At 42.5% G+C, this 431,014-nt stretch overlaps 5 protein-coding genes, 6 non-coding genes and 1 pseudogene across 14 annotated transcripts; 9 read left to right on the forward strand and 3 right to left on the reverse strand.

Annotated features, from left to right (window-relative positions):
* Window positions 1–59,546: 59,546 nt before the first annotated feature.
* On the forward strand, window positions 59,547–64,160 carry FZD7 (frizzled class receptor 7). The gene has a single exon (XM_053597957.1). It carries the CDS (start codon window positions 60,372–60,374, stop codon window positions 62,094–62,096), a length of 1,725 nt encoding a protein of 574 aa, XP_053453932.1. The 5' UTR covers window positions 59,547–60,371; the 3' UTR covers window positions 62,097–64,160.
* Window positions 64,161–96,043: 31,883 nt separating this feature from the next.
* Window positions 96,044–224,906, forward strand: KIAA2012 (KIAA2012 ortholog). Of its 2 annotated transcripts, none has more exons than XM_053597487.1 (24): window positions 96,044–96,127; window positions 97,421–97,693; window positions 117,489–117,648; window positions 119,693–119,848; window positions 124,451–124,581; window positions 129,820–130,003; window positions 130,641–130,783; window positions 133,097–133,268; window positions 136,226–136,378; window positions 139,764–139,943; window positions 143,290–143,400; window positions 150,113–150,164; window positions 156,129–156,136; window positions 163,739–163,815; window positions 178,803–178,940; window positions 188,359–188,431; window positions 211,777–211,867; window positions 213,862–214,027; window positions 215,365–215,479; window positions 216,697–217,022; window positions 219,059–219,258; window positions 219,896–220,068; window positions 221,712–221,931; window positions 224,474–224,906. In XM_053597487.1, exons 1-24 carry the CDS (start codon window positions 96,044–96,046, stop codon window positions 224,610–224,612), a joined length of 3,525 nt encoding a protein of 1,174 aa, XP_053453462.1. In that variant the 3' UTR covers window positions 224,613–224,906. The 2 variants fall into 2 exon arrangements, with proteins under 2 accessions (XP_053453462.1, XP_053453463.1); XM_053597488.1 differs by having other exon boundaries at window positions 143,293–143,400.
* A 13,298-nt stretch (window positions 224,907–238,204) lies between these two features.
* Window positions 238,205–290,491, reverse strand: SUMO1 (small ubiquitin like modifier 1). Of its 2 annotated transcripts, XM_053596565.1 has the most exons (6): window positions 290,173–290,491; window positions 264,366–264,440; window positions 255,532–255,609; window positions 244,912–244,983; window positions 242,819–242,875; window positions 238,205–239,358 (listed from the first exon to the last, which is right to left on the reverse strand). In XM_053596565.1, the coding sequence occupies exons 1-5, from the start codon at window positions 290,182–290,184 to the stop codon at window positions 242,864–242,866; spliced, it is 249 nt and encodes an 82-aa protein (XP_053452540.1). In that variant the 5' UTR covers window positions 290,185–290,491; the 3' UTR covers window positions 238,205–239,358; window positions 242,819–242,863. The 2 variants fall into 2 exon arrangements, with proteins under 2 accessions (XP_053452540.1, XP_053452539.1); XM_053596564.1 differs by lacking the exon at window positions 242,819–242,875 and having other exon boundaries at window positions 290,173–290,470.
* Window positions 288,160–288,749, forward strand: LOC128589830 (high mobility group protein B3-like; annotated as a pseudogene).
* An 8,794-nt stretch (window positions 290,492–299,285) lies between the features above and the next one.
* NOP58 (NOP58 ribonucleoprotein) lies at window positions 299,286–346,806 on the forward strand. Of its 2 annotated transcripts, none has more exons than XM_053596562.1 (15): window positions 299,286–299,549; window positions 308,006–308,082; window positions 312,197–312,249; window positions 318,764–318,885; window positions 324,668–324,804; window positions 327,226–327,290; window positions 329,566–329,700; window positions 331,137–331,282; window positions 332,494–332,620; window positions 335,128–335,291; window positions 337,984–338,118; window positions 338,779–338,840; window positions 342,177–342,310; window positions 345,348–345,478; window positions 346,519–346,806. In XM_053596562.1, the coding sequence occupies exons 1-15, from the start codon at window positions 299,505–299,507 to the stop codon at window positions 346,567–346,569; spliced, it is 1,584 nt and encodes a 527-aa protein (XP_053452537.1). In that variant the 5' UTR covers window positions 299,286–299,504; the 3' UTR covers window positions 346,570–346,806. The 2 variants fall into 2 exon arrangements, with proteins under 2 accessions (XP_053452537.1, XP_053452538.1); XM_053596563.1 differs by lacking the exon at window positions 299,286–299,549 and adding an exon at window positions 312,468–312,585 and having other exon boundaries at window positions 308,000–308,082.
* LOC128591077 (small nucleolar RNA SNORD70) lies at window positions 311,701–311,789 on the forward strand. The gene has a single exon (XR_008381511.1). It is a non-coding gene; the product is annotated as a small nucleolar RNA SNORD70 (small nucleolar RNA).
* LOC128591076 (small nucleolar RNA SNORD70) lies at window positions 312,360–312,448 on the forward strand. Its single transcript, XR_008381510.1, has one exon. It is a non-coding gene; the product is annotated as a small nucleolar RNA SNORD70 (small nucleolar RNA).
* LOC128590937 (U6 spliceosomal RNA) lies at window positions 327,414–327,520 on the reverse strand. The gene has a single exon (XR_008381397.1). It is a non-coding gene; the product is annotated as a U6 spliceosomal RNA (small nuclear RNA).
* LOC128591091 (small nucleolar RNA SNORD11B) lies at window positions 331,339–331,420 on the forward strand. The gene has a single exon (XR_008381520.1). It is a non-coding gene; the product is annotated as a small nucleolar RNA SNORD11B (small nucleolar RNA).
* LOC128591090 (small nucleolar RNA SNORD11) lies at window positions 333,054–333,137 on the forward strand. The gene has a single exon (XR_008381519.1). It is a non-coding gene; the product is annotated as a small nucleolar RNA SNORD11 (small nucleolar RNA).
* On the forward strand, window positions 343,223–343,329 carry LOC128591004 (U6 spliceosomal RNA). The gene has a single exon (XR_008381457.1). It is a non-coding gene; the product is annotated as a U6 spliceosomal RNA (small nuclear RNA).
* A 75,457-nt stretch (window positions 346,807–422,263) lies between the features above and the next one.
* LOC128590587 (60S ribosomal protein L37a-like) lies at window positions 422,264–422,574 on the reverse strand. The gene has a single exon (XM_053597931.1). It carries the CDS (start codon window positions 422,540–422,542, stop codon window positions 422,264–422,266), a length of 279 nt encoding a protein of 92 aa, XP_053453906.1. The 5' UTR covers window positions 422,543–422,574.
* Window positions 422,575–431,014: the final 8,440 nt, after the last annotated feature.

The raw sequence follows: 431,014 nt of genomic DNA on the forward strand, positions 1-431,014 counted from the left end.
GAACTCAAGCAATCCACCTGCCTCCGCCTCCCAGAGTGCTAGGTTACAAGCCTGAGCCACGGCACCCGGCCTATAGTCCCAGTACTATAGGGGAGGTAGAGGCAAGAGAATCATTTGAGCCTAAGTGTTTGAGATTGCTGTGAGCTATGACTGCCATAGCACTCTACCAAGGGTGAAAAAGTAAGACTATCTCAAAAAAAAAAAAGTCCCCAGGGCCACTCGATTTCATACACAATTTGATTTCTTCCCATGGTATTATCTTGTTCCATATCCTTTTGGGTTTTTTGGTTTGGTTTTATTTATTTATTATTTTTTATTTTTTTAGAGACAGAGTCTCACTTTGTCTGTCGCCCTTGGTAGAGTGCTGTGGTGTCACAGCTCATAGCAACCTCCAGCTCTTGGACTTAGGTGATTCTCTTGCCTCAGCCTCCCGAGTAGCTGGGACGACAGGCACCCGCCACAACCACCTGGCTATTTTTTTGTTGCAGTTTGGCCAGGGCTGGGTTCAAACCCGCCACCTTCAGTATATGGGGCCGGTGCCCTACTCACTGAGTCACAGGCACCTCCCCCATACCCTCTTGATTGACTGTTTCTTGTAAAGGGCAAAAGTGAGAGAATAGTTAGGGAAATTTGAATGAAAATTAGAAAACAACCTTCTTTTACAGATTTGGAAATGAGACCCAAAGTATTTAAATCATATTATTTAGTTTATCTAATGAGGAGGTCTCTGTCACTGGAGACAGAAACTTGGGTTAGAGTGCTAGTTTTGCCTCTCCAATACCCCTGTGACCTTGGTAAAGTTTCTTATAAGCCTCAGTTTTCTCATCTGTAAAAGGGGACCCTAAGTCCCATCTCTTAGAACTGATGTAAGGATGACTCAGGAAACCTAACAAGTTGTACAGATACGGTGTGTTACAATGCACCACACCACACCTCTCTGCATTTTCCTTTCTCTGTCGAAAAGATGATAGAAGCAACAGTGAATATTGGTAATGTTGTGCTAGCTTTACAAACATTGGGTTCTCTTTTAATTAAGACCCTATCTTTCCCTTTTCCTGAGGATGGAAGAGAAGTTTTTCTTAAACAGACTCCAGACCTACATATGTCACCACTGTCGGTGAAGGACAAAACCCAAAAGGAGAAGGGGGGGGATAAGGCTTTTGTTTTTGCAGCTAAACAGCCCCAAAATGCAGCTAGCAAAGTTCCATAAAGGTTTAGCTTTCACCATCACACAGTGGAAACAAAGGTGACCCCTCCCCTGGCTGTGCCCTTTGACCCCACTGCCAGGAAGACTCCTGCTCTCTCAGCTTCAGAGCTGGCTGCAGGGTCCTCCTGGGGGCTGTTTGCCTTTGGGGGCTGGGGAGGTAGTGCTGGAGTACCAGCCCCTGTTTCCAACTGGCAGGGGGAGCCTACTGGTTAATATTCATGAGCAATGTTTCGTGTTGCTGCACTTTTCTCATGCAAGGTAGTTTTCCAGGGAGGAATATATTATAGAAGTCACCCTCCTGCCACCACCTTTGGAAATACAGGGCCCAAGCCTCAGATTGTAAATATTTAACAGGGTGAGCTTCTTTTCCTTCTGTCTTCCCCTTACTGTCTCTTACCCTCACCCTGTATACATTAAACTCATTCTTCCCATTTAACAAGGGCCACTGTGTTTCTTCCCAGCTCTCTCGGGTTGTATCTGCGAGTCTGTGTCCATAGATTCACAGAAAAGGTCCATAAATCCCTTTAGCTACTACAACACAATTGATGGTGATTCTTTGCTGTTAAAGTTGCCACTGGCCAAAGCCCCAGAGCTGGGAAATGCATTCTCCCCATTCCTTCAGATCCAGACCTCTGCAGCCAGAGGAAGCTCCAGCCCCAGTCCCTAGCCCCTGGGATGAACTCAAGAACAAACAGAAAAGAGTTAGAATACTGAGGTGATTTCCATTCATTTGGGGAAGTGAGGGGTATTCCTTCTTTCCCACAGTCAGCCCCCACATAGCTGGAATAGTCTACCAGCAGGAATATTCCAATTGGCAGCTGGAAACAGCAGGGGTACTGGGAAGTGGAAGCCTGTCTTTGCCTCAAGTTTTATCTCATCCAGTAAAAGGGTTGAAAGATTTGCTTTCTCTACAGCATGAGAAAATGGGGTGGGCAAAAGGCAATAGTGATAGTTGAGGCACTTTGTGCATGAGCTACATAGCTTCTAGCTCCCAAAGTCTTCATGCAATTGCAGTCAACACGATGGTGACAATAAAACAGCGATAATGCAGCTTCCGAAATGGAGACGAGCTGTACTGAACTCTTCCCATAAGCAGAGGGCCCCGTGATGAGCCTTTGAATTGTCTCATCTAACTCTACATTAGCCTTGTGGACTAGGTCCTTTTCTTATCCTCCTTCATAGAGGTAAGGAAATAGGCCCAGCAAGGTTGACTGACAAGCTCAAGCCACACAACAAGGCAGTGGGGGAGCCTGGCTGTCTTGCACCTATTTTTATACTGAAATAGGTGAGCTATTTCAGATCTCTTTCAGCTTCCTCATCTGCAAGAAGGCAGGGGGATGCACAGGATGCAAGGCTCCTTCAGGCCTGAGAATACTAGACCACCGTTCCCGACGATTTTACCTGAGAGTATAATGACAGAGGTCAAGGTTCCAGTGGAGAGATCCTTCACCAGTGTCTGTGGGGTGGATGAATTGATGGCAGGGTCCGTCCAGTGCACGCACACTCCCCGGAGGGCCCTCACTGGCTGCTATTTCCAGGGCCAACATTTCCTGTGGGTCACAGCACGGCCAGTGGGGTCCATGTCCAGTAGTAGGAAAGTGCCTTAGGGGAGAGGCCACAGGCCACAGAACTGGCCAGATGGATGCAGCTTTTCCCAAACAGATGAAATAATCTCCCTGGCACCCAACTTCCCTGGCTGTGTGAGCAAACTAAGATGGAAAGTCACCCTCCAGCCTGCTGACAGACAGCACCGTGGCAGCCAGCCAGCCCGGTGCCCACATCCCTCAGACAACGCATTCTCCTCACATCTTCTGTAAAGCGCTGCCCGGTCCTCTCACAGGGCCCCACAGCAAGGGAACGGGGGTGGGAGCAGATTGAGGCAGGCTTGCTCTGAGCCCAGCCTCTCCAAAAGGCAGTGGGAAAGGCTTGCCTCTGTGGGAGTTGCTGGGGACACTCCAAAACCGGAATGGCTTCAGAGCCTTCAGAAAGATTTCCTGTCTCACCTTCACCCCCACTGCCTGCTCTTCCAGAATATGAGATGCACATATTCCAGAAAGCTCATGCTGACATGTGAGATCATGGTCTGAATTATCATAAGCATACAGGGGAGAGTCAGATTGAGGGGAGAGGAAGGCAGACTGACTCTCTTGGCACGATCTTCGGTCAGTTTCCCCCAGGGTGCAAATGAGGCCCAATCGGATCTGTGACCAGCTTGACTATGGGACTAGTGTGGAGACTTCACACTTAACCAGGTAAAACATGACCCATGGTCACGCAGATCTAAATTTTTATACTGTAAAAAACTTTTCTTTTTATCTACTCTTTACTGATGCTGATCTCAGGACCTGTGAATGCCTAGGCTGAGTCCCTGAGATTCAGAATAGCAGAAGCTTTAGCTACCATTTTGCCTGGACTGATCTAACTTAGAGAAATTGTTTGTCTGTTTTTTGTTTTTTTTTTTCAACTTCCACAGAACAACCTGTTCCCCACCCAAGCTGGTAAACAAACTATGTGTGAGAGATCCAGATCCCCGTGAGCCCCCTCATCCCCCAGTTATAATGTGCCTGGGAAATGCTGAATCCCCACTGACAACTCGAGTCACCGGTTAGTCAGCCACAGCAGTCAGGGCTTTATCTCTGAATTCCTTCCTTGAATGTTGGGGAAGTGAGGGGTATTCCTTCTTTCCCACAGTCAGCCCCCACATAGCTGGAATAATGTAGAATCTTCTCTCTGAAGACAAGGGAAAAACAGAGGCCCTAGAATGCTTTTTCAGGTTCTTCTCATGTATATCTTCTTCTTTTTTTTTTTTTTTTGTATTTCTAGCTATTTTTATTATTTTATTTTACACTTCCATGAACTGTGCCTTTTTTTTTTTTTTTTTTTTTTTATTGTTGGGGATTCATTGAGGGTACAATAAGCCAGTTACACTGATTGCAATTGTTAGGTAAAGTCCCTCTTGCAATCATGTCTTGTCCCCATAAAGTGTGACACACACCAAGGCCCCACCCCCCTCCCTCCATCCCTCTTTCTGCTCCCCCCCCATAACCTTAATTGTCATTAATTGTCCTCATATCAAGATTGAGTACATAGGATTCATGCTTCTCCATTCTTGTGATGCTTTACTAAGAATAATGTCTTCCACGTCCATCCAGGTTAATACGAAGGATGTAAAGTCTCCATTTTTTTTAATAGCTGAATAGTATTCCATGGTATACATATACCACAGCTTGTTAATCCATTCCTGGGTTGGTGGGCATTTAGGCTGTTTCCACATTTTGGCGACTGTAAATTGAGCTGCAATAAACAGTCTAGTACAAGTGTCCTTATGATAAAAGGATTTCTTTCCTTCTGGGTAGATGCCCAGTAATGGGATTGCAGGATCAAATGGGAGGTCTAGGTTGAGTGCTTTGAGGTTTCTCCATACTTCCTTCCAGAAAGGTTGTACTAGTTTGCAGTCCCACCAGCAGTGTAAAAGTGTTCCCTTCTCTCCACATCCACGCCAGCATCTGCAGTTTTGAGATTTTGTGATGTGGGCCGTTCTCACTGGGGTTAGATGATATCTCAGGGTTGTTTTGATTTGCATTTCTCTAATATATAGAGATGATGAACATTTTTTCATGTGTTTGTTAGCCATTCGTCTGTCATCTTTAGAGAAAGTTCTATTCATGTCTCTTGCCCATTGATATAAGGGATTGTTGGCTTTTTTCATGTGGATTAATTTGAGTTCTCTATAGATCCTGGTTATCAAGCTTTTGTCTGATTGAAAATATGCAAATATCCTTTCCCATTGTGTAGGTTGTCTCTTTGCTTTGGTTATTGTCTCCTTAGCTGTACAGAAGCTTTTCAGTTTAATGAAGTCCCATTTGTTTATTTTTGTTGTTGTTGCAATTGCCATGGCAGTCCTCTTCATGAAGTCTTCCCCCAGGCCAATATCTTCCAGTGTTTTTCCTATGCTTTCTTTGAGGATTTTTATTGTTTCATGCCTTAAGTTTAAGTCCTTTATCCATCTTGAATCAATGTTTGTGAGTGGGGAAAGGTGTGGGTCCAGTTTCAGTCTTTTACATGTAGACATCCAGTTCTCCCAACACCATTTATTGAATAGGGAGTCTTTCCCCCAAGGTAAGTTCTTGTTTGGTTTATCAAAGATTAGGTGGTTGTAAGATGTTAGTTTCATTTCTTGGTGTTCAATTCGATTCCAAGTGTCTATGTCTCTGTTTTTGTGCCAGTACCATGCTGTCTTGAGCACTATGGCTTTGTAGTACAGACTAAAATCTGGTATGCTGATGCCCCCAGCTTTATTTTTGTTACTAAGAACTGCCTTAGCTATACGGGGTTTTTTCCGGTTCCATACAAAACGCAGAATCATTTTTTCCAAATCTTGAAAGTACAATGTAGGTACTTTGATAGGAATGGCATTGAATAGGTAGATAGCTTTGGGAAGTATAGACATTTTAACAATGTTGATTCTTCCCATCCATGAGCATGGTATGTTCTTCCATTTGTTAATATCCTCTGCTATTTCCTTTCTGAGGATTTCATAGTTTTCTTTATAGAGGTCCTTCACCTCCTTCGTTAGGTATATTCCTAGGTATTTCATTTTCTTTGAAACTATGGTGAAGGGAGTTGTGTCCTTAATTAGCTTCTCATCTTGACTGTTATTGGTGTATACAAAGGCTACTGACTTGTGGACATTGATTTTATATCCTGAAACATTACTGTATTTTTTGATGACTTCTAGGAGTCTTGTGGTTGAGTCTTTGGGGTTCTCTAAGTATAAGATCATGTCATCAGCAAAGAGGGAGAGTTTGACCTCCTCTGCTCCCATTTGGATTCCCTTTATTTCCTTGTCTTGCCTAATTGTATTGGCTAGAACTTCCAGCACTATGTTGAATAGTAAAGGTGACAGAGGACAACCTTGTCTGGTTCCAGTTCTAAGAGGAAAAGCTTTCAGTTTTACTCCATTCAGTAAAATATTGGCTGTGGGTTTGTCATAGATAGCTTCAATCAGTTTTAGAAATGTGCCACCTATGCCTATACTCTTCAGTGTTCTAATTAGAAAAGGATGCTGGATTTTATCAAATGCTTTTTCTGCATCTATTGAGAGGATCATATGATCTTTATTTTTGCCTCTGTTAATATGGTGGATAACGTTTATGGACTTGCGTATGTTAAACCAGCCTTGCATCCCTGGGATGAAGCCTACTTGATCATGATGAATGACTTTTTTGATGATAAGCTGTAATCTATTGGCTAGGATTTTGTTGAGAATTTTTCCATCTATATTCATGAGTGAGATTGGTCTGAAATTCTCCTTTTTGTTTGGGTCTTTTCCTGGTTTTGGTATCAGGGTGATGTTTGCTTCATAGAATGTGTTGGGGAAGATTCCTTCTTCCTCAGTTTTTTGGAATAATTTCTGCAGTACAGGAATAAGCTCTTCCTTGAAGGTTTGATAGAATTCTGGAGTGAAGCCATCTGGACCAGGGCATTTTTTAGTTGGAAGCTTTTTTATTGTTTCTTTGATCTCAGTGCTTGAAATTGGTCTGTTCAGGAGGTCTATTTCATCCTGGCTAAGTCCAGGGAGAGGGTGTGATTCCAAATATTGATCCATTTCCTTCACATTGTCAAATTTCTGGGCATAGAGTTTCTGGTAGTATTCAGAGATGATCTCTTGTATCTCTGTGGGATCAGTTGTTATTTCCCCTTTATCGTTTCTGATTGAGGTTATTAGAGATTTTACTTTTCTATTTCTAGTTAGTCTGGCCAATGGTTTATCTATTTTATTTATTTTTTCAAAAAACCAACTCCTTGTTTCATTAATTTTCTGAATGATTCTTTTGTTTTCAATTTCATTGATCTCTGATTTGATTTTGGATATTTCTTTTCTTCTACTGAGTTTAGGCTTAGATTGTTCTTCTTTTTCCAATTCCATAAGATCTCTTGTGAGATTGTTGATGTGCTCTCTTTCTGTTTTTCGAATGTAGGCATCTAAAGCGATGAATTTTCCTCTCAAAACTGCTTTTGCTGTATCCCACAGGTTTTGGTAGCTTGTGTCTTCATTGTTGTTATGCTCAAGGAAGTTAATGATTTCCTGTTTTATTTCTTCCTTCACCCATCTGTTATTCAACAGAAGATTGTTTAATTTCCATGCCTTTGGGTGGGCTTGAGCATTTTTGTTAGAGTTGAGTTCCACCTTTAGTGCCTTATGGTCTGAGAAGATACAAGGTAAAATTTCAATTCTTTTGATTCTGTTGATATTTGTTTTGTGTCCCAGGATATGATCAATTTTGGAGAATGTTCCATGGGGTGATGAGAAGAATGTATATTCTTTATCTTTGGGGTGGAGTGTTCTATATGCGTCTATCAAGCATAGTTGTTCTAGGGTCTCATTTAAATCTCTTACATCTTTGTTTAATTTCTGTTTAGAGGATCTGTCCAGCTCTGTAAGAGGTGTGTTAAAGTCCCCTGTTATGATGGTATTATCAGATATCATATTGCTCAGACTGAGTAAGGTCTGCTTCAAGAATCTGGGAGCATTTAAATTGGGTGCATAAATATTTAGAATGGAAATGTCTTCTTGTTGTAGTTTTCCCTTGACCAATATAAAGTGACCATCTTTGTCTTTTTTGACTTTAGTTGCTTTAAATCCACATGTATCTGAAAATAAGATTGCAACTCCTCTTTTCTTCTGAATTCCATTTGCCTGAAAATTTGTCTTCCAACCCTTGACTTGGAGCTTTAATTTGTCTTTTGAAGCCAGGTGTGTTTCTTGCAGACAGCAAATGGATGGCTTGTGTTTTTTAATCCAGTCAGCGAATCTATGTCTCTTCAGTGGGGAATTCAAGCCATTAACATTTATTGAGATAATTGATAAATGTGGTAGTATTCTATTCGTCTTATTTGGTGAGAGTCCATTGCTTGGTTTTATCTTTTGCATCAGTGTGGAGGTTAGGTTCTGTCCTTTGATTTCTGAGTTCTTACTTTGCTGCTGATCCATTGTGGTGGTCAGTGTGCAGAACAGGTTGAAGTATTTCCTGTAGAGCTGGTCTTGTTGTGGCGAATTTCCTCAATGTTTGTATATCCGTAAATGATTTGATTTCTCCATCAATTTTGAAGCTTAGCTTAGCAGGGTACAGAATTCTGGGCTGAAAATTGTTCTGTTTAAGTAGATTAAAGGTAGATGACCATTGTCTTCTTGCTTGGAAAGTTTCATTAGAGAAGTCTGCGGTCACTCTGATGGATTTGCCCCTGCAGGTCAACTGGCGCTTACTCCTGGCAGCTTGCAGAATTGTTTCTTTTGTCTTGACTTTGGACAGGTTCATCACAATGTGTCTTGGAGAAGCTCGGTTAGAGTTGAGGCGACCCGGGGTCTGATATCCCTCTGAAAGCAGTGTGTCAGATTCTTTGGTGATGTTTGGGAAATTTTCTTTTATAATATTCTCTAGTATGGCTTCCATTCCTCTGGGGCATTCTTCTTCCCCTTCTGGAATTCCTATAACTCATATGTTGGAATGCTTCATAAAGTCCCATAATTCTGACAGTGAACGTTCTGCTTTCTCTCTCTTCTTTTCTGCCTCTTTTACTGTCTGAGTTATCTCAAGAACTTTGTCTTCTACCTCTGAAATTCTTTCTTCTGCATGGTCTAACCTGTTGCTGATACTTTCTTTTTTTTTTTTTTTTTTTTTTTTTTTTTTTAATTTGGCCGGGGCTGGGTTTGAACCCGCCACCTCCGGCATATGGGACCGGCGCCCTACCCGCTGAGCCACAGGCGCCGCCCTGATACTTTCCATTGTATCTTTAAGTTCCCTAATTGACTGTTTCAGTTCCTTCAGGTCTGCTATATCCTTTTTATATTCTTCATATCGTTCATCTCTTATTTGATTCTGTTTTTGGATTTCCTTTTGGTTATTTTCCACTTTATTAGCAATTTCCTTCATTGTTTCCATCATTTCTTTCATTGTTTTCAACATGTGTATTCTAAATTCCCTTTCTGTCATTCCTAACATTTCTATACTGGTGGAATCATCTGCAGTAGCTACCTCATGGTCCCTTGGTGGGGTTGTTCTAGACTGGTTCTTCATGTTGCCTGGAGTTTTCTGCTGATTCTTCCTTATGAGTGATTTCTTTTATCTGTTTCCTTGCCCTAATTTTCCTTTCACTTCCTCTTGCTCTTTAAGTTCTTGTGCCTGTGGACTAAGGGTTACAGGACCAGAAGGGTGAGAAGGTTGAAGAGCAAAAAAAGGGGATGAAAGAAAGGAGGACCGAGTGATAAGAAAGATAGAGAAAGGAGAGGGGGTGGGTATAAGGAATATTGACAAAAAGAAGAGAGGCACAGAAAGAGGGAGACAGGGCAATATAGGTGTACAGTAGGGTACTTTGACACAACCTTAAAAAACCCCACCTTCTGGGGGTGCCCAGTTGCGTGGTTCCCTTGAGGTCAGCAGCTCTTTGCTAACCTGATCAGACACAGTACCCCACCTCCACCAAGCAGAGAGGAAAGACAAAAATGCTATAAATCAAACCAAAAGAAGCAAACAGAAAACTTTACGGGGATAAAATTGGGTGAAAAACCAAATTATATCGGTAGAAACACTAGCAAAAATGAAGTTGAAGTTATTAAAAAAGGCAGCGGTGGGAAATTATAATTAAACTAGGAAAATTGAGAAAGAAAAAGGGATCTGTGTGGAAAAGATTGAAATTAAAAAAACAAAAGAACATCAGCAACGTCAAAATAAACAAACAAAAAAAACAACCAAACAAAAAAAAAAAAAAGAAAAAAATACACAACCAAAAACAAAGCAGTTTGTATATGTTATTGAATATTGTCTGGGCAACACGTGGGCTTCTGGGGTATGAGATGTTAGTCACAGTTCTGATACAACTGGAGGCTGCTGATTTCTCAAACCCCAGCATGTAGACACCCTAAATCTCTCTTCAGCCTACTTACAAGGCACTTTGAACTTGTAAACTTGCTGAGCAGAAGCTTTCCCAGCTTTCTCGCTGGAATCGCTGCTGAAGTGGCTATCCACTTACCCAGTGTGCCAAAACCGGTCTCACTCTGCCCCTGAGGGTTAGGGCTGCAAGGAGGCTCAAACCCCACCCTTAGGCTACTTGGTTGCTGGGTTACCAGCTCCCACCCGTTTCTAGCTCTGCGACCCTGAGGGCGGAGCTTGCCGGGGCAGATCACTGACAATGGATCCGTGTGACCCACCGCCAAACACTATTAGCTCCGTCTGGCTCAGCGGCTCAGACTGGGGCCCTAGACAACGGCCAAAGTTCTCCGCACTCCCGTTCAGGCCTTCCCCAAGGCAGTTCAACTCAGTGCCAAGTCCAAGGACATCAAAACAGTTCACAGGTAAGGCCTTTCTGGTTTGCAGTCTCGCTGCTACTGAACTTACAGTTGTGGGCGGGTTTAGACGGATTGAACACACGCGACCACTTGCCGGTTTTCCACTGTTTTAGTCCTCCTTTTGGGGTCCAGAAGTCTCTCGCTGACTCCCTGTATCTTCATAGGAGTGATGATAGGCAGTTTCCACCAGCCAGAGATGCCTGGAGTCCTATCTCCCCAGACTCACGGTGCCCAGATGCAAGGAAGCTGTTACTCGGCTGCCATCTTGCTCCGCCTCCTGTATATCTTCTTTTTATTTATTTATTTATTTATTCTTGAGACAGAGTCTCACTTTGTCACCCTAGGTAGAATGTGTGGTGTCACAGCTCACAGCAACCTCAAACCTCTTGGGCTCAAGTGATTCTCCTGCCTCAGCCTCCCAAGTAGCTGGGACTACAGGCGCCCTCCACAACGCCCAACTATTTTTAGAGATGGGATCTCGCTTTTGCTCAGGCTGGTCTTAAAACTGTGAGCTCAGGCAATCCACCCACCTCGGCCTCCTAGAGTGCTAGGATTACAGGCGTGAGCCACTGTGCCCAGCCCCATTCCTATCTTCTTGCTTCAAAGCAACCACTATTTCCTGTATTACCCAATGGCAGGGAAAGTCTATTACCAAGTGGAAGCTAAGCATTTGAAAGCACTGTTCATCAGAGAAAGCTTCTCTGTGGACATGAGGCCAGCTGCAGTCTGAGTGGTGGGGTTGACATGTGTGACCTCAAGTGAGTCATGTGACCCATCTCTGCTTCATCTTTCTCCACCTGTGAAAAGGGAGATGTGGCCCCTTAGCTCTTCAGGACAATAAAGAAGCACATGAAATACTAGGGCACACATTTCAGGCAATAAAAATAAAACCCTATTTAAGGGGCTCAGGGACAATTTAAAGCTGTTTTCGTCTGATAAGTGAGGAAAAGAAAATTATGGTTTGTGTCCACTAAGCTTTATATGGATTTGGCAAAAGTAAGTCAGGTGATTTTCCTTTACCAGGCGTTGCCTCTGAGGTCTAAACTGTGCCGCCGTGAGGCCACCATCCCCCACCCCATTTCCATGCAATCACACTTTCCCTCACTATTGACTGTGTGGTCTTCTGACATAGCATCAGGCTTGAGTGGTTTTCCAGACCAGTGATGGTTCTGTGCAAAGCCATTCATCTCTTCTTAAGTGGTCTCTGAGGAGGCCACATTCACATTTGACCAGGGGAGCCTGGCTGGGGTGAAAGCCACAGATCTGGGGTTGTGGCAAAAACAAAGCTAACAGGCTCACATGGGGCAGGAACCTGTGACCTCAGGCACAGCTGGGCTATAATCATCTGGGCTGAGCCGCTTTTACCCAGGATTAAGACTAACAAGTCCCAAGACATACTTAACCACCACTTAGGCTATTAGAGAATGCCACGTGCCCACCCAGACCTGGGACTACGGCTCTTTAAAATGTTTTTGTTTCTATTTTGTGTTGTTTGCACATGTTAGTGTTTCTCTGTATAAATGACAATTCCTTCTTTCACAATCTAAACTTTTTCTACTATACTGCTGCAGTGTTCCATGAGGGTACCCACGAATAGCCACTGTACTCCAGCCTGGGCAACATGCCGGGGCTCCACTTCTAAAAGAAAGAATTCTGTTACTGATTGGCATATTGTCTATGCTACCTTGAAACAAGTCAGCCTAAAAATATGTAACTTACCTAGAGAATTATACTGTTAAACTTAAAAGACAACAGTGAAAAATATTAATGGAAATAGAAGGGCAAAGATTGTATGATTTTTCTAATAATAAAAATAGGGCAAAATACTACTTTAAAAAAAAGTTTTAAAAGTCTAAATACATGACAGGGAAAATCCATAAAGTTTCAGAATCTAGACAAAACAAGCAAAAACAAAACAAACAAAAACCTTCACAACTTGATTACTGATGTCACCATGAATTAGCCACTGCCGTCTCCACCCACAGTGTAATGACGGACAAATTACATGCCTGAGGTCATACTCCAGGCTGAGGTGTAGGCTGTCTTTTTCTCTTTTTCTGAAATTAGGCACTACTGAGGCAATCTGGATCTAAATATTTTTGTAAGGACAAAAATAATTTATGGGGAGCACAAATACTTTATTTGTTGGTTTTAATACAACATGTTTCATCTTGCACCTTGCACTAAGTATGCCTGGATCAGAGCATTAGGGATTATAAGGATCAGATTTTTCCCTGCCTATAATCATAGAATGACACATGTATGAGAATATTGAAGTTATCTTGTCCAGATTTAAGATACTTAACTGCCACCATGTCAGACCAGAAGGCAGCTGGAACCTTGGGCTAGTGCATACTGGTATAATATCAGCCCCAATCTTATCCAGCTCCTTCATTGCCCAGATGAGGAGCTTGGAACCCAGAGAGATACAATGACTGGACCATGATCACATGACTCGCAAATGGATGAATTTGTCCAAAACCTGGTCCAGTGCTTTTCTCCACTACAATATTCTATCCTTTATCAAATGTTAAACATTGAATATTAAATTTAAATATCAAATAATGAATTACTATGATTTCAAAATAGCCTTGGCTAATGTACTGGAAATTCCAGGTATAGGGCTGACTTCAGGACCAGTTTCTCTCTTCCCATCTCTAGTGTTAGCTTCTGTGGGATTGTCTTCCTAATCAGTTAAGTATTGTCCTCATGGTGACAAAATGGCTGCTAAATCTCTAGACTTAACAGCCCTTCAACTTAAGTCCAGCAAAAGTCTTATTGCATCTCACTAGGTCTGCCTGGGTCAAAATACCCATTTTCCACCAACCACTGTGGCCTGGGGAATGGATGATCTGACTGGGTGAGGATTAGGTCCTATTCTCTTTCCCTCCCACCTCCAAACCTGCACTGAAAGCAAAGGAAGGGTTGTTTCTCCACAAACGGCTGTGTACTATAACCTGGGTGAATAGATGAATGGCTAGTTAAGAATTAAAGCAATAAATTTGTTATAAGTTATAGTTATGAATGATGTAGTATATGGGAGGATGAATCCCTGAGAAAACTTCTAGGACACTGCTTAAGGACAGAATGTGGCAGGTGACAGGAAAAAAGCAGGAGGACCCTATTAAAGACTATTCCTCTGTAACGTGTGCTTGTGGTATTTCTAAACCCTCAATCCAATGGAAAAACTGGCTGCATTGTATTACAAACCAAGAATACATGAGTTACACACACACACACAAAGGAGAAAGAACAATCAGGTTGGAGATTGGGGTGTGGATAAGACTTATGGAGTTCCTGGGTTTTAAATTAAATTCTTTAAAAAAGAGGTAGCAGATGAATAGAGCGGTGCCACAGTCTGAATGTTTGTGTCCCCCACTCTGTATGCTGAAATCTGTACCCCTGGTATTAGGAGGTGAGGCCTGCAGGAGGTGATTAGGTCAGCTCTACCCTCACAAATGGGATTAATACCCTTATATAAAAGGCCCAAGAGAGACCCCTCCACCATGTAAGGACACAGCAAGAAGGTGCTGTCCATGAGGTAGAAAGCAAGCCCTCACTGCACCCTGGAGCTACCTTAATATTGGAGTTCTCGGTCTCCAGAACTGTGAGAAATAAACTTCTGTTGTTTATAAGCTCCCCAGTTTATCTTGAGCAAACCAAAACAAGAAGAGAAGTATTTCAAGTAGGCGTGAAAACCTGATGCTGGCAACAGTTGTGTGTGAGAGACTGAAAGCCTTGGCTCACCCACTCCTTCCTTCCTTCCTTCTTTCTCTTAGTTGATGAATATTGATTGAACTGGGTGCCACACAAAGTCCTACAGCCATAACTGTGGATGAGATACAGCCCCTCCTTCAGAGAGCTTGAGGCTAGCAACTTGAGGCACAGGAAGAGCACCTAACTGAGAGCTGGGGAGCAACAGTGGATGAGATGGAGAGGAGCTGTCTTATCTAGGGAAAGAGGCGGTGAAGGGGTCTGGCTGAGGGAAGGCTATGTGCAAAGACTCAGGTGGGATGGAAGAGCAGGTCAAGTTGGTTGAAGGCCTTAAAGTCACCTGGGAGAGCTTAGATTTGATGAGACAGATCATAGGAAACCTCTTCAGGCCCCCTGCAGGGTCACACTTCAGGACAATGGTGGATAAGAGATAAACTCTTACACCAGGGAAGGGTAGGATAGTCCTTAGGATACTATCTTGCCAACTAAGAGGTGGGAATTCTGACCTCATCCTATGACGTCTAAATGGAATGACTGAATCTTGAGGTAGAAAAACAGACAGCCCAGCCATGCACACAAGAAGTGCCAGCAGTCTTAAGGGAGTAGAGGGGGTGATGTGAGAGTGAAAGCCCAGGTGAGCTGGGAAAGGACAGGGCCATGGCAAGGAGTGACAGAATGTTACCTCAGCAAGACAGGCGATGACAGAAGCCAGAATGCTCTGACAAAAAACTCAGGAAGCTGGGTAATGTCAAGTGTTGGCAGGGGTGTGGGTGTACAGAACCCTTGTTGATGCCAATATGGGCTGTTGCAGGAATTCTGAGGAGCAATCTGGCACATCTGGTAAAATTACATATAGGTAGAATTTATGACATGGCAACTTCCATCAGGTATAAATCCCAGCTACATTTTCTAACCTACAATAATGCTGATTGCATGGAAAATTAGAAAGAATCTGAGCTTCCATCCCTGGGTGAGTAAGTGTGGTAAACACACATCATGGAATGTGAGACAATAGTTAGAAGCCACAAACTAAATGTACTTATAGCAGTTTGGATAAATCTTTAAAACTTGGTGCTAAAGCAAAAAAGACAAAAAGCGAAAGATAAAAATGAGATATGCAGTAATACCATTTGTGCAAATTAAAAATTCAGGCATAGAAAATTTAACATTGCAGCTTGCTCAAACCTCCCCTTTCCCACCCAGCACTCCTGATGCCATTTTCTGGATTATTTTTCCCATAGCACTTAACAGCTTCTAACATACTGATAATTTTTTAAAAAATTTTATGCTCGTAGATTATTGTGTTTCATACCATTAGAATACACACTCCAAGCCAGGCACAGTGGCTAACACCTGTAATCCTAGCACTCTGGGGAGCTGAGACAGGATGCTCCCTGGAGCTCGGGTGTTTAAGACCAGCCTGAGCAAAAGCAAGACCCCATCTCTACAAAAAATAGAAAACGAGGGTGGCACCTGTGGCTCAACAGAGTAGGGCACCAGCCCCGTATGCCAGAGGTGGTGAGTTCCAACCACGGGAAAAAAAAAAGTAGAAAAACTAGCTGGGCATTGTGTCAAGCACCTAGAGTCCCAGCTACTCACGAGGCTGAGGCAGGAGGATCATGAGTTTGAGGTTGCTGTGAGTGAGGCTGACACCATGGCACTCTAGCCTGCGTGACAGAGTAAGACTCGGTCTTTAAAAAAAGAAAGCCAGGTGTGGTAGCTCATCCCTGCCTATAATCCTAGCACTTGGGAAGGCTGAGGCAGGTGGATCCCTTGAACTCTGAAGGTCAAAATCGGGCTGAGCAAAAGTGAGACCCCGATCTCTAAAACATAGAAAAAAGTTATTTGAACATTGTGGCAGAGCCTGTAGTCCCAGCTAATCAGGAGGCTGAGGCAGAAGGATACCTTGAACCCAGGACTTTGAAGTTGCTGTGAGCTAGGCTGATGCTACAACACTCTAGCCTGGGCAACAGAGTCAGACTCTGTCTTTAAAAAAAGAGAGAAAGAGAATACACGCTCCAGGGATCCAGAGATTTGGTTCACTAATATATCCCCAAATGCCTAGCACACAGTAGGTACTCAACAAATAACTTGTTGGCCAAATCAATGACCAAGACAACAATATCATTAGGCAAGAACATATACAAGCCCAAAGATCTACTTTATTTTGTTTTTAGCAAGAAAAAGAAAGCTTATTAAGTATACACAACTTTAAGGGGTACCATTGCTTCTTAGAAATCTAAAATATTGGGGTTCAAGGCAACTTTCTGTCTCGTAAAATTCTGGGGTCTTCAGGAATCTGCCTGGATCCTCAGTTTCAGAGTTCTTGGTCCAAAAATGACCAGACATCCCAAAATAAGGCAAGCATGAAACAAAGTTTATTGAGGAAGGGTGGTACCTGTGGCTCAGGGAGTAGGGCAGTGGCCAAAACTGCAACAACAACAAAAAATAAATAATAAAATAAACTTTATTGAGGAAGAGAAAAATAGATTTACAGAGTAAGATCAAGGTAAAGGAGCAAGACACAGTTCCCCATAGATGGTGGCCCCCATTGTCACAGAAAAGGCACAGAGACGGAAAGATCCACTTTAAGGACCTGAGAAACAGTTGTCTATGGAGTAAGAAGAAAAGAAAGTAGGCATGGGGAAGAAGAAAATGAAGAAGTAAATCCTAAGAAACGAAACTAAGGGGGATTGGAGAGGAAAGTTAGAATGGAAAGAAGAGACGAAGTTATGCAGGGAAGGGAGCAGGTGGGCCACCCCTACAAGCTCGGTGGACAGTGTGTTGGGGGAGCCTGGGAGGCCATGCTGTGTAGGGGACCTCAGCAAGGTGTTCAGCATACTGGTGGCGTCTTAGTCCCATTACCTGAGCTTGCAATCAGCTGCACCTGACTTTTTCAAGTCTTGAAAATGTAAGCCAAGTGATGCTATCAGTCCCTGTCCTCCTGGGAGACGAGAAGTCTGAAGGACTCCCGGTGGGTGGCTCTCACCAAACTCATTGTAGCAAAGGTGTGAACTGGAGGAATCTGCCTACTATTCAGGCCCCATATAAGTTTAGCCAATATTTGGATTTGGAATTCCCAACCATTTCCCCTGCATTAGTGGGTTTAAAATAAAACAAAGACTGTACTATGGCCAGAAGATAACTTATAAGTCATCAGTTTTCCCACAGGAGCATAAGAAATACCCCAGGAGCCTCGGAAACCATGAATTCTCAAGCCTGATCCCCATGGAGATTTGAGATTCAACTCCCCCGGTAAATGTAGCTCAACCTGGACCAGACACACACACACACACACCCGGTAAATGTAGCTCAACCTGGACCAGACACACACACACACACACACTGATATCAGTGTGTTCCTAATAGTCAACCTTCTCTATCCAGGCCAACCTTCTCTATCCAGGGAGACAGGAAATCCCTGCTGCCTCCCTCCCCCATCAGGAGGGTTGGAGGGGGCTTCTGGCAGCCTCGCAGTGGGAACTCTAGGTGCAGGTGGGCAGATAATGGGCCAACACGCCTACCTCAAGCCCAGCTCCAGGATCTGCATTCCAGGCCCACCCACCTGGGCCCTGGGTCACCAGGAGACCTCACTGCGAACACACAGGCTCTAACCTGCCCTGAGCCCAGATCTGGCTGCATTTCCCAAGCTGCTCTTTCCGGCTGCTCCGAACAAAGACCATTGTTCTCCCAGGAATGTACTGCCAGGAGACGTCTGTCCATCCTTTCTCTCTTATTCTCCCCATCTTTCCCATCTCTGCTCTCCCCTTTAATTCCTGGGAGGGAAGGTATTCTAAATATGACTGCTCTTGGCCATTTTTTCCTCTTCAACTTGAAAGTCACACGCTCCTGTCTGTGGCTATTTGTGAAGGAATCCCTCCTCCCCAGCGGACACCCTCAAGCAGTTGGCAGCACATTTTTCCACAGTGGAGGCTGAGGTGCAGGTAGAGAAGGGACTTAAAAAAAAAAAATACACATTTGGAGTTGCCGACCTTCCTGTGGGAATCGTCCTATTGTTTAAAGGATGAGTTGTGTCTGTCCCTGCCCCCACCTGATGAAGCAGTAAATTGTAACAAGAGAATCTGGCTGAACAAGTTTCCGATTCAAACGTTATCTTGTGGACAAAGAACTCTTTGAATATGGTTTCTGTGTTTGGCTTCTTGTGATGAAGTGGAAAGTTATGTTTTCACTGTTGCTGGAATTCTCTCCCTTCAGTGTCCAACAAGGGCCATTCACAGAGAAGGCAGCATTGGGTCCAACCAGACAGGGGGAAGCCACGTGCCCAGGCCATTTCCTGCTACTTAACACATGAGTATCTAATATTTCTCTCTAGGAAGCTGCAACAGATAAGGCAGTTGGTCTATCCCCTGGGTCATCAATAAGCAGGCGGCTCCTTTCTAGAAGAGGCTATAATCCAAACATGCTTGGGGTGGATGATTGATAGAAAGCTACCATTTTAAAAGGATTCCAAATCTAAACAGAATGTGTCTGGTTACTGACAAAATTAAATTACCCTCTGCTGGAGGAACTTCCCCTTCTAATGAAAACAAAGTTATAGTTACAGATAAAATAGAAACTTGGGCATAAATTTGCAGAGGCTTCTAAGAGCAAGTGTGATTGTTAAATATATGAGCTCAATTTTATTACATGTTTGTCCCACTTCATATAGTGAGAAAGTACCAAAAAATATTGGGAGGGCGGTTAGTATTTGAAGGGTCAAAAGTCCGATAGATTCTAGTCAAAAGCACCCAGGGCCCAGGTTTTATTTAACTCTATTTTCTGGGCTTTTCTGAAAAATACCTCTTTTTCTCCCTAGAAACATGATAACCAGGCTGCCCAGGAGAGAAGGAAAAGGTAAAAACTTCTCCCAGGCTGTGATAGCCTCTCTTTCTCTGGGAAAGATTTCATTCACTACCCTGCCTCTTTGGACATGTCTCACCAAACATTCTCCTTACCTTTCCTTGCTTACAGAAAGGAGGCCGAGGCGGTGAAACAGGAAGTAGCCTGTAAGGATTTCAGTTTTCACATCAGCCAACAAGAGAGTCGTTCCAGTTAATTGTTTCATTTGTTGCACAGATCTCTGTGGTGTTTCTGCCTCAAGCTGGCACGATTCTAGGCTCTGAGAGGAATCTCGGTGCCTGTGAGCAAACTAATGTCTGTGCAGCACATTCTCATTCACATGTTTGCACCCGCAATAACTGAGACAGATGCCGGTCAAGAAGGAAAATGGCCTCTGGATTTAAAATGCTCAGAGACTGGCGGAGGAGGTCGGATTGCAGAGAAGAAACCTCCAGAGAATGGGAGAAGACGCCCTTGCCTAATCCAGGGCTAATCCCTGAGAGATATATCAGTAGCGCTAAGAAGAGAGATCAGTAAAACCTGGACCTCCAGGTGCTCCCAACCAGAAAGTCTAGAATTTCCAATTCCGTGGGCTTGGTTTGTTAAGTGTTCAGTTGGAATGATCTTTTCCTCTGAGACCCAAACCTCAATAATAAGGCCCCTCTCTTTCCTTTGAAGCCAGTTTCAAAATCTCTTCCCAGACAGAGAAACTTTATCTCTCACATCCTCTGCACTTCTCATAGTTACATCCCTGGACGTAGGGCTGGTGAGTCCAGCTGGACCCTGCCGAAGCCTTGTTCTGAGAGATATGTCATCAACATGGGTTTATGTCTAGGGAAAATTTGCTTTTATTCTGCTTTTGATGAACACGCTAAGACATTACAATAGGGAATATGCCCCGCCGGCCCCCCTTTCATGGGCCCCACCAGGCTGGGTGGATTCTTAAGACAGCAGCTGACTGAACATGAACATGTGCGTTCCCAGTGCTTGGCAGGGCTGCACCGTTGTGAGGCGATGGCTCTTCCATCATGCTGTCATGCTGCAGGAAACGCCCCAAGCAGCCCACCACAGTACTGCTGGTAACAGAGAGCTGACCCCAGCGGGGAAAGGCCCCAGCCAACCCCTCCTGTCCTTCACAGGCTTGCTATCATGTCTGCGGTAGGTGGTGGGCTCCATGCAGCCGTGAGACCACTGGCCCATCACTGAGCTTGATCACACTCTCAATCCCTACGCTGAGCAGTCTTGAGAGGATGTCAGTGTTCCCTGAGTCACCATCCTTACCATTCACCATTACCACTCTTACCACAGCCACCATCCCTTGTCATGCTCCAAGACCCCTCCTAGGCCCCTTTCAACCAGTTTGCTGTTCCTTACACCGCTCCTATGCAGAGATTGTGCCACCTTGACTGTTGATAAGGCAGTGGTTTTAAAATTCAATTCAATTCAGAACAAATTTAATAAGCATCTATTGCCTTCATTGATTTCCCATTGATTGATTGCCTAACACTGGAAATACCACAATGAATTAGCTGGCCTTCAACACGTAGTGAAGGAGTGTCCAAGAGAGTGCTTGCCATTTATTCTCCAATCTTCCTGTAAAATTCCCAGATGCCCTCTTCCCACTTACTTGGCATTCTCAAGAAATAGTCCTTGCCAGGCGCAGTAGCTCATGCCTTTAATTCTAGCACTCTGGGGGGCCGAAGTGGGTGGATTGCTGGAGCTCAGGAGTTTGAGATTAGCCTGAGCAAGAGTGAGATATGATAGCATACCTACTAAAAATAGAAAGAACCTGGGCAGCGCCTGTGGCTCAGTGAGTAGCACACCGGCCCCAGGTACCGAGGGTGGTGGGTTCGAACCCAGCCCTGGCCAAACTGCAACAAAAAATATCTGGGCATTGTGGTGGGCACCAGTAGTCCCAGCTTCCTGGGAGGCTAAGGCAAGAGAATCGCCTAAGCCCAAGAGCTGGAGGTTGCCATGAGCTGTGATGCCAAGGCACTCTACCGAGGGCAACAGAGTGAGACTCTGTCTCTGAAAAAAAAAAAAAAGGAAAGAAAGAACCAGCTGGGCATCATAGCAGGTGCCTACAGTCCCAGCTACTCAGGAGGCTCAGGCAGGACGATCTCTTGAGTCTAGGAGTGTGAGATTGTTGTGAGCTGGGATGCCATGTCACCCAACCTCAAGGCAACTGAATGAGACTCTGACTTGGCTCCAAAAAAAGAGAAGAAAAGAAAAAAGAAATAGCCTTAACAGTTGGCTAGAGTATCAGAAAAGAAGAATAACAGAAGAGTGGGTAAAGTCAGACATCTGTCCAAATCGTAACTCTCCTCCGTCCTATCACGAAACATTAAGCTACTTAATCTCTCTGAGCTCAGTTTCCTCATTTGTAAAGTGACAAATTAAATCCTTCATTGGAGGAGTACTATGAAGATGAACAAATGACATGGGCAAATTGCCAGTTTGGGTCCCCGACCCATAGTAGTAGACACTTAAATGGTAGCTGCTATTGTTGTGGTGTTTATATATTATTACTACTTTTGCTATGACTGTCATTAACGTTTTTGTCTTTTGTGATGTACTTTTAGTGACAAGTAATGTGGAGATAACTTTAGGGGACATCCCTCCTAGGAAGTACCAATTTGAATTTTTCATTGGTGATGGCCTTTTTTCAGTGACAAAAGCAAAGGTTCTATCTTTCTGGAATAAAACAATAATGGAGTTTGTCTTTTTTTTTTTTTTTTTTTTTTTACTTACATGTGATCCTCAATTGATTCTTCTACCCCTTGAGATCAATCTTCTTTGAAAAAAAATTCAGGTGTTCTCTGCCAAATCTGTCAAGAAGCTCAAATGAAAGATGCTGAGCGTGAGTCCTACTCTGACTACCAGAGAGAAGAAAGCACCAACAGGCACTTCTTTTTCCTTCTTTTTTCTTTTAAATAGTTGGCAGTTCACAATTAAAAAAAAAAAAAAATCTAAAAATGTCTTACAAGGCCAGGCACAGTGGCTCATGCCTGCAATCCTAGCACTCTGAGAGGCCGAGACCTGTAGCTTGCTTGAACTGACGAATTCAAGACCAGTCTGAGCAAGAGTGAGATCCTGTCTCTACTAAAAAAATGAAAAACTGAGGCAAGAGGATCCCTTGAACCCAAGAGTTTGAGGTTATTGTGAGCTGTGACATCATGGCACTCTACCAAGGTCGACAAAGTAAGACTCTGTCTCAAAAAAAACGTCTTATATGTGTACAAGTATTTTTTTTCTTTTTTCTTTTCTGTTTCTAGCTTGAGGAAGCTAGAAAATTACAAGGGATAATTACAACTTGAGATCTCTTTTCTTCATCACCTTAGACAAGCAGGAAAAAAACAATGTTCTAAATCCACCCAGAAATCAGCCCATTCAGACAAAATCAATTGTTTATAGCTGGGCAAAGATATAGAAAAACTTATATGGCAGTTTGCAATTTATTGTATAGAAAGAATTTTAATTTTTAAAGACAACCTGTAGTTCTGGATTATACGGCCTGGAAAGGTAAATTAGACAGAGACCTTCTACACATAAAAAATATTTCCTTGGGGGGCGCCTGTGGCTCAGTCGGTAAGGCGCTGCCCCCATATACCGAGGGTGGCGGGTTCAAACCCAGCCCCGGCCAAACTGCAACCAAAAAATAGCCGGGCGTTGTGGCGGGCGCCTGTAGTCCCAGCTACTCGGGAGGCTGAGGCAAGAGAATCGCTTAAGCCCAGGAGTTGGAGGTTGCTGTGAGCTGTGTGAGGCCACGGCACTCTACCGAAGGCCATAAAGTGAGACTCTGTCTCTACAAAAAAATATATATATATATTTCCTTTACAATAACCACACAGTGCTTTTCATAACATCCATTTTCAGATTTTGGTATCCAGCCCAATTCACAATTTGAGTACAGTTTTCTTTTTTTTTTGGTTTTTGGCCAGGGCTGGGTTTGAACCCACCACCTCCAGCATATGGGACCGGCGCCCTACTCCTTGAGCCACAGGCGCTGCCCGAGTACAATTTTCTTATTTTTATTGCCATTGGCTTGAGTACATCTATTTCTCACTGTTTAAATTAGAGGGAAAGATTTCATCTAGGATTATTTATTTTTACTCTCTAATTTTAATTAATGTGCATCTGGAGAATGTATCTTTTGTATGATTCTGTTTCCAAAAGCCTAAGGAAAACAGAAAACAAGATGCTATTGGTTAAGATTCTTTAAAAGGTTATTCAGAGGGGGGTCTCTACTGAACATTTTTTTTATAAGTAATATTTCAAGTCTTTGATCTCGACATCCCTGAAATATTACTCTGTAATTACATCATAACTATGAAATGACTTTTGTTGGCTAGTGATATGACTTTTTTTAATGTTTCTACTAAATACACAAATACTACAGTGAAAGGATGTCAGAGTATTCCAAATGATTAGTGGTGCTATTAAAATTACCAGTATTGCTATAGATTACACCTTTAAGAAATTTGGAATATTTATGACTGGGCCTTAATCTAAGGAGACTGACTGTTTTTGCATTTATTTACTTACTTACTTATTTATTCCTTCCTTCCTTCATTCATTATTTTTGAGACACAGCCCTAGGTAGAGTGCCATGGTATCATCATAGTTCAAGCAACCTCAAACTCTTGGGTCTAAGAGATCCTCTTGCCTCAGCCTACCAAATAGCTGGGACTACAAACACCTGCCAGGACACATGGTGCTGGCTCACACCTGTAAGCTTAGCACTCTGGGAAGCTAAGGCAGGTGGATTCCTTTAGCTCAGGAGTTCAAGACCAGTCTGAGCAAGAGTGAGACCCCATCTCTAAATGCCGCCAGGCGTTGTGGGTGGCGCTGGTAGTCCCAGCTACTTGGGAGACTGAGCCAAGAGGATGTCTTGAACCCAAGAGTTTGAGGTTGCTGTGAGCTATGACATCACAGGACTCTACCCTGGGGCAACAGAGTGAAACTCTGTCTCAAAAAAAAGGAAAATTCCTGACCTCTTAGTGGACATTCCGGCGATAAGAGATCAAGATTATATATACAAGGCCGGGTGTGGTGGCTCACACCTGTAATCCTCCTAGCACTTTGGGAGGCCAAGGCAAGTGGACTGCCTGAGCTCCGAAGAGACTAGCCTGAGCTAGAGTGAAACCATTTCTAAAAAAAAAAAAAGCCGGCAGTAGTCCCAGCTACTTGGGAGGCTGAGGCAAGAGGATTGCTTGAGCCCAAGAGTTTGAGGTTGCCGTGAGCTATGACACAACAGCACTCTATTGAGGGGGACAAAGTGATACCCTGTCTCTAAAAAATATAAACAATAAAAATAGATAAAAAAAGATTATAGACAAGTATGCATATACATTCTCACACATAGTTCAAGAATGAGCCACATTTTCACAGAGTGGGCCAATCTCGACATGTCCTTTTCTAGCCTAATAGTTTAAGGCATCTTTACTTGTTAGCATGTCAAACTATATGAATTTAAAAGATGAAATAAGACAGAGAATTGTTTTTAGATTTCTATTTTTGAATTAATTATTGATACAGTTGGAGAACTTATTGTTTTTGTTGATAGTGGTGGTGGTAGTTTTTAGAACAAGCTAGTGATTTTTTTTTTTTTGCAGTTTTTGGACAGGGCTGGGTTTGAACCCACCACCTCCAGCATATGGGGCCAGCGCCCTACTCCGTTGAGCCACAGGCACTGCCCAGAACAAGCTAATGATTTAAAAACAGAAGTGTAAATATAGAGAATTTATTTGCTGCTCCCTGGGATGTATTAGCTAGTGGAAGGCTTTGATCCATAACATGTATATGTAGAGTATAATCATGAGCCATAACATCAAAACTCAGCTGATACATACATGCTGGATTCAGTGAATTGCCTCCCTGGCCCCAAATAGTCTTAGTTGCATCAAATCTGAAATGCATAATGCCAAGTATTTTTCCTTTAGTTGTTTTTACAAATATATTTTCTTTTCTTTTCTTTTCTTTTTTTCTTTTGAGACAGAGTCTCACTATGTCACCCTTGGCAGAGTGCTGTGGCATCACAGCTCACAGCAACCTCAAACTCTCGGGCTTAAGTGATTCCTTTGCCTCGGCCTCCCAAATAGCTAGAACTACAGGCATCTGCCACAATGCCTGGCTATTTTTGTTATTGTTGTTATAGTTGTCATTATTGTTTTAGCTGGTCAGGGCCGGGTTTGAACTCACCAGCCTCAGTGTATGTGACTGGCCCCCTAACCACTGAGCTATGGGCGCCAAGCCTACAAAGATATTTTCAAGAAAACCTAATCTACCTATTAAGATGTTACCTTGGCTCAGCTAGCTCTATCCAAAAAAAATCTTTTTACTGTCTCTTTCAAGGTTTCACAACTTTGCAAACAGGTAGTCCATCAAACAGCTTCTCACCCCCTTCCCCACCCTCAACTCATGTTTAATTCCAGCTCAGAATGAATGTCATTTAAGCAGCCAAACTCCCCAAGAGGTTGGAAAACATACTACCCCATAATCTGGAAGAGAGAACCATGAAGTAAGCCTTAAACTTTCTCACAACTCAACTTAATCCTTCTCTTTCTCCTCACAGGATCAAATGGAAATCGCAAAGGTTAGATGTGATACCTCATTCAAGCTGACATTTTCAGTTCAAGAGAAATAAGGGTGACAAGATAGGAATGTGACTTTTAGGCAGAGGGCCCTTCTCCCCAAGAACAACATTGCCAGGGATTGCATCAACAAATATTAGTAGCTTTAATTTAGAACTAGAAAGAATAGCCAAAGAAGCAAAGAGCACTCTCATTAAAGCTGATTTACTGGAGAGGCTCAAAATTCTCCTTTCCTCTTTGGTATCACCCAAGTTATTCATGCCAATTTGTTAAGCTACACATCATTATTTTAATTGTCTGCAGTCCTTGGGTGAGTTTTAATAATCTCACTGGCCTGGCTACAAGCAGGGCCCTACTATAGGAAAGCCTTTTCACAGGGATATTTGGTGGCCACCAACTCAAATGGAACCAAAGGAACTAAAAGAACATAGTTATTTATAAGCTCTGGAACAAAGTTCAGGTCTCCCCCCACCTTCTCTCATAACATATTAGCTGATTGCCCTTTGATATAACAAAGATAAATTAGAATCAGGCTCTGGCAAAAGTTTTTATTTAATTAACAAAACACTACACATAGAATAGCCCCATTTTGCCCTGGTTTCCAAAGCTCTCTATCAGTAGGTTCATTCCTGCTGAAGATTTTCCCTTTTCTCCAACCTGCCCCACAACCTTCCTAGAAAAAGATGCTCCCATCGCACAGAATGTTAATTATCAAACGAAGGGATTGTCAGTGGGTTCAGCTTCAGAGAAAGTGCTGGAATCAGCTGCACATCATGTCTTTTCTGTTGCTATTCATTTCTCCATATATACTCCTTCATACTCTCTAGGCAATCCATGGGACCGCACTTCAACCCCCTCCAAAATGCTCAGATGGAGAGTTAATGATCCTGGGATCTGCTCTGGGTGTGTCCTGCCTGAACTTCTTCTCTGTATCCAAGGCCACTTGATAGAATGGAAATCTGAAATATTCTTGGGATGCTCCTGGTATTTGAATCACTTTCTAAATGAGTTTGACATTTAAAAAGCTTGGAAACTTTTTTTAAGAAGAGGGAAAAGTGACAGAAAAGATGTGAACTGTCAGTCCAGTGAGATGGGTTACACATGTAACCCTAGCACTATGGGAAGCAAAGGTGGGTGGGTTGCTTAAGCTTAGGAGCTTGAGACCAGCCTGAACAAGAGCAAGATCCCCATCTCTACTAAAATTAGCAAGGTTAGTGCTCCAGTGGCACAATTGGTTAGCACATGGTACTAACAGAGTAAAATTAGCCGGGCTCTCAAAAAAAATTAAAAAATAGGCTCCCGCCCGGACCTCCATAAAAGCTGCACCACCCAGACCTTCATAAGAACTGTGCCACGACCACAATCGGCGCCCACCTGGACCTTGGTAAGAGCTGTGCCATGACACCCAACCTGCGACCCGTGCCCGCAGGGCTTCTGCACGCCATGACCAGGAACTGGGGGAGCCGCACAACCCCACGTCCTCCCTCCTGTACCCTCCCTACCTCCACACCGGCTGCTCCTCCGGCCAGGGACTCTGGTAGCCGTGTGCCAGAGCCCTCCCTGCCTCTGCACAGAGCCCTTCTCCTGGCCAGAGACTGCTGGAGCCTTGAGCTCTCTGTGCCAAAGTCACTGGGTGCCAGGCACTCCCAGAACCATGTGCACCACCCCCTGCCCTGTTGTTGGATCCTGGTGTGTCACACTCCGGAGCTGCTTCCAGAACCAGAACTCCCTAGCTGGGGCAGCCCCAGAGGAACTACACAGGGTCACTCCCTACAAAGATCCAGCAGCAATAGAGTGATCCTGCTGGGGTCTAATCTTGGAGAGACACCTCTCCAACTCTAAGGATGGCCAGAGGCAATGGTGAAAAACAATCATGAGGCAAAATCAACAGAAAAACTCTGGCAATATGAATAATCAGAGTAGATCAACTCCCCCAAGGATCAATGGGGCAGACACAGCACAAGACCCACGCACAAACAAATAGCTGAGATGTCAGAAATCGAATTCAGAATCTGGATAGCAAATAAGGTCCCATGCACAAACAAATAGCTGAGATGTCAGAAATTGAATTCAGAATCTGGATAGCCAATAAGATCGAATTAGAATTCCAAGCAGTAACCCAAAAGATGTCTCAAGAATTCAACAAATTCAAAGACCAAATGACCAAAGATTTTGAAACATTGAGACAAGAAGTTGCAGCCCTCAAAGATCTGAAAAAAACAGTAGAATCCCACAGTAACAGAATGGAGCAAGCAGAAGAAAGGATTTCCGACATTGAAGACAAAGCTTTTGAACCCTCCCAAACTCTCAAAGAGGAAGAGAAATGGAGGGCAAAAACAGATCACTCTCTCAGAGAGCTCTAAGATAATTTGAAGAAAACCAATATTCGTCTTAGGGATCCCCGAAAGCGATGAAGTAGCTTCACAAAGCACAGAGTCTCTTCTCCATGAGATTATGAAGGAGAACTTTCCAGACATGCTAAGAGATTCTGAAATTCAGATAGCAGACAGTTTCAGAACTCCAGCACAACATAACCCAAATAAGACATCCCCCAGACACATCATAATCAATTTCACTAAAGTTAATATGAAGGAGAAAATTCTGAAAGCAGCCAGATGAAAGAAAACCATCACCTACAAGGGGAAGAATATTAGAATAACTGCAGATGTCTCTGCTGAAATCTTTCAAGCTAGAAGAGGACGGTCATCGACTTTTAATCTCCTAAAGCAAAATAAATTTCAACCCAGGATCCTGTACCCAGCTAAACTGAGTTTCATTTATGATGGAGAAATTAAATACTTTAACGACATTCACATGTTGAAGAAATTTGCCATAACTAAACCAGCTCTCTAGGATATTCTCAGACCTATCCTTCATAAAGACCAGTGTAACCCTCCACCACAAAAGTAAAACCACCCAGAAAATTTTGATCAAATTCCAACTTCCACAGTTGCAAAAGGATCAAAAATGTCCACCGGACTCTCAAAAGGCTTATCAATATTCTCAATTAATGTGAATGGTTTCAATTGTCCTCTAACGAGGCACAGGTTGGCTCACTGGATACAAAAACTCAAGCCAGATATCTGCTGCATACAAGAATTACATCTTACATTAAAAGACAAATAAAGACTCAAGGTGAAGGGATGGTCATCTATATTCCAGGCAAATGGAAAGCAGAAAAAAGCAGGCATTGCAATCCTATTCACAGATGCAATAGGCTTTAAACCAATAGAAATAAGGAAGGATAAGGACTGACACTTCATATTTGTTAAAGGTAATACTCAATATGATGAGATTTCAATTATTAATATTTATACACCCAACCAGAATGCACCTCAATTTATAAGGGAAACTCTCACAGGCATGAGCAACTTGATTTCCTCCAGTTCCATAATAGTTGGAGATTTTAACACTCCTTTAGCAGTGCTGGATAGATCCTCCAAAAAGAAGCTAAGCAAAGAAATTTTAGATTTAAACTTACCCATTCAACATCTGGCCTTAACAGACATCTACAGAACATTTCATCTCAATAAAACTGAATACACATTCTTCTCATCAGCCCACAGAACATACTCCAAAATCGACCACATCCTAGGCCACAAATCTAACCTCAGCAAATTAAAAAAAAAAAGAAATTATTCCTTGCATCTTCTCAGACCATCATGGAATAAAAGTTGAACTCAATAACAACAGGAATCTGCATACTCATACAAAAACACGGAAGCTAAACAACCTTATGCTGAAGGATAGATGGGTTATAGACAAGATTAAGAAGGAAATCACCAAATTTTTGGAACAAAACAGCAATGAAGACACGAATTATCAGAACCTCTGGGATACTGCAAAGGCTGTCGTAAGAGGGAAATTTATAGCACTGCAAGTTTTCCTCAAGAAAACGCAGAGAGGAAGTTAATAACTCAATGGGACATCTCAAGCAACTGGAGAAGGAAGAACATTCCAACCCCAAACCCAGCAGAAGAAAAGAAATAACAAAAATTAGAGCAGAATTAAATGAAATTGAAAACAAAAGAATTAAAACAGATCAATAAATCCAAAAGTTGGTCTTTTGAAAAGGTCAATAAAATAGATAAACCTTTGGCCAACCTAACCAGGAAAAAAAGAGTAAAATCCCTAATTTCATCAATCAGAAATGGTAACAATGAAATAACAACAGACCCCTCAGAAATTCAAAAAATCCTTATCGAATACTACAAGAAACTCTACTCTCACAAATATGAAAATCTGAAAGAAATCAACCAATACCTGGAAGTACGCCACCTACCAAGACTTAGCCAGAACGAAGTGGAAATGTTGAACAGGCCTATATCAAGTTCTGAAATAGCACCAACTATCCAAAATCTTCCTAAAAAGAAAAGCCCAGGACCAGATGGCTTTACGTCAGAATTCTACCAAACCTTTAAAGAACTAGTACCTATATTACCAAACCTCTTCCAAAATATAGAAAAAGAAGGAATATTACCCAACACATTCTACAAAGCAAACATCACCTTGATCCCTAAACCAGGGAAAGACCCAACAAGAAAACAAAATTATAGACCAATATCACTAATGAATATTGATGCTAAAATACTCAATAAGATCCTAACAAACAGAATCCAACAACACATCAAAAAAATTATACACCATGACCACGTAGGATTTATCCCGGAGTCTCAAGGCTGGTTCAAAATACATAAATCTATAAATGTAATTCAGCACATAAACAAACTAAAAAAATAAAGACCATATGATTATCTCAATTGATGCAGAAAAAGTTTTGATAATATCCAGCATCCCTTCATGATCAGAACACTTAAGAAAATTGGTATAGAAGGGACATTTCTTAAACTAATAGAGGCTATCTACAGCAAACCCACAGCCAATATCGTGCTGAATGGAGTTAAATTGAAATCATTTCCACTTAGATCAGGAACCGGGCAAGGTTGCCCATTGTCTCCACTGATCTTTAATATTGTAATGGAAGTTTTAACCATCACAATTAGGGAAGAAAAGGCTATCAAGGGTATCCATATAGGGTCAGAGAGATCAAACTTTCACTCTTCACAGATGATATGATCGTATATCTGGAAAACACTAGGGATTCTACTACAAAACTTTTAGAAGTGACCAAGGAATACAGCAATGTCTCAGGTTACAAAGTCAACACCCATAAATCTGTACCCTTTATATATACCAACAATAACCAAGCCGAACAAACAGTCAAGGACTCTATTCCTTTCACAGTAGTGCCAAAGAAGATGAAATATTTGGGAGTATACCTAACAAAGGACGTGAAAGATCTCTACAGAGAGAATTATGAAACTTTAAGAAAAGAAATAGCTGAAGATGTTAACAGATGGAAAAACATACCATGCTCATGGCTGGGAAGAATCAACATTGTTAAATTGTCTATACTACCCAAAGCAATATATAATTTTAATGCAATTCCTATTAAAGCTCCATTGTCATATTTTAAAGATCTTGAAAAAATAATACTTTTTTTATATGGAATCAGAAAAAAACCTCGAATAGCCAAAACATTACTCAGCAATAAAAACAAAGCAGGAGGAATCACGCTACCAGACCTGAGACTGCACTGTAAATTGATAGTGATCAAAACAGCATGGTACTGGGCGGCGCCTGTGGCTCAAGGAGTAGGGCGCCGGTCCCATATGCCGGAGGTGGTGTGTTCAAACCCAGCCCCAGCCAAAAAAAAAACAAAAAAAAAACAGCATGGTACTGTCACAAAAGCAGAGAAGTAGATGTCTGGAACAGAAGAGAGAACCAAGAGATGAATCCAGCTATTTACCATTATTTGATCTTTCACAAGCCAATGAAAAACATTCAGTGGGGAGGCGGCGCCTGTGGCTCAGTGAGTAGGGCTCCGGCCCCATATGCCGAGGCTGGCGGGTTCAAACCCAGCCCCGGCCAAACTGAAACAAAAAAAATAGCCGGGCGTTGTGGTGGGCACCTGTAGTCCCAGCTACTCGGGAGGCTGAGGCAAGAGAATCGCTAAAGCCCAGTAGTTGGAGGTTGCTGTGAGCTGTGTGACGCCACGGCACTCTACCCGAGGGCCATAAAGTGAGTCTCTGTCTCTACAAAAATAAAATAAAATAAAATAAAACATTCAGTGGGGAAAAAGATTCCCTATTTAACAAATGGTGCTGGGTGAACTGGCTGGCTATCTGTAAAAGACTGAAACTGGACCCACACCTTTCACCATTAACTAAGATAGACTCCCACTGGATAAAAGATTTAAACTTAAGACATGAAACTATAAAAATACTTGATGAAAGTGCAGGGAAAATTCTTGAAGGAATCGCCTGGGTGAATATTTTATGAGGAGGACTCCCTAGGCAATTGAAGCAGTACCAAAAATACATTACTGGGACCTGATCAAACTAAAAAGCTTCTGCACAGCCAAGAACATACTGAGTAAAGCAAGCAGACAGCCCTCAGAATGGGAGAAAATATTTGCAGGTTATACCTCCTATAAAGGTTTAATAACCAGAATCCACAGAGAACTCAAACGGATTAGCAAGAAAAGAACAAGTCATCCCATCTCAGGGTGGGCAAGGGACTTAAAGAGAAACTTCTCTAAAGAAGACAGACGCACAATCTACAAACACATGAAAAAAAGCTCATCATCCTTAATCATCAGAGAAATGCAGATCAAAACTACTTTGAGATATCACCTAACCCCAGTAAGAGTAGCCCACATAACAAAATCCCAAAACCAGAGATGTCGCATGGATGGATGTGGAGGAAAGGGCACACTTCTACACTGCTGGTGGGAATGCCCACTAATACGTTCCTTCTGGAATGTTTGGAGAATACTTAGAGATCTAAAAATAGACCTGCCATTCGATCCTATAATTCCTTTACTAGGTTTATACCCAGAAGACCAAAAATCACAATATAACAAAAACATCTGTACCAGAATGTTTATTGAAGCCCAATTCACAATTGCTAAGTCATGGAAGAAGCCCAAGTGCCCATCAACCCACAAATGGACTAGCAAATTGTGGTACATGTATACCATGGAATATTATGCAGCCTTAAAGAGAGATGGAGACTTTACCTCTTTCATGCTTACATGGATGGAGCTGGAACATATTCTTCTTAGCAAAGTATCTCAGGACTGGAAGAAAAAGTATCCAATGTACTCAGCCCTACTATGAAGCTTATTTATAACTTTCACATGAAGGCTATAACCCAACTATAACACAAGACTATGGGGAAAGGGCCAAGGGAGGGGAAGGGATGGGGGAGGTTATGGTGGAGGGAGGGTAATGGGTGGGGCCACACCTACAGTGCATCTTGAATGAGTACAGGCAAAACTTACTAAATGCAGAATACAAATGTCTACATATAATAACTAAGAAAATGCCATCAAGGCTACGTTGAACAGTTTGATGAGAATATTTCAGATTGTATATGAAACCAGCACATTGTACCCCTTGATTGCACTAATGTACACAGCTATGATTTAACAATTAAAAGCAAAAAAAGAGAGAGAGAGAACAGGGAGGAGAATAAGAGAAAAGGAGAAAGGGCTGGGCCCAGTGCCTCCTGCTTTAATGCTGGCACTTTGGGCGGCCAAAGTGAGCAAGGAATAAAGACTAGCTTGAGCCAGGAATTTAAGACTAGCCAGGGCAACAGAGTGAGACTCTGTCTCAAAAAGAGAAGGGTTAAAAGATTTGGGTGTGGGGTGGGTAATATATTGTTTTTTCTATCAATAAATGTCTAAATATATCACCATTTCAATATGCAAAATTTAGAATGCACAGAAAATCACAAAGAAGAAAATACCTATAATTATATCACCTAGAACATCGGTTCTCAACCTGTGGGTTGCCACCAGAGGAACTGTATTAAAGGGCCATGGCATTAAGAAGGTTGAGAACCACTCTCCTAGAGATAACCTATGTTTCTATTTTAGTATAATATATTTTACTTTTTTTTTTTTTTTTTTGCAGTTTTTGGCCGGACCTGGGTTTGAGCCTGCCACCACTGGCGTTTGGGGCCAGCGCCCTATTCCTTTGAGCCACAGGCACCACCCTATTTTACTTTTTTTCTATGTATATATAGTCTATATTTCATTAATTCTAGGATGCATTTTTTACTTCTAAACGTTTCTGAAATTTGGGTCTATCTTAAATTGACAGTGTCATAATTTAGCAGTGTTCTTTCATTTAGTGGTATGTAATCTTTGTAATCTTACGTTAGATGACTATATATGCAATGAAATTATGTATGGATAAAATTATATATGTATACATATGTAATTATATGTATATTACAAAAGTAGGGTCATATTGAAAAAAATAAAAACAATCAAATAAAATAAAATAAGCGAGGTGCTGTGGCAGGCACCTATAGTCCCAGCGACTTGGGAAGCTGAGGCAACAGGATTGCTTGAGCCCAGGAGTTTGAGGTTGCTCTGATCCCATAGCACTCTACCCAGGGCAGTACAATAAGACTCTGTCTCCAAAAAAGAAGAAGCAGAAGAGGGAGGAGGAGAAAGAGGAGGAGAGGGGAACTATCAAAAAAGTAGATGATACGGCAATATCTCAGAGAAGACCCACAGTAAGATGAAGGACGACCTTCCTGGAGGGTGAGCATGATGCGTGCTGCACTCGAATGGCCCCAGTAAGGGCCTTGGTAATAGCTAATATTGCTGCCACCCTTCTGTCTAGACATTTCTTATAAAACCTTCAACATTGCCCTAAATCTGTGTAAATTCTCCATGTCTGCAGCTACACAGAGAAAAATGAGGTCCAGCTAAAATAAGAGATGGGCTTTCTGGAGAATTTCTTGGATTAAAAGGGAAGGATAGCTAAGGGGCAGCCCACCAGAAAGGTCATCTAAGTAGATGGCAAGATCATTACTGCTCACTGTAGTTTCCAGGGAACCTGACATGCAAGAAAGCCCAAGCTGGGCCTCTTAATAAATAGCTCAAATTCACTGTCACACAGTGGCTGGGGAATCACCATGACATGGCAAAAGATGTGGGGTGAGGGAAAGGGGGGAAAGTGAAATAACCATAGTTATGTAGACATGATAAGAAGAAAGTTAAGGACTCTGGAATAAATGTAAAGGGCTGGTTCATGTTGAGACACGGAAAAAAAAAAAAGAAAAAGAAAAAGAAATCTTTGGGTTTTTTGTCGTTTAGACAGAGTCTCACTTTTTGTCCATGGTAGAGGGCTGTAGCAACATAGCTCACAGCCACCTCTAACTCTTGGGCTCGAGCAATTCTCTTGCCTCACACTCCCAAACAGCTGAAACTACAGATGACCGCCACAAAGCCCAGCTATTTTTTAGAGACGAGGTCTTGTTCTGGCTCAAGCTGGTCTGCAACCTGTGAGCTCAGACAATCCGCCTCGACCTCCCAGAGTGCTGTGATTACAGGCATGAGCCACTGTGCCTGGCCCAAGAAAAATACAAGTCTTACAAATCAACACCATAATCTTGCTCTAGAAATGAAAAAGTGATGATGAACTAGCCCAAAATAATCTCCAGGCTCGACGCCTGTGGCTCAAGCAGCTAAGGCACCAGCCACATATACCTGAGCTAATGGGTTCGAATCCAGCCTGGGCCCACCAAACAATAATGATGGCTACAAGGAAGGCTATGTTAACCAGTGTGATGAAAATGTGTCAAACGGTCTATAAAACCAGTGTATGGTGCCTCATGATCGCATTAATGTACACGGCTATGATTTAACAATAAAAAAAAAAAAAGAAAATCACAAGGAAGAGAAAATATATTTAATAAATAAATAAAATTGTTCCTAGTGTCTGCTGTTGTTTCAAAAAATAGTAATAATGATGGCTGCAACAAAAAATAGCCAGGCATTGTGGCGGGCACCTGTAGTCCCAGCTACTTGGGAGGCAGAGGCAGGAGAATCGCTTGAGCCCAGGAGTTGGAGGTTGCTGTGAGCTGTGATGCCACAGCACTCTACCCAGGGCGACAGCTTGAGGCTCTGTCTCAAAAAATTAAAAATTAAAAAAATAATCTCCAAAAGAGCCAATGTTTTTGGAGATGTGACAATCTAGAAAATCTTTGATTTCTCAACATTCTCCCCTCTGCTCCTTACAGTGCAGAGTGATGGTGATTTACTAAGCCACAGTGAACTGAGGTTAATTTAATTTTGAAGATTTCTCCCATCCAAGTACTAACCAGGCCCGACCCTGCTTAGCTTCCGAGATCAGATTGGGTGCATTCAGGGTGGTACAGCCATAGACTATTTTGAAGATTTCTCAACATGCCTTCAGATAATTGGAGACACTCTAGGTTCTTGTGAAACTGAAGCTGGAAGTCCCTACTGTCCCACAAATCTAGGCCTAGTGGAATAAACTGATTGCCTCAGATGAAGAACAAAAGGTAATACTTTTCAGGTAAAGGTAAATAATAAGAAAAAGAAGAAGTCATCTTGTTTATTAATTTATTTATTTATTATTTTTTGTTTTATTTTTTGAGACAGAATCTCACTATTCACCCTAGGTAGAGTGTCATGGCATCACAGCTCACAGCAACCTCAAACTCTTGGGCTTAAGCGATTCTCTTGCCTCTGCCTCCCAAGTAGCTGAGACCACAGGCACCAGCTACAACGCCTGGCTATTTGTTGTTGTTGTAGTTGTCATTGTTGTTTAGCAGGCCTGGGACAGGTTCAAACCCGCCATCCCCTGTGTATGTGGCCAGCACCCTAACCACTGAGCAACAGGCACAGAGCCAGAAGCCATTTTATTCAACAAATTAATTCAGGGCCTCTGAGATCCACCCTTCCAGCACTCACTGTGGGGCTAATCCTGCCTACCTTGGCAGAGCAGCTGTGGAGTCAGAGACAGCTGGGGAAGGGCCTGGGTACCAGCCTTCAAAGATAAGACGAGTGAGGTGGTGAGTTTTCCTAAACAAAGAGGGCACACGTGCACACGTACTTGATTGAAAACAAATTTCTGTAAGCATTTCCTTCTGAGCAAATTTCAAGGCACCGGTTAATTTTTTCTCATAGAAAAGAAGAGAGATGAAAGGAGATGATTACACTCACTAGCTTGCTTTGTGAGGTCATAAGTTTTCCTTATTTGCCAGCAGTAATAACGTACACATTGAGACAGATGAGTTATCTAAGATGAACACTACAGAGTTTATGGCTCGATCTCCTACTAGAAAACGTCTCTGAAATTCTTCTGCTCTGAAATAAGTCCTTCCTGTGTCCCCAGACCAGGCTGTGCTGACAGCAGCTGGGGATGTTTTCAATACTTTTCAGCTCAAGTCTTCATCTAATACAGAGATAGGCTCGGCTTCATCGATGCAAACTGGAACGCAGGCTCCTTACTGAGAATCTGTCTTCTGTGTGTCCAGTGCCATGCAAGGCCCCGGGCAAAACACAGGGGAACAGGTCTCAGTCCTTGCCCTTGAGAAGTTTACAGTTTAATGGGGCAGCCAGGCACCAAGGTTCCTCACATGGCAGCTGCTCCTGAACGGGGGCCATGGTTGCTAAGCAGCTGTTTCAGAACAGTTATTCAATTCAGGAAGTCAAGTCCTGCTTTTAGCTCTGCCCCTTGACATGTGATATAAGTCACTTGTCTCAGGATCCTCTGCCTACAGTGTAACACATCTATAATTAGACAGTTACTTACCATCTTTCCTATAAAGCAAGCTGTAATTGCATATTCCCAGTTGTATTTTAATGATTTGAATTAAAAGGGAATACAATCCTGTTCCAAACACCTGTTCCCACCAGTCTTACAGGTCATTGTTGCATTTCTTTGGTGTCCTCCAAAATGCTGGTCATAAATTCAGTAGGTATTTGCTGAGAGGATGAGCAAAGAACTCAAGAATTGGCGTTGGCTCCTCATGCTACAATGTCTAGCACTTAAAATATTATGCCCTTCATTGTCATGGACGTCTGTCATTTTTGCCTGCCTAGCATCCATTGCCCTTTTTACTAGTGGTACCATCTCTTTTGGCTTTGGGGAGCTATGGTTCCCCGTTGAGTACAATCATGGTGCTTCTTTACACAAATCTAAGCTAAGCTAGAAACATAATGTTGGAATTTAAAAAAAAATTTTTTTTTGAGTCAGAGTCTTACTCAGTCACCCTGGGTTGAGTGCCATGGTGTAGTAGCTCATAGCAACCTCAGTCTCTTGTGCTTAGGTGATCCTCTCACCTCAGCTTCCCCAGTAGCTGGGATTAAAGGCACCCATCACAATACCAGCCTAGTTTTTCTATTTTTAGTGGAGACAGTCTTGCTCCTGTTTAGGCTGGTCTCAAACTCATGAGCTCAAGTGATCCACCCACCTCAGCCTCCCAGAGTGCTAGGATTACAGGTGTGAGCCACTGCACCCAACCTGGAATTTCAATCTTACATTTTCTTGAGAATGATCAGAGGTCAACTGAGACTGCAGTATCCTGAAGAGATTGTCCATTGGTTCCTGTTGCCTGAACCCCAGGATTTACTCTGGCTCCTCTTTAAGCCTATATTTTCTATTTTCCTTTTATTTCTGTGACCTGTCTGCATATCTTTACAATAAATGTCTTTTCACTTAAATTTAAACTACAGTTGGCTTCTGTTGCTTACAAATGATGTATTCTAACTATTCCACCCACCCACAGTGAAAGTCTTGGTTATTCAAATGGGAAACCCAAATAGAAATTTTAGAGCTAAAAGAAGTCTACAAAATCTGGACAATCTGGCCAGGCTTGGTGGCTCACGCTGTAATCCTACAACTCTGGGAGGCTGAGACAGGTGGATTGCCTGAGTTAACAGGTTTGAGACCAGCCTGAGCCAGAGCAAGACCTCGTCTCTAAAAATAGCCAGGTGTTGTGGTGGGCACCTGTAGTCTCAGCTACTTGGGAGGCAGTGGCAAACGAATCACTTCAGCCCAATAGTTTGAGGTTGCTGTGAGCTATGACGCCACAGCACTCTACTAAGGGCAACAAAGTAAAACTCTTGTCTCAAAAAAAAAAAAAAATCTGGACAATCTGATCCAGAGAAGTGAAATGATTTAATCAAAATCCTAACCTTAGTTGGTAAAAGTCAAGCCTAGAACCCAGGAAACCTGGCTCCCCCGTCTAGGAGTCCTTTCACTGTTTCACTCTATTTCCTATCGCCGGTGGCTGCTTTCTTAGTCCTACAGTAGAGCTGAGTAGTAGTCACAGAGGACCTATATAGTCCACCAAGCCTAAAATATTTACTTCCTGGCTCTTTCCAGAAAAAGTTTGCCAATATCTGCCATATATTATGTACAATATAAATGAACGAGTGTGACTGTGTTCCAACAGTCACTATAATTTTAATTTCATATAATTTTCAAGTTTCTCAAAATATTCATATTATTTTTCTTCCAAACTTTTAAAAATGTAAAACTCATTTTTAATTCATGAACTCTACAGCAACAGGTGGCAAGCTGGATTGGATCCACAGGCTATGGTCCACCCACCCCTAGTTTAAGCCAGTTTGATTTAGGGTTTCTGCCACTTGCAATGAAATATGACCTAACAACCTAACCAATACAATAAAGTCATCCATGTATTTATCGCTTATTTACTATGTGTGAAACATATTAGATACATACAATGAGGGATAAGATAGAATCCCATCTTCCCCCAAGGACCTCACAATCCAGTTAGGGATTCAAGGACTCCCAGAATAATAGTCAGCATTTATTAAACATGTAATACAACACACTGCTTTGTCCTTTAGATGAATTATCTCATTGAATTTTCACTAACAATGTCAGAGGCTTACTCCTGTGTTATAGATGAGGAAAGTGAGGCTCAGAGAGGTCAAGTACCCGGCCCAAGGTCACACAGCTAACAAGCAGTAGAAGGAAGAGTTGAACCCAGATTGTGTGACTCTGAAGCCTGAGGACCCAAACACTGTGCTGAGTGAACCCTCCACAGTGTCAAGCTCTCCACACTGTGACTATCACTGTCCAGCACCTGCCCTTTCCCCCCAGCCCTCTACAAACCAGCTGGCTCACTGCAGAAATGCTGCTCATCCCTCTATCCCAGGTCTGTGAACATCCCAACCATCATCTCTCCGTAACTACCCCTTCTCAACCCGCACAGCACCTGATGTCTGGATTGCTCATTTTGAGCACATGGAGGGTTTTGATTATTATTTCACTTTTGTGTGTGTTTGCTCTCTCTCCCCAAGCTATACTGTGGTCAGAGGTAGGAGCATCCCTCTGCCTCTTTGCTAAGCCTCAGAGACAAAGACATAATAAGCTCAAAGCAGAAAAAAATTGGAAAAGAATGAGAGACAAAAGGAGAGATCAGGCAGCTAAACAAACAATTAAGAACCAAGACAACATCACCCTCTATACATGAGAAAAAAGTAAAGGCACGAGAAACACCAGCCCAATACAAAAAATCAAACCAATACAACTGGGAAATAAATGAGGAAATATAGGTTAAAACAGAGGTAAAAGGAAATGATTAAAGCAACTATAAAGAAATAGAAATAGAGGATAAACTGGCATCCATACCTGAAAGAAGCCTCCTCTGTACCCCCAAAAATAGAACAGAAAAAAATTTGAGGATATAATACAGAAACACTTCTCCAAATTCAAAGAACATTTGAATCTGCAGATTAAAAGGGCCCACTCTATGCCAGAAAACATCTGGTACTTAAAAAAAAAAAAGTCCTACTCTACACTAGGAAAATTTGATATAGAACCATCAACAAGTGCTCTTGTTGGGCAGCACCTGTGGCTCAAAGGAGTAGGGTGCTGGCCCCATATACCGGAGGTGGTGGGTTCAAACCCAGCCAAAAAAAAAATAATAATAACCCTTGTTATTGAAGAAAGGATGCTGCAGAAGAAAACCTAGGGCCTAGCAAGGAGAAAACTATAAGCCTGGCCTCATTCTTCTAAATAACAACATTTAATGACAGAACATAATGAAAGAATCCCTACAAGGTTGGGATTGACCTTGGGTTGACCCAAGAACATCACAACCAGTAAGCAGGTATTCACATACAGAGGGGTAACAGTCAGACATTCTCAAATACGAAAGAATTTGGGGAACACAACACCAGTAAGTCCTTCTTTAGAGGCAAAACTGGACCAACAAAACTACTTAACAATAAAGTCCTGCCAGGAGGGCGGCGCCTGTGGCTCAGTCAGTAGGGCGCCGGCCCCATATGCCGAGGGTGGCGGGTTCAAACCCAGCCCCGGCCAAACTGCAAACAAAAAAATAGCCGGATGTTGTGGCGGGCGCCTGTAGTCCCAGCTACTTGGGAGGCTGAGGCAAGAGAATCACTTAAGCCCAGGAGTTGGAGGTTGCTGTGAGCTGTGTGAGGCCATGGCACTCTACCGAGGGCCATAAAGTGAGACTCTGTCTCTACAAAAAAAAAAAAAAGTCCTGCCAGGCAAGAAATTGACCAAATTAGAGAATTAGTAATGTGAAAGTCTTGATAAAAGGACTAGCAATAAACATTGAATCCAATTAAATGTAGAATAAGGACTAAACCTCTGGAGAAATAAATGGATGCAAATCAGGATGTAGATGCTATCAAACCAAACAAATTAAAAATTATAAAAGCTTCAAAACCAGGGGAGGGGAAGAAGCATGAGAGTGCTAAATCATCTTATCGCTTAGCAGAAAGTCAATCAAAACCACCCACCCAACCTTTCAATTAATTTTCATCGTCTATTATTTTATCCTAATCTTGGAATGGTCTTTTAGGAACTAACATATCTTGTCATTCAGGAACTAATATTTGAAGTTTGTTAATTTCATCTGAGTTCCTTTCTTCTGTTAAATTCAGGTAAAACTAAACATACTGCTTATAATTATTTTTTAAAGCAAGCATAGTATGATCATGTTGCTATAAAACTATCTATCATCTCCCTCATTATTTTTGGATGGCAATAGTAACCGTAAAATAGCTAATTCTTATCATGGGTTCATTATATGTCAAGCGTTACCTTAAGTACTTTACATGTACCTACAAATTTAATCCTCTAAAATTCCTGAGAAGAAAATACTATCATCATCCCCATTTTACAGGTAAGGAAACAGAGGAGAGAAGATGCCTCCTGCAGTTATACTGACAGTATAGGAGAGCTAAGAGTCAAACCAAGAGCTTTTGGCTCTGAGCTTTTGTTCTCAGCCATCATCCTACATTGCTTCACCACAAGAGAGTAGGTAAGTCATTTGCTGCTTTCCTCCTATTTGAATAGCTCCCGAATAGTCTCATTTTTTTTTAAGCCATTACCAAAAATAAAAGAGCCTCTATCTGGAAAACAAGATGAACACTCCAGGTATTACCAAGGTCAACAGTAAAACCTAAACCACCTGCCCTCTTGACTAATCTGGCAGATTCTTTGGTAGTGGTGTGGGATGTGGGGAGGGGAGTTAAGGGGAATTAACTCCTTAACAGCTAGGGTGGGCTTTGGAACAATGGGTGGTCTGAAACCTCAGTGATGGTCATTGCAAAGAAGTGAACTGCAAAGAGGAGATTCAAAACAGCATAAACCTGTGTTTTATTGGCTCTGGACAGATTAGCTGGAGGAAATAAGGATCCTTAAAGGATCACCTCTGTGAGAAAAGAAAATGTGCAATAAAATAAGAGGTGGAAAAAGTCCCAGGTGCACACAGTCATATCCAGGTTACTGTATCTCTTAGCAATTTGCTGGGCTGACACAGCTTCCTTTTCAATGACATAACTTAACCAGCATGATCCATCCTGCCGTCCAAAGGCTCCATAATAAGGGTGGTAATGGGGGCATATCCCAGGACGGTGGAGGAACAGCTGTGTGTGTCATCTGGGAATGGCACCCACCTATAAATCCCACCTCTTTGACAACGATTCTAAAGTCCCCCTGTCACTGTCACTCACCCACAAAATTAATGACTAAAGGGGAGCAGGAGAGGAAATGCCTAGCCCCCGAAATAGAGAGAGAAAGGCTGAGAGAGGACAGAGCAAGTTAATAAATAAAACAAGAGCCTGAAGGGAAGAGCTGCTTTGTCAGAATATAAATATTTCCCTTCCCCTTTTATCTTTAATGTAGTGTGAGAAGCTTATTAAAGGGAAATGCATCTCTGTCCCTGGAGCCCTCGCACAAGCCTTGCGGGGAGCTGCCTGCAGAACGGGGTCGCCTGGCCCCACGCTTCTAAATTCTTCCCTGCTGAAAGTGAGCACAACATGCAGAGCAACGAAGAAGGGCTAGGGGAGGAAGGGAGGCCATCGTGGCCATTAGGATCTTATCTTGATGGGCCCAGCGTCATGTTATGTTAATCACTGGGAGATGCTGAGAGACTGTGGATGGAGAATGCCAGTCTGCTCAAAGGCTTGGCCAGGGAAGGGAAGCTGACATTGCTAGACTTGCCCACTGCTCTACCAGAGAGAACAATATCCAGATTTAAACAAAGGAGAATTTGTCTGTTGGAGGTGGGGGTGGGGTCCTGTGGCTATGCCTCCCAGGAGCCCTCCATCTCCAAGAAGGCAGCTAGGAGGGGCAGTCCCAGCGTCCAGCAGACAGAACCCTATCCTAGCAGCACAGATGTCTGTCTCCACCTCTCCTTCCTAAAAGCCCTTAACAGAGGACGGGACATTGACAGCCTGCACCCCAAGGCAGGCCAGCAGAGCCTGGCACACAGTATACGGCTAGTAAGTCCGAATGGCACAACACAGGAACCGTGCTGGGTGTGCTTACCCCTGCATCCTGTGGGTCCAAGTACAGGGCCTGGCACACACAGTTTTTGATGGATGAATGAACTTGCATTTGGACACAGGGAGGTTTCTCTTTTCTATTTTTGCTGCCTCTCCAAAAGATCTTCCATTCTGTCAGAATTGGAGTTCTTTGCAGCTGTCACATCATTGCTGACCTTTTGAAGATATAAGGCCACGTGGTTACCCAGAGATATGCTATCCATCCATCGGGTGCCAGTTTAGCAAAGATCTCAAAGGTAGGGTAGGGGCTGGGCAGGGGGACAGCTAAAAAGTACTGCCAAAAGTTGCTTCTCCTTCATTTCTCTTGACAGCTCTCCCCAGGGAGCTGGCTCTGGCGGCTTTATTATTCTACCCATGCAACAGACCCATGCGTTTCTATTTCTACGGCATAGTCAGTGGAGAGAACAGAAATTTTTTAAAACTGCATTTCTAACTTTCTTTCTTTCATGCTCAGACCGGGGTATTAATTTATCTTCTTGCACTGCCACTTCAAACCCATTAAGCACCACACAATCATTCCTCCTGAAAAACTTACTTTGTATCCCCACTCAGCCCCCTCCACCCATCCTACCCATTTTTATGTCTTTGGGGTCTCATCCTCATTACTTTTATGCGCATGATTCCCTTTCCCACTGAACCCCAGGAGGTCAGGGAATAAAGACTCAGTTACAAATCAGAGGGCTCAAATCTTAGCTATTCCTCTGCACTCACCACTTTCAGAACCAATTACATCTTATGGCAACATCCACGTTACATGGATAGGTGTAATTCAGGGATGGTGAGCCATTCTCAGCTGGTTCCTTGGGAATTCCCTGCCCACCCATTCTAAACATTACCTGGAATCTCCTGGCAATGCCTGATTTAACATTCTGCCTCCTGCCCAGGCCCCATCCAACCTCCCCTGAGCCTCAGCCACTGTAGGGCTCTGGAACCTTGACAGAACTTATTTCTAGTGTTCCCGTAAGAAGTGTGGAGGAGGAGGCTTGGGGGCAGGGTGGCACACATATATCTGAGAAGAGGTTGTATGGGAGAGGAATTAAATTTGTACTGTGAAGATCAATGGAAGCCTTAGGGAGGCAGATTTCAGTTCAATATAATGAAGGACTTCCTAACAATTAACATGTCCAAAAACTGAAATAGGAATGTTTAAAGGGAGCCCTCTCCCTCTCTGGAGTTTAGCAGAGCTAAGATCTGTCCAACCACAACTGCTTGTTGGCCAAGGGTGCACACACCTGACACCTGTTCATGTGATCAAATGATGTCACGAGTTCTGGAACCAAATCCTGCCCCTAACAGTTAATAGTTCTATGATCTTGGGCAAGTTATTTAGCCTCTCTAAGTCTTCATTTCCAGAACTAAAATATTTCAATAAAAACACATTAGACCTTCCGGGGGAACTGTGTGGGTTTTACGTTTATCAAAAGAATCTGTAATTTTTAAACAGTAAGACACTGTTTGTTCAAAGTTTTTGGGTGCTCAAAGCACTTACTGGTTTATAGTAGTCATAAAAGAGAAGCCACTATTTTTCACTTCCTACAAAATAAAACAGCATTTTTGTAATTAATGGTATGTTTTTATTTGTTTTAAAGACAGTAAGACAGACTTTAATCAAGGGGGGGCATGGTGATAGGTGCAGAAACCAGTGCAACAGGGTCTTGTAGAAAGGGGAGAGATCGGACTCAACTCTGTAATTAATAGCTATTTTACCTACATACATAAACACCAACATCAATGTTTAAGCTTTCAGAAATTGTAATGAGGCTGAGAAGCGGAGGAAGGTGGATTGCTTGACGATTAAGACCAGCCTGAGCAAAAATCGAGACCCCATTGCTACTAAAACAAAAAAGAAAGAAAGAAAAAGAAAAAAGTAGAAAAATTGAGGGAAGAGGATCGCTTGAGCCTGACAATTTGAGGTTGCTGTGAGCTATGACACCACAGCACTCAACCCAGGGAGACAGCTTGAGACTCTGTCTCCAAAAAGAAAAGAAAGAAAAGAAATTATAATGAGGATGATGGCCTTAAGCCAACAACGTTAACTGCACAAGGTAAAGAAAAGTAAAAAACAACAATTTACTTAACAAATATTTTAAAGCACCAACCCAGTACAAAGTCTCCTGGGAAATACAAATATGGTTTAGCTGCAAATGCTGCCTGCCAGGGGCTTGCCATGTAGCAAATAACTGCTTCTGACCCTTCCACTTGCAAAAATGGGCTGCGTTCCGCAGGTTCTCTAAATCTAAAATGATCTCTAAGGCATTTTGAATTGGCTTGCATCCCAAATGAAATGGCCCAGACAATAATATAAAGCAAAGTTGAACATAGTGAAAAATTTATTATTGGGACTTGACATTTTCCCTGTTTTCCATCAGAAAACATTTAGAAGAAGTTCAGCTTCTTTGAAGATTGTGATCATGTTGATAAACTCTATGCATATATTGCCTAGGAATGAAAAATAACATTTTTCCCTTTATTTATACCTAGCACAGTTTGGGGTTCTGAAAGACCTATGCCTAAAAAGGACATGGGTGGAAAAAAAACATGGGATGCCCAAAATATTTTTTCTATGGAGTATAAGCATCTAGATTTGGAAAAGAAAGCTTTCTCTTCAATAGCTTTCTCTTGTGGTCTGCAACAACTTACAAATGTCCATCTCTTCAGTTCATTGGAAATATTCAGATGGAAACATGACTTTCTTCTGGCCCAGCCATTCCTACAGTATTTTCACTCTCAGCTGAGCATGGAGGATACTGGCAGCCTTCTGAGAAACCAAAAACTTTAGCTCCTATCTGCTTAGACCAAATTGCCTCTTTAAACCACTCCTTATTGAGCATTTACAGCATCCCAGGTACTAGTTCATTGTATTATCTCACTTGATCTTCACAATCCTATGAGGCAGATGCGATTAAGATCACCATTTTACAGATGAGGAAGCTGAGGCCTAGAGAAATTGTTTGTCCAACGCCACATAACTATCTACTCAAAACCTGGGCTCTTAACCATGACTCACAAACTACATCTCTAAAGAAAGCGGAGTGCCCACTATACCAAAATTTAATGCTTTCAAAAAAGTTAATGGAAAAATTATTCTATCACTCCTAGCAGAAAAATGTGAAATGGTTTCTAAAGGGGACATCCTATGTACCTTAGAGTGATCCCGCATCCCACCAACATCTTGGTCTTATGTCATTCCCTTGGACAGCTGGCTACAGAAGAGGTAGATAGAAACACATCCTCACTGAGGCTTCCCCAGAGAGCACAAGCTCATCCTCTCCATTAGTCCTCTGAGATCTTTCTCCAGGCCCAACATAATTGGGTGTTTAGGTGGCTCATACCCTCAGGGGCAGGGTAAATTTCTTTCCTTCTCCTCTTTCCCTCCCACAAGTTTTTTTTCTTCAAAGAAAGAAGTAGGTTCCTAATCCTGGTCTTTTACTTACTTGGACACCTGTATACCTTTGTTTCCCCACCTGTAAAATGGGTTCTATAAATAGCAGCTACCTCAAAGGGGCATTGTGAGGATGAAGATTCAATGACTACAGATCAATGATGTAGCACAGTGCGGGATCATGGTAAGCACTCAATGAATGTTAGCGGTTAATAAGAAGGGTAACGACAGGACTAATATCAGACACAGGAATCAATCGGATGGGCTCACTTTCAACTGTCCAGCTGGAATTAAAGCAGGACAAGACCAATATGGTCCTCAGAAGTAGGGCTTTAAAATAATGGGTAATCTCTTGGAGCTGTGAACTAGCTTTATAAATTTAAAGCTAGGGGAAGAGGAGGAGTAAAGTTTCACAGGTAAACCAAAGCCCCATTTGCCAGAGTGAGAAGTCTGTCACTTCTTTTGTTTATTTCTTCTCTAAATGTTTCCTCTCCCTCCTGCCTCCTGGGCTGTTTCAGAACTCCTCTGTTTTGGTAGCAGCTCTTCACAAGTCTGCTGGAGACCACAGAAATAGGCCAGCCACTCTCTCCCCAGCTCAAACAGCCAACAGGGACAGCCAAGTCCCTCCCCTGCCTCTGGGGTCAGGCTGGACCCCAACGGGGTTTCAACCATCCCTTTCCAGTCCCTGACAAGGCCCAGCTGTCAGGGGTTGGCTCAGGCTATGGACAGCAAGCAAAGCAGCCTCCTCACAGCTTTCCGTGGGGCCCAGGGGCAAGAGCCACCCTGAAAGCCCCCTGGGCTCAGTGGTTAGGGCGCCAGCCATATACCCAGCCAGCTAAACAACAATGACAACTGCAACAACAACAACAAAATAGCTGGACGTTGTGGCAGGCACCTATAGTTCCAGCTACTTGGGAGACTAAGGTAAGAGAAACACTTAAGCCCAAGAGTTAGAAGTTGCTGTGAGCTGTGACATTACAGCACTCTGCCGAGGGCGACAAAGTGAAAGTCTGTCTCAAAAAAAAAAAAGCCCCCATGCTAGGGCTGGTCACTCAGATCTTTCACTCTGAAGCTGGCACAAGTCATTTCCAGTTTGAGGTGGGCAGGAAGCAGAGAGAATAAAGTTGGACACAGAGTATTTTGCTCAAGTTCTTGCATAAAACACAAGCCCAGGCACCCAAACATGTGATTCTAGCTCCAGTTCTTTCTATGAGCCCTTGGACAATTCACTCCATCTTGGGCTTCAGTTTTCTCACCTGTAAAATAAAGAGAAGGAATTACTGGACTCGAAGGTCACTTCTGAAAAATAAATTCCCAACCCATTCTCCAACTCAGCCCCTCTTTTTAAAATCACAAGATAGGCTGGCTCCGAGCTCAGTGCCAAACTCCCATTATGATTTTGAGATAAACATAAAGTCATCACCCACAAAAAAGATTCATTTATTAATTAAAACTAAAGATCAGTGATGGCAAGAACACATTTTCTCAGTGTTTCACAGTCTAGTACAGTGTTAGATACATGGTAGGCCCGGAATAAATTATTTTTTATGAACAAAGGTCATGTGGTTTTATGACACCCTTTCAACTTTGAGCTGTACCTTATTTATTCATTCAGTCATTTATGGAGGGCCCATTCTGCGCCTGGTCCTGCACCCTACTGCAGTGGGACAGCTTAGGATTTAAATAAACTTCTGGGACTACTTATAAACAAAATCACTGGTGACTAAGGCGGGCGGGGGGGAGGAATTAAAAGCAAGGAGAGATTCCTTACCACACTAATGAGAGCGTTAGTTAAAAAATAAAGGGCTTCTCTGTTGCCATCCCAGAGCCTTCTAATAGCCAGCATTCCAATAAAAGTTGCTTTAGCCAGCTTCACACTTCCAAAGCCAAAATTAACATCATACAACAGAAGGTCCCAAATACATTCAGAAGGTATGACCTGAGCCAGGGAGAGTCTCAGATTTCCTCATGAAAAGGCAATCTCAAAGCCCTCTTCAGTCTCAAACCAGACCTCACTACCCTCTCTTAGACACGTCTTCATGAAACCTTCCTTCACCCCTGCCAGGTTACTCAGGCCCAGCCTCTCCTCAGCTCCTCCCTCAGGTAAAGCTATTCTGAAATTAAATCACAAAGAGGGGCAGCCAGTCTGCAATGATCTGTGTTTATTTAGTAAATGGGTTGATTGCCCTCATTTGTGGAGATTAAGGGTTAATTTCCCAATGCAAAGAGAACCGATATCTCCAAGGGCTGCCCCAGATAATTAAGAGGAAAAAACAAAATTCAAATGCCTCCCACCACCACCCCACCCTTTCCCGTCCGCTGAGGCTTCTCAGTGGCCTCTCCTGCCAGGTAGCCACAGGCCCATGATTCACTAAGGTTCTAAGGAAGGATTTGGTAAACAAAGGTTTAGGAATTCTTTAAGCCCCTTTAAACTGACATCTGGCAAATCCCAATTTCTCTCCCCCTTCCTCTTCTGGTTTTGAAAAGCAAATGTTTTGAGGTTTGTGTTCTCTCCCATTCAAATCAAGTGTAGTCAAACCACTTTGTCTACACCTTAATTGAAGAGCTTTGCTCTAGAGTTTAAAGTACTATTTATAATAATAGGGAGGAGGCAGGGAAAGGGAGAGGGTAAAGGGGGCTAAGTGGAAATGTGAAAGGCAAAAAAGCGATAGGCAAGTGGCCTTAAGGGCACAGAGTATTGGGTCTTCTCAGCCCACATGGGCAGGCGCGGAGCTCCACTGCTGAGCCCCCACTTTGCACTGGAAGCTGCCATCAGAGAGTGGGAGGAGAGAGAGCTTATTCCACATCACGCACAAGAAAGTGCCCACTTGGAAAGTCCTAGCTTTGGGCCAAGAACCCCAGAGAGAGTCATAGGCTATCAGAGCTGGGCCAGATCACAAAACCCACTTTCTTACAATTTACAGAAGAAAAAGCCTCAAGAGGTGAACTGACCTGCCAAAGGCCCAGGGCCTGTTGGCTGGACCAAGATCCCAGGAATTCTCATTTCCCTGGCTATCAGTGAAGTCTTTCCTCTGTTCCTTTGGAGAGAGAAATGCACTACAGCCATCTGAAAACAAACTTTCATGCATTTGAGAAAACAGTTAAATGACTTCATGTATTTTTTTCCAAGAGAAGCCACCAAACACTTTCACCTTGTCATCTCGTCAGCTATTTTTGATTCTGGCTGCACATCAGACTCACTGGGGAACTTTCGAACAGATTCTCTAGGGCTAGGACCCAGGAAGCAGGCTTTTTAAAATTAAATCTGTCTACAACCACCTCCTTTCTCCCCTTTAAGAATCATCTTTTAAATTCATTTGAGTTACTCTTTATGCTGGTTCCTTCATGCTACTTAATTTAGTTAATGCATCCCAAGTTTATGTTCAATTTTAAAAAAAAACAGCATTGCCTTCTTAACACACAATTAGCTTATGGTCGGTCATGATTCCCAGATCGTTCATTCCTAGCTAGCCCTTCACCGTCCGTATCTCTGCAATTTGTAGGTCTTTATTTTCACTGAATTTCATCTGAGTGACGAATTGCACAATTTGTACAACAAATCAAATGTCTACCTTGTGAAAGGCAAAGGAGAAAAATAAGACATAGTTCCCACTCTCAAGGACCTTTCAGATAAACAGATGGGGGAAGAAAGCCCCAAAATAACTAAAATACAAGAGAGAATACAGTAATACCAAAAGAGCTGTCAAAAAAAGATGGCAAAGAAGCTGACATTGGATGAATGCCTACCATGTGCCAGGCATATTGTGATAAAATAGGATTAAGCTTGGCTGTGAGGCATAGGAAAACCTAAAGTAATGTTGGCTAAAACAAGACAGAAGTTTATTTGAGAAATTCAAAGGGTGTCCATGCATCCTAGTGACAGGGAACTAGGCCCCTTCCGTCTTTTGCTCCTTTCCTAAGGGCACCTCATAGTCCACTATAGGCCCTGGACTTCCAAGCTGTAGGGAGGTGGGAAGGGGAGTATATGTCTACTCTCTTTAAGTTGCACACAACACTACTGTCCACATCCCATGGCCAGAAATCAGTAGATGCCAGAGGGAGGCTAGAAAATAGGATCTTTTTTTTTTTAGACAGAGTCTAATTGTCAGGAAAATAGGATCTTTTTCCAGTTGGTCATATATCCAGTTAATGTCTGGTGGTGCTATTACTATGAAGAAGAACCCGACAGGTATTGAGAGAGAACTAGCAGCCTCCTCACCAGGCTCAAGACAGTATGCTTTAGTACACTTCTGTCTCATAACAACTCAGGAGAAAGAAAGAGGCCTCCTGGGCAATCACAGTCCACTCAATGTCAACTGCAGTCCTAGGAATTATATTCTCAAATTCTTTTTCTTTCTGAGATAGAGTCTCATTTTGTCCCCCTGGATGGAGTGCCGAGATGTCACAACTTACAACAACCTCAAACTCGAGCTTAAGTGATTTTCTTGCCTCAGCCTCCCAGGTAGCTGGGACTGCAGGCCATGGCACCCAGCTATTTTTAGAGGGTCTTGCTCTTGCTCAGGCTGGTCTCTAACTCCTGAGCTCAAGTGATCCACCCACCTCAGCCTCCCAGAGGGCTAGGATTACAGGTGTGAGCCACCACACCCGGCCCCTGGCCCCTGGCCCCTATATTCTTGAATTCTTTATTCAAGCTATTGAGTGAGATGAGGGTGGTTGCAAGACTGAGCCTTGTTAATCAGCCCTGAATGGATGCCTCCCCTAGGCTGGTGCTGATCTGCCATCAGCCTTTTGTAGTTCTGGGGCTATTCCCCAGGAAATGGTCAGAAGAGACTTGTGTTTTTATCCTTTTCCCGACCCCAGCATTGTGATTAGTAAGGTTCTCTCTAGTAATAGCCAAGCAGTCAGGTGGCTTCATTAATGGGGACTAGAAGAATTCCAAGGAGAAAGAAGAGAGCCAGGCAACAGGGCTTGGTACCTGTTCTTTTTGTCTTCTTCTGAAACAGGTATTCCTCCCTCCTTCCCTCCGTCCCTCTGTCCCTCCCTCCCTTCCTTTTCTGCTCTGAGAGCCCTTTGCTCTCTTGTCTCTCCTTACACTACTGTTGCCCCACCTAGTTGCTCCCTCTACTCACTTTACCACTGCACAGCTCTGCTTCCTGGTTTCTGCTGGTTCCTTTCCCACTGAGTATTTCTCACCTTTGGCCAGTCTATTTTACACTCACTCCTCCAAGTGAAAGGATCTGATTAGGTAGCCACTCTGTATCCAACAGGCGCACAGCTGTTGGACAGAGGTTTCATTCCAGACAACTTCGTGGCTAGGTCACATCATCTATTCCAGACTTAGTCATCTGAGGTCAGAGTTCATGTGGTACAAGCTATAAGAACGGCAGTGTCAGTCTGAGGAAATGCTATGAAGTGAAGTGTGGGAGTAGCAGCTGTTACACTTCAGAATAGCCACTGTGACCTTGTTGAGACTCATAAATAAGGTTCTAGATCCAACATCATACTTTGCAACCAGATATTTATCCAACCACCTCTCTCTCTCTCTCTCTCTCTCTCTCACACACACACACACACACACACATACATCTCACACATGCTCTCTTATGGTTCTCGTTATTTCCATTCCATCTTTCAGGTCAAAAGCTAATCAACTAGAGGGAGGATTTTATGTAAGAATAAAGGCACCCTATAAGACATCAGTGACACAACCCACTGCTTTGGAATACAAGTCTAGGTCAGCAGTTCCCAAACCTGACTAATTCAAAAGAATCACCCAGTGAGTATTTAAAAATTAAATCCCAAATCCAGCGCTGGAGATTCTGACTCAGCATGTCTGAGGTGGGGCTCAGGCTTCTGAAAATTGCTCCTCAGGTAATTCTGTTGACCAGCTAGGTCTGGGCTCTATTACTATAGCTCCCATCTTTAATCTTCTAGAAGGTTCCCCAGAAGCTTTCATCACTAGTGTGAGTCTGGTTCTGGCAGCTTCTCCTTCCAGCTCTCTCTGGCTGTCATAGACCACGAAGATTCTCTTATGAAGAGGGCCTGATATACCAAGTTTTTCATGCACTTTAGTGGGCAGGTGTAGACCCCCCCCACATCCCCCAATCTACATGCCCACTAGTGCAGTTTCAGCAATGGGAATTAAATTGGTCCTTGGGAAATTAGAGAAAATTAACAGAAACTTCCAAGTTGGTTTGAAATTTGTATAGGTATAATGCTTAGGGGCTGTCACTAATCTGGGCTTGATATCCAAAGTGTAGAAATTCTGGGGCTTCTTTAAATTTCAGAATGGTAGTCTGGGTGTGGTGGCTCATGCTTATAATCCTAGGAATCTGGGAGCCTGAGGCAGGTGGATTGCTTGAGTTCACGAGTCCAAGACCAGCTTGAGCAAAAGCGAGACCTCGTCTCTACTAAAAACTAGAAAAGCTGAGGCAAGAGGATCACTTGTTTCAAGTTGGAGGTTGCTGTGAGCTATGATGTCACGGCATGCTACCCAAGGTGATGGCTTGAGACTCTGTCTCAAAAAAAAAAATAATTTTTTTTTGTTTAGAGTGGCTTTTGATCAGACATATAAAAGGACAGAAATTAGTGATGCTTCTCATAAAGACATGAAGTAGCAGTGCAGTGTGAAGTGAAAAAATGTTATATAGATCTAAGTTTTAGTCCAGGCTGGCTACTATAAACAGGAACTTACACCTTGAATTTCACAGGACTGTTATAAAATTAGAGATACTATACCTAAAGCATTTCATACTTTACAAGTGCTGGTCATTATGTTTAAAATATAACTATTTTTAATGCTTAAAATACAAACTCAATACTATGCTAGAGCCAGCTTTTAAGGCCTATGAAGCTGATTATGTGTGTCTTTCCCAAATTCCAAGTTCAGTGACATCATGTTGGCTTGAAATCAGCCGTGGTAGCAGTATTTACACCATGGAAATTGGCAAATGTACAGATCCAGATGGGGCTTTTCTTTTTTCCTGGAGAGTTAATTGTTAAACATTTACCAGCATTCGACCATAAAAAGTTGCATACAACCTCAGCAAAGAGCCAGTCACAAAATATGCAGTCATGATTTTATCTCTGTGATTTGCATCCATATAGCCAAACCAAGATCCTGCCTTGATAATTTTTTGGCCTGTGGATCACAAAACATTTTGTAAATATTACCTAATTAATTCTCATAACATACTATGGGAGCTGAGGAGGTTAAATGTTTTGCCTGACGCAGGACGGAAAATCAATAGTGAAAAGCAAAACTAAAACAGTCCGTACCAAAGACCTCTGCAACTTCACATCAGTGCTATACAGACCAGCACTGAAGGCATGTGGCAGCAATTACCCATGCTTTTACCCCATACCACAGACAGCCAAAGTCTTTTTCTATAGACCATGTTCCAGGGTGGCACCTGTGGCTCAATGGAGTAGGGCACCAGCCCCATATGCCGGAGGTGGTGGGTTCAAACCCAGCCCTGGCTAAAAACTGCAAAAAAAAAAAAAAAAAAATATATATATATATATATAGAGAGAGAGAGAGAGAGAGAGAGGGAGAGAGAGAGAGACTATGGTCCAAATGCTCTTTCCTTCGAGTAAAGACTCCCCAGAATGGCCTACCCTCTGCATTTGGAGGTTTTTCCCAAAATTGATGATGGTCTTCTATTAATTAGCCTCCTTCACATTCTCTCCCTCAAGTCCAATGACATGTGTTTGAAAAAACAGTTGGCCAGAGTTAGGGTTCTATTCAGACCCAAACAGATGCAAGTAGCGTCATAACCAATCAACACTATATTTTTATCTGTGACTCTTTCTCTGGACTCCCCAAGGATAGAGACTCAAGAGTTGTTTCTCTCCGTGACCTCATCTTCATAACACCCTGGGGATGAACAAATGAATAACCCTTGTACTAAGCAGCTTCTAAAATGGCTCCCAATGATCTCCTTCCACTGGCGATCACATGAGGTGTAATCCCTGCTACCCCTTGAGTGTAGGTAGATCTAGGGACTTGCTTTTAATGAATAGTATATGGCAAAAGTGAGAAGATGTCACTTCCAAGGTTAGGTAACAGAAAGACTGTGACTTCCATCTTGATTGCCATCATTTACACACACTCTCTTTTCCATTCTCTCTTTCTAATCCCCTGCTCTGAGGTAAGCAAGGTACAATATTATGAGTGGCATTATGAAAAGCCACATGGCAAGGAACTGATGTGTCTGGCCAACAGCTAGTGAGAACCTGAGGCCTCCCAACAGCCATGTGAGTTTGGAAGTGGGTCCTCCAATTGAGCCTTGAGACAATTGTTGCCCAGACCAACACCCTGATTGTGGTCTTGTGAGAGACTCCAAGCCAAAAGGCCCACCTAAGTGCACCCCAATATCTGACATACAAAAACTGGGAGGTACTAAATGTTTGTTGTTTTGGGGTAATTTTTTTACACAATATATAACTAATAGGCTTGGAGTCTGTAGCTCAGCGGCTAGGGTACCAGCCACATACACTGGAGCTGGCGGGTTCAAACCCAGCCCAGGCCTGCCAAACAACAATGACAACTACAGCCAAAAAATAGGCATTGTGGTGGGTGCCTGTAGTCCCAGCTACTTGGGAGGCTGAAGCCAGAGAATCGCTTAAGGCCAAGAGTTTGAGGTTGCTGTGAGCTGTGATGCCACAGCACTCTACCAGGGCAACATAGTGGGACTCTATCTCAAAAAAAAAAAAAAAGTATATATATATAACTCTCAAACAACCAGGAAAATGATGATCGAACAGACTCAGTAACTGAATTTACCATATATGTCATCTCTACAGGATGGGGCCTACACACATGGTCCTCCCTCTCTTCAGTTTAGTCATCTCTAATGTTCATAACATTTGAAAGTGTTTTAGGAATAAAAATGTTGCCTGGCATGGTGGCGCACACCTGTAATCCTAGCACTGGGAGGCTGAGGTGGGTGAATTGCTTGAGCTCAGGAGTTCAATACCAGCCTGAGCAAGAACGAGACTCCATCTCTACTAAAAATAAAAAATTAGCTGGACAGATGTTGTGGCACATGCCTATAGTCCTATCTACTTGAGAGGATGAGGCAAGAGAATCACTTCAGCCCCAGAGTTTGAGGTTGCTGTGAGCTAGGATGCTATGACACTCTACCCAGGGTGACAGAGTGAGAGACTCTGTCTCAAAATAAATAAATAAATAAAAGAACAAACACAAGTCAATGGCAACCTGGCAAATGGAAATTCCAAGTCCTCCATATTATAATATCAAAATTCCCCAGTGAAAGAGAAGCCAGAAAAGGAAGCATGTGCTAAAAGATGCCCTTTCTGGTCTTACATGAGTAATTCTTGCAGCTGGAATTTCATTACAACCACAGGATTGAGGCACCACGAAGGTGGCCATTTTTAAATTTAGCCTTACATCAGAATGCAATTCAACTAGATAAACCTGGGAGTTGGCCAAAATAAGTACCATTTGAAAAACTGGAGCCAATGAATAGCATCACTTTTCTGTGGGACCATATGACTAGATGTGAAGAAATAAAGGCCTTTGTTATTTTAAAGGGCAGGGACAATTGGAAGTTTTGCTGCAGACAGTTACAAAATTTTCCACCCTTGGCTCTCCAAAGAAGATACAAGTTAGTGTCTTTGGGAGTTGGGTGTGGAAGGTGTTGCTTGGAAAAGAAAATTAAATTGATCCTGGACAGAATGTAAACCAATGTTATTAAATTTGTCATAGAGCCTAAAACAGACTATTTGGCCCCTTACATTGTGAACTTACTTTTTCTGATCTACTTCCTTTTATTACTTAGTGCCTTAAAATCACAGCTTTCTGTATCAGGCAAGGCATGGAAAGCTACAGCACCCTCTCACAAACAGCAAATTCTTATTTGGGGGGATAATTTTGGATTGAAGTTTTCTTTTCTTTCTTTTTTTTTTTATTTTCTTTAAAAACAAATAATCTCTTTTAAAAACTGCCTTTACTTCTCTGCTTTTTGCACATGTCCACCTGAGACAGAGCAAGAGGACTCACATCTGTGACACTCTCCATCTGAGACGGGTTTTCTGCCTCATGCATGGATTGTTTCAAAAATATTTCATTCATCCCTTGTACTTTTTTAAAGGGCTTTCTTTTTTCTTTTTTTTTATTTTTTATTTTTTACTTATTTATTTTTTTTTTTTTGTAGAGACAGAGTCTCACTTTATGGCCCTCGGTAGAGTGCCATGGCATCACACAGCTCACAGCAACCTCCAACTCCTGGGCCCAAGCGATTCTCCGCCTCAAGGGCTTTCTTTTTTCTTTCTAAATTATTCTTCCTGTTGCTTAACATCAGAGCTGTCTGGGGCATATTAGAAGTAGAAGCTCATCGACTAAACTGGTTTTAGTTGCACTTGAGACTGTATTTTATCCTGTCAGTTTTCATTTTATTTGATGACAGTGCTTGGTATTTCTCCTTCAATAAGCAGAGATGACTTAGATCAGTGGCCTGATGAATAAGCATGAAAATGATTTAGAAAAAAAGGATATCCTGAAGCTCTTGGAGAGAAAAAAAGGACTCTAACTCCCCATCGCACACACTTTAAATGACAAAGCAAAGCAACAGTATTGTCTTTAAACAACATCTTTCAATGGAAGATCACCTCTCCCTCTTATTAGGTAATAGGAATAATAATTTAAAAAGAAAAGGGGGAGGAGCCCTTTTAAAAATACAAGAAAGGAACGAAACATTTTTATTTTATTTTATTTTATTTTATTTTTTTGAGACAAGAGTCTCACTTTGTCACCCTTAGTAGAGTGTCACAGCATCATAGCTCACAGCAACCTCAAACTCTTGGGCTCAAGTGATCCTCTTGCCTCAGCCTCCCAAGTAGCTGGGACTACAGGCGGCAGCCACGACGCCCGGCTAGTTTTAGAGATGGGGTCTCACTCTGGCTCAGGCTGATCTCGAATCTGTGAGCACAGGCAATTCACCCACTTCGGCCTCCCACGTGCTGGGATTAGAGGGGTGCGCCACCACGACCGGCCCAATGAAACATTTTTAAAACAAGTATTATTAATCCTTTATGTTACCTTCAAGTAGATACCACAAAAGGAAAAAAAAAAAAAAGTGGTCCAGGTGTGGGAGGAAACCAATGTTTAGGAGGAAAAAGGTGACTCCAGTTGAGGGCGGGAAGAAGGACGTGAGCACTCTAACACCCTTCCTTGGGGCGAAGAATTCTGCCCTTTAGACCCATTAACAAACGAGGCAGACGACAAAGAACTGTGAAGTGGAAGGAAAGATTCGGCAAACTCCAGAGATAGAATTTAAATTAAAAAAAAAAAGAGAGAGAAAGTCAGTCTCCCCTGTAAGGGAACCACCAATTAATTATCTTCGATTTCAGAATCAGTTTTTTTCTTGCAAGAGAAGAAATGTACCCGAGGCAACAGAGGCAGCAACTTCTGCCAACCTTCGACCTGATCAGAAATCCCTCAGAGCTCCAGCACCCCGAACTGGCAGAGAGTTCAACCAGGAATAACGTTTTTTAAGGATAGGACTGAGGGGTAGGGGTGTGTGTGTGTGAAAGAGAGAGAGAGAGAGAGAGAGAGAGAGATTTGATTTTTCATTTCTTTTCAACATGTCACTTTCCTGCATGGGAATTCTTGACATTTCTAGCACCCTAGAGAGAGGGGGAGAGGCCCCCTGTTAACTTCCGACCTCGCGGGTTGTAATCAGAGAGCGCTCGCGAGCGCCCAGAGCCTGGGGCAGCATAAAGATTTGACCAAGAACAAAAGAACGCTCGCCTATGAGAATACGCTACCCAAGAACGAGGGTAACTCCTATTTGTGTTTTGAAAACTCTTTCATTAGCAAATGCTTTGGTTTCTAATATGCATTTAAACTTTTCTAGGCAGAGTCTAAATGAAAGCTCAAATAAATGATTGCTTCTGCAGCGAAGATGGGATCCCAAAAGGCCACACTCCGCAGAAGTCAGGAAAGCAGGGAAACCAAAGACCCACCATAAATCACACAGACTGTTTGTGGGCACTCGGTCTCAGGTTACTCTTACAACCATTGCCCGCAACGCTGTCTTAGTTTCCCTTAAGACCTCACTAAAGCCACCCCAGTTTCCCAGACTCGGCCGTGCGCGGGTGGCGCGGCCCGGGCAGGCCCCCAGTGCGCCCGCTCCCGGCCCGCTCCTCCGAGGGGTCTGCACTTCCTCCCGCCTTAAGTGGGCCCCTCCGAGGCCGCCTATGCTCCTTTTACAACTGGGGGGAGGGGGAGGGGACTGTGGCCTCACGTGGTCTGTTTGCGTCTGGAGAGAGAAAAGCGATCCTCAAGGCGCACCCCTTTCTGCCTCGTACCGAACCCCACATTTAGGATCCGGCAAACCCGGCATTTTCAGCCCAGGCAGTGTTAACGTGACTCCGGGGTCACGTCTCTGTCAGCTGAGGCGCTGCGCTATTCTCAGCTTCTCCCCGCAAAAGCCTTCGGCAAATGCGTCCTTCTGCTCAGGAATGTGTGTTTTAGTGTACCCGGAAGAGGAACAAATCTTTCAAGAAAATTCCCTTTCTGGAGCGTTTTCTCTCTGAACATACCCAGGATAAAAGTTTTTCCTAACTTTTCCCTCCCAGTCCCCTGCCCCTCCCCTCAGGAATCCGCCCAGAGCGCAGCAGACACCGCCTCTCGCGTTCCCTAGCCCGCCCCTTCCGACTTCCACCCAATACGGAGGCGACTACAGAAAAAACAAAGGCCGCTATTGGGCCGCCGGGGGGCTTGGGGGCCCGCCTCTGGAGTGGTTAGTGAATGGGGGAGGGGAGGGGGCGGGTCGGCCCGGAACCCTGGAGCCCGACGCTTCTTCTGGCCACCAGCGCAACTCCGAGGCGTTAGTCTGCTCTCCCTCCCGGCGGGCGGCGACGGCGGGCTCAGGAACTCGCGGGCCAGGGCTGCGTGGGGCTGGAGAGGCCGGGTCCAGGCCGCGGGCACAGGGGCCTCGGACGCAGTGTAACTGGATTTCCAAAAACTCGCCGAGCTCTTGGCTCCAGGGCGCGGATCAGACTCAGAGCGAGAGCCAGCCGTTCGGCTGAAACTTGGGGCCAAGCTTTTGGGGCTGAAGAAGGAGCGGGGTGTGGAGGAGGAGGCAGCGAGCGGAGCCTCGAGGCGAGGAGGCGGAGCAGCACCGCCGAGGCGGCGACCCGGGAGAGCAGGCAGCGGCGCCGGGCTTTCTCCTGGCGGGGACTGGACTTGGTGTGGGGGTCGTGCAAATTACTGCGCGTCGGGGGTCGAGAGAATTGGGCAAACTTTGAAGGGTAATCGGAGACGCTTGTTGCTCCTTGTTACATAGAAAGCCGCACCGTTACGTCTCCGCGCGGAGGGCAAAGCGGCCTCCCTCGACGCCCCCGGCCCAGGCCGACAAGTTTGGGCCCGGAGCGGCAGCCGGAGTTCTGGGCGGAGGCGGCGGCGGCGGCGGCGCCCCGGCGGCTGGCGGTCTCGCACCCTGTGGCGCAAGCACCCCAGCGGCAGCACCCTCTGCTCCACGCCGCCCACGGCCGGGCCCCGGCGCCAGGAGGACTCTCATGCGCCGGGCGCGGCGGCGCCTCTCCGTATCCAGCCCTCTTCCAACCTCCTTGTCGCACTCCTCGGACTGAGAGCGCCGCTGCATACGCGGCCGGCGATGCAGAGCCCAAGCGCGGCCGCACTGCGCTCGCCCCTGGGCCTGTGCGCCCAGGTGCTGGCGCTGATGGGCGCGCTGTCCGCGGGCGCTGGGGCGCAGCCATACCACGGCGAGAAGGGCATCTCGGTGCCGGACCACGGCTTCTGCCAGCCCATCTCCATCCCGTTGTGCACAGACATTGCTTACAACCAAACCATCCTGCCCAACCTTCTGGGCCATACGAACCAAGAGGACGCGGGCCTCGAGGTCCACCAGTTCTATCCGCTGGTGAAGGTGCAATGTTCTCCTGAGCTGCGCTTCTTCCTGTGCTCCATGTACGCGCCTGTGTGCACCGTGCTGGATCAAGCCATCCCGCCGTGCCGGTCTCTGTGCGAGCGCGCCCGCCAGGGCTGTGAAGCGCTCATGAACAAGTTCGGCTTCCAGTGGCCCGAGCGGCTGCGCTGCGAGAACTTCCCGGTGCACGGCGCCGGCGAGATCTGCGTGGGCCAGAACACGTCCGACGGCTCTGGGGGCCCAGGCAGCGGCCCCACCGCCTACCCTACCGCGTCCTACTTACCAGACCTGCCCTTCACCGCGCTGCCCCCGGGGGCCGCAGATGGTAGGAGCCGCTCCGCCTTCCCTTTCTCATGCCCCCGCCAGCTCAAGGTGCCCCCGTACCTGGGCTACCGTTTCCTGGGTGAGCGCGACTGCGGCGCCCCGTGCGAACCAGGCCGTGCCAATGGTCTCATGTACTTCAAGGAGGAGGAGAGGCGCTTCGCCCGCCTCTGGGTGGGCGTGTGGTCTGTGCTGTGCTGCGCCTCGACGCTCTTTACCGTGCTCACCTACCTGGTGGACATGCGGCGCTTCAGCTACCCGGAGCGGCCCATCATCTTCCTGTCGGGCTGCTACTTCATGGTGGCCGTGGCGCACGTGGCTGGCTTCCTGCTGGAGGACCGCGCCGTGTGCGTGGAGCGCTTCTCGGACGATGGCTACCGCACGGTGGCGCAGGGCACCAAGAAGGAGGGCTGCACCATCCTCTTCATGGTGCTCTACTTCTTCGGCATGGCCAGCTCCATCTGGTGGGTCATTCTGTCGCTCACTTGGTTCCTGGCGGCCGGCATGAAGTGGGGCCATGAGGCCATCGAGGCCAACTCGCAGTACTTCCACCTGGCCGCGTGGGCCGTGCCTGCTGTCAAGACCATCACTATCCTGGCCATGGGCCAGGTGGATGGGGACCTGCTCAGCGGGGTGTGCTACGTGGGCCTGTCGAGTGTGGACGCGCTGCGAGGCTTCGTGCTGGCGCCCCTGTTCGTCTACCTCTTCATCGGCACGTCTTTCCTGCTGGCCGGCTTCGTGTCGCTCTTCCGCATCCGCACCATCATGAAGCACGACGGCACCAAGACCGAGAAGCTGGAGAAGCTGATGGTGCGCATCGGCGTCTTCAGCGTGCTCTACACGGTGCCCGCCACCATCGTGCTGGCCTGCTACTTCTACGAGCAGGCCTTCCGCGAGCACTGGGAGCGCACCTGGCTCCTGCAGACGTGCAAGAGCTACGCGGTGCCCTGCCCGCCCGGCCACTTCCCGCCCATGAGCCCCGACTTCACCGTCTTCATGATCAAGTACCTGATGACCATGATTGTCGGCATCACCACCGGCTTCTGGATCTGGTCGGGTAAGACCCTGCAGTCGTGGCGCCGCTTCTACCACAGACTCAGCCACAGCAGCAAGGGAGAGACAGCGGTATGAGCCCCAGCCCCTCTCCCACCCTTCCTAATCCTACCTACCCCCTTGTAGGGGGAGAGGCTCAGTAGGAAAAGAACTGCCGGTGGAGGCTTGTTTCTGTAACCTTCTCCCCCTCCGCCGAGAAGTGACCTGGAAGTGCGAAGTTATTTGCCGATTTGGGGAGAGGGATGATTTGGAAGGGTGTCCTGGGTGAAAAGGCGTTTGGATGAAAAGACTTCTGGCAAAGACTTGCAGGATGATGATGATAATAATAACAACAACAACGATGTTAATTGTGAAAGGTACAGGCTGGCTTGGGCCTATGGAGAAGACCTAGCCAACAGAGACGGCTCTGGGGCTGAACTGGGGCTACAGAGGATGCCCCTGCAGGAAGGCAAGGGGCCTGTCCTCACTCCTGTGAGGCCCCAGGAAAGGTACAGCTCTGTCTGCGACTGCCTCTTTGTTGGGAAGAGGGAGGACCTCCTGCGGTGTCCTTGTCAAGAGGTGGTCAAACCATAATCCCTTTTCACTGGGGGCAAACTGGAGCCCAGATGGGTTAATTTCCAGGGTCAGACATTACAGTCTCTCCTCCCTCGCCCCCTCCCGCCTGTTTTTCTTCCCGTATTCCTTTCAAGTCTTATAAAATAAGCATTTGGAAGTCTTGAGAGGCCTGCCTTGCTAGAATCCTAATGAGAGAATACAAAAAAAAAAAAAAAATGACCATAACATTTCAAGAGAGGCAAAAGGTAAGAGTAGCAGGTATTTCTGCTACTTTTTCATTTTCTAGGGAAGGCAGGAGTCAGAAAGAAGGGTGTTTTATTTGGTTTAATACTCCCAAAAGAAGTGATGACTTGTTGCTTTTCAAAACAGGAATCCTTGTCTTTGTTATAAGAGACAAAGAGGAAACAAAAGTGTCTCTCTGTGGAAAGGCATAACTGTGAAGACAGCAACTTTAATAGGCAAAGCTTTGCAAACCTGAAGTTTCCCTTTGGTTGTTAATTTGGTTGCGATAAACATTCCTTTTTAAGGAAAAGTGAAGGGCAGTATGCTTCTATACCCAGTTCATTCAGAGGTTCTGACTTGGCTAAAGGAAATGCTAGGGGTTTGTTGTTTGTTTTAAATAAATTTAATTCAGAATACATGATTCGACAGGCTCTGTTATAATGTTCAGGGGACGCTCCCTTATTTTTTCTTGCTGTAAGCCTGTATTGAGGTTTCTTTTCTATTTTTTTCCCTCCAATTTGGATCCTTCAAGATAAAAAGCATAATGCCCTCAGTCTCATAACAAAGGAAAGTTGTTGTTGTTGTTGTTTTTTAAATAGAATTGTTTTGTCCTGTTTTCTTGGTTCCATAAATCAGTTAATAAAACATCATCTGTATGCTGACCCTACCTGTGTGGGAGGGTGGGGAGGTGATCTGCAGATATGATAGTGAATGAAAAGGAAAGTTTCAAATCATGGGCCCCATTTTTAAAGAAAGTCATTAAATGAAGGTAAACTTCAAAGTGATTCTAGAGTTCTTTGAAATATGCTGGAAGACTTAAATTTATTAATCTTAAATCATATACTTTTTTTCTGTAATGGAACTCTGATTCTTTTGCATAATGGTGTCAAGTTGAGCAGAGAATCATGGGAGCTAACCTTTGACACTACCCTCCAATCTTGCAACACTATCCTGTTCTCAGAACAGTTTTTAAATGCCAATCATAGAGGGTGCTGTAAAGTGAACAAGCTACTTTATATATGTATGTTCAGTTGAGTGGAACTGTTTTTTTACATTAAAGCTAAAATCGATCTTGTGTTTCTTAAACCTTCAAAACTGTCTCATCTGTCAGATTTTTAAAACTCCCACTACACAGGTTTTGGCATCTTTTTGTGTTGTATCTCTTAAGTGCATGTGAAATTTGTAAAATAGACACAAGTGCAGTATGTATATTTTGTAAATCTCCCATTTTTGTAAGAAAATATATATTGTATTTATACATTTTTACTTTGGATTTTTGTTTCATTTTGCCTTTAAAGGTCTACTATGAAGCCCCACTTTATCACATGTACAGATCACAAATAAATTTTTTTTTTAAAACACAAAGTGAATTTTTATTTAGTTTACTATCCCTGTAATACTAACCCAAAGAACAGATTAAAGAAAAGACAATATGGAAAGTATGGAAAGACACCAATGAGTATGCCCCTATTAGGGGAAAAAGGTATATATTATTAAGGTCTTTTCCCCCCTGATTTTTAAAATACAGTTTAATGCCTTCAGTGTCCTTTAATTTTTTTTCTGTCGTTGCTGCTTCCTGCCTTTCTCCATACCAACCCCATCACACACACACACTCCTTTTCACAGCCTGCTTTGAATGCCCTACTGAAGGTACAGAATAAGCATCTCTAAAAGAGATGTACTGTCTGATCCATATTTTTGCTGTCCTTAGGAGATGAAGTCCATATTTGAAAGAGGACTAAAATGTATTTTTGGTGTTTTCTGCTTTTCTGGTGATGTTTCCCTTGGGAAGAATTCAGTGATTTTTTTTTTTTTAAGTGATTGGTGTTTTGGTATACTAATGCAATTTATCCAAACTGATGATCTTCAAATGCTTTGGGTTCAAATGGTAGGTAGGGAAAGTAAGACTTTTTTGTAAGCTTTGCTTGTGGAGCCTTGTTAGCCAAAGACTTCACTTTACCTTCTAGGTAAGCTGCACCAAAGGTCAAGCAGCTCCCCAAATGGCAATGACTCAGCAGCTCCAGCAGGAATAGACTCCACGCCTGACCCTGGGATGGCCTCTGAAGCCACTGAAGCTATTCTTTCCTTTGGTAGAAGAGGCTAACTTTGGAATCAGATTAGACAGGATAGCCTTTGCTATCCAGAAACTTTGATATTAAAACAGTTCCTTAGGGAGATGGTAAAGGCATTTTAATACTTCCAATCCCAGTCCTTACTAGATTTTTTTCCCCACCCACCTCTCTTCTTTATTTCAGGTACCTATTTCCTGGCTTTTTATAATACAGTGGCATCATTCTCTGGCAGCCCTGGGGACCCAGCAGCAGACTGGGTGCTGCTGTTTCTCTTGCCCTGCTTCTGTTCAAAGTTTCTGTAGTTCTGAAGTACAACAGAAACGGTTCTGTTTTAGTTTTAATTAACAGGCTCACACACATGGCTGGTGTGTTTTACAAATGCATGGAGTGAAAACCAGTGACAGACAGGTCTCACCAGGAGGAGGAAGCCACGTGTGTACAGTCTGCAAAGCAGCTTCCCTTTAAGATCCTCCTGGGTTTTGAACATCACAATGGGTGTGAGGTCATTAACCTGTGAAGATTTTGGCATGGAGGAAAGAAAAAAAAAATAGCAACTTCAAGTCTCTGAAGGTTTATCCAGTTTTTGGTCATAAAATGACACCTTTTAGGTTAAAGCATGCCTCTCTTAATACCATACGAATACTGCCTGTTAAGAATGTTTGCTTTTAGAGTAGGCGGAAAGCTCCCAACGGGGTTTTTTCCCTTCAAATGAACTGCTGAAGGCACTTAGACCCTTGTACGAGGGCTCTGTCACTGCTTCTATGAATGCGTCCCTTTCCTCTCATCAGCACTGCCTGGTCTTTCAGAGCTCTCCAGGATTGAAGAGTGTCGGTCTTTAGTGAGGGAACAAAGATCGCATATGAATAAATTGCTACCTGCTTTTTTGTAAGCAAAGATAAAAGTGTTGGGCTTAATTCCTTGCACAGGGTGCTGCATTCTTACACAGTAGATTCTTACCTAGGAACTTTAGAAGCTCTGGGATTTTTCTTAAGGAGGCATATCATCTTAGCAGAAAATATGTGAGGGAGAGTGTTTGTGAAAGGGCATGTGTAGAGTTTAAGAAAAACATTGGCAGGAGTTTGGTGTTAATCCCCAGATAAGGAGCAGAAACACTTGTGAAAATTTTATGCAGTTTATGAAACAAAACTGGTCTACACAACAACCCCAGGCAACACCTAATCTTTTTAAGTAGGTATGTGAGAAATCCTGGCAAGAAAAAAATAAATGTCCTGTTGACAACATCTTAGCATTAAAGAAAAAAATGGAATTTTTTAAACATGCTTGAAATAAAATAGTGATATTAGAAATTCTCTGGGTAGAATTATGGGAGTAAAACAGCTGTAGGTTTGAGCCCTATAATTACATGGGAAAATCTCTTCTAACTCTTCCATCTTTAATTTCACTGAAAAGGCAGGTGGCTATTTATAGATGGTATATTTTTATATGTGCATATGTGAATGGTGAATAACAGTCTACAGGGCTCCAGGAAATCCTAGAAGGGACCGAAAACACTTCAATGTGGACTTAAATAAGCAGTTCATAGATCTGTTCTATTTTTCCCTTATTTACCCATCAGTGGCATTAAACCGGTTTCATGAAACTTGGCTTTTCAGCTATTCTCAATTTATGAGATTCTCTTACATCTGAAACTGTATTCCTAACATTTCATACAAAAGTGAACTAAGTTATAAGGGTATCATTAAAATGCTGACTCTTTAGTAAACACACATTGTGCCTCTCATTCTCTCTGGTTGTTTTTGTTTGTTTGTTTGCTTTTGTTTTTAAAGAAAAGGTACAGTCACTTGGAATTTTCTCAGTACCACAGTGGCAGAAAATGGGAAGTTTGACCAAGACATTAGTAGTTTGTAAGTAATCCAGTTCAACAAATACTAGCCCAGTAGCCACCACGCAGAACGTGCTGTGAAAGGAATTGGAGACACCAGATAAAAATAAGGCAGCATGGGCAGCACCTGTGGCTCAAAGGAGTAGAGTCCCATATGCCGGAGGTGGTGGGTTCAAACCCAGCCCCGGCCAAAAACTGCAAAAAAAAAAAAAAAAGAAAGAAAGGTAAGGCAGCATTGGCTCAGCACCTGTAGCACAGTGGTTACAGTGCCAGCCACATGCACCAAGGGTGGCGGGTTCAAACCCGGCCTGGGCCATCTAAACAACGACAACTGCAACAAAAAAATAACCAGGTGTTGTAGCGGGTGCCTGTAGTCCCAGCTACTTGGGAGGTGGAGGCAAAAGGATCGCTTAAGCCTAGGAATTTGAGGTTGCTGTGAGCTGTGATGCTATGGCACTCTACTGAAGGTGACATAATGAGACTGTCTCAAAAAAAAAAACAAGCAAGGCAGCATACACCTGAAGTGACTCTCTCTTACTTTATTAAGGTGAGAGAGATATCCCCCCAAAGAAGAATATACAAAAACAAAACCTGACAAATGTCAGTATAGAAACACAAATGCTATTTGAAATAATATTTTCGGACATTTGGTGGAATTTTTTTTTTTTTTGAAGATAGGGTCTCACTCTGTTGCCTGGGGTGGAGTGCAGTGGTGTCGTCATAGCTTGTTGCAACCCCAAACTCCTGGGCTCAAGTGATCCTCTTGCCCCAACCTCCTAAGTAGCTGGGATTACGCTACTAATTTACACCACGCCTAGCTAATTTTTCTATTTTTGCAGAGACGGATTCTCATTCTCAGTCAGGCTGGTCTGCCTTGGCCTCCCAAAGTGCTAGGATTATAGGCATGAGCCATCACACCCGACCATACAGAGCTAGCTGAAATCCCTAGCTGGTTAGTTTTTTCTCCTACAGGCCTGAGTGTCCTACTCTCCAGCCAGCCTAGCTAGGGTGTGCTTAAGGAAAACAAACTTGAATTTGGCTTTTGCAAGCCCAATTCAAAAAGTAAAACTATTACCATGTTACTATGTCCTGAAGCCCAGATCCGAGTTTTGAGACTGTCCAGTCTCTGGAACTGGCTACTCTGCCATTCCTCATCTCTTTCCATTGTCAGTAGCATTCTTCCATCTGACAGTTCATGTTCCTCAGAACCAATGCGTTTTATTGCATGGCATCTTCTTGGTTCCTCTCAAGGACCATGTCCATCCATATCACAGTCAGGTTTGGCCAGTCTCATTATCTCAGAAATTCTGTTGCTGGGTAGTTCAGTGCCGAATCTACATTTTAAATGGTTGACATAATGGTAGGACAGAGGCTTTGGGTTCTGATCAGTTATACCCTGGCAAAATCCTAAATGCTTCCTATGCCCCTAAAGCCTCTTTCAAAAGACTTCAAGCTAATAGAATAAAATGGAAACTACTGTGAGCAGTTCCAGTGTGCTTTTGCTGAGAGTTTACTTCGTAATAACATATTAGGGAGCTAAACTCCACCTGTAGGTAGCTTCCTTTAAACCTTCCCACTTGCAAAGCTCTTTATGCTGCTTGGCCCTGGCATCAGATTCAGCTTAGTGTGCAAGAAGTAGTCTCTGAGAGATGGGCATATCAGGAGCAAGAAAGAGCATTCAGGAGGAGGGAGGAAAGGAAGGGGAGTAAGGAGATACGGTTTCATGTAGCCCACGCATAAAGACAAGCTTCTTTATTGATCTAGTCTAATACCACTTGCTCTTAGAAAATTTGATCCCCAAACTTCAGGTTGGCACTGCAGATTCTAGAGGACAATTTAAGCAAAGGGAAGAGTATGTTGGGGAGAGTATGTAGGACAGGGAACAGGAAATATAGTACTAACAATAAAAGCATGTGCACTATAACCTAGCAACAATTATATTTTTTAGTTTTCAAAGGAAAACAAATGGTATACAGCATTTACTTCCAGTTTCTGGGTCTGGAGTCCCTGGAAGGAGAGATGGGTGGCAGCTGGTCGTAGCAGATTTTTGTAGCAGATGTAGAGAACACATCCTTGAACTAAAATCCTGAATTATCTTCAGTTCCAACAGATGGTTTCTTGAGGACCCACGATGTACCAGGTGCTGTGCTAGCCCTGCGTTTAGCACAGCGGCTGCTAGAACTTGCTATTCTGAATGTCAGCCAGAACTCCAACCTGCAAACAGCACACCCTCCTTACCTCACTTATTTTCTGCACCAGCTGCTGGAGGGGGGAGTGGGGAGCAGACGGAAAACACTGTGATTTGTGTTTACACCAAGGTCCTAAAGTACCAACAAATGGGAATCGTTATTTTGGTGACATTCAGAAGATGGAGAAACCAGGGCCCTGAAGCTCAAAGGAGCTTGTTCAGTGTCACAAGTAATCACAGGCCAAGCCACAGTGAAGGATCCACCCAAGCCTCCCAACAACTCTGAATCTGGTCATCCCTTCCCCACAGTGTAGGATCTGAAGGTGTGGCATGGTCAGAAATAGAGGAATCTGAGAGGGGCAGGGAAGTGAAAGGCAGACTAGGGAACAGACACGTCCCGAAGGGCAGTGAAGACTGGCTCTTCATACCTTATTGATATTAATGCTAATGTATTGAGCACTGACTACATGCTAAGCCCTGGGTACAGTATGATATGGTGGTCAAGACAATCTGCACAAAGCCCCAACCACAGTACTTGGCATCCAGTAAGCATTCAATAAACTGCAACATTATTATGCATACGTAATTACCTCATTTATTCTTCACAACAACCCTAGGAGGTAAGTATAATTTTCCCCCCTTTGACATGTGAGGAAATGCTCTAAGAGGTGAGCTGGGGAGCAAGAGAATTGACTCTCATCTGTGCCCCTAATCACCATGCCACAAATATTTGTGGAGGGCTTAATATCTTCCATTCTCTATTATTCTTTCTAATTTAATCCAGAGGCATTCAAAAGGGTGGGGGAATAACTTACATGAGGACAGAATGGAATTGAGGAGGGGACTTTCAGTGTTAGTCCCCAGGAAGTATGTATTCTTTTTCTTGCCTACTGAGAAACAGAAGGCAAAGTGTTACTAAATGCTGTTTAAATTCTGAAGGGCTGGATGCCACACTGTCTGTCCCTACAGGGGCGTCTACATTGGGGTCCTAGGGCCAGGTAGCAAGAATGAGCCTGGGGAAGTACTTCCCAGATCCCACCTCCAGCCCCTTGGGGGCTGGCATAAGAGTCCCTAGGAGGCCCTCCAACTTGCTATGGGCTCCTTGCCTGCCCATTCTAGAGGAGGGTGGGCTCCAAGGGGGTCAGGGGGGCTAGTAGGAAAGGTCACACTCCTTGCTGACCAGGCTAAGTCAGTGACTGGGAGCATGACAAACCCTAGCACCATAGAAACCCCCTTCCTGAAGACCCGTGGGGAATCACAAAAATATTCACATTATAATATCATAAATCAATATTGCCATAATGAAATAATAAAACTGATAGCTATCATTTAATGCCTGCTTACTATGAACTAGTTCTGTGTTAAGTACTTATAGTAACTTATTTAATCCATATAACATTATGAGATAGAAATTATTATTCTCATTTTGCAGGCTCTCAATCTGAACTTCTGCAATAATACTGCAAGTTAGAGTGGGGACAGAAGCTCAAGAGAGACCTGTGCGAGTATCCTACCCTAAATACCTTTGTATTACCCCTACTTACAGAAAGGGCAGTTGAGGCATAGAGAATTTAACTGGGCCCTAAGGAGGTATCATGAGAGATATTTTGGGTCTGCTTCTCACGGAAGTGGTGCTCTTCAACAAGCCAAAGCTCTTCGCTTTGGGGGAAAGAGTGAAAACAATTGCTGAGAATGTAATTAGAATTCTCTGTCCTTCTACCCTGGCCCCAGGAAGTGTAAATTCTGAAGGTAACACCCTTTTTATTGTTGTTATCCCTAAAAAAAAAAAAGAAATAATTTTATAAGTTTCAACAATAACAAATCTGCAGAGAAAGAAGTGGGTCATTTCCTTTCTTCAGGTGCTGAAAGTCAGGGTAAAAAAACATCACTTTGGACCCCAAGGCCATGGCGCCTCCCTTTCAGCATTTATGCCTCTTCAGGCTTCCAACATTTGACCAATAACTGGGTTTTCAAAAGATGGAAATTTCCAGTTATAAGAGACTTCAAGGCAGAAATTGGTCTTAGCATTCTGGGAGGCCGAGGTGGGCGGATTGCCTGAGTTCATGGGTTTGAGACCAGCCTGAGCCAGAGTGAGACCTCATCTCTAAAAATAGCCGGGTATTGTTGTGGGCTCCTATAGTCCCAGCTACTTGGGAGGCTGAGGCAAGAGGATTGCTTAAGTCCAAGAGTTTGAGGTTGCTAGGAGCTATGATGCCGTGGTACTCTACCAAGGGCAACAAAGTGAGACTTTTTCTCAAAAAAAAAAAAAAAAAAAAGAGGCAGAAATTGTTAAATAAGAAACCTAAAGTCTTTGCTCAGTCCAAAACTGTCTGCGGATCTGCTAATTAAAGCCTAAGTTAGTTAGATATCTGAGGGGAGCTAGAGTCTATTTTTTAGTTAATCCAGGGCCTAGGTGAGCTTTAGATTGCTTAGAAATTCCACATTCTCACAGAAAATTAAGTCATACATAAAAAAGATGAAAGGATGATTGGTGGTGATAGTGGTAGTAATGGGTGTGTGTGTGTGCAGACTATTCTAAACAAAAGGCATCTTGTGGGAGGTATAGTTCAAGCTGAACTTTGCAGACTTAGGAGGGAAAATCTAAATGTCAAGGTAAGAGCTTTGTTATTTCATCCATGATTAAAAGACTGTCTCTCATGACTAACTTTGAAATGCTGCATTTCTCACTGCTACCTTCTGGGTCTCATTCCAGGATGGCTGACATGGATGTCAAATGGATATCATTTGCTACCCATACACAAAGACACATGCCAATCTGAAATGAGCCTTTATAATTTTTAGCAGAAAGAATCCATTCTTAGGATGATTTGTTGACATTTTCGTCACTATTGGCACTTACCATTTCCAAGGAGTTAAATTAGTAAATAGCACATTTTCCTTAGGAAAAAGTCAATGCCATACTAATTTGCCACCAGTACTCCCGGCTTCCAGCATAGCATGCATTTGCTGGTCCTTCTTGCACATTCTTCAAAAGCCAAATGGCTTGATAAAGTCAGAAAGGCCCCAGAAAATGAGAACAAATGTTTTGAACCAAGCCATCTTTTCTAGCACAAAGAAGTTTCATCTTACAGTCAGCACAAGTGGCTAACAAAAAAAGGAGGCTAAAAATTAAACTTTTTGAGTCCTCCATTCAGGGTCCACTTAGGGGAACTCCCTAAAACCTGGATTTGTATTTCACTTAAGGTGGGAATCTCATTTCACTAAGAGTTAAGTAAAACAGCAAGGAAATTCAGTTAGTTCATCTCTGATGAAGGCGACATACGATTCCTCCATTCACCACGTGGTTTTGGTCTACAAGTTGTACAGAATGTTTGCTTCAGCTAACTAAGTCTCCTTTCAGGGCAAACTACCACCGCTACATATTTACAACTGTCCTGGGCTTGTCTCTCAGGATTACTGAAATCTGAGAAGTTGAAGTGTCTAATGAAAAAAATCTAAATGTCATCTTTGCTGTCCAGTGAGAAGGCTACCTAAATTGCCTTTTATTATTTTTAAATTATAAAATCACAATTTCTGCTAGTCAGAAGATCAGGTTTAGAGAACTCTGCGTATAAATAGAAATACTCAGCAGGTTCTACCCCCAAGACAGTTGCTGCATGGATAAGAGTAAACATTATTGTGTCTCTTAATCCTGGCTGTTTGATTTTTGCAATGAAAGACTTTAACCCAGGTACATAGCCTTTTGTGTAGGATTAGCCTATAATAAAATTTAGGATGGAGCTAGCCTCATTGTCCTTAAGGACACTTCTTTTAACCTAGAGATCTTTCTTACCTGTCACTCTCAACTATGAACACAAGAAGAAAATGAACACAAAGATGGAATGTGTTTAAAAAGAGGAGAGAGAGGTCAAAGGGAAAGCCAAGAAGCAGAGAGCAAGATAGCAGAGAAAACTCTGCACACAGCCCTGTTCTTGCGCCACTGACACCTTTACTTAATCAATCTTTTGACAACTATTGATTGACTTCCATTATTACTCTCATTCTCTGTACCCCCGAGTTATACTAAGCAGTAACATTCATTGAGGGTTTTGACGTACCAGGCACAGATTCAGGGTGCTAAGCACTCTACACATCTTATCTCATGGGATTCTCTCAATAGCTCTCTGAGATAGACACTATTATCCCCATTTTAAAGATAGGGAAAGCTGAGAGACACCAAGAGGTTAAGTAATTTGCCAAGGCCCCTTGATTCCTGTCTCCTATTGTATCTCTCTTCTTGCATTTTTTTCTCAACCCTGACTGCTGAGTTGTTGGTATCCATAGAATCAAACCTGTCTCTTTGAAATATCACTAAAACTGTGATTAGCTTTTCTTGTGAGTCAAACACATTTATTCCAAGTCATGTGTTACTTGTTAGCAGGGAATTAGACCATGCTTTTCCATGATCTATGTTTAATGACCTTCTCCCATGTGACAAGTGTCACAGGAGGATCATGGCCACCAATGAGGCTGCCAGACTGGTGGAGCTAAAGCAGGTTTGGATTTAGCTCATCTTCTTGGTAGGAGAGCTGATCAGAGCACCCCAGGGCAAAGTGACTTTGGGTCAGTGAGCCCAGGTGACGCGCTGCCTGGGCTCCTCAAGAGTTCTCCTATGTTCCAGCTTCAAACTCCCCCTGAAGATGAGGGATTTGGGAGATAATGACAGAATTCTGATGGAGTTTGAGAGTTGCTTGGAAAAGATGTCTTAATGACTCTCTCCAAGCATGAAAAAGGTCATCACTATTATTCCAGTTTGGGAAAATACCTTCAGCTCAGTTGTTGAGTTCATGGTGCCAAGATGATGAAGGACCCAAGAATGTCTCACAGCTAAGTTAGGCCCCTTCACCCCAGAGTCTGAGATGTCCCCTTTCCCTCCCAAGGGAAAGGAAAAGTCTAAAAGCCTCCCCATCAGCACTGAGGGAAGTGTAAGGTGAGCCCGCCTGTCTCTAGCAGAGAGCCAGTTATTGTAGTTCCCTCTACAGGACTTGCCTCAGGGGAGAGAGGGCAGATCACAAGGAAAAAGACATCTGTGCTACTCCTAATGTTGCCAGGAACTGTCTTGCTCTACAGCTGTCCTCTGAAGCCCTGGAGGTTCTTGGTGTTTACAGGAGCCTCTGCCTGAACAAGGTGAATGTGTGGAGACCCAACAGTTGGTGCTATACATCTTACTCTGCTGGAACTGCGATTTATCCTTCACTCTGTCCTCTCCCTCGACCCCTGCAATCAGCCAGCCTACGTGGATTCCAGCTCCTCACCATGACAACCACATCTTGCTTCAGTCATTTTAATGATCCACTAACTGGCCTCCCTGCCTCCATTTTTTTTTGAGACAGAGTCTCACTATGTTGCCCTCGGTAGAGTGCCCTGGTGTTACAGCTCACAGTAACCTCCAACTCCCGGGCTCAAGTGATTCTCTTGCCTCAGCCTCCCAAGTAACAGGCACCCACCACAAAGCCCAGCTATTTTTTGCTGCAATTGTCCTTGTTGTCTAGCAGGCCCAGGCTGGGTTAGAACCCGCCAGTCTCAGCGTATGTAGCTGCTGTTGTCACCACTGTGCTATGGGCACCGAGCCAACGTCCATGGTTTTAAGCCACCCAATTTGCAGTCATTTGCAGCAGCCCTGAGAGGGTAATATATTCAGTGAATATTTGTGGAGTAAATAAATAAGAGAATGTATGGATCACCTGTGGGAAATCATTTGGAGCCAAATAAAGTATTAGCACTCTTAGAAATATGATTTATAGGGCGGCGCCTATGGCTCAGTGAGTAGGGCGCCGGCCCCATATGCCGAGGGTGGCGGGTTCAAACCCAGCCCCAGCCAAACTGCAACAAAAAAATAGCCGGGTGTTGTGGCGGGCGCCTGTAGTCCCAGCTACTCGGGAGGCTGAGGCAGGAGAATCGCCTAAGCCCAGGAGTTGGAGGTTGCTGTGAGCTGTGTGAGGCCACGGCACTCTACCCAGGGCCATAAAGTGAGACTCTGTCTCTACAAAAAAAAAAAAAAAAAAAAAGAAATATGATTTATAGGCTACCATCCAAAATCCGTTTCTCCTTCCCTGTGACTCCATAACTAGATTAGAGCTGAACAAAGAATTGGAACTCTAAATGGAAACAGTGAGTTTGCCATAGGCTGCCTACGATACCTTACCAGAGTGGAAGAGAACAAAACAAAGACCCAGAGATTCTCTTCAAGCCATCACAGATCCTTTAGAAAATCAGATGGAAGCTGTGGGCTCAGTCCCCAGAAAAATCCAAGAACTGTCACACTCACACAGATTGTAGATGATTTCCTCCTACCCACACCCACTCCTGCGAAACCCATGAACCAAGATTAAAAACTCCTCAATTAAGTAGAATATTAAAGGTTTTTCATCTTATCTTTGGACACACTGAAAACAATGAAAGGCAACCATGCCATTTCTCCTTTGTAAATGAGGCCATGTCACATCACAAGGCCAGCATATTGGACGGGGCTTCAGTGACTTTCCTGAGGGGCAGTAGACTATAGGAAAGCAAGCTGGCCCAGAAATGCAGAGACTTGAACTCCTAACCATTTGCTATTTAATTTTTTTGTTCACTCTCTCTTCTACTCACTCTCAGCCCCAGTAAAATGTGGATGCTTTGAGGGTCAAAGGACAGGTTAATGAGATAATGCTGGTAAAGCACTTTGCCCTCAGGAAAGCATCCCTATGTAAACACGAGATATTATTAGACATTATCAAACTTCAGCTGGGCTGGCAGGGATGCAGCCACAGTGGTGAGTCCTTTTCTTTATCTACTGTTTGGCCAAATTGGGTTCTTTCTCTAAAGCAGAGAATGTAGGCAGCCTCCTGCTGGCTAGTGTTGGGGACTCTGATAAGTGAACCCTATCACCTCCCTTTGAGCAGTGCAAACAAATCATCTAACTATATTTGATGAAAGGCCCTGTCCTTTGCTAACAGTGAGCACCAAATCTCTTTGTACGTACATATTGAACCAGTAATCTTCAGGGAATTCTTCCCTTACCTTGTGTGTTAACTTCAATGCAAATTATTCAAATATAACAACAGGAAAATAAATCTTATTTCATGTTTGGTGGTTGTGATCTTTTATTCCTCTTAGGAATGAGTACACAGGAATTCGAATTCCCCTTTATTTCTGCTGCTTTTGGCCAATGTGAAAAAAGGAAAAAAATATGTTACCACTGGTTCTAGGGACATTGGTTTCAGAACTTATTAAAAGTGACAAAAAAAGGAGAATAATTTCTGGGCTCAGTGGTCAAGGCACCAGCCACATACACTGGGGCTGGCAGGTTCAAACTCAGCCCGGGTCTGCTAAACAATGACAACTACAACAACAACAACAACAAAAAAATAGCCAGGTGTTGTGGTAGGCGCCTGTAGTCCCAGCTACTTGGGAGGCTGAAGCAAGAGAATTGGTTAAGCCCAAGAGTTTGAGGTTGCTGTGAGCTGTGATGCTATGGCACTCTACTAAGGGCGACATAGTGAGACTCTGTCTCAAAAAAAGAGAGAGTAATTTCTATAATTAGTAAATTGCATTTAAACTCAAATGCTTCATACTAATATTTTCTATCCCTGAACACAAGAGAGGCCAAAGAACAAAGAGGCAATTGGCTCAAGTTCTATGGGGAATTTGTTTCTTAAAAAGCAAGGAAATAAAAAAAAAAAATCTCAAGGCAGCTTCTTTCATCATCAGAATTGACAATACAGTAAGGTGAAAGAAACACAAAATAACTACAATAATTCTCATCACCATGAATATGACATTGAATTTTAACTCAGACCCTTAAGGAATCCCTCTACAAGGGAAAAAAAGTTTACCCACAATTACCCATTCTTCACGCACACAGAAGGTACCCGACATATGACATTAGCCAGTGCTCTGCATCTGGTCAAACTATTTTCGCCAAATATCACCAGTCATACTTTCCAGCCAGAAGAATGACCTTTCAAAAAGATTTTTGAACGTTAACCATGTACAGTATGAGACTCTTCTCTCCTTCCGCCCTTCCTTCTGCCCCCCTTCCAGAAGCATAAATCCATGTGCCACTTATTATATACCAGGCACTGTGCTAAGTGAGGGTGAGTAACATACATTATATCACTGTTAAGATCAGCATCTAAACTATTGGGTGGCAGATCTTGATATCTGTGGATGGGCAGAGATGCACTCTGGGCAGAGGAAATTGCCTTTCTTGTAGGTGGGGAGAGGGATGCTCAGGAGGAGGCCCGTTGGTAAGAATGGCTGTACTTGGAAGGTCCTATTTCAGACAGGTTTGACTGGTGTAGCTATGATCTACTGCTAATATTCTTACCATTTTACTTCCTCTACTTAATGGCTACTCAGAACCACCTTAAATGACCCCAGCTCTGACCTACGATATGTGATCTATGTATTTGTACCATAGATACATGTATTTATAAAGCAGGCTTGATTATGAAGGTGTGGTGTTTCCCTAGATATTTTCCAAATACTACATTCTAGGAACATTCATACCTCATCAAAAAGGAGTAGGATGAATGAAAGAGAACCCAGTAGGTTTTAGAAAAGATATACATTGAAGTTATTTAAGTACATATTTAGCATTTACTAAAAATAGCTCTGATCACAAGAGAAAATTAATTAAAGTAGACGAAAAGCTTCTAATCAGATTCATGCAATCTGGTGGCGTAATTAGACCTGCTTTTAGGCCATCCTAACAAGTTTATTTGAAAAGGAAAAGAGATCATCGTTTATTGGAATGGCAATAATTTGGGTTTCTTTAATTGACTCCTGGTGTGAATATGTTGATGCCTGCTGTTCTTTAAGAGGCAGCGTGGAAAGTTTCCAGGAAAAATTCACATTCCAGGGGCAGCTTTGGAATCTACTTTCCACTGCAACCCAATTCAGCTGGCCACTGAGGCTTGAGTTTGTACCAACAGAACACCAGCTTTCACAGGCAGCCTCACCAGGCAGTAGTCACCATGGCTGTGCCGAGGGCTGGACGAGGAGCACGCCAGTGAGATGACCCAGCAAGATAATGGAGGGCACTTCTGAAATCCTACTTTCCTCATACTCAAAGCGTTAAGGGCACCAAAGACTGGGAGCACAAAAGCCAACGACAATGATGATTTAGAAACTAATATTAAGTCAACCTGAATGGAGCTGAAATGAAAGAGGGGGATTAGACATTTCCCTTCCCAGTGTTCCCCATTCCCAGAAGCAGTGCTGCTGGCTGCCTGCTAAAAATGAGTGCATTCCATAGGAAGTTAATAAGGTGCAAAATAAAAATAATCCATAAGCCACTTGAAAGCAGAGGCATGTTTTGAAGTTCCTGACTGTTCTAAGCGCTAGTAAGTTGACATTTTCCTCCAAGGGAGTTTTAGGTGAGAAGGAAGGTAGAGAGAGACTGTGGGGAAAAGTGAAAATTTAGAAGCCTGGTTTGTTTCTGAAGTCCTAATAAAGGAGATCTTAAAGATCTCTCTCTCTCTCTCTCTCTCTCTCTCTCTCTCTATATATATATATATATAAACAAAATATAAATATAGTTATAACAGCTACCATTTGTTTGGCACATCCGTGGCACATATTACCTCAGTTAATCCTTGCAACAACCTTGCAAGGTTAATGGTATTATTCCAATTTTAAAAATATGAAAAAATAGGTTCAAAGAGGTTAAATAACCACTCCAGGATTATACGACAAAGTTAGCCAGTATTTGAGCTTAAACCTCCAGAATCCACAGTCTGTCCACCACCATCCCTGAGTACTCCCCAAAGCTCTCATGGGTTGGCCAAGCCAGATGGGGACAGCAGTGGTAGCCAATTGTCCTGCACAAGAGGTCATATGATATATTGCTCTCTAAATCATTCTCTATTTCCTATAGCTCCCTCTCTGGAAGGGAATGTGCATTTATACCACAGTTTCTTCTTTTTTCCTGTTTTGCTTTTACCTTTCCAGAAAATGGAGAGCCATTGGCCAGAGTGGAAAAGAAAGCGACCCTCATGTTTCAATCTGCAATTCACTTAAGATAAGGGACAGGCTGGACTAGGCTGAGCCCAGACGAGTGAAGAGTTTCTTCTCTCCTCTCCTCTTGTTCTCTTAGATCCTTCCAAACTCCCAGAAAACACATCCTGAGTGGGTATACCAGAGGGTGACACTTCCATCAGGAGAAGCTGTAGTACTCCTGATAGGCAGAACCACCTTTCTAAAGCACAAAGCCAACAACTCATCCTGCTGCTTCCGAACCTTCCGTGGCTTCCCAACATGAGCCCCTCATTCACAAGGCTGCACGTGATCTAGCCACTACCTGCCCTCTCCCACCTCTTTCACCCCTCCCCCTTCTCACCCCACTTCCCTTTGCCAAATATCCTTACCTCATGGCCTCAGTCTGAGAATGCTGTCCCCACCCTCCTTTCTATGGGTCTCAGCTGACATGTTTCCTTCTCAGAGGGGATTTCACCAGTTCCACTGTCTAATTAGGTACCTCCCAGCTCCAACATTCTCCAAGTCCTCTATTCAATTCCTTTTTGAAACTGACTATAACGTGTAACTATACCTTGTTTTCTGTTTCTTTATTTGTCTGTCATCCCATCAGGGCTCCTAGCCAAAGTCTGGCACACACTGGATGTTAAGAAAAAAAATTGTTAAGTGAATGAATGCACTAGCTCCAAAAATCATTTTATTTTTCTTGACAGAATGACAACCCCAATTAATTGTACCAGTGTATTCTTCCAAGAAGAAATAGAAGATACCACTTCCAACAGAAAGAAAAAAAATCATGATTGGTGCAAGAAAGAAGTACTTAGTCATAGAAATATCCTTGTTTGTGACCACACATTATCATGTAGCATTTTAATTATCCAGTTATATGTCTGCTACTCCAGTGGACGCTGAGCTCACTGAGAGCTGAGAGTGGGTTTTGTTCGTATTTTATGTTTAAATCATAACACAGTGCCTGACACATACCAGTTGTTCAATAGTTTGTTGGGGAAGAAATAAGGGAGAGAGAAAGGAGAAAGGAAGGATGGGAAAATGGAAGAAAAGAAGGACAGAAGGAAGAACTTAGTTTCAAGGGAGAAGGTAGTATAAGCAAACGGCCAGCAGATTCTTTGTGGACTGATGATGTATTGAATCACAGGATTTCTGAGTCGGTAGTGACCTTCACTTATCTAATTCCCCAATTGAAGAGTTGAAGAAATTTCAGTGAAGAAGAATGAAGTGCCATGCAGCTAGTTAAAGACATAACCAAGTCAAGACCCAGATCTCCTGACTCTAAGTTTATGCTGTGCAGAGTCCTACTGGTCAGGAATATACCTGATGGTATAGCCCAGCATATCTGATGGTGGGAGAGGGTTTCTAGTAACTTGGGGGTTCAGGCCCTAATGGAGCCCTTGCTGAAGCTCTGAAAACCCGCCTGAATCAAATCCAAGAGCTATGCCCCCCAATGTGAATTCACCCCCATCCTGTCTCTTCCTTACTCTCTCTGCAGAAGAATAAGGTCTGGGTGCTTGTATGTGGCTAAGCAGTGGTGACACTACACACATACTCTGTGTAGTGTAAATATGATGTGATCTTCTCACCAGCTCCCCTTCCTGCCTGCTCCAGACAGCACACGCACAGACCCATCGTGGTGTCTTCCTCCTGGTGCCTTCCTCAGCCTCAGTTGACTAATAATGTAAGGGTAGGTGGCTGACCCAAGCTGGACTAAGTGGAGCTTTTTCCTGAGAATTAGAATTGGAACTGAAAAGAAGTTATTCTCTCATGATGTCCACAGGCCGCTAAATGTAGCATCCAGGTGCCATTAGTGGCCGTGTGGCGGTGCCCCAGATACGAGAAGCAACAACGCCACACTAGTGCCACTTGGGTCCCGACTTCTGCTTTTCCCAAGATGCAGCTCAATATTGTCATCATCAGAATAAACTCTTTTGCTTAATCTAGTTTTCATTGAGCTCCTGTCATTTTTAACCAAAATAATCCCATTTTGAAGAAAAAAATCTTTGAAAAATAATTAGAATAATAAGAAAAAAATGAGGATTTTTCTAATTATCCTCTGGACCTGCTTACTTTTCTCCATGGGACTTTCCCATGTGCACTGCTTACTGCCTAAAATGCCTCCTATTCTGTAGTGTATCAAATATAGCCAATTTGTAAAAAATAATGATTATTGAGAAAGAGGTAGGAAAGAATAAAGCGAAGGAAATTGTAGATTTGGAATGCACTGGGGACACCTACCTGGCATCTCCACAAGGATTGTGTGTCTGGCCAGGACCTCCAAGAAGCAGATGCCAAGACAGGATTAGATGTACAAGGGATTTATTTGGGAAAACACCTGTTAGGGAAAATGGGAAGGGAGCCAGGAGAACCGTCAGACTGGGCATAAGTCTGGCTTGTGTGAAGGCGAGGGGGAAGGAAGGAAGGTTGATGGAAGGGTCTTAGACTGCTGTGCAGTTCTACAAAGTTCCATGAAGATAATGAGAGTCCTTGAACCAAAATCACCCTCAGAGGAGTCACATCTGCAGAGTTTCCAAAACCAAGCCGGCTTAGTGTAGCATCTCTGCCATAGTCAGAGGTGAGCTGCCTGCAGGTGGCTTAGCCTCAGTGCAGATGTGGTGATGAATTCAGAGCCCAGCAACTGGGGCCCTCAGTCAATCATGCCCCTTAAAGTTGGGCATCTGAGAGGTGCTTTTTCAGGGCCACCACATCTGCCTCTCGTCTTACATGGCCCTATTCATTACCTGTTTCTTCAACACCCACTTGAAAGCCAGCAAGCAGTTCCCCTGCCCTGATTTATACCAAGCTGAAATATCTTCTCTGAAGAAGGCTCTAGGAAGAGCAATTTTTACATCCCTATCTTATACAACTTAACACGTTCTATCTTGCATTCCTTTCTAGTTTGTGTTGTGTGTAAGTCAGAGGCAGCACACCCATGTACAATGAAACTCTTTAAAGCCACTCTTTTTTGTTTGTTTTTTTTTTGGGGGGGTGGCTTGGGACAGAGTCTCACTATGTCACACCCAGTAGAGTGCTGTAGTGTCACAGCTCACAGCAACCCCAAACTCTCAGGCTTAAGCAATTCTCTCACCTCAGCCTCCCAAGTAGCTGGGACTGCAGGCGCCCACCACAACACCCGGCTATTTTTTTGCTGCAGTTGTCATCGTTGTTTATCTGGCCAGGGCCGGGTTCGAACCCACCAGCCTTGGTGTATGTGGCCGTAACCACTGTGCTGCAGGCACCGGGCGTAAGGGGACTGAGGTAGGAGCACTTACCTCATTGGCTTACTCTGGGCACTGAAATTTTTACCTGAATACTCAGGGTTTGGCTCATTTAGATATCTGCTTTATTTCCTTCATCCTCAGAATCTTGTATTTGTTCACATTTTTTACATTTCTAAAATTGAATGTGGCTTATAATTTATGTCAAAAGAGATTTGCCACCTGCTGGCAGAAGAGTAAGTTGAGAAAGCGTTGTTCTTGTCTGACCATGGGAGAACTTAGCGAGGCATATTTACAATAAGTGAAGCAAACATTTATTGCTGAAGGCATGACTACACTTTCAAGTCTTCCAGCAAAACAGCAGCCAAGCACTTCCGAGGACACAGGAAGAGGATGGGCATGGTAATCATATACAATAAAAAGTGACAGATAATATCCCAGGAGAAATAGCAGAAGTTTCAAAGTTAAGGAGTTTGGTATGATCAAGTCATTCATTACAAAGTCACCCTCGGGTGCCAAATATCTTTTAGGAGCTTCTGAGTGACTTTCAAAGAAGCTGTTTGCCTTCTAGAAAGGAATAATCTAATCAAGGGAAGAACAAAACTAAGAGTTAACCAAACAGGAAATACAAATGAAACCCTGGTATTCCACAATGGCTAAAAATTAGACTGCTTGGCCTACATTAGCTAAGGAGGTCAGATCTCTAGTCCAGGGGATGAAAAACAGAGAACCCCCATCACGGATGCCGTACACAACGCCAACAGCCACAAAGATTCAGAAGAATCCAAAGACTAAATCTGAAAGAGATTTATTCTCAAACACTGAATGAAGTGCTGAAAAAGAATATATGAATAAGTGTTATTTTTAGTGTTCATATTTATTATAGTGTTTTTCTGAGAAAATCTATTAATAAATTAGTAGTATACTTAAAATATATGTCATCTTGGAATTGATGAACTAGGATTAATGTAATAAATGGAATAGTTCTTTAATTTTTGACTCTAGATTAAGGCCAAAAAGAATTCTAAGAATGATTAAATCCTCATCCTGTAATGAGAATTCTATACAGCTTACAACATCAAGTTGGCATAGCCTAGCATAAAGACCACAGCTCACTGTCCCTCCCTTACTATGGAAAACTTCACTATAATCATCCATGGAACTCTTTTTTACGAGGCCAAGACTCTAGAATTATTCCCAATCAAGTGTTCTAGACAGCCACTACCAACAAATTGGATTTGGGACACAATATAATAGGAACCCTATTGCTGTCCCCTATGTTATATTCTTGTACAGAATTTAACTCCCAAGAATATTCGAGGGGTTATAATACCAGTCTCCTCCCCACTCCAAAGAATTGGTAAAAACTCATAGCAGTGTGGCCCAAACAGTTTGGGGATCAACTTGGAATTTTCTTGCAGGTTCTAGGATTTTAAGACCCAGCGTCCCAAAGTGCTTTGGCCTATCCCACCTTGTTTCCAAACATAGAAACTTCTGTCTTTGTTTACATATTGACTCTCTTTACAGCATTAAGTATCACTCATCTTTCAATTGACGTATTCAAGAGATTTTCTTCCTTAAAAAATATACCCTAAAAATGTTCGCTGTCTGTTTTACTAACTAATGAAAATGACCGTGTGATATAAAGTTTAGCGCTCTAAGGGTCCTCTGCCTTTATGGTCTTTGTTTTGTGTCATCCTTTGTAGGAAAGAATAAGAATAATCTCCTTAGAGTCCAAGCTGAAAATAAGTCCCCCATTCATAGTGCCTTGAAACTTCCTATGTCACACTATTATACTTCCCCCAGGAAAAAACAGCTTGGCATATTAACTATTTAATTATGTCAAACCCAGTATCATGTAAGTTCAATATAGCATGTCTTATTTCCCTTGCTAGCCTGTGAACTTCAGGAGGCCAGGGATTATGCTATTTATCTATTTATCTCTCTTAGACTATTTAATCTCTCACCAAAACATTTATATAGAAGGTGTTTGATACTTTTTTTTTAGAGACAGAGTTTCACTTTGTCGCCCTCGGTAGAGTGCTACGGCATCACAGCTCACAGCAATCTCCAGCACTTGGGCTTAGGCGATTCTCTTGCCTCAGCCTACTGAGTAGTTGGGACTACGGGCACCCGCCACAATGCCCAGCTATGTTGTTGTTGCAGTTTGACCAGGGCCAGTTTCTAACCCACTACCCTCGGTATATGAGGCCAGTGCCCTACTCACTGAGCCACAGACACTGTCCCCACTTTTTTCTTTTTATTTTTTGCAGTTTTTGGCCAGGGCTGGATTTGAACCTGCCACCTCTGGCATATGGGGCCAGTGCCCTACTCCTTTGAGCCACAGGCTCCACCCACTTTTTTCTTTTTTAATGAAAAATCTATTAGACCTATCTGGGAGAAGAGACTATTTCTACTGCAGTGGACTACACCTCCATTCCAACCTACATAACTCTTGCATCTAAGAAAGAAGTAAAGGAAATTTGTTTCTGTAAATACTATCTCCTTCTCATCTCCGTCCCCAAGAATCCATAATATCTGAGGAATTGCTCAGCCTTCCATGTGCAGTATCTGTGGTTCTAAAGGCTGGCTGAGCACTACTATCACCTGGGGAGTTTCTAAAAGTTATCAGTGCCAGGACCCTATTCCAGAACAATTTTTTCAGAATCTATGAAGGTAGAGCCCAGATCCTTCATTTCTCCTAGTCCTCAAAACATCCCTAAATAAAAGGTGCTATTATCCCCATTTTCCAGATGAGGAAACTGAGAGATTAAGAACTTGCCCATTACACATCTAATAAGGAACAGACTAGCCTGGTTCCCAAATAGTTCTCGAACACATGTTGTTTGGTTAGGTGCCCTCCCTTACATATTCTTTTTCTTTTTTTTAAATCATAGCTGTGTACAATAATGCAATCATGAGGTAGCTCCCTTACATATTTTAACAACATATGATGTAGCACCCCCAGGAGCCCTTACCCTGCTAAGCTGCAGACAAGCAAGTGGATCAGACACAGGGAGCCATTCATCCACACCCAGGAGGAAAGGACCTTTGCTCACTTCCACCCCTCACTTTGCACTCCCAAACAAACCCTGTCTCTTTGAATTGTCAACTCTCTCGTTCCAGCTCACCATTATGAGTAAGATGACTGTTTTCTCTTGAGGAACCAGAAGGTTAGAGCGGCACAAATGGCCAGGTCAAAAGCCAACGTTGTTCATAAAGATCACCATGGATTTGGAACACTTTTATTTCCTGAATATGCTATGTGCTTGGATTTCAGTGAGTGTAAGTTCGTGAGATAAAATTTGGTTTTAAAAGAAGACAAAATGAATTAAATGGATCGACACAAGTGAACCAGAAGCGAGAACAGCTTGCCTCTTCCTCAATTCTTCTTTGTGGCTTTTCATTTTATTTATTCCCTATACAAAACAAGAATATTCAAAGCTATGCTCAGTAAGATTGAAGAATTCACATGTTTATTAGTTAGAGAATTTAGTCAACTTTTCTTCTTTTTCCAAATGCTGCACGAAGAGCTACTTTTGACTGTTTTTTACTTAGCAAATCAGGCGCTGCAGAGGCTTCTTGGGGAAGGGTAAAACAGCTGCCAGACTCTGCAGGTTCGAACGGAGGCAGACTTCTTTCCCCAGCCTGTTGCTGGCTGGGGACAAGCCTTCCACAATATGGATTTCCCTCAGCTCAGCAACGCCCCTTGTCAGGGCACAGAGCCTGAAGTTATATCACAGATCAGACCAGTAAACAGCTAGTCATGAATCACAGAGGCTCGTGGATTTCTGCCGAACAAAGAACTCCAGCTCTGTGAAAATTTCTGGCCCAGGCTTTCTCTCTAACCCAATGGAAAAGCAGGTAAGTGCCAACGTGGTGCCATAGAAAACAAGGTTCACCACGGGACAGGTGTACTTAACCTGGTCATCGCTTTCTCTTCTCACATCCACAAATGCCGTTTTTCATACCAGCTGCATCCTAAACACCGAGTTAAGAAGAGATTCTTAGTGGTGGTGGGCGTCTCAGTAGGAGCTTTCTTAAGAAGAAAAGGCTTTGATTGAACCAATGAAAGCTGTTGCCAGGGAACCAGATGCCATGAACAGGCCACTCCAGCAGCCTAAGAATACAAGCCAGGAGTGCTGGACTGAGCATTAAGTGTACTTGGCAGCTGAGTCCTTCAAGGCCTGTTAACCCTTTGTGCACCTAGCCATGTCTAGACAGTGAGGGAAGAGAAGGATTATCTTAAAATCTGAAAAGCCAAGCCACCCTGCTGTCAGGAGCCCCCACTGGAGCGTGCCATTTCACAGATGTTGTCCTTGCCCAACTGACAACTCCCAGGGACACCAGCTTTAGATTGGGTTGGTGTCAGAGGTAGGCATGAGAGAGGGCTGCCCAGGGGCCTGAGGCTCTGCAGAAAGTGCTGTTCATGTCCGGCCCGACTTGGTCCAGCACTAGTGATTCCTCTCAACTTGCTGCTCAGTCGTTGTTGTTTGGGACAGGTTCTTGCTCTGTCACTTGAGCTTCAGTGCAATAAGGTCATCACAGCTCACAGCAACCTCAAACTCCTCGGCTCAAGCAATCCTCCTGCCTTCGCCTCCCGAGTAGCTGGGACTACAGACATGCTCCATCGTGCCTGGCTAATTATTTTTTTATTTTTTGTAGAGACAGGTCTTGCTCCAGCTGGTCTCAAACTTCTGGTCTCAAGCAATCCTCCTATCTCAGTCTCCCAAGGCGCTTGTATTAGAGGCTGCGCCTACAGTTGAGTTTTACCTGGTCTCTTAGCCTCTGGAGAAGGGATGCCACTGGCCCAGGTGGGCCTGCTCTGTGAGATAAGGATGAAATGCTGCCTCACTTCCCCACATGGATGCTTACAGAGCCTCCTGGGGCCCCCCCAGAGACTGGCATCCTGTGCCTCATTTGCAGATTGTTGCCTGGAGAAGCGTGGGCACAGGCTGGCTCTTGGGGAAAACAAGGGAGCAGGCAAAGCAGCTACGGATGGGCCTCCCCACCGACCTCCCAGGGTTCCTCCATCTTGCCCCACTTTTTCTCCCTTTTCCATTGGTCCCCAATCTAAGCATCCACTCTGAGTTTCATTCCTGCACAGCTTCATTAATTCAATCTCTGCCAAGGTGCACACATCATAAGTCATTTTTCAGGAAGGCCTAAATGCTTTCCTGAAGGACTATAAAGGCTGAATAATGCAGGAAGGTTACCTGTGAACTAGGGGCTCCTTGGTTCACAAGGCGAACCCTAGCAATGCATGGGCCTTAAAGGGAAGGTTCTCCAAGCACCCAGGCTCCCTGACACCTCCTCTTTTTCTTCAAGCTGTCACTTCCACCTCCCTGGATGCCTCCTCCAGGGGCCAACAGTGGGAATATCAGTTTGAACATCAAAATCTCACTGATGAGGCTGGGCGATGAGGCTCAAGCCTGTAATCTGGTACTCTGGGAGGCTGAGGCAGGTGGATCTCTTGAGCTTCAGCTCAGGAATTCAAGACCAGCCTCAGCAAGAGTCAGACCCTATCTCTACTAAAAATAGAAAAACTAGCTGGGTGTAGTATCAGGTGCCTATAGTCCCAGCTACTCAGGAGGCTGAGGCAAGAGAATCTCTTGAGCCCAAAAGTTTGAGGTTGCTGTGAGCTATGATGCCACAGCACTCTACGCAGGGTGACAAAGTGAGACTCTGTCTTAAAAAAAAAAAGAAAAAGAAAAAATCTCACTAATGTAGGCAAATAGTGGGAAGAGAATTTGTGTGTACATTGGGTTATGCAATTGGTATATTCCTAAAATGATATATTTTGTACATCAACTTAATATTTTTCTAAAATGATTAGCAGTTTACAACTCTTATTCTGTGATAGAAATAGAAAAATTATTCTTGTTGTAGAGTTTGAACAATGAGCTAGAAGCCAGGTAGCAGAGAAGTATCTGTGAGCAGTCTAGTGGTTTACTGTCTCCATGTGTTAGATGCTGTAGTGTGAGGAAATGACTTTCAAACCATCAGTTTGTGCAGCAAAACCTCATGACTATGTGCTAATAGTGGAGAAACAAAACAACTACTGTATTTTCTGTACATATGAGATAGAATTATTTGTTAAATATATTTGCTATTTATTGAGCATGTACTAGGGGCCTGGCACCACATTCGGTGCCTTATATAAATCATTTCTTTTATTAATTAAATAAAAGTCATTGTAACAATTTAATGAAAATCAGAAGAATTTACCCACAACTAAACCAAAGACATGGATAAAAAATATTTTATCTTTTTTTTTTTAGAGACAGAGTCTCACTTTATCACCCTCAGTAGAGTGCTATGGTTTTCACAGCTCACAGCAACCTCCAACTCCTGGGCTTAGGCGATTCTCTTACCTCAGCCTCCCAAGTAGCTGGGACTACAGATACCTGCCAGAACACCCAGCTATTTTTTTGTTGCAGTTTGGCTGGGGCCAGGTTCAAACCTGCCATCCTCAGTATATGAGGCCGGCGCCGTACCCACTGAGCCACAGGCACCACCCAAACATTTTATCTTCTTATGCTAAACATTCAACGATATCAAATTATTGGAATCCATGTAGTCTCAGTGAATGGCGTCAGCTCTGGGATGCTCCCCTTAGAATGAAAATCATCTCTACTTTTGCCAACTTCAATAGGTTAATTCCTATGAAGGTTAGTTTTGCCCCAAGTGATTGAATTGCTAGCCCAAGGATAAGTGATTTTCCCTGTGTTACCAAAGAACCAAGAATGTATGGTTTTTATTTCTTCTACAAACTCACTATCTCCCCACCATAAATTTAAAAGCTTGCAATTACCATGAGTGCTCCTATTAATAAAATGATGCCCTGAGCAAAGGCATAACTAAATATTTCAGACTCCCAAAGCAAACCCTTCAGAACGATAAAATAAATAAATCTCTAGTCCTTTCCCTCTGAACTGAAGGGCCATGTGGCCATAATTTATACCTAAGGAGAGAAAGGAAGCAGGGATTCCATGCTGACACGTTCTTCTTTACAATGATTCTACACTAATCTTTATTGCCTTTTCTTCTTTCAAACCTGCCTGGACCACATGAGAATTAACCCTAGTCTCTGAACAAGCCAAGTAATTTCTTTTTAGCAAGGCTGTTCTTCTTTTAACAAGTTTAGAACATTCTGTCTTCTACACTGATTCTGCTAGTGCCCTTTCAGCCATTATATCCTCTACCTTGAGTTGGTCAGCTCTTTAACCTGTGGGCCTAAGCTTTGTACTATGACAAACTACTAACTACTAAAAACAGGTGTGTGTTTTGAGACACAGTCTCACTCTGTTGCCTGGGCTAGAGTGAGTCGTGTTATCAGCTCACAGTAACCTCAAACTCCTGGGCTCAAGTGATCCTCCTGCCTCAGCCTCCCATGTAGCTAGGACTAAGGGCACATACCACCATGCCTGGCTAATTTAAAAAAATGTTAGGTAAAGCCAAGCATGGTGGCTCATGCCTGTAATCCCAGCACTCTGGGAGGCCGAGGTGGGTGGCACACTTGAGCTCACTAGTTTGAGACCAGCCTGAGCAAGAGAGAAACTCTGCCTCTAAACAACTAGCTGGGCATTGTGGTGGGCGCCTATAGTCCCAGCTACTCAGGAGGTTGAGGAAAGAGGATGGCTTAAACCCAAGAGTTTGAGGTTGCTATGAGCTATGATGCCAAGGCACTCTACTAAGGGCAACAAAGTGAGACTTTGTCTCAAAAATAAATAAATAGGGTGGCACCCATAGCTCAGTGGGTAGGACGCCAGCCACATACACCTAGGCTGGCGGGTTTGAGCCTGGCTTGGACCTGCTAAACAACGATGACAACTGCAACAACAACAAAAAAATAGGCAGGCATTGTGGTGGGATCCTGTAGGCCCAGCTACTTGGGAGGCTGAGGCAAGAGAATAGCTTAAGCACAAGAGTTTGAGGTTGCTGTGAGCTATGACACCACAGCACTCTACCCAGGGCAACATAGTGAGACCCTGTCTTAAATAAATAAATAAATAAATAAAATATTATGGAGAAACAAGTTCTTGGTATATTGCCCGGGCTAGTCCCAACCTCCTGGGCCTCAAGTAATCCTCAGCTTCCCAAAGTGCTAGCATTACAGGCGTGAGCCACCATGCCTAGCTCAAAACAAGTTTTGACCTAATTTTCTTCTTTCATATGTCTTTATACTGGCTCAAAGATAATTACACATCTTTTTGGACATGTTGAAAAGCAAATACCAAATATTCATTCAGCTGCTACAACATACAAGGGTTGCTATGGAAAGTACTAAGGATTGTAAATTGCAATCCCTATCTTCCAAAGCCTTACAGTCGAGTTGAGGGCATAAAACACAAGCAAATGGAAAGAGCCATACTAATGCAGAGCAGTGCTGCCTGTCATATTTTTTAAAGTCTTTGTTTTGACTTTTTCATGCACCTTGTTTTTGATGCTTGTGGCAGATGACTGTGGATGGCTCTATTGGCCTTTATTCCACCTTCCCTCCAGTGCAAAGAGCTTAAAAAGCTGAGAATGTTATTTCCTAGACTGCATTGCAACTAGATTTGCAAGATAAGGTAATGAGAAGCAAGGCCAGAGAGAGCTGGGTGTTTGGAGGCAGTCCAGCGTCCAGTTGCCAGCTTCGTGGCTGAAGAGGATGCTGTGGTGGCCACAGTCACAGTCACTTCCTGACAGCTAGAGGTGAGCCACGATGGAGCTTCTTATGGATAGTTCCCACTACCCTGTTACAGAAGTGACATGGAGTTAATTCCCCCAAAAGCTGGAATTAGGATCTAATTTGGATGAGATCCCATTTCACTTCTGGTTTGCTTCATGGCTCTGTGGAATAGATCTCATCTCTCAGTGCGCTGATCTTTCCTGTTTGGCTAACAAGGGCAACACTCATGACCTATCTTGTATGCTACCCCTGAAAATGAATAAAATTACTAGAAAATATTACTATACATCTTTTCAAAGGGGAATGATTCTGACACTATCATAGGCCTTCTCCAAAGCAACATTCATTTATCCTGAGCACTTTGAGCACAGGATGAATTCCTGAACACATTAGGAACATGGCCATTTTATAGCATCTGTTTTCTTTGTTTTGGTGGTTTCTATTTATTTACAGAGTGCCCTGTCTATTCACGATGCTTTACAAACCATAAAAACCACGTCTCCACCCTATAGAATTTACAGTGCAATTCAAACAGACACGCTGCATGGCCTGACAGGTCAGGAGCGCCAGGAGATGGTGTTGGTGTTGTATATCATGGGTGTGGACGGGTTCTTCTTGAGTTATAAATGCTTTCCAGTTACAAAGGCCTTTCATCTAGGATCCCCAAGCACTTCTGAGTGGCAGTAACCTCGATTATTTTCTAAATGCACTTTCTGTAAACCATGGTGGAGACTCAGTAAATGCTTTTAAATGTCTATTAGTTGATTGGGGACCTGTTCATTGTCCACATTAAACAGCATTGATGTAAGCATGATGGCTTAGGAGAGGTCCACTCTGGGCTGTGGTGTGTCTGCTTACAGATTATAACCCCAGAGGGGCCTGGTGGCCTTGCCACAGCTGTGGAAGAACCAAATAAACACCTGGGTATCATCCTAGGTGAGATGCTCATTCAACCTAGGCTCAGAAAGAGCACTTCTTGGGGCCCCAATTCACTACTTATGGATGAGTGAACATTTCAAAGTCAGGTGCCTTTAGGGATAGACTTTACACTGGAGAAGCTTGGAGTAATCCCTTGGCTAACAATAGTGGTTCTCATTTGCTTCCCAAGGGCCCTGTCAAGCTCCTTTTATGCTACTTCACTCTCTTGGGCAACGGAATTTTTAAAATGGTAAGATTGGGCAGCGCCTGTAGCTCAATGGATAGGGCGCCAGACACATACACTGAGATCGACGGGTTTGAACCCCGCCCCGGCCAGCTAAAACCAATAATGATTAATAATAATGGAATTTCTTATGGATAATTCCCACTACCCTGTTACAGAAGTGGCATGGAGTTATTCCTCCAAAAGCTGTAATTAGGATCAAATTTGGATGAAATCCCATTGCAACAAAAAAATAGCCAGGTTGTGGTGGGTGCCTGTGGTCCCAGCTACTTGGGGAGCTGAGGCAAGAGAATCACTTAAGCCCAACAGTTTGAGGTTGCTATAAGCTGGGACACGACAGCACTCTACTTAGGGTGACATAGTGACTCTGTCTCAAAAAACAATAAAATAAAATAAAATGGTAAGATTTATGTTTCATCACAGCTGGTATGGAGTTTTGCTTTGTATGTCTTACTCAAAGACCATTTCTCAAGTGATTATTCCTGACTTATTTGACAAGATCATTCAAATCCAAAGGAAGACTGGCCTGGAGTGTAAGTCCTGAAAGTTCACCCAAAGTCTTATGAGAAACCCTCCTTCTAGCCATCTTTTCTTTTTTTTTTTTTTTTAATTTGGCTGGGGCTGGGTTTGAACCCACCACCTCCGGCATATGGGACCGGCGCCCTACCCGCTGAGCCACAGGCGCCGCCCTAGCCATCTTTTCTACACTTCTCAAGTTATCTGTCTAAAAACCCAGGTAGAATCACATCTCCATCCTGCTTTATTATTATTATTTTTTTTGAGACAAGGTCTCACTTTGTTACCCTCGGTAGAGTGTCATGGAATCACAGTTCACAGCAACCTCAAACTCTTGGGCTCAAGCAATCCTTTTGCCTCAGCCTCTTAGGTAGCTGGGACTACAGGTGCCTGCCACAATGCCCTATTTTTAGAGACAGGGTCTTGCTCTTGCTCAGGCTGGCCTCGAACTCCTGAGCTCAGGCAATCCCCTCGCCTTGGTCTCCCAGAATGTCCATCCTGCTTTAAAAACCTTCCTGAAGAATTAAAATCCAAATGCCTGGGAAGTGTGGATATGGCCTGTCTTTTTTGTCCCTGTCCACGTGACCTGCAGCTTTGGCCACACCAGAGAAATTGACTCTTCCTAAGAGACCTCAAACTTTCCTGTCCTTGCCTCCTGCCGTCCTCTTTCATCTTCCCTCCTCACCTTCTATTCACATCTTCCCAGCAAACTCCTGCTGTTTAAAGTCTACCTCGAAGGTCCTTCATCTTCATAGGTCTTCATAGCCCACCACTGTCACGCCCCGCCTCTGTCACGCACACCCTTCCAGGGGTCCTCAAACTTTTTAAACAGGGGGTCAGTTCACTGTTCCTCAGACCATTGGAGGGCCAGACTATAGTTTAAAAAAAAAACTATGAACAAATTCCTATAAACAAACAAAACAGAAGTAAAAAATCAAAACGGGAACAAATACAATCACACCGCCTCATGCAGCCCACAGGCTGTAGTTTGAGGACCCCTGTTAGGTCATTGCCTTATCTCTACCTCCATTAACACAACTGCCACCTGGTCAGCTACTGGGACCCAATCCTTGAGCCCCAGGGTTGGGTCTCAGCAAGTGTTGTTGGAGCATCTTTTGTGTACTTTGAAGGGCTGGCCAGGGAACAACTGTAGCCTGAGATTCTTGTAAAGTATTTGGAGCCCTGCTTCCTCACCTGCTGGGTGGGGGTCACTCCACAATAACGCTGACCAATCCACATTCAGGTTATAAAGTGCTAACTTCACTTTCAGGGGGCTTTTGCTACACATTTGGAAAAAACTTTTTTAAATTGTGGTAAAATATACATAGCATACATTTACCCTTTTAACCATTTTTAAGTTTATTGTTCCCTGGCATTAAGTGCATTCACATTATTCTGAATCCGTGTCCAGAGCTTTTCATCCTCCCAGACTGACACGCTGTACCCATTAAACACTGACTTTCCATTTCTCTCCATCACCCTTCTGTTTTCTGCCTCTGTGAATTTGACTACCCTGGGTACCTCATGTAGAATTGTACAATATTTGTGCTTTTATGATTGGCTTATTTCACTCGGTGTAATGTCTTCAAGGTTCATCCATGTTGCAGCGTGTGCTCAAATTTTCTTCCTTTTTAAGGCTAAATAATACTGCATTGTATGACACATTTTGTCTACCCATTCATCTGCTAATGGACCGTTGGGTGGCTTCCACATTCTTGTTCTTGGGAATAGTGCTGCTCTGATCATGAGTATACAAGTATCTCTTTGAGACGCTGCTTTCACTTCTTTTGGGTATGTAGCCAGATGTGGGATTACTACATCATATAGTAAGTCTGTTTAACTATTTTAGAAATTGCCATACCATTTTCTACAGGGGCTACCCCATTTTACCTTCCCACCAACAGTGTACAAGGGTTCCAATTCTTCCATATCCTCACCAAAACTTGTTATTTTCTGTTTGTTTAAATAGCCACCTCTTGTGTACAAAGTGGTATCTTATTGCGGTTTTGACTAAATTCAGTTTTGAGTCTCTGCATTCACTGCCTTGAGTCTCCATGACAAATTTTGGCAAGCGTGAAAGTTCCCCAGCTTGCCTCGGGGGAAAGGCGGTAGAGAGCTCTCATAAAGCTAAGCAGGCCTGAAGCCTGCTGTAATTCTTCACATCGGCCAGCAGGGGACACTCCCACAAGCCTGCCAGGGTAGTTTGCGGACAAATGACAGGGCAGCTTACTTTTCCAGGCCAAGGCAGGGCCTCGCAGCACCAGCAAAGAGACCCTTTTGTTCCCCTGAGGCTCTTCCATCTTGTTTTGCGCTCCTCACAGCTTTACCATTAAAGAGAACCAAGCATCCCAGACGATAACCTCAAAGGGGGTGCTACTAGCATTCCTGTGGGACAATTCCTCCTTATGTAGGAGAATCTGTTTCACAGCTGAAGTTAACATCTGAGGCCTCTGCTTGCTAAATGCCAGCACTGGCCCCAATCATTGTGACAGTCAAAATGCCCCTCACCCACATTTCCAAAGTAGCCCCCCTGGGAACGGGAGGGCCCAAGTTTGTTTGTTTGTTTCTTTCTTTCTCTCTTTCTCTCTCTCTCTCTTTTTCTCTCTCTCTCTCTCTCTCTATTTCTTTCCTTCCTTCCTTGTTCCTTTGGTTTTTTTTTTTAAGACAAACATGAAATAAAGTTTATTGAGGAAGAGAAAGATAGGATTACAGAATAAGAGCAAGATAAAGGTTTACAAAACAAGATACTTTTGCCACAGACAGTGAATGAGCCTCCACTGGCGTGATAAAAAGGCAAAGGCTGAGTTGCCCAGTTTCAAACTAGGCATGTGAGGGAAAGTGGAGACTCCCAGCATCTCCCACTCACTCATGCAAAGCATCAGCTACCCCAATGAGGGCCTCACGCCCAGTCGTGGGGATGCTGGGGCTGAGCCAACGAGGTGGCTTGCAGTGACTTTAGACCAATCTTGGAATCTGTTAATGGTTAGTTGACAGTGACAGGCTCACATATCAGGAGAAAGGAAGAGATGCTTTCTAAAAACACCCCAACACGGCCCCCACCTCACACAAGCAGGACTTGCAACCCGAGCCCAGTCCCCGTAATGTCCATTGTCACCCCCACCCCCACCCCGTGAATGGGTCCTCCGCCATCTCTGCCTTGGCTGAGTTGGTTTAAGGGATTTCCTTTCCTTGTGCTGCCATAGCAACCAGGAAACAACCTCGGCTCACAATGAGAAGGATGGTGCTGTGGCCCAGATCTGTAGATGCACACAGCTGGTAACAGAGCAACCAGGCCCAGGGACAACAAGAGCTCAGGTGAAGCGGGGAGAGAGAGATTGCCCAGAGAGGAGGCAGTCCAGGGCTTGGGGAGCCTGGGTATGCGGTTTATTTTTCTTCTCCACAAAGGCACACACTGTCTAAACTGTGTGGCTGGTTGTTATTAAGAAGCTGCTGTAAGAAGGAAAAATGTATTTAATAAAAGGCCCAGTGTTTGTGGTCTCCTTGGGTTTGCTGCTGAGCTTTGGAAATCCCAAGGTGTGACCAGTTTTCAGCCTTCAAAACCAAGATGAACTGCCCTTGAGAAGGGGTGGTCTGAGGGGAAACATGTTCACACTCTCTCTCCTGAGCCGGGGACACGGGAAGTTGGTCCAGAACAAACAGAAATTAGAAGTCTATTTTGAACCAGAGGTGAGTCTTACAGCTGAAGAAAGGCACAATTGGGGGGTGGGAGAGGAATGCTCTATATTACTGTTTGGGAGTGAACCGTGCGTGTCTTGGTTTGTGTCGTTAGTGAGGTTGGGAGGGTCACTGGTGGATCTATCCTCCTCCTTCATGAAACGCAAGACAATAATGTGGTTTTCTTGACACACCAAAATGGTTGTCAGGATCCTCTTCCTTTCTTTTGCACACTGACTTACAGCCATCTTTGCTTGAGATCCACGGAGATTCCAGATTGTCTGGAATTCAGATGGTTTGGTTCAAGACCAGAATGTCCACCTAGGTTCTAGGCAAGCTAATGGTTGTTTGGTTTTTAGAAGTTGTGCTCTGTGGTTGAAACACTGTGTGTTCGTGCCATTTCAATGGCTTCCTTGAACTTTCTGGAATTCAACCCCCAGGACTCATATTTAATGTAGACCAAAAAAAGTCTCATTTTAGAAGATTTTTAAAGAGGTGGCAAAATTCCCTTGTTGTACTGGAATTTTATTTCATTGAATCCTGCCAGGAATAAGAAATATACCAGGGGCACTTTGCAATTTTGGGGGTCATACAGAGATTTCCATTGTCATGGTAGCTTGTAATGATATTTGAACTTTTCTGTGTTAAAAGGCATATAAAGTTTCAAAGGACCTCTATGACCAATGGCATTTACTTACTTACAAGATATATAACTACTTTATAGGCTCCTAAATAGCCAAATTAGGTAATGTTACATAGCATCTGGAATGTATAGAATTCTCCCTGCGTACAGCTGATGTGGTGGTGGGTTGAAATGGTTTTCTCCTATTTGCACTGCCAGCTATCCAGATCCAATTTCAAAGTTATCTGCCGCTCTTAATAATTATGACTACTTACGTGCATACCAGGAAACTTTAATTGGCCTGTAACCTACACTCTACCTGAGTTAAGTCTCCAGGCATGAATGGCTATCCTGAAAGTTGTATCAGGTAAAATAGAACCATGCCCTGGTTCTACTAACTGGGAGACAACAAGAGAAAAACAGTTGCTAAGAAGAGCAACTGTTATGTGACACCACACAAACGATTCAGAGAAAATCAGTAATAAAAAAAAAAAAGTCAAGGGCGGCGCCTGTGGCTCAAGGAGTAGGGCGCCGGTCCCATATGCCAGAGGTGGCAGGTTCAAACCTAGCCCCGGCCAAAAAAAAAAAAAAGGAAAAAAAAGTCAAGCACCTTGCCAGAGAAGTATTTGCAATAGAAAAGTCTTCCACAGTAGCTCCATCAAGGCAGCTTCTCTTTATTGCAGGATTACTTGAACTGGAAGTCTCCAGAAGATTATGTACTGGTCAGAAAACTTCAGGGTGGGGACAATGCCAACGACCACTCCTGTGGCCTCTTTCTTCCTAAAACTTTCAGCACTAGAAAGGGTGCCCTGATCCTCTATTCAGAAGGTTTAGCCATATCAGCATGGATGCCCCAAGAGAGAAGAAAAGGCTCCAGTGCCCCCAAAGGTCACGGGAGGAGGCTGCACACAGTTCAAGATCTCACAGAAGCCATCCTCGCATATGGAAGGAAACAGGTAGGCAGAGAAGTCCCTTGGGCGTGGGGAAGGCACTGGCTTATAAGTCTGCAAATCCAGTTGCAGCTTTGGGTATAACTTCTTGGACCCTAAGGAAGGTATGAGATTCTTAGTCCTCCTAGTATAAAATGGGCCCTATCTGCTCCATACAACTGCCACAAAGTTTACGTGAGATAATGTATGTGGAAGGGTTCTGAAAAGCATGTACCATCATTTTTGTGTTTTCCTTTCAGTTGGGGTAACACAAAGTCCTTTTCAGCAATTCAGACAGATTCAGGCCAGCAGACATTTCATCAGAATTCTTGAAATCCTGTCTCGTAGCCACAAGCATCATCATCCCATCTCTGATGTTCTTGGCTTTGTGGAAATGAGAGGGAGAACATTTTAATTATTTACCTTGAGCCCTTTAGCGTCTGCAGGATAAGTTAATGACTCTTTCCATTCTGAATTTAACATTAAGGGAAAACCCCTGTGCTCATTTTTCTGATTCATACTTTTTAACGTCTTGTGAGATGTACACATGCCCCTGCTTTATGTAGCTGCGTACATCAGCCCTTAGGCTAAGGCCGTAAGACTATCTGGGAAGATGTGTCACTTTGTAAAATTCTAGGTGGCTTACTCACTGATTTAAAGTCTCCGCTAATGTCTCCATCCCCACCGAATAAAGACATTAGTCTCTTTGATGCACTGGCTTTCTCCTCCATGTCCAGCCACATCTCCCTCTTGTTTCTACCACCACCTCAACCATGGACCCCCTCAAGGCCCCACCCATGTGACCAGCTCACCATTCCCTAATACCTGTGACCTTTCATAACTCTATGAGTCCTGCTAGGATTCCTCCTACAGCTAGCAAACTCCTACCCATATTTATAAACACAACTCCAATATTATCTCCTCACTGAATCCTTCTCCCACTTCCCTAGGCAGAGATGTGCCACGCCTCCCTCTTCTGCAAATATTCCCATACCGTCATGCACTGAGGCTTACCTCTTTGACCATCTGTCATTCTTGATAGAACAACATCTCCAGGGCAGGGACCATGTTTAAATCATTTCCAGAAAATAGTGAGTTCCCATAAGTGTTTGTGGAATGAATGAATCAGTCATGCATTATACTTTCAGTTTCTTAGATCATCTCCAAGGATCATTATTGGGAAATTTATCACCTACCCTCCCACCCTAGGCAGAGCTTCCAACAGGAAACATTCCTTCCCCTGCCCCTTTTTATAGATAAGGAAACTGAAGCTCAGGGCAAGTGACTTGCCCAAGGCCAGAGAGCCAGTAAATGACAGAGCCGGGATTCAAACCCGGAACTGCCTACCTCTCCAAGGCCAGCACGCTTTGCATTTTACCCTGATGTCTGTGGACTTGTGCCTGGCCTTGGCCTGTTTCTGATCCCTTCTGCATCTTTCCCCTACTCCGCTCTGCATCACAGGTTATGTCAGTCTCAGGCTACATACAATTTCACAAACATCTTTGTCAACTGGCTTCTGGTTGAATTTGCCAATGGGAGACATTGGGAGGAGATTAGGGAAGAAGAGGAAAACCAGGATATTTTCCTCCTCCCACTCTGCCTCAGGTGATAAGAGGCACCTACATCACTTCTGTGCTCCAGCTGCCAACAGACAAGACCACTGTGACCCAAACACCTCCAGATGATTCCAGGGGCCCCTCTCTCTTTCCTCCTAGCCTAAAGGTGGTGTCTGCTTTCAGATATTTACTGATCTCGGTGTTGCTTTGCCATCTGCTTGACTCCTGAGGGCTCCAATCACCTGTGTAATCAATTCCCTAAATTAAATTCCTTTTGTGTTTAAACACTTAAGAGCAGTTCCTATTTTCCTGGTTGGACACGGACTGATATATAGGTTAATTTACTCCCCACAGTAAGAATACCTTCCACAGCTTTCAGATACTTGTCTATACAGCTAAATACTTCAGAAAACAGAGATCTTACTAGTTTATAAAGTATTGTAGATGCGTCCATTTGGGAACAGCTTCATTATTGATTAGATTTGGGCTCAGTGAAAAAAGTCCCTGTCTTCCCATGATATCCATCTACTAGAGATGTAGCTCGTACCTGTATACCACAGAACACTGGAATCTAATTCCAAATGGATAGAAGGGAAATGGTGTAAGGAGATCAGAAAGTAAAGAAAAGGTTTAGAATAGTAACAGGACAGGAATTTAAGATTAAAGGACATAGTAGATTAAAAGAAGAGGGGAAACAACTCAAAAGGGATTTGAGATTAAAGAAAATGAACACCTCAGAAGAGGAAAGCTTTGGAAAACAGAGAATATTATCTGACTAAGAAAATGACATACTGGCAAGAATTTTTTTTTTTTTTTGGCCAGGGCTGGGTTTGAACCCACCACCTCCGGCATATGGGACCGGCGCCCTACTCCTTAAGCCACAGGCGCCACCCAGAATTTTTTTTTTTTTTTCTTTTAGAGACAGAGTTCACTTTATTGCCCTCGGAAGAGTGCTGTGACAAAACAGCTCACAGCAACCTCCAACTCCTGGGCTTAGACGATTCTCTTGCCTCAGCCTCCTGAGTAGCTGGGACCACAGGCACCCGCCACAACACCCAGCTATTTTTTTGTTGCAGTTTGGCCAGGGTCAGGTTCGAACCCTCCACCCTCGGTATATGGCGCCCTACCCACAGAGCCACAGGCGCCGCCCAGAAATTTTTGAAATTGCAATAGCAAGAGCGGGGAAGGTCCTGGGGAAATACAGTCTCATGGATTAGGAGCACAAATTTATATGACATTTCTGGAAGGCATTTTGCAAAAGCCTCAAAGAGGTTGATATCTCTTGATTCAGCATTCTACTTCTAGGAACTTGCCCTAGGAAATAAAAAGAAATGTGCTTAAAGATTTATATGCAAACACATTTACCGTAGGGTTATTTACTACCATACAAAATACTGAAACAATAAATATCCAACAATGGAAGCTAATTAAATAAATCATGGTACAGTAATGTGATGGATTTTGAGTCAGGGTGTATTAATCTTGAATAACATGAGAACATATGTGCAGTGTATTTTTAAAAAGCAGATTATAAAATAGTATTCATATAATAAAAATACCAACGCTCATTAACATTTTTTGAGTGTTTACTATGTTCTTACCAGTATTCTAAGTGCTTTCCAAGAATAATTCTTTTATGCTTCCTAACAATCCTGGGGGTAAGAAATATTATTATCCATTTTTAAAAATCCACCAGAATTTAAGACAAGATAGCCTAGAAGACATGGCCTCTCCCGTATAATCACAATTTAAAAAAATTGATTTTGCACAGAAGATAGACATCCAAATTTTAACTGTGGGTTACATTGTGGGTGGTAGGATTATAAATCATATCTTAATTTATACATTTATTTTTATCAAATACTTTTTTAAAACCAAAGAATTTTACAAATAAAATAAAAATCTATAGCTTCGAAGGAGGTAGTTTGCCCTAGAAATTCAAGAGGAAGGATTAGGGAGGGAAATGGAGTAGTAAATAGTGCTGTAAATTGAGCCCACCAATAATCACACCATCTGTCCCTCTGGGTCAATATATTTTTGTCCAAATAGACTAAGTTAAGAGTTAAAAGTAAAGTAAAGTAAATTTACTACACTCAAAGTAAAAGATCCAAAGTTGGGAGGGGTAAAAATTATAAAGGGGGGTTAGCCAACAAACACACTAGTGCTACTTACAGCAGGATTTGTACTGGCTGGACCAGGAATCAAGAAACCTACACAGCCTGGGCTCCCATAGCTCCATGGTTAGAGCGCCAGCCCTGCGCACCAGGGGTGGCAGGTTCAAACCTGGCCAGGCCTGCTAAACAAAATAAAAGAAAAAGAAACCTACAGGACTCAGGCCCCACTCAGAACCATGAGAATCAAGACTATCACAGGGAGGTAAAGTTCCATGGTTTTTTTGTTTTGTTTTGTTTGTTTGTTTGTTTGTTTGTTTGAGATAGAGTCGCACTCTGTGCCCGGGGAAGAGTGCCGTGGTATCATAGCTCACAGCAACCTCAAACTCTTAGGCTTGAGCAATCCTCTTGCCTCAGCCTCCCCAGTAGCTGGGACTATAGGGGCCCACCACAACACCTGGCTAGTTTTTCTATTTTTAGTAGAGACGGGGTCTCGCTCTTACTCAGGCTGGTCTTGAGCTCCTGAGCCCAGGTGATCCACCTGCCTTGACCTCCCATAGTTCTGGGATTACAGGTCTGAGTCACTGCACCCAGACTTACAGTTCTGTTTTAAAGCATCTTACAGCATCTCTAGGTTTATCTATGGATCTGATGGCACACTCTTCCTGATGTGTAAAGATAAATGTTGAGTCAACAGATGAGATATCAGAGTTCTCAGAATTCTAGATACACAGGGATGGGTTGCTTCGTTAGTTTTTGTTAAACAGAAAGAACTCTTATTCAACATTTCCAAAGTCAAAACCATTCTTCCTGAGGCCTTTATTTAGTTTCCCATTATTTAGAGGTCAAATAGCTATAAAATAAAGTTGATTTTCCCATCCTAAACATAATAGAGGCTCATTCAAAATAGGAAAATATAGAAAAGGAGGATGAATAATAAATTATCTATTTACCCTTTCATCCAAAGGTCAGGAGGACAAAGTTCCCTTTATAAGTCCTGATCAATCACCTGCCAAGTGTGTGATGGTGACCCTAAGAAGTGAGAAATGCTCTGATGCTGCGGGGATGTTAAGTTAGCATCACCACAGTGAAGGGGAGAGTGATTTGACTGTACTTTTTCCTAATGTGCTCAGATGAACAGGTCCTGAGAAGTTACTTGGAGCCTTTAATAAACCCAGAATAGGAAAGATCAGGAGAGAAATGTGGTCAGCCCCGACGATGAGGTGAAAGGTAATGTCAATAACAGCTAAATTTACTGAGTGCTTAGTGTGTGCCAGGCATATTATCTGTATAACCTTACACAATCTGTGCAGGCTTATGAGCTGGGTACCTGCATTTTCTCCATTGTACAGGAAGAAAACCCGGGCTTGACCTTGACCAACTTGTCTCACTGGTGGAGCTGGAATTAAAATCCAGCCAACTTGATTCCAAAGCCCCACTCTTAACCACCGAGAGGGCCTGATTTTGAAGATTCCCACATGCCCCAGAGAAAGGAAGCATCCTTCCAACTTTAACAGTATTTGTAAAAAGTGGGTCTGGGTCTTCTCACACATTCCTTAAACTAACCCTTCACAATTCTATGAAAGAAAACCAAATTTTCACTAAACTTAATCTGAGTTATAAGTAACATTTTCATAGTAAACTATATATATAATCCAGGAGGCTGTTGTTTTCCTAGGGTTTAAGTACTTCATCCATCGTTCCCTTGTATAACTAACCGACAGATAAAATTTTAATAGTGGCCAATATTTATGTAGAACTTCCTATTCTACCAGTCCCCAGTCACTGACTGTTACATCAGAATGTAATTTGTACATTATTTACTCTTACACTTTTACACTTATTAACTCATTTAATCCTCATGCCTTTATGTGGTATGTACTTTTTTCTATTGCAGTAAAATATACGTAACATAAAATTTACCACATTACCATCTTTAAATGTACAGTTTGATGGCATTAAGTACATTTACATTGTTGTATGACTGTTACCACCATCTACTTCCAGAATTTTTTATTTTGCAAAACTGAAACTCTGTATCCATTAAACATTGTCTCCCCATTTCTCTGTGCCACCATCCCCTGGCAACCACATTTTTATTTTCTGTCTCTAAATTTGCCTACTCTAAATATTTCATGTGAGTGGAATCACACGGTATTTATCCTTTGCAGCTAATTTGTTTCACTCAGCATCATGTCTTACAGGTCCATGCATGTTGTAGCATGCATCAGAATTTCCTTCTTTTTTAAAGCTGAGTAATATTCCGTCCTCTGTACACACCACATTCTGTTTACTCATTCATCTATCAGTGGACACTTGGTTTGTACCCGTGTTTTGGCTGTAGTGAATAATGCCCTATGCACATGAGTGTACACATTTCTGTTCATGACCCTTCTTTCAATTCTTTTGTGCATAACTCAGAAGTAGAATTGATGAATCATATGGAAATTCTATTTTTAATATTTTTAATAACCACCATACTGTTTTCCTTAGAAATTACACCATTTTACATTTCAGTGTACCAAGGTTCCAATTTTTCCTCATCCTCACCAATACTTGTTATTTTGTTATCTTTTTTTTTTTAGAGACAGAGTTTCATTTTGTCGCCCTCGGTAGAGTGACGTGGCATCACAGCTCACAGCAACCTCCAGCTCTTGGGCTTAAGCGATTCTCTTGCCTCAGCCTCCCGAGTAGCTGGGACTACAGGAGCCCGCCACAATGCCCAGCTATTTTTTGTTACAGTTTGGCCAGCGCCAGGTTTGAACCCTCCACCCTCAGTATATGGGGCTGGCGCCCTACTCACTAAGCCACAAGTGCCACCCTTTTGTTACCTTTTTTTTTTAATATTTATTTTATAATAGCTGCCCTAACAGGTGTGAAGTGGTCTCACTATGGTTTTGGTTTACATTCCCTAGTGATAAGTGACAGTGGACATCGTTTTATGTGCTTATTGTCCATTATATCTCTTTTTTTGGAGAAATATGTAGCACTTATTTAAGTCTTTTGCCTCTTTTAATAAATCAGGTTGTTTGGTTTTTTGTTGTTGAACTGTAGGAGTTCTTAAATATTAGATATAAATCAGATATTAAATTTGATATAATTATCAAATCATCAGCTATAAATTTGCAAGTATTTTCTCCCATTCCATGGGTTTCCTTTTCACTCTATTGATAGTGTCCTTTGATGCACTTAAGTTTTTAATTTTGATGAAGTCCAAATTGCCTCTTTTTTCTTTTTTTTTTTTTTGCCTGTCCATTTGGTGTCATATTCAATAAATCATTGCCAAAGCCAATGTCATGAAGCTTTCCCCCTATGTTTTCTTCTAAGAGTTTTATACTTTTAGATCTTACATTTAGGTCTTTGCTCCATTTTCAGTTAATTTTTGTATAAGGTAAGAACCTAACTTTGTTTTTTTGCATGTAAGGTATATCCATCCCTCTGTCATCTTCATTTGACAGATTAAGAAACTGAGACAGACAGGTCAAGTAGTTTCCCCAGCTAGTACGGTTCAAATCTAAGCAGACTGAGCTCTTACAGGAACTTGAGCTTACTCTTTGTTGTTTGCAATTCTAGTTGTTGTCCCTTTAAGTTTGTGACATATGGCTGGTCAAATTTTTGATGCTGAATGGTTTGGTCAGGAATCAAGCCTTGTTACAACACTGAATTAATGAGAAAATTCAGACCACTTCATGATTCTCTTCTTTATGACCTGGGATCCAGGAACACAGGGTTACCAAAGATATGTGGGAGAGAGAGAATAGCATTTGCACTGAATCCCCAAAGTTCATCCTACAGAGAAAGGTGGCAGCTGAGAGTGGGAGGATTTGCGCAAGGCTGATTAAAGTCAGGGGGGTTGGAGAAAGCTTTCCAGGCACAGCTACAAGTGGCCTCATATCTTTCCCTTTTCACCCTCCCCCACCTCCAGTTGCACTTGCCTGGCAGCCCTGAGGCCGGCTCCCGTCACACCTGCACAGGTGTGATAACAGTGGGCAGTCACCCTCTGTTCTAAGGCTTGGCTTTTGCCACAGCACACTGACTGCAGCAGGCCTGATGAGGGCTAGGAGATGCTGGCTGTGCCTGTCCTGAGAGGACTTGTGGGTGGAGGAGGCACCTTGGAGCACAGGTGGTCAGCAGCAAAGCACAGACATTACTGGGTCTTCTTCCCATTCGACTGAGCCAACTCTAGTGAGCAGTTAATCATGAACTGGTGTGTGCCTGACACAGTGCCTAACCCATGACAGATGCTCAGCAAATAGTTGTTGGACAAACACACGTTACACAGGGGGAGTCCGGGAGAGGCTGCAACCTCTACCCACCAGGAGGGCACAATCTGGTAAAGGAGACATATTGGTGCCCCAGTGACACTTTATAAAGGCAGTCCACGAGAGGAGCTAGATTATTATTTACTAATATGTTGTGGAAGTACAAAGAAGGTTGAGAGTGTGACTGCTTCTTACTGGGAAAATCTAGAACAGCTTCTTAGAGGAGGTAGAATTTGAGCTGAGTCTTATGGTGAAGGTAAGTGGAAAGCGACCTTCCAGGCATAAGTGAGCAGAGGCCTAGAAGGTCCAGCTAACTAGACAGGCATGGCTCCTGTTGGAAATATACTTGAAGAAAGGAGTGGGGGCTGGATTGCGGGGGGTCTTTGCTTGCCAGTCCTAGGATTTCTGGGCTTATCTCTTCACCCCTCTGTCAACTCCTGCACACAAAGCCTAGGTCACCCTCTGCAGTAAGGTGGCAGCTGGCTGTCTGGGCCTTTCTTGCCATCCTGGGGATCCTGGCACCTTGCCATCCCATATCTGCTTGGTGGGAGAGCAGGTCCCACTGTCTCCTTCCATCTTCTAAAACCCTAAGCTGCCAGTACTGGGGATAGGGTGGGGACAGGACAGCGGGTATAGGGCCAGGGACACGTACATGGGGGTCCCTTCAACCCTCTGTGTCTGGAGGCCTGGTGGCATCAGGGCGGTGGCCAGCCTGAGCAAGTCCCTTGTTAAAGGAAGCCCTGTTGGTGGGGTGGGGCTAACAGGCCACTCTGTGCACACTAATTACTCGTCTCAGCAGAGACCCACAGCAGAGGGGGCAGTTGGCAAAGCCAAGACAGGCCTGAGCAGTCCAAGGCAGTGCAGCCAGCCTCCTGCTGTCAGGTTTATTTCCCTGTTCCAGAAACTCCCTTCCCGGCTCCCTTCTGTCTCTTTTTATATTTTAGAGCAACTTTTGAGTGGGCAGTTAAGTCTGGGAAATGTTGGGTAGGTGTAATAAAAGTAATTTTTAACATGGTTTCTATTTATAAATATAATCTGACCATATTACAACAAATTTGATTTTAGAAAAAGAACTATCCATAATCTTACACACAGCACACTAATACATCATTACTAGTGTTTTAATCTATTTTCTTCCAATCTTTCCATCATGATTACACATACGTAAGGTGTAATTTTTGAATTTGTAATTATACTGTACATGCTCTCCTGTATCTTGCTTTTTTCCCCACATAAAATAGTGTTCATTTTACAAGGGTACATGTTAAATTTACTAAGTTTAGAATATGAATGTTTTAACACAATAACTAAAAAGTGCGGTAAAGGCTATGTTAACCAGCTTGATGAAAATATTTCAGATTGTATATAAGGCCAGCACATTGTACTCCATGATTGCTTCAGTGTACACAGCTATGATTTAATAAAAAAATATTAAAAACAGTGTTCAACATGTTGGAAACAAATAAATATATTTACCCTGATGGTCTTCTTGGTGGCTCTAAGCAAGCCTTGGGTTTTCCTCAGTGCTTCAGTTTAGCCAATGACATGTGATGTTATTAACCAACTTCACAGGCATAATTTGAGAAACTACTAAAAGAAACCAGAAAAAGTAAAAAAAAAATTATAGAGAATGTGATAGGCAGAATTACCTCCACTTCCCCCGGGATATCCATGTTCCAGTCCCTGGAACCTGTGTGTATCATAGGTTATATACAAAGGGAAATTAATGTTGCATGGAATTAAGGTTGATAATCAGGGTTTAAAATGAAGAGATTATGGCCTTAAATTGGAGAGATTATGTTAGATTACCTGAGTAGGCCCAATGTAATCCCAGGTCCTCCAAAGTGGAAGAAGGAATGAGAAGGGAGAATCAGGGAGACAATGGCCTAAGAAAGATTCAACTCCACACTGCTGGCTTTGAGGATGGAGGAAGGACCACAAGCCAAAGAATGCTGGAAAAGGCAAGGAAAGTGATTCTCCCAAAGAGCCTCTGGAAGGAGCACAGATCTATCAATGCCTTAAATTTAGCCCCATGAGACCCCACTCAAACTTCCAACCTCCTGAACTGTAAGAGAATACATTTGGTATTGTTTAAGCCATTAGGTGTGTGGTAATTTGTTACAACATCAACAGGAAACTAATACAGAGGCCAAGATCAGCTTCCAAACTCTAAGCAAAATTATATGTAAATACCCCAAATTCCAGGACTAGGGCTTCCTATTTCTTCTTGGCAATTCCCTGAACCATTGAGCAAGCTTCCCAGTAAAGCTCCAGAAAACAACCTGGTGTTTCAGAAATACCCACTAATGAAATACCCAGGGGCTCTTGTCTAGACTCAAAAAGTGTGGCGCCCATGGCTCAGTGAGTAGGGTGCCGGCCCCATATACTGAGGGTGGCGGGTTCAAACCCAGCCCCAGCTGAACTGCAACCAAAAAATAGCTGGGCGTTGTGGCGGGCGCCTGTAGTCCCAGCTGCTCAGGAGGCTGAGGCAGGAGAATCGCGGAAGCCCAAGAGCTAGAGGTGGCTGTGAGTCCTGTGACATCATGGCACTCTACTGAAGGCAGTAAAGTGAGACTCTGTCTCTACAAAAAAAAAAAAAAAAATTGTATCATGCCATTCATTCAGAGGCCACAATGTCTAGGAAGAGGCTGGTTCTTGCTACATTCATAGAAAAGTCAGCTGAAGCAAATATTTACAGGGAGTAAAGGAGATTCCAATTCGCCCAGAAAAGGCATCAGGTCAAATAGCTCTGTATCTAAGTGCCTAACACAGTGTCTGGTGTATAAGAAGTACCCAGCAAGGCCGGGAACGGTGGCTAACGCCTGTAATTCCAGCACTCTGGGAGGCTGAGGTGGGTGGACTGCTTGAGCTCAGGAGTTCAAGACCAGCCTGAGCAAGAGCAAGACCCCCCATCTCGAAAAATAGCCAAGTGTTGTGGCAGGTACTTGTAGTCCCAGCTACTCAGGAATCTGAGGCAAGAGGATCACTTCAACCCAAGACTTTAAGAGTGTTGTGAGGTTGCTGTGAGCTATGATGCCACAATGCTCTACCAAGGGCGACAGAGTAAGACTCTGTCTCAAAAAACAAAATAAACAAACAAAAAAATACCCAACGAATGTTAATATTATTTGACCAAATGAAAAAATGGAGTGTGTAAAAGTGTGATTTAGCTTCCACCGTCCTCTCTATAATTCCTTTTTTCATGTCCTCCAGAAAAAGCTTTATGGGGCTGAATTTTCCAGGCTCCTTTTATACTTGAAGTACCTGCCACATAAAATATCCAGACATCAAGGAGCAGATAATGCTCTCTGTTTGAATTCTAACATTCATTAATTTACAGACTCGTGTAGAATACAGACATTTGAATATTTTTTTGCATTTATTTATTTAGTTATTTATTTATTTTTATTATTAAATCATAGCTGTGTACATTAATGCGATCATGGGTCACCATACACTGGCTTTATAGACCGTTTGATACATTTTCATCACACAAGTTAACATAGCCTTCCTGGCATTTTCTTAGTTATTGTGTTAAGACATTTATATTCTACATTTACTAAGTTTCACATGTACACTTGTAAAATGCACCGCAGGTGTAATCCCACCAATCACCCTCCCTCTGCCCATCCACCCCCTCCGTCCCCTCCCTCTCCCCCTTCCCACTATTCTTAGGTTATAACTGGGTTATAGCTTTCATATGAAAGCCATAAATTAGTTTCATAGTAGGGCTCAGTACATTGGATACTTTTTCTTCCATTCTTGAGATACTTTACTAAGAAGAATATGTTCTAGCTCCATCCATGTAAACATGAAAGAGGTAAAGTCTCCATCTTTCTTTAAGGCTGCATAATATTCCATGGCGTACAACATATACCACAATTTATTAATCCATTCGTGGATCGATGGGCACTTGGGCTTTTTCCATGACTTAGCAATTATAAATTGGGCTGCAATTAACATTCTGGTACAAATATCTTTGTTATAATGTGATTTTTGGTCTTCTGGGTATATACCTAGTAGGGTATATAGGATTGAATAGCAGGTCTATTTTTAGATCTCTAAGTGTTCTCCAAACATCTTTCCAAAAGGAACATATTAGTTTGCATTCCCACCAGCAATGTAGAAGTGTTCCCTTTTTTCACATCCACGCCAACATCTCTGGTCTTGGGATTTTGTGATATGGGCTAATGTTACTGGAGTTAGATGATATCTCAAAGTAGTTTTGATTTGCATTTCTCTGACGATTAAGGATGATGAGCATTTTTTCATATGTCTGTAGGCCATGCACCTGTCTTCTTCAGAGAAGTTTCTCTTCAAGTCCCTTGCCCAGGCTGCAATGGGATCACTTGTTCTTTTCTTGCTTATACGTTTGAGTTCTCTGTGGATTCTTGTTATTAAACATTTGTCAGAGAAATAACCTGCAAATATCTTCACCCATTCTGAGGGCTGTCTGCTTGCTTTACTTACTGTGTTCTTGGCTGTGCAGAAGATTTTTAGTTTGATCAGGTCCCAGTAGTATATTTTTGAAGCTGCTTCAATTGCCCGGGGGGTCCTCTTCATAAACTACTCGCCCAGACCAATTTCTTCAAGGGTTTTCTCTTCACTTTCTTCTAGTATTTTTATAGTTTCATGTCTTAAATTTAAATTTTTAATCCAGTGAGAGTCTATCTTAGTTAATGGTGAAAGCTGTGGGTCCAGTTTCAGTCTTCTACAGGTCACCAGCCAGTTCACCCAGCACCATTTTTAAATAGGAAATCTTTATGCCACTGAATGTTTTTAATTAGCTTGTCAAAGATCAAATAACGGTAAGTAGCTGGATTCATCTCTTGGTTCTCTATTCTGCTCCAGACATCTACTTCTCTGTTTTTGTGCCAGTACCATGCTGTTTTGATCACTATCAATTTATAGTATAGTCTGAGGTCTGGTAGCATGATTCCTCCTGCTTTGTTTTTATTTCTGAGTAATGTCTTGGCTATTCAAGATTTTTTCTGATTCCATATAAAGCGAAGGATTATTTTTTCAAGATCTTAAAGTATGACAGTGGAGCTTGAATAGGGATTGCATTAAAATTGTATATTGCTTTGGGTAGTATGGACATTTTAACAATGTTGATTCTTCCCAGCCATGAGCATGGTATGTTTTTCCATTTGTTAACATTTTCAGCTATTTCTTTTCTTAGAGTTTCATAGTTCTCTTTTTAGAGATCTTTCACGTCCTTTGTTAGATAAACTCTCAAATATTTCATCTTCTTTGGCACTACTGTGAATGAAATAGAGTTCTTAACTGTTTTTTTAGCTTGACTATTGTTGATATATATAAAGGCTACTGATTTATGAATGTTGATTTTGTAACCTGACACACTGCTGTATTCCTTGATCACTTCTAAGAGTTTTGTAGTAGAATCCCTGGTGTTTTCCAGATACACAATCATATCATCTGTGAAGAGTGAAAGTTTGATCTCTTCTGACCCTATATGGATACCCTTGATCACCGTTTCTTCCCTAATTGCAATGGCTAAAACTTCCATTACAATGTTAAAGAGTAGTGGCGACAATGGGCAGCCTTGTCTGGTTCCTGGTCTGAGTGGAAATGATTTCAATTTAACTCCATTCAATACGATCTTAGCTGTGGTTTTTCTGTAGATGGCCTCTATCAGTTTAAGAAATGTCCCTTCTATACCAATTTTCTTAAGTGTTCTGATCATGAAGGGATGCTGGATATTATCAAAAGCTTTTTCTGCATCAATTGAGAGAATCAAATGCTCTTTGTTTTTTAATTTATGTGCTGAATTATACTTATAGATTTATGTGTATTGGACCAGCCTTGAGACCCTGGGATAAAACCGACTTGGTCATGATGTATAATTTGTTTCATGTGTTGCTGGATTCTGTTTGTTAGGATCTTGTTGAATATTTTTGCATCTATATTCATTAGTGATATTGGTCTATCATTTTCTTTTCTTTTTGGGTCTTTTCCTGGTTTGGGGTTCTGGGTGATGTTTGCTTCATAGAACGTGTTGGGTAGTCTTCCTTCTTTTTCTACATTTTGGAACAGGTTGAGTAACATTTGTACTAGTTCCTCTTTAAAGGTTTGGTAGAATTCTGACGTGAAGCCATCTGGTCCCAGGCTTTTCTTTTTAGGGAGATTTTGTATGGTTGATGCTATTTCAGAACTTGATATTGGTCTGTTCAACATTTCCACTTGATTCTGGCTAAGTCTTAGAAGGTGACGTGCTTCCAAGTATTGGTCAATTTCCTTCAGATTTTCACATTTCTGAGAATAAAATTTCTTATAATATTCATTAAGGATTTTTTGAATTTCTGAGGAGTCTGTTGTTATTCGTCTTTGTCGTTTCTGATTGATGAGATTAGAGATTTTACTCTTTTTTTCCTGGTTAGGTTAGCCAAAGGTTTATCAATTTTATTGACCTTTTCAAAAAACCAACTTTTTTATTTATTGATCTGTTGTATGATTCTTTTGTTTACAATTTCATTTAATTCTGCTCTAATTTTGGTTATTTCTTTTCTTCTACTGGGTTTGGGGTTGGAATGTTCTTCCTTTTCCAGTTGCTTGAGATGTCCCATTAAGTTGTTAACTTCCTCTCTTTCCGTTCTCTTGAGGAAGGCTTGCAGGCTATAAATTTCCCTCTTAGGACTGCCTTTGTGGTATCCCAGAGGTTCTGATAATTCACGTCTTCATTGTCGCTTTGTTCCAAAAATTTGGCAATTTCCTTCTTAATCTCATCTCTGCCCCAGCTATCATTCAGCATAAGGTTATTTAACTTTCATGTTTTTGTAAGAGTATGCAGATTCCTGTTGTTACTTAGTTCAACTTTTATCCCATGGTGGTCCAAGAAGATGCAAGGAATAATTTCTCTTCCTTTAAATTTACTGAGGTTAGACTTGTGACCTAAGATGTGATCGATTTTGGAGTATGTTCCATGGGCTGATGAGAAGTATGTGTATTCAGTTTTGTTGGGATGAAATGTTCTGTAGATGTCTGCTAAATCCAAATGTTGGATGGTTACCTTTAAATCTAAAATTTCTTTGCTAAGCTTCTTATTGGAGGATCTATCCAACACTGCCAAAGGAGTGTTGAAATCTCCGGCGATTATGGAGCTGGAGGAAATCAAGTTGCTCATGTCTGTTAGAGTTTCTCTTATAAATTGAGGTTCATTCTGGTTGGGTGCATAAATATTAATCATTGAAATCTCATCATATTGAGTATTACCCTTAACAAGTATGAAGTGACCATTCTTATCTGTCCTTACTTTTGTTGGTTTAAAGCCTATTGTGTCTGCAAATAGAATTGCAACATCTGCTTTTTTCTGATTACCATTTGCCTGAAATGTGGACAACCACCCTATATTTATCTTTTAAGGTAAGATGTGACTCTTTTATGCAGCAAATATATGACCTGAGTTTTTGTATCCCTCAGCTAACCTGTGCCTCTTTAAAGAACAGTTTAAGCCGCTCACATAAATGGAGAATATTGATAAGTCTGGTAAAATTTTGGGTATTGAGTTTTTCAAAAGTCCAGTGGACATTTTTAATTCTTTCTCCACTGTGGAAGTTGGAGTTTGATCAAAAGTTTCTGAGTGAGTTTACTTTTGTGGTAGAAGATTGGGCTTGTCATTATGGAGGATAGGTCTGAGAATATCCTGAAGAGCTGGTTTGGTTATGGCAAATTTCCTCAACATATGAATGTCATTAAAGTATTTAATTTCTCCATCATAAATGAAACTCAGTTTAGCTGAATACAGGATCCCGGGGTTGAAAGTTATTTTGCTTTAGGAGATTAAAAGTCAATGACCACCCTCTTCCAGCTTGAAAAGTTTCAGCAGAGAGATCTGCAGTCATTCTAATATTCTTCCCTTTGTAGGTAATTTCTTATGTCTGGCTGCTTTCAGAACTCTGTAGAGATCTGCAGTCATTCTAATATTCTTCCCTTTGTAGGTAATTTCTTATGTCTGGCTGCTTTCAGAACTTTATCCTTCATATTAACTTTAGTGAAATTAATTATGATATGCCTGGGGGATGTCTTATTCGGATTGAGTCATGCTGGGGTTCTGAAACTGTCTACTATCTGAATTTCAGAATCTCTTGGCATGTCTGGAAAATTCTCTTTCATAATTTCATGGGGAAGGGCCTCTGTGCCTTGCAAGGCCACTTCATCACTTTCAGGGATTCCAATAAGGCAGATATTAGCCTTCTTCGAATTATCCCAGAGCTTTCTGAGAGAATGATCTGTTTTTGCTCTCCATTTCTCTTCCTCTTTGAGAGTTTGGGAGTGTTCAAAAGCCTTGTATTCAATGTCAGAAATTCTTTCTTCTGCTTGCTCCACTCTGTTACTGAGGGATTCTACTGTATTTTTCAGATCTTTGAGGGCTGCAAATTCTTGCTTCAGTGCGTCAAAATCTTTGGTGGTTTTGTCTTTAAATTTGCTAAATTTTTGAGACAACTTTTGAATTTCTCCTCGAATTTCTAATTCTGACTTCTGAATTACTCCTCAAATTTCTAATTCCACAACTATTTACATTATATTAGGTATTATAACCTAAAAATGATCTAAAGTATATGAGAGGATGTGTGTTGGTCATAGGCAAATTCCGTATTATTTGACATAAGAGACTTGAGCATGCTTGGATTCTGACATCCACAGGCATCCTGAAACCAATCTCCCTCAGATAAGGAAGTGTGGATGTATCTGGGGGAAAGTTTTTGTTAACAAAATATTGGAGGTTCTGAGGTCAGGCACGGAGGCTTATGCCTGTAATCCTAGCACTCTGGGAGGCGGAGTTGGGTGGATTGCTTGAGCTCAGGAGTTCGAGACCAGCCTGAGCAAAATTGACATCCCCCCCCATCTGTGCTAAAAATAGAAAACTTAAGGCAAGAGGATCTCTTAAGCCCAAGTGTTGGAGGCTGCTGTGAGTTATGATGCCACAGCACTCTACCCAGGGCAACAGCTTGAGACTGTCTCAAAAAAAAAAATTAATTAATTAATTAATTAAAAAAACAAATCGGTGATTCTATCAGCAAAAAGAAGTGAAAGGAAAAAGTGTTGTGCAATTAACAGTCTCCCCCCACTCTGGGCAAGGGCAAGCAGAGAAGACCTAATATTTGTTGACCACCTACTGTGTGCTGGGTATGGAGTATAGACCTCGGCTCATTTATTCTTCACACTGAAGACACTAAATGAAATTACTCAGTGAAGTAATTCACTTGCCTAAATACACATACCCTGGGGCGGGGCTAGATCTCAAGGCCAATTTCATCTTAAGCTAAAGCATCTGTTCAGGCCCCTTCATTGGGTTCTCCTCACATCCCATGAGGATTACTGAGAGATTAGAAAGTGCTTTCACAGGTAGGAAGCAGGCAGGGCAGGGAGCCCAGGAGGAGTGAGAGGAAGGACCCTCTCACCTACCTTAGGCTGGCACAGTGAGGCACATTTTGCTTACATTATTTACACCATTAAAAAGCTATAAACAGGGCTCAGCGCCTGTGGCTCAAGTGGCTAAGGCACCAGCCACATACACCTAAGCTGGCAGGTTCGAATCCAGCCCGGGCCCACCAAACAACAATAATGGCTACAACCAAAAAAAAGCTGGGCATTGTGGTGAGCACCTGTAGTCTCAGCTACTTGAGAGGCAGAGGCTGGAGAATCACTTGAGCCCAGGAGTTGGAGGTTGCTGTGAGCTGTAATGCCACAGCACTCTACCCAGGGCAACAGCTTGAGGCTCTGTCTTAAAATAAAAGAAAAAAAAAAAAGCTGTAAACGGTAGGTATTATCAGTATTACAGGTGACATTATGTAATTTAGGTGACTGAGAAGTGACAGGGCTCACTAGGTATGGTGGCTCATGTTTGGAATCCTAACACTTAGGGAGGCCAAGGCCCAAGGATGATTGCTTGAGGCCAGGAATTCAAGAAGTGGCAGGGCTAGAATTGGAACTATTCATTCATTTACTTATTCATTCCCCAACCCCTATATGGGTCCCCTACTCTGTGCCAGGCACCATGAAATCTGACTCAGGTTGATTCCAAAATCCATGAACTTTCTACTCCCTCTTCCATGCTATCATCTCTCTTTTAGAGAAAGGTTCGGAAAGTTTCTAGAGCTCACCCAAGATTATAAAATCTCTACAAGACAGAGCAGGTCTTGAACCCACACACTCTGGCCTGAATTCCAGAGCTTTCTCCCTAAGCTTCCCAAGATTTCTCCCTAAGCTGTCTCCTCCCCAGGCCTCTGCTTGTGCTTTTTGTACCCACTCGATATCTTCCTGTGCCCATTGTTCAGGCTGTGCAGACCCAAAAGACTGACGTGAAAAGACTATTCTCAAAAGCAGGAAGAGATTTGGTGCCTATAGAATGGGTTTCAGGATGCTGGAGCCATTGAACCACTGAATTAACCAATCCTGGTACTTGCCTACCTTTGGTCTTTTTGTTAACATGAAATAATAAAACTTTCTTTCTCATTGTTCAAGCCTAATGAGTCAGATTTTACTGCATTTTAACGAGTGTGAAAATGTTGATATCTTACAGTTCTTACTGTCTGGACACTCACTAAGGCACCTGCTTCCAAACCATCTTTACTTCTTGCTTTGCTGAGTCCTGGTCCATTGATGAGATGGAGGCTTTGCACTGATGTGGCTTTTGAAGCCCTGGATTCTGGTTCTGACCCCACTGCTAATTGGCTGAGCCTTTCCCCTCTCTCTTTCCAGACTTTATTATTCTCGGGGGGTGGGGAGGCTGCTTAGCCAAGGGGTGGTAAATGGGATGTATCTTTCCTGCCAATTCTCATTGGGATACTGTGTGGATCTCTTTCCCGGAGCATCAGAGTACATGCTGTTTGTTTCCATTCACAGAAGAAACTCGCCCATGGTGTTAGAAATCAGAATAGTGACTACCTGGTGGGTACGAGGAAGCTGGCTAGAAAGGGCATGAGAGAACTTTCTGGGCTAATGAAAATATGCTGTACTTACAAAAATGTATATAATTGTCCCTTTTTATCAAACTGAACATCCAAGTTCTGTGCATGTTATTTAAATTATGTGTCAATCTCAAAAATATTTTAAAAGAGAAAATGGATTCTGAGATCACCTTTAGTTCAGCAGTCAAGAATGCCATGACTAATTAGTGACGTCTGCCAAAGACAAGGGAGGGCAAGAGATGTCAATACAAATGCCACAAGTTTGCTATTCTTGTGCTTAAGCAGTGGTCCTCTGAGAACATTTGTATCACTTAAGTGGTTGTATTAACTCAGCCCACCCGATACGACTGTAATGAGGTAAAAATTCTTTGTATAAGGTAAATTCCTCGCCAGGTGTGAGATGTTATTATTTACATTCATTCTCCACAGTATCTTGCACAGTGGGACTGACTTTGGCAGGTAGCTTCCCAGAAAATTCTCCTTGGCAGAAATGAAATGGATCAAGGCTAGATGGTTTCAAAATGCCAGGCTCCCCACGAACATGGACATGGTTTGTCCCATTATTTGTATTACAAACACTGAATGCCAACGTGGATCTGTGAGCTGGCTTCCCCACTGCAGCAGAGCCATTTTCGAAGGTCCTAAAATGATTTCCACAGGCTGAACCAGGTAATATGTTTTCATGTGAAGCTTTTATCCTTTTCTAATCCTCTATCTCAAGATGGGGTCTGGTATTTGTCATTTCTTTCTCTCCTTCCAACTGCAAATCTGCAGGGGCCTTCCAGAGCTTTGCTCTGTGGGCTCTTGGTTTATGTCTATCAGCTGAGGCATCTGGTTTTGGTGCTTTCTGGCCCCTTCCGGGAGTCTCCTGGATTACTGATGAGGACTGTGCTAACCAGCCTGTATCACTGAGAGGCTCAGGGCTCGGCATCTGTGCTGTTTCCTGACTGGTGTCCCCACAGGGGGAGCAGGACAGAGCCTGGCAACCGTATCTCTACTTCCGAAGCCAGCTGGAGAGCCAGGCCCAACGGCAGATCCAGCCCGGGTATTCAGCCAAGAGATACCTCCGAGGCCTCTCGCAGACGTGGCCCCTTGACACCATATGCAGGCTCCAACGTGCAGGTCAGTGGGAAAATGGGAGGGGAGGTACACCCCCAGCTTCCCTACCTCGCATTTTGGTGTGAAAGTGTGTTTTCCATCAAGGCCTGATGGGTTTCAGGTCCAATTTTCCATTAAAGTGAAGTCCCCAAGCTTGGTAGCCCATAAGTCTGTGTGGGTTTATGGAGCTTATGGTGTGCACCCTTTATCTTCCCCACACGTGCAGAGGGAAGGACAGCCTGAAGTCTTGCCTTCACTCCCACCCCTCACACTCAGCAGCCTCACCCTCAACATCTCAGAACTTGCTTCCCAACCTTCCTCACTTAGAGGTCTCAGAGATCCTCCAGTTCAACCTCCATCTTTTACATCGTAAAGGAATAAAGGACCAGAGAGGTAATTTGTCCAAGGTCATTCAGGCAAAAGCAGAGCTGGGACCAGAAGTCAGATCATCCCAGCACCCCCAGCTCCATATTATTCCCCAGCATTCCCAAATTCCTTGTCTGGGGTGATTTCAGGTCCTCCAGGAAATAAAATGTTAAGCCTCCCCTTAAAGCTGGCGGCTCTCCAACACAGCCCACTTAGGAATGAGATGGACACCCTTCTGCTGTACAGAGACCCCAGATGCACTCTGCAAAGGCTTAAAAATGAAAATGGGAAATGGTTGGGGGTTAGAGTTGCCAAAATTAGCATGCACACACACATACCCTGCCTGCCTCCCCCCAAAAAACAGTTAAACTTGCAATATTTGGGACATACCTCTAATGAAAAAGTATTCATTGTTTATCTGAAATTCAAACTTAAATGGACATCCTGTATTTAATTTGGCAAACCTACTGGGGACGAGAAGAGTGAGCAGAGGACTAGCCAGTGCCCAATCGGCTATTTGCCATGTCTCCAGCAACAGCAAACAGGCAGGACCAGAAGAAGACTCTCTTTCTTCTTGTTTTATAGATTTATCCTGGAAAAGGAGAGAAAGTAGCTCTTTCCCCAATAGGCAGCAATTTCAAGCAAAAAGAGAGTTGTGGACTTGTCCAGGAATGGGTTTCATTTTCATGCAGTTCCACTTATTTAACACTCGTGAGAAAGAGCCTCTTAATCAAAGATGTGTTTATCACTGGGTGGGAGAGGGGGCACAGCAGGCCACTGTCCTACAACTTAAGTCCAACATTTTCAAGAATGAAGACTCCTCTTAACATCAAAAAATGTCTCCACCACTCTGTGGGAGTCATATGGCTAAAATACATGGTTTAAGTAAAGATATGTGCACATGTGCATTCTTGGGCCCCCTGCCATCATTCCCTGCCAAAGCCCCTCTTGAAGGTGAGGCCCTCAAGCTGGAGGTCTGATGGCCACTAGCCCCAAGGAGCCTGCTACCTTCTCCTCTCACATCTCAGAGTTTACCACCTTTGTGATGCTAGCACATTTCCTAGTCCCTTCTTTGCATCCCTATGATAAATCTTCAAGCCCACGTCTGCGAAGTCTTCCCTGCAACTCCAGTCAATGTTGAGCAACTCACTTATATCAAACCTACACTCAGGGTGACACAGTAGAGCATAGGAGAGCTTGGTCTCTCCAATAGACTGTAAGTGCCTTTTAAAAGGGCCCATGTCTGATTCCTGTGTATTTACCCCACTGCCTAAAAGCATGGTGGGCCCACTGGTAAGCCCTCAATAAATAGTTGCAGAATGACTGGATTGAGAAGGCTGTTGATCCGGGGCCTACAGAAGCAAGCAGGATACATCCACTACTATTGGATCTCTAATCCTGAGGCAGGAGAAACTTTTTACCCAGCCTCATGAAGGTAGCCACATTACTTCTGCCAGGGAGAGCAGATCTTGGGAATGATGGAGCAGAAGCAGCACACATGTGGCATGGGAGCAGAAGCACCCAAGGCACAGCATAGAAAGCCTCCGTGGATTCTAGTTCATTTTTTAATCCCTCTCATCTCCTAATTGTCTTCCTTAATGGGCAATGTCCAAAACCAGAATGAGTGCAAGCAGGGGACCACAAGAACTCTAGATTGGCAACCACTATTAATTCTATCAATAACTCCTGACCTACTCTTCAGGATACATCAAAGATTCTGTGCTGCTCCAGGACAGTCGACTCAATGTACCCAAGACTCTCAGGCCACAACAGGATCTTTCAGCTGTACCACCCAAATATCATCTCCTACCTGTCTTCCCTCCATTTTGGATTCAACAAGGAAAATCTTTTGAACAAGGTACATGTTGATTTTATGATCAGTTCTCAAATATTAGATTTCAAACACCTTAAAATGGAGTTTCCCAAAATAAGGTCTAGGGATTCTGGGTGTTGCACAATCCTCATCTGTAAAATGAAGGAATTAGTCTAAACCAGCACTATCCAATAATGCTTTATGCAATGATGAAATGTTTTATATGTGCTGTCCAATATCGTAACCATTAGCCACATGTAGCTACTGAGCTCTTGAAATGTAGCTACTGCAACTGTGAAACTGAGATTTTTAGTTTACTTAATTTTAATTAATTTATATCTAAATATCCACAAGCAACTAGTGGCTATTGTATTGGACAGTGTAGTCCTAGACTCTTAGATGATTTCTTAGATCTGTTCTGCTCTAATATTATTTAATCCTATGATTTTTTTTTTTTAGAGACATTGTCTCACTTTGTCGCCCTGGGTAAAGTGCCATGGCATCACAGCTTATGGCAAACTCCAGCTCTTGGGCTTAGGTGATTCTCTTGCCTCAGCCTTCTGAGTAGCTGGGACTACAGGTGCCCGCCACAACACCCAGCTATTTTGTTGTTGTTGTTGCAGTTTGGCCAGGGCCAGGTTTGAACCCGCCACCCTTGGTATATGGGGCCGATGCCCTACTCACTGAGCCACAGGCACTGCCCAATCCTATGATTTTTGTGGCAATGTAATGTGAAAAAAAAAAAAAAAGCCTTGGAGCCATCAATCTGTATTACAATGGCTGCTCTGTCAGTTACTAGTTGTAATATCTTTTTTTTTTATTATTAAATCATAGCTGTGTACATTAATGCGATCATGGGGTACAATGTGCTGGTTTTATATACAATTTGAAATATTTTCATCGAACTGGTTAACATAGCCTTCACGGCATTTTCTTAGTTATTGTGCTCAGACATTTATATTCTGCATTTAGTAAGTTTCACCTGTACCCTCCTAAGATGCACTGCAGGTTAGTTGTAATATCTTGAGCAAGTCACTTAACCTTGTTGAGCTTCTGTTTGCTCATCTCTGTAATGGGCACAATAAGTCCTCATTACCACACAGACTATTGTTGCGAACTGTCTGTAAGCTAGCCAATTTTAGGGAGATTTTATCTGTCAATATTATTCTCGGGAATTAGAAGCATTCAAAGAGCCAGCAGTTGTGTTTGGTAATGGAGATGGGAAAAGATGAGTAGGCAGCAGTAATAGGCAAAGACCACAGCCTTGGCTGGTGGTAGAGCTCATGAAAAAAGGCAAGAACAAGAGCCCAGCATAATACGAAATTTTTTGTGAAATAAAAAAGTAAATTTTCAAGCAGGGCATGGTGGCTCATGCCTTTAATCCTAGCACTGTGGGAGGCTGAGGCAGGAGGATCGCTTGAGCTCAGGAGTTTGAGACCAGCCTGAGCAAAGTGAGACACCCCCCCATCTCTACTAAAAATAGAAAAATTAGTCAGGCATGGTGGCACATGCCTGTAGTCCCAGCTATTAGGGAGGCTGAGGCAAGAGGGTAGCTTGAGCCCAAGAGTTTGAGGTTGCTGTGAGCTAGGATAAAGCCAAGGCACTCTTGCCCAGGTGACAGAGCAAGACTCCATCTCAAAAAAAAAAGGAAAAAGGAAATTTTCAGAAACAATGGCAATGCCTGACCAAGCCCTATCCTTGAGGAAATGATCTGGTCGGGATAAGGAGAGAACCTGGCCTACTGAATGAGTAGAGAGCATGGTGGGTGCTCAGAGCCTGGGGCCGCTCCAACCACACACCTTTCTAAGTCTTGTCTCTGGCACCAGGGAATTCTGATCATAACCTGATCCACACATGTAGTTCATCTAAATGAAATATGCAGGTCAGGTAATTACATTTCTCTTTGTAAATTAAAACCCTGTCTATACATCAATCTGTATGCACTTTGTTAATGCGGGTCGACATCCTGAGACCAGTTGACTCTGGAGCACTGAAGAGATTGATTTCTGAGCCACCCATGTCCTGGGAAGTGGTGAACTCGTGAAGATAATGCCCCTCTATGGGGACTCACTGGCCTTCTTGGGGTGGTACACTATCTCATCATTGCCTATGCCAGCCGTCCTCAAACTGCGGTCCGCGGGCCACATGAAGCGGTGTAAATTGTATTTGTTCCCGTTTTGTTTTTTATTTCAAAATAAGATATGTGCAGTGTGCATAGGAATTTGTTCATTTTTTTTTTTTTTAACTATAGTCCGGCCCTCCAACAGTCTGAGGGACAGTGAATTGGCCCCCTGTTTAAAAAGTTTGAAGATGCCTGGCCTTTCTCTTCAAAAATCCTGCTGTCTCCAGTTAAAATCCATACACTTTGATGACCTAGGCTCTCAAAACATTGGGCAGAGGATTGGATTGCTTCCATTTTATGTGGGGATTAACACTGCACACCTAAGGGGTAAAGTGACTTCCTTGACTGATGCCGTATACAGAGGAGCTGCAAAAGTCAGGCAGAAAACAGAGAGGCCGTATAGAATACTGATTAAACATGTGGCCATTGGCACCCAATTCCAAGCCATGTCCCTCCTGGGGATGGCCGTACCCACCTTTACCTCACAGAACTGAAAGCGGGAATTAAATGGGGTTATCTGGTAGCTGGCATGACACATAGGAAGTGCTCAACAAACAGTAATTGTACACCTTCCTAGCTTTTAAGTATACCTCCTACCTAATTGCAATGCCCAATTGCTCATGATCACAGAGCAATATCAATTTTAAAAGAAGCAAAAAGCTCAGAGGCTGGAACTTGAACCCTGACTGATGTTTTCATTGGTTTTAACTTTCTCTCCCCTTAGCCTCCCTCTCTTTGCCAGATGCTTCATACAGAGAAGCAGCAGAAGTTCTGGCTGCAAATCCCAGATCCCCAACAATGTGATGGAGGCCAAGTCATTTATTTGTGCTTCCTGCATCCTCAGTTTGCTCACATGTAAAATGCAAATAATGACATCTGCATTCCTTCCTCCTAGGTGGTTGTGCAAAATCATGGGAGAGGACAGGTAGAAAGCTTCATAAAAGCTCTAAATTGCTACCCCAATGCACATTATGTGGGTTCTCTGAATCAATATTTGAGATACAGAAAGACTAAAGTTTGTGGTTGTCTTTCAACAATTGAAGTTTCTTTTACTTTGCTTGCCAATCTGTTTCTATTAAGCATAGACAAGTGCCCCAGAAGATGATGTTTACTGAGAAAAAATCCTTGTTTCTCCACACATCAACTGAGTCACATATTCAGACTCAACTAGGATATGGCAAAAGGGAAGATTGTCTCTCTATATCTCCCTGTGCGCAATGCCCCAACTCAGACACTCTGATGTGTGAGACCATTCAGTAGCTGAGCAGACGTTGGCTAGAGTTTCCCTTCCTCCACCCTCAGAAAAGCATTCAATTCCAGGAAAATCTGGAATGATGGATCTGGGGTAACGATTTGACCCCAAAGGATCATTCTAGAATACTCCAAAAGGTCTTTAATGCCACATTCTGTATGTGGAGTTGAGATCCTCTTGGGAGCAGGCCTAATGTAGCCCTGGGCTGCCTCAGACGGAGAGATTCCAAGGCCCACCAGGGCCACTCAAACCTGAGCAGACCCTCTGAACCGGAGTTGAGCCTCTTTCACCATCACTCTCAGCATCAGTTCAAACCCAGAAAGCCTTCAGGAGCCAACGGGCAGAGAAAAGGGAAGGAGGGAGTAGCTCTATACACGGGCATTTCACTCTTGATCCAATGACATTAAGGACAGAAATGATGAAGGGTGGTAAGGGCTGGAGAGCACAGAGGGAAGGTGAGGCTTGCTGGGTGGAGGAGGAGCAGCTCCCAGAAGGCCAGAGTTCCACAACACCTGGGGCCCTGCGGGCTCCAGAGCCCCTGGTTGAAAGACAACCCTACATTGTTCCACTGAGCTGTATGCTGGGAATGGAGGTATTGCTAAAGCTTGGCTCCACACAAGGAAAGCTTGCCAGACTGTTTCAGCAATAAATCTACCTTACGTGATGAAAATAGCTGCAGGACCCTTTAAACCATTGATGAAAGATTTGTTAACTATGTTGGAGTCATCCGTTGACTCAGATCCTTCCTGAGTGTTGCAGACAGGGCAAGTTCAGAAAGCTAAGCAGCAGAACCCCTCACTGCATTCAGCAGAGGTTTTTCTACAAGTAAAAGCCTGGAGACAGCTCAGGAAACCCTTCAAGAGCTTGCTACAGACAGAGCATCTCAATGACAACAGAGCAGGACTGCAAGCCACACCACTGCCATCTGCTAATCCCTTGCAGTTTACAAAAAGCTGTTGCAGCATTCATTATTTTATTTGAGCCCAGACAACTCTGGTTGAAAGTGAGGCCAAGAAATCCGTATGTCTATTTTACAGGTAAGAGAATCAAGTCCAAACAATGAAGACTAAACCCTAGCTGAGTCCCCTGACTCGAACTGCAGCTCTATTTCCACCTACCTAGCTGCCACTCTGGGGAGCCACTGTCAGAAACCCGGAAGATGGAGGAGGAACAAGGCCTTGAACACGTTTGCTCAGAGAAGCAATAAGGGAGGCAGCAGTGGTACCACACCCATTTCTGGGATTCTAGGCCGACCCACTGTTCACCTTTGCAGGTCAACAGGGCTCAGATGAAGGGGAAGCTGGGACTGGTGGACACGTGGACCACGGCTGTGTAGCCCAGAACCTCAGCAGCCAGAGGCCACTCAGGAAGCAGCCCTGGCAGGGAGAAAACACCTGGGCACAGGTACCATTTCTAAAGTGCTCCCCGGCATTGTTTTTTCTTGACTTCAGAGAAAATTCCCCCTCCCTTTGCAGTTTCTTGGGGACCTCCAGAGAAAAATACATCGACCCTTTTGACTACTACTTTCCAAAGTACCACCTGTGGAATCCTAGCATTGAAAGATGCTTCATTAAGAAAGAAAACAAAAAAAGAGGGCGGTGCCTGTGGCTCAGTGAGTAGGGTGCCATCCCCATGTAACCAGGGTGGTGGGTTCAAACCCAGCCCCGGGGCCAAACTGCAACAAAAAAAAATAGCCAGATGTTGCAGCAGGCACCTGTAGTCCCAGCTACTTGGGAGGCTGAGGCAAGAGAATTGCCTAAGCCCAAGAGCTGCTGGAGGTTGCTGTGAGCTGTGACGCCACTGCACTCTACTGAGGGTGACAAAGTGAGACTCTGTCTCAAAAAAAAAAAGATTTTGTAGCCAAATACATATGGGGAATGTTGCATAACATATTCTCCTCCCAGGAATTCACAGTGCACATTTGGATATAGAGCACTTCCAGAAGTTCTGTAATAAAGCCACTAGCATAACTTTGTTTAACTCTGGATTTTCCAAACATATTTAACCATAGATCCTCTCCTGATTCTTCACCAATTTAGAAAAAAAGGCAGTTTGGCCTTAAACACGGAAAAGCCTTGGTATGAGTCCTGCTTCTTACTAGTTGTGATGAGTCTGTCCAAGAAATGTAACAAACTTGAGTCTGAATTACCTCTTCTATAAAACAGAGCCATTATCATACTTCATAAGGTTATTAAGAGAATTAAACAAGTTAAAATTAAACACTTTCTAACCTCCAAGGCATGTGTGTGTGTGCACAAGGTAATAGTTGTTCAGAGCAACATAGAAAACATCTGCTCCCATCTTGAATAAATTCATTTGACTTACAAGAAGGTCATAAGGGACTTAGCGCTCATAGCTCAGTGGTTAGGGTGTCAACCATATACACCAAGACTGGCAGGTTCGAACCTGGCCCAGGCCTAGTAAACAACAATGATGACAACAACAACAACAACAACAACAAAAATAGCCGGGCATCATGGCAGGTGCCTGCTACTTGGGAGGCTGAGGCAAATAGAATCACTTAAGCTCAAGAGTTTGAGGTTGCTGTGAGCTGTGACGTCAGGGCAACATAGTGAGACTCTGTCTCAAAAAAAAAGATCATATGCCAGCCAGGTGCGGTGGTTCATGCCTGTAATCTTAGCACTGTGGGAGGCCTAGGCAGGTGAATTGCTTGAGCTCAAGAGTTCAAGACCAGCCTGAGCAAGAGTGATACCCTGTTTCTACTAAAAGTAGAAAACTAGCCAGGCATTGTGGCAGGCATCTATAGTCCCAGTTAAAGCAAGAGGATCATTGAGCCCAGGAGTTTGAGATTGCTGTGAACTATGATGCCATCACATTCTACCCAGGGTGACAGAGTGAGATTCTGTTCAATTAAAAAAAAAAAAAAAAAGAAGAGGAAAGAGTGCCGGGGAAACACTTGAAGAAATTGGCCTGGGAGAAAACTTTATGAGGAGGACCCCCAGGGCAATTGAAGCAATACCAAAAATACATTACTGGGATCTGATCAAACTAAAAAGCTTTTGACTGCCAAGAACACAGTAAGTAAAGCAAGTAAGACTGCCCTCAGAATCATAGAGGATATTTGCAGGTTAGATTTTCGACAAAGGTCTGATAACCAGAATCCACAGAGAATTCAAACGTATTAGCAAGAAAATAACAAGTGATCCCATTTCACTATGGGAAAGAGACCTGAACAGAAGCTTCTCCGAAGAAGACAGGCACATGGTCTACAGACACATGAAAAAATGCTCGTCATTTTTAATCATAGAGAAATGCAAATCAAAACCACTTTGAGATATCATTTAACTCCAGTAAGAGTAGCCCACATAACAAAATCCCAAAACTACAGATGTTGGCGTGGATGTGGAGAAAAGGGAACACTTCTGCATTGCTGGTGGGAATGCAAACTAATGCGTTCCTTTTGGAAAAAAGTTTGGAGAACACTCAGGGATCAAAAATTGACCTGCCATTGGATCCTGCAATTCCTCTAGTAGAAGTATATCCAAAAGACCAAAAATCACTTTTCAAAAAAGATATTTGCACCAGATTATTCATTGCAGCTCAATTCATAATAGCTAAGTCATGGAAGAAACCCAAGTGCCCATCGACCCATGCATGGATTAATAAATTGTGGTATATGTATACCATGGAATACTATGTAGCCTTAAAAAAAGATGGAGCCTTTACCTCTCTTATGTTTACATGGAGGGACCTGGAACATATTCTCCTGACTAAAGTATCTCAAGAATGGAGGAAAAAGTATCCAATATACTCAGTACTTCTATGAAACCAACTTCTATTTACTCATACTTTCTTATTAAAGATAGAACACAACTATAACCCAGAATGAAGAAAAGAAATGGAGTGGGAAGGGAGGGGAGAGGGGAGGTTTGATAGAGGGAGGCTAAAAGGTGAGACCACACCTATGGAGCATATTGCAAGGATACAAGTCAAATCTGTCAAGTGTAGGGCAGTGCCTGTGGCTCAAAGGAGTAAGGTGTCAGGCCCATATACCGGAGGTGGCAGGTTCAAACCCAGCCCTGGTCGAAAAAAAAAATATATCTGTCAAGTGTAGAACATAAATGTTTTAACACAATAATCAAGTAAATGAGGCAAAAACTATGTTGATTGGTTTGATGTAACCACATCAGATTGTTTAAAAAAATCAACACATTGCACCCCACATATGTATAAATGTATTCATGATATATGTGTATATGACTTAATTAAAAATAAATAAGTAAATAAATAAACAAAAAGAAGAAGAAGATGGTCATAGGCCAAGCAGACAGTAAAGGGGTAGAAGAGCCACACAGTGAAAGGAGAGAGGGGAGAGACATTTCATGATGGATAAAGACAACAGTACTAGGGCTTCATTTTAATTTTTAATTTTTGTTTTTTTGCAAGAAAGCATTATATGTCAGGCAGGGTTACCTGTCATTTTTTTCTATCAATAATAAAATGTTTTATTGTAATAAACAGAATTAGCAATCTTGCCATTCTAACCTTACTTTTCTTCCCAGCCTACAAAAGAAATGTCATCCCTGGAACCATAAGTCTAGCCACAAGGGCTAACTGGTTTTATTTATTTATTTATTTATTTATTTATTTATTTATTAAATCATAGCTGTGTACATTAATGCGATCATGGGGCACCATACACTGGTTTTATATACCATTTGACATATTTTCATCACACTGGTTAACATAGCCTTCCTGGCATTTTCTTAAATTATTGTGTTAAGACATTTATATTCTACATTTACTAAGTTTCACATATACCCTTGTGAGATGCACCACAGGTGTAATCCCACCAATCACCTTCCCTCCGCCCATCCTCTTTCCTCCCTCCCCTCCCTCTCCCCCTTCCCCTTATTCTTAGGTTATAACTGGGTTACAGCTTTCATATGAAAGCCATAAAGTAGTTTCATAGTAGGGCTGAGTACATTGGATACTTTTTCTTCCATTCTTGAGATACTTTACTAAGAAGAATATGTTCCAGCTCCATCCATGTAAACATGAAAGAGGTAAAGTCTCCATCTTTCTTTAAGGCTGCATAATATTCCATGGTGTACATATACCATAATTTATTAATCCATTCGTGGATCGATGGGCACTTGGGCTTTTTCCATGACTTAGCAATTATGAATTGGGCTGCAATTAACATTCTGGTACAAATATCTTTGGGTGATTTTTGGTCTTCTGGGTATATACCTAGTAGAGGAATTGTAGGATTGAATGGCAGGTCTATTTTTAGATCTCTAAGTGTTCTCCAAACATCTTTCCAAAAGGAACGTATTAGTTTGCATTCCCACCAGCAGTGTAGAAGTGTTCCCTTTTCTCCACATCCACGCCAACATCTCTGGTCTTGGGATTTTGTGATATGGGTTAATCTTACTGGAGTTAGATGATATCACAAAGTAGTTTTGATTTGCATTTCTCTGATGATTAAGGATGATGAGCATTTTTTCTTTTTTTTGGCCGGGGCTGGGTTTGAACCTGCCACCTCCGGCATATGGGACCGGCGCCCTACTCCTTGAGCCACAGGCGCCGCCCGCATTTTTTCATATGTCTGTAGGCCATGCACCTGTCTTCTTCAGAGAAGCTTCTCTTCAAGTCCCTTGCCCACCCTGAGATGGCATCACTTGTTCTTTTCTTGCTAATACGTTTGAGTTCTCTGTGGATTATGGTTATTAAACCTTTGTCAGAGACATAACCTGCAAATACCTTCTCCCATTCTGAGGGCTGTCTGCTTGCTTTACTTACTGTTTTCTTGGCTGTGCAGAAGCTTTTAAGTTTGATTAGATCCCAGTAGTATATTTTTGATGCTGCTTCAATTGCCTGGGGGGTCCTCCTCACAAAATATTCGCCCAGGTCGATTTCTTCAAGGGTTTTCCCTTCACTTTCTTCCAGTATTTTTATAGTTTCATGTCTTAAGTTTAAATCTTTAATCCAGTAAGAGTCTATCTTAGTTAATGGTGAAAGGTGTGGGTCCAGCTTCAATCTTCTACAGGTCACCAGCCAGTTCACCCAGCATCATTCGTTATATAGGGAATCTTTTCGCCACTGAATGTTTTTAATTAGCTTGTCAAAGATCAAATAATGGTAAGTAGCTGGATTCACCTCTTGGTTCTCTATTCTGTTCCAGACATCTACCTCTCTGTTTTTGTACCAGTACCATGCTGTTTTGATCACTATTGATTTATAGTATAGTCTGAGGTCTGGTAGCATGATTCCTCCTGCTTTGTTTTTATTTCTGAGTAATGTCTTGGGTATTCGAGATTTTTTCTGATTCCATATAAAGCGAAGGATTATTTTTTCAAGATCTTTAAAGTATGACAGTGGAGCTTGAATAGGGATTGCATTAAAATTGTATATTGCTTTGGGTAGTATGGACATTTTAACAATGTTGATCCTTCCCAGACATGAGCATGGTATGTTTTTCCACTTATTAACATTTTCAGTTATTTCTTTTCTTAGAGTTTCATAGTTCTCTTTATAGAGATCTTTCACATCCTTTGTTAGATAAATTCTCAAATATTTCATCTTCTTTGGCACTACTTTGAACGGAATAGAGTCACAAGGGCTAACTGTTCCTTTATGACAGCCTATTTATAGGAATGTGTGTCTGTCGTTTCCTAGGACACGTCAACAGAGAATTACCTTCGTGTCTATGCTTCAAAGGCAAACCACAATGAAAAGACACAGAAAACCTCGAGGAAGGCCTTGGGGCATGCCCTCGTTGATCCTCCTGGGCTCCTGAGTGACAAATTTCACGTTACATTCTATGGCAGTGGCTTCCTTAACAGGAAGGCAGATCTTAGTGGTAAGAACCCAGATGTTTTGCTGATTGATCTGGGCAAACTCAGTCACACAGAGTCCAATCCAGAACACTGAGACATACCTAATGGAACTTCCTTGTCACTCAACTTAAAAAATAACAGCCAGAGCCCCACTGGATGTGGGAATGAGACTCTGATGACTCCTCTTTGTCTACTGTTTCTGAAATCATACTGCCTGGGATCAAATCGTCCCCCACTTACTGAACTGTGATCTTGGGCAAATCATTTAATCTTGCTAAGGCTCAGTGTTCTCATCTGTAGAATGAGGCTAATATAATAATGTCCCCATGAGGCTCTTGTGGGGATTCAGTAAATTAATGTACATAAAATACTTCACTTGATTCTTTTCCTGTATTTAGTACTCAGTACATATTAATGTATATTAATTATACATGGTAATGATATCATCACATTCTCTCCATCACTTCATAGCAAGAGCCCAACCTGGATACTGAGATGTACTGTGGCTTCCTGAACCTGCTCAGACAAAGCCATGGCTCTCTCAGCACCCCAGCCCTCTCCCTGTCTTCCCGTTAACCAAAAAGTGATAGAAGTTGAAAGTCAACTGGGCATCTCCATACCTGCAACTAATAAATTCTCATTTCCATCCTGTTTCTACAGATAAACAAGGGACTATAAAACTCCACAAGGCCAGAAGTGGACACTTGCCACAGGAACGTCCTGCTGAAAGATACCTTTTCCCTCCTATAGTATCTACTAGTGGCTCAAAGAAAAATGCCCCCGGAGAAGTGAACAAGAAAAAGGTGTGTGTGTGTGTGTGTGTGTGCACGCGCGCACGTGCACGCTCACATGATTAATGCCAATCTAGAAATGAGGTGACTCAAAGGGATATCTCAACAGAGAACTGGTCTCTCTAGCTTCTGAGCTCACCAGATGGACCTGGATTAGAGCTGTAGTATTTTACTAAATGTTGAAAATTGTCAAGTACAAGGAATTTTGGCTGCCCCAATTCTACCTTAAAGCATATGCTATCACTCTTTCCACTGAGGATCTAGCACCTTTGAAAATATAAGGTAAAATTTGCAAGTGTATCAGTCCCCTCCAGAAGTTGAGTATACCTTCTTCTTTAGAGATGTCTATGCCTGGTCCTGTCTTGCAATTCTATGTGGGCCTTCAGTGAAGTGAAGGCATCAGTGATGAACAGGAGCAAAGAGGAGCTCCAGAATGTTCTGCCCTGTAGCAACGTTGTGAACATGAGCAGGTTGCTCACACCCTTTGAGCCACAGTGACCTGATCTGTGAGCACAGACAGTTATGCCAACTTCTCAGGGCTGATAGAAAGATAAGACAAGATGATGGACTTTTAGGAAAGCATGTTGTGTCCAGCTGGGATTACAGCATTGTTAATTACTTACTAGGATTCGTGTTGTCCCAGTGGCCCTGAAGGATCCATAGTCACTCCAGGTGTTCCTGGTGCCAGTGTGAGCATTTGTGTTCAGCTGATTCAAAAGATTTTCTGCCGATTTTCAGATTTCCTGTGCCTGAGTTGATCTAAGCCTTTCCATCCACACCAGAAGGACCTCAGAGCCCTTCCTGGGCCCTTCCCGGGCCCTTCCCAGGTTCCTTTGGACCGAGAGTAAGCAGCAGGCCTGGCTGGCCAGACACACCACAGGCCCTGGGTCTCACACCTGGGTCAGCCCAGAACTGAGCCAGCCTCAGAGAAAAGCAGTCCCTTTCCTCACTCATGGTTTAACAGAGGAGAGGAAAGCAACACTTTTCACTACATTAAAACTCTGTATAAATTTTTATTTAGGGTAAAGAAACTAAATCTTGGCTTGTCAGCCATACCTCACACAAATCGTTCTGAGTTTCCACATAGATTTCTCAATGCAAACCTTGTCAACCAAAATGCACAAGGTCAGTGTTCAAAAGAGGGTGGGCAGCCGGCACCTGGACAGTGAAGGTCTCTGAGAACATAAAGATCCCATGTGCGTGTGTTTGGTTAATCATTTTCTTAATATCTCAAAAGTATAAATATCACCCTGCATATATTTGGTTGAATTTCCTTCCTCAATCAACTCCGAATATATAGGATGCTTATGTATGTTTCTGATTTTTTTTTCTTTTCGAGCACCAAAAGAGACAGCAGAAGGGCTTCTGTCTTCCCAGCTTCCTTTGGACCAGGAACAAACAGCAGGCCTAGCATTTTTATTTTTCCTCCTGTGAAACTGAACTCTCTGAAACCCAGCACACGTATATATTTCATAGTTCATATGTTAAGAACTTTTATTCAAAGGAGAAATTTTCAGCAACTTCTGAATAATTGCAATCAGTAGGCTCTAACTACTACCCCCAGTGTATGTCTCAGATATATAGTATACACATACTTTTTTTGAACAGAAAAAAACTAGACCAAATTAGCTGCTGATTCTGACATACAATGATTTTTTTCAGTTATATTCATATTGCAGGACTTAGATTTTATGCTAATAGGTAGATACATTCTAATGCAAGGAGAGTCTACTTTCAAAGAAATAACTTAGACCTCGTTCTAGTTTCAAACACTATTGTAATTACATATTAGCTCACAGCAACCTCATAAGGTAGAGAGTATTACTCCTATTTTATGAAGGAGAAAATGGAGTCTTAGGGAGGTTAGTTAAGGTGAGCAAACACAAACGCATATTCCTATTTTCTTCCCCCTCTTGCCTGAAAGCTTGCAGTCGGATGTTGTGCACCTTGCTTTTTTCCCTTAACGAGATATGACAAGATTTCTCCCTATAGGCACATAGAGATCTCAATTATGCCATTTCAACCCTGCTCAGTTTCCCCAGCTGCAAGAAAAAAAGACTGTATATTCTAAGACTCTTAAATGTGTTACGTTTATAATTCTCAGAGGAATCAGACACAGGACAAACAGGGGCATGTGCTAAGCTTCCAAGAGACCAAACAGCATCACTGAAGTTAGATACCCGGCTCCCAGTTGGGTTAGCTTTACTTCCCTGAGCAGCTCCCGGTGCAAGAGATACATACAATAAGATTCAGTGTCATTTGCTCCCTGCAGGCTACAGGGCTTGGATACCTGCCATGTTGGTTATGTTTTTAAATTTTCTGCAGGCACCAAAGGCTTTGAAATTACCTTCTATCTCAGAAGAACCACCCAGAATTCTGAACCCCCTAAGGAGCCAATTTAAAGCAAATTTAAAGCCCCCAACAGAGCTCTCCATCTTCCCAGTGGAGATTCATTTCCACACCCAACAGCCCCCAAAAGAAAAAGTCTGCGGAAGAGGTAGGTCCCGTATGCATGGAGGACTGGGATTGGGGGTTCTGCTGATCTAGTATACTCTTACGTCGTGGCTGACCTTCCCCACAGCTATCCCCTTCAGAGAATTTTTTTAGGAAGGAAAAGGGGATAAAATCCAGAAGTACATCTCTACTGGTTATATTCAATTTAATTTTTAAAATGTTCATCAAGCCATCATTGGGCAGTGCATTTTGTTACACAGTAAAAGAAAAAGGAAGGCAGGCATACACGTTAAGTTAGTCCCAATGCACCACAGGTATTATAAAAGTACAAGAATTTCCAGGCATCTTATGAATAAAGAAATAATATCAAGCAACACAACTAAAATTGAAATTAAAAAAAAAAACTGATTAAAAAGAGTAGAAATAGATGTTATCAGACATCTGGGATGAATTTATTGCTCTAGGTAAGCACAAGATTTGGCTGAGTTTCCTGGCAGCCAAGGTAAAGAAGGATACTTTGATCTTCGCATCTTTGTTTTATAAAAAAAGATAAAAGTTTGTCCAAAGAGTCTTTTTCTGATTTTGAATTAGGTTATGATGTAACAGATGACTGCTACAATCTTTGTCCAGGCAGAGATTTTGTGCTTCTAAGCAAAGTTCTGAAAGAATATGGAAAAGGGAGAAATCATCTCTAACTGGGGAACGTGGGAAGGCTTTTTGGGAGATGCTTCTGAGTGACCTTTAACACTGTGTCACAAAGAGAAATTCTTTCTGACCTTCCTAAGTCATTTTATAGTACCATTGTCTAAGACGCATTCTTGCTCCTAGGACTTCTCTGGACTACCTGAGGCAAAAGTGATTCCAATTTTAGCAGAATCCTCGTTCTGAGTTTCTAGAAACTTGAGCAGAAACTACAAATGATTTCTTAGAAAGTTTTGATTTCTGAAAATCATATAGGCAGCCTTTTGTTCTAAAGCTGTTCAGAGTTCCTACTATGTAGAAGACTGCCTAATTATTGCTCTTAAAAGATCAATGAAAGTGGGCATACAGGAACTATCTGTGGTGATGAAAATGTTCTAAATCTCGGTTGGTTGTATAGATTATACATTTGTCAAAACTCATTGAATTGTACACTTAAGATCTGTGCATTTCACTATACGCAGATTTCACTGTTTCAAAAAAAGTACTCTTTTAAAAAATAAGCTCTTTTTAGAAACACACCCACAGTCAAAAACATGGTGTTTTATTTATTTTTATTTATTTATTTATTTATTTTGAGACAGAGTCTCAAGCTGTCACCCTGGGTAAAGTGCCATGGTATCACAGCTTACAGCAATCTCAAACTCCTGGGCTTAAGTGATTTTCTTTCCTCAGCCTCCCAAGTAGCTGGGACTATAGGGCCCACCACGATGCCCGGCTATTTTTTTGTTACAGTTATCATTGTCATTTTAGCTGCCCAGGCTGGGTTTGAACCCACCAGCCTGGGTTTATGAGTCCAGTTCCCTACCCACTGAACTACGGGCTCCACCCAACATGGTGTTTTAAAATGTCAATCTTATTATTGTTCAGATGTGGTATGGCCAGCAGATCAGGAGACAATTGTGCTAAAAAGATAGTTTGTTACTCACAGTTCCCAAGAAGAGGGAGCATGCCACTCAGGGAAGCAGCGGGGTTAGTCAGGAGGCAGAAGAGGAAGAACCTGGGTGAGAGTCTTTGTGCTTTTTGCAGAAAGAATGCTGGAGGCAGGGCAAGCAGAATAAGCAGGTTCAGAATTGGCTAGTTTGAATAATTCAGCGGACTCTGGGACATAGGGGCTGTCCCGAGTTGTCTGGGGTAATAAAGGCAGTTGGACAGTGGCCCAGGCGAGTAAGAGTTTGATAAAGGGAAGAATAGTTCTGGAGTAATTGGTTTGCGTATGATGATGTGCTCCCAGGTAAGAGGTCATTTACTATCTCTAGGAATTGGCTAGTCCTGGAACAATCAGGTCCCAGATGTCAAGATATCAGAATAAAAAGACATACTTAACATACACAGAGACAAGACTATTCACAACGGGGTAAATTTGATTATTTTCCATGACTACCCTGACAGGCAAATCAGAAAGACCACCAGGTCATTGTGAACCAGATTTTTTTTTTTTTTTTTTTTGAGACAGAGCCTCAAGCTGTCACCCTGCGTAGAGTTCTGTGGCATCACAGCTCACAGCAACCTCCAACTCCTGGGCTCAAGTGATTCTCCTGCATCTGCCTCCCAAGTAGTTGGGACTATAGGCGTCCACCACAATGCCTGGCTATTTTTTGGTTGCAGCTATCATTGTTGTTTAGCAGACGCAGGCTGGATTCGAACCCGGCAGCTCAGGTGTATGTGGCTGGTGCCTTAGCTGCTTGAGCCACAGGCGCAGAGCCGTGAACCAGATTCTTAACGCTATCAGATGTATTGAGGTTGCCAACATACCACCACATGAAAAATAGGAATAAAGTACAAAGAAAGTTAGTTCATTGAATTCTTCCTTCTTTTACATGTTAGGAAAGAAACCAAATATGTTAGCTCATGCAAGGATCAGCTATCTCCAGACCCAGCCAAACCCAGGCCTCAGAAAATAACACCTGGGCAGAACTTTGCTGAGTCCCTCAGCTCTGTTAGCTTTTTCCCTCAAGCAAGGTCTCTTCCCACATGGTAATAAAGATGCTTTCCCACAATACCATGCTAACCTCCTACCTGTCAACCTCTACCGAAAGGATATGCCTCTTCAAAACTCTTGCAAAGGAGCAAAAAGATCATCTGATTGGCCAGGCCTGGGTCATGTGCCCACCCTGGAACCAGTTGCTGTGGCTAAGGCAATGAGGAACTCCTAGGCCAGGCTTCAGTGACATGCACATCCCTGGCATCAGGGAAGGAACACAGCCCCACTCCAACCACATGGTGAGAGCAGAAGAGGAGTAGGTCCCCCAAAAGAACAGCAGACATCTACTATAATGTGGCTTTCTCTTTACCTCCTAGGTGCTCCACACCCTGAGTCAGAACCAGAAACAGAAGAGGCCAGGCCTCTGTGGAGGCCTCCCCTGAAGCACGCGTCCTTAGAAAAACCACGGGAATTAACGGTGCATCTCCCAGTGGACACAGGCAGGGACAAGGATGTCTTCTCATCTCAAGGTAGCTCCTCCTCCCTTCCCACATCTCTCAGGAATGTCACTATGAAGGGAAGCAAGGCAAGACACACCAGGGTCCTCAGCCAAGACAAAGGAGGCTGGAAGGGCGGTTAGTTAACCACCAGCCCCACTTGAAGATGGCTTTTTTTCCATCAGCAGCTGCCTTCACCAAAGCGCTGAAATAAAACTTACTTAGTATCTAGCTCACGAATTGCTTACTCACTAAATCACCCCTCTACTAATATTTCCTAGTTGCAGATGTAAGATGGCACCAGACTTACTAAAACATTGCTGCATGCCCTATACTTAATCCTATGTTCTTAAACAATGAAATTTCATTTCTAATCTGCTTATAAATGTTTATCCATTAAAAGGTCCATAATATCAGGAAAAGTCTTCCTCCAATTTTTCAAAACATCATATAGACATTTGAAATTATACACACGAGTGCGTGTAAGTGTGTATGTTTATATATTAGGTAGGTTGGGAGCAATGGGCTATATTTAGAAAGCTCCTCATTAAGAAAAAAAAAAAATTGAACCTCCTTTCCAAAAGGCATGTGCAAGACAACAATGTGTCACAAATGTTAAGTGCCTTCTGACTGGTGGTGTCAGAGATCAGAAGGACGCCCGTGAACGTGTGTAGAGTTCCTCTTCTGTGCCAGTTGCTGATGTTAGTTTTTAACATGTGTTATCGCAGGTACTCCTCACAACAGTCCTATTTTCATTTCACACATCTGAAAACTGAATCTCTGAGAGATAAGTTACTTGTTAATGCCACACAACCATAGGTGGCTGCGCTGGGATTGGAGCTCAGGCCTTCTGGTGCCAGAATCCAGGCTCTTGCCCATCACGCAGCGCTGCCTTTCAGAATGAACAAAACAATGAACCTAGGTCAGGATGTTCTTGAAAAATGTCGGTTTTGAGAATGTCCTTTGATTATTGGGGCAGAAGCTTATTTGGTCTATCTTTTTTTTTTTTTTGTAGAGACAGAGTCTCACTGTACGACCCTCGGGTAGAGTGCCGTGGCGTCACATGGCTCACAGCAACCTCTAACTCTTGGGCTTATGCAATTCTCTTGCCTCGGCCTCCCGAGTAGCTGGGACTACAGGCACCCGCCACAAAGCCCGGCTATTTTTTTGTTGCAGTTTGGCCGGGGCTGGGTTTGAACCCGCCACCCTTGGCATATGGGGCTGGCGCCCTACTCACTGAGCCACAGGCGCTGCCCAATATTTGGTCTATCTTTTAAGTGAGAGTTAATTATCCTAAAGACTATGAAGTCTCGTCTTAAAAAAAATCCAACCATGGGCAGGGGGTCACTATGTGTACAAACAGACAAGAAAGCAGCTTTCTGACTGTGGCTGCAATGTCAGGTGCAGAGCCGCGAGATAAATAACCACACTGAATTTCCTCTTTGGCATTGTTCACCTTGCACTGCCTTCCACTTGTTTTGAACTGCTGTGTCTACCAGGGACTGAGTCTAGAGCTTGTCCATCCTCTGCCATCCTGCCAGGAAGAAACTGGCTCAAGAAGCCCTTGATACCTTGGTGTAACTCAGTTCAGTATGTGACCCAGCCTGGTAGGAGATGCATAAAGAGACCCAAAGAGGCAAGTTTTTCACGGCAGTCTTTCTCACTCAGGGGCCTCTGGTGCAAGGGTATTCAAAGTTAGTAAGTAGGACTGTCCCCTTACCACAGATGTGTACATACCTATTTACTCACTTAGCCCTAAATTATTTCACCTGTAATATCACAGAAATGAAGGCATAGATGCATGTGCACACATACGTATATTATTTTTATTGCTGAACCATCTAAGAGTCAGTTGTAGACAGTGTACATTGTATCCCTTATAGTACATGTCTCCTAAGAACCAGAATATTCTCCCTCCTGGCCCCAATACAATTATCACACTCAAGAAAGTTAACATGGGTGCCAGGCACGGTGGCTAACACCTGTGATCCTAGCACTTTAGAAGGCCGAGGTGGGAGGGTCACTTGAAGTTAGTTCAAAACCAGCCTGGGCAACACAGAGAGGCCCTGTCTCTACAAAAAAAAAAAAATTAAAAATTAGCCAAGTAGTCCTAGCTACTCAGGAAGCCGAGCCAGGAGGATAGTTTGAGCCCAGGACTGCAAGGTTACAATGAACTATCATCACGCCTTCGCACCCCAGCCTAAGTGACAGAGCAAGACCCTGTCTCAAAAAAAGAAAAAAGAAAAAAAATGTTAACATTGGTGTAAGACTATTTTCTAATTCATAATCCATACTCAAATTTCTCTAATTATACCAATAATGTTCCTTCTAACTTTTTTTCCAATCAGAATCATCCATTGCATTTAGTTGTCACATCCCTTTACAATCTTTCAAACTAGACAACTTCTCCAGTATTGTTCTTCAGGACATGGACAGTTTTTGAAGAAGATAGGTTAATTGTTTTGCAGAATTATCTTTAATTTGGATGTCTGTTTCATCATAATGAGATTTAGATCAAACATTTTTGGCTGGAATATCACAGGGCGATGTGTCCTCAGCACATCACACCAAGGGCCACAAAATAAGTTTGTTCCATTATAGGTTAAATTGTGTGATTTGGTTAAAGGTGATATCTGCCAAATTTCTGCATTGTAAAGATATCTTACCCTTTTGCAATAATTAAGTAGTCTATGATATTTTGAGATTGTGCACGAAGCCAAGTTTAAAGCCAAATAGCCACAGTTGGGTTGAATGTGAAATAAAGACCACTGTGTCCGAAAGAATGAAGCCACAGCCTCAGTTGCTTAGATTCCTAGATTTCGGGCTTCCTAGAGCAGTTCCTGCTAGTGTTGAGAAGAGAGAGCAGAGAGAGGAAGAGGGTAGGATGTGCTTCATGGAGCATTATTGTCAATCTGATACCAATCGTCAACCCTCTGACCACCACCTGGAAGTTGTGCCTCTCTAGCTTATGTACCTTGAGGAGGGAATGTGAGCAAAATTGCTTTATGGTCAAAACTCTGGGCCCAATAATCCCATGAGCTGTAAATCTGGGATCTCCCTAGTCAGAGCCTTCAGGCTGGGAGCGGAAGGAGTTTTCGGACTGTCTTGTCCTACTTCTGTCTCGAGATCTCAGCCATAAGATGAGAATAAAAACAACCACTACGAATTCCTCCTGGTTTGTGGCAATTGCCCAAATGAGGGGTCACTATTCTAGCCCAGAGTGATTTCATATTTGCCACAGGAGAAATCTGGTCCCTTCTCCTTAGCAGGAGTGACAAAGAGGGACAAGCTTGAGAATGAGTGGAATAAGCCATCCTAAAAACCAAGAAGCATTAAGTAAGTTAAAAACAGGTTTGGTCTCTTCCCCTCTGATTCAGAAGTTTTCTCACTCACGCTTTTTCTCCTTTTGCTTTTGAAGGTGATGCTGCCCCACTCCAGAATGTGGCCCCACCACTGGGTCTTCTACCCCCGATTAAAGGAAGAAAAAGTCCAGAGAGCCAGGGGGACCTGGACAGGGGCCCCAGGACATCAGGCCACAGCAGCTCTCCAGATCCCCTGAACACGAGATTGCCTGGGAGGGCACCACCAGCAGGACAAGGTAATCGCTCCTGGGGGGCATGGATGTTCCCCTCATTGGCTTGTCTGTGGTTTATGTCCAGAGCTGTGTAACAGCCATGATGTGAGTTTTCTGAAAGGCATCCCATTGAAAAGGAGAAATCGGCAGTGTTTCCGATGATGTCCCTGGGTCAATGTTCACCACATATTCCTAAAGGGCCAGGACATGTTTTAAGGGTTTGCTGCACCAACATGCGCTGCCAAGCTGTTTTGTGCTTTCCAAAAGCTCCTGACAAGCTGTGTGTGATGACAAATGGGGAGACCCGCCACTGCACTTCCTAGGCACACGCCACACCTCTCGGGGGCAAGGGAGCCTGATGACTCAGCCAACAGGAAGAGTCCCCAGGGAAGAGTCACCCTCCAGCCTAGAGAAGAGCTGGAGGCCTAGTCTTAGAGAGGGAAGGACCCTAGATTTCTACTGAAGGGTGAGGCAGGGCAAGGCCCTGCCCTCTGTGACAGCGTCACTTCCAGTTCTTATCCTTAAGGAGCTGACAGTCGAGGAGGGGACTAGGATGCTTAGACAAGAGCAATGGTGCAAGGACAGTGCACTCGTGGCTCCCATGGGAGCTTCGATCGAAAGGTAGTTCATCAAGCAAAAATTGCTTAGAATCCAGTTCACCCCTGAAAATCCCCAGGGACAGATGCTGGAGACGGACAGACTGTTTTCAAGACAGTGAAGTCCAAGCAGCTATTCCTCCTTCATTGGAGCCTTGGGCTGCTTTCTGTGGCTGCACACCACATGAAGAAGATGGCATGTGTTTGGGGACAGACTGTGCAAAGAAAGAGGTATTTCTGTTAGCAGCAGAATCATATTCAGGGCTAAGAGAAACCCACCCTCTGAGAGGCACATGGGAAATGAGAGCTATCAACAAGGCAACAGAAGGCCGGATGTGGTGGCTCACGCCTATAATCCCAGCACTCTGGGAGGCCAAGGCAGGTGGATCACCTGAGCTCATGAGTTCGAGACCAACCAGAGCTATAGTGAGACCCTGTCTCTAAAAATAGCTGGGTGTTGTGGTGGGCGCCTGTAGTCCACCTCAGCTACTCGAGAGGCTGAGGCAAGAGAATTGCTTGAGCCCAACAGTTGAGCTGTGACACCATGGCACTCTACCAAGGGCGACATAGTGAGACTCTGTCAAAAAAAAAAAGGCAACAGATATCACATTTTTCATTTCCTGCTCACTCAGGAACAAAATGCCTCAGCGTTAAATCAATCTCTCTTTCTGTCCTCTCTCTCCTTCACCCCACTTTCTCTCCTCAAAGTACGTATAGTTGAATTCTTATAAACATAGATTAAATACATAGATCAATAACTCCAATCTGAGTTTGCAACTTCTCTGTTTCAGGCTGAGATGGTAAAAAATCACATTTCCTTCTCTCTCCCACCCCCAAACTCTCTCTTCTTCTCTCTCCCTAAAAATATTGTTTCCACTTAGAACCCATCACAGGAGGGAATCTCTCTTTCACAACCTCCTCCCCCTTATACTTGTGCAGCACTGATGCTCTTTGAATTTTGATACAAGTGAACCAAAGTTGACATACTGACACGTCAGCATCAGGAGGTTGCGTGGACCAGGACAAGTCACACTGAACAGACATGCACACCCACTCTAAGAACTCTCACAAAGGGAAAATCTGATAGAATAGAAAGCCAAGACCATGGCTGTGACACAAGGCAGCCTAACGCCTCAAATGTGTATGTTGGGTGGAGGGGGGGACTTAAGTGAATGTGTGTGTAAGAGCACATTGGTCTCTGAGTGTGGGGGTGTATGTGTGTACTTGTATGTCCATGCGAATGTGTATGTGTGCTTATGTGCATGCATGCACACTGCATATGAGTGTGCCGTTGTACATTATATATGCACGTCCTGTAAGTAGTGTGCTGACATGTGTGTCATTGTTCATGTGTGATGTGCATACCTGTGTGCATACATGTGTGATTGTGCATGTGTGTGCCTACCGTGTGAGAATATACATGCACGTGTGTATACATGTGTGCACCTCTGTGTATTTGTATGTGTGTCACGCCTCAGTGTGTGTATGTGTGTTTGTGTATACTACTTAGCATCTACTGTCGCTGGTGGCTTGCCCTATTCCTGGCCCCTTTGTCTTGGACACGCAAAAGGTATAATGTGAAATATATGTGATCTTTGTCTCTGGTTCAAATTACAGAACTAAAACTCTAGGAACTTCCTGAGTGACAGCAGTGTCTTGTTATTCATGATCAGCCCCTTGGATAACATATGAGTTTATTATGCTAATGAGGTGACGTAGAGTGACATCCTAGGTAGCCTCTGGATGGGGCCAGTCACCAGAAAGACCAAGTGATTAGAGGGTTAGAGGGTTGGAATTTTCAGCCCCATTCCCCAACCTCCAAGAAAAGGGAGGAGGCCACTGGAAACCATCTTGAACAAGAGTTGATGAGCTTCTGGGTTGCTGAAGGTGTAGGTGCTGGGAATGTTTCTTGCCCAGAGAGAGCATGGGAGCCCTGGGCACACACACCCCTTGCCCTGTTCATCTCTTCATCTTGCTCTTCATCCGTATCCTTATATTAAACCAGCAAATGTCAATAAGTATTTCCCTTAGTTCTGTGAGCCATTCTAGCAAATTATCAAACCTAAAGAGGGGTTATGGGACCCCAATTTACAGCCAGTCAGTGAGAAGTACAGGTCACAACCTGGCATCTGAAGTGCGGGGCAGTCTTGAGGGACTGAGCCCTTAACCCCCAAAAGAAAGTGTCAGAATTGAAATGAATGAACTGAATTCCAGGGCACTCACTTGGTATCTGCTGGAGAATTGCTTGGTGTAGGGGAAACCCCACACATCTAGTCACAGAAGTGTTCTGAGTTGAGTGTGCAAGTAGAATAGGGGAAAAATGACTTGATCGTAATAAGATTATGCCACAAACTTTCTAAGTCTCCTGCCTGACCTGAGCCGCCCCAGCATGGTCCACAGGCTGCGTGGGTGAACATGCTGAGGACTGCAGAGAAGGAGCACAGAAGCACAATCAGTAGGGCCTGGGCTGCAATGTCTGGAGGAAGGGGTGTGCTTTCCTTCACACAAGGTGCCCCTACCAGCCCAGCCCTGCCTTTGAAGTGCCCAGACTTGCAGAAAGGCGTAATATAGTGGCAGTCCCCCCATTCATCCTACGTTGACCCCAGAGGACAGAGCTTAAAAATGGCCCTGCTTTGCTGACTCCCAGGAGCAGGGCTTACCCTATGCTCTGGTGAGGACCTGAGCACACAGCCTTCTATATCCTTGTGCCGGGGGGATACAGGGCTGGGGGGAACATGATGCAGGTTCAGCCTATGCTCATGCTTATTTTCAAGAAGATTCCAGAGATCCCACACAGCAACACGACCTGCTGGGTCCAGATGGAGAGAAGGTCTGCCTGTCCCTCCCAGGGCCTACCCAAACTGAGGCGCTTTCATCAAGTGAAGGTAAGATAACACATTCCAAGGCAGCCTTGTTTTCAAAGGGGGAAATTTTACCTGCAGCTTCCAAAATTTCCCAGCAGCAGAGGCATCATTAAAAACAGATGCAAGTCAGCCGGTTTCTCCTCTCTCACTGACACAGAGGCGCTTCTGTCGCTCAGACACAATAACCCAATGTTTGCATAACAAGTTTACTCTTGCTGGAGCCGCTGGAGAGAGAAGTTCCAGTGGAATGGCTTGGAAGAGGTCTAATGTGCCATGATGATGCCTTGAGGAGAATGATAAAGCCCTTTTGGTATCTGCCCAAACTAAACACTGCCTTTTCTGTTCTTTCCAACCACCCTCCAGAGGTGGAGGTGGCTAATTGGTAATCCAATCAGGTATCCTTGTTATGTGCATTGGTTCATTGCTGTGAATCATCTGGCTCCTGACAGATAGCAAGGCAGTTTCCAAAAAACCCTTCTGGCATGTTAACTTTTTGGAAAAGAGATGCTGGCTCTGGGCGATAGCCATTTTGCAAAGGAAAAAAGAAATGAAGTCAGAGGGTGGTGAGCATCAACCACGCAGAAACCATCATGATGTACATGCATGAATTTTACAGCCAGGAGGGCCCTGGAGGAGGGAGAATAAAAGCTGTACTCATCTGGGTGGGTTATGTCACAACTAGCTTAATAAAAAGAGCGAAGATTCAGAGCAAAGAGATTGGAAGAGCTCTGGCCTGTCCTCTATGTTGCCTGCCACGTGACTTTCGGTCAGTCCCTCATCCTTCCTATATCCAAGGTTCCTCAATCAAAATAAAGTATCAACTCCTGCACTGGGAAACTCCTGGACTATTGCTGCATTTTACATGTTGTGTCAGTTGATATTGAAGTAGTCACCTAGTATATGGATTTGCAGAAAGTAGAATGTGTTTGGTTCCAAACACAGTATCAAGAACTTTCACACCACCACTTGGTTTTTTGCAATGATATGAGCATAAAAATATCTTGGTTCCAATTGGTAGGAAGAGTTGGACAGCTGGAGGCCATTGCTAGCATGACACAGCTGGTACAACAACTGGAAAGCAAATCTGATTCTGTTCACCTGCTGCACATTTGTCCACTCTGTTCGAGAGGAAATAGTTATAGTTCTTTTCTTTTTTTTTTTTTAAGACAGAAAAAAAGTTTTACTTTGTTGTCCCAGTAGAGTACTGTGGCATCTATGTGGCATTATTACAGCAACCTCAAATTCTTGGGGTTCAGAATTCCTCTTGCCTCAGACTCCTGAGTAGCTGAGCCCCCTACATGCCTAGCTGGTTTTTCTATTTTTAGTAGAGATGGGGTATCCCTCTTGCTCAGCCTGGTCTCGAATTCCTGAGCTCAAGCAATCCACGGGACTTGGCCTCCCAGAGTGCTGGGATTACGGGCCTGAGCCACCACACCTGGCCCAAGAAATAGTTCCCCTTTTGACAAAGCAAAAGCCAGAAGCAGAAAAGGAAATATTTAGGCTCTAAGTTTGTTGTCACCACTGTCAATACGATGCTTCAGTCATCCCAGTCCCTGGCATAGGGCATGGACCCTGACACATGCATAGCACAATCACAGAAGTGTCTGTTGAAAAATCTTTTAAAAATTTCTCCATGAGAGAGAAAGATGAAAATTATACTGAAGACTTGCCTGCCATCTTTCCCAGTCCCATAGACAATATATTTAATCCTACTTGCCTCTCAAACTTAAAGGTATTCATTCACTGTGTGTGTTGAATAAATGATTGAATCACTCTGGCCTTTCCTCCATAGACAGTTGGTTGACTTTCAGTCTTGATTGGTGATAAGATGGTGCACTGGAAGGTGGGGAAGGATCTTAAACCCACATCTCCCTAGAAGGGACCACAGAAAAGGTCTATCTTTCTAAGCATCTCTATTAATAGAAAAGGGGGTTTTGCTTTAGGGGGAGGTGATTAGGTTTGATACGAGAAGCAATATGCTAAAAAAAATTTTTCCTATTGCAAAGGAATTGCTCCAACCACACCAAATTCTTTATAGCTCAGTTTGTTCAGATCCATGTTGATCACCATTTCCACCCTCCACTCCCAATCTCATCCCCCACTATATTCCACCCCACACTTTTCTCATCTCTTTGATGGCCCCATTCAGTCTTTATTCTTTTCTTTCCCAATGTTTGCCCAAATTGCCCCCCAAATATTTAGAATAGCTTTAAGTTCATCTTTTCTGGGATGTTTTCCGTAATAAATCCACCTGATTGCATACAACTGCCTAGATGTAGTCTCAGCCCATTTTTCTCTCTCTAATCCCATTTATGTGATTTATTTATTTATCTGTGTCTGTTTTCTGTTTACCTCCCAACATATGAGTCCTAGAGAACCTCTTATCTTTATTATATGACCAAGAAATGGTTGCTGATTGACTGAATACCCCAGGTGCCACAAAGGAAAGTTCTTTGGGGATCAAAGTTGTGTTTTGTTCTTTTTTTATTAAGAAAAAACTCTTGAGTAAAGGAGGGAATTTGATCTGTCTGATCTTTCTGAGACTTTCAGACTGTCAACAACTATTTGGAAATAAATTCTTATGAAATTAGATCATGCTATCTTGCTTTCAGACAGCCTAGAGAAATGAATATAAACCTTTAGAAGAAAGAGAAAAAAAGATTTGAAGACTAGAGTTGGAATTTGACCCTTTTGTCGGGTTGGAGTATTGCAACATTTAGAAAATTCAAAGGCTTAAGACAGGAAAAGTTAACTTGGAAGGATACAAGTCAAAACATTGGATACACTCTCCAAATTGCTTATTCTTGATTGAAATCCTTCATATTTTCCCCTAGTCACAGTGCCAGCAGTAGAAGCTTTCTCTCAGAAGTTCTTTTATTCAGAAGTTTGTTTTGCAAGAAGTTCAAGGATGTCTATGGCAATGACTCAGGTTGGAACTCAGGTCTCTTTCAGAATTTCTAAATAGTTATTTGTTCTTCTCCTAAATGGATTTTTACCCCCAACATGTGTCTTGGGGTTGTGTGTATGGGGGGTGTTTTTGTTTTCTTTTGTCATTTAATTAGCATCCTTCCCTCCTCCTTGCAACTCTTTCTTGGTGTGGTAGTTTTAAAATATGTCCACAAATTCATTGCTACTTGTCCATTAAAAGGGAGAAATTAACTCTCCTCCCCCTGAATGTGATCTGTATATAGTGGCTCACTTCCAATGAGTGTAGACTATGACAGAAGTGATGATGTGTGACTTCTGAGACTGGGTCATAAAAGGCTTCTCTCTCTCTCTCCCTCTCCCCCTCACTCTGGGGAAAACAACCACCATGTGTGTCATGAGGCCACTCAGGCAGCCTGATAGCAAGCAACCCACATGGCAAGGAACTGAAGCCTCCCGCCAGCCACCTGAATGAATTTTCCAGGCTTGTGAGTGAGTTGCCTTGAGAGGAGACTCTCCAGTCTCAGTTAAGTCTTCAGATAACTGCATCCAGGTGGCGCCTGTGGCTCAAGGAGTAGAGCGCCGGTCCCATATGCCGGAGGTGGCGGGTTCAAACCTAACCCCAGCCAAAAAAACAAAATAGATAACTGCATCGCTGGCTGACTTTGTGACTGTGACCACATGGGGACTGCACCAGGACCACATACCTAAGCCACATAACAAAGAGTATTATGTTTTCAGTCACTAGGTTTGGGGGTAATGGATTTTGCAGTAATAGATAACTAATACCCTGGTGTCATTTTCTGATGGTCTGTGATTTGGTAAGGGTGAGAAAGATGAAGGGTCCAAGAATATCCCAGCTAAGAAACGGGGCTCAGTGGCTTGCACCTATAAGAAACGGGGCTCTCGGGCGGCGCCTGTGGCTCAACGGGTAGGGCGCCGGTCCCATATGCTGGAGGTGGCGGGTTCAAGCCCAGCCCTGGCCAAAAATAAAAAAAAAAAAAAAAAAAAAAAAGAAACGGGGCTCTGGGCGGTGCCTGTGGCTCAGTGATTAGGGTGCCAGCCCCATATGCCGAGGGTGGCGGGTTCAAACCCAGCCCCGGCCAAACTGCAACAAAAGAATAGCCGGGCGTTGTGGCGGGCGCCTGTAGTCCCAGCTGCTCGGGAGGCTGAGGCAAGAGAATCGCGTAAGCCCAAGAGTTAGAGGTTGCTGTGAGCCGTGTGACGCCATGGCACTCTACCCAAGGGCGGTACAGTGAAACTCTGTCTCTACAAAAAAAAAAAAAAAAAAGAAACGGGGCTCTGGAGGCTGAGACAAGTGGATTGCTTGAGCTCACAGGTTCAAGACTAGCCTGAGCAAGAGTGAGACCTCATCTCTAAAAAAATAGCCAGGTTTTGTGGTAGACTCCTGTAGTCCCAGCTACATGGGAGGCTGAGACAAGAGGATCACTTGAGCCCAAGAATTTGAGGTTGCTGTGAGCTATGACACCATGGTACTCTACCAAGGGTGACAAAGTTGAGACTCTGTCTCAAAAAAAAAAAAATATATATCCCAGCTAATCTCAAAACACTGATTATTTGGGGGCAAACATATGCTAAGTAGTTGACTTTCTCTTTGTTCTCCCAATTTGTTATTTCTAATAATTTGGTTAGAGGGCCCCACCAGTAAAAGAATCCTTCCACACTGGCAGGATATCTGACAAAGTATGATTTTCATTGAATAGCCTATCTCCTTGTAGCTGCTACCTTAGTGATGTTGCCTAGAGATTTAGAGAAGGAGAATTGCTTTCAATGAGGCCAGGTGAGGAAAAAGAAAACACTCTGGGTTTATTCTCAGCTCTATTACCCATGATTTCTGGGATCATGGGCAAAAAACCTCACTGCTTTAGACCTCAGTTTCCCCATGTGGAAAAAGAGGAGTTGTTATTATATCCAGTCCTCTCAGCATATGTCCCATAGAAGGCCAGTTGTTCAGAAGGTTGACAGTCATTTAATTAAAAAGGAAAGGCTATGAAGTCAACACATTTGGAAACCAGTGGGCTAAAGCTAAGCAGATTCCCCACTGTAGAACTTTCCAGAGCCTCTAATATGCTAATGTGAATCATGGTTCTTTGAGATGGGAATATTCACTGTTATCCAAACTTATTTGACTGCTGAATACTTTTGGTTTAGTAAAACAGCACATGGATCTAAACAGTTTTTGGAAGACACTTGGGAAATGATTTCTTCTTTTTTTTCTTTGGAGACAGTCTCACTTTGTCACTCTGGGTAGAGTGTCATGACATAATAGCTCACAGCAACCTCAAACTCTTGGGCTCAAGCAATCCTCTTGCCTCAGCCTCCCAAGTAGCTTTGACTACAGGAGCCCATCATAATGCCCTGCTGTTTTTTAGAGATGGGGTCTCGTTCTTGCTCAGGCTGCTCTCTGGGAAATGATTTCTAACTAATCTAATGATTTCATACAGAACTAACACTGTATGTTTCTAAATATGCCCCTTCCCCAAGGAGACTGTCTTTCTGGGGAAGTTCTACTGTGTAAATCCTGAAACAGGATCTTAGCTATTCAGTAATTTGTGATTGTTCTTATTTTCATTTACAAACATCAATTTCAAACCACAAGGTCAACAATCCATCCTTCTCTGGGTGGGAAGAAACAGAGGAAGTAAGGCTGATGTGGTAATAATTTAGGTTGTGCCCAATCAGTGCTTGTTAATAACCCATAAGAAATAATATTGGCAGGTATTACCAGTTCTGAAGATCTCAGGTCAAATGTTTGAATAAAGGAAAATGTGGCTGGATATGTCTCTGGGTATTCAGCATTTCCTTCCAGTGGGTTTTGTTGGACCGCAGAGGCTAGAAGGCTAAAAACTACATTTCTGAGATAATCTTTGCAGCTAGAGGGCTGGATGCAAAATTATATTCTGCCTATCAGATGTTCTTGCATGATATTTAGAGGACAGAAGTAGGACAGATGCTTCAAAGCTTTGGGCTACTTATGCTGGACTGAGCTTATGAAGACAGAGCATTCCAAGAGGCAGCTGCTACGAACTTTGTCAGTGCCAAATTCTCTACAGTAACTGTTTCTTCTTAAAATACCTGGGTGGTTTCCATTTGGCACTGAACCCTGATGGATAAACTCTTCTTAAATTATAGGGGCTTGGCACCTGTGGCTCAAGCAGCTAAGGCACCAGCCACATACACCTGAGCTGGCGGGTTCGAATCCAGCCCGGGCCCACCAAACGACAATGACGGCTGCAACCAAAAAATAGCCGGGCATTGTGGAGAGCGCCTGTAGTCCCAACTACTGGGAGGCTAAGGCAAGAGAATCGCTTGAGCCCAGGAGTTGGAGGTTGCTATGAGCTGTAATGCCACGGCACTCTACCCAGGGCAACAGCTTGAGGCTCTGTCTCAAAAAAAAAAAGAAATTATAGGTACTATATACTTGAGTGGTTGCACAGGGGTAGGCTATGAGAGCTTTGTTTACCCCAGACTCACCTTAGTGAGTCTCACCTTAGTAAAACCAGCAAGGCCTCACAGCCCATCCTGGAAGGTGTCCTGATATCTACCAGCAGAAAGCTACTAAAACACATGAGGGACTCTCCTTCTTTTCCTTTGACAAAAACCTCTTATGATTCCTGGAAACACAAAGACTCTCCAACTTCATATGTGGCTGAAAAGGTAGCATCATCACTACTTTATGGCTTCCAAAGAAGAAAAATATCAAAAGTAGTAGCTTGAAATGCTAAAGAATATTAATTCATCTTTATTTTTTGCAGTCAGTGGCACTTGTATCTTTTTTTTAACAGAGCCTATGAAGCTGTGAATTCCACACACACACACACACACACACCCTTGCACTTGTTCTGTTTCGGAGAATCCTCAAGTCAGGAGAGAACTTAGGTGTCACCTTCAACAGTATTTAAGCAAGGGAAGCATTTCCTCAAAACAGATTTGCTGAGGATAGCGATAGATTAAAGGAGATAAAAGCAGAGCTACCCAGTTGAAATGGCAATGGTCTGATTCCCAAATTCTCCACAGCCCATTTAATTCTTCCCCTCCTGGAGGTAGGGATTGGAGTTATTCAGGGCCACTAGAACTACGAGACCTTTTTGAAAATACTTTCATCTCATGAATAAGGAAAATGAAGTCCAGAGATATATGATTTACTCAAGGTCACACAACTCTTACATGGCAAATCCAAGGTTCAAATCCAGATCTTCCTATACTCAGTTAAGACAAAGTTCTTCCCACTACCTGCATCTAGTCCCTCTTATCCATGTTTCCAGGCTTCAAGGACCAGTTGAAATCTCCCCTACATTGTGATGCCTCACCTGACCACCTGGCCATAATGATTGCAACTTCTTTTCTGCTCATTCTTACCACCTAGGCTTTATCAGGCACCCCTTCACTTCCTTTATCTCTTTTACTCTTTTTCTTCTTTCCTCTCTAGCGTTAAATTTCCTCATCTACTACTAAATACCCCAGAGAACACACAGTTGGTATTGCCAGAGCATTGCCCATAAATATTGACTGCCAGTTGTGAGTAGCAGAGACTTTAATTGTTCCCCATATCCATTCTTGCATTACTCATTTTCTTTTTTTTTTTTTTTTTTTTGCAGTTTTTGGCCATGGCTGGGTTTGAACCCGCCACCTCCAGCATATGGGGCTGGCGCCCTACCCCTTTGAGCCACAGGTGCCACCGCTCATTTTCTTAATAGAATCCCCCACCCTGAATTTCAGCTGAACACATGGCTGCATAGCAAGAGACTATATTTCCCAGCTTCCCTTGCAGCTATGTATGACCATGCAACTAAGTTTCGACTAATGAAATGTGGATGGAAGTAGTATGTGCAACTTCCAAGTCATTTCCTTAAAAGGAAACTATTGCCCTCACCCTCCTCTTTCCCCTTGGACTTGGTCGTGGCAATGAAATAGCTTCAACCATGTGAAAGAGAACAATACCCTTAGGGTGCTGAAACAATAAGACATAAGGAACCAAAGTGCCCAGAGAACTTCATAGAGCAGAGCCACCTTGATCTGCTCACCTTCCTCTGGACTCTTATAAGAAAGAGAATAAATGTTTATCTTTTTGGATTTCTTTTTTATAGCAGCTTACCTTGTGCCTTAACAGGATGTAACTACAATAGTATCTTCCAACTTACTCCACATCGCTTTGTAAAAATCAAATCAGATCTTGCTTGTACTCCATCTTGTGAAGTATTAAGTAAAATTCCAATAGGAAATAGCATGGACCTAAAAGAAAAAGACCTGTTTACCTGTGTGTTTGACTCCTTTGATGTACTGAACAGCTGCCATGTACAAGGGACCTGGAAGGTTGTTAATAACAAGAGTGAACACTCTCAGGCACCTTGTTACATAGATCATTTTGTTCCATCATCCCAATAATCCTAGGAAGTGAGTATTTTCATTCATATATCATCAGTGAGGAAATTGGAAAACAGGGAGTTTACTTACCTGGTAAAGGCAGAGCTGGGCTTCATTCTCAGGCCTCTCTGTCCCAAGATGCCCCACTCTCCTCAACACACTTCCCCTGAACCCACACTGGGCATTGAGGCTACTGCCCTCATGGACCTCACAGTTCACATGGAGAACAGAGTCACAAGCAACCAACACTATCAGAAGGCAGGATGAAATGAGTGCTGCAACAGAGGCCTGGGAATGCAATGCAGGGGCGTTCAAGGAAGGAGTGATTAATTGTAGCCTAGGGGGTGGGGAAGAGCTCTTACTAAGGATCTCCATGGGCACTGACCTTTGAGAAATTAGAAAAAGTGGATGGATGAGGGGTGCGCAGACCAGCTGAGGGACCCACATGAACAAAGACAAAGAGGAAGAAGAGGACATGTGGGAAATAAGAAGCCACCCAGTGCGAATGGACCAAGGAGGGACTTCATGGGGCCTTGTGAGCCAGGAGAGAGCAGAAACGCTGCTTTTGGAATGAGGAATCACAGATGTTTGAGGAGGGATGTCATGCAACCCTGTGTGTGTGCCAATGTGAAGGAGCAGGCAAAAGAAAAGGCAGGGAGCACAGGCTTCTGCAAAATCATCCAGACAGCACCTGATGAGGGCCTTACCAGAAATGGGCAGACCGTGCCAAATAGCGAAGATCCCCAGGGCCTCTGGCTGACCTGGGATCTCAACCAGCACTCTGAAATCTGAGCATCAGCGACAAGCCTGTTGGTAGTGTCTCTTTACAAAACTGGCTACAATTCTTATCTCTGATCTTCTGTTCAAATTATCTGTATTCTGCTTTTACTTTCAGTTAAGATTTCATTGTTGGGGGAGGGGGTGCATGTGTGTCTCATGAATTATAATTAAGATAAAATAACAATTAAGACCCCGGAGCCCATGTGGTTCCCACAACAATTTATATAGGGCCATAGCTCTGGTGTCTTCTCTCATTCTGAGTCAAACTCCCACCCCCACTCACAGAAAACAGACCCCAGAATCACGTGCCTCTCAGCTTGTCAGTAATGCAGGGTGGCTGTTTTCTGCCTTATGTGCTGCAGGGGAAATGGTTGCACTTCCAAGCAGACAACTTGCAGTAAATAATGAGTTCTAAGGAAAACCCTGATAGGCCGTTCTAGAGAGCTAGGAGGCAAAGGGCAAGATGTAGCTGTGATGGAAAGTGTTTGTGTAACCCTCCAGACCCTCTCGCCCGACACACACTGAGGTTTCTCTTTCATGACTGCGTTAGCCTCTTTTTGCTTTCAACCACCGACCACTCAATTCTTTGAGGGAAAATTAACATTCATTATGCAATTTATCTCTCTCCTTTTAATCCAGAGTGTCTGTCTCCAAGGTCCCTACTCAATAATTAATGTTTGTTCTCATTTCCCATTCTCCAGAGCATCTATTCTTGAACTGTAGGGTCAACAATTAACACTAATTATGGCTTTCTCTCTCTCCAGTGTTGGTTCTCAGAATCCCAAGCTGCCTGCTCAGCCCAAGTTACTGGCACCCACGTGGCCGCTGGTGTGCATGCAGCTATGGAAGGGCACCGAGAGGCAGGCTTTTCCAAGCCCCACCGTGGTTTAGCAAATAATAAAACCCAAACATCCTTTTCTGGCAACCTCTCTAGTCTATTTGTTATGGATAATGAGACAATGAAGAGAAATAAGTAAATAAATAGAACTATTTGGAAATTAATTCAGTGCATAGTTAGACTAGATCTCTGAATCTTTTCCAGCTTGAATTTTCTAGGATTCCCTGTGATTTTTCTTGTCTATTGCTATCTCCTTGATATACTGTACATCTCTCTCTCTCTCTCTCTCTCTCTCTCTCTCTCACACACACACACACACACAAAATTTCCTTTTGAAACATTTCTTCTAGCTGGGCAAGGTGGCTCATGCCTGTAACCTGAGCACTCTGGGAGCCTGAGACAAGAGAATCACTAAAGCCAAGAGTTCAAGACCAACCTGAGCAATATAGCAAGATCTCATCTCTATAAAAAAAAATACAAATGTTAGCCAGACCCAGAAGTGTGTGCCCGAGGCTGAGGCAGGAGGATGGCTTGAGGCTATAGTGAGCTATAATGATGCCACTTGCAGTCTAGCTCCAGTGACAGAGAGAGATCCTGTCTCAAAACCAAACCAAAACAAATACTGGTCTTCCTGCATTTAGGTCCCACCAACTGACTTCTTTGCTATCTATAATATTATCCCTCCCTTAACTGTCTTTTTTGGGTCTCTCATTCTAATTCTCATCAGCCATCAAACAGCATTGTTTTAACTAGTTTTTTTTTTTGACTGACAAGAACAGGTAGGAAAATAATTCTCAACCCAGGTGACACTAACAAATTGCAAAAAAATATTCAATAGGAGCTGTGAAAAAGCCTGTCTGTCATGGCTGGAATCAGATCGGCTAGAATCCCTCCTGTCTGCCCTGGTCTAACCCTCGTATTTGTGCTACACTGGGGAGGAGTTCCTCATGCTTGTCTGTCAGCCCCAGGGCGGTGTGCACTGCGGCACAGCTGCTGTTCAAATCTGGGCATCTCCTCGCGGCTATCTAACATTAACTGCTTCTTGCTCCGTCAAAAGTTCTCCTCTCAGAACTTTTAGCATCATGGGCCCTGCAAGATTTCACCTTTAAACGTTTTGGATAAAAACATTATTTTCTGGCTGGGCTCCACGGCGCATGCCCATAATCCTCTGGGTGACCAAGGTGGGAAGATCCCTTGAGGTCAGGAGGTCGAAACCAGTCTGATAAAAAATGAGACCCCATCTCTACTAAAAAGAAAAATAGCCAGGTGTGGTGGGTGAGATGCCATGGGCCTCTAGTCCCAGCTGTTCAGGAGGCTGAGGCACGAGGATTCCTTGAGCTAAAGAGTTTGAGGTTGCAGTGAGCTAAGATGATGCCACAGCACCCTAGCCCAGGTGAGTACTGGTAGAGTGCCATAGTATCACAGCTCACAGCAACCTCAAACTCTTGGGCGTAAGTGATCCTTTTGCCTCAGCCTCCTGACTAGCTGGGACTATAGGCGCCCTCACAATGGTTGGCTATTTTTAGAGATGGGGTCTCACTCTTGCTCAGGCTGGTCTTGAACTCCTGAGCTCAGGCAATCCACCCACTTCAGCCTCTCAGAGTGTTAGGATTATAGGCATGAACCACCAGGTTCTGGCTTCAGGTTAGTATTTTAAATGGAAGACTGCGGCCTGTTCTGCCTCTTCCAAGGTTCCTTTTATATTTCAGTTCCCCTTGAAGAGACATCTGCAAACACTGGCAGTGTAAGCTGACTTTGTAGCTCATCCTCCACCCACAGACATGGCTGCTTTTACTTCAGACCAGGAGGGAAGGATGATTACCTAGAGACTTTCTCCCTCTCCTAAAAATAGTCTTTGATTAATGGGGAAACGTGTGTGGTCTTCCTTGCTGCTTATTTTGGGGCAGGCAGCAATGAATCCTTCATGAAGAAGCTGCTGTAGAAACAGGAAGCAGAGCCACATATTGAGGGCTAGAGCCAGAGCTGGGCGGAGGGAATCTCTGTGTTTGCCAGAGATTGCAAATAAAGGAGAAGAGGCACAATCATGTCCTTGCCAATCTCAAAATCTGAGAACGGAGAAATCCCTGGGAGTCTGCTCCCTTGCCATCTCCCCTAGGCAGACATCCTGACTATGGTGGGAAGAGTTTCAGTGTCAGTTCTGCTCATTCTCACGCGTTAATTAGAACTGGGCCAGAGTAGCTTGTATACACGCATAGGAGCCCTCCAGTGCAGATGATGATGATAATGAAGATGGTGGTGGTGATGACAACTATTATTGCTATATATCTCTGAGAAGTCAAGCATTGTACTGAGTGCTTTACATTCATTATTTCATTTCATTTCCACAGCAATGATATGAGATAAATCTTAATATCTTCACTATTCATCTAGGATGTTGTGGCTCAGAAAGGTTAAATGACTTGCCTAAGGTCACACAATGTGGTGAGGCTAGAATGGGAGACCTGGGAACTTGCATTTTTACCACTATGCGTGATTAGTAGTGATGTCGATCTAAATAAGCTTGTTTCTACCTGACAATATATGAGAGTTTAGGAAATCCTTGGCTTAGTAATGACCCACACAACCACAGGGCTTCTGTTGAATACCCGTTTCTCCCTCCAATTCTTCTTACTCAGCACCAGACACACCTCTGTGGGTAATGCTGAAAATTATTTGCAACTTTTAGAGATATTATAGGGAGAAAAGGAGACACGGGAAAAAGTAACAGTTTGGGAAAACCAAACTCTTGAGACTAATTTTCGAACAAGTTAGTCCTATTAATAGGGTAGCTCCCCAGACAAAAATATTCTTTCAAATATAGCCTAAAATGTTACAATTTCACTTCATTCTACTAAAATCTCACCTATAAAAGATTTACTTTGGATAAGAAATATCCTTTTAAAATATACTGATGCTTCCAAGAAGCTAATAGTTTGTCATACTCCAGTACAAGTTTATTTAATCAGATAACTGTCTTTTTGCAACCTAGCCAAGAATAGCCACTCTGAGGGACTAAAAATTCTCACAGGGGTGGAAAAAGAGGTGAGTAATTTGGAAGTAATAGAGTTTTTAGGATTGAAACATGCCTGATTGGTGGGGTACCCCTGAGGGCTTAGATGAACAGAAGAACATCAGCTTTTTTGAGAAGAGGGGACTTCTCAAGAAGAAGAAAAGTACAGAAAGGGAAATGATGGAGTGCCCGAGGCAAATGACCTGTTACAGAAAGGTCATTTGGTGAGTTCTAGATCCAGAAAAGGGAAAGAAAACTTTTATTCCTTCTCCTTTCTATTCCTAGTAACTAAAAGACTTTGGACTAAGGCAAATCTTTCTTATTTCCAAGCTTTAGAACATATCGTTCCCTCTGCCTGGAGCACAATTTCTCATCTCCTCCTATCCAAAGTTTTCTTCACTGTTGTAAAATACACATAACATTACATTTGCCATCTGAACCATTTCAAGTATACAGTTCAGTAGTATTAAGTATATTCACATTGTTATGCAACCAATCTCCAGAACTCTTTTCATCTTGCAAAACTGAAACTTTATACTCTTTAAACAATTCCCCCTTCTCCCCTTTCCTATCCCCTGGCAGCTACCATTCTACTTTCTGTTATCCCTGACTTTTACCCATTGTCCTGGTTAACTCCGACTAATCTTCAGTTACCAATGTAGTTCTCAAGCTGACCTCCCTCTGGGTGGCTTTCCTGCTCTCTCCTCCCACTCCCCACTCTTTGCCCTCCCCCAGGCCTGAAGACTGGGTAACAGGTCCCCTTCGTCACACACACAAACATTGCAGGCACTCTTGCCCCCTCCACATCTCTCTCACAGTATCGTCTACCTACTAGACGTTTCTCTTCATTAGAATGCAAGCTATTTAAGGCAGGGACCCACTAGCACCCCTAGTACCTGCTAGAATGCTGCTAACACACACTTAATTGTCTGTGTTTCATAGTATTTGATGAGTGAAAGAGTTCAGCCACCATATGAGTTAAACAGATTTTCTTTCTTCAAGTTGACTTGGGAGCCTAATAACCATGCAGAACATAGTCTGTGCAGGAAAATGCATTCCAGTGATTGCCCATACATAGAGTGCCTCTTTCAGGACTTAGAACCTTTTTTGTTACCTTAGCAAAAAATTCTTAAATCTTTTTATGCTTAATATTCCCCATTTGTTGTTGAGGAAACAGATATAACATTACTTGGAAAACACCTGATACTCCCTTGAATGGAGTTCAAAAAGCCACTTAAAATATCTATTTATTGGAATCACCCATAGAGATTTTACAACTTTTTGTTTTCTTTTTGGTCATTTGGCTTTAATGAATATTTTCACACAAAAAGAATAGGATGCTAAAAGATTGTGTCAATGGTGGACTTCGGGTGTTTTGGGACTTGAAAGTCAGATTCTACTATTTGAAATGACATCAAAAGTCAGGAACACATACCATTTGTCCTTTTGCAGAGGAATTAAGTCAAATCATAGACATTTGGGAAACAGGAGACCATCACTAAGCTAGTGAGTGAACCTAACCAGCCTCTCAGCACCCACATCTCAGTATTGTGGCTTTTGTGGTCTTTGTGGTCATTGTAACATCTGGAACAGCTCTTGCTTCGTTACTTTTTAAATAGAAGAATATTAATTGTAAAGATATATATATATATGCACATATAAATATATATATATATACATATATGCCATAAAAGAAGGCCAACTATGACTGCAACCACAGGGACTAGTGATGGAAGTAGGAGAAACCGAAGTCACCTAACAATTTGATAATTCTCTGCCAAAAAGTTTAATTAATCACTCTAACCCAGCAGTTCTCAACCTGTGGGTCGCGACCCCTTTTTAACAATGAAAATATATTGCGGCATTACAAAGGCTGAGAACCACTGCTCTAACCCTTTATTTGTAGACTCATTTAGAATCTGATTAACGTCTCCTGTTTTCTCAATTCTACTTAAGTTTTCTTGGGGATATGGTATATATAAGGGGCATTCACAAATCTAAGGGTTCTTGAAGTTCTCAGGATATGTCCTTCCCAAGTAGCCGGATCTACTGCTCAATTAATATACAGCATGCATGAGGGATAAGGGCCTTGCCCAAGCATTGAAGCAGTACTTGGCACAATGCATTTTAAGGCAGGTATGGATTTCAAGATTTTGTATCTACATGCATGTGTGAATTATATTTCTCAACCTATAATATAGTTTAGAGGCTGGAGGCAGTGGCTCATGCCTATAATCCTAGTACTCTGGGAGGCCAAAGTGGGTAGATTGCTTGAGCTCAGGAATTTGACACCAGCCTAAGCAAGAGCAAGACCCCAACTCTACTAAAAAAATATATAGAAAAACTAGCCAGGGATCATGGCTGGCACCTGTAGTCCCAGCTACTTGGGGGGCTGAGGCAAGAGGATTGCTCAAGCCCAAGAGTTGGAGGTTGCTGTGAGCAATGATGCCATGGCACCCTACCCAAGGCTATAGAGTGAGACCCTACTCAAAAATTAATAAAGATTAGAATATTGATTTTTTTCTTCTGTAGAAGTGATCAAAAAATGACAATTTATTAACCAGTAATTCATAAATACTGTTTTCTACGGCATCGGCCTTCAGACATTTATGTCATCTTCTCATCAAACAGCTATGACAATACATGAGGCTTTTCTTAAGTATTGTTTTCCCTCCTAATTTCTCTCTCTTGCTTCTTTCACACATGCCCTTGTAGCCTAAGGATTTTGAGGTTGTCTTAGTTTCCTCACAGTTCTTCCCTTGAACATTAATGTACACACCAGCATCAGAACACGTTCAATAAAACCAGTGAGTCTACTTTAAAAAGCCCAAAGAGATTGCTTATTCATTTACTCAGCAAACACTAACTATCTACTAGCGATAAATACCCTGTTTCCCCGAAAATAACAGTGTCTTATTTTAAGGTGTGTTCCCAAAGATGCGCTAGGTCTTATTTTCAAGGGACGTCTTATTTTTCCTGTAAGTAGGTCTTATTTTCGGAGGATGTCTTATTTTCAGGGAAACGGGGTGCTATGCTAGGCACAAGAACACAGTTGAGATAGAGTCTGTGCCTTAAAATAGTCCACAGTGGTGGAATGTGTTGAGAACTATGCATGAGTACAGGCTGACTCAGCCTAGAGGATGAGAAGGCTATTTGAAGGAAAGGACACCTCAGCAGAGTTTCTAAGGATATACATAGGAACTAGCCAAGTGGTAAAGAAAGGATACTTTAGGGGAAAGCATAGAGCATATGAAGGTTAGAGCACATGGCATCATGGGAGAAATGTAAGCAACTTGTAATGACTGGACCCCAGGGTACATGGGGAGGGAGGAGTGGTGAGAATGCAGTTCATGGAGTAGGCAGGAGCCAGGTCATGAGGAGCCATAGGCTGCAACTAATGAATTTATCCCAGCAGCTGTGGGATTCTGCTTACATAGAAATTGAGATAATCTGATTTTCATTTTATTTTATTTATTTTTGTTTTTTTGAGATAGAGTCTCACCTTGTCACCCTAGGTAGAGTGCTGTGAGCTCTACCTCAAACTCTTGGGCTGAAGCGATTCTCTTGCCTCAGCCTCCTAAGTAGCTGAGACAACAGGCACCTGCCACAACGCTGGGCTATTTTTAGAGACAGGGTCTCACTCTTGCTCTGGCTGGTCTTGAACTCCGGACCTCAAGCACTCCACCTGCCTCAGTCTCTCAGAGTGCTAGGATTACAGGTGTGAGTCATCACACCTGGCCTCAATTTTTATTTTAGAAAAATGACTCTCTCATACATGCAGAGACTTCTCCCAGTCATGCAGAGAATGGATTGGAGGAGTTTAGACTGCAGGCTTGGGACCAGATACCTATATTTGTCTGAGAGCGAATGACCAAAACCAATATTTTCTGGAGCACTGAGACCATCGTGTGAATTGAATTGGCAGATGCTCTGTATGTAGATCCTCCTCCTGCCTCTTCTTTGGATTCCTTTCATGGTCTTCCACCACAGGTATCATTATTAATCCTGCAGCGGATCTTGATTGGAGTGTTTCTCATGTAGTTGATATTTTGTTGCTATGCCATTCAAATTTAAATTCTATCATCTAGTTTGGCTTCCACTGGGGGCTTGGAAAACTGCCATGTACCTTTGGACTACTCCATAAAAAATAATTTATGAGCTTTTGGGAGAAGTCGATGTTCCCAAAGCTTCAGGCAGACCCTTGAACTTAGCTAGCCTTAATCTAAGAAGATATAAGTGAGTAAAAGGATTGTTATTCCAAATTAGAAGAAAAATACAGTCCTCACATTTCCTAGGCACTTCCATATTTAAATTCATATTGACTCATATTTTCTACTTACCTCCTTAACTGGAGTTCCCGGGGGTATGTCTTTAGCCTGGAGACTTTCTCGGGTCTTGAGCATCTAGTTGATACACTCATCTCACCCTTGTCAGTATCCAAGAAGCTTTAAAACAAAAATATGTAACATAAACAGGGTCTTAAATCAAAAATTTGATCATGACAATACCAAAAGGCCATTTTTGGTTTTGGTCTCCTGCACTAAATAAGCAGACTTGAAATTTATTATAACACTACAAACACGCTATAGGTCATAGGCATCTTGAGTCACATCATATAAAATAAAGTATTTTTAGATATTCTTAAGGAAAGTTCCGTAAGACCAAAATTATTCTTCCTTTTATGGTTAAGTTTATACTGGGAAGACTCTTCTAAAAAATAATCTGGAATTTGCATTTGGATTTTCCATTTATGACCCCAAATGCAAAACCATGACACTACCAAGGCCTTCTTCCATTGGTATCTGCTGGGGCCAGCAAGTCCATGTGCAAAGCTGTGAGAAGGAAAAGGAGCTTTCCCAGACGTTTGGCAGTAGATGTGCCCCCTTCCCAGGAAACTACAGCAGATTATGGGGAAGTTCTATGATGGCATAGCAGCCTTCAAAGAATGCTCAAGCCTCAGAGATGGTTTCTGGGGAGGGGGTCTTAAACAGATTTAAAGAGGCTCCTGCCAGCACCTTCCACAGCTGCTACCCTGTAACCACTGACTATTTGGCCACTTTGGAGCCTGCAGGTCTGATGTTCTTTCCCAAACCTGATACACATCTGGGAAGGAGCCAGGTGGCCCACGTAGCCCAATAAGGTGACTCTTTGGAGTTAGACTTCTATTCTGACACCACATGGGGCCTATCAGAGGGACCCATACAAGGGAAATAGTTATTTTTAAACAATGGGAATAAATATAACTATGTTTCATTTCTATTTAAAACAATGAACAAAAACAAGTTGGGAATTAAACATAGTCAACACAGATTTCAATAGAAGGAAATTTTAAAGGGCTGTATTCCACGATGGAATCAGATGCCCTTTCCTGCTTTTCAAGTTGTGAGTGTTTGGTGAAGGATCCCATGATTTGAAGAAGGCACTAAATGGGGATGAGACCCCATCTAATAAGGGTCATCTCTAAAACTGCCTGATTATCTGGTGGGAATGCTATCTCCTCACTAAAAGCCTGTGGTTAGATTAATGCTAGCGTTTGAAAATCTGCTCAGGCCTGATCGTGGGCGGCCAAAGAAGGAATGTGTTTTCTGTTTATCTCTTTAGTGGCAGAAATGTTCATCACATAAAGACCGCGAGCTCCCAGTTTTAGGCATGCCTAGAAGTTATGTAGTCTGTAATCTGTGAACGGGCACACCAGCTTCTGAATGAGAAAAAGAACTGAGCCCTGTGTTCACAGCCGGTTGCCTAGGTTGGTAGATGAGTTAGTCGGGTTCCTCTGATTTTATATCTTGCCCCCATTGTTCCCAAAGGAAGTTTTACACCCCAATTGCTTTATCTCCCAGGAATGCAGTTTGAGTTGTGTCTCTTCCTTGACAGCTGGGACCTCAGTAAATTACCAAGGTCTTGACCTGGGAGATGGGGAAGTCCTAAGTGATTTTTCAGTCTCCTATCTAAAAATGTGTTTACATTTCTTGAACTCTGGCTGACTGATTCATTCTCCTGGTGTTGCAAGAACTTCCCTTATGCATTAGAATTTATAAGTTTCATTCTAAGAGACCCATGGTTCCTTCCAAGCCACAGTGAAGTGAACCTCATCACAGCACAATTCTGCTGGGCTGGGTTTGTCCAGAGGATGGATCATGGCCAAGCAGCTGTGATGTGGCAAGCTCAACTGAGGCTAACAGGAGGCAGTGTGATGTGGAGGAAAAAGTACAAGACACTAAGTCAGGACATCTGGGTTCTGGTTCCTGGTCTTGCACTATTCAAAGGTATGGCCTTGAGCCAATTAAAAGAAAACACTCTCTGGGCATTAAGTTTCCCCCAAGCTGGATTTAAATAAGATATGTTTTAAATCTATGGAGAAGCCATTTTCAAACAAGACAGAAGAAGACGGTTGAGAAACAACAGAAAAGGGAAGGTTAGGCCACAAGGAATGAGCAGAGACTTCAGGTTAAAAAGACAAAGACACAGAGTCACATAAGGCTGTGGGCTCTTAAAAGAACTGCTTATAAGTACCAAGTATGGAAAGCATTTTTGCTGGACACTGGTCCCATAGAGGAGACGAAAATCCTTATCAGTAGAGCCATGTGCTTAGCTAAATCTATTCCTCAAATAAACATTCCTTTATAAATATTAAATTTATTTTCTTAAAAGAAAAAAAATAAATAAATCCTATCCTTTGACACCATGGAGTTGTAGAGTCAGGTAGTCCTGGATACAAATCCTTTCTCAAAACTGCACTATTTGTACAACCTTGGGTGACTTATCATATCTTTCAACCCTTGGCTTCCACACCTGTGAAAAACAGTGACAATGCCAACCACACAGGAGGGTCCTGGGGATTACACCAACATCATTTCTATATTGGAGTGGCACCTACTTCACGGCAGGCTCTAGGATTTCTATTAGCCGCTTTGCACCAGCCTCACTTGGGTCTTTGCCTTTGTTTGCTTCATTTTTCCACCTCTCCACTTGCTCCTCCACTTTATGAGGGAAAAGGGAAGTCTCTGTTCTCTCTACATGGAAAGCTGAGAAGTATTTTCCTACTTCAGTGAAATATGATCATACAAAATTTATATTCAACAGCATCAGCAGATTTTTTTCCATCAATATTTCCTTTTTATTTCAGCTTTATCTGAATTTTAATAGCACAAAGAATTTGCTTTTGTTCTTTTAAAGAGCAACCAAAATAAGAAAAATATAAATTTGAACAAAAGGTCTTAACGCCATATTTAATATGGTGTTTAGACTATGTGGATAGAGGTTATGAGTATTATGTAGAGAGTAAATATGAATGCCATGGATGTATATGTGTTTCTAATCTTACATACATTGAACTAGGTATACATGTGTACAATATATATAAAAAGTCACGGGACCTGGGTCTGACAACCTTGATCCTTTTTCTCTGATTTTCACCATAGCAAACAGCGAATCCCGAATCAATCTTCGCCTGAATCTTCATGAAACCTCACGTTTGACCCAAACAACAGAGAAGCAGGTACAGTACTGACTCTAAAAGGAGAATGATATGGAGAGGCAAGATACTTGGGTTCTTGCCTCAGCTTGCTGTGTGACCTTAGGTGAGACTCCTCTCTGGGTCTCATTTGCATAATTAGTGAAATGATGTAAGTAGACTATAAAATCACAAAGGTTCCTTTACTCTTGGATTTGGAATGTCTTAACCTGTACTGAATTGACTGGCTCTTTATGTGTGTGAATTAGATGAACAGGCCTTTCCCTGACTTCTGCAAAGTCAGAAAGGGAATACAGAAACACAGAAAGCTATCGTGCATTTAAGCAGTAGGCACTAATTGTCATTCCTAATAAAAAGTAGCAATCAAGAAAAAGATGCTAGTAGAAATGTGAAGAAAGGAGGACAGTGCTTCACCTGCATAGGTTAGGAAGAACTATGAGTGGTTCAAGGACATCCGTTCATAGATATTTATCAGTGTGTTCATTCACCGGAAGCTTTGAGGACTATCTTCACATTCTCCCTAGAGAAACAACTCAAGGGAATTCCTAGAGCTGAATCCAAGGTCTGAGAGAACCTGAGGCAGAAGCAGCACACGTAGCTCCCGGGACTCTCAGGTCTCTCCTTGCCTCGACAGCTTATGGGGCTACGATCTTTAGTTCTCCCTTATCTCCAACTTTTTGGCTTTCTCCTCCATTAAAGATAATAAAAATAATAATGTGTTTTTCATCTGTGTGCCTGAGCTGGGTTCCAAGGCAGGGACTAAACTCTCACTGTGACGACCCTGGGCCTGAATCAGGCTGCCACTGAGGAAAAGCCCAGCTGGGCCACCCTCCCTGCCATAGAGGAACCACAGAACCATTTTGTATTTTTTTACTATTATTTATTTATTTAAAGACAGAGTCTCACTTTGTCACCTGGGCTAGAGCACCATGGCATTGCCTAGCTTACAGCAATCTCAGACTCCTCGGTTCAAGTGACCCTCCCTCCTCAGCCTCCCTAGTAGCTGGGACTACAGGAACTTGTCACATGCTTGGCTAATTTTTCTATTTTTAATAGAAACAGAGACTTGATCCTGCTGCTGGGGATGGTCTCAAACTCCTGAGCTCAAGTGATTCTCTCACCTTGGCCTCCCTGAGTGCTAGGATTATAGGTGTGAGCCACCTTGCCCAGTCCCAATGTCTGCATTTTTTTAAATTGCCTACTTTGAAGACACCCTTTATAAGGGATCCAGAGACATTACATTTTTGAGAGTGTCTGTGACTAAGGAAAATGTCGTGTTTCCACTTCTATAAGTTGACAAGCCAAGGAACTGTAACTAACTGGTCAACATACCAAGCTGTTCAACTTGGGAACTAGGCCTGCTCTACTGATACGTACGTGTGGTGCATGTCCACTTTATGAAAAGTAGGTCAACTTAAGAGGTGATCAAGGTGGTCAACTACGGAGGCTCTACTGTATTTTGATAATTCCACGACTCCAAAGGCCACGCAAATGTTTCACAGGGCCTAAACATACTCCAAATTCGCCCAGACCCATGGCTGTATTTTAGGAGGCCCAACATCACCTGCAGTGAAAGAGTGGCTCAACATGTCAAATTAAATCCTAGACTGAATTATTAACATCACAGCCAGAAAGAGGAGTACCAAGGATCTTAAACTCTAATCCTGGGTTTCCTGCGTGAGGCTATGTCAAGTCAGCTCACTCTGAGAACTTCATGTGCCTCCTTTGTGAAATGAGTGGGCTTGTTCCCACCAGTTGGTTTGTCCAAGTCACAGCACTCTTCATTCCTTCAGAAGTAGTCCTCAAAGAAAAGCCATTTGAGGAACCTTCTAGGGCACCCCACCAGCCCCCAAATACAGAGAAAAAGGGATGAAGGAAGGGGATATCTTCTTTGTCCCCTCCCCCCTACTTCTTGAGGCTAATGGCCCTTTATTAGATTAAACACTGACTTCAATTTTAACTACTTCCTCAACCCACTCCAAGTAAATGACTAATTTCATGTTTACTAGAAAGCATCTGGAAAAAATTTAGAAACAAATTTCTGCCCAGCAGATTTCAGTTCCTTCCACTGCCCCCTTGCCCACCGAGAAGCAGGCGAAAATGTCCCATATGATTGATCTTTATCAGCATCAGCAGTTTCTGTTCTTCGTTCCTTTCCATTAACTCCCCACTGACTCACCCCTTCCCCCCTTCTGGGGGTCTGACCATATTAGGAGTTCAGTCACATAAGATACTTTTACTTTTTTATCACAGTGCCAGCTGGGGGTGGGGAGTGGGGGATGGAGGCAGTCCCAAAGGTGGAAAGATTTTGGTATTGCCAACCTTAACGAGAAGTCTCAGACCGAGATTTGGAAAACAATTTCTGAAGGTGTTGGCAGGAGAGAAAGCCAGCCCGGGCTTTGCAGACGTGCCTGGGTTGGAGGAGCCACCCGGTCCCCAAGGCTGCCCGCGGGCGCCTCCTGCTGGTGGGACTGGAAAAGCTCTGCTCTGTCCGCGCGGCTGCCGGAGCGGGAGGGCTGGGCGCCCCGAGCCCCCTCGGGTGTGTGGCGAGGACGCAAACGGTGGGAAGGGCTCCGAGGCACCCCTTCCACACCGGACCCCAGGGTCAGAGTCCCCGCGCGGGGACTCCTTCCAAACGAAATGACAGTAGCAACGGACATCAGCAACTTCTATTTGGAAAAGGGGTGAAATCTGGGAGAAAGAGTGGGAAGAAAACCACAAGGGGAAATGTGGAGATGAAAAGAGCAATGAAAAAAGAAAAAGGAAGACGAGCAGACATGTTTCAACTCCAAGTTCCTATTTCCTCTTTCAAATGAACTGCTTCCCCACTGTGAACAGAATCAAGTATTTATGAAGGCATTTTTTGCATATTAATAGCTGCATATGGAGCGTTGCCAGTTCTGAAGTCCTAAAGGTACGGTGCCCTTTTTTAATGCAGGTCTTTCAAACTCCTCACAGAATTTGGTATTCTCCTTCAGATTTATTTTCCTTCCTGCCTCGTGGCTCCTCCTAAGGCCCTTCATTTGATTAAGGGAAATTGGTTTCTGGGATACCTTCAGAAACCAAGAATTGCTCTTCCCTTGGTAAGTCGCTGACATCAATCGCTGGAGAAGGTTTTCCTCTCCCCCAGGGCTTCTCCGTGTAAGGGCCGCAGGTTGGGTGAGTGACCAGTACCTAAAAAAAATTATTAAAATTATAATAAAAGTTCCAGGAGAAGATAGATGTACAGTGGTAGGAGAAAGTAAAACTTTTCAAAAGGTAAAATAATTTTATTAACTTTAACCTTACTATCCATACTCAGTAAAGATTACCTCCAATTTTAAAAGAAAAATATTGAGAACCAGTTAGAAAATAAGCAAAAGATGAACAATTCATGTCAAAAAAAGTAGTAATGGAAAACAAATATGGGGCTGGAAACAGTAACTCAAGCCTGTAATCCCAGGGCTTTGGGAGGCCAAGGTGGGAGGACTGCTTGAGGCCCGGCGTTTGAGACCAGAATGGACAATGTAGTCAGACCCCCATCTCTAAAAAAAAAAAAAAATTAAAAAATTGGCCAATGTGGTGCCACATGTCTGCAGTCCCAGCTACTCAGGAGGCTGAGGTGGGAGGATTGCTTGAGCCCAGGAGTTGAGGGTACTGTGAGCTGTAATGTGCCACTGGAAAAAGGAAGGGAGGGGAGGAGAAGGATTTGGAAAAAAGAAAAGGAAAGGAAAAATATTCATCCTGAATAACGATTAAATGTGTACTGAGGTAAACTGGAGGTACCATTTGAAATTTGTTCCTCCTCCCACTCTTTTTAATGGTAACACAAACTGGTACACTTAGATACTTACAGTGGATTGTAATTTGGTTCAATCTATTGTAAAGCAAATGAAACATGAAAAAGTACTCATACACATTGATTCAGTATTTCTAACTTCTGGGAATTTCTCCTAAGGAAACAATTCAACAGAAAAAAAAGTCAGTGAGGTTGTCCATTGCAGTGTAATCTGCATATAATAAGGAAAAATCAGAAACAGCCTAAGAATCTACCATCAGAGAATCCAGAAAAATAACTAAATTATAATATATCCCTCTCAATGAGGAGTTTAATTCAGGCATTAAAAAAGGATTGCTCATACTGCAAACTGTGATTGAATACTAATGGCTTAACACAGGGTTTCTCAACCTTAACACCGTTGACATTTTGGACCAGAAATTCTTTGTTATGGGGAGATACCCTGTTCCTTGTAGAATGTTGCACAGTATCCCTGGCTATTACCTACTAGATGCCAGTAGTACAATACCTCAGTTGAGACAATCAAAAATGTTTCCAGATCTTGATAAATGTCCCCTGAGGAGTAAAATCAACCCCAGTTGAGAACCACTGATTTAATATTTTAAAAGTGGAAATCAAAATAATGTCAACTGTGATTGCAGGTATGCAAAAAAAAAAAAACCTGTTACCACTTTTTGCAGAAAAAGTGAAGTCATGCGAACTTGAAATTAGGACTGTGTTAGGTTTTAGTTTTCATTTTGTTTTCTGGGCCTTTTTGTTTTCATTTTGCTTTTTATCAAATTCTCCCTATAAGAAGGAAAGATGGATCATAGGAAGAGCTGTTTTTATTCAGGTCTAACTTAAAATGATCTAGGACTCATAGTGTACAAAAAATAGGGCACTACCAAAAGTGCTAATCCCCACAAAGCAACAAAACAAAACCCAAGATAAGGCATGTGAGGATGTTTGTTCTCTAACTTGGACATAGTCTCTAACTTGTAACAGCAAGTTACACAGGGTTCAACAATACAGCACCATTATTTTGTAACTGTTGTTACAAAAAGCTATTAGATTATTGAATAGAGCAATCAGAATTCTCCTTTTAAGTACCTCAACTCCTTTTTGGCACTTTATCCCCCTGGTCTCTAAACATTGGAGGACCATGAATTTGTCTTTTTCTAAAAAATTGAATCTCTAACTCTACTTCATCTAGATCCATCTATGTAAGGTTGGGACAAGAGGAGCCCTGAACACATTGGTTTATAGAGTGGTCAGGGTGGAGAAGGTTGTTGGTAAAGAGCATCAAAGTATCAGCTTAAACCTTAAATAGATTTTTCAAGAACCATTGCATCTCTTTGTTTAAAGTAAGTTTTCAAACTGTTAGTTTTCTCCCTTTGTTTAAACTATGTCCAAGTTAGAGAACAAACATCCTCACATGCCTTATCTTGGGTTTTGTTTTGTTGCTTTGTGGGGATTAGCACTTTTGGTAGTGCCCTAAAAATCCTGCTGAACTGGAATTATGCCTCTTTTTTCCATTTCACAAAGCAACTTCTATTTCAACCTATGCTATCCTTTGAGTTCAGGTTTCATGAGTTTACAACGGTACAAATTCATATTTGATCTTAGATGTCCTAAGTTTACCTCTTTTGGATTTCAAAGAGTGGGCTGTAATTCTAGTACACTTAGATTTAAGTTGACTAAACCTATGTTTACCCCATCTGTTTCCTCAGTGGTTTCACAGATGGTGTTTATATCCCCTGTGAGCTTTCCTCTTTCAGGACAGAAAAAAGAAAAAGACAAGAAAGGCAGGGGAAAAAACACCTGTAGACACACTATGTTTTGTGCCAGGGTACAAAGGTAACCTTTTATTTCACCATCCTTCTGAGCCATACCATGCTCTGCCTTCTGTTTAACTTTTTGTCTGTTATCTGAAAAAAAAAAAAGACATTTTTTTTTCTTATTCTGCCTTATTTACCCTTGTATCCCTTGTGGCTAGCACAGTTCTTAGCGAATAGTAGCCACGCCAAAAAAAAAAACAAAAAAACACAAATCTTCCATTAACATTAAGGTCTACGTCCTAGATAGAAAAAGCCCACAATCCTCTACGTAGGAGTCAGTGCTTGCACTTGTTTTATTTTCAGTGACAATGATATGGAAGTTTGGCTGACATTTCTCCAACAAAGTCACACAGTCTCTGGGTACTTCTTGTTGGTTGCCATGATTTTATATTTCCTTCTCTAGAAAAGCTTTGGGTCATGGGCAGACTTGGAGATGTGATGAGGCATCCTTCTTGGAGAGCTTTGCAAAGCTGATAAGTAAGATTGGTCCTAGTGCTGATACCAAGAAGAATTAACTTGCCACATTTCCTATCCAGAGAAATGGTTTTCACTGCCCACTCTTCCTTTGTCTCTCATTCCTAAGATTAGCTCGCTTTTGCAAGACACATTTCCCCTAGTCTATGCTTGTGCTCACTTTCTTTCCTCTCTCTCTCTCTTCCTCCCTCTCTCTCCCCCTCTTCTCCTTCCCTCCCTCCCTCCGGTTTTGTAAATAGCTTTGAATGTGGAACTCAATTCAAAGGCTTTTTGAAGATCTAAGCAAACTTCATCTTCTGGTTCAACCTTACCCACAGGATTACTTTGTCTGCCCCCAAACGCCCTAGACAATTTAAGAATAATTTCCTGAGAGGGTTTTGTTTTTAATTACAAAATCAAGGCTTTTATTTGTTGAATTTTTACTGCAACTATCATTTATCCCAGTAAGTCTGTATTTATTGATCTGTTGTCTGCTAGTAACACATAATGCCAGCCGAGTTAATTCCTTTTTCTTTCTTCTTTTTATTATGGAAAATTTTAAACATATGTAAAAGTAGAAAGAAAAGTATAATGAACCTATTCAAGGTTTAATCATTATCTCCCCGTTATCTTGAGAGGGTCTTTTTAGAAGTACTAACAGCCAATGTTTTGAGGTTTACTATGTGCTGGATTTAGGTTTCTCTCCCTTCATCCTTACAACATCCCTATGAGATTGGTACAGTTATCCCCATTTTCCAAATGAGAGAATAAATGTCAGGACCAACAGAGCCCCATTCACACATGACCTCTACTTGCAAACAGGCCTACTGGTTTGGGAATCCAACAATGCTGCGTTTAGAGTAGTAGATCCCAACTTCTTCCTTACTGGCTGTCTGGTTTGAGGCAGGTTATTTAACCTTTCAGGCTCAATCTCCTCATCTATACAGGGTAATAATATTTCCCTTATGGAATTATTACAAGGATTAGATAAAACATATATGGGATGAGATTCACGCAATGCTTGGCACTAGGTTGCCCCCAATAAACTATAATAATGATTACTATTTTATTCCCCTGGCCTCTGCCCTGAAAGTCATTATAAAACAGAACTTGGAGATCGTATACAATCTAAAAGTTTAGACATGGACAAGGAGAAGCTTGAAAAGCAGGACAATTTAAAGGAGGACTATGAGTTAACCTACTACTCTTTCTCCCTTTTCCCACTCCCCCACGCCCCCACCATCACTCCCCACCTCCCCAACCAAAACACTTTTCTATTTCCCAAATACCTCCATGCCATCGGGAGTTCTCCCTTCATTTCACTGCCTAAAATTCTACCTGTTAGAGATTCCTTTGGGTTTCTCATATCTCACTGTGAATTTTTTTAATTCCCTCATCCCCCCACCCCCCACTCCTCCACCTTTACCTAAGGGAACACAGCTGAGATCTGGGGAATGTGGGGGAGGCAGGAATTTGAGGGCCAGGAGCATTGTGTCAGCAGGGCTCCAATGCCCATAGCACATGGCTACCAGGAAAACCTAGAGTTCAGAGGACAGGAGGGCCCAGTGAAGAGGGAGAGACAGGAAACGGGGAAAGAAAAGGGCATTTTTCTTTCTCTGCTTCCAGCCCTCTGCCATCACAGCATTATCAGGGCTACTTCAGCTCCATAGTGTGACTAGATTATGGGTTAGATAAACTTTTTTATGGGCCAGTCTGGGAAATAAAGCACCGTAGGTAACATTGTTTTTTCCTAGTGAAAATCAACTGATTTAAAATGACCTTTTCACAGTGGAATCAGTGTGCAAATTGAGATTCCCTGTCTGTTGTCAGAAAAGTCAAGCCAGACTCAAGAAAAAAGGAAGTCACACAGTTTTGAGTTAGTAAAGTTTGGGTTTGGAAGGAACTAGGGAGTTGTTTGGATTTCCCACCCTTCACCCCACCTTCCATCTCCCAGGCTAAAATAAGATGTGTCATCTCTCAAACACAGGCAGAATTCCAGCCTGAATACAGCTAGCTAGACACCCCCAAACAGAAAAGGCTGGTTTCTACCTCCCTGGGGGCAAAAGAGATCACTATTTTGGCTCAAATTTTTTTTTTCCTCCAGCTCCTGCTAAGCCAGATAAACAATGATTCTGTTGTGTCAACAAAGCGCTTAATTAAACTGAGGACAATATCAATTAGAATTCATGGATAAGATTTACTTCCAGATAACAGAAGCCCTGGAATTAAAGTGTCCAAGATTTCATTATTCAAAAATCTCCTTGAGGAGAACAATGAGGTTAGTCCTGTTTTCTAGGTAGGGAAGCTGAGGCACAGAAAGAGTAATTTCTTGGCAAAAGTCGCCAAATGAGCCTCTTACAAAAGTTAAGCTTAGAGATGGCCATGTTTCTCTTCCTAGTCTAATATTTGCTAGCTGTTGGGCTAATTAGCTAAATGCTCAGGGGGATATCACCTCTCCTTCTATAGACCCAGCTTGGTGGCTCACATCTGTAATCCTAGCTTTCTGGAAGGCTGAGGTGGGTGGATTGCCTGAGCTCACGAGTCTGAGAACAGCCTGAGCCAGAGTGAGACCCCGTCTCTACTAAAAATGGAATAATTAGCCGGGTGTTGTGGCAGGCGCTTGTAGTCTCAGCTACTCGGGAGGATGAGGCAAGAGAATCCCTTGAACCCAAGAGTTGCTGTGTACTAGGCTCATGCCATGGCACTCTAGCCTGGGCAACAGAGTGAGACTCTTTCTTAAAAGAAAAGAAACTTGGCTTGGCAGGCGTAGCTCAGTGGTTAGGGCACGGGCCACATGCACCGGGGCTGGCGGGTTCAAGCCCAGCCTGGGCCTGCTAAACCACAATAACAACAAAAATAGCCAGCCATTGTGGCAAGTGCCTGTAGTCCCAGCTACTCGGGAGGCAAGAGAATTGCTTAAGCCCAAAAGTTTGAGGTTGCTATGAGCTGTAACGCCATGGCACTCTATCAAGGGCGACATAGTGAGAATCTGTCTCAAAAAAAAACACTTCTATAGAGTTGGTTGTGTAAAAAAGTAGACAGAGACCACATTCCTGATAGGCAACAAGAAAGCTCTTCTCTAGCTGTTAACCAAACTATGTGTATCTCCACCGTGCCTACTCATGGAGCTCTCCTAAAAGTGCACTCAGCTGCCTTTTGCCAGCCAACTGCTTCTAGAACATAAAATATGGGCCAAGACCAACGGGATAAACCTAGGAGACCAGCACATGGACTGCTCTGCACAGGTGTAGCAGGCGGAAGCACACTGTTGCTTGGGGTTTCTTCTGCTCAGAAGAGGCTGTACAGGCAGGCAGGGCTGTTGAGTTGAGGTTCCAGGTATTCTATCTGGCCTTCTCCACACTGGCAGCCTCCTTCCCCTCCAGGCCTCGGAAACCCAGACAGGGACCTGGGGGTGGCCCAGGTGGTCACCCTTGACACAGGCTGGGTCCCCCAGGTTAGCCTGAGGTTGATAGGATGTACATATACAATGGCCCTGGCCCACTCAGGTCTACCTCCCAGGCAGCTTAGTCACAGGGAGTCCAAGGGAGTTCCATGCACACCTAGCACCACCTACGTCCTGATTCCTACTGCCTACTTTGAGGTCCACGGGCCGCCATGGACAAGAAACAGCATGGCTTGAGAAGGCCAAACACAGCAACATGCCAGGCCCTTTGTTCCTGGCAGGAATGCACCCTTCCAGGATTTGGTCCCCCACCCCCCAACTTCAGCAGAAGGTTAGAGGAGGGGAAAGTTCAAAGTCCAGCCCTCCTTTTACACCATCCCACACTGCAATGACTAAATTTCTCCGGTCTCTCCATCCCCACTGGGATTCAGAGCCCCCTAGGGAAGTAGAGGCACAGATTCTTAGCTAAGGAGAGAGGCCTAATGGTCAGAAGGAAGGACTGACTCTTCCTTTTGTTTGCTCACAGGAGGGTACAGTTGCCCTGCACACAGTTTTGATATGACAACTTGATAGACCACATAAGGGCTTCAGCAAAGGCCTCCCCTACCCGCTCTCCATGCATTAAGATAATGGTGAGGTGTGTCCCCCCAGTAGGTTTCAGATCTTGGCTACAAAGGCCCTCCTTCCTTCTGTTTTTTCTCCTCCAGCTCAGCGTGCGCACAGGTTCCCAGAGACTCTTGGCAGCTTGCTCTCAGGCAGAATGGAGCTGTGAGCTGTGTGGGAGGCAGTTAGACAGCAAAAGTGTTGCAGCCTCCTTAATGAGGGACAGTAGCTCTTCTTGGAACCATTAAGTCACAGCTATAAAGATGGGGAACCCCAATTAGAAAGGAGTGGGAGCAGTAATGTGGAGGGCCTGAGGGACACTTACAGGACAGATCCTTATCTTTGGTGGCTCTGTGGGGCCATGGGTGGGGATGTATTTGCTCAGGTGGGATGTCATCTCCTTCTTAAGGTTAGACGCACCAAGGTCTGTAGAGACAACCCATACGAGTGATCCTTTAATATACACCCCTTGTAAGGAGGAGGAAAAGTTTTTGGAGAGGAGTTTCTCCCTGGGTCTGTAGCTCAGATATCATAATCCAAAAGTAAGAAAGAAAATGATAAAATGCTTATTTAATTTTAATGAACAGCCTTTTTAGGTTTTGCTATATTATGTATGTGTTTGAGTATAGATATTTGTATGTAACCAATAGTGCTCTTTTTTTGATAGCTCCACTGAATCACGTTGTGTTTACAGCAAGATAATAATCCTGGATTTTCCATGGCTCACTCTGTCAGAGTATAAGATTAGCTCTTGAATTCATTAACAGTCATCTCCTTTTAAATGTCAGATAACTTTTTAAATGCCAAGTACTTACGCAATGCCTTCTTCTGTACAACTCAAGTCAGCTTTACCAAATTAACTCATTAATCTTTATTGTTTCATTTACTAAAGAGAAAGACTTCCAGGTGTCTTTAACAGAACATAAAAATATTAAAGTATTTACAATACAGCATGGGAGAAAGGAGGGGTTTTGATTTTCTGCTAAATATTTCACCCTTCCATCGTTTTTTAATCATTCCCACTAAAGTGTGCACATAAAAGAAACAAAATAGCTTCCAGCATCTCTGCTTTCTTCCACTGCCCCCATTTTCCTTCCCTTCCATTTAACCTTGTATTTTCTTCTCCCTCCTCCATCTTTACAGACCTTGACTCGTGATTACTACTTATTCTCCTGTCTTTGCCGTAAACATACCCAAAAGCAGCAAGTGTCAGTTTTGATTGATGTACCACTCAGAAAGGAGTGGCATACCTCTCAGGGTGAGGATGGAGCCAGAAGCCTGGGCAGACAGGCCTAGAAAGTAGGAATTCTACTTTCCTTTTCAAAGATCCCCTGCCTGGGTTTACCTCCAAATAATCAGACTGCAGAGATAGTAGTTACCCTGACTGCCAAAGACAGATCCATCTGGGGGTGGCGCCAACTTGTCATCCAGGTTTCTGATCAGACGTCACCTCCTCAGAGAAGCCTTCCCTGACCACACAATGCAAGCCACCACCATCACCACCACCACCCCAAAATCCTGTCATCATTGCCTTGTATTCACAGACTAATCACTATCTAAAATTATCCTGCTTTCTGCGTGCTTGTTTATCTGACACACAACAGGCACTCAAGAAATATTCATTTAATGAATAAATGAAAAACAACCCAAGTATATGACTCTCCTGGTTTCAACTTTCTGATTCTACTTCCTCTTATGGTGCCTCTCAGACTCCTCTGTTTATGTTTAATTTTTTCTTTCATCTCATCTCCCAAACCCACTTTCACCATCATTTATTTGTTAGAACACTTGAATGTAATAAGCAAAAACAGGACTTCACATTGCAGTGGCTATAGAGCCTTCACTGGAAACTTTCCATCAGGCTAGAATCGATGGTCCCTGAACATTAGGGAGATGAGCTGAACAGTCAAGAGAATTATTTTATCAAAAGATTTGTAGGTCAAGTGGCTTGAAGGGCCTTTTCTCAAACTCTCTCAACTTCCTACTCTTCGATCTGAGTCCCACATAAAGAGTTAAAGCAATTCCAGCCATTGGAATTGGCCTTGGCTATACCTTTTGTCCTCTGGCCTAATAAGAAATGTTCTCCTGGGGAGAATGAAGAAATTTCCTTCAAATCAGTATTGTCTGATTTCTGTTATTCCATCCAGTGATTCATGCCTGATTGTGGAGGCTAGAAAGCTTGAAATGCTTTGTCTGATTCTAGCTTGGACCAAATGCTTTCATTTGATCTAGCAATGAGGAGGGACCATCTCACTCTGAGAAGCTAATCAGATATATGGCTGATGACAAAAAATTGGATATGTATTTGTCCAGAAAAATCTTCATTTCTAGTCACATTTTAAAACAAAGGAAAAGGGTGTGGGTGTTCATTGGAATGATAGCTGCTTATGGGGACCCATCAACTGTTAATTCATCATTAATGCTTAAAAGAAATATAAATATTATGGGAGGGAGAGTGTACAACTGGCCGGAGAGACATCTGAGAGTCTCCTAGAAAATATGGAAATGATCAAATCCACACCCAGGGTGATCTCATGGCACATTAATGTATGTGACCCCAGCAAATTAGTCCCCAAAATAACTAATAGCTTTTCTCTTTGGGAATGAAAAACCAGTGTTTTACAGAGGACAGGCCTCTGGAGGTCAACACATACTTCTGGTTAAAGATGCCTTCACTGTCCCTCCTTGTTTGAACTGCTATGGGCCGTACATGTACCTTGCCACCCCAGCCCCTCAGTGTCATTCACCTGTGTGTTCATTACTCTTATTCAGTGAATATGCATCAGGTGTATGTTGGTGTCCAGACCCTGAGCCAGATACTGCAATGACAATGGGAACAGGGCGGTTGTGGTTCCTGCCCACAGGTAGCTTCCAGTCTAGAGGGAGGAGAGACAGCTGCACAGACCTGAGCAATCACTGTGGGCGATGGTGGGAGTGCTCCAGGCTCTGGGAGGTCACAGGACATAGAGGAGCCAGCCCTCACTGATGAGGAAGAGCCAGAAGAGAGAAGAGAGCTCCCAGAAAAGGAAAGGGCCTGAGTGAGGGCCTCAATCCAGCAACTAAATGGCCCTTTGCACCTGCTCTTCCCACAGTGGGGGAAACACCTCCTGCAAATGGCCCCCTGGAACCTTCCCTCACCCTCTTCAGAGTTTTGCTCAAACATTACTTTCTCGTGGGGCCTTCCTAGTCTCTCCTGCTTAAAACTGGAGCCTCCATTTCCATCCCCAGCTACTCCCTTAATCCTGTTTCTGTTTTGTTTTTCTACATATCATGAGTCACCTTCAGACATAACGGAGGCCGCTTCCCTGCTCGTCCTTTCACCCCTCAAAGTGCCACAGATAGCCATGCACTTTCCCTGGGGTCAGAGACTCGGCTGCTGCGCTGCTGTGTCACTCTGCCTGCCATAGAAAAGGCAGCTATGGGTGGCGCCTGTGGCTCAAGGAGTAGGGCACCGGTCCCATATGCCGGAGGTGGCGGGTTCAAACCCAGCCCCGGCCAAAAAAAAAAAAAGAAAAGGCACCTAATAAATACTTGTTGAGTGACAGAGTGAGGCAGGACCGGCCTTGTAAACTGTGTAAGTCAGTTGTCCTTCATCCTGAAGACAATGGCCTTCAAAGGTTTTAAGCAGAGGAGTGACACGGTCTAGTTTGCATCTTGCAGAGATCCCCCAGGTTGCAGTGGATCTGGGGCTGGAGGGCAACGTTAGCTCCAACTTTGTAGTGCTCCAAAACCTGACCCCTCTGCATGTTGTGATGGCCCAAAAGCTTGGAGAGCCTCTAAGGCCTCCCAGACTCCTCTGTGACCCCATCCTTCCTTCCCTCTCTGCTACATTTCTTCAAATCACTCTTCCTAACAAATCAAATATGCTTTCAGCTTGGAAATAAACTGGAATCTTGCTATACCCACTTTGGTACAAGGTAGACTTGATAATCATTGATGGAAGCTATACAGGTATCAAAAAGATCTCATTGAAAGGCCAGGCATGGTGGCTCATTCCTGTAACCCTAGCCTTCTGGGATACCAAAGCCTGTGGATTGCTTGAGCTAAGGAATTTGAGAACCAGCCTGAGCAAGAGGGAGACCTTATCTCTAAAAATAGCCAGGTGGGCGGCGCCTGTGGCTCAGTGGGTAAGGCAACAGCCCCATATACCGAGGGTGGTGGGTTCGAACCTGCCCCCAGCCAACTAAAACAACAGTGACAACTGCAACAAAAAATAGCTGAGTGTTGTGGTGGGCGCCTGTAGTCCCAGCTACTTGGGAGGCTGAGGCAAGAGAATTGCCTAAGCCCAAGAGTTGGAGGTTGCTGTGAGCTGTGACACCATAGCACTCTACCAAGGGCGATGAAGTGACACTCTATCTCAAAAAAAATAATAATAAAAATAGCCAGGCATTGTGGCAGATGCCTGTAGTCCCAACTACTTCAGCTACTTGGAAGGCTAAGGCAAGAGGATCTCGAGCCCAAGAGTATTAAGTTGCCGTGAGCTATGATGCCACAGCACTCTACCCAGGATGAAAGAGTGAAACAGTGTCTCAAAAAAAAAAAAAAATCTCATTGAAAAAGAAGTCTTTGGCAGATGGTGATTTCAGCTCTATCATATGCCCCATGAATGGCTTTGGGCAGGTTATTAATCCTTCCAGAGCCTCCCAGTTTGCTCATCTGTGAAATGGGAGGAATAATACCTGGCCTCACAGAGCTACTCTGAGGGTTAAATGAAATAATTACAATGCTGAGATCTAGGAGGGTCCCTTTTTCCACTTCCCCAGGTATTAATTAATAACCAGTCTCAGATTATTCTCTCAATATATGGATCCTATGTTTCTTCAATGGTAAAAATTGTTACTATTACTGTCCCAATGATTAAAAATTGCTTTCTATAAATATTTGGGGATTTGTACTAACGTTTGTTGCACTGTATATCATTCCTATGAAAGTTTGGTCTTTCTGCTTCTCTTCACAGGGAGCCCAGCAGTCCTTGGAGGCAGCAGCTCAGAAGACAGGAGAGCCTCAAAGTTGTATAAATAAAAAGCTGATATGTTCAAACGGAAAAGAATTTTACCCGCGCAAGCTGCACATCGACATGACGCCGTTCCTGAAGGTGATATCACGCTGAGAAGACGAGGGGGTTTATAGACACATACACCGGGATTCTAGTTAATATACTTCTGCATGGTACAAAAACAGCTTCAGAAGTCCCTCAGAGCTCCTGCATTATCAGAAGGGATAGAAAATAGGCAGTTTGTAGCAGATGAAGAAAGAACAAATTAGGACAGTAATCACAGCCAGCCATCGGGGACAAACCAGTTGGGTGTCTGGTTTGGGTGGTGGGAGGCAGGAAACAGAGAGGAGAAAGAATAACTTTAAACCAACGCAGAAAACAGGCAAATATAATTCATTTTATCTTCACAGCAGCTAAAATAATTCTTGCTGTTTTACCACTATAACTTGGTAGAGGAGATAGATATTCCTACTTAGAGAAGATTGATTCTTGAGCTATAACTATTTAGAAGTCAACTTCAGATTCTGTTTTGGACATCTGGTCTTGTTTTCTGTTCTCTGAGAGTTCATTGATCTCCCAAGCTCAGCTTCACTTCTAGTTAAGGGTACTGAGAGTTCCTGTAGTGAGGATGGCATTTGTCCATCTTTGCAATACTCCTTCCTACACCACCTGGCACATGGAAGGTGCTCATTAAATGCTCTGTGAATTGACCTATCCTTTTCAGCCCACAGCCATCTAGTTTAAGGCCCTTTTCCCAACCATTCTTTGCCCTCTTCAGAGCTTACTGAACTAAAAATAAATGGCCATGGAACCAATCCTTTCATACTACCTTAGAGACAATATCCCAGACCCTTGATAAGAAGTGACTCAGAAAGGCAGAAAAGGGGGAGAAGAGAACAAATACTTGCAGCGTTCAAGTGGTGGTGCTGTCTAGTGCTGCTGACTGGCAGGGTCTTTGGAGGTCAGGAGGTTCACCCTCCTTACTAGCTAATCCAAAGGTCTCAGGTTATGCTGTCTCTGGGCTGCCCCATACAAGTTCTGCAGGGTGGAGCCTTGATTAAGAGTCATACATTTGCCCAAAATCTGTCTCTGTCCCTGGCTGGGCTTTGCTTTCCTGGACTTCTTCTTAGACAGGGTCTTCCCCAGTGGTGGCAAGCTGGCCACTAGCTTCTCTTTCCCCAGTTGTTCCGAAACTGAATACAACCAACCTGAGTCACTTGTCCCTGCCCAAATGAAATGCCATTGATCCACCCTGGAGCCACAGGGACTGAGAATGGAGAGAAGAAAGTTGTCTGACAAAGGAAAACAGGGTATTTTAAACTATAAGAAGAGCTGGGCATGGAGGCAGGTGTCCATTGTCCCAGCTACTTGGAAGGTTGAGGCAAGAGGATCACTTGAGGCTGTCATGTGCTATATTCCTGCACTCCAGACTGGGCATTAAAGTAAGACCCCTTCTCTATAGGAAAAATAAAGAACTACAAGAAGGGAGAATGATTCTGGAAAGCAAAACAAGATGTTAGCTATAGGTATGCAAAAAGTATTTCCATGGGCCAGGTGCAGTGGTTCATGCCTGTAATCCTAGCACTCTGGGAGGCCCAGGCAGGGGAATTGATTGAACTCAGGTGAGCAAGAGTGAACCCCCGACCCCCATCTCTAAAAACAAAATAGCCAGATATTGTGTCGGGCAGCTATATGGGAGGCTGAGGTAAGAGGATGGCTTGAGCCCAAGAGTTTGAGATTGCTGTGAGCTGTGACAATACAGCACTCTACACAAGGTGACATACTTCATTACTCACATTAGTGAAACTATCTCTTTATTCTTAGCAATAGTCTTGTTCTTTCCCTAGGGCTTGAAGAGTTGGTACTCTCTGGGAAGAGAGATCATCTCCATAATCACTATTCATTCACTTAACCAATATCTGAGCACCTGCAACCTGCCATGTAATCAGTACTTTCAGGGCATTTGGGTTTTATCAATGAACAAAACAAATCAAGATCCCTTCCCTGCTCCAGGATAAGGCAGGAAATAGAAAATAAACATAAATAAGCAAAGTATCTAGCATGTTAAAAGGTGATAATTGCTAAGGAAATGAAATAAGAATATACATGTATTTACAATAAGTGTTGTATATTTAGTGCCCAAGATGCCTTTGCGTTACACTTTTTTGTTGTTCAGTAATTACGGCATGGCACTGTGGAAGGAAAAGTGTCGTCATCCCTAAGGCCCACGTTTCAGTCTATCCTCTTCAGGACTCACAGAAATAGTAACTCAACTTGCCTCCACAGGACTCATGGAGCATATACTTGGTTTTCTGATTCCCAAAAGACTATACCTCCTCTTGGGATTATTCAGAGTTAACAGCTCTCTCTAGATCAGTGGTTCTCAACCTTCCTAATGCCATGGCTCTTTCATACAGTTCCTGTGGGTTGCAAAACACAGTTTGAGAACCACTGCCCTAGATAGACCTTCTCCTTATTGACACGATAGCTCTCAGATTCTTAGTGATTGCCTAAGTAAGACTCGGTACCAGGGTAGTATAGATAAAAGTGTTCAAACAGAGAAAATCACACAGGCTGTCCTCCACATCTGGGCTGTACAGAAACTAACTCATTTTGTACATTCATTTGTGTATGTCCTACCTGTCCACAGGGCATTTCATGGATTTTTGCCTGGTAGATGTGGGAAGCATTGCACATTACATGGGATGAGGGTAGGAGGTAAGAAAGATGAAGGCAGAAAAAGAGAATGCAGAGAAATGCTAATAATCACAATTGTTAACATTACTGGGCACTGATTCTGCACCTGGCTTTGTTTCAAGTTTTATATACATGCACTTATTTGATTCACAAAATGAATCCAAGCAGGTAGAATTCTCTCGTTTTAGAGATGAGAAGACTAAGGCTTTGAGAGGTTAAATAACTTCCTGAAACTCGTACAGTTGGTGAATGACAGAAACAAGATTCAAAGTGAGGCAGCCCCCACTCCAGTGCCTGTGCTCTCAGCAGTCCACTGCAAAGCTTCACTGCAGACCCCAGCTGAGCCCTATTCAATCAAAATACTGCCTGTCATTTTAGCCAGGCAGCCAGCTCTCCTCCCTCTAGAACAGTGGTTCTCAACCTTCCTAATGCCATGGTCCTTTAATACAGTTCCTGTGGGTTGCGACCCACAGGTTGAGAACGCTGCTCTAGAAAATTCCATCCCTGTGGACACATTCAATCTGCTGCAGGAAGATTTTTCTGATCTCACAGTACTGTGCCTTCCTTCCAATCCCACTCAAGTTTAGTGGCGCCAGTGTAAAGCTTTCTCTCCCAATGATCTTTCAGTTCCCTTCAACCAACATATACTGAGCATTCTCTGTGTATCAGACCCTGTGCTAGGCACAGAGATGAATCATCTCCATTCTTGACCTTCCAAGGAGCCTAGAATCTAAGAGGAAGATAAACAATGAAACAGATAGTATCAGTCCAACATCACGACAGAGGCAGGCTCAGCGTGCTGTGGGAGAGCCTCATTCATTCCCTTTTATTGTATATGGAATCCTCCTTAGATTTAAGGACCTCCTTATGAAAGGCAACATGATTAGCTCATTATATAGGATAATCTGTTTATATAAGGCATAGATTTGTGGAAATATGATGATCTAGAGTACACCTGGGTTCATTTAAAAATTGAATCATGTTTGTAAAAAATCAATTCTGTTTTTCAAAAAGAAGTGGTAATTGGGGTGGGGCCTTAGTGTGTGTCACACTTTATGGGGGCAAGACATGATTGCAAGAGGGACTTTACCTAACAATTGCAATCAGTGTAACTGGCTTATTGTACCCTCAATGAATCCCCAACAATAAAAAAATAATAATAAAAAAAAAGAAGTGGTAATTGATGAATAAATTAGAATAGCATGGGTTATTTTTTTTTTCCAGGAAATTTTTAAATTATCAGGGTTAGGTCATGGTAGTGGGAGAGGAAATAGCAATAATGCCTATTAATGCTAGATACAGAATCAAATATACTTATACTCCACATTGACATCAAAGGGTATACACATGCATGTTAGGCCTAGAAGATCTGAAGAATGAGAAATAAGCTTCCACCTCACAGTCATCACACAGACAGTACACAGTGCACTCAAATGCAAGGTAGAGGAACTAGCCTGAATGTGGGGACAAAAGACAGATGTGCCTGGAGCAGCCGGTCTCAGGCTTTACTCATGTGGACAGGTGTGGGTACATCCCACCAAGCAGAGGGTGGCTACCACTGCCACTGAATTTTGTGGTCACATCAGGGAGAGATGGCCTGGATTTCAATGACTGGTACCAACAACTATGCGTGGATAGTTTTTTCGTTTGTTTTTTGGTAGAGACAGGACATCACAATTCCCCAGGCTAGTCTCAAACTCCTGGTCTCAAGCAATCATCTCACTTTGGCCTCCCAAAGTGCTAGGATTACAGGTACAACCCCCAGGCCCAGCCTGGTTTCAAGACTTGAAGCTAAGGATTAAATGGAATATTATCAATATTAAGGTGTCAGACCAGTGGTTGGGAGGCCTTGCAGGACTTCTCTGATTCCGAGTGACCTTGTAACACTTTGGGGACTCTGTTTCTTCTTTAATAAAACAAAGATAAAAATACTGACACTTCCATACCTGTCTCACAACAATGAGGCAAGAATTACATGAAATGATAATTTTCAAAGAATGTTCACATCTAGAAATGACTCAATTTGTAAGGAAGAAAAAAACAAACTTCACTGATCCTTGCCAGGCCCGTCCTATATTGGACCTTGTTTAATCTCCCTGTCATCCTTTCTGATAAATGTGCGGATCTCCACTGTGCAGATGAGCAAACTGAGGCTCAAAGATGATCTGTAACATGGCTGCCAGCACACAGAGCTATTAATAAGATTCAAAGGGCAAAACCCACAATACCAGGTATTGATGAGGTCTGTCTGTTTTGTTCCTGTGAAGAATGAATTGTACCTCTTTGTTCTGGCTTCAGAACCTGAGGGGGAGCAGAGATTTGATAATCTATCTTGATGTTAATAACACAAGGTACCTTATGATTTTTATGACAGTTTTCTTTTGCTTTTTATTATTTATTTATTTCGAGACAGTATCTCACTCTTTTGCACTGGGTAGAATGCCATGATGTCATCATAGCATATAGCAACCTCAGACTAACTTTTGAAATTGAGCAATCCTCTTGCTTTAGCCTCATGAGTATCTGGAACTACAGGCTCCTGCCACAACGCCCCTGCTAGTTTTTCTTTATTTTTGGTAGACACAGGGTCTCACTTTTGCTTAGGCTGTTCTCGCTCAGGCGATCCACCTACCTTGGCCTCCCAGAGTGCTAGGATTATAGGGGTGAGCCACCTTGCCCAGCCTAGTTTTTTCTATTTTTAGTAGAGACAGGAGTCTCACTTTTTTTTTTTGAGATAGTCTTACTATGTCCCCCTCAGTAGAGTGTTATGCCGACACAGCTCACAGCAACTGCAAACTCTTGGGCTTAAGCAATTCTCTTGCCTCAGCATCCCAAGTAGCTGGAACTACAGGTGCCTGCCACAAAGCTCGGCTATTTGTTGTTGTTGTCATTGTTGTTTAGCAAGCCCAGGCTGGATTTGAACCCACCAGCCCTGGTGCAAGTGGATGGTGTCCTAACCACTGACCTACAGGCTCCTACACATAAGGACGGAGGGCAGGCCCGACAGGTTTTCCAACGACAGATGAGAACCTAAGATCATTTGTCCAGTTCCTGTCATGTACAGTTAAAGAAACTGAGGCTCACGGGTTAAGAAACTCCTATGATCTGAAGTGTAGGAGTAAGGCCTCCAGTACTTGAACCCCAGCCACTTGGGAAACTGTCACATGCTGGTTTCAATACTGTAGTTTGTGTTTACACAGTGTAGTGACTCTCCCCCACCAGCCCCTCCAGTCCTATAATGCCACACTGCTGCCAGTGCTCTTTCTAAATATAGTTCAGGCTTATCACCGGTTTGCTCAAAATTATTTACTGTGTCTCCATTGGCCTTCTGGTTAAATTCCCTGCATCAGATACAGATTTCTTTTAAAAATAGAAAATATAACAAATGCAATTTCTTTAAAGCTCAGAACTGCAACATGTAACATCTGGCCTATGTCTAATTTAAATTGTCCCCACACTGTCTCCTGCACCAAACTGCCCCCAACCAGTATGTGCTGTTTCCTCGGCCTGGAATTGTCCTACCTTCCCTTCCTGCAAGATTTAGCACTATGTCTTCTGGTAAACAAACCTTTCCGTTCTAATTTAGCTTCACCTCTCATGAGGCCCGGCAGAAACCTGTCATAATGTGCCACAACATTTATCACACTGCATTGCAAACTGACTTGCCATTTCCCCACAAGTTAGGAGCATCCCATGAATAGATCTTTCATCTTTGAGGACTCAATGCCTAACATAGCATCTGGCAAACAGCAGACACTCAATAAATGTTCATTAGCTGAATAAGCAGAGAAAGAGCAGATGACTTGGTCAGAATACCAGAGCTGGGATTAGAATTTGCAGTCCCTCAGTTGGTTTTGCTCACTCACCAAGTATTATCACCTATGCTTCCATTACTTGGTTTAGCCATTGTATTTGTAACTCATATTAAAAGTGGCAGGCCGGGGCAAAGTGGCTCACACCTATAATCTTAGCACTTTAGGAGATCAAGGTAGAGGATCACTTGAACTCAGGAGTTCCAGCCTGAGCAAAAGCAAGACCCTAATTCTACTAAAAATAGAAAAAATTAGCCAGGCGTTGTGCCAGGTGCCTGTAGTCCCAGCTACTTGGGAGGCTGAGGCAGGAGGATCACCTGAACGTAGGAGTTTGAGGTTGCTGTGAGCAAGGCTGACATCACAGTATTCTAGCCTAAGCCATGAAGAGAGACTGTCTCCAAAAGAAAAAAAAGGAAAGAAAGAAAACAGCATGTCTTTTAGCCACTCAGTTTACTTCCCTGGAACAACCTCTGTTGCTAGTTTCCCATGTGCCCTTCCTGCATGTATAAACAAGTACAGTTAAATAAATACACAGATAGATAATTTATGCAAATTTTACCATATTATTCACATTGTCCAGAGTCTTAATATTTTTTTATTTGAGACAGAGTCTCACTATGTTGCCCTCAGTAGAGTGCCATGGTGTCACAGCTCACAGCAACCTCAAACTCTTGAGCTTAAGCGATTCTCTTGCCTCAACCTCCCAAGCAACTGGGACTACAGGTGCCTGCCACAATGCCCAGCTATTCTTTTGTTGTAGTTGTCATTGTTTAGTAGGCCTGAGCCAGGTTCAAACCCACCAGTCTCGATGTATGTGGCCGGCGCCCTAACCACTGCACACCAGCGCCAAGCCCAGAGTCTTAATATGTTTTACTTAGTATGTCTTGGAGTTCTTTCTACGTTAATTCATAGAGATGCCTCACTCCTTTTAATGGTTGCATAGTATTCCATTGTATAAACTAACTGTAATTTATTTGACTAGTCCAAAATTAATGGACATTTAGGTTGTTTCCAATTCATTCAATGAATGAATGACCTTCAGTATAAATCATTTCACAAATGTGCTTATATATCTAAGAATGATGGGGGGGTGAGACTTTTCTAAACAATATACAAATGAGTGGACAGAGTTTCAAATTAAGACTACTTCTTTTTCTGACAAGTATTCACCTGAAGATTTCTTCCAAATCTCTGAGTCTGCCTCCATCTCCCCATCTGTGAAATGAGAAGAGTATTCCTTGCCCCTGAAGGGTCATAGCTGCATGTTGTTGAGGCTAAAAATTACTCTTCTTGGCTTTGAAATTCTTCTAAAGAAGAAACTTGCTTCTCTCTTTTAATCCAATTTCTTGCTTGATTATAAACATTTATAAACAGGGATTTTTTAAAAAATATCTCTTTCTAGTCTTCTAACTTAGCTGTTTGCTATCACCAAAGCAGGTTTTTCCTACAATATTTCTTTAAACCTTTCCAATTATTCAGGTATGAATTTTTTGCTGTACCAGGCCAAATCAGCTTTGTCTCCAAAAAGAGAAACCAGAAAGAAAGAAAATTACTTATCTGCCTTAGCTTTTTTATGTAGCATCTCATCAGCTACAAATACTAAGCTAACAAGTGAGAAACTCGCAGGGTAAAAAAGTCACCAGGTGAGAAAACTCAGAAGGGAATTAAAGGGTGCCAAATTAGTAGATAATTAATTTTCTCTTCCAAAGCAGGTTGCATCTTTGATAATAAAGTGGAAAGTTGATTATCACTTCGGATGAGGGTAAACCAAGAGAAACTCCCAGGGCCTTTCACATCAGATTCTAGCTCTATTGCTGAAATGAAACTGTGGATGGAGCAGGCAGCTAGGTGACAAAGGGCCAGAGCTGGCCTCATCAGACACAAGGAGCTTACCTAGGCCACTGACTCTACCTGCCATGTTACTTTGGTACTAAAGAGCTGCTCTTCCGGTGATTCTCATATTGAAAGCAACTTAGAGGCCTTAAAAATATCCCGGCTCCAGAGAGTCTGATTTTATTGTTTGGGGTTAAGTTCTGGGAGTTACATTTTTTGAAACTCCTTCAAATAATTCTAATGTGCAGCCAGAGTTGAGAACCACTGCTGTGGACACTTCTGGATGGTGCATTGCAAAGAGAGGATGGAATGTGATGAAAACCCAATCTGTGGTAATCTCGGGAACTCCACAAAAGGCCAGGCTGACCCTTTAGCTTCCCTGATTTAAAACTTCAATGCCTTCCATTTGTCAAGATAAAGACCAAAGTCCTTAACCTGCTTTCAAGGCCCCAGGAGTCTGACTCCTCCATGCCCCACCAGCTTCTCTCAGTCTCTGCGTTAGTCGTGCCGGTCCTCCCTCAATCCCCGGAGGTGCCCTGCTCCCTTCTGCCAGTTGGACTTTGCCTACGACATTTTTCCCTCACTAAACTCCTACATAGGCCAGGCATCGAGCACTTGGCCAATGAATGGGATAAGACCCCATTCAAGGGCGGCGCCTGTGGCTCAGTGAGTAGGGCGCTGGCCCCATATACCGAGGGTGGCAGGTTCAAACCCGGCCCTGGCCAAACTGCAATCACAAAAAAAAAAAAAAAAAAAAAAATAGCTGGGTGTTGTGGTAGGCACCTGTAATCCCAGCTACTCAGGAGGCTGAGGCAAGAGAATCGCCTAAGCCCAAGAGCTGGAAGTTGCTGTGAGCTGTGATGCCACAGCACTCTACTAAAGGCAACAAAGTGAGACTCGGTCTCAAAAAAAAAAAAAAAAGAAAGAAAAACCCCATTCAAATAAGTACAACTAGCAAACTAACAGTGTTCAAGGTTGCCGCTAAGCCTGCCTTGCTCTATGAGGCTGTCCATCTAGTAGTAGTAGCCTTCTTGGCACTTAAGTTAAAGCAGGTTGACAAAGAAAGAAAAGAACCACTAAAAACACTGGATTCTCTTTTACTGAAGGGCACAGACCACAGGAGTGTTTGCATTTATTTTGTCTTATGCATTCTTTGTTGTACATTAACCCAGCAGGACAGTGGAGAAGCACTGGACTGTCATGAACAACCAGAGGAATCCCCCAGAGAAAGTCATCAAGACAGCCAAGGTAGACACAGCTCAGGTGGGTTTCATACGCTTAAGATTGTCAGAAAAACTTTGCACTGCTAAAAAATGTTAATGGGGAATGACCCTTCCATTTCCTTTCAGGCCATGTGTCGGTAAGTCAGAACACAGATTGTGCTGAGTTAAGACTCCAATGTGTTAATGCATCGCTTGCTGCATCACAAATCAAATGATAATAATATGCTTCATGTCCTTGGATTTACTGAAAGATTTCTTTCCTGCCAGAGGCTGCAGATTGATATAAAAGAGTAGAGACTTTGGGAACCCACAAAAAAGGCTACGTGCACCTCTACCTTCTTGTTTCTCTCACTTTCCTGGGAGTCCTTGGATATGCAGGTGTGCTGGCTGAGGTCCCCTTCCTAGAGGACAGACTATTAACTTTAGAGACCCAGCCCCTGTCACCTATAGCTCTGGATGGCCAGAGCTACTTGACTGTGGCTTCCTCCAAAAATGATGCTGCATTTGATGATGATAGTGGTGGTGGTGATGGTGGTGCTTCTAGGAAATATTGGGCCCAGACCACTGGGCTTCTTGGGATTGTCCCTGTCTCCAGGCCCTGAACTAGACTCTAAACTCTTTCCTGGGGTACTTGGGATGCTGCATGATGCTTCCCAGCTAGCAGCTTCCTCAGACAGATGTGTGAGAGTCTCTGCATACTAAGAAGTGTATGCAGGACCAGACAGGAGCTTGTTCGCTGTGCAAAGGCATCCAGCAGAGGCGACATGTGGGGGACGAAATCCAGCCTGTGCTCTGCTGCCTAATCCATGCACCCTGCACTGGGCCACCTCCACCCACAGGGGCTTCTTCTCCTACTTGACTCTCCTACTGAGGCACCTTTTTCTTTTCTTTTCCTTTTTTGTTGAGACAGAGTCTTACTCTGTTGCCCAGGCTAGAGTGCCATGGCATCAGCCTAGTTCACAGCAACCTCAAACTCCTGGCCCAAATGATCCTCCTGCTTCAGCCTTCCAAGTAGCTGGCGCTACCGGTGCCTACCACCACACCCAGCCAATTTTTTCTGTATTTAATAGAGACAGGGTTCTTGCTCTTGCTCAGACTGCTTTCAAACTCCTGAGGTCAAGTGATCTTCCCACCTCAGCCTCCCAGAGGGCTGGGATTACAAGAGTGAGCCACCACACCTGGCCTGAGGCACCTTTTTCTAATTTACAGAAAAGCACTCCATACAGGCTAGCAGCTGCAGGTCTGAGCTGCTGAGCTGAGAGCATGTGCTCTGGAGTTGGACTGCCTCTGCTTATCTTCCTTGCCTCAGTCTCCTCATCTGAAAACATATGGTCACATGAGAAACAGATGAAGTAATTCATGTAAAGGAGCCTTTTAGTGAATGTTAATCTCAACTTGGATATCACAGCAAGTAAATATCTATCTATCCTCTTGTGGTCACTGTTAAGGCATCTGGGAAATGACACCATGCCTCCTCCTATCTCCTCTGGACCCCTGCAGGGTGAAGGAGACCAGAAAAGTACATAAGATAACTGTGCAAAGTCACAGATTTTGGATTTAAACAAAACTTAATCTTTGTTTATATCTTTTATCATTTCTTTCAATTGACATCCTAGTCAAAGGTAATTTTATACCAATTTTAAAAGATCTCACTGTTTCTGGGTATCAGACAGTAACATACTACAGTGGCCTGATCCCTGGGTTTGGTCAAGTTTTTCAGCAGGGTCTCTGCTAATATGAGGCTCTCGCCACTTCTATTTTCAAAGCTGAGTGACAGAAGCCGAAGAAACATGTGCCAGCCTTCAGATCTTCCATGTCATAAATCACATCTGCAGAATGTGAACACTGACAGGGTTCCAATTTCTTGGCCAAGTGCAATGAAGGTTTTAGGCAGCACAGAACATGGCCAAATCCAAGCAATGACCAAGTCAGTCAAAACAGATTTCCTGTCTCCTTCCCCAGAAGGGCAGGCTCCAGCTGAGTTCCATAAAGGTTATTCTGACCGTCTTTAATGCAATGAAATATCACTGCAGAAAATTAAAGAAGGCATTTGCCTGTCCTGAATGATAAATGCTAATGTTTAAAAAAGGATTTCAAGTCTTTGAAGAAAAAAAATGAGGGAGTGCCAAGTGCCAAGAAATTCTTTTTAACTATTTAAGGATCAGTCCTCCCAGCCACCTCATAAAGGTCTTACAGCTCTAATTGTCAGGATTTTTTCCTACTATAAATTAAGTCATGATCTTCATGGTTAATTATGAGCAGTGAGCCAGCGCCAACCTCCTGTGCAAATACTGTGAGTCTTTGACTTGGTGAGAATATCTCATGCAAGTTCTCACCAGATAGGCCAAATTAGCAACCTCCAAATCAAAGGAGATTTGGGACATTGCTTTTGTTTTAAATTCAAAACTTTACTGTCCCCCCACCCACTCCATCTCCAAAGTCCAAGGAAAATACCATTTCAGTTCTTTTTTATTTCCCAGGCCAATGGTTCTCACACGTCAGTGTGCATCAGCATCACCTGGAAGCCTTAAAATAAAGATTCCTGGGCACCCCCCATGATTTCTGATTCAGAAGATCTGGGCTGAGGAATGACAATTTGTATTTTTAGTAATTTCCCAAGTGAATCTGATGCTCGAGGACCAGGAACTATACTTTTAAACCACTGCCCTGGACCTTGTTTCTAGTATTTATTTCTCTGAATTTGGCAGCAACTCAATTTAATCTGTTCTTTTAAAAATAATAGGTAAAGGAACAAAGAAAAGAATAGGTGGGGGATAGGAATCAGGGAGTAGGCACTGTTAAGGCAGCATGATTGTGATCAAGAAAACTGATTATGGAGTCCGATTCCCTGGGTTCAAATTCTAGCTCCACCACTTACTAGCCAGGTAGCCTCGTGTAAGTTACTGAATTTCCTTGAGCATCTTTTTTCTTTACCTGTAAAATACAGGTGCTAATAGTACTTAACCCATGAGGTGGTTGTGACGTGAGGAGTTGGTACATGGATATGCTTAGAAAAGTACCTATCACAGAGTAAGTGCTCAGGAAGGTTTAGCTATTACTCTATTTTTTAAAAACCTAAATTATAGTAACTATAATAAGCATAATTTTCATATTGTCAGGAGAGCTTTGTTCAAGGAGGATAACATGATGATTCCTTTACTTTCCAGTCCAGTGTCAATGGCAAAAGGGCATGTTTGTTGAGTCCTCTGCTTAAGTCCTTCTTTACCCAAGTCCTGGTGTGGGCAGCAGCCCCAAAATGAATGAAACGGCCTTCCCACCTTCTGCATTCAGTGAAATTAGTAGCATAACTCCTTGGAATGTGGTAGAACTGCTTTAAGACATTCTTAGGTATGAGAAATTTGGGGGACCTGCATGATGTATAAGGGGTCCCTAAGGAGCAGCCTGGAATGATGTGGAGGGGAGGCATGTATTACTCAGAAACCAATGAGCTCTTTCCATTACTTCTGTTGTATCAGAAGAGGAAGGCTCAGAGCCTTATTGCCTTATTCAAGAGATGGATGTGTTGTAATTAGGATGCTGGTTCAACTGTTCTAACAAAGTAACAAGGTGAAATGTTTGTATCTCTCTCATGGAAGAGTTCAAGCTGGTAGGCAGGAGATCCCAGGGAGTCTTGATGTCTAATTCGATTTCGCACGTGCTTACTAGGCGGCCGGTAAGTACTACTGACAGCTCCGTGTGTTATGTGTGCTTCTTGAGGGCAAAGATTGTACTTTATGCAGGCCTAGTAAGTAGTCCATAAGGGAATGAATGAATCAAATGAAATGAATTAATGAATATGCTAAGCATTCAGGGGATTCAAAAATGATAAAAGCAACTTCACTACCCTTAAGACGGGGCAGTGAAGGCTTCAATTCTGTTTTATGTCTCTGTGCCTGACATACTCTCTGTGAGGAAACAGTGTCTGCAGGGGTTACTGAGGTCACAGCCCTCCATCTGGGGTGCACACACAGAATCCAGCCAAGACCTGCATCTCCACTGTAGACCCAGGCTACAGATGACTAACACTGATGGGAATGCCTTCCAGGTGAATGGCCCACCAGCCACCATGTCCACACCAACCTGACAAGACTGGTCTAATTGGTGGCTAGTACACTAAGTGGCTACACCACAGTGCAGCTGGTAGCTCTAGACCAATGCTTTTTGTGAGAATCACCTGTTCAGACCCCCACTAAAACCTGGGAACTTGTTAGAAATGCAGAATCTGGGGTCTTACTCCAGACCTGCCTGTGTTTTAACAAGATCTGCAGGTGATTCAGATGCCCATTGATACTAGGAAACACTAGAATAGACTCGGTGAGGAAACTGGGTTTCAGATTCCTTTACCAGCTCTGCCTTTGATTAGGTCCCTAGTGCAGGGAAGGGCACATCACTTCTCTGGGCCTTGGCACCCTGTTCCATAACCAAGGAGGTTGAGTTAGACAATCTCTAGGGGCCCATCCATTCTTATGCTCCGTGCATCATGAAAAGGGGCAGAGGCAGGGCTAGAGCTAGGCCTCCTCCCCAAGCTGCTCCCACTACACCAGCTGTCAGGGAAGGCCACCTTTCTAACTTCACTGTGTCCCACATAAAGCTCCACTAGTGCCCCATCTCCCTCGGGAAAGCAATGACCAAGACATCCTGGGAGGACATGGGCAAAGCCTGTGCCACACGTGAGCCCTGGCTCAGGCAGCAGCCAGTGAGTAAGAGCTCAGTGGGTCAAGAATGAGAGCACTGCTTTGCCATGACAGTCCTGCAAGGCGCAAGGCCACCCTGCACCCCTAGACCTCTCTAGGTTTACAGTTCTTCATTGACAATAACAAAGTTGACCTTCCAATGTCTATTTCCTTCTTCCCGTGATGCACTGACCTTGGAGCTGTATCTGTCAGTTACCACTGAGACAGCTCTATGGTTCAGCCGCCAGATTCGGGGTTTCCTAAGTCCTTAGCCACTGAATGCATGAATGGAAAGTTATATTATTCATTCAGCAAACACGCACTGATCCCCTGCTAAGTTCCACACCCTCCATGGCTAGATAAGACTCACTCCTTACTGCACCTCTTGCTTCAGTAGAGGAGACAGGTACACACATGGTTCCAGTGCTCCCACATAGAAAGGTCTATTTATCCTGGCTGGGGCAGGAGCTACAGGGAGAAGTCAGGGAGGGTTTCCTGGAGGTAATGGCTATAAAGTGTCTCATTTAACTTTTATAACAATCCTGTGAAGATGAACCCTTGCTATCCTTATTTGTCTGAGACAACTGAGGCACAGACAGGTTAAGTAACAATATCCTTGGTCACAAAGCTGCTGGGCAATGATGAGGGTCCAGGTCTGACTGTCGTCCCCAGGCTCTGTCTGCACAGGTTAACAGCTATCAAAAAGAAGGTTTTCCTGGAAGGTTCTTAGGTACCCCAGGAGAAGATTACAAGGTCAAGAGAAAATAGGGATGTAAAGAAATGCTACATATGGCGGCGCCCATGGCTCAAAGGGGTAGGGCACCGGCCCCATGGGTCAGAGGTGGCGGGTTCAAACTCAGCTCCAGCCAGAAACTGGAAAAAAAAAAAAAAAGGAAAAGAAAAGAAATGCTACATAGACACACACACACCCAAGTAGAAAAATCTGAATGAAGAGATTCTTCAGGCAGGTGTTTTAAAGGGGGGGGGGGAAATGTGCCAAATGGGGTAGGGGAGGGGAAGACAAAGTGTCCCAGCAGTGGCAGCATCTGCCTCCTCTGCCACGGCAGAGGGCCAGCAGCAGGACTCCCAGCTCCTCTCCAGGGCTCCAGCAGCTTTTGTGACTTCAATAGCGCCGCTCCAGGTCCCCACGGTGCCACAAAGGCTCCCAACTAGCGCCTACTCTGCTCGGTGAAGTCGTCCCATCCTTACAAAAGAAGCTCCTAGCCAGTGAGCTCCAGACCCCAGGCGGTCACTCCCCAAGGGTAGGCGTGCTGGGTGTGTCGCATGTTTTAATCTTGTCTTTTCCTCTCTGTAGTAGCTTGTGATGTCTCCACATGCTGCGACCGCCTGGGGAGTCCATCCCTAGGTGGAGACTAGCGGAGATAGAAAGTCTAAAAATCTGAAAAGCAAGCAAGCAAAGGTCCTGAGGAAAAGGTGGGAGGCGGGCAAACTCCTGGACTGCCATCCAAACAATTTGTGGACTTTATACAGCGTTCTTTTGGCTTAGTTTTCCACACATGTCACTGGATGGGTGGAGAGAGGGAAGTAATTTTTGGCACTTACTATGAAGCAAGACATGATGCTAGGTGCTTTATGTACATATATCTCATTTTATCCTCACCATAATGTTAAGAGGTGAAGTGCATTATCCCTATTTAACAGATAAGGCATGTGAGGTGCAGAGAGGTTAAGTAACTTTCCCAAGGTCACACAGCCAAGTAATAGAGGAGCTGAGAGATGAACCCTGGTTTCAATGACTCCAAGATCCTTGGATTTTTAAAATTTTAACACCATCCATGTGTTTCTGATTAGGAAATAATTACAAAGTTGGGGAAATACCACAAAATTACAGCAGCATGAATCTTGGAGCCTATTTAAAATCTCTAGGGCACAGTGGCTCACACCTGTAATCCCAGCACTTGGGAGGTTGAGGTAGGTGGATTGCCTGAGACCAGCCTGAGCAAGAGTGAGAACCCTGGCTCCCCATCTCTAAAAAAATATATATATAGCTGGGGGTTGTGGCAGATGCCTGTAATCCCAGCTACTTGGGAGGCTGAGACCAGAGGATCGCTTGAGCCCAAGAGCTGGAGGTTGCTGTGAGCTATGATGCTATAGCACTCTACCCAGAGTGACAAAGTAAGACTCTGTCTCAAAAAAAAAAAAAAAAAAAATTGCTATTAGTATAACATGAAAAACCCCAAACATGTACAACAGAACAGCACAATGAATCCCAGACACCCATCTCTTGGCCAATATTGTTCACCTATATTTCCAGCTCCTTCCTATCTTCCATAATATTTTGAAACAAATTCCAGGCTCATGTAATTCTACCCATGTATACTTGAGTATATATCTCTAAAAGGTAAGAAAGGATTCTTTTGACATAACCATACTACCATTATTATACTTAAAAATTAAAAATGATTAATATAATTGAATATTCAATCAGTTTTCAAAGTTCTAATTATAATTGTTTTGGAGTCTCTTTGCAGTTGGTTGACATAACCTTTAAGTCTTATTTAATTTATAGCTTTCTCTCTCAGTTTTTCCTCCCCTCTTTTTAGTTTGTTTTTAGGCAGTTGGGTCACTTGTCCTGTTGAGTTTCTCATGATCTAGATTTTGCTGATTGCATTCTAATGATGCAGTGTAACATGTTCCTCTGTCTTCTGTATTTCTTGTACCTTAGTACTTGGATCCAGAGACTTGATGAGATTCAGGTTGGCTTTGTTTTTTCCTTTTGGCAAGTCCATTTCATGGAGGACATTGTGTTCTAATATTAGGAGACATAATGTTTGCTTGTCTCTTCATGATGCCAGCAGCTACATACCTATTAATTTATTAGAGATCGCAAAATAGTGATAATGAATGGAAAATATATAACATTATATATTATCATATTTATTGATATTGATAGATAGGATATATAGATATATAACCTATGAAAAGATGTATAAGACTTTCATGAAGAAGTTATAAAATTGTATTAAAGTAAACCTGAATGAATATAATGTTCTATATAATACTGTATATGATGTTCATAGATGGGAAGACTCAGTGACATAAAAATGACAATTCTCTCTAAATTAATGTATAAATTCAATTCTAATTTTTAAAATCTCCAACAGGGTTTTTGGTGAAACATGATTAGCTGATCTTAAATTCATATAGAAAGGCCAAAAATAGCTTCTATGTCTGAATGTTTATGTTCCCCCAAAATTCATTTGTTGAAACCTAACCACCACTGTAACAGTATTAGGAGGTGGGAACTTCGGGTGGAGATTAGGTTATGAGAGCAGAGTCCCCATGAAAGGGATTAGTGCCTTTATAGGGGCGGCTCTGGAGAGCTGCCCTGCCACTTCCACCATGTAAGAATACAGCATGAAGGAGCCCTCTATGAAGCAGAAAGTAAGCCCTCACTAGACACTGAAACTTCCAGCACCTTGATCTTAGACTTCCCAATCTTTGAAACTGTGAGAAATAAATTTCTATTATTTATAAGCCACCCAGTTTATGGTGTTTTGTTATAGCACCCCAAACCAAGTGACACTAGCCAATAAAATTTGGAAATATACAATAAATTGAAGATGCATATACCCAACAATCCAACAATTTTATTCCCAGACATACCTTAGAAAAGGTGTTTTATGTATAAACAGTGATTCACCTACAAAAGTTGATTGCAGCATTGTATGTAATGTAAAAAAATTGGAAATAGTCAAAATGGGCATTGACAGTAAAATGGATTAAAAAAAGCATCATGGGCGGCGCCTGTGGCTTAAGGAGTAGGGCGCCGGTCCCATATGCCGGAGGTGGCGGGTTCAAACCTAGCCCCGGCCAAAAACCAAAAACCAAAAAAAAAAAAAAAGCATCATATATTTATACAATAGAATTCTGTAAAGAAGCTTAAATGAAAACTCTATGTATTAAAATGGATTAATCTTAACATATCAAGCAAAATAAAGCAATTTTCAAAAGTTATATAAAAGATGCTATGTATATAACTTTTTATATGTAAAATAATACTATATGTTGCTTATGGGCACACTTAATGTGTGGTAAAGATATAAAAATCTGTATGAGGACTGATAAATACCAAATTAAAGAGATCGATTATCTCTGGGAAGAGAGTAAGGGAAATAGGACACTGTGTGTGTCTTAATTCATTTTGTGCTGCTATAACGAAATACCTGAGACTGGTTAATTTCCAAAGAACAGAAACTTATTCTCTTATATTTCTGGAGACTGAGAAACCCAAGATCAAAGTACAATTTTTCTACAGTGTAGTCTAATGGCAGAAGGCAGAAGGGCAAAGAGAGAGTGAAACCATTCCCACAAGCCCTTTTCCTTTTATGGCAGGGGCAGAGGGAGGAAGGTGGGGTGACAAGGTATCAACTCCTGGGCTCAAGCAATCCTCTCCCACATTAGCTTCCTAAGAAGGTAGGACTGCAGGCACCTGCCACTGGAGCCTCAGGACCTAAACACTTCCCATTAGGCTCCACCTCCCAACACTGTTGCATTGCATATCGTGTCCAAGGCAGAAGTTATGAAGGAGACAAAAACACTCAAACCATAGCGATATGTAATATGAAGTTTTGAACTACAATTTAAATGTTTTCTTTAGAAAAAATGTGAATCAAGTATGACAACATGAAAACTTCACAAAACTAAGTGGTAAACTGAGTAAGGATTATACAGCATATTTTCTATCCTTAAGATATTTTATAGATTACTTTGTAAGCAGTTAAAAGTTGTTAGTATTGGCTTGGCGCCTGTAGCCCAGTGGCTAGGGCGCCAGCCACGTACAGTGGAGCTGGCGGGTTCGAATCCAGCCGGGGACAGCCAAACAACAATGACAACCGGGCATTGTGGCAGGCGCCTGTGGTCCCGGCTACTTGGGAGACTAAGGCAGGAGAGTCGCTTGGTCCCAAGAGTTTGAGGTTGCTGTGCGCTGTGACACCAAAGCACTGTACCCAGAGTTAACTGAGTGAGACTATGTCTCAAAAAAAGAAAAAAAAAAAGTTGTTAGTATTTAAAATACTGACTTGGTTTGTTCCAATGCTTCCTAAGTACCAGGTCTAGGAGGAAAATAAAATTACCTATCGCCTACATCCCAAAACTGAAAAAGGTTTCAATAATAATCATAATCAAAGTAGTTTAATTACACCAATGCGGACCCTCAGTTTTTGGTCAATCCAAACGCGCCCTCTGCTGGTCATATCATGCCCTGTCCCCCAAGTTCAAAAACAGTTGTGAAGAGCTGTGAAGGTCTTCTAAGAGGCAATTTTTCCTGCGCTGCCTTGCCTTTTTTATTTTCTTTCTTTAGAGACAGGGTCTCACTTTATCGCCCTCCGTAGAGGTAGAGTGCTGTGGTGTCACAGCTCACAGCAACCTCCAGCTCTTGGGCTTAGGCGATTCTCGTGCTTCAACCTCCTGAGTAGCTGGGGCTACAGGCGCCCGCCACAACGCCCGGCTATTTTTTTGTTGCATTTTGGCCGGGGCAGGGTTCGAATCCGCCACCCTCGGAATAGGGGACCGGCGCCCTACTCACTGAGCCACAGGCGCCGCCCCTGAGCTGCGCTGTTAGTAAAGAAAAACACAGCACTCCCCTTGTCAGGAAAACTTAAGTCAGCTCCCGCTTTCTGTTATTGTTACAATCTCCAAGACAAAAGAAATTACAAAAAGCAGCTCCAATCAATCTTTCCAATTACCTCAACCACCTTGTACATTAACAATTTTTGTCCCACCTCCTAAGTATGGAGGTAGACAGGTGAGACAATGGACACAGCCCTGAATATTCGGAAGTGGTGGGGAGAACGCAAGCTGCAAAGAGCTTTGGAGGGTGGGGAGAACACAGTCAAGAATATTGAGAAATTGATTAACTCTGTAGTATTAAGGGAATGATGCTGGTGGGATGACGGGTGAACTTTTTCTTTTCAAATTGTTCTTTAAATGTGTAACACCTTCACATAAAATAATTGGGGAGAAATTAATTCATGCAAGAATCTACTGCTCAAACAGGGAGAAAGACAGGGATTAAGTGTTAGAGTCTTCCTTTCAAAAAGTTTTTTGTTTTTAGGATTTTTTTGTTTTAGTATCTATCTTCCCCACTAGAAGTAAGCTCCCTAGATGAGCATCAGTGTCCATCTTACTCACCATTATAATCACAGCCCCTAGCACAATACCTGGCCTGCCATAAATATTTAATAAATATATAATAAATGTGCCATAAATATTTAATAAATTAATATTTGATAAATGAAAGAATGAATGACCATTTTCTTGGAGTATAAATTGGTACAAATTTTCTGGATAACAATTTGGCAGTAGGCATTGTGCCTTAAAGACCATACATCCTGGCCAGGTGTGATGGCTTGATGATTCACACCTATCATCTTAATAATTTGGGAGGCTGAGGCAGAAAGATCTCTTGAGCCCAGGATTCTGAGGTTTCAGTGAATTATGATGATACCAGTGCAGTCTAGCCTGGGCATCAGAGCAAAAACTCTGTCTCAAAAAATAAAAAGAAAAGACTATACACTTTTAATAACCATAGATGTGGACAAAGACTCAATTTTTTAATAATCAAAAACATTCCTTTTAAGGGTATTCTACGTAAAGTTCTTTATAGTTATAAAAAATCACAAACAATTTTTTTTTGACACAGAGTCTCACTATATCTCCCTTGGTAGAGTGCTGTGGCATCACAGCTCACAGCAACCTCAATGACCCAGGCTGGGTTTGAACCCGCCACCCACGGTGTATGTGGCCGGTGCCATAACCACCGTGCTACAGGCGCCAAGGTGCAATATAAATTTTTTTTAATTACATGGTTGATTAAGTCAATTATGACATATCTATATGATGTCATTAAAATAATTTTTTGGCCAGGCTTAGTGGCTCATGCCTGTAATCCCAGCACTCTGGGAGGCCAAGGCAGTGAATTGCTTGAGCTCACGAGTTCAAGAACAGCCTGTGACCCCATCTCTAAAACTAGCTGAGCATTATGGCAGGTGCCTGTAGTCCCAGCTACTTAGGAGGCTGAGGCAAGAGGATCACTTGAGCCCAGGAGTTTGAGGTTGCTGTACACTATGATGTCATGGCACTCTACCAGGGGCAAGAAAGTGAGACTCTGTTTCAATAAGTAAATAAATAAATAAAATCGTTTTTTCAAATTTCAGAATATTAAGGGGTGCATATGTTTTGTTTACATACTTTGCTTTTATACAGATTGAGTCAAAGTTATACAGGTAAGCGTGCCATAGTGTGCACTATACCTAATAGGTGTGAATTCACCCATCCCCTCCTCCTCACCCCAGCTTGATTTTCTTTTCTTTTCTTTTTTTGAGACAGAGTCGTAAGCTGTCATCTTTGGTAGAATGCCATGGCATCATCATAGCTCACAGCAAACTCTAACTCTTAGGCTTAAGCCATCCTTTGGCCTTAGTTTTTCCTGTTTTTAGTAGAGATGGGGGTCTCGCTCTTGCTCAGCAATCCACCCACCTCAGCCTCCCAGAGTGCTAGGATTACAGGCATGAGCCACTACGCCGGGCCCCCAGCTTGATTTTCATTGATATTTACTTCCACATGTGCACTCAAGTGTTGATTAAGTCAATCAAGTCCATGTGTTTGGTATTAAGTCCATGTGTTTGTTTCTCCATTCTTGTGATATTTCACTTAGAGAATGAATGGTCCCCAGTTCCCTCCATGTTGTCTAAAAAGATACTACATGGCCATATTTTTTTTTTCTTTTTTGCAGTTTTTGGCCAGAGCTGGGTTTGAACCCGCCACCTCTGGCATATGGGGCCGGTGCCCTACTCCTTTGAGCCACAGGCACCACCTGATGGCCATATATTTTAATGGCTGAGTAGTACTCCATAATTTTATTAATCCATTCATGTGTGGGTGGGCACTTAGGTTGTTTCCACATCTTTGTGATTGTGAATTGTGCTGCTGTCAACATTCAAGCACCATCATATTAAAATCATTTTTCAGAATATTTAGTTATATGGAAAAATGCTAATATAGAAGCAGATTAAAATTGAATATACAGGCTTGCCGCCTGTAGCTCAGTGGCTAGGGCGCCAGCCATATACACCTGGGCTGGTGGGTTTGAACCCAGCCCAGGCCTGCCAAACAACAATAAAAACAACTACAACAAAAAAATAGCCAGGCATTGTGGTGGGCGCCTACAGTCCCAGCTACTTGGGAGGCTCAGGCAAGAGAATTGCTTAAGCCCAAGAGTTTGAGATTGCTGTGAGCTATGATGCACTCTACCGAGGGGAAAAAAATTAGGAAATTCTGAGAAGATGGCTGACTGGTAGCAACCCTTGGCAGAGGCTCCTGAGCAGAGGAAGAAAAACTGGACAGAATTGGATTCTATGATGCCAAAGACAGGGAGCTGAGCCAAGAAAGAAGTTAGGCAAGCTGTAACTCCAAGGAAGAACATTCAAGAAACCAAATTACAGGTACAAAGCCTATCGACTAGAGCAGGCATCCTCAAACTTTTTAAACAGGGGGTCAATTCACTGTCCCTCAGACCGTTGGAGGGCCAGACTATAGTTTAAAAAAAAAAAACTGTGAACAAATTCCTGTGCACACTGCACATATCTTATTTTGAAGTAAAAAAAAAACACAACAGGAACAAATACAATCACACCACCTCATGTGGCCCGCGGGCGTAGTTTGAGGACCCCTGGACTAGAGGATGGGAGACCCCTCCCCCATGCAGGGGGCCTGCTGCAGGCTATCTGCAAAGGAGCAGGGAACAAAAGACCTCTCATTTTACCTTGCTGAAGAGAGCTGTTAAACTCCAGGTCTCCTTCTCCAAAGAGGTCCCACTTATGAACCTAGACACTACCCCACCAGGCATAAAATTGAACAGATATTTTCCCCCACAAGCCCAAACTCCCTGTCCACCCTTTCCCCCTCGCATGGCCACCTGAAGTTCTGCCCCCTGCAGAGCACAGAGTGTTTGGTCTTGTCCTGAGAGAACTGGGCATAGTGTGGTCCACCAACCATCAGGACGGAATTTGTGACTAACAGGGAAGAAAGAGGGTGTGGGAAGAAAGGGACACTTGGCGGGAGAAGGGGCAGTCCCCTGGTTATGACTATGCCCGGCCAATGGTAGTGTTGACCCTCTGTTTGGGCTATGTCTGGAGAGACAAGGTGCAGAACCCCCAGCTCTGACAGCACCCACAACAGGAGAGTGGTTGCCCCGTGTGAACTGAATTTGGCAGGCAGGGCTGGTCCCCAGCCACTGCTGGGCCTGCAAGCAAAGGCTTGATAGGCATGGACTGTGACCTGAGAGCAAGGGAGTGGTCCGGGATTCTAACAGAACCCTCGAGCAGTGGCTTACTGGGTGTGAACCAAGACCTGAGGGCTAGGGCGTGATCCACTGTCTCCAGAGAGGCTGGTGAGTAGAGGTTTACCAGGTGAGGACTAAGAATTGCCAGTGGAGTGCGGTACCCTGACTCTAACAGAGCCTGCCAACAGAAGCTTGCCAGGCAGTGAACTGAGACTAGCAGGTGGGGGCGTGGTCCCCTGACTCCAACTGGTCTGGCAAGTAGAGGCTAGCTGTGTGTGGACTGAGACTGGAGGGCGGGGCCCAGTGCCCTAACTTCAACAGAGCCTGTGAACAGAGGCTTGCCAGGCAGTGGACTGAGACTGGCAGGTAGGGGCATGGTCCCCTGACTCCAACTGGTCTGGCAAGCAGAGGCTAGCTGTATGTGGACTGAGACCGGTGGGTGGGGGTGTGGCCCCGGCTCCAGCTGGGCCTGTGAGCAGAGAAGCGGACAACAGTGTGGACTGAGTCTGGTGGGCAGGAGTGGATCCCTGGCTCCAATTGTGCTGTTGGAGACCTTTGAATACCTCTCTGCTGGGCAGGGTTTGCACTGCCTGAGGCAAATTGGCTGGAACCTGTGTCTGGGGCTGTCCACCTGGGGACATTCTGAGGTTGACCTTTGAAGTTCTGTAGAAAAGAACTGAAGGGAGGGGCCTGGGTGCCACAGCTGTTTGTATCTCTTCACAGTAGAGATTTAAACCTAATACTGTGGTTTCTTAGGATAGGGTAGAGGTTGGCTGATATCAAAACAGAGCAAGCTTGCGCTATCTCACCAAGTAGGTCCTCAGAGTCTCTGGCTAAAACTCTGAAAGGGGCCTTTGTAAGGTTATAGGAGATAAGCCACAATTACAAGGCCTAGTGCTTTGGTAAGGGGCTATCTCTACTACCTGGGAACCCCAATTCAGTCTCACCCTACCAGTTCTAATAACCAAACAGTGGAAAATAAACATAGTGTGGACCCAACAGAAGCATTCTGGCAACATAAATGACCAGAGTAGATCACCACCCCCCCCAAAGAAATGACAAGGGAGATACAACTGAAGATGCCATGCATAGACAAATGGCAGCAATGTCAGAAGTCAAATTCAGAATATGGATGGCAAATAAGGTAAATAGAATGGAAGAAAAGATAGAGTACTTCTAAAGTTGTCTCAAGAAATTAATGAATTCAAAGCCCAAGTCACCCAAGATATGGACATAATGAGAAAGGAGATAGCAGAGCTCAAGGAAATGAAAAAGTTTCGTTTTCCAAACTACAGTAGAATCCCTCAGTAACAGAGTTGACCAGGCAGAAGAAAGGATCTCTGAAACTGAAGACAAAGCTTTTGAACGTTCCCAAACACTCAAAGAGGCAGACAAATGGAGAGCAAAAACTGATCACTCTCTGAGAGAGTTGTGGGATCACTCCAAAAGTTCAAACATTCATCTTATAGGAATTCCCAAAGGAGAAGAGGATGATCCTAAAGGTGCAAATGCTCTACTCCAAGAGATTTTGGAGGAGAATTTCCCAAGCATTGCAAGAGATATAGAACTTCAGATAGCAGACAGTTTCAGAACCCCAGCAAGACTCAATCCAAATAAAGCATCACCTAGATACATTGTGATTAACTTTGCCAAAGTTAAGACAAAGGAGAAAATTCTGCAAGCAGCCAGATGTAAGAAAAGCATCACCTACAAAGGTAGAAATATCAAAATGACTGCAGATCTCTCAGCTGAAACATTTCAAGCCAGAAGAAGATGGTCATCAACCTTCAATCTCCTAAAATAAAACAACTTCTAGCCCAGGATCCTGTATCCAGCTAAAGTGAGTTTCATTTTGATGGAGAAATCAAATACTTTAATGACTTAGATATGTTGAAGAAATTTGCCATAACTAAACCAGCTCTCCAGGATATTCTCAGACCCATCCTCCACAATGACCACCACAATGCTCTACCTCCAAAGTAAACTCACCCAGAAATTTTTGAATAAAGCCCAACTTCCACAGTGGTGAAAGGATTAAAAATGTCCACTGGATATCTGAAAATCATGACACCCAAAACCAAAACACAACCAGGCTTATCAAGTCTCTCAATTAATGTGAATGGTTTAAATTGTCCTCTAAAGAGGCACAGGCTGGCTGACTGGATACATAAACTCAGACCAGATATCTGCTATATACAAGAATCTCACCTTACTTTGAAGGATAAAAATAGACTCAGGATGAAGGGATGGACTTGTATAATACAGGCAAAGGGAAACCAAAAAAAAGCAGGGGTTGCAATTTTAGTAGCAGATACAATTGGCTTTAAACCAACAAAGATAAAGAAAGATAAGGTCACTATATTTGTCAAGGGAAACACTCAACACAAAGAGATTTTGATAATAACATTTATGCACCCTACCAGAATGCTCCTCAATTCATAAAGCAGACCCTAATGAATATGAACAACTTGATATCTTCCTGCACTATAATAGTTGGAGATTTTTTTTTTTTTTTTTGTAGAGACAGAGTCTCACTGTACCGCCCTCGGGTAGAGTGCCGTGGCATCACACGGCTCACAGCAACCTCCAACTCTTGGGCTTACGCGATTCTCCTGCCTCAGCCTCCCGAGCAGCTGGGACTACAGGCACCCGCCACAACGCCTGGCTATTTTTCTGTTGCAGTTTGGCCGGGGCTGGGTCCGAACCCGCCACCCTCGGCATATGGGGCCGGCGCCCTACTCACTGAGTCACAGGCGCCACCCAATAGTTGGAGATTTTAACACCCTTTTGACAGTTTTGGATACATCCTCCAAGAAGAAACTAAACAAAGAAATATTAGACTTAAACCTGACCCTGGAACAAATAGATTTTACACACCTCTACAGAACATTTCACCCTAATAAAACTGAAAATGCATTCTTCTCATCAGCCCATGGGTCATCCTCCAAAATAGATCATATCCTAGGACACAAGTCTAACCTCAGAAAATTTTAAAATGTAGAAATTATTCCTTGTATCTTCTCAGACCACCATGGAATAAAAGTTGAACTCAACAGCAACAGGAATCTTCATACTCAAAGTCATGGAAGATAAATAATCTTAGTCTGAATAATAGCTAGGTCAAAGACAAGATTAAGAAAGAAATCACCAAAAAAAAGGGAAATCACCAAATTTTTGGAACAAAATGATAATGAAGACACAAATTATCAAAACCTGTGGGATACTGCAAAGGAAGTCCTTAGAGAGAAATTTATAGCATTGGAAGCCTTCGTCAAGAAAAGAGAAAGAGAGGAAGCCAATAACTTAATGGATCATCTCAAGCAACTGGAAAAGGAAGAACATTGCAACCCCAAACCCAGCAGAAGAAAAGAAATAACCAAAATTAGGGAAGAATTAAATGAATTGAAAACAAAAGAATCATTCAGAAGATGAACAAAAGGTTGGTTTTTTTAAAAGATTAACAAAATTGATAAACCTTTGGCTAACCTAACCAGAAATAGAAAAGTAAAATCTCTAATATCATCTATCAGAAATGATAAAGGAACAAGACAAGTCTGAGAAACGATTGCTTAACAAGGTTGGTAATTAAATGTCATGCCAGATCTTGGGACAGAAAAAAAGATATTAGAGAAACATTGAAGAAATCTGAATAAAGTATAGATGCTAGTAAAAAAAAAAAAAAAAAGAAAGAAAGAAATGATAAAGGAGAAATAACAGACACTTCAGAAATTCAAAAAATGGTCAATGATTACTACAAAAATCTCTATTCCCAGAAATATGAAAATCTGAAGGAAATAGACCAACACCTGGAAGCACTCCACCTTCCTAGACTCAACCTGAAAGAATTAGAAATCTTGAATAGACCTATATCAACCACTGAAATAGGATCAACAATACAAAGTCTCCCAAAAAAAGTCCAGGACCAGATGGCTTCACATCCAAATTCTATCAAACCTTTCAAGAGGAACTAGTACCTATATCATACAACCTTTTCCAAAGCATAGAAAAAGAAGGAATACTTCCCAACACATTCTGTGAAGCAAATATCACCCTGATACCCAAACCAGGAAAGGACCCAACAAAGAAAGAAAATTATAGACCAATATCATTAATGCAAAATGCAAAATATTCAATAAGATCTTAGCAAACAGAATTCAATAACACATCAAAAAAATTATACACCATGGGCAAGTTGGTTTTATTCCAGGGTTACAGGGTTGGTTCAACATACGCAAATCTATAAATATAATACATCACATCAATAAAACAAAAAACAAAGACTATATGATTCTCTTCATTGACACGGAAAAAGCCTTTGATAATATCCAGCATCCTTTCATGATCAGAATTCTTAAGAAATTAGGCATAGAAGGGACATTTCTTAAACTAATAGAGGCCATCTACAGCAAACCTATAGCCAATATCATATTGAATGGTGTAAAATTGAAAACATTTCCACTCAGATCAGGAATGAGGCAAGGATGCCCACTGTCTCCACTGCTATTCAACATAGTAATGGAAGTCTTAGCCATAGGAATCAGGCAAGAGAAGGCAAACAAGGGTATGCAAATAGAGTCAGAGGAGATCAAATTCTCACTCTTCACTGATGATATGATCCTATACCTGGAAAATCCCAGGGACTCAACTTCAAAACTCTTAGAAGTGATCAAGGAATACAGCAGTGTCTCAGGATACAAAATCAATACTTACAAGTCAATAGCTTTTATATACACCAACAATAATGAAGCTGAAGAATCAATTAAGGACTCTATTCCTTTTACAACAGTGCCAAGAAGATGAAGTATCTGGGAATTTATCTAACAAAGGACGTGAAAGATCTCTATAAGGAGAACTATGAAACTCTGGGAAAATAAATAGCTGAAGATGTTAACAAATGGAAAAACATACCATGCTCATGACTGGGAAGAATCAACATTGTTAACATGTCCATACTACCCAAAGCAATATACAGATTTAATGCAATCCCTATTAAAACACTATTGTCATACTTTAAAGAACTTGAAAAAATAGTACTTCGTTTTATATGGAATCAGAAAAAAACCTCAAATAGCAAATGCATTACTCAGAAATAAGAACAAATCAGGAGGTATCACATTACCAGACCTCAGGCTATACTATAAATCTATAGTGAGCAAAACAGCATGGTACTGGCACAAAAAAAAGAGCGGCAGATTTATGGAACAGAATAGAGAACCAAGAGATGAACCCAGCTACTTATCATCATTTGCTCTATCAAAAATATTCAGTAGGGGAAAGACTCCCTATTTAACAAATGGTGCTGGGTGAACTGGCTGGCAACCTGTAGAAGATTGAAACTGGACCCCCACCTTTCACCATTAACAAAAATTGATTCTCACTGGATAAAAGATTTAAACTTAAGACATGAAACTATAAAAATACTAGAAGAGAGTGCAGAGAAAACACTTGAAGAAATTGGCCTGGGAAAATATTTTATGAGGAGGACCCCCCAGGCAATTGAAACAACACCAAAAATACCTTACTGGGATCTGATCAAACTGAAAAGCTTTTGCAAAGCCAAGAGCACAGTAAGTAAAGCAGAGAACCTTCGGAAAGGGAGATTTTTGCCTGTTATGCTTCCAACAAAGTTCTGATAACTAGAACCTACAGAGAACTTAAACTAATCAATAACCCCATTCCTATGTGGGCAAGAGACTTGAACAGAAACTCCTCTGATGAAGACAGGGGCATGGCCTACAAACACATGAAAAAATGCTCATCATCCTTAATCATCAGAGAAATACAAATCAAAACCACTTTGAGATATCATCTAACTCTAGTAAGGTTAGCCCACATCATAAAATCCCAAAACTACAGATGTTGGCATGGATGTGGAGAGAAGGGAACACTTCTACACTGCTGGTGGGAATGCAAGCTAATACGACCTTTTTGGAAAGAAGTTTGGAGAACACTCAAGGGACTAAAAGTAGACATACAGTTCAATCCTGCAATTCCTCTACTAGGTATATACCCAGATGATCAAAAATCATTTTACAACAAAGACATTTGCACCAGAATGTTTATTGCAGCCCAATTCATAATAGCCAAGACATGGAAACAGCCCAAGTGCCCATCAACCCATAAATGGATTGACAAATTGTGGTATATGTACACCATGGAATACTATGCAGCCATAAAAAAGATGGAGACTTCACATCTTTTATGTTTACCTGGATGGAGCTGGAACATATTCTTCTTAGTAAAGTATCTCAAGAATGGGGAAAAAAAGTATCCAATGTACTCAATACTACTATGAAATCAATATATAACCACCTACACACTCATACAAATGGCAAAACATATCTATAGTCCAGAAAGTAGAAGGGAAGAGAAGAGAGAGGGGAGGGGGGGGGATATGGGAAGAGGGAGGGTATTTGGGGGACCTCACCTAATTTGTATGATATAATGGTACATTTCAAAACTATTAAGAAATGAGTATAATTGTGATGGACATGTTAGCTAGTTCAATGTAAGCATTTCACATTGTATATTGAAGCAGTACCCTGAACCCCATAAATGAATGCATCAATGTACAAAGTTATGATTTAATAAAAAATAATTTTAAAAAAAGAATTAAAAGGGAAAGTTAAAGGAATAAAATTGATGAAGTAAATGTAAAAAAAATTGAATATACACTATTTAATTAACACTATGAAAATATGAGTCCATGAAAGTAAATATACCAAAATATTTGCGGTAGCTTTATGTGGGTAGAGTGAGTGTGGTGAGGTTTTTTTATTGTTGTTTGTTTTGCCATGTGATGGACTGTTTTGTGTACTGTATATGCATTAACATATTTCTTGCTAAGTTTTTTTAAGCAACTTCATGATGGGATAATTGACATATAATAAAATGTACTTTTTTAATCTGTACAATTAGATACGTTTTGATATATGTATATACCCATGAAACCATCACCATAATCAAGATAAAACATTCATCAACTCCAAAACTTTCCTTATGCCTTCCTGACTGTAGCTTCCTCCATCCTCAGACAACCAATGATCTGCTTTCTGTCACTATAAATTAGTTTGCGTTTTCTAGAATTTTGTATAAATGGAATCACACCATATGTATTTTTTGTCTAATTTCTTTCACTCAACATAATTAGAGATTCATCCATGTTGAGTATATCAATTCTTTATCATTTTTACTGATAGGACAGTATACTCCAGTTTGTTTATTCTTTTTTTTTTAATTATTGTTAAATCATAGCTGTGTACATTAGTGCAATCAAGGGGTACAATGTGCTGGTTTCATATACAATCTGAAATATTCTCATCAAACTGTTCAACATAGCCTTCATGGCATTTTCTTAGTTATTGTATGTAGACATTTGTATTCTGCATTTGTGATATGTCAGGTATTTTTTTGTGAGGCTTTATTTTCTTTTTTCCTGAGACAGAAGCTCACTCTGTCGCCTTGGGTAGAGTGCCATGGTACCATTGTAGCTCACAGAAACCTCAAAGTCTAGGGCTCAAGAGGTCCTCCTGCCTCAGCCTCCCAAGTAGCTGAGACTACAAGCGCCTGCCATCACGCCCAGCTAGTTTTTCTATTTTTAGTAGAAATGGAGTCTCACTCTTCTCAAGCTGGTACTTGAACTCTTGAGCTCAACCAATCAACCTGCCTTGGTGTCCCAGAATGCTGGGATTATAGGGGATGGGTCATTTCCAAGTATTACAAATAAAGCTGCTATTTCCGTGCAGGTCTTTGTATGAACATATGCTTTCATTTCTCTTGGATAAAATACCTACAAGTAGATTATACATGTGTATGTATTTAGCTTTTTAAGAAACTGCCAAACCGGGCGGCGCCTGTGGCTCAAGGAGTAGGGTGCCGGTCCCATATGCGGGAGGTGGCAGGTTCAAACCCAGCCCCGGCCAAAAATAGAAAAAAGAAACTGCCAAACCGTTTTCCTCCATAGCTGTACCAGTTTACATTCCAGCCAGCAGTTGAAGAGTTTCAGGTCCTCCATGTCCTTGTCAACTCTCAGTCTAGCCAATATAGTCAGTCTTTCTAACTTTAGTCATTCTAATAGTTATGTGTTAATAGTGGAGGGTTTTCTTCTGTATGCTTTCTTTGTGTTCTCCAGATTTTCTGCACTGAAATATATCTTCTATAATCAAAAAATTGTTTAAAGTAATGAAAACAAAAGGGGTGGTGCCTATGGCTCAAAGGAGTAGGGCGCCGGCCCCATATGCCAGAGGTGGCGGGTTCAAACCCAGCCCCAGCCAAAAACTGCAAAAAAAAAAAAAAAAACGAAAACAAAAGGTAGACTAGACCAATGCGAAGTCTTAGTCTAGAGACTCTTCTCATTCTAAAAATGCAAGCCAGTATGGTCTTCAGAGAACCCACCAAAAAGTGCTGTGTGACCTGTGTAAGCCTTCCTCATAGGATAACATTTTTTTTTTTTTTAATCAATTTGCTTTTCAATGTTATAGCCAAACTGGGTTTCTTTTTTTTTTTTAGATTAATATGAGGGTGCAAACAGTTAGATTAGAATCTTTACTAGTTAAGTACAAGTTGCAGTTGTGCCGCTTACCCAAGAGGTGTGCCATGTACCCTTACACACTGGGATCTTAAGAAAAAAAACAATTTTTTTTTTTTTGTCAGAGTCTCACTTTGACACCCTTGGTAAAGTGCCATGGCATCATAGCTCACAGCAACCTTAAACTCTTGGGCTCAAGCAATTCTCTTGCCTCAGCCTCCCAAATAGCTGGGACTATAGGCACCCACCACAACACCCAGCTTTTTTTTTTTTTTTTAGAGAAAGAGTCTTGCTTAGTTTTTCTATTTTTAGTAGAGGAAGGGTCTCTCTTTTTTTTTGTAAAGACAGAGTCTCACTTTATGGCCCTCAGTACAGTGCAGTGGCCTCACACAGCTCACAGCAATCTCCAACTCCTGGGCTTAAGGGATTCTCCTGCCTCAGCCTCCCGAGTAGCTGGGACCACAGGCGCCCGCCACAACGCCCGGCCATTTTTTGGTTGCAGTTTGGCCGGGGCTGGGTTTGAGCCCGCCACCCTCGGTATATGGGGCCGGCGCCCTACCGACTGAGCCACAGGCGCCGCCCGGAAGGGTCTCTCTCTTGCTCAGGCTGGGCACAAACTCCTAACCTCAAGCAATCTACCCACCTCAGCCTCCCAGATTACAGGCATGAGCCACCATGCCTGACCTCTGAATAATAATTTTAGTGTTACTTGCCATGTGCATCTGCTAATTTTCTAGGCACAAGCCTCATTGTCCTAATTTGCATACATTTGACTACTCATCAGGTAGACAATTTTCCATGTCTGATCTCCTCCTGGGACAATTACCTGTTGTCCTTTGCTGATTGAGGATACCTTGTTTTCACAGACCCAGAGCCAAGGGGTGTGAGCGTTGGCACTCTTAGTGCTTCCCTGGCTGAGCACATTCCGACTCCTGAAGCAGATACTGTGCAAAATGGGTAAGTGTTCAAAGTTGTAATGGCCTGGACTTCTCTGCTTTGCTTTGCTTTTCTTTTAATGAATTTAGTTTTTGTTTTGTTTCCTGAGAGACATAAGAATCCTCAGCTCTGACAACCAAACTTAAACAGTTGTCTAAGAAACAAAGACTCTTGGGGAGGATTATATTGTGATGAGTTCCTACTTAAGCCATGTTCTTTGGCTGTGTGGGTAAAGAGTGAAGTTAACTTCAACAGTGTGGAAATGGCTTCTTCCATTTGTCCATATTATCTGTACAGAGTTGCCTAGAAAGTGGAAGTCTTATCAGTTCAACCTTGGTTTCTCATCTTAGCATTCACTCTGAGTAAAATAAATAATAATAATAATCCTAGTACCAATACAAATGATAATTGCTAACCTGTATTGAGTGCTTCCTATGTACTCTGCTCACTTAGGTGCTTACTATGAGCTGACTGACCAGCTGCGTGGCCCAGTGATTTGACCTACCCCTTTAGCAGTAGCAGGTGGTATGGTCTCTCTGCCCCCATCCGGAACTATAGTCTATGTGAGCGCCCATGAGCTGTGGTGACTTGATAACCTACTCTCACCTACCACTAGTGTAAGGATTCTCCCTTATGTCAAAAAGATTTTGTGTTCTCTGGCAATAAAGGGAGGCCACTTGGATGAATGAAGCAGCTATCAGAGAAATTCTGTTTTTTTTTTTTTTTTTTTTTTGAGACAGAGTCTCACTCTGTTGCCCAGGCTAGAATGCCACAGTGTCAGCCTAACTTACAGCAACTTCAAACTCCTGGGTTGGTGAGATTCTCCTGTTTCAGCCTCCTGAGTAGCTGGGACTATAAGCACCTGCTACAAGGCCTGGCTAATTTTTCTATTTTGTATAGAGATGGGGTCTTGCTTTTGCCCAGGCCAGTCTCGAAGTCCTGAGCTCAAAGACTACTTACAACTACCCCCCACCAAAAAAGATAAAATAAAAAGGAAATCATTTTTAATCAGGAGAACAAAAATAAAACAACCCACAAACACTCCACAAAAGTCATTATAGTCACTGTGACTAAATTTCAAACTTGACAGGGAGATTCCTGACACAGAGATTCATGAAAGAAAAAGAAAAAAAAAAAAAAAAAGAGCAAAATGATTAGGTTTGTAGTTCTCATTTGTAGCATACATGTTCCTTGGAGAAAATAAAGATTTTCCTAGCCCTAAATTTTAAAGACTTCCCCTATAGGTTTTTTTTTTTTATTTTTTTTTTTTATTTTTATTCTTTTGTTTTTCCCCTATAGGTTTTTATAAAGTGACATTGAAAGATTTAAAGGCTAATATATTTACAGGAAATTCCATTTGCCTCATTCAACAAATATTTCTCAAGTTTCTACAGTAAGGCCCTATGCTAGCACAGGACAGTAAATAGAATACTCATTTAGCTAAAAAATAAAATGCCCAGAACCAGGCCTGGCACACAAGTAGTTGTTGCTGCTGCTGCTGTTACTACAATCCATGTGGCTCATTTTTAGTGGCCTTTGTACCCAGAGGGCATAAGTCTGCCTTACTGAGCTGTTTCTAATTCTTCATTATCAATAATAATGAAGAGTGCTATGGTGTCAGCCTAACTCACAGCAACACCAAACTCCTACATTCAAGCAATCCTCCTGCCTCAAGCCTCCACAGTAGCTGGGACTAGAGGCACCCGTCACAGCACCTGGCTAATTTTTTTAATTTTAGTAGAAATGAGGTTTTGCTCTTGCTCAGGCTTGGTCTTGAGCTCCTGAGCTCAAGTGATCCTTTGGCCTCCACCTCCCAGAGTGCTAGGATGTACAGGTGAAATCTTTCTAATCTCCCTTATCCAGGTAAGTGTTGAGGAAAAGAGAATTAAGTATGTCAAGTACCCAACACATTGCCTGCAGTGAATAGACGCTCAGTCACGGTTTGTTCACTTCTCTCTTCCTTCCCACCAGAGTTTTTTCTTTAGTGAAGTCCTGTTGGTTTGCTCTTTTCAAAGGGGTGAAAATTATGATGCACATCACCTGCACAGAGAAATTCCAGGACATAGGCCTGAGTCACCACAGAAGTTGGGTGCTGTGGATACATCTTTCTTTCCAAGAGAAAGAGAAGGAAAGGCTGAACCAAGTCTGTTGGGCCAGCAGACATCAGGCAGCATCAGTCATGTGAGTGTAAATATCTGAAAGCTTGGTGCGAGCGCCCTACTTGGATCTCATCTAGGATACCACATAAGGTTGTGTAGATTGCTCCCCGTGTGTGGGCACCTGACATAGCGAGTAAGAGGGGGCTGCAGTCCAGTGAGTGGTGCACTCCCCAAGCCCTGTACCTCAGCATTGGGCTGCATCTTCCCAAGGGATGGGAACCTCCCCCGCCTTTTTTGAGACAAAGTCTCACTTTGTCACCCTCGGTGAAGTGCCATGGAGTCACAGCTCACAGCAACCTCAAACTCTTGGGCTCAAGTAATTCTCTTGCCTCAGCCTCCCAAGTAGCTGGGACTACAGGCGCCTGCTACAATGCCTGGCTATTTTTAGAGACGGGGTCTTGCTCTGGCTCAGGCTGGTTTCCAACCTGTAAGTTTAGGGAATCCACCTGCCTGGGCTTCCCAGAGTGCTAGGATTACAGGCGTGAAGGATGCCCCTTTCTTATTCCTACAAAGGTACTAAGTAAGTAGACATGGTCCCACTCTGCTATTTTCTTTCTCTTAGAAGGACACTCCATATTGGCTCAGCCCAGCAAGAAAGATAAAGACTGACATGGTTGTGGTCACCTGCCTGATGTTTTCTGAAAGTTAGCAAACAATGCAAGAGTGAATAAAGCTGGCTTTGATTTAAAACAGTTAATGATCAGTTATGTCAATACCAATCTATCAAGGGTGAAAACTGCTCTCCTTTGATCCAGTTTTGCAGACCATGATTTAGTATCTAAAAAAAAAGGCAGATCATAGTGTATTTTCTTCCTCTTTTCGCCTGAGAAATTACTCTTAGCCTTTTTTTGTTTGTTTGTTTGAGACAGAGCCTCGAGCTGTCACCCTGGGTAGAGTGCTCTGGCATCACAGCTCACAGCAACCTCCAACTCCCAGGCTTAAGCGATTTTCTTGCCTCAGCCTTCCAAGTAGCTGGGACTACAGGCACCCAACACAATGCCCGGCTATTTTTTGGTTGTGGATGTCATTGTTGTTTGGCAGGCCCGGATTTGAACCTGCCAGCTCTGGTGTATGTGGCTGGCTCCTTGGCCACTTAACCTACAGGCGCCGAGCCTACCCTTAGCCTTTTTAAGTCAAAGGCTATACCTTTGAATCTCCTCACTGCTCCACATTCACTAAGACACACTCTTCTGCTTCATTTAGAACCCACACAAATTCCATTCTCAGCCAGTCTGTCACCTTGTTCAGCATAACCTTGCTCCCCATGTGTGGGCACCTGACATAGCGAGTAAGAGGGCGCTGTTTTTTTCCCATTTCCTACACATATCATGGTCCCTTTCCTTACTTTGTCACATGTAGGAAAGGGAGTTGAATGACAAAGCCAAGGGAAGGAAAAGAAACAAGACAGACAAGATCAAAGCACAGAAAAGGGAGCGAGGAGGACAGGTCTTCAGAGAAGCAGAGGCTGCTGTGGGTAAGAGAACGTACCTGCAAGGAACAACCCAGAGGACTCCTTGCCGGGATTGGGAAGGGGTACGGAGAGTCAGCATGGATCCTGTAAGACAAACCCTCTGTTTTGAGTCTCCTTGACTGCCACAGCTGAGATGGTATTGCAGCCTTACTCCATGTCAATATCTTAGTAGACAGTGAAAGAGGAAACTGGGAAGCCCAGAGACCTGTGATCACCAAGAGTAGAAATGGTAATAATAACAGTACCTAATTACTGAATACCCACAATATTAGGAACACTGCATATATGATCTCATGAAATCCTCACATCCCCATGAAGTAACTGTTATTATGTTCCTGTAGCACTTGAGGCTGACAGAGGCTGGGTGACTTAGTGCATAAGATCAGACAGATCTGGTAGTAAAGTGGTGGACCCAGGGATTGTCCCTTCCTCTTTGACTCCCAGTGCATACTATTAGCACTTCCTCTATGAACTAATAACTCTATCATAATCAGAGTTATCAAGTAGATGGGAACATTTGAGAAGGGACAGATGCCACAGCTCTGAATAATCCTCTCACCTACCAGTTTTCTGATTCTCAGTTCCCTATGTTGAACCTTACAAAGAACTCAGATTCCTATGCTTCTGAAAACTTTTTTTAGTCTAAAACTCAGTTATCCTTTACTGCCCACAAGATTCAGAAGACCCTCCAAATATATCAAATGCTGTTGGAAACAACATTAGATACAATTCTGGGCCAAATCTCTTTTCAAGGTTTGCCTTTTAAACTCTGTAGCACCCAAAGGTGAATTGAGGAAGAGTCCTTAGAGTATAGAAGAACTAAACTTTCCCTATTACATACAAAGCTGCAACCCTAAACCAGACTCTAAAGGCATGACTTTTCCAGCTGTGTCTGCAAGTTCCCTCTGGAGAATCTTGCTCCCACCCAAGGTCAGAGTGAAATGGAACTTGCTTAGTAGTAAGACTGCTAAATGTCAGTTGATCCAAGTAAGATAAGGCAGTTACTCAAAAGGTAGTCTGTACACCACTCTTCTCAAAACACTTGGGCTATTTGTTACAATAAAGATTCCTTCTGAACCAGATTCTAGGAGTGAAACTCAAGAATCCACACCCCAGGTGATTCCATTGGATGCTAAAGTTTAAAAGTTACTGAAAAGGATGTATAGAGATCATATTTACTTAACTCAGCTATATCTCTGTCCCCAATTATTCTCCCCCAGGAAAGTCAAAGGACTCAAATGCTAAACAAAAATTAGGAAAAAAAACAGGAGTCAAAAGGAAAAGGACACAGAAGGAAAGGAATCTGGAGATAGGAGGAGCAGAGCTGAGTGGGCCTGATGTCATTAATTCCAAGGAAACAGAAGATGCCTCAGACGGAGGTTTCTTCCGTTCAGATTCTGTTGTAGAGGACACTTGGCTTTCTCCCAAATATGATGCTCAGGACAGCCAAGTTGCTATAGATGGAAGATCATCACCCTCCCGGACAATAACCGTCACTGGCAACACGGGATCTGAAGAAGAGAGAAGCTGTGACGACCCTTCCAAGGTACGGTCTGATTTTCTCATCTTGGCCAGATAACGTTGTGTCCTTACACAGTGCCAACTGCAAAAGTGGGGAAACTACCCCTAATTATACTGCAGTTACTAAAACAGCTCCACTAATAATAGTCTTACTGTTCTACTTTGGAACCATCCAACCCAGTGGTTCTCAACCTTCCTAATACCTCGGCCCTTTAATACACAGTTCCTGTGGGTCACGACCCACAGGTTGAGAACCACTGGTCTGACCATAGAAAGAAGCCAGATAGACCTGATCAAAGATGCAGAGTGGCAAAGTCCCTCTGAGGTGATATACCCACCCCATAAAGCAGGAAGTGGGCACAGCACCTGTGAGGTACAGGTCTCCTTGTTACAGGGAAAGGTAGATACTAGCTGTGAGAGCCAAGCACATATCCTTCAATTAGGCTGGAAGTCATGTATCACTTGCCTACCAAGGGCTGTGGAAATTCCTTTTCTCCTAATCTGCATTTCTGTGGTACACAGAGGCGGTTTGTACACACACATGTACTTTTACAAGGTGGTTTTTCATGTTAAAGTCACTTTGTTCCAAGGACTGTGAATCTAATGCAGAAGTCTGAAGAGAAAAACTAAGTATAAAGAAAATTACCCTTGAAAATCCCTGCAATTAACTAAAAATACCATACAGATACATCATCTCTCAGTAAGACCAACACAGCCAATTTTCCTCTGCTGTTAGAATAGATCACTATTTCTTCCATTGAGATGAAGATAATGAACTATATTTAGAGGTCTTGTACAAAAAAAAAAAAAGAAAAAAGGTAGCCCTAAACACTACAAATGCCCACACAGCTAAGCCACAATGGTACTATGGTTCAAACTCACTAATGCAGATGGTACACTCTGCTGAATCTTATTTAACCTCTACAAACCACACCTGTAAGCCAGGTATGGTCAGCCCTATTTTACAGACCGAGAAACTGAAGCTAGGAGTTAAAGGCCAATTGCCAGAAATTGCACAACCATTGAGTGGTAGAGCTGAGACTTAAACTCCAGTCCTTTGGCTCCATATTCAGGACTCTTATCATTATTTTCAATTATTATGTGTTTATTTATTTTATATCCCATAGTCTTCCAGAAGGGATTCCAGGAAGATCTTTCCTTTATAGTTCTCAGTCACCACCTCCAGCCCCAACTGCATAGATTATGGAATTCTGCTCTGCTTAACAGCTGAGAATTTTAACATGCGGGCTGAATTTTTCAGAGCCTACTAAATCATCAGTGTTTCTCAGATTTATTGCCAGTCCATAGTACTGTGCTGCCTCTGCAAAGGCTAAAGATCCAAGGAGGTTTGACTGTGAGTTAGATATGCAAAGTTCCCAGAAGAGTTGCCTCTTTAAGGAAAAAAAAAAAGAGCTGCCTCTTTAAGTTCCCCTCATGGGCATTATTTTTGACTAAGGAGGAAACATTAGAGAGAACTGAAAGAAGCACCTTCCATTGGAAAGGTGGCTTTTACAAGATTAAATGTGTCTAACCCATCTATACCTAAGATTGCCCCTGGTAAAATAGCCTCTATCTTAACCTGTGGTTTCCAGCCCTGGCTTCATGTTATAACCACCCAAGAAACTTTTTAAGCCACTGAGACCTCCGACATAACAGATTTTCATTTAATTGGTTTGAGTGGAGTTCAGGCCTCAAGTGGCTTTTGAATGCTACTTGGGCATTGAGAACTCTAGAACCTACCACATACAGGGCATTCTGCTGGCATTTCCATTATTTCAGTTAATCCTGGTAACAGTGTTATGAGTCAGACAATATCAGGAAAATTACGTCATGATCCCCAAACCCCATAGCAAATACGAGAGTTGAATCCAAGTCAATCAGATCCTAATGCCCAAGCGTGTGACACCAGAGTCTGTGCACTGGTGGTAGGGTATGGAGTTGGCTTTATGATTCCATCCCTGATTAGAGACACTGTCTGGGATAGAAGAGGACTCATTGCCAATAGTACCGTGCTGAACAGACCCATCCATTCCCTGCACTAAAAACATTCTGATTTCTTAGGCCCTCCTCTCTAAGAGGGAGCAGAAAGATTCCCGGGACAGGCTTCGAGCAGAAAGGGCCAAGATGAGGCAGTTGGAAGTGGAGAGGAAAAGAAGGGAGCATGAAGAGCAGAGGCGGCTCGAGCAGGAGCAGCTGGAGAGAGCAAAGAAGATGGAGGAGGAGCTGGAGCTGGAGCAACAGAGACGCGCAGAGGAGAACCGGTGGGTCGGGTGAGCAGAAAGACCATGGCAGGGTCGGGAAGCAGGAGAAAAAGGCAGGGGGTGACCTCTTCTAGGGGCAAAGTTTGGTTCTGAAGCTCACGTCCTGAGGTAAAACATCATGTCTCATTTTTCTCTGTCCTCAGTTACTTAGGAACAACCTGGACTAGAGATGAGACAGAGTGTCTTGACCATAAATGTTACTCAAAATAGGGAGTAACATCGAAGGGCTCTTCTTGGAAAAGCTTTGAGATGCCTTGTCTGCATCAGGCGAGGCCTTTTTGCAGGCCTTGCCTCTAATGTGATCTTCACAATCAACCCCATAAGGCAGGAGTTTGAAAATCCATTTCTTAGGAATTGAAAATACTCCTCTAGAGAACTTAAGGCCGCAACCTGAAAGCACAGAGCTGTGTACTAAAACTTCTGGGCTTCTAGTTGCAGGCTAGTTGTGCTCTTGCCTCTCCTCTTGAATCCTGGCTTCCCTTGAAAAACAGAATCTCCTCAAAATGGGGTGCTCCCTTTTGCCTGTGGGCTGCAAAGCCTCATCCTCCCACCCCACCCTCAAGGCACTGCCTGTTGCCTTGTCTCACCAGGATGCCCTAATGTTTTCTGCCATTTCCCTGAACTTGTGTTTTCTCAGCTTGAGGAAACAGAGACTCGAAGAAGAACAGCAGCGGCAGGAGGAGAAGGAGAGAAAGCAGCGGCTCCAGTGGCAAGCAGCCCAGGAGAGAGCCCGTCAGCAGCAAGAGGAGTTCCGGAGGAAACTGCAAGAACTACAGAGAAAGAAGCAACAGGAAGAAGCTGAGAAGGCTGGTAAGCGCAATCCTTGATCTCTTTGCATCTCCCATCTCTTTGGGGAAGAAATATTTTTATCTTACTATTAGTGTTCGTTTATCCTAGGCCTTACTATGCAAAGAACTCTAAAAGTGTAAGCTATTTTTCTCCCAAAGTGTGAGTAGGATCCTTCTGTGGTTTCAGCATTGCTCAGATACCTAAACCAGAGACACAGCCCTACTCCTCACTTCCTTCCCTAGCAGGTGGAAACAGACACAAACGTCTGGACAGCTTCAAGCCCAACTTTTCAGGTGTTGATGCGTAGTCTCTCCAGCCTCACTTTTTAAAGTTGTTTTTATTTTTTGACAGAGTGTCACATGTCACCCTGGGTAGAGTGCCGTGGCGTCATTTAGCTCACAGCAACTTCCAACTCTTGGGCTTTAGCACTCCTCTTGCCTCAGCCTCCTGAGTAGCCTGGACTATAGGCACCTGCCTGCCACCACACCAGGCTTTTTTTTTTTTTTTTTTTTCCAGTAGAGATGAGATCTCTCTCTTGCTCAGGCTGGTCTCAAACTCCTGAGATCAAGCAGTCCAACCACTTGGCCTCCCAGAGTGCTAGGATTACTGGTGTGAACCACACCTCACCCCTAAAAAGTATTTTTTAATTAACACATAATTATACACATTTACAGGGTACATGATGATATTTTGACACCTAGACACATGTGTAATGATCAAATCTGGGTAATTAACATACTCCTCACCTCAAACCATCATTTCTTTGGCAACATTCTTGTTAAGAATATTCAAAATCCACTCTTGTAGATATTTGAAAATGGACAGTTGTTGCTAATCAGTCATTTTATAGTATTACAGAACACTAGAACTTACTCTTCTTGTGTTCACTGTATTTTTATAACCAACCCTTCCCTATCTCCCCCACCCTCCTACTCTTCCCAGTCTCCAGTGATCTCTCTACTATGAGATCAACATTTTTAGCTCCCACACGAGTAAGAACATGTGCAATTTACCTTTCTATGCCTGGCTTATTTTACGTAACATAATTTCTTCCACACTCATTTATATTGCAGTGAAAGATAGGATTTCGTTCTTTTCTATGGTTATATAGTATTTCATTGTGTATATATACCACATTTTCATTATCCATTCATCTATTGATCAACACCAACTGATTCACTTGCTATTCTGAGTGCAGCAATAACCATGGGGGTGCTGATTTATTGTCTTTTGGATATTTACATGGTATTAGGGATTGCTGGATCCAGGCTTACTTTTGAGGAAGAGGGAGGAACTTTGGCAGATGACTCTGTGGCCACTTCCTGGTGCTGGCTCTCTAGACTGGCCAGTCCAACTGAGTAAGCACCAAATTTCTCTATACCTTACTCTGATGCCTGTCCCCAACCCAGCTTCCTGGAAGCTGGAAAATTCTTCCCCAAGGCTTTAATTGCATAATGCACTGGACATAGTAGGTGGTTAATTAAAGGACTCAAATTAGTAAATTAACCCCCAAGGTAATCCCCAGAGGATCTGACAGCCTATTGGCAGATAAACTACAGAATTTCTCATGGTGAGTCCCTAGGAATCAGACTTGAGAATTGGATCAGAAAATTGTTTCCCTCAGTAATGATCCCTGCTGAGCCCACTTCTTTTCTATTCTGCAGAGGCAGAGAAGGAAAGGCAGAAAGAATTAGAAATGCAGTTAGCAGAAGAACAAAAACGTCTGATGGAAATGGCTGAAGAGGAACGACTAGAGTACCAGCAGCAGAAACAGAAAGCAGAAGAGAAGGCTCAGCTGGAGGCAGAGGAAAGGAGACTAAAGGAGGAGGAAGCCACAAGGCTGGCCCAGGAGGAAGCCATGAAACAAGTTCAGGAACAAGCCAGGTACTGAACTTTAGGGCAACAGAACAATCCCATAGGGGGACGTACAAGGGTTTGACTGCCTAAGCATGGTTTGGAAGACTGAAATACAAAGAGAGATGCTTTTGTTGCATATGTCACAGGATCCCTTCATGGTTTATAGCACTTGTACCAGAGCTAGACGTGAGTTTAGGGATTATCTATTTGAGTCCTCTGGTTTACAGATGACAAAAGCAAGTCCCAAAGAGGGAAAGGAACTTGATTAGGGCAAAACCATGAGGAAGGGCAATGCTAGGACCAGATCTAAGACCCCAGATTCCAAACCTACTTGCCTTCCTTATTATTTACTGAGGCTTATTATGTGCCCAACACTGTTCTAAAGGCACTGGGAGTTCAAGAGTAAGCAAAACAGAGAAAGTCTTTTCTCCCATGGCATTTACATTCCAGGAGTGGGAGTGAGAAAACTCTAATGAAAAATAAAATTTTTTTTTTTTTTTTAGGCTAGCAATAAATGCTATGCAGAAAAACTTTAAAAGATATGATAGGAAGGCTGGGTGTGGTGCTCATGCCTGTAATCCTAGCACTCTGGGAGGCCAAGGCGAGTGGATTGCCTGAGTTCATGAGTTCGAGACCAGCCTGAGCTAGAGAGAGACCCCATCTCTAAAAACAGCCGGGCGTCGTGACTGGCATCTGTAGTCCCAGCTACTTGGGAGGTTGAGGCAAGTGGATCACTTGAGCCCAAGAATTTGAGGTTGCAGTGAACTATGACACACAGTACTCTACTGAAGTGATAAAGTGAGACTCTGTCTCAAAAAAAAAAACAAACCAAAGATGTGATAGGATTGCAGGAGGCTGACAGGACAAGAACTCTCAGAAGTATTATATTTGCTGACACTTAAATGACAAGGAGTTAGTCACATAAACATCTGGGAGAAAAATATTCCAGCAAGTAAACTGTAAATACAAAGGTCCAAAGAAAGAAATGAAACTGGCATGCTGAAAGAATAAAAGAGGCAGGGCCAGGCATGGTGGATCATGCCTATAATCCTAGCACTTTTAGAAGCTAAAACAGGCGGATCAATTCAAGCCAGGAATTCAAGACTGGCCTAGGTAACATAGCAAGAACCCCTCTCTTCAGGTGGCGCCTGTGGCTCAAAGGGTAGGCGCCGGCCCCATATGCCGGAGGTGGCGGGTTCAAACCCAGCCCTGGCCAAAAACTGCAAAAAAAAAAGAACCCCTCTCTTTGAAAAGTTTTTAAGATTAGCTGTGCATGGTGGTGGATGCCTAGGTAGCTGGCAGTGCTTAAGGAGAGAGGATCACTTGAGCCTAGCAGTGTTGCAGCGAGCTATGATGCCATTGCATTTTAGCCTGGCCAATAAAGCAACACCCTATTTCAAAAATAATATAAAAAGCCAGCAAGGCTAAAATGAAGTGAATACGGGGCAAAGAATACTTCCTAATGAAGTCAGAGGTAGGCAAAGACCGGATCTAATGAGGACCTTGTTAGAAGAAATAGCACAGAATCAAAAGGCTTCCCCCCCAGCCCACTTTATTCTCCTACAATAGTAATGACCATCTTTCTTGTGATATAATTTGAGTATGTGGTTTCAACTGACTGTTTTAAAACTTGGTCCCCTATAGTTGTTACATCCTTAGTGACAGATGAAAGCAAATGTCATTCTCTTTAGAACCATCAAAATTGGGGCGGCGCCTGTGGCTCAAGGAGTAGGGCACCAGTCCCATATGCCGGAGGTGGCGGGTTCAAACCTAGCCCTGGCCAAAAACAAAAAAACAAACATCAAAATTGAAGGGTAAAAAGCCACAACCCAAAAAACCATGTGATCCCAACATTAACTATAAACACTTGAACATTTCCCCCTGAAATGTACTTTCAGTAACCATAAGCTAAACCTAAGATGATAAGTGCTCTTTAGGGGACCAGAAAGAGAAAGCAGCCAGAACAACTCTATTTTAAGGTTCTCTACTAACCTTGACTTTTTCTTCCTTTGGGATTTTCCTCAGCTGTTAGGTAAGGAAATTTCATGAAATCATAGCAGTGAGGTTAGGTTCCTAAGTATTAAAATGAAAACTAATCTATTGGTGTTCCAACTTTCCATGAAAAGAAAACTGACAGTCATCTGAAGGGAAAATGGACGATTTTATAAGGCTAGTCCACGTAGCTGACAGAAGTAAGCCTTATTCCACCCAGGGTTAGGAGAACTTCATGCCAACTGGCTTTATTCCATCTTCACTTATGTGATATTAGCCCAGTACTCTAACTTGTCAGACCTAGTTCTTCACCTCTTAAACAAGGAAGTCCCCAGCAACATGAGTTAAGAACTGCAAATTATGCCTTTCCTTTTACTTTTCCAACAGGAGGCTCATTGTAGTCTAAACCTCATATGTAAAGTTACTTAATGAACAAGAGTTATGATCTTTCACTAAAGTCCAAGATCAACATCCCCAAGTCCAACTAATGATAAGTCAAAGTTCTTCTGCTACCTCACAAGGACAATTTCTAGGGTTCTTAATCATTATTGGAATTGGGGATGGGGTGTTTCCTTAGGCAAAAAGCTGCATTGGAGAAACATCTTCATTTCCATCAAGAGCTCCTCAAGGAAGCCAGGGGCCTGCAGTGGACACAGAATATTTCCAGACCATGGGTTTACTCTTATTTCCAGTTCCTACCAATACCCAGGCCTTAAGGCTAGAAGAAAACTAAAAAGTAAGTTGGGAGGTGGTAATAGAAAAAGAGAAACTTTCTTTATAAGTAAGTTCTATCCTAAGCCTAATTATTAAAATGGTTCAAGTTCATCTGGTTCAATGGTTTAACCCATGCTGAAGATTGTAACTCTGGAACATCCATTCCCACCACACATTTTGTTTAAACCACTTAAACTTTTCACTCACCTATGTCCTTTTTCTAAAACCACATAAATCCAGAAGCTTCAGTGCTTAAAACTATCTAGAATTTCATAAATTCTGTCCTAAACACTAAAATTGTCTTAGGATAGAGTATTTCATTTCAGTCAATGTGCCTGAAAGAGTTGTAGGTAAATGGAAATTCTGCAATGCAAACAATTATGAATTAGCTAAGAGGAGCTAATTCATATATTGCATATTAAGAATTTTATTATATTGGGACACAACTACAACAGGGACTTTACCTAACAAATGCTAACACTGTAACCTAATAATTATATATACCCTGGTATTAATCTGAAATTAAAAAAAATAAAGCAACATCTTTCAGAAAAGAAGAAGAATTTTATTATAAACCTCTTGGCTGGGCGAGGTGGCTCAATGCCTGTAATCCTAGCACTCTGAGAGGCCAAGGCATGAGGACTGCTTGAGCTATGGGGGTGGGGCTGGGAGGGGTGTCAAGAACAGCTGAGCAAGAGTAAAACTCCATCTCTACTAAAAATAGAAAAATTAGCCAGGCACTGTGGCAGCTGCCTGTAGTCCCAGCTACTCAGGAGGCAGAGGCAGGAGAATCACTTAAACCAAGGAGTTTGAGGTTACTGTGAACTAGGCTGACACCATGCACTCTAGCCTAAGAAAAAAGAGGGGGGCGGGGTGGCGCCTGTGGCTCAACAGTGTAGGGCACCGGCCCCATATGCTGGAGGTGGTGGGTTCAAACCCATCCCCGGCCAAGAACTGCAAAAAAAAAAGGGGGGGGGGGCTGGGCAGCACCTGTGGCTCAGTGAGTAGGGCGCGGGCCCCATATACCGAGGGTGGCGGGTTCATACCCAGCCCCAGCCAAACTGCACAAAAAAATAGCCGGGCGTTGTGGCAGGCGCCTGTAGTCCCAGCTGCTCGGGAGGCTGAGGCAAGAGAATCACGTAAGCCCAAGAGCTGGAGGTTGCTGTGAGCCATGTGCCACCACGGCACTCTACCGAGGGCAGTAAAGTGAGACTCTGTCACTACATAAAAAAAAAAAAAAAAAAAGAGTGGGGGAGGGGCTCACATCTGTAATCCTAGCACTCTGAGAGGCCAAGGTGGGTGGATTACCTGAGCTCACGAGTTCATGACCAGCCGGAGCCAGAGCCAGATCTCATCAGATAGCTGGGTGTTGTGGCAAACACCTGCAGTCCCAGCTACTTGGGAGGTTGAGGCAAGAGAATCACTTAAGCCCAAGAGTTTGAGGTTGAGCACTCTACTGAGGGTGACAAAGTGAGACTCTGTCTCAAAAAAAAAAAATTTTTTACACTCTAGGTGAGGCATTTCAAGAAGCAATCCTGGGTCTTCCCTATACCTGCCTCCTGTACCAAAAAGACACATCAACATCTTACTTAGGTCGGAGGCATGGTAACGTAAAGAGCAAGAGGAAGTGAAAGGAAAATTAGGGCAAGGAAACAGACAAAAGAAAACATTCATGAGAAAGACACAGCAGAAAAATCCTGGCAACATGAAAAGCCAGACCAGAGCAACCCCCACCATGGGACAATGGGGTAGCTGCTATAGAGGATCATACCTATAAAGAAATGTTAGAAAGGACAGAAAGGAAATTTAAAATATGGATGATAAAAACAAATGAAGGAAATTGCTGAGATAGGGGAAAATAACCAAAGGAAATAAAAAAACAGAATCAAATAACAGATGAACAATATGAAAAATATAGAAAGGAGACTCAAATAAGAGATGAACAAAATGAAGAATATGGAAAAGATGTAGCATAACTAAAGGAATTGAAGCAGTCAGTTGGGGAATTTAAAGATGCAGCAGAAAGTATTAGTAACAGATTAGACTATGCAGAAGAAAGAACCTAAGAGGTAGAAGACAAAGCTCTTAGCTAACTCAGATAGTTAAAGAGTTAGAGTAAAAGAGAGAGAAAGCAGAGCATTCACTGACAGAATTATGGGACTTCATGAAGCATTCAAACATACAAGTTATAGGTATCCCAGAAAGGGAAGGATGCCCCAGAGGAAAGGAAGCCATATTGGAGAATATTATAAATGAAAATTTCCCAAATACCACTAAAGATTCTGACACATTCCTTTCAGAGAGAGATCGGACCCCAGGTTGTCTCAACTCAAATCAAGCTTCTCCAAGACACATTGTGATGAACCTGTCCAAAGTCAAGACAAAAGAAAAGATTCTGCAGGCCTCAAGGAGTAAGGGCCAATTGACCTACTTGGGCAAATACATCAGGGTGATGGAGACTTCTCAATGAAAGTTCTGCAGACTTCTCAAATGAAACTTTTCAAGCCAGAAGACAAAACAATTTCCAGCCCAGAATTTCATAACCTTCTAAGCTAAGCTTTAAAATTGATGGGAGAAATCAAATCTTTTACTGATATGCAAACACTGAGAAAGTTTGCCATAACAAGACCTGTTCTACAGGAAATACTTTAACCTGTTCAACACACTGACCATCACAATGGACACCAACAAAGCACCCAGAACTAAAGGACAAAACCTAGCTTCCACAATGATGTAAAAGATCTAAACTATCAAACCTGGCCTGGACCTGCTAAACAACAATGACAACTGCAATTAAAAAAATAACTAAGCATTGTGGTGGGTGCCTGTAGTCCCAGCAACTCAGGAGGCTGAGGCAAAAGAATCACTTAAGCCCAAGAGTTTGAGGTTGCTGTGAGCCATGATGCCACAGCACTCTACTGAGAGTGAAAAAGTAAGACTCTATCTCAATTTAAAAAAAAAAAAGAGGAAATCATTAACTTCCTTGAGTATAACAAGAATGAAGACACAGGCTACCAAAACCTGTGGGATACAGCAAAAACAGGCCTGAGAGGAAACTATCGCTTTAGATGCCTACATCCAAAAAACAGAAAGAGTGCATCAACAAACTCACAAACCATCTTATGGAATTGGAAAAAGAAAAACAATCTAAGCCTAGGCTCGGTGCCTGTAGCACAGTGGTTGCAGCACCAGCCACATGCACTGAGGGTGGCGGATTCGAACCCGGCCTGGGCCTGCTAAACATTAATGACAACGGCAATAAAAAAAAAAATAGCTGGGCACTGTGGCAGGTACCGGTAGTCCCAGTGGCAGGTACTGGTAGTCCCAGCTACTTGGGAAGCTTAGGCAAGAGAACCACTTAAGCCCAAGAGTTTGAGGTTGCTGTGAGCTGTGATGCCACATCACTCTACTGAGGGCAACACAGTGAGACTCTGTCTCAAAAAGAAAAGAAAAACAATCTAAGCCTAAACCTTGAAAAAGAAAAGAAATATCCAAAATTAAATCAGAGATTGATAAAACTGAAAACAAAAGAACCAGTCAGAAAATTAATGAAACAAGAAGTTGGTTTTTAGAAAAAATAAATAAAATAAACCTTTGGCCAGACTAACTAGAAATAGAAAAGTAACCTTAATCAGAAATGATAAAGGAGAAATAACAACAGATGCAGAGATATAAGAGATTATCTCTGAATTCTACAAGAAACTATACACCCAGAAATTTGACAATGTGAAGGAAATGGATCAACATTTGGAATTACTGGGCAGTGCCTATGGCATCAATCAGTTTAAGAAATGTGCCTCCTGGGCGGCGCCTATAGCTCAATGAGTAGGGCGTGACCTCATATACCGAGGGTGGCAGGTTCAAACCTAGCCCTGGCCAAACTGCCTGTAGTCCCAGCTACTCAGGAGGCTGAGGCAAGAGAATCGCCTAAGCCCAAGAGCTGGAGGTTGCTCTGAGACGTGAAGCCCCAGCACTCTACCAAGGGCTACAAAGTGAGACTCTGTCTCTAAAAAAGAAATTTTGGAATCACACCCTCTCCCTAGACTTAGCCAGGAAGAAATATTTCCTGAACAAACGAATTTCAAGCACTGAGATTAAAGAAACAATAAAAAAATCTCCCAACAAAAAAATACCCCGTTCCAGATGGCTTCACACCAGAATTCTATCAAATCTTCAAAGAACAGCTTATTTCCATACTGCAGAAATTATCTTAAAAAATTGAGGAGGGAATCTTCCCCAACATGTTCTACGAAGCAAACATCACCCTGATACTAAAATCAGGAAAAGACCCAACTAAACAGAACTTCAGACCAATTTCACTAATGAATATAGATGTAAAAATTCTCAACAAAATCCTACCCAATAGATTACAGTTTATCATCAAAAAAGTCATAAATCATGATCAAGTAGGTTTCATCCCAGGGATGCAAGGCTGGTTTAACATACCCAAGTCCATAAATGTAATCCACCATATCAACAGAAGCAAAAACAAAGACCATAGAATACTCTCAATTGATGCACAAAAAGCATTCAATAAAGTCCAGCATCCTTTTCTAATTAAAACACTGAAGAGTACAGGCATAGGAGGCACATTTCCTTTTTTTTTTTTTTTTGGAGACAGAGTGTCACTTTGTTGCCCTCGGTAGAGTGCCGTGGTGTCACAGCTCAGAGCAACCTCCAGCTCCTGGGCTTAGGTGATCCTCCTGCCTCAGCCTCCCGAGTAGCTGGGAATACAGGCGCCTGCCACAACACCTGGCTATTTTTCTGTTGCAGTTTGGCCAGGGCTGGGTTTGTACCCTCCACCCTCGGTATATGGGGTCAGCGCTCAACTCATTGAGCCATAGGCGCCACCCAGGAGGCACATTTCTTAAACTGATTGATGTCATCTATGACAACCCACAGCTAATATTTTACTTAATGGAGTAAAATTGAAAGCTTTTCCACTTAGAACTGTAACCAGACAAAGTTGTCCTCTATCACCACTACTATTAACATAGTCCTGGAAATTCTAGCCAATATAATCAGGCAAGAGAAGGAAATAAAGGGCATCCAAATGGTAGCAGAGGAGGTTAAACTCTCCCTCTTTGCTAACGATATGATCTTATACTTAGAGAACCCCAAAGATTGAACCTGAAGTCATCAAAAAAACAGTAATGACTCAGGATATAAAATCAATGTCCACAAGTCAATAGCCTTTGTATACACCAATAACAGCAAAGATGAGAAACTAATTAAGGACACAATCCCCTTCACAGTAGCTTCAAAGAAAATGAAATACCTACGAATATACCTAACAAAAGAGGGTAAGGACCTCTATAAAAAAAAATTATGAAACCCTAATAAAATAGCAGAGGATATTAACAAATGGAAGAACATACCATGCTCATGGCTAAGAAGAATCAACATTGTTAAAATGTATATACTTCCCAAAGCAATCTACAGATTCAATATCATCCCTATTAAAATACCAAGACTTAGAAAAAATAATTCTTCTTTTTGTATGGAACCAGAAAAAAACCCATATAGCTAAGACAATTCTTAGTAATAAAAACAAAGCCTGGGCATCAGCCTACCAGACTTTAGGCTGTACTACAAGGCCTTTGTGATCAAAACAGCATGGTATTGGCACAAAAATATAGACATAGACATCTGGAACCGAATAGAAAACCAGCAGATGAAAGTAACATCTTACAGCCACTTAATCTTTGATAAACCAAACAAGAACAAACACTGGGGGAAAGAATCCCAATTCAATAAATGGTGCTGGGAGAACTGGATATCCACATGTAAAAGAATGAAATTGGACCCACACCTTTCTCTACTCCCCAAAATTGATTCAAGATAGCTAAGAGACCTAAATTTAAGGCATGAAATGATAAAAATCCTCAAAGAAAGCATGAGAAAAACACTCGAAGATACTGGCCTGGGGAAGATATTATGAAGAAGACTTATGTGGCAATTGCAACAATAAAAAAAATAAACAAATGGGACTTAATTAAACAGAAAAGCTTCTGTACAGCTAAGGAGACAACAACCAAAGCAAATAAACAGCCTACACAATGGGAAAGGTTTGCATATTTTGAATCAGACAAAAGCTTGATAACTAGGATCTATAGAGAACTCAAATTAATCCACATGAAAAAAGCCAACAATCCCTTATATCAATGCGCAAGAGAGATGAATAGAACCTTCTCTCAAGAAGACAGATGAATGGCTAACAAACATGAAAAAATGCTCAATATCCCTTATTATTAGAGAAATGCAAATCAAAACCACCCTAAGATATCATCTAACCCCAGTGAGAATGGCCCACATCACAAAATCTCACAACTGCAGATGCTGGCATGGATGTAGAAAGAAGAAAACACTTTTACACTGCTGGTGGGACTGAAACTGATACAACCTTTTTGGAAAGAAGTATGGAGAACCCTCAAAGAACTCAAACTAGACCTCCCATTTGATCCTGCAATCCCATTACTGGGCATCTACCCAGAAGAAAAAAAAATACTTTTACCATAAGGACATTTGCACTAGTCTTGTTTATCGCAGCTCAATTTACAATCTCCAAAATGTGTAAACAGTCTAAATGCCCACCAACCCAGGAATGGATTAACAAGCTGTGGTGTATGTATACCATGGAATACTATTCAGCCATTAAAAAAGATGGAGAGGCTCGGCACCTGTAGCTCAGCCACTAGAGCGCCAGCCACATACACGGGAGCTGGTGGGTTCGAATCCAGACCAAGCCTGCCAAACAACAACTACAACCGAAAAATAGCTGGGCCTTGTGGCGGATGCCTGTAGTCCCAGCTACTTGGGAGACTGAGGCAAGAGAATAGCTTAAGCCCAAGAGTTGAGGTTCTGTGAGCTGTGACGCCATAGCACTCTACCTAGGGCAACATAGTGAGATTCTGACTCAAAAAAAAAAAAAAAAAAAATGGAGACTTTACATCTTTTGTATTAACCTAGATGGAAGTGGAACACATTATTCTTAGTAAAGCATCATCGAATGGAGAAGCAAGAATCCTATGTACTCAATTCTGATATGAGGACAATTAATGACCTAGTACACACTGGGAAGGGGAGAGCAGAGAGCAGGGAGGAGGGGGATGGGCGATCACAGTGTGTGACACACCTTTTGGGGGTGGGACACAATTGTAAGAGGGACTTTAACAAATGCAATAAATGTAAACTGGTTCAAAAAACTAAAACAAAAAATGGCTGGGTGCCCATAGCATGGTGGTTACAGCACCAGCTGCATACACCAAAGTTGGGTGGGTTTGAACCCAGCCAGGTCAACTAAAAAACAAAGAAAACTACAACAAAAGATAGCCGGGTGTTGTGGCGGGCGCCTGTAGTCTCAGATACTTGGGAGGCTAAGGCAAGAGAATTGCTTGAGCCCAAGAGTTTGAGGTTGCTGCTGTGAGGTGGGACACCATAGCACCCTACCAAGGGTGATACAGTGAAACTCTGTCTCAAAAAAAAGAAAAAAGAAAATAAAATCTTGGCAGTGCCTGTGGCACAGTGGGTAGGGCACCGGCCCCATATACCTAGGGTGGTGGGTTCCAACCCAGCCTGGCCAAACTGCAACAAAAAAATAGCCAGGCATTGTGGTGGGCGCCTGTAGTCCCAGCTACTGGGGAGGCTGAGACAAGAGAATTGCCTAAGCCCAAGAGCTGGAGGTTGCTGTGAGCTGTGATGCCACAACACTCTACTGAGGGCTACAAAGTGAGACTCTGTCTCTGAAACAAAAAAAAGAAAAAAAAGAAAGAAAGAAAATCTATTAGGATTTAATTTATGGCCTAACATAGGATCTATCCTGGAAAATGTCCCAGGGGCACTGAGAATATGTTTGGTGGTGGTGTTTGGGAGAGTGGTCTATATGTCTGTCAGATCTAGTTGGTTTATTGTATTAAGTCCTTTATTTTCTCACTTACCCATTAATGAGAGTCTAATGTATCCATTAATGAGATATTGAGTCTAATGTATCCATTAATGAGATATTGAAGTCTCAATAGTTATTGTAGAAATGTATTTCTCTGTTCAATTATATAATAAAAAAATTATAAAATAAAATTTTATTATAAACCTCTTTATAAAGCAAAATCATAACCATTTCATCCTAAAAACCTAATTTAATGTCTATTTAGAACAAGGTATCATTGTAATCACTTCGTACATGTTCATTTCAGCAAAATGAGCTATTTCTGAGGCCATTCTCACATCCTCAAAGTATAGACTCTAGAGCTGCACCGTCAAATAATGTTGCACCAAACACATACAGCTATTTAAATTAGGCCAGGTGTGTGGCTCACGCCTATAATCCTAGCACTTTCGGAAGCTCTGGTGGAAGGATCACTTGAGGGTAGAAGTTCAAGACCAGGCTGAGCAACACAGTGAGACAGACCTCCTCTGAACAACAAATGGAGGCTGAGGCCGGAGGACTGCCTGAGCCTAGGAGTTTGAGGTTACAGTGACCTATGATGATGCCACTGAACTAAAGCCCTGGCAACAGAGCAAGATCCTACCTCAAAAAAAGTTAACAATTTAGGCTTGGTGCCTGTGGCTCAAGAGGCTAAGGCGTCATCTACATACACCTGAGCTGGCGGGTTTGAATCCAGCCCGGGCCTGCCAAACAACAATGATGGCTGCAACAAAAAAAAATAGCCAGGCGTTGTGGAGGGCGCCTGTAGTCCCAGCTACTTGGGAGGCAGAGGCAGGAGAATCGCTTGAGCCCAGGAGTTGGAGGTTGCTGTTAGCTGTGATGCCACAGCACTCTACCCAGGGCGACAGCTTGTGGCTCTGTCAAAAAAAAAAAAAAATTAACAATTAAAAAAAAAAAGTTTAAACATTCTTCAGTCACAGCTTCCACAGTTCAAGTGCTCAAGGGGCACATGTGACTACTGGTTACTGTACTGGACAGCACAGATACAGAACATTCAAGTAGCGTTATCTTAGAGCCCTGAAAACCAACAAATCTTGAGTTTATGTCCTTTAATAGTGCCTTGATGAACCAACTACTCACAAAATTTCTCCAGCTGAAAATACTACACTGGGGGAAGAAGAAGGACAAAAACCTACCTGATCAGTACAATGAACACTATTCAGATGATGGGCACACATTTACAGACCTGACTTCAAGCATTATGAAAGCTATTCATGTACAAAAAAAATATATATTCCCTTGATTTTTTGAAATAAAAAAATTAAACTATCAAAAAGGGTTGTGAAAATTTATCTTTTAACATCTCTTAACAAAATATTCATTTTAATAAACTATCCATCATAGAATGATCATCAAAGGGTGAAGAAGCTTTAGCAAACAAGTAACACAAAAGGATGTTAAGGCAGTGTGGTAACTCAAACATATAATCCTAGCACTCTGGGAGGCCAAGGCAGGTGGATCACTTGATCTCAGGAGTTCGAGACCCACATAAGCAAGAGCAAGACTTCATCTCTACTAAAAATAGAAAAAATAGCTGGGCACTGGGGAGGGCATCTATAATCCCAGCTACTCTGAGGCTGAGGCATAAGAACTGCTTCAGCCTAAGCGTTTGAGGTTGCTCTGAGCTATACACTACGGCATTCTACCCAGGGCGACAGAGTGAGACACTGTCTCAAACAAAAGAAAAGATGTTAAATCAAGCACCATCTGAACCTGAATTTTCCCACGAATTTCCTTTGTCCCTACTCTGTACTTCACTATTCATAGCCAAAAAGCTTAATATTTGCAGGCAATTCCCTCCTATTTCTCATTAATGTTCAAAACGTGCTTAATTTCTACAGAAATTACACTTCTGCATACCAGAAATTGAACCTAATCTGGATTCTGTACTGCTGTTAGAGACTTGCTTAGATTTTTATGTTTAACTTTGTTTTATGTAAAATTAAATAGAAATAAAATGGTCGAAACACTAGATAGTATCAGTCATAGTAAATTTAAATATGTCATTTAAACTTCTTGGCTTGGCGCCTGTAGCACAGTGGTTACAGCACCAGCCACATACACCGAGGGTGGCAGTTTCAAACCCGGCCCAGGCCAGGTAAACAACTGCAACAAAAAATATAGCCAGGCATTGTGGCGAGTGCCTGTAGTCCCAGCTACTTGGGAGGCTGAGGCAAGAGAATCGCTTAAGCCCAAGAGTTTGAAGTTTCTATGAGCTGTGATACCACAGCGCTCTACCAAGGGCAACATAGTGAGACTATGTCTCAAAAAAAAAATTAATTAATTAAATAAATAAAAATAAAAAAATAAACTTCTCAAAAAAAATGAAAAATAAATAAACTTCTCAATGGCTGGGCAGTGTCTCATGCCTATAATCCTAGCACTTTGAGAGGCAGAGGTGAGTGGATTGCCTGAGCTCAGGAGTTCACTACCAGCCTGAGCATGAGCAAGACGCGGCCTCTACTAAAAATAGAAAAACTATTGGGGGCACTGGGCAGGCGCCTGTAGTCCCAGCTACTTGGGAGACTGAGGCAAGAGGATTGCTCAAGACCAAGAGTATGAGGTTGCTGTGAGCTATGATGCCACAGCACTCTAGCCAGGGCAACACAGTGAAATTGTCTCAAAACTATCTAAATAAATAATAAAATTTTTCTCCAGCATGTGGACCCTACATTCATTCATCCAGTCAATCAATTCACTAAATAGTACTTAAACGGACAGAAAAGGAATATTTCAAATAATTCAACCAAGAACAAAAGAATGAACACTCAAGGAAACATCCTGCTGGAGGAAATAACCATTACTGACTTTATTTTTTCCCTTCTTTTACAAATTTAGGGTGTTGAAGTCAAGCACCAGATAGAGAGGCTACACCAAATGTTATTCAAGATCCCTTCAGAAATCTGAAGTTCTGGCCTGGCACGGTGACTCACACCTGTAAACCTAGCACTTCGGGTGGCCGAGGTAGGTGGATTGCCTGAGCTCAGGAGTTCCAGACCAGCCTGAGCAATAGCGAGACCCTGTCTCTAAAAAAAATAGCTGGGCTTTGTGGTGGCCACCTGCAGTCCCAGCTACTCAGGAGGCTGAGGCAAGAGGATCACTTGAGAGACTGAGGTTGCTGTGAGCTATGATGCCATAGCACTCTACCCAGGGTGACAGCTAAAGACTCTGTCTCAAAAAAAAAGAAAGAAAGAAAAATAAAAGAAAAGAAAAAAAACCTGACATTTCATATGTTTCATTAAGTTTTGCTGAGGCCAGGAGCGGTGGCTGACACCTGTAATCCTAATATTCTGTGAGGCTGAGGCAGGTGGATTGCCTGAGCTCATGGGTTTGAGACCAGCCTGAGTCAGAGCGAGACCCTGTCTCTAAAAAATAGCCAGGCATGGGGGGGGGGGAGCACCTTCAGTCCCAGCTACTCAGGAGGCTGAGGCAAGAGAGTCACTTGAGCCCTAGAGTTTGAGGATGCTATGAACTATGACCCCACGGCACTCTACCAAGGGTGACAAAGTGAGGCTCTATTTCAAAAACATACATACATTCATTAATTTTTGCTATGAAATGCCTATATTATCAGCACTACTACACCAAATAAGCATGTTTTTAAGTTAATAGTAGAATACAATGCATTTAGAAGAATCCAATAAACTAAAAACAATAAAATAACATGACTTTCCCAGTAGCTAAGCTCCACCACCTAAATGCTGAGAGCCTTTAGACATTTAGAGACATAAACACAATCAAGAGTTCACCACTGCCCCCTACACTACCTCCTTGAGTTGACCTAATTTTCTTTTCTTTTCTTTTATTAAATAGATGAATTTGTGAAGTTATATGAGAGTTGACCTAATTTTCATAAACTTAACATTAACATGTATCAGTACTGTAGGACTAGTTCCTTATGTTCACTACCTCTGTATGTTGACCAGTTGGTTACAGTTCCTTGGATAGTCAACTTACAGAGGTTCTATTGTATTCATGCATTCTGGATAGCTCAAATAGCAAATCAGATTTATTATTCAGTCTTGACAGAAATATGCAATTCATGAGGATTCTCTACAAATGAACCTGATTCCTAGTCACTATATAACGAATATGATAAATGCCAGGTAACACTCCAACAGCTCTAATTTAAACAATATAATTTTTTCAGTTACAGCCCAAATATAAGAATTATAAGATCAAGTCAATCTTTTTTTTTTTTCTTGAGACAGAGTCTCACTTGGTCACCCTTGATAAAGTGCCGTGGCATCTTAGCTCACAGCAACCTCAGACTCTTGGGTTCAAGTGATTCTCTTGCCTTAGCCTCTCATGTAGCTGGAATACAGGCAACCACCACAACACTGCCTATCTTTTATTTTTGAGACAGAGTCTCACTATATCGCCCTTGGTAGAGTGCCATGGCGTCACAGCTCACAGCAACAGAAGTAGGTGGGACTATAGCACCCACCACAACACCCCCCAATTACTTTTTGTTGCAGTTGTCATTGTTGTTTAGCTGGCCCAGGCCAGGTTCGAACCTTCTAGCCTCGGTGTATGTGGCTGGCACCATAACCACTGTGTTATGGGTGCCGAGCCAAAGCCAGCTATTTTTTAGAGATGGGGGTCTCGCTCTTGCTCAGGTTGGTCTCAAACTCATGAGCTCAAGCAATCCACCTGCCTTGCCAAGTACTGAGATTATAGGCGTGAGCCACCATGCCTGGCCTTCCGGCCTTCTATTTTTTTTTCGGACACAAGAGTCTCACTCTGTTGCACTGAATAGAATGCCATGGCATCACAGCTCACAGCAACTTTAAACTTTTGGGCTTAAGCAATTCTCTTGCCTCAGCCTCCCAAGTAGCTGGGATTCATGAGGATCTACCACAACACCCTGCTTGTTTTTCTATTTTTAGTAGAGATGGAAGTCTCACTCTTGCTCAGGCTAGTCTCAAACTCCTGAGCTCAAGCAATGCGCCTGCCTCAGTTTCCCAAAATCCTAGGATTACAGGCATTGTGCCTGGTACCGATCTATTTCTTAAGTGACTTGAATAAGGTATTATAAGCTGTAGCAGTTTATAAAATGCATTCAAGATTCAATTTGGTCTTCCCAAGTAGTCAGATGACATTCTATTTGGAGTAACATAAAATTGCATTATTTGTATGCATAGATACTCTGAATTCTGTGATCCATTAAAGAGTTAAAAAGAAAAGTTTAGCCCTCTAAAAGGAATAAACTAATTTGGTTTCTTTCTTTTTTTTTAGGCAGAGTCTCACTACGTCGCCCTTGGTAGAGTGCCATGATGTTACAGCTCACAGCAACCTCCAACTCTTGGGCTTAAACAATATTCTTGCCTCTGCCTCCCAAGTAGCTGAGACTACAGGCACCCACCACAACACCCGGCTATATTTTGGTTATAGCTGTCATTGCTGTTTGGCAGGCCCGGGCTGGGTTCAAACCCACCAGCTCTGGGTGCCCTAACTACATGGCTGGTGCCCTAGCTGCTGAGCTACAGGTGCCAAGCCACTAATTTGGTTTTAAATTTTATAGAAAGTTTAACTGTTTAAGACATAAATAAAAGAAAAACATAAACAAAATATACCAAACTTTAAGCAGAGAATATTTTGTAAATTATTAAAAGGGAGAACTGAAATTATCAATGAATCAATTAAGAATTTTTGGCGTGCCCATTTATTCAACACGATTGGGTAACTATATCACATATATACGCACCATACAAGAATATCAAGTTTTAAAAAACAGAACACTGAATATTTTAAAAGGTATTGTGGCCTTAATTAAATCCTTAATTCAGAAGGCACTTCAGTAACTTTCAGTGCTTCAAAGTCATAAACATCATCAATGTACAGTAATGAAGAAAAAAATTATACCACGTATAAACAATTTCCAGTATTATGCAAGAAAACCTTATTTTAGGCATTTTCTTTTCTCTTCTTATACAATTAAAATAAAATGAGCATTAGTATGATTTTTACAAATATTGTTTATTTTAATGAAGCTGGTACAGACAATATCCATTTAAAACCCATATCCCAGGCCAAAAAGTACAAATAAAACCAAGAAGAGCAGTGTTCTGTTGTATACACTTCTGCATGAATAACTTTATTATTTGCTAACGAAAATTAGAACTTTTCTGGGATCTTCCAACAAGATTTTTAAAAAATCTTAAAATGCCTTCTCTTCAATGAAGCCATCTTTGGAGTTAGTCATTATTCTCACCTTATCTGTAATCTTGACTCCAACTTGATACTCCTCTTCTTTTGGTCCAAACCCTCAGATTTAAAAAGTAGCTTCAAGTTAAGGAAAGGTCATTTTTCTACAGTTCAGTTCTCTGAAAAACTTCCATCTCCCACTGAAAGTCACAGTCCAGGAGTGAAGCAATTACATGCTAGAACTTCAGGGCCAAATGGAAAGTCATTATGAATACTTCTTGCATTGATTGATCTTATTTATCACCACCACAAGCCTGAAAATGCACAGTCCAGAAAATGGTGGCCTCTCTGTGCACACATGTAATTTTTTAAAAGGAGTAGGCAATATGAAGGGGACTGAGGCTTGATCACCAAAAATCAGCACAATGAAAACAAACAATAATGAATAATGAGCACTAGAATTCAAATTACCAGATGTTTTAAAGAGATGAGGTGCCAGTTTTCAATTGTTTTGAACACCACATTACAAAAGAACTATTTTTTAAAAATAAAAAAGGATTGAGGGAAAAGAAAAAATAAAAGAATATCTAAACTGTTGAATGACCCCCTGTTTGTTCCTGATAAACTTCAATCACATCTTCTTCCTCCATTCCCAGCTGTAACAGAAAAGAAAAACGTTAGTTTCTGAGTCAATTTCACTTCCCAGTTTACTCACTGGGAATAAAAACTGGAGTGTTTTTGATAAGTATGTCAAAGGAGTTTTAAATCTAATAAAACATGTATTTAATAGTTTAAATAATAGTTCGATGTCGTATTTCCTAAAAAGCATTTTACTTTTAGATGTCATTACTTGATATAATCTTACTTCTTTCAAAACACTTGATTTCTCTTTAAAATGTATGTGGAGGCCGGGCCTGGTGCCTCATGTCTATAATCCTAACAAGGAGGTGGAGGCCAGTGTATTGCCTGAGCTCACAAGTTCGAGACCAGCCTGAGCCAGAGCGAGACCTCATCTCTAAAAATAGCCAGGCATTGTGGAGGGTGCCTGTAGTCCCAGCTGCTTAGGAGGCTGAAGCAAGAGCATCACTTGAACCCAAGAGTTTGAGGTTGCTGTGAGCTGTGATGCCACAGCACTCTACCAAGGGCGACAAAGTGAGACTCTGTCTCAAAATAAATAAATAAATAAAAATAAAATAAAATATATGCAATTTTAGTCAGAAAAATACTGCTTAAGAATTCATTTCTAAGGGGTTTCCTTTGTCTTCTCCAATTCCTTCTAGCACATATCTATTATCTTCTTTGATAGTCACTCTCAATAAAGAAAATTTATCTATGTATCTTCTCCTATTCAATAACTCCAATTTTATAAGGTAGACTCTTCAGCCTAGCTCTTCTTTAATTCTCACAGGAAAAAAATATAGGTCCTTTAAAATCCCTTTTGCAGAACATTAAGTATGAGCAATTGTCTTTTTATTTTTTGACATGCTTTATTCACACTGAAATATTCTGACTTGTTTTCACTATTCTATTAATGATAATGATGGTTACTTGCCTCTGAGAAATGAAAATGCAGAGATATACTGAGGGTATGTTTACTTTCTATTTTATATTCTTTGGTAGTTTGTTTTTTTTATTACTTTTAACTATCAGAAAAGACAAGACAGTAGTTAAGGGGACATGGTATCACGCAGAAAATCAGGCATTACTGAGAATAAAAGACTATCTGTTGACTCTGATATATAGCAAGGGTTAAGAAGCACTGCAATAGGCAGACTAAAAACAAAACCAGCATTGTTTCCACTGAAAACTACAATGAATCACAAAAACAAAAAATAAAAATTTAAAAGAAAATCTATCGGGCTCAGTGCCTATAGCTCAGCGGCGAGGGAGCCAGCCTCACACACCGAAGCTGGCGGGTTCAAACCCAGCCCAGGACTGCCAAACAACAATGACAATCACAACAAAAAAATAGCCAGGCGTTGTGGTGGGCGCTTGTAGTCTCAGCTACTTGGGAGGCTGAGGCAAGAGAATCCCTTAAGCTCAAGAGTTTGAGGTTGCTGTGAGCTATGACTCCGGAGCACTCTACCGAGAGCAACATAATGACACTCTTGTCTTAAAAAAAGAAAAAGAAAAGAAAAAATCTAAGATCAGTGACTCCCTCCAATGAGAAAAGTTTTATATTTTCTACACATTTTTGTGTAGAATCATAACTATGAAAATTAAGATATGGTAAAAATTCTAAAAATAACAGACTTATATGGATTTAGGATTTTATTTATTTATTACTATTTTTTTTTGAGACAGAGCCTCAAGCTGTTGCCCTGGGTAGAGTGCCATTGCATCACAGCTCACAGCAACCTCCAACTCCTGGGCTTTAGTGATTCTCCTGCCTCCACCTCCCAAGTAGCTGGGACTACAGGCGCCAGCCACAATGCCCAGCTATTTTTTAGTTGCAGCCGTCATTACTGTTTGGCACGCCTGGGCTGGATACGAACCCACCAGCTCAGGTGTATGTATGTGGCTGGTGCCTTAGCCGCTTGAGCCACAGGCGCCGGTTTAGGATTTTAAAGTCATCAGATTGGCTGATATTAAGCTATCTTGATTGTGGTACATATATAAATGTTAAAATATTATTAAAGATACTTTTCTTTTTTTTTTCTTTTTTGAGACAGAGTCTCATTATGTTGCCCTCAGTAGAGTGCCGTGACGTCACAGCTCATAGAACCTCAAATTCTTGGGCTTAAGTGATTCTCTTGCCTCAGCCTCCCAAGTAGCTGGGGTAGTGAGAGAGAGTAGGCATTTTGAGAATGACCTCGTCGTGCTATTGTTCACTTGTCTCTCTTTGGAGCTTAGAGTTTATTATTCTATAGAGCTTGAGGACATATGCCTTCTTCTTGATTAGAAGGTTCCTTATAATGTTTGGAATTTTATTGCTTCTAGTATTTGGCCATATGTGCAATTAAAATTAAGTTTTAAAAGCATCTTTAATAAGGTGGCGCCTGTATCTCAGTGGGTAGGGCACTGGCCACATATACCCAGGCTGGAGGGTTCAAACCCAGCCCTGGCTAGCTAAACAACAATGACAACTGCAACAACAACAAAGAAATAGCCAGGTGTTGTGGCAGGCATCTGTAGTCCCAGCTACTTGGGAGGCTGAGGCAAGAGAATTGCTTGAGCCCAGGAGTTTGAGGTTGCTGTGAGCTGTGATGCCACAGCACTCTACCAAGAGCGACATGGTAAGATTTTGTCCCCCCCAAAAAATGTGTCAATAAAACTTATTAAGTAGGGCGGCGCCTGTGGCTAAGTCAGTTGGGAGCTGGCCCCATATACCAAGGGTAGCAGATTCAAACCCAACCCCGGCCAAGCTGCAACAAGAAATAGCCAGGCATTGTGGCAGGTGCCTGTGGTCCCAGCTACTCGGGAGGCTGAGGCAGGAGAATCGCCTAGGCCCAGGAGTTGGAGGTTGCTGTGAGCTGTGTGACTCCATGGCACTCTACTGAGGGCCATAAAGTGAGACTCTGTTTCTACAAAAAAAAAAAAACAACTTATTAAGTATCTATTGGGTGCCAGAGATTATGCTAAATTAGGGCAAGGAAAGTACAAAACGAGTCTAGAACACCTGATTGTACTAGAAAGTGCTCAAAAAAGTGGACCGTAAATCTAAGGGGTACATTTGATGAAAAGGAAGTTATTTATAATAGTCTCAAAATATGTCTGCACTCGCCGGGCACAGTAGCTCATGCTTGTAATCCTACCACTTGGAAGGCCAAGGCAGGTAGATTGCCTGAGCTCACAGGTTTGAGACCAGCCTGAGCAAGACTTTGTCTCTAAAAAATAGCCAGGCATTGTGGTGGGTGTTTAAATCCTCCAGCTACTTGGGAGGCTGAGGCAAGAGAATCGCTTGAGCCCAAGAAGTTGAGGTTGCTGTGAACTATGACGCTACAGCACTTTACTAAGGGCAACAAAGTGAGAGGTTGTCTCGAGAAAAAAAAAATATATATATATATATGTCCGCACAAATTACTTAATTATCTTACTTTGTGCTACAGGAAAAATACTAACTGCCAGTAGAAAACAAGACAACACTTAAACTAAAGTGATCAAAATTAACATCACCAATAATGAACTTCACGGTGCTCCACGCAGTATTGACACATCCATTTATGTAGTATTCTAGCCAAAAATACAGACTGAATTTAGACATGCGAAAACAAGTCGAAATGAAGAACTGTCTAGAATATATAACTGCTTTGTATTCTTTAAATATGTCAATATCATGAAGATAAAGTCTGAGAAATTGCTCGGAAATGCTCCAAATTCAAGGTAAATAAAAAGACAACTCAATAAAATATTTGAGTGATACTGAACCAGAACCCGTGACAGAGAAGAAAATGTGTTATTAGACACATAATTGGGACAAATGACAAAATTAGGTTGTAGATTAAGATAAAACTATTTTATTTATTATTATTTTTTTTATTTTTTTTTATTTTTGGCCGGGGCTGGGCTTGAACCCGCCACCTCCGGCATATGGGACCGGCGCCCTACCCGTTGAGCCACAGGCGCCGCCCAAAACTATTTTATTTTAATAGGATTAAATTTCCTGAAATTGATTTAAAGTATTATGGTTATGTAAAAAACAAACTATTTTTTTTTTTTTTTGAGACAGTCTCTCATTATGTCACCCTCGGTAGAGTGCTGTAGCGTCACAGCTCACAGCAACCTCAAACTCTTGGGCTTAACCAATTCTCTTGCCTCAGGCTCCTCTTGCCTCAGGCTCCCAAGTAGCTGGGACTACAGGCACCCACCACAACACCCAGCTATTTTTTTTGTTGTACTTTTCATTGTTGATTAGCTGGCCTGGGCCGGGTTCAAACCCACCAGCCTAGACATATGTCACCAGTGCCCTACCCACTGAGCTATGGGCACCACCAAAAATACCATGTACTTTCCTAAGAAATACACACAAAATACTAAGAAGTAATAGTCATGGTGTATACAACCTTAGGGATGGGAAGAGGGAAAAAAATATACACACAGATATAGAATATAATTAAACAAAGGTAGCAAACTATTAGAAGTAGGTGAATATAGCTGGAGGAAAGTACATGGGAATTTTCTGTACTATTCTTACAAAATTTCTAAAAGGTAAAAATTATTTCAAAATGAAACTTAAAAATCTGGAGAAATGGATAGGACGGCACCTGTGGCTCAGTGAATAGGGTGCCGGCTCCATATACTGAGGGTGGCGGGTTTGAACCCAGCCCCAGCCAAACTGCAACAAAAACATAGCTAGGCATTGTGGTGGGCACCTGTAGTCCCAGCTACTTGGGAGGCTGAGGCAGGAGAATCGCCTAAGCCCAAGAGCTGGAGGTTGCTGTGAACTGTATGTCACAGCACTCTATCAAGGGCGACAAAGTGAGACTTTGTCGCTAAAAAAAAAAAAAAGAAAGAAGGAAAGAAAGAAATGGCCATGCACAGTGGTTCATGCCTATAATCCTAGGACTTTGGGAGGCTGAGATGGGTGGATCCCTAGAGCTAAGGCATTTGAGATCAGCCTGACCAACAGCAAGACCCCATCTATACTAAAAATAGAAAAATTAGCCAGGAGTTTGGCATGAACCTATAGTCCCAGTACTCAGGAGGCTGAGGCAAGAGGATCACTTGAACACAGGAGTTTGAGGTTGCTGTGAGCTATGACGCCACAATATTCTACCCAGGGCAACAGAGTAAGACTCGTCTCCAAAAGAGAAAATAGTCCATACAATAGAACAATTAAACGAAGACACAAAAACATTTTTTTAAAAAGCATAAAACAAGACAGACCCAAATATATTAATATACACTAAGCTTTTATGTTAACTTTCTCAAAATGGTCAAAATCAAAATTGAATCAGTAAGGTCACCATCACCAAGACAGTGTATCGGAAATCTGCCAAATTTAAGAATATTTGCCCATTTTCAAAAAAGATGTAGTATGTACCTTATGACAATTTCAGTACTTAATTCCTTGTCTATCTCCCTTTTTAATGCAATAATATATGGGAAGTTCAACCCAAAACATTATTTTCTCTCTGGCAATACCATTACTTAAATGGTATTAAATGATACATATAAATCAGAGAATATTCAAGAAAAGGAGAGTGAAGCAAATAGTTGAAAGGAAATTTTAAATTTTTTTTCTTGCCTCAGGAAAGAATTATACTCACTTCTTTTGGAGTATGATTATCAGCAATTCTCTGTCCTTCAAAGAGAAACCTGAGTGAATTCATTGGAACTCCCTAAAAAGATAAAATAAATAAATACACACACACCCCTTAGAAGATGTAACAGGAACTTTAATGCACAAAAAGCAAGCATGAAAGCCTTTAAAGGCCTAAGTACATAACTAGACAGCTAATTCTATCATAAACGTCACATACTGGGTACCAACTACTTGCTATATCCTTACTTTTCCACTGTTTTTGTCCTTCTCTTGGGGTCCAGAAGTCTCTTGCTGACTCCCTGTGTCCTCAAAGGGATGATTATAGGCAGAACCCACCAACCAGAGATGCCTGGAGTCTTATCTCCCCAGACTCCCGGTGCCCAGTTGCAGGGAAGCTGTTACTCGGCCGTTACCTTTCTCTCACTCCCTGGCTAATTTTTTTTTAATTTTTAGTAGAGATGGGATCTTTAGTAGAGATGGGACCAAGTACTTTATACACAAGTAAACGTCTAAGCACAACACTAGAAGGTAGATATCATCTTACAGAGAAAAAGTTTTTCTTATAGAAAAAAAGGTTCTATAGGCTCAGCGCCCGTAGCACAGTGGTTACAGCGCCAGCCACATACACTGAGGGTGGTGGGTTCAAACCCGGGCCAGACCAGCTAAACAACAATGACAATTGCAAAAAAAAAAAATTTTTCTATAGAAACTAATCAATAAAATAAAAAAGTGAAATAATTCAATGAATACTTTATATACAACTTTTCAATCTCTTATGAGTAAGTTGCACAGTTCACATAAATTAAGTTTCCTGTTCCTTGTATACCATTAACTCCAAGGAAAAAAATAATCAAGCCTCTGTGAACTAGGTACTTCAGACGTTTTCCTGACTGGGTGCCATGGCTCAGGCCTATAATCCTAGCGCTCTTGGAGGCTAAGGTGTAAGGTGAGAGGAGTGCTTGAGCTCAGAGTTTGATACCAGCCTGAGCAAGAGCAAGATCCCATCTCTACTAAAAATTAAAAAAAAATTAGCCAGGGAGTGAGAGAAAGGTAACCGCCGAGTAATAGCTTCCCTGCAACTGGGCACCGGGAGTCTGGGGAGATAAGACTCCAGGCATCTCTGGCTGGTGGGTTCTGCCTATAATCATCCATTTGAGGACACAGGGAGTCAGCAAGAGACTTCTGGACCCCAAGAGAAGGACAAAAACAGTGGAAAACTGGCAAGTTGTTGCGTGTATTCGATCAGTCTAATCCCCCCCCCCACAGCTGTAAGTACAGCAGCAGTGATACTGCAAACTGGAAAGGCCTTACCTGTACACTGTTTTGGTGTTCTTGGACTTGGCACTCAGTTGAACTGCCTTGGGGAGAGCTTGGGCAGGAGTTCAGAGAACTTTGGGCGTTGTCTAGGGCCCCAGACTGAGCCACTGAGCAGGACGGAGCTAATAGTGTTCGGCTGTGGGCCACAGGGAGCCATTGTAAGAGATCTGCCCCAGCAAGCTATGCCCTCAGGGTCACAGAGCAAGGATCCAGTGGCAGCTAGTAATCTAGTGACTGAGCAGCCTAAAGGCAGGGACTAAGCCGCCTTACAGCCGTAACCCTCAGGAGCAGAGTGAGACCGGTTCTGGCACACTGGGTAAGTGGATAGCCACTTCAGCAGTGATCCCAGTGACAAGCACTTTCCTGGGAAAGATTCTGCTTAGCCAAGTTTATATGTTTAAAGTGCATTTTAAGAGTGCTTAAGATGAGATTTAGGGTCTCTACCACGTGGGGGTTGAGAAATCAGCAGAGGCCTCCAGTCGTATCAGCATTGTGATTAAATGATTAATATCTCATACCCCAGAAGACCACCTATTGCCCAGACAATATTCAACAAGATATATACACTGCCTTGTTTTATTTTTGTTTGTTTTTTGTTGTTTTGTTTTTTAATTTCAACCTTTTCCCTACAGATTTCTTCTTTTTTTTCTTTCTTTTCTTTCTCCATTTTTAAAGTTTACATACAATTTCCCATGGCTACCTTTTTCAATGATTAGAACTTCATTTTTGCTAGTGTTTCTAACCCCTATTATTTGGTTTTTCACCGAATTTTATCCCGTAAGGTTTTCTGTTTGCTTGTTTTGGTTTGATTTATAGCATTTTTTTCTTTCCTCTCTACTTGGTAGAAGTGGGGTACTGTGTCCGATCAGGTTAGCAAAGAGCTGCTGACCTCAAGGGAACCACCCAAACGGGCACCCCCAGAGGCTGGGGTTTTTTTAAGGTTGTGTCAAAGTACCCAACTGTACACCTATATGGCTCTGTCTCCCTCCTTCTGTGCCTCTTTTCTTTTTGTCAATATTCCCTTTTACCCACCCCCTTCCTTTCTCTATTTTTTTTTCTTTCTTTTATCCCTTCTTGCTCTTCAACCTTCTCATCCTTCTGGTCCTGTACCAAAAGAACTCATACAAACTCTAGTCCACAGGCATGGGAACTTAAAGAGCAAAAGGAAGTGAAAGGAAAATTAGGGCAAGTAAACTGATAAAAGAAATCACTCATGAGAAGAATCAGCAGAAAATTCCTGGCAACATGAAGAACCAGTCCAGAGCAACCTCTCCAAGGGACCATGAGATAGCTACTGCAGAGGATTCGACCTATACAGAAATGTTAGAAATGACAGAAAGGGAATTTAGAATACAACTGATGAAAACTATGAAGGAAATGATGGAAACAATGACAGAAACTGCTAATAAAGTGGAAAATAACCAAAAGGAAATCCAAAAACAGAATCAAATAAGAGATAAACGATATGAAGAATGCAGAAAGGATATAGCAGAGCTGAAGGAACTGAAGAAGTCAACTGGGGAACTTAAAGATGCAATAGAAAGTATGAACAACAGATTAGACCATGCAGAAGAAAGAATTTCAGAGGTAGAGGACAAAGTTCATGAGATAACTCAGACAGTAAAAGAAACGGAAAAGAAGAGAGACAAAGCAGAATGTTCACTGACAGAATTATGGGACTTTATGAAGCGTTCCAACATACGAGTTATAGGTATCCTAGAAGGGGAATAAGAATGCCCCAGAGGAATGGAAGCCATACTAGAGAATATTATAAAAGAAAATTTCCGAAATACCACCAAAGATTCTGACACACTGCTTTCAGAGGGATATCGGACCCCAGGTCGCCTCAACTCTAACCAAGTTTCTCCAAGAGACATTGTGATGAATCTCTCCAAAGTCAAGACAAAAGAAAAGATTCTGCAAGCTGTCAGGAATAAGTGCCAGTTGACCTACAGGGGCAAATCCATCAGAGTGACTGCAGACTTCTCAAATGAAACTTTCTGAGCAAGAATATAATAGTCATCTACCTTTAATCTACTTAAACAGAACAATTTCCAGCCCAGAATTCTATATCCTAAGCTAAGCTTTAAAATTGACAGAGAAATCAAATCATTTACGGATATACAAACGTTGAGGAAATTCGCCACAACAAGACCAGCTCTACAGGAAATACTTCAACCTGTCCTACACACTGACCATCACAATGGATCAGCAGCAAAGTAAGAACGCAGAAATTAAAGGACAGAACCTAACTTCCACACTGATGCAAAAGTTAAAACTAAGCAATGGACTCTCACAAATAAGACGAATAGACTACTACCACACTTAACAATTATCTCAATAAATGTTAATGACTTGAATTCCCCACTGAAGAGACATAGCTTGGCTGACAGGCTTCAAAAACACAAGCCATCCATTTGCTGTCTGCAGGAAACACACCTGGCTTCAAAAGACAAAACTCCAAGTCAAGGGTTGAAAGACAATTTTTCAGGCAAATGGAATTCAGAAGAAAAGAGGAACTGCAATCTTATTTTCAGATATATGTGGATTTAAAGCAACTAAAGTCAAAAAAGACAAAGATGGTCACTTTATATTGGTCGAGGGGAAAATACAACAAGATGTTTCAATTCTAAATATTTATGTACCCAAAATAAATAAATAAATACTTATGCACCAAATTTACATGCTCCCAGATTCTTGAAACAGACCTTACTCAGTCTGAGCAATATGATATCCAAAAATACCATAATAACAGGGGACTTTAACACTCCTCTTACAGAGCCGGACAGATCCTCTAAACAGAAATAAAACAAAGATATAAGGGACTTAAATGAGACCCTAGAATAACTGTGCTTGATAGATGCATATAGAACACTCCATCCCAAAGATAAAGAATATACATTCTTCTCATCACCCCATGGAACATTCTCCAAAATTAATCATATCCTAGGACACAAAACAAACCTCAACAGAATCAAAAGAATTGAAATTTTACCTTGTATCTTCTCAGACCATAAGGCACTAAAGGTGGAACTCAACTCTAACAAAAATGTTCAACTCTACACAGAAGCATGGAAATTAAACAACCTTCTGTTGAATGACAGATGGGTGCAGGAAGAAATAAAGCAGGAAATCACTGACTTCCTGAGCATAACAACGATGAAGACACAAGCTACCAAAACCTGTGGGATACTGCAAAAGCAGTTTTGAGAGGAAAATTTATCGCTTTAGATGACTAAAACAGAAAGAAAGCGCATCAACAAACTCACAAGACATCTTAGGGAATTGGAAAAAGAACAATCTAAGCCTAAATCCGGTAGAAGAAAAGAAATATCCAAAATCAAATCAGAGATCAATGAAATTGAAAACAAAAGAATCATTCAGAAAATTAATGAAACAAAGAGTTGGTTTTTGAAAAAATAAATAAAATAGATAAACCATTGGCCAGACTAACGAGAAATAGAAAAGTAACATATCTAGTAACCTCCATCAGAAATGATAAAGGGGAAATAACAACTGATCCCACAGAGATACAAGAGATCATCTCTGAATACTACCAGAAACTCTATGTCAAGAAATTTGACAATGTGAAGGAAATGAATCAATATTTGGAATCACACCCACTTCCTAGACTTAGCCAGGAAGAAACAGAGCTCCTGAACAGACCAATTTCAAGCAGTGAGATTAAAAAAACAATAAAGGGTGGCACCTGTGGCTCAGTCGGTAGGGCGCCGGCCCCATATGCCGAGGGTAATGGGTTCAAGCCTGGCCCCGGCCGAACTGCAACAAAAAAATAGCCGTGTGCTGTGGCGGGTGCCTATAGTCCCAGCTGCTCGGGAGGCTGAGGCAAGAGAATCGCTTAAGCCCAGGAGTTGGAGGTTGCCGTGAGCTGTGTGATGCCACGGCACTCTACCCAGGGCCATAAAGTAAAACTCTGTCTCTACAAAAAATAAAAAAATAAAAAAACAATAAAAAAGCTTCCAATCAAAAAATGCCCTTGTCCAGATAGCTTCATACCAGAATTCTATCAAACCTTCAAGGAAGAGCTTATTCCTGTACTGCAGAAATTATTCCAAAAAATTGAGGAGGAAGGAATCTTCACCAACACGTTCTATTAAGCAAACATCACCCTGATACCAAAACCAGGAAAAGACCCAACTAAAAAGGAGAATTTCAGACCAATTTCACTCATGAATATAGATGCAAAAATTCTCAACAAAATCCTAGCCAATACATTACAGCTTACCATCAAAAAAGTCATACATCATGATCAAGTATGTTTCTTCCCAGGGATGCAAGGCTGGTTTAACATACGCAAGTCCATAAACGTTATCCACCGTATTAACAGAGGCAAAAATAAAGATCATATGATCCTCTCAATAGTTGCAGAAAAAGCATTCGATAAAATCCAGCATCCTTTTCTAATTAGAACACTGAAGAGTATAGGCATAGGTGGCACATTTCTAAAACTGATTGAAGCTATCTATGACAAACCCACAGCTAATATTTTACTGAATGGAATAAAACTGAAAGCTTTTCCTCTTAGAACTGGAACCAGACAAGGTTGTCCTCTGTCACCTTTACTATTGAACCATAGTGCTGGAAGTTCTAGACAATACAATTAGGCAAGACAAAGAAATAAAGAGAATCCAAATGGGAGCAGAGGAGGTCAAACTCTCCCTTTTTGCTGACGATATGATCTTATATTTAGAGAATCCCAAAGACTCAACCACAAGACTCCTAGAAGTCATCAAAAAATATAGTAATGTTTCAGGATATAAAATCAATGTCCACAAGTTAGTAGCCTTTGTATACACCAATAACAGTCAAGATGAGAGGCTAATTAAGGACACAAATCCCTTCACCATACCCTGTTTCCCAGAAAATAAGATATCCTCCGAAAATAAGACCTACTTACAGGAAAGATAAGACGTCCCCTGAAAATAAGACCTAGCGCATCTTTGGGAGCACACCTTAAAATAAGACACTGTCTTATTTTCGGAGAAACGGGGTAGTTTCAAAGAAAATGAAATACCTAGGAATATACCTAACAAAGGAGGTAAAGGACTTCTATAAAGAAAACTATGAAATCCTGAGAAAGGAAATAGCAGAGGATATTAACAAATGGAAGAACATACTATGCTCATGGATGGGAAGAATCAGTATTGTTAAACAGTCCATACTTCCTAAAGCAATCTACCTATTCAATGCCATTCCCATTAAAATACCAACATCGTACTTTTAAAATTTAGAAAATATGATTCTTCGTTTTGTATGGAACCAGAAAAAAACCCGTATAGCTAAGGCAGTTCTTAGTAATAAAAATAAAGCTGGGGGCATCATCATATGAGATTTTAGGCTATACTACAAAGCCATAATGGTCAAGACAGCATGGTACTGGCAGAAAAATAGAGACATTGACACTTGGAATCGAATAGAAAACCAGGAAATGAAACTAACATCTTACAACCACCTAATCTTTGATAAACCAAACAAGAACATACCCTGGGAGAAAGACTCCCTATTCAATAATTGGTGTTGGGAGAACTGGATATCCACATGTAAAAAGACTGAAATTGGACCCACACCTTTCTCCACTCACAAAAATTGATTCAAGATGGATAAAGGACTTAAATTTAAGGCATGAAACAATAAAAATCCTCAAAGAAAGCATAGAAAAAACACTGGAAGATATTGGCCTGGGGAAGACTTATGTGGCAATTACAACAACAAAAAAATAAACAAATGGGACTTCATTAAACTGAAAAGCTTCTGTCCAGCTAAGGAGACAACAACCAAAGCAAAGAGACAACCTACACAATGGGAAAGGACATTTGCATATTTTGAATCAGGCAAAAGCTTGATAACTAGGATCTAGAGAGAACAAATTAATCCACATGAAAAAAGCCAACAATCCCATATATCAATGGGTAAGAGACATGAACAGAACCTTCTCTAAAGAAGACAGACGAGGCTGGGCATGGTCCCAGCACTGTGGGAAGCTGAGGCAGGTAGAATGCCTGAGCTCAGAGGTTCAAGACCCATATGAGCAGCAGTCAGCCAGAGTAAGAACCCGTCTCTACTAACAACATCGAAAACAGCCAGCACTGCAGGAGAAAGAAGAAAATCAACAAAAAAGGAGTACTTCAAACAAAGAAGAATGAACAAGCACACTGAAATTAAAAATAAAAAAAAAATTTTTAAAAAAAAGAAGACAGACGAATGGCTAACAAACATGACAAAATGTTCATCATCTCTATATATTAGAGAAATGCAAATTAAAACCACCCTGAGATACCATCTAACCCCAGTGAGAATGGCCCACATCACAAAATCTCAAAACTGCAGATGCTGGTGTGGATGTGGAGAGAAGGGAACACTTTTACACTGCTGGTGGGACTGCAAACTAGTACAACCTTTCTGGAAGGAAGTATGGAGAAACCTCAAAGCACTCAAGCTAGACCTCCCATTTGATCCTGCAATCCCATTACTGGGCATCTACCTAGAAGGAAAAAAATCCTTTTGTCATAAGGACACTTGTACTAGACTGTTTATTGCAGCTCAATTTACAATCGCCAAAATGTAGAAACAGCCTAAATGCCCACCAACCCAGGAATGGATTAACAAGCTGTGGTATATATATACCATGGAATACTTTTCAGCCATTAAAAAAAAAAATGGAGACTTTACACCCTTTGTATTAACCTGGATGGAAGTGGAAGACATTATTCTTAGTAAAGCGTCACAAAAAAGAAGCATGAATCCTATGTACTCAATTTTGATATGAGGACAATGAACTACGATTAAGGTCACGGTGGAGGTGGGGGAAGGGGAGAGCAGAGAGAGAAAGAAGGAGGGAGGGGTGGGGAAAAGAAGAGCAGAGAGAGGGAAAGAGGGAGGGGGTGGGGCCTTGGTGTGTGCCACACTTTTTGGGGCAAGACATGATTGCAAGAGGGACTTTGCCTAACAAATGCAATCAGTGTAACCTGGCTTATTGTACCCTCAATGAATCCCCAAAAATTAAAGAAAAAAAAATTAGCCAGGTATGGCTGCAGGTGCCTGGAGTCCCAGCTATTCAGGAAGCTGAGGCAGAAGGACTACTTGAACCCAAGAGTTTGAGGTTGCTGTGAACCAGTCTGACACTACTCTAGCTGTGAGCAATAGAGAGACTCTATCTCAAAAAAAAAAAAATAAAATAAAGTAAGTATTTCTAAAGACTATAAAATATACTACAAAACATAAAAAACAAACTTGAAGACTGGGATGCATTGACTCACACCTGTAATCCTAGCACTCTGGGAGGATGAGGTGGGTATATTGCTTGAGCTTGGAATTTGAGACCAGCCTGAGCAAGATCAAGACCCCATCTCTAAAAATAGCCAGGTGCTATAGCAGGTTTCTATAATCCCAGCTACTCAGGAGGCAAAGGCAAGAGGATCAGTTCAGCCCAAGAGTTTGAGATTGCTGTGAGCTACGACGGTATAGCACTCTACCAATGGTCACAAAGTGTGACACTCTGTCTCAAAAAAAAAAAAAAAAAACTTGGAAATGATTCTAAATTGATGTCATATTTTTATTTATTTCCCCAAACCTAGCACATTTAATTTAGGGTCAGAGTTTAGTTTCCATTTTAGCTTTGTGGTTTACTTCTTTACTCTGTACTGTTTTCCTTGACAATCAACTGGTCCACAAAGCAGATGAAAAAAACTATCTGACTTCAGAGTTGGGAGGATTAAATGACAGTGTATCTTAAGAATCTATAGCACAGTATACATAAATGAGCATTCAAGTAAGTGTTTCTTTCCTCTGGCAAATTTCATCTGAATTTTAGCATCCATCAGAATTATTACATATGTGAAATAGCTAAACCCCAATTAATGAGATTTTACTGAGTTTAACAATAAAAATCTATATAAAAATATTTGTTTTACTTACCTAACACATTAATTTCTTTTTCTTCTGACAAGTTATTTTTGTTACTTTAACTGTTAAAAGCAAACCTTCTAAATATAACATCTTCAATATCTGAGTTAATATCATGTAATACAACTCAAATTTTTTTTTTTTGCCAGGGCTAGGTTTGAACCCGCCACCTCCGGCATATGGGACCGGCGCCCTACTCCTTGAGCCACAGGTGCCGCCCAATACAACTCAATTTTAATACACTGATTAAATACATTTCTTGTCTATTAATTTAAAATACACCCTGGTTGTTTCCTATATGTATTCATTCCAATTAAATTAAATTTAAATTTAATTCTTAAAATCTACTTTATTAATAATTTTATTAATAATAATAATAATAATAATAATAATAATGGGGACCTGGCATCCATAGCTCAGTGGCTGGGGCGCCAGCCACATGCACCAGGGCTGGTGGGTTCAAACCCAGCCCAGGACTGCTAAATGATAACAACAACAACAACAAAATAGCCGGGCATTGTGGTGGATGCATGTAGTCCCAGCTACTTGGGAGGCTGAAGCAAGAGAATTGCATGAGCCCAAGAGTTTGAGGTTGCTGTGAGCTGTGACGCCATAACTCTACCAAGGACTCAGTCTCAAAAAAAACTAATAATAATGGGTAACATTTATTTACCATTTTCAGACACCACAATAAGAGCTTTATGTAGGCTATCTCATTTCATCCTCATGAGGTGACCCTACAATTCTTAGTTTACTAAATAGAAACCTGACACATAGAGGTTAAACAACTTGCCCAAGTTTACACAGATAGTGGGGGAGCCCAAATTTGAACGAGGAAGGTTAATGGAATTAGTTGTTGATCTAATAATCTAGTTTTTGAAGTCCAGGATCTGTGAGAATTTGGTATTTATAAATTAACTAGACTTTCATATGAATTTTTTTAAAAAGAAAATTTTTTGAAGTTGAAAATATGGAATGCAAATAGCTATGTGCAGTACTATGTATAAAGATAATACATTAATAATATTAGTACTTTAACATATGGTTAAACATCCATGGTTAGAAGTATAGGGAAATTTCACAGTGATCACCAAAAATTACTTGCCTTTGTTGTTATATACACTGGTAAGCCATCAAGATAGAAACATTCATTTGAGCTATTTTTATAGCTCTAAAAGAGTTATTTTTCAAACTAGTAACAGTTTGAATACAAACTTTTAAATGGGCCACAAGACAAAAAAGGCAAGTAAACAAGGTATAAGAACTACCAAGTACTTTCCTTTAGTTGGTGCAAGTAATGAAATAGGATTTTTCTTTTGACAACTTTCCATAATAGAAAAATTAATGACAAAGTACTATATAGATAATACCATAACATACAAACCTGTCTTTGACAGTATGATTCTTTGAGTTTCTTGAGATGTGTTGTCATTTTCACTTTGAAGTGAATCTCACTGCTATCCTAAGAAGATAAAAGAAAAAAAATTATTCCTCGTTGTATAAACTATTTGCTTTGCTTGAACCACATTAATTACATGTATAGTACAAATAGAAACATAAACCTTCTCACCTATATTTTTCTACCAAAATATTCTTTTTTTTTTTTTTTTTTTTGTAGAAACAGTCTTACTTTATCGCCCTCACTAGAGTGCCATGCCCCCACACAGCTCACAGCAATGTCCAAATCCTGGGCTTAGGCAATTCTCTTGCCTCAGCCTCCCAAGTAGCTGGGACTTTGGGTGCCCACTACAATGGCCGGCTATTTTTTGGTTGCAGTTTGGCCTGGTCCAGGTTTGAATCCGCCACCCTCAGTATATGGGGTCGGCGCCCTACTCACTGAGCCACAGGAGCCGCCCTCCACCAAAATATTCTTAACATTCCTAGAGGCATTATTTATTTATTTGATTGATTGATTGTTTATTTTTTAGAGACAGAGTCTCACTTTATTGCTTTGGGTAGAGTGCAGTGGAGTCACAGCTCACAGCAACCTCAAACTCTTGGGCTCAAGTGATCATATTGCCCCAGTTTTTTTTTTTTTTTTTTTTTTTTCATTTTTCGTAGAGACAGGGTCTCACTCTTGCTCAGGCTGTTCTCAAATTCATGAGCTCAAGCAATCCACCCACCTCCGCCTCTCATAGTGCTAGGATTACAGGTATGAACCACCACACCCGGCGCTCCTACAGGTTTTATTAAAATACACTACTCCTTCTCAAATGTTTTATGCTCATTAAAAGAGAAACGTAATAAAAAAGAAAATCTTGGCTCAGTGCCCATAGCTCAGTGGTTAGGGCACTGGCCACATATACCAGGTCTGGCAGGTTCAAACTTGGCCCAGGCCTGCTAACCAACAACAACAACAAAAAAAATAGCCAAGCACTGTGGCGGGCACCTGTAATCCCAGCTACTTAGGAGGCTGAGGCAAGAGAATCACTTAAGCCCAAGAGTTTGAGGTTGCTGTGAGCTGTGACACTACCACACTTTACCGAGGGCCACACAGTGAGACTCGGTCTCAAAAAAAAAAAGGAAATCATATGTATTAAAACGATCACTAGGCTTGGCGCCTGTGGTTTAAGCGGCTAAGGCGCTAGTCACATACACCTGAGCTGACAGGCTCGAATCCAGCCCAGGCTCACCAAACAACAATGACAACTAGAATCAAAAAATAGCCAGGTGTTGTGGCGGGCGCCTGTAGTCCCAGCTACTTGGGAGGCGGAGGCAAGAGAATGGCTTGAGCCCAGGAGTTTGAGGTTGCTTAGAGCTGTGATGCCACAGCACTCTACCCAGGGCAACAGCTTGAGGCTCTGTCTCAAATAAATAAATAAATAAATAATAAAATGATCACTATAAGTAAAAGTATGGATGTCACAGAATGCATTCCTTCATTACTGCATGGCCACTGTGTTGTCAAAATAAAAGATGAATTACCACAAACCATCTAAGCTACTCAGAACAAAAAGTAACCACCACCCCCACACCAACTGAAGTCTTATTGAAAGTGGTCTAGTCTAGGAGAGAGGCATATGCCATAAAATAACATACTGAGAAATACACTACTACCATAAAAAGTCACTCCATGGAATCTGGTTTCTCTCACATGAGAAAGGTGAACAAGAACCTGAGTCAGGCAAACTGATTCATGGGGTTAAAATTCTTTTCTTCTACCTAGACTGTCAAGGAAATTATCAGACAACCACCAGAAAGAATACTGCTACTTGCATACTGAAAAAGTTCTGGGTGGCGCCTGTGGCTCAAGGAGTAGGGCGCCAGTCCCATATGCCCGAGGTGGCGGGTTCAAATCCAGCCCCGGCCAAAAAAAAACACACAAAAAAAGAGAAAGTTCCAAGTCAACTTTCATCAAGTTTACATATAACTTTCACAAATGTATATTAGCAGAAGTTGCATGTTTATGGTATTTTTGTTTGGGACTATAACTATGAACAAAGAAAATTCTCTTCCCACGGATAATTTCTTTTTTTTTTTTTTTTAATTGAGACAAGAGTCTCAATTTGTTACCCTCAGTAGAGTACCGTGGCATCATAGCTCACAGCAACTTCAAACTCTTGGGCTCAAGCGATTATCTTGCTTCAGCCTCCCTAGTAGCTGGGACTACAGGTGCTCGCCACAACTCACAGCTTTTTTTATTTTTATTTTTTAGTTTAGCAGACCGGGCCGAGTTCAAAGCCACCAGCCCCAAAGCATGTGGCCAGCGTTCTAACCACTGAACTATGGTGCCCTCCACAGATAATTTTATGAACAGATAAAATTTCTATATCGTATCTCATGCCATAAACTAAAATCACTTCCAGATGAATTAAAGAACATTAAATTTTTTCCTTTTTTTTTTTTTGAGACAGAGCCTCAAGCTGTCGCCCTGGGTAGAGTACCATCCCATCACAGCTCACAGCAACCTCCAACTCTTGGGCTCAAGCGATTCTCCTGCCTCCACCTCCCAAGTAGCTGGGACTACAGGCACCCGCCACAACACCAGGCCATTTTTTAGTTGCAGCCGTCATTGTTATTTGGTGGGCCAGGGCTGGATTCGAACCCGCCAGCTCAGGTATATGTGGCTGATACGCGGAGCCTTTCCTTTCTTTCTTTTTTTATAGAGATAGAGTCTCACTTTGTCACCCTCAGTAGAGTGCAGTGCCATCACAGCTCACAGCAACCTCCAGCTCTTGGGCTTAGGTGATTCTCTTGCCTCAGCCTCCAGAGTAGCTGGGACTACAGCTGCCTGCCACAACGCCCAACTATTTTTTTGTTGCAGTTTGACCAGGGCCAGGTTTGAACCCACCACCCTCGGTATATGGAGCTGGCGCCCTACACACTGAGCCACAGGTGCTGCCCTAAATTTTTTTCTTTTTAATATTTTCTTTTATTTTTAAGAGAGAACTTCCCCCTAATCTTGGCCCAGCATGGTGGCTCACACCTTTAATCCTAGCACTCTGGGAGGCCCAGACAGGTGGACTGCCTCAGTTCACAGGCTCGAGACCAGCCTGAGCCAGGGCAAGAACCCATCTCTAAAAATAGCTGGGCGTTGTGACTGGCACCTGTAGTCCTGGCTACTTGAGAGGCTGAGGCAAGACAATAGCTTAAGCCAAAGAGTTTGAGGTTGCTGTGATCTGTGACCCCAGCACTCTATCCAGGGCACAAAGATAGACTTTTGTCTCAAAAAAGAAAAAAAAGGGCTCAGCACCTATGGCTCAAGCAGCTAAGGCGCCAGCCACATACACCTGAGCTGATGGGTTCGAATCCAGCCCAGGCCCACCAAACAACAATGATGGCTGCAACCAAAAAATAGCTGGGCATTGTGGCAGGCACCTATATTCCCAGCTATGTGGGAGGCAGAGGCAGGAGAATCACTTGAGCCCAAGAGTTGGAGGTTGCTGTGAGCTGTGATGCCATAGCACTCTACCCAGGGCAACAGATTGAGGCTCTGTCTCAAATGAAAAAAAAAAAAAAGAAGAAAAGAAAAAAAAAATGGCTCAGCGCCCATAACTCAGTGGTTAGGATGCCAGTCATATACACCAGGGCTGATGGGTTTCAACCTGGCCCAGGCCTGCTAAACAACAATGATAACTACAACAAAAAAATAGCCGGGACTTGTGGAGGGTACCTGTAATCCCAGCTACTTGAGAGGCTGAGGCAAGAGTATCGCCTGAGTCCAGGAGTTTGAGGTCGCTGTGAGCTATGATGCCATAGCACTCTCCAGAGGGTGATAAAGTGAAACTTTATCTCAAAAATAAATGCACCACTATGTTTACTGAAGCCCAATTCATAACTGCCAAGACATGGAAACAGCCCAAGTGTCCATCAACCCATGAATGGATTAACAAATTGTGGTATATGTACACCATGGAATACTATGCAGCCATAAAAAAAGATGGAGACTTCACACCTTTTGCTTACCTGGATGGAGCTAGAACATATTCTTCTTAGTAAAATATCTCAAGAATGGAAAAGTATTCAATGTACTCAATACTACTATGAAATCAATATATAATCACCTATATATTCATACAAATGGTAAAACATAACTATAGTCCAGAAAGTAGAAGGGAAGAGGAGAGGGGAGGGATGGGGAAGAAGACTGGGGGGACCTCACATAATGTGCATGATGCAGTGGTACATTTCAAAAACTATTAAGAAAAGAGTACAGGCTCGGTGCCTATAGCACAGTAGTTACAGCACTGGCCATATACACCAAGGCTGGCGGGCCAGCTAAAACAACAATGACAACTGCAACCAAAAAATAGCCAGGCATTGTGACAGGTGTCTGTAGTCCCAGCTACTTGGGAGGCTGAGGCAAGAGGATCACTTAAGCCCAAGAGTTGGAGTTTGCTGTAAGTTATGATACCACGGCACTCTATCAAGGGCAACACAGTGAGACTCTGTCTCAAAAAAAAAGTATAACTGTGATGGATGTGTTGTATCAGTTCAATGTAAGCATTTTACATTGTATATCAAATCAGTACACTGAACCCGATAAATGCATCAATGTACAGTTATGATTTAATAACAAAAAAATAAAAATTTAAAAAATAAATAAATAAAAACATAAAACATCCATACAGTAAAAAAAATCAGAAATAAAAGTTAGGATACATTAGAGGTAATATTTACAATATATATGAATATATAAGAAAAGGAAAATTAAGACAATATTTTAAAAAAACATATAAATTGATAATAATTCTTTCAAAAGTATTCCATGGCATACGGACATATAGTTCAATGAAATAAAACTGAGAGCCTGAAACAAACATACATATCTAAAGTCAATTAATTTTTGACAAAGATGCCAAGGCAATTCAATGGGAAAGGGGTAGTTTTTTTTAGCTAATGGTCTCTGGGACAATACCCATATAAAATTTACTCAGAATGATGAAAGCCTTAAATGTCAGAGCTAAAACTATAAAATTCTTATAAGAAACAACAGGCATAAAACTTAGTGACCCTGGATTAGGCAATGGATTCTTAGAAATGACACCACAATCAATAAAAGAAAAAATAGGAGATGGGCACAGTGGCTCACACCTGTAATCCTAGCACTCTGGGAGGTGCATGGCCTGAGCTCAAAAGTTCAAGACCAGCCTGAGCAAGAGCAAGACCTTGTTTAGGCATAGTGGCAAACGCCTATGGTCTCAGCCACTCAGGAGACTGAGGCAAGAAGATCACTTGAACCCAAGAGTTTGAGGTTGCTGTGAGCTATGATGCCACGGCAGTCTGCCCTGGCGAGACATAGTGAGACTCTATCTCAAAAAAAAAAGAAAAAGAAAAGGAAAAATAAATCAACTTAATTCATCAAAATTAAAAACTATACATTGCAGGCGGTGCCTGTGGCTCAACGGAGTAGGGCGCCGGCCCCATATGCCAGAGGTGGCGGGTTCAAATCCAGCCCCAGCCAAAAACCGCCAAAAAAACCCCAAAAAACTATACATTGCAAATGATACAACCTAGAAAGTAAAAAGCAACCCAAAGATGAGAGAAAATAATGTGCACATCATAGATATAATAAAGGTCCAATATCCAGAATACATATTATTATTTTTTTTTTTTTAGAAATAGAGTCTCACTTTATGGCCCTCGGTAGAGTGCCGTAGCGTCACACAGCTCACAGCAACCTCCAATTCCTGGGCTTAGGCGATTCTCCTGCCTCAGCCTCCCGAGTAGCTGGGACTACAGGCGCCTGCCACAACAGAATACATATTATAAAAAATGATTACAACTAAACAATAAAAACACAACTAACCAATTTAAAAATGGGCAAAAGAGGCTTGGAGCCTGTGGCTCAAGCGGCTAAGGCACCAGCCACATACACCTGAGCTGGCAGGTTCGAATACAGCCTAGGCCTGCCAAACAACAATGAGCAGCTGCAACCAAAAAATAGCCAGGTGTTCTGAAAGGCGCCGGTGGTCCCAGGTACTGGGGAGGCAGAGGCAGGAGAATCGCTTGAGCCCAGGAGTTGGAGGTTGCTGTGAGCTGTGATGCCACAGCACTCTACCCAGGGGAACAGCTTAAGGCTCTGTCTCAAAAAATAAATAAATAAATAAATAAAAATGGGCAAAAGATCTGACATTTTTCTAAGAAGACATACAAATGGCAAGTACATAAAAAGATGTTCAACACCATTAGCCACTAGGGAAATGCAAATCCAAACCATAATGAGGTACCATTTCACACCTACTAGGATAACTATAACCAAAAAGACAGATAGTAACAAGTTTCAAGCAGAATATGCAGAAATCGAAACTCTCCTATGTTGCCAGTGAAAATGTAAAATAGTAAGCAATGCAGGGCACAGTGGCTCATGCCTGTAATCCTAGCACTTGGGAGGCGGAGGTAGGCAGATTGCCTGAGCTCACAGGTTCGAGACCATCCTGAGCCAGAGCGAGACCTAAAAATAGCCGGGTGTTGTGGCGGGCACCTGTAGTTCCAGCTACTTGGGAGATAAGAGCACTACTTGAACCCAGAGTTTGAGGTTGCTGTGAGCTGTGATACCATGACACCCTACCGGGGGTGACAAAATGAGACTCTGTATAAATAAATAAATAAATAAAATAAACAAAACAAAATACAACACAATACAATACGATAGCAGAGCAGCTGCTAAAAACAGTTTGGCAGTTCCTCAAAAGTTAAACATTGAGTTGCTATATCAAAACCAGCAATTCCACTCCTAGATATATAGCCAAGAGCTAAAAACATACATTTACACAAAAACATGCATAACATTATTCATAACAGCCAAAATATGAAGCAAACCAAATATCCACCAACTGATGAATGGATAATAAAATGTATCTGACTGATGCAATGGAATACTATTCAGCCATAAAAAGAATCAAGTACTGACACATGCTACAAGAGTAAACCTTGAAAACAGTACCCTAAATGAAAAAAGCCAAACACAAAAGGCCACATATCTTATGATTCCATTTATATGATATGTCTAAAACAGACAAATACATAGAGATAGAAAGCAGAAGAGTGGCTATGGGTGTCTTTTTGGGGTGATGAAAATGTCCTAGAATTAGATAGTGGGGATGTTGCACAGCCTTGTGAATACTAAAGACACTGAGTTATACAATGTATACTTTAAAATGGTGAATTTTGTAATATGTTAATTATATCTTAATAAAATTTTAAATGAGATAATCACAGAAAAATTGAAAAGGATATGAATACACAATAGAAGAATACAAATGTAGCAGACCAAAAAAAATCACACTTCATTGATAATCAGGTAAATGTAAAATAAACAAAAGTGTTTTACCTACCACAATGCAACAAAATTTAAACACTGTTAATATGCCATGTTTGGAAGAATTTGGAGAAATAGTACTCATACTGAGATGGTGAGAGTCCACCATTCCACTGATTGTCTTTTGTCCTTAGAACAAAACCACCTACATAACTATGAAGATGCACTCCTCCAACAGTTTTCAGCTAACCTTAGTATCTCAGAAAGAGTCAATATGATAAACCCTAGAAACTAGAGAAATGAAGTGCCAGAAAAAGGAAAAGGATCAGGAAATGGCTGACAGATGCTTACTTAAGATTGGCCCTGGCTTTATCTATTACTAGTTTCTACTATATTTGCCCCAGAACCATGCTAACCAAGGAAAAGTTTCTATTTGGAGCAATTACGGTAAATACAAAGATCACTACAAAAGTTTTGAGATAAGTTGTGTTATGGTCCATTATTTCTCTTTGAAGAAACACAATCAACAGTGTCCTTTCTAATTCACCCAAGCACGTTTTAACTTGTTTGGCTTATCACATGTATAAAACTGACTACCACAGCTGTAGAGGCTACTCAGCAGCTCCTCTTCAAGAGATCACCATATTTGGCTACTCTATGGCTATGTCCATTTCAGGAAGCCTTACTCCCCACCATCAACACTTAGGTATGCTACACAGTGTCCTGTGGTCACCCATGCTTGAGTGAAAGCCCAGTAGGAAGATGAATGATAATGGACCCTCCTTTGTAGCGGAAATAACTCAGAGCTCTGGAGTTCGAGACCAGCCTGAGCAAGACCGAGAACCCATCTCTACTAGAAATAGAAAAATGAGCTGGGCGCCTTGGCAGGATTGTGTAGTCCCAGCTACTTGGGAGGCTGACACAAGAGGATCTCTTAAGGCCAAGAGTATGAGGCTGCTTTGAGCTATGGCACCAAGGCACTCTATTTAGGGTGACAGAGTGAGACTCTGTCTCAGGGAAAAAAAAAAAAGAAGGAAAGAAAACAGTGTGTCAGCTTCTTTCCCTGGACCAACCACTGTTGCTAGTTCCCCATGTAATCCTAGCACTATGCCAGGCCAAAGTGAGAAGATCCCTTGAGCTCAGGAGTTTGAGACCAGCCTGAGCAAGAATGGGACCCCCTCTCTACTAACAGTAGAATAATGAGCCAGGCATTGTGGTGGCCGCCTGTAGTCCCAGCTACTCAGGAGGCTGAGGCAACATGATCCCTTGAACCCTGGAGTCTGAGGTTGCTGCAAGCTAGGCTGACACCACAACAGTATAGCCCAAGTGACAGAGTGAAACTGTATTTCAAAAAAAAACAAAACAGGATCAATCTCTTCTACTTCCAACAGATGCATATACACGTATAATAACAAAAATGTAATTTTAAAATAATTTGCCTTAAGTAATTTTTCCTGTGTTTGAGAGATTATTCATACATTGGAGAAGAGTCAAAGGAGAAAAACAATGAAACTCACCTGTCCAATGACTTTGAGTTTAATGTATTCTCCTTCCTTCTTATCCCCCAAGTCTTCAGTTGAAGGTTTTGCCTCCTGAAAGAAAAGTAAATTTCAAGATAAAATTTCCTTAGGAGTATCCACTACTTCCCTTTTTTTTTTTTTCTTTTGAGACAGAGTCTTATTTCGTCACCCTTGGTAGAGTGCCATGGAATCACAACTCACAGCAACCTCCAACTCCTGGGCTTAGGCAATTCTCTTGCCTCAGCCTCCCGAGTATGCTGGGACTACAGGCACCCGCCACAATGCCCGGCTATTTTTTTGTTGTTGTTGCAGTTTAGCCAAGACCAGGTTATGACCCATCGCCCTTGGTATATGGGGCCGGCGCCCTATTCACTGAGCCACAGGCGCCACCCATATCCACTACTTTCATGCAGGCTATAAAATGTGCACCTGAGAATACAAAGAGTATTTTCTCTGCCAATTAAACAAAAAAAGTCCTATGTCAATTACTGTCCCAAACAACATACACTAGAAATCAAGAAAGGAATCTTTTTTATTATAGTACCCCACTGTAATGTTAACTTTACCACGTAATGTTTGACAGACTTGTTAAACAAACTGCTGGGTCCTAGGCCCAATTTTTTATTCAGAAGTCTGGAGTGGGCTGAGAATTTGTCTCTAACAAGTTACCAGGGGATACTGATAGTGCTTTGCTGGAGAAACAAGTTGGAAACCACCGCCTGACAGTCAGTTCTTACCAGTGTAAGATAGTTCGTCCTCCATGAATTCTTAGCCAAATATTCCAAAACCAAGATTATCTTCTCACAGCCTATAAGGAATTTACTCCAACTACAAAAATGTACTGGTTCGGCACCTGTGGCTCAAGTGGCTAAGGCACAGCCACATACACCTGAGCTGGCGGGTTCAAATCCAGCCCGGGCCCGCCAAACAACAATGACAGCTGCAAAAAAAAATAGCCAGGCATTGTGGCTGGTGCCTGTAAGTCCTAGCTACTTGGGAGGCAGAGGGAAGAGACTCGCTGAGCCCAAGAGTTGGAGGATACTGTGAGCTGTGATGCCATAGCACTCTACCCAGGGCAACGGCTTGAGGCTCTGTCTCAAAAAAAAAAAAAAAAAAAAAAAACTGTACTAACAGGCCAGGCACAGTGGTCCTGGCACCTGTAACCCTAGCATTCTGGGAGGCCAAGGCAGGTGAATTGCTTGAGCTCAGGAGTTCGAGACCAGGCTGAGAACCCATTTCCACTAAAAACAGAAAACCTAGCTGTGCGTTGTGGCAGGTGCCTATAATCCCAGCTACTCCTCAGGAGGCTGAGGGGAAAGGATCACTCCAGCCCAAGAATTTAAGGTTGCTGTGAGCTATGATATCACGAAACTTTACCCAGGGTGACAGAATGAGACTCTGTCTCAAGAAAAATAGGGCGGTGCCTTGTGGCTCAAAGAAGTAGGGCACCGGCCCCATATACCAGACGTGGCGGGTTCAAACCCGGCAACAGCCAAAAACTGCAAATAATAAAATAAAATTAAGTAAAAATAAAAGGGTGGCGCCTGCGGCTCAAAGGAGTAGGGCGATGGCACCATATGCTGGAGATGGTGGGTCAAACCCAGCTCCGGCCAAAAACTGCAAAAAATAAATAACTAAATAAATTAATTAATTAAAATTAAAATTAATCACATTTGCATAAGCAAAAGCTATTTAGGAAAACCAAATAGCAAAATATTGGCCTAATATACTCTGGAGTCAGAAAACTCAGTTTTATATCATCTATTATTTTAGACTATCTGAAGTATTATATCTAAGTTCAGAAAATAAGGCTTGGCTGAAAAAAGGGAACTAGACTGAAATTAGGGGAAAAGAAACACAAATTGGGTAAGCAGGAAAAGGAAAGAGGAGACAAAAACAGGAAAATAAGATACATGGGAGGCTGAGGCAAGAGGATGGTTTGAGCCCAGGCGTTCAAGGCAACACAGCCTGGGCAACATAGCAAGACCTCACCTCTGGGAAAAAACAGGAAGACAAGAGAAAGATATTGGCTTGGCACCCATAAGGCGCCAGCCACATATACCAGGGCTAGCAGGTTTGAACCTGGCCTGGGCCTGCTAAACAACAATGACAACCACAACAAAAAAATAGGTGGGCATTGTGGTGGGTGCCTATAGTCCCAGCTACTTGGGAGGCTGAGGCAAGAGAATTTCTTAAGCCCAAGAGTTTGAGGTTGCTGTGAGCTGTGACATCACAGCACTCTACCCAGGGTGACATAGTGAGACTCTGTCTCAAAAAAATAAATAAATAAAAAGAGAGAAAGAGATTAACAGAAATGAAGTTGGCAGCACCCATAGCTCAGTGGGTGGGGCGCCAACCACATACACCAAGGCTGGCAGGTTCAAACCTGGCCCGGGCCAGCTAGAGCAACAATGACAACTGCAACAACAACAAAAAATAGCCAGGCGTTGTGGCGGGCATCTGTGGTCCCAGCTACTTGGGAAGCTAAGGCAAGAAAATCGCTTAAGCCCAAGAGTTTGAGGTTGCTGTGAGCTGTGACATTACGGCACTCTACCCAGGGCAACAACTTGAGACTATGGGGAAGGGGAAGGGGAAGGAAAGGAAAGGAAAGGAAAGAAAGAAAATAAAGTTATTAGAATAAATTAGTTGAAACAACTTCACCGAAAAGTATTTAAAAAATAAGCAAACCAGGTTGGGTGCAGGTGGCTCAAGCCTGTAATCCTACCACTCTGTGAGGCCAAAATGGGTAAACTGGTTGAGCTCAAGAGTTTGAGACCAGCCTAAGCAAGAGTGAGATTCTGTCTCTACTAAAAACAGAAAAACTAAAGGCTGGGCACAGTGGCTAACACATATAATCCTAGCACTCTGAGAGGACAAGGCAGGTGGATTGCTGAAGCTTACAAGTTCAAGACCTCATCTTTAAAAATAGCCCAGCACTGTGGCAAGTCCCAGCTATTTGGGAGGCTGAGGCAAGAGAATCACTTGAGCCCAAGAGTTTGAGGTTCCTGTGAGCTATGACACCACGGCATTCTACCAAGGGCATCAAAATAAGACTCTGTCTCAGGAAAAAGAAAAAGAAAGAGAGCAAGCAATTGAGGCAAGAGGATCACCTGAGCCCAAGAGTATGACATTGCTGTGAGCTATAATGATACCACAGCACTCTACCCAGGACAACAGAGTGACTCTGTCTGAAAAAAAAAGAAAAAGAAAAAAGCATAAACAAACCATTTTTAGTCAAGGGGGTGTATACTGGAAAATTTCACCAACAGTGCAGTTAAAGGAGCTTTTTCCTCCATGTTCTACACCTTAGTTTGACACTAACGTATCCACTTGGGCAGCACCTGTGGCTCAGTGGGTAGGACGCCAGCCCCATATACCAAGGGTGGAGGGTTCAAACCTGACCCCTGCGAAACTGCAACAAAAAAATAGCTGGGCGTTGTGGCAGATGCCTGTAGTCCCAGCTACCCGGGAGGCTGAGGCAACAGAATCGCTATGTGACGCCGCAGCACTCTACTGAGGGTAATAAAGTGAGACTCCATCTCTACAAAATAAATAAATAAAGTATCCACTTATTTAAACATATACTTTTATTATTCATAGTAATTTCAAATAGTTAATCTCTATTTAGCACGCTATAACTAACCATATTGTATTTTTACAGGCAAAATTACAGAGCCATTACCTGTATATCTCATGCTAATAATTTAGAACTGCTAAATTCCCTAAAGTTCAAAAATTAACAGAACATATTAAACTAGAAGTAGCTTTTGACTTTAAGACATGGGTCCAGGGAAATGCTTAAATAACAGAATTGACTTTGTTAGTATTATTAATCCTTGCCTATTTTTCATTCTGAAGTGCTTTCAACATTTGCTGACTACTGGATATTATGGCAGCCAGCAAAATTAGCCTTCTTTATAAAGACAGTAATTCACCTGAAAATAAAAGACTAACTTCAAATATAGTCTCACCATATTTCTATGAATTTGTATTTATAGTAAACAGCTGCTTCTTCCTTTAAGTATCTAGAAGGCAGTGAAGTGCAATAAAAAGCAACTAACCCCTGAGTCCTCTGTAACTGGAAGGAGAGGGGGTGTTAAAAAGCTCTGTTTAGGCTCGGCGCCTGTAGCATAGTGGTTATGGCGCCAGCCACATATGCCTAGGATGGCAGGTTCAAACCCAGCCCAGGCCAGCTAAAACAACAATGACAACTGCAACAAAAAACAGCTGGGTGTTGGGGCGGGCGCCTGTAGTCTCAGCTACTTGGGAGGCTGAGGCAAGGGAAACGCTTAAGCGCAAGAGTTGGAGGTTGCTGTGAGCTATGATGCCACACTACTCAAGGGCAACATAGTGAGAGTCTCTCTCTCAAAAAAAAAGCTCTGTTTAAGTTAGCAAAAGGGACAGCCCCTTCCCTGCCAACGGCAATATATTCACACAACAGGAATGGTCTCCCTCTAGTGTTTTCTAAATAGGGTAATTACAGAGGCTACTCAAGACAAAAGAATTCTTCCCCCTGCTTCTATCCATCATCCACAGATCTCGCCTTCCAAAGCCCAGCTTCTGTGATGGCGTAACTACTCGGATCAAAAAGCATAAATAACTTCACTACCAAACTCTACAGCATGGCTTTCAGTTCTTCTGTGACCAACCTCCATTTTCACTTTTCTCTCACCCCTCACTTTACAAACCCAAGGATTCTGTTAAATTGGACTATTTGCTGCTCCAGGTGTATCACTGGTCTTTAAATTAGGTCAATTTAAGGAAATGGTCAATGTAGAGAGGTGGTCAGTGATGGAGGTTCTACTGTATATGTATCTATCCTGTCTCCCCTCTCATGAAATCATCTCAAGGATATATCCTGCATCAAGTGAAGTCCAGTATTTTAAAACACTCTTGTAGGAACCACTCCATTTACATTCCGAATGAGATTAATACCTTCCTTTAATGCTCCTATTTACATTTTTTATGGTATTTCTTTTCAACTTAAAAATACTACCCCCTTGACCTTACTTCTCCAGTAGTTCTCCTCACCTTTTCTTCAAAGTCAAACTTCTTACAAGAGCACTCAGCACTTGCTATCCACTTTCACTCTCAACCTCCTGGTTTATGCCCCACTGTTCCACTCAACACTGCCCTCACCAATGGTTACCAGCTGTATATGGTTCTACTGTATATATATCCTGTCTCCCCCCCTCTCATGAAATCATCTCCAGGATATATCCTGCATCAACTGAAGTCCAGTATTTTAAAACACTCTTGTAGGAACCACTGCACTTACATTCCGAATGAGATTAACCTTCTGGTTTATGCCCCACCGTTCCACTTGACACTGCCCTCACCAATGGTTACCAGATGGACTCATTACTAAAACTAATAGATATTTTCAAATCTTATCTTTAACTTTCTAAAACAACAGACATTAATGAGTTCTACCTTGAAAACTCTCCACCTTTGGCTCCCAAGATTTCATTCTCTCTTCTTCTCTGCCATTTCCTTAAATGCTGGTCTTCCTTTGAAGTCCACATCTTTTAATCGTCTACTTTTGGCGGAGCACAGTGGCTCATGCCTGTAATCCTGGCACTCTGAGATGCCGAGGCGGGTGGATTGCCTGAGCTCAGGAATTCGAGACCAGCCTAAGCCACAAAGAGACCTCGTCTTTAAAAAAATAGCTGGGCACTGTGGTGGGCACCTGTAATCCCAGCTAGTTGGGAGGCTGAGGCAAGAGAATCGCTTGAGACCAAGAGTTTGAGGTTGCTGTGAGCTGTAACACCACAGCACTTTAACGAGGGCAACAAAATGAGACTCTGTCTCAAAAAAAAAAAAAAAAAAGGGAATTGGCTCAGCACCTGTAGCTCAGCAGCTTAGGTGCCAGTCACATACACAAGAGCTGGCAGGTTCAAATCCAGCCAGGGCCTGCCAAACAGCAATGACAACTACAAAGTAGCTAGACATTGTGGCCAGCGCCTGTGGTCCCAGCTACTTAGGAGGCTGAAGCAAAAGAATCGCTTAAGCCCAAGAGTTTGAGGTTGCTATGAGCTGTGACACCATGGCACTCTACCCAGGGCAACAGCTTGAGACTCTGTCTCAAAAAAAAAGGGGGGGACTCATGATTCCAACTACTTCTTAATCATTCCCTCCAACCTGACAACTTTACTGAGTTTCACACTCATTTATCCAAGTATGTGAATATCCCCACTTGTATGTCCCTTAGGCACCTCAATGTGAAAGTGTCCAAAACCAAATGCATTACCTCTACTTTCTTTTTTTTTTTTTTTAATCACCCTTGGTAGAGTGCTATGACATCACAGCTCACAGCAACCTCCAACTCCTGGGTTTAGGCTATTCTCTTGCATCAGCCTCCCCCGTAGCTGGGACTACAGGTGCCTGCCACAACGCCTGGCTATTTTATTTTTGTTGCAGTTTGGCTGGGGCTGGATTTGAACCCACCACCATCGGTAGGTATATGGGGCCGACGCCCTGCTCACTGAGCCACAGGCACCACCCGCATAATCTCTACTTTCTGTGAGTGTTAACTCCTCTTTCTAAAAACCAAAATCAAAACAAATTACACTTCCTAGATTCCCAGTAACAATAAATGGTTACCATATACTCAGCTGCCAACAACAGAAATGTAGGGGTATCTTTGGCTCCTCTTTTTCTCTTTAACTTCATACTTACTACTTGGACAATTCTATTTATTGTCTCACAAGTCCATCCTATTCTTTCCATTCTGCTGCCTTAGATCAGTCATTTATTGTTGCTAACATTACTCAATACCGTGACATCCCAGTCTTGATCCCTTCAATTATTTCTCCAAACTGCCACCAGAACCATCTCTCTAAAATGCCAACTAATTTGCTCAAAATCTGCAGTGTTAAATTCAAAGTCCTTAGGCTGACATATACTTGTCCTTCATGTGTTGGTCCCTGCCTAGAAATTCAACGTTATTCTCCTACCTGTTAGTGAATATCCTATCCTCCAGCCATAATGAACTACCTACAATGACTTGAATGTGGCACCCTCTACCTTATCTCAACTATTTGCACATGCTAATCCTCTCTGCAGGGAAAGCCCTTTCCCACCCTACTCCCCTTTCAAGACCACTCAGACCTTAATTCCTACAAAAAAGTTTTCCTGATCACACTCTCTTCAAGGTTGCCACAATGCTAACTTATCCATTATAACTACTTGTTTGTATATGTCTCTTCCACCAGATTTGAGTTCTTTACTGACACACCTTATTCTACTATCCTTTGTATTTCTGGTTAAGCACAGAGCCTGATACTTTGAAGATAGTCAAAATGCTTATTAAATAAATGATTTTTTATGAGGTTTGTATGACTTATCTTCCCTGCAAACTTACAAGCAGAGGGTCATTTTTACATCTTTGTAATCTCTATAGTACGAAGCAAATACTAGGCAATTATTAAATGTTTGTTAATAAGTTGACAGCACTATTTTCTGTATTATCTGGCAAAATCTTATTCATACTTCATACTTTTTAATGAAATAATTCAAAGATCTTTTCTTTTTTTAATATTCACAGTTGAGAATAAGAGAAAATTCACTTCAGTTTCATAAGAATACGCTAACATTTGGATTTGAAATTTCCACAAATAAGCTACTACTTGCCCTTGACACTCCATGTTGGTGATCTCTTCCCAAGTCTGAACCCCTACAGTGATGATCTCCTATATCACGTGCTTAATAACTTCAGGCTTGCTTAATACAGTCATCAAGTTTTTCATGTGCTCTTTTTTTTCTGTGATAAACTGGCCTGGAAAACAAGATGATCCTGGACAAAAAAGGCCAAAGTTTGTCTCTAGTGATCTCAGTGTCTTTTGTATGCAGTCTTTCCTTCTCTCTCTTGTTAAAAAAAGCAGCCAATACAAAATGGTAATGGCATAGTTGTTACAAAACAGTGAAAGCATTCAGCTCTGTGTCTGGGACTCTAGGTCATGAAAGAAAAGAGAATCCAGAGAAGGCTGGTTGATCTCTAGCTGGAAAGGGTACACAGTTCTGGAGCAGAAGAAATGATAGAAAGAAAAGTTTATGTCTAAAATCAAAAAGAGAATTGAAAACGTGTAAATTTTCAGGTCTGGATCATTTGGAGCAGTGGTTCTCAACCTTCCTAATGCCGCAGCCCTTTAATACAGTTCCTGTGGGTCGCAAGCCACAGGTTAAGAACTGCTGATTTAGAGACTGAAGTTTGATAAAAGGAGTGGTAAAGGAATTTACCCAGCACTATCAATTTTATCTTCCGAGTTACAGATGGGACAGCTTGGAAATAGATGGCTGGATCTGGAAAAGGAACTACACTGGAAAAGATGTGGGAAATCAAATAGTCCTCACTTTTTTTTTTTTTTTAAGAGACAGAGTCTCACTTTGTCAGCCTCAGTAGTGCCATGGCATCACAGCTCACAGCAACCTCCAGCTCTCGGGCTTAGGTGATTCTCTTGCCTCAGCCACCCAAATAGCTGGGATTACAGGCTCCCGCCACAACACCTGGCTATTTTTTTGTTGCAGTTTGGCTAGGGCCGGGTTAGAACCAGCCACCCTGGATATATGGGGCCAGTGCCCTACTCATGAGCCACAGGCACCCCCCTACTTATTAAGTTGTACAAAGATTGTTCGTTCTTACTAGAAAAAAGAATGATTCTGGGGAAGCCCAAAAACAAATTTAAAAATTTGCTTACTCTTTTTTTATGATATTAAAAAATGTATTCTTTTTTAAGACGCGGTAACAATATCATGGTTATGCTAAAACAAAAAGTCCTTCTCTTCTAAAAATACATACTAAAATATTTATAAATGAGCCAGGCGTGATGGCTCATGCCTGTAATCCTAGCACTTGAGATGCAGAGGTGGGTGGATTGCCTGAGCTCATGAGTTCGAAACCAGCCTGAGCCAGAGCGAGACCTCCATCTCTAAAAAATAGCCAGGCATTGTGGCAGGCACCTGTAGTAACAGCTACTTGGGAGACTGACGCAAGAGAATCACTTGAACCCAAGAGTTTGAGGTTGCTATGAGCTAAGATGGCATGGCACTCTACCAAGGGTGACCAAGTGAGACTCTGTCTCAAATAAATAAATAAATAAAATATTTATAAATGAAATGGGGGTGCTATAGATGAAATGAGATACACCAAGAGATGGGCATACAGGGTTCATTACATATACAGTACATTTAAACTTTCTATAGTAAAAAAAAATTTCATTAAAAATGCAAAGTTTCTGGCTCGGCACCTGTGGCTCGAATGGCTAAGGCGCCAGACACATACACCTGAGCTAGCAGGTTCGAATCCAGCCCAAGCCCACCAAAAAAACAATGATAGCTGCAACCAAGAAAATACCCGGGCGTTGTGGCGGGCGCCTGTAGTCTCAGCTACGCGGGAGGCAGAGGCGGGAGAATCGCTTGAGCCCAGGAGTTGGAGGTTATGGTGAGCTGTGATGCCACAGCATTTTACCCAGGGTGAAAGCTTCAGGCTCTGTCCCCTCCCCCCCCCCCGCCAAAAAAATACAAAGTTTTAGGCGGTGCCTGTGGCTCAGTGAGTAGGGCACCCACATCATATACCAAAGGTGGTGGGTTCGAACCTGGCCCTGGGCAAACCGCAAAAAAAAAAAAAATAGCTGGACATTGTGGCAGGCGCCTATTGTCCCAGCTACTCAGGAGGCTGAGGCAAGAGAATCACCTAAGCCTAAGAGATAGAAGTTGCTGTGAGCTGTGATGCCATTGAACTCTACTGAGGGCGACAAAGTGAGACTGTTTCTAAAAAGAAAAAGAAAAAAAAATACAAAGTTTTGGGTGGCACCTGTGGCTCAGTCGGTGGGGCGCCGGCCCCATATACCGAGGGTGGCGGGTTCAAACCCGGCCCCGGCCAAATTGCAACCAAAAAATAGCCGGGCATTGTGGCGGGCGCCTGTAGTCCCAGCTACTCGGGAGGCTGAGGCAAGAGAATCGCCTAAGTCCAGGAGTTGGAGGTTGCTGTGAGCTGTGTGAGGCCACAGCACTCTACCGAGGGCCATAAAGTGAGACTGTCTCTACAAAAAAAAAAAAAAATACAAAGTTTCGGGTGGTGCCTGTGGCTCAGTCAGTAGGGCGCTGGCCCCATATACCATGGGTGGCGGGTTCAAACCCAGCCCCGGTCAAACTGCAACCAAAAAAATAGCCAGGCGTTGTGGCGGGCGCCTGTAGTCCCAGCTACTCGGGAGGCTGAGGCAAGAGAATCACTTAAGCCCAGGAGTTGGAGGTTGCTGTGAGCAACAGCACTCTACCGAGGGCCATAAAGTGAGACTCTGTCTCTGCAAAAAAAAAATACAAAGTTTCGAGCAAGGCATGGAGGTTCATGCCTATAATCCTAGCACTTTGGGAGGCCAAGGTAGGTGATCTGCCTGAGCTCACAGGTTTGAGACCAGCCTGAGCCAGACTGAGACTTTATCTCTAAAACTAGGCAGGTGCTGCAGTGGGCGCCGGTCATCCCAGCTACTTGGGAGGCTGAGGCAAGGGAATGGCTTAAGCCCAAGAGTTGGAGGTTGCTGTGAGCTGTGACACCACAGCACTCTACCAACAGTGACACAGTGAGACTCCGTCTCAAAAAGAAAAAAAAAGTTTCAAAAAAATTCTGTAAATATCAATTTATTTATTTCATCTTATATCCTAATAAAGCTCAACATGGGTTAAATAGGATATTTAGTTCTAAGACATTTATTTCTAAAAGGTAAAAACTCAAAATTATAATAAAGTCATTTCCCTCATATTTAAATGGATTTACCACAAAAAAAAAAAAATAATTTTTTTTTTTGAGACAATGTCTCACTCTGTTGCCTGGGTCTGGGCTAGAGTGTAGAGGCCTCATCCTAGTTCAATGAAGCCTCAAACTCCAAGTTTAAACAATCACCCTGCCTCAGTCTCTCAAAGAGCTGTGACTACAGGCACATGCCACCAAACTCAGACAATTTTTTCTATTTTTTGATGGAGATCACGTCTTTGCCCATAGCTGAGCCTGGTCTCAAGCAATTCTCCCCCCTAAGACTCCCAGAGTGATAGCATTACAAACATGAGACACTGCACCTGGCCCACAATTCTTTTTATTTGAGACAGAGTCTCACTTTATTGCCCTTGGTAGACTGCCATGGCATCATAGCTCACAGCAACCTCAAACTCTTGGGCTCAAGTAATCCTTTTGCTCAGCCTCCTGATGGCCCACAATTCTAAAAATACAAAAATACATATACATTTTCACCTGTATATGTTCAAACTTAACCAGGTAGTACTGGAGATTTGAAATAGAACTGACCAGATTTAACTCCATAACTTGAAGGTTTAAGTCAAAGCTGTCAACATATTGGGTCTTCTGAATATTTATAATTCAACACTGAATGGTGGTTGAACACTAGATACGCAAACATGTCTTCTCAGGAACTTAAAATTGTAACTAAAAACATTACTGGTTGTGTAAACTCTACTCTTTGAGCCTATGCTAGTGACCTATGCCAAACCTGGACCTGGCTTGACTGCATCCAAAAGTACCAGCAAACAGATCTGAAGGTATAGCAGACATTATTAATTACTTCTCCAGTATCTATTTTCCCCTTCTTCCATACAAAAGGAAGCCTTAGTTTTCCCAGTTAAGAAACATATTTCCCGGGCAGCACCTGTAGTTCAGTGAGTAGGTCGCCAGCCACATACCCTGAGGGCTGGCGGGTTTGAACCCGGCCCAGGTCTGCTAAAACAACGACAATCACAACAACAACAACAAAAAAAAAACAGCCAGGGTGGTACCTGTGGCTCAAAGGAGTAAGGCGCTGGCCCCATATGCCAGAGGTGGCGGGTTCAAACCCAGCCCCGGCCAAAAAAATAAATAAATAAATAACAGCCAGGCATTGTGGCAGGAGCCTTAATCCCAGCTACTTGGGAGGCTGAGGCAAGAGAATGGCTTCAGCCCAAGAGTATGGGGTTGCTGTGAGCTGTGACGCCACGGCACTCTTCCCAGGGCGACAGCTTAAGACTCTGTCTCAAAAAAAAAAAAAGAAGAAAGAAAAATATTTCCCAGCTTCTTCAGAGAAAGTCTCAGTTGCCTCAAGCTTTGTACAATGGCATCAACCTAGCTCACAGCAACCTCAAACTCCTGGGTTCAAGCACTCCTCCTGCCTCAGCCTCCCAAGTAACTGAGACTACAGGCTCGTCCCACAACACCCAGCTAATTTTTCAATTTTTAGTAGAGATGAGGTCTCGAACTCCTAAACTCAAGGGGTCCTCCCACCTCAGCCTCCCAGAGTGCTAGGATTATAAGTGTGAGCCACTATCGATGGCTTTCCCAGTTTCTTTTATGTCCATGTCACACAGTACTGGTCAATGAGATATAAGGTGACAAACACACTTTTTTCCCTTTGTTTCTCCCTTTCTCCTGCCTGGAACACAAAGTAGCCTTTTTGGGCCCAGAAGGAGACAAGCACAAGAGTAAAAGTTTGCTAATAAGGATGCAGAAGAAAGAAACAGAAGGTACTATGGAGGTGCCTTACCAGCCCTAAGCTACTACTTGTTTCATGAGAAAAAATAACAGCATACTTCTTTAAACTACAAACACGTATCAGATTTTCTGTTATTTAGACCAAAAAGCAATCATCACTGACACAGAAAATCCTATAAATAGGTATTAGTTTGGCACATGTTAAAAATGGGCCCTAGAAAACGACCTCAATGTGCATCAAATGCAGAATGAGGATGAGTGCAGTGGTGCATGCCTATAATCCTAGCACTTTGGGAGGTAAGGTAGAAGGCTTGCTTAAGCACGAGAGTGTGAGACTAGCCTGAGCAAGCGCAAGACCCAGTTTCTACAAAAAATAGAAAAATTAGTCAGCTATGGTGGCACAAGCCTGTAGTCCCAGTTACTCAGGAGGCTGAGGGAGGAGGATCACTTGAGCCCAAGAGTTTCAGGTTACAGTGAGCTAAGATGACGCCACTGAACTCTAACCCTGGCAAATGAAGATCCTGTGTCAGGAAAAAAAAAAAAAAAAACACTAGGCAAGAAATATGAACAGAACCTTCTCTGAAGAAGACAGACGAATGACAACACATATGAAAAAAATGTTCATCATCCCTAATTATCAGAGGAATGCAAATCAAAACCACTCTGAGATATCAGCTAATCCCAGTAAGAATAAGGCTCGGCGCCTGTGGCTCAAGCAGCTAAGGCGCCAGCCACATACACCTGAGCTGGCGGGTTCGAATCCAGCCCGGACCCACCAAACAACGACGGCTGCAACAAAGAAATGGCCGAGCATTGTGGTGGGCGTCTATAGTCCCAGCTACTTGGGAGGCAGAGGCAGGAGAATCACTTGAGCCAGGAGTTGGAGGTTGCTGTAAGCTGTGATGCTACAGCACTCTACCCAGGGTGACAGCTTGAGGCTATGTCTCAAAAAAAAAGAACAGCCCACATCACAAAGTCCCAAAGCTGTAGATACCAGCATGGATGTGGACAGAAGGGAACACTTTTACAGTGTTGGTGGGATTGCAAACTAATACAGCCTCCATATTAGAGAATTAAAGAAGTATAGAGAATGCTCAAAGAACTTGAAACAGATCTTCCACTTGATCCTGCAATCTCAATATTAGGTATCTAACCAGAAGAAAAAATCATTTTATCATAGACATCTGCACTAGATTATTTACTGAGGCTCAATTTACAATGGCCAAGATGTGGAAACAACCTAAAAGCCCACCAACCCAGGAAGTAATTAACAAACTGTGTTATATGTATACCATGGAATACTATTCAGCCATAAAAAAAGATGAAGACTTTCAATCTTTTGTATTAACCTGCATGGAGTTGAAACACGTTTTTGTTAGTAAAGTATCACACGAATGGAAAAGCAAGTATCTAATGTACTAATATGAAGCCCCTAAACAAACTAACACATGCCCACCCAAGAGAAAAACTCAGTTCAATTCACTAGAGGCAAGAGGAGGAAAGAGGAGAAAGGAGGAGGATTGGTGTGCACCCACCTAATGGACACAACGTAAGAGTAAATGGGTGGTGCCTGTGGCTCAGTGAGTGGGGTGCTGGCCCCATATACCAAGAGTGGCGAGTTCAAACCCAGCCCCAGCCAAATTGCAACAATAAAAAAAAGAGTAAATGGCACACCTCCTGGGTGTGGAACACAACTACAACAAGGACTATACCTAACAAATGCAAACATTATAAACTAATTGTACCCTCATATGAATCCGAAATTTAAAAAAGAAAAAAAAAAACAGAATAGTTAAGTAAAAAGAATATAACACAGCAATGAGATTTAATAGCATATACCTATGCACAATAATAATGGACAAATTTCTAAACAATGCTGAGCAAAAGAAGCCAGACACCAAAGTATATACAGTATGATTCTACTTGTAAAATGTTATGTTGTATAAAAACAGACAAAATTAAGAATTAGGGCAGTGGTTCTTGGTCTAGGTGCTGATTCCATGAATACTTCTGTAAAAATACAGCAAACTTTATACTCACACACTTTTTTTAGGTGTATTAATCTTCAATAAAACCTTTAAAAATAACAGGCCCAAGATAATGAGAACAGTGAGCCCAGCGAACAACTCCACCCTTCCTGCCTTCAGGTCTTCTTAAGATCTTCATTACCTCAGAAAAGGCAACTTAATGCAAAAAGAATAGCCAAAAATATAACAAATACATTATCTTTAAATAGACATATCTATATTGCAGGAAGTATCCATATTTTAAACTGTAAAACTAAAGTGCCCCATAACAGTTATGTCTGTGTATAACTTTCCCTGTGCCTTTTGTTTTGTTTGTTGGCCTAGCAGAGTGTCATGGCATCATCATAGCTTACAGCAACCTCCAATTCTTGGGCTCAAGACATCCTCTTGCCTCAGTTTTTCTATTTTTAGTAGAGACTGGGGTCTTGCTTTACTCAGGATCAGGCTGATCTTGAACTCCTGACCTCAAGCAATCTCACAACCTCAGCCTCCCAGAGTGTTAGGATTACAGGCAAGAGCCACAGCTCCCAGCCAGAATTATTTATCTTAAAAAAAAAAAAAAAACCTGGGTGGCGCCTGTGGCTCAGTCAGTAAGGTGCCAGCCCCATATGCCGAGGGTGGCGGGTTCAAATCCGGCCCCGGCCAAACTGCAACCAAAAAATAGCCGGGCATTGTGGCGGGCGCCTGTAGTCCCAGCTACTCGGGAGGCTGAGGCAAGAGAATCGCTTAAGCCCAGGAGTTGGAGGTTGCTGTGAGCTGTGTGAGGCCACGGCACTCTACCGAGGGCCATAAAGTGAGACTCTCTCTAAAAAAAAAACCTGTTTCAGAAAATTCCAAAATGGAATTATAAAGATACCTTTTTTTGTTGTTACACTTTGTTGCCCTGGGTAGAGCACCACAGCATCATCGCTCACGCCAACCTCAAACTTCTGGGCTCAAGCGATCCTCTTGCCTCATCCTACCAAGTACCTGGGACTACAGGAGCCCACCACAATGCCCAGCTATTTTTAGAGACGGGGTCTCGCTCCCGCTCAGGCTGCTATCGAACTCCTGAGCTCAAGCAACCCACATGCCTCAGCCTCCCAGAGTGCTAGGATTATAGGTGTGAGCCACCAAGCCTGGACAGCTAAGGATATCTTAATAAAAAACTACCTATAACAATCCCAATGTCCTGAAGGAAGTAAATGTTTGGATTTTGGAGATAAAATTACCAGGTCTATTGCTAATAGAAGATCAAGAAAAGGTATGTAAAAACAACGTAAGAAAAAAATTATTCCATGGCAACCAACCTATTCTCAGTAACAAAACATCAAGAAGACTTGAACAAGGAAGATAACCTACTGCTTCATGTTTTTGAGGCCAACCCTCCAATTCTAGTGCCTAGGATGGTACTGAGGAAACACTGACATTCAATAAATATTTGTTGAATGGATGAATCTGAGCACTCGTTCTTTCAAAAAACTTTTACTAAGTGTCTAGTCACTGTGCTAGGCATAGAAAAAGATGTCAGGGCAGCACCTGTGGCTCAGTCGGTAAGGCGCCGGCCCCATATACCGAGGGTGGCGGGTTCAAACCCTGCCCCGGCCGAACTGCAACAAAAAAATTGCCGGGTGTTGTGGCGGGCGCCTGTAGTCCCAGCTACTCGGGAGGCTGAGGCAAGAGAATCGCTTAGGCCCAGGAGTTGGAGGTTGCTGTGAGCTGTGTGATGCCATGGCACTCTACCAAGGGCCATGAAGTGAAACTCTGTCTCTACAAAAAAAAAAAAAAAAAGAAAAAAAGGACAAATAAAGCCTTATTCCTGACTCTCAAAAGCAAAAATAGTCTGATAGATAAAGACACTTACAATGTAAATAATTATAACACTACATATAAAAGTTTCAGCAGACCTACCTAACTGCCATGGAACAAAAGTGATGTATTTGACAGCTGCTTTAAAGTTTTGAAATCTGACTACTCAACCTAAGAACTCTAAACATAACATTCATGTTTGGTTGTCAAAATACATTATCATTCCTCTCTTAGGGCATAAAATACATAAGGTACATATCACTAACTATCACTAACTACAGCCTCAATTAATAGCTACAGCTTAATACATACATCTATTCTATGATATAAATAGTAGCATACATAATTACGAATTTGATTTTTTTTTTTTTTTGAGACACAGTCTCACTCTGTTGCCCTAGGCTAGAGTGCCATGCCATCAGCCTTACTCACAGCAACCTCAGACTCCTGGGCTTCAGTGATCCTCCTGCTTCAGTCTCTCATGTAGCTGGGATTACAGATGGCTGCCACAACGCCCAGCTCTATTTTTACAGGGTCTCATTCTTGCTCAGGCTGGTCTCAAACTCCTGAGCTCAAGTGATCCTCCCACGTCAGCCTCCCAGAGTACTAGGATTACAGGCATAAGCCACTGAGCCCAACCCATAATTACGAATTTTAATACACAAACAATTCATCATATTCTCCTGCTACCTCAAGTTAACAGTTATTAAGATCAATAAACATCAACAACAGGGAGCTATAAACAACATTGCAGGGAAGATGCTATTACAACATTAAAAAAAATAAAATTAGCCAGGTATAGTAGCTCACAATAATCCTAGCACTCTGGGAGGCTGAGGCAGGAAGACTGCTTGAGCTCAGAAGTTTGAGACCAGCCTAACCAAGAGTGAGAACTCATCTCTACTAAAAACAGAAAAATTAGCAGGACATTGTGGCAGGTGCCTGTAATACCACCTCCTTGGCAGGAGGATTGCTTGAACTCAGGAATTTGAGGTTGCTGTGAGCTAGCCTGGACAACAGAGCGATACTGTCTTAAATAAATAAATATATAAAATAGGCTCAGCGCCCATAGCACAGTGGTTAGTGTCAGCCACATACACCAAACAAAGGCTGGCAGGTTCGAACCCAGCCCAGGCCAGCTAAGCCACAATGACAACTGCAACAGAAAAATAGCCGGGCATTGTGGAGGGCGCCTATAGTCCCCATTACTTGGGAGGAGGAGACAAGAGAATCACTTAAGCCCAAGAGTTTGAGGTTGCTGTGAGCTGTGACAATACAGCACTCTCCCAAGGGTAACACAGTGAGACTGTCTCAAAAATAAACAAATAGGGCGGCACCTGTGGCTCAGTCGGTAAGGCGCTGGCCCCATATACCGAGGGTTGTGGGTTCAAAGCCGGCCCCGGCTGAAGTGCAACCAAAAGAAAAAAAAAAATAGCCGGGCGTTGTGGCAGGTGCCTGTAGTCCCAGCTACTTAGGAGGCTGAGGCAAGAGAATCGCTTAAGCCCAGGAGTTGGAGGTTGCTGTGAGCTGTGTGATGCCACGGCACTCTACCAAGGGCCATAAAGTGAGACTCTGTCTCTACAAAAAAATAAATAAATAAATAAATAAACAAATAAAAAGTAAATAAATAAATAAATAACATATAATTGGTATAGATTAAAGACAACTGAAAATTCTTTGTTACTCCTACCATTAAGTCTAGGCTTGGCGCCCATAGCATAGTGGTTAGAGGCACCAGCCACATACGTCAAGGCTGGTGGGTTCGAACCGGCGTGGGCCAGCTAAACAGTGACAACTGCAACAAAAAATAGCCAGGCTTGGGGCGGCGCCTGTGGCTCAACGTGTAGGGCGCCGGTCCCATATGCCGGAGGTGGCGGGTTCAAGCCCAGCCCCGGCCAAAAAAAAAAAAAAAAAAAAATAGCCAGGCTTTGTGGTAAACGCCTATAGTCCCAGCTACTTGAGAGGCTGAGGCAAGAGGATCGCTTAACCCAAGAGTGCGAGGTTGCTGTGAGCTGTAACGCCACAGCACTCTATGGAGGGCAACACAGACTTTGTCTCAAAGAAAAAGAAAAGAAATGAAGTCTAAATGTCTTTCCCTTGAATCTGAGCTAGCCTTAGTGCTTTGATTAATCAGAAGACTACTGAAACAACTTCCAAGGCTAGGTCCTAGGAACCTTGCTATTTCTACACAGGTACTCAATGAACACATTCTAGGCCAACACTTACTCTTCCAAAACTCTGGGAGGCAGAGGCAGGGGGATTGCCTAAACTCACTAGTTCAAGACCTGCCGAGCTAGAGCAAGACCCATCTCTAAAAACAGCTGGGCACTGTGGCAGGCACCTGTAGACCCAGCTACATGGGAGGCTTAGGCAAGAGAATCACTTGAGCCCAAGAGTCTGAGGTTGCTGTGAGCTATGACACCACAGCACCCTACCAGTGGCGACAAAGGGAGACTCTGTCTCATAAAACAAAACAAAACAAACAAAAAAACAACAACAAATAAAACACTAATTCTCTTGGCTCGGCACTTGTGGCTCAAGCAGCTACACCTGAGCCGGCAGGTTCGAATCCAGCCTGGGCCCGCCAAACAACAATGATAGCTGCAACCATTTAGCTGGGCATTGTGGTGGGCACCTATAGTCCCAGCTACTTGGGAGGCGGAGGCAGGAGAATCACTTGAGCCCAGGAATTGGAGGTTGCTGTGAGCTCTGATGCCACAGCACTCTACCCAGGGTGACAGCTGAGGCTCTGTCTCAAAAAAAAAAAAAAAAAAAAAAAACAACAAAAACACTTATTCTCTCCCTGTGAGCCCTGAATCATGTTATCTGAATACTCTGGGGTCTCCATGCTAAGAACACATGATGAGACCATTCAAGAGAAGCACTAAGACCACGTGAAGAACCCAGCCCCATCCCACCCTACCTCTAGTGGTTCCAGCCCCCAGCCATGTGTCTTCTCAGTGTGGGAAGGCCCACACACCAAAAAGCAGAGATGAGTCCAACCCACAGAGCCCTGCCTAAATTGCAGCTTTATGAGCAAAAAAGGCTGTTGTTGTGAGAAGGCTTCCTCCTTCACAATGCTGAGCCTTCATTTTGAGCTGGTTGGTTGTACATTTCAGGAAACAATTTGTTAATGGTTTTGAACTCAAATATGCTAAAAAAAAAAAAAAGGCTGTTGTTTTAAGCTACTAAATTTGGAGGGAGTTTATTAGGCAGGAACGGATAACCAGAATTACACAATGTTTCCATATCTTTTTATTTGTAGAGACAGAGTCTCACTTTATTGCCCTCAGTAGAGTGCTGTGGCATCAAAACAGCTCACGGCAATCTCCAACTCCTGGGCTTAAGCGATTCTCTTGTCTCAGCCTCCCGAGTAGCTGGGACTACAGATGCCCGCCAAAACACACAGCTATTTTTTTTGTTGCAGTTTTGGCCAAGGCCAGGTTTGAACCCACCACCCTCGGTAGCCAGCGCCCTACCCACTGAGCCACAGGCACCGCTCTGCTTCCATAACTTTGACTAAAGATAAAAGGAAATCACTCACTCAATCTCTCTTTTTGGGTGGAGGTAGAGAGAATGAACCTGTTACTACAGATTGACTTAGCAGGAGCAAATCAGTTCAATTGTTATAAAAAACAGACCTGAACTGAAGAGCTGATATCCAAGCTGCTTTTGATGACTTCAGCATAGAAAAGAAACACTATAAGCTTATAAACACTATATAACAAAGGAGGAAGGGAAAATATTTGTACAAATTGCCCTTACCCTTTTGATACTATGCTTCTAGTTCCATACAGTGCTTTGCTTTGCTGCAAGGTTGAGATTAAGCTAAAGGAAAATAGACAACTAAATTTCCTATTTCTCTTTCTCTCTTTTTTTTGAGACAGTCTCACTTTGTCCCCCTCGGTAGAGTGCTGTAGCATCATAGCTCACAGCAACCTCAGACTCTTGGGCTCAAGTGATTCTCTTGCCTCAGCCTCCTGAGTAGCTGGGACTACAGGAGCCCACCACAACGCCCGGCTATTTTTAAGAGATGGGGGTCTCGCTCTAGCTCAGGCTGGTCTCAAACCTATGAGCTCAGGCAATCCGCCTGCCTCAGCCTCCCAGAGTGCTGGAATTATAGGCGTGAGCCACAGTGCCCAGCCTGATTTCTTATTTTTTTTATTGGTTAAAGAACGTCCCTTTAACCAATCATACACCCCTGATGAGAGCTATGGGTCCTTCCTCTCTCAAAAAAAAAAAAAAAAAACGGTGCCTGTGGCTCAAAGGAGTAGGGCACCAGCCCCATATGCCGAAGGTGGAGGGTTCAATCCCAGCCCGGGCCAAAAACTGAAAAAATAAAAAATAAAAAATAAAATAGAAATTTATGGCGGCCCCAATGGCTCAAGGAGTAGGGCGCTGGCCCCATATGCTGGAGGTGGTGGGTTCAAACCTATCCCCGGCCAAAAACTGCAAAAAAAAAAACAATGTAACCACGCACTGTGGCTTACACCTGTAATCCTAGCATTCTCTCGGAGGCCAAAACAGGAGAACTGCTTGACCTTAGGAGTTTGAGACCAGCTTGAGCAAGAGTGAGACTCTATCTTTACTAAAAGTAAAAAAATGAGTCAGGCGTTGTGATGGGTGCCTATAGTCCCAGCTACTCGGGAGGCTGAGGCAAGAGAATCGCCTAAACCCAGGAGTTGGAAGTTGCTGTGAACTGTGACGCCACAGCACTCTACCAAGGGTGATAAAATAAAACTCTGCCTGAAAAAAAAAAATAGCCAGGTGTTGTGGTGGGAGCCTATACTCCCAGCTACTCAGGAGGCCGAGGCAAGAGAATCACTTAAGCCCAAAAGTTGGAGGTTGCTGTGAAGCTGTGATGCCACAACACTCTACTGAGGGTGACATAGTGAGACTCTGTCTCAAAAAAAAAAAAAAAAAGACCGGCACGGTGGCTCACACCAGTAATCCTGCCACTCTGGGAGGACGAGGCAGGGGGATTGTTTGACCTCATGAGTTCAAGACCAGCCTGAGAAGCTCGGTGCCTATAACTCAAGTGGCTAAGACGCCAGCCATATATACCAAAACTGGCAGGTTCAAATCCAGCCCGGGCCTGCCAAACAGCAATGACAACTACAATCAAAAAACGGCCGAGCGTTGTGGCGGGTACCTGTAGTCCCAGCTACTTGGGAAGTTGAGTCAAGAGAATCGCTTGGGCCCAGGAGTTAGAGGTTGCTATGAGCTGTGATGCCATAGCGCTCACTACCCAGGGCGACAACTTGAGGCTCTATCTCAAAAACGAAAACAAGACCAACCTGAGCAAAAGCAAGACCCCATCTCTACCAAAAATAGAGACACTGAGGCAAGAGGATCTCTTGAGCCTGAGTTGGAGGTTGCTGTGAGCTATGAATCCCACTGCATTCTACCCAAGGTGACAGCTTGAGACTTCGCCTCAAAAAAAAAAAAAAAAAAAAAAAAAAAAAAAAAAATTTTTTTTTTAGTCTTAATACCAGATAATAATCTTCTGAGAGGTACTTCAGAAAACACATTCTTCTGGGGCAGCACCTGTGGCTCAGTGGGTAGGGTGCCAGCCCCATATACCAAGGGTGGTGGGTTCAAACCTGGCCCCAGCAAAATTGAAACAAAAAAATAGCCAGGTGTTGTGGTGGGCACCTGTAATCCCAGCTACTTGGGAGGCTGAGGCAAGAGAATTGCTTAAGCCCAGGAGTTGGAGGTTGCTGTGAGCTGTGACGTCGCAGCACTCTACCCAGGCTGATAAAATGAGACTCTTGTCTCTACAAAAAAAAAAAAGGGTGGCGCCTGTGGCTCAAGGAGTAGGGCACCGGTCCCATATGCTGGAGGTGGCGGGTTCAAACCTAGCCCCGGCCAAAAAAAAGGAAAGAAAACACATTCTTCTGACATAATTTGTTTCAAATTAAGATTGTCTTTTGGGGACTGTAGTTCAGTGGCATGCTCATATTACATAGTAGCAAGGTGGGATTCTTGTTCTCACAAATCTCTTAAAGTAGAAGAGCTTCACACCTATTTAAATCTTCAACATTTAACAAGGCACTTTTACTGGGCCCTAATTATTAATAATGATGTTGGTCTCAAACTCATTTAGTGTCAGGACTCTTACGCTCTTAAAAATTATTTAGATCCTCATAAAGCTTTTGTACGTTGGTTCAGCATTAAACATTGAAACTGAGAAATGCTTTAAATATTTAAAGTACCAATAAACCCATTATAGTGCTAATACTTTTTTTTTGGAGACAGAGTCTCACTTGTCCCCCTCAGTAGAGTACCCTAGCATCACAGCTCACAGCAACCTCAAAGTCTTGGGCTCAAGCAATTCTATTGCCTCAGCCTCCCAAGTAGCTGGGACTAACAGGCACCTGCCACAATGCCCAGCTGTTTACTAATATATATTTTTATTAAAATATTTTTCAAAATAAAATTAATGAGAAAAATGGCACTGTTTTACTATTTTTCAAGTCTCTCTTTAACGTCTGGCTTAATAAAAACAGCTAGATTTTCATATCTGCTTCTACAATTTGTTGCGATATCACACATCATGCTAGTTTCTAGAAAACTCCACTGAACACTCAAAAAAGACAAACAATGTCCCTTATGAACATTAAAACAGTTTGCCCTTACAGACCCACTGAAAAAAAATCTGTTTCTGTGCTAGGTCCTTTATTCTTTCATGTATCTCTTAGATGACCTAAACTTCACACTGTAGCAACAGATTCTACAATTTATTTTATAATTCTTTCATCAGACTATAATAAATTTCAAAATGCTTCCCAGGCAATTCTAAGCATCAAAATAAAAGGCTGGAGAGAGGATGGGTGGAGGGAGGGTAATTGGTGGAGAGATGGTAATTGGTAGGATGACGTCTATGGTGCATTTTACTAATGGTACAAGTTAAATTTACTAAGTGTAGAATATAAATGTCTTATTACAATAACTAAGAAAAAGTGGTGAAGGCTATGTTAACCAGTTTGATGGAAGTATTTCAAATTGTATATAAAACCAGCACATTGTACCCCATAATTGCATTAATGTACACAGCTATGAGTTAATAAAAAATAATAATAATAAAGTCAACAGCCAGCTTGTGACTCCTTCAAAAAAATAAAATAAAAGGCTGAAACTATCCTTTCCTCCCTAGTAACCAATTAAACAACTATGTAGTTATAATGCCATTTTCATACCAACTTGGGAATTAATCTAAATTATTAGTAAGTAGACCCATCTAAAATTAGATCATGGTTAAACTTTTAAAATGTAAGTGTACATTTTGTACAATAGTACAATTCCACAAGAACCTTGGAATTAACAAGGTCTTAACAAGTGCTTATAAAACTAGGTTAAAAACCAAGGGAATAGACAACATTCTGACCGCAACACTGCAAGTGCATTCTCCCCACCCCCTCCTCCTGCCTCTTCTCCCCGCAGCCTTCCCGCCCCTTTGCCTTGCCTATTGCTAGGTGGCAGGGAAGGAGAAAACAATTCAGTCAAGATGGCTAAAGGCAACCCCAAGAAACCAAAGGGCAAGATGTCTGCCTATGCCTTCTTTGTGCAAACATGCAGAGAAGAACACAAGAAGAAAAACCCAGAGGTCCCTGTAAATTTTTCAGAATTTTTCAAGAAGTGCTCTGAAGGGTGGAAGGCGATGTCTGGGAAAGAGAAGTCTAAATTTGATGAAATGGCAAAGGCTAATAAAGTCCGCTATGATAGGGAAATGAAGGATTATGGACCAGCAAGGAGGAAAGAAGAAGGACCCTAATGCCCCCAAGAGGCCACCATCTGGATTTTTCCTCTTCTGTTCAGAATTCCACCCCAAGATCAAGTCTACAAATCCTGGTATCTCTATTGGAGATGTGGCAAAAAAGCTGGGTGAGATGTGGAATAACTTAAGTGACAGTGAAAAGCAGCCTTCCATCACTAAGGCAGCCAAGCTGAAGGAGAAGGATGAGAAAGATGTCGCTGACTATAAGTCTAAAGGAAAGTTTGATGGCGCAAAGGGTCCCACTAAAGTTGCCAGGAAAAAAGGTGGAAGAGGAAGACGAAGAGAAGGAGGAAGAAGAAGAGGAGGAGGAAGATGAATAAAAACTGTTTATCTGTCTCTTTGTGAATACCTTAGAGTAGGGGAGCACCTTAAATGACACATCTCTTAATTGAGAAATGTCTATTGCCCTCATTAGGTTTAATCACAAAATTTGATCACGATCATATTGTAGTCTCAAAGTACTCTAGAAATTGTCAGTGGTTTACATGAAGTGGCCATGGGTGTCTGGAGCACCCTGAAACTATATCAAAGTTGAACAAATTTCCAAACATTTTTAAAATGAAAAGGGTCTCTCGTGTTCTCCTCAAAAAAAAAAAAGAAAAAAACAAGGGAATAAGTGGGTTAAATTAAAAACTTCAAGTACATTGTAGAATTGAATGAAAAACAGTTTTCTGAATAACTGCCACTAAACAAAAGGTCCAAAAATATTTTTAAAAGTTAAAGTCATCTAAACAAATAAAAGCAACACCACACAAAAACTTCACTAATTTAAAACTCGCTATAAACGTGGTTAACTAGGACAGAATGAGAAAGAAAAAATTAGGGAAAATCAATCACTCCCAACTGAGTGTAATCCTAAATAAATTCCTGATATACTGGGATAGAGCACTTTGTCCTAACAGGCAGCTTTTTGCAAATATTCTGCAACTGCTCTACATTTAAGTTTTCCTACTGTTTTCCTCAAAAGTATCAGTAAACTTCAGGATATTGCCCAAATGAATTGTTTTCCGTTGCCCTAGCGGTTTTGTTCTTATTTGTTGCTTTCTTATTCTGAATGCTCTCTTACAACTGGAGAGCTGATGAACCAATCCCAAGTAACAAATGGGAGAGTACAGAGAAGAGACGACAGCTCTGCACCCCCACACAGAAAAAAGACTCAGAGAGCAGCAGCAGCCCCTAGCTACAATCCGAACCGAAAGTACTTTCTAGATTCCCAACAACATTGGGCATCGTCTTTCTCACCGAACCCCCGCCCTCCCCGACGAAGAACCAAAAAGTGGAGTAGAGCCGCTTTTCAGGGTGACGGAGTCTCCCAGTCAGGGATTCTCTCCGGTTACATAACTGGGGCCTAAGGCCCTGCTTCTGCGATCAGTCCTCTGGAGGAATACAGGCAGGTTCTCCAGGGACTTTCAAGGAGGTGGAAATGGGGCTCTGCACCTGGTCGACCCGGGAGAAAGAAGGGGGACAACGTGAGGGAAACCGTGGCCAGAAGCGCTGGGGCACAGGGGGGTGAGGAGCAAGCCCAGAGAGGGGTGAGGCGGCTCCAAAAGCCCGGCGCCAGGCCCAGACATCTCCGACCCTAGTCCGCTTCCCTCCCTCGCCTGCCCAGTCCCTATCGGCCACCCCCTCCTCCAGTGTGCGCTCCCCTCCCCCGCGCCTCCATCCCCAGCCCAAACCCAGCGGCAAGCAGATTTGCGAGACAAGGCCCCGGCCATCGCCGTCGGAGGGCTCCCAGCCCGCTACCTGGTCAGACATGATGACGGTGGCTTCACCCGACGGTCTCCGCACAGCAGCGGCCTCAGGTAGGCAGAACCTCGCTCCGGGGTTTACAAATCCGTCTCCCTTCCCCACAGCACAACACCAAGGCTGTAGGGACTTCCGCTATGAGTCGCGTCACTTCCGCTACGTGCAGACGGGAGTGAGGGAATAGCGGAGAGAGATAAGGCGGGAAAGTGCGTGGGGGACAGGCCGAAAGGTGGGAGGGCTCTAGAGCTGCTTTACCCATGGAGTGGTCGCGCAACAGTACAAATCTCGTCCACTCCTCCAAACACCAGGCCCTGTGATTCAGGGCCCGGAGCACATCCCCCGGTCTCAATGTTTGGAGCCAAACTGACAGCCTAGACTCCTCCCACTCCGGCACCTTGCGGGTTTCTGACCGCTGATTTTTCTTTTGTCTCCTCCCAGCCTTGCTCCTTACCCCTCCCTAAATATGTTGATTTGAATGACAGTGCTTCTAACCCTAGAGCTAACATTTTCGGTGAACTGGCCGCCTGTCAAACACCTGACTTAACAGATGGCTCGGCGCCCGTAGCTCAGTGGTTAGAGCGCCGGCCACATACACCAGGGCTGGAGGGTTCGAACCCGACCCAAGCCTGCTAAACAACAATGACAATAACAACAAAAAGGAACCGGGCGTTGTGGTGGGCGCCTGTAGTCCCAGCTACTTGGAAGGCTGAGGCAAGAGAATCGCTTAAGCCCAAGACTTTGAGGTGAAGCCACGGCACTCTACCAAGGGTGACAAAATAAGAATCTGTCTCAGGGCGGTGCCTGTGGCTCAAGGAGTAGGGCGCCAGCCCCCTATACCGGAGGTGGCGGGTTCAAACCCAGGCCCGGCCAAAACTGGGGGGGGGGGGAACCTTTGTCTCAAATAAATACAACAACAGAAAAACAACCCCAATGGACACAATCTTGATGGCTACTGTTGAAAAAGACCACTGCTGAAAGTTCTGAATTCAGGGTTTCAAGGAGAAGAGAGGAGAAGCTAATTCCAACCTTTGAATTGGTTGCTTTGAATTAAAAAATGACCTAAGATTTCTTCTTTGAAATGCAATGACCCTAGTAGGATAAGGATATAAACAAATAGAATAGCATTGAGAATCCAAAAATAAATCATGAAACCCTCACATTTATGTCAACAAAAATGCCAATATGTGTCAATGATGAAATAACAGTCTTTCCAACAATTGGTGCTAAGACTACAGAACATACATCCACATGCAAAAAAATGACTTTGGATTCCTACCTCACAACATCTACAAAATTAATTCAAAATTAATTCAAAATAGATGCCATGGCACTCTAGTCTGGGGCAACAGCAGGAAACTCTGTCTCCAAAAAAAAAAAAAAAAAAAATCACAAAAGTAATTTTGTCAATATCAGGCAACACCAGTGGTTCAGTGGGTAGGCCCCATATACCCAGGGTGGTGGGTTTGAACCTGGCCCCAGCCAAACTGCAGCAAAAAAATAGCTAGGCTCTCTGGCAGGCACCTGTAGTCCCAGCTACTCCAGAGGCCAAGGCAAGAGAATCGCCTAAGCCCAAGAGTTGAAGGTTGCTGTGAGCTGTGACACCATGGCACTCTACTGAGGGCAATAAAGTGAGACTCTATCTCTAACAAAAAAAAAAAATTGTCAGTATCAACAAATCATTTCTAAAGTATATAGGAAGAGGCAAAAGACCAAGGATAGCTGTATTAGTCAGGAGAAAGAGAAACAATAGGGTATTTATTATAGGGAATTCAATATGCAATTATAGAGTCTAAGAAGTCCCGTGATCTACTATCAACAAGCTGGAGACCCAGGAAAGCTGTGGTGTAAGTTCAGTCTAAATTTGAAGGTCTAAGAATCAGTGGAGCCAATGGTATAAATCCCATTCCAAGGACAAGAGAAAATTAATATCATAACTGAAGCAGACAGGCAGAAAGAAAAGGAATTATTTTTTCCTCTGCTTTTTGTTCAGGCTGTCTACAGATCAAAGGATGTCCACCCACATCCAGAAGGACAATCTACTAAGGTTACCTATTCAACTGCTAATCTTATCCAGACACATTCAAAACTAATGTTTAATCTGGGCACCCTGTAGCCCACTCAAGGTGATATGTGACATAATGATCACATGTCCATCCCTTGTCAATTTGGCAGATCTCTTTAAAGCATACTTAATCTCCCAATAAAGACAATAACAAGGTCATAATGCCACCTGAAATGATACAACTATCCTGTGTCCAACCAAAAAGACATGGAGGCATGCCTATTACTAAGAGAAAGAAGCCAATCTGAAAGTCTATATAGCATCTTAGTTCAATGCTATGACATTCTGGAAAAGGCAAAACTGAGGAGACAGTAAAAATATCACTGTGCTAAATGTTAAGAGGGAGGAATAAATGAATAGGCAAAGTACGAAGGATTTTTCAGGCAGAGAAACTATTCTGCATAAAATCATATGTAGATACATGTCATACATTTATCAAAACCCATAGAATATATAGCCTCAATAGTGAATCCCATGGCTCAGCACCCATAGCACAGTGGTTATAGCACCAGCCACATACACTGAGGCTAGCGGGTTCAAACCCGGCCGGGGCCAACTGCAACAAAAAAACAGCCGGGTGTTGTGGTGAGTGTGTATAGTCCCAGCTACTGAGAGGCTGAGACAAGAGAATCACTAAGCCCAGAAGTTTCAGGTTGCTGTGAACTATAATGCCACGGCACTCTACCAAGGGCGACATAGTGAGACTCTGTCTCAAAAAACAAACAAAAAAAATAGTGAACCCCAAAGTAAACTGTGGACTTTTGGTGGTCATGATCTGTCAGAGTCATCAACAAATTGTAACATTCTTATGTTGATAGTGGGGAAGGTTGTTCACGTGTGGGGTCCAGGGTATGTTGGAACACTAAGATAGCTATGTTAATTATGTTCAAGATATGATAGAGAATTTCAACTGAGAATTGTAAAGTATTAAAAAGGACATAGGGGGCGGCACCTGTGGCTCAGTTGGTAAGGCGCCGGCCCCATATACCAAGGGTGGAGGGTTCAAACCCGGCCCCGGCCAAACTGCAACAAAAAAATAGCTGGGCGTTGTGGCGGGCGCCTGTAGTCCCAGCTGCTTAGGAGGCTGAGGCAAGAGACTTGCTTAAGCCCAGGAGTTGGAGGTTGCTGTGAGCTGTGTGATGCCACGGCACTCTACCCAGGGCCATAAAGTGAAACTCTGTCTCTACAAAAAAAAAAAAAAAAAAGGACATAGGAAATTTGAAAAATACCAATAGAAATTCTGGGGCCAAAAATATATAATCCAAATTAAGAATTATATGGCTAAGACAGCGCCTGTGGCTCAAAGGAGTAGGGCGCCAGCTCCATATGCCGGAGGTGGCGGGTTCAAGCCCAGCCCCGGCCAAAAACTGCAAAAAAAAAAAATAAAGAATTATATGGCTAGGACACATGTAAAGTAAGAACTAGTGAAATGGAAGGTAAGTCAGAAAAAAAATTCGGACTGATATATATATATGTATTATTTTGAGACACAGTCTCTCTTTGTGGCCCTTGGTAGAGTGCCATGGTGTCACAGATCAAAGCCATCTCAAACTCTTGGGCTCAAAGCAATTGTCTTGCTTCAGCCTCTCTGGTAACTGGGACTACAGGCTCCCACCACAATGCCCAGCTATTTTTTTTTTTTTTTGTAGAGATGGGGGTCTTGGTCTGGCTTAGGCTAGTCTCAAACTCCTAAACTCAAGCAATCCACCCACCTTGGCTTCCCCAAGTACTAGGATTACAGACATGAGACACCATGCCTGGCTAAAATATGATTTTTCTCTAACTAATCTTAGCAAAAAAACTTCATATTTAGTGTTTTGGCTTAAAGCTCTATAAGCGGAGTTTATGTTCATTCTCTTTTAATTATTAATTAAAAGTCATTGAAGTAACCCAGCCCCGGCCAAACTGCAACAAAAAAATAGCCGGGTGTTGTGGCGGGCACCTGTAGTCCCAGCTGCTCAGGAGGCTGAGGCAAGAGAATCGCGTAAGCCCAAGAGTTAAAGGTTGCTGTGAGCCGTGTGACGCCACAGCACTCTACCGGAGGGCGGTACAGTGAGACTCTGTCTCTACAAAGAAAAAACAACAACAAAAAAAAGTCATTGAAGTAAAATTCACATGACATACAATTAGCAATTTTAAGTATACAATTCAGGCCAGGCTCCGTGGCTCACACCTGTAATTCAAACACCCTTGAGAGGCTAAGGCAGGGGGATCACCTGAGCTCACGACTTTGAGACCAGCCCTGAGCCAGAGCTAGACCTCATCGCTAAAAATAGCCAGCACTATGGCAGGCACCTGTAGTCCCAGCAACTTGGGAGGCCCAGGCAAGAGAATTGCTTAAGCCTAAGAGTTTGAGGTTGCTGTGAGCTATGACACCACAGCGCTCTAGCAGGAGCCACAAAGTGAGACTATCTCTAGATAAATAAATTTAAAAAGTGTACAATTTAGTGGCATATGGTTCATTTACAAGGTTGGACAACTACCACATCTCTCTAGTTTAAAATTTTTTTCATGGCTCTGCATCTGTAGCTCAGCAGCTGCGGTGCCAGCCACATACACTGGGCTGGCAGACTTGAAACTGGCCTGCCAAGCAACAATGGCAACTACAACCAAAAAAAAAAATATATATATATAGCCGGGCATTGTGGCAGGCACCTGTAGTCCCAGCTACTTGGGAGGCTGAGGCAAGAGAATCGCTTGAGCCTAAGAGTTGGAGGTTGCTGTGAGCTATGACACCGAAGGTGACAAAGTGAGGCTGTGTCTCAATTTAAAAAAAAAGGAATCATGTAAGTATGATTTGTTCCTAGTTTCTTTTTCTTTCTTTTTTTTTTACGAAAGGTCTTTATTGGTGAGGGGGAGGATGTTGCAGGACAACACCAAGGAGGAGTGAGGAAAGAAAGAGACAGAGGAAAGGGGGGGAGAGACGGAGACTGAGAGAGACAGAGAGAAAGGAGAGAGAGAGCTGTTCCTAGTTTCTTTCATTTAGCATGTTTTCAAAATTCATCCAAGTTGTAGCACTTTGTTCCTTTTTATGGCTGAATAATAATTGTGTGGATATACCATAATTAGTTTATCCATTCATTTGTTGTTGGGGGGGGTTGTTTTTTTGTTTTTGTTTTTTGAGACAGAGCCTCAACCTGTCACTCTGGGTAGAGTGCCATGGCGTCACAGCTTACAGCAACCTCCAACTCCTGGGCTCAAGCAATTCTCCTGCCTCTGCCTTCCAAGTAGCTAAGACTACAGGTGCCTGCCACAACACCCAGCTATTTTTTGGTTGCAGCCATCATTGTTGTTTGGTAGGCCCAGGCTGGGTTCCAACCCGCCAGCTCAGGTGTATGTAGCTGGTGCCTTAGCCCCTTGAACCACAGGCACCAAGCATATCCATTCATTTGTTGATGGGTGTTTGAATTGTTTCCACTTTTTAACTGTTACGAATAATACTGCTATAAACATCTGTGTATAAGTTTCTGCAAAGAAATATGTTTTACTTAATTTTGGAGGTACACCTAGGAGTAGAGTTTCTATAAATTCTATTTAACTATTTAAGGAACTGCTACATTTTCCACAACCACTGAACCATTTTATATACCCACTAGGTCCTTGAGAGGGACTCCTTTGTCCATCATTCTTCAAGCCTCTTGCTGCTGCCCTCTGAAAGGTTCTTTTTCATTAATTTCCTTGGTCTTATCTGAAGTGGACATTGTAGATCATATCTTTTGTTGGGTTTGCTCAGCTATGACAGCCTACTTTCTGCTTGTAAAATTTTAGAGGCCATACGGGGCTTTTTTGACTCTGTATTTATAGGCTTTCTTGTTTTTTGTGTTTTTTGTTTTTTGTTTTTTTTTTTTTGAGACAGAGTCTCACTTGTTTTGCCCTCAGTAGAGTGCTCTGGCGTCATAGCTCACAGCAACCTCAAACCCTTGGACTCCAGCGATTCTCTTGTCTCAGCTTCCGGAATAGCTGGGAATACAGGCACCTACCACAACGCCCTGCTGTGTTTAGAGATGGAGTCTCTCTCTGGCTTAGGCTGGTCTTGAACCTGTGAGCTCAGGCAATCCACCTGCTTCAGCCTCCCAGAGTGCTAGAATCACAGACATGAGCCACCACACCCAGCCTTATTTACAGGCTTTTCAGTCCAGAATCATGGTTTCTTTGAAGCGGTACAACTCTCTCATGAACCTAGGTCTCTTGACAAGTTCTACTTTTTTCAGTGGGAGACTAGTTTGTTTTGGACTTACTCTCCTTTAGAGACCAGCTAGAAAATGTCAACCAGAGAAAAACATACTTCTTCTAAGGCCTCTGAGACTTTCCAAGGCAGTGATAATTTGGGGGTGGGGTAAATCTCAGAGAAAACCCCGAAAAGTGAGCTCTACTTTGGTGCTTTTTCCCTTGTGGAATTTGCTAACCCAAAGGGATGGGTAAGGTTGAGAAATTAGGCAGAAAGCAGTAGCCAAAAGACGAGTAGCTAAGTAGGGGGTTTGGGTTGGGGAAACAAGGTGTTCAAGTGAATATACTTTTCTTTTTTTTTGCCGGGGCTGGGTTTGAACCCGCCACCTCCGGTATATGGCCGGCGCCCTACCCCTTTGAGCCACAGGCGCCGCCCCTGAATATACTTTTCTTTAGTTAGTTTTTGTTTTTTTTTTTTTTGGAGACATTCATTCTTCGTCTCTTAAAAAATAGCCAGGCGATGTGGCAGGCGCCTGTAGTCCCAGCTACTTGGGAGAATAAGACAAGAGGATCCCTTGTGCCTCAGAGTTTGGGATTGTTGTAAGCTATTTTTTTTTTTTTTAAATTTTTGACATAGAGTTTCACTTTGTAGCCCTCGGTAGAGTGCCATAGTGTCATACCTCCCAGCAACCTGCAACTCTTGTGCTCAAGCAAGTCTCTTGCCTCAGCCTCCCAAGTAGCTGGAACTACAGGCACCCGCCACAACGTCCGGCTATATTTTTTAATTTTTTTTAGAGGCAGAGTCTCACTTTGTCGCCCTTGGTAGAGTGCCGTAGCGTCACAGCTCACAGCAACCTCCAGCTCTCGGGCTTAAGTGATTCTCTTGCCTCAGCCTCCCAAGTAGCTGGGACTACAGGCGCCCGCCACAAGGCCCAGCTATTTTTTTGTTGCTGTTGCAGTTTGGCCAGGGCCCCGTTCGAATCCGCTACCCTCGGTATATGGGACCGGCGCCCTACTCACTGAGCCACAGGCGCCGCCCAAACACCCAGCTATTTTTTAAGAGACGAGGTCTTGGTCTGGCTCGGGTTGGTCTTGAACAGGTGAGATAGGGGCAATCCACTCGCCTCGACTTCCCAAGTGCTGTGATTACAGGCGATGTCTCTAAAAACAAACAAAGAAAATGCAAAGGAGGAGATAGGTAAAAGTAGAAATAAAATAGTAATAAACCTACTAAATATAGAGGATCAAGAAAGTCAAACTTGGCTGGACACGTGGTTCACGCCTGTAGGAGGTTGCTATGAGCTCTGGACGCCAGGGCACTCTCCAGGGGGCGACAAAGTCAGACTTTGTCTCAAAAAAGAAAAGAAATGGGGCGGCGCCTGTGGCTCAGTCGGTAGGGCGCCGGCCCCATATACCGAGGGTGGCAGGTTCAAACCCGGCCCCGGCTGAACTACAACCAAACAATAGCTGGGCGTTGTGGCGGGCGCCTGTAGTCCCGGCTACTCGGGAGGCTGAGGCAAGAGAATCGCTTAAGCCCAGGAGTTGGATGTTGCTGTGAGCTGTGTGATGCCACGGCCCTCTACCCGAGGGCAATAAAGTGAGACACTGTCTCTACAAAAAAAAAAAAAAAAAAGAAAGAAAAGAAAAGAAATGGCTCGGTTCCTGTAGCTCAGCGGCTAGAGCGCCAGCCACGGGAGCTGGCAGGATCGACTCCAGCCCTGGGCCTGTCAAACAACAATGACAACTACAAACAAAAAATAGCCGAGCGTTGTGGCGGGCGCCAATAGTCCCAGCTACTCCGGAGGCTAAGGCAAGAGAATCGCTTAAGCCCAAGAGTTTGAGGTTGCAGTGACCTTTGACGTCACAGCACTCTACCCAGGGTGACAATGGAGATTGTCTCAAGAAAGAAAAGGAAGTTAAACTTAGTTTTTTGAAATGACGAATGAAATTAATATACCCCCAATGAGGCTATTCAAGAAATAGAGAACTACAATCAAGCTATACTTGTATAAAGAATAAAAAGGTAGGCATCCTTGAACCTAGACATTAAAAAGATAAAATATTTGTAGGCTTTACTTTATACTTAATGCACAGAATAACAATACCAACAGTATTATGAATATTGAAATAGTTTTAAGAGTTGTACTTTTTTTTTTCTTTTTTTGAGACAGTCTCACTATGTCACCCTTGGATTCTAACATGGCGTCACAGCTCACAGAAACCTCAAACTCTTGGGTTTAAGCGATTCTCTTACCTCAGCCTCTCATGTAGCTGGGACTATAGGCGCCCGCCACGACGTCCGGCTATTTTTAGAGATGAAGTCTGGATCTGGCTCCGGCTGGTCTGAACTCCGGAGCTCAGGCGATCCACCTATCTCGGCCTTCCAGAGAGCTAGGATTACAGGCGTGAGCCACCGAGCCCAGCCTGAAAATCTTTCTAATTTCTTACTATTACGGTTTGGAAGCAGTCAGCATTTCCCAGTTGCAGGGCCCTAATTATTTTTTTATTTTTTGTTCTCTTCTTTTCTGCTTATATATCCATTAATTCTTGTTTTTTTTTTTTTATTTTGAGACCAGTCTCTATTGCCCAACCTAGAGTACTATGACGTCATAGTTCACAGCAGCCTCAAGCTCCTGCGTTGAAGCGATCGTCCTTCTTCGGCCTCCCGAGTGGTTGGGACTACAGGCGCCCTGGGAGAGTTTAAACTTAAAAACACATGAAATTCTCTTTTAGATCTCAGGCTGAGCCAAGGATCGGTTCGGTCCCCAGGAGATGTCGCGAGGTAGGATTTTTGAAGTCCACCCCGCCCCTTAAGGCGGGAACAGGGTGAAAGTGAGGGCGGGCTCTGCGGCAGTCTTCTGTCGGAAGTGACGCGCGGATGTCCCAGAATCCTTGGAGAAGAAGAAGCGCGTTCTTGCGTTCTACTTGCAGTTAGGTGTGGAACGTTTAGGAAACGTGGTCTGGTTCTTGGCGGAAAGGCGTGCACGTTTGTGCTTTGCCCGCCACGGCGTAGCGGGCCTTTGAGGGCCGTAAAATTGGTCTTTTTGCACAGGGATAAGAACTGGTGGAGGGCCGTGCGGCACGCAGACCCGGCCTCACCATGTTGGTGCTATTTGAAACGTCCGTGGGCTACGCCATCTTTAAGGTAGGGGGGAGATTGAACCGTTGGAGGGTTAAGGCCAGTGTTAGACCCTGGGAGACAGAAAGACCTAAGGAGAGAGAATTACTCAGTTGGACGCCTTTTACGTCTTCGGGCTGTGAGAGGAAGGAAAAGGACTTCCGACCTCCGAGGCCATATTTCGGTTAACACGTGGCCCCGCTGTTTGGGGCGACCTGTTCTGCTTTAGTGGGTTTGGTAGGAATGAAAAGGTGGGCAGGAGCCTTTTAGAGTTTTACAGGTTATAATACAGAGTTTGGGTTTTATTCTGGGTGTTTGAAAAATGATCAAAGAGTGTTAAGGAGAGGGATGATCTGATGTAACTTGTCTTTTAATAAGATTACTTTGCTGTGTGGAGACTCAGATTATGGGGAAACGAGAGGAAGCAAGGCTACTTTTGCATTAATTTAGACAAGGTGAAATTCCTTGGATTAATCTTGGTTTGGAGGGAAACAAATACAGAAATTTCGAAGGTAAAACTGAGAAAATTGGTGGACTGGATGTGGATTTTGGTTTAAGTGAGATGTGTGGTAAGTAAATTTGTTGGGTGTAGAGGGCTAATGATTGCCCGTTTGGGCTGCATGGAACTTGGCGTTGTCTTTCAGGTGTAATAATGTAATTCGCCCGTAGCTCGGTCAGTTCGGTATTTGAAGTTGGGAGCTTAGGGAATAAATCTAGGTTGGTGAGATCAATTCGACGTCTGGTTGTTTTAAAAGGGAATGTTTGGCGTTAATTTATGTTTATCGGCACGGAAGTGCCTTCCATGTACCTGGAACTCTTCTGTGGTCTAATATAGCAACGAAAAAGAAAAGTTTTAATTTTCTTATATATTCTAGGTTTACATTATTGCTATAAAGCAAAAATTCCTAGGTAAAAATATGTAGTACAATTATAGTTCTGAATAAAAAAATTGTATTCGCGTTTGTGGTATGGATTCATTAAGTCTGGAAGTGAAGAGAGCTCACTTTTTATTTCTCTTAAGTTTTACTTCTGACGCTTCAAAAATACGCCTCTATGTGCATTTGTTAAGTCAAATACTTAATTTTAAAAAGACCAAGAATATGCTCGGCACCTGTGGCTCAAGCGGCTAAGGCGCCAGCCACATAACACCTGAGCTGGCGGGTTCGAATCCGGCCCGGGCCCGCCAAACAATGACGCCTGCAGCCAAAATATAGCCAGGCGTTTTGGCTGGTACCTGTAGTCCCAGCTACTTGGGAGGCGGGGGCAAGAAAAACGCTTAAGCACAGGAGTTGAAGGTTGCTGTGATGCCATGGCACTCTACCCAGGGCCACAGCTTGAGGCTTGTTCTCAAAAAAAAAAAAAAAAAAAGACCAAGAATATAATAAATTAAAAAAAAAAAAAGGCAGCTTTGCTTGTTTTTCCTTTCATTGGAGTTACCTGTGATTGTAGTGTTAACAATTGTAAGGTACCTTTTTAAAGAACATCGTGTCTACTTTATTTTTCTGCACTTTTTTAGAATCTTAATTCTTATGTAGAATAGCATATGCCTCAAGTTTATTTAGTTGATATGGTCTGTTGTAGCTAGTATGCTATCCTGAACTAAATCTTAAAAAGGAGCAATTCTACACAGTGCCCTGATTGTCTCCCCTGGTAGGAAGGAATTGACTTAGCTAGTTGTCTCATTTCAAGACTGTGGTCATGGAATAGTGTTGAACCATACCTGTTGATAGTCTTTTTTTTTTTTTTTTTTTTGGTTGCAGTTTTTGGCTAGGGCTGGGTTTGAACCCAGCACCTCCGGCATATGGGGCCGGCGCCCTACTCATTGAGCCACAGGCACCGCCCCTGTTGATAGTCTATTAAAAAGAGTATCCTGCCCCATAAAGATCTGAGTTATTTTGATGTAATTTTGAGTGGTTTTCTTTAAGTTGATGTTAAGATTTTTTTTTTTGAGACAGAACCTCAAGCTCTCACCCTGGGTAGAGTGCTGTCACAGCACAGCTCACAGCAGCCTCCAGCTCTTGGGCTTAGGTGATTCTCTTGCCTCAGTCTCCAGAGTAGCTAGGACTACAGGCGCCCATCACAATACCCAGCTATTTTTCTTTTGTTGTTGCAGTTTGGCTCTGGCAGCTTCAAACCCGCCACCGTCAGTGTATGGGGCTGGCGCCCTACTTACTGAGCCACAGGCTGCGCCCAAGGAATACATTTTATATACAACCTGGTGTATACATGCACATCCATATTTAGAGTGATTCAAAAATGAACACTTCCAGGCCAAGGTGGGTGGATTGCTTGAGCTCACGATTTGGACACCAGCCTGAGCATGACCCTTGTCTCTACTAAAAATAGAAAAAATAGCTAGTCATTGTAGCAGGTTCCTTTAGTCCCAACTACTTGGGAGGCTGAGGCAAGAGGATCACTTGAGCACAGGAATTTAAGCTATGTGAGCTATGATGCACAGCACTCTACCTAGAGTGACAGACTCTGTCTCAAAAAAAAGAGGGCTCTCTTGAGCCCAAGACTTGAGGTTACTGTGAACTATGATGATGTACTCTACCCAGGGCTACTGTAGTGAGACTATCTCAAACAAAAAAAGACTTCTACCAGTTGTAAATAAGGTTATATATATGAATGCAAAGACAATATACATAGAAACTGTTATAGAATATAAAACTCCCAACCAGTGTCCCTTGTGCCATACGACACTATTCCCAGACTTTTTTTTTTTTTTTGAGACAGAGCCTCAAGCTGTCACCCTGGGTAGGGTGCTGTGGCATCACAGCTCATAACAACCTCCAACTCCTGGGCTCAAGCGATTCTCCTGCCTCTGCCTCCCAAGTAGCTGGGATTACAGGCGCCTGCCACAACGCCCGGCTATTTTTTTGGTTGCAGCCGTCATTGTTGTTTGGCGGGCCCAGGCTGGATTTGAACCTGCCAGCTCAGGTGTATGTGGCTGGTGCCTTAGCTGCTTGAGCCACAGGCGCCGAGCCTTTTTTTTTTCTTTTTTTTAAGTCTCACTTTGTCGATCTGGGTAGAGTGCCCTGGCATCAGGTAGCTCACGGCAACCTCAGCCTCCCAAAGTAGCTGAGACTTCAGGCACCTGCCACACTGCCTGGCTGGTTTTTGTGTTTTTATTCATTTATTTATTTATTTATTTTTGAGACAGTCTCAAGTTGTCACACTGGATAGAATGCCATGTCATGATAGCTCACAGCTACCTCCAGCTAGGGTTCAAGCGAATCTCTTATCTCAGTTTTTCTATTTTTATTTATTTATATTTTTAAATTTTTTTAGACAGGGTCTCACTATGTTGCTCTCAGTAGAGTGCTGTGGTGTCACAGCTGACAGCATCCTCAAACTCTTGGGCTTAAGCAATTCTCTTGCCTCAGCCTCTCAAGTAGCTGGGACCATAGGCGCTTGCCACAACACCCTGCCATTTTTTAGTTGTAGTTGTCGTTTAGCAAGCCTAGGCCGGGCTCAAACCCTCCAGCTTCAGTGTATGTGGCGAGCACCCTACCCACAGAGCCACACCGCCACCAGTTTTTGTATTTTTAGTAGAGACGGGTTCTCGCTTTTGCTCAGGCTGGTCTTGAACTTGCGAACTCAGGCAATCATCACCCCACCCTCCACCTCTCCCCTGCCTGGTTTTTCTATTTTTATTTATTTTTTTATTTTTTTGAGACAGTCTCACCGTGTTGCCCTTGGGAGAGTGCAGTGGCGTCATGGCTCACAGCAACCTCCAACTCTTGGACTTAAGTGATTCTCTTGCCTCAGCCTCCCAAGGAGCTGGGACTACAGGCACCCGCCACAATGCCCAGCTCTTTTTTTGTTGCTATTGTCGTTGTTTAGCTGGCCCAGGCCGGATTTAAACCCACCAGCATAGGTGTATATGGCCAATGCTGTAACCACTGTGCTATGGGGGCTGAGCTAGTTTTTCTATTTTTAGTAGAGATGGGGTCTCACTCTTGCTCAAGCTGATTTTGAACTTCTTGAGCTCAAGGGATCCACCGACCTCAGCCTCCCAGAGTGTTAGAATTACAGGCTTGAGCCACCTCACCAGCCTGAAGATATCTTTTTTCTTTTTTTCTCCCCAAATGGCACTAAGTTTTATTAGGGATTTCAATAGGGTTAAATTTCCAGGAATGAGGGAGTCCTGGTTAGATTGAGGGCACAAAAAGCCTCTTCAGATCTAGTGAACCACTAGCTGAGGTTCTTTGGTAGGATCTACCTTCTTGTTCCAGGTATAAATTATTATAAAGAAACTGCTTTGGCGCTAGGGACTGGTAGGTGGGGCATATCTTCCCAACCCAGAACACGAAAATCATGAAGGCTACAAAGCCAAAGAGTTGCTTACACATGACATTCCAGGAAACAGGTGTGGGTGAGGTGTCCACATGGTTCCTGATACACATGTCTAGGTCACAGTGTATCGGTTCACTCCAGTTCAACCTCAGGACTGGGTAGTCCCTGTTATACCATGGATCCCTCTAGTGCTGTGAATGGTTAAGGAGCTTCAGATGTCACCATAGCCCATGCCATCATCCGTGTAAGGCTCAAAGTCTACACACATATTATGCTACTTGGCGGCGGCTGGCATCTTAGGATAGGGCCCCAGGAGCATATCCTTGATAATGTGGGAAGCTGTACACCTAATGGCACCACGTTCTGGGCTGCCCTTTGCAGCCATCCGACCCCCAGGACCTTCATCTTGGCCACCACCACCTTCACTTTCTTCTGAAAATGTCTTTTTTTAATTCTTTTTTTTTTTTTCCTTGTTTGAGACAGTGTCACTATGTTGCCCTTGGTAGAGTGCTATGGCATCACAGCTAACAGCAACCTCAGACTCTTGGACTTAAGCGATTCTCTTGCCTCAGCCTCCCAACTAGCTGGGACTACAGGCATGGGCCATAACACCCAGCAGTTTTCGTAGTTGTCATTGTTTAGTAGGCCCTGGACGGGTTCAAACCCCCCAGCCCTGGTGTATGTGGTTGGTGCTGTAACCATTGAGCTACGGGTGCCAAGCCTGAAAATATCTTTTAAATATGCCAATTTTGTTACTCAAATGTTATCTTCAAATACATTTGCTTTTTATTTTTGAGACAGAGCCTTAAGCTGTCACCCTGGGTAGAGTGCTTTGGCTCATAGCAGCCTCCAGCTTCTAGGCTCAAGTGGTTCCCAAGTAGCTGGGACTACAGGTGCCCGCCACCATGCCTGGCTATTTTATGTTGCAGCTATCTTTGTTTGGAGGGCCCAGGCTGGATTTGAACCTGCCAGCTCAGGTGTATGTGCCTGGCGCCTTAGCCACTTGAACCACAGGCACCAAGCCTACATTTCCTTTTTAACGAGAAAAAATGTGAATTTGACTCATGATTCATATTCTCTATCTGATACACATCATTTAGATGATCTGTGAACTCTGTATGGTCAGCTGCATTCTCTGAACAATTTCAAAATGTTGGGAGTATTCTCTTTTAATAAAAAACAACTTCAGGCTCGGCGCCTGTGGCTCAAGCAGCTAAGGCGCCAGCCACATACACCTGAGCTGGCGGGTTCGAATCCAGCCCAGGCCTGCCAAACAACAATGATGGCTGCAACCAAAAAATAACCAGGCATTTTAGTCCCAGCTACTTGGGAGGCGGAGGCAAGAGAATTGCTTGAGTCCAGGAGTTGGAGGTTACTGTGAGCTGTGATGGCATAGCACTCTACCCAGGGCGACAGCTTGAGGCTCTGTCTCAAAAAAAACAAAACAAAACAAAACACAAGGGGTGGCGCCTGTGGCTCAAGGAGTAGGGTGCCGGTTCCATATGCCGGAGGTGGCGGGTTCAAACCTAGCCCCGGCCAAAAACCACAAAAAAAAAAAAAAAACTTCGATTAATGTTTTAGTGTAGTTATGAGACTTGGTGGATGTCTTTGGATTCTAAAACTTAATGATATACAAGACAGAACTAGTAGCTTTAATTCTTTGATACCAACACAATACTTTGTAGTTGTTTACTGCTTCATTACTTGTATTTCATTTATAGTTTTCCAGTTTGATTAATTTTGCCCAACTTTGCAAACTATAAATATAACTAATTCAACTGCGTGGGATTAAATTTACACAGCATAACAAATCCTTAAAATCCTCTTGCCTCGCTTATGTGACAAATTTAAAGTTTTGTATAACTTATAGTATTGAGTTTCTATTAGTGAAAAAATGCGTAACTAGACTATAACTGCATTTAAGTATTAATGTGTAAATGTTCTATGATATGAATTTGATTAATAGTGCTGGTCAGCAAAGTATACTTTTATCAACTGGCCAGGCACAGTGGCTCAGCCTGTAATCCTAGCACTCTGGAAGGCTGAAGTGGGTGGATAGCCTGAGCTGACAGGTTCAAAACCAACCTGAGCCAGACCAAGACCTCCTCTCTAAAAATAGCCGGGCTTTGTGGCCGGTGCCTATATTCCCACCTACTTGGGAGGCTGAGGCAAGAGGATCGCTTGAGCCCAAGTGTTTGAGGTTGCTGTGAGCTGTGATGCCATGGCACTCTACCTAGGGTGACAAAGTAAGACTGTCTTTTTTTTTTTTTTTTTTTTGTAGAGACAGAGTCTCACTGTACCGCCCTCGGGTAGAGTGCCGTGGCGTCACACGGCTCACAGCAACCTCTAACTCTTGGGCTTACGCGATTCTCTTGCCTCAGCCTCCTGAGCAGCTGGGACTACAGGTGCCCGCCACAACACCCGGCTATTTTTCTGTTGCAGTTTGGCCAGGGCTGGGTCCGAACCCGCCACCCTCGGCATGTGGGGCTGGCGCCCTACTCACTGAGCCGCAGGCGCCACCCAGTAAGACTGTCTTTTTAAAAAAAAAAAAAGTTTATCAGCTTTTGGGGGGCGAGGTTTGGTTTTTTTTTAGAGACAGAGTCTCACTTTATTGCCCTCCATAGAGTGCTATGTCGTCAGAACTCACAGCTTGCCTCAGCCTCCCAAGTAGGTGGGAATATAGGCACTGGCCACAAAGCCCGGCCTTTTTTAGAGAGGCTACTGCCACAATGCCTATTTTTTTTTTTTTTTTTATTGCAATTTGGCCGGGGCCAGGTTTGAACCCGCCACCCTCGGTATATAGGGTAGGCACCCCACTCACTGAGCCACAGGCACCGCCCTTATCAGCTGTTTTTAAAATAAAGATGTTTGAGTAATATCTATGCATACTATATTTCACCAAATTTAACATGTCGTTCTTTCATATTGCTTTTTTTTTTTTTTTTTTTTTTTTTGGAGACACGGCCCTCAGTAGAATGCTGTTGCTAACTGCAACCTCAAACTCTTGGGCTTAAGCCATTCTCTTGCCTCACTTTTTCTATTTTTATTAGAGATGGAGTCTTCCTCGGGATGGTCTCTTTAACTCCTCAGCTCAAGCAATCTACCTGCCTCAGCCTCCTAGAGTGCTGGAATTATAGGCATTAGCCATCCCCCTGTACCCTCGCTTTACACTAACATTTAAACTGGCCTACCATTACTTATAAGACATTACAATTTTAGGGATATTAAATATCAAGAGGGTCCCTTTTAGGATTGATCCTATTTTATACTTGGGTAACTGATAATAGAGTGTTGGCAAGGGTGTGCAGAAATAAGAATTTTTATTTACTCTATTTAACTGAGATTGATAGAATTTCTTTCAAGCAGTTTGGTACAATCTGTCAACATACAACATGCCTATCTTCTACGATCAATTAACTCCAGTTCCATTATTTTGTCCAACAGAAATACAGCATGTAGTTAATGGCTCCCTTTTTTGTTTCTTGTTTCTTGTTTTTTTTTTTTTTTTTGAGACAGAGTCTCATTTTGTCCCCCTCAATAGAGTGCTGTAGTATCATAGCTCACAGCAACCTCAAACTGCTGGCTTCAGGCGATTTTCTTGCCTCAGCTTCCAGAGTACCTGGGACTACTTGCGCCCACCACAATGCCCAGCTATTTTTAGAGACAGGGTCTCACTCCTGCTCAGGCTGGTGTTGAACTTGAGAAGTCAGGCAATCCACCTGTCTACGCTTCCCAGAGTCTTAGGATTACAGGCGTGAGCCATCGCCTCTGGCCAGTTAATGGCTCCTTTAAAAGAAAGATTCCTGTCCCGGCCTGCCTAGGACCTTTAGTACCACCTGCTTAGTACGCTGAGGGATGAACTCTCTAGGCTGTTAATGAACTATGATTGCATTTTTCAGCCTGGCTCACATAGCAAGACTCAATCACTAGAAATGGTAATAATAATAAATAAAATTTTAAAACATTCTTAGCAAAGACCATGACTAGATCCGAATTTCATTCAGATGTTACATGGGCAACTCAGACTACCAATTTGTACAAAAATTCATGCTGTGTAAGAGAACTATTTCAGTGAGAGAGATAGCTTTCATCACCCTCATTTTATATGTATAGTTGTATTTAAAAAATACAGCTACATATGTCTAAACTATGCCATTTAAAGAAAGCTAAACATTTTTTTTCAGGTTCTAAATGAGAAGAAACTTCAAGAGGTTGACAGTTTGTGGAAGGAGTTTGAAACTCCAGAAAAAGCAAATAGAATGTAAGTAATCTTGAAACTAAGAATTCAGCCATTAACATTGAAATCTAACTTTGTTCTTTTTTTTTTTTTTTATCGTTGGGGATTCATTGAGGATACAATAAGCCAGGTTACACTGATTGCATTTGTTAGGTAAAGTCCCTCTTGCAATCATGTCTTGCCCCCAGAAGGTGTGACATGCACCAAGGCTCCGCCCCCCTCCTTCCCTCTCCTAACTTTGTTTTTTACATCCCCCCCCCCATTCATTTAATGTTAGGTTCATAGTTTTTTGTTTTGAGATCTGTTTCAGGAATAATTTTGGTATGAAACTAATTACTATAGCTATTTTACTTGGAATTAGAACATAGGCCTTAACTAATTTGTATTGATTGCAGTCTAGACTGGACAGTACCCCAAAATTCCACTTTATACAATATTTGAAAGCACATATTGGTTGTGAATTAAGTAAAGTCCCATCCACAGATTTCATGCTTTCTCCATCTTAAGCACTTAATCATCCCTGTGGCTATAACTTGCGGTTTGAGGGGCAACAGCAAAACAGCAGAAACTTTTTTCTTTCACCATTTCACAGATAATTTATTCTTATTATATATATATTTTTTATTAAATCATAGCTGTGTACATTAATGCAATTATGGGGTACAATGTGTTGGTTTTATATACAATTTGAAATACTTTTATGAAACTGATTAACATAGCCTTCACTGCATTTTCTTAGTTATTGTGTTAAGACATTTATATTCTACACTTAGTAGATTTAATATATACCCTTCTAAAATGCACCACAGGTGTGGTCCCACCAATTCCCCTCCATCCACCCATTGTCCCCTCCCCCTCCTCTTTCTCTTATGGTATATTTTAGCAACTACATTTTTTTTCTCTTATTGAGACCTGTCACCTTTTCACTTCAGCACTTCACAGCTTCTCTTTGGGATATCTGAATTGCCACCATCACTACTCTTGTATTTTGCAGCCATTATTTTTTATTTATTTATTTTCTTTGAGACAGAGTCTCACTAGGTCGCCCTCGGTAGAGTGCCATATGTCACACAGCTCACAGCAACCTCAAACTCTTGGGCTTAAGAGATTTTCTTGCCTCGGCCTCCCAAATAGCTGGGACTAAAGAGACCCACCACAACACCCGGCTCTTTTTTTGTTGCAGTTGTTGTTTTACCTGGCCTGGGCTGGATTCAAACCCGCCAGCCTCACTGTATGTAGCTGGCGCTGTAACTACTGTGCTAGGGTGCTGGCCTTTGCAGCCATTATTAAGTAAAATAAGGGTTATTGAGCATATGCACAGTGGTATCTCAACAGTTGATCTGGTAAACAGAGCCATGAAGTGAGTAAAGGACATATAGCATGGATACAGAAGACACTACTCAATGTACAATTTAAAACTTAAGAATTGCAGTCGGCGCCTGTGGCTCAGTCGGTGAGGCGCCAGCCCCATATACCGAGGGTGGCAGGTTCAAACCCGGCCCCGGCCAAACTGTAACCAAAAAATAGCCGGGCGTTGTGGCAGGCGCCTGTAGTCCCAGCTACTTGGGAGGCTGAGGCAAGAGAATCGCTTAAGCCCAGGAGTTAGAGGTTGCTGTGAGCTGTGTGAGGCCACGGCACTCTACCAAGGGCCATAAAGTGAGACTCTGTCTCTACAAAAAAAAATAAATAAATAAAACTTAAGAATTGCTTGTTGAATTTAACATTTAACATTTTTGGGGCCTCCTTTGGCCAAGGGTAGCCAAAACTGAAAAATGAAACTACAGATAAGTGGGGACTACTGTATAAATCTCTGTTAAAAGTAATAATTGTTTAAAGCATGGCATGCGTTATGATTTAACTTGCAGTTTCTGAGCTAATATTCAAATTTTCTTTAAGTCACAGTTTATTCATCTCTGTGACTTTTACTTCCTATCTCCCTTGTGTATAATAAAATAAGTAGTAAGTCCTAGAAAGATCTCAATCTCGACATCTTTTTGGGGGGACAGGGGAGATAGAGACTCAAACTGTTGCCGTAGGAAGAGTGCTATTGGCGTCATCGATCACAGCAACCTCCAACTCTAGGGCTCAAGTGATCCTCTTGCCTCAGTTTTTCTATTTTTAGTAGAGGCATGGTCTCACTTTTTGCTCCGGCTGGTCTCGAACTCGTGAGCTCAAGCAGTCCACCTGCCTTGACCTCCGACAGTGCTGGGATTATAAGCTTGAGCCACCGCACCCGGCCTCTCTTTATTTTTTGAGACACCATTTCTGTTGCCCAGGCTAGAGTACAAGCTTAGTTCATGGCAACCTCAAACTCAGGCAATCTTCCTGCCTTAGCCTACCATGTAGGCAGGACTATTGGTGCCTGCTATAAAACCCAGCTCATTTTTCTATATTTTTTTTTTTTTTGTAGAGACAGAGTTTCACTTTATCGCCCTCGGTAGAGTGCTGTGGCGTCTCAGCTCACAGCAACCTCCAACTCCAGGGCTTAGGCAATCTCTTGCCTCAGCCTCCTGAGTAGCTAGGACTACAGGTACCTGCCACAATGCCCGGCTATTTTTTGTTGCAGTTTGGCCGGGGCCGGGTTTGAACCCTCCACCCTTGGTATATGGGGCCGGCACCCTACCCACTGAGCCACAGGCATCGCCCTCATTTTTCTATTTTTAATAGAGACAGGGCCTCACTCTTGCCTAACTCCTGACCTCAGGTCATCCTCCTGTCTTGGCCTCCCAGAGTTCTAGGACTACAAGCATGAGCTACCATGCCTAGCCCAATGTCTCTTGATGAGAAAGTAGATAGAGTATAACTTTGATGTCTAACTTACGTAATGAGTGGTAGGAGAGAGAGCTGGCCTTTCCTCAAGGTACAAAGTGGCTATTTTACCAACTGGCCCTGGGAAGGACCTGACTCGGTTCTTCTGATACTTTTGGAGTTGAAGGGATCTATTTATGAATATGGATGCCATTGATAATTTATCTGTTATTGCAAATGATAATACAAATGAGTTAAAGGAAACGTCTTAAGGTTGCAATAAAGTGTGAAACCCAAATAAATGGCATACTAAACAATTAAGAGAAACAAAATAACAAGAGTTGTAGTATTTTTAGTGTTAAAAATCATAAATTTGAGAGAGTTGAATTATCTGTCAGTAGTGAGATTGTTGAATGAATTATAGGATATCTAAAGATCTCTTCGTTTGATGAGAATATTTCAGATTGTATATGAAACCAGCACATTGTACCCCTTGATTGCACTAATGTACACAGCTATGATTTAACAATAAAATAAATTAATTAATAAAATAATAAAGATCTCTTGGTGGCCTATAGAGAGGCCCATAATATACAGAGAAAACCAAGATTCAAGGTGATTTGTTTAATATGTTCCATCTTTGCCATGACTTTGTATATCTATATGTTCATTTTATACAAATAGAGGTATAGACAAATATCTTTTTAGAAGAGTGAAATGGGGTAAGATCAACGCAGAAGAAGATGAAATTATTACTTATTTCTTAAGTCTTTGTATTTTTAAGCGTGCATTTAAGAGACCAGGTTCAATACCTTGCTTACAATGACAGTTGCAGGTAAATGGAAGACTAGTTTTCCTTTTTAAAGGTTTATATTCTTTGCTTGGTTAATCTGATTCATTGTTGTCTATGATGTATTCTTGTTGGAACTGAATCTAAGTGATCTAACTCAAATATTCGTCACTACCACTGAGACAGCAATGACTAAAGTATATGTGTGCTTCTTTATATGAAATGTTACCCTGCACATAAAGATATACAGGACAAAACGGATAAAATAACAGTGACAAAAATCAGGTCTGACAAGCTAATTTTTAATGGCATTTGTACTGAGGGTACAAATGAATGCCATGAGGTTCTTGACCTAAAAGGGACTGACATACTTGACATACTTCCTGGGTCAATTCTTTGCTGTGTAGTAAAAGTCACCTCTGTAGTATTAAGCAGCATAGTTAGGTTGGAGCTTCAGGGTCTTTACTATTGGCCTAAAGTCTTTCAACTACCATAACTTTTTCTGTTACAGTTCTAGCCCAACATTTCTTTCATAAGTATTTGTATTTTGCAGAATCACTGTGCCTACATAACATGTTTCTTTCTTTTTTTAAATTCTAGAGTAAAGCTAAAACATTTTGAGAAATTTCAGGATACAGCAGAAGCATTAGCAGGTAAAGTCAAAGAGACTAGAGGGGAAACTTGCTTTTTAAAAAAATTTAAGTCTCGGCAATTTGTTTTTCTAGTAAAAGGATGTTTGCTTTAGTTGCCTGAGTTAATCTTTTTCAATGTTGTCGATGATGCATTCTTATTGGAACTGAATTTAAGTGATCTAACTCACAAATTCGTCACTACCACTGAGACAACATTGAGTTAGCTTTTTTCACCATAGGGCTGATTTTCCCCCCATGTGATGAGAGGTGGCAAGTGGTTAAATTGATCTCCCTGTGGAAACCAACAGCATAATGCTGAAGCACAGTTCAGTAAAAGCTGTTCTACAAGGGACCAAGGTAATGTGGTCAAGTGCCCGGCTCTTTGCTTTTGAAGTTGAGAATAACAAGAAAGTCCTCCTGGAGTATACATTTTCAGTTCAGAAAAGCATATCAGTATTATTAAAAGGTTTTATTTCTGAATATAAAAACTATAGAGAGGCATAGGAGTTTTTGTTTATCTAAGGGTATCAATTTTTCAGTTGCTTAAAAGCTGTATCACAAGTTAGTCAACTGGGTGGTAGCATAATTGAAAATGAAGGGCACAGGAAGAATATGGTTAAATAATTTTGTTAGCCACAGGGGAGAAGTATGGTTCTTGTGTGAAAATTGGGAATACAACTAAATATGCTGGAGTATTAATGGGCTACCCTAACCTGCAGAAGAGTCACCCAAAGGAAGAGCCAACAATTGGGTTTATTTCTTTCTTTTGGGGGGGAGGGTCTATTTCTTTCTTTATTTTGTAAATAAATAATAGTTCTAGGGCTGTTTCATCAAACCAGCAGTAATCGGAGTCTTATACTGCCATGAAACACAAGTACCATAATGTTAACCAGGGGTAGCTTTTCTTTGTTTTTTTAAAAAAGAGTCTTGCTCTGTTGTCCAGGCTCGAGCCCAGTGGCATAATCATAGCTTGCAACATCTTCAAACTCCTGGGCTCATGTGATCCTTCTGCCTTGTCCTCCGGATGAGCTAGAACTAAAGGCATATATCACCATGCCCAGCTAATTTTTTTTTTTTTTTTTTTTTTTTTTTTTTTTTGAGACAGGATCTCATTATGTTGTCCAGGCTGTCTCGAACTCCTTTAACCTGTGGACTTTTTTTTTTTTTTTTTTTTTTGAGACAGAGTCTTACTTACTATGTTACCCTCAGTAGAGTGCTATGGCATCACAGCTCACAGCAACCTTTAACTCTTGGGCTTGAGGGATTCTCTTGCCTCAGCCTCCCAAGTAGCTGGCACTATAGGTGCCTGTCCAACACCCGGCTATTTTTTGGTTGTAGTTGTCATTGTTGTTTGGCAGGCCTGGGCTGGGTTTGAACCTGCCAGCTCTGATCTATGTGGCTGGCATCCTAGCCGCTGAGCTATAGGCACAGAGACTAACTTGTGGACTTCTTAAAAGGATAGTTTTATTAATCACAGTTTTAAGTATGGACAGAATTAAAATTCCAAACAAGATTATGTAAGGTATACTCCAACTCTAGGGGGTAGGGGGCATTGTCCACATAGACTGATATGAACAATTCTTCCTATAATTGTAAACTGCTGCAGCCTTGGCCGCAAGTAGCCTCGTCTGTTCTGGGGTTTTTTTCCCCCTCCTTGATGATAATTGACTATGTTGGGAAGATAATCTTGAAATTTTTTTTGTATTTAATCTTAATCTGCTTGGAATGTTTCTTTTTTAAAATAGGCTTCCATGAAAATCTATACTTCTAGGCCGGGTGCAGTGGTTCACGCCTATAATTCCAGCCCTTGGGAGGCCGAGCCAGGTGGATTGCCTGCGCTCACGAGTTCGAGACCAGCCTGAGCCAGAGTGAGACCACATCTCTAATAATAGCCAGGTGTTGTGGTGGACACCTGTAGTCCCAGCTACTTGGGAGGCTGAGGCAAGAGAATTGCTTAAGCCCCGGAACTGGAGATTGCTGTGAGCTGTGTGACGCCATAGCACTTTCCCGAGGACAATAAAGTGAGACTGTTTCAAAAAGAAAAAATCTATACTTTTGACCAGTTCTTTAAACTATTAAATGGACACACCCAATCTTTAACCAAACAAAAATGTTTTTTACCCTTAATAGCTAAAATGTCATTGTCAGATTTATGCTAATCATTTCATAATTATTTAATCCTTGAAATAATCTTCTGTAATAGATAATTATGGTTATGTTACAGATAACAAAATGTGAGACTCAACCAGTATTTGTAAATTCCCATACAAGACTTCCTTGTATTCTTTATTAATGTAAAATAAATGGGGAAAATGCCAGAGTAGGTGAGAATTTAAAGTCTCGGTCTAAGCTACATGAGAGTGAGGACTCTCCCTGTCACACCCTTAGATACTAGCACAGTATAGGTCATAGAAGATTTAGGTTAAATTTTTTTTCTTTTTTTTTTTTTTTTTTTGAAGACAGAGTCTCGCTCTTTTGTCTCAGGCTAGAGTGCTGAGGAATCGTAGCTCACAAGAGCCTTAAACTCCTGGGCTCAAGTGATCCCTCTTGCCCCAGCCTCCCTAGTAGCTGGGAGTGCAGGTGTCTACCACTACATGGCTAGTTTTTTTTCTATTTCTTGTAGAGATTGGGTCTTGCTCTTGCTCTGGCTAGTCTCCAACCCGTGAGCTCAGGCAATCCACCTAGCTCAGCCTCCCAAAGTGCTAAGATTATAGGTGTGAGCCACCAAACACAGGTAAATATTTTTAAGTAAAGGAATGAAAGTAGTGAGCTGTTAGGAATCTAATCATAGAAACTGCTATAGTGCCTTTCCTATTTTTATCAGGAAGTTGAGTAAATATCAGCGTATTAAAGAGAGCAGAGTTATTTCTTGGATACGAGCTTCTCACTGCCTATTTTAAGGCAGGTTTGACATGACAGAACCAAAACTGAGTAGCTATTGGGCGGCGCCTGTGGCTCAAGGAGTAGGGCGCCGGTCCCATATGCCGGAGGTGGCAGGTTCAAACCTAGCCCCGGCCAAAAACCAAAAAAAAAAAAAAAACTGAGTAGCTATGGATGTCACAGTACGCATTTTGAACTCCATTGCCTTAGAATGAGTCTGATGGGTTGTAATATCAAGAATCTGTATTGGTCTAAGATGTTCATATATGCCATTTGGATGGAGAGGTTTGATTTTATTGCTGATCAGATTTTCAGCTTGAAAGTTTTTTAAATCATCATGAGAAAATTTGGGGGCCAGCCTAAATTTGGGTAATATCAGAAGACTTTTAGAGAATGCTGAAAAACAGCTAGGAGAGGAGATAGAGCAAAGACTCAGCCTTTCCTTATCCGTCCAATCCCTGTATATTTCTTTAAAAATACATAATATGGGCATTTCATTAACAATTTTTTATTTTTGAGACAAGAGTCTCACTCTATTGCCCTTAGTAGAGTGCTGTGGCTTCATAGCTCACAGCAACTTCAGACTCAGGGACTCAGGTGACCCTCTTGCCTAGGGCTCCCAAGTAGCTGAGAGTACAGGTACCTGCCACAACACCCAGTTTTCTCTTTTTAGTAAAGAGAAGGTTTTGCTCTTGCTCAGGCTGGTCTCAAACTCCTGAGCTTAAGCAATCCACCTTATTCAGCCTCCCAAAGTGCCAGGATTATAGGTGTAAGCCACCAATCCCAGCTTTAACGAACTTTTGATGAAGATAAGGGATTTTTTTTTTGTTTTTAGTGGAGACAGAGTTTCACTTTATGGCCTTCGGTAGAGTGCCATGGCATCACACAGCTCACAGCAACCTCCAACTCCTGGGCTTAAAGTGATTCTCTTGCCTCAGCCTCCCGAGTAGCGAAGATAAGGGATTGTTTATGTTCAGTGTCTTGAGTAGATATTTTTACATTTAAGAAATAAATGAAAAAAAAAAAGAAAGAAATAAGGGAGGACACTAGATTAAAGCTAAAATAGGTGATAGGGAAGATTGAGAACTATAATTTTTTTATAATAATAATTATTATTAATTTTTTATTATTTATTTATTTTCAGTTTTTGGCCGGGGCTGGGTTTGAACCTGCCACCTCTGGCATATGGGGCTGGCGCCCTACTCCTTTGAGACACATGCCCCGCCCTATTTTTTTTTTTTTTTTTTTAGAGGCAGAGCTCACTTTGTTGCCCTCAGTAGAGTGCTATGGCACATAGCTCACAGCAACCTCCATCTCTCGGGCTTAGGTGATTTTCTTGCCTCAGCCTCCCAAGTAGCTGGGACTACAGGCGCCTGCCACAATGCCTGGCTATTTTGTTGTTGTTGCACTTTGGCCAGGGCCGTGTTTGAACCCGCCACTCTCAGTATATGGGGCCGGCGCCCTCACCGAGCCATAGGTGCCACCCATTTTTTATAATTATTAAAGAAGATTTATGAGCTCGGAGCTCATAGCACAGTGCTTATGGCTCCGGCCACATAGACTGAGTCTGGCAGGTTTGATCCTGGCCTGGGCCAGCTAAACAACTACAGCTGCAACAAAAAAATAGCCAGGCATTGCGGCAGGCACCTATAGTCCCAGCTACTTGTGAGGATGAGGCAAGAGAATCCTTAAGCCCAAGAGTTTGAGGTTGCTGTGAGCTGTGCACCATGGCACTCTACCGAAGGCAACATAATGAAACTGTTTCAATTTAAAAAAAAAAAAAAAAGGTAGCACCTGTGGCTCATGGAGTAGAGCACTAATCCCATATATCGGAAGTGGCAGGTTCAAACCCGGCCCTGGCCAAAAACTGCAGAAAAGGGGGAGGGGGGGCCTGTGGCTCAATGGGTAGGGGGCCAGCCCCCTATACCCAGGACGACGAGTTCAAACCTGGCCCCTGCCAAACTGCAACAACAACCAAAAAAAAAAAACTAGCCAGGCATTGTGGTGGGTGCCTGTAGTCCTAGCTACTTGGGAGGCTGAGGCAAGAGAATCGCCTAAGCCCAAGAGCTGGAGGTTGCTGTGAGCTGTGACGCCACGGCACTCTACCGAGGGCAACAAAGTAAGACTCTGTCTCTAAAAAAAAGATTTATGGCTGAGTGAGGTGGCTCATGCCTGTAATCCTAGCACTCTGGTAGGTTTAGGCGGGTGGATAGCTTGAGGTCACAGATTCAAGACCAGCCTGAGCAAAAAGCCAGATCCAGTCACTACTAAAAATAGAAAAACTGAGGCAAGAAGATCACTTGAGCCCAAGAGTTGGACGTTGCTGTGAGCTTTGACACCAGGGCACTCTACCCAAGGTGACAGCTTGAGACTCTGCCTCAAAAAAAAAAAAGGAAGATGATCTATAAACTTACAAGGAAAGAATAAAATGATGACTGTTATTAGAAAGGTAGATAATAAGGAATTAATATTGCACAAAATGTAAAAGGTTAGGGCCCCACAGAAGCTATTAAATTCTTGATTCTTAGAGTGTAGAGACCCCTGCAATAGCTGTGGTAGCCAAATGGCATTTGTTCTCACATATAATCCTCTCATATAACAAATGTAATTCTTGTGGCTGGAGATAGGATCATGAGGAAAGAGCACATACTTGGTTGATTAAGCACCAAGTGCCTGGCTTTGGAAATTGTTGACAGCTCTTCTTCCTGCCAACTTACTATTATCTTAGCTGAATGCCAGACAAATATCAGATGCTAGTTCATGTGGGTTCAGATAACAGAAGCATACTAAGGAAGACTGACTTAGCAGATTTAGAACTTGCTAGAAATAAAAGCAGTCTCAAAATAGATTAAGTTGCCTTCAGCAGTTAAGTTTTCCATTGCTGGAGGTTACAGAGACCTTATGACATGTCCATTGTTTTTTATTTGTTTTGTTTTTTGTTTTGAGACAGTTGTCCTGGGTAGAGCACCATGGCATCATAGCTCACAGTAACCTCAAACTCTTGGGCTCAAGTGATCCTCTTGCCCCAGTCTCCCGAGTATCTGGAGCAAGGAGTGCCTGCCACAACACCTGGCTGGTTTTGGTATCACTCTTGCTCAGGCTGGTCTTGAACTGCTGAGCTTAAGCAGTCCTCCTAACTTGGCCTCCCAGAGTGCTAGGGTTACAGGCGTGAGCCTGGCTACATGTCTATATTGGAGATTAGCAAAGATAAGGTCTCCACTTAAACATCTTTATATTGTGGCAGAGCTTTTAAAATGATTAACTCCTTTTTTTAATCAGTTCTAACATGATTTTAGGCTATTTCACAATCTATTCACAATTTCTATCTATCTGAAATAACAAGAATGGGTCTTTTGTCTTTCCCAAATAGATAATTTCTGTGATTTCAAGATTGTCTGTCTGAGTTAAGGAAAAGATTCTTGTAACATAGGAAAATGAACCATGGGCCTGATTCTAGCTCTGAAGCAGAAATGAATGAGGGTGGGAAGAAAAATGGGATTGTGAAATGTGTAATTAATAAAGTATTTAACATTTATCCTTTCATTATAGAAGTAACTTTAAATTTGGGCCTTTTAAAAGGAAATGTTTAAGACAAACTTCTACAATCTAAGTGTTAACTCTTCTTTTTTTTTTTTTTTTTTTTTTTTCTGAAAAGCATTCACAGCTCTGATGGAGGGCAAAATTAATAAACAGCTGAAGAAAGTTCTGAAGAAAATAGTAAAGGAAGCCCATGAACCTCTGGCTGTAGCTGATGCTAAACTAGGAGGAGTCATAAAGGTAAAGTTATAATTTTTTTTCATGCCTGCTTGTCAGATCTCAGCATACTGACTATAAAGTGTACCCTTTGTTATAAGTTGTCCTAAGTTGTGTGTGTGTGTGTGTTTTTTTTGAGATAGAGTCTCAACTCTTGCTCTGGGTAGGGTGCAATGGCATCCTAGCTCACAGCAACCTCAGACTCTTGGGCTCAAAGTGATTCTCTTGCCTCTGTCTTCCTGGTAGCTGGAACTATAGGCACTCAACCATGACGCCCAGCTATTTTTTAGAGATGAGGTCTCTCTCTTGCTCAGGCTGGTCTCCCAACTCCTGAGCTCAGGCAGTCTTACCCCCCTCGACCTCCCTAAGTGCTAGGATTACAGGTGTGAGCCACCACACCTGGCCAAGTTGGGGTTTTTTGTTTTTGTTTTTTGCAGTTTTTGGCCAGGGCCAGGTTTGAACCCGCCACCTCGGGTATGTGGGGCCGGCCGGGTTTTTCTTTTTTAAAATACAGCTTATTCTGTCACCTCGGCTGGAATGCAGTGGGATAATCATAACTCATTGTAATTTCAAGCATCTGGCCTTTAGGTGATCCTCCTACCTCAGCCACCTTAGTAGCTGGGACTATAGCAGGTACTCACAATCCTGACTGGCTAAACTTTCCTTTTTTGTTTTTGGTAGAGACCGGATCTCGCTCTTGCTCAGGCTGGTCTCAAACTCCTGGCCCCAAGTGATCCTCCCATCTTGGCGTCTCAAAGTGTAAAATTGCAGGCATAAGCCACCATACCTGGCCAAATTATCATAAGTTCTTTTTTTTTTTTTTTTTTTTTTTTGCTGCGTGGGCAGAGCATAGTGGCATAATAATAGTTCACTGTAACCTCAAATTCCTGAGCTCAAGCAATCCTCTTGTAGTTGGAACTATAGGCGTTACCACTAATGCTTTTATTTTTAGTAGAGATAGGATCTCACTGTTGCTCAGGCTGGTCTCAAACTCCTGACGTCAAGCATTCCTTTTGCATCTGCCTTCCAGAGTGCTAGAATTACAGGCATAAGCCACCGTGCCTGGCTTGTCATAAGTTCTTCCACCATCTTTCTTTTCTAGCCTACATAATAATTTTTTTTTTTTTTTTAATTTTTTGAGAGAGGGTTTCACTTTGTTGCCCTCAGTAGAGTGCTATGGGGTCATAGCTCACAGCAACTCTTGGGCTCAAGCAATTCTCTTGCCTCAGCCTCCCAAGTAGCTGGGACTACAGGCCACAATGCCTGGCTGTTTTTAGAAATGGAGTCTTCCTCTAGCTCAGGCAATCTACCCGCCTAGGCCTCCCAGAGGGCTGGAATTAATGTGCATGAGCCACATCACCCAGCATTTAGCATGTTTTTTTTTTTTTTTTAATTTTATTTATTTTTTCTTTTTTTCTTTGAGACAGTCTCACTGTGTCACCCTTGGTAGAGTGCTATGGTATCACAGCTCACAGCAACCTCAAACTCTTGGGCTTAAGCAATTCTCTTGCCTCAGACTCCCAAATAGCTGGGACCATAGGTGCCTGCCATTTTTTTGTTATTGTAGTTGTTGTTTGCCAATCCACCACCCTTGGTGTATGTGGCTGGCGCTGTAACCACTGTGCTACGGGCACCAAACCTAGCATGTTTTTTTAAGAACCTTTTATAAACTAACCCTGACTTTTCAGGAAATGAAATGAAACTGGCAGAATTTATCTGAAGATACACAATCTAGAAACAGAACTGCTGCTCTTTTGAGGGATAGCATCATAGTGGCATTGCTGTAAAGTCCAGATTATTTGACATACTGGTAACCAATTATTAGGGTCATGTTCCAAGAGATTTCTGCATTTGAGGGAGTTAAGACTATGCTAAAGGCAGAGAGAGAGAATAGGACATAAAAACAAATTAGTCTTTCCATATCATGAGGCATTGTGCTAATGTGTGTATGTCAGAGAATCTCTTCTGAGATCTAAGAGGAAGTTTCTCACAACTAGAAGTAAAAGGTCTTCCCCCCACATCAGTCTAGCCTTAGAGACATTCTACTAGTGACATATGCCTCTTTCCCAGAAAAAAACAGTGAGGTGTTCTATGGGTTAACAACATAGTTTTTAGTTTTATTTTATTTATTTATTTTTTTTTGTAGAGACAGAGTCTCACTTATGGCCTTCGGTAGAGTGCCGTGGCCTCACACAGCTCATAGCAACCTCCAACTCCTGGGCTTAAGCGATTCTCCTGCCTCAGCCTCCCGAGTAGCTGGGACTACAGGCGCCCACCACAACGCCCGGCTAAGTTTTTAGTTTTTAAAAAATAAAATAAAATCCTGCATTTTTATAAAAATTGATAAAAATAATATTTCGAACTATAGAGTCACCAGAAGTACACAGTTACCAAAAATGCACACACTTCCCTTGTAATCTCCAATACTTTCAGCTATTTCGACCTGGTCTGTTTTGGCATCTCCGTTCTGTGAGGGTTATTCCCCTTGCCAGTACTAGCTTTCCCCATTTTCCCTTTGGATGCCTTCTCTCCCTTTGCAGGGGCCTTTTTAGGCTTGGGCTCTGGCTTTGGAGGAGCAGGTTTAGCAGACAACCTTACGGATCTTCTCTGTGGTTAGTGTTTTGCCTTGGCATTGTCTCCTTTGGCATCCCCCCGCCTTTCTCTGGGGCCTGGTGATGGCACTGGGATGTAGGCACTGGACTTGGGGATGTTGTTGCTAGACATGAAACATAAAATGAAAGTAGAAAGAGTAGAAGAGTAGCCTCCGAGATATGGAAAGCAGAACCATTCCATAACTAGTTTGGATGAGTTTGATCTTCAGTCACTGCAATAGATATTACCATAAGAGGGGCTGGGTGTAGAGGCTGAGGCAGGTGGATTGCCAGAGCTCAGGAGTTTTAAGACCAGCCTGAGTAAGAATAAAACTCCGTTTCTTGGCTTGGCACCAGTGGCTAAGGTGCCAGCCACATACAGCTTAGCTGGCGGGTTCGAATCTAGCCCCAGCCCACCAAACAATAATGATGGCTGCAATCAAAAATAGCTGGATGTTGTGGCAGGCACCTGTGGTCCCAGCTACTTGGCAGGTGGGGGCAGAAGAATAGCTTGAGCCCAGGAGTTGGAGGTTGCTGTGAGCTGTGATGTCACAGCACTCTACCCAGGGTGAAAGCTTGAGGCTCTGTCTCAAAAAAAAAAACAAAAAAGATAATCACAATAAGAGGTTAATTGCCAGGCATGGTGGCTCATGCCTGTAATCCTGGCACTCTGGGAGGCCGAGGCAGGTGGATTGCTTGAGCTTAGGATTTTGAGACTAGCCTGAGCAAGATGGGAGACCCTGTCTCTCAAAATAGCCAGGCTTTGTGGCAGGCACCTATATTCTCAACCACTTGGGGTGAGACTCTATCTCCAAAAAAAAAAAAAAGGTGAATTATCAATGATCATAAACATGCCTCTGGGGCGGCACCTGTGGCTCAGTCAGTGAGACGCCGGCCCCATATACCGAGGGTGGCGGGTTCAAACCCGGCCCCGGCCAAACTGCAACCAAAAATAGCCGGGCGTTGCGGTGGGCGCCTGTAGTCCCAGCTACTCGGGAGGCTGAGGTAAGAGAATCGCCTAGGCCCAGGAGTTGGAGGTTGCTGTGAGCTGTGTGAGGCCATGGCATTCTACCGAGGGCCATGAAGTGAGACTCTGTCTCTACAAAAAAAATAAATAAATAAATAAACATACCTCTGTTGTTGGTCTTTTGGGGTTGGAAAGAACTATGTGAAATGGCAATCATGTGCTAAAGAGAATTAAGGGGGTTTTGGTAAGTTAGGATTGTTGAAGTTTATATAAAAATATTAACTTCCACTACTATCAAGCAGTAGTTTTCTGCAATATCAAACTCTATTTTGTCTTTTATTCTTTGTTTTTCTTTGAGACAGTGTCACTTTGTCACCCTCAGTAGAGTGCTGTGCCGTCACAGCTCACAGCAACCAAGTCTTGGGTTAAGCCTCTTGCCTCAACCTCCCAAGTAGCTGGGATTGTAGGCACCCACCACAAGGCCCAGCTATTTTGTTTGTTGCAGTTGTCGTTGTTTAGCAGGCCCAGGCCGTGTTCAAACCTGCCAGTCTTGGTGTATGTGGCCAGTGCCCTAACCACTGTACTACGAGCTCTGAGCCAATATCAATCTCTATATCCTTTGAAGTGTTCATGAATCATATTTTTCTGTTAGAAAACCTAAAGTTTTAGCATATTATAAAGTGAGCAAATGTTTTCAATATCTACAAAAGGAAGCATCATTCTGAGTTGAGTCCTGGATATATATGTTATACTCAACAGAGTTAAAAGCCTGAAGACATATTATATATAAGCATTACTGCTTTAGTGGGTTTGTACACACGTATGAAACACGACACTAAAAGGCACACAGAGGACATATTGCTTAATGACAGGATTATATTAATTTTATCTTTTCAGTTTTTGTATCTAAGAAATATTTAATACTATCAGGTATAGTATGCTCAGTAATATAGTATGTCTTTGGATGTCTGTCATTTCCAAGCATGAACTAGAACTATGTAGATCTATATGGAGGAGTTAACAACAGTGCAAAGTAGAAAAGCAGAGGTGTATAAGAAAAAATTATTACCCTGTTTGTGGGGTATAAAGGATTTAAAATGTATTTTTAAAGATTTGAGTGTGCTTGTGTCTACATAGACACATTAACTTATGTATGTATATGGAAGTATTTAAAGGACACTTAATACAGTAGAACCTCCATAGTTGATCAATTCCCTACACTAACCACCTCAAGTTGACCAAATTTTCACAGACTGGACATGTACCATGTGTATGGACCAGTACACTGTGCCAAGTTCCCTATCACCTCCCGTATGTTGATTAGTTTGTTACAGTGCCTTGGATAGTCAACTTAGAGGTTCTACTGTACTTAGCTTTAGGGAAAGGGCCTATGGCTTACTGGCTTACATCAGTATATTTTTCTTCTTTTTTTTTTTTTTTGAGACAGAGACTCAAGCTGTTGCCCTAGAGTGCTGTAGTGTCATAGCTCACAGCAGCCTCCAACTCGGGCTCAAATGATCCTCTTGCCTCAGTTTTTCTATTTTTAGTAGAGATGAGGTTTTGCTTTTACTCAGGCTGGTCTAGAACTTGTGAGCTTAAGCATTCCACCTGCCTTGGCCTCCCAGAGTGCTAGTATTACAGGCGTGAGCTACTGCACCTGGCTAGTACCCTTCTGGCACTTTATATAGCCTTGGAGTTTACTTCAACCAGGAATACACTGGATTGTTTTATACGCTAAAAACTATACTTTTCCCAGTTACTTAGAAGGCTGAAGTTTGAAGTTGGTGTGAGCTATATGACACCATGACAGTCTGCCCAGGGTAACAGAGTGAGACTCTCTTTAAAAAAGAAAAAAGAAAAAAAACTATACTTTTGTGAAACTGAGAAATGTGTATATTTAAATCAGTGCTATATTACCATTTAAAAAATAACATCAGGATGGGCGGCACCTGTGGCTAAGTCGGTAAGGTGTCGGCCCCATATACCGAGGGTGGCAGGTTCAAACCCAGCCCCGGCCGAACTGCAACAAAAAAATAGCCGGGTGTTGTGGCGGGCACCTGTAGTCCCAGCTACTTGGGAGGCTGAGGCAAGAGAATCGCTTAAGCCCAGGAGTTGGAGGTTGCTGTGAGCTATGTGATGCCATGGCACTCTACCGAGGGCCATAAAGTGAAACTCTGTCTCTACAAAAAAAAAAATAAATAACATCGGGAACTTTTTTTATTTAATACAGATGTTCTTACACTTGTAGGAAAAGCTGAATCTCAGTTGCATCCATAGTCCTGTTGTTAATGAACTTATGAGAGGAATCCGTTCACAAATGGATGGATTGATTCCTGGGGTAGAACCACGTGAAATGGCTGCTATGTGTCTTGGATTGGCCCACAGGTGAGAATTACTAGAAAATGTTCTAAGAAGTCAAAAATGCTAATTTAATCCTAATAACAATCTTAGAAGGAATAAAGTAGTAATATCCTCGTTTTACAGATGAGGAAACTGCTAGCCAAAGTCAATATAGCTGGTAAGTGGTAAAGTCAGGATTTAAACCTCAGCAATCTAGCTCCATTGCCTTGACTTTTAAAATGTCATCAAAGGGAAAAAATAATTTCACCAAAGGAATTATCTAGTCTTGAATCTTACATTTCTTGGATTTTCTGCTAGGTCACGCACTTGCCTTCTCAAATTCTCTCATGTGGTCTCTTTTCCACCATTTGTCTGTATTGATTGTTTCACTCTGGTTTTATTTTTATTTTATTTATTTATTTATTTTTTGAGATAGAGCCTCGTTCTGTTACCCTGGGTAGACTGCTGTGGTATCATAGCTCACAGCAACCTCAAACTCTTGGGCTCGATCTTTTTTTTTTTATTATTATTTTTTTTTAATTTGGCCGGGGCTGGGTTTGAACCCGCCACCTCCGGCATATGGGACCGGTGCCCTACCCGCTGAGCCACAGGCGCCGCCCGATCTTTTTTTTTTTTTTTTTAAGTTTATTTATTTATTTTTAATTTTTTTTTGGCTAGGGCCAGGTTTGAACCTGCCACCTCTGGTATATGGGGCTGGTGTCCTACTCCTTGAGCCACAGATGCCACCTGGGCTCAATCTTCTTACCTCAACCTCCCAAGTAGCTGGGACTATGGTTGCCTGCCACAACTCTCAACTTTCTTTTTTTTTTTTAAGAGACAGAGTCTCACTTTTATCACCCTCGGTAGGGTGCCATTGCATCACACCTTACAGCAGCCTCCAACTCATGGGTTTAGGCGATTCTCTTGCCTCAGCCTCCCTAGTAGCTGGGACTACAGGCGCCTGCCACAATGCCCGGCTAATTCCCAATTATTTTTAGAGACAGAGTCTTGCTCTTGCTCAGGCTGGTCTCAAAACTCCTGAGCTCAGATGTGAGCCACTGGGCCCAACCTTCTCTGATTGTTAAGATTTTGGAATGAGGCTAAGAGGATTACATTAACCCTACATATTTAACTACATGTCCCTTAGGATAAGCATTGTTTCTATGTTATTATATCTGTGTTAATGAAAAGCTTGATAATCTATGAAATTGAACTAAAAATAACAGCATTTATGAACAAAATAGAAAACAGATAAAATCTTGTAATTAGAAACTCATTAAGATTTATTCATTAATAATCCTAATAAAATTATTATTGTAGTTTAAAAGATCTCTTTATATTTAAAAAAATTTTAGGTACAAACCTTAAAGAAAAGGTTTTAAGAACAATTTTAAAGGTAAGCATAGATAGCTACTCGAGAGGCTGAGGCAAGAGAATCGCTTAAGCCCAGGAGTTGGAGGTTGCTGTGAGCTGTGTGAGGCCACGGCACTCTACCGAGGGCCATAAAGTGAGACTCTGTCTCTACAAAAAAAAAAAAAAGGTAAGCATAGATTGATGAAAGGTTTGAAGCTGCTCAGTTACAGATAGAAGACCAAAAACGGTAAAAGTGAGGAAGAACTTTTTTAAAAGGCACTTCCAAGAGAGAATCTTAAATGAGTCAAGATCCAAAATTGTAATTAATCCTCATTGTGTGTGTAGCAGTGGTTCTCTATCAAGGGCAATCAGGTGTCCCTTGGGGGATATTTGGCAATGTCCACAGACATTTTTGGTTATTTTAACTAGGGACAGGGTAGGGTCTGCCACTAATATCTACTGGGTAAAAGTCAGGGATACTGCTAAAGGCTAAAATAAGAACTATGAGGGGCAACATGTCAGTAGTACTGAGATTAAGAAACTGTTCAGATGTTAAGAGTGCTGTGAATTTCATACCTGGTAGTATAAAGCTTTAATGTGCTGCTTAAAATGTCACATAAGGCATTATGACTTTTTTGCACTGTGTAGCATTATCCTTCATTTGTCATACATACATATAAGCTAATACATGTCATAGATAATAGAAATATACATTGCAGCAGAAGAGATTTTTTTTTTCTTTTGAGACAGAATCTTACTCTGTTGCCCAGGCTAGAGTCATACGGTGTCATCATAGCTCACAACCTCGAACTCTTTTGACTCAAGCAATCCTCTTGCCTCAGCCTCCTACGTACCTGGGACTACAGTGTCCACCACAATGCCTGGGTTATTTTTCTATTTTTAGTAGAGATAGGATCTTGCTTTTGCTCAGGCTGGTCTCTGAGCTGAGCTCAAGCAGTCTTTTTTGCCTGCACCTCCTGTGGTGCTAGGATTAAACAAGGATGAGCTACCACACCTGGCTCAGATGCATTTTTTATAATGTGTACTTCATAGGACCTTCCTAGTTAACTGATTTTCTTTACTATTACTAATTATTTTCCTCTTTTTCTCCAGCCTGTCTCGCTACAGATTGAAGTTCAGTGCTGACAAAGTGGACACAATGATTGTTCAGGCAATTTGTAAGTATTGTACATATGCAGTGCGATTTATTGGCTCTAATCTTCATGCATTTTTCCTACTATTAAAACTGTATTTTTTGTGGTTGAGAAAGAGATAGGAGATTAGCTAGAACTTTTTTTTTTTTAAATATGGAACGCTTCACGAATTTGCGTGTCATCCTTGCGCAGGGGCCATGCTAATCTTCTCTGTATCATTCCAATTTTAGTATATGTGCTGCCGAAGCGAGCACAGCTAGAACTTTTAGTAAGTGATAAGTAAAGTAGATAAATTAGAAAATGCAAAACTTAAAAAATTGGAAAACTACCCATAATTTGATTAGTTGGAGATAATATTGGAGATATAGTAGCAAAATTGTGGAAACAACTCAAGCAGATAACTTGAGTTGTTACATAACTAAAGCAGTTACATAATGTTACATAAACTGATTTATTCATGTTTGTGACAAAAATGTTAAAACTAAAACCACAGGTGGAATATGTGTAGTTACATATTTTGCTTTTTGTTTTTATAATAGGTTATTACACACATGACATTACTTTTTTATTTTTTTGAGACAGAATCTTGAGCTGTTTCCTTGGTTGAGTGCCATGGCATCATAGCTCACAGCAACCTCTAATTCGGGCTTAAGCAATCCTCTTGCCTGTTTTTCTGTTTTTAGTAGAAAATGGGGTATTGCTTTTACTCAGGTTGGTCTCAAACTTGTGAGCTCAAGCAATCCTCCCACCTCAGCCTCCCAGACTGCTAGGATTACAGGCGTGAGCCACCATGCCCAGCCTAAATGTTTTTTAGAAACAGCAAAATCTTATTTCCCAGTTTAACAAAATCTCTTTTAAGTAGTAATTCTGTTCCTAGATATATATCCAAAGGAATTAAAAGTAGGGACTCAGGCAGGCACACAGTGGCTTATACCTGTAATCTGCCCACCTGGGAGGCTAAAGTGGAAGAATCAGTTTAAACCAGAAATTCAAGACCAGCCTGAGCAAGGTAGTGAGACCTGGTCTTCACAAAACAGTTAAGGAAATTAGCAGGGCATAGTGGCACCTAGAGTCTCAGCTACTGGGGAGGCTAAGACATGATGATCTCTCTTTTCTTTTTCATTTTCATTTTGAGACAGAGTCTCACTTTGTCACCCTCAATAGAGTGCTATGGCATCATAGCTCACAGCAACCTCAAATTGGGCTCAGATGATTCTCTTCCCTCAGCCTCCCAAGTAACAGGAACTACAGATTCCCACCACAATGCCTGGCTATTTTTAGAGACAGGGTCTGGCTCTTGTTCAAGCTGGTCTTGAACTCCTGAGCTCTACTAGTACACCCACCTTGGCCTCTCAGAGTGCTAGGATTATAGGCACGAGCCACTTCCCCCTGCCTCTGGGTGATCTCTTGAGCCCAGGTATTCAGGGATTCAGTGAGCTGGGATTGTGCCATCATACTCAACCCTGGGTGACATATAATGATCTGTCTCTTAAAAAGGAGGGGAAAAGAGTCAGTTCCTTATATACCCATGTTCATAGTAGCATTGTTTATAGTAGCAAAACTGAACTCAAATATCCATTAATAAGTAAATAAACATAGCGTCTCGTATGTAGATTGAGCATCTGTTATCCAAAGTCCAAGCTGCTCTAAAATGCGAAACTTTTTGAATGCTGTCATGAAAAGTGGAAAGTATGTAAAGTTACCTGCAGGCTGTGTACTTAAGATGTATATGAAGCATAAATGAATTTCAGATTACCTATATGGACTTTGAATTTCATCTCCAAGGTATCTCATGTGTATCCAGGTATTTCAAACCCTGAAACTATTCTGGGTTCCCAAGCATTTTGGATGAGATACACCCAACCTGTATACACAATGGAATGTCACACAGCCTTAAAAAGGAATTTAGTTCTAAGACATTCTGCAACATGGATAAATCTGGAAAATGTACTGAGTGCAGTAAGCCAATCACAAAAAGACAAATACTGCTTGATCCCACTTACATGAAGTACCTAGAATAGGCAAATTCACAGAGACAGAAACTAATACAGTGCTTATATATATAGTACTATATTACCAAGTGTTGAGAGGTAAGATTAAAAGCAGTTACTGTTTAATGGGTAAAGAGTTTTAAATTTGAAATGGTAAAAATGTTCTGAAAGTAGTGAATGTTCTTAATGCCACTAACGTGTATATTTGAAAATGATTGATGGTTAGTTTTATGTATACTTCATGTATATTTTACCACAATAAACCCCTTTTCAAATTCCTGATTTCTTTTCATTCTAATCTACTGCAGCCTTGTTAGATGACTTGGACAAAGAACTAAACAACTATATTATGAGGTGTCGAGAATGGTATGGCTGGCATTTCCCTGAATTAGGAAAAATTATTTCAGATAATTTGACGTACTGCAAGTGTTTACAGAAAGTAGGTGAGTGATTTGTTCATCCTTTCGTTTCTTTTTTTTTCTTTGTGAGACAGAGTCTCAACTCTGTGGCCCCTGGGGGTGGGGGTAGGGGTGGAGATTGAGTGTTGTGATGTCATCATAGCTCACAGTAACCTCAAATTTTGGGGGTCAAGCAGTCCTCGTGCCTCAGCTTCCCAAGTAGCTGCCCAGCACAACACCTGGCTAATTTTTCTATTTTAGTAGAGATGGGGTCTCACTCTTGGTCAGGCTGGTCTCAAAGTCCTGAGCTAAAACTGTCCATCTGTCTTAGCTTCCCAGCAGAGTGCTAGGATTACAGTTGTGAGATGCTGGTACCCAGCCATTCTGCCTCCCCGCAAAGTGGCTTTTTGTGGTGAATATCATTAAATTTGCCATTAATAGGGACAACTGTAGGCTATGGGAAATCCTGTAATAGAACATTTATAATACCTAATAACTGGCCAGGCACGTGGCTCGTGCCTACAATCCTAGTGCTCTGGGTGGCCAAGGTGCGTGGATCATTGAGAACAGCCTGAGCAAAGCAAGACCCCTTTTCTACTAAAAATAGAAAAATTAGGCTTGGCACTTGTAGCTCAGCAGCTAGGGTGCCAGCCATATACAACCCAGAGCCAGAAGGTTTGAATCTAGCCCAGGCCTGCCAAACAACAATGACAACTACAACCAAAAAAATAGTTGGGCATTGTGTGTGTGGGGGGGTGCCTGCAGTAGCAGCTACTTGGGAGGCTTAAGACCAAGAGTTTGAGGTTGCTGTGAGCTGTGACGCCACGGCACTCTACCCAGGGCGACAGCTTTAGACTCTGTCTCCAAAAAAAAATAAAGGTAGAAAAATTAGGTGGTCACTGTGGTGAGTGCCTGTGGTCCCAGCTACTTGGCAAGGAAGAGGCAAGAAGGATCGCTTGAGAGCAGGAGTTTGAAACCCACCAGAGCGAAAGACCCTGTCTCTAGTAAAAATAGAAAGATGAGCCAGGCAAGATGTTACACACCTTTAGTTCCAGCTACACTGGGGGTTGAGACAGGAGGATTGCTTGAATCCAGGAGTTTGAGGTTGTGAGCTAGGCTGAGACCATGGTGCTCTAGCCTGGGTAACAGCAAGACTGGGGAAGAAAAAAATGTTGTCTGTGGCATTACTGTTTATTCCTATCTTTAATTTTTTCCTTTTCTGAAATAAGTTTTTGTGAAATATTTTGTCTTATTTTGACTTCTTGATTATTTTTTGGAGGGAGGTGATGGGGAGAAATATTACCTCTAAAACCAAACCTTTAAATAAGGGAGAACCTACTAGGTCAAACCTTGTTTACTTTCTGTTTTGTTTAGGCATCCTTTTCATTGGCTTATCTCTACTTTTTCTTTTGACTATTTGGTGGATTTTAAATAATTTTTTGAAGAGTGATTCTCCCTCATCCTCTGCAAACATTCTGTAGGCGATAGGAAGAACTATGCTTCTGCCAAACTTTCTGAATTGCTGCCAGAAGAAGTTGAAGCAGAAGTGAAAGCAGCTGCAGAAATATCTATGGGAACAGAGGTTTCAGAAGAGGACATTTGCAATATTCTGCATCTTTGCACCCAGGTAAATTATACTTCTGGTGAATTTAGTGGTGTTGCTAACTGTATCATGATAGTTTTTGATGGCAGTGATGATTTTTACACTTAGCGTTCACCTGATAAATATGAGGGTGTTCAGTCACTACCTCATCTGATGCCATCATGATTTATATATTTCAAAGGAGGAAATATGTACTAAGATGAAATAATTTCTCTTGTTAGCATTGGCTGAATAATAAATTAACCAAAAATCCCATTATCAAGGTGGAAAAATATGGGTTGAGTTATTCTGAGTTTTATGTCTAGGGCTTGCAGCAGGTTTTTTATCTTCAAATTTGTAAATATACAGGATTCAACAGAGGTAGTGACACAGATATCTGTTCCTTGGAATCCTTTAAAATACATACAGTAGCCCAGTGGTTCTCAACCTACCTAATGCCGCACACCTTTAATACAATTCCTGTGGGTCACGACCCACAGGTTGAGAACCGCTGCAGTAAGTCAGTCGTGGTGGCTTACACCTGTAATCCCAGCACTCTGGGAGGCTGGGAGGCCAAGGCTGGTGGATTGCCTGAGTTCAGGAGTTGGAGACCAGCCTGAACCAGAGCAAGACCCCATCTCTAATAATAGCCAGGCGTTGTGGCAGGTGCCTGTAGTCCCAGCTATATGGGAGGCTGAAGTGAGAGAATCAATTAAGCCCGTTTGAGGTTGCTGTTAGCTATGACTCCACAGCACTCTACCCAAGGTGACAAAGTGAGACTCTGTCTCAAAAAATAAATAATAAAAGAAAATACACATAGAAATGTTGTCTAACATTTCAGGCAGTGTACCAGTGGTTTATATATATTATAATGAAATCCTCATAATAACCACTTTACAGAAAACTGATAATAAAAGTAGTTAATGTGGGCAGTGCCTATAGTTCATACACCAGGGCTGGTGGGTTCAAACCCAGCCTGGGCTAGCAACAAGGTGCCCGTAGTCCCAGCTACTTGGGAGGCTGAGGCAAAGAACCGCTTAAGCCTGAGAGTTTGAAGTTGCGGTGAGCTGTGACATCATAACACTCTACCCAGGGCAACAGTTTGAGACTCTGTGTCAGAAAAAAAAAGAAAGTAGTTAATGTACCCAGGGTCATGTAGCTACTGTTTGATAATTTAAGGCTGTAGTGCTTTTATGAATTTTATACTGTTTTGCTCTTAATGTATTTGTGACTTAACTCATTTTCTTTATTCCTAGGTAATTGAAATCTCTGAATATAGAACCCAGCTCTATGAATATCTACAAAATCGTATGATGGCCATTGCACCCAATGTTACAGTCATGGTTGGGGAATTAGTTGGAGCACGGCTTATTGCCCATGCAGGTGATGGTTTTAATGTAATTCGTAAACATGAATTTGTAGTTGAGTTTTCTTACGAGGTTTTTGTTTTGTTTGTTTTTTAACTTTACAGTATCTAAAATAGTTCTGTTTTTTTTGTTTTTTGTAGAGACAGAGTCTCACTTTACCGCCCTAGGTAGAGTGCCATGGCGTCACACGGCTCACAGCAACCTCCAGCTCTTGGGCTTACATGATTCTCTTGCCTCAGCCTCCCGAGTAGCTGGGACTACAGGCGCCCGCCACAACGCCCGGCTATTTTTTTGTTGTTGTTGCAGTTTGGCCGGGGCTGGGTTTGAACCCACCACCCTTGGTATATGGGGCTGGCGCCCTACTCACTGAACCACAGGCACTGCCCTAAAATAGTTTTAAATAACTAACAAACCAAATAGATGGTATTTGAGTGAGGGCTAAGGGCCAAGTGTTCAATGATGATTTTTATTTGTTTGCCTGATTTCCTTTTGGATAATGGAGGCATTTTTAGTCACTACCTCTTCTGAGACACTTGTGGTCCATTATTAGAAATTTGTCGTATTATAATGATCGTATGGGGGAATTAAATCAGTTAGCATTTTCAGAATATTAAAAACCCATCAGATCAAGATTTGAATGCAATTTTAAGAAATCACAAATGAGGCCAGTAATCCTGTAATCCTAGCACTCTGGGAGGCCAAATCCAGTGGATTGCTTGAGGGTACAGATTCGAGACCAGCCTGAGCTAAAGCGAGACCCGGTCTCTACTAAAAATAGAAAAACTGAGGCCATAGGATAGTTTGAGCCTGAGTTGGAGGTTGCTGTGAGCTATGACACTATGGCACTTGACCCAGGGCAATAGCTTAAGACTGTCTCAAACAAAAAAAGAACAAAGAAAAAGAAAAGAAATCGCAAATTATATATACTCTTCATAAATTATCTCAGTTTCTATTGAGTATGTTTTAATGTATTTGACTTTCAAAAATTTTATTAACTGATTTATAATGAGCAAGTATGTTGATACTGTAAGGATAATATGCTACCATTAAAGTGCTATGTAATTGAATGTCTGCAAATAAAAGGAAGTACCAATTTATTATTTTATTTTCCTGGAGACATTATTATAAACTGTCACAACAAATCTCACTAGCTACATCAAAGTCTTTAAAATGGAATAACCCCTTTAGCTGCATTATTAATCGGACAAATAATTTCATTCAAGTGACCTGAAATATAAGATTCGTATGTATGACTAAACTTGTAGCATAAGAGATATTGGGCTTAACAAAGAGATGTGTTTGTTACACTTTTTAAAATGTCTCTAGTGGTTGAGTTCACAGTGTTAATCTTGAGTGTGTTTTCTAACATATTCTATGCAGAAAATGCAATCACTAAATATCTGGGTGAATTCTTATTATAACAATGCTGCCCCACACTGCCCCTGGATGTCTGAAGCCTTGGATAACACAGCCCTACACTGAATATGCTGTGTTTATTTCTGTACATATATACCTTGATAAAGTTTAATTTATAAATACAGTAGTAACTTTTATGCACAGTAAGAGATTAATAATAGTGACTAATAAAATAGAATATAACAATAGGCCAGCATCACTACTCTTACATTTGGGGGCCATTATTGAATAAAGTAAGGGTTACGTGAACATAGGCACGGCTGTGCTACATGAGTGGGAGGAATACTAAATGACGAATGGGCAGCTAGTGTATTCATTTGTAGATAACACTGGACAAAGGGATGATTCATGTCCTGGGCAACCTGAGTGGGACAAAAGATTTAAAACTTACAAATTGTTTATTTCTGTAATTTTCCATTTCCACACTGTAGTTAACCGTAAGTGATTGAAACTACAGAAAGTGAAACCGTACATAAGGAGGGACTACCATGTTATTTCTAGTCTTATCTCTACCTAATCCATTATGTGAAAGAACAGTGGCAACTAAAATTTGTTTTCTATCACATAGTCAGGGTATTGAGATGTCTTGATAGATTTGTTTATTTGTAGGTTTTTTTTCACCTTATTAAAGCAGTAGAAGCTCGGTGCTTGTAGCACAGTTATTACAGCACCAGCCACATACACCAAGGCTGGCAGATTTGAACTCGGCCTGGGCCAGCTAAATAACAATGACAACTGCAATTAAAAAAAAAAAAAGCAGTAGAGATATAGATTAATAGATGATAGAGATAATACCCAAAGTCTCAGAAATTGGCTAGATTGGTATATATGTAGCATTTATATCACTCCTGTAGCATGCTGATGGAATTTAGAATAGTAATACTGTCTCAGGCTAATAAGTAACATTGAACCCATAAGCTTAACTTTCAGTTTTTCTTAGGCATTCATTACAAACCTCTGGTTATGCTAATGAAAGTCACAGGTGAAACATCAGAAATGTTAGGAAATTCTGGGTAGTGAAATCCTGGATACGTGAGATATTTATTTATTATGGTGGCTATGATAATTACACTATGGGTCTTTGTAACTATTATTTTTCTTCTGTAGGTTCTCTTTTGAATTTGGCCAAACACGCAGCTTCTACAGTCCAGATTCTTGGAGCAGAAAAGGCACTCTTCAGAGCCCTCAAGTCTAGACGAGATACGCCTAAATATGGTCTCATTTATCATGCTTCACTTGTAGGCCAGACAAGTCCAAAACATAAAGGAAAGGTAAGTTACAGTTCTGTGGGTTTTTTGTTTTTTTTTTTTTTTTTTTTTTTGCAGTTTCTGGCCGAGGCTGTGTTTGAACCCGCCACCTCCGGCATATGGGGCCAGTGTCCTACCCCTTTGAGCCACAGGCACCGCCCAGTTACAGTTTTTTCAAGAGTAGGGTTTAATCTTTTTCTTTTTATTCTGTACAACCTATTTTTCTTTTATAGTACATATCAAAACTTTCCGTTACCTCTTTCTCGTTAAATAAAAGTGAATTCTTTAAATAAAAAAACATATTTATACACTAAAAAAAAGGTTGGGAGAAATCATTGGTCCAATTAAAGACATTTTCTTCTCTATTTTTTTTCTAGGATCCATCTGTGGGTAGCATAGCAAAAGTATTCTGTGTGTCAGGAATGCCATTTTAACAATATTAATTACAAAATGCTAAAACATTTTGAGAGAATGTTATTAAATAAGTGTGAATATCTACGGTTGATAAAACTAAGGCTTAGGTAAATTAAATCATTTCAGTCTTTGTAGGATACATAATATAACAATTAAAATGAAATTTGATAAAATTCAGATCAGAGTGATATGGGAAGTAAAGGTGTCAGTAAAATAAAATGTTAATTAATTGTTTGAGGACCTGATCAAACTAAAAAGCTTCTGCACAGCCAAGAACACAGTAAAGCAAGCAAACAGCCATCAGAGTGGGAGAAGATATTTGCAGGTTATGTCTCCGACAAAGGTTTAATAACCAGAATCCACAGAGACCGCAAAAGTATAAGTAAGAAAAGAACAAGTGATCCCATCACAGGCTGGGCAAGGGACTTGAAGAGAAACTTCACTGAAGAAGACAGGTGCACGGCCTACAGACATATGAAAAAATGCTCATCATCTTTAATCAGAGAAATGCAAATCAAAACTACTTCGAGATATCATCTAACTCCAGTAAGATTATCCCATATCACAAAATCCCAAGACCAGAGATGTTGGCATGGATGTGGAGAAAGGGGAACGCTTCTAGTCTACACTGCTGGTGGGAATGCAAATTAATACATTCCTTTTGGAAAGATGTTTGGAGAACACTTGGAGATCTAAAAATAGATCTGCCATTCAATCCTATAATTCCTCTACTAGGTATATACCCAGAAGACCAAAAATCACATTATAACAAAGATATTTGTACCAGAATGTTAATTGCAGCCCAATTCATAATTGCTAAGTCATGGGAAAAGCCCAAGTGCCCATCAATCCACAAATGGATTAATAAACTGGTGGTGTATGTACACCATGGAATATTATGCAGCCTTAAAGAAAGATGGAGACTTTACCTCTTTCATGTTTACATGGATGGAGCTGGAACATATTCTTCTTAGCAGAGTATCTCAAGAATAGAAGAAAAAGTATCCAATGTACTCAGCCCTACTATGAAACTAATTTATGGGTTTCACATGAAAGCTATAACCTAAGAAAAGGGGGATGGGGGGAAGGGGGAGGTGAGCAGAGGGAGGGTGATTGGTGGAATTACACCTGCGGATGCATCTTAACAAGGGTATATGTGAAACTTAGTAAATGTAGAATGTAAATGTCTTAACACAATTAACTAAGAAAATGCCAGGAAGGCTATGTTAACCAGTATGATGAAAATGTGTCAAATGGTCTATAAAACCAGTGTATGGTGCCCCATGGTCGCATTAATGTACACAGCTATGATTTAATAAAAAAAAAAAAATTGTTTGAGCTAATTTTAGACAAAAGTTTTGTTCATAATACATAATCACTTAACTCTTACAAGGGAAACTGAGCCCTGATCTTTATTAGCTTAAGACTCACTTCCTGCTTGAGAGACCTGGTGACTCTTGAGAATGGCATGATTGGCCTCCAAGAGAAAGTGTGTATGTGAGGTGTGGCAGTAATAATTAGGATATTCTCTAGATTCCAAAGGTCTCTTGAAACTGAGGCAGAGGTTGTGCTCAAGGTCTGTGGTTTTGCAAAAACAAAAGGTGGAGACGGTTTATCTGACCTTCTCATATCCTCCATAATCTGTGCTAATGTTGGGCAAGCAGCTTTTGTCTCCTCCTCCCCTTTTTTTTTTTTTTGAAGAGACAGAGTGTCACTTTATGGCCCTCGGGAGAGTGCCATGGTCTCACACAGCTCACAGCAACCTCCAACTCCTGGGCTTAAGCGATTCTCTTGCCTCAGTCTCCCAAGTAGTTGGGACTACAGGCGCCCGCCACAATGCCCGGCTATTTTTCGGTTGCAGTTTGGCTGGGGCCGGGTTTGAACCCGCCACCCTCGGTATATGGGGCTGGTGCCCTACCGACTGAGCCACAGGCGCCGCCCTCCTCCTTCCCATTTTATGATAATACGCACCCGACCTTTTACTCACGAGGGTTCCTTCCAGAGGTCCTAGGTCCCTGACACAGACTTGTGTCAGGCCTCTTCATTCCTTTGCACTAAGACCCCATCATCTGGTGATACCCAGACTCTTTTAAGCTTTTATATTGTGGCCCAGATTGAAGTGATAGGTGGTTTGAGTTGCATGACTCAATATTTTATAATTCCTAATTCTAAACAAGTCCTAGGATAAATGCTAATGTGATGACTTTCTATAATTTTCTTATGAATAAATTATTGAGGATTTTTACTTCTCAACTTGGAATATATTCTGATTGATTGCCTCCAACTTCATATTTTCTATTAGATTTCTCGCATGCTGGCAGCCAAAACTGTCCTGGCTATCCGTTATGATGCATTTGGTGAGGATTCCAGTTCTGCAATGGGAGTTGAGAACAGAGCCAAATTAGAAGCTAGGTTGAGAACTTTGGAAGATAGAGGGGTAAGAACCAAATCCTGCCTATTGCGGATAATGTTAATCTGTCAAAAATCAATAAACTCTTGAGTAGATTTATGAGCTTATTTTACTGCTAGCTAGTTTTATTTTGTGATACTTTTTTTTGTTTGTTTTTTTGAGACGAGAGTCTCACTTTGTCACCCTTGGTAGAGTGCCATAGCATCATAGCTCACAGCAACCTCAAACTCTTGGGCTCAAGCAATTCTCTTGCTTCATCCTCCCAAGTAACTGGGATTACAGGCACCCATCACAATGCCCGGCTATTTTTAGAGAGAGGGTCTTGCTCTTGCTTAGTCTGGTCTCGAACTCCTGAGCTCAAGCAAACCATTAGCCTCAGCCTCCCAGTTTGCTAGTTAGGATTATAGGCATGAGCTACTGCTCCCAGCTTTTGTGATACTTTTCAATATGCCTGTAGATTATTTTTGTGCTTCCTGTTAACAATTTCTTATATTAACCAAGCATTGCATATTGAATAATGTTTGCCGTTAAGATATGCTATTGGAAATAACATAAAATAAAGTTGTAATAATTAAAAATAACAAAAGAAAATTAGTAGGAATTGCTGCTTGCTTGCCCACTGATTGATTATACTGGATTATAAAGAGATAATGACTTTAATTTATAATTTTCCTTTTTTAATCTTAGATAAGAAAAATAAGTGGAACAGGAAAGGCATTAGCAAAAGCAGAAAAATATGAACATAAAAGGTGAGTATATTTGGGGTTATGGGTAAATGGTTTCTGTTTATTTAAATGTTAATTATTGATAAGAATGGTCTATTGTAAAGTTTAACTCAATATGCCCCTAGGAATTTTTTTTTTTTTTTGGAGACAGTCTCACTTTGTCGGAGTGCCATGGCATCACAGCTGATAGCAGCCTCAAACTCTTGGGCTCAAGCAATTCTCTTGTCTCAGCCCTCCAAGTAGCTGGGACTATAGGCACCTGCCACAATGCCTGGCTATTTTTAGACAAGAGGCCTCGCTCTGGCTCAAGCTAGTCTCTCTAACTGGTGAGCTCAGGTAATACACACACACACACACATATATATATATATATTTTTTTTTTTTTTTTTTTTTTGAGACAGAGCTTCAGGCTGTCGCCCTAGTTAGAGTGCTGTGGCATCACAGCTCACAACAACCTCCAATTCCTGCGCTCAAGCGATTCTCCTGACTCTACCTTCCAAGTAGCTGGGACTAGAGGCGCCTGCCACAACGCCTGGCTATTTTTTGTTTATTTATTTATTTATTTATTTGGTTTCAGCCGTCATTGTTTGGCAGGCCCAGGCTGGATTTGAACCCGCCAGCTCAGGTGTATGTAGCTGGCACCCTAGCCACTTGAGCCACAGGCGCCGAGCCTTTTTTTTTTTTGTAGAGACAGAGTCTTACTTTACCACCCTCAGTAGAGTACCGTGGTGTCACACAGCTCACAGTAACCTCCAACTCCTGGGCTTAGGCAATTCTCTTGCTGCAGCCTCCCCGGTAGCTAGGACTACAAGACTACAAGTGCCCGCCATAACACCTGGCTATTTTTTGTGGCAGTTTGGCCAGTGATGGGTTTGAACCCGCCATCTTCAGTATATGGGGCCAGCGCCCTACCGACTGAGCCATAGGCACTGCACAGTAAAACCTGTTTTAAAAAATAATGCAAATAAAGAAGACAAGTCTAAAAATGGCTGCCATAGGCTTGGCACCTGTAGCTCAAGTGGCTAGGACACCAGCAACATATTCCAGAGCCGGCAGGTTCGAATCCAGCCCGGGCCCACCAAACAACAATGACAACTACAACCAAAAAAAAAAAAAAATAGCCCAGTGTTGTGGTGAGCACCTGTAATCCCAGCTATTCCAGAGGCTGCAACAAGAGAATCGCTTAAGCCCAAGAGTTTAATGTTGCTGTGAGTTGTGATGCCACGGCCCTGTAATGGGGGCAGCATAGACTCTTGTCTCAAAAAAAAAAAAAAATGCTCGTCATTAACCCAACCATTTTTGATGTTAGGAGTGTTATAATCCTTTATAAATTTCTTTTTTGAGACAGAGTGTCACTATGTCGCCCTTGGTAGAGGGCCATGGCGTCACAGCTCCCAGTAACCTCCAGCTCTTGGGTTTAGGCTATTCTCTTGCCTCAGCCTCCTTAGTAGCTGGGACTACAGGCACCTGCAACAACTCCTAGCTATTTTTTGTTGCAGTATGGTCCGGGACCAGGTTCAAACCCGCCACCCTCGGTTATATGAGACCAGCACCGTACTCACTAAGCCACAGGCACCGCCCCTTCATAAATTTCAATAGTAAAATCTTAGGCTATAAGTGGGTGAAGAGAGGTGTATGTAATATTATCAATTATAAATATGTATTTAAATATATATTGAGAAAAAATTTTTCTGTTTTCTGGAAAGGAAACCAATATTAATATGAGCATTAATATTTTTTGTTTTCAAGTGTTCTCTGGTAGCCTTATATTCTACAATTTTTAAAGTCTATAGTTCATTGTCTTTAGGTGACAGTCTGGGGTTTTTTGTTTGTTTGTGACAGTCTCATTATGTTGCCCTTGGTAGAGTGCCATGGCGTTACAGCTGACAGGAACCTCAAACTTTTGGGATTAAGCGACTCTCTTGCCTCAGTCTCATGAGTAGCTGGGAGTACAGGCGCCCATCACAACACACAGTTATTTTTTGGTTACAGTTGTCATTGTTCAGCAGGCCCGGGCTGGGCTTGAACCTGCCAGCCGGTACCCTACTCAGTGAGCTACAGGTGCCTAGCCAGTTTTTGGTTTTTCTATTGTTAGTAGAGACGGGGTCTCGCTTTTGCTCGGGCTGATCTCAAACTTGTGAGCACAGGCAATCTACCCACCCCAACCTTCCAGAGCGCTGTGATTACAGGAATGAGCCACTGTGCCTGTCCTGTTTCTTTTTTTCTTTTTTTTTTTTTTTTTTTTTTTTTTTGTAGAAACAGAGTCTCACTTTATCGTCCTCGGTAGAGTGCTATGGCTTTTACACAGCTCACAGCAATCTCCAGTTCCTGGGCTTAAGCGATTCTCTTGCCTCAGCCTCCTGAGTAGCTGGGACTATCGGCGCCTGCCACGATGCCTGGCTATTTTTTTGTTGCAGTTTGGCCGGGACTGGGTTTGAACCCGCCACCCCATTGTTTCTTAAATTATAAATGTTTTAACCTAAAAAAAACTCATGCATCTACAATTTCTGGTTCTGAACAAAATTTTATGCTCCTGTGCCATTATGCTTATCCCTTTAAACACATGCACTTGAAGCACCAATTATTAGAATTAGTTCACCTTTCAGTGTTAGCACTGATTTCAGTGTTTTCTTTTTTGATACAGAGTCTCACTTTGGTGCCCCCCATAGAGTGCCCTGGCTTCTAGCTCACAGCAACCTCTAACTCTTGGGCTCCCAAGATCCTCTTGCCTCAGTTTTTCTCTTTTTAGTAGAGATGGGGGCCTCGCTTTTGCTCAGGCTGGTCTCAAACTTGTAAGCTCAAGCAGTCTACCCGCCTCGGCCTCCCAGAGTGGTGGGATTACAGGAGTGAGCCACTGAGTCCAGCCGTTGTAGGGAATCTTTATCCATGCTTATTTCCTCTTATTTCTCTGCCTCTTGGGATCTTGTGATGAAGACTTCTTCATTCAGCTTAGTTTAGATATTTTTCTGGGGGTTTTTTTCTTTTATACCTTCATTCAATTATATGTTTTAACAATTGGTTCAGTTTTCACTTCCTTAATGTTAGTCAGTTGTAAAGAGATTTTCTCTTTTCATTTCCCCCTATTCTGATTGTTTCCTGTATCATAATAACTACATTGATTACTAACTCAGAATTCATTTAGCTCACCACTTCTTGAATGTGATTGACCTACTTGAAAAATATTAGTACTTTTACTTTTGGAAATGATTAATCTTCATAAACTACCCAAAGCTAAAATGAAACATCATTGTATGCTTATGTAAGTATTTTCTAATGGCATTTTCTTCATGTCTCTTGAGAATTATTTCAATTTACAGATAAAATTGTAGAAGATTTTCTAAAACTCTTTGGCTCTTTCAGTGAAGTGAAGACTTATGATCCTTCTGGTGACTCCACACTTCCAACCTGTTCTAAAAAACGCAAAATAGAACAGGTAGATAAAGAGGATGAAATTACTGAAAAGAAAGCCAAAAAAGCCAAAATTAAAATTAAAGGTTAGTTTGGATTTTTTTTTTTTTGATGCTGTGTATGCTAAAAAAGTATAGACTTTGTAAGTCTTAGACATACGAGCCATTAAAGTTTGTAAAACAACCCCCATATTAAAAGCTAATGGTATTTTAATATTCCATTGTGTTCTTTGGAAATAGGTTAGATATTATTAGATTTATCAGACTTCACAGGAGAAGCTTATCTTTGAATATGCAGAATTAAATATTTTCCTAAGAGTACCAAAACTGGAGTTTCTACCACATGAATGAGTTCAAGAATTAAAATAGGAGGAAGTAAAAGGAATATAGTTTCTAAATTGGTTGCTGAAAACTTGTTTCTTGCTAGAAATGAATGTGGAATCGATTTTTTTCATTGTTGTGTTATATGGAGTGGACTAGAAGAATAGCATACTGGGTAGCCTGCCATCATACTAATAATATATTTTTTTTTTTTTTGTAGAGACAGAGTCTCACTTTATGGCCCTCGGTAGAGTGCCGTGGCCTCACACAGCTCACAGCAACCTCCAACTCATGGGCTTAAGCGATTCTCTTGCTTCAGCCTCCCAAGTAGCTGGGACTACAGGCGCCCGCCACAACGCCCGGCTATTTTCTGGTTGTTTTGCATTTTGGCCGGGGCCGGGTTTGAACCCGCCACCCTCGGTATATGGGGCCGGCGCCCTACCGACTGAGCCACAGGCGCCGCCCCATACTAATAATATTTAATAGGTGTTTACCAATGAACTTTGCTGTCTTGTAAAGCCAATGAGCAAGTACCCTGCCTCCATTTACTAGTTGTACCTGCATTTATTGAGCATCTGCCAGGTACTCTTAATAGGAAAGTAAAGCATTAAAGCAGTAATTGCTTTACCTTAGTTTCTAAGTTGCTTGGTGGTCTAACGTGTACTATCACCAAATGTAGTGCTTGTTGTGGCAGCACATATACTAAGGTTGGAATAATAGAAATAACATTAGCATGGGCCCTGTTCAAGGTTGATACACATATTTATGAAGTGCTCCCTATTTTTATTTATTTCTGAGGTAGAATCTATTGCACCGGGCTAGAATGCTATGGTGTCATCATAGCTCACAGTAATCTCACACTCCTTGGGTTCAGGTGATTTTCTTACCTAAACCTCCCAAGTAGTTGGGATTACAGGCATGTTTACAACACCCAGCTAATTTTGCTATTTTGAGTAGAAATGAGGTCTCATTCTTGCTGAAGCTCAGAGCTCCTAAGCTTAAGTGATCCTCCTGTCTCAGCCTTCCAGAGTGCTAGGATTACATATAGGCATGAGCCACCATGCCTGGCCATGTTTTCTATTTTTAAAGTGCCTGAAGTGATGGATACCCCAGTTACCCTGATTTGATTAATTGACATTGTATGCCTGTAACAAAACATCACATGTACCCTATAAAGATATACAAGCATAGGCCCAGGAGCAGTGGGTCATGTCTGTAATCCCAGTGGATCACCTTGAGCAAGAGTGAGACCCTATCTCTTCTAAAAACAGAAAAACTAGCTTGCCGTTGTGGTGGAGACCTGTAATCCCAGCCACTTGGGAGGCTGAGGCAAGGGGGATTGCCCAAGAGTTGGGAGATTGCTATGAACTAGGATGCCACAGCACTACCCAGGGCACAGAGTGAGACTTTGTCTCAAAAAATAAATAAATAAAAGAAACACATCATAATACATATAATTACATAATAATTAGAACAAATATAGACTCTTACCTTGGATAGAGAAAAAACCAAATTACTTAACATCTATGCTTCTATTTCCTTATTGAAAAGTAAATCTCCAAACCTATTGATTAAAACACCAAACTCTAGATTTGTATCCAATTAACTTGTCATACTTACCTGTCACCCCACAATTTTCCTCATCTCACACATGGCAACTCGAGTTGCTTTAGCCATCAACCATCTCTCTTATAAACCAAATCTGTTCTGGTATGAAATCTTCTAAGTCAGCAGTTCTCAGCCTGTGGGTTGCGACCCACAGGAACTGTATTAAAGGGTCATGGCATTAGGAAAGTTGAGAACCACTGCTGTAGGTTGTACTTTGAAAGAATGGTAGTAATCACAGTGGGACCACCCGTAGCTCTCTACCCCTTCCTTACTTTACCCCAGCCACAACTGTCCTACTTGGTATTTCCTGAACTTGCTATCTACCCTGTTTCCCCGAAAATAAGTATTTTAAGGTGCTCTCAAAGATGCGCTTGGTCTTATTTTCAGGGGACGTCTTATCTTTCCTGTAAGTAGGTCTTATTTTCGGAGGATGTCTTATTTTTAGGGAAACAGGGTAGTTCCCCAACTTACCTTTCAAAAAACCATAGAATTTTAGCATTTGCTTTCTTTCTACTTGGAATATTTTCCCTCCAGATCATTCACTCTCCTCTCTTTTAGATATCTGCCTATCCATTCTGTCTAATGTGTCTGTATATACTCTCCTTTCCAAGGTATTATTCCTTGGCTTGGATTACTATCTGTTATATAATGTATCATCTATTTTATGTTTCTTCAACTCTCCCACTAAAAATAAGATGGATGACAGCAGAGGGTTTTCGTTTTTATCTGTTTTGTGCCTTGTAGTCTCTAATTGTTGACAATAGGATCCAGCATATATAGATGGTACTAAATAGTATTAGGTCAGTTAATTTCTAATGATAGTTACCTGTTGAGTTCCTATTCTAAGCATTATACTTAGTCTTCTGACTTCAGACCACAAGTTCTTAATCATTTCTAGTATAATAGATTTTTTTTCCCAGAAAAAGCTGGAGATCAAATGATCTTTGTTTTTAATCATGATTTCTGTACCTCCTTGTGTGAAAAGATTAAATTACTTCTCTCTCAGCTTGATATCACATGTAAAGTTAATGGTTTTGGATAATGTAGGCCTTGAAGGACCTTTCAAGTTATAAAATGAACATAATAAACATTGATAGCTGGTGTTAGTGATAAAAAATGGACTCAAAAGTTTTGAGGAGGAATGAGGTTGATACAGTGTTAATTGGTTGCATCTTTATGCTTGCTGCCTATTTAGTTGAAGAGGAGGAAGAAGAAGTAGAAGAGGAGGAGACATCTGTGAAGAAGAAGAAGAAAAAGGATAAAAAGAAACACATTAAGGAAGAACCGCTTTCTGAGGAAGAGCCATGTACCAGCACAGCAATTCCTGTATGTCTGTTTGTAAATAACAGTCCTCTTTTGACACGGGCAGGATCTTCTTTTTTTAATCTATTCTTTGCATCGGAAATGAGTAGGCTTTTTTTTTGTTTGTTGGAGATGGAGTCTAAATTTTGCGCCATAGCTAACAGCAACCTCAAATTCTTGGACTTAAGCGACTTTCTTGCCTTAGCCTGCCAAGTAGCTGGGACTATAGGCACCTGCCACAATGCCCGGCTATTTTTAGAGATGGGGTCTTGCTCTTGCTCAGGTTGGTCTTGAACCTGTGTGCTCAGGCAGTCCACTTACCTCAGCCTCCCAAAGTGCTAGGATTACAGGCGTGAGCCACCATGCCTGGCCATGAGTGAGTAGTTTTTTTTTTTGGTTTGTTTGTTTTGAGACAGAATCTCAAGCTGTTGCCCTGGGTAGAATGCCATGGCAACCTTCAACTTGGGCTCAAGCAGTCCTCCTGCCTAAGTTTTTCTGTTTTTAGTTTTTCTTGCTTTTACTCAGGCTGGTCTCAAACTCATGAGCTCAAGCAGTCCACCTGCCTTGGCCTCCCGGAATACTGGGATTATAGGCGTGAGCCATTGTACAACTTTTTTCTTTTCTTGTTTTTTTTTTTTTTTTTTTTGTGACAGTCGCAGGCAAATTTTAGCTCATAGCAACCTCAAACTCTTGGGTTCAAGTGATCCTCTTGCCTCAGCCCCCCCCGCGCCCACCATAAAAAGTCATTACCCAAATCTAGAATCTTAGAATATGATTTGTTAGGGCAGCGCCTGTGGCTCAAAGGAGCAGGGCGCCGGCCCCATATGCCGGAGGTGGTGGGTTCAAACGCAGCCCCGGCCAAAAAACTGCAAAAAAAAAAAATATATATATATATATATGATTTGTTAAAGCTCACTTTTACGGGTGTGGTTTTTATATCTTATATTTTAAACATCTTTCCACTGGGTATGTCTTCAAGGAAAATTCTTTTGCATGTTGTAGGGAAAAATTCTTACCCCTATAATTACAGCTCTTTGAATAGCATTCTTGTTTGTTATTTCCAGAGTCCAGAGAAAAAGAAGAAAAAGAAAAAAAAGAGAGATAATCAGGACTAAAGAAGGGATTCATAATTGTATCGCCTGGACACATCATGCTTATGATTCAGTTGGGAGTATACCAGAGATGTTCTCTGGTATACATAATCCAGGGATGGTTGAATGAAACAAAGTGATTAATTATCTATAACTTTTAAAAGAACCTATTTGTGTCTTGCCATCAACTCTGTTAACCATATTATGTCATCATTTCTTAGAGTCTTTGATAACACAAATAAAATTTTCTTTGTATTTTAAGGCAGTTCTGTGATCTCTATATTTTAGGCAGAGGATCTTTAGCCCTTTATATGGCTCCTGGTGATTATTGTTTGGGTAATTATAGGTGAAAAGTGAGAGTTGTTAGTGGTTAATTTGAAATTTAGCCTTTTGGAGGGCAGTGGTTAGATAAAACATTCAAGAAATTTGATCTAATAGGTTTCTCTTGCCTTTTTGGAATTTATTTCTCCTCTTTTATGCTACCTTTCTGCCTCTGTATTTATTTAAATAAAGATTTGAATAATCTTTATTTAAATTTAGATGAGCAAAACTTCTTGGTATCTATTCAGAAGTTGGAGAAAACTATCCATAACTTTATTTACTTTTTTGCGATTCTAAAAGGTACATAAAAATAATTTTGAATCTAGACCTCAATTTATTCTTAAAATAATCTAAAATAACTTTTTTTTTTTTTTTTTTTTTTTGTAGAGACAGAGTCTCACTTTATGGCCCTCGGGTAGAGTGCCGTGGCATCATACAGCTCACAGCAACCTCCAACTCCTGGGCTTAAGCGATTCTCTTGCCTCAGCCTCCCGAGTAGCTGAGACTACAGGCGCCCGCCACAACGCCCAGCTATTTTTTGGTTGCAGTTTGGCCGGGGCCGGGTTTGAACCCGCCACCCTCGGTATATGGGGCCGGTGCCTTACCGACTGAGCCACAGGCGCCGCCCGATCTAAAATAACTTTTAAAGTAAAGAATGGGGAATAGAGAAAAATTAAGAATGGTGGGAAAGTGTCACTAGGAGGAATAAGGTATAAATCGGAACATAGAATAGCAAAGAGAAATCTTTCTGAAAGACTGTTTTTATATGCAAACAGAAGCCCCATAGAGCACCATATCATCATGACATCACGAGTTTTATAAGACTGTTACGTCTTACCCTTTTGTGTATGTTATGACTATCAGACATGTTCATGTCTAATTAAATAAAAGCATTTTGTCTATGGAAGAGGCTAGAATGACAGTACACCTTTGCTTTTCATGTGACCACATGCAAGTCAAGCCCAATTTGATTTCCTTCTTTGTACCTTTCTCTCTCTTTCTTTTTTTTAATTGAGACAGAATTTCACTTTGTCACCCTGGGTAGAGTGCCATGGTGTCACAGCAACCTCAAACTCTAAGGCTGAGGCAATTCTCTCCCTTCAGCCTCCCTAGTAGCCAAGACTACAGGCACTCACCACAACTCCTGGCTATTTTTTGTTTGTTTGTTTAGCATGCCCAGGCCAGGTTTGAACCCAATAGCCCTGGATCATGTGGCTGGCTCCCTTTCCACTGAGCTACGGTGCCTAGCCAGTTTTACCTCTCTTAATTGGGGTTTGTAGAAAAGGAAATGATAGGCTCGGCACCTGTACACAGTGGTTATGGCGTATGCCGAGGCTGGCGGGTTCGAACAGCCTGTGAGCTGTGACACCACTGCACTCTACCGAGGGTGACATAGTGAAACTGTCTCAAAAAAAAAAAGAAAGGAAATGATACAAACTTTCAGAAATGTAAAGAACATTCAAATTTAGATAATTTACTTCTATGCAGTCTTCCCTAGACAGAATTACATAATAAAACTAGTTACCATGCTCCCTGGAGAACACAGTCATTTTGCATCACCCAGTTGTACCCCAGACCCATTGTAAATGGCCTATAGACCTGTCAATGGCTCTATCAAAGGCTTTACATGATAAGATTTTAAGTCTTCTTCAGGCCTGAGGAAAGCATAGGTAAATCATGCATCCCTGTCAGCTTTCATGTGGGCCCAAATCTTAACAGTTTAAGTTCTGGTCTGCTTGGTGCAATCTTTTGTCCTAATTAATTCTGTGACCTTAGTATGAAATTGGAAGCTCAGGTGAATTTTATGTGCCTAATTTTGAAGAATTTCTGTGACTAGACCACAAATAATCTCTGCTGAACTTACTGATTCTCCACTTTCCCCCCTTTGCTTATAAATGTCAATTTCTATATTCTGGTTTAAACTTCTATATCTGTCCATTGCCTTCTGGCTGTTTATCTTGATTAAAAGGCTGTTGGCTGAGCTGTCTACTTTTCCTCCAACCTCAGAACATTTTCGGCGCTCTACTCCTTTGAGCCACAGGCACCACCCTGTCTCAGGGCTCTTTAAGAAAAGATTCCTCTGCTGCCCATGAAGAGTTCTCTTCTATCCATTTGTTGGCTCTCTAAGGCCATTTTTAAATACTTGGCTCAAGCTTATCCCTAATCTCAGTTATACCAGCCAGAATAACAAGCGTAGGGATAAACGTCTCAAACCCTAATTGTCTAGAGATCTTGATAAAATGCACATCTGGGTTTGAGCCCAAGAGTCTACATTTTTAGCATCATCAGTTGGTGTTAGATGAGGGTCCACACTTAGGATAGCAAAAATACTAGGCTAAATTGCTTAAACTCTCAGGAACTTATTATCTGAACTGATGAGAATTAAGAGATGTTTATGAAGTAATTTCTAAAAAGTTTGCTTCTGCATTCCTTGATATCCCCACACTCCAGTTTTAGACCTTTCTGTGTTTTATTTACCTAGCACTAATGGTTCCTGGCATATAATTAGTAGAGCCTACTGTTTACTATCCATAATTGGTATATAAGCCAGGGAGAAATTACAGGGGGGGGGTGGTCTTATTTAGGTAAAAATATTTTTTCTTTTTTATTTCGAGACAGTCTCACTATGTTGCCCTTGGTGGAGTGCTGTGGCATCACAGCTCACAGTAACCTCAAATGCTTTGGCTTAAGCGATTCTCTTACCTCAGCCTCCCAAGTAGCTGGGACTACAGGCATCTGCCACGGGTGCTATTTTTTTGTTGAAGTTGTCATTGTTGAGCTGGCCCAGGCTGGATTTGAACCCGCCAGCCTCGGTGCACGTGGCCAGCACTGTAACCACTGTGCTATGGGCGCTGAGCCTAGGTCAAAATATTTTAAATGCCCTTCCTGATTTCTCTCTTTACAACTTCTTTGAGAACACCATTAACTCAATCTTTTTTTTTGTTAGTTTGTTTGTTTGTTTGTTTTTTGAGACAGTCTCAAGCTGTTGCTCTGGGTAGAGTGCTGTGGTGTAGCTCACAGCAACCTCCAATTCTTGGGCTCAAACTTGCCTCAGTTTTTCTATTTTTAGTAGAATTGGGATCTTGCTTTTTCCTGGGGCTGGTCTCAAACTCCTGAGCTCAAGCAATCCACCCACCTCGGCCTTCCAGAGTGCTCAGATAATAGGCGTGAACCACCTCGCTCAGCCCATTAACTCAATCTTAAAGCCTTAAGTGGTAAAGCCAAAATTTAATCCCAGATTTTTGGACTCCTGAACTTATGTATTCTGCCTTATCCTGTGGCCTTTAACTGACCTGTTGCCAAAACTTAATGCTTGCTAACTATTTATTTATTTAGGAGACAGAGTCTTACTCTGTTGCCATGCTAAAGGGCCACAGTGTCAGTTTAGCTTACAGCAGCCTCAAATTCCTGGGCTCAAGTGATATTCCTGCCTTCGCCTCTCAAGTAGCTGGGACTACAGGTGCCGGTCACAACACCCAGCTAATTTTTGGTATGGTGTATATAGACATACTATATTCTTACAGTAAAGCTAGGGAGAAAATGTTACTAAGAAAATCACAGCCTAGGCAATGTAGTGTGACCCCCATCTCTACAAAGAAATTTTTTTTTAAATGGGTGTGGTGGCACATCCCCTTTAGTCCCAGCTACTCAGGAGGCTGTGACAGGAAGATGGTGGGAGCCCAGGAACTCCAAGCTACAGTGAACTATGATTATGCTACTGCATTCCAGCTTGGGCGACAGTCCCTTTTATCTTAAAAAATCATAAGAGGGCCTCGGTGCCCATAGTTCAGCGGTTAGGGCGCTGGCCACATGCACCAGGGTTGGTGGGTTTGAACCCAGCCAGAGCCTGCTAAATAAAAAATAGCCGGGCGTGGCAGGCACCTGCAGTCCCAGCTACAAAGGAGGCTAAGGCAAGAGAATCGCTTGAGCCTTAAAAGTTGGAGGTTGCTGTGAGTTAAGATGTCACAGCACTCTACCAAGAGTAACAAAAACTGTCTTTAAAAAAAAAAAAAATCGGGTGGCGCCTGTGGCTCAAGGAGTAGGACGCCGGTCCCATATGCCGGAGATGGCGGGTTCAAACCCAGCCCCGGCCAAAAAAGAAAAAGAAAGTGTATAAAAAAAAAAAATCTGCCGGGCAAGGTGGCTCAAGCCTTGTAATCCCAGCACTGTGGGAGGCTGAGGAGGGGGAATTGCTTGAGCTCAGGAGTTTGAGACTCACCTGAGCAAGAGTGACACCCCAACTCATGAAAAAATGGAAAAATCCAGCTGGGTGCCTTAATCCCAGCAGCTTCCAGAGGCTGAGGCAGTGGGATGCCCACAGCCCAAGTCTGAGGTGGCAGTTAGCTGTGACACCATTGCACTCTGCTCAGGAGCATAGGGTGGGACTCTGTCTCAACAAGAACAAAAATTCCTAAGAGGAAATATATTTTATTCGTTTAACTAGGAGTGGATCATCATAAATCATTCTCATCTTCAGGTTGAGTAGGCTGAATAGGAGGGGAGTTGGTCTACCTGTCTGGGCTAGCAGAGGCAGAAAAAAATCTGCATGTAAGTGTACAAGGGCCCACTTTAATTTATTAGAAGACTGCTTCTCATCAGGGCCTCTGCTCCTAAACTCCTTATAATAGACACCCATCTTAAGCTGTCCCTTTGCTGATTCAATCTTGTAGCTGCCCTGCCACATCATTATTGCCTAAGTCCTTCTTACAGTATGCCTGGGTGAAAGTCCAGAGAGGGGGAGCTAAATTAAATTACTTTCCCCCAATCCTTCACTGTTCTCCCTCCCTTTCTGAATGGGGCACTCAAGATATCCACCAGGCCACCATGTGTGAGGTGAGTGGATCGCCTAAGCTCAGGAGTTCAAGACCAGCCTGAGCAAAGTGAGACCCCATTTCTACTAGAAGTAGAAAAACTAGCCTAAGTTTGTGTCGGGTGCTTGTACTCCCAGGTACTCTAGAGGCTGAGGCAAAAGGATTGCTCAAGCCCAAGAGCTTAAGATTGCGGTGAGCGATACCATATCACTCAACCCCAGGGTAACTGAGACTCTGTCTCAGAAAAGAAAAAAAAAGAGAGATACCACAGAGGGGCCCTCAAACTTTTTAAATAGGGGGCCAGTTCACTGTCCCTCAGACCATTGGAGGGCTGGACTACAGTTTAAAAAAAAAAACTATGAACAAATTCCTATGCACACTGCACATACCTTATTTTGAAGTAAAAAAACAAAACGGGAACAAATATAATCACACCACCACATGTGGCCCGCAGGCCATAGTTTGAGGACCCCCTGATTAAAGTTTATGAAGATTCTTATTGGCTAGGGATTGAGTCTTGGGTTGCAAGTAGAGAGAACTGGAATCCAGTCTGCTAATCTGTGTGATTTAGGACAGGTTGCTCTCCTGTTCTGAACCCAAGTTCAAGAAAGGATTTTACTGTTTTCCATAAATACTTAATGCTTACTATACATACTATCCTAGACCACTTTTGGTACTGAGACTGTGAGAACAAGATTGCTCCTGGTGGAGCTCACTAGTTTATAGACAAAACGCATTAATTAAATAGGTAATTACAAACTTTTAAAGTAATAAAAAATGCAGGGTGCTTTAAGAAAGACTCCTTTAATAAGGATTGTGGGGTGTGGAGGTGTCTCTGAAAGCTCTTCGTCATTTAAAAAGATCTGCGGGTGGTAGTGCCCATAGCTCAGTGAGTAGGCCACATACTCCAAGGTTGGCGGGTTTGAACCTGGCCCAGACCAGCTAAAACAACAAGGACAACTGCAACAACAAGAAAATACCCGGACGTTGTGGTGGGCGCCTGTAGTCCCAGTTACTTGGGAGGCTGAGGCAAGAGAATGGCTTAAGCCTAAGAGCGGTTGCTGTGAGCTGTGACGTCACTGCACTCTATCCAGGGCAACAGCTTGAGACTCTTGTCTCCAAAAAAAAAAAAAAAGATCTGAGAGCACTCAGGGAGGCCAAGGCCAATGGATTGCCTGAGCTTACAGGTTGGTGACCAGCCTAAGCAAGAGCAGAACCCCATCTCTTAAAAAATAGCCGGTTGTTGTGGTGGGCACCTGTAGTTTGAGGTTGCTGTGAGCTATGACATCACGGCACTGTACCAGGGGCAACAAAGTGAGACTCTTATCTCAAAATAAATAAATAAATGAATAAATTGGCTCGGGGCCCATAGCTCAGTGGCTAGGGCGCCAGCCAAAAACACCAGAGCTGACAGGTTCAAATCCAGCCTAGGCCCGCCAAACAACAATGACAACTACAGCCAAAAAAGGCCAGGCCTTGTGTAGGGCACCTGTAGTCCCAGCTACTTGGGATGCTGAGGCAAGAGAATCACTTAAGCCCAAGAGTTTGAGGTTGCTGTGAGCTGTGACGCCATGACACTCTGCCCAGGGAGACAGTTTGAGACTATCTCAAAAAAAAAAAAAAATTAAAGGGGGGCGACTGCGGCTCTGTAAGTAGCATGCCGGCCCCATATATGGAGGGTGGCAGGTTCGAACCCAGCTCCAGCCAAACTGCAACAAAAAATAGCCGGGCATTGTGGCGGGCACCTGTAGTCCCAGCTACTCGGGAGGCTGAGGCAAGAGAATCGTCTAAGCCCAAGAGTTGGAGGTTGCTGTGAGCTATGACACCACAGCACTCTACCGAGGGCTACAAAGTGAGACTCTGTCTCTAAAAAAATAAATAAATAAAATTAAAAAAAATAAAAAGATCTGAGGAATGAGAAGTTACCCTGGAAAGAATAACGCTAATGGGGGTTGGAGGAGGTGATTCTGGGAAAAGGACCAGCATGTGGGGATTTGAGGGGAGCAGCTTGGCATGGAGACCTTCTGCACTCAGCATGAATAGGAAAATAGGAAGCCAGTGCCTGAGTTTACAGTATGAAAGGCCCTGCCCTCACTAGATTCCCTCCTTACAGTAATTTTTTTTTATTTTATTCTTTTTTTTTTAGAGACAGAGTCTGACTCTATCACCCTCGCTAGAGTGCTATAGCGTCACAGCTCACAGCAACCTCCAACTCCTGGGCTTAGCTAAGGGTGCTGAACCAGAATTTGCATTCTTTTTTTTTTTACATAGAACTTTATTTTATTTTATTTTATTTTATTTTATTTTTTGTTATTGTTGCAGTTTGGCTGGGGCCAGGCTTGAACTTGCCACCCTCAGCATATGGGGCCGGCGCCCTACTCCCTGAGCCATATGTGCTACCCCAGAATTTGCATTCTTGACAGAATTCCCAGCTGATGATGGTTGGGGAACAATACAATGACCACTGTAGTATTATCTTGCCAACCCTGCAGTTCTTCACTTGTGAGTCACCACGCCCAGCCTAATATTTCTTGATATTAAAAAAAGGTCATTAAGCGGTGCCCTTAGCTCAGTAGGTAGGGTGCCGGCCACATACACTGGCAGGTTCGAACCGTCTGGCGGGTTCAAACTGGCCTGGTACTGCTAAACAACAATGACAACTACAGCAAGTAAATAGCCAGGCATTGTGGCAAGCACCTGTAGTTCCAGCTACTTGAGAGGCTGAGGCAAGAAAATTGCTTGAGCCCAAGAGTTTGAGGTTGCTGTGAGCTGTGACACAATGACACTCTACCAAGGGTGGCATAGTGAGACTCTGTCTCAAAAAAAAAAAAAGTCATTAAAAACAGAGTGAGCTGGGCATGATGGCCCATGCCTATAATCCTAGCCAGTAGGGAAGATGGCTTGAACCTAGGAGTTTGAGGCCAGGCTGGGCAGCATAGCAAGACCCTTTCTCTAAAACATATTTTTAAGGGGAAGGGAATGGGTGCGAAAGAATTTTATTATGACGCTTTTTCAGCCGGGCATGATGGCTCACACCATCATCTAGCACTCCGGGAGGCCAAGGCAGGTGGATAGCTTGAGCTCATGAGTTTGAGAGCAGCCTGAGCTTGTCTCTACTAATAATAGAAAAAACAGAAACAAGAGGATCTCTTAAGCCCAAGAGCTGGAGGTTACTGTGAACTGTGATGCCATGGCACTCTACCCAGAGCGACAGCTTGAGACTCTGTCTCAAAAAATAAATTATGCTTTTGGGCGGCGCCTGTGGCTCAGTGAGTAGGGCGCCGGCCCCATATGCCGAGGGTGGCGGGTTCAAACCCAGCCCCGGCCAGACTGCAACAAAAAAATAGCCGGGCATTGTGGCGGGCGCCTGTAGTCCCAGCTGCTTGGGAGGCTGAGGCAAGAGAATCGTGTAGGCCCAAGAGTTAGAGGTTGCTGTGAGCCGTGTGACGCCATGGCTCTCTACCAGAGGGCGGTACAGTGAGACTCTGTCTCTACAAAAAGAAAAAAAAGAAAAAAATTATGCTTTTGAGGACTGGATTTTTTGAGGGCTGGATTTGAACCCGCCAGCTCAAGTGTATGTGGCTGGCACCTTAGCTGCTTGAGCCACAGGTGTCGAGCCATTTTTTGTTGTTTTGTTTTTTTTCAGATAGGGTCTTATTCTGTTGCCCTTGCAAAAGGACAATGACTTCATTGTAGCTTTGAGATTGTAGTACAATCTCAAATTGCTGGATTTAAGTGATCCTCCAGCCTCAGCTTCCTGAGTAACTGGGACTAAAAGTGTGTGCCACCACACCTGGGTAGTTTTTCTAATTTTTGTAGAGATGAGAGTCTTGCTTTGTTGTCCAGGTTGGTGTCAAACTCATGGGCAGAGGCAATCCTCCTGCCTTGGCCTCCCAGAGTGCTAGGATTATAGGCATGAGCCAGCCTAGTCTTAACTATTAATAGTCTCTATGTTTATGCATTGCTTATTAAAAGAAAACAACTGAATTTAATTTTATTTTTGAGACAGAGTCTCACTGTCGCTCTCTGTAGTGATGTGGTGTCACAGTTCACAGCAACCTCCAACTCCTGGGTTTAAGCGATTCTCTTGCCTCAGCCTCCCAAGTAGGTGGGAGCGCCCACCACAACACCTGGATATTTTTTGTTGCAATTGTTTAGCTGGCCAGTGCTGAGTTCAAACCCGCCACGCTTGGTGTATGTGGTTGGGGCTGTAACCACTGTGCTATGGGCGCTGAGCCCTGAATTTAATTTTTAAAAAATAAATAACATTATTCTTCCAATAAAATGGTGTGGGAAAAGGGGGCTGTTCTAGATCAGAGGTGGGCAAAGTACAGCCTGATATTCAAATCCAACTCACAGCCTGTTGGTTTTTTTTTGTGTGTGTGTGTTTTTTTTTTAAGAGACGGTCTCACTTTGTCACCCTCAGTAGAGCTGTGGCGTCACAGCTCACAGCAACCTCCAGCTCTTGGGCTTAGGTGATTCTCTTGCCTCAGCCTCCAGAGTAGGTGGGACTACAGGCGCCTGCCACAACGCCCAGCTATTTTTGTTGCAGTTTGGCTGGGGCCGGGTTTGAACCTGCCACCCTCGGTATATGGGGCCAGTGCCCTACTCACTGAGCCACAGGTGCCGCCCGGCACAGCCTGTTTTTATAAATATTCATTTATGTACTATCTGTAGCTATACTGTGTGGCTATGTGCTCCAAACAGCAAATTTAGTATTTACAAAAACCATAGGGCCCACAAAGTCTAAAATATAGTAGAAAGCTTTAAGTTGGCCATCCAAGGAACTGTAACAAACTAGTCAACATATGGAGGTGGTCAACATAAGGAATGAGGCCTCTGGTACTGATATGTATATGTAGTACATGTCCAGTCTATGAAAAGTAGGTCAACTGAAGGAGGTGGTCAGTGTAGAGAGGCGCTCCACTGTGGAGAGTCTACTGTATTTACTTTCTGGCCCTTTACTAGAAAAGTTTTCTGACCTCGGTTTTGTATTAAAAGGAACTTAGAGAGTCAAATGCCATGTGTGAGCCTTGATTTTTCCTGATTTCAAAACACAGAAGTTATAAAAGATATTTTGGGAATAGTTAGGGAAGTTCCAGTATGAACTGGGTATTAAATGATTTCAGGGAATTATAGTTAATTTTTTTAGATGTGATAATGGTACTGCAGTTATGTAGAAGAACGTTTTTAGTTTTTAAGGATATATACTGTTGGCCGGACGCAGTGGCTCGTGCCTGTAATCCTAGCACTCTGGATTGCCTGAGCTCAGGAGTTCCAGACCAGCCTGACCAAGAGGAGACCCTCATCTCTACTAAAATAGAAAAATTAGCTGGACCTTGTGGCAGGCACCTGTAGTCCCAGTTACTGGGGAGGCTGAGGCCAGAGGATTGCTTGAGCCTAAGAGTTTGAGGTGAGGTTGTTGTGAGCTATAACTTAACGGCATTCTACCGGGGGCATAGAGTGAGACTCTGTCTCAAAAAAATAAAAATGAAATAAAAGTGCATACTCTTGGGAAGTGTACTGATGTCTATAATTTATTTTGCAAAAATATGACTATTATGACTATAACTAGATGAAGCAAACATAGCAAAATATTAACAATTGTTGAAATATAATGGGTATGTGGATGTTTATCATACTATTTTCTTCATTTTTTTTCTGTATGTTTGAAATTATTATAATAAAAAGTCATAGTTTTGGCCGGGCGTGGTGGCTCACGCCTATAATCCTAACACTCTGGGAGGCTGAGGTGAGTGGATTGCCCTGAGCTCACGGGTTCAGAACCAGCCTGAGCAAGAGCGAGACCCCCATCTCTAAAAATAGCCAGGCGTTGTGGCTGTTGTGGCAGGCACCTAGTCCCAGCTACTTGGGAGGCTGAGGCAAGAGAATTGCTTGAGCCCAAGAGTTTGAGGTTGCTGTGAGCTATAAGGCCATAGCACTCTACCAAGAGCGACAAAGTAAGACTCTGTCTCAATTAAAAAAACAAAAAGAACTCAAGGAAGCAGAAGATGCAGCAGCTTCAGAGAGTTGACAAAATAAGACCTCCTGATAACGAAGGAATGTTTCTCATTTAAGTCAGCTCTTGAGGAAGGGGAAATGAAGAGAAACAGCAGATAGAGATCTCAACAGAAGATGAGAATTATGAAAATTATGAAGATAAATGCTGTGAAATGGAATTTTAGTTTATGCCAAAGAAATTATCCCTTTTCCTTCCTCTGATAGCCATGTGATACCACACATTTGAAGAAAAGTAGAAAATAGCACAGAGCTGGGTGCAGTGGGCACACCTGTAGCCCCAGCTACTATGGAGGTTGAGGCAGGATGCTTGAGCCCAGCAGTCCAAGTCCAGGCTGAACAAAATAGCAAGACTCTGTCTCTGAATGAATGAATGAATGAATGGATAAAATAAATATTTAAAACTCAGCAGAAATAGCAGCAGCAGAGATTCACCCCTTGGCATAGTGTTGTTTAACTTTTTTCAACCTTTTTTATCTCATAGCACACGTAAACCTGTAGTTAAACTTCCATAGCACACTTGAAGTATGTTGATCAAAAAAGAAAGTAAAGGCTTGGTACCTGTGGCTCAAGCCGCTAAGGTGTAAGGCGCCAGCCATATATACCTGAGCTGGCAGGTTCGAATCCAACCTGGGCCTTCAAAACAACAGTGACAGCTGCAACCAAAAACCAAAAAAAAAAAAAAAGAAAGTAAAAAATACATATATACTGGGTGGCACCTGTGGCTCAACGGAGTAGAGCGCTGGCCCCATATGCCGAAGGTGGTGAGTTCAAACCCAACTCCAGCCAAAAACTGCAAAAAAAAAATATATATATATAAAATAAATAAAATATATATTATATATACTGGTGGCACCTGTGGCTCAGTGAGTAGGGCGCTGGCCCTGTATACACTTACTGTGCCTTGAACTTCTTTCAAAAATAATTTAATTACTCTTGATTGCACTAATGTACACAGCTATGATTTAACAATAAAAAATAAAATAAAATAAAAATAATTTAATTAATGACCTTAAAAATTTTTGAGGCACATCTAAGATCTTCTCAAGGCCACACCAGTGTGCTGTGGCATACCAGTTGAAAATCACTGCCTTGACCCGTAATATAGTAAGAAGTACAGCTGCATCCCCAAACTGCCCCCTCCTTTGAGCTCTAGCAATTTGGTACTCACCTGGAGAGCCCTCTGTGCACAGAAGTGTGGGGAGGTCATCATTTGTGTTCAGGGTCTCAAAACTGCCTCTTAACCTGAGCCAAGAAGCAGGGAGGGCTGGGTTCCTAGCAGGGGTAAATGTGCCTGACTCCAAGAAAAGAATTGGTCAGACAACAAATGCATCTATTTATATCCTACAATCTGCTGGGTCAGCAACATGTTAATAACCAGCTGGGCATGATGGAGGGGCCACTAACTGACTGTCAGTATGAGAAGAGCCCTGCACTACCAATCAGAGAAAATAATGCACAGGAAAGTGCTGCATAAGCCAAAAGGCACTGTGTAAAGTTTCCTTGCTCTTAATTATGAGCTGGTTTCACCACCCATTTCATGTCTTGAAACAAGTCAAATCCTCTCAGCTTTAGCTTCTTCATCTATAAAGTGTAACTAATAATGTTTTGTGTATCTGGTAGAGTTCTTGGAAACACAGATAGCTAATGCAAAAATTCCTTGTAAACTGAATAAATGTAAAGTATTATTATTCAAAATTTATTCCATTTATTAAAACAGGAAAACCCAAGAGTTAAGTATTCCAGAAGAGAAGTCTATGGGGGAGGGATTCGAGAAACTTCTGTGATGGCTTCCAGCCAGCCATTTACCAGACCCATTTTCTCTTATTTCTGGGCACACGTCTAGACTATATTGCTGAGCCTTTCTTGCAGTTAGGTGTAGCCATGTGACCGAGCTCCACCCAGCGAGATGGTAGTGGGTGGCAGTGATGTCCATCACTTGGAGCATTTTCCACAAAAATTCCCCACTACACTCCCGAATGCCTTATCCCCCTGTTGTAGCTGAATGCAGAGAGACACAGTGACCTTGGAAATAATATGTTAAAGATAGAGAAGCTACAGATAGAAGAAACTTGGCATCTGAATCATCAGTGGTGTAGGAGACAGCTGCCCACGTATCAAGAACATCCCTTTTGGACTTTACAGAGAAAGAATAAACGTTTGTAATGTATATTAGGTTGAACCATGTGAAATTGCCAATATATGACTGTTTTTGACCTATAAAAAATTATTCTATGGCTGGGCACAGTGGCTCACACCTGTATTCCTAGCACTCTGGGAGGCCGAGGCAGATGGATTACTTGAGCTCAGGAGTTCCAGACCAGCCTGAGCAAGAGCAAGGCCCTGTCTCTAAAAATAGTCCGGCATTATGGCAGACACTACTTGGGAGGTGGAGGCAAGAAACTTGCTTGAGCCCAAGAGTTTGAGGTTGCTGTAAGCTATGACACCATGGCACTCTACCGAAGGTGACAAGTGAGACTCTATCTCAAAATGAAAAAAATTCCATGGTGGTTCAACCTAATAGAGATTTGGGGTTGTTTCCTCAAAGAGGAAATCTTTCTAAAAGCTGCATTTTCAAAAATGAGAAGCAAAATTATGATTCTTGAACTTAGGGATCTAAGATTATTGACTACCGGCTCAGGGCCCATAGCTCAGTGAGTAGGGTGCCAGCCACATACGACGAGGCTGGTGGGTTCGAGCCCGACCCTGGCCTGCTAAACAGTGATGACAACTGCAACCAAAAAATAGCCAGGCATTGTGGCAGGCACCTGTAGTCCCAGTTACTTGGGAGGCTGAGGCAAGAGAATCGCTTAAGCCCAAGAGTTTGAGGTTGCTGTGAGCTGTGATGCCATAGCACTCTACCGAGGGCGATATAGTGAGACTCTGTCTCAAAAAAAAAAAAAGATTATTGACTACCTGCCTTTGGTCCAGATTTGAGTACAATAATATTTTATTTGTTCCACAAAATGTTGGGCCCATAAAAAGTTGAATTCAGCCTGAGAAACATAGTAAGACCTGGTCTATACAAAAAAATTAAAACATTAGCTGGGCTTGGTGGTACATGCTGGTACTCCTAGCTACTGGGAAGGCTGAGGCAGGAGTTTGAGGTTGTGTGAGCTATGATGACCCCATTGCACTCTAGCCCACGTGACAGAACAAGACTCTGTCTCAAATAAAAAGGAAAAGTGTAGACATGATACTGCTGGGGGGTTTTTTTTGTTGTTGTTGTTTTGAGGCAGAGTTTCACTATGTCACCCTCAGTAGGGTGCAGTGACATCACAGCTCACAGCAACTTCAAACTCTTGGGCTCAAGCGATTCTCTTGCCTCAGCCTCCCAAGTAGCTGGGAGTACAGGCGCTCACCACAACCTCTGGCTATTTTTAGAGATGGGGGTCTCACTCTGGTTCAGGCTCACCTCGAACCTGTGAGCTCAGGCAATCCGCCCACCTCGGCCTCCCAAGTGCTGGGACTACAGGTTGCTGTGAGCCATGGCAGTCTACCGCGAACAACAAAGTGAGACTCTGTCTCAAAAAAATAAAATAAAATAAACCATGTGCCTGTGTTATTTTCATTTTCTTAAATGTAAAATAAATGAAAGTATAAGTAAAAACAACCATAATATGCCTTATCTAAAGCTTTACTATTGGCTATTTGATTTGTTGTTATTGTTTGTTTGTTTGTGTTTTCCCTGCAGAGATCATGACGGGAGTTAATATATTTTTTATAAGTTTTGTGATTTCACTGCTGTAATCACCAAGGCTTTTCCAGTAAGGAACAAAGTGGAAAGTATGAGTGAACAGGCTGTTTGAGATTCATCAATTCCCTGCACTTGGTTCTCCCTCAGCCCCCAGTTACTTTTTTTTTTTAGGCTGAGAAATCATCCCATGATTTTGAAGGTATTAGAGTCTCGACATCCACATTTTATAGCAAAGAACTAGAAGAATTATGAAGACAGAATTCTAACATCAGCTTTCATCTATGTGAAGAATTGGAGAGGGGCTGGGCATAACGGCTCACGCCTGTAATCCTAACACTTTAGGAGACCGAGGTGGGTGGATTGCCTGAGCTCAGAAGTTCAAGAACAGCCTGAGAAAAAGCAAGACTCTGTCTCTAGGCTTGGCACCTATAGCACAATGGTTACGGCACCAGCCACATACACAGAGGGTGGTGAGTTCAAAACCAGCCCAGGGGCTCAGTGCCTGTGGCTCAAGCAGCTAAGGTGCCAGCCACATACGCCAGAGTTGGCAGGTTTGAATCCATCCCAGACTCGCCAAACAAAATAACAACAACAAAAAAAAAAAAATAGGTGGACATTGTGGCGGGTGCCTGTAGTCCCAGCTACTTAGGAGGCTCAGGCAAGAGAATTTATTAAGCCCAAGAGTTTGAGGTTGCTATGAGCTGTGACACTACAGCACTCTACTGAGGGCGACATAGTGAGACTCTATCTCAATAAAAAAAGGGGGGGAGGCGGTGCCTGTGGCTCAAGGAGTAGGGCACCGGCCCCATATACTGGGGGTGGCGGATTCAAACCTGGCCCCGGACCAAAAAAAAAACAGTGTTGAAGAAGTGAAATGCTAGACTGGGAATTAAAGGGTTGGAGTAAGTTTAAGTTGATGCCAATGATCTGATTTGATCTTAAATGATCTGTAGTGATTTCAAAGAAAGCACCAATAGATTTTTTTTGAGACAGAGCTTCAAGCTATCACTCTGGGTAGAGTGCTGTGGCATCACAGCTCACAGCAACCTCCAACTCCTAGCCTTAAGCGATTCTCTTGCCTCAGCTTCCCGAGTAGCTGGGACTACAGGCGCCCGCCACAACGCCTGGCTATTTTTTGGTTGTAGTTGTCATATTTGGCAGGCCCAGGCAGATACGAACCCACCAGCTCTGGTGTATGTGGCTGGCACCTTAGCCCCTTGAGCTACAAGGTGCCACCAGCACCAGTAGATATTAAGATTTTGCTATTCATTCTCTACTTGTTCTAGGATGTGCTTTTCTCTTTCTCATAGTCTTCCTTGGAGCTTTCCTCATTGTCTCATCAGTTTTTGGAATTGAATTTTCTTACCTCTTCCCAAATAAGATATTTTCCCACTCTTTGAAATCTAGGGACTGGCTGGGCAGAGCATTACTGCAATTGTGTTCTTCTGAAGGAATTCCTTTCTTTAAATGCCAGGAATTTCTGGCTCTAAACTGGGGGCAGGGTCGGGAGTGGAGTGCAACATTTTTTGGTATACTGTTGGCTCATTGCCTTCATTTTCTCTTTAGCCACCTACAGTGGACTAGCTGGAGCCCAAGGGTAAAACCACAGGCTCCTGGTCAGAAAGGGGGGGACTTCCAGGGATCCTCCATACAGATAGGACCTTATATAGATCAGAACCTAGCCTAACTTTAATGCCCTCCGAAAGAAGAAATCACATAATCTCTCATTGATCATAAATCCCAACGTTAAGAAACACTATCAGGAGCCGGGTGCAGTGGCTCACACCCGTAATCCCAGCACTGGGGAGGCCTCGGCGTGTGGATTGATGCCTCAGCACTCTACCAGATTGCCTGAGCTCACAGGTTCACGACTAGCCTGAGCCAGAGTGAGACCCCATCTCTAAAAAATAAACAGGCATTGTGGTGAGCACCTGTAGTCCCAGCTGTGTGGGAGGCTGAGGCAAGAAGATCACTTGAACTCAAGAGTTTGAGGTTGCTGTGAGCTAAGACACCAGGGCCCTCTACCAAGGTTTTATTTTCTTTTGCCGGGGCTGTGTTTGAACCCACCACCTCCGGCATATGGGGCTGGCACCCTACTCCTTTGAGCCACAGGTGCCACCCAACCAAGGGTGACCACATGAGACTCTGTCTCAAAAAAAACAAAAACAAAACAAAACAAAAAAACTATCAGGAAACCTTTCTTTAGTCTAAGCCAGATCTCTATCATGACTACTCAGTTCTGCCACTGTAGTGCAGAAGCAGCCATAGACGGATACCAAAACAAGTAAGGGTGGCTTTCTTTCAGTAAAATTGCATTAATGATAGGCCGGGCGCAGTGGTTCATGCCTGTAATCCCAGCACTCGGGGAGGCTGAGGCAGGCAGATTGCCTAAGCGCACAAGTTCCAGACCAGCCTGAGCTTGAGCGAGATCCCACCTCTAAAAATAGCCGGGCGTTGTGGCGGGCACCTATAATCCCAACTACTTGGGAGGCTGAGGCAAGAGAATCACTTGAGCCCAGGAGTTTCGGGTTGCTGTGAGCTAGGACACCAGGGCACTGTACAGGGCAACAGAGTGAGGCTCTGCCCCTAAATAAATGAATAAATGAATTAATTAATTAAAATCGCATTTATGAACACTGAAATCTGAATTTCATTTTATTTTCACATGTCATGCAATGTTATTTTTTCTCAGCCATATATAAATGGGAAACACATTCTTAGCTTGTGCGCAGTGTAAAAACAGGCTGTGGGCTATATAGTTTTTACCCCTGAACTAAACCACTGGTTTTCAAACTGCATTAGCAAGCCCTCTGAGAGGAGAAAGAGCTAGCTGTGGCAGGGAATGCCCACTCAGGCTTCTAGTACCCTTTATTCTGTTTTATATGTTGTCCTTCCAAGTTTTGCTTTATTTAAAGGGTTTCATAGCCAAATGTTTTAAAGTCAGTGATCTAACCAGAATCCCTTGTTTTGCAACTTCAGCCTGTTTTCTTTTAGTCTTCTCCCAGAGGAAATGGAGAATAAATAGTTATCTAGCTCATTTTAATGGCTTCTCGTGGAAGTTACTAGTAAATAATTGAGAACTCAATTTTTTTTTTTTTTTGAGACCGTGTATCACTATGTCACCCTTGGTAGAGTGCCGTGGCATCACAGCTCACAGCAACCTCAAATTCTTGGGCTTAAGTGATTCTCTTGCCTCAGCCTCCTGAGTAGCTGAGACTATAGGTGCCCGCCACAACACTCAGCTATTTTTTTATTATAGTTATTGTTGTTTGAAAGGCCCAGGCTAGGGCGGAGCCTGTGGCTCAAGGAGTAGGGCGCCAGCCCCATGTGCAGGAGGTGGTGGGTTCAAACCCAGCCCTGGCCAGAACTGCTTAAAAAAAAAAAAAAAAAAAGAAAGGCCCAGGCTAGGTTCAAACCTGCCAGCCCTGGTGTATGTGGCTGGTAACCTAGCCGCTGAGCTACAGGCACTGAGCCTGAAAACTCAATCTTAAGTAAGCCTTGTCCTTTCACATACTTATAAGTTTGCTGATTCTTCCAGTCCTTTACTTTGTATCTGTGACCTTTCTCTTCAAAGTCCTACAAAATTCCACAAAGTGAAATAATACCTCAGAGGGAAGAGCGCCTCTGTGTGTATCCCAGCATCTTTCCTCTGTTATTCAGGGTGGCCAGCCGCACCATAGCTAGAGGGAGAGTACAAATAATGCTAGAAGAAAGAGAAAAGAAGAAAGGCCAAGTCTGGTGTCAGGATTAAGAGCATCAGTAAGAGGGAGAAAAAGTCCTGAGGTCAGGATCCGGGCACATCTTGAATGGACAGTAAAGCAATGTGGGTGAGAATAAGCAACTTAGGATAGGGGCTGTGAGCAACCCAGGGCTGCCTTCTGTCCTCTTCTATGCCTCTGGTACAGATAAACAGCACATGTTAATCATAGCAAATATTTACAGTACTGCCCCCCGGAATCCGAATGCCCCAGAACTTGAACAACTTGGAATCCCAAGGAAAACATCCAACAGCATTTGCCTGAAATCCAAATGCTGCTTTGGAATCTGAACACCCTGCATGTTGTTCATGTGTGTTTTGATTTTTGTTTTTTTGGGTTTTTTGAGACAGAGTCTCACTTTGTTGCCCTTGGTAGAGTGCTATGGAGTCCATAGCTCACGGCAACCTGAAACTCTTGGGCTCAAGTGATCTCTTGCTTCAGTTTCCTAAGTAGCTGGGACCACAGACACCTGCCTGGAGATGGGGTCTTGCTCTTGCTGGTCTCGAACTCCTGAGCCTGGCTGATCTACCCACCTTGATTTTTTTTTTTTTTTTTTGGCAGTTTTTGGCTGGGGCTGGGTTTGAACCCGCCACCTCCGGTATATGGGGCGGGCACCCTACTCCTTGGAGCCACAGGCACCACCCTGTTCGTGTGTTTTTGTGTGTATGTTTCCCCAGCAGTCTGGCCACCCACACACTTTGTTGTTCAGTTCGTTGTCAGAAGCTGTAGTGAAAGCATCTGGTGTGATTTTCACTGCTAATTTTATGCTTTTGTGCCTGTTTTGTGGGTTTTTTTGATATATATAATAACAACTAAGTGTATTCACCATAGGTCCTAAAAAGTGTAGCAAGGAAAATAAGAGTAAGAGGAAAGCTGTTAGAGCTACAATTGAAATAAGAAAGATCTTACTGCTAAGCGTGAAAGCAGTACGCGTGTGGTTGATCTCGCTGCTGTATCTGGGATGCCTACATTGGTTGTACGATTTTGAAAAATAAAGAAGCTATCAAAGCAGCTAATGTGGCCAAAAGGGGTTATGACACTGACCCCTAGGAGACCGAAAAGTTTGGAAAAGATGGAAAAACTCCTCTTAGTTTGAATTAATGAGAAACAGCTGGTCGGTGATATGATTTCTGAGACAATAATTTGTGAGAAAGCCAAGGTCCTCCAGGATGATTTAGTGAAAGGCGTGCCTGAAGCTACTGCTCAAAGGACAAGTTCAAAGCCAGTAGGGGGTGGTTGGAGAACTTTAAGAGAAGGACTGGTATCCATAGTGTTATGCACAGAGAGGCTGCCAGTTCCAATTCAGAAGCAGCAGAAAAGTTTGTAAAGGAGTTTAAAGGGTTTGTAAATAGTGAGGGGTGTGTTTCGAAGCAAGTGTTCAATTGTAACGAAATAGGCCTTTATATATATATATATTTTTTTTTTTTTTGTAGAGACAGAGTCTCACTGTACCGCCCTCGGGTAGAGTGCCGTGGCATCACACGGCTCACAGCAACCTCTAACTCTTGGGCTTACGCGATTCTCTTGCCTCAGCCTCCCGAGTAGCTGGGACTACAGGCGCCCGCCACAACGCCCAGCTATTTTTCTGTTGCAGAGGCCTTTATATTTTTAATTTTATTAATTTACTTTTTTTTTTTTGAGACAGAGTCTCAAGCTGTCACCCTGGATAGATAGATAGAATGCTGTGACATCATAGCTCACAGCAACATCAAACTCTTGGGCTGAAGCAATCCTCTTGCCTCAGTTTTTCTATTTTTAGTAGAGATGGTCTAGCTTTTGCTCAGGCTGGTCTCTGAACTTGTGACCTCAAGCAGTCCATCTGCCTCAGCCTCACAGAGTGCTAGGATTATAGGCGTGATCCACCTCATCCAGCCTATTAATTTACATTTTTGTTCAAATATAATTTGTTAATATTTAACCTTAAAATCCAGTGTATTGACTGTAGAAATCACTTTGAAAATTCAAGTTTGTGGCATCCAGGAATGGATTAATCCAATTTCTATTATTTTATTTATTTATTTATTTATTTATTATTTTTTTTTCTTTTTGTTTTATTGTTGGGGATTCATTGAGGGTACAATAAGCCAGGTTACACTGATTGCAATTGTTAGGCAAAGTCCCTCCTGCAATCATGTCTTGCCCCCATAAAGTGTGACACACACCAAGGCCCCACCCACCTCCCTCCTTCCCTCTTTCTGTTTCCCCCCCATAACCATAATTGTCATTAATTGTCCTCATATCAAAATTGAGTACATAGGATTCATGCTTCTCCATTCTTGTGATGCTTTACTAAGAATAATGTCTTCCATGTCCATCCAGGTTAATACGAAGGATGTAAAGTCTCCATTATTTTAATGGCTGAATAGTATTCCATGGTATACATATACCACAGCTTGTTAATCCATTCCTGGGTTGGTGGGCATTTAGGCTGTTTCCACATTTTGGCAATTGTAAATTGAGCTGCAATAAACAGTCTAGTACAAGTGTCCTTATGATAAAAGGATTTCTTTCCTTCTGGGTAGATGCCCAGTAATGGGATTGCAGGATCAAATGGGAGGTCTAGCTTGAGTGCTTTGAGGTTTCTCCATACTTCCTTCCAGAAAGGTTGTACTAGTTTGCAGTCCCACCAGCAGTGTAAAAGTGTTCCCTTCTCTCCACACCCACGCCAGCATCTGCAGTTTTGAGATTTTGTGATGTGGGCCATTCTCACTGGGGTTAGATGATATCTCAGGGTTGTTTTGATTTGCATTTCTCTAATATATAGAGATGATAAACATTTTTTCATGTGTTTGTTAGCCATTCGTCTGTCGTCTTTAGAGAAAGTTCTATTCATGTCTCTTGCCCATTGATATAAGGGATTGTTGGCTTTTTTCATGTGGATTAATTTGAGTTCTCTATAGATCCTAGTTATCAAGCTTTTGTCTGATTGAAAATATGCAAATATCCTTTCCCATTGTGTAGGTTGTCTCTTTGCTTTCGTTATTGTCTCCTTAGCTGTACAGAAGCTTTTCAGTTGAATGAAGTCCCGTTTGTTCATTTTTGTTGTTGTTGCAATTGCCATGGCAGTCTTCTTCATGAAGTCTTTTCCCAGGCCAATATCTTCCAGTGTTTTTCCTATGCTTTCTTGGAGGATTTTTATTGTTTCATGCCTTAAGTTTAAGTCCTTTATCCATCTTGAATCAATTTCTTCTTTGGGATGGAGTGTTCTATATGCGTCTATCAAGCACAGTTGTTCTAGGGTCTCATTTAAGTCTCTTATATCCTTGTTTAATTTCTGTTTAGAGGATCTGTCCAGCTCTGTAAGAGGAGTGTTAAGGTCCCCTGTTATTATGGTATTATCAGATATCATATTGCTTAGACTGAGTAAGGTCTGTTTCAAGAATCTGGGAGCATTTAAATTGGGTGCATAGATATTTAGAATTGAAATGTCTTCTTGTTGTATTTTTCCCTTGACCGATATAAAGTGACCATCTTTGTCTTTTTTGACTTTAGTTGCTTTAAATCCACATGTATCTGAAAATAAGATTGCAACTCCTCTTTTCTTCTGAATTCCATTTGCCTGAAACATTGAATTCCAACCCTTGACTTGGAGCTTTAATTTGTCTTTTGAAGCCAGGTGTGTTTCTTGCAGATAGGAAATGGATGGCTTGTGTTTTTTAATCCAGTCAACCAATCTATGTCTCTTCAATGGGGAATTCAAGCCATTAACATTTATTGAGATAATTGATAAGTGTGGTAGTATTCTGTTCGTCTTATTTTGTGAGAGTCCATTGCTTAGTTTTATCTTTTGCATCAGTGTGGAGGTTTGGTTCTGTCCTTTAATTTCTGAGTTCTTACTTTGCTCCTGATCCATTGTGGTGGTCAGTGTGCAGAACAGGTTGAAGTATTTCCTGTAGAGCTGGTCTTGTTGTGGCGAATTTCCTCAATGTTTGTATATCCGTAAATGATTTGATTTCTCCATCAATTTTGAAGCTTAGCTTAGCAGGGTACAGAATTCTGGGCTGGAAATTGTTCTGTTTCAGTAGATTAAAGGTAGATGACCATTGTCTTCTTGCTTGGAAAGTTTCATTAGAGAAGTCTGCGGTAACTCTGATGGATTTGCCCCTGTAGGTCAACTGGCGCTTACTCCTGGCAGCTTGCAGAATCTTTTCTTTTGTCTTGACTTTGGACAGGTTCATCACAATGTGTCTTGGGGAAGCTCGGTTAGAGTTGAGGCGACCTGGGGTCCGATAGCCCTCTGAAAGCAGTGTGTCAGAATCTTTGGTGATATTTGGGAAATTTTCTTTTATAATATTCTCTAGTATGGCTTCCATTCCTCTGGGGCATTCTTCTTCCCCTTCTGGAATTCCTATAACTCATATGTTGGAACGCTTCATAAAGTCCCATAATTCTGACAGTGAACGTTCTGCTTTCTCTCTCTTCTTTTCTGCCTCTTTTACTATCTGAGTTATCTCAAAAACTTTGTCTTCTACCTCTGAAATTCTTTCTTCTGCATGGTCTAACCTGTTGCTGATACTTTCCATTGCATCTTTAAGTTCCCTGATTGACTGTTTCATTTCCTTCAGCTCTGCTATATCCTTTTTATATTCTTCATATCGTTCATCTCTGATTTGATTCTGTTTTTGGATTTCCTTTTGGTTATTTTCCACTTTATTAGCAGTTTCCTTCATTGTTTCCATCATTTCTTTCATTGTTTTCAACATGTGTATTCTAAATTCCCTTTCTGTCATTCCTAACATTTCTGTATAGGTGGAATTCTCTGCAGTAGCTACCTCATGGTCCCTTGGCGGGGTTGTTCTGGACTGGTTCTTCATGTTGCCTGGCGTTTTCTGCTGATTCTTCCTCATGGGTGATTTCTTTTATCTGTTTCCTTGCCCTAATTTTCCTTTCACTTCCTCTTGCTCTTTAAGTTCTCGTGCCTGTGGACGGTTTTCCACTGTTTTAGTCCTCCTCTTGGGGTCCAGAAGTCTCTCGCTGACTCCCTGTATCCTCTCAGGGGTGAAGATAGGCAGATCCCACCAGCCAGAGATGCCTGGAGTTCTGTATCCCCAGACTCACGGTGCCCAGATGCAAGGAAGCTGTTACTCGGCTGCCATCTTGCTCCGCCTCCCCTTTTGTTTTTTTTTTTAGAGACAGAGTCTCTCATATTAGCGAGTGCTGTGGCATCACAGCTCACAGCAACCTCTAACTCCTGAGTTTAGGTGATTCTCCTGCCTCAGCCTCCCAAGTAGCTGGGACAACAGGCGACTGCCACAATGCCTGGCTATTTTTTGTTGCAGTTTGTCTGGGTCTGGGTTCGAACCCGCCACCTTTGGTATATGGGGCCAGTGCCCTACTCACTGAGTCACAGGCACCGCCCTATTTAATTATTCTGAGACAGAGTCTCACTATGTCACCCTTGGTAGAGTACTATGGTGTCACAGTTCACAGCAATCTCAATCTCTTGGGCTTGAGCGATTCTCTTGCCTCAGGCTCCCAAATAGCTGGGACTACAGGTGCCTGCCACAACACCCGGCTATTTTATTGTTATTGTCCTTTAGCAGGCCTGGGCCAGGTTTGAACCCACCAGCCCTACTGCATTTGGCTGGTGCCCTGACCACTGAGCGCCTGGAGCCAAGCCAATTTCTATTATTTTAAAGGGGAAAAATAGTCTTGGAACTTGAACTATTTGGAACTCAAATGGGGTTCTGGAACGGATTAAATTCAGATTCCAAGGTATCACTGTATATTTAAAGAGAATTAAAATCACTCATAATTTTACCACTCACAGATAATTACTATAGAAAAATTTGGTTTATGTCCTTCCAGAATTTTCTTCTATGAACATACATATGTAAATAATTTGTGCATGCCAGGACCAGATGCAGTGGCTCACTCGTATAAACTCAGCCCTTGGGAGGCCAAGGCAGGAAGATTGCTTGAAGCCAGGAGTTCGAAACTAGCCTGGACATAATGACATTTCTGTACAAAAATAAAAACTTAGCCAGGCATGGTGGTGCACACCTATAGTCCCAGTTACTCAGGAAACTAAGACAAGAGGATCACTTGAGCTCAAGAGTTTGAGCTTACAGGGAGCTATGATTTGCCACTACACTCCAGTCTAGAGCAAGACAGAGCAAGACACTGTCTCTTAAAAAAATACATATTTGGGCGGCATCTGTGGCTCAGTGAGTGGGGCACTGGCCCCATATACTGAGGTGGTGGCTTCAAACTCAGCCCCGGCCAAACTGCAACAAAAAAATAGCCAGGCGTTGTGGCAGGCACCTGTAGTCCCAGCTACTCCGGAGGCTGAGGCAGAAGAATCGCCTAAGCCTAGGAGTTGGAGGTTGCTGTGAGCTGTGTGACACCATGGCACTCTACCAAGGGCAACAAAGTGAGACTCTGTGTCTGCAAAAAATATATATATATACATATTTATTGGCTGGGTACGGTGGCTCACACCTGTAATCCTAGCACTCAGGGAGGCTGAGACAGGTAGTAGCTTGAGCTCACAGGTTCAAGACCAGCCTAAGCCAGAGGGAGACCTCATCTCTAGAAATAGCCAGGTATTGTGGCGGGCGCCTGTAGTCCCAGCTACTCAGGTGGCTGAGCCAAGACAATCACTTGAGCTCAAGAGTCTGAGGTTGCTGTGAGCTATGAGCAGCATCTGTGGCTCAGTGAGTGGGGCACTGGCCCCATATACTAAGGGTGGTGGGTGACTCTACCAAGGGTGACCAAGTAAGACTGTCTCAAAAAGAAAACAAAACATATTTAAGGTCAAGTACAGTGGCTCATGCCTATAATCCTAGCCCTTTGGGAGGCTGAGGTTGGAGGATTGCTTGAGGCCAGAAGTTCAAGACCTGAGCAAGAGCAAGACCCTATCTCTATGAAAAATAGAAAAATTAGGCTCAGCGCCTGTAGCTCAGTGGCTGGGGCGCCAGCCACATACACTGGGGGCTGGCAGGTTTGAACCTGGCCCAGGCCTGCCAAACAACAATGACAACTACATCAACAAAAAAATAGCCGGGCATTGTGGTGGGTGCCTTTAGTCCTAGCTACTTGGGAGGCTGAGGCAAGATAATCACTTAAGCCCTAGAGTTGGAGGTTGCTGTGAGCTGTGATGCTACAGCACTCTACCAAGGACAACATAATGAGACTCTGTCTCAAAAAAACAGAAAAGAAAAATAGAAAAATTAGTCTGGCTTGATGACATGTGCCTGTAGTCCCAGCTACTCGGGAAGGTGAGGAAGGAGGATTGCTTGAGCCCAGGAGTTTGAGGTTGTAGTGAGCTATGATGATACCACTGCACTCTAGCCTGAGTGACAGAGTGAGCCCTGTCTCAAAAACAACACATATATATATAATATATATATAATATATTTATATACACAATATTGCTGCTTGGATGTCTCACGGACAATTCAAATATACCATGTGCAAAAAAAAAAAAAATTCATCTCCTAAATCTGTTTTGCATGACTCAGTACCCGTAGCACAGTGGTTATGGTGCCAGCCATATGCACCAAGGCTGGTGAGTTCAAGCCCCACCTGGGCCAGCTAAACAACAGTGACAACTGCAACAAAAAAATAGCCAGGTCGGGCAGCATCTGTGGCTCAGTGAGTAGGGCACCAGCCCCATATACCAAGGGTGGTGGGTTCGAACCTGGCCCCAGCCAAACTGCAGCAAAATACTAGCTGGGCATTGTGGCGGGTGCCTGTAGTCCCAGCTACTTGGGAGGCTGAGGCAAGAGAATCACTTAAGCCCAACAGTTTGAGGTTGCTGTGAGCTGTGAAGCCACAACACTCTACGGAGGGTGACATAAAGAGACTCTGTCTCAAAAAAAAAAACAAAACCTGTTTTGCTAACACCTACTGCCCACTTAAGAATCTAGGACTGTTCCTGGTCAGGTGCAGTGGCTCACACGTGTAGTTCTTTCTAGCACTTTAGGAGGCCAAAGCGTGAGGATTGCTTGTAGCCAGGAGTTGAAGACCAGTCTGAGTAACAGTGAGACCCTATCTCTATAAAAAATACATCTGTAGTCCCAGCTATAAAAATTAGAAAAATCAGCTGAGTATTGTCAAGCACCTGTAATCCCAGCTACTCAGGAGGCTGAGGCAGGAGGATCACTTGAGCAAGGAGTTTTAGGTTGTATTGACCTATGACGGTATCACTGCACAATAGTCTTCTGAAAGGTAGGGCTGGAGAGAAAACCACTCTAAAGGGAATAAAACTTCTCAGACCAAACTGTGACCCCCAAAGCTTCTCCATTTGAACTAAGACCTCAAACAGACATCTACAATAGAATGATCCAGTTTGGGCTGCTAAAGATGCTCTGGGTAATAAGGCCAGAAATTTGCCAGTTATGCAACTTTCAAGTGTCTACTGCTGTCAAAGCAAGTTCTTCACCTGCTGTTTCTCTCTTAATTTAGCAATCCATATGCAGAGTTCACAGAAAGTTTTCCATTCCAAAATACACTGTCATTATATAGTACTCCTTTTGACAACATATTATTCTTACAAGATACCAAATGACTAAAGATTAATTATATGCTCACTCAGCAGCTATTTATTGAGTCCTATGGTCCAGACACTGTGTCGGATGCTGAGGATACAGTGGTAAACAAGAAAACCAGAGTCCCTGTTTTCATGGAGTAACAGGGAGAAACCAGATGGCATTTGAGTAATTTACAACAAGGTATAAGGACTGATGTGAGGGAAAAGTACAGGAGGCTGTGAAAACATAGCAAAGAAGATTTTCCAACTCAGAGGCCAGGTAGTGTCTCTTTGAGGAAGTAACCTTTAGGTTGAGACCTGAAGAAAATAGGCGTTATCCTAGTTAAAGAGACAATGTTGGAAGGTGAGAGTCATCTGGGTAGAAGCAAAGTAGCCTTGAGGGAAGGAGGGGAAGAAGCTGAAACAGGAGAGTGAAATCCACAGTTGAAAGGGAAAATGAGGTTCAGGTAGAAGTTTTTTTGTTCTTGTTTTTTGAGACAGTCTCACTATGTGGCCCTCGGTAGAGTACCATGGAATCACAGGTCTCTTGCCTCTGCCTCCCAAGTAGCTGGGATTACAGGCGCCCGCCACAATGCCTAGCTATTTTTTGTTGTTGTTGTTATTTTTGTCATTGTTGTTTTAGCAGGCCCTGGCCAGGTTTGAATCTACCAGCCCTGGTGCAATGTGGCTGACACCCTAACCACTGAGCTAGGGGTGCCGAACTATCAGGTAGAAGTTTTTGTTGTTGTTTTGTTTTACCAGATGGGAGAGGTCTGTGCATGTTCATATGCCAATGGGAAGGAGCCAGTTGTGAAGGTGAGGCTGAAAGGTCATCTTATCCTGAGTACAACCTTAGGGGTAGCATCAGGCCCCTATGAAGATATGAGACAAGGGCTCAGGAGCAGGTTTAGATTTAGAAAGAAGAAGGAAACCCTCTTATAACAAGCGTGAAGATAAGGAAAGTTAGGGATTCGGGTGGATTTGTCGTTTGTTAGTGGGAGCTGGATTCTGCTTTTTCTGGAGAGGAGAAATGAGATCATCTGCTGAATATGGCATGTGTCTGTAGGGGAGGGGATATAAGGAATGGGAGATCTGAGAAGGGGAAAGGCTGGAAATAACCACTGTGGAAGGCTATGTCCAGGAATTTAGAGGGACACTGGTGTGCCCAGGTGTGGGTTTTTATCCCAATGGCATTTGGCAGCCCAAGGGTGGATACCTAGAAAGCAAAATGTTGGACTCATCCAGACCAGGGGCTTGCCAGACAGTGCAATGAAAGGTGCAACGAAAGGACAAAGAGGCAAAGGAGTGTGGGACATTGGCGAGAGAATGAGTGAGGTTAGGATTTGTGGAATATAGGGTGGGGAAGTGGGGAGAATAAAGACAAGAAAGGGGGCAGCGCCTGTGGCTCAGTGAGTAGGGCCCTGGCCTCATATGCCGAGGGTGGCGGGTTCAAGCCCAGCCCTGGCCAAACTGCAACAACAAAAAAAAAATAGCCGGGTGTTTTGGCGGGCGCCTGTAGTCCCAGCTGCTCGGGAGGCTGAGGCAAGAGAATCACGTAAGCCCAAGAGCTGGAGGTTGCTGTGAGCCATGTGACGTGACGGCACTCTACCGAGGGCAGTAAAGTGAGACTCTGTCTCTACAAAAAAAAAAAAGACAAAAAAGGGCCAAAGGAGAGAAGATTGGAGGGGTCCACGGACTAGAAAGCAGAGGACTAGGGGAGTGGGAGTAACCAAGCAACTCCACACATAACACTGAATCTGTCCACCTTGACCATCTCAAACACTACCAAACTATTACAAACTACCATTACTTCACCTGGACCACTGAAGTGGTGTCTTCCTTTTTTTTTTGTTTTTGAGACAGAGTTTACTTTGTTGCCCTTGGTAGAGTACCTTGGCATCATAGCTCACAGCAACCTCAAATTCTTGGGCTTAAGCAATCCTCTTGCCTCTGTTTTGTTTGTTTGTTTGTTTGTTCTATTTTTAGTAGAGATGGGGTCTCACTGTTGTTCAGGCTGGTCTCAAACTCCTAAGCTCAAGGAATCCACCCACCTTGGCCTTCCAGAGTGCTCAGATTACAGGCATGAACCACCGCAGCCAGCCTGGCTTCTTCCTTCTTGATCCCTCTGTTTTAGTTCTTATCACCCTGCAATCCATTCTCCATTTGAATTCAAGTAATATTATTATTATTATGTGTGTGCGCCATGAGATTAAAAGAGATTGAACAAATTATCTTTTTAATCAAAATCCATGATGCCAACCAACATCACGTGTTTCCCAGTAACGCACTGAAGAGAACACAGCATCAATTTTGTAGTTTTCCTGACAAAAATGCATAATCTGAAAAAAAACGTGGGAAACATTAAACAAATCCCAAAGGAAAACCATTCTACAAATGCAAATTATAGAGAATATCAGATTCATAAAGACAAAGACAGAGGAACTGGTCTACATGAAAGGTGACTAAACTGGTCTAGATTAAAGTGACCTGATAACTAAATACAGTGCTTTGGGCTTGGTGCTAGTAGCTCAGTGAGTAGGCCATATACACCAGGGCTGGTAGGTTCGTGGCTGGCCCAGGACTGCTAAACAACAATGACAACTGCAACCAAAGAATAGCCAGGCATTCTGATAGGCATCTGTAGTCCCAGCTAATTGGGAGGCTGAGGCAAGAGAACCACTTAAGCCCAAGAGTTTGAGGTTGCTGTGAGCTGTGATGCTACAGCACTCTACTGAGGGTGACATACCCTGTTTCCCCGAAAATAAGACAGTGTCTTATTTTAAGGTGTGCTCCCAAAGATGCGCTAGGTCTTATTTTCAGGGCATGTCTTATCTTTCCTGTAAGTTGGTCTTATTTTCGGAGGATGTCTTATTTTTGGGGAAACGGGGTAGTGAGACTGTCTCAAAAAAAATAAGAATAAAAATTAAAAAAATTAAATTAAAACTCCTTATAGGACCTATAGCTTCCTTGAGATGTGGACCCTGCTTATTTATCTCCCTGGCTTCATCTCCTTTCATTCTGTTCTTTGACCATAGATTTTGTTTCTGATCCTGGAGCATTTTAAGCTCATTCTTGCTTCCGGGTCTCAGGACTTCTGGTTCCTTCAGGCCGAAATCCTCTTCCTCCAATTCACAGGTTGATTCCTTATCATTCAGTTTGGAATTTTTATATTACTTCCTTAAAACAGCCCTCCCCAGCCACCCTTTCTAACATTAACTCTACCCAGAACTTCTCAGTAACTTCTCAAATTATTTATTTGGCCATTCCTGCCTCCTTGCAGTAGATTGTAAGCTCCCGTAGCAGGATCTATTTTGTCTTGTGCATCACCCTCTTTCTTGAACCTAACTCAGTATTAGAGGACATGCTCAATAAATAGTTTTTGTTTTTGTTTGTTTGTTTTAAGACAGAGTCTCACTCAGTTACCCTGGGATTGAGTGCTGTGCCATCATAGCTTACAGCAACCTCAGGCTCCTAGGCTCAAATGATCCTCTTGCCTCAGCCTCCCAAGTAACTGAGACTGCAGGCATCTGCCACTATGCCCAGCTAGTTTTTCTAATTTTAGTAGCAATGGGGTCTCACTCTTGCTCAAGCTAGTCTCGAATCCTGAACTCAATCCACCAGCCTTGGCCTCCCAGAGTGCTAGGATTACAGGCATGAGCTGCCACACCCAGCCCAATAAACAGTTTTTAAAGTAATAGTGAACAAATGAGGAAGGAGATTGTGATCAGAGAGTACTTTAATGAAGGAAGTGGACCGGCAATGACAGGCTCCATGTGTAGAGAGAGAGTGGTAAGTCCCTGACAAGCAGCAGAGGCAGTCCCTTAAATGCTAAGTGAAGAAAGCAAATGTCTATGAAATAGGGAACAATGATGTGGCATCAGAGAAAAAGACAGTTTCTATTGCTTCCCTATATCCCTCCCTTCCTTGGAAATTGGAAAAGAAGCTGCCAAGGATAAAGGCATTTGCTGTTACTCATTCTTGGAAACCATTAAAACTACACCTGAATTTTTGTTGTACTCTTATAAGTATAGACACTGGAAAATAGCCCAGGGGAGTCAAAATCCTAACTTAAAATCCTTAAACATGCTTTTAAGGAAAGAAAGGATCCCAGCTATTCGGGAGGCTGAGGCAAGAGAATCGCTTAAGCCCAGGAGTTGGAGGTTGCTGTGAGCTGTGTGATGCCATGGCACTCTACCGAGGGCCATAAAGTGAGACTCTGTCTCTATAAAAAAAAAAAAAAATTAAAGAAAGAAAGGAAAAGGGAAATTGTATTTATGACCTAATCATAGCCAAAAACTCTCTTTGACTTGCATTGGTTTAGTATTAATGGAAGCCTCTTATCTCCAAAACTTTGTGCTTGTGCTGCCAAGCGGAGGCAGGGAAAATGCAGAAAGCTCTGTCTGTATAATCATTTCCCTCCCCAAAGTCAGAGGTCTGCTTGGAGGCTCACCCCCCTGGTTCAGAGAGGCCCCAGTCTACCGTGAGAAATCAGTGAGAATGTTCCTTTAGATGTCAAATCCCAGCTTCTATCAGAAAACAGGATGGATGAATAAAGCTGCAGGCAAGGACAGGCAGGCCCTATTTTGCTTATGTGAACATTCTAAACATTTCCTCATAAATGCTTAGCCTGGAATTCTGCCGTGAACATGCTGATATGTTCTGCCCTAAAGATAGCTTATAACATTAAGGGATCCTTTTCAAAGGGCACTTTACCCTCATAGCCTCTTCCAAGAAGGAATACTTGATTTAAAAGTGCATTTTACAACCTGTAGCTGCCCTCCAAAGAATTACTTTTTCTCCCATTTTCTTTTCTTTCTTTCTTTTTTTTCTTTTTGAGATAGAGTCTCAAGCTGTGGCCCTGGCTAGAGTGCCGTAGCGTCACAGCTCACAGCAACCTCAAACTCTTGGGCTTAAGCGATTCTCTTGCTTCATCCTCCCAAGTAGCTGGGACTACAGGCGCCCGCCACAACACCCAGCTATTTTTTGGTTGGAGTTGTCATTGTTGTTTGGTGGGCCCAGGCTGGATTTGCTGTGTTCAAACCCGCCACCCTGGGTTCAAGCTGGCACCCTACCCACTGACACAGGTGCCAGCCAACCTCTCCCATTTTCCATAAAAATTTTTAGGCTCGCTGCCTGTAGCTCAGAGGCTAGGGTGCCAGCCACATACACCCGGGCTGAAGAGTTCGAACCCAGCCCTGGCCTGCCAAACAACAGTAACAACTACAACCAAAAAATAGCCAGGTGTTATGTTGGGCACCAGAAGTCTCAGCTACTTGGGAGTCTAAGGCAAGAGAATCACTTAAGCCCAAGAGTTTGAGGTTGCTGTGAGCTGTGATGCCATAGTACTCTACTGAGGGTGACATAGTGAAACTGTGTCTCAAAAAAATAAATAAATAAAAATGTTTATAATATTAAAATGATATTTGATTTACAGAAAAGTTGCAAAGATAGTACAGAAAGTTCCCTATACCACTTGTGCAATTTCCTTTGTTTTTAACACAATTTGTTTTAACCAAGGAACCAACGTTGTTCTGTCACTATTAACTAAACACCCTTTGTTCGGATTTTTTTTTTGCAGTTTTTGGCCAGGGCTGGGTTTGAACCTGCCACCTCCGGCACATGGGACCGGTGCCCTACTCCTTTGAGCCACAGGCGCTGCCCTGTTCGGATTTTTTTTTTTTTTTTTTTTTTTTTGAGACAGAGTCTTACTTTGTCACCCTCAGAGAGCAGGTGAATCATAGCTCACAGCAAACTCTTGGACTCAACTGATCCTCTTGCCTCAGCCTCCCAAGCAGCTGGGACTACAGGTGCCCACTACACCCAGATAATTTTAGAGACGGGGATCTTGCTCTTGCTCCACCTGTCTCAAACTCCTGAGCTCCACAATCCACCTGCTTCAGCCCTTTGTTCAGATTTTATTGGTTTCTTCCTAATGTCCTTTTTTTGTTCACATTCCATCCAAGATATCACCCTACATTTAATCATCATGTCTGGTCAGATATTTTGTAGGATCTTTCAAATTGGTATTATCTGATGTTTTTCTCACACTTAAATTGGAGTTATAGGTTTTTGGAAAGAAGGCTTCAGAGGTGAGGTACCCTTCTTATCCCATCAGGGGTAGGTGACATCCATGTGACATCAGTGGTGATGTTAACCTTCATCACTTGGTTAAGGCAGGGTTTGCCTGATTTCTTCATTGTAAAGTTACAATTCCTCCCTTCCTGGAAGCTATTCTTTGGAAGCAAATCACTAAGGCTAGCCTACGCTCAAGAAGGTATAAAGGAGGCTGGGCACGGTGGCTCATGCCTGTAATCCCAGCATTCTGGGAGGCCAAAACAGGTGGATTGCCTGAGGTCAGGAGTTTGAGACCAGCCTGAGCTAGAACGAGACTCCATCTCTAGGCTGGACACCCATTGCTCAGTGGTTAGGGTGCCGTCCACATGCTCTGGAGCTGGTAGGTTCGATTCCGGCCTGGGCCTGCTAACCAACAACAAAAAGCCAAGCGTTGTGGCAGGTACCCATAGTCTCAGCCACTAGGGAAGCTGAGGCAAAAGAATTGCTTAAGCCCAAGAGTTTGAGGTTGCTGTGAGCTATGACGCCACAGCACTCTACCAAGGGCGATAAAGTTAGACTCTGTCTCAAAAAAAAAAAAAGGAAGGTAGAAAGGAAATAGGGAGGGAATGGAAATTGAGCTCATTTCCTGGGAAAGGGAGTATCTACGCATCTTATCTTAAGTGGAGTGAGTTATTCTGAAAGATTTGTTTCTTCTCCCTCATTGATTTATTTAGTCATTAATTCATTTATTTCAGTACAGACCCACATATGTAGTTAGCTTTCTCTATTTCTAGGTTCTGCATCCATGAATTCAAGCAACCACAGATCAAAAAAAAAAAAGCCACAAAACCCCCAAATTAAAAAAGAAAAACCAATACAACATTAAAAATAATGCAGTTTTTGAAAACAATACAGTATAACAACTATTTACAAAGCATTTACTATGTATTAGGTCTTATAAGTAATCTAGCCTGGTGCAGTGGCATATACCTGTAGTCCCAGCTTCTCAAGAGGCCAAAATGGGAGAATCAATTGAGCCTAGGAGTTAGAGACCACTAAACTATGTTTGTGCCATTTAATTCCAGCCTGGGCAGTGGAGTGAGACTCCTGTCTCTAAAAATCATCATTGTTGGGGTGCTAGTAGCTCAGTGGGTAGGGCACCAGCCACATACACTGAGGCTGATGGGTTTGAACTTGGCCCGGGAGAGCTAAAACAACACTGACAACTGCAACAACAACAACAACAAAAAATAGCCAGGTGTTGTGGCAGGCACCTATAGTCCCAGCTACGTGGGAGGCTGGAGCAAGAGAATCACTTAAGCCCAAGAGTTTGTGGTTGGTGTGAGCTGTGATGCCACTGCACTCTACCCAGAGCAACAGCTTGAGACTCTGTCTCAAAAAAAAAAAAATTAATAAATAATAAATAAAAATAGGGCAGCACCTGTGACTCAATGGGTAGGGCACTGGCCCCATATACCAAGGGTGGCGGGTTTGAACGTGGCCCTGGCAAAACTGCAACAATAAAAATAGCCAGGCATTGTGGTGGGTGCCTATAGTCCGGGCTACTCAGAAGGCTGAGGCAAAAGAATCACCTAAGCCCAGGAGTTGGAGGTTGCTGTGAGCTGTGACGCCACAGCACTCCACCCAGGGCAATAAAGTGAGACAGAAAAATAAAAAAATAAAAATCATCAGGTGGCGCCTGTGGCTCAAGGAGTAGGGCACCGGCCCCATATATCGGGGATGGTGGGTTCAAACCTGGCCCCGGCCAAAAACTGCAATAAATAAAAAAATAAAATAAAAATCATCATTGTCTAGAGAAGATGTACCAGAGGAAGTGCATAGGTCACATGCAAATACTACATCATTTTATATTACCGACTGAAGTGTCCACAGATTTTGTTATCCTTGGGAGCCCTGGAACCAATCCCCCACAGGTACTGAGTGACAACTATACTTATTTTTTACTTGGGGTTCTAGCTTTGGTCATCTAGAGCTCCTTCAGGTTGGTCCCTGTGTCCCTACACATTCTTATAAAATTTTTAAAACATGCATTGAAAGATAATCACTTATCTTCTGAAGTATTTTATTCTTTTTTTTTTCTAAAAAGAGTCTCAAGCTGTCACCCTGGATAGAGTGCCAGGGCGTCACAGCTCACAACAATCTCAAATTCTTGGGCTCAAGTGATTCTCCTGCCTCAGCTTCCTAACTAGCTGGGGTTACAGGCACCAACCACAATGCCCAGCTATGTTTTTTTTGTTGCCATTGTTGTTTTAGCTGGTCTGGGCCGGGTTCAAACCCCCAGCCGGTGCCCTACCCACTGAGCTATGGGCGCCGCCCTGAAGTATCTTAGTCTTAATATTAAATTGCCCAGTGCATACAGAAAAGATGTCTTTTTTTTTTTTGAGACAGTCTCATTCTGTCACCTGGAGTAGGGTGCTATGGCATCATAACTCACAGAAACCTGAAAATTCTGGGCTCAAGCAATCTTCCTGCCTCAGCCTCCAGAGTATCACCATGCTTAGGCAATTTTTATATTTTTAGTAGAGATGGGGGTCTCACTCTTGCTCAAGCTGGTCTGGCACTCCTGAACTCAAGCAGTCCTCCCACTTCAGCCTTTCTGAGTGCTAGGATTACAGGCATGAGCTACTGTGCCCTTCCAAAATGTCTTTTTTTTTTGAGACAGTCTTACTTTCTCACTCTTTGTAGAGTACTGTGACATCATAGCTCACAGCAACCTCCAACACTTGGGTTCAAATAATCCTCTTGCCTAGGCCTCCTGAGTAGCTGGGACTACAAGTGCCCACCACAATGCTCAGTTATTTTTAGAGATGAGGTCTTGCTCTTGCTCAGCCTGATCTTAAACTCCTGAGTTCAAGCAATCCACCCGCCTCGGCCTCTCAGAGTGCTAGGATTACAGGTGTGAGCCACTGCACCTGGCCCCCAAATGTCTTTTCTTTTCTTTTTCTCTCTTTCTTCTTTTTTTTTTTGAGACAGATTCTCACTATGTCACCCTCGGTAGAGTGTCATCATGTCACTGCTCACAGCAACCTCAAACTCTTAGGCTTAAGCGATTCTCTTGCCTTAGCCTCCCAAGTAGCTGGGACTATAGGTGCCAGCCACAATGCTCAGATATTTTTTGGTTGTATTTGTCATTGTTGTTTAGTGGGCCCCCGCCAGGTTCAAACCCACCACCCACCCAAACCACTTGAGCTACGGGGGCTGAGTCCAAAATGTCATTTTTTAAAAAGGTAGCGTTTTTCTGACCTGATTATGCTGTTATTATAATGCGTCATGATTTACCTCTAATTACCCTAATTCTTTTACTTGTTAAAAAATGTACCCTGGTAACCTGGATTCATGTAGTAAATTCAGATAGAAAACAGAGGAAATTATCCATAATTTCATTATGCAATGGTAATTGCTATTAATACTTTGCTGTATGTATCTTTTTGTCAGAGTGTGTGAGTAAGCTTGTGCATAACTCACCAGTATATTGTTAACACACACTTTCTTTCTACTTTTTTGCTATTAAAAACATCCTTGAGCTGGGCATGGTGGCTCATGCCTATAATCCTAGCACTGTGGGAGGCCGAAGCAGGTGGATTGCTTGAGCTCATAGGTTAGTAACCAGCTTAAACCAGAGCCAGACCTCATCTCTAAAAATAGCCCAGCATTGTGGTGGGTGCCTGTGGTCCCAGCTACTTGGGAGGCTGAGGCAAGAGAATCGTTTGAGCCCAAGAGTTGTTTTTTTGTTTGTTTGTTTGTTTTTTTGAGACAGAGTCTCAAGCTGTTGTCCTGGGTAGAGTGCTGTGGCATCACAGCACACATCAACTGCAAACTCTTGGGCTTAAGTGTTGTTGTTGTTGTTGTTGCAGTTGTCATTGTCGTTTTAGCTGGCCTGGGCCAGGTTTGAACCTGCCAGCCTCAGTGTATGTGGCTGGCACCCTACCCACTGAGCTATGGGTGCCAAGCCCAATTAGCATGATTTTTAAGTCTATGTATAGCCTATATTATAACTTACATTATGGTAAATACCAAAGCAACTAGATAATTATCCCTGCTTATGATATAAAAATGGAAGCAGAAGACATAAATCTAAGGCAATATATAATATCATAATAAATTATTATAAAAGGTGTATGTAAATGCTGAAAGAATTCCAAAGAATGAAAAGTAAATTCTGACTTAGCTAATGTTGGTGTCACCTGATTGCTTATACTACCTATGTAGCAAACACTGTTGGTGCTCACCAATGACTGTATTTTTTTTCTTCTTCCTGGCCTACAGTGAGAGTCTGTTTTCCAGCCTCCAATGCAATTAGACGTGGCCATGTGACTGTTCTGTCTGCCCATGGAAAGTGAGCAGGAATGGTAGGCACCACTTCTAGGACCATAAAAACTTCTCAAGCACAATCCTTGCTCTTTTGCCATCCCTTTTCTTGCTGAATGGAGAGCATAAAGAAAAGGACAAGGAAAATGGTGAAGCCACAGATGGAAAAAGTCTGCATCCTTGAATGGATTATGTAGAGAGGCCCCTCCCCCTCCTGTGCTCCTACCTCCTTCTCCTCCCCTCTTCTCTTACTTCACACTTAATTTCCTCCTTACTCTCCCCCATCCTTCCACCAACCCACATTGGACTGTGAACAAGAGAAATTAAATTTTATTGTGTTAAACTATTTGTATCTCAGAAGTTACAATTATTTACCTATATAATATACAAAGGTATATCCCGTTGGAGTTTCATTTCTCTCAGGGAAATGTCCTATTCCTTTGAGACATTTTTTCCCTCTGCACAAATTGAAGTGGGTCTGTTAATAAAGGATTAACTTTACCCAGAGAGGGGTCTGGCTGTTGCCTCAGCTACCGCAAGATCTCCAGGCCCCTGAAAGGTCCTTCCCAATAGTAATGTCTTTATTTGCTTGGGTCTTGGCCAGCAGACAGTCTAACAGTGTTGTTTAGGATGAGGGCTTTGTGACCTCTGAAGGAACTGGAGACTAAAAGTATTAGCCTGACCTAAAGGTCAGCCACAAAGCAGTATGTAATTGAGCCCCAATTAAAAAAGGGTCAGGTGAGCTTCTCTCATTGGCAGTATGTTGTGTGCTTTGTCACACACAGTGACCAGATGGAGATAATGCTGTCCATGACTCCACAGGGAGAATAACCAGTCTCTGTCATAAACAGTGACTGTGAATATAACAGTTTTCAGTGACTTCTGTGAGCCTTTCTAGAGAATTATCAAATCTTGGGTGGTTTTGAGAAACCCTTGAATTAGCAGTTGGTATAAGAAGTAAGGGCATGGGCTGGGCACAGTGGCTCACACTTGTAATCCCAGCACTCTGGGAGGCTGAGGCAGGTGGATCCCTTGAGCTCAGGAGTTCAAGATCAGCCTGAGCCAGAGCAAGACCCTGTGTCTAAAAATAGCTGGGCTTTGGGGTGGGCGCCTGAAGTCCCAGCTACTTGGGAGGCTGAGACAAAAGGATTGCCTAAGCCCAAGAGTTTGAGGTTGCTATGAGCTATGACACCACCACACTCTACCAAGGGCACAAAGTGAGACTCTGTTTCCAAAAAAAAAGGCTTGGCACCTGTGGCTCAGTGATTAGGGCGCCAGCCACATACACTGCGGCTGGTGGGTTCGTACCTGGCCCGGGCCACTAAACAACAATGACAACAATAACAAAAAAATAGCCGGGTGTTATAACAGGTGCCTATAATTCCACCTACTTGGAAGGCTGAGGCAAGAGAATTGCTTAAGCCCAGAAGTTTGAGGTTGCTGTGAGCTGTGATGCCACAACACTGTACCAAGGGCGACATAGTGAGACTCTGTCTCAAAAGGAAAGAAAAGAAGGTTGGGCGCCTGTGGCTCAACCGGCTAGGGCGCCAGCCACATACACCTGAGCTGGAGGGTTCAAATCCAGCCCAGGCTGCCAGACAACAATGACGGCTGCAACCAAAAAATAGCCAGGTGTTGTGGCAGGCACCTCTAGTCCCAGCTACTTGGTAGGCAGAGGCAGGAGAATCGCTTGAGCCCAGGAGTTGGAGGTTGCTGTGAGCTATGATAACACAGCACTCAACCGGTGACAGCTTGAGGCTCTGTCTCAAAAAAAAAAAAAAAGAAAGAAAACAAAAGGGCAGTGCCTATGGCTCAAGGAGTAGGGTGCTGGCCCCATATACCAGAGGTGGCAGGTTCAAACCCGTCCCCAGCCAAAAAAAGAAAAAGAAAAAAGGTTCTCGTTAGTATAGTGGTGAGTTAAAAAAAAAAGTAAGGGCAGTCTTTTGGGACTATTCTCTCTCTCTTTTTTTTTTTTTGCCTGGGGCTGGGTTTGAACCGGCCACCTCGGTATATGGGGCCTGCGTCCTACTCCTTTTAGTCACAGGTGCCACCCTCTTTCTCTTTTTTGTTTTTAGAGACAGAGTCTCACTTTATCGCCTTCAGTAGATTGCCATAGCATTACAGCTCACAGCAACCTCCAACTCCTAGGCTTAAGCCATTCTCATGCCTCAGCCTCCTGAGTAGCTGGGACTACAGGTGCCAGCCAGAATGCCTGACTATTTTTTTGTCGCAGTTTGGCCAGGGCCACTTTCGAAACTGCCACCCTCAGTGTATGGGGCCGGCGCCCTACCCACTGAGCCACAGGCACCACCCAGGGACTATACTCTTTAACCTCACAGTTTGGCTAACCCTGGCTAGGAGCCTTATAGTTAAATTTATACCCTTAATATGTGATTCTTCTGCTTTAGTCATGCCTGATTGGACCAGATGTGGGTGAACAGTAACCCAAGATGAACCAATCAGATTCTTCTGCAAATCAGATCTTATTTGTTTCAAGTGCCTGAACCAGAAAGTCATGTAACTTAAAATGTATCTGGTGTCCCTTTGCCATTAAAGGCTAGAGAGGCAGAGGAAGCTACAGAAATAGAAGAAAATTAAACAGATGAGTGCCCTTTTGGTGGGACTACAAATAAGTACAACCTCATAGAAAACAGTGTGGAGATTTCTCAAAGAACTAAAAGTAGACCTACCATTCAATCCAGGAATCCCATTACTGAATATCTACCCAAAGGAAAAGAAATCACTTTATAAAAAACACTGCAATGATGTGGAATCAACGCAAGTACCTATATCAATTCATGAGTGGATTAACAGGGGTGGCACCTGTGGCTCAAAGAGGTAGGGCGCTGGCCCCATATGTGGAAGGTGGTGGGTTCAAACCCAGCCCCAGCCAAAAACTGCAAAAAAAAAAAAAAAGAGTGGATTAACAAAATGTATATGCTATGCAGTGCCATAGAGTACTACTGAGCCATGAAAAGGATGAATCAATTCCTTTTGAAGAACTTTGGAAGGAATTAGAGACCATTATCCTAAGCAAACTATCTCAAGAATGGAAAAACAAACACAACATGTACTCTTTCATAAACTGGAACTAACCCATGGGCACAGTGTACAGAGGGAAGGAAGTAAAAGTCACTGGAAATCAAGCTGGGCAGAGAAGGAGAGAGGAGGAGCAAAAACTTACCTAATGGGTACAATGAACACTATTGGGACATTTGTACCCCATTAATATTTTGGGGGGAAAAAAAAGGTGAGAAACCTCGTAGCTCCAGAGAGGCACCAAGAGAGCATGATGTAGATGTCATAATTTCGGATATCTTTCCAGTTCCTGGTTCCAGTTCTTCCAGAAGCCTAACTACTTCCTGTTGTATCTTTATAATAAATTATCTCCTGGGAAAGTTCCTTCTGCTTGCAATGAAAAGAGCCTTAACTGGGCGGTGCCTGTGGCTCAAGGAGTAGGGTGCCAGTCCCATATGCCGGAGGTGGCGGGTTCAAACCCAGCCCTGGCCAAAAACCACAAAAAAAAAAAAAAGAAAGAAAGAAAAAAGAAAAGAGCGAGCCTTAACTGAGATGTTACACATTTTTGAAGCCTTTTGCATGAGTCAATGAAGTAGACAGGGAAAAGTACCAAGTCTGTGTTCTGACCTCCTCTTCCACTTCCATGTCCTTAAGACTTCAACATGTCCTAACCTCTCTGAGCCTCACTTTCATTATCTGTCAAATGCAGGCTGAGACAAGATAGTGTCTAAGGGCACTCACAGCTCTAGTAATCTTTCATTCTATTTCATGTGGTTTTTACTTTGACCATATTGAATAAGCAGAACAAGGGTTTTCCCTCCTTTACAGATCTGTTAGCTGAGTCCTCAAAGATTCGTCTAGTCTGGTCAGGAGCAGTGGCTCATGCCTGTAATCCTAGCACTCTGGGAGGCTGAGATAGGTGGACCCCTTGCGCTCAGGAGTCCAAGATCAGCCTGATCAAGAGTGAAACCTCATCTCTACTAAAAATGAAAAACTGAGCTCGGCGCCTGTAGCTTAGGCAGCTAAGGCACCAGCCACATACACCAGAGCTGGTGGGTTCGAATCCAGCCTGGGCCTGCCAAACACCAATGACAACTACAAACAAAAAATAGTTAGGCTTTGTGGCGGGCGCTGATAGTCCCAGCTACTTGGGAGACTAAGGCAAGAGAATCGCTTAAGCCCAGGAGTTGGGGGTTGCTGTGAGCTGTGATGCCACAGCACTCTACCCAGGGCAACAGCTTGAGGCTCTGTCTCAAAAAAAAAAAAATGAAAAACTGAGACTGAGGTAAGAGGATCGCTTGAGCCCAAGAGTATGATGCTATGGCACTCTACTAGGGGCAACAAAGTGAGATTCTGTCTCAAAAAAAAAAAAAAAAAGATTTGTCTATTCCCCAAGGGAAACAAGGCCTAAGAACATTTCATGGGCTGAAGATGGAATGGTGGAGCAATGTAGAAAATTGTGGGATTTTAAAAATTTCATTTTTCCTGGGCAGTGCCTGTGGTTCAGTGAGTAAGGTGCCAGCCCCATATACCGAGGGTGGCAGGTTCAAACCCAGCCCTGGCCAAACTGCAACAAAAAAATAGCGGGGTGTTGTGGCAGACACCTGCAGTCCAAGCTACTTGGGAGGCTGAGGCAAGAGAATCGCCTAAGCCCAAGAGCTGGAGGTTGCTGTGAGCTGTGATGCCACAGCACTCTACCAAGGGTGACAAAGTGAGACTCTGTCTCTAAAAAAAAATTCATTCTTCTTAAAAAATAAGAGTAAAATCAAAGAGGGATCCCACATGAAAAAAAACCTAATTTTTCTCTGAAAGTAATATACACACAATGCCTCTAGCACCATTTTTATCAGACAAAATCATCTTAATGTGAACTAAGAAGGCCAGGCAGAGTGACTCATGCCAGTAATCCTTGTACTCTGGGAGGCCGAGGTGGGTGGATTGACTGAGTTTAGGAGTCTGAGACCAGCCTTAGCAAGAGCAGACCCTGTCTTTAAAAAACAAAATAACTGGGCATTGTGGCGGGCACTTGTAGTCCCAGTTACTTGGGAGGCTGAAGCAAGAGGATCTCTTGAGATTGCTGTGAGCTATGACACCACTGGCACTAGGGCGACTGAGTGAGACTCTGTCTCAAAAAAAATAAATAAATAAAAGGTGAACCAAGAAGTCTAATTCATTACGCACATCACATTTATTTTCTCCCTTTCCAAACTCACTTATTTACGTGTTCTTCTTTATTAAACTAGCCAAATTATGCACTCATGTGCTGTCACAACAGAGCACCTTTCCCCTCAGGAACTGTGCAGCATGACCAGGAATTAGGAGACACAGCATAGGGTAGGATGACTTGGAGAACAGGGGAGCTATTGCAGGGGACAGATGATAATGGACCTGTGGATGGTGAGAACGGTAGGATAGATGACTGTGATCAGTCTGTATCTTTACAGATGAGGGACAAAAGTTCCAAAAGATCAAGCAGTGTTTAATGTTACAAAGCAAAGTAGTAGCAGAGCTCAAACTGAAATCCATGTGTTATGATCTCAATCAGTCCCCCCAAATTCGTATGTTGAAACTTAGTCGATAATGTGATAGTATTAAGAGTTAGGACCTGTAAGTGGTTCATGAGGGCTTCTCCCTGTGGAATGGGATTAAGGCCCTTATGAAAGAGGTTTTGCAAAGCTGTCAGCCCTCTTGCCCCTCTGTCTTTTCTGTCAAGTGAGGAAACAGTGTCATCCCCTCCAGAAGATGCAGCAATAAGGCACTATTTTGGAAGTGAAGACTGAGCTCTCATTGGACACTTAAACTGCTAGCTCCTTGATCTCGGACTTTCCAGCCTGTAGAATCGTGAAAAATGAACTTCTGTTGTTTGTAAATTACTCAGTCTCAGGTCTTTTGTTATAGCAGCACCAACAGACTAAGATAGCTGGCTTCCTCCTGAGTTCTGATCTGTTACTTATTTTAATCCCATATATAGAGAAACTTTGTGATAAGACAGAGAGGTAGTAAAATCATTAGAGGCAATGCAGGATTAATACTGGCTTTAGTCACTACAGCGGTGACCAAAGCTTCATTGTCCTCCCTGCAAATTTTATGGATATTCCAGACCCTTCTGTTCACTTGGTTATAGTGGAAATAGGCACATTTGTGTATGATAACTAACCTCATACATTCACCTCACTCCCTATAATTGATTGGTCCCAGTTGGGGGATTGTCAAAGTTACTTGGAGCTCATTCAAGTTCCTAATTGCAGTTTATTACTGAGCTACATACTATGATATTCTACAAATTGTAGTGATTACTAGTGTTATTTCTGGGACTTGGGGGAACTTTACTTCTTTCTTTTTTTTTTTTTTTAGAGTCAGAGTCTCACTCTGTTGCCATGAATCATTACAGCTCGTTGCCACCTCAAACTTCTCAATTCAAGCGATCCTCCTGTCTCAGCCTGTAGACACATGTGCCACAATACCCAGCTAGTTTTTCTGTTTTTTAGTAGCAACAGGGTCTTGCTATTGGTCTGGCTGGTCTCAAACTCCTGAGCTCAAGCAATCCACCTCCACCTCCCAGAGTGCTAGGATTACAGGTGTGAGCCACTGTACCCAGCCTACCCCTTTCGTGTTATTTATTTCTACAGTGCTTGAATTTATCTCACTTTTTTTTTTTTGAGACAGAGTCTCAAACTGTCACCCAAGGTAGAGTGCTATGGCGTCACTGCTCATAGCAACCTCCAACTCTTAGGTTTAAATGATCCTCCTCAGCTTTTTTTGTGTGTGTGTAGTTTCTGGCCAGGGTTGGGTTTGAACCTGCCACCTCCAGCATATTGGGCTGGCACCCTACTCCTTTGAGCCACAGGAACCGCCCTTTTTTTCTATTTCTTTAGTAGAGATGGGGTCTCAGTTTTTGCTCAAGCTGGTTTCAAACCGGTGAGCTCAAGCTATCCACCCTCCTTGGCCTCCCAGAGTGCTAGGATTACAGGCGCAAGCCACCATGCCTGGCCTTTTTCATTTTATTTTATTTTTTGACTTTTTTTTTTTTTTAGACAGTCTCAAGCTGTTGCCCTGGGTAGAGTACAGTGGCATCACAACCCACAGCAACCTCAAACTCTTGGGCTTAAGCAATTCTCTTGCCTCAGCCTCCCAAGTAGCTGGGACTATAGGCGCCTGCTACAATGCCCGGCTATTTTTTGGTTGTAGTTGTCATTGTTATTTGGCAGGCCCAGGCTGGATTCAAACCCGCCAGCTCTGGTGTATGTGGCTGGCGCCCTAGCTGCTTGAGCTATAGGCACCAAACCTATTTTATTTTTTGGATTTCTTTTAAAATGATAATGTAGGACTGGGCGAGGTGGCTCGCACCTATAATCTTAGAACTCTGGGAGGCCAAGGCAAGTGGGTGGCCTGAGCTCACAAGTTCAAGACCAGCCTGACCTAGAGCAAGAACCCATTTCTAAAAAATAGTCGGCGGTCATGGTGGGCCCCTGTAGTCACAGCTACTTGGGATGCTGAGGCAAGAGGATCACTTGAGCCCAAGAGTTTGAGGTTGCTCTGACCTAGGATGCCACTGCACTCTACTGAAGGTGACAAAGTAAGACTCTATCTCAAAATGAATAAATAAATAAAAGTATCTCCTTTATCTCGCTCGTGTCTCTGGAGTAAACTTCACTACAAACTCCTCTCCTTGTTTACTACAAACAATTCTACCTGCATCTAGGCTTTTCTGGGTCTCACCTCCTAACCCCCTACTCCCTTTATTCCCAAGAATACCAAACAACTCCATATATATTATTTTCCCATCATAATGTATATTGTAATCCTTAAAGTGACAGGATAACAGAGTGTGCAAAGGGTGATGGAGATCCACAGGAGGAAATGGCAACTCTCTCAGGAAGGTCTAGAGAGGTTTCACTGAGAAGGTGGCAAAAGAAGTGGGACTTGAAGGATAAATAGAATTTTGCCAGGTGAACACACACACAAATTTTCTTGGTACAGGGAGTAACACGAATTTTATTTAATGATAAAATATTTCTTTTGAAATAGAACTACCCCAGTTAAGGATAACACATTAGGGACAACGGTGGTATGTTAATATATGTTAGTTTATTGTCTCATCTTACTGATTTTTTTCCCCAGAGGTTATTTATGTATTGGGGGGGTATCAACAGTTAGAGTCCATAGTTTGCATTTGCAAGGTTAAAGTCCGATTGGTAGTTGTTTTGCACCCCCAGGTAGTGTGCCATATACCCGTGCACTATCCACCCGTTTGGTAGTCATCTTACTGATTGATAGAAGGGTGAAGGACAGCATATGAGTTCTGGATTCCTGGAAAATGGAGAAAGAAAGATAAAGGTATAAGATACCTCTGCTTATTTCAGGGAAGATACAGCTTAAAGAAATGTATCAGAAAATGTCTGATACTTTTTCAATACATGATAATAAAGAAACTGACATTGAGGTGGCCCCCATAGCTCAGTGGGTAGGGTGCTGGTCACATACACCCAAGCTGGCGAGTTTGTACTCAGCCCAGGCCAGCTAAACAACAATGACAACTGCAACAAAAAAAACAGCCGAGTGCTGTGACGGGCACCTGTAGTCTCAGGTACTAGGGAGGTTGAGGCAAGAGAATTGCACAAGCCCAAGAGTTTGAGGTTGCTGTGAGCTGTGATGGCAAGGCACTCTACTTCTACTGAGGGCAACATAGTGAGACTCTGTCTCAAAAAGAAAGGAAGGAAGGAAGGAAGGAAGGAAGGAAGGAACTGACATTGATACTAATCTTGAGGGTAAATAAAGAGTGCTGAGCTATCAAGATTGATTTAATGGGCTGGGCGTGGTGGCTCATGCTATAATCCTAGAACTCTGGGAGGCCAAGGCAGGTTGGATTGCCTGAGCTCACAGGTTGGAGACCAGCCTGAACAAGAGCGAGACCCCGTCTCTCTTTTTTTTTTTTTTTTTGAGACCCTGTCTCTTTTTTTGGCCTGGGCTGGGTTTGAACCTGCCACCTCCGGCATACAGGGCTGGTGCCTTACTCCTTTGAGCCACAGGCACCACCCCGAGACCCCGTCTCTTAAAATAGCCAGACATTATGGCAGGCACCTGTAGTTCCAGCTACTCAGGAGGCTAAGGCAAGAGAATCACTTAAGCCCAAGAGTTTGAGGTTACTGTGAGCAGCGACGCCATAGCACTCTACTGAGGGCAACATAGTGAGATCCTGTCTCAAAAAAAAAAAAAAAAAAGATTAATGGTGATTCCAAGATAAAAGAGTAACAATTATATTTTACTTTATATAGTATTTTAGAGTGTATAATGCATTTTTGCATCCATTGATTTATTTGTCCTTGACTAAAGTAGTGAGGGATAAGGACACTAAGGCTCCAGTAAGTATTTTTATCACTAGCCCAAGGATCACTCTCCTAACTGACAAAGCTGGACTAGAATCCAGGTATCCTGATGAGGTCTAGCATTCTTTTCATCATACTTCTGGAACATATCTTCCCCTCAGAATGACCTGATGAGGCTTGGCATCCGTACACAGTGGTTACAGTGCCAGCCACATGTACCAAGGCTGGTGGGTTTGAGCTGTTGAGCCAGCTAAACAACAATGACAACTGCAACAAAAAATTAACCAGGCGTTGTGGCAGGTTCCTGTAGTCCCAGCTACTTGGGAGGATGAGGCAAGAGAATCGCTTAAGCCCAAGAGTTTGAGGTAGTTGTGAGCTATGACATCACAGCACTGAGAGCGACATAATGAGACTCTGTCTGTAAATAAACAAATAAATAATGACATGATGAGAGACTTTTGAAGAATCCACAGGACACTGGGCAACAGACATGAAAAGAATCTTCTCTGAAGAAGACAGACAAATGGCCAATAAAGATAGGAAAAAATGCTCATCATCCCTAATCATCAGAGAAATGCAAATCAAAACCACCCTGAGATATCATCTAACCCCAGTGAGATGACCCACATCATAAAATCCCAACGCTGCAGATGCTGGTATGGATGTGGAGAGACAGGAACACTTTTACACTGCTGGTGGGACTGCAAACTAATACAGCCTCTTTGGAAGGAAGTATGGGGAATCTGCAAAGAACTCAAAATAGATCTTCCACTTGATCCTGCAATCCCATTAGTAAGCATCTACCCAGAAGGAAAAAAAATCATTTTATCATAAGGACATTTATATTAGATTGTTTATCACTGCTCAGTTTACAATCGCAGGGATGTGGAAACAAAAGCCCACCAACGCAGGAAGGAATTAACAAACTGTGTTATAGGTATACCTCGGAATACTATTCAGCCATAAAAAAGACTTTTCATCTTTTGTATTAACCAGGATGGAGTTGAAACACATTCTTCTTAGTAAAGTATCACAAAAATGGAAAAGGCAGTATCTAATGTACTCAATACTAATACGAAACCAGTAGATGAACTAATACATGCCCATATAAAGAGAAAAACTCAATTCACTTCAAGTTGGGGGAAGTAGGGGGAGGGAGAGGGAAGGAGAGAGGGTGTGCTCCCACCTAATTGGCACAATGTAAGGGTATATGGCACATCTACAACAAGGACTTTACCTAACAAATGCAAATATTGTAAACTAATTGTACCCTCATATTAATCTGAAATAAAAGAAAAAGAATCCACAGGAAGGGATATGCCTAAGAACTAAATTGCAAGGCAAAGATTGTGAAAAATTACAGTGTTCTGAACAAAAAGGCCTACACCAAGTAATGTTGGATGGTTGTTTGAATTCCCTTGATTTCCTATCAAGTTGATTACTGCAGACATGAGGTTCACCCTTTGCTTGTTACTTCGCTTGAGTCACAAAAGGCAATTGATGATGCAGCTGTGGTGCATAGTCCAAACTGTGAGGGCTGATTTCTTCCCACCTCTGCTTTATGGTTAAACATTGTCAAGAATTTTTAGGCCTAGTGGGCCTCGGCTAAGGCAGAAAGGTTTCAGGCCTAGGCTATAATGGAAAAATACCAGTTAACTCCTGGGCTGACTCCGGGCAAATTTCTTAACTGCAAGTTTTCAAAAAAAATGAAATAAGTCTAGTTCACTCCCAAGATAGATGGGAAAGTGCTAATTAATTTCTTGCTTCTAGTTCACTCCAACTTTCTTGCTTGGCTAACTGCCTGGAAAACAGACCAGGAGGTACCAATTGTACCCGAACTGACTTTTAAACAATACCAGGTGGGGAAAATACTGAAACTAAGATGTATGGAGGGAAGTACTGAAACTAAGATATACAGGGGGAAAATATTAAAACAAAGACATATGACGTTTGACGAACTAACTGCAGAATTCTGCTTCTGTACAATGCTTGCTTGCTACCCTACCCGGATGCACCTGGACAGCCTGCATGCCAATCAGGATAAAGACCAAGCCTTAAAAACCCGACACCTTAAGAACTTGGGACTGGTCTCAGAAACCCTTCTTTGGGACACTGAGGCAGTCGCCCCCGGCTCTTCAATAAAGGACTCCTTTGCAAATTCGGCTTGTCTGACTGTGTGGTCTCTGGGGAACTACTAAGCACAACAGTATCTGAGTAGGTGTTTTTGTCAAGAGGGAGCTTCATTTAAAAGCAGGGAGCAAATAATCCTATCTTTCTTTTCTTGTTTCTTTTTCTCAAGAAACCTTTGAGTAAATAAGTATGGAAACTTATTTGAATGTTTTTGTTATAACTCATTTAGATTCGACTGAATTATTTAATTATCATTCACTTCTATTTGTTTATTTTTGAGACAAAGTCTCAGTCTGTGCCCTTGCTAGAGTGCCATGGTGTCATAGCTCACATCAGCCTCAAACTCTTAGGGTCAGGTGATCTCCTTGCCTCAGGCTCCCATGTAGCTGGGACTACAGGTGCCTGCCACAATGTCTGCCTACTTTTTCTATTTTTAGCAGTGATGGGGTCTCATTCTTGCTCAGACTCGTCTCAAACTCCTGAGCTCAAGCAATCTACCCACCTGTTCCTCTCAGAGTGCTAGGATTACAACCAGGAGCCACTGTGCCCTGGCCCTTTTTATTTTAACTTCACTCTTTGTATTCAAAGTTTCTTCAAGTTAAATAATATGGAGGTCCACTAGGATACTTCTCTGAGTTATATTTTTCGACAGAGTATATAAAAATAGTATATTTTGGGGGTCCTTGAATGAGTGAAGAATATATAACAATACTTTCTATTGTACTGCATATGAAGTACAGGTTAGCTAGGTATCGTATTCTCGGGTTACAATTATGTTCCCTCAAACTTCGTGTCTGTTACTTCATTGGATTCTGGCACTTTCCAGAGGCAAGAGGATCTCTTGAGACCAGAAGTTTGAGGTTGCTGTCACAACAGAGTGACACTCCTCCTCAAAAAAAAAAAAAAAAAGAAAGAAAAGAAAAGAAAAAGATTTTTCTGTTTCTCTATTGATGTTTACTTAGTCTACTATGCTTCTTACAGTAACAACAATTCTGACACAGAATTTGACAAATTTTTGAATATTTTCATCAGTTCTGCTCATCACAGCTGCACTGACCTCTCTTCCTTAGTGATACTTTCTCTCCTCTCAGAAAAACATTTAATTCATTTGTACACTGCCCTTTTCTTCATGGTATTATTCCCATAAACGTGGACTAACATGTCTCTGATTTCACTTCTACTCTTGCCAAGTTTAACAAGAAATTTAATATTTATTCATTGCTCTAATTCAAGCTCTGACATTCTGGTGACAGCACACAAACGATGAAATAACAAAAATGACTGCCACACCTTGACAAGAACAAAGCTGTGGGACACTGATATGCCAAGGTTATGAAACCTTGCCAAGCTGTTTGTAGTGAGCTACCAACGTAAGCTCATCATGGCAAGTTAGTGGCTACCACAGTTCAGACACCATTCTCTATACTGAAACACTAATAGAGGGTCAAAACAGGGACTTCAAGGCTGTATGTATGTAGACACCAAGTATTGGTGATTTTCAAACATGATCCCAATTTTCTGAAACTTCCCTTAAGTGATGGAGTCTATGTCTCCTCTCCTTGAACTTGAGAAGGTCTTTTTTTTTTTTTTTCTCTTTTTTTATTGTTGGGGATTCATTGAGGGTACAATAAGCCAGGTTACACTGATTGCATTTGTTAGGTAAAGTCCCTCTTGCAATCATGCCTTGCCCTCAGAAGGTGTGGCACACACCAAGGCCCCACCCCTCTCCCTCCTTCCCTCTCTCTGCTTTTCCTCCCGCCCCCCCATGACCTTAACTGTCATTAATTGTCCTCATATCAAAATTGAGTACATAGGATTCATGCTGAACTTGAGGTCTTTGTGACTGCATCATGACTCTAAATGAGTTACAAGGATAGATTATAAAAACACAACTTCTGGCTTGGCCTCTTGGGATGCTCACTTTTATTTTTATTTTTTTTTTTTTTGAGGGGTAGAATGCCATGCATCACAGCACATAGCAACCTCCAACTCCTGGTCTTAGGTGATTCTCTTGCTTCAGCCTCCCCAGTAGCTGGGACTACAGGCGCCCGCCACAATGCCTGGCTATGTTTTTGTTGCAGTTTGGCCCGGGCCAGGTTCGAACTCACCACCCTTAGGTATGTGGGGCTGATGCCCTACCCACTGAGCCACAGGAGCTGCCCTGGGATGCTCACCTTTAAAACCTAGCCATCATGGGCGGCGCCTGTGGCTCAGTGAGTAGGGCGCCGGCCCCATATACCGAGGGTGGTGGGTTCAAACCCGGCCCCGGCCAAACTGCAACAAAAAAATAGCCGGGCGTTGTGGCGGGTGCCTGTAGTCCCAGCTGCTCGGGAGGCTGAGGCAAGACAATCGCGTAAGCCCAAGAGCTGGAGGTTGCTGTGAGTCCTGTGACGTCATGGCATTCTACCGAGGGCGGTAGTGAGATTCTGTCTCTACAAAAAAAAAAAAAAAAAAAAAAAAAAAACCGGGCAGCGCCTGTGGCTCAGTGAGTAGGGCGCCGGCCCCATATGCCGAGGGTGGTGGGTTCAAACCCAGCCCCGGCCAAACTGCAACAAAAAAATAGCCGGGCGTTGTGGCGGGCGCCTGTAGTCCCAGCTGCTCGGGAGGCTGAGGCAAGAGAATCGCGTAAGCCCGAGAGTTAGAGGTTGCTGTGAGCCGTGTGACGCCACGGCACTCTACCCGAGGGCGATACAGTGAGACTCTGTCTCTACAAAAAAAATAAAAAAAAATAAAAAACCTAGCCATCATGATGTGAGAAAGTCCAAGTAAGTACATGGAAAAATCACATGACAGCACCAAGTGAAGTCCAGTCTGGCAGCCAGCATCAACCACCAGACATGTTTATGAGAAGGGCTACAGATAATCCCAGTCTCAGCTGCCAAGTCACCCTCAGCTGTTAAGTCTTACCAGCTGAGTCTTTAGACCTCCTAGAGCATAGATGAGCCATCCCTATGGAACCCTCTCCCAATTAAAGATTTGTGAGCAAAATAAATGATTGTTATTATTTTAAAACAAAAAGATAAAGGTTTGTTGCGTAGCAATGGTAACTGGAAAACTGAGTATATAATTTCCTTCTTATCACATCCCTACTAACACACGTGCACACATGCACACAGAAGCCTTGGGGATTCCATTTAATGATTAGTCAGTCACTTATACAATAAGCTGGACCTTTTCTCCCTCAGATTCCTTTCCAATGAACTTCAGGTGTAAAGACTCAGGCACACATAAAACATAAGGCTGGCTTTCTGTGATAGAGTTTGTTAGTTAAAATATCTATCTTTCAGAGTCCAAATACCTATTTTCTCCTTCTTTGGCCATAAAAACCCCATGCGATTTAGTTCTGGCCAATGGGGTTGATAGAAAAATTGCTGTGTGGGCGGCGCCTGTGGCTCAGCGGGTAGGGCGCCGGTCCCATATGCCGGAGGTGGTGGGTTCAAACCCAGCCCCGGCCAAATTAAAAAATAAATAAATAAATAAATAAAAAAATTAAAAAAAAAAAAAAGAAAAATTGCTGTGTTAAATGAGTTATATATACAAATGCCTAGAACATAAAATAATACCTAGAACATAAAAATTCCTCAGTGTAAGAGAGCTGCTTTGGTTCTTAGGGAATTGCTGATTGGAGAAATCTGACCTTCAGGTTTTTGTTTTGTTTTGTTCTGTTTTGTTTCAGACGGAGTCTCATAAGTGCTGTGGCATTATCATAGCTCACAGCACGCTTAAATTCTTGGGCTCAAGTGATCCTCTTGCCTCAGCCTCCTGAGTAGCTGGGACTACAGGTATGAACCAGCACACCCAGCTAGTTTTTCTATTTTTAGTAGACATGGGAGCATTGCTTTTGCTCAGGCTGGTCTTGAACTCCTGAGCTCAAGCAATACACCTACCTCAGCCTCCCAGAGTGCTAAGATTATAGGTGTGAGCCACTGCTAACCTAAAGGTTTTGATGATTCAAGAGACAATAAATCAAAGCCCAGGATCTGTCTAATGTGGAAGTGTAATAGCAGACCTTCTGCACCTGCACAGGGCTATATACTATCATAAAAGTATCCTATCAGAGTTAGGGTGAACAAGAAGTTGACTACCCTAAGAGAACTGGCAGCCAGATCACATCATTTGGGAGACCCATCCATACATTATTGTACTCTGATTCAGGACTGGTGATGTTCTTAGTTCTGAACTTGCCCTGTAGAGGAAGGCATCTTCACCCTGGACCTCAAATTAATCCTAAAAGTAACTTGTTGGCACAGTGGCTTGCACCTATAATTTCAGCACGTTGGGAGGATTGCTTGAAGCCAGGAGTTTGAGACCAGCCTGGGCAACATAGCAAGACCTCGTTTCCATAAAAACATTAAAAATTCTGTTGGGGCTCGGTGCCTATGGCTCAAGCAGCTAAGGCTCCAGCCACATACACCTGAGCTGGCGGGTTTGTATCCAGGCTGGGCCTGCCAAACAACAATGATGGCTGCAACCAAAAAATAGCCGGGCATTGTGGCAGGTGCCTGTAGTCCCAGCTACTTGGGAGGCGGAGGCAGGAGAATCGCTTGAGCCCAGGAGTTGGACGTTGCTGTGAGCTGTGATGCCACAGCACTCTACCCAGGGCGACAGCTTGAGGCTCTGTCTCAAAAAAAAAATCCGTTGGGCATGGTGGCACATGCCTGTAATCCCAGCTACTCAGGAGGTTGAGGCAGGAGGATGGTTTGATCCCAGTGGGTTACAGTGAGCAATGATCATGCCACTACACTCCAGCCTTGGTGATAGAGTGAGTGAGACCCTGTCTCTAAAAAAAAAATAAATTGAATGGGAGAGTAATCGCCTTTTTTTTTTTGCAGAAAGTGATAAGCTAATCTCAAATTTTTATGGAAATAAAAGAGACCAAATAAAGCCAAAACAATTTTGGAAAAGAAGAACAAAGTAGTAGGAGTTAAATTTCTCAATTTCAATACTTACTAGAAAATGACAATAATCAAGATAGTGTAATATTGGCATAAGCATAAAGATCAATGGAATAAAATTAAAAGTTCATAAATACATCCACTCATTTAGGGTCAATTAATTTTTAACACTGATGTCAAGAAAATTCAATGGGAAAAGGATAGTCTTTTCAACTAATGGTGCTGGGACAAATGCAAAAAAATGCAGTTGGGCTTCTACCTCACACACTATATGATAGTTAACTCAAAATGGACCAAAAACCTATAAGTAAAAGCTAGAACTGTAAAACTCTTAGGAGAAAACAAAACATAGGAATAAATGTGTATGACTTTGTTTTGTTTTGTTTCAGATAGAATCTCACTTTGTTGCTATGGGTAGAGTGCTGTGGCACCATCATAACTCAGAGCAACCTCAAACTCTTGGGCTCAAGCAATTCTCTTGCCTCAGCCTCCAAAGTAGTTGGAACTACAGGCACCAGCCACAACACCCAGCTTTTTTTAGAGATGGGGTCTCATTTTTGCTCAGGCTGGTCTTGAATTCCTGAGCTCAGGCAATCCACCTGCCTTGGCCTCTCAAAGTGCTGAGATAACAGGTATAAGCCACCACATCCAGCATGTATGACTTTGGATATGGCAGTGGTTTCTTAAATATAGTATCAAAAGCACAAACAACAAAAGATAATATAGATAGGGTGGTGCCTGTGGCTCAGGGAGTAGGGTGCCGTCTCCATACGCCAAGGGTGGCAGGTTCAAGCCCTGATCCCAGCCAAACTGCAAAAAATAAATAAATAAATAATATAGATAAATTGGACTGTTTCAAAATTTAAAACTTTCGTGCCTCAAAGAATACTATCAAGAAAAAGAAATGACAAGCAATAGAACAGGAAAAACATTTGCAAATCATAAATCTAATAAGGCTCTAGTATCCAAAATAAATAAAGAGCAGAATAAAAAAATAACAACAAACCCAATTTAAAAATGAGAAAGCATCTGAATAAACATTTCTCCAGGGCACCGCCTGTAGCTTAGTGTATAGGGCACCAGCCACATACACCAAGGCTGGCAGGTTTGAACCCGGCCTAGGCCAGCTAAAACAATGACAACTGCAACAATAACAAAAAAATTGCCGGGTGTTGTGGCAGTGCCTGTAGTCCCAGCTATTTGGGAGGCTGGGGTAAGAGAATCACCTAAGCATGAGCAGCGCCTGTGGCTCAGGGAGTAGGGTGCCGGCCCCATATATCGAGGGTAGTGGGTTCAAACCCAGCCCCAGCCAAACTGCAACAAAAAAATTAGCTGGGCATTGTGGCTGGTGCCTGTAGTCCCAGTTACTTGGGAGGCTGAGGCAAGAGAATCACCTAAATCCAGGAAGTGGAGGTTGCTGTGAGCTGTGATGCCATGGAAGAGAATCACTTAAGCTCAAGAGTTTGAGATTTGCTATGAGCTGTGATGCCACAGTACCCTACCGAGGGCAACATAGTGAGACTCTGTCTCAAAAAGAAAAAGAAAAAAATTCTCCAAAGAAATCATGGAAATGACCAAAAAGCACATTAAAAGATACTCAGCATCATTAGCCCTAGGGAAATACAAATCAAATCACAATAAGATATTACTTCACATCCATAAGGATAGCTAGCATAAAAATGATAGACAATAACAAGTATTGACAAGGTTGTGGACATATTGGAAGCTTCGTATGTTGCTGGTGGGATTGCAAAATGGTGCAGCTTTTTGGAAAGACAGGGGGCGGGGTAAAGTGGCTGATACCTGTAATCCTACCACTCTTGGAGGCAGAGACTGGTGGATCGCTTGAGCTCAGGAGTTTGAGACCAGCCTGTGGAAGAGCAAAACCCCGTCTCTAAAAATAGCTGGATGTTATAGCAGGCACCTGTAGTCTCAGCTACTTGGGAGGCTGAGGCAAGAGGATCACTTAAGCACAAGAGTTTGAGGTTGGCCGGGCTCACGCCTATAATCCTAGCACTCTGGGAGGCCGAGGTGCGTGGATTGCCTGAGCTCACAGGTTGGAAATCAGCTTGAGCAAGAGCGAGACCCTGCCTCTAAAAATAGACTGGTGGGGGCCTGTAGTCCCAGCTATTCAGAGACTGAGGCAAGAGAATAGCTTGAGTCCAAGAGCTGGAGGTTGCTGTGAACTATGATGCCAGGATACTCTACCAAGGGTGACAAACTGAAACTGTCTCAAAAAAAAAGTAAAGAAAGACAGGAAGTTCTTCAAAATGTCAAGCATAAAAATCACTAGATGACCCAGCAATACTACTTCTAGGTACATAACCAAAGGAATTGAAAACAGGTGTTCAAATCAAAACTTGCACAAAAGGTGGGCGTGGTGGCTCACGCATGTAATCCCAGTACTATGGGATGCTGAGGCAGGAGGATTGCTTGAGCTCAGGAGTTCGAGGTTTGTCTGAGCGAAAGTGAGACTGGGACTCATGAAAAAATGTAAAAACCCAGCCAGGGGCCTCAGTGAACACCTGTGATCCCAGCGGCTTCCCAGACTGAGGCAGCAGGATGCCCACAGCCTGAGTCTGAGGTTGCAGTGAGCTATGACACTATTGCACTCTGCTCAGGGCACAGGGTAGAACTCTGTCTTGACAAAACAAAAAACAAAAAAACAACAACAAAAAAACTTGCACAAAAATGTTTATAGCAGCTTTATTCATAATAACCAAAAAGTGGAAATAACCCAAATGTTCATCAACTGATAAATGGATAAACAATAGTATTCAATCATAAAAAGGAATTAAGTACCAATATATGCAACAGCATGGATGAACCATGGAACATTATACTGAGAGAAGCCAGTCACAAAAGACCACTTATTCTATGATTCTATTTATATCAAACGTCTACAATAGGCAAATCTATAGAGACAACAAATAGTTTAGCAGTAGTCAGAGGCTACAGGGAGAGAACACTGGGGAGTGATTGCTAATGGGTAAGGGTTTCTTTTTGTAGTAAGGAAGTGTTGTAAAATTAATTAATTAAACCAACTTCAAACTCTTAGGCTCAAGCGATCCTCTTGCCTCAGCCTCCCAAGTAGCTGGGACTACAGGCACCTGCCATGATGCTCAGCTACTTTTTCTATTTTCAGTAGAGAAAGGGGACTCGCTCTTGCTCAAGCTGGTCTCAAACTCCTGACCTCAAACAATCCACCCACCTCGGCCTCCCAGAGTGCTAGGATCACAGGCTGAGCCACTGCACCCAGCCCTAAAATCAATTAATTTAAAATTAATTAAAATTAAGTGGTTGAGGGATGGGGAGAATGGAGGAGGGAAAGGGGTGGGGAGAGGGGTCACAGTGTATGGCACACCTCTCAGGGGCGGGACACAATTATAAGAGGAACTTTACCTAACAAATGCAATCAGTGTAACCTAATTCTTTGAACTCTCAATGAATCCCCCCCAAAAAAAAATTAAGCAGTGAAGGTTGTATAACTCTGAATTATATAAAATGACTGAATTGTGTACTTCAATAATTATTTATTATATTTTTTTAGACAGAGTCTTGCTTTGTCACCCTCGGTAGAGTGCTATGGCGTCACAGCTCACAGCAACTTCAAACTCTTCAGCTTAAGCAATTCTCTTGCCTCAGCCTCCCAAGTAGCTGGGACTACCGGTGCCTACCACAATGCCAGGCTATTTTTTGGTTGTAATTGTCATTATTGTTTGACAGGCCCAGGCTGGATTCAAAACCACCAGCTCCAGTGTATTAGGCTGGTGCCCTAGCCGCTGAGCTACAGGTGCCAAACCTGAATTGTGTATTTCAGAAGGGTGAATCTTATGGTATGTGAATTATATCTCAATAACTTTGTTATAATAATTGTTCTAAAAGAGAACAGGATCTCTGAATATGCGATGTAATCTAGAAGCCATAAAAGTCTAATATGTTGCATTCCATGAAAATACGCCTCGAACTCCTGGCCTCAAGGGATCTTCACACCTTATCCTCTCTAGTAACTGGCATATGCCACCATACTTGGCTAGGAACTGGCATATTTGATGGTGCTATAAATTAGTACAAATATTTTTGAGGAACAAATGCCTATATGTATAAAAAGGAAAGTTATATGCATACTAGACTTTGACTCAGATATTATCTTTTATAAATTTAGCATAAAGAAATTCTAACAAAAGTGGGTGTGATGTATACATGAGGATGCTCATGGGAAAACTGGAAAGAAAACAGGCCAGGCACAGGGGCTCATGCTTGTAATCTTAGCATTCTGGGACGCCAAGGTGGGTGGATCACTTGAGCGCAGGAGTTCGAGACTAGTCTGAGCAAGAGGGAGCCCCCATCTCTACTAAAATAAAAAAATTCGCTTGGCATTGTGGCAGGATCCTGTAGTCCCAGCTACATGGGAGACAAAGGCAAGAGAATTGCTTAAGCTCAAGAATTTGAGGTTTCTGTGAGCTATGATGATGTCACTCACTCTGTCCAGGGCAACAAAATGAGATTCCATTTCTCTCTCTCCTTTTTTTTTTTTTTTTCTGAGACAGAGTTTCACTATGTAGCCCTTGGTAGAGTGCTGTGGCGTCACAGATCACAGCAACCTCAAGCTCTTGGGCCTAAGTGATTATCTTGCCTCAGCCTCCCAGGTAGCTGGGACTATAGGCACCCACCACAATGCCCGGCTATGTTGTTTTGTTGTAGTTGTCGTTATTGTTTAGCAGGCACAGGCCAGAATCAAACTCGGCAGCCCTGGTGCATGTGGCCAGTGCCCCAAACACTGAGCTACCAGCCCTGAGCCTGAGACTCCATCTCAAAAAAAAAAAAAAAAATTAAAACCAAACACCCTTCAAAAAGTGATTGGATAAATAAGTTGTCCAATTTATTTTCATTTTATTCATTTTATGATTCATTCATAAAACAGAAGGTTATGCAGCCACTAAAAAGAGATAACTCTAGGCTAGGCGCCCATAGCACAGTAGTTACAGCCAACCCAGCCACATGCACCGAGGCTGGCAGGTTGGAGCCTGGCCCAGGCCAGCTAAACAACAATGACAACTGCAACAAGAAAATAGCCAGGTGTTGTGGCGGGCAAGAGAGTCGCTTAAGCCCAAGAGTTTGAGGTTGCTGTGAGCTGTGGTAGTGACAGCATTCTACCAAGGGCGACATAGTGAGACTCTGGCTCAAAAAAAAAAAAAAAAAAGGCAGCCAGTGGGTAGGGCACCGGCCACATGCACCAACGCTGGCAGGTTTGAACCCAGCCTGGGCCAACTAAAGCAACGATAACAACTGCAACAACAACAGGAACAACAACAACAACAAAATATAGCTGGGCATTGTGGTGGGCACCTGTAGTTCCTGCTACTTGGTAGGCTGAGGCAAGAGAACAGTTAAGCCCAAGAATTTGAGATTGCTGTGAGCTGTGACACCATGGCACTATACCCAGGGTGACAGCTTGAGACTCTGTCTCAAAAAAAAAAAAAAAAAAAAAGATTTGAGTAAGAAAAATAAAAAGCAAGTTCCAGGCAGGACTGATATTAGGATATAGCAAGGCCTAGGCTAGGGTAGGATATGTAAGGAGGCACTCACAATCAGGATGGTACAAGGTCAGGGTCAGCGCCTTCATAAATTTTACTTCATAGTCTTTTTCCTCCCTCGCTTTACTCCAAGCCCTGCAGAATAGTATGCATGCTATAGCCCTATATCTATAAATGATAATTATTTAAATAAATATATGTAATTGTGTAAATTGATGTAAGCTTTTCAGAGGGTATGTATGTATGAATACACATATGTATATCTATATATTAGTTATATAATATATAGGTTATATAATATTTATTACTTACTATATATACACATTAATTAAAGGAAAAAATGAAAAATATACACCATGTTATTAGCAGTCATATTTCTAAGGGATGATATTATAGCTGATTTTCACTTTCTCAGTCCTATACTTCTGAAATCTTGTGCTAAAAAAAATTAAGTCATGGCTTGGCGCCTGTAGCTCAGGAGGGAGGCTAGGGCGGCAGCCACATACACTGGAGTTGGCAGGTTTGAATCCAGCTCGGGCTAAAAAATGGCTGGGTGTTGTGGTGGGCGCCTGTACTCCCAGCTACCTGGGAGGCTGAGGCAAGAGAATTGCTTGGGCCCAGGAGTTTGAGGTTGCTGTGAGCTGTGATGCTACAGCACTCTACTGAGACTGACATAGTGACAGTCTGTCTCAGAAAAAAAAATTAAGTCACATGTTTTTTGGTTACAGAAAAAGCAAGAAAGACTTAAAAAAGAGTAGCATGGCCACACTAAAGTTTTGTTTATTTTGAGACTTACTCCATTACCCTGGTTTAGAGTGCAACGGCATGATGGTAGCTCTCAGCAATTTCAAACTCCTGGGCTCAATTGCTCCTCCTGACTCAGCCTCCCAAGTAGCTGGGACTGCAAGTGTGTACTACCATACCTGTCTTTTCTTTTCTATTTTTTATAGAGATAGTGTCTTGCTTTTCCTCAAGCTGGTCTTAAACTCTTCATCTTAAGTGATCCTCCTGCCTTGGCCTCCCATAGAGCTAGTATTACCTGCATGACCACTGCACCAAGCCACGCTAAAGTGTTTGAGGTGTTATATTTGTATTGACTTGAGCACTTTGTTTATCTCTACTTGGTACTATATAAATATTATGTGAAGATGCTATCATAAAAAGATGATTATTTTCTTTTGCAACATGTATTTAAAAAATTGTGTAAGAGTATTCCCGCTGCTAAATTACATTCTTGCCTAGTAGAAATTCAGGTTCCACAAGCAAGAGCCTATTTTAGCTTTTAGAAGGGCCTTGTCTTCCCATATATGCCTTACCTGTCCACCCCTAGATAAAAATCATATTAAGTGTCTTACATATGGGAATTTCAAAGCTGCTTAAAGATATTAATTACCTCTCACAGTAACTCTGTGAAGTATGTGTATTTTATCATGTCTGTTTTCTACAGGAAGAGGACTGACAGGCTGAATGATTTTCAGTATTCCATACTTCACTATTGTTAGAGAAACTAAGAATGCTATTACTTTATTGGCCTTTTTTTTCCTCTTGAAAATCAGTAAAGCAATTGTTGGGTAAATAAGCCAAATAAAAATAACTATTTTCATGTCAAATATTTTTACACTTGATGTTAGCCAAAAGGACAAGAAGCAATTGCATGTCAATTTTTTTTTTTTTTTTTTGGAGACAGAGTCTTACTCTGTTGTTCAGGCTAGAGTGGTGTCACCACAGCTCACAGCAGCCTTAAATTCTTGGGCTCAAGTGATCCTCATGCCTCAGCTTCCCAAGTAGCTGGGGCTACCAGCACCTGCCATAATGCCCAGCTAATTTTTTTTTTTTTAGTAGAGACAGGGGTCTCACTTTTGCTCAGGCTGATCTTGAACTCCTGAGCTCCAGCAGTCTGCTCACCTCAGTCTCCCAGAGTGCTAGGATTACAGGTGTGAGCCACTGCAACCAGCCTTTGTCAAATATTTTTAAAACACAGATACAGTATTTTTATTTTTTAGGCTTTCTAAACAAATCTGAAATTATTTTTAATTTACTTTATATTTCAAGAGTTGTAGAGAACAATGTTTTCTAAATTAAAATCTATTTTTAAATATATAATCAGAGGTAAATCTTCTTCTGGGACCTACTTTGGGTATTTCTTTAATTATAAGAAATGTGCCACGCAGGGTGTGGAAGCTCATGCCTGTAATCCTAGCACTCTGGGAGGCCGAGACGGGTGGATTGCCTGAGCTCAACAGTTCCTGATCAGCCTGAGTCAGAGTGAGATCTCGTCTCTAAAATTAGCTGGGCGTTTTGGTGGATGCTTGTAGACCCAGCTACTTGGGAGGCTGAGGCAAGTAAATTTTTTGTTACACTCTACCTAGGGTAACAAAGTGAGACTCAGGCTCGAAAAAAAAAAAAGAAAGAAAAAATGTACTTATACGTGAATGTGGTTTAGTAATACGGTTTATACCTACCAGACTAGACCTACTGAACTAGACCTCATATTTATAAAGGTCCTGTCCTGACACACGGTAAGGGTATAACATATTCTTGGAAAAGGCAGAGTTAAAATGCCTACTTGTGTCATGCACTATTCTAACCACTTTATATATATTATCTCATTTAATCCACAAAATGAGGACGTAGTTCTAACCATTGTATTTCTCAGTTCACAGATATAGCCTGATAGTGAGACTTATTTTACATTAGATAGGAGGTAAGAAGTTAGGCAGGATTCTAAACATCAAATCAATAATGCCATTTTGATCTTGCGATTGTCAACTTCTTGTTTTTTGTCCCTGACCCCCACTTGAGTCAGATGTGTGATTTTTTTTTTTTTTTTTTTGAGACGGTCTAACTATGTTGCCAGGCTGACCTCCAATTTCTCCAACATTATCAAGATAAAGAACAGAACCCACAGAACAGGAAAAAACATTTGCAAATCATAAGTGTGATAAAGCTCTAGTATCCAAAATAAATAAAGAGCAAATTTCTAAGTATATCTTAGTGAGATTTCATTCACTAGTCATTGCTCTCTTGTCATTTGTTTTCCATTCTAACCTTGTTAATTTTTCTTTCTCTATCCCTAGCACTGAAATCCTCTGTGATATAGAAACCAGCTTTGGCACTCTAATGGGTTTTTTACCATTGGTTATCAGTTTCATCATCCTGGTTGCTGTAATTGTTGCACGGAATTGAGGGATAATGTTACTGCCTGGCAGTTCTTTGAGAAAAATTAAAACAAGCCCACCATTAAATAGATTATATGTAGTACCTCAGCAACAGTGAAGGTGCACAGTTATTATAATAAATTCTCCTCTTATCACAGCTCTGTCCTTTATTTAATATGTCCCTAAAAGAGTTTTAAGGTAAGTAGCAAAACAACTGGTAATCTAAGCAGTTTACAAATTCTAGTATATGCCTTGAGACCTAAAGGTTACAAGTTAAGAGTTATTTTTCCCCTTCATATACCCTAAAACAGATATAGATTTCAAGCATTGTTTTCAACAAACCAAATATTTACAAATACGCTGATAACTTCAGGTGAAGGCCCAAGGGAAATTGGCCAATTTCATCATCTTGATTTTTGTCCTGTTTCTAAGGTTAATACATATGTATAAGAACTTGGTGATTTTTTTTCTTTAAGAATTTGTTGCTTTTCTCACTGTGGTACTTTTCTTACAAAGTATCCTGCAAAATAAGTGAAAGTTTAAAGTTTAGCAATTTAATTGTTACTGATGAAATGCCTTTCAGTTATTTTTTTAGAACAGCTTTATTGATATGTAATTCATATCAAATATAATTCACTCCTTTAAGGTGGTTTAATAGTTTTTAATGTATTCATAGAGTTGTATAACCAACACCACAATCAATTTTAAAACATTTTTATCAACCCCAAAAGCAACTCCTTATCCAGTAGCAGACATTTTCCATTTACTCCCAACTCTTCTTCACCCACTCCAACTCTAGGCAACCCCTAATCTACTTTCTTTCTCCAGATTTGCTTATTCTAGACATTTCATATAATAAAATCATATAGTTTGTGATCTTTTGTGATTGGCTTCTTTCACTTAGCATAATGTTTTTAAGGTTCATCCATATTGTAACATGTAGCATGACATAGTATGTACTTTGTTCCTTTCTATGGCTAAAATTACTCCATTGAATGGATACACCATTTTTTATTTATCTATTTATTAATTGATGGATATATGTGTTGTTTCTACTATACAGTTATTACAGATAGTGCTACTATGAACATTTGTGTGCAAATTTTTGTGTGGACATATGTTTTCATTTCTTTTGGTTATATACCTAGGATTGGAATTACTGGATTATATAGTAAATTTATGGTTAACTTTTTTTTTTTTTTGAGACAGAGTCTCATTGTGTCACCCTTGGTAGAGTGCTGTGGCATCATAGATAATAGCAAACTCAAACTCTTGGGCTTGCCTCGATGCCCTTAGCTCAGTGAGTGGGGTGCCCGCCATATACACTGAGGCTGGCAGGTTCAAGCCTGGCCTGGGTCTGCTAAACAACAATGACAACTGCAACCAAAAAATAGCTGGGTGTTGTAGTAGGTGCCTGTAGTCCCAGCTACTAGGGAGACTGAGGCAACAGAATTACTTAAGCCCAAGAGTTTGAGGTTGCCGTGAGCTGTGACAGCATAGTACTCTACTAAGAGTGACATAGTGAGACTCTGTCTCAAGAAAAAAACAAACAAAACAAACAAACAAACAAAAAAAAAACTCTTGGGCTTAAGTGATTTTCTTGCCTCAGGCTCCTAAGTACCTGGAATTACAGGCTCCTGCCACAATGTCCTGCTATTTTAGAGACGGGTTCTCGCTCTTGCTCAGGCAATCCACTTGCCTCGGCCTCCTAGAGTGCTAGAATTACAGGCGTAAGCCACCCACCTAGCCTATGATTAACTTTTTTTTTTTGTTTTGAGACTTGAATGCCGTGGCATCACAGCTCACAGCCACATCCAACTCTTGGGCTTAAGTGATTCTCTTGCCTCAGCCTCCCAAGTAGCTGGAACTACAGGTGCCAGTACAACGCCTAGCTATTTTTTAGAGGTGGGGTCTCACTCTTGCTCAGGCTGGTCTTGAACTCCTGAGCTCAGGCAATTCACCCGCCTCAGCCTCCCAATTGCTGAGATTACAGGCATGAGCCACTGTGCCCGGCCTGCCGTTTTTATATTAGGTTTTCACTTTTAGTTCAGGAAATTCTATTCATACCTTTAATTCATTTGAGAATTCCTTTAATGCTTCTCTGCTCTTTAGAAGGTATGCTTTATATTTGTTCATTTATTTATTCAAGTAAGTACTGAATTTATTTTATCAAGGACCTAATATGTGTTAGACATACACCAAATCTTTGGGTGTTAAGTCCCAGAATTTAAGGAATTCACAATGTCTCTTCCTAAGGAGACATTTTGTGATACAATGCTGTAAATGCTATTGTAGACCACACAGTGGGAGATTAGAATGGCTCAACAGGCAGGGCGAGGTGCCTCATGTCCATCATAATCCTAGCCCTCGGGAAGGCCTAGGAGGGTGGATTGCCTGAGCTCACAGGCTCAGGCTCCCAGCCAGAGCAAGATCCTAGGTCTAAAAATAGCTAGGCATTGTGGTGTGGTGGAAGTCTGTAGTCCCAGCTACTTGGGAGGCTGAGGCAAGAGAATCACTTGAGCCCGAGAGTTTAAGGTTGCTATGAACTACGACACTATGGCATTCTACTGAGGGCAACAAAGTGAGACTCTCTCTCAAAAAAAAAAAACCAAAAAAACAAAATATAATAAAATAGCTCAACAGCAAACCCCCTGGGGATACAGAATAAAAGGTTTTAAGTAATATCACAAAGAAAATTTAATGCAGTATTATGTGCAAGGTGAAAAAAACCCAAGTATACAAATTATATCTCTTGGCTGGGTACCCATAGCTCAGTGATTAGAGCGCTAGTCACATGCACCAAAGCTGGCAGGTTCAAGCCCAGCCTGGGCCTGCTAAAACAACAATGACAACTGCAACCAAAAAATAGCTGGGCGTTGTGGTGGGTGCCTGTAGTCCCAGCTATTTGGGAGGCTGAGGCAAGAGAATCACTTAAGCCTAAGAGTTGGAGATTGCTGTGAGCTGTGATGCCACAGCACTCTACCGAAGGCAACATAGTGAGAGTCTATCTCAAAAACAAAACAAAACAAAAACAAATCATATCTCTTATGAGTCACCATAGTACAGAAAATGCCAACTACATCAAACCTGAAGACAGCTGCTGTCTCGAGAGCAGAGCTTACAGGGCAGAACAAACAAAAGGAGGACCACTTTCCTAGACTAAGTAACATTGGGACCTTTTGCAGAGTACTGCCCAAGCCTTCTCAACAATACAGTTGATAGTCTTTATTTGAATTGATCATTCAGAAGTTACAGGTTTACAAAGAATCACTGGTTTTGGGCGGCACCTGTGGCTCAGTCGGTAGGGCGCCGGCCCCATATACCAAGGGTGGCGGGTTCAGACCCGGCCCAGGCCAAACTGCAACCAAAAAATAGCCGGGCGTTGTGGCGGGCGCCTGTAGTCCCAGCTACTCGGGAGGCTGAGGCAAGAGAATCGCTTAAGCCCAGGAGTTGGAGGTTGCTGTGAGCTATGTGAGGCCACGGCACTCTACCGAGGGCCATAAAGTGAGACTCTGTCTCTACAAAAAAAAAGAATCACTGGTTTTGCAAATAATAATAAAGGTAATGATCTCAAACCATTTTGTTTCCCAGCCTATTCTAGGTACAAGAACAGTATTGAACTACAAAAGAAGAGAAAGTAACATGGAAAACACAACTTAGCCATTTTCTATAATGAAGAAAAAATGGAAGTAAATATCAGAACCTTCTGCTTATCATTCAGGGATTGCTGCATATAGACATGTTTGTGTTTACTGCAAATAGAGCTCTTTTATAATGCAGGTTTAACCACTGAGTTAGTCAATTTTCCTGTCTTCATAACGTCTTGCTCTAAAGTAGTATTCCTATTCCAAGTAAATATGTGAGTCTGGTGGAACCCACCAGGAACAATCAAAATTCTAGTGCCTAGATCAGTTTATTTATACTCTTCAATGGCTTGAAGAGGCTTATTAGAATGATATAATATGATTAAAAAAAAAGAGTGCCAAACCTAACCTATAATAAGCCAGAGTACTAAATAGACTATTAAAATACCTAGAAAGTTTCAATAACTATTAGAAAACAGTGCTGTTAATAAAGTGTGATCTGTGAAGTAATTTGGTTTCTGATAACCGAGTTTGCATGATATTTTGCATGATTTTTTTTCCATTTCCTTACTGTATTATATTTGTTCCAGATACCGAAGACTACTTATTTCTTATTTTCCTTGTCCTCAGCTACTATTTTAAAATAATATTTATTTTTCTGATGAAAAAACACATCATAGGAAGTTGAATACATGGAAATGTATAGTCAAGAAAAATTAAAAATCACTCATAATCCTCTTCCTTCCCATATCTGGAATGTTACACTATTCCAGAATGTGAACACATCTGCTTGGGAATACAGAGGACAAAGCAAGTAATGCTGACTGTGGAATTGGAGAATGCTTAACCTGGAAGGTGAAAATTATGCTGGATTAAAAAAAAAAAAAGTAGGAGATAGCCTGGAAGGTAAAGAAAATAGCCTGTAGAAATTGATAGAGCCATCCTCTCTCCTTTTCTTTAATTAGAAAGAGATACATTTGGGTAAATGAGCTTGGTGCTTGTAGCTCAGCAGCTAGGGTGCCAGCCACATACACCCGAGCTGGCGGGTTCAAATCCAGCCCGGGAAACAACAATGACAACTACAACCAAAAAATAGATAGGCATTATGGCGGGCACCTGTAGTCCCAGCTACTTGGGAGGCTGAGGCAAGGGAATCACTTAAGCCCAAGAGTTTGAGGTTGCTGTGAGCTGTGACTCCATGGCTGCTACCGAGGGTGACAAAGTGAGACTCTGTCTAAAAAAAAAAATGGGGGGGAAAGGCCTGGTACATTCAGAGAACTATAAGAGGTTCAGTGTTTCTGGACTTTAAGTGGTAAAAGAGGGGGATAAGATTGGAAACACTGTGAAGACCTTTGTTCATCAAGGTAAGAGTTAGGCTGCATCCTATAGGACTGTCCTTTGTTATACTTCCGGTGATAGGGGACAACTGGAAATGTGATATTGATCACTAGCCCTTTAACTAGTTAATGTGAGCTGTGACACCATGGCACTCTACCCATGCCTAGAAATTTGTACTTAGCCCAATTGCTCCAGCCCAGACACTCCACCAAATTTTCTTCTACTTCCCCGTTTTCTTCTCTCGGTCTCTCTCTCTCTCTTTTTTTTTTTTTTTTTAAGAGACAGGGTATCACTCTGTCACCCAGGCTGAGTGCAGTGGTGCAATTATAGCTCATTGCAACCTCAGCCTTGAATTCCTGCAGTGATATTCCTGCTTCAGCCTTCCAAGTAGCTAGGACCTCAGGTGCCCACCACCATGCCTGGCTTGTGTGTGTGTGTGTGTGTGTAGAGACAGAATCTCACCATGTTATCCAAGGCTGGTCTCCAACCCAAAGTGCTAGGATTACAGGTCACCATACTCAGCCTACTTCCCCATTTTTCTAAACGAAAGTTTTGTGCAAGGAGGAAAAAAACAAACAAAAATGAAAAACAACCCTTATGGGGGAAGTAGGAAAGCAAGATAATAGCAAATATTAGGTCTCAGAAAACGTTACCCCAAAGTAGGTTATTTTGGTGTGCTGAACGCTTTGAGCTAAAGGAAATTAAAAGGCCTCAGAAGCAGCCTCAGAAACAAGGACTTTCTGACTTTCTCCTGTTCCCCCCAGCCCCAAGGACATTGTGGAACTCTTGATTCATAAAGTTCACTTATCTGAAGCTCCTCCAGAAGGAACACAGTTACCTTTCATCCTCTCCCTGAAACTTCACTAACCACGGAAGATTAAACTCATTATCACAGAAAGGGGATTGAGGAATATCACCACATCTGGACCGACTTTGTCACATGCTATTGTCTATTATTCAAGGCCCATTCAGTTTCCAAAGAGAATCATTTACAAACTCCTGCCTGTTCTTTGGTCCCAATCAATGCGCATAAAAATCATTGACTATCCCTCAGAATTGCCTACATTTCCCCCACCTCCCTCTTCCCTATAAAGAGAATGCTATTTAAGCTTTAGCCATCCAGACCTTCTTTGAGTCTCATATTTTGTATGGCTCCTATGCACACTTGCATATTATTAAATTCGTTTGCCCTTTCTCCTGTTCATCTATTGTCAGTTCATTTAGGCAGACTTGAACTTTTAGAGAGGAAGGGAAAAATTCCCTTCACTCTGACACAAATAAGATTTCTCAGAGATGTTCTACATAAAAATTTAGCAAACAAAATGCACATGAGTAATCCTTAGCTGTGAAACCATTCTAGTAATAGTTTTTGTTTGGTGCCTTTTTCCTAAAGGCATTTATTTATTTATTTATTTATTTTTTTTTGAGACAGAGTCTCACTTTGTCACTTTTGGTAGAGTGCTGTGACATCATAGCTCACAGCAACCTCAATCTCTTGGGTGCAAGTGATTCTCCCAAGTAGCTGGGAATACAGGCGCCCACCACAACACCTGGATGTTTTTTAAGAGAGGAGGTCTCGCTCTGGGCTCAGACTGATCTCAAACCTGTGAGCTCAGGCAATCTACCTGCCTTGGCCTCCCAAAGTGCTAGGACTACAGGAGTGAGCCACTGTGCCCTGCCAATATAATTATTTTTAAATTTGAAACTTATATTTCTCTCTATAGAAAAAAAGAGTGAAAAGTATCTTGGGTTTTTTGAGACTAAATTTAGGCAAAGGTTTTATCTTAAATTTGCTATCTAATTTGATTTCCTACAATAATAGGGGTTTTATTTATTATTATTATTATTATTTTATTATTTTCTTTGAGACAGAGTCTCACTATGTCACCCTTGGTAGAGTGCCATAGCGTCACAGCTCACAGCAACCTCTAACTCTTGGGCTTAAGAGATTCTCTTGCCTCAGCCCCCCAAGTAGCTGGGACTACAGGTGCCCACCCCAACACCCGGCAATTTTTAGTTGCAGTTGTCATTGTTGTTTTTAGCGGGCCTGGGCTGGGTTTGAACCCACCAGCTTTGGTGTATATGGCTGGCGCCGTAACCACTGTGCTATGGGTGCTGAGCCTATATTATTATTATTATTATTATATATTTTTGAGACAGAAATTTTTGATTTCTGTCACTCACTTTGTCACTGTTGGTAGAGTGTCCTGGCATCACAGCTCATAGCAACCTCAAAATCTTGGGCTCAAGTGATTCTCTTGCCTCAGCCTCCCAAGTAGCTGGGTCTACAGGATACAATAAGGGTTTTAAAACCAGTCTTTTTTTTTTTTTTTGTGAGACAGAGCCTCAAGTTGTTGCTCTGGGTAGAGTGCCATGGCATCACAGTTCACAGCAACCTCCAAATCCCGGGCTCAAGCAATTCTCCTGCCTCAGCCTCCCAAGTAGCTGGGACTACAGGCGCCTGCCACAACGCCCAGCTATTTTTTGGTTGTAGTTGTCATTGCTGTTTGGCAGGCCCGGGCTGGATTCAAACCTGCCAGCTCTGGTGTATGTGGCTGGCGCCTTGGCTGCTTGAGCCACAGGCGCTGAGCCAAAAACCAGTCTTTTATTTTAAGAGAAAAGGAATACATTCAAGTACATGAGGTTCAAAATTTAAAGGATGATTAATTTTGCATTTGGAAAATGGAATCACATGTAAGTGCCCATTATCTAATCAATTTTAACTAGGGAAATTCTAGATTAAGAAAGAAGAAAGTAGTTTTGATATGGGTATTTCTGTGTTTCAGGGATCTTTACGAAGGATGAATATGTATTTATCTGACACAGAGTGAAGGTTATGAGGATGTGTATTACAGTAGCTTTATTATTACACAAATACTACTCTTGGAATTATTTGTATAATTTCTAAAAGCAGATTGTCCAGTGCAGTTATTTGGAGGTCACTATGAAGGGCCAGAAAAATATAAATAGAAAGCCAGAAAAACTAGAATACAAGGCCATAAGAAGGCCTTGTTTTCTGACTTCAGTATATTTCTTTCTTTTTTTTTTTTTGAGACAGAGTCTCACTATGCCACCCTCAGTAGAGGTGAGGTAGTGTCAAAAGCTCACAGCAACCTCAAACACTTGGGTTTAAGAGCTTCTCTTGCCTCACCCTCCCAAGTAACTGGCACTACAGGAGCCCACCACAATGTCTGAGCCTATTTTAGATTCACATAAAATTTTGAAAAAATATATTCAAGGACTGAGTTGAAGTTACATATGAAGAAATCCTAGCATTCTGGGAGGCCAAGGCAGGTGGATTGCCTGAGCTCAGGAGTTGGAGACCATGAGCAAGACCCTATCTCTATTAAAAAATAAATAAATAGTAAAACTAGCCAGGCATTATGGCAGGTGCCTGTAGTCCCAGCTACTCAGGAGGCTGAGGCAAGAGGACCACTTGAACCCAATAGTTTTAGGTGCTGTATGCTATGATGACCATGGTATTCTACCTAGGATGACCTAGAGTGAGATTCTGTCTCAAAAAAAAAAAAGAAAAGAAAAGAAAAAGGGAATATACTTCACTTTCTTTTGGGAAATATGTCTGATTTCAACCCAGAGATGCACTTCATTCCTGTTAAAAATACGTATGTCATAGAACAGTATATGCTACACTTATTGAGGACTTAGTAAACAAGGTCACAGAATCATATAGATAATATGATTTTGGAAAAGTTGTCCAGCTATTATGAGATTTTATTTTATTTAAGAGACAGCGTCTCAAGCTGTCATCCTTGACAGCTTGGTGGTTGCTGTGACATCATAGCTCACAGCAACTACCAACTCAGGCTCAAGTGATCCTCTTGCCTCCTTTTTTCTATTTTTAGTAGAAATGGGGTCTCACTTTTACTCAGGCTGGTCTCAAACTCCTGAGCTCAAGCAATCCACACGCCTCAGCCTCCCAGAGTGCTAGGATTACAGGCATGAGCCATGGCACCTGGACCATTTTATACCAGAGAACTCTCTAACTTTTACTTCAGCATAATCAAAGACAGGCTTTATTGTGAAAAGGAAAATGATCCCAAACTACCCTCTTGTCAGACTGCATTAGTGGAAATTTTGAATGTAGTAGTTCGTTCTTTTGCTCCCATTTTTCCTCACTTGGCCAAAGAGGTGTTCCAGCCCATGCCTCATATTAAAGAGCCCAGGAGTGTTTTTTTAGTAGAAACACTAGCAAAAATGAAGTTGAAGTTATTTAAAAAGGCAGCAATGGGAAATTATAATTAAACTAGGAAAATTGAGAAAGAAAAAGGGATCTGTGTGGAAAAGATTGAAATTAAAAAAACAAAAGAACATCAGCAACGTCAAAATAAACAAACAAAAAAAAAAAAAAAGAAAAAAATACACAACCAAAAACGAAGCAGTTTGTATATGTTATTGAATATTGTCTGGGCAACACGTGGTCTTCTGGGGTATGAGATGTTAGTCACAGTTCTGATACGACTGGAGGCTGCTGATTTCTCAAACCCCAGCAGGTAGACACCCTAAATCTCTCTTCAGCCTACTTAAAAGGCACTTTGAACTTGTAAACTTGCTGAGCAGAAGCTTTCCCAGCTTTCTCGCTGGAATCGCTGCTGAAGTGGCTATCCACTTACCCAGTGTGCCAAAACTGGTCTCACTCTGCCCCTGAGGGTTAGGGCTGCAAGGCGGCTCAAACCCCACCCTTAGGCTACTTGGTTGCTGGGTTACCAGCTCCCACCCGTTTCTAGCTCTGCGATCCTGAGGGCGGAGCTTGCCGGGGCAGATCACTGACCATGGATCCGTGTGACCCACTGCCAAACACTATTAGCTCCGTCTGGCTCAGCGGCTCAGACTGGGGCCCTAGACAACGGCCAAAGTTCTCCGCACTCCCGCTCAGGCCTTCCCCAAGGCAGTTCAACTCAGTGCCAAGTCCAAGGACATCAAAACAGTTCACAGGTAAGGCCTTTCTGGTTTGCAGTCTCGCTGCTACTGAACTTACTGTTGTGGGCGGGTTTAGACGGATTGAACACACGCGACCACTTGCCGGTTTTCCACTGTTTTAGTCCTCCTCTTGGGGTCCAGAAGTCTCTCGCTGACTCCCTGTATCTTCATAGGAGTGATGATAGGCAGTTCCCACCAGCCAGAGATGCCTGGAGTCCTATCTCCCCAGACTCACGGTGCCCAGATGCAAGGAAGCTGTTACTCGGCTGCCATCTTGCTCCGCCTCCCCCAGGAGTGTTTTTTGTACTGGGTGGATTGGTCAAGGTTCTATCTGGAAGAAGCTTGGGTTGGAAGACGCAGTGGAGAGTACGTGCACAATGCAGGATTCATTTCCTAGAAGCAACCCTGGCAAAAATGCAGCCGAGTACAAGGTTATCATTGTGACAGAACCAGGCCTGCTTTTTGAGATAATAGTGATGCTACGAGCTGAGGAGACTTCCAGTACCTCTCAGTTGGCTGAACTGATGATGGCTTCTGAGACAACTTTACTGGCCCAGGAACCATGAGAGATGACTGCAAATGTAGGGGACAAATGTAGGGGACTGCAAATGTAAAGGGACATTCCTAATCAATTTCAAAGGTGGTGATATTTGTGAAGAATCTTCGTACAAAGTAACTGTCACAAAGTGCCCTTGCTGTCGGAAGTATACAGCTGAATCTTCAGATATACTTTGTCCTCGATGAGCAGAAGTTGTGAGTGGTAAATAGTACCCTGATGCTAAGAGCTCTCTGAGAAAGAACCCTTCAGACAGTACTGGCTGCAAGTTTAGATGGATTATTTATAATATCGGAAAGCTATCCAATGTCTGGTAATGGATGGAAGAGTAAATAGTGGAGGATGATGGTTAAAATCAAAATTATAAAAGAAATATTTCCTGTAACTAGAGCAAGAATTATGTATATACATGTGCAAAAATGTATGTGTGTGGACGGATATATCTCTATATATTCATAACATACTTATTCAGAACAGAGACACACATTTAGCTTGTTTTCAAATATGATTGAACAGAAAATATTTTCTACCTTATAAATATTTTTGACTCAGTTAAAAAAAAGGGAGAAAGAAATTTCTCTAACAAGTCAAGTCAGTCACAAGCATGAACAAAATTCAAAGAAACATTTTTCTTTCTTTTTTTTTTTTTTTTGAGGTGGAGTCTCAAGCTGTCACCCTGGGTAGAGTGCTGTGGCATTACAGCTCACAGCAACCTCCAACTCCTGGGCTTAAGCGATTCTCCTGCCTCTGCCTCCCAAGTAGCTGGGACCACAGGCGCTGGCCACAACGCCTGGCTATTTTTTGGTTGTGGTTGTCATTGTTGTTTGGCAGGCCTCCGCTTTGGATTCGAACCTGCCAGCTCAGGTGTATGTGGCTGGTGCCTTAGCCACTTGAGCCACAGGCACTGAGCTGAAACATTTTTCTTAAAATGGGTCAATATTTCATTCATTTTTATAGACCCATTATTATGTGTAATTCATTGTTATTTTGACATATTATGGTTTATTTACATCAAATATTTATATCCTATAAGTCAGGCCTCTTTTACTCATTAACTCAGGTGCCCTTTTCCCTGACTTAATCTATATTAGTGAATATTTGCCATATTACCCTCCATTTCTCAAAATTTAAGTCCAGGGAAATGATACTGTCTAACTAATAATATAATTCTTTCTTTCTTCTTTTTTTTTTTGCAGTTTTTGGCTGGGGCTGGGTTTGAACTCACCACCACTAGCCTATGGGGCCAGCACCCTACTTCGTTGAGCCACAGGTGCCGCCCTCTTTCTTTCTCTCTTTTTTTTTTTTTTTTTTTGAGGTAGAGTCTCATTTTATTGCCCCCAGTAGAATGCCATGGCATCATAGCTCACAGCAACCTCAGACTCCTGGGTTTAAGCGATTCTCTTGCCTCAGCCTTCTGAGTAGCTGGGACTACAGGCACCTGCCACAATGCCCGGCTATTTTTAGAGGCGGGGTCTCCCTCTAGCTCAGGCTGTTCTCAAGCCTGTGAGCTCTGGTGATCTGCCCGCCTTGGCTTCCCAAGTGCTGGGATTACAGATGTGAGCCACTGTTCCTGGCCCCAATAATATAATCCTTAATAAAATTCATTAACAGTAATCCTAACTTGAAAAGAGTGGTATAGAGTGGAAGCCAGTGGGTAAAGAAGTCTAGGAAATTTAGTTTGCCAGGGTCAGCCCCTGAACAAAGAAGAGAAGAGGAGGAAATGGAGCTGAGAGCAAACAGGCAAATGACCAACATTCTTATTATGGCCTACTAGTGGTGTATGATGTGGCACATGGCCTACCTCTTCAACTTCATCTCCTATAATCTAGTAAACTGCCCTCTTTTTTATTTTTCAGACATACAAAGATTGTTCTGATCAGCTCATGGCCTTTGCCTATTTCCTAAGTCAAAAGGGCTCTTCTGACAGATCTCTGCTTAGTCATTGGTTCCTTTTCATCACTCAAGTCTCAGGTCAAGTGATAGCTCGTCAGACGGGACTTCCCTGATAAGTCTTTGTACAGTAGAGCAGCTCTCTCTCTCATATCGTCTTTTCTTGCTAAAAGATAACATGGTGAGTGCACCCTAAGGCAACTGCCAATCATCTATATCCTTCCTCTTTAGTGTGGGTAGAACTGTGACTTGCTCTTAAACAATAGAATATGGCAAAGGTGATGGCATGCTACTCTCATGATTATGTTATAAAAGACTCTATTTTAGCAGACTGGAACAAAAGAAACTCTACCTTGTTGGCCTCTAAGAAATAAGCTATGTTGTGAGAATGCTTATGGACAAGGCTATGTGGCAAGGAACTATGGGGGCCTCTAGGAGCTGAGAGCAGCCCCAGAAGACAGGCAATACCTGAATGAGCTTCAAAACAGATTCTTCCCCGTAAAGCCTCCAGGCAAGAATAGTCTGGCTAGCATCTTTTTTTTGAGACAGAGCCTCAAGCTGTCGCCCTGGGTAGAGTGCTGTGCCGTCACAGCTCACAGCAGCAACGTCAAACTCCTGGGCTTAAGCGATTCTCTTGCCTCAGCCTCCCAAGTAGCTGGGACTACAGGCACCTGCCACTATGTCCAGCTATTTTTTTGGTTGTACTTGTTATTGTTTGGCAGGCCTGGGCCAGATTCAAACCCACCAGCTCTGGTGTATGTGGCTGGTGCCTTAGCCGTTCGAGCTACAGGTGCCACCTCTGGCTAACATCTTTTTTTTTTATTTTTATTTTTACATAAATTAACCCATTTACCAGTAACTTGTGTTGTCTGAAAAGGTTAGAGCTTCTATTGGTCTTTCAGTTCCTTCAGTCTTATAATCGCAGACTTTATTGTAACAGCAGAAGTGGTGTTGTAGGTCCAGGCACCACCAGCTACTGTTTTCATGCGGGAACTACAGTGCCAGATCCCCACAGCTCGTCTCTTCATCTTGGTTTTGCCACAGAAGGAGCAAGTGTACTTGGCGTGCTGGCTGATTTCTATCTTCTTCACCATTTTCCGGAGGGATGCACCATAGCGGGTCCCGTATTTACCAACGATCCCAACCTTCTTGGTGCGTTTAGCCATGTCTCCACGAACCAGGCCCAAGCCCAGAAAGGAAGGAATACCCATCTTTTTTTTTTTAGAGACAGTCTCACTCTGTCCACCTCGGTAGAGTGCTGTGGCATCACAGCTCACAGCAACCTCCAGCTCTTGGGCTTAGGTGATTCTCTTGCCTCAGCCTCCCGAGTAGCTGGGACTACAGGCGCCCGCCACAACACCTGGCTATTTTTTGTGGCAGTTTGGCTGGGGCCGGGTTCAAACCCGCTACCCTCAGTATATGGTGCCAGCACCCCACTCACTGAGCACATGTGCCACCCTGGCTAACATCTTGAGTGCATCCTGTGAGACCCTGAGCGAGACCCAGCTAAATGGTACCAATACTCCTGACTCAAAAACTGTAAAATAATCAATAGAAATTGAACACAAGTAAGTACCATGAGAGGATGAGAAGAAGGAACTTGTTTCTTTTGTTCTTTTGTGTATCTCTAGTACCTAGAACATTGACCAGTACATAGTTGAATAAACATTTGTTGCTTAAATAAATCAATGAGTAAATGGATGGATGGATGGAGGGCAGCTAATGTGACTGGATCCCAGCAACATGGTTGGTGGCTATAGGCTAAGGAATAGTCCTTTCGAAGGGGGTTCTACTGGGAAGGTATGTATGTGGCTCAAGGACTTCAGAGAGGGGTGATATCTGTTATCCTGTTTTAGTATTTCCTTCATTATGTTACACTTTTTTTCATTAAGCTGTAAGCCTTAGTAAAAATTGTAACTATGTATAGAATAGCTTGGAGACTAATTGAAGGGTCCTAGATCCACTTTTTGAGGAAAGCAGAGCTTAGTGTTTTACACCATTGAGGAAAATCTCTTACAAGATGTCATTAGAGAAGTTCAGAGCAAATCAAGTAAATCTGTAGAAAATAGAAGTCCTCTGGAATCTTTCAAATGTTTGGAGAGAAGCTGGGTTTTCTTGCTGTCATTCAAGATAGGAGGCTCAGAAGATTTTATTCTGCTCTTGAAAAGAAAGTTTACTAACTTTTAAAATTTTTTACCCTAGAAGTTAGGCTAATTAGAATTTCATAAGTTAGATGAAAAAGGAAGGAAAGAGATGAGATAATGGAACTATGTTTTAAAAGCAAAGCTCTGGCCTGGTGTGGTAGGTCATGCCTGTAATCCCAGCATTTTGGGAGACTGAGGAAAGAGGATTGCTTGCAGCAGGAATTCGAGACCACTGTGGGCAACATAGACAGATGCTATTTATACAAAAAACAAACAAAAAATGGCCTGGAGTAGTGGTGCACACCTGGCGTATACCTGTAGTCTTAGCTATTCCACAAGCTGAAGCAGGATGAGCTCGTAAGTCCAAGAGTTCTCGGGTGCAGTGAACTGTGATGGTGCTAATGCAAGACTGTTTCTGAAAAAGAGGAGAAAAAAAAGAAAAAGAAAATCTCTATTTATTATTTTTTTTAAGTTTTGCTTGTCACCAGGCATGGTGGCTTGCACCTGCAATCCTAGCACTTTGGGAGGCTGAGGCAGGTGAATCACCTGAGCTCAGGAGTTGGAGGCCAGCTTGAGCAAAAGCAAAAATAGAAAAACTAGCTAGGTGCTGTCGTGGGTGCCTGTAGTCCCAGCTGAGGCAAAAGGATTGCTTGAGCCCAGGAGTTTGAGGTTGCTATGAGTTACGACACCAAGGACTCTACCCAGGATGACAGGGTGAGACTGTCTCCCCCCCAAAAAAGTTCTGCTTGTTTTAGAGAGAGACTAGAGGTATCTTTCAGGTACAAGGATTACGCCAGGGAAGTCAATCTCCAATTTCATTTTTTTTTTTTTTTTTTTTGAGACAGAGTCTCACTTTGCCACCCTTGGTAGAGTGCCATGGCATCCTAGGTCACAGCAACCTCAAACTCTTGGGCTTAAGCAATTCTCTTGTCTCAGCCTCCCAAGTAGCTGGCTCTACAGGTGCCCACCACAACACCCAGCTATTTTTAGAGATGAGATCTTGCTCTTGCTCAGGCTGGTCTTAAACCTGTGAGCTCAGGCAATCCACCCGCCTTAACCTCCCAGAGTGCTAGGATTACAGGCATGAGCTACTGTGCCCAGCCTCCAATTTCATTTTCTCCCATCCAAGTACTAACCTTTCTTGCTTACCCTCCAACATCAGACACATTCATGGCAGTAGGGCCATAGACTCCAATTGCATTTTCTCTTTCCTTAACTGGGTTTTCTTCTCTCCTCACAAGATACCTTGATCTTCCAAAAGGAGACTATGCCATGTCCCATTTCTCCATTTAAGCCTTAAGATTAAATCCTAAACTGTCTAAGCAGTTTTACCCCTTCTAATCCAATTTTTCTGCCCCCCTTGCATACTCCCCAGCTTTTATTTATTTTGGGCAGGGAAGAGTTGGTGGATTACTTGTAATTATCTTACAGTATTAAAAGAGAAAAATATAAATATGAATTCACCTGATGATTTTATTATCTATTTTAGGTTACATAAAGTAATTAAAATTTTTTTGTTTATTCTTTTTTTTTTTTTTTTTTAGAAACAGAGTTTCACTCCGTTGCCCTCCGTAGAATGCTGTGGCATCACAGCTCACAGCAACCTCCAGCTCTTGGGCTACATGATTCTCTTGCCTCAGCCTCCCAATAGCTGGGACTACAGGTGCCCACCACAAAGCCTGGCTATTTTTTTGTTGTTGTTGCAGTTTGGCTGGGGCTGGGTTTGAACCCACCACCCTTGGTATATGGGGCTGGTGCCCTACTTATTGAGCCACAGGTGCCACTCTGTTTATTTTTTTTGTTTGTTTATGATTTTTTTTGAGACAGAGACTCAGTTTGTCGCCTTTGGTAGAGTGCCATGGCTTCACAGCTCACAGCAACCTCAAACTTTTGGGCACAAGCAATTCTCTTGTGTCAGCCTCTCAAGTAGCTGGGACTACAGGCGCCCACCACAATGCTGGGTTATTTTTAGAGACGAGGTCTTGCTCTGGCTCAGGCTGGTCTTGAACTGATGAGCTCAAGCAATCCTCACCTTGGCCTCCCAAAGTGCTAGGATTACAGGCGTGAGCCACTGAGCCCAGTCTTGTTTTTGACTTTTTTGAGTGTGATACTTCTTAAAGCAATCTCCAGGATGAAGTCCAGGCTTCCTGTTGCATGTATCACAGTAGAAAATGGTTTCTCTCTTTCCACCTTTCTCATTTCCTCTGCTGCAAACCATATAATTCTTTGTTGATTTTTTTTTTTCATTTTGCATTATAAGATTCATCTTCCCATTTAACCTTTCCCTGGTGTCAAGAGATGATGGTCTTCTCCTCTTTCTTGAATTCCTCTTCCTCACATTACTCACAAGCTGACTGATGAGATTTCTCCTTTAAGAAAGGTGTTTCTGCATTTTTTCTCCAGCGGAGCAGACAAACAAACACAACAAAAGACAAGTGTTGGACATCTTCCAACATAGGATCGCAAAGGTTTTTAAGTTATCTTCTGTTATTCTGATCCAGAGAGGTTTTCCCAGGTGTTCAGGGCATCCATATTGTTTTTCTGCTACAGCTAAGAGTTCTTTTTCTCTTTTTTTTCCCCTTTCTTTTTTCTTTGATACCATCTCTTTATGATCATAAAGTTTGTTCTTAGAAGTATTCAGTCTTTCTGAACCCAGGTAACTCTTATGTATCCTCATTCATATAACAAGGAGTTGGCTTTTATCCTTATTTCAATTCTTTTTTTTGAGACAGAGTCTCACTATGTCACCCTCGGTAGAGTGCCATGGTGTCACATCTCACAGCAACCTCAAACTCTTGGGCTCAAGCGATTCTCTTGCCTCAGCCTCCCAAGTAGCTGGGACTACATGCTCCAGCCACAACTTCCTGCTATTTTTTTTTGCAGTTGTCATTATTGGTTAGCTGGCCCAGGCCAGGTTCAGACCCGCCAACTTCCGTGTATGAGGCTGGCAGCGCAAACACTGTGCTATAGCGCTGAGCCCCTTATTTCAATTCTTATTCTAACAACTTGCTTAGTGACTCCTGTTCCTTTCAAAAAGCAGGGCCTTGTGGGCAGCGTCTGTGGCTCAAAGGGGTAGGGCGCCGGTCCCATATGCCAGAGGTGCCAGGTTCAAACCCAGCCCTGGCCAAAAAAAAAAAAAAAAAAGCAGGGCCTTGCTTTGCATTTGCCAGTCCTCCAACTCAAAGGAAAGATACAATCTGTGAGGGGCCATAATACATAGTGAAGGTCCATCAGTCTTATAGATGCTATTGGTCTGCCAACCTGGATTTCTGTGTTGCTTTCTCTCTTTCTTTTCTGGGTTCCTTACCCTGAGAGTTGTTCCCATATGTTAGGACACCCTCCTCCTTGCTGGGCTTTTTGTGACTAGAGTAGTAGGGATTATTTTACCCTTGGAAACGACGTCAGTTATTAGAGCTGTTTACATATATTCAGGTTCTCTTTTTAGTAACATGGTAGGATTACATTTCCTGCTCTCTTAAAGTTGCATTTGGCCATATGACTTTGTCAGCCAAAAAAATGTGAGTGGAATCAAAGCACTTTGCTTCTGGGTGGAAGCTTTTTAGTGGCTATTTCAAGACACTGCAACACTAGCAATTAAATTTTATGATTGCTACTGTGGCAATCTTGAAAGCATGTGTCTCTGTGAAGCATGTGTCTCTGTGAAGTCTCCAGGGATCTGAGGACCATAGTAACTACAATGTACAGAGTCCATACAGTGGATATTGTGTTGACCTCCCCAGACCTACCTTTTAGGTCTGAAACATTCTTTCTCCAAACTGCTGGAAATGTTGGTTGCTGACAGCTCAGTTGGGTCTCTCTCTGGGGGTTGCTTTTGACTCAAGGGAGACCTTTTTCTTTCTTTTTTTGCAGTTTTTGGCCGGCGCTGGGTTTGAATCCACCACCTCTGGTATATGGGGCCGGCGCCCTACTCAATGACAAGTTGATGGGAAGGTATAAGAACCTGTCTCCCCCTGCCTCAGTTTAGGACAATATTGATGGGCCATCCCAGTTCCAGAACTCCTGGTAGGATTGGCCGAAGACTTAGTTGCAGTTTAACTTCTCTCTCTGCTCAATCCTGTATTCCTTAGTCCCCCCCCAGAGGATGTTTTTGAGAATATTATGTAATAACCTCCTGCATATAAATTTCAAGAGTTTCAGGATTTATTTGCTGGTAAACTCCACTCATGATAGGCTCCTGGGGATAACTCATATCAAACAGGTAACATGTAGGAGAAACAAACAATTGCTGCAATAAGCTGCTAAGATTTGGGGGATGTTATTACAATATAGTTCAGCTTGATTATTACAGATGCCAAACCTCAACTGCCCTATGAATCCTTTGCTCTCTCCTTAGCTTGACTTATGTCCTCTATCTTGTGTAGTGGACAGATTCCTTGCCAAATACTAATTCTTCTTTGATGTTCTTTCTCATTGTGAATGAAACGCCATGTCACAACTGAGATACTACAAGAGGGAACTGAAAAGGGAAGTGGGTTGCATATCTCTTTGTCTACTAATTATCATTACCAAGTCAGTAGTATGTATTGTTTATGCAACTTTCCTAAGACTTTTTCCAAATTTGTATATAATTCATCACACGTTTATGACAGTAGTCTTCCCTTATCTGTGGGGGATAAAGGAAGGTATCCTTCCAGTGGATGCCTGAAACCATGGATAATGTTTCTTTTTTTATTTATTTCTTTATTTTTTTATTAAATCATTGTACATTGATTTAATCATGGTGGATAATGTTTCTGTCTTTCACCACAAATTTTTCCATCTTAATTAGGCACTTCTCATGCATTGTTTTTGTCACTTTTGCAGCTTGAGGCAAAACTAGGGCAGATTTCTTTTTTCTTCTTCACAATTTCAAAGATAGATTTGTTCTTAATCAGAGATTTTAGCAACCTTAGCATGTGATTTTTCCCTTCTTTATTAAGTCAAGAACTCTCACCTTTTCATTTAAAGGAAGTACTTAATGGCTTCTCTTTGGCATGTCTAAATTGCCAATATCAGTACTCTTGCTTTTGGTGTCATTATTAAGTAAAATAAGCCTTACTTGAACACAACCAAGGAGATACTATAATAGTCCATGTGATAACAGAGATAGTTACTGACTAAGGAGCAATATAGCATGGATACACTTGACAAAGGGATAATTCACATCCAGGCTGGACAGAGTAGGACAGCATGAGATTTTATAATGCTACTCAGAACAGAGCACAATTTAAAACTTATTGTTTATATCTGGATTTTTTTCACTTAATATTTTCAGAGCTTCATTGACCTCACATAATTGAAACCTCAGAAGGCGGGGAGACTACCATATAAGGGTACTTAATGTTTCTTAGAAAATGTTTTGAGCAATTAGAAACTGACTAATTAAGCACTTGATCTCAATTTGAGGAAGAAAAACAGTATACTACCAATGGACAAACTTTGTGCACCTTTAACATACTAAAATCCTACTTTTTCTTTTCTTTTTTGTTTTCTTTAGAGACAAAGTCTCATTATGTCTCCCTTTGAAAGTACCATGGCATCACATTCACAGCAACCTCTAACTCTTGGGCTGAAGCAATTCTCTTGTCTCCCAAGTAGCTGCCGCCATGTCCAGCTATTTTTGGTTGTAATCGGCATTGTTTGGCAGGCCCAGGCTGGATTTGAACCTGCCAGCTTCATTGTATGTGGCTGGTGCCCTACCGGCTGAGCAATAGGTCCCACCCTAAAATCCTATTTTTCTTTGGTGCTAAACTACATCTCATTTCTTTCTTTCTTTTTTTTTTTTTTTTTGAGACAGAGTCTCACCTAGTCGTCCTGGGGTTGAGTGCTGTGGTGTCATAATTCACAGCACCCTCAAACTCTTGGGCTCAAGTGATTTTCTTGCCTCAATCTCCCAAGTAGGCGGGACAAATGCCTGCCACTATGCCCGGCTATTTTTAGAAAGGGGTTCAGGCTCCTGAGCTCAGGCAATCCACCCACCCCAGCTTCCCAGAGTGCTAGGATTATAAGACAAATGGTATAACAATAACCGTTTCTTATTATAAGCTTTTTGGGCAAAACATAATATAGTAATAAAGCTAATGAATCAAAGCATACGCTTATTTCTTAAGGGATTTTACTATACTGAAAAATGTTTTCGCTGCCTTAAGGGTAAATAGTATAAAAATATTTCAATGAGGACCACCCCTATGGTGCATCTTACAAGGGTACATATGAAATTTACTAAATGTAGAATATAAATGTCATAACACAGTATGAAAATGCCGTGAAGGCTATGTTAACCAGTTTGATGAAAATATTTCAATTGTATATAAAACCAGCACATTGTACCCCATGATTGCATTAATGTACACAGCTATGATTTAATTAAAAAATTTTCAATTAAAAAAGAGTTTTAGAATCTTGCATTGGCATTACCACAATTATAGAAGATGTTTCCTATAGTAACAGAAACCAGTTTAAGGAATGTGGAGATTTATTTACATCAAGTTCAGATAAAGAAACAAAAAGAGACTTGAATAAGAAAGTGTGACTTGGGTCGGCACCTGTGGCTCAGTGAGTAGGGCGCCGGCCCCATATGACGAGGGTGGCGGGTTCAAGCCCAGCCCTGGCCAAACTGCAACAACAAAAATAGCCGGGCGTTGTGGTGGGCGCCTGTAGTCCCAGCTGCTGGGGAGGCTGAGGCAAGAGAATCACGTAAGCCCAAGAGTTAGAGGTTGCTGTGAGCCGTGTGACGCCACGGCACTCTACCGAGGGCGGTACAGTGAGACTCTGTCTCTACAAAAAAAAAAAAAAGAAAGTGTGACTTCAGGAGGGACACTGCCATTAGCCACAATGAAAAGACCAGCAAAACCAGCCTTCAGAATAACCCTTCTGCCAGGAGGGGCACTGCCATTAGCCACAATGAAAGACCAGCAAAACCAGCCTTCAGAATAACCCTTCTGCCTAGTGGCAGAAGGGAAGGGACCTCTTCACCTCTTAAGATCTACCTCTCACACAAATTTTTCACCTCGCAGCTAAGAATTAAACCCAGACTTCTGATCAGGGCGCCAGGCGCGCGTCACCTTCTCCTGTCTCCCCCAGCCAAATCCCACCCAAGTCGGCTGATTCCTCAGGGATGTTGTAAGTGCTGTAGGGCCGAGGGAGAAAACCCTGCCCCAGCCTGGTTTCTTGTGTAAAAACCAGATTTGCAAATGGAAAAAATGGACTAAACAGATTCTAGGAAACTGCGATATCAACAGAACCTTAATTCCTTGAGTGCGGAAGACTCCTCCGCTGCTGAGGCAACCAACTCCCTATGTCAGTTTCCCTTTCACGTGCCCTACTAGCCCCCCAAGTCCCCCGGCCTCTGTGAATACAGGCCCTTTTCCCGGGAAGTGGAAACTGCGCTGCATAGACATACGTGCACCCACGGCCGGACGGTTTGCCGAATTTTCCCCCCCTGGCTTCCCCCCATCCTTGCAAATGTTCAAAATTCCTGTCATCTAAGAAGGG

Source organism: Nycticebus coucang, chromosome 7 (assembly GCF_027406575.1).
Source record: "Nycticebus coucang isolate mNycCou1 chromosome 7, mNycCou1.pri, whole genome shotgun sequence".
Classification (NCBI taxonomy): domain Eukaryota; kingdom Metazoa; phylum Chordata; class Mammalia; order Primates; family Lorisidae; genus Nycticebus; species Nycticebus coucang.

Bases quoted from the DNA above. Each gene is read 5' to 3' on its own strand.
- LOC128590587 (XM_053597931.1), bottom strand. From the start codon at position 422,542: ATGGCTAAACGCACCAAGAAGGTTGGGATCGTTGGTAAATACGGGACC.
- FZD7 (XM_053597957.1), top strand. From the start codon at position 60,372: ATGCAGAGCCCAAGCGCGGCCGCACTGCGCTCGCCCCTGGGCCTGTGC.
- NOP58 (XM_053596562.1), top strand. From the start codon at position 299,505: ATGTTGGTGCTATTTGAAACGTCCGTGGGCTACGCCATCTTTAAG. The intron at 335,292-337,983 runs GTAAGTTACAGT...ATTTTCTATTAG, and splicing joins GTCCAAAACATAAAGGAAAG to ATTTCTCGCATGCTGGCAGC. The intron at 342,311-345,347 runs GTTAGTTTGGAT...CTGCCTATTTAG, and splicing joins AGCCAAAATTAAAATTAAAG to TTGAAGAGGAGGAAGAAGAA.
- SUMO1 (XM_053596564.1), bottom strand. The intron at 255,610-264,365 runs GTGAGTTTCATT...TTATCTTCTTAG, and splicing joins AACTCAAAGTCATTGGACAG to GATAGCAGTGAGATTCACTT. The intron at 244,984-255,531 runs GTTTGTATGTTA...TTATCTTTTTAG, and splicing joins AATCATACTGTCAAAGACAG to GGAGTTCCAATGAATTCACT.
- KIAA2012 (XM_053597487.1), top strand. From the start codon at position 96,044: ATGTTCACACTCTCTCTCCTGAGCCGGGGACACGGGAAGTTGGTCCAG. The intron at 130,004-130,640 runs GTAAGAACCCAG...CTGTTTCTACAG, and splicing joins CAGGAAGGCAGATCTTAGTG to ATAAACAAGGGACTATAAAA. The intron at 163,816-178,802 runs GTACAGTACTGA...TTCTCTTCACAG, and splicing joins CCCAAACAACAGAGAAGCAG to GGAGCCCAGCAGTCCTTGGA.